This window comes from Dipodomys spectabilis, unplaced genomic scaffold (genome assembly GCF_019054845.1).
Source record: "Dipodomys spectabilis isolate Male_0828 unplaced genomic scaffold, ASM1905484v1 ptg000018l, whole genome shotgun sequence".
NCBI classification, from domain to species: domain Eukaryota; kingdom Metazoa; phylum Chordata; class Mammalia; order Rodentia; family Heteromyidae; genus Dipodomys; species Dipodomys spectabilis.
In genome coordinates this window covers 4,553,573-5,130,288 of record NW_024870695.1, presented here as the reverse complement: position 1 = coordinate 5,130,288, position 576,716 = coordinate 4,553,573, and the positions used below count along the sequence as shown (strand labels likewise).

The 576,716-nt window shown below is 42.0% G+C and overlaps 6 protein-coding genes, 1 non-coding gene and 2 pseudogenes across 28 annotated transcripts; 4 read left to right on the top strand and 5 right to left on the bottom strand.

Annotated features, from left to right (window-relative positions):
* The first annotated feature begins 49,813 nt into the window (after window positions 1-49,813).
* LOC122103560 (leucine-rich repeat-containing protein 37A-like) lies at window positions 49,814-74,500 on the top strand. 2 transcript variants are annotated; one of them, XM_042674165.1, is made up of 13 exons: window positions 49,820-50,060; window positions 51,262-51,333; window positions 53,752-53,823; window positions 54,616-54,696; window positions 57,588-57,659; window positions 59,904-59,978; window positions 63,849-63,967; window positions 66,114-67,903; window positions 68,235-68,339; window positions 71,742-71,788; window positions 73,895-73,946; window positions 74,023-74,168; window positions 74,274-74,500. In XM_042674165.1, exons 1-13 carry the CDS (start codon window positions 49,909-49,911, stop codon window positions 74,401-74,403), a joined length of 2,913 nt encoding a protein of 970 aa, XP_042530099.1. In that variant the 5' UTR covers window positions 49,820-49,908; the 3' UTR covers window positions 74,404-74,500. The 2 variants fall into 2 exon arrangements, with proteins under 2 accessions (XP_042530100.1, XP_042530099.1); XM_042674166.1 differs by lacking the exons at window positions 73,895-73,946; window positions 74,274-74,500 and having other exon boundaries at window positions 49,814-50,060; window positions 74,023-74,159.
* A 65,600-nt stretch (window positions 74,501-140,100) lies between these two features.
* Window positions 140,101-148,319, top strand: LOC122103300 (nuclear receptor corepressor 1-like). The gene is made up of 4 exons (XM_042673844.1): window positions 140,101-140,252; window positions 144,589-144,737; window positions 147,896-148,041; window positions 148,149-148,319. Exons 1-3 carry the CDS (start codon window positions 140,145-140,147, stop codon window positions 147,930-147,932), a joined length of 294 nt encoding a protein of 97 aa, XP_042529778.1. The 5' UTR covers window positions 140,101-140,144; the 3' UTR covers window positions 147,933-148,041; window positions 148,149-148,319.
* A 100,000-nt stretch (window positions 148,320-248,319) lies between these two features.
* Window positions 248,320-318,543, bottom strand: LOC122101625 (annotated as a pseudogene).
* A 100-nt stretch (window positions 318,544-318,643) lies between these two features.
* Ncor1 (nuclear receptor corepressor 1) lies at window positions 318,644-491,342 on the top strand. 21 transcript variants are annotated; one of them, XM_042671893.1, is made up of 48 exons: window positions 318,644-319,091; window positions 342,304-342,481; window positions 349,807-349,949; window positions 361,730-361,922; window positions 368,858-369,040; window positions 373,570-373,683; window positions 378,904-378,960; window positions 380,002-380,054; window positions 380,384-380,410; window positions 382,397-382,463; window positions 386,214-386,386; window positions 387,922-388,012; window positions 393,488-393,666; window positions 394,471-394,525; window positions 395,382-395,483; window positions 402,444-402,571; window positions 408,327-408,544; window positions 412,229-412,291; window positions 414,125-414,282; window positions 419,945-420,071; window positions 431,901-432,453; window positions 435,845-435,974; window positions 440,763-440,958; window positions 445,517-445,690; window positions 446,243-446,403; window positions 449,560-449,677; window positions 449,775-449,876; window positions 450,266-450,366; window positions 451,488-451,656; window positions 453,449-453,589; window positions 455,839-455,922; window positions 456,599-456,855; window positions 457,582-457,942; window positions 461,441-461,668; window positions 464,933-465,142; window positions 465,839-465,988; window positions 466,739-466,873; window positions 467,679-467,844; window positions 468,042-468,535; window positions 471,785-471,913; window positions 472,308-472,465; window positions 472,564-472,790; window positions 476,556-476,699; window positions 479,344-479,486; window positions 483,497-483,550; window positions 484,421-484,642; window positions 486,416-486,592; window positions 488,563-491,342. In XM_042671893.1, the coding sequence occupies exons 2-48, from the start codon at window positions 342,374-342,376 to the stop codon at window positions 488,748-488,750; spliced, it is 7,611 nt and encodes a 2,536-aa protein (XP_042527827.1). In that variant the 5' UTR covers window positions 318,644-319,091; window positions 342,304-342,373; the 3' UTR covers window positions 488,751-491,342. The 21 variants fall into 21 exon arrangements, with proteins under 21 accessions (XP_042527827.1, XP_042527981.1, XP_042527822.1 ...); XM_042671888.1 differs by lacking the exon at window positions 318,644-319,091 and adding an exon at window positions 319,358-319,376; XM_042672019.1 differs by lacking the exon at window positions 318,644-319,091 and adding an exon at window positions 319,504-319,684 and having other exon boundaries at window positions 468,042-468,178.
* LOC122103642 lies at window positions 352,919-353,049 on the bottom strand. Its single transcript, XR_006146815.1, has one exon. It is a non-coding gene; the product is annotated as a small nucleolar RNA SNORA76 (small nucleolar RNA).
* A 314-nt stretch (window positions 491,343-491,656) lies between the features above and the next one.
* On the bottom strand, window positions 491,657-518,379 carry Ttc19 (tetratricopeptide repeat domain 19). Its single transcript, XM_042672064.1, has 10 exons — window positions 518,111-518,379; window positions 517,898-518,025; window positions 515,833-515,943; window positions 515,157-515,195; window positions 514,301-514,357; window positions 513,920-513,981; window positions 511,941-512,035; window positions 495,225-495,379; window positions 493,643-493,805; window positions 491,657-492,904 (listed from the first exon to the last, which is right to left on the bottom strand). The coding sequence occupies exons 1-10, from the start codon at window positions 518,292-518,294 to the stop codon at window positions 492,783-492,785; spliced, it is 1,116 nt and encodes a 371-aa protein (XP_042527998.1). The 5' UTR covers window positions 518,295-518,379; the 3' UTR covers window positions 491,657-492,782.
* A 55-nt stretch (window positions 518,380-518,434) lies between these two features.
* Window positions 518,435-533,891, top strand: Zswim7 (zinc finger SWIM-type containing 7). Its single transcript, XM_042672091.1, has 5 exons — window positions 518,435-518,603; window positions 523,455-523,476; window positions 526,973-527,075; window positions 532,404-532,508; window positions 533,500-533,891. Exons 1-5 carry the CDS (start codon window positions 518,528-518,530, stop codon window positions 533,602-533,604), a joined length of 411 nt encoding a protein of 136 aa, XP_042528025.1. The 5' UTR covers window positions 518,435-518,527; the 3' UTR covers window positions 533,605-533,891.
* Window positions 533,892-534,619: 728 nt separating this feature from the next.
* Adora2b (adenosine A2b receptor) lies at window positions 534,620-555,808 on the bottom strand. The gene is made up of 2 exons (XM_042673888.1): window positions 555,389-555,808; window positions 534,620-535,940 (listed from the first exon to the last, which is right to left on the bottom strand). Exons 1-2 carry the CDS (start codon window positions 555,721-555,723, stop codon window positions 535,277-535,279), a joined length of 999 nt encoding a protein of 332 aa, XP_042529822.1. The 5' UTR covers window positions 555,724-555,808; the 3' UTR covers window positions 534,620-535,276.
* Window positions 537,277-537,654, bottom strand: LOC122103332 (annotated as a pseudogene).
* Window positions 555,809-576,716: the final 20,908 nt, after the last annotated feature.

Genomic DNA, 576,716 nt, shown 5'->3' with positions numbered 1-576,716 from the left:
TACATGCCTGCGTGCGTGGGGGATGGGGGTGGGGGTGGAGGTGGGGTAATGGGGTTTGAAGTCAAGGCCTATGCTTAAGTCCTCTACCTCCAGCCCTCTATGCTTTTAAGTTTTGTTTTTTTTTCCCGCCAAAGTCAGCCTTGAACAAAAACCTCCCAATCTCTGCCTCCTAAGAAGCTAGTATTATTAGTGTGAGCTATTACACTTGGCTAATGCTTTTCTTTAAACTTGGGGCATTCTGCTTGCTATACAAACTGCCATTTGAGCCAGGCCTCTGGCCCTTTTTACTTTAGGTCTCCACACTTTTGCTCAGGGAAGACCTGTGCAGGGGTCCTTCTACCTACCGCCTTCCTGATCAGCTAGGATGACAGGCACAAACCACCAGTTCCCTGGCCTGTTGATTGAACTGAGTTCTTGACCAGGCTAGCCTTGAACTATAATCCCAGTCTCAGTCTTACAAGTAGCATAGGTTACAATCCTCCTCTGAAGTTAAGGTTGAACATCCTGCTCAGGGGCTCATAATTAGGAGAACTGGAAAATTTGTATTAGGTAGCTTTGTTCTAAACTTTACATTATATTACATCTCAGACAGCATGAATCTACAATAATGGACTATGTAAGTGAAAGCATCAATTGGTTTAATTAATTAATTTATCGATTGATTGATTTAGCCAGTCCTGATGCTTGAACTCAGGGCTTGGGCTCTGCCTCTGAGCCTCTCTGTAATCAAGGCTAGAGCTCTAGCACTTGAGTCATAGCACCTCTTCCAGCCTTTTCTGTTTATGTGGTACTTAGGAATTGAACCCAGGGCTTCATGGATGCTAGGCAAGCACTCTATCCCCAAGCCACATTCCCAGCCCGAAAGCAGCAATTTAAGGATACCAGAATCCTAATTCTTCTATTTCCTGGTTTTGTATTTTTTACGTTTCTTCCTATTTCCTCAGGTTTTTCTCTAATGAGTCATAGAGTCAAGACACCTTTCTCTTTCTCTGCTCACATTCTTGCTCTGGTGAAGGTGAGGACTGTGTGCTATATACATGCTTTCCAAGTTCTATGTGAGGAATTTCTAGAATCTTTATTGGAATGATTTTGCTATAGATAAGAATTTGGCAAAATCTACCTCAGTTATGTTCTAACATGTTTTCTTAGATTCTGCCTTTGTCTGTTTCACATCCGTTAGTCACTGGGCCAAACTAGTTTATCCCTTCCCTGTGTTCTAGAACCATTTCATGAACCACTTCCTGGCTGATTCTCACACAGCTAGCCAATATTTCTTCTGCCTTACATCAACCCAGGGCATTTGCCTAAATGTCCAGGGATTGCTCTTGCACCTCTAAAATCTGCCAGCATGATTCAAGCTAGCCATTCCTAAGTTGTTTATTCTACCTTGCCCTGTATTTCCTGCAAAAAAAAAAAACAAAAAACAACCATTGAATACTCTGTTGTTGACTTTCCCTTCATTTCTTCCTGTTTCTGCCTCCTAACCAAAACCTGATGCTTACTTCCCCATTGGCATTGCATAACAGGGATTCTCCTTTCTCTTAGCAACGATGAATAAGAGGGGCCCGGAAAGTGGCTCAGTGGTAGAGTGTCTTGCATGCATGAGACCCTGGATTCGATTTCTCAGTGTTGGGCCACTTTGAGATGATAAGTTCCTTATAGGACTGGTTTATTTATTTATTTTTGTGCCAGTATTGGGCTTGAAGTTGCTCTACCACTTCACCTCACTTCTAGCTTTTTTTTTTTTTTGGTCTGTCATGAGGCTTGAACTCTGGGCCTGGGCGCTCTCCCTAAGCTCTTTAGATCAAGGCTTGTGCTCTATCACTTGATCCACCGTGCCACTTCCGGTTTTCTGAGTGGTTTATTGAAGATGAAATTCTCTTGGAGGGCTGGGAAGGTGGCTTAGCAGTAGAGTGCTTTCCTTGCATGCATGAGGCCCTGGGTTTGATTCCTCAGCACCACATAAGCAAAAAGAAAAAAGCCAGAAGTGGCCGTGTGGCTCAAGTGGTAGAGCGCTAGCCTTGAGCTGAAAGAGCTCAGGGATGGAACCCAGGCATAGAGTTCAAGCCCCAAGATCGAGCAAAAACAAACAAAAATAGTCTGATATACTTTTCTTGCTAGGCTGGCTTTGAACTGTGATCCTTAGATCTCAGCCTCCTGAGTAGCTAAGATTACAGGTGTGAGCCACGAGCACCTGGCTAATTGTAGCTTTTTTTTTTTTTTTTTTGTCAGTTGCGGGCCCTGAAAATTGGGCCTGGCTGCTTGCCTTCAGCTCAAGGCTAGAGCTCTACCACTTGAGCCACAGTGCCACTTCTGGTTTTTTTTGCTCATATGGTGCTGAGGAATCAAACCCAAGGCCTCATGCATGGAAGGCAAGCACTACTACTGAACCACCTTCCCAGCTACTTCTAGCTTTTGGATGATGAATTGAAGTCAAAGGTCTCTCATATTTTTCTGCCTTAGCCTGGCTTTGAACCATAGTCCTCAAATCTCAACCTCTTAAATTGCTAGGCTTATAGGTGTAAAACACCAGCACCTGGCTTATGGGATTACCTTGATGTTACCCATACCGTATAAGGGCTTCAAATTGACATGGCTCCAAGTTTTAAAGGAAAATGATTTACAAACTGTTAAAGATTAGTATCTTTAACACATTCTACCAAATCCAGGCTAAATAGCTTTCTACTCAGTGTCTAGTTCCTCTGTGTCTTGTATTTTTTATTTTGATTGATTCTTTCTCGTGCTTGGAGCTGTTGCAGGAAAGAACAGAAAAGAGGAGACTATGGCTTTGGGGTTGGTCAGAGGTAATGATATTTTGAAAATACATGATCAGACTTTGAGGGAAAGAGAGAATTCTGTATCAGAAAAATGGAAAGGAAAGGCTGTACTACTCCAAGCTGATAGACCTCTTCCTGGATTATCTTCAGCTGTAACAAACATATACATCAAAGCATTGACTGATTAGGAACTCCTCATTCCTCTATTACTTTGCTAGGCTTGCCATAACAAAGCACCAATTGGGTGGCTCAAATAACAGAAATATATGCTCCACAGTTCAGTGGTTAGAGGTCTGAGACAAGGTGTCATCATACTGAGGATCTTTTGTTTAAGTCTGTAGATGTCTGTCTTCTCGCTGTGTTTCCACATAGTCTTCCTGTGTAGGTGTTCAGATTTCATCTTCATGTAAGCACATTAACCATGTTGGATTAAGACTTACCTTTAGAAGCCTGGCACCGGTGGCTCATGCCCGTATTCCTAGTTACTGAAGAGGCTGAGATCTGAGGATCACGGTTCAAAACCAGCCCAAGCAGGAAAGAAAGTCCATGAAACTCTTTTTTTATTTTTTATTTTTTGGTCTGGTCGTGGGGCCTGAACTCTGGGGTTGGGCACTGTCCCTCAGCTCTTCAGCTCAAGGCTAGTGCTCTACCACTTGAGCCACAGCGCCACTTCTGGCTTTTTTCCTTTTTGCTTATATGGTGCTGAGGAATCGAACCCAGGGCCTCGAGCATGCAAGGCAAGTGCTCTACCACTGAGCCACCTTCCCAGCCCCATGAAACTCTTTTGTCCGGTAAACCACCAGTAAACTGGAAGTGGCACTGTAGCTCAAGTAGTAGAGCGCTGGCCTTGAGCTGAAGAGCTGAGGGACAGCACTCAGGCCCAGAGTTCAAGCCTCATGGCTGACAAAAAAAAAAATACCCTTAGAGACCTTATTCTAATTTAATAGCCTCTTTAAAGTTCCCATCTCCAAAGTTCACATCCTAATGTTAGGCTTCTAATATACACATTTTCAGAAATATAATTTAGTCCCTAAAACTACCAAAATTATACTTCACTAACAGGGGCAAAATTTTATGGTTTAGTCTGCCAGTTTTATTGTTACTAGGTGTTAAAGGACGTTTTCATTTGATTCATTTCTAAAGGATATAACTGCTTGGTGAAGTACATTATTGTTGTTGTTGTTGTATTGTTTTTGTTAGTGTTAGTATTAGTGTTGGGATCAAATTCAGACATTTAGGATAAGTGCTGTACAACCAAAGTTCACCCCATTCCTCAATAACTGTTTTTTTTATGCTTCCCTCTCTGAAACTGGAAAGTTAATTTTCTGCCCAAAGGTGAGATGAACACTATTTCTCAATACTAAATAATAAACATAATCTGGTACTTCAGTATTCTGACCTCCTTCTTGCCAACTCCGTGTAACCTACTAATAGTAGGTTATATGTATATAGTTTGGAAGTTAGCATAACACCCAAGAAAAAGAGTTGTTTTTTCTTTTTGTCGGTTATGGGGCCTGAACTCTGGGTGTGGGCCCTGTCCCTCAGCACTTGACCTCAAGGCTAGCACTCTACCACTTCAGTCACAGCACCACTTCCAGCTTTTCCTGCTTATGTGGTGCTGAGGAATCGAACACGGGCCTCATACATGAAAGGCAAGCACTCTACCACTGAGCCACCTTCCCAGCCCAAGATAGTTTCTAAACATAGTTTTCTTCCTATATCACCCACTTCCTCTACTCTGCAGTGTATCTACAATTAAATAAGTGTGAATCTCAATAGCTCTAAGCTGTGGAGACATAGCAGCAGCTACTAATTTGTACCTGACATTTCCCACATTCTCAACATTAAATCAGAAAAGAAAAACCCAGAATTCACTTCACTGTGACTTAACACGTAGACATAACTTGACCAAGTGCAATTTGGATGCTGAACAGCTCTTAGAACTGTATTAGCGCCGGGCGCTGGTGGCTCACGCCTGTAATCCTACCTACTCAGGAGGCTGAGATCTGAGGATCGCGGTCAAAGCCAGCCCAAGCAGGAGAGACTGTGAGACTCCTATCTCCAATAAACCACCAGAAAACCGGAAGTGGCGCTGGAGCTCAAGTGGTAGAGCGCTTGCCTTGAGCTGAAGAGCTGAGGGACAGAGCCCAGGCCCAGAGTTCAAGCCCCACGACCGACCAAAAAAATAAAATAAAAAAGAACTGTATTAGCATCAGTAGTTATTAAATTAATCTTAGCAGTTACCTTGATTCACTCCTTGTGCTTTTTACTTTTCTTCTGTATTTTTTTTGTTGTTTTGTTTTTTTAATGAGACTGGCAAACTTCAGTAATGGTCTTATTTGAAATTTAGTTTATAATTGATGTTGGTAACTGGTAGGCTTTCTGCCACATAACCCATACAGTATGTTCATTCAGAAAATCCATTAAGTTTAAATCCATAAAGTCTCTCAGAGAAAGATCTTAACCAAACTTAATTTTTTTTTGGTATCAGTTCCCAAAAGCAAATGCTAATTAGTCAATAATTCTCCTATGTGAGTAAATTAGAAAAAAAACACCCCATACTACTCAAGGAAAACACCTTTAAAACCAAAAGGTCTCTTGGGATACTAGTTAGGATCAGTAAAGTCAGATTATCTGGTTCAGTGGTTCTAGAACTTCAGCAAATACTTAAAAGGCTAATTGAAAAAGAGATTCTTGGCTCCTAATCTCATAGTTTTGGATTCCTTAAGTTGGAAAAGGGCTCAAAAATGGACATTTCTAACAAGTTCTCAAGTGGGGCTTACACTGTTAAGTCCATAAATCACTGAGGGTCACTGATCTCATTTATTGTTTTGTCTAAAGATATTTGAAGAACTCCTATCCCTTGAATATTTGTAAGTTAGTAAGTTTATCACATCCTTAATGTCTGTAATTATATATACATTATTCAGATTAATTACTGAAATCTCTTCCAACAATCAATTCTTCAACTATGTAAGACTGTGTCTATCTCAGCTCATCTCTAGCAATAAAAACTTACTATTCATTACCAGATTAATTATACAGGTAACATATAGATAGGGGAAAAAAACTTTTCTTACTGAGAAAAATGGTACTAAGACCTCAGCAATTCCTGATACTCGCAAAAAGGTTTTCTGAATTAGCCTCCTGACTATCAAGTGATTGGCATAACACAGAAATAATTCTTTGAATTATCAACGCTTCTAGGTTCTAAGGTGATGACTAATTTTTGTAATTGTTGTTTTTCCCCAGTCCTGGGGCTTGAACTCAGTGTCTGGGCACAGTCTCCTCTGAGCTTCTTTTGCTCAAGGCTCACACTCTACCACTTGAGCCTCAGTGCCACTTGTGGCTTTTCCTGTTTATGTGGTGCTGAGGAATGGAACCCAGGGCTTCATGCATGCTAGGAAAGTACTCTATAACTAAGCCATGTTCCCAGCACATGATGACTAGTTTTTTGTTTGGTTTGGTTTTATTTGTGGGTTGTGGGACTTGAATTCTGGACTTGGACACTATCCCTGAGCTCTTCAGCTCAAGGCAAATACTCTACCACTTCATCCACAGCATAAGTTCTGGTTTTCTAGTGGTTAATTGGAGAAAAGAATCTCACGGACTTTTCTGCCTGGGCTAGCTTTGAACTGTTATCCTCAGGTCTCAGCCTCCTTAGTAGCTAGGATTACAGGCGTGAGCCACCAGCACCCAGCATGATGACTGTACCTTCCCTCAGGGCCTGGGACCCTCCTCTGGTCCCAAGGGAAATAGTGGGGGGGGAGAGGGAGGACTGTGTGTGTGAGAGATAGAGACAGAGAGAGAGAGAGAGAGAGAGAGGGAGGAGAGACAATTCTACCCTAACTGATTGACCCTACTAAGCCCAGGTCTTCACTCGCTTCTCACATAACACCTGCAACGATTTTATTTCCTAGGATCCTCCGCTCCATCTCAGATGTTTGCTGAGCCTCAAGAGCCAAAGGAGACCAATACAGGTTCTGCAGGACAGCTACCTCCTGGCTCAGATGATTTTTACTGTTTCTCATGAAGACCCGCCAGAGAAGTTGACTCTGCAGCACAGACTCCCACAGATGGTGCCAGGGCTAGGTGAGGATCACAACCCGGTCCGACCTCTGCCTCATTCGCTCAAAAATACCACACAGAACGCTGCTCTAGCAGAGGCTTCAGAGCAACCCTCACCTCAAATACCAAAACATACTGTGAATTCACAAGGGAAAGCATTTGTTCTTGCACCCGAGGAGCGAATGAAGGATCCAGTTTGGGTTAGTTTCCATGAGCGGAGGCAGCAAAAGCTTGAGCTGAGAGCAGCAAAAAGCCAATTGGCAGAATCTCAGCTAGATCCACTCAAAAGTACCACAGAAAATGTTGCTCAAGCTGAGGATTCAGAGCAACCCTCATCTAATATACCAAAACATACTGTGAATTCACAAGGGAAAGAAAGCATTTATTCTTGCATCCCAGGAGCGGATGAAGGATCCAGTTTGGGTTGGTTTCCATAAGCAGAGCCAGCAAACGCTTGAGCTGAGAGCAGCTGAAAACCGATTGGCAGAATCTCAGCTAGATCCAAGTATAAAGGTGGCTTATGTTGACAGTGTGCCTCAGAAAGGCAAAGAGAAAGGTGAATCTTCTCAGTTCCACCTGCAGGCCCATACTCAAAACCCAGGACTCCTGAGAAGCCCCAGTCCCCTGCAGCTCAGGAAGAGAACCCAGTGCAACAGCTTGTTAGCGAGGAGGTTGTGCTATCAGTGGAAAAGATATGGGACTTTCTATAACCCAGCAAGAGTCCCCAGCTGGGCCACCAGAGCCTTCTCAAGTGTCCATACCTGTATCAATCCAAGAAGAGGCTCCAGCTCCAGGACCTAGTGGACATAAAAAGCCTTCCACCCAACAGGAAGCCACAGCAGAGACTACACAGACCTCTGAAGAGGTTATACCTCCAACCCAGCCTCCAGAGGTAAAAGTACCACCTCAGCCTCCAGAGCTTCCTAATGAAATTGTTCCATCTACAGAACTTCCTGAGGTTCCACCTGCACCATTACAGAACAATATCGTTAATCCCTCAGAGATGATTGCTGTTGAGATGACAACATAACAGGGGGTCCCTGACCAGTCCTTGACGTTCTTTGAATAGTCTGGTCCCTTGAAGACCAGAATGAGGTCCCAACCCTGCAGTCAAGACCCCCTGCAATGCATCAACACTTTTCAGTCTATGAAGGAATCTCTCCAGGGCTTGAAGAGCTTCCTGAGGAACCTTCTCCAAGCCAACAGGAGACCATAACTCTGCTCTCAAAGCCCTCTGAGAGTACTGAGCTTCCAGCCAGCCACCAAGGACTTCTACTTCCGACACCAATACCCAGTATGGACTACAGTATTCCTCCACTGTCAGCTGGGGATTTTCACCTTTAGATTTGGAAACAGTGTTCAAAGATCATAATGAACTAACGTGACCTAAAAACCACAGTGAAACATGTGGATCTGGAGTTGACCATAACTCCACTGACTAATGAACAAGTTGAATTTTCTCCAAACCAGTCTGGCCTCCCTTCCCAGACTCCTCAAGGCCCTGAAAATGTTGGATCTTTTTCGGTTCATCAAGAGACTACAACTCAGACTCCAAATTCTCACAAGCAGCAAATGATTCTACAACTTCCCTAATGGGTTCATCTCTGCCTGCACAACTCCCCGAGAAGGTGGTGCTCTCCACTACTTCCACTGGACATAGAACTTCCTTCAGTTCAGGATGTACATCCAACTCTGCTTCCAGTGCTGCCTCATGAGATGGTAGTGTAACCTCCAGGGCACTATGAGATGACAGGTCCCACTCCAAATCAAGATGTAACTCAGGGTCCAGTATTGCCCAGTGTCACATCTCAACCTGTGGACCTGGAAGTCACAATTACTCCAGAAATCTCTACTACACCTAAACATTCTACGGACCTCAAAAAGCACCCTTGGGTAACACTTCAACCTGTACACATCCAACTGACTGTAACTGTGCAACCTGTTGTAGAAGATGAACGTCCTCCAATAGTAGATGAAGCCCCAGGTCAGCCTACAAAGCCACTACAGAGGATGTGGCGCAATCGGAAGAAAATCAGGGGGTGACAGTTCTCGTCACAGGTCAGAATGAAACTCAGCATTCAGCATTGCCCAATGTGACAATTCAAGAATTTGACCTGGAAGTTACACTAATTCCAGACTGCACCATAGAGCATGAACATTATTCAGCTCTGAAGAAAACAACTCCAGAACAACCTGAGGTAACCTTTCTACCCCCTGTTACGATTGAGTCTCAGCACCCCCATCTGACTGAAGACTCACTTCATCCATTTGACTTAACAATTACCTTTACTCCAGAATCCAATATGGAGGTTGGGCTTGCTTCAATCATACAGGACACCTTCACTGACATATTTCAACACCACCCATGGGTTCTATGACCCAAGCCCCATTTTCCATCATAGGTCTGACACCAATATGGAGTCCCATGACACACAAGGTCACATCTCAACCAATGGGCGTACTATCCCTTTGCGCAACCTCAGAACCCACTACAGAGACTGAAAAGTCTTCATCCCTGAAGAAGACCACAGCTGTTCCTCAAGTGACATTTCCCCTTCAAGTTCAGCATGAAAACATAACTCCAAAACCCACTATTTACTATTGTTCACTTATATAGACATTCCCATTAGAGCCTCTGCAGGAGACCCCAACGCAGCCTATCCAGGAGACCACGACTCAGCCTCCCCAGGAGACCCTGACTCAGCCTCCACAGGAGACCCCGACTCAGCCTCCGCAGGAGACCTTAACACAGATTCTGCACAAAACTCCAGCACAGCCTCTGCAGGAAACTGTAACACAGCCTCCACATGAGCTTCCAGCACAGCCTTTGCAGGAAACTGCAATACAGGCTCTGCAGGAAACTTCAACCCAGCCTGTGCAAGAGACCATAACCCAGCATCTACAGGAGATCCCAACTCAACCTCTGCTGGAGATGCCAGCTCAATCCCTGTGGAAGACTGTCTTAACTCAGCCTAAGCAGAAGACCCCAACTTTGCCTCAGTCAAAAACTCCAACTCAGCCTTGGCAGAAGACCTCAACTCATCCTCTTCTGAAGCCCTTAAGTCAGCCTCACTGGAAGATTCTAACTCAATCTCAGTGGAAGACCCCAACTCAGCCCCCACAGACACAGTTGGGGCCTGAGGCTAAACCGCCAACATCAGGCTATCAGCCAATGTCAAGGAATACAAAGACTGCACCTGGTGCCATCCTGAAGACTACTAGAACTCGTCCTCCAAAACTCACTACGGTGCCACTTCCACATCCCTATAGGTTTGGGACTCAACCTCCAACCCTGATTCAAGGCACAGTTAAAATTTTGGGTCAGGAACAGGAACAACTTCCTAATAATCAGTTAACAACATCCACCACAGAAAATGCTTTAGCTGTGCAAACAGAACAGAAGGCCCCTCCAAGCACCAGCTTATGTGAGCTCTGTCACTGCCAAGACCAGACACTGTCATGTGTGGATCTCAGCCCAAGTCAGAGGCTCCGCCAAGTTCCTGTGCCAGATATCGACCCCAAGAAACAACTTTTCACTGTCTTGCAAGTATCCCCCTACCTCCTTTGTGCTGGGCATTCTTTTCTCAAGGTCTTCCTCCTCTCTCCAATCCAATCTTGAGTAATATTTGCTTTTTTTTTTCTTATTTTTTTAGGTTGGTCCCGGGGCTTGAACCCAGGGTCTGGGTGCTCATCCTTAAGCTCTTTTGCTCAAGACTAGCATTTTACAACTTTAAAGCACAGTGTCACTTCCAGTTTTCTAGTGGTTAGTGGGGATAAGAATCTCATGGGCTTTTCTTCCCCGGGCTGGTTTCAAACCAAGATCTTCAGATTTCAGCCTCCTTAGGACTAGGATTACAGGCACGAGTCACCCGTAACTTGGCTGGCTCTTCAACTTGTCACTTCACCTTCCTTGTTCTCATCTTCCTATTGTATCCATTCACCAAGCTTTTATTTGAGGTTGCCTTTTGTCTGTTTCCAAGAAGATTCTGAGTCACAGAAGTTCCATAGGAATACAAAATGGTAGTACAGTTCTCTAAACAGAACAACAGAGACAAATCACTGACTGACCAAATGTGGGCATGAGTGTACCAAACAGGACTCCACACTTTCAATCCTCAGTGGACCTGACAGTGATAGAAACAGAGTAGTCAGGAAGGAAAACCAGTTTGTGAGAAAGGAGTTCAGTTTGGAACATTTTTATTGGTAAACAGTCAGAAGGCTTGCAGTTGAATGGAAAAGTCTACTAGGCAGATGAGCAGACATAAATCTTCTCTACTTCACTACCAGACAAAGTATACATGAACTGAGCAGGAGAGTTACAGCAAAGACTAAGGACAGATTAAGGTATCTCAGTGGCTTCTAGTAAACATGCGCTTTTGCCAACCAGTGGTGGCTCACACCTGGAATTTAGTTATGGGAACAGGCTCAGATCTGAGGACCATGATTTAAAGTCAATCCCACTTGGAAAGTTAGTGAGGCTCTTATTTGAAATTAACTACCAAAAAAGCCAGAATACTAACCTTAAGCAAGAAAAGCTTAGAGACAGGGTCCAGCCCCTAAGGCCAAGGCCAAAAAGAAGCAAAAAAAATTATTTTTCGACCCATATTTGTTTACCTAGTTTTTTGTTCTTTGGTTCTAATGGGGCATTAACTCAGGGCCTAGGCGTTGTCCCTGAGTGTTTTTGCTCAAGGCCAGGACTCTAACACTTTGAGGCAGAGTACCACTTCTGGTGTTCTGGTAGGTAATTGGAGATAAGAATCTCATAGAGAGTTGGGAAGGTGACTCACGGGTAGTAGAGTGCTTGTGTCACATGCATGAGGCCATGGATTCAATAAATAGAAAAAGCCGAACTGATGCTGTGGCTCAAGTGGTAGAGCGCTTTCCTTGAGTTTAAGAGCTGAGGGACAGCGCCCAGACCCTGAGTTCAAGCCCGACAATCAACAATTTTTAAAAAATAAGAAATGAAAGAGTCTGACAGTTTCCTTCCCAGGCTGGCATTGAATGGTGAATCCTCAGTTCTCAACCTCCTGGGTAGCTAGGATTATAAACATGGGCCACCAGCATCTCTCATCATGTGCTTTCATATGTGCATTCCACCCTCCAAAAAAAAAAAAGCCAATTTTACATTTTATTACATCTTTAACACATACTTGAGGGAGAGAGAGGAGAGAGCCTAGAATTCACTGCCAGTCTGGACTTTACCAGCTTTTGTCTCAAAAACTAATGGCTGATGACAAAACGTAGTAGCAGAGCCTGTGCACACAAGAATCTCAGATCAGGGGCTGGAAAGGTGGCTCAGTGGTAGAGCGGTTGTCTTGCATGCATGAGGCCCTTGGTTCGATTCTTCAGCACCACATAAGAAAAAAGCTGAAGTGGCGCTGTGCCTCAAGTGGTAGAGTGCTAGCCTTGACCTGAAGAGCTGAGGGACAGCGCCCAGGCCCAGAGTTCAGGCCCCAGGACCCGACCCAAAAAACAAAACAAAACATGCAGTTCTTCCCTGTACTCTTTATCACTCCATTTTATATGCTCTATTCCAATCAGATTAAACCTTTTTCCATTTCCTATACATCCTTCTTTCCAATGTCTGTCTGGCATTTTCTTCCTGATGAGGTAATAAAACTTAAGGCTTGTCTCAGTGAATCAAGCTTTTCCCTGTATGCAACATGTCTCTGAGCTCTTCCTTCTACTTCTTCATCCTTCTTAACAGCACTTAAGCACAGCCTTGGTACTACCTGACAGAGAGGGTTTTTTTTTTGTTTGTTTGTTTGTTTGTTTTTTAATAGATCTCATGGTTTCCTTTATTTGCAATAATTAGTATACATCTGGGATAATCTTATCAGATGAGCAGAAAAGCTCAAAAGCTATGTACATATGGCCATGTAACATGATACTAAATGAAATTAACTCCAAGATATGGACACAAGAGGTTTTTCTTTGTTGTTGTTTTTAATGTGCTATGTGATTTTTGTTTCATTTGTATGTTCTTCCCCTTATACTATATCCCCCATTGTCACTGTACTTGATTTTGGTACCCTGCATATTGTATACACATTTATCTAACGGGGAGGGGAAGAGGAATAAGAAAATGCTGACACAAGGACACAGGATGATGACCCATTGCAACAATGATGCTCACAAGACACTATGCTGGAAATGAACTTTACAACTTCTGGTGGGGGAGGAGTGGGAGAGGGTGAAGTAGGGGAGGAAGTAGAAGAAAAAAAAAGGGGGTACCACTGTTCAACAAGAAGTACACTCATTACCTTACTCATGTAACTGTGTGACCCCTTGTACAGCACCTTTACAATAAACTAAAATTTAAAAACTATTTTTTCTTAAATTGAGAAAGATTTGAGTATGTGACTCTTGTGAGGAAAATCTTTTAAGACTTTCAAATATCACCCATTATGCATTTAAACATTTTAAAATTTCAATACTGAGGATTAAAGGCAGGACTGACCACTCACAAGTGCTCTAGCACTTGACATAGGGCTTTACTAACTTTTGACAGGGCTGGCCTTGAACTCTTGATCCTCAATTACCTTCTGAGTAGCTGGGATTACAGATATTCGTCACCATGACTATACCTTGTATAACCACTCAAACTCATAGTTGCCTTCATGGTATCTATTACCTGCCAGCAGTTGTCAGAAGGGTTTGTTCACATAGCTTCAGAAGGCTTCTCTCTTCTTCCTGTGCATGTTACCCTAAGCAGCTTTAGAGCACAATGGTGCAGCTGCTTAACAGCTGTTGGCTAGACTTAGGGTAGGAGCCTTGTCTAAGGTCAAATGACATGGCTCCCTGATGCAGTTTCCTGGTCTAGGAGTTCCAAGAATGGATATCGTTTGCTCAGCCAGGGCCAGCCCAGTTAACTCTTAAGGCTGTTTCCCTTTCTTTCATGATACTGCTAGGAAAAAGTACAAAATAACAACAAAAAAAAAAAACAGAAAAAGATGGTGCATTGGAAAACAGCCCTATCTACTTCCTACACTCATTTAGCCCTCTAGGAAGGCTTTGCTCCCAGAGAGTAAATTTAATGCCACAAAGGTGTGCTCATGGGACTCTTGTTTTTAATCAACTTGCAAAAATCAGAGATGGCTCAAAGTCTAGAAGCTTCTATGCAGTCATATTCTGCCAATCCAGAAGTGTTCTTGAAGGATTAAATCTTGGGAATTTAGTATTATTTTCTCAGTAGACTTTATACAGGTTGAACATCCCTAATCTGAAATCCTAAATCTGAAATGTACCAAAATCTAAACATGTTTAAGTGCTGATGTGACAAGTGAAAATTTTACACTTGGATATATGAACAAAATTGTTCCTATGTAAAATTACCTTTAGGTGATGTGAAAAAATAAATGAATTTACTATTTAGAGTTGGATCCTACCCAACATATCCAATATGTTTGCATGTGTATATATATATATATATATTTTTTAATTTATTTATAAAGATTTTTTTATATTGTAAAGATACTATACAGAGGGTTACAGTTACGTGAGTGAGGTAATGAGTACACTTCCTCTTGAACATTGTTACTGTTTTCTGTATTTCAGTGAGGTACGTCATTGGGATTTTAATAGGATTTGCATTGAATTTGTATATTAGTTTTGGAAGTATTACCATCTTTACTATATTAAGTCGGCCTATCCAAGAGCATGGGAGGTCTTTCCATTTCCTAGTGTCTTCTGCAATTTCTTTCTTTAACTTTTTATAGTTTTCATTAAATAGTTCTTTTACATCTTTGGTTAGGTTAATTCCTAAATATTTTATTTTTTGGGAGGTTATTGTGAATGGGGTTGCTCCCTTTATTTCCCTCTCTTCTTGTACATTGTCAGTGTACAGGAAGGCAACTGATTTTTGTGGGTTTATTTTGTATCCTGCTATTTTGCCGAAGTGATTTATGATTTCTAAGAGTTTGGGGATGGAGTTTTTGGGATCGTGAAGGTATAGTATCATGTCGTCTGCAAAAAGGGATAGTTTAACTTCTTCTTTCCCTATGTGGATCCCTTTAATGTCTTTTTCTTGCCTTATTGCCCTGGCTAAGGGTTCCAGGACTATATTGAAGAGGAGTGGAGACAGTGGGCATCCTTGCCTTGTTCCTGATTTTAGGAGAATTGGTTGTAGCTTTTCCCCATTAAGTATAATATTGGCTATTGGTCTGTCATAAATGGCTTTTTTTATTTTAATTTTATTTTATTTGTGAACATACTGTATTTTTTTTTCATAAATGGCTTTTATTGTTTTTAGAAATGTTCCTTCTATTCCTGTTTTCTCCAGAGCTTTTAACATGAATGAATGTTGAATTTTATCAAAGGCCTTTTCTGCATCTGTGGCAATAATCATGTGATTCTTGACCTTGGCTCTGTTGATGTGTTGTATTACATTTATTGACTTACGTATGTTAAACCATCCCTGCATCTCTGGGATGAAGCCTACCTGGTCATAGTGTATAATTTTTTTTAATGTGTTTCTGGATTCTGTTAGCTAGAATCTTGTTAAGGATCTTTGCATCTGTGTTCATCAAGGAAATTGGCCTGTAATTCTCCTTTTTGGTTGGGTCTTTGCCTGGTTTGGGGATGAGTATGATATTGGCTTTGTAGAATGAGTTTGGGATAGCTCCCTCCTCTGTTTCACTGAAGAGCTTGAGAAGTATGGGTATTAGTTCTTGTTTAAAGGTCTTATAGAATTCTGCTGTGAATCCATCTGGTCCTGGGCTTTTTTTTGTTGGAAGACTTTTGATAGCTTCCTGTATCTTGTTATAGGGTATTGGCTTATTTAATTGGTTTACTTCTTCTTTGCTCAGTTTGGGCAACTTGTATTTCTCTAAAAATGCATCCATTTCTGCCAGATTTTCTTCCTTTAGAGAGTATAACTTTTGAAAGTAGTCTGTTAGAATTGTTTGCATATCTTGGGTATGTGTTGTGATGTTTCCCATGGCATCCCTAATCCTGTTAATATGGGTTTCCTCTCTTCTTTTAATTAATCTTGCCAATGGGCCATCAATTTTGTTTATTTTTTCAAAGAACCAGCTTTTTGTTTGGTTTATTTTGGTTATAATTTTCTGATTTTCTAATTGGTTAATCTCTGCTCTTAATTTGGTTATCTGGCTTCGTCTAGTAACTTTAGGTTCCATTTTTTCTTGTTTTTCTAGCTGTTTTAATTGCAACATGAGATTATTTACTTGGTCTGTCTCCATTCTCTTGATGTGGGCACTGAGGGCAATAAATTTGCCCCTCAGGACTGCTTTTGCTGTGTCCCACAAGTTTCTTTGTGAGGTGTTTTCATTTTCATTGAGTTGTAGGAAATGCTTTATTTTTTCTCTGATCTCTTCCGTTACCCAGGTATTGCTAAGGAGTGTGCTGTTCAATTTCCATGTGTTAGAGAAATTTCTGCGGTATGCTTTGTTATTGAGAGCTAGCTTGATTCCACTGTGGTCAGATAGGATACAGGGGATTATGTCGATCCCTTTGTATTTGCTTAAGTTCCTTGCATGAACTATGATATGGTCTATTTTGGAGAAAGTTCCATGAGCTGCTGAGAAGAATGTGTACTGTGTTGTTTTAGGGTGAAATACTCGGTAGATGTCAGTTAATTCCGCTTGAAGTATGGCCTCACTTAATTCGGTAGCTTCTTTGCCAATCCTCTGGTTGGTAGACCTGTCCTTTGGTGAGAGTGGTGTGTTAAAGTCTCCTAGCATTATCGTATTGGGATCTATTTTATTCTGTAAGTTTGAGAGCATTTGTTTGACATATCTGGGTACACCGATATTTGGGGCATATAAGTTGATGATGGTTATATCCTCCTCTTGGATTGTTCCCTTTATTAATATGTAGTGTCCGTCCTTGTCTTTCTGTACTGATTTTAATGAAAAGTTTATTTTGTCAGATATCAGGATAGCTACACCTGCTTTCTTACTGGGGGCATTTGATTGGTAGATCCTTTTCTAACCCTTCACTCTGAGTTTGTTTGTATATTTGGCTGAGAGGTGGGTCTCCTGAAGGCAACAGATGGATGGGTCTTGTTTTCTGATCCAGTCCTCAGTTCGTTTTCTTTTAATTGGCGAATTCAGCCCATTTATATTAAGAGAAAGTATAGAGAGATGCATTGTTGTCCCTGCCATTCCGTTTTCCTAAGTTTTTCTTCTTTCCTTTCCTCCTCTGCTTGCTCAGTTAGACTTTGAGTAATGCCTGTCTGGGGCAGGTCCCAGTTCCTGGTTGCTTTCTTCAGGTTGTGTCCCCCCTCTTAGAATTCTTTGTAATGCTGGCTTAATGTTTATGTATTCATTTAGTTTTTCTTTGCTATTAAAAGTTTTCAGTTCTCCATCGAATGTGAATGCTAGCTTTGCCGGGTATATCAGTCTGGGTTGGCAGTTATTGGCTTTCAGGGCTCGTATGGTGCTTTCCCAGGCTTTTCTTGAATTCATTGTTTATGTGGAGAGATCTGCAGTGATTCTAATTTTTTTCCAGTTGTAGTATAGCTCCTTCTTCATTTTTGCTGCATGCAGGATTGTTTCCTTATTATTCAGATCTATCATTTTTACTATAATGTGTCTAGAAGTGTTTCTCCTGGGATCTTGCTTGTTGGGTGTTCTATACGCTTCTGTAATGTAGGTAAGATACTCCTTTTTGAGGTGGGGAAAATTTTCACTGATTATCTTGTTGAATAGGTGTTGCATTCCCTTGCTCTGGAATTCCTCACCTTCGTCCACTCCGATTATACAAAGGTTAAATTTCTTGGCATCATCTGCTTGCTTTTGAATTTCCCTTTGGTTTAATTTGAGTGATTTTTCCATATCTGTCACTTTTTGGTCCAGTTGGTGTATTCTGTCTTCCGTATCTGACACTCTACCTTCCATTTCATTCACTCTGTTGACCGTGGCTTCTATTGTGGTTTGCATGGAGGAAATGGATCCCTTTATGGATTCAATGTTGGTTCTCATAGTACTGATCTCAGTATGCATTACCTCTAATTTGGGGTTTATCTCACTTCTTACTGAGGTTTGTGCAGCTTCTATTTTTGCATCCAACTTTTGTTTGATATCCTGTATATCTTTTGATAGTTCATCCTTGTGCTCTTTCAATTTCTGATCCATTTCTCGCTTTATTTCTTGAGTCATTGCCTCCAGCAACCCTTGGATGTAGCTTTTGTTTTCCATTCCTGCTTTGCTCCCACTGGGGCTCTCCCCTGCGTGGCTGCTGGCTTTTGAGGTGAGCTTGCTGTCCTGGGTGGTGGTAAACCTTGTAATTTTTCTCTGTGATTTTTGCATGGGGGTTCAGGAGACTGCTCTGAAATTTTGTTTTGGTGTGTCTGTCTTTGCTTGGTTGCTGATTCTGTATTGGTAGAGAGAGTCTGTGCCTGATGTGGGTTCTGTTGGGAGCCTATTTCCAGCTGCTGTTCTGACCTACTTAGGATTCTTGGCTCTCTGCTGTAGATTGCTGGCAATTCCCGCCTTTGGAAGGGTTGAGCAGCCTAGACTGCTTGTGTTTGCTCCTACAGGTGCTCTTGGGAAGATCAGATGCTCTGGATGCACTCTCCCAAATGCTGGAGTCTGCTATAGGCTCCTGATATGTTTTTGTTTGTTTGTTTGTTTTGGGCTGGTTGGGGGCTTGAACTCTAGGTTTGGGTGCTGTCCCTCAGCTCTTCAGCTCAAGGCTGGCACCCTACCATTTGAGCCACAGCACCACTTCTGACCTTTTTTGCTTTTGTGATGCTGAGGAATCAGATCCAGGGCCTCATACATCCAAGACTATCACTCTACTGCTGAGCCGCCTTATTAGCCTGAGCTCCTGCTTACTATCAGGTGCTGGCAGCCTATGTTGCCCAATTCCCAGCCTAGAGTATATGGGTGGAGTTTTGGTGGGGTTTGGGCTTCTCTTGTCCTGAGCCCCCAGGTCTTTTGTTGTCACAGGCGTGCTTCCCAGGTGGTGCAGTTCCCTGTTTTTCTCCCCTCTGCTGAGGCATATGCTCAGCTTCTGACTTCAGTTGGGAGGAGTTGGTTGTGTTGCTCAGGCACTGGGTCCCCAGGCCTGGTCACGGCCCCCCGCCTGGGGCGCGCCCGTTGGGCCTGTGCTGCTGTGTATACTGCCTAGGTTACGCAGCCTGGGGTACACAGTTCAAATTTCTTCTACTGTTGGGTGTCTTGACCCAGGGGTGCTGTTCCTGCCTTGGGCGTTTAAGCTCCCTTCCAGAGGCGCTCTTGCTCTAGCCTGGCCTGCTCAGTGTGCTCCGTGGGCTGGTGGAGCTCTTGAACAGTTCCCAGTTTTAGTGGGTCCTGTGGTCCAGGTGTTGGGGTAGGGAGTCTGGGTCAGGGTCTAGGGATTCCCACCAGCTCTGGTCTCCCTTGAGGGATACACTGTCCCCTGTGGGGTACTCACCCTGGAGCTAGTTGTTTCTGTGTGGTGTAGGTCGTCAGTTGCTGTTGTAATCCGAGTTCAGTTGGGGTGGTTGCGGGCTGGGCTGGGCGGTGGTGGCTCTGTGTGATTCTTTTCTGTCTCTGCCTCTAACCAAGCTGTCGGGTCCGCAGTGTCCACGCTCAGGCGGCTTCTGCGCGGGTGATCTGCAGGCAGCCCCCTGTGTTTCTGGGACGCCGGGTTGTAGAGATCCAGTGGGTCTGACGCCGGTGCCTCAAGCAGCTTCTGCACGGGTGATCTGCAGGCAGCCCTCTGTGCCTCTGGGACCCAGGTGGCCCCCACCGGGTCTTTGCGATCGCGATCGGGTGGGTCTGGTGCCTCAGGCGGCTTCTGCGCGGGTGGTCTGCAGACAAGTCCCTTTGTCGCGCTGCCCGCTGGTGGCTTTGGCAGGATGGAGCCTCTCTGCTCGGGTGGAGAGTGAGGGGTGGGGGTGGGATCCTCATGGAGACTCCCGGCTGGTAGGTTTCTCTGTTTGTGGCGATCAGCGGGTCTGCAAACCGGTACCTCAGGCGGCTTCTGCGCGGGTGATCTGCAGGTGGCCCCCTGTGTCTCTGGGGCTCCGGCAGCCCCCGCCAGGCCGGCAGGCCACAGCTTGGCGGCGCACCGCCACGCGGCCAGTAAAGGTTGGAGGAGGGGTCTTCGCTCTTCTCTGTTCTGAAATTCTTCTTTTCCTCTCTTTCTTTTTTGTTATTTTCCACCTCCTGTTTTTCTCTGAGTGTTCATCTTTTTGTTGTTGTCGGTCTCTTGGGGAGGTTAAGCGTTGGAACTTGAACTCTCTTTTTGGTTGGGGAGAGCTGTGGCATTTCCCTACTGCCCCGGCGCCATCTTGGTCCCCCTCCCCCCCCCCCCCCCCCCCCCCCGAGACAGAGAGGTTTTTATTCCTGTTTTCCAACAATGCATTTGTCCCTTTTTCTGTCATCATTTGCTTATTGATTTAGATGTCAGTTTCATCACACATGACTCGGGAAAATTACATCCAGAGTAATTAGAACGACATATGCACGAGATTGCTTGAACAGACAGCAAATTAAAAGCTTCTGTTGAGGAGCCTCTTCTTTCGTGACAGTGGATCCACTTTTGTTCTTTATTGTGTAAACTGTAGGAAAATCATAGCTGCAGAAAGTAGAAAAAGCTGGGTTTTTTTCCTGTATTAGATTGCCTCATGAAGTTGCAATGAGTTTTTCTTTTTTCTTTTTTTCAGGCTCTACAAACGGACCCCCCCCCCCCAAAAAAAAAGAACTAGGCAGCCCAAAATGAGTGGACATACAAAAACCTGTTCTCCATTAATAAGGGTCACTTGACACTGCATGTGTAAGTATGAAAGCAGAAATCACAAGCCAGTATGGTCCAAAATGAGATTTCTTTAAAGCACAGGGAAGTAACAGAATTGTTTCATTATATATAAATTAGAATCACAAGAAAGTTCTGAAAAAATGCCTTCTTTTCCTTTCTTTTTGGCTTATGGTTTTTGTTTTTTCTTTGTTTGGTTTTAGAAACCTTGGTTGCAATTTAATCACAGAACTGAGCTTCGGAACATTCCAGGCATAGCATGGGTTGCCGTTTTTACACCACATGTAAGTGGTATAGATAATAAACAAGTTAAATAAAACCTCATTTATGTGTTCAAAACCTAATATCCGTAATAGTAAGCTGCGTATAATGACTGTGAACTCTCTGATGTATGTCTTTAGGATACATGCATTTTTTCTTTTTTAAAGTTTTATTGTTATTATTAAGTAGTTACACTAAGGGTTTGCAGTTCCATGTCACATTATGAGGACAGTGCTTCTTGACAATGTTACCCCTTCCTTCATTCTCCCCCATTTTCCTTCTCCAATTCCCAACCACAAGTTACACAGTTTACTTGACCACACAGAATACACTGACTGCATTTGCTCACCTTTCCTCCATCCATTCCTGTACCCTCTCCCCTGGAAAAAGAAAACTTGTTTCCATTTCACCTTTAGTATTTTTGATGAACAGTACTTTAGTTGCTCAGAGGAGTTATGCCAGACAGGCTGTGTGTGTAAATGCATCCAGCCCTGTACATGTTATCATGCCTAGTTGTATTTCTGATCTTCCACATATGAGAGAAAACTTGTGAGCTTTGTCTCTCTGAGCCTGGCTTACTTCACTTAACACACTTTTTATCTAGGTTCATCCATTTCCCTGCAAATGACACAATCTTATTCTTTCTAATGGATGAATAAAATCCCGTTGTGTATTGGTACCACATTTTCTTGATCTGCTCATCTGTTGAAGGGCAACTGGGCTGTTTCCATGACTTGGCTATTATGAATAGTGCCATATGCTCACTTGGGATGTTCTGGGTAGATATCACACCCAAAAGTGATACCATTTTTTTTTTTTCAAATCAGGGAACAAAATAAGGTACACAAGGCTAGGCGATTCATATGACTAGTCACACAAGCACTGAGTTTTGTTTCCTTAGTTCTGATCTATGGCCTGGAAAACAGAAGACATCACACAAGTAACCTTGAAATGAGCTCTGTCATGGGAGCCAATGACTGCTCTGATCAATGTGAGGTTAACATTCATTGCTTCTTTACTGTAGAGTGACTGCCTAACTGCTCACATGTCAGTGAGGCAGAGCTGCAAAGAGCAACACTGATCACCAAGTCCTCCAGCAAGTAAAAGGGTGGCTGACTTCTCAGTGTCAGTTTCTTCTAATGGTGACACAGGGCACTTCTCTCAGTCAGGCAGAATGTTACTTTTCAAGTATGTACCTCTGAGGTTGTTAATTACCTTGGGCAATAGGAACCTCTGAGGTTTAGAAAAAGCTATACAAAAGAAAATACATTGCTCTAGACAGATTCTATAACTTTTCTTTCCTGACTACCTTCAAAAGGAAACATGGGTTTGTATTTCCTTTCAATTCAAAAATGTTATGCTGTTTGCCAGATGTGGTGACATACAGCTGTAATCCAGCACTCAAGAGGTGTGGGCAGGGGACCTATAGTCCAAGGCCACTCTAGGCTACAAGACAAAACTCTACCTCAAAAAGAAAAGGACTGTGGGGTCCAATGTTCCAAAGGAAATTATGACTCAATGTGAAATTCTCCTCTAAACCTATCTGTGAAAGGCTGCTTGTGGTTCAGGAAATTCAGGTTCCCAAAATACCTTCCCAGAAGGTATTTTGTGTTGGTGGAGGATTGAGATGTGTCTGGAATCTAAAATTTGGTTGCCTGTGCTGGCTCCAAATCTCAATCCTCATATAGCAGCCTGAGTAGCTAGGACTACAGGTGTGAGCAACCAGTGTCTGCTTCCAATGGCTTATTTTAAGCCATCCTTTTAGCCAGAAGCTGATAGCACATACCTTGTAACCCTGCCTACTCAGGAGGTTGAGACCTAAGGATTGCAATTCAAAGCCACCCAGGACAAGGAAATCCATGAGACATGAGACCTTTACCTCCAGTTATCCACCAGAAAACTGGAAGTGGAATTATGGCTGATAGTAGTGGAGGGAAAGAACTTAGGCACAGATCCCAGGCCCTGAGTTTAAACCCAAGGAGTCTCTGTCTCTCTGTCTCTCTGTTTCTCTCTCTCTCTCTCTCTTTCTCTCTCACACACACAAGCACACACACCCACACACCCATGCACCCACCCACCCACCCATGTCCTTTTAATCACTTCATGGGTTCTCACAGTCCTGGCTGCATGATTTTAGAAGCTATTGGACCTTTCAAAGTAGAAAGTCTATACCTTATTGAGGTAAAGCACTTTCCCATGCTAACTGGTCATGAGCACTAAGACCCAATAAAAAGAAAAATGAGAAAAAGGGATGCCTCATCCATATCCCCACTATTGAGGATGCCTCATCCATATCACCACTATTGAGAGTTTCTGTCATGCTACATTTTGAGGGCCAATTCAACGGATGTCCCTGAAGCATCCTATTGCTTTCTCCAAGTTCAGTAGCATTGCTTTTCTATTAATAACTGTAGGTACGCAGAAGTGTGCATGCTTCTGCATGTGCTTGGGTTTGTACTAGAGTCCTGGCTTAGTTTTACTATACATGGCCTTTTCTAGACCTATACCCTTTCTCTTTGGCAAACTCTTTTCTAGAATTCTGGGCAGTTTCCAAAGGAAGTCTGCTTTATGGATTGTAAGTGTGACTGAAAATAAAGACAGTGATTTTTTTTTAATCTACAAACTTCAGTATGGAAAATGTAACATGGATTTGTCAGTATTAAGTATGTGCAATAGGCACTTAATGCTGCTTTTAATATTATTTTATAAATAGTTTCCTTAGCAGTAAACGTAAGTCTACACATTCACTATAATTCTACAGAATAAATGCAATGATTATACACAATATGTTATGACACACTAGCTTCAATAAAAAAAGCTTCAACATCTTAATAAAAATTCTGATCAGAAGAAAATGTGACTCTAAAACAGTCAAAATAATGGCACACTTAAAATCTCCCAAAGACAATATCATCACTGAAATGAACAATTTCCAATATGTTCATGTTTTAATTCACAATGAAAAAAATATGTGCCGTAACTATAGTACTTTGTAAACCGTGAGGGATCTTTTCTCAGAACACAATATTTTTTTTTATTTCTTTATTGGGATTAAGTGATTACCTAAATTTCACAGTATTGTGGGATAGTCACAAACACATTTTAACCTTCAGAAGGCAAATTGTCATTATCACCGTCTATAAAGCTTAGGAACACTACAGACTTTGACAATACAACCATTTCATTCCAAATCAGATTGATATGTACATTTCTTTGCTTTTGCTTAGTGTAAGCTGTTCCCCATTTTTTCTCTCATTCTCTCCCTCCCATCTCTGCCCTTGAGTTGCTTAGTTCACTTTCATCAATGTCCAGTGCAGCTGATGGGAGGGCTCTGCTGCTGTATTTTTTCACCCATTTCCCTCTGATTCTGTGCCCTCCTAGCTTCCCTCAGATGTACACATGTATGTATGTATCATATGTGGGGTCAAGAACACAAGAGTCATCTAAAAATGATGCCACACATTAAGAAGAGGTCCTTTGTTTCTTGTCATCTCTCATTGTGTTTTGAATTTAACATTGCATATCAGGGAGACTCTCCAATCTTGGCTTATCATGATTGTTCTACTTGCATCCATCTCCCTGCGAATGCCATTATTTTATTCTTTCTAATGGCTGTGTGACATTCCTTTGTATACAGGTATCACAATTTATCTGTAGTGGGGCATCTGATCTGTAAGCACACGATCTTTGAGCTGGGGTTTATCATGAATGTCTGGCTTTCTCCTTCACAGATATGGGAACAACACAAGTGCAACTTACAACAGTTGAGAATGTCCTCATGTTGACCCTTTCCTTGGAAAAACTGTGAGTTAACTGTTTGTACATTTGTATCACTTTTTCAGATTTGTTTTATTGCTTTCTGAGGCTAGGTTTGTTGCGGTGACACTTTTTTTTTTTTTTTTTTTGGTCCCGTCTTGGGGCCTGAACTCTGGGCCTGGATGCTGTCCCTAACTCTTCAGCTCAAGGCTAGTGCTCTACCACTTGAGCCATAGTGCCACTTCCGGCTATTTTCTTTTTCTTTTTTTTTGCTTATGTGATGCTGAGGAATCGAACCCAGGTCCTCATGAATGCAAAGCAATCACTCTACCAGTGAGCCACCCTCCCAGCCCTGTGGTGACACTTTCATGCAGTTAACTTTACACTTTTTTAAGTATACAGTTTGATGAGTTTACATAGCTGTAACCACTATTGCATTCCCATCACCCACTAAAGGTCAACAGGTACTTTACAGTCAATCCATTCCTCTTCCTGGAAACCTCCAATCTTACTTCTGGCCCTACATGTCTACCTTTTCTAGATCATCCTATAAATGAAAGCATAGAATGTAGCCTTTTGGGCTTGGCTTCTGTCACATCACAAAACCATTAGATTGTCCCACTGGCAGTGGATGCGATTGTAATTGCTCCATGTCTCCCCCTGATCCTCCTATTTCTATTTTCCTCTGCCAAAACTGTATAGCCAAGTGACCCAGAAATCCCTAAAGTCAGACTACTGTATTCTCTAATCTCTGAGTTCTTTTGGCGCACTCCCTAAAACTACCTTGTTAGATAGGTTATTTGCTCTAGGCATCAATATAAACTGATACTTTATAGTCTGAGCTATTTACCAGAGGACACTAGATCCTTTGTTTTCAGAAATGACCTTGGAGAATAAAGTTGCTTCCAACTGCTAAATCCTGAGCTCAAACTCTTCCTCTTCTGGCTAAGTCTGAGAGTAGTCTATGACCTAGGCGGGGACTGGGTATCCCAGCCTTCTCAAATCCTTAACTTTCACGCCCTCCTTTGTGATGTTTGCCAATAATCTGTATAAAGTGACCACTCAGCAATCAAGGCTTTCTACCAGCAGAAGCCAGGACATATATTTTCTGAAATAGCCCTTTAGCAATGAAGTTGCTCTCCTTGGGCAGAAGGCCAATTCTTCCTTCTCTATGGCTATGTGTGGTGGCTGCCAGTCTGGTGGACACTGGTGAGGGATCACAGAACACACTGATAACTGATGGTTTCTCCATTTCCAAGCCTGGCTGCAGGCTGTTTGAAAATTGCTAATATAATCTAACTCGTTCCAAGTATGAAGCCGAGCGACAAGATGGAGTGTTAGTATGTCCAAGATATGGGGAGCAAAAGACTCTTGTCTAATACTGTCCAGTCATGATTATTGCTGGCAGGGACAACATGACTTCTTTTCATGCCAGTCCTGGGGCTTGAACCCAGGGCCTGAGCTTTTGTACTCACTACTAGTGCTCTAGCTCTACCAGTTGAACCACAGCTCCCAGTGTTTTGGTACTTAATTGGAGATAAGAGTCTCCTGAACTTTCCTGCCCAACATGGCTTCCAACCATGATTCTCAGGTCTCAGCTTTCAGAGTACCTAGGATTATAGGGGTAAACTACTGGTGCCCAGCTAATTTTCTAATTATATCATGCCTCCTCATTGACCATTTTTCATTACTACATTACAGGAGAGAACCCTATCATTTCAAGTATTTAAATATCACAGTGGAATAGTGGATTCCAGCCTATTCCTTTTTCATAACAGAATCCTCTGTATACACCACTTTTATAATAACATATAAAAACCTAAATATAAAAAATTTTAAAAATTAACCACAAAAATAAAAAATAAAATAAAATAAGCCAAAAAAAAAAACAAAGAAAAAAGCTCAAACCAATAAAAGGAAAAATAGAGTTATTGGCCTTTCATTGGCTCTACTACCACTCAGTAACCCCTTCTACATTAACTTAATTCTCAATGCTTCCATTTATAGGGTCTTGCCTCACAATATGGCCAGCTGCCTTTGCTAATTTGAAAACAATATTGAGGTTATCTGCAAGATAGTCAAGCTACATAGTGAGAGTGGCTTGCTGACAAATAACACACACTGCCGTGAGTCTATTCACCCGGTGCTTATTGTTTTCATTTTTTACTTTTCCATGGTGATGATTTGTAAATTAATAATAGCTTTCATTTTCTTCATTTATCTAGAACTAATCTCTCTACATTTAGTAACTGTTTCCTTGATGAAAGTCCCAATTTCAGGAGTTATTGTATAATTCAATAATTTAATTGCCCATATGCCTAAGAACCAAGAGAAAGGAATGGAAGAAGAAAGGAGATTATCAAGGGCCATGTTGCATGTACTGTGGTCTCTGCTTGGTACTCTGCCTTCCAATAATAATTTTATTCAGATGGTGCAAAGTAGACTGTAAGATTCTTTAAGTCTCGGGGCTGGGCAGGTGGCTCAGTGGTAGAGTGCTTGCCTTGCATGCCTGAGGCCCTGGGTTCGATTCCTCAGCATCACATAAGCAAAAAGAAAAAAGCCAGAAGTGGCGCTGTGGCTCCAGTGGTAGAGCCCAACTTTGAGCTGAAGAGCTGAGGGACAGCGCCCAGGCCCAGAGTTCAGGCCCCATGACCGCACCGGAAAAAAAAAAAAAAAAAGATTCTTTAAGTCTCAAGTATTCTTTGTCTCTGTGACATGTGCAGCTAGGTTTTGCTTTGTTTTCCAAAACACTAGAAGTGATGTTGTTGAATTTCCAATTTTCTACCTACCAGCTGTTACTTAGCTTCCATAATCAATCAAAGGCCTCTTCCAGGTCTAGACTGTCCAACTCTGAACTTGTTTCAATCTCTAGCTTCCCTATCCACAGCATATCCTGGTGTTTGGAAGCATTTTTCCCTGTACATTACTAGATTTAACTTTGTGACTTCCAAAACATGACTGATGTGGGGTATGCAGTACTTGAATACAGGTTTCCACTGGTGATGGAGGGCAAAAAAAACATGTAATAACACTCTGCTACCAGGCTGCTTAGTTTTCACAACAAGCAAGTAATAGCTCCTTTGAAGTCACATGACTACTGACATACATAACAGGCAAAAATAGACTGCCTCTTTATGGGAAGAGCTGAAAAGTTGTTACATTGCTTATAGAGACATGCATGCATGCATACCGGAATGTGAAGAATCTGTAACCATTTCTGTTACTGTCCATGCTGTTAATGTTCCTCTCTTCCATTCCCCTTAAATGCACTTTACATTTAGAGTCTGCCTGTAGGTTATGTCTACTTTATGCTGCCCAAAGGTAAGAGTACTTGATACTATAGAATTCTGTTGGTTGATATAAACATCATCATAAAATAATACAGGCTACTGAAGAGAAATGTTACTCATTCCCTGAATGAGTGACATGAGCAATTTAAAATCCATTTGGATTATATTTGCATGTACTATGGTTCTGAAACATGAAGCTAGTCTGTTTTTGTAGATGAGAATGATTTTCTATGAGAAACTGAAGGCAATCACGCTCCAGATTATCCGTTCTGCCTTTGGACCCTAAGCTTTATTATGGCAGGATACATAGTAAATGCCCAATAATTGTGTGAGTGTGTGACTGACTTAATGAATGTATAATGAAGAAAGCATGGGTATAGAATAGGGAGCTATGTAAGAATGAAGATGGAAATTGGGGACAAAGCTGTATAGATAGAGGAAAAGAACAAGAGCTGCAGAGGAGAAGCAGTGGTGGGGGAAGAGCAGAATGAGAGACAGGCAGAAGGGACTGGGAGGTCTGGCTGCTTAACAGGTGCATTGGAAGAACTTAGCACTTCCTTCAAAATACTAATTAATCTTTCAGCACTTCAGGCACAGGCTCTTTGGCATTGTTAAACTGCCTGCCTGCTTTTGCTTCAAACTTCACGGCTTATTTTTGAAAGTGTATTTTTGGAGAGAACTCTGAAGGCCTTACATGGGCATAAAAATAATGACACGTATAGCTATCTCCTCTGGATTGTTGGAGGCAGCTGACTTCTTAGCTCTTACTGAAGAATCCTGCATTTCAAAATCTATCAGACTGTCTTAGTCTTTCTTCTCTGAAAGATGAAGACCTTCCTCAAATACTGTTGGACAAAAAAATTGTCCATGAAGCTAACAAGTGTTGTCATTTTTCTGTGCCGTACAACTTTTATTTCAATCAAAGCCCGTCTGCTTTTATTTAGTGTTGGTCTTGGGGCTTGAACTCTGGGCCAGGGGACTGACCCTGAGCTCCATAATTCATAACCAATTGATTTTTTTCAAATTATTTTTTGACCACATCCATTATATTTATAAAAACAAAGATTGTGAGAATATTTGAAGTCAGTTCTAATTCTTTAAACTAAAACATGCAAGCTGGGTACTAATGACACATAACTGAAGCCCTAACTACTCAGGATTTTGAGATCCTCTGGAGATCAAGCTTCAAAGCCAACTCCAACAGACAAATCTGTGAGACTCTTATTTTCAATCACCCAGCAAAAAGCCAGAAGTATAGGTGTGGCTGAATTGGTAGAATACCAGCTTTTTTCTTTGAAACGGTTTTTTTTAATTGTGAAAATACTGTAAAGAGGGGTTACAATTACATGGGCAAGATAATGAATACATTTTTTATCAAGCATTTTAGCCTCCTCCTTTGTTTCCCCTTTCTATCCCTTGCCATCATCCTCCACACCTGCACCAAAGTTGTAAAGTTCATTTTCGACATAACAACTTGTACATCTCATTGTTGCAATGGGTCCACCTGTATCCCTATTTAAACAATTTGTTTTTCCCCTTCCCCTCCACAAATTATACCGACATGAAATACAGTGAAAGCAGGGGTTATACCATGGGGGAGGGACATCCAGCTTTGACTGAAAAAGCCAAGCATTCAAGTCACCCCGAACACACACACACACACACACACACACACACACACACACACACAACAAGCACACAGTGAAATATATATACTTCTCATCTTCTCAACCATTGGTTCCCCAACATGATTTGGGGCCTTCCTAGAAAACTTTTCTCCTCTCTATTCTCTGTCTATCCAAAAACTATCAGGGCTGGGAATGTGACTTAATAGTAACGTGCTTGCCTAGCATGCATGAAGTCCTGGATTTGATTCTTCAGTACCACATAAATGGAAAAAGCCCAAAGTGGCACTGAGGCTCAAATAGTAGAGTGCTATCCTTGAGAAAAAGAGCTCAGGGACAGCGCCCAGGCCCAGAGGTCAAGCCCCACAACTGATCCCCCCTTCCCACCCCACCTAAAAAGGAAACAGCAGCAGCAGCAGGTCAGGAGCTGTACCTAGGCATTGAGTTCAAACCTCAGGATTGGCAAAAACAAAACAAAAACTGTTCAGACATCTTAATCTCTACTTTTATTTCAGAAAATCTTAGAAATAACTTCACTTACTCATTTATTTTGGATTGGGGTCACTCTGTTGGGTTTCTCATGAAAACTAGAGAAATTCCAGACCATTACAAATGACAGTATTTTTTCTTCTTTCTCTCCTCTTACTACAGGAACTGTTTTCTGTACCATTCAGTGTTTATTGAGCCTTCCCTTAGTTTCAGATAGTATAAGGGACAAAGAATGCAGAGAGGACTAAGACATGATTCCTCTAACAAAGTTGTTCAGCACCAGAGAACAGACATATACAATGAATAACAGCTATCACAGAAACCAGCCTAGTTTGCATAATTTTCTGGAGCTTGAGGGAATGGGATGAGGATATCTGCATCTAATGCATATGTTTATATGAAAGTTCATATAGTCCTTTGATTGCCACAATGACTGATACCTCATAAACAGTAGTTAGAAAATGCAGAAGAGACTGAAAAATTCTTCCTGTCACCTTTAGCTGGTCCATAACAGACAGAGGTACTGTTCATAGCAGAAGTAAGTATATGAGTTTTTCATCATACATTGTGTTTGTCTTTTGCTAAGATCAGTAAAGTTACATGATTGTCATATTAAGTGGAAGCTTAAACATCTCTATTTGAACTTCAGTGTCACCATTATTAATCACTCTTATTCATAAAACCCTTGCTTGGTTTTTGTGATACGATTTTCTCTCTTCTTTTCCTTTTTTTAATCTTTGCTGGTCTCAGCATTTTTATTGCTTAGTTTTTCTTTTGCTTACATCTTAAAATATTGTTTTCCTGGGTTTTGGCTCTCATATCATTTGCCACTGAATTCACACTCCCTAACTTTTCTTGTTCAAATTCATCCTGTAGTGATCTTGTCATTCCCAAACTTGCCTCTGAGTTCCAGATTCTATTTGTAAAGGTCTACCATGAGGGGGTAAAAAACAACCTGAAGATCAAAATGATGATAATCTTTGCATTTGGAAAAACTGAAGATCTAGGGGTCTGTGACAAACACTGGGAAATGCATAGGATGATTCATTTTTAAAATAAAAGGCATAAGCTGGGTGCTGGTGACTCGCAGTTGTAGTCCTCGCTACTCAGGAGGCTGAGATCTGGGGATCACAGCCTGAAAGCAGCCCAGGGAAGGCAAGTCCCCAATTAAGCACAAAAAAAACCCAGAAGTGGATTTTTGGCTCAAGCAGTAGAGCACCAGCCTTGAACAAAAAATTCAAGAACAGCGCCCAGGCCCAGAGATCAAGCCCCAGTAGCGACACATGAGCTCGCACACAGGTGTGCTCATGCGGGCACGCGCACGCATGCGCGCGCGCGCACACACACACACACACACACACACACACACACACACACACACACACACAAATGAAATGCATAGGATGATAACAAAGACCCTGCTTTTTTCAGGGGCACAGAGGAGGGAGAATGCTGATGTGTGGAAGAGAAAAAAGGGGTGGATATTCATGTTTAGGTTTAATTATGATACTTTCTATAATATCATTTTCCAACATGGTGAACAACTCTTGTATTATTTGAGTCTTTTAGTATAAGAAGATATTCATGCTGGGCGTTAATGACTCACACCTCCTAATCCTAGCAGCAGGCTGAGATCTGAGGATTGCTGTTCAAAGCCAGGAAAGTATTCAGGCAGGAAAGTACCACAAAGCCCAAAGTGAAGCTGTGATTCAAGTGGTAGAACACTAGCCTTGAGCAAAGGAAGCACAAAGGCAGCACCCAGACCTTGAGTTCAAGCCCGAGCCCCAGCGAAAAAAGAAGATATTGACAAATGATTAGCTAATTTTGTTTTAGCAGTCCTGGGGTTTGAATTCAAACCTGTGCAAGTACATTTGGCTGGCTCTACCACTTGAGCTATGCCTTCACTCTACATTTTGTTACTTATTTTGGAGATGGAATCTCATGGACTTTTTTTCCCTCAGGCTGGCTTTCAATCATGATCATTACTAGCAGATTCCTTGTAGATAGGATTGTAAGTGCCTGGCTTATAGTACTAATTTTTAAACTATTGAAGACCAAAGAAAGTTTTTAAAAGGTAAGTTTGTAGAGGGGTTTTGATTTAGGATCTGTTTGTATAAATACTACAATAAAACCTATGTTTATTTTAGTATTTCATACTATTGTGTATATTTGTTTCTTCTTTATTCCAACCTAGGTATTTAAAAGTTAGGTTTACTTTTTAGTATTTTGATACTTGGGTTAAATAAAAACTAGGAAATATCCTTTCTAGTTATTGGACTATTACCTAACTGTGTGTCATTTACTATAACAAGATAGACATTAGTTAGGGAATAATTTTGTGTGTTTTAAGTACTATAATATAAATATGAAATATGAATGTATTATAACCAAACCAACTAGCAAATAACTTTTGTTCCAAAATTAGAAACACAATGCAAAGGACTATTAGCAACTCAATGGAACAAGGACTGAGCAAATTGGAATTTATAGAAGCAAGTAATTGCATTACTTAATATTTTAATCAAATTATTTGCTAATTTCAACTGTCTTCTGGTGGGTGTCCCACATATATCAACTTAGAATTAAATAAATGAAAGCATCAAAATGTATTTCATCAATTCTAAAATACACACTTAAAATTTAACCCTTCTGAAATTAGGTTACATGTTACAACCAAAGGGACTCACAATATGAAAATGTGACAATCTTCTATTTACACTTTCTGGTAAGATGAAGAAAAAGCAGCATCTTATAGTTCATGAAACCTGTGTTTACAAATAATAGTGAGAAGTAAACTTACGAAGTATTTCCTGTGGATGAGGCACTCTCCTAAGCTATCCCTGTATGAACTCTGGCATTCCTCTCAGCAATCTTTATCCTTTTCTTTCTTAAACTTCGTGTGTGTGTGTGTGTGTGTGTGTGTGTGTGTGTGTGTGTGTGTGTGTGTCTGTGTGTGTGCACACATGGAGTGGGGGTGGGGTAATGGGGTTTGAATTCAGGGCCTATGCTTAAGTCCTCTGCCTCCAGCCCTTTTTGCTTTTAAGTTATTTTCCAGTTAGCGACTCACATTTTTTCCCCAAAGTCAGCCTTGAACAAAAACCTCCCAATCTCTGCCTCCTAAGAAGCTGCAATTATTGGTTTGAGCTATTACTACGTCAAGGAGAGCACTGAAGTTCAAGATGAACAGAAGGAACCAAATGAGGCGAGGACAGCTGTAGAACTGCAAGCCCCGATTTCCCCATCCTTTAGATACTCCTTCAAGGAGGAAAACCTGGGCTTTAGGCCATTCCAAAGTCATGTGACTAGGACTGTGTTCCCTACTCTTCTCCTTTATAGAGTGGAGTGGACCCAAAACACAGAATAAGTATAGAAAAATTGCAAAATAGTGAGACAAAATACATTACTTTTTCCATTTGGTGTTTTTTTTTCCTACCGAACACAAGAAGTTCCAGGATATGGCTATAACAACAAAATCATCTTGGCAATATCTGTGACTGTAGTAGTAATGATTTTGATTTCCATTTTCTGTCTCATTGAGGGTGACACCCACCATTCATGCACGTTTGCAGATTATATCTTGTTTCTGTACCCAAAGCTGTTTTCCCACTCTACAGGTGGGAATTTTTTGACAGTACATAGTGTTTTCCCTATGGAACCGTATTTATTTATGATTTTTAGGCCTGTAGAAACAAGGTAGGACTGCTCCTACATTAAGAAGAGAGGTCTCTTGTTAGTAAGAGTTGAATTTGATGCCAACTAGTTGGGGATCAGTGTGCAAAGGCCATTAGTAATTGATCACTGGCCATTGAACAGGCAGGCCAACTGAATCTCCTAGTGCTTCACTGTTATCTAGAAATTTCTATACACTTCTGTAACTGCCTTTAGTTTGTATGTACAGTCCAATGTTGTCTTTATATTTTTTCATTATTTTCTCTGCTTATTTAGTTAGATAAGCTCCGTGAGAAGAGGGAAAATGCAGTGTTTCTCTGGCCATTGATAGTAATGGTCAAACATGGAGATGAGGCATTGTGCTAAGCAGCGGTGTTTGAATGTTACACCGGCTGACCATGTGCTCTAACTCCTGAGCTATATTTCTAGCCTATGATATTTGAAATGTCACCTTTCACTATTCTAATTCATGGGAGAAAATAAACAAATGATAAAGCTACCAAACTTTTTTTGGAAGAGGGAGTGCTAAGTGAGAAATGATTCCTATCTCTCACCTAAAGAAATATATTTCAGTAAATGGAGAGAGAGACAGAGAGACAGATAGAGAGACAGAGATAGAGAGAGGAATCATAATGTACATTCTCAGGCTCACCACCCAAACCAGCTCATTTTTTTCTGGAAGCCTATGACCATGGGGAGGAAGAAAATCTCAGATTTTAGCATGGAAGAAAAGGACTTAAAGCTCCCAGAACTGGACTTGCATTTCTACATAACTCCAGAGGTCCTGCCATGTGATTTCCTTGGGAAGGTCTGCTTTGACCTTACTACAGCAGCTGCTGGCTGTCTTCTGGGGATATCCAGGTCTGCAGCCAAACCCTGCCTAGCTGTGGAGCAGGGGCCCTGTAGGAAGAAAAGGCCCCTGATCTCAGGAAGAGGGGATCCAGGCCCCGGAAGCCCCAAGCCTAAGCCTTTCTGTTTTAGGAACAAAGCTGTCAGTCCCATAAGCAAACATGTCATAAAGCAGGGGTGGGGCAGAGAACTCAGGGCCCCTACATAATAACCTACTCCAGGTTAGAACCTACCATATCTGCTATTAGCAGAGACTTGACATACCAGATCCCTATTTCCTACTATGTCCCTTTTGCCCACAATGTCCCTTTTGCCCACAATGTCCCTAACGTATTGCTTTGTAGCAAAATACGTATTCCTATTAGTACAGATGTGCCTGTTGTTTCAGGCCAGGCCAATTCCACAGTGGGCCCAGGATGAGTTCTATACGAGCTCTAATCCTTATGGACTCACAAAGCCCGGGTCTTCACCCTTTTTGCACATCCCACCTGAACTTTTATCACCCAGGATGGGAGGATTTGATTTAATACGATCCTCTGCTCCAACTCATATGTTTACTGAGCCTCAGGAGCCAACGGAGACCAATACAGATACTGCAGAACAGCTACCTCCGGGCTCAGATGATTTTACTGTTTCTCATCAAGACCCGCCAGAGAAGTTGACTCTGCAGCGCAGACTCCCACAGATGGTGCCAGTGCTTGGTGAAGATCAGAACCGGGCCCAACCTCTGCCTCATCTACTCAAAGGTACCATATAGAATATTGCTCTGGCTGAGACTTCAGAGCACTCCTCACTTGAAATGCCTTTTCTGAAAGGCAGTTCAGTAGGTAGCCAGGAAAGAGAACACCATGTGTTCTAGCCTATGATATTTGAAATGTCCTGCTTTCAGGCAGGAAGAGAAGTTTACTGTACAGAACTGCTTGCTCCCAGCCATGCAAGGTGGAGACCACATGGACTAAAGAAGGGGCCGGGGGGAGGTGAGGCTAGGTGAGCGAAGGTGTGGCTACACTGGATTCAGATATGATCTCAGAGCCTGGGACTCTCCCTTGTTCTGATGGGGAGCATGGAGGGGGGGAGGTGGCAGCCCGGGATGTGACCTCCAGGTAAGCCAGTGACATAGATGACACAGGTACTGAGCAGAGACTTAGCCAAGAGGAGGGAGGAGCCTGCCTCATCTATCCAGGGAGGCCCTTGCATTCCAGCCTTTTGATAATGATGAAGCAGGGCACAGACTCTCTCTGGCTACTTCCTGCTGGCAAGGGGGTGTCGCCACTTGGGGCAAAAGGCCAAGATGTAGTCTTTTCCGGGAGAAGACAGCAGATAGCAGCTGTCCCTTGATGACAATCCTTAGATGATGTCTGGAAGAAGTTTGATGAGGCAGGGGCTGGGCAAAAAACTAGAGAGCACACAAAAGGTAACAAAGGCCAGAATGTTCGTTCCTGTGTACATAGAAGGTAGACAGGTATGGACAGTAGGTGGGCAAGCCTATTTCTATTGACCTTCTGGCTCTGGTTAATTTTGAAAGGCAGACACAAAGTGGCTAATGTGACATCATCTCCTATTACTTCTCTCCATTGTACCTTGTTTCCCAGACTGGCTGAGTCACAGGGGTCTCGGTGCTTGTTGCTAGGGTAGCGTGTCCCAGTTGGCATTCACAGGCTTTGAACTCAAGGCCTTGGGAGCTGTCCCTGAGCACTTCTGCTCAAGGCTAGTGCTCTACTTTGTTGAGTCACAGTGCCTCTGGCTGGTTAGAGATTAGAGTCTCTTGAGCCATGCCTTCAGCCTGGCTCTTTGCTGGTTAGTTGGGAAGTGGATTCTAAGGGGAATTTTTCTGCCTGGGTTGGTCTTGAAGAACTGCAATCCTCAGATCCAACAAGTCTTTGTCACAAAAGCCCCTTTATTTCCTATTAAAGCACAGGAGACCCACAAATAATGAGCACAGATTACCTGTAACTCGGTAAGAATTGACCAACAAATAACTTGTCACAGTTATTTCTCTGAGGGTCTGGCTAGATACTACAAAGAGGAAAATCTGTATCAAAACTCAGTGGACATGATGAGAGATTTTGTAAGCTTTTAGGTGAGGAAAGAACACGCAGGTGAATAAAAGTTTACTAGGGGTATGCTCCAGGTGAACTCCCTCTTAAGGATCAGAGAGGTGGCGCAGAGTCTCCTTGTAGCAGGGTTTATATGGCCAGGGTCAGCAGGAACTTTTAGCAGGTACCTAACTGGTTTTGCAAGTTTGAGTGGTTCAGGCTAATGCCCCCAAAGGAGGATTGGGACAGGTGGTGTATGAGGAAGTGGCTTTTCTTGGCTGCCTCTACCCTTCAGCGGCCTGACATGCTGGCATGTTTTGTTTGGTAAAGGGGTGATGATAATCATCTGGTGACTTCCTGTTGGACAGGGGCCTAGTGGGGCTGCATGCCAGTTGTTTAGGACGCTGGAGGGATAGTGGGCAGGCGAGTGTACGGGTAGAGAAGAAGGTAATTAACTGTCCCTCTGGTCATTTCTTGGATGCAGCTCTGGATGAACCTCAAGAGGCATGGGGCAAATAAACAGAAAAGGCACATTAAAATTAATGGGCCTGAAGAAAAGACATATTAAAATTAATGGGGGCTAGGGAACCAGACCAAAACAGGTCCCCTGGATTGCTAATGTTTGAGCTCCTCTTTTAGCTTATTTAAGACCTTGATGGTTTGTTCTACCAATCCTGACTCATTACTATAACAACAACATTGTTCCCGCAAGATATGGCAGGTCCCACCTTTTTTGGCTGTAAGGAGGCCCACGGCTCGGCAGTGTTTGAGAGCAACCTGTGCCAGGGAGGGAAGCTGGCGCTGGAGTGAGGCTAGAGATACCGAGGTGGATTCCATGGCCACCTGGAGTTTATCTGAAAATTCCTGAGCTGAGACTAGCCTATGTCTTAGGGCCTAAGAAACCTGTGGAACCACTTGGGAAATAAAGGCTCAACAATGATCAGCTTGAAGGGAGGCCAAAGCAAGGAATAATTTCTGAAAGTAAAAATGGAGTTACAACTCCTGCCGTCTCTTTGGGGGTTGGAAGACCTCAACCTGCCCCGCTAGGGTGTCTACCAGGACAAGAAGGTACCTCGGGGCTGAGGGTTTAGCTCAGCGGAAGGGTGCCTGCCTGGCACGCGCAAGGCCCTGGGTTCAGTTCTCAGCCCTGGGGGGAAAAAAAAAAGGTACTTCATCCTTTTGTGGGTGGCATATGGATGGACATACCAATCTCTGATGGGTTGTAAAGGCTTGCCTAAGTCCCCCTTGAAGGGTGGTGCTGGAGCAAGTAAAACATGCCTGAGAGGCAGACTCAACTATTCTGGAAAGCTGAGGTGATAAAAGAGGGGCTTTAAAAAAACCAGTCCCCGGCTGAGAAGTTGGCTCACTGGTAGAGTACTTGGCTCGCATGCATGAGGCCCTGGTTTTGGTTCCTCAGCACCACATAAGCAGAAAAAGCCAGAAGTGGCGCTGTGGCTCAAGTGGCAGGGTGCTAGCCTTGAGCTGAAGAGCTGAGCGACAGTACCCAGGCCCAGAGTTCAAGCCCCACCACTGACAAAAACAAAAACAAAAACAAAAAAACTGTCCCTTGGGCCCAATAGGAAGTGAGGAATAAACCTGCTGTATGAGGGTTTCAGCCTGGGCCAGAGGCAAGGCCACTTCTTTCCCAACAAGATCCATTCCTGTTCTCCATCTGTGCAACCACCCCACTCCCCGCCTTTTTTTTTCAATCAGTTGTGGGGCTTGAATTCTGGGCCTGGGCTCTGTCCCTCAGCTCTTCAGCTCAAGGCTAGCACTCTACCATTTGAGCCACAGCGCCACTTCCAGCTTTCTCTGTTTCTGTGGTGCTCACAAATCCAACCCAAGGCCTCATGCATGCCAGCAAGCACTCTACCACTCAGTCACCTTCCCAGCCCAGTGCCACCCTTCTCACAGACAAGAATGTTTTCATATGGGCAATACTGAGGAGTCTAAATGTGAGACCTGTAAAAATAAAATGGAGACTGTCTTGAAAACCCTGGGGAGGCACCGTCCATGTCAGCTGACTGGTCTGAGAGATGTTTGGATCCTCCCACGTAATGGTAAACAGATTCCTACGTGCTGGGTCCAGGGTATGGTAAAGAAAGCGGCCTTAGCCAGGCGCTGGTGGCTCACGCCTGTAATCCTAGCTACTCAGGAGGCTGAGATCTGAGGGTCACGGTTCAAAGCCAGCCAGGGCAGGAGAGACCATGAGACTCCTATCTCCAATAAACCACCAGAAAACCAGAAGTGGCCCTGTAGCTCAAGTGGTAGAGCGTTCGCCTTGAGCTGAAGAGCTAAGGGACAGCGCCCAGGCCCAGAGTTCAAGCCCCATGACCGACCCAAAACAAAAAAAAAAAAAAAAAAAGGAAGCGGCCTTAAGATCCAATACCGAAAAATGGGTCATAGCTGGGGAAATATGGAAACGGCGGGTAGATGGGTTGGGAACTACAGGGTGTAAGGGCACCATAGCTTCATTAATGAGATGAAGGTCCTGTACTAACTGGAAGGAGCCATCCGGTTTGCAAACAGGCAAAATAGAGGTGTTAAAAGGAGAGTTAGTTGGCACCATGAGTCCCTTCCTTTTTAAGTACTTTCTTATCCGGAGGTAACCAAAATTTCCCCCAATTCCTTTCCCAAGACTTTCTTTACTACCCTCTTTATAATTCCTTGAATTCCGTTCCCAAGGCTTTCTCTACTACCGTCTTTACAATTTCTTAAGCTTCTTTGTGGCTAGAGTTTAAACCCACCATTTTTTAACTTTGGCTTGTGGACCTGGGCTATCTCAGAACTGCCTCAAGGCACCGCTTGGGTGAAGTGTGCTAGATTTTAAGGCTAAGAGCAGGATCTCATTCCTCTTAGTGCCTCCATTGCTTATATGAGGCATGAAAGACAGCTGGCCTTTCCCTGGAGGCTGGGAGGGAAGTCCCTCAGCTCCCATAACTGAGACCTGTGACAGAGAAGACCAGGTGTCAAGTGTCAATGATCATTCTCGGCACCAAGACCAAAGGTAGGCTGGCGCGGGAGGGGGGGCGGGGGGGGGGGAGGAAGACTCTGGCAGGAGTGCTTGTGACTTTTATGGAATCGGGAGGAGCCGAGTTTCTGGAAAGCAAGACAGGATACCCTAAGACAAAGGGTAGGGATTTACCCAATCTGAAGTTGTTGGGTGCATAGAAGGCCAGGCTCAGGTCCTGGGTCAGACAAAGGAGAGAGGGAGAGAAAGAGAGAAAGGTAGAGGCCTCAGACAGCCAATAATATCCCAAGCCACTTGGTGGCCATCCACAGCATATGCAGAGCTTATAGAGCCAAAGGCCATAAGGTCTTTTCAGGTGGCTGTTTTGCTCAAAGTAAGCTCAGCAGGTTCTGTGCTCCTGACTGAGGAGGCCTCAGCAAAGAAGGAAGGGAAGAGAGAAGCCTAGAAGGGGCAGTGCCAGTTGCTCACCCTAGAGCTAAGTGAATGAAGCACAACCACCTTCCTGGGTTCCACACCAATCTATGGTTTTAAGTGAGGAAAGAACACGCAGGAGGAGTTAAAGGTGAATAAAAGAAAAGTACATTGGGGTAGACTCCTAGGAGAACTCCCTGGTCAGGATCAGAGAGGTCACACTGAGTCTGGTTGTGGCAGGGTTTATATGGCCGGGGTCAGCAGGAACTTTTAGCAGGTAACTTGTTTTGCAAGTTTGAGAGGATACAGGCTAGTGCCCCTCAAGAAGGATTCAGACAAGTGGTGTATAAGGAAGTGGCTTTTCTCAGCTCCTCTGCCCTCCAGTGGCCTGACAGTTTTAACTTAAATTGAGACCAAGTTAAATGATCTCCATCAGGATGGAGTGGGAGGGGGAAATAGAAAGAGAGACAGAGAGAGAGAGAGAAATTGAAAATCAAACCTAGAATGGCTAGACTCTGAGAGGGAACCTAAAGGGGCATCCGCAGGACCAAGCCTGCGTCGCACTCTTGCAGGCACAAGCCAACAGGTTGGAGAAACTTAAGTAGGAGAGAGCACAAAAGAGCTTGAAAGTAAACAGACTTCTGACCATTACCATTGCACTGGCAAAAACTCTATCTCTGAGAATATTTTGACCAGGCCTCATGGCAAATGCAAGAGGCATTCCAACTGAGTGTCCCAGCTCAGGCTTAAAAGCTCAGGAGGCAGCCAGTCTGGTGAGTGAAGGAGAGCTTACTCCATGGAAGCAGCGTCCCACATCCTCCAGAGCCCTCTAGACACATTTCACTCACTTGAATGGAGAAGTGGTGAGCGTGGATGAGGAGGCCAGCAACGGTTTGGGCGAAAAATTTAGTGTAGCATTTTGCAGCACTTCAGTTCATGGAAAAAAGGCCGGCAGAACTGGGAATTTCCTCGGGGGGAGGGAGGAAAACAGAAAAAGGGGGGGAAAAAACAACACGGAGAGGAATCCCACCTATCCTGCCTTTAAACCCTTGCCGAGTTCACACAGCACCATTCATGTGAGGTATTTAAATAGGTAGCTTTATGTAGGGAGCGGGTAAAGAGAACACCACACGCTTTCAGGTAAACCACTTGTCCCTGCCGGGCAAGGTAGAGACCACATGCCTGAAAGATAGGGTGGACTGAGGTTGGACCTAGGTTTAAATAGGAAAAGAGAGGGGAGAAGTTGCAGCCAGGTGAAGGAAATTGTTGCAGCACCTTCCCTCAGGGCCTGGGACCCTCCTCTGGTCCCAAGGGAAATGGGGGGGAGGCAGGCAATGTGTATGAGTGTGTGTGTGTGTGTGTGTGTGTGTGTGTGTGTGTGTGTGTGTGTGTGTTTGCAGCCCAAGATGTGACCTCCTTACCCATGTGACACAGGTACTGGGTGGAGACTTCTCCAGGAACCTGCTCCACCTTCCCAAGGCCGACCTTACTTTAAGAAAAAAAGGTATTGCTTTTGCTATAGGTGTGCCTGTTGCTTCAGGCCAGGCCAATTCTAACTAGGGAAGGGAGGGGAGAAGTTGAGGCCAGGTGAGAGAAAGTGTGGCTTCATCTTCCATCAGGGCCTGGGACCCTCCCCTGGTCCTATGGGAAATGGGGTGGTGGGATGATGATGATGATGATGATGATGATGTGTGTGTGTGTGTGTGTGTGTGTGTGTGTGTGTGTTTGTATGAGACTGTTTTACCCTAACTATGATACTGATGGACCCTACTAAGCCCAGGTCTTCACCCTCTTCTCACATCACACCTGCAACGATTTTTTTTGCTAGGATCTTCTGCTCCACCTCAGATGTTTACTGAGCCTCAGGAGCCAAAGGAGACCAATACAAGTTCTGCAGGACAGCTACCTCCTGGCTCAGATGATTTTACTGTTTCTCATCAAGACCCGCCAGAGAAGTTGACTCTGCAGCACAGACTCCCACAGATGGTGCCAGGGCTAGGTGAGGATCACAACCCGGCCCGACCTCTGCCTCATTCGCTCAAAAATACCACACAGAACGCTGCTCTAGCAGAGGCTTCAGAGCAACCCTCACCTCAAATACCAAAACATACTGTGAATTCACAAGGGAAAGCATTTGTTCTTGCACCCGAGGAGCGAATGAAGGATCCAGTTTGGGTTGGTTTCCATGAGCGGAGGCAGCGAAAGCTTGAGCTGAGAGCAGCTGAAAAGCGATTGGCAGAATCTCAGCTAGATCCACTCAAAAGTACCAGAGAAAACGTTGCTCAAGCTGAGGCTTCAGAGCAACCCTCATCTCATATACCAAAACATACTGTGAATTCACAAGGGAAAGCATTTGTTCTTGCACCCGAGGAGCGGATGAAGGATCCAGTTTGGGTTGGTTTCCATGAGCGGAGGCAGCAAAAGCTTGAGCTGAGAGCAGCTGAAAAGCGATTGGCAGAATCTCAGCTAGATCCAAGTATAAAGGTGGCTTATGTTGACAGTGTGCCTCAGAAAGGCAAAGACAATGCTGATGAACCTCTAGAACCCCTTGAGCAAGATGAATCTTCTCAGTTCCACCTGCAGGCCCATACTCAAAACCCCAGGACTCCTGAGAAGCTCCAGTCCCCTGCAGCTCAGGAAGAGCGCCCAGTGCAACAGCTTGTTAGCGAGGAGGTTGTGCCATCAGTGGAAAAAAAGCCTCAACGTTCAACACTGCCAGATGCCACAGTTCAACCTGCAGATGTGCAGATTACCTTCACCACTCCCAGTCACCAACAGACTGCAGGCCAGCCTCCAGGGAGACCCCTGGAGGAAGAGCTCTCATCTACCCAACAAGAGGTGCCAGCTCAACCTTCAGAGCTCCCAGAATTTGGAGAACCTTCTGAAACCCATCTAGAAGCCCCAGCTCAGCCTGAAAAACCTTTTGAGGGAGTCACACCTCCAGGTGAGCAGGAGGCTCCTCTTCAAGCTCCAGAGGCCCCCATGGAGAGCACAGACGTAAGTCCCCCAAACCATGAGCTGACAGTTCAGTCTTCAGGAGAGGTCCAAGCTCACCATGCCAACGTCTCCTATATTACAGATAAGCCCCCAGATGTAATAGTGACCATCACTGCAATGCCTACCACGGAGACTGAATCGCCTCTGTCCCACAATGAGGCTCCAGCTGGTCCTGCAGGTTACAGAGAAGAGACAGAACCTGCTTTCAGTGAGCAGGAGCATGCATCTCAACCTGAGTCTCCTGGGGAGTTTCGGCCTTCTGAAATACAGCCTGAAGTCCCTGCTCAGGCTTCAGAACATGATGGGGAGGTTGAATCTTCTCTAACCCAGCAGGAACAACCAGCTCAGTCGTCTGAGCATCATGAATGGACAATTTCATCTCCAGGTCTGAATGAATCTCAGCATTCAAACTTGGACAGTTTGACTGGTAAACCTCCGGATGTGGTGATTACCATAACACCACAGTCAACAGTTGCGTGGGGGAATTCTCCAATCCCCACTGAGGCTCCAGCTTATCCCTCAGTCCCAGGGAATGATATGGGACTTTCTATAACCCAGCAAGAGTCCCCAGCTGGGCCACCAGCGCCTTCTCAAGTGTCCATACCTGTATCAATCCAAGAAGAGGCTCCAGCTCCAGGACCTAGTGGACATGAAAAGCCTTCCACCCAACAGGAAACCACAGCAGAGACTACACAGACCTCTGAAGAGGTTATACCTCCAACCCAGCCTCCAGAGGTAGAAGTACCACCTCAGCCTCCAGAGCTTCCTAATGAAATTGTTCCATCTACAGAACTTCCTGAGGTTCCACCTGCACCATTACAGAACAATACCGTTAATCCCTCAGAGATGAATGATGTTGAGATTACAACCCAACAGGAGGTCCTTGACCAGTCCTCAGTGTTCTCTGAACAGTCTGGTCCCTTGGAAGACCAGAATGAGGTCCCAACCCTGAAGCCAAGACCCCCTGCATTGCATCAACACTCTCCAGTCTATGAAGGAATCTCTCCAGGGCTTGAAGAGCTTCCTGAGGAACCTTCTCCAAGCCAACAAGAGAGCACAACTCTGCTCCCCAAGCCCTCTGAGAGTACTGAGTTTCCAACCAGCCAGCAAGGACTTCTACTTCCGTCACCAATACCCAGTATGGACTACAGTATTCCTTTACTGTCAGATAGCTGGGGATTTTCACCGTTAGATCAGGAAACAGTGTTCAAAGGTCATAATGAACTAACATTGCCTAAAACCACAGTGAAACATGTGGATCTGGAGTTGACCATAACTCCACAGACTAATGAACAAGTTGAATTTTCTCCAAACCAGTCTGGCCTCCCTTCCCAGACCCCTCAAGGCCCTGAAAATGTTGGGTCTTTTTCAGTCCATCAAAAGACTACAACTCAGACTTCTCACAAGCAGCAAAATGCTTCTACAACTACCATAATGGCTTCATCTCTGCCTGCACAACTCCCCGAGAAGGTGGAACCCTTTCCAGTACTTCCACTGGACATAGAACTTCCTTCAGTTCAGGATGTAGATGCAACTGAGCTTCCAGTGCTGCCTCATGAGATGGTGGTGCCACCTCCAGGGCACTATGAGACGACAGGTCCCACTGCAAATCAAGATGTAACTCAGGGTCCAGTATTGCCCAGTGTCACATCTCAACCTGTGGACCTGGAACTCACAATTACTCCAGAAATCTCTACTACACCTAAACATTCTACGGACCTCAAAAAGCACCCTTGGGTAACACTTCAACCTGTACACATCCAACTGACTGTAACTGTGCAACCTGTTGTAGAAGATGAACGTCCTCCAATAGTAGATGAAGCCCCAGGTCAGCCTACAAAGCCACCTACAGAGGATGTGGCGCAATCGGAAGAAAATCAGGGGGTGACAGTTCTCGTCACAGGTCAGAATGAAACTCAGCCTTCAGCATTGCCCAATGGGACAATTCAAGAATTTGACCTGGAAGTTACACTAACTCCAGACTCCACCATAGAGCATGAACATTCTTCAGCTCTGAAGGAAACAACCCCAGAACAACCTGAGGTAACCTTTCTACCCACTATTGAGTCTCAGCATCCCCCTTTGACTGAAGACTCACTTCATCCGTTTGACATAACAATTACCTTTACTCCTGATCCCAATATGGAGGTTGGGCTTGCTCCAACCATACAAGATACCTTCACTGACCTTTCAACACCACCCAAGGGTTCTACAACCCAAGCCCCATTTTCCATCACAGGTCCGACCCCAACCTGGACTCCAATGACACACAAGGTCACACCTAAAACAAATGGCCTACCACTTTCCACAACCTCAGAACCCATTACAGAGACAGTCCCAACGGAGCCTATGCCAGAGACCCAGGTTCCGCCTCTGCAGGAGAACACGAATCAGCCTCCGCAGGAAACCCCGACTCAGGCTCCGCAGGAGACCCCGACTCAGCCTCCGCAGCAGATCCCAACTCAGCCTCCACAGGAGGCCACGACTCCACATCCGCAGGAGACCCCGACTCAGCCTCCGCAGGAGACCCCGACTCAGCCTCCGCAGGAGACCCCGACTCAGCCTCCGCAGGAGACCCCGACTCAGCCTCCGCAGCAGACCCCAACTCAGCCTCCACAGGAGGCCACGACTCCACATCCGCAGGAGACCCTGACTGAGCCTCCGCAGGAGACCCCGACTCAGCCTCCGCGGGAGACCCCGACTAAGCCTCCGCAGGAGACCCCGACTCAGCCACCCCAGGAGACCCCAACTCAGCCTCCACAGGAGACCCAAACTCAGCCTCCGCAGGAGACCCCGGCTCACCATCCACAGGAGACCCCGACTCACCATCCACAGGAAACCCTGACTCACCATCCACAGGAGGCCCCGACTCACCATCCACAGGAGACCTCAACTCTGCATCCACAAGAGACCCCGACTCAGCCTCCACAGGAGACCCCCACTCAGCCACCACAGGAGACCCCAACTCTGCGTCCCCAGGAGACCCCGACTCCGTATCCGCAGGAGACCCCGACTCAACCTCCACAGGACACCCCAACCCAGCCTCCACAGGAGACTATGACTCAGCCTCCACAGGAGACTCCAATCCTGCATCCGCAGGAGACCCCAACTCAGCCTCCACAGGAGACCCCGACTCAGCATCTGCAGGCGACCCTGCATCCGCAGGAGACCCCAACTCAGCCTCCACAGGAGACCCTGACTGAGCCTCCGCTGGAGACCATGACTCAGCCTCCACAGGAGAGTCCAACCCTGCCTCCGCAGGTGACCCTGACTCAGCCTCTGCAGGAGACCCGGATTCAGCCTCTGCAGGAAACCCCGACTCAGCCTCCACAGGAGACCCTGACTCAGCCTCCGCAGGAGACCATGACTCAGCCTCCAAAGGAGACTCCAACACTGCCTCCGCAGGTGACCCTGACTCAGCCTCTGCAGGAGACCCGGATTCAGCCTCTGCAGGAGACCCCGACTCAGCCTCCACAGGAGACCCCGACTCAGCATCCGCAGGTGACCCCAACTCAACGTCAGCAGGAGACCCTGACTCCGCGTCCCCAGGAGAGCCCTACTCAGCCTCCGCAGGAGACCCCAACTCAGCCTCCCCAGGAGACCTTAACACAGATTCTGCACAAGACTCCAGCACAGCCTCTGCAGGAAATTTCAACCCAGCCTGTGCAAGAGACCATAACCCAGCATCTACAGGAGATCCCAACTCAACCTCTGCTGGAGAGGCCAGCTCAACCCCTGTGGAAGACTGTAACTCAGCCTAAGAAGAAGACCCCAACTTTGCCTCAGCCAAAAACTCCAACTCAGCCTTGGCAGAAGACCTCAACTCATCCTCTTCTGAAGCCCTTAAGTCAGCCTCACTGGAAGATTCTAACTCAATCTCAGTGGAAGACCCCAACTCAGCCCCCACAGACACAGTTGGAACCTGAGGCTAAACCTCCAACATCAGGCTATCAGCCAATGTCAAGGAATACAAAGACTGTACCTGGTGCCATCCTGAAGACTACTAGAACTCGTCCTCCAAAACTCACTACGGTGCCACTTCCACATCCCTATAGGTTTGGGACTCAACCTCCAACCCTGATTCAAAGCACAGTTAAAACTTTGAGTCAGGAACAGGAACAACTTCCTAATAATCAGTTAACAACATCCACCACAGAAAATGCTTTAGCTGTGCAAACAGAACAGAAGGCCCCTCCAAGCACCAGCTTATGTGAGCTCTGTCACTGCCAAGACCAGACACTGTCATGTGTGGATCTCAGCCCAAGTCAGAGGCTCCGCCAAGTTCCTGTGCCAGATATCGACCCCAAGAAACAACTTTTCACTGTCTTGCAAGTATCCCCCTACCTCCTTTGTGCTGGGCATTCTTTTCTCAAGGTCTTCCTCCTCTCTCCAATCCAATCTTGAGTAATATTTACTTTTTTTTTTCTTATTTTTTTTAGGTTGGTTGTGGGGCTTGAACCCAAGGTCTGGGTGCCGTCCTTGAGCTCTTTTGCTCAAGACTAGCATTTTACAACTTTAAAGCACAGTGTCACTTCCAGTTTTCTAGTGGGTAGTGGGGATAAGAATCTCATGGGCTTTTCTTCCCCGGGCTGGTTTCAAACCAAGATCTTCAGATTTCAGCCTCCTTAGGACTAGGATTACAGGCATGAGCCACCCCGTAACCTGGCTGGCTCTTCAACTTGTCACTTCACCTTCCTTGTTCTCATCTTCCTATTGTATCCATTTGCCAAGCTTTTATTTGAGGTTGCCTTTTGTCTGTTTCCAAGAAGATTCTGAGTCACAGAAGTTCCATAGGAATACAAAATGGTAGTACAATTCTCTAAACAGAACAACAGAGAAATCACTGACTGATCAAATGTGGGCATGAGTGTACCAAACAGGACTCCACACTTTCGATCCTCAATGAACCTGACAGTGATAGAAACAGAGTAGTCAGGAAGGAAAACCAGTTTGTGAGAAAGGAGTTCAGTTTGGAACATTTTTATTGGTAAACAGTCAGAATGCTTGCAGTTAAATGGAAAAGTCTACTAGACAGATGAGCAGACTTAAATCTTCTCTACCCTGCTACCAGACAAAGTATATATGAACTGAGCAAGAGAGTTATAGCAAAGACTAAGGACAGATTAAGGTATCTCAGTAGCTTCTAGTAAACATGCGCTTTTGCCCAGCAATGGTGGCTCACACCGGGAATTTAGCTACGAGAACAGGCTCAGATCTGAGGACCGGGATTTAAAGCAAATCCTATTTGGAAAGTTTGTGAGGCTCTTATTTCAAATTAAATACCAACAAGCCAGAAGTGACAGAATACCATCCTTAAGCAAGAAAACCACAGAGACAGGGCCCAGGCCCTAAGGCCATGGACAAACAGAAGCAAAATATTTTATTTTTCAACCCACATTTGTTTACTTTCTGTTTTCTATTTTTTGTCCCTCTTTCAGTGGACAATGGGGCTTCAATTCAGGGCCTGGGAATTGTCCCTGAGCGCTTTTGCTCAAGTGGACTCTAATACTTTGAGCTAAAGTGCTACTTCTGGTGTTCTGGTAGGTAATTGGAGACAAGAATCTCACAGAAGGTTGGGAAGGTGGCTCACTGGTGGTAAAGTGCTTGCCTCACATGCATGAGGCCCTGGATTCAATAAATAGGAAAAGCCGAAGTGGCACTGTGGCAAGTTTTACGGCGCTTGCCTTGAGCTGAAGAGCTGAAGGACACTGCCCAGACCCCAAGTTCAAGCCCCACAATCAACAAAAAATGTTTTTAAAAAATTAAAAATGAGGGGCTGGGAAGGTGGCTCAGTGGTAGAGCGCTTGCTTGCATGCATGAGGCCCTGGGTTCAATTTCTCAGCACCACATAAACAAAAAGAAAAAAGCCGGAAGTAGTGCTGTGGCTCAAGTGGTAGAGCACTAGCCTTGAGCTGAAAAGATGAGGGACAGTGCCCAGGCCCAGAGTTCAGGCCCCAGGACCGGACCACCCCCCCTCCAAAAAAAAGAAATAGAGTCTAACAGAGTTTCCTTCCCAGGGGGGCCCTGAATGGTGACCCCAGTTATCAGCCTCCTGGGTAGCTAGGATTACAGGCACGGGCCACCAGCATCTGCCCACATGTGCTTTCATATGTGCATTCCACTCTCCAAAAAAAAAAAAAAAATCCCACAGAAGCCAATTTTACAGTACACATCTTTAACACACATTTGAGGGAGGAGAGAGCCTAGAATTCAATGCCAGTCTGAACTTTACCAGGTCTTATCTCAAAAACTAATGGCTGATGACAAAGCATACTAGCAGAGCCTTGTGCACACAAAAATCTCAGATCGTCCCATAGCGCGTGCATGCATGTGTGTACACGCACACACAGACACACACACACCAGTTATAGAAGTATAGAGAATAAAAGTATAAAAGCATGCAGTTCTTCCCTTTACTCTTTATCACTCCATTTTATATACTCTATTCCAATCAGATTAAACCTCATACCATTTCCCATACATCCTCCTTTCCAATGTCTGTCTTTGGCCTTTTATTCCTGATGAGGTAATAAAACTTAACTCTTGTCTCAGTCAACCATGCTTTTCCCTGTATGCAATATGACTCTGAGCTCTTCCCTTACCACCATACTAATCCCTCTAATTTCTAATATTCCTTACATTTCCAACATATACTTCTTTCTAAGGCTTCATCCTTCTTAACAGCACTTAAGCACAGCCTTGGTACTACCTGCAGAGAGGTTTTCATTCCCGTTTTCCTACAATGCATTTGTCCCTTTTTCTGTCACCATTTGCTTATTGATTTAGATGTCAGTTTCATCACACATGACTCGGGAAAATTACATCCAGAGTAATTAGAACTACATATGCATGCGATTGCTTGAACAGACAGCAAATTAAAAGCTTCTGTTGAGGAGCCTCTTCTTTCGTGACAGTGGATCCACTTTTGTTCTTTATTGTGTAAACTGTGGGAAACTCATAGCTTCAGAAAGTAGAAAAAGCTGGGGCTTTTTCCTGCATTAGATTATGCCTCATGAAGCTGCAGTGAGTTTTTCTTACTCTAATCTTTTCCTACTTATTCCCGGATGTAAACTGTTTCTCCATAGAAATTTCCAAGGAAACGATATTTCTTATATTGAAGAAAATATATGGGCATCGTACCGTTGGACTGAGAAACTGTGAGTATGTTCTCTCCAAATATGAATATGACACTATTCTGGGACCCACCTTCGCCCAGAATCTTGAAGGAAGTACCTCTGAGAAAAGCCATTGCGCTCCCCACCCCCCATAGCCTAATTGACCTCTACTGACTGAAATTCTAACATTATTTTGAACATTAAACTCTATGGGTACTTGGGGTACTGTGAAGTGGCAGAGTGTTTGTCTTGCATGCATGATGAGTCCTTACAGCTATCATGCAAAATAAAGTTTCATGGACCCTCTTTGAACTAAGTATGTGGCAAGTGGAAATTATTGTCTATTGTATAAGTGATGCATGCTTACATTCTTCGTGGGTACAAGTGATGTTAATAACAGAATGAAAACTATACCTGAACCAAGAGTATAATAGAAAGATGTTTTCCCAGACAGTTGTGCACTACTTTATTATAGTTACATATGTATTTACTATATTTACATATAGTACAATAGATTTGGGGTATCATTTTCATTTTTATCTTTTTTTTTCTTTTTGGCCGGTCATGGGGCTTGAACTCTGGGCCTGTGCACTGCCCCTGAGCTCATCAGCTCAAGGCTAGCACTCTACCACTTGGGCCACATCTCCACTTCCTGCTTTTTCTCTTTATGTACTGCTGATGAATTGAACCCAGGGTGTTACCTATGCAAGACAAGCACTCTACCACTGAGCTATCTTCCCAGCCCCTGTGGTATCATTTTCTTACTGGGTTTTCATTTTCTATAAACTGTAATATACTGCAACTTGATCTTTCCATTTCATAATATATACTTTGAACTTTCCTGTTACAGACATAGAGGACTATCCTATTCCTTTAATCTTTTCCAAAACATTCCATCATGTAGAGATGCCTCGTGCTTTATTTCATGTTTCCCATAATATTATTTAGAGCATTCCCATTTAGCTTGTTGCATTCAGGCTACAACGAACATCCTCATATATACATCTTTGTGAACCCAGACAAATCATTCAGCAGAATAGTCTAGAAGTAGAAGTAGGATTGTTATTATGAACACGGTGATAGTACACATGAAATGTTAATTGTCCTCAAAAAAGTCGTGCCACCATACACTCTAGGCAACAGAAAATGACAGCCTTTCTTTTTCCATACTTTATCTCTCTATTCAATATATTTCCCAATGTTGGAGGAATTTAGTTCCAGAAATAACCTTCTTATCTTCCAGAATTCTCAGCGAAAATCGCCTCACGGAATTACATAAGGATACATTTGAAGGACTCCTATCCCTTGAATATTTGTAAGTTAGCATCCTTAATGTTTGTAATTATGTATAAATTATTCAGATTCATTACTGAAATCTCTTCTAGCAATCAATTCTGCAGCTATGGACTACTGTGTCTATCTGGGCTCATCTCTAGCATGATCTCTAGCATCTCCTATTCATGATCAGATTGAGTATACAGATAACATATAGATAGGGAAAAAACTGTCCTTTCTGAGAAAAATGGAGTGTAGACATTAGCAATTCCGCATACTCATAAAAACGCTTCCTTAAAAATGCACAACCTGGGTCTAGTCATATGGCTTAGTGGCAGAGTGCTTGCCTATCATGTATGCAGCCCTGGGATCAATTCCTCTATACCACATAAACAGAAAAAGCTGGAAGTGGCACTGTGGCTCAAGTGGTAGAGTGCTATGCTAGCCTTGAGCAAAAGAAGCTCAGAGGAGACTCAGTGCCTAGGCTCTGAGTTCAAGCCCTAGGACTGGCAAAAAAAAAAATGTACAACCTGGCCAGGCACAGATAATTGATGCATCTAATCCTAGCTACCTACTCAGGAGGCTGAGATCTGAGGATTCCAATTTGAAGCCAGCTGGGGCAGGAAAGTCTGGGAGACTCTTATCTCTAATTAACCACCAGAACTAGAAGTGGTACTGTGGTTGAAGTGGTAGAGCACCAGCCTTGAGAAAATGGATCTCAGGGACAGCGGTCAGGTCCTGGATTCAAGCCCCAGCACCAACGCACAGGCATGGGTGCATGCACACATCTCCCCTCCCAAGACACAAACCAAAGGGAAACTATAGCTCTAGTGTTAGAGCAACGGCGTTGAGCAAAGAAACTAAAGGACAGCATCCAAGGCCTAAGTTCAAACTTCAGTACTGATACCCAAAACAACAAAAACATACAGACACACACACACACACACACACACACACGTTTTGCCTCATTTTTATGCTTTGTCCATGGGGCCCAAAGATCCATTCTTCATTAAGCTTATGAATGTTTCCATTAATCAGCCTCCTATGATAATGAGCTATTTTCAAGTAATTCTTTCAAAAACAAGAGAGACTCTTAAGTGATTGGCATAACACAAAAGAAGGCTTTCAATTATCAACCCTTCTAGGTTCTAGGTTCTAAGGTGATGACTAGTTTTTGTCATTGTTGTTTGTTTGTTTTTCCCCACTCCTGGGGCTTGAACTCAGTCCCTGGGCACAGTCTCCTCTGAGCTTCTTTTGCTCAAGGCTAGCACTCTACCACTTGACCCACAGTGCCACTTGTGGCTTGTCTTGGTTATGTGGTACTGAGGAATGGAACCCAGGGCTTCATGCATGTTAGGAAATTACTCTATCACTAAGCCACATTCCCCGCACGTAATGACTAGGTTTTTTGGGTTTTTTGTTTTGTTTTGTTTTGTGTCCGGTCGGGGGGCCTGAACTCTGGGCTTGGTTACTGTCCTTAAGCCCTTCACCTCAAGGCTACTGCTCACCACTTGAGCCACAGCCCCACTTCCAGCTTTTTTCTTTTTTCTTATGGGGTGCTGAGGAATCGAACTGAGGAATCGAACCGAGGGCCTCATGCATGCAAGGAAAGCACTCTACCACTGAGCCACCTTCCCAGCCCTGATAACTAGTTTTATACTGACTTTTTGTGGCCTTTCTGCCAGCTGGGCTCTCAAACCTCTAAACATGATTGGAAGGAAACAAATAAGAAAACTCTCCATGAAATCATCCCTTTGATTCTCCTACCATGAAACGCATTGCAAGCTATTTATATCCCACTATTGTGTATATCATCACCATTCACCAATAAAAAAGGAGATAAATTGGCTGCGTCTAGATTGGAGCACACAAAGATGAATAAGGTTGGGATCTACTCTTTAAGAACTCATGGGCTCAAAAGGTCAAGCAACAGTGCAGCAGAAGTGCAGAAAAGGTGTACTGCCAGCAAACAGCTGAATGTGGACCTACGGTTCAAGTGATAGGGCACCAGCTTCTGAGTAAAAAAGCCTAGCAACAGTGCAACTCCTGAGTTCAAGCCCTAGTACACCCTTATAGGCTATACATATAACAGATATGCAATGACTATCCTACATATTGTGTAATATAACTATATGTTACATATAAATATAATAGAACCTTACATTAAGCCTTGAGGTTAATTTTATGAGAATACAAAATAAAACCTATTCGTTGTTCTGGTCTTTTGAAAGATTACATACATCAGTATCGGTAATTACATTTCATTGATGATGATCGCGACAATACGTCTAACTCTGTTAGGTGTGCTGAGACTTACTTGATTAAGGAAGTTAAAACACAAAGGTTTATCATTTAGAAATAATTCTTGTGTTCAATATTATCTATCCTAAAGTCTACATTTAATCATACTCATTAGATATCTAATAGAGTCTGAATATATTTTCCTTTCTTTTTCTAGAGATTTGTCCTGCAATAAAATACAGTCAATTGAAAGACGCACATTTGAATCATTACCTTTTCTGAAGTTCGTGTAAGTTGCAAATAGAGTTTCAATATCTCGGACTGGGAATGTGGCTCAGTGCTAGAGTGCTTGCCTAGCATTCATCAACCCACAGGTTTCAGTCCTCGGTACCACATAAACAGAAAAAGCAGAAGTGACACAGTGGCTCATGTGGTAGAGTGCTAGTCTTGCGCAAAAAGCTCAGGGACAGTGCTCAGGCCCTGACTTCAAGCCATAAGACTCGCAAAAACAACAAAACAACAAAAAAGAAAAAAAAACACTGCTTTATCTCACATATCAGCTCATTTTGAAATAAAATTAAATTTTACTAGTAAAAAGTTACATATATATATGAAATTATTTTAAACTAGCAAAGGTGAGTGTGAGAGTCATTATAAGTCAGACAGACTCATTACAAAGCAGTTCTCAGCCAAGGGCCTGTACCCAGAAGACATTCAGCAACTGTGGATATGCCATGTGCATATAGGGGCAGACATGTCTAGAGGGATGCTGATGTCCTGCTTGTATCCTACAATGCTCAGGACAAGGCTCCACAGCAAAGAACTGTGCAGCCCAAAATGAGTGGACATACAAAATCCTGTTCTCTATCAATGAGGGTCACTTGACACTGCATGTGTAAATATGAAAGCAGAAATCACGAGCCAGTATAGCCCACAAGAAGATTTCTTTAGAGCGCAGGCAAGTAACAGAATTGTTTCATTATATGTAAATTAGAATCACAAGAAAGTTCTGGGAAAATGCCTTCTTTTCCTTTCTTTTTGGCTTATGGTTTCTGTTGTTTGTTTCTTTGTTTGTTTTTAGAAACCTTGGTTGCAATTTAATCACAGAACTGAGCTTCGGAACATTCCAGGCATGGCATGGGTTGCCGTTTTTACACCACATGTAAGTGGTATAGATGATAAGCATGTTAAATAAAACCTTATTTAGGTGTTCAAAACCTAATATCCATAATAGTAAGCTGGGTATAATGACTATGTGAACTCTCCGATATATGTCTTTATGCATTTTTTCTTTTTTAAAGTATTTTTATTGTTGTTATTACATAGTTATACTAAGGGGTTGCAGTTCCATGTCAGGTTATGAGGACACTGCTTCCTGACAATGTTACGCCTTCCTTCATTCTCCCCCATTTTCCTGCTCTAATCCCCTACCACAAGTTAGTTTACTTTAACATTGAGCACATCGAATACGCTGACTGCTTTTGCTCCATCCATTCCTGTACCCTCTGCCCTCAAAAATGAAAACTTGTTTCCATTTCACGCTTAGTATTTGTGATGAACAGTACTTTGGTTGCTCAGAGGATTTATGCCAGTCTCTGTGTGTAAATGCATTCAGCCCTGTACATGTTATCATGCCTAGTTGTATTTTTTATTTAGATTCCACTTAACACACTTTTTATTTAGGTTCATCCATTTCCTTGCAAGGACACAATCTTATTTCTTTCTAATGGATGAGTAAAATTCCATTGTGTATTGGTACCACATTTTCCTGATCTGCTCATCTGCTGAAGGGCATCTGGGCTGTTTCCATGACTTGGCTATTGTGAATAGTGCAAATGTCGGGCTGGGAAGGTGGCTCAGTGGTAGAGTGCTTGCCTTGCATGCATGAGGCCCTGGGTTCAATTTCTCAGCACCACATACACAGAAAAAACCAAAAGTGGTGCTGTGGCTCAAGTGGTAGAGCACTAGCCTTAAGCTGAAGAGCTGAGGAACAGGGTCCAGGCCCAGAGATCAGGCCCACAACTGACCAAAAAAAAAAAAAAATAGTGCACATGTCTTTACTATATGCTGACTTGGAATGTTCTGGGTAGATATCACACCCAAAAGTGCTATCATTTGTTGTTTTTCTTCAAATCAGGGGAAAAAATAAGGTTCACAAGGCTAGGCGACTCCTATGACTAGTCACACAGCGCCAGGTTCTGTTTCCTTAGTTCTGATGTATGGCCTGGAAAATAGAAGACATCACACAAGTAACCTTGAAATGAGCTCTGTCATGGGAGCCAATGACTGCTCTGATCAATGTGAGGTTAACATTCATTGCTTCTTTACTGTAGAGTCACTGCCTAACTGCCCACATGTCAGCGAGGCAGAGCTGCAAAGAGCAACACTGATCACCAAGCCCTCCAGCAAGTAAAAGGGTGGCTGACTTTTCAGTGTCAGTTTCTTGTAATGGTGACACAGGGCACTTCTCTCAGTCAGGAAGAATGTTACTTTTCAAGTATGTACCTCTGAAATTGTCAATTACCTTGGGCAATAGGAACCTCTGAGGTTTAGAAAAAGCTATACATTCAAAAAGAAAATACATTGCCCTAGAACTGATTCTATAAATTTTCTTTCCTGACTACCTCCAACAAGACGCATGGTATTTATTTCCTGTCAGTTCAAAAATGTTATGCTGTTTGCCAGATGTGGTGACATACAGCTGTAATCCAGCACTCAAGAGGTGTGGGCAGGGGACCTATAGTCCAAGGCCACTCTGGGCTACAAGTCAAAACTCTACCTCAAAAAGAAAAGAACTGTGGGGTTCAGTGTTCCAAAGGAAATTATGACTCAATGTGAAATTCTCCTCTAAACCTGTCTCTGTGAAAGGCTGCTTGTGGATCAGGAAATTCAGGTTCCTAGAAGGTATTTTGTGTTGGTGGAGGATTGAGATGTGGCTGGAAGCTAAGATTTGGTTGCCTGTGCTGGCTTTGAATCTCCATCCTCATATAGCAGCCTGAGTGGCTAGGACTACAGGTGTAAGGAACCAGTGTCTGCTTCCAATGACTTATTTGAAAATGTCCTTTTAGCCAGAAGCTAATAGCACATATCTTGTAACCCTATCTATTCAAGAGGCTGAGACCTACGGATTGCAGTTCAAAGCCAGCCAGCACAAAAAAGTCCATGAAACATGAGACCCTCACTTCCAGTTAACTACCAGAAAACTGGAAGTGGAACTATGGTTGAAAGTGGTGGAGCGAAAGATCTCAAGCAGATCCCAGGCCCTGAATTTAAACCCAAGGAGAAACACACACACACACACACACACACACACACACACACACACACACACACACACACACACACACACACACACACACACACACACACACACACACACACACACACACACACACACACACACACACACACACACACACACACACACACACACACACACACCTCTGTCCTTTTAATCACTTCATTGGTTCTCACAGTCCTGGCTCCATGAGTTTAGAAGCTATTGGACTTTACAAAGTAGAAATCCTATACCTTATTAAGGTAAAGCACTTTCCCATGCTAACTGGTCATGAGCACTAAGAGACAATAGGAGAAGAAAAAAGAGAAAAAAGCAGGCCTTATCCATATTGAATTATTTACCCCACTATTGAGAGTTTCTGTCAGGCTACATTTTGAGGGCAACTCAACTGCTGTCCCTGAAACATCCTATTGCTTTCTCCCAGTTCAGGAGCATTGCTTTTCTATTAATAACAGTAGGTACACAGAAGTGTGCATGCTTCTGGCTGTGTTTGGGTTTGTACTAGAGTCCTGGCTTAATCTCTGCTATCCAAAGCCTTTTCTAGACCTATACCCTTTCTCTTCTCCAAACTCTTTTCTAGAATTCTAGGCAGTGTCCAAAGGATGTCTGTCTACCTTATGGATTGTAAGTATGACTTAAAGACAGTGATTGTTTTTCATCTACAAGTTTCAAATCAAAGAAATGAATAGAAACTTTTCATGGAGACTAATATATATCAAAAATGTTGATAATTTCAATTCCATTGCATTTTTCAGAGTTCTCAATCGTAATCCTCTAACAACTGTTGAAGATTCCTATCTTTATAAATTGCCTGCACTAAAATATCTGTAAGTATTTCAATGATCTTACCAGTCTTGAGATCACTTCTGTTTTTCTTGATTAGTTTTTACAAAGCTTTAATAGTTTTCAGTGAGCCTAAGAAAGTCATTTTTTAAAAATCTTTGCTGGTGCTGATTCTAGGGCTTGAACTAGGGCCTAGATGCTGTCCCTGAGGTACTTTTGCTCAAGGATAGCAGTCTACAATATAACCCACAGCTCCACTTCTAGATTTTATATTATTATTATTATCATCATCATTATCATTATCGTAGCATTATTTTGTAGTTTAATGAAGGTAATAGTCTCACAAAATTTCCTGCCCAGGCTGGCTTCCAACCCTGATTTTCAGATCTCAGCCTCCTGAGTAAGTCTGATTATGGGCATGGGCCACCAGCAATCAGCTTAAGAGTCATAATTTTAGTTAATAGGGAATTGAGTGAAATGCTCATGGGAAAAGAAATAACTAAGAAAGTATATATGAAGGACAGAACAGCCAGAGAACGAACTTGTAACAACATCACTTTTCCCAGAAGGCAAAGAGGAATAAATGGTGCATTGTTTTATAAAAAAAAAAAAAAAAAAGTAAAGGGATAGTGAATGTATTTTGAGAATGCTAAAATAGTGGTAAGAAAAAGAGATATTGATCCTAAAACACAGCAACATCCTAATTTGATGATGTAAGAAAGAATATCTTAGAGTCTTTTCAATGAGAAAGAACACTGTCAATTATTTTCAGTGACAAACTCTTGAGCTTACTCATGCTCTTGAAGGATCTGTTTTCTCTTGAAAGTATTTGAGCTCCGATTGAAAACTGAACAGTGTCCATACTGCTCACTGCAAAGATCCACAGTATGCACCAATACACTGCTGGTCAGTGAGGAAATATATATACACCTCAAGTTCTCCGGCATGCTTTTTCTTCTAGGAGGATACTGTTTACCAAAAAGAAACTTCAGCAATACAGGAAAAACTATTTTCCCAATAAATTTACAAAAACTAAGGTTCCCAATGAAATCAAGTTTAGCTTCCTGCTACCACCACCTCAATATCATCACATGCTTATTAGAACACTAATATTCACACCCTAAGTAAGTACATTTACTTTTCAACAATGAGGGTGATTCTTTAAAAACAAACTTCAGTGTGGAAAATGTAACATGGATTTCTGTCAGTATTAAGTGTGTGCAACAGGTAGCTAATGCCGCTTCTAATATTATTTGATAAATAATTGTTTCCTTAGCAGTAAACATAAGTCTACACATTCACTATAGTTCTACAGAATAAATGCAATGATTATGCACAAGATGTTATGACACACTAGCTTCAATAAAACAAAAGCTTCAACATCTTAATAAAAATTCTGATCAGAAGAAAATGTGACCCTACAACAGTCAAAATAATAGCGCATTTAAAATCTCCCAACCAAAGACAATATCATCACGGAAATGAACAATTTCCAATATGTTCATGTTTTAATTCACAATGAAAAAAAATATGTGCCAAAACCATAGTACTTTGTAAACCGTGAGGGGTCTTTTCTCAGAACACAATATTTTTTTTAAGTTCTTTATTGAGATTAAGTGATTACCTAAATTTCACAGTATTGTGGGATAGTCACAAACACATTTTAACCTTCAGAAGGCAAATTGTCCTTATCACCGTCTATAAAGCTTAGGAACACTACAGACTTTGACAATACAACCATTTCATTCCAAATCAGGGTGATATGTACATTTCTTTGCTTTTGCTTAGTGTAAGCTGTTCCCCTTTTTCTCTCATTCCCTCCCTCCCATCTCTGCCCTTGAGTTGCTTAGTTCATTTTCATCAATGCCCAGTGCAGCTGATGGGGGAGCCCTTCTGCTGTATTTTTTCACCCATTTCCCTCTGATTCTGTGCCCTCCTAGCTTCCCTCAGATGTACACATGTATGTATGTATCATATGTGGGGTCAAGAACACAAGAGTCATCTAAAAATGATGCCACACATTAAGAAGAGGTCCTTTGTTTCTTGTCATCTCTCATTGTGTTTTGAATTTAATATCACGTATCAGGGAGACTCGCCAATCTTAGCTGATCATGATTGCTCTACTTCCATTCCTTTCCCTACGAATGCCATTATTTTGTTCTTTCTAATGGCTGCGTGATATTCCATTGTATACAGGTACCATAACTTATCTGTAGTGGGGCATCTGATCTGTAAGCACAAGATCTTTGAGCTGGGGTTTATCATGAATGTCTGGCTTTCTCCTTCAGAGATATGGGAACAACACAAGTGCAACTTACGACAGTTGAGAATGTCCTCATGTTGACCCTTTCCTTGGAAAAACTGTGAGTTAACTGTTTGTACATTTGTATCACTTTTTCAGGTTTGTTTTATTGCTTTGTGAGGCTAGGTTTATTGCGGTGACACTTTCATGCAATTAACTTTACATTTTTTTAAGTATACAGTTTGATGAGTTTGCATAGCTGTAACCACTACCGCATTCCCATCACCCACAAAAGGCCATCAGGCCCTTTGCAGTCAATCCACTCCTCCTCCTCCTCCTACCCCTGGAAACATCCAATCTTACTTCTGGCCCTACAGGTCTACCTTTTCTAGACCATCCTATAAATGAAAGCATAGAATGTGTAGCCTTTTGGGCTTGGCTTCTGTCACATCACAAAACCCTCAGATTGTCCCACTGGCAGTGGATGCGACTGTAATTGCTCCATGTCTCCCCCTGATCCTCCTATTTCCATTTTCCTCTGCCAAAACTGTACAACCAAGTGACCCAGAAATCCCAAAAGACAGACTACTGTATTCTCTCATCTCTGAGTTCCTTTGGCTCACTCCCCAAAACTACCTTGTCAGATAGGCTATTTGCTCTAGGCATCAATACAAGCTGATACTGTCTGAGCTATTTACCAGAGGACACTAGATCCTTTGTTTTCAGAAATGGCCTTGGAGAATGAAGTTGCTGCCAACTGCTAAATCCTGAGCTCAAACTCTTCCTCTTCTGTCCACCTCTGAGAGTAGTCTGTGACCTGGGCCCAGACTGGGTATCCCAGCTTTCTCAAATCCTTAACTTTCAGGCCCTCCTTTGTGATTTGTTTGCCAGTAATCTGTGTAAAGTGATGGCTCAGCAATCAAGGCTTTCTACCAGCAGAAGCTAGGGCATATATTTTCTGAAATGACCCTTTAGCAATGAAGTTGCTCGTCCTGGGCACAAGGCCAATTCTTCCTTCTCTATGGCTATGTGTGGTGGCTGCCAGCCTGGTGGACACTGGCGAGGGATCACAGAACACACTGATATCTGATCGTTTCTCCATTTCCAAGCCTGGCTGCAGGCTGTTTGAACATAACTAATGTAATCTAACTGGTCCCAAGCAAGAAGGCGACCCACAAGATGGAGCATCAGTTTTCCCAAGATATGGGGAGCAAAAGACTCTTATCTAATACTTTCCTGTCATGATTATTGTTGGCAGGGACAAAATCACTTCTTTTCATGCCAGTCCTAGGGCTTGAACTCACGACCTGAGCTTTTGTACTCACAACTATTGTGCTAGCTCTACCACTTGATCCACAGCTCCCAGTGTTTTGGTACTTAATTGGAGATGAGTCTCATGAACTTTCCTGCCCAGCATGGCTTCCAGCCATGATTCTCAGGTCTCAGCCTTCAGAGTAGCTAGGATTATAGGGGTAAACTAATGGTGCCCAGCTAATTTTCTAATTCTATCATGCCTCCTCATTGACCATTTTTCACTACTACATTACAGGAGAGAACTCTATCATTTTAAGTATTTAAATATCACAGTGGAATAATGGATTCTTCACATCTTTCGTACATTATTATTATTTTATTTTTTCCAGTTTTTTGTTATTATAGAATTGATATACAAAGGGGTACAGTTACATGAATCAGCAATCAATCAAGAGTGCGATTCTTTTTTAACCATGTCTGCACTTCAGTGACTCTCCCCTGGTGTATTATCAATTGTTGTATCTGTACTGCAAGAACCAAAGCTAGTCTCTCAAATGTAACAGGCAAGCACTGTATTATTGAGCTGCATGCCTAGCCTTCTTTATTCTTGTGTGTGTGTGTATGTGTGTTCATGTGTGTGTTTGTGTGTGTGTGTGTGTGTGTGTGTGTGTGTGTGTGTGTGCATGTATATGGACCCATCGTGGGTTTTAACTCACTGGATAGGGTACAGTCCATGAGCTTTTTTTTAACTTTTGGTCAAGTTTGGTGCTCCAGCACTTGAGCTACAGCTCTAATTCTACATTTTTTTTAGTGTATAGTTAGAGATAAAAGTCTAATAGACTTTTATCTGTCCAGGCTGGTTCGAATCTTGATGCTGAGGTCTCAGCCTCTTAAGTAGCTTGGATTTTAGACATGAGCCACCAGCCTCCTGCCTTTCTAGTCTTCTATATGCTCGGATTGTCTCTGGCCAATATGCTCCTTTCTTTCCTAACCACATAATATAGAGGATTTAAGCTGTTTTGACATCTTGTGTAATTTCTAATATTTACCACTTAGAATAAAAAGTGAGGCAGAGGCTGGGCACCAAGGCTCATGCCTGTAATCCTACCTTCTCAGGAGGATGACATCTGAAGATCTTGGTTCAACACCAGCCCACACAGGAAAGTCTTCAAGACTCTTATCTCCAATAACCACCAGAAAACCAGAAATGGCGTTATGCCTCAAAGTGGTAGAGCAGTGGGACAGCTCCCAAGCTCAGAGTTCAAGCCCCATGACCAAGGCAAAAAAGGAAAGAAAAAGAAAAACACACAGAGAGAGAGACAGAGAGAAATAGAGAGGGAGAGAAAGAAAAAGAGAAAGAGGAAGTGGCGCTGTGGCTCAAGTGGTAGAGTGCTAGCCTTGAGCTGAAGAGCTGAGGGACAGCGCTCAGGCCTAGAGTTCAAGCCGCACGACCAACAAAAAAAAAAAAAAAGAGAGAAAGGAAGAAAAGAAAGAAAGAAAGGGAGGAAGGAAGGAAAAAGAAAGAAAAAATGGAGGCAGGGAATTCTGAGGTTGGGAGCTTTGCAAACTCTTCTTAGAAGTCTTCTTCCTTCCTGTGCACTCACTACCCAGAGGCCTTTGAATTCATAAGAGATGCTTCTGAGATAAACTACAAATCTAGGACTCTCAGTTCTGATCTATTACCTAAATTTGAGTCAGACCACATCACTCCTATGCTTAACCTTCTATTGGGCCCCTCAGTCTTCCCTCCTGTTTGTTTTCAACTATTAAAGGGCAGTAGTTTACCAAAGGGTTCCTCTTTAACTGTCCAGGCCATGTTGCTCAACACCTCTTTTCTGTACAACTGAAAAGAGTTATTGGGTGAGAAAACATACCAGCAGTACACATTAGCCATTACGTTGGAAATGAACTATACACCACTGGTGGGTAGAGGCAGGAGGGAAAAACTGAGAGTAAGGGAAGGGTAGATGCTGCCCAATAAGAATGTACTCATTTCTAACTTATGTAAGAACTTGCCTCTCCCCTCATGGCCCAATCATTTTATGTATCTAAAGACGGAATATGAAAGATTGACCCTCAACCCTATTGTCCCAGGTGCAATCAAACACCAGGCAAAACCCCTGGTAAGCACAGACGAGCTTGATGTGCAGGGAGGGCAATCTACCTAAGCTCAGCTGTAAATATTCCATTGTGGGCCCACCTGAAAAGCACCCAACTCCCTAGTCCTAATGGATTTTTCATTAACCTCTGACTCCTTGCTCAGGCCCCATACAAACCTGATGTCAATTCACCCACTCACACAACCTCCAATCCCACGAGAAGGTCTGTGACCATCACTGACAATAAACAGTGCTTGGCCATGGGCGACTGAGTCCAGCCTATTCCTTTTTCATTCTTCCCCATTTTCGTAACATCACATTTATAATAATATAAAAAGGTAAATATAAAATTTAATTAACCAAGTGGCGCTGTAGCTCAAGTGGTAGAGCGCTCGCCTTGAGTTGAAGAGCTGAGGGACAACGCCCAGGCCCAGAGTTCAAGCCCCACGACCGACAAAAAAAAAAAAAAAAATTTAATTAACCATAAAAACAAAATTAAATAAAATGAGCAAAAAAACAACGAAGAAGGAAAGCTCAAACCAAAACAGGATCAATAGAATTATTGGCCTTTCGTTGGCTCTTCTACCACTCAGTAACTTCTTCTCCATTAACTTAATGCTTGATGCTTCAATTTATAGGGTCTTGCCTCACAATATGGCCAGCTGCCTGTGCCAATTTAAAAACAATATTGAAGTTATCTGCAAGACAGTCAAGCTACATTGTGACAGTGACTTGCTGACAAATAACACACACTGCCGTGAGTCTGTCCACCCAATGCATATTGTTTTCATTTTTTACTTTTCCCTTGTGATGATTTGTAAATTAATAATTGCTTTCTTTTTATTCATTTATATAGAACTAATCTCTACATTTCTGAATTGTTTCCTTGATGAAACTCCTGTTTGCAGGAGTTACTGTATAATTCAATAATTTAATTGCCCATATGCCTAAGAATCAAGAGAAGGGAATGGAAGAAGAAAAGAGATTATCAAGGGCCACGTGGCATGTACTGTAGTCTCTGCTTGGTACTCTGCCTTCCAATAATAATTTTATTCAGATGGTGCAAAGTAGACTGTAAGATTCTTTAAGTCTCAAGTATTCTTTGTCTTTGTGACAAGTGCAGCTAGGTTAAGCTTTGTTTTCTAAAACAGTAGAGGTGATGTTTTATTTGGAGCCTGTAAATTTCCAATTTTCTACCTTCCAGTTGTTACCTAGCTTTCATAACCAATCAAAGGCCTCTTCCAGGTCTAGACTGTCCAACTCTGAACATGTTTCAATCTCAGGCTTCCCTATCCACAGCATATCCCGGTGTTCGGAAGCATTTTTCCCTGTACATTACTAGATTTAACTTTGTGACTTCCAAAACATGACTGATGTGTGATATGCAGTAGCTTGAATACAGGTTTCCACTGGTGATGGAGGGCAAAAAAAAAACATGTAATAACACTTTGCTACCAGGTTGCTTAGTTTGCAAAATAATTTTTCATTCATATCATTATTTCCTTCTCTATCAGTGATGGGCAAGCAAGGATTTTTTCATCTTTTTTAGCTGAGGGAAATTAGATCAGAGAAGTCAAGTACTATAGCCTCATGCCCAAGTCTTGAACCCTCGAATCTGGACTTACCAGAGGCCAAAGTTCCTCTTTTTCCACCATCTAACCTCCTCCTGTGACCTCACTACCAACAAAAGTACTTTAATTCTCCTAGGCACATGATGACACACTAAATGTTCATGTTCTCTGATGCTCTGGATGCTTCCCAAATAGCACTGGAGAGTTTGAAGTGAAAAGTAGCTTTTTCAGCTCCATGCTGTGATTTATGCCAATAACCACAGCTACTCAGAAGGAAGAGATAAGGGAGATCATGGCTCCAAGTAAGACTGGGAAAACATTTAGCAAGACCTCATCTCAACCCATAAGACAACTGTGGTGGCATGTGTCTCTGATCCTAAGAGGGAAGTTATAAACTGGAGAACTGATGGTAGAGGCTAGCTTGAGCAAATAAAAACAGAAAACCCTAACCAAACAGTAACTAAAACAAAAAGGACCAGGTGTGGGACTTGAGTGGCTGAATGACTCCCAAACTAGCAAGCACAAAGTCATGAGTTCAAATCCCAGTAATGCACAACAAAAACGTAGGTTTTTCTTTTGCACATTTTAGAACATCAAGTCATTTATATGCAGAATTGCTATTACTCTATTGATTTCTTAACCATTGTGCATTAACATACATTCAGGATAACTGAAAATTGCTTAACATACCACAACCCCATGTCCAAATTGTAGAGCCTATGATTAGGGAAGCAGGACATATAGAATCAGAGTTCAAGTGAAGGTACTGGGAAGGTAGGTGGGAAAGAAGTAGTCCAGTTGAGGACCTATTATTAAAAGGAGATGGACGTCTGGGTTAGCCTTGTCCTTGCTATCCTGAGGATCATCCTTTGTCATGGTTTCTGGTGTGGTAGGAAGAAAACATCACAGTCAAGAGGTGGAGAGAAGCCGCCTGTGCTCCTTCTGAAGTTATGACAGGACAGGATAATACAGGGCATGTGAATGTGGAGAGGCATGGCTCTTCTGCAGAGAAGCTACTCAGGATGAATATTTGTTTTCCAGCCTTGGGCTGTTATTGAGTACTAGGCATTGGGGATGTTCTTCTCTAATAGAGTTCTTGTATATCACACAAAATTATGTAATCAGATGTTCTAAGTAGGTGACTACTTTGTTCAGGCTTGTCTTTTTTCTGGTTGTTGCCATTTCATAGGCTTGAGTTTGGGCTTATTTTTCCCCTCTATTGACACTCAAATCTTTGCTGACCCCTAATGGATTCCCTGGGGTTGTGAGGTGGGAGAGTTCTAAGAAGCTATCAGTCTTCCCCTATCAAAGCAGTCTCTTCCTTTCTGACAGTCGAAGAAGCATCCATAGGGAACCCAGAAGGAACATTCATGAAGGTGTTAAAATCCCGGAAGAAGAATACCAGCACTGAACTCACTATTGAACCAGAAAAAGAATATTCCAACAAAAATGACATTACCCACTCAGGACTCATGAATGAACAGCCTGAAATTACTGATGGGAGTGATCTTTTTACTGCACTAAGATACATATTGGCCTATTTCACACAGGGAAATGTAGGAAATATACAAGCTACAGAATTACCACTCATTAAACTGCTTTTCTCCAATGTACAAAATGGAGATACCTTCATAAATTACTTAAAAGCCAATACGGAGATTCCCCCAATTATACAGGCATCAGATTCCTCCATTTCCAAACCTACATTAAATGATATTCATAGGGTAGAAAATCTGATAGGTACAGAAAGGCAGAGAAAATATAACAATGTTAAAAAGAAAGAGAAAGCATCAGTATTCATGCAACCTCAACTTTTAGGTACTAAACTTAAACGGCAAATCTTTCCCAAAAAAATGCCAAGTGTTGAACCCGAGGAAGGCATCTGGGAAGAAATGGAGAATGAAGAGGAAAGACTGCCAAGCCTCAATAGAATCCTTGAGGTGCCAAAAGGCAAACAGAAAAGACACTTCAAGGAAGGGAATAAACAGAGCTCCTGGATGAGACAGACTGCCCAGAATCTTGTGGAGAGTGCTGGTAAAAGAAGGAGGTTTAGGAGACCTCCAACAAGGGAGCTGGGGCCACTTCATGGGGCTCAGGAGCCCAAGAAAATGGTGGGAAGCTCCTTGCCCACAGAGCCCTCATTCATAAAGAAACATAAGGCAGTAGCCTCTTCTTTCCAGAAACAAGACTCAGGGGGAAGGGCCTCCTTATCCACCATTGTAAAACCCCTACGTGAGGTCGGAAATAAAGACAAAGACTTAGCCGATAGCATGTTTATTTTAGAAGAAGCAAATTCTAGAGTTAAAAGCATCGAGGCTTCTAATCCAGTCATCTATTCCCAGAAAACATACCAATCTCCTGTGGCCCACAGAATACCCAGGGCCAAAATGAGTCAAAAGTTCAGAAAGAAAATTTCACGCTTTAGACCAGTGCCTGCAAACAGGCCTCCATTTGCTGCAGTAAGGAACCTCATAAATTCCCCTTCAGGAGGGGACTTTTCATCATTTGGACAGCCGATTTCGAGGGAGAACCCTTTTCTAGAATTAAATGCTCTTTCAAAGCCTTCTGGAGACACCACTCCTGTAAAACACCAGATTGTAACAAATGCTGGGGTAGGAAGTACTCCTGCACAAAACATCCCTGTGCCAGAAGGAAGGCTCCCTAAAAACACAATTAAGGAAAATCTTGCTGCTCCAGGATCCACTGTGACTGCAGTGAATGTAATTCCATCTATTCAACAAAACAAGGAAACACAATGGGAATATCTCAAGACTGGAACAGACTCAACTCTCAAGGCCACCATCACCCATTCCCATTCTCCATCCTTTTCTGATCACTTTGAAATGCAGTTAAACCAGCAGCTGATGCCTCTTGTTCCCGATAATGATGTGAGGAGGCTCCTGTCCCATCTCATCCGGACCTTGAAAATGGACTGCTCTGCAACTGAAGTACAGATACCCTGTTCCAAGCTCATCTCCAGAACAGGCCTGCTGATGAAGCTTCTCAGTGAACAGCAAGAAGTCAAGGTGTCAAGAGCTGAGTGGGATACGGACCAATGGAAAACAGATAACTACATCAACGAGGCCACTGAAGTTCAAGGTGAACAGAAGGAGCCAAGTGAGGTGAGGACAACTATAGAACTGCAAGCTCTGCTTTTCCCATCCTTTAGATATATACCTTGAAGGAGGAAGACCCCAGCCTTAGACCATTCCAAAATCATGTGACCAATACAGTGTTCTCCACTCTTCTTTATAGAGTTGGAGTAGACCTAAAACACAGTAGAAGTATAGAGAAACTACAAATTAGTAAGTCACATAGGATACATTAAATTTAACACATCCTCTAAGAAATTGCAAGCATCTCTCCTGGGAGTTTTAAATAGTGTTATTTCTCAAAATCTCTCTGTTATTTAACCAAAGGATCCTTTTGTTTTCTGTTTTGTTTTTTTTTTAGCTAACACAGGAAATTCCGGGATATGGCTATAACAACAAAATCATCTTGGCAATATCTGTGACTGTAGTAGTAATGATTTTGATTATTACTTTCTGTCTCATTGAGGTAAGTACCAGCATTCATGTACTTTTCCAGAATATATCTTGTTTTTGTAATAGATCCAGAACCCAATCTGTAAACCAAAGCCATTTTCCCACTCTCCAGATGGTAATTCTTTGATAGTGCATAATGTTTTCCAAATAGAACCCAGAATTATCAGCTCGTCCTGTGGTAACAAGCTAAGACTGCTACTATAGGAAGAAATGATTTGTCTTGTTAGTATAGTAACATTTGAATTTGACACCTCTTAATTGGGAACCAACACAGGATCAGTGGGCAAAATCCATTAGTAATTGATCACTGATCTTTCAACAGGCAGGCCATCTGCATCTCCTAGTGACTAATTGTCTAGAAATTTCTATAAACTCTCATACTGCCTTTACTTTGTATGTACAGTGCAACATTTTTATTATTTTTACTTATTTTCTCTGCTTACTTAGATAAGCTCTGTGAGAACAGGGAATGTGCAATATTTCTTTTGTAGTTGATAGTCAAAGAAGAAATGATGTTTGTGTTAAGTGGTGCTTTGTGAATGTTATGCCAGCTAACCATGTGCTCAACTCCTGAACTACACTTTTAGGCTAAGATTTTTGACCTCTTAACTATTTTAATAAATGTAAAATGAAAAAACGATAAAACAAAGATGTCCTAAAACTATCAGAAGTCACACGCTGGTGGCTCACGCATGTTATCCTAGCTACTCAGGAGGCTGAGATCTGAGGATCGGGGTTCAAAGCCAGTCTGGGCAGGAAAGTCCATGAGACTCTTATCTCCAATAAACCACTAGAAAATGGGAAATGGCGCTGTGGCTCAAGCGGTAGAGCACTGGCCTTGAGCTGAAGGCTCAGGGACAGCGCCAGGAGTTCAAGCGCCATGACCGGCAAAAAAACTAGGAGGAGAATATGAAAACAATATTTTTTTTATAATCTTGTAATAGAAGAGAGCTTTCTATGCCTAATCCCTTAAACAAAAACCTTTGCTACCTTGGCCACTTGTCCCTGAGGTCCACAACACTATGGATCCTAAGTGAAGGACAAAAAGTTCCCATAGATCATCTTATCTAACCCTTACAAAAGACCTAAGAGGAAGGTCTTATTCATCCTCTTCTATAAATGAAGGAGATCAACTATTGTCCCAGGGGAAAAAACCAAGGACAGAAACTAATTCCCTTGACAATAAAGCCTGCAGTCCTTATTAGCTCTGTTCTGTTTGTGTCCTTACACAAAATAATACCAGGATATATTTCAAACATCAAAACACGATGTAAATGATCACTTTTGATGCTAAAGACTAACATAGTTAATGTAAAAGAGAGTTTTGTCACACTAAAAAAAAAAAAGACAGCAATCTGGTGGAGGGGGCCAGGACTTGGAAGAGCATGTACATTTTTCTAGCTTCCAACACAACCTGTGCCAGATCCCCCCCACCCTTGCCTATTTATGGTATGTGCTCTTGATAGACAGGTCTTTCTTATCTCATGGAATAAAAATGGACTCTAATGCTTTGCTAAGCTTGTCTTGTTATTTATAGCTTTAATCCATCTGGAATTTGTTCATGTTTTAGTATGGCTGTGGTAGAGAATTCTTTTTTAGGGCTGGGAAGGTAGCTCAGCGGTAGAGTGCATGCCTTGCAAGCATGAGGTCCTGGGTTCAATTCCTCAGCACCACATAAACAGAAAAAGCCAGAAGTGGCGCTGTGGCTCCAGTGGTAGAGCGCTAGCCTTGAGCTGAAGAGCTGAGGGACAGCGCCCAGGCCCAGAGTTCAGGCCCCATGACTGGCAAAAAAAAAAAAAAGAGAGAGAATTCTTTTTTACTCTAAATGAACATCAAATTGTCATACACAATTCTTAATAAATCATTAATTCATTCTTCATTAATCTAAAATACCATATTGATCCAACTGTCTATCCTGCACACTAACAGTACCAGCTGTTAATTAATAACTGTTAGTCCTAGTAACTTCATAATGCTTCCTTTAACAACTTTTCAACCTATGTAATGGTAAAAGGTAATCAACCTTCCCCTCTCAATCTTCTTTTCTATACATTTCATAGCTCTTTTTTCATACCTTCTCTTCCAAAAGATTTGGGAGTTGTTTTTGTTTTTAAGTACATGATTTTGAAACAATATGGTGGGGTTAACTGGTGATAAGAGTTTCAGGGACTTTTCTGCCCAGGCTGGCCTTCTGAATATATTAATTATTATAGGCTTGAGCCACCAGTGACTGGCTTCACAAATACTTTTCGTTAAAGGCATGGTACTATGCTTCATCCTAGGTATTTACTTTTTTTTTTTGTCAGTAGTGGGGCTTGAACTCAGGGTCTGGATGCTGTCTCTGAACTCTTTTTTTGCTCAAGGTTAGTACTCTACCAGTACGATCCACAGATTCACTTTGGGTTTTCTGGTAGTTAACTGGAGATAAGAGTGTTACTGACCTTCCTGCCCCAGCAGGCTTTGAACTGCGATCCTCAATACTCAGCCACCGGAGTAGATAAGATTATAGGTGTGATTATAGGTGTGAGCACCCAGTGACTTTAGAGGTTCTATGTCATGGAAGTTTTCCATATTATTTACGTTTTTTTACATATTACATTTTATACTAAGGTGCTTTGTGCACCTTACTGCTATTATAAATTGGATCTTTCCTTCACCTCTAACTCCTATGGGTACATAGGAAAGGTCTTGTTTGTGTGCTAATTTCCATATGTTGTTTCTACCCACTTCAGTGAACTTTCATGTTACTAGTCCAATAATACCTGTTGATTCTCTTGGGCTTTGTTTTTTTTTTTCCTACATCTGGCTTTCTTCTGGTTGATTGGGGGTCAGAATCTCATGTACTTTCCTACCTAGACTGGCTTCAAACTTTGATCCTCAGATCCCAGCCTCCTGAGTAGCTAGGACTACAGGTGTGAGATATGATGCCTGGCTCTCTTAGGCCTTTTGGTTACCCATCATTTCATATACAAATAGAAAGTTTATATCCGTCCTTTCCAACATTTATGTTCCATTTATGTCTTTATTACATTGGTTGGGACATCTTCAATGGGTGTGTCTCATCATAGTAAAAACTGTAATAAAGACAGTAATCTTGTCTTTGATTTGATAACAATAGTGTTCTTTTGGTCTTTACTATAGTAAAGATTGTGATTGCTTTACTGTATTAGGAGATACCATTGAGAACTTCCTGTTGAATAGTATCTAAAATACCGAATACTATGTGTTACTTTCTAGCTTCAGACAAGACCCTCACCTAGATACTGTGGAAGAGAACAGTATCTATTATTAGGATAGAATTCTTGGAGTCAAAAAACATACCTCCTGGGGGGCAAATAAGACATAAATAAAGGAAGGAACAGTTGAAAGTAGTAATATTGGTAGATAATCATGATTGTGTTTTCTTCCCAAACAGATTTATTCCCACAGAACATCAGCAGAAGGAAGTAAAGAGTCCTCACGGTAAATGGGAGTCTGTACATCTTCCAGTGAAGATCTGAGAATTGCAGGAACCTCTAGAACTCATCTGTTTCTATCCCATAGCCTTGCAATGGGTGTAGGGGGGAGGCATACCCAAAGTAGAGAGAACTCTTCCTTCCCAGAGGGCTTACCTGGCTCCTGCAAAAGTAGTTTTTTCAGCAGAGGCAGAGGTGGTCAGTACTACCATGGATAACTCTCTGTCACAGTCCTTCAGTGAATAAGGGTGGGAGACTGAGAGGTTTCATCTGTGACTGCTCCTGCTAGTAGTGGGCCTCAGGAGACAGTGTAAGAAATCCGTAGGGTATTGGGGTATAGGTCTGGTGGAAGGTGGAATGTAGGGGTCCTTCCTGGTTGAGAACAAGTTGAGAAAACTCAACCCCTCAACCTCCTGGGTACCTTCTCATTCCCACTCTCCTTTTACCTAGAACTTCATATCTTTTAGGTAAGAGGGACCTCAGATGCTAATTTATCATTTCCTTTTGTAATAAAGAAAGGAGAATAAGAACTCCACATAGAGCTCCCCTATGACCCAGCAATCCCACTTTTGGGCATTTACCCAAATGTTTACAAACAAGACCACACTAAAGCTACCTGCACAACTATGTTTATTGCAGCATTTATTTACTATAGCTAAGATATGGAACCAACCCAGATGCCCCTCAGTAGATAAATGGATCAGGAAAATGTGGTATATATACACAATGGAATTCTATGCCTCCATCATAAAGAATGCCATTGCCACATTTGTTAGGAAATACAAAGACTTGGAAAAAATTATATTAAGTGAAGTAAGCCAAGCCCAAAGAAACATTGGTCCCATGGTTTCCCTTATGTGCAATATCTAGTATATGTCTGAGTCAAGCAGAAAAGGTCAGATAAGGTAATGTTAGGGAAAAGAACCCTAGATATGTATTCAAATGTTTTTTTCTTTCATGCAATTGTTTCTAACGTATTTATAATATATCTTGGTTGCTTTGTATGTCCCTCCCCCGCAGTATAACCCCTGCTTTCACTGTATTTCATGTCGGTATAATTTGTGGAGGGGAAGGGGAAAAACAAGTCGTTGAAATAAGGATACAGGTGGACCGGTTCCAACAATGAGAAGTACAAGTTGTTATATCGAAAACGAATTTTGCAACTTTGGTGGGGGTGGGGGGACGGGGAGGATTGGATGAGGGGGTAGGGGGAGGATGGGAAGGGATGGGAAGGGGAAACAAATGAGGAGGCTACAATGCTTGATAAGAAATGTACTCATTATCTTGCCCATGTAATTGTAACCCCTCTGTACAGTATTTTCACAATAAAAAAATAAATAAAAATTAAAAACAAAGAAAGGAGAATACAAAGGGGAAATGTCTTCCAGCAAGGTCACACTGCTCAGGAGTTTATGGAGCAGATGGTTCTTTCCCCTTATTACATGAGGACACATTTAACCAGTACACACATGCAATACAGACATCTACAGTCTCAAGAACAACAAACTGATTTTTTCTTATTGTTTTCATTGAGAAATGATAGCCTGCCTTTAAGTGCTAGTCGTGTCCTTTAAATTGATTTCATGTCATTCATCTTGACAGCCTTTCAGAGATGAAAATCTCTTTAACTACAGAACTTTAGAAGCTGTGCTTCCTATGATTCAGCTTATATAAAAACAGCTAAGATAAAACAGCTAAGAGAACAGAGGTAGCTCTCCCTCTCCCCAGCAACTGACATATGAGAGACTAAGTCCAAAGAGGACTGAAGTGAAAGGCTCTAGAGAGAATAAAGGCTTTTGCCCAGAATGGTGGAGCAGTTGTTTATGTGCAGGGATTTCTGGCAGAGAGCATAAGTGGGGCTAGCAATCCTACCTATGCTGCAGCCCAAAGTCTCCCTAGAAGCATTGCAGAGACCTTTGGGACAGACCTGGGGAGATCCTGCAACCTCTGCCTGCATGCATGGAATTGTTTTCAAGCCCCAGGTTAGGATAGCCTGTGCTCATTGTGATTATGAACCAAAGTATAGGGGTTTCTGTCATTAAGATCTTAGATATACATTGTGAGAGACATGCAAAATGGCATGAGTCATTGTCTGCTTCCTTTTTCCCCCAAGGAGCTTTTTTGGATTTCTGCGAAGGAAATGCTCATCAGAAACAAGAAGTCAGGCAAGTTAAGGACTTAGTTCTGTGCCCAGAAAAGGGAAGTGAATATAAAATTAATATTTCTCCTTGTCTCTCCTAGGAGGGCTTCTTCTCCTTATGGCAGCCAGTTTGGCTGAGGGATATGCACAGACCTCTCAATGCCACACGCAAGAAAAACATGGCCAACAAGCTACATGACAGGGAGTCTTCTGATGAGGAAGAGATTTTCCATAAGAAGAAAAAAGGGTAAATGCCTGGGGACAATTCAACATTACTAGCTAACAAGGGGAGGCAAGGAAAAGTCTAGTTGCTTCCATCAATACTGAAAGCCTGCTACTGTTCCTTTCACAGGGAGCCCAGTGACACCATCATAGAGATTCCACCATCACCACCACCAGCCTCATCAGCTCCTCCTCTTCCACCTGCTGAAACTGAGACCACTGGCGATCCTGGGTGTTGTGGTGCTGTGCGTGCCTCATAACTGAAACTTTTACACTTGGGCTCTCTGCATTGTTTATTCCACACCCAATTTCTAACATATGCTAATATTCTGATATACTGTTTCCTCAGATTAAATTGTATATAATTCACAACCATTTTCTTTTTTTTTGGGTCCGGTTGTGGGACCTGAACTCTGGGCCTGGGTGCTGTCCCTCAGCTCTTCAGCTCAAGGCTGGCGTTCTACCACTTGAGCCACAGCGCCACTTCCGGCTTTTTTCTTTTTGCTTATGTGGTGCTGAGGAATCGAACCCAGAGACTCATGCGTGCAAGGCAAGCGCTCTACCACTGAGCCACCTTCCCAGACCCAATTTTCATGGGTGGTACTTACATATTTGTGTGCAGATAACAGGGGCACAGGCAGGAGCGGCAGGACTATGGCTAGGGCTGTGTCAGGGCAGTCATGCTTTCAGAAGGTAGCTTCCTAACAGGACATACTGCCTGCATTCTCTCAATGTAATCAGCTTCGGGGGAACAAGAGAATATATCCTCAGCATGTAGGTTTGGGTTTGTTTCTTTCTTTTTTGAAATCTCAAAATCTGCCTATTTTCTGGGAAGTTGAAATAGAAACGAATTATATATAATGAAATTAAGTGAAAAGGAGAGCTATAGATTCTTCTGGAAGTTTTTTGTTTTTTTTTTGGTTCCCGTCGTGGGGCCTGCACTCTGGGGCTGGGCGCTGTCCCTCAGCTCTTCAGCTCAAGGCTAGCGCTCTACCACTTGAGCCACAGCGCCACTTCCAACTTTTTTCTTTTTGCTTATGTGGTGCTGAGGAATGGAACCCAGGGCCTAATGCATGCAAGGCAAGAGCTCTACCACTGAGCCACCTTCCCAGCCCGAGTCTCACTTTGTTTGCCAGTCCTGGGGCTTGAACTTAGGGCTTCAGTGCTGCCCTGAGCTTTTGTGCTTAAGGCTAATGTTCTACCATTTGAGCCACAGCTCTTCTTTTAGTTTTTTGGTGGAATCAAACCCAGGAGGAATCAAACCCAGGGCCTCAGGCATGCAAGGCAAGCGCTCTACCACTGAGCCACCTTCCCAGCCCCTCTAGCTTTGAGATGAAGAGCTGAGGGATAGTGCCCAGGCCCAGAGTTCAGGGCCCACAACCAACCAAAAAAAAAACAAAAACAAAAAACTGAAAAATAAGGAGAGCAAAAAGGACTGGGGGGAAAGAAGGGGCTATGGAAAGAGGGGGAGGAAAAGGAAGAGGTGGAGGAGGAGGAGGAGGAGGAGGAGGAGGAGGACCAGGAGGACGAGGAGGAGGAGGAGGAATAACCAAAGCAAAGGACTGGGGTATGGCTTAAGTGATGGAGTGCTTACCAGGAGGAGGATGCCTGCTATAATCCTAGCTACTCAGGAAGCTGACATCTTAGGGCCCTGGTTCAAATCTAGCCCAGGCAGATAGGTCCATGAGACTCTTCTCTTCAATTAACCACCAGGAAACTGGAAGTGGAGCTGTGGATCTAGCCTTGAGTGAAAAAGCTTAGAGAAAGCACCTGGGCCCTGAGTTCAAGCCCTATGAGCAGAAAAGGAGGAGGTGGAGAAGGGGAAGGCCAGACAGCCAATGGCATCTTACAGGCAGCATTCCTCACAGCTATCATAATGCCATACATTAGTAGGTGTAAGTCAGGACTGTCTCCCATATTGCAGTAGGGACACATAACTCCCTCAGCCATTTCCAAATCAGGATGCCCTGATCCACTGCCAGAGGGACATCTGAACTCCCCAGGGCCTGCTAGCATTTTCCATAGCAGCTGGGTGAGAAAGAAGGTGGCTGTCGTGTGGGCATAGCCTATCATAGACTATTTTTGGCCCCCATGCATGTAGCCCTACTTTTCACATTGCAAAATAGGAATAACATGTATAATACTTGTGAGGTCACTGGGAAGATGAGGTGTGTAAGAAGGTGGGCTTGGCATGGGACTGGTGCCATCAGTATGTGCTGTTATGGCTGTGACCTTTCTGCCCAGGTGGCCACCAGGTCTGAATAGTGGGTGCTCCCTTCTCTGCTTCCACCTTGATTGACCTGGATCCTCCGGGCAGGTGGATAGCCTCCATAAACCCATTCTCTCTTCATCTCCATCTCGCAGATGGGCAAATTGACACCCAGGAGGTGAGGAAGGACATGGAGGCATTGTAGGGATCTGCAGGGGTATTGGAGGAAAAAGAGGCTTCTGTGTAGAACCCAGTCTGCATGGCTGGTCTAGTACAGCTTGACCTTGTCCATCTGGAGAAAAATCAGCAAGCTAGGCTATGCCAGGAATTGGAACCGCCCTTCCTCTGCTCTGGGCATGGTGGGGGAATGTGGGGCAGGGTGGGGACACCACAGGCTAAGCCAGCATGGCCTGGGCCTACTGGAGTTGGTGGCTCCACCAGTGGACTTGTCCTGACCTGGCTTGCTGAGGCCAAGAAAAGGCATGAGGTAGGGGGTAAGGAGAAGATGCTCCCAGAAACAGAGCCCTGGCCACCAGGAACAGATCTGCCTTTTGCCTTCATGGTTCCTTTCTCCATGCTAAAAACAAACAAGCAAAAACCCTTAAAAAGTGTATTATATAGATGACAGATGGCTCACACCTGTAATCCTAGCTACTCAGCAAGCTGAGATCTGAGGATCGAGGTTTGAAGCTAGCCCAGGCAGGAAGGTCTGTGAGACTTTTCTCTCCAAATAATCACTGAAAAAGCTGAAAACAGATCACAAAATCTCAGCAACAGTGTCCAGGCCTTGAGTTCAAGCCACACACACACACACACAAATGTATTATATAAACAAGTTGAAATCAAGATAAATATAATCTAAGACAGATAACCACATATTTATTATTTTATTCAAAATTTCTTCTGATTTTTGAAATAAAATTAAAACATTTTCTTGGAGCTATAGGCACAAGCCTACAATCCCAGCTACTCAGGAAGAGGAGGCAGGAGATCAATGAGTCTGAAATCAACCCTAGGTAGTTAATGAAATCCTATCTCAAGTACAAACAAACAAACAAAAACAGGCTTGTGGTATGGTTCAAGTGGTAGAGTGCTTCTTGCCTAGCATAATCAAAAACCTCATCAACCAACCAACCTTCCCTCATATTTTCACAGGCCTCTTAAAGCGTGGCAGGCTCTAGACCCCGCACCTCCTTGGCATATAGGAGAGTGCTTTCCAGCCTCCTCGAAAGTGGGTACCCCATATGGCCATGTAGCACAGAGACCAATTACCTGATGCCACAAGAAAATGATGCTCAGCTTAAACAGAACCACACTGAGCCTCAGTTCTCTTCATCACAAAGTGGAGGAATGAGAATGCTGTCTGTGCAGTTTAGCCCTTCCTCCTTTCCTTTCTTTCCTTCTTCTTTTTCCTCCCCCTTCCTCCTTCTTCTCTCCCTCCCCTCTCTCTTCTTCCCCTCTTCTCTCTACCCTTCCCTCCCTCCCTCCCTTCTCCTTCCTACCCTTTCCCTGCCTCTTCCTCTGTCCCTGTCCCTACTCCCATCCTTTTTCCTCCCTCTTCATTTCCCTCCTCCTTTACTCACCACCCCTTCCTTTTCCCTTTTCCCTTTTTTCTCCCCCTCCATCTTCCCCCCCTTTCCCCTTTCCTCCTCCCCCCTCTCTCTGCAGTGCTCTGGATCCAACCCGGGTCTTCACACATGCTAGGCAAGCACTATGCCACTGGGAGATATTTTAGCAACACGCCCCCTCCCCGCTAAATCAAGGATTTGCAGAGTGCACAACCTAACATCAGAACCCCAGAAGATTCAAGGTGCCTTGCCTTTGGGGTCTGCAGACATTTGCAGCTTTCTCACGTTTTGACTTCTTCCTCCTGTACTGGCCCAAGGCAACCACAAATCTAGCTGTCTTGGTTTGATTCATAAACCTCCTTTGAAATTCTGTGACTCTATCAATCTTCACAACAACCCATAAGGCATGTGTTACACGCAAGACACTATTTACCCCATTTTCCTGGAAAAGTTGGGTATCCTATTCAAGGTCATGCACCTGCAGTAGACAGGGCTGAGACAGTTTAGATCTGTCAACTTTGTCCTCAGATAGCAATAATATTCTACAATGTGTATGTGCGAACATAACCATGTGCCAGTCCTGGGACTTGAACTCAGGTACTTGCATTCTTGCTTGGCTTTTTCACTCATGACTAGCACTCCAACACTTGAGCCATACCTCCACTTCTAGCTTTTTGCTAATTAATTGGAGGTAACTCTCATGGATTTGTCTGACCTGCCTGGCTTGGAACTTCAGCACTCAGATCTCAGTCTCCTGTGTAGCTAGGATTACAGATGTGAGTCACAGGGCTTGAGTCTTGGACAGCCCTGTGAGAGAGCTTGAAGTGGAGACAATTTCCAGCTGGCAGGAACTTTGTGGGCTAACGTTTTCATTTTGGTGAGGTTTCTGATTAAAACCTTTCAGTGCTGTAGGCTGAGTTAGGCTGTTTGTTGTCTCAATATCTCCTCATTTCCTAAGAGTGTGAGCCGGAGCTAGAAGGACACATGATCTCCTTAGGCCAACAACCTTGCCCTCCTTTCTCAAGGAGCTGGGAAGTGGGGTGGGAAGGCCCGTTGCCCAGCTAATCGGCGCTGAGACTGAATTGTCTCTTGGGGGGTGAATGACATTAAGGACACAAATCCCACCCTATCATTGCTCAGCCGGCAACCTCAGGGACATGTAATGGCTCTCCTGAGGAGGAAGGTAGCTGTGCCAGCCCTGCCTCCTGTCCTAAACCAGGCTGGCCCTTCTTCTGACCTTCTTTCCTTTCTTCTTGTCACTCTGGTTCAGCAGGCCCTGGAGTTACTCCCAGTCCAGCCTCCTCTGGCTTCCTTTGCAATGCCAGCATCTGGAGGCAGGTCTACAGAAGTGTAGCTAAAGCCCTTATGCTCATTGGCCATGAGCTTATCTGGAGTGGCTTCACCACTCCATACCTAGAACCCTGAGAAGCACCCAGCAAATGGATTCAAATAATATTTCCTAGAAGAGGGGATGAGTGGTCATGCTCACCTGGGTTCTAGTTTGTCTTGGTTGGTCCTGGGGCTTGAACTCTGGGGCTGTACACTGTCCCTCTGCTTTTGTGCTCAAGTCTAGTCTACCACTTGAGCCACAGCTCCACTTCTGGCTTTTTGTGGTTAACTGTAGACAAGAGTCTCACAGACTTTCTTGCCCTGGCTGGCTTCAAACTGTAATCCTCCAATCCCCGCCTCCTGAGTAGTTAGGAGGACCTTAGGTGAGAGCCACCGACGCCAGGCTCTGGGTTCTTATTTTATCTTGGTAAGTGGCTCAACCTGAGTTGGGTTCCAGGTCAGTATCTTCACAGAGAGACAGCAACTCTGTCTGGCTCACCGCACAGTCGTGGGGAAAATGAGGCAGTGTGCACAAGGCCCTTGGCCTAAGCTGCCTTCAACAAATGCAGCTGCTGTGAGGCCGGTGTCCTTGGTGATGGAGGGGTGAGAGAAAGCCTAGGAACCACTGAAAAGGCTGGCACAGACTGAGCAGAGCAGACATGAACGGGGAGACACAGATATACGTAGGGCTGTTGACATTGGTCTAAGCCATGTCAAATGGATGGGAGGAGATATCCCAGTGGTTGGCCAAGGGGGGGGTCATAGGTCAGCTCAGCAAGAGGGAGAAAAGAATGGGGAGGAGGGGCACCAGCCAGGCTGCCCAGCCCAGGCCTACTTCCTGTAGACAAGCTGATATCTATCTAGGACAGCCACAAACCCCAAGCTGGAGCTGGGGATCCAGCTCCAGGCAGAAACACTGCAAGGATGAAAGGAGGGATTTGGTCGCCATGGATTCAGGCCCTAGCCAGGTGACTCTCTTAGTTCACTGGACTCAGGGTTTCCCTGAAGCTGCTATAGAGCAAAGAAGTTTGGGATATAGGCTCTATGAAGCAGACTAAAAGGTTCCAATCTCTGTTTTCTATGGACTATGGCAAAAGGTGCACATCTATAATCCTAGCAACTTAGGAGGCTGAAATCTGGAGACTGTGGTTTGAAGCCAGCCCAAACAGGAAACTCTGTAAGATGCTTATCTCCAATTAAACACCAAAAATCCAGAAGTGGAGCTGTGGCTCAAGTGGTGCAGCAACACCCTTGAACAAAAGGGCTAAGAGACAGTACCCAGGCCCCAGTACTGCAGAATAAACAAACAAACGAGATGCTTGGCTTTGGTGAGTATTCTTTAGTGTCTGTCTAGACAAGTCACACATCCTTATCAGTGATGTCATTGATATCTTACCAGTGGTAAGATGCATCTCCTTTTTAAAGATAAAATGCAAAAAGTGTGCATCTCTTAAACCAAGGAAAATTAGTTGAAGGTAAGTTGCATAGAAAATATCATTGTTCCCTCTAAAGTAATAGAATGATAGTCATTGATAAAAGCTATTAGGGATTTTCTAGGTGTCAGGCACTGAGCCAAGACCTTACAAGCATTATATCATTCAAACCTTATGATAACTCTAGAAAGGTTATTAAATTATCTTCACTTTTCAGTTGAAAAGACAAAGCATCTAAAAGATGAAGTAACTTGCCTGAACTACATAAAATGGCCAAAAACAATGTCCATTTTACCCCCAGGATACATGTGACTGGAATTAAATATCTGTTTATGCCCCTCATCCCCATGGTGCAGGAAATCAATTCCAGGGCTCAGGCCAGCAGAGTACTTTTGTTCTTTTTATCATTGAGCCACACACCAAGCTCCATTTGTTCATCTTTTTTTTTTTTTTTTTTTTAAATTAAGATGTTGAACAGGGGCTTGGGAAGGTCGCTTAGTGATAGAACGCTTGCCTTGAGCAAAAGAAGCTCAGGGACAGTGCCTAGGCCCTGAGTGTAAGCACCAGACTGGCAAAAAATAAAAAATAAAAAAACAAAAAACAATACAATAAACAAAAAACAGAAAGAACAAAATAAAAAAAGTTGAACAAAGATGCTATAATTTCATCATGTCAGGTTATGAGTATAATGCATCTTGATCAATGTGACTCCTTCCATTGTTCTCCCCGTTTTTTCCTTATTTATCTTTGTGTGTATCTGTGTGTGTCAGTTGTGGGGCTTGAACTCAGGGTCTGAGTGCTATCCCTAAGCCTATTTGTGCTCGAAGCTAGTGCTCTACCACTTGAGCCACAGCGCCATTTCTTTTTTGCTTTCTCTCTCTCTCTCTTTCTTTCTTTTCTTTTTCGTTTCCTTTTTCTTCTTTCAGTGGTTAATTGGAGATAAGAGTTTCACAGGTACTTTTCTACCATGGCTAGCTTCAAACTGTGATCTTCAGATCTCAGCCTCTTAATAGCTAGGATTACACACATGAGCCATAGGTGCCTGGCTTTTTTTTTTTCATTATTTAGAGAATCTTAATTTCTGTAATCAAACTCACATAGATAAGACCTTACATATTTTTCCCTTTTCTTCTCCCAAGACTTAAATATTTAATACAGTGGGTTTAGCCCTGTTCAAATGGAAAAAATTAAAGTTTCTAGACCAATACAGCTATTCATTTTCGTACAAGGCCAACTCAATATGGTAAACTAGGATAGTTTTTCCAAAGTTGACAGTACAGATAAAGTTTCAAAAAACTCAAATGACTTTAGCTTTTTGACCCTTAGCTTTTTTTGCTCAAGGACCTGGGGTTCTACCATTTGAGCCACGGGCCTGATTCTGGATTTTTGTTGTTTTTTGTTTTTTGTTTGGGTCCGGTCGTGGGGCCTGAACTCTGGGCCTGGGTGATGTCCCTCAACTCTTCAACTCAAGGATAGTGCTCTACCACTTGAGCCACAGCGTCACTTCCGTCTTGTTTTCTTTTTGCTTATGTGGTGCTGAGGAATCAAACCCAAGGCCTCATGCATGCAAGGCAAGAACTCTACCACTGAGCCACCTTCCCAGCCCCTGATTCTGGTTTTTTGTTGGTTAATTGTAGATAAAAGTCTCATGGACTTTCCTGCCCTGGCTGGCTTTGCATCTTGATCCTCAGATCTCAGCCCACTGAATAGATAGGATTACAAGTGTTAGCTACCAATTTTGACAAATGCCTGTGCACATGGAATTTAACCCCCATCAAGATACAAAACACCATTGCCACTCCAGTTATCTCATGCGATTGCGAGTCATTCCAATTTTTTTTTTCATCACAGATTAATTTTGACTTTTGGAGGCCTTCATACAAATTGAATCATGTTATAAAAGTACTTTCTTGTGTGTAGTTCCTTCTACTCACCATGGAGATTCATTCATGTTGGCACATGTATTGGCAATTTAAATTCCAACTTCTTAAAATGAAGTAACACAAAATCAAAAGTGACTCTAGTTACTCAATCATGTTAGCAACTATAGAGAATATGTTCTAAAACAAAATTAGAATATTCTTTTTTATTTTTTTGGTCAGTCATGGGATTTGAACTCTGGGCCTGGGCACTGTCCCTCAGCTCTTCAGCTCAAGACTAGCACTCTACACTTGAGCCACAGCCCCACTTCCCAAAATTAGAATATTCTATATATATTACACGGTAGTAGTTAGAATTAAAGGCTCTCCACAAAAACTAGAATCAAGCTCCCTTAGTTGGAAGCTTTGTTTCTTTCTAACCTTTTTGAGCCTAGATTTCTTTATCTTGAAAACAAGGATAATAAGAGGAGGCTACAATGCTTGATAAGAAATGTACTCATTATCTTGCCCATGTAATTGTAACTCCTCTATACAGTATTTTTACAATAAAAAAAGAGAGAAATTCAAAAAAAAAGAAAAGAAAACAAGGATAATAAAATGAGGCAGTTGTGAGATGTCGATGAGAATATGGCTACCTAAAGTGATATATGACTTATAGTAACAAGCCCTTAATAAATATTAGTTACATCTATAGTTATCAATAATTGTGTCTCAATGTATTTTGATTGGATGAGAAACATTTTAACATTTATTTACAACAGATCCAGAGTGTACAAAAAAGATTAGTGTTTAAAATGTATACCACACTAGAATACTAGCTGAATATTTTATTTCACCAAGACCTAAGAAGCATGTGGGAGAGGATGTAAAGAGGATATTGATGCCTATACAGGGAACAGCTGGATACGAAGAGTTACTTCTAATATTTTCTATGGCAAAAAGCAGTAACTATGGTAGACGACAATTGCACATTTCAATTTAGCTAGATTTTGAATGTTAACAGAAAAAAAAGGTAATTGAGGTGCTAAGATATGAATTGGTCATTAAATAGTACATACGCGTATTAAAAGTCATATTTCACAGCATAAATATGTACAATTGCCATGTTATTTAGAAAGTTTTAAATATATTTAAGAATTCAATTCTCACCACATTAAAATAAATAATGCAACTGGGCCCTAGTGGCTCACACCTGTAATCCTAGCTACTCATGAGGCTGAAATCTGAGGATCATTGTTCAAAGCAATCTCGGGCAGGAAAGTCCATGAGATACTTATCTCCAATAAACCACTAGAAAACCGAGAAGTGGCGATGAGGCTCAAGTGGTAGAGCACTGGCCTTGAGCTGAAGAGCTGACGGACAGTGCCCAGGCCCAAAGTTCAAGCCCCACGACCAACAAAATAAACAAACAAACAAATAAATAAGTAAAGCCTGTAATCCTGCCTACATAGGAAAGTGGTATCTTAGGATCTAGGTTTAGAGCAGGCCAAAGGAGGGACTTATCATTAACCAGCAAAAAGCTAAAATTAGAGGCATTGCTCAAGTGGGAGTGTCAAAGCCCAGTGAGAGCTTGACAGCCTGAATTCAAGCTCCCATACTGGCACAAAAAATTGTTTATGGGGCTGGGAAGGTGGCTCAGTGGTAGAGTGCTTGCCTCACATTCATGAGGCTCTGAGTTTGATTCCTCAGCACCAGGTAAGCAGAAAAAAAGCCAGAAGTGGCACTGTGGATCAAGTGGTAGAGTGCTAGCCTTGAGCTTAACTGCTGAGGGACAGTGCCCAGGTCCAGAATTCAGGTCTCACGACCAACAACAACAACAACAAAACAAGTTTCCCTTGTTGATCAGACAATTCAATCTTCCTATTTTCATAGATGGGATATACCTGGTTTAACCTTCACTATTTGGGGCTCTCTAGTAATTATAATACTGTATTTCTAATATTATATTACACTATTTTTTCTTTTGTAAAATGTACCAAAAGTGGACTTGGTGGCCTTCAACTTTGGGATTGCAAAGGGCTGGGGGAAGTCTTAATGTGGTTTATGTCTGGCCTACTGAAAATTTTCCTTTGCACTATTAATCTTAGACAAGTGAAATGTGGGGAAAATGGACAGGTCTGTACCAGTCTGCTCCTCCTCTATGGCTTCCTTATCCTGGCTTTGGTCTCTGAGCTTGGTCCTTCAGCCTCTCATTCATTAAGTGACAGCTGACATTCTCTGACAAGTATTTGGCTTTAGATAGTTATAATTCATTTATGGGCTTACAATAGATAATCTTATGTATTAACTAAGAGCCAGAGAATTTAGTCTTTGGTCCCAAATCTCATAAATTATTAGCAGTAGAGTTAACACTAGGCCACCATGCCAGCTGACATCAGAGTAGCATGGGGGCTGGGGGTACGAGGGTAATGGCTGGCCCTCTACCACTTGACCCACACTCAAGCCTCCAGTTGTGTTTATTGCTGGTTATTTTATTTATTTTATTTTATTTTTTTTATTTTTTGTTCAGCTACTGGGGTTGATTTCTGGGTGCCATCCCTTAGCTTTTTTGCTCAAGGCTATCACTCTACCACTTGAGCCACAGCTACACTTCCAGTTTCAGGGAGGTTAATTGGAGATAGAATCTTACAGACTTCTTTCCCAGGCTGGCTTTGAACTACAATCCTCAGATCTCAGCCTCCTGAATAGCTAGGACTGAGGTGTGAACCACTGGCACCCATCTTATTACTGGTTTTTTGTTTTGTTTTTTCTTGCAGGTCATGGGGCCTGAAATCTGGGCCTGGGCACTGTCCCTCAGCTCTTCAGCTCAAGATTAGCGCTCTACCACTTGAGCCACAGCACCACTTCTGGCTTTTTCTGTTTATGTGGTGCTGAGGAATCAAACCCAGGTCCTCAGGCATGTGAGGCAAGCACTCTACCTCTGAGCCACCTTCCCAGCCCATTACCGGTTATTTTTCATATAGAGGCTCAAGAACTCTTCTACCTGTGTTGGCCTTCAGTTGTGATCCTTCTATGTTCAGCTTCTAGAATAGCTAGGATTAAAGGTGTGAGTCACCAGTAGCTGGCCCTATTGGAATTTTATTTTTCATATAGATGAACATTCAATCGCTTTGTCCCCAAATTTCTCATCTGAACTTTAAAGAACCCTCTCTTAGACTCTGTTTAAACAAATTTTTTAATTCCCTTTGAAAGGCATGAGATCTTGAAAGATCTGATTTCAAAACCCAAATAGTTCTTTAAAATGCCTATTGTGATCTTTGGGGAGGGAATCTGATGCATCACAACTGTATTACAACTAAGCCATTAATCTTGTAGCTTCACCAACATTAACTGTTTCATTTTCATGACACTGCTGAGTCAACTCTTTCTGTAGAGAGTCAAGAAAAGGTCTTTTGACAAGTGTTAATTCCTTCTGGATGTTTACAAGTTTCATTCACTCTTAACTTTTTCATTATTCACAATGTTTCTATTCTTAAAATTAATAGTAACTGGTTTTGTCTTATTTTTAGCCTTAATTTTATTTGGGGAAAGGGGGGTCTGGCTATTGTCAGACTCAATATTGGCTTGTGGGCTGCTCAAATCCAGGTATGATAACCAAACACACAATGTACAGGAAGTTCTGGGGAAAGGGATCCAGTTAAAGATATTCTCACATGCTGTAGTTCCCCCCCCCCCAAAACAAAACAAAAACTTCCTATAATAATGAGCCTTCTTGTAACCCCCATGTTTTTCAACCAGAGGGAAAACCCTAATTCCCTTTCAGTCTTCAAATTTTTTCTAAGCTACCAACCTCTTGAGTTTTCTCTTTCCTAACCAACCCAGTCTCATGTCTTATCTTCCAATTCGTTTCCTTACTATTTTTTCTCCTTCCTGCTTTCCTTCATAATACTAGAACTTAAAATCATAGGGTTTGATGACTTTATTATCTGTTGAGCAAGTCAACACTTTGGGGGCAGAAACTTTACCTTGTTTAACATTATTTTTCTAATGTCTAATATAGTTCTGGATACCTGAATGGATATTCAGTAAATATATTGAAACAATGAAAGAATGAAAACCTAACACTGAATTAGATACTGAAACCACGAGTCTGGATGCCATAGCACTTCCTTATGGTCTCAGTGACAAAGATGTCAGAGAAGACAGCTGAGTTAACTCAGTGGACATTTAACACCTTTGGACAGCTTCTCACTCATTCTCTTCCATGTAATTCCAACCCCTCCCCCAAATCCTATCACTCCTACATTTTTCCATTCTCCACTTAATAGCCTTTTAAAACACCATGAAAAAGGTTGCTAGCTGATGTACTTTCTCCCAGTTACTCTCACCTGCCTTACTCCAATGGGAGAGGACAATGTGAGCAGTCAAGGGCACCCCTTCACATGTGTTCTTGACCCCCATTCTCTAATCTCCCAGTTTTATCCCCCTAGTAACAGCTTTTCTCCAGGCTTGAAATATGCGCAAGTCCAACCTTTCATAAAGCACCCCCCCAAAAAATGTTTTTCATTACTGAAAATCTTTTTTTTTTTTTTGTCGTTGGTTGTGGGGCCTGAATTCTGGGCCTGGGCACTGTCCCCCAGCTCTTCAGCTCAAGGCTAGCACCCTACCACTTGAGCCACAGTGCCACTTCCGGCCTTTTCTGCTTATGTGGTGCTGAGGAATCGAACTCGGGGCCTCATGCATGCAAGCAAGCACTCTACCACTAAGCCACCTTCCCAGCCCCAATTCTTTAAAAACAAAGTTTATACCTGCTATCTCCATTTCTTTCCCTGTCATTTTTTTCTACCCACCTCTGTCCTTTTGGTTTGAGACATTTTGCTATGTAGCCCAGGCTATGTCTAACTTGTGATCTTCCTGCCTCAGCCTCCCAAGTACTGAGATTACAGGTGTGTAATCACCTCACTTACATCTTCCTTCTCTCCTTCTCATCACTCCTCTGAAACTCCTCAGTCGTTTCCCAAGTGATGGAATCTAAAGGTCAAAGACTTGAGTTCCACTCAAGGCTGTTGCTCTACCACCCGAGTCACAGCTCCACTTCCAGCTTTTTAAATTAATTAATTAGAGATGATAGTTGCATGGACTTTTCTGCCTTGGCTTGGCTTTGAACCATGATCTTCAGATCTCAGCCTCTTGATTACAGGTGTGAGCCACAAGCAAAGACCAGAGGATTTAACTTTCTGCTCTTCATTTAACATCTGATGTACACTAACAAATCATTTCCAATTTTCTGAGAGCCTTTCCACTTACCTCATACCTTTCTGAGCATTTCAGTATCCTTTGCTGTAATCCCACTCTACCTTAGCCTATCTTGCTCTACTTTACCCTACTAACTGCCTTTAAACCAGACAGATTACTCTTTAGTGCTTTGAAAACAAAGTCACTGACAACTAATTATATTAAAAACCAGAATTTCCAGCTTTAAAAAAAATCAGAAACGTTGACTACACATTCCCATCTAACAACTAGCCAGATGCTGCCACATTAGATGTCATGTGGTGGAAAGGATAAAACAGCAAATGGCTGACAGGAAATGCTGCTGTGCATTTGTGTTATAAAGTATGGCCATGGACAGTCTCTCTCATAAGGTAACATTTGAACTTCTACTTCCTGAAGGAGCTATCTGACTGTATGGGAAAAGAACATTAAAGGCAGAGGACATTAAAGCCACTGAGGTGGAAGTGTGATTGGCTGATTTGGGAAACAGCAAAGTCAGTGTAAGTCATCAGTGAGTGTTGGAACATGAGATCAAACCAATAGGGCAGGTGTTAGAAGGTTTCAAGATGTCAGGATAAGGAGCTGTATTTTGTCTCCCAGTGGACTGCATCTGGGATTTGTCTTCTGCTTTTAAAATAAATGGGCATTTTTAAAAGTCCTTATCTTGCTTTATATTACTGACAACTTTCTAACTTTTTGAAACTTTCTTATTTTTTTGCTAGTGCTGGGAGGGGGGGGGTCTTGAATTCAAGGCCTGAGTACTGCCCCTCAGCTCTTCAGCTCAAGGCAAGCACTCTACCACTTGAGCCACACTGCCACTTCCAGTTTGCTGGTAGTTAACTGGAAGTAAGAGTGTCATGGACTTTCCTGCCCTGGCTGGCTTTGAACTGTGATCCTCATATCTCAGCCTCCAAAGTACCTAGGATTACAGGCATGAGCTTTCTCTTATGTTTTTAATATTCCTTCACATTCTTTGTCAGTTCCTATTCTTCTGTTCATTTCTTTTTTTCGTCGGTAGTGGGGCCTGAACTCGGGGCCTGGGCACTGTCCCTCAGCTCTTCAGCTGTAGACTAGCGCTGTACCACTTGAGCCTCATCCCCACTTCTGGCTTATGTGGTGCTGAGGAATCGAACCCAGGGCTTCAAGCATACAAGGCAAGCACTCTACCACTGAGCCACCTTCCCAGCTCCCTCTTCTTAACTATGATGTTGTCCATCATTCATTTCATCAATTATCTTCTTGCTCTCTTCATATTCTTCTGGGATGCCTTCATCCTCACTCATGGTCATTACTACAGACTGACAACTTCCTGATTGTCTATATGTGAATAGCAATTTATCCTAAAACTTATCAGCCTAATGTAACAGCAATATATAGCAAAGCTAAAAACACAGCTTCTGAGAATCAGAGGATCAACTTAACTGCATAGTTCTCACTGAAGGTCTCTTATGAGGTTACAGTTATCTAAAGCCTTGATGGGGCTGAAGCATATGCTTCTGAAGGGTTAAAGTCCTGAGGCAGTGACCACTTGTTGCTTGTGTAAGATCAGCAAATTCTGTCTAGCAGAGCCACACGTGGTGGTAATCCAAACACCTAGTTGGTTGTGTGCCTTTATAGCCCTGCAAATCTTTAGCTCAGGGCTCTCCTCCTAGGCTCAGCTGTGTCGGAATGTAGGACGAGGCCCGAGCTGCAGCCCGTCTAAATAAAACCTTAAAACAGCTGTAAACTCTGACTCTCGGTGGTCTTCTTGGTGGAGGTCCTGCGACCTGGCCACAACATATTAGTGGGGGCTCGTCCAGGATCCCACAAAGACCCCCGTGACCTCAGACTCCAAAGGTAAAACAGCGCTGTTTTTGTTAATTTGTCTTGTACTGTCGTTGTATGTTTTACTTTCTTTTTCCTTTGTGGGGACGACCACTCCAATTCGTATTGTGTAAAGGGTTGTCGAAGTGGATGCGCTCTGTACGACAGCCCAGATGCTCTTGTCGGGCAGGGGTCCATGGAACCCTGCCGTGTGAATTGTGTGGCAGGGTCGGTTCGGTGTAGGGCCTGAACTGAGAAAGAGGGACTTCTAACGCAGGCCCAACTCGCCCACTGTGGGTCTGCTCCTTCTGCTGTGGAGCATGGGTGTGGAACCCCACCATGACAGGAGTCAATGGACCAATTTGGGAGATCTCCACTTCGTAAACTTTTTTTTTCATAACTGTTAGGCGTGCGTGTGTTTTGTTTGTACTGTTTATTGTTTTTTGGACTGTACGACTGATGGCACTGGAAACCATGGGCACCACTCCATCTAGCCCCCTAGACTTACAAAAAGAAACTAAGAAAGAGGAAAAGAAATTGTACCCCCCAGTTTCTCAGGGAGGTAACTTGGAAGAAGAAATGTTTCCTCCCCCATACTCCCGTTCCCAGGGTCCTTTTGCAGAACCTGAGAATGATCAAGAGGAGGAAGGAGCTATAGAACCAGCAGCCAAACCCTCAGCACCTGTCCTTAAAGTTTCTGAGGGGCCAGTCACTTGACGAAGCCGTGGAATCAACCCCCCTTCTAATACAGGTGTTTTTCCCTTATGGGCCATAGGTCCTATGGATGTGGATGGTCAACAGCAACGCCAATATTGGACATTTTCTACCAGTGATCTATACAACTGGCGCACCCAAAATGCTCCCTTTTCTGAGAAACCCCAGGATTTAATTCGTTTGCTTGAAACTATTCTCTTTACTCATCAGCCCACTTGGCATGACTGCAGTCAGCTTTTACAGGTCCTTTTTACCACCGAAGAGAGAGACCGTATCCGAGAGGCGGCCCAGAAACATATCTCTGGCCCCACATGAGCGCCCACCACCGATCCTACCCTGATCATTGCCTATTTTCCTGAGATCCAACCAAGTGGGAGTACAATACAGTTGAAGGTAGGAAGAGACTTCTCGTCTACCGCCAGGCTCTGTTGGCAGGCCTCAAGGCGGCAGCTCACCGACCTACTAATATGGCCATAGTTTATGATGTTAGACAGGTGGAAGTGATAGTCCGGCATCATATCTTGAGTGGCTCATGGAAGCTTTTAGTCAATATACCCCGTATGATCTTGAGACCCAGGAGTTGGCTCAGATGATTATGTTTGCCTATATAAATCAAGCTGCACCAGACATAAAGCTAAAGTTGCAGGCTCTAGACAGACTTGGTGAAAAGTCTATCAGGGATCTAGTAGCCACGGCGGAAAAGGTTAACAATAAGAGACAGAGCGGAAAAGACAGGAAAGTAAGGACAGAGAATGTGAAATTGAGCGTAAAAAGAGAGACCGGGCCAAGGAAAAGAGGCCAGACTTGTTGGACTCGCCACTATCGCATGCCGAGCACACCTGGTTCACAGATGGCAGCAGTGTCATTCAAGATGGAAAATGGTACGTGGGTGCAGCAGTAACCACGGACACTGAGATAGTGTGGACAGAAGCACTCCCCTAGGGAACATCTGCACAAAGAGCAGAACTAGTGGCACTAACAAAAGCCCTACAGATGGGAAAAGGGAAGAGACTAAACATTTACACAGACGGTCCATATGCTTTTGCCACCATGCATGGAGCCATTTACCAAGAGAGGGAGCTGCTGACAGCTGAGGGAAAGGCTATTAAAAACAAACAAGAAATTTGAAGCCTCATTCGGGCCTATGGGAACCATTAAATATTGCCATTATACACTGCCCTGGCCATGAAAAGGGAACTGATTCTATAACTAAAGGAAATAACTTGGCTGATCAGGCAGCCAAGGAGGAGGCCCTGCAGCCCAGTACTGACTCTAGAAGACCCAGGGCCACGAGCTTTGCCTCCTGAGCCTCATTACTCCCAAGAAGACTTGGAGTAGATAAAGAAAATTCCCATGGCCTATAAACCCCCGGACAGAGAAGGAAACAAAGACTGGTGGAAAACTGGTGAGGGGAAATTTATCTTGCCACAAAGACTGGGCAAGGGGATTCTTAAGAGAATCCATCGGATCTCTCTCATGGGAACCTGAAGAATGCAGAACTTGCTCCGACACTCAGAAGTAAAAATTAGGCAAGGAAATCAACTCATTGAGGACATTGTTAAAAATTGTAAAACCTGTCAGCTCACCAATGCCCCCAATCTACCGGTTACAATAGGAACTTGCCGACCTGGAGATAGGCCAGGTGTGTATTCGGAAGTAGACTTCACAGAAATTAAAACTGGAAAATTTGGATATAAATATTTGCTAGTTTTTATAGACACCTTTTCAGGATGGGTTGAAGCCTACCAAACAAAGCATAAGACCACGAACCTCGTGGCTAAGAAGATCCTGGAAGAAATCCTACCTAGGTATGGCTTCCCATCCACCATCCGGTCAGACAATGGACCAGCCTTCGTCTCAAAAGTAAGTCAGGGAGGGGCTGGGAAGGTGGCTCAGTGGTAGAGCGCTTGCCTTGCATGAATGAGGCCCTGGGTTCAATTCCTCAGCACCACATAAGCAGAAAAAGCCCGAAGTGGCACTATGGTACAAGTGGTACAGTGCTAGTCTTGAGCTGAAGAGCTGAGGGACAGCACCCAGGCCCAGAGTTCAGGCCCCACAACCAGACCCCTCCCCCCTCCCCAAAAAATCAGTCAGGGAATAGCCGAGGCACTGGGGACAGATTGGAAATTGCACTGTGCTTATAGATCCCAGAGTTCAGGGCAGTTAGAAAGAATGAATCAGACTCTAAAAGAGACCTTAACTAAACTGGCCTTGGAGACTGGCGCAGACTAGGTATCGCTCCTTCCTTTTGCCCTCTTTACAGTAAGAAATTCACTCTATCAGCTTGGCTTTACTCATTTTGAAATAATGTATGGACACCTTCCACCCATTATCCCTAGCCTTCAGACTGAATTTGCTTGCTGATTTGGATGATACTGAATTTCTGTGTAAGCTTGACTATTTACAGCTGGTGCATAAGAGTATGTGGCCCCAGCTTAGAGCATTATATGATTCTGCTTCTATTCCTAACCCCCATTTGTTTAAACCAGGGGACTGGGTGTTTGTTCGAAAGCACAACTTGAGATCTCTGGAACCACAGTAGAAGGGACCTTACATGGTGCTACTGGCTACACCTTACTACCCTGAAGGTGGACGGCATTGCTGCTTGGATCCACTGCTCCTATGCCAGACTGGCTGACCCCTTTGCCCTGGAAGACCATGCGGAAACATGGGAAGTCTCCAAGCATCCTACCCAAACACTCCGCATACGCCTCAAGGAAAGAAAGAGGAACTGATTGTTATTGGAACTGTTGTTTAATAGTATGGCTAAGGTCAGAGAGGCACTGTAACCGTTCAAGATCAAGAGCTGTTGGAGTTTAGTTTGGGGCTGGAGCCACAAGATTGTGTCTCAGGACCATAAGTCAAGGGGGGGGAATGAAGAGTTAAAGTCTTGAGTTTTACACTGCCAAGATAGCCCACTCATGTGGCTGTGACAGGAGCCCTTAACTTCTCTACCATAGAAATTTCTCCACTGGGCTGCTTGAATATCCTTTTGACAAGGCATCTGGTTTTAGGCAGTTAGTGATACTAGGGAAAACAATGAAGAACTACAATATTTCATGATAACCCTGGAAGATATACACATAAGTTCTGCAACATCCTATATAAGTCAGCCATATTTAATTTAAGGAAAGGAAACAAAAGAAAACTAGTAATCATTGATGGCTGCTTTGAAAGATGGTTACCACAGTACAAAAATTGGTTCTCTTGAGTCACTTAAAATAAAGTTCTATAAATATTTTAAAAAATTGGTTCTCTAATTCAGATCTATCACCTGAGCCTCAGACATGTAAACTCAAGTTACCTACTGGATAGCTATTGTTTATATATTATCTGTAAAAACCTGCCCTTTGATACAGTGGTGTGTCCACCAAATGTTCTCCTGGGAGTTGCATGAGAGTAATAGTAGCAGTAGTAGTAGTAGTAGTAGTAGTAGTAGTAGTAGTAGTAGTGAAGGAGTGGCTCAAGTGGAAGTAGCAGCAGCAGCAGCAGCAGCAGCAGCAGTAGTAGTTAGAAACTGGCTCTGAACTGTCAAATAAATTTTAAACTTAAAAGAGTACCTGTGTGTGAGGCAGGATGCCTGGTGCTTTAAAATATCTTACAATGACAAATGTCACTTCGTAAATGAGAAAACAAAGGTTGACTGTAACTTGCTTAACCTTGCCAATTCTATGGTTAGTGAGCGGCAGTGTAGGGATCAAAATTCAGGGCTACTTTCCAGTTTTCTTGTCATTTTAATAAAACCACATTTTCTGACTTCTTTAGAGTGCTGAGCTTTAGTTCTATTATCAGGAAGGCACTGCAGGCAATTCCACTGAAAGTAGCATATCTTCTGTGGTAGAAAACCAAGGAGGGCTTGTTGTTGTTGTTGAGTCCAATGCCTTTGCAGGAAGATCTGTGCAAGTAATTATTCAAAACTTATTGGCTACAAAAATTTAATCCAGGCTGCAAAACAATAGTTATCAAAATGTGTTGCTAAGTAATCTTTGCTACAGTTATTCTACCTTTCTAGGTTAACAAAATGAAAAATAAAGTTATTTTCTAGCACACAATCTTTTTTCCCCTAACAATCTCTTTAAAGTCTCTCAAAGATACCAGCTGTGGTAAAATGAAATTATTTTCCCACAGACTTTTTTAAAAAGTCTTCTCAGTGTCATCTCCAAAAAATGTATGGTTTGTAAAAAAGAACCACTTTATTCAATACTGTAGTCTAAGAAAAAAATATCACTACTAAACAGTATTGGTACATCATGGAAACAGCAAAAAAATACCAACTTGAAGCTGAGTGTTGGTGGCTCATATCTGTAATCCTAGCTCACTTAGGAGGCTGAGATCTGAGGATCAAGTTTTAAAGCCAGGCTGGGCAACAAAGTTCGTGAGACATATTTCTAACAAACTATCAAAAAAGCCTGAGGTGAAAGAGTGGCTCAAGTCAAGAGTACCAGCCTCAGATAAAAAAACTAAGCAACTGTGTCTAGAGTCTGAGTTCAAGTTCAAGTATACCAATACAAATAAAACTTGGATATTCCTTGTTTTCTATATTTTCTCTTTCCATAATCATTACCGAATTGCACTATCATTAAAGATAAAACGTCCCTCCTACAGCGCCTTGCGACTTTAATGTACTGGGCTTTCTTGATGTCCAATCCAGTTTATTCTTTTGAAATTCAATGAATGCACATTTTAAGGTAACTTTATAAAGCAATGATCCAGAAAATTATTCCTTATTTTCTGGAACATGATTATTAGAAATCAGAGAACTAGAGATAGCCATCACTATGTAGTATTCAGTAGTAATCTAAACAGCAATATAAAGCAATGAAATTCCAAATAAGAAAAATATACAAACCACAATAACCAACAAGCAAATTTAACTTCTGTATGTTTAAAACAAGTTGGGAAGAGCAAAAGGCTAAAGACTCATATATTTGCCCTACTGTAGAAATAGATAGTGCATGCAGTACAATTGCACACCTTCTGTTTACATTGCTGTCCAATAATCTACCCCAATGGCAACTCAAAACCCACAGGAGCAGCTGGCTAAAGCCTGTAATCCTAACTCCTCAGCAGGCTAAGATCTGAGAATCATGGTTCAAAGCTGGTACGGGCAGGAAAGTCTGTGAGACTCTTATCTACAATTAACCACTAAGGAGACATGGTCCATTTTATTTTTACAAATTTTCTCAAACAAAAAAAGGGCAAACAATGAGACACATATATAGATTTATTCACTATTAAGTAAAGGACAAAGGGTGAGACATTACAGATAACTCTGGTGAAGTAGACAACTAGTTACAAGTAAAACATTACTACTAAAAACATTAGTCAGGTCGGGCGCTGGTGGCTCAGATCTATAATCGTAGCTACTCAGGAGGCTGAGATCTGAGAATCACGGTTCAAGCCAGCCTGGGCAGGAAAGTCCATGAGACTCTTATCTCCAATAAACCACAAGAAAACCGGAAGTGCACTGTGCCTCAAGTGGTAGAGTGCTTGCCTTGAGCTAAAGAGCTCAGGGACAGCACCCAGGCCCAGAGTTCAAGCTTCATGACCAACAGAATAAAATAAGTATTTGGACTTGCAACACAACGAATGCCAAACACTTAAAACGTGTTTTATAGTATATATTAATTGTAAAAAATAATGTTTTGTTGTGACAGTTTCACACATGCATATGTGAATGTACTTTGTCTCTGATCATCTTTCTCTTTCCCTGAATCCTCTTTACTTTTGTAGACTTTTTTTTTTAATTAAGGCCAATCTTGGATGGACACAGTGCCTTGTAACATCAATGATTTAATGGAGTTTAAATATTACCAATGTAAGCTACTCAGGAGTCAGAGATCTGAGGATCATGGTTCAAAGCCATCCTGGACAGGAAAGGCCATGAGACTCTTATCTCTAATAAACCACTCAGAAAACTGGAAGTGGAACTGATCTGATCCCCAACACTAACACTAACATAAACCATACAAAAACAAAGTACTTAACCAAGCAGTTATATCCTTTAGAAATTAATCAAATGATTAATTTAACACCTAGTAACAATAAAACTGGCAGACTAAACCATAATTTTGTCCCTATTAGTGAAGTATAATTTTGGTAGTGTTAGAAGCTAAATTACTTATTTCCAACAAATATGTATATTGGAGGCCTAAAATTAGAGTATGACTATATTTGGAGATAGGATCTTTAAAGAGGCCATTAAATTAGAATGAGGTTTCTACAAGTCTTAATCCAACATGGTTAATGGGCTTATCTGAAGTTAAAATTTGAACACATATACAGGAAGACTATGTGGAGACACAGGGAGAAGACAGACATCTACAAACTCCAATTTCTAGTTTCACCCCAGACCTATACAGCATATGCACACAAAAACTAGGACACAGAGAGAGAGAGAGAGAGAGAGAGAGAGAGAGAGAAATTCCTATATGGATACATATCCATGGATACTTGCCCTTACAATAGTGCATTATTATACTGCTATGACACATATTGTACTGTGATTAATAACTGAGGCAACAGGACTAAACATTCTCCATGAGTTGGATCTTCATTTACTAGAACAAACCAGATGGAAAATGAGAGGTAGTTAACAGTCAGCGAAGAGGGCATCATCTGTACCCTTTTCATCAGAAATCAGATGCCCTAGAAAAATGGTAATACTACGGAGGCATCTGTAAGCATTAATCCATCTATTGCCTCCATTTCTCTGTTTCCTCCCTATTACCACTCAAAGACTCCATTTTCTCCAAGCACACTCCATCAAGCTTGCTCTTTTATTGCTTAGTATTTCAAATGATTGGGGGAAATTGTAGGGCATAGTATGTCCACCGGAACATACTATGTAATATCTTGCATTTGTGTTCCACATCTACAATTACATTTTCTTTGGTTTTCGTTAATATAGTGCTGATAAAATATCTTTAAAGCAAAACACTTTAAAATTCCAAGTGCACAAAATCAGGCACAGTGGCACAGGTAAACCTAGTTTACCTGTGGAGCTGAGATGATAGCTTAGGGCCAGCCTGGGTGTTTAGAAAGACCTCAGCAGAAGCGAGGGAGGGAGGGAGGGAGGGAGGGAGGGAGGGAGGATGAGAGGGAGAGGAAAGAGGGGAGAGAAAAGAGGGGAGAGGAGGGAAGAGAGGGGAGGGAAGAGAGGGGAGGGAAGACAGGGGAGGGAAGAGAGGGGAGGGGAGGGAAGAGAAGAGAGAGGAGGGAAGGGAGGAAGGATGGAAGAGGAGGGAGAGAGAAGGGGAGGGAGAGAAGAGAGAGGGAAGAAAAAGGGAGAAGAGAGGGAAGAAAGGGGGAACGATAGGGGTACAATACGGAAAGGGAGGAGGAACTGAAAAATGACCCAAATACTGCTTTTTTGTTGTTGTTCATGTCGGTTGTGGGACTTGAACTCAGGGCCTGGGGATTGTCCTTGAGCTTTTTTGTTCAAGGCTAGCGCTCTACCACTATGAGCCACAGCTCCACTTTCACGGTGATTAATTGGAGTCTCACGGACTTTCCTGCTGGAGCTGGCTTTGAACTGAGATCCTCAGATCTCAGCCTCCTGAGTAGTAATTACAGCTGTGAGCCACCAGTGCCTGTGGCCCCAGTGATGTGTTGATCAGATAAATAAATACTTTGCTGCACAAGAAATTTTTGAGACAGGATCTCATTATGCTGTTCAGGCGGCTAGTCTAGTTTGGGAAATATTTCATTTTTCTTTCTTTCTTTTCTGTTTATCCAGGAAATGGTCACTCCCCAGGCACACGTGAGGCTCCACACTAGTTGGCTTACATTTTGGAGAGTTTGGATGCCAGGACACCCGTCACTTTCGCGATGCGCAGCTGGGACAGCTCCACCTTCAGGTCGTCCAGCTCCTTTAGCAGCTCCTCCTCCTTTCTGCCGCGCAGATCCGGAGCGTGAATCTTAGCCTGCGCGGAAGAGGTCCGAGTTCAGTCACGCCGCCAGGCCTGTCGGCACCTCAGGGAGCCGCGGCCGGTTCGGTCCCCGCCGGCTCCGCAGCAGGGCCGCCACCCCCCTCAGCAGACGGGAAGCTTCAAGAGCCGGGTGCGCGCCGGCTCCGCGGTCCGAACCGGGGCCAGGCCGTCCTGAGCTGCACCTCACAGACCGTTGCGGCAGACAGATGAGACCCCCCCACACACACCCCCCAAGTGCAGCCCGCGGCCCCTACCAACTCACCAAGCTCCCGTGACCCAGCGACACTGGGATGGCACCGAATCCCTCGGCCCTCACCATAACTGCAAGTTGCTGCCTCGGCCATTGCCTCGGTCGGAGGGAGAGACGAACCGACGGTTGGGAGCTCCGCAACTACCGTGGGCGGACGGCGCCGGACGTCGCCAAGAGCAACCGTCCGGAGGATCCTGTCCCGCCCTCCTCCTTCCGGAGAGCGGCGGTAAGTCCCGCCCTGCCTGTCTGGCGAGCATTTTACAGCTTGGCCTGGTGCTGGAGGCAGCACCCCTACGGAAACGGAGGCCTGGAGTGCCCAGCAAGTAGTCGGAGATGTAGTAGTGAGGGCTTGAATTTGACCATTAAGTGCTCTGTTTAATTCATTCATTCGCGCTGCTTGGCAGATTTCCCAGACTGTCCCTGAGCTAGGTGCTGGAGCCAGGAGAATAAGTGAGAGGGTGTGGGGATGGTAGACTGAAGAGTTGAAGTAACTCCATTTTGAGGCAGCGGCCATTCTGTCATTCATGCTAAATTATGAGTAACCGGCACTGACCTATCTGTGTTGAAGTTAACCAGAACTCACATAAATCCCAAGGACAGTGTTATCTTTGGCCACAAACTCCCTTCACTTCACAGATACCCCCTGCCCTTTATTGCCCTCCCAAATGGTCTGATAACACCCTATCACCTCTTATTGCGCTAGAATGTCCTTTTAACACATCTGGTTGCTGTAACTTTGTGGCTTTTGCCTTTATAAGCCCTGTGAAATTTCAGCTCAGGGCCTTCCTCCTAAGCTCTGCTGTGTCGGTGTGTAGGATGAGGCTGGAGCTGCAGCCTGCCTGAATAAAGCCTTTCCTTCGAAATGTCTGACTCTCGGTGGTCTTCTTTGTGGGGGGTCCTGCAAGACTAGTCGTGCTAGCTTCCAATAAGAGATCCTCCTCCTGAGCTGCTCCTGTGGTGGGATTACAAGGTAAACCTGTAAGCAAAGAAGCTAGTGCTCTACACTGAACCAAAGTGTTACTTCGGTTTTTTGTTTAGTTGGAAATAAAGAGTCTCACAGATTTCCTGGCCAGGCTGGCTTTGAACCATGACCCTTGGATCTCAGCCTGTTTAGTATTTAGGATTACAGGTGTGAGCTTGCCAGTGCCTGGCTCTTTGCCTTTCTTTTGTACTGGTTATTGTTGTAAAGATTCGTTACTCAGCTACTGGGCGGCCATATGCAGAAGACTAAAAGTGGACCCCAGCCTATCACCATGCACAAACATCAACTCAAAAAGGATTAAAGACCTTAACATTAAACCTAAATCTCTGAAACTACTGCAGGACAGAGTAGGAGAGACACTTGAACTTATACGCACAGGAAGGAACTTCCTGAACAGAGTCCCAGGGTCACAACTAATTGGAGAGAGAGTCGACAAATGGGGCTACCTTAAAATAAAAAGCTTCTGCACAGCTAAAGCTATCACAACCAACCTAGAAAGACAACCAACTAATTGGGAAAATATATTTACCAGCAATAAATCAGACAAGGGGTTAATAGCCAGTATATACAGGGAACTCAAGAAACTAAGCCCTCCCAAACCTAACAAACCAATTACTAAATGGGCAAGGGAACTAAAGAGGGACTTCTCAGATGAAGAAATAAAAATGGCAAAGAAACACATGAGGAAATGTTCACCATCCCTGGTGGTGAAGAAAATGCAAATAAAGACAACCCTGAGATACCACCTTACCCCAGTCAGAATGTCCCACATCCACAAATCAGCCAACGACAAATGCTGGAGGGGATGTGGAGAAAGAGGAACCCTATTACACTGCTGGTGGGAATGTACACTTATACAACCACTTTGGAAAGCAGTCTGGAGGGTCCTCAGAAAGCTAAAGATTGACCTCCCTTATGACCCAGTCATACCACTTCTAGGCATCTATCCTGAACAACAGGAACCAGTATACAAGGACACATGCACCTCCATGTTCATTGCAGCACTGTTCACAATAGCTAGGATATGGAAACAACCCAGATGCCCCACCACAAATGAATGGATCCAAAAATTGTGGTATCTATACACAATGGAATATTATGCAGCCATTAGAAAGGACAAAATAATGGCATTTGCAAGGAAATTAATGAAGCTAGAAGAAATCATGTTGAGCGAGGTAAGCCAAGTGCAAAGAGACAAAAGGTAAATGGTCTCCCTGATAAGTGGATGTTAAATCCAAAATGTTAGGTGATATGACATAATTAACAGGACTTAAGAAAGAAAGAACTTCCATTCATCTGGTTGAACCACTACTAAATAGCCCCATGTGTCGGGAGCCCTACAGGGAGTCTATCTGCATGATAGGCTTGACTATCTCACTGGAACATCTGGAGGCTGTTTACAGAATCTGGTCTTTTCATCCTGCCCCAAACAAAGACTAGGTAGCTGCTGTAGACCACCCTTTCACACTGCCCTAAGCAAACATCCTGCAGCTGCTAAGGCCAATGAAAAAGCTTCCTTATTCTAAGCATTTAAATACCCCTGTGTGAAAACTGAAAATTGGCAGCTTGATCAGAATCCTTGTCTTGCTGTCATTCTTCGTGTCTCTTGTCCCTTCATTCCTTCTTGCTTAGGTTCATGGCCCTCGTTGAAGTCCTGCGGGTCAGGACACCCATGCTGCTGATCACATGTATGGTGTATATGTGTACACCGTTATATGTTATAGACCATGACAGACAATTTGCTCCAGGAAAGTTAGAATGTGTTTCTGACTTTAACTGAGCACCACTATCCCACAATACTGTGAAATTGAGAAATTATGTAATCACTTAATTACAATTAAAAAAAAAAAAAACACCAGAAAACTGGAAGTGGCGCTATGGCTCAAGTGGTAGAGCATGAGCCTTTAGCTGAATTGCTCAGGGACAACTCCCAGGCCTGAAGTTCAAGCCCCACGACTGACAAAAAAAAAAAAAAAAAAAGACAGAGAGAGAGAGAGAGAGAGATCCTTCAGGCGAGGCGATTGTATCTAACATATTTATAAGATTGTTTCTTTGTTGCTTTTTATGTCCCTCCCCCATGGTATAATCCCTGCTTTCACTATATATGATGTTGGTATATGTGGAGGAGAAGGGAAAAAAAATCATTAAAACAGGGATACAGGAGGACCCATTGCAACAACGAGATGTGCAAGGCGTTATGTCCATTTGGTTTTATTAGCCAAATGAAGACATCAGTAAAATACAGTGTCAGTAGAGAACAAATGGATTTATTATTTTTAGACAGGACCTTGCTAGTAGGCCAGGTTGGCCTTACAGGTGTGTGCCACCATGTCTAGCACAACAACTAGAATTTCATATGTGTATATTCCCCTTCCAAAAAAAAGATTGGAAACTATACAAAAATCTATAATGGGAGATGAAAAACCAGAGTAAGGGAGGGAAAAGATGAAGCAAATACACTGATCCAGAGAACCCATTTTCTGAAGTCTTGTTCCTGCATTACAAGGGTTATAAAATTCTGTGGGCAAAGCAGAGAGAGAAATAAAATCAGTTACTCCATTTGCAGGATCTGGGGGGGAGGAAGGGAACACAGACACACACAGACACACACAGACACAGACACACACACACACACACACACACACACACACACACACACACAGCGCTGCTTAGGAGAGGAGCATTCCTATTGAGAAATTTCTCATAAAGAGGATGAGATGTAGTGAGGGAGGTGATGAGGGAGCAACATCACCAACAGCAGCTGTGTATGAATACAGTCAGATTTCCTGGGCCCAGAGGAAAGGTGCTTTAGTAACCATGATCCCTGAACAAATGGGCAAAACTTCTCCCACCTCCATCACCAGAAAAACCTACCTCACGACGGCATACAAAGCAGCATGACTGCTGTGACTGCTGACGCTTCCTGTGTCGAAAGTCACCACCTGCAGAGACAGATGAGAACTGAAAGATTAAAAATTAAAATGACAAGCTGGGAAGGTGGCTCAGTGGTAGAGCACATACCTTGTAAGCCTGAGGCCCTGGGTTCGATTCCTCAGCACCATATAAGCAAAAAGAAAAAAGCTGGAAGTGGCGCTGTGGCTCAAGTGGTAGAGCGCTAGCCTTGAGCTGAAGAGCTGAGGGACAGCGCCCAGGCCCAGAGTTCAGGCCCCATGACCAGACCCAAAAAATAAAAATAAAAAAAAAATAAAAATTAGAATTACATTTTACAATTGCTAACTGCTGATTTTGCTTTTGTAAACTTGCTCGCCCTAGCACTAACCCCCTCCCTTCTGGAAATAAGGAATTGAGTAAAAAGTCTCGGAGCCCAGATGCCGGCTCCTGGGACAAGGTTTGTGGTCATAGATAAAGAACAAACAGGTATGTTTTTCTGGTTCCTGTTTGAAAATTCCCTAAGTGGCTAAATGGGACCCAAGATAGGGACCCAAGATAGGGACCCAAGATAAGGACCCAAGATAGGGACACCTGGCAAGTCCAGCAAACTAGGCCAAATGTTAATCAATCACAAGCCTGTAACTCTGTAAACTTCCTAACCCTTGTCTCCCAGAGTGACTACCTCCTTTAAACCACCCCCACCAATTGTTTTATTACAAAGAGTGTTATAAACTTCCCTGTGTAGTAAAAAATGATTGCTGGAGTGTATAGTGACCTCTAAACGGGCCAATCCCCATTCACCTTGTGTTATGTGTCAATCTTGGGGTTTCTGCCTTTAAAAATGCCTGTAACCGCTGCTCGCTGCTCGGGGCTCTCTCCCTTGCCGAGGCAGAGAGACCATTTGCGCAAACGCTGAATAAACTCCTCTTGCTTGTCGCATCTACTGGTTTGGAGTCTTGGTCTCTGGGGCGCCCTACCATAGACGAAAGTATCCCAGGAGTCTGAGGTCTTTCAGAACAAGGGGGTGCTGTGCTTTACAGGTGCTTTCTCCATTCTTCAGCTTCAAAGAAGCTGTCGTCATTGCCTTGGAAAAGAAAGGAGGAAACAGAGCCCAACTTCTGAACAGATTATGGTATGTAAGCAGTTTGGATGACAGTAACAAGGAGGCTGTTTCCATGGGGTTTACTATTTACTCTTATTTCTGGCCAGCACAGAAGAGTGTTATTCAGTCATGCAGAAACAGTTTTAGGATAGTGCTTATCTGCGTGGCCACTTACTAGCATTTACTTTTCCTGGCTGGCAATTAACATGAACTTTGTTCAAGTGGGTGCAGCCTGATTTCTTGGGGCCACCAGCACCCAGCTATTCGGGCTCTTTTCCCCATGTGATGCTGTAGGCACAAAAACTCTAAGAGTGAATGTCCACCACAGCCTAGGCTTGAGTTCATGGAAAAAGTTTATATATATGATAGGCTGACTCTAATTCCATTTTCACAGACATGATCACATCTGTTTATTAATTGCAAACTCAGTCAAGGTTCTAACATTTCACTTTTGCACAGATGAATATTAAAAACACCAAATGGGGCTGGGCACCAGTGGCCTGCACCTGTAATACTAGCTATCCAGCAGGCTGAAATCTGAGGATCATGGTTCAAAGCCAACCAGGCAGGAAAATCCATGAGACACTTTTTTTTTTTGGTAGGTCATGGGGCTTGAACTCAGCCTGGGTGCTGTCCCAGTGCTCTTCAGCTCAAGGCAAGTGCTCTACTGCTTGAGCTCCCCTTCTGGCTCTTCAGTGGTTAATTGGAGATGAGTCTCATGGACTTCTCTGCCTGGGCTGGCTTTGAACCATGATCCTCAGATCTCAGCCTCCTGAGTAGCTAGGGTTACAGGTATGAACCATCAATGCCCTTTTTGTTATTCTTACTCCCCATTTGTTGTTTGGACATAGGGATTGAACTCTGGGCCTAGGCGCTATCCCTCAGCTCTTCAGCTCAGGGCTAGCTCTCTACCACTTGAGCCACAGCACCACTTCCAGTTTTCTGATGGTTAATTGGAGATAAGAGTCTCATGAGCTGGGGGCTGGTGGCTCTTGCCTGTAATCCTAGCTACTCAGGAGGCTGAGATCTGAGGACTGCAGTTCAAAACCAGCGATCAAGGATAATGCTCAGGCCCTAAATTCAATGACTGGCATCAAAATAAGAGGGTATCCTGAATAATAAGATATAAAAATCAAGGATTCAGTTTTGTTTTTTGTTGTTTTTTTTTTTTTGGTGGGGTCGTGGTCCTGAACTCTGGGCCTGGGTGCTGTCCCTCAGCTCTTCAGCTCAAGGATAGAGCTCTACCACTTAAGCCACAGTGCCACTTCGGGCTTTTTTTCTTTTTGCTAATGTGGTACTGAGGAATCGAACCCAGGGCCACATGCATGCAAGGCAAGCACTCTACCACTGAGCCACCTTCCCAGCCCAGCAGTTCTATTTTTTTAAATTGTTATTATAAAGGTGGCATACTGAGGGGTTACAGTTATATGTCAGGTACTGAGTACATTTCTTTTTGGCCAGTGTCACCCCTTCCCTCACTCTCTCCCAGTTTTCCCCTCCCCTTCCCACCCACAAGTTACATAGTTCATTTTTAGCGTAGTGTCTAGGAATGAATGTACTGTTGCATTTGTTTACCCTTTGTGCCACCCCTTACACTCCCAAAGATATATAAACAAGCAAACAAGACAAAAAAAAAAAAACAATAAACTGGGCCCAGGTAGCTCACGCATGTAATCCTACCTACAAAGGAGGCTGAGATCTGAGGATCACCGTTCAAACAGCCAGGGCAGGAAAGTCCCAGAGGCTCTTATCTCCAATAAACCAGTAGAAAACCAGAAGTGCTGCTGTGGTTTAAGCCGGTAAAGTGCTCACCTTGAGCTGAACAGCACAGGGACAGTGCCCAGGCCGAGTTCAAGCCCCTTGACCAATGAAAAAAGGAAATAAAAATGAAACAACAACAAAGAAAAGATCTTGATTCCCATTTCCTGGAGTTCATTTTTTCTTTCTTTTTTAAACTTAAAACAAACTTAAAACAGGTTGACTAAGCCAAGCACTGGTGTCTCAGACCTGTAATCCTAGCTATTTAGGAGGCTAAGATCTGAGGATCATGGTTTAAAGCTAGCCCAGGCTGCAGAGTCCGTGAGATTCCCAATGAAACACCAAAAAACCCAGAAGCAGAGCTGTAGCTCAAGTAGTAGAATGCTAGCATCGAGCACAAAACTCAGGGACAGTACTCAGGCCCTGACTTCAAGCCCAGGAGTGGCATACAAACCAATACCACCCAGGCTGACTGGAAATCATGAGAAGCTCTTATGCACACAGAGCATTGAACTCAGTGTTTCATGAATGCTAGGCAAGTGCTCCAGCCTAGCACCCAAATCTGTTCACCTTAACAAATCCACAGTTCCAAATATTTCTCCGCTTGAATACAAAGGCCTATTTGTTTAAATGTATGTCTTTTTGAAATTTGATAGGCTCATCTGGGCTTAATCCTATAACCTTTTTTTCTTCTTGTATTACAGATCAATTGACCTTACAATGAGTTTCCTGTCCTTTTGAACCCTCTGCCAATAGGAATAATAATACCTAGTATATTGTGGTATATTGTCTTTGGCAGAACTTTTTCCCACTCACTGTACTATTTGGTTGTCAAATGTTCCCATGAGATAGGAAAACTGGTCTAAAAATTGTGTGGTGTGGTGTGGTGTGTGTGTGTGTGTGTGTGTGTGTGTGTGTATGCGTGCACGTGCACGAGCACACACGTTTAAACTCAAATACCCAGCTCTGATCCTAGGCCTTCCTTACAGGCCACCAAGGGCAACCCAAGTCTAGTCTTCTCTGGGAGTAGTTATTCATAGTACTTTGGGCAAGTCACAGAGCTGTATTGCCAGAAGTTATTTCACCTTGGAATGTCTAGGCTTCCTCATGTGTGAAATCAGAAAAATAATACCTTCCCTACTTTCCTTGATGGCTTGAGATGAAGCTAAAATAAAACCACATGAAAGGGGCTGGGAAGGTGGCTCAGTGGTAGAGCGCTTGCCTTGCATGCCTGAGGCCCTGGGTTCGATTCCTCAGCACTACATAAGCAAAAAGAAAAAAGCCGGAAGTGGCATTGTGGCTCAAGTGGTAGAGTGCTAGCCAACTGAAGAGCTGAGGGACAGCGCCCAGGCCCAGAGTTCAGGCTCCACGACCAGACCCCCCCAAAACACACACACACACACACACACACACACACACACACACACACACACACACACACACACGAAAGGGTTTAAAAACTACAAATCAGGGCTGGGAATGTAGCTTAGTGGTAGAGTGCTTTCCTAGCTGCATGAAGCCCTGGGTTCAATTCCTTAGTACCATATAATCAGATAAAGCCAGAAGTGGTGCTGTGGCTCAAGTGGTAGAGTGCTAGCCTTGAGCAAAAGAAGCTCAGGGACAGTGCCCAGGCCCTGAATTTAAGTTTCAGGATTGACAAACAAAAAACCAAACTACAAATCAGTCAGTGCTAGTGTCTCAATTCCTGGGCTGTCACTATCAGATAGAGCTAGTAGCACACACATGAGATCAGTATCAGAAGGGACACTGGAGGGCATTGCGTTGACCAAAGGATTGGGGCCAAGTGGTATTCCACTCAATTCCCTTTTTGGTGCTGGGGACAGAGTCCAGGGACTTATATATATTAAGCATGCATTCTGCCTTTCAATTATATCCCCCGGCCCTCAATTATCTTAAAATTCTCCAAGGCTTTTATTTCTTTTTTTTATTTTTATTTTTTTTGTCGGCCGTGGGGCTTGAACTCTGGGCCTGGGCGCTGTCCCTCAGCTCTTCAGCTCAAGGCGAGCGCTCTACCACTTGAGCTACAGCGCCACTTCCGGTTTTCTGGTGGTTTATTGGAGATGGGAGTCTCACGGTCTCTCCTTCCCTGGCTGGCTTTGAACCGTGATCCTCAGATCTCAGCCTCCTGAGTAGCTAGGATTACAGGCGTGAGCCACCAGCGCCCAGCTTGGTAACCTGATTTTTTTTAATATTACTATTTTTAATTGTTGTTATACAGATGATGGACAGAGGGGTTACAGTTTCATAAGTCAGGTAGTGAGTTCATTTCTTTTTGAGCAATGTCTCCCCTTCCTTCACTCTTGGTAACCTGGTATCTTTTTTTTTTTTTTTTTTTGGGTCGGGTCGTTGGACCTGAACTCTGGGCCTGGGTGCTGTCCCTCAGCTCTTCAGCTCAAGGCTAGCGCTCTACCACTTGAGCCACAGCGCCACTTCTGGCATTTTTTCTCTTTTTTGCTTATGTGGTGCTGAGGAATCGAACCCAGGGCCTCAGGCATGCAAGGCAAGCGCTCTACCACTGAGCCACCTTCCTAGCCCCCGTAACCTGGTATCTTAAAAAAATAAATAAATAAAGCAACCCAGGCACTGGTGGCTCACACCTGTAATCCTACTCAGGAGGCTGAGATATGAGGATTGTAATTTGAACCCAGCCTAGATAGGAAAGTCTGAGACTCTTATGTGCATTAAGCCAGTGATGAGCACTGGCTTTGAGCAAAGAAGCTCATGGATTGTACCAGGCCCTGATTTCAAGACCCAGGGCTGGCACAAAAAAAAAAGAAGTTTGGTCGGGCGGGTAGGATGAAGTTGGGCATCTTCAAGAAGAGATTCAAGGGTTCGAAGAAAGGTCTTTGTGTAACAGACATGGAAGTTAGTACAGAGTAGAACTTGGCAAGTAGGCAAGGAAAAAATAAATATACAACTCTTAAAAATAAGGTGAGACATGATGAAAATATCTGAGGAAATTTTTTTTTTTTCCTTTGGTCATGGGGCTTGAACTCTGGGTCTGGGTGCTGTTCCTCAGCTCTTCAGTTCAAGGGTAGTGCTCTACCACTTGAGCCACAGTGCCACTTCTGGCCTTCTCTGTTTATGTGGTACTGTGGAATCAAACCTAGGGCTTCGTGCATGCTAAGCAAGCATTCTACCACTATGCCACCTTCCCAGCCCTTGAGGAAATCTTATAATTGGAAAATCATTGCTATGTAGGTTATTGAAGACAGAGTTAGTTATGAAAGACAGATGTGCTAACATAGTCACATGGGAGTTCCTGAAGAAAAGAACAAAGTAAGTGGTGCAGAAGGAACACCCCAGAATCTTTTTGAAAGGTTTTCCATAGCCTAGGAAACACTGACTTGGAACAATCAACACCAGAACCTAATGAAATAGCCAGGTGCCAGTGACTCACACCTGTAAACCTAGCTACTCAGAAGGCTGAGATCTGAGGATTGCTGTTCAAAGCCAGTTTGGGCAGGACATTCCGTGAGACTCTCATCTCCAATTAACCACCAGAAAACTTGAAGTAGCCCTGTAGCTCAAGTGGTAGAGCGTTCACCTTGAGCTGAAGAGCTGAAGGACAGCGATTAGGCCCAGAGTTCAAGCCCCACAACCCACAAAAAAAACAAGCAAAGAACATAATGGACTAGGTAGCTATATGTAGTTCAGTTGGTAGTGTTTGCCCACTATACGGAGGAGGCCCTGGGTTCCATCCCCAACACTGCAAAGAAAAGAAACAACAGAAGATGCAATATATGAGAATTGTGGTACTTCAAGAATTAAAATAACTTGGTATATGAGTAGTGAAAATATTCCCCAAGAGAGAAAAGTCAGCTTAATTTCACATGGTGTCACAGAAGAAGACAGCGGAACAATGTCTGCAGAGAAAAGTATAGGCAGGGCCCTGGTGGCTCACACCTGTGATCCCAGATAACCAGGATGCTAAGATCTGAGAATTGCGTTTCAAAGCCAGCCCAGGCAGGAAAGTCTGTGAGACTTTTATCTCCAGTTAACCACCAGAAAACCAGAAGTGGCACTGTGCCTCAAAAGGGCAGAGGGCTAGCCTTGAACAAAAGAGTTCAGGGACAGTGCCTAGGTCCTGAGTTCAAGTCTCAAGACCGACCAAAAAAAGAAGAAAGTATAGATGTGCCTCAGTTTCTGCAGAAGACAGGTCACGTAGGGCACATGGGCAGCAAAGATGGTGCTGAGAGGGAGTTGAGTGGGCAGAGCCTGGTTTGCTTTACTAGTGCCTAACCACCCCTTGGAAGCTTAGGTGCAGGATAGGGTGTGACCTTTACAGTGATTGTTTCCTTTTCCTCCCCTCCCATTCCACCCGGTCTTTTTTGCTTTAAATAGTGCTTGCTGTGTGTTAATAAACGAGTTCCTTCTTGACTTGACTCCCCCCTGCTGCGTCTGATTGTCTCCAGGGCTAAGGAGGCTGGGGAACAGGTGATCAGCCTCACTTAGCTTTCCTCCGACCCTGTCCGTCTTTCATGGGACTACGAAGACCCGACAAGGTCCCAGAACTCTCTTGGATACATAAGCTCCACATAGATTCAAGCCCTTTATAGAAAATAATATATTTGTATAGAATCTGGATACATTTTTAAAAATTGTCTTAAGATTACACTGCCTAATATAAATGCTATTTAAATAGTTGCTATACTGTATTGTTTAAGGAATGAGAATAAAACATCTGGCTAGGTATGGTGCTAAATGTCTGTGATCTTAACATAAGGAAGGTTGAAGCAGGAGGATCACAAGTTTGAAGCTAGATTTGGCTATGTAGGAAATTTGAGGCCAGCTGAAATAAGCAGTGAGGCTTATCTCCAAAAACAGACAGAAAAATCTGTCCTTGTTCAAAAGATGTAATTAAAGCTGGGCGCCAGCGGCTCACGCCTGTAATCCTAGCTACTCAGCAGGCTGAGATTTGAGGATCACAGTTCAAAGCCAGCCCAGGCAGCAAAGTCCCAGAGACTCTTATCTCCAATAAACCACTAGAAAACTGGAATTGGAGCTGTGGCTCAAGCATAGTGCACTTGCCTTGAGCTGAAGAGCTGAGGGACAGCGTCCAGGCCCAGAGTTCAAGCCCCACGACCGACAAAAAAAAAAAAAAAAAAGCACAGGGACTGCAACCAAGGTCCTAAATTCAAGCTCCAGGATGGGGACACACACACAAAAGGCCACGTGGATGAAGTCACCAATAGGATTGAGGTTATGTTACTGGAAAATGGAGACAAGTGGATCATTAAAGTGGTAAAGAAGTTGGCTGACTTGTTTTCTAGTGTTTTATGTGGAAGACAGGATCTGTAAAGGATGAAATTAGATATTTAGTTGAGTTTTTTAAGCACAATGTTGAAGGTCTTCCTTATTGTTTATAGTAATACACAAGAATTTAGGGATGGACAGAAGTAAACATTGTTAAGAAAACAGAAACCAGAACTTAAAAGATTTTAGAAGAATTTCAGCCTACCTGTATTGTAAAAACTAAGAAAGCTTTTTCTGAAGAGAAGGTATGGCTGAACAACCATTTGATAAGAGATTGATATGAAAGCAAACCAAAAATGTAACCAACCACCTCAGTAGCAACTAGGGATAGAATAAAAATGACTAAAAATAGAAGAACGCTGTTGGGACTTTTTAGATTCCACAGGACCAGCCAGTATATTTATCTGGCTGTAAATATGCATCAACCTTTAAGGATGGGGAAAATGACCTTGAAAGGTGATCCAATAATCTGTAGTGTTGCTATTCTTACCATAGGCCCCAGGAGGCCTCGGGAGCATTACATCAAACCAAAGAAGATTGTTTTCCAGCCAGAAGATCTAATGGATTCTATCTTCACAGGCTTTGCACATGTTACGGATGTCACCTTTCTGGAATTGAGTTATCTATCCTATCTCTGTCCATTACTATATTTTGTAAGCATATAACTCATCTTGTTTCTCAGCTGGAGAGAAATTTTGTCTCATGCTTGCTCTCATGATACTTGGAATTTAGACCAGAGTTAACACTGAAGTAAGTTATGACTTCTGGGGGCTATTGGAATGGGATAAATATATTTTTTATGCAATAAGGACATCGATTTTGGAGGCCTGGATGGGAAAGCTATGAATTGTTTCTGTTCTAAGATTCATGGGGTGAAGCCCCCGTCTCCAATATGACTGTATTTGGAGACACAGTTTTAATGTGGCAATTAGGTGTAACTGGCATCAGAAGAGTAAGACCCTAATCCAACTCAATTTGTGGGTTTACAGAAAGAAACATAGAAACAACTCTCTCCACCATGTGAGGACCAAGTGAGAAGGTGCTTATCTACAATCCTGGAAGACAACCCTTATCAGAAATTGACACTGGCAGATTTTGATCTGAGACTTCTAGGCTGCAAAACTGAGAATGTATTTTTTGTTGTTTAAACCATCTGGTCAGCAGTGTTTTGTTAAAGTAGCCCAAGAAGATCAGAAGACATTTTCCTTTAATCTGCAAACTGGCTTCTTTCTGTGTGTTGCTTCTGGGCTTGAACTCAAGGTCTGGGCGCTATCCCTGAGCTTCTTTTTCTTTTTTTTTTTTGCTCAAGGCTAGCACTCTACCATTTAAGCCACAGTTCCACTTCTGACCTTTTAGTAATTTATTGAAGATAAAGAGTCTCACAAGCTGGGGTCCAGTGGCTCACACCTATAATCCTAGATACTCAGCGGGCTGAGATCTGAGGATCACAGTTCAAAGCTAGCCTGGGCAGGAAAGTCTGTGAAACTCTTATCGCCAATAAACCACAGAAAACTGGAAGTTGTGCTGTAGCTCAAGTGGTAGAGCACTAGCCTTGAGCTGAGGGACAGCACCCAGGCCCAGAGTTCAGGCCCCATGACCGGACCCAAAAAAAAATTTTTTTTAATCTCACTTAAAACAATAACACAAAATTGGGCTGGGAAGGTGGCTCAGTGGTAGAGCGCTTGCCTTGCATGCCTGAGGCCCTGGGTTCGATTCCTCAGCACCACATAAGCAGAAGGAAAAAAGCCGGAAGTGGAGCTGTGGCTCAAGTGGTAGAGCGCTAGCCTTGAGCTGAAGAGCTGAGGGACAGTGCCCAGGCCCAGAGATCAAGCCCCACGACCGGAACCAAAAAAAAAAAAAAAAAAAAACAATAACACAAAATCAACCACATATAACCATAGCAATTGTTGCTTACCTAGGGCTGGGACTGTAGCTCAGTGTAGACTACTTCCTACCATGTATAAGGCTCTTTCTATCCTCAGCACTGGGGAACAAAAGACGCTCTCAAGTCAAGAAGAAGACAAACTACATTAAATCCTATTCCTTGACTACGTCTTGCCTAGGCTGGCTTCAAACTCAGATCCTCCAGTCTTCGCCTGTGTGCCACCATACCAAGTTAATTATGGTACATCTTTTGATGTACCATTTTTAGAACAATTAAAAGATTTGGGGATTGGGCTGGGAAGGTGGCTCAGTGGTAGAGCGCTTGCCTTGTATGCCTGAGGCCCTGGGTTCAATTCCCCAGCACCACATAAGCAAAAAGAAAAAAGCCAGAAGTGGCGCTGTGGCTCAAGTGGGAGAGCGCTAGCCTTGAGCTGAAGAGCTGAGGGACAGCACCCAGGCCCAGAGTTCAGGCCCCACGACCGGACCCTCCCCCCAAAGAAAAAGATTTGGGGATTATTTAATGATACTAAGATGTTCTTGCTAAAATAAAAAGAACAACAAAAACATGTTACATAATTTCCAATGCCATCTGATGCTAATTTCATTTAATATGGGGCAGGCAATTCTTTTCCTCACAATTTTCAGAAATATCCCTGCCCCTAACATCTCAGTTTACATGATACCAAACTTCAAATTTTTCTCATCATTGTCCTCTGTAGCTCTTTTCTTCCTTTTAATCACTCCCACTCTCTTATTACTCCAGTTCACCTCATGGACAGTTTAATTCATTCCAAATGCTATATAATTCACCCATAAAAATGCCTAATCACTTTGTAACTCGGTTATGTTTCTGAGACAGGGTGTCCTCTAGTTCACTAAATAGCCCACACTATATCTATCGTTAGTGATTTCTTCACCTCAGCCTCCCAAACACTGGGATTACTGTCAAGCTTCCTGATCTTTATAATCTAATTCTTGCCCTTTTCAAAATACGTTAGTTAATCTTTATCCACTTAAGAGTTTTCTATTATCCTAGATCTGTTCTTTGAGATCCTGCCATTATAACCTCTTTTTTTTTATTCCCTCATCTTCAACCCAGAAGCTTCTAGATGAAAAGGGACACAATTTCTTTTCTTTTTTTTGGGTCCGGTCGTGGGGCCTGAACTCTGGGCCTGGGCGCTGTCCCTCAGCTCTTCAGCTCAAGACTAGTGCTCTACCAATTGAGCCACAGCGCCACTTCCGGCTTTTTTCTTTTTGCTTATGTGGTGCTGAGGAATCGAACCCAGGGCCTCATGCATGCAAGGCAAGTGCTCTACCACTGAGCCACCTTCCCAGCCTGGGACACAATTTCTTAAGCAAAGTAATGACACAGAAGAAGAATTATATGTAGAACATCAACCAATTATAGGTGTTGGTTTTGTGTAGATTCTGATTTGAATGTACCAATGGTAAAAGGCCATTTTTTGATTTATCTAGGGAAATTTCCATATGGACTAGATGTTAGAGAATGCCAAAGAATCACTGATTTTATAAGATGTGAAGCCAGGTCTCAGTGGCTCTTGCCTATAATCCTAGCTACTCAGTAGGCTGAAATATGAGTATCACGGTTCAAAGCCAGCCAGGGCAGGAACAACCATGAGACTCTTATCTCCAATAAACCACTAGAAAACCGGAAATGGCGCTGTGGCTCAAGTGGTAGAGCGCTTGCCTTAAGCTGAAATAGCAATCTTAAGCAAAACAATATGAATAGAATTTGAAGAAAGTAATTTCATTATGCTGTCATTTTTTTAGACTTCTCAACATTCTATGCAACCATACTAGATTTTTTTTTTGCTTTTCTGTTGGTCGTAGGGCTTGAACTCTGGGCCTGGGTGCTGTCCCTGAGCTCTTCAGCTCAAGGCAAGCATTCTATCACTTGAGCCACAGCACCACTTCTGGTTTTCTGGTGGTTAATTGGAGATAAGAGTATCATGGAGGGGCTGGGAAAGTGGTTCAGTGGTAGAGTGCTTGCCTTGCATGCATGAGGCCCTGGGTTCGATTCCTCAGCAACACATAAGCAGAAAAAGCTGGAAGTGCACTGTGGCTCAAGTGGTAGAGCACTATCCTTGAGCTGAAGAGCTGAGGGACAGCACCCAGGCCCAGAGTTCAGGTCCCACGACTGGCAAAAAAAAAAAAAAGAGTATCATGGACTTTCCTGCCTGGGCTGGCTTTGAACTATGATCCTCAGATCTCAGTCTCCTGAGTAGCTAGAATTATAGACATGAGCCACCAGCACCTCGCCGTACTAGATTTGTTGTTGTTGTTGTTTCTTTTGACTGTGTCACTACATTTTTATTGCCGATGAATTTGTACATTACTAACAGATAAATTACCTGTTGTCAATAATCATTACATGAGAAGATGGAATCCCCCAAACATCACAGCTCTGCAAGTTCTTTCTTTTGAATCTCTCCTTGATTGTAGTAATTTCCTGAGGATAACAAATATAGTCTTAGGTTTCATTTTTTCTTTTTCCTTTTGTCAGTCATGGGGCTTGAACTCTGGGCCTGAGCCCTGTCCCTCAGCTATTCAGCTCAAGGTGAGCCCTCTACCACTTGAGCCATAGTGCCACTTCCGGTTTTCTGCTGGAGATCAGAGTCTCACAAGCTGGGTGCCAGTGGCTGACGCCGGTAATACTAGCTAATCAGGAGGCTGAGATCTGAGGATCACGGTTCAAAGCCAGCCCAGACAGGAAAGTCCGTGAGACTCTGATCTCCAATAAACCACTAGAAAACCGGAAGTGGTGCTGTGGTGCAAGCGGTAGAGTGCTCGCATTGAGCTGAAGAGCTCAGGGACAGTGTCCAAGTCTGGAGTTCAAGCCCCACAACTGACCAAAATAAAAATTAAAAAAAAAAAAGAAATTAAGGCATGTGGGCTGGGAATGTGGCTTAGTGGTAGAGTGCTTGCTTAGCATGCATGAAACCATGGGTCTGATTTCTCAGTACCACACAAACAAAAAAAGCCAGAAGTAGCACTGTGGCTCAAGTGGTGGAGTACTAGCATGCGCCCAGGCCAAAGTTCAAGCCCCATGACCACCACCACCAACAACAAAAAAGAGTCTCACAGACTTTCCTGCCCGGGGTTGGCTTTGAACCACGATCCTCAGATCTCCACCTCCTAAGCAGCTAGGATTACAGGCATGAGCCACCAGTGCCTGGCAAGTCTTAGATTTCTTTAACCATGGAAACCTATCTTACTAATTATTCTTATCCTGCCTTGCCTTGTTCCATACAGGATTTAAACTACCAGAGAAAATATATGATTATGATGAAGAAAATATAACACTTAAGGTTACTATAAAATATTTCTATGAGAGAGGACTACCAGCATCACATTTTTTAGTATCACCATTTACAATGCTCTATCTATCTGCATGTGCTAGAGGCAGCATAGTATATCTTTTTTTTTTTTTTTTGTCAGTTGTGGGGCCTGAACTCTAGGCCTGGGCACTGTCCCTCAGCTATTCAGCTCTTCTGCTCTAGCTAGTACTCTACCACTGGAGCCACAGTACCACTTCCAGCTTTTTATGCTTATGTGGTGCTGAGGAATCGAATCCAGGGCCTCATGCATTGGAGGACTTTACTACAGAGTCACCTTCCCAGTCCCAGCATAGTATATCTTGAAGTTAAACAGATTAAGGATTGTCTTTTACAATCACTCAGATAACTGGGGTCTGTTTACACTATTAGTTTGAGTACCTTTATTTTTTGAGACTGAACTTTCTTATGCAGTCCAGGTTTGCCTTGAAGTTGATCTACCTATCTAAACCTCCAGAGTACTAGGATTATGGTACTTGATGCACATCTGGTTTGGGCTCCTTGAAATTAATAGTTTTGGGCTGGAAGATATACTTCAGCAAGTTCCTGGTATGTATGAGGCCCTGAGTTTGATCCCAGCCCCTTCCCCATACATATATATGGTCCATAAATATTTGAATATTTATTTAAAGAGATTACAACTCCTGAACATTCTGAAAATTATAGAAAAAATATACAAGAATCATTTAAGAATTCTTTTTTTGTGTTGGTTGTGGGGCTTTAACTCAGGGATTGGATGCTGTCCCTGAGCTCTTTTGCTCAAGGCTAGCACTCCACCACTTTGAGCCACAGCACCACTTCTGGTTTTCTGGTGGTAATTGTAGATAAGAATCTCACGAACTTTTCTTTCTTTTTTCTTCTTTTTGGTTGGTCATGGGGCTTGGCCTAGGTACTGTCCGTCAGCTCTTCAGCTCAAGGCAAACACTCTATCAATTGGGACACAGCGCCATTTCTGGTTTTCTGGTGGGGTATTGGAGATAAGTTTCACACTTTCCTGCCTGGGCTGGCTTTGAATGGTGATCCTCCCATCTCAGACTCCTGAGTATCTAGAATTACAGGCATGAGCCACTGGTGCCTGGCTAGAAAAATATGTTTTGAAGCTTATGTACTATTTATTTTCCCCCAGCAGGCAAACCATACTCTCTAGTAACAGTTCTCCTCTATAGCCTTACAAATAATAATTTGTAAGTGAAATTTTGGTACCATTTGATTTACATTCTCATTGAAAACAATTGCTTAGCTAAAATATCCTTTAATTCAATTTTCTAGCAAATAATTACATGTGTGATATGTTTGAATTTCTTCCCTGAGCAGTTTTTTCTCCTGTAAAATGGAGATAATGAGTAGCTGGAGTTTCTGGAGATTCATGAGAGCACCCAATTAGGTATTGTGATAGTTTGTTTTTCTTGACCTCTACTTTTACCTCCTGCTTCCTCTTTTTCCTTTCTTCCTGAATTATAATTCTTCCCCAGTCAGATACAATGTCAAATGTTTTCTCCCATTTTCCCTGGCAAGTAATTTCCAGTATTCTAAGTATGAATTTTTTCTATGATGAGATTATTAATTCCTAAATGTCAATGACCTTAAGAGTCATAGTATTCAATTCTGTATCATCCCCACTTTCCAGCACACTGCAGGTATTTATGAGGGACTGAATATAGAGAACCCCGTTTCCTGTTGCAGGTAACATGGGGGAAAAAACCCAGGTGAAATTCTTCAACTATGTCATGTGTTACGATAGTGCTACTTTGAACTGTTTGAACCCAGAAATTAACACTAAAAAGATTATGAACAGCTTTAATTCTATATTGCCCTTTTCACATCGCTACCCACATTGCCAGTTTTCTTCTCTAGCAATCAGATAGACACGAGTCAGTTTTGTGATGAATATCATATTTTAGGCTCCTTTCAAATCCATATACATACATTCTTCCATATGTTTTCAACATCATTTATTCTTTGGTGATAAATGGGAGTGTACAGTGTATGTTAATGTTGCATTTTCTAATTTTGAGGCTGTGCATGTAAGTTTATAATTACAATTGTGAAAAATTGCATAGAAGTGTGCTTAATGAGTTTATGGGGCTAGTTCTTTTTTTGACATTGTAAAATCAGTTTATAAACACAGGCGATGTTGTCATTTTACCAGAACACCAATTTCCACGCAGTACAAATAAGTAATGACTTATTATGTCATAATAAAATAATCAGCTCATGAAGAAAACATAATGAATGATCTGTGTACATGTATCTCTGGAATGTAATTTAAAAATACATAAAAGAGAAAACTACACGGTGAATTTTCATTGTCTTTAAGGAATTTACAACAGGCTAAGGAGTTAAGTCCGAGATCATGTGAATTATTTTCACATAGTTTGGTAAACATGCAGGGACTTCAACAGAATACATGTCTGAGCTTCCTTAGCAGCTTTAACAGAATAGAGGACAATGATCAGGAAGGATGGGACACCCTGGGCTGTACGAGGCTGTACGAGGTAAATATTGGGGATGGATAAGAACTTCTCTGAGGGGCTGGGAAGGTGGCTCAGTGGTAGAGTGCTTGCCTTGCATGCCTAAGGCCCTGGGTTCAATTCCTCAGCACCACAAAAGCAAAAAGAAAAAAGCCGGAAGTGGCGCTGTGGCTCAAGTGGTAGAGTGCTAGCCTTGAGCTGAAGAGCTGAGGGACAGCGCCCAGGCCCAGAGTTCAGGCCCCATGACCAGACCCCCCAAAAAAAAGAAAAAAAAAAAAAAAGAACTTCCCTGAATTTGTCTTTTATAACTGTTTTTGTTAATGTTTCATAATCTCAAAAATTATAATGGAAATACATTCTCACAAATTTTCACCAGTAGGAGAATGTGACCAAAAATCAGAAAAATAGCTTCATGTAATTTTTTTTTTTTTTGTCTGTTGTGGGGCTTGAACTCTGGGCCTAGGCACTGTCCCTAAGCTCTTCAGCTCAAGGCAAATGCTCTACTTGAGCCAAAGTGCCAATTCCGTTTTTCTAGTGGTTAATTGGAGATGGGTCTCATGAACTTTCCTGCCCCTGCTTGCTTTAAACCTTGATCCTCAGATCTCAGCCTCCTGAGTAGCTAGGATGACAGTCACGAGCCACCAGTACCCGGCCTCATGTAAATTTCTTTGTATATGTGCAGGTACATAGGCTTATGAAAAACTGTACTTAAAGAAGTTTTCTAATAACTAGTACTTTTTAGCAATAATTAGAAACCAGAATCATATACAACTGAAATATAAGTCATTCTGTAAACACTTGAGCTTAAATGTGACAGTTTTTTTTGTTGTTGTTGGTTGTGGGGGCTGAACTCTGGGCATGGTGGGCTGTCCCTCAGCTCTTCAGCTGAAGGCTAGCACCCTAGAACTTAAGCCACAGCACCACTTCCAGCTTTTTTCTGCTTATGTGGTGCTAAGGAATTGAACCCAGGGCCTCATGCGTGTGAGGCAAGCACTCCACCACTGAGCCAATTTCCCAGTCCAAACATGACAATGTTTTAAGTTTCCCACTTGGAAAATTAGAGTAAGAAGTAGCATCATCATGTAGCATCAACATCACCTGCCTGCCTAGTAACAAAATTTGTTTAGAGAAATTATTTAATTTTCTGAGTTTAGGAATATCAGCAGTTTTTAAAAACAAAAAGAGAGAGTTTAGGTATGTCTTAAAGTCTATCCAGGATATTAGAAACTATGTAAAATACTTAGAAAAGCAAAAACACACTAGTGGAGAATGTCAGGGGCTACCAGGAAACAGTGAAGTGAACCACAGATTTGAGACAGCAAAATGTTACCACCAATCTTTAGCTGGAAAGAGAAAGGCCAGAAACAGTGTTAATGAAACCCAGACACCTGTATTTCCAAGCTGCAGTCAGAAGAACTGGACACACATATTTTGGAACATATCTATAGAATTAAGATTAAGAAATTATGATTTAGGAAATTAAAAAAAATAGGAATTAAGCTGAGCAGGTGGCTTATGTTGATAATCCTAGCTACTCAGGAGGCTGAGATCTGAGAATCATGGTTCATAGAAAGCCTGAGCAGGAGTAACTGTGAGACTCTCATAATCTCCAATTAACCACTAAAAAGAATCAGGACAATGTCATTCTTTCTGATAGAGGCATAGAATTCCATTGTGTATATATACCACATTTTCTTGATCCATTCATCTATCTTATCTTTGGTAAATAAGGCTGCAATAAACATACTCATGCTAGTAGCTTTAGTGTGGTCTTGTTTGTGAACATTTGGGTAAATGCCCAAAAGTGGGATTGCTGGGTCATAGGGGAGCTCTATGTGGAACCTCCATACTACTTCCCATGAAAGACCCCAGACTCACTGGGATGCTTTCTTCAATGGGAGGGCACCCCAAGAACCAAGACTCCAAACCAGCAGATGCAACAAGCAAGAGGAGTTTATTAGGTGTTCGCGCAAACGGGCTCCCTGTCCAAGGCAGACTGGAAGCCCCGAGCAGCGGTTACAGGCACTTTTAAAGACAAAAACCACAGGATTAGCATAAGACCCCAGGCTCCCCAGGATTGGCTCAGGTTAAAAATTATCATATACTCCAGCAATCATTTTGTTGTGTGGGAAGTCTTGTAACACTAGTCGTAAACTGATTGGCTCTCTAGGGGAGGCTTCCCTGGGGGCGGGGGGGGGGGGGGGGGGGGGGGGGGGGGTCCACATAGTTACAGGCTCGTGATTGGTTGACATTTGACCTAGTTTGCTGGGCTAGCCAGATGGTCCTTGTCTTGAGCCCCCTGCCGTGAGTTTTTACACAGGAATTCAAGAGAACACAGGAATTCAGGAGAACATACTCTTTTGTTCTTTATCTATGTTTGCAGACCTTGTCCCTGGGTCTGCATCTGGACTTTGTAACTTTTTACTTATTTCTGGGAGGGGAAGAGTCAGTGTTAGGGCAAGCAGGTTTACAGAAGCAGAATTAGCAGTTAGCATATTGTAAAATGGACATAGCCCCAATTTCAATCTTTCACCCAAAGTGGTTGAACAAGTTTACACTCCCACCAACAATGCAGTAAGGTTCCCTTCTGTCCACATCCCCTCCAGCATCTGTTGTTATTAAGAGTTCTTGATTATAGCCCTTCTAACTGGGGTGAGGTGGTATCGCAGTGTTGTTTTGATTTGCATTTCTTTTTTTTTTTTTTTTTTGGGGGGGGTGGTCCGGTCAAGGGCCTGAACTCTGGGCCTGGGTGCCCAGGGCTCATGCATGCAAGGCAAGTGCTCTACCACTGAGTCACCTTCCCAGCCCTGCAATTCTTTTATGGCTACAGAGGTTGAGCATTTCTTCATGTGTCTATTGGCCATCCTTCTTTCTTCTTCAGAAAGAATGACATTGTCCCTTTTGTTAGGAAATGGAAAGACTTGGAAAAAATTATATCAAGTGAAGTAAGCCAGGCCCAAAGAAACATAGGTCCCACGGTTTCCCTTATTTGCAATAACTAGTATATGTCTGAGTCAAGCAGAAAAGGTCAGATAAGTTGATGTTAGGGAAATGAACCCTAAGATATGTATTCAAATGTTTTTTTTTTCTCTCATGCGATTGTTTCTAACACATTTATAAGATTATTTCCTTGTTGCTTTGTATGTCCCTCCCCCACGGTATAACCCCTGCTTTCACTGTATTTGATGTTGGTATAATTTGTGGAGGGGAAGGGAAAAAACAAATCGTTTAAATAGGGATACAGGTGGACCCATTGCAACAATGAGACATACAAGTTGTTATGTCCAAAACGAACTTTACAACTTTGGTGGGCGGGGAGGGTTGGGTGGGAGGGGTAGAGGGAGGATGGGATGAGAAGGGGAAACAAAGGAGGAGGCTACAATGCTTGATAAGAAATGTACTCATTATCTTGCCCATGTAATTGTAACCCCTCTGTACAGTATTTTCACAATAAAAAAAATTTTTTTTAATTAAAAAAAAAAAAAGAATCAGGGCTGGGAAGGTGGCTCAGTGGTAGAGCGCTTGCCTTGTATGCATGAGGCCCTGGGTTCAATTCCTCAGCACCACATAAGCAAAAAGAAAAAAGCCGGAAGTGGCACTATTGCTCAAGTGGTAGAGCACTAGCCTTGAGCTGAAGAGCTGAGGGACAGTGTCCAGGCCCAGAGTTCAGGCCCACGACTGGACCCAAAAAAAAAAAAAAAAAAAGACAAAAAGAATCAGGAGTGGCACTGTGATTCGTGTAGTATAGCACTAGCCTTGAGCAAAAAGGCTCAGCATAGTGCCCTGGCCGGAGTTCAAGCCTCAGGACTTGCAAAAAATAAAACAAAATTTAAAAAAGAATTAAAAGTATAAAAATAAAACTAGAGGGGCTGGGAAGGTGGCTCAGTGGTAGAGCGCTTGCCTTGCCTGCATGAGCCCTGGGTTTGATTCCTCAGCACCACATAAGCAAAAAGAAAAAAGCCGGAAGTGGCGCTGTGGCTCAAGTGGTAGAGCACTAGCCTTGAGCTGAAGAGCTGAGGGACAGCGCCCAGGCCCAGAGTTCAGGCCCCATGACCGGACCCCCCCAAAATAAACCAAAAACTAGAATTAAGAGCAGGAAAACAACTTAACTAGACAATCTCAAAAAGAATGTAACAGACGCTCTATAAGTACATAAAAATATGCTCATAAGTACTAGTCATTAAAAAAATGTAAATCAAGGCCACACTACAATACTCCTCCATAGTCACTAGGATGACTATAGTTCTAAAAGAAGAAAATTACAGGCACTGATGAGGATATAAAGTTGGTATCACAGTGTACTGCTGGGGGAAAGTAAAATGGTGCAGCTGCTGTAGAAAACAGTTTGGTGACATTAAAACATACACACACACACACACACACACACACACACAACCCACAAAACTTAACTTTTTTTTTTTTTTGGTGCTGGCATGGAGCTTAAACTCAAGCCTCAGGTTCTCCTTCCCTCTCCCCCTTCCCCTTCCCCCTCTTCCTCCCCTCCTCCTCCTCCTCTTCATTCTCCTCCTCTTCCTCTTCCTCCTCCTCCTCCTCCTCCTCCTCCTCCTCTTCTTCTGTCAGTCATAGGGCTTGAAGTCTAGGCCTCGGCATTGTCCCTGAGCTCTTCAGCTCAAGGTGAGTGCCATACCAGTTGAGCCACAGCACCACTCCTGGTTTTCTAGTGGCTAATTGGAGATAAGAGTCTCATGGACTTTCCTGCCTAGGCTGGCTTTGAGCCATGATCCTCAGATCTCAGCCTCCTAATTAGCTAGGATTACAGGTGTGAGCCACTCCATGAAACATTTTTTTTTTTTTTGCAGGTCATGGGGCTTGAACTCTGGGCCTGGGCGCTGTCCCTAAACTATTCAGATCAAGGCGAGCACTCTACCACTTGAGCCACAGCGCCACTTCTACTTTTTTCTGTTTATGTGGTGCTGAGGAATCAAACCCAGAGTCTCATGCATGTAAGGCAAGCACTCTACCACTGAGCCACCTTCCCAGACCCCATAAAACTCTTTATCTCCAATAAACTACTCAAAAAGGCTGGAAGTGCCATTGTGGCTCAAGTGGTAGAGCACTTGCTTTGAGCAAAAGAGGCTTAAGGACAGTGCCCAGGTCCAAAGTTCAAGCCCCAGAATCAGCAAAAAAAATTTTTTTGAGGGGCTGGGAAGGTGGCTTAGTGGTTGCTTTGCATGCATTAGACCCTGGGTTCGATTCCTCAGCACCACATTAGCAGAAAAAGCTGGAAGTGGCATTGTGGCTCAAGTGGTAGGGTGCTAGCCTTGAGCTGAGGAGCTGAGGGGCAGTGCCCAGGCTGAGTTCAGTCCCCATGACTGACAAAAAAAAAATATTTTTTTTGAATGCAAACTGGCCACTGGTGGCTCACATCTCATCTAGCTACTCAGGAGGCTGAGATCTGAGGATTGTGGTTCAAAGCCAGCTTGGGTAGGAAAGTCCATTTAAGCATTAATTAAGCACCAAAAACTTGGAAGTAGACCTGTGGTTCAAGTAGTAGAGTGCTAGACTTGAGCATGCGCGCACGCGCACACACACACACACACACACGCGCGTGCACACACACACACACAAATAAATGCAGGGACAGTGCCTAGGACTGGCACATGAAAACAAACAAAAACCAAAACAAAATAAAAACCAGTCATGAAAATTTCTGATATAGGCTACAATACTGATGAACTTTAAAATAAGTCACTGTAACATTTTAGTTATATGAGGAACTTATACTAGTCAAAGTCAAAGGTGTGAAGCAGAATGGTAATTGTCTGCGACAGAGAGGAAGGAACTGGAGCTATTGCCTAATGAGTTACAAGGTTTCTGTTTGGAATGAGAAATGGAGGTGATGATTACACAGTCTGATGAATGCCTTTACTGCTACCCAGCTGAATACTTAAATGTTTCAAATGATTAAATTTGAATTTTGTATATTTTACCACAATTTAAGAAACCATCCAAAAAGGAAACTAGATTTTTTCATTGAGTAAGAACCTTTCAATGACAAGTGATCAATATAAAACATATCTTTTTTTTTTTTGGGGGGGTCTGGTCGTGGAGCCTGAGCTCTGGGACTGAGTGCTGTCCCTCAGCTCTTCAGCTCAAGGCTAGCACTCTACCACTTGAGCCACAGTGCCACTTCTGGCTTTTTGTCTTTTTGCTTATGTGGTGCTGAGGAATCGAACCCAGGGCCTCATGCATGCAAGGCAAGCGCTCTACCACTGAGCCACCTTCCCAGCCCCAAACATAACTATCTTTAAAACAGATGAAATAATTTTTTTAAAGACATTTAAGTTAAAAAAAAAATAAGTTGGGCTCCAGGGGCGCATCCCTGTAATCCTAGCTACTCAGGAGGCTGATATCTGAGGATTACAGTTCAGAGCCAGCTCAGGATAGAACATCTGTGACTCTAATATTCAATTATATTCAAACATCAAAAAACAAGCAAACAAACAATTACCCCCCCTCCCCCTACAGACACACATCCCAGAAATGGAGCTGTGGCTCAAGTGTAAGGTGTTCACTTTGAACACAAAAACTCAGGGACAGTGCCCAGGCCCTGAGTTCAAACTGCAGGACTGGCACCAAAATTAAAAAAACAACAATTGAACACACATTTTTGTAGCCAAGATCAAGAAACATTGCCATATACTATTCTCTGTTTTTTGGTTTTTTTTTTTTGGTCGGTAGTGGGGCTTGAACTCTGGGCCTGGGCCCTGTCCCTCAGCTCTTCAGCTCAAGGCAAGCGCTCTACCACTTGAGCTACAGCGCCACTTCCCCATATACTATTCTCAACCCATCTGGCCATACTTGTGAGTGGTATGCTTCTTCATGATTCCCCCAAAGGTCTGCATCCCTACCAATTTTACTTATGGAAATGCTTTTTCTTAGTTGCACCAATCTGTGACTTCCAGCTGGTCACAACAAGGCCAAACACATTGTGAAATGTCTACGTCTCAATATGGCAGGCATATTTATATAAAATGGAATGAGAAGTATGCATGAGTGATAACAGTGTATGGGGGTGAAATTATAACAAGTATTTTCAATACTACGCTCTTCAGAACATCATTTTGTTGATCACTCCCTTCCTATACTCTGTCAGATTACTATTAGTCAGATTACTACTACTGGATTACTAGAGCATTTACTTTTTTATACTTGCTTCTCTTTTACTGTTTCACAGGCAATCCTTGTCCCTGTGGAATTTCTCTTTGGTCTTCATTGTTCAAACTGGCCTTAAACTCCTGGGCCCACATCCTCTTCCTGCTTCAACCTCTCCACTACAGGCTTGCATCATTTGTGCTTTGCTGACATCATTTTTTTGGGGGGAGGGGGCAATACCGGGGTTTTTGAACTCAGGACCTCATGTTTGCTAAGTGTGTGCTCTACCATTGAGCCATAGCCATTTTGTGCCCTGGTTATTTTTGAGAAGTGTCCCACTGGACAGTGTGACCTGTATGTTGACTTACTTATTTTGTTCTTCCCATCATATCTGAGATGACAGGTGAGTATGCCCATGCCCAGTTTCTTCTGGTAATATGGAATATCCACTGGGTGGCTCACATCTCATCTGTAATCCTAGCTACTCAGGAGACTGAGATCTGAGGATCACGACTTAAAGCCAGCCTTGTTACCAATTAAACACTAAAAAGCTGGAAGTGGAGATGTGACTCAAGTGGTAGAGTGCCATAAGAAAGCTCAGGGACAGCAAGTCCCTGATAGGCACCAGGAAAAAAAAAAGACTTCTGTGAAAGTTGTATAGAGTAAACTACACAAAACCAAAGGGGAAGAGCTCATGAGTAATTTTTAAAGTTTATTACAGTATGATTTGACACTAGAACTTCACTCATTGTATGTATACAGTTCAGTTATAAAGTTGTGTAATTATCATCATTAAGTATCATGGTTAACATTTTTCTCATCTGATTTTTCCTCCTATATCCTATCACAAGACATTATTTGAAAGGCTCCTTCCCTGAATGTTGGATGGGGATGAACTCTAAAATCATCTACAGAATTACTTTCTAGTAGGCATCTGAGTAACTCCTCCAAAGAGACACAAGCATTTTTCAAAGTAAAAGGAAGATCCTGTGCTTTTTTTTTTTTTGACTGGTTCTGGGGCTTGAACTCGGGGCCTGGCCACTCACTGTCCCTGGGTATCTTTTGCTCAAGGCTACCACTCTATTATTAGAGCCATAGAGCCACTTCCGGCCTTTACTGTTTATGTGGTACTGAGCAATCGAACCAGGGCTCCATGAGTGCTAGGGAAGCACTCTACCACTGGGCTGCATTCCCAGCCCCTCTGTGCTGTTCTAACAAGTGAAACCTCAAAGGTCAAGCAGGCCCAGTACAGCAGATAGTTTGGTGTACAGTACAACATAAGGAAGATGACTGCTCTTGACCCTTTGCAAATAAAGGTTCCATAGTATCAACAAATAAGCTCGTTGGGGGGGAAACACAGGTACTGAATGGAACCAAAGGGCCAGCAGCTTACTTTCCGGCTCCTTAATCCTACTAGGGGGGGAGGGGAGTGGGGTACTCACGCTGAGGATGCCCCCTCAAGGTACCTTTTGTTCCTTCCTACAACAGAAATCCCTTCGGGAAGAAGTATACTGAGCTTGCTTAGTACCTCAAACCCGCTACAGCCCCAGCTTCCAGCGCCCCGTCTATGGCCTCCTACCTGCGGAGAAGCAGAGTAGGGACACCCTGTGCTTCTGGCGGGCCAAGCCTATCACTGTGGGAGCAAAGAAGATAGCTTCATCGTCCGGGTGTGCGATCACAAGGAGGGCTCGGAGGGCTCGGCTTCCGGCTGCTAAGAGGCCTGCCTGCTCCCGACTCTTCCTTCGTTCTGAGGAGTCCCAAACCCAGAGGAAACCCCACGTCAGGATAGCGATCGCCACACAAAACTCACACCACTGGGGAGGGTGCAGAGCCCGACCCGGGAGGACGCCTGGGCTGGGAGTCTCTGGGAGGGGTCGTGCCGGTGGCGGGCCTGGGCTCCCTCGGCGGTGGAGTTGGTGGCCGCCTTGGGAGTGTGGAGGAGGTTGGGGAGGGTGACAGCGTTGGACAAGTGTGTGAAGAACAAACTAGTTCACCTTTCTAAGCCCACTAAGCAGCAGGGTGTAATGGCGAAGGGTGGGTGGTGGTGGAGATGGCAAAGATAAGAACGCTGTCCCTTCCGCCGATTATTACTGGTGGTGTAATGTGCCAAGTGGGCCGTGAACCTCTTTTTTTTTGGGGGGGGACTGGAATTTGAGAAGCTATAATTGATTGAGATGTCAACGGAGAGGATACCAAATTCTTTCAATGAACTGGGTCAGAAGCAGTCATGTATTAAAAGGGTGGATGGGAATAAGTGAATTTAGAAAAAGTATTTTGTTCAGGAAATGTCAGAGTTGCATACCACAGTTGCTTCTTCAACAAGAGTTAACCTAGAAGAGTAGTACTATGGGTAATTCTAATCTTTGGGATTAGTGTATTCACCTGCCTCAGATTTCTTAATGACACCCTAATTATATGGAAATTTACATACCTCGTGTGCACCCTGGTGAGACTATGATTGGAGATTGAATAGAGCTGTGTGCAAACAAGAGGCCTGGGATTTTAAAGGCCGGTTCTGGGGCTTGAACTCTGGGCCCTTGGGCCATCCCTGAGCTTCTTTTGCTCAAGGCAAACGTTCTGCCACTTGAACCACAGCACCATTCCCTACCTATATTGGAGATAAGAGTCTCAGGAAGTTTCCTGCCCAGACTGGCTTTGAACCATGGTCCTCAGATCTTACCTAGCCACTGGTATCTGGCTTTTATTTTATTTTTTGGTCCGGTTGTGGTGCCTGAATTCTGGGCCTGGGCGCTGCCCCTCAGCTCTTCCGCTCAAGGCTACTGCTCTACCACTTGAACCACAGCGCCACTTCCGGCTTTTTTCTTTTTGTTTATGTGGTGCTGAGGTATCCAACCCAGGGCCTCATGCATGCAAGGCAAGCACTCTACCACTGAGCCACCTTCCCAGCGCCTTTTATTTTTTATTTTACTTTATTGTTGGTCCTGGGGCCTGAACTCTGGGTCTGGGCGCTGTCCCTCATCTCTTCAGCTCAAGGCTAGCACTCTACCACTTTAGCCACAGCCCCACTTCCAGCTTTTTCTGCTTTTGTGGTGCTGAGGAATCACACCCAGGGCCTCGTGCATGCGAGGCAAGCACTCTATCACTGAGCCACCTTCCCAGCCCCTTGTATTTATTCTTAATAATGTTCTTGGAAATACTTCGGTGACCTCTTTCATAAATAGATTAAATGAACTATTTTGTACTTGCTTAGGATTTGACAGATTTTGAAATAGGAACTAGACACGTAAAAATTACAGAGTTAAAGAGATTATGTTCTCATTCTGTGGAAACCTCTTGGAACTTTAGTAATTACAGTTCCCAATTGTTTTGCCTTGCCTTAAGCACACCTGTTAATGAAAATCAAGGTCTGTGTATGTATGTGTGTATGTATGTATATATGTATGTATAAAATATGCATACTAGGAAGTGATTGCTTGGCCATACTAACATACCCTTTCCTTTTGGAAGAGAGCTGCTGTATTTTGAACTGCTCCCCAGAGAAAATATAATTCTGAGTTCTGATTATTCCTGTAATTAACTACCTATTTTGTGCTTTAATTTCCTCATCTAGAAAAATGTCATGCTTGTTTGCCTTCATACAGTTGGCCTTGTTTGCCTAAAATGAGCTAATAGGAATTGTTAAACAAATCTAAAGGGCTGTATTTCTGTGTGGTAGTTGTAACAGCTTTTTGCGATCCTGTAATGCTTTATCTGCAAATCTGTCATGATGCTTTACTCTCTTTTTATTGTAGGTATATAGTACCTGTTTATCTCTTCTGGAGGGCAGGATAGGATCTTTTCTGAATCTGTGTTTAAGGCACCTGGTTTATGTATGTATGTGTATGTGTAAAGGATATTGACACCTTAAATTTTTGTGGAATGAGTAAACATAGTTAGAAAAATGTATTCACATTTATACTTAACAGAATACACCTATTATCTTCTGTGACATACCTAAATAGCTGTGATTTTCTCATAGCCTCTAAAGAAGCATATACTTTTAACGGGATGCCTTTTGGACTTTAAAAACATAGTAAAACTTTAATAATTAGACTGTCTTCCTAATTAAAAATGAAATGCTTGTAATTAACTTAATTTCTTTGAATGTAACTGAGACAGTTTTCCCCAAGACTAAGTGAGTTTGGAAGACTATAGTTTTAAAAGTGTTTTGTTAGCCGGGCGCTGGTGGCTCATGCCTGTAACCCTAGCTACTCAGGAGGCTGAGATCTGAGAGGATCACGGTTCAAAGCCAGCCCGGGCGGGAGAGACCGTGAGACTCTTATCTCCAATAAACCACCAGAAAACCGGAAGTGGCGCTGTAGCTCAAGTGGTAGAGCGCTCGCCTTGAGCTGAAGAGCTGAGGGACAGCGCCAAGGCCCAGAGTTCAAGCCCCACGACTGACAAAAAAAAAAAAAAAAGTGTTTTGTTTTATTTTTATTTATTTATTTTTATTTATTTATTTTTTTGGTCAGTCATGGGGCTTGAACTCTGGTCCTGAGCCCTATCCCTGCTCTCTTCAGCTCAAGGCTAGTGCTCTACCACTTGAGCCTCAGCACCACTTCTATTTTTATTTTTTTGTCGGTCGTGTGGCTTGAACTCTGGGCCTGAGCTCTGTCCCTGTGCTCTTTCAGCTCAAGGCTAGCGCTCTACCGCTTGAGCCACAGCACCACTTCCAGTTTTCTAATGTTTTATTGGAGATGAAACTTTCACAGATTTTCTTGCTTGGGTTGGCTTTGAACCATGATCCTCAGATCTCAGCCTCCTGAGTAGCAAGAATTACAGGCTTGGGCCACCACACCTGGCGTGTGTGTGTGTGTGTGTGTGTGTGTGTGTGTGTGTGTGTGTGTGTGAAATGATAAGTTTCTTTACCATTGTTATCTGCTTCAGAAAGCTAAAAGGCTCTTGGATGATTAGGGATCAGTACAGGTGTCAGCCTATTTGTTACTTTTCTGTGTTTTTGGTAGTTGGTTTTAATTATATTTTGTGGTCTTAGTTTTTTGTTTTTTTGTTTTTTTTTTGGGTCCAGTCGGGGGGCCTGAACTCTTGGCCTGGGTACTGTCCCTCAGGTCTTCAGCTCAAGGCTAGCGCTCTACCACTTGAGCCACAGTGCCACTTCCGGCTTTTTTTTTTCTGCTTATGTGGTGCTGAGGAATCGAACCCAGGGCCTTAAGCATGCAAGGCGAGCGCTCTACCACTGAGCCAACTTCCCAGCCCCTGTGGTCTTAGTTTTTATTCCAAAGTTTTACTGGAAATGATGGGTCTCTCATATGTAAGTACTCCCATCTGTTCTTTTTTATTTAATTATTTTGAGATGGACTCTCAATATGTTGCCCAGGGTATCCTCTTCACATGTTCCCCATATCTCAGCTTACAAGTAGCTAGATCTATAGGCTGGTATACAGTACCTGCCCTTGCCTATGTGTTTATTTTACTCACTGGATTTTACTAGAATATGGTACACAGCAAGTAGTAATGAGTGATCTGAATTATGTGCAGAGGTTCATATATTTTTCCCTCATTCATTTGTTTATTCAATGTGTGTTGACTTTTATGTCATATTACTAAATTTAATGTTTAGGGCATATTATTAAATGCTATAAAGGTTTAAATTATGGTCTAGAAGGTATATTATAGGCAAAAATAACCCAGTCTTTACCTGATATTTTTGTTTGTTTGTTTTTTCAGGTTTGAAGGTACAAAAAGGTAATTTTGATGTTTAAGAAGGCATTTCTTGGGCTGGGAATGTGGCTTACTGGTAGAGTGCTTGCCTAGCAGGTATGAAGCCCTGGGTTCAATTCCTCAGTACCACATAAACAGAAAAAGCCAGAAGTGGGTTGTGGCTCAAGTAGTAGAGTGCTAGCCTTGAGCAAAAGAAGCTCAGGGACAGTGCCCAGGCTCTGAGTTCAAGCCCCAGAATTAGAAGGGGGGAAAAAACAGTGGCTCATGCCTATAATCCTAGCTACTTAGGAGGCTGAGATCTGAGGATTGTGGTTTAAAGCCAGCCCAGGCAGAAAAGTCCCTGTGAGACTCTTATCTCCAATAAATGACAAAAAAGCCTCAAGTGGATCTGTGGCACACTGGTAGAGGCTAGCCTTAAGCACAAAAGAGACTGGGGTGGGGGGTGGGGGTGGGACAGGGGAAGATGGGAAGGGATGGGGAGGGGAAACAAAGGAGGAGGCTACAATGCTTGATAAGAAATGTACTCAATATCTTGCCCATGTAAATTGTAACCCCTTTGTACAGTATTTTCACAATTAAAGAAAAAAAAGAGACTTGGGGATAGTGCCTAGGCTCTGAGTTCAAACCCCAGGACCGGCAAAAACAAAAAACAAAAAAAAAAAACTTTTCTATGAGGACTTCTTATGGGTTCTTAGGCATGTTGAAAAGCTTCTGTAACAGCAATAATTGCGTGAGAGAGCATCTGTTTTTTATTTTGGTATTTCTGTGGTAGCTATTTTCTTTGAACATTTATTCTGCTCTTTCATAATTTTTGCTGTCCCGGGAGCTTGTGTAGTCAGCATACTACTTGGATAATCTTCTTATACAAGCTGTTGTTTCCCTCTCTCCTTTGCATTTGAAAATCAGTGATCTTAACAAAACATTGAGTATTTCTATTTAATTTCAATTCCCCATGTGTGCTGCTTTATTTTTACTGAGCAGTGATCTCAGAAACAAATTGATTTTGTTTATACAAAATGTTAATTTGTAAAATTCTAGAGTATGTAATTACAGAGATCTATCTTGTTTTATACTTGAATAAACTGAAGGTTTGCCTAAGTTGTTGCTGTTGGGCAGTAGTAAAAATCAGGCTTTGATATCCAGCTTAGTGTTCCTTATCCATGAGATGATTCTGTGTGGTGATTGATAGAGTGGATGGAGAATCAGTGACTACTTTGATATCCAACTTAAGTACTGAATTTAAAATACCCCATAAAATTAAATTTCTGTAATGAAAATCTAGTTTGAAAAAATGATACTGATTTACATCAGTGACAGGCTGATCACTGGGAATTAGTTTGCTTACTTTTTAGTCTACTTTGATGATTATCTTCTTATGCAAAAATAACTGATGTTAACTCTTCCTCGTGACACTTCGTGGAATTTGAGAATTATAGTAATGGGAATTTATTTTTATTATTCTAGTCAGAAACCTCTGAGACTCAAATAGATTAAAGTGTTTTTTATGTTAGTTATTGCTTGTTTCACCTAGCCTGCCTTCTAAATTGTGTGTGTGTGTGTGTGTGTGTGTGTGTGTGTGTGTGTGTCGGTGGGTCAGTCGGGTCGTGGGGCTTGAACTCTGGGCTTGGGCACTTGTCCCTCAGCTCTTCTGCTCAAGGCTAGCACTCTACCTCTTGAGCCACAGCGCCACTTCTGGTGGTTTATTGGAGATAAGAGTCTCATGGACTTTCCTTGCCTGGGCTGGCTTTGAACGGTGATCCTCAGGTCTCAGACGCCTGTGTAGCTAGGATTACAGGTGTGAGCCACTGGTGCTTGGCTGGGGTTTTTTGTTTTTTGTTTTTTTTTTAATAATTTTTGAGGGCTGGGAAATTGGCTCAGTGGTAGAGCGCTTGCCTTGCATGCCTGAGGCCCTGGGTTCGATTCCTCAGCACCACATAAGCAAAAAGAAAAAAGCCAGAAGTGGCGCTGTGGCTCAAGTGGTAGAGCACTAGTCTTGAGCTGAAGAGCTGAGGGACAGCGCTCAGGCCCAGAGTTCAGGCCCCATGACTGGACCCAAAAAATAAAAAAAATTTAAAAAATAATTTTTGAAACTGGGTCTTTCTGTAGTTTAGTCTGGCTTGAACTTGTGATTCTCCTTGCTCAGCCTGCTCAGTGATGGGATTACAGATGTGCCATCATACTTGTCTGGAGTTTTTTGTTTTTGTTTTTAAATATGAGTAGCTTCATTATGAAAACTTAGATAAATACCACAGATTTACACACACACACATGTATTTGTCTTTATTTTTCTAAAACAAGGTTTGTCTGTGTACCAAGGCTAGCCTTGAACTTTGGATTCCTCCCCTCCCTGCCTTAGCACACAGTTGTGTGCCACTCTGCCTGGCTTGATGCTATGTTGACAAGCTCATTTATAATCTTAGTAGTACTCCTCAGCATGCCCAGCGATTAAATCCAGGGCTTCTTAGATGCTATACAAGCACTCTACCACTGAGCTACATCCCTGCCCTGTATAATGAGGTACTCATACTGTAAAATTAATTTTAATGGAAAGGGTGTACGTTTTTAAAATCATAGTCTTCATCTAAATACTAAAATCTGTCATTTGTTTACCCCACTTAGGTATTTTATGTTGTATTTAAAAGTTTTTTCTTATTACTAGGATTACAGGTATGAGCCACCAAAACCTGGCTCTACCATCATTATTATTATTATTGTTGTTATTTTGGTTGTGAGGCTTAAACTCAGCCTAGGTCCCTGAGCTCCTTTGCTCAAGGCTAGTGCTCTGCCACTTTGAGCCATACTCCACTTTTGGTTTTCTGGAGATTAGTTGGAGATAAGAGGCCTCACAAAGTGCCTAGGTTGGCTTTGAATCATTTTTCTTTTTCTTTTTTTCTTTTCTTTCTTTCTTTCTTTTTTTTTTTTTTTTTGTCAGTTGTGGGGCCTGAACTCTGGGCCTGAGCTCTGTCTCTTAGATCTTCAGCTCAAGGCAAGCACTCTACCATTTGAGCCACAGCACCACTTTCGGTTTTCTGAGTAGTTTATTGGAGATAAAGTCTCATAGTCTTTCCCACTGGGCTGGCTTTGCACCCTGATCATCAGATCTCAGCCTCCTGAGTAGGATTACAGCTGTGAGCCACCACACTTGGCTGTATATATTTTTTGTTTTAATTTGTTGTTGTTTGTGGGGCTTGAACTCTAGGCCTGGGCATTATCCCTCAGCTCTTCAACTCAAGGCGAGCTCTCTACCACTTGAGCCACAGCACCACTTTCCCCTCTGCAAATTCTTTTTTTTTTCTTTTTTTGGGGGGTCCGTTCATGGGGCCTGAACTCTGGGCCTGGACACTGTCCCTCAGCTCTTCAGCTCAAGGCTAGCGCTCTACCGCTTGATCCACAGCGCCACTTCCTGCTTTTTTCTTTTTTCTTATGTTTTGCTGAGGAATTGAACCCAGGGCCTCATACATGCAAGGCAAGCGCCCTACCACTGAGCCACCTTCCCAGCCGTCCCCCCCACCCTGGAAATTCTTGATGCTTCGCTTTTGCTCTATAATCACATCATAATTAGGTGCATGTCCATTTAGACTCCACAAGTTCTTGTAGGCATATGTGTATCTCAGTTCTTTTTAATTTCTTCCCTATTTTTCTGTTCTCAGAACACTAAGCTACATTCACAAATAGTAGATAACTTGTTGAGTACATAAAAAGAGCTTAGCAGGTAGAGTTAATATGATTGTTGTAAATGTAGATTGCTTATATGTAGCAACTTAATATTGTATTGGTTTTGGAAATTCAAAAATAGAGGGGGCTGGGAAGATGGCTCAGTGGTAGAGCGCTTGCCTTGCATGCCTGAGGCCCTGGGTTCAATTCCTCAGCACCACATAAAGCAAAAAGAAAGAAAAAAGCCGGAACTGGTGCTGTAGCCCAAGTGGTAGAGCACTAACCTTGAGCTGAAGAGCTGAGGGACAGCGCTCAGGTCCAGAGTTCAGGCCCCATGACTGGACTCCCCCTCCCCCCAAAAAAGTAGAAAATTTAGCCATGTTATGAAGAAAAATACATTTATAAATAAATGAATTATTAAAGCATTTAAAATATTCCTTTCAATTTGCTAGGTTTTTGTTTTGTTTTGTTTTATTTTTTTTTAAGATTAGAAGGTATAAGCTGTGTAGTCAGGATTATAGACAAGAGCCATGGACACTTCCTTATTTATTTATTTATTTTTGTGGGTGATAGGGCTTAAACTCTGGGTTTGGGCGCTGTCCCTGCGCTCTTCAGCTCAAGGCCAGCGCTCTACTGCTTGAGCCAGAGCGCCACTTCTGGTTTTCTGGTGGTTTATTGGCGACAAGAGTCTCACGGACTTTCCTGCCCGGGCTGGCTTTGAACCGTGATCCTCAGATCTCAGCCTCCTGATTAGCTAGGAATACAGGTGTGAGCCACTGGTGCCCGGCTCTATTTATTTGTTTTTGGTGCTGGTACTGGCACTTGAATTCAGTGCTTTACACTTCTGCTAAGCTTTTTGGCTTGTTTTCCACTCACAGCTGCACTGTGTTCCTTGAGCCACTTTCAGTACCCCAGACCAAAAAAAAAAAAAAACTCTTTAAAAAAGGGGCTGGGAATGTGGCTTAGTGATAGAGTGCTTGCCTAGCAGGCATGAAGCCCTGGGTTCAATTCCTCAGAAAAAGCTGGAAGTGGCACTGTGGCTCAAGTGGTAGAATGCTAGCCTTGAGCAAAAGAAGTTCAGGGACAGTGCCCAGGACTGGCAAAACAAACAAAAAACAACCCAAACCCAACAAAACCAAAAACACCCCAAACCTCTTTAAGTCATACAAATAATACATTTCGAAACACCCTGCGCCCCTACCCCCGCAATCAACAAAACCTCCACATTGGCTTTTCAAAAGCCTTTTACCTGGAACAACCCCAGGTGGCTTGAATATGTATCATCCCTCTAAATATTTTAGCCTTCAGTGTAATTCACTTGCCCAGAGAGCTGCAGAGCATCGCTGAAAAAAAATTAGCTTCTTAAATTTTTGCCACTGCCAGCTAACTCTAGAGGAATTAGTGAATCTATCTTTTGTTCAGATTACTTATCTAATCAGTATTGTCTGCGTGACCTCACATTTGCTGACTTCCCATGCTTTGAGCTGACAGGCAGAGCTAGTCCTTGTCGATAACTTCTACAGCAGGAGTGAAAAAACGTGATATGCCTTTTTTTTTTTTTTTTTCAGTTGTAGGGATTGAATTCTGGGCCTGAGTGCTGTCCCTCAGCTCTTAAGCTCAAGGCTAGTGCTCTACCACTTGAGCCATAGTGCCACTTCCAGATTTCCCGTTGTTTATTGGAGATAAGAGTTTCATGGAATTTCCTGCCCGGGCTGGCTTTGAACCTCGATCCTCAGATCTCAACCTTTTGAATAGCTCGGATTACAGGCGTGAGCCACCAGCGCCCGGCTGTGATATGCCTATTATCTCGCCTATTACCTAGTAACACACAAAATTGAAGTTATTTTTCTGAGCCATACCACTTTTCTAAAATTCTTTTTATGTTGTTGGGATTTTTTATTGTATTTTTTTTATTGTAAAAATGCTGTACAGAGAGGTTACAGTTATATGAGAAAGGTAATGGGTACATTTCCTGTTGAGCATTGTTAAAAATTTTGTTTTTATAAACCTAATTGGGGCCAGGTGCTAGTGGCTCCGCCTGTAATCCTAGCTACTCAGGAGGCTGAGATCTGAGGATCATAGTTCAAAGCCTGCCCAGGCAGGAAAGTCTGTGAGACTCTTATCTCCAATAAACCATTAGCAAACTGGAAGTGGTGCTGTGGCTTAAGTGGTAGAGCACTGGCCTTGAGCTGAAGAGAGCAGGGACAGTGCCCAAGCCCAGAGTTCAAGCCCCACGATTGACAAAACGAAACTAAACCTAATTGGGTAAATAATTTGATTAAAATAGGAAATTGGGTCTAATTGGCATATTGAATTTTGTTTTCTTTTGATTTTGCTCTTTTATCCTAACTGTATATGAATTCTAAAATATGTATGGATAGAAAGGCTTTGTTATGGGAATTATACGTTTTTATAATGTAATTAAGATTTATATATATAGATTCTATACTTTATTTTTCATCGTATTTAGCATTCTCTATCCTATAAATAAAATATTGCTGTCTTAGTTACAGCACAAATTATTGCCACTTTAGAACAAAAATATACAATTATGTTTTAGAATGTGAATACTTGGTAGTGTTTTTTGTTATTGTTGTTTGCTTCTGTCAGCCACAGGGCTTGAACTCAGGGCTTAGGCACTGTCTATGATCCTTCAGCTGTTTTACTCAAGGTTAGTACTCTACTGTTTTGAGCCATAGCTCCACTTCCAGTTTCTTGGAAGTAAGAGTCTCATGGAATTTTCTGCTCTAGCTGGCTTTGAACTGAGATCCTCAGCTCTCAGCCTCCTGAGTAGCTAGGAGTAAAGGTGTCAGCTACCAGCACTCTGCAAGGTATCTGTTTTCATTTTGGTCAGTCTATAAATTAATATTTAAGTGTTATCTTGTACTGTTTTGTTTTTTGTTTTTGTTTTTGTTTTGGTTGGTCATGGGGCTTGAATTCTGGGCCTAGGCCTTGTCCCTGCACTCTTCAGCTCAAGGCGAGCACTCTACCTCTTAAGCCACAATGCCACCTCTGGTTTTCTAGTAGTTTATTGGAGATCAGAGTCTCATGGACTTTTCTGCCCGGGCTGGCTTTGAACCATGATTCTCAGATCTCAGCCTCCTGAGTAGGATTACAGGCACGAGCCACCGGCGCCCAGCTTCTTTTTTTTTGGGGGGGGGGGTCCGGTCGTGAGGCCTGAACTCTGGGCTTGGGCGCTGTCCCTCAGCTCTTCAGCTCAAGGCTAGCGCTCTACCACTTGAGCCACAGCGCCACTTCCAGCTTTTTTCTTTTTGCTTATGTGATGCTGAGGAATCGAACCCAGGGCCTCACACATGCAAGGCAAGCACTCTACCACTGAGCCACCTTCCCAGCCCAGTGCCCAGCTTCTTGTAGTGTTTTTAATGGGGCTTGACAAAGGGACTCTGATAGTCATGTAAAAGAGGAAATGTATTACATATAAAATGTGAAGATTTTGAAAGTAGAAGCAACAGAGGAGTAAAGAGAAACTTGCCCTACTGGATATAAATGCTATCATAATTTCAAAAACGACATAGCACAGGAAAAGACAAATTAGTTAAGAATTGTGGATAAGTCCCCTGGCACTGGTGGATCTTGTCTGTAATCCTAGCTACTCAGGAGGCTAAGATCTGAGGATCACAGTTCTAAGCCAGCTGTGGAAGTAAAGTCCAAGAGACTTTTATCTCCAATTAAGCACAAAAAAGTCAGAAGTGGAGCTGTGGCTTAAGTGGTAGAGCACTATCTTTGAACTAAAGAAGCTCAGGGACAGTGCCCAGACCCTGAGTTCAGTACTCAGGACCAGCACCCCTCCCAAAAAAATGAATGAATACCAGCTGTGTTCAGAAAAAGCCCAATGAGAATTTGAGTAACTGAGTTCCAGCCTGAGTACAAAACAACAACAGCAACAACAATAACAACAAAAACCCACCAAAAAACCAAACTGAATTAAACAACCAACAAACCCAAGTGCTATTAATTTTTTATTTTTATTTATTTTATTTTATATTATTTTGGTCCAGTCGTGGGGCCTGAACTCTGGGCCTGGGCACTGTCCCTCAGCTCTTCAGCTGAAGGCTAGTGCTCTACCACTTGAGTCACAGCGCCACCTCTGGCTTTTTTCTTTTTGTTTATGTGGTGCTGAGGAATAGAACCCAAGGCCTCATGCATGCAAGGCAAGCACTCTACCACTGAGCCACCTTCTCAGCCTCCGCTATTAATTTTTTATGTACTATTTCCCATAGAAATTTGTAGAGAGCTCTGGTAGGTATGGCTCCCTACTCATCTGTTTAATAGTTTAATTTAATAGTTTATCATAGTAGTTTCAGGTTTATTTTTTGTTTTTTGGCCAGTTGTGGGACTTGAACTCAGGGCCCAGGCACTGTCTCTGAGCTCTTTTGCTCAAGGCTAGCACTCTACCACCTTGTGTGACAGTGCCACTTCTGATTTTCTGGTGGTTAATTGGGGATGTGACTTGCTCAGACTTTCCTGCCCAGGCTGGCTTCAAACTGGATCCTCAGATCTTAGCCACCCCACCCCCTGTCCAAGTAATTAGGATTATAAGCAGGGACACCAGTGCTCTGCTAACTGTATCTCCACCCTCGCCTTTTTTTTTCCCTTGGTATTTTCTTTTTTGGCACTGGGATTAAATCCAGGATGTTGCACTTGCTAGGCAAGCCCTTTGGCAATGAGCTATATCCTGGCTAGAACGTAAATTTTTTTTTTTTTTTTTGTCGGTCATGGGGCCTTAACTCTGGGCCTGGGCACTGTCCCTCAGCTCTTCAGCTCAAGGCTAGTGCTCTACCACTTGAGCCATAAGCGCCACTTCCGGCTTTTTCTGCTTAAGTGGTACTGAGGAATCGAACCCAGGGCCTCATGCACGCAAGGCAAGCATTCTACCACTGAGCCAACTCCTGTCCAAGAGTGTAAATCTTTTTAAAATTTATTTTATTCACTCAGTACCTTGAGCTTGCTAGATGAGTCTTCTACCATTTTTTTTCCTCTTTAGGTTTTCAGACAAAGAGTTTTGGATTTTTTTTTCTTGGAGGCAGACCTTAGATCAGGATCTTCCTTTATATGGTCATTTACCTAATTGGGATTGCAGATGTTTGTCTCTATGTCTGGCTTATTGGTTGCAATGAGATTCTCACCGTTTTTGCCTGGTGTTCTTGAACCAAGATTCTCCTGACTTTGCCTCCTGAGTAGTTTTACTTTATGCATTATATTATTAGCCATATATTAAAGAACTTTTTTCTAAATGTAAAGGTTAAGACCCATTAGTTTACCAAATCTTAGTTACTTTTATTAAGCAAATAACGTAGAGAGGCTTTTACTAGTGATTGTAGTTTTATTTATGGATATAGTTATGTTACTAGAAGACCATTTGATTTTATTTTAGTTCTTACTAATTGTTTTTTCTTCATCCTATTTAGGTGGTTTCCTAGAAACAGGATTGGTTGTTGGACTTGATCTCACAGCCCAGTGAGGACTTCTTTACTGATAATGTCAAGTTCAGGATATCCTCCCAACCAAGGAGCATTCAGTACAGAACAAAGCCGTTATCCTCCCCATTCTGTTCAGTACACCTTTCCTAGTACCCGCCACCAGCAGGTAAGGAGCAAAATGCATACATGTTTTGTATTTTATCTTTCTATTTAATGTTCATTTGTCAGAAATCAAATGTACTTTTTTCTTTATGTACTTTTTTCTTCATTATGAAAGATTGGGAATCAAAGTTTGGAATAATTATCTTCTTTTTATTGTTTTTTTTGATAGATTTTAGAGATTGAGCATGTTTCTGTTGTTTTTTTTGGGGGGGGGGTGGGAGTACAGTAATTGATAGAAAAGAAGAAATTAAAGTTAAGCAGGGTGCTGGTAGCTCATGCCTATAATTCTAGTTACTCTGGAGGCTGCAATCCAGAGGACCAAGATTTGAAGACAGCCCTGTCAGGAAAGTCCCTGAGACTTTTATTTTCAATTATCTATCAGAAAGTTGAAGTGAAGTTTTGGCTCAAGTGGTAGAATGCTGGCCTTGAGCAAAAAAATCTAAGGGACAGAGCCCAAGCCTCAGTGTTGCTTAGAATTTCTAAGTTAAGACCTATATTTTGCATTCCATGTTCTGGTTGAGTTTTAAACTGGCCATATAACTTGGACTGAGTGATAGCTAGCAAAGGTAATTTTTTTTTCTTATCTTTTCTTTTTTTTTTTTTTTCCAGTACAGGGGCTTGAACTCAGGGACTGGGCACTGCCCTTGAGGTTCTTTTTTTTGCTCAAGGCTACCACTCTTCCATTTGAGCCACAGCACCACTTTTGCCTTTTTCTGTTTATGTAGTGCTGTGGGATCGAACCCAGGGCTTCATGCATGCTGGGCAAGCACTCTACCACTAAGCCACATTCCTAGTTCTCTTTACTATCTTAAAGAGATTTAATGTTAGTTTGGAAAACATAAATTCTTCTCCCCTTTCTCTTCCTCCCCTCCCTTTCCTCTCCTTTTTTGTGTTGTTAGACATTGGACAGAAAGCCTCAGGGATAGACAAAGCTCTACCATTGAGCCACAGCTTTGGTCCTGTTGTTTTTTTTTATGGTTTTTTTTTTTTTTTTTTTTTGGGTCCGGTCGTGGGACCTGAACTCTGGGCCTGGGCGCTGTCCCTCAGCTCTTCAGCTCAAGGCTAGCGCTCTACCACTTGAGCCACAGTGCCACTCCCAGCTTTTTTCTTTTTGCTTATGTGGTGCTGAGGAATTGAACCCAGGGCCTCATGCATGCAAGGCAAGCGCCCTACCACTGAGCCATCTTCCCAGCCCAGTCCTGTCTTTTTATTGTGTAGAATTTGTATAACATTGACAATTTGTGGTTTCTTTTGGTTAGTCATGGGCTTGAACTCTGGGCCTGGGTGCTGTCTCTCAGTTCTTCAGCTCAAGGCTAGGCTAACTCAACCACTTGAGCCTCAGCACCACTTCTGGTTATCTAGTGGTTTATTGGAGATAAGAGTCTTATGGAGCTGTGCACTGGTGGCTCATGCCTGTAATCCTAGCTACTCAGGAGGCTGAGGTCTGAGGATCATGGTTCAAAGCCAGCCTGGGCAGGGCAGGAAAATTTGGGGAAAAATTTAAATTATCTTAAAATTTTAAATAGTTGTAATTTTAAATAGATGTAATTCAGTTTCTGTGTTTTTCCCCCTTCGGTCAGCTGGGCACATTTTTTAAATTTTATTATTTATTTATTTAATTTATTTTGGGGGGGGCTGTGGGCCTGAACTCTGGGCCTAGTCACTGTCCCTCAGCTCTTCAGCTCAAGGCTAGTGCTCTACTACTTGAGCCACAGTGCCACTTCCAGCTTTTTCTGCTTATGTGGTGCTGAGGAATCGAACCTAGGGCCTCATGCATGCAAGGCAAGCACTCTACCACTGAGCCACCTTCCCAGCCTGGCTGGGTACATTTTGTTGCTTAAGATTTTAGATTTAACCAGGCACAGATGACTTACTCCTATATTCCTAGCTACTCATGAAGTTGCGATCTGAAGATGGTGGCTCAAAACCAGCTGAGGCAGGAAATTATCTCCAATTAACTACCAAAGAACTGGAAGTGGAGCTGTGGCTCAAATTATACAGCACTAGTCTTGAGCAAAAACACTCAGGGACAGTTCCCAAGACCCGCACCAAATAAAATAAAATATTTCAGTCGATTATAAATTGTCATGATATTCCCTTGGCCTTTCAATGTTTTTGCCAATCTGGTGTTTTCCTCAATGATAGTGTTTTTTTTTAATTTTTATTTATTTTTTATTGTGAAAATACTGTACAGAGGGGTTACAATTACATGGGCAAGATAATGAGTACATTTCTTATCAAGCATTGTAGCCTCCTCCTTTGTTTCCCCTTCCCATCCCTTCCCAGCCTCTCCCACCAGCCCCCCCAATCCTCCTCCCCCCCACTGATAGTGTTTTGTTCGTTTTTGTTTTGTTTTTGTTTTTTCTGTCGGTCATGGGGCTTGAACTCTGGGCTTGGGCGCTATCCCCCAGTTCTTCAACTCAGGATTAGCGCTGTACCACTTGAGCCACAGCGCCACTTAAGGTTTTCTAGTGGTTTATTAGAGATAAGAGTCTCACGGAGTTTCCTACCCTGGCTGGCTTTGAACCATGATGTTCAGATCTCAGCCTCCTGAGTAACTAAGATTACAGGCCTGAGCCACCAGCACCCGGCTTGTTTTGTTCTTTCTTAAATCATAGATTTGTATCATGGTAGATTTTTTAACGAACTAGCTTTGGTTTTATTTTCACATTGGTTTCTGTTTCACCGATTTTTGCTCTTTATTATTTGCTTGCTTTTATAACCATTTCTTTTGCCATCAGAACTGGAAGCTACACTGTATTGTTGCTTCTTTTATATTTTTTTCTGTTTTTTTTACTTTAATTTTTAAAATTGTTATTGTAAAGGTGATGTGCAGGTCTGAGCCACCGGTGCCGGTTGAAGGTCCTGATTTTTAAGCCCTGGTGCCATCACCAAAAAGAAAAGGAAAGACAAAAAACAAAAACAAGGGCTGGGAAGGTGGCTCAGCGGTAGAGCGCTTGCCTTGCATGCTCGAGGCCCTAGGTTCGATTCCTCAGCACCACATAAGCAAAAAGAAAAAAGCCGGAAGTGGCGCTGTGGCTCAAGTGGTAGAGCTCTAGCCTTGAGCTGAAGAGCTGAGGGACAGCGCCCAGGCCCAGAGTTCAGGCCCCACGACCGGACCCCCCCAAAAAAAAAAACCCAAACACCTTGGTAAGATGGGAAAACTATTATTCTTTTTTTTGGGGGGGAGGGGAGAGGTTTGGTCCAGTCGTGGGCCTGAACTCTGGGCCTGGGCACTGTCCTTCAGCTCAAGGCTAGCGCTCTACCACTTGAGCTACAGAATCACTTCCGGCTGTTTTTTTCTGCTTATGTGGTGCTGAGGAATCAAATCCAAGGCCTCATGCATGCAAGACAAGCGCTCTACTACTGAGCCACCTTCCTAGCCTGAAAACTATTATTCTTAACTAATATGTTGGTTCTCTGGACTCTATGTCTTCAGTTATAAATATGTATGGGTCTAGCTTTATGATTTCTATAACTCTGATAGCTTACCAATTTGTGTAAGCGCTGAATGCATGCTAAGATTTTATGTTGAACACATAGTAACAAATGAGATTTTACTTACTTGAGCAATATAGATTGGGACTAATAAGCTATTAGAGGGATGAATAAATAGACCTTGATCTTGAAATTTCACTTTGATTTTTTTCCAGTACTAGGTTTTTGAGCTCAAAGGTACATGCTTACTAAGCAGGTAGGTGTTCTCTACCTGATCTACATATCTAAATATCTCTCCCTCTTTTGTTTTGGTCCTGTTTATTTTTTTGAAATTGTGTCTAACTTTCTACTTTGGCATGCTTGTAGACCTAGGTCCATCTAATTTCAATTTTAGGTTTCTTGTCCTAGGTGGGATGATAGGGCATGCCACTGTGTCCAGTTATAGTTGAGAAAGGGTTCATGAACTTTCCCTCTGCGATGACCTCCAACTTTGATCCTCTTGATTTTTGGCATCTCAAGTATCTAGGATTTAGGCATGAACTATTGATGCTCAGGTTTAATAACAACAACAACAACAACAATAATTTAATCTTGTCAGTTTATTTGCTTATTTGTATTAACTCCTTTTATTCACCATCTTGAGACACTAACATATGTTTTTGTTTGTGATCAGAGAAAAAACATTTTGGAATGGACAGTCTGATTTTACTGTTTTGGCTTATTTTTCACTGTGATTAAAATGTTGGTTCTTTAGGTTTATTGGGGAGGAATTTACTGAGTAAAGAATTGAAATCATTATTACCATTTATTTCCATATTTAGTGTTCCTTAAGTAGTTGGTTTAATTTCATGATGCTACCTACTTTTTAGTTAATAGCTAATTTATGATTATTTTAATACCAGGAATTTGCAGTCCCTGACTATTGTTCTTCTCATCTTGAAGTTAGTCAGGCGTCACAGCTTTTGCAACAACAACAACAGCAGCAGCAGCAGCAGCAGCAGCTTCGAAGGCGACCTTCCTTGCTTTCAGAATTTCACCCAGGTTCTGACAGGTAATGGAATTTCTTTTATGTTCCCATCTAATGTTGTGTGACTATTTTAAATATTTTACTACTGAGCAATAGCTGTTCATAATGTTGTGTTTTGAACTCTTTATATTGGTTGATCTTTTGGAGTAGATATCACAGTAATTAATAATGCTGTTTTCTTCCTATTCCCTTTTCTTTCTGTTTATTTCCTTGTAACTCAACTGAGGGCCTTGCTCTTGTTAGGAAACAGCTTATCACTTGAGCTAAGCACTAGCTCAATAACAAGTTAGTATAACTTCTTTCCATAAGTGAGCATTAATGTTACAGAATGGAAAATTGGGAAGACTAAGGTTTGATTCCTAGTCAGCTTTGTGGCCTTGATCACTTAGTTTATGTGAACTGCCGCCATTGCTGCATGTTAGAACTCCATGGGGTGACCAAGTCTCATCACAAAACAATTAAATCAATCTTGAGTTAGGCTCAGACATTTGTCTAGTGTCCATAGTTTTTCTCATGATTCTTTTTTATGGCTGGGATTGCAAATCATTAATTTAGACTAGTTAGGCTTTAGTCTTCTAACCTGTAATAATGGAGATACTAATGATAAGATCTTTAAAAGGTAGTAAATATTCTGTCGGTGCCCAGTGGCTCCTGCCTATATTCCTAACTACTCAGGAGGCTAAGATCTGAAGATCGCAGTTCAAAGCCAGGCTGGGCAGAAAAGTCTCTGTAAGACACTTATTTCCAATTAACCACTCAAAAACCAGTAGTGGAGCTCAAAGTAGAGCTCAAAGCACTAGCCTTGAGATAAAAAGCTGAGGGACAGTGCCCAGACCCAGAGTTCAAGCCTCATGACTGACAAAAATTAAAAATAAAAAAAAATTATTTTAAGCCTAGCACCACCGGTGACTCACGCCTATAATCCTAGCTACTTGGGAGGCTGAGATCTGAGGATCAGGGTTCAAAGCCAGCCCGGGCAGGAAACTCCTTGATACTCTAATCTCTAATAAACCACTAGAAAACAGGAATTGGTGCTGAGGCTCAAGTGGTAGAGTGCTTGCCTTGAGCTCAAGAGCTGAGGGAAAGCACCCAGGCCCAGAGTTCAAGCCCCAAAACCAACCAAAAAAACATTATTTTAAACTTGTTTTACTCTTAAGATAGTTGGTTTTCACCCCTATAATCCTAACACTGGAGGCTGACAAGGCTGAGATCTGAAGATCATGGTCTAACCCTGGCAGGGGAAGTTTTTGAGACTCTGATCTGACTATTCACAATGGCCAAGTTGTGTAAACACCCCAGGTGTCCTACAGTAGGTAAATAGATTTTTTTAAAAATGTGGAATCTATACACAATGGAATTTTACACAGCCATGGATGATGGATTTAGAACAAATCATCTTAAGTGAGGTAAGCCAAGCTCAAAATGGCACATGTTTTCTCTTATATGCAGAAGCTGGCTCTAAAGTACTCTGGGACATGATAAACTATACTGTACTCTACACATTCATACACAGTGAGATCAAAGGAGGTTATTCTTAGGGGAGGAACACAAAGGTTCAATGCCAGTATGCTTCTGATCATATAAAATATATTTATGGAAATAAGCTCCAGGAAATAGAAACAAAAAAAGTTGCTAGGCTTTGAGACTCATTATCTACAATTAACCACCACAAAGCTAAAAGTGGAGTTGTGGCTCAACAAGTAACTTTGAGCAAAAAAACTCAGAGAAGCATCCCAGCAGACCCTTGGTTCAAGCTCCAGGACTGACACACACAAAAAGTTAATCAATAATTTGTTTTTAATTTTCCCTTTACTAGTAGAATATTGAATTTAGGTGCTTGGGTTTGCTAAGTAGGTACTTTACCATTTAAGCCATGCCTGCAACCCTTTTTGTAACTGTCCTGGGCACTGTCCCAGTGCTTTTGCTTAAGGCTAGAGACACAGCTCCATTTCCACCTTTTTGGTAGTTAATTGGAATTAAGAATCTCATGTACTTTCCTGCTTGGGCTGAGTAGCTAGGATTACATGTATGAGCTATCAGAACCTGGCTAATTCATCATTTGTTTGTGTGTGTTTGTGTGTCTGTGTCTGTGAGGGAAGAACAGCTAAAATTTATCCATTTACCTTGAACTCCATATATTGTACAGCTTTATTTATAATGCTAGTGTTGTATATGAGATCTTTGGAAATACAGCATAACCTGTATTTCTGCTACTTTGTATCACCTGACTACATATATTCTATTGTCTGTTTCTGTAAATTTGGTTTTTCTTTTCAGATTATATATATAAGGGATATTGTGTAACATTTGTGTTTCTCTGCTTTCCTTCATATTTCCTTTATATTTCTATATAATTCCTTTAATTTGTGGAGGGGAAGGGAAAAAAGAAATCGTTTAACTAGGGTTACAGGTAGACCCGTAGCAACAATGAGAAGTACAAGTTGTTATGTCGAAAAATGAACCTTACAACTTTGGTGGGACATGAGGGGAGGATCGGGTTGGGGGAGGAGGGGAGTATGGGAAGGGATAGGAAGGGGAAACGAAGAGGAGGCAATGATGCTTGATACGAAATGTACTTGTATCCTTTCCATGTAATTGTAACTACTCTGTACAGTTATCACAATAAAAAAAAAGATAGATTGCCTTTAATAAAACAGCTAAGAGAACAGCTACTGACACATGGGAGATTAAGTCCAAAGAGGATTGAATTGAAAGGCTCTACAGAGAATAAATGCTTCTGCCCAGAATGGTTGAGCAGTTGTTCATGTGCAGGGATTTCTGGCAGAGAGCATAAGTGGGGCTAGCAATCCTACCAATGCTACAGGCCAAGGTCTCCGTAGAAGCATTGTAGATGCCTTTGGGACAGACCTGGGGAGCTCCTGAAACCTCTGCCTGCATGCATGCAATTGTTTTCAAGCCCCAGGTTAGGATAGCTTTTGCTCATTGTGATTGTGAACCAAAGTATAGGGGTTTCTCTCAGTAAGATCAGAGATGTACATTGTGAGAGACATGCAAATAGGCATGAGTCATTGTCTGCTTCCTTTTTCCCCCAAGGAGCTTTTTTGGATTTCTGCATAGGAAATGCTCATCAGAAACTCCAAGTCAGGCAAGTTAAGGACTTAGTTCTGTGCCCAGAAAAGGGAAGTCAATATAGAATTAATATATCTCCTTGTCTCTTCTAGGAGGGCTTCTTCTCCTTATGGCAGCCAGTTTGGCTGAGGGATATGTACAGACCTCTCAATGCCACACGCAAGAAAAACATGGCCAACAAGCTACATGACAGGGACTCTTCTGACGAGGAAGAGATTTCCCATAAGAAGAGAAAAAGGTAAATGACTGGGGGCAATTCAATATTCCTAGCTAACAGGGGGAGACAAGGAAAAAAGTCTAGTTGCTTCCTTCAATACTGAAAGCCTGCTACTGTTCCTTTCACAGGGAGCCCAGTGACACCATCATAGAGATTCCACCATCACCACCACCAGCCTCATCACCTCCTCCTCCTCCACCTCCACCTGCTGAAACTGAGACTACTGGTGATCCTGGGTGTTGTGGTGCTGTGTGTGCCTCATAACTCTGAGACTTTTACACTTGGGCTCTCTGCATTGTTTATTCTATACCTAATTTCTAACATATGCTAATATTTTGATATACTGTTTCCTCAGATTAAATTGTATATAATTCACAACCATTTCCATGGGTGGTTTTACATATATGTGTGCAGATAACAGGGGCACAGGCAGGAGCGGCAGGACTGTGGCTAGGGCTGTGTCATGGCAGTCATGCTTGCAGAAGGTGTAGGTGGCTTCCAAAGAGGACATCCTGCCTGCATTCTCTCAGTGTAATTGGCTTCTGGGGAACAAGGGAATATATCCTCAGCATGTAGGTTTGGGGTTTACTTGTTTCTTTTTTGAAATCTCAAAATCTGCCTATTTTCTGGGAAGTTGAAATAGAAATCAAATATGGATAAAGAAATTATGTGAAAAGGCGAGTTAGAGATTTCTTCTGGAAGTTGATGTTTTTTTTTTCTTCGTTTTTTTTTGGGGGGGGGGTCTGGTGGTGGGGGCCTGAACTCTGGGCCTGGGCGCTGTCCCTCAGCTCTTCAGCTCAAGGCTAGCACTCTACCACATGAGCCACAGCGTCACTTCCGGCATTTTTCTTTTTGCTTATGTGGTGCTGAGGAATCGAACCCAGGGCCTCAGGCATGCAAGGCAAAAGTGCTCTACCACTGAGACACCTTCCCAGCGCCATCTTTTGGAAGTTCTAAAGATACTAAAAGTGGGATTAGAGGAGGCGAAAAAGGGGCCACATTCCTTATCATTATAAATAGAAGCACATTTGGGCCTGAGACCTGACTTCAAAGCAAAACCTTTTCTTTGTGGGGTCCTTGGGGGCAGCTGCCTGGCACTAATGGGAAATATCCAGACCAGGTTTATGGGTTCCTCAAGTCTCTTCCTCTATATTTAAGAGATGCACCTTTTTTTGAAGCTCAGCCTTCTAAACCAAACTCTGCCCACTTGGAGACAGGTTTGTCACATGCAGACCTGTCTGGATCTTTAAAGTTAAAGCCCTGTGGTTTTGGTTTATGATGAAGCAGTCATTTCCAAAGAGCTTGACCTTCTGTCTCCAGGCCATTGTCCACTTCTAGCCACATTCACAAGATGTCATAGTCTCCAGAATATTGGGGTCAGTGAGGCTACTACACTCTGGAATCACATCTTATCTTCTTCTCAGGCTCTCAAACAAAGGAATGTGTGAGGCCCTGTGTTCAAGCCCCAGGACCAGACCAAACAAAAAGAGAAAAAGACAGCTGAGAACAGGGGGATCATACCAGAGCAGCCCAGGCAGAGAAGTCCTTCCGACTCCATGGAAGGAAGCTGTCATCCCAGCATTCATGGGAAGCCTAAATTTAGGTGCATTTCCGCTCAGGCGTATGCCTGAGCAGGAGTGACCTTATCCTAAAACTAAATAGGGAAAAACAAGACTAGGGTTTTGGCTCAGTCGTTTCATGCCAGCCTAGCAAGCTGGAGGCCTTGAGTTCAAACTCTAGCACCACCAAAGGCTAAATCAATCCATCCATAAATCAATCAATAAGATCACTGGGAAAAGACCAGGTACAAAGTTTAAATGAAGCTCTAAATGTTTATATTTTGCCTGAATCAAATCCAAGAGTCCTAACATGTTCTCTATCCCTATATCCTTCAGAGTATCCAGAATGAGGGAGAATTTTAAAAAGAATAGAGAACAAAGAGAACAAGTACACGCAGTGAAAGCCAAGGTGGTCAATGTGCGGAAACAGGCTTTGGAGGAACAGTTCAAAGAATGGATTCTAGACCCCAAAGGAAATATTCCCATGACAGTGGTAAGGAAGTAGGACACTGGAGCGTAGTGGTGTGGATGATAAGAGGGCATTTGGTAAAGTACGAAGTGCCTCCCTTGGAAGATCCAGCTCTGTTGAGGTAAGTCAACTCATGATCTGTGTGGCCCAAGAGGGTTGACTCCTTCAATTATCTCCTGAGCACAACAAAAAATATTTAAACTAGCCGGGCGCTGGTGGCTCACGCCTGTAATCCTAGCTACTCAGGAGGCTGAGATCTGAGGATCGCGGTTCAAAGCCAGCCCGGGCAGGAGAGACCGTGAGACTCCTATCTCCAATAAACCACCAGAAAACCGGAAGTGGCGCTGTAGCTCAAGTGGTAGAGCGCTCGCCTTAAGCTGAAGAGCTGAGGGACAGAGCCCAGGCCCAGAGTTCAAGCCCCATGACCGACCAAAAAAAAAAAAAATTTAAACTAGATTTCTAAAACCTTGTTTCTGACAAAACTAATCATTGCAAATAAGACAGATTGTATTTATTTGTTTGGGGTGGTGCGTGTGCGTGCGTGCATGTGCGTGTGCGTGTGTGTGTGCGCTTTCGTGTGTGCGTGCATGCGCGTGCTGGACCTGGGGATTAAACTCAGGGCCTGGGTGCTGTCCCTGAGGTGTTGTGCTCAAGACTAGCACTGTACCACTTGAGCCACAATTCTACTTCTGGCTTTTGGATGGTTAATTGAAGTGAAGAGTCTTTACCTGACCAGGGCGGATTTGAACCATGATCCTCAGATCTCAGCCTTCTGAGTAGCTAGGATTACAGATGTGAGCCACTAGTACCCAGCATAAATGCAAAATTATTATAATCAGATTTTTTTATCCACTTAAGTGTCTGATAGGAGAGAATAGTCTTCATTGTGCAGAAATTGCAGGAGTGTTGCTGCCATGCCTACTCATCACTGTAGTAAGAAAAACCTTCCCACAGATTTCCATCCTGCTCACTGGGTTCGGGGTGGAAAAGAAGACAGTAACATCTATATAGAGAACCGTGAATTGTGATGCACTTTTTTTCAGAAAGATTCCCCTAGATAAGAATTGGGAGTGGAGAGGGGATTTGATTTTATCCACAAAGAATTAGAGTTTGGACCTTGAGATTCCATAATTTCTAACCAATTCATTTTTTTCGATTGATTTTTGACCACATCCATTACATTGATTAAAAGTCGGTTCTGATTCTTTAAACTAAAACATGCAAGCTGGGCACTAATGACACATAACTGAAGCCCTGACTACTCAGGAGTTTGAGATGCTCTGGGGATCAAGCTTCAAAGCCAACTCCAATAGACAAGTCTGTGGCAAAAAGCCAGAAGTAGAGGTGTGGCTGAAATGGTAGAACACCTGCTTTGACTGAAAAAGCCAAGCATTCAAGTCTCCTAGAACACACACACACACACACACACACACACACACAAGCACACAATAGCGCACCTAGTGAAATATACATACTTCTCATCTTCTCAACCATTGATTCCCCAACATGATTTGGAGCCTTCCTAGAAAACTTTTCTCCTCTCCTCAGTTTATCCAAAAACTGTCAAGGCTGGGAATGTGACATAATGGTAAAGTGCTTGCCTAGCATGCATGAAGTCCTGGATTCAATTCTTCAGTACCACATAAATGGAAAAAGCCAGAAGTGGCATTGTGGCTCAAATAATACAGTGCTCAGTGACAGTGCCCAGGCCCAAAGGTCAAGTCCCACAACCACTGCCCTCACCTCCCACCCCACCAAAAAAAGGAGTAGCAGCAACACCAGGTCAGGGATGGTACCTGGGCACTGAGTTCAAGCCTCAGGACTGGCAAAAGCAAAGCATAAACTGTTCACACATCTTAATCTCTACTTTTTTTCAGAAATTCTTTGAAATAACATCATTTATTCATTTATTTTGGATTGGAGTCACTCTGTTGGGTTTCTGATGAAAATTAGAGAAATTCCACACCATTCCAAATAACAGTATGATAATCTTTGTATTTGGAAAAACTGAATATCTGGGGTCTGTTGACAAACACCTGGAAATGCATAGGGTGATTCATTTTTGTAAAATACAGGCAGCCGGGCACCGGTGGCTCACACCTGTAAACCTACCTACTCAGGAGGCTGAGATCTGAGGATCGTGGTTCAAAGCCAGGATGCTGGTGACTCACAGTTGTAGTCCTTGCTACTCAGGAGGCTGAGATCTGGGGATCCCAGCCTGAAAGCAGCCCAGGGAAGGAAAGTCTCCAATTAAGCATCAAAGCAAACAAACAGAAGTGGATTTTTAAGAACAACGCCCAGGCCCCACCACACACACACACACACACACACACACACACACACACACACACACACACACACACACACACACACACACACACACACACACACACACACACACACACACACACACACACACACACGCGGAGGGAGAATGCTGATGTCTGGAAGAGAAAAAAAGGGGTGGATAGTCATGTTTAAGTTTAATTATGATAATACTTTCTATAACACCATTTTCTGACATGGTGGACAACTCTTGTATTATTTGAGTCTTTTAGTACAAGAAGATATTCATGCTGGGCTCACACCTCCTAATCCTAGCTACTCGGTAGGCTGAGATCTGAGGCTTGCTGTTTGAAGCCAGCTCAGGCAGGAAAGGACCACAAAGCCCAAAGTGAAGCTGTGATTCAAGTGGTAGAACACTACCCTTGAGCAAAGGAAGGTCAAAGACAGCACCCAGACCTTGAATTCAAACCCGAGCCCCAGCAAAAATGAAGATATTGACAAATTATTAGTAATTTTGTTTTAGCAGCCCTGGAAGTTTTAATCGAAACCTTGTGCAAGCTCATTTGGCTGGCTCTACCACTTGAGCTATGCCTCCAGTCCTACTTTTTCCTGCTTATTTAGCAGATTAAATCTCAATAGATATCCCCCGCCCCCCCGCCCCCGGGCTGGCTTTCTTTTTTTGAGGGGGGTCCGGTCGTGGGGCCTGAACTCTGGGCCTGGGTGCTGTCCCTCAACTCTTCAGCTCAAAGCTAGCGCTCTACCACTTGAGCCATAGCGCCATTTCCAGCTTTTCTTTTTTTTCCTGCTGCTTATGTAGTGCTGAGGAATTGAACCCAGGGCCTCATGCATGCAAGGCAAGCACTCTACCACTGAGCCACCTTCCCAGCCCTCCCGGGCTGGCTTTCAATTGTGATCCTTACTAGCAGAATCCTTGTAGATAGGATTATAAGTGGCTGGCTCATATTACTAATTTTTAAACAAAGAACAAAGTAGAGGGGTTTTGATTTAGGATCTGTTTGCATAAATACAATAAAACCTATGCAGATGTTCATTTTAGTATTTCATACTACTGTGTATAATTTTTCTTCTTTATTCCAACCTAGGTATTTAAAAGTTAGGTTCATTTTTTAGTATTTTGATATCTTGATTAAATAAAAGCCAGGAAAAATCCTTTCTACTTATTGGACTATTACCCAACTGTATGTCATTTACTATAACAAGATAGACATTAGTTAGGGAATAATTTTGTGTTTGTTTTAAGTACTATACTATAAATATGAAATATGAATGTATTATAACCAAACCAACTAGCAAATAACTTTTGTTCCAAAATTAGAAAAACTATTAGTAACTCAATGGAAGAAGGATTGAGCAAATTGGAATTTATAGAAGCAAGTAATTGTATTACTTAATATTTTAATCAAATTATTTGCTAATTTCAACTGTCTTCTGGTGGGTGTCCCACATACATCAACTTAGAATTAATAAATGAAAGCATCAAAATGTATTTTATCAATTCTAAGATACACACTTAAAATTTAACCCTTCTGAAATTAGGTTACATGTTACAACCAAAGGAACTCACAATATGAAAATGTGACAATCTTCTATTTACACCTTCTGGTAAGATGAAGAAAAAGCAGCATCTTATAGTTCATGAAATCTGTGTTTACAAATAATGAGAAGTAAACTTTGGAAGTATTTCCTATGGATGAGGCACTGTCCTAAGCTATCCCTGTATGAACTCTGGCATTCCTCTCAGCAATCTTTATACTTTACTTTTCTTTCTTAAACTTCCTGTGTGTGTGTGTGTGTGTGCACATGGGGTGGGGGTGCGGGGGATGGGTTAATGGGGTTTGAATTCAGGGCCTATGCTTAAGTCCTCTACCTCCAGCTCTTTTTGCTTTTAAGTTATTTTCCAGTTAGCGACTCACATTTTTTCCCCAAAGTCAGCCTTGAACAAAAACCTCCCAATCTCTGCCTCCTAAGAAGCTGCAATTATTGGTGTGAGCTATTAACACTTGTCTAATGCTTTTCTTTAAATTTGGGGCATTCTGCTTGCTATGCAAACTCTGCCATTTGAGCCAGGCCTCTTGCCCTCTTTACTTTATAATCCCAATCTCAGCCTAACAAGTACCATAGGTTACAATCCTCCTCTGAGGTTCAGAAAGGTTGAACATCCTGCTCAGGGGCTCATAATTAGGAGAACTGGAAAATTTGTATCAGGTAGCTTTGTTCTAAACTTTACATAATATTACATCTCAGACAGCATGAATTTACAATAATGGACTATGTAAGTGAAAGCAGGATTTAATTAATTTATTTATTGTTTGATTTAGGTCGTCCTGGGGCTTGAACTCAGGGCTTGGGCTCTCTGAGCCTTTCTGTAATCAAAGCTAGAGCTCTAGCACTTGAGTCAGAGTGCCACTTCCAGCCTTTTCTGTTTATGTGGTACTGAGGTATCGAACCCAGGCCTTCATGCATACTAGGCAAGCACTCTGTTCCTAAGCCACATTCTGAAAGACCCCAGACCCCCTGGGATGCTTTCTTCAATGGGAGGGCACCCCAAGAACCAAGACTCCAAGCCAGCAGCTGCAATAAGCAAGAGGAGTTTATTTGGCGTTTGCGCAAACGGGCTCTCTGTCTAAGGCAGACAGGAAGCCCTGAGCAGCTGTTACAGGCACTTTTAAAGACAAAAACCACAGGATTAGCATATAACACCAGGTGTCCCCGGGATTGGCCCGTTTAAAGGTCACTATGTACTTTAGCAATTATTTTTTACCACCCGGGGAAGTTTATAACACTCTTTGCAATAAAACAATTAGTGCGGATGATCAATCGGAGGTAGTCACTCTGGGAGATAAGGGTTAGGGAATCTACAGTGTTACAGGCTTGTAATTGATTAACACTTGACCTAGTCTGCTGGGCTCACCAGATGGCCCTTATCTTGAGCCCCCTAAATCGGGAATTTTTACACAGGAATGCGGAGGAACATACTCTTTGTTCCTTATCTTGGGTCCCATTTGGCCATTTGGGGAATCTACTTGTTAGCTCTTTATTTACGACTACAGAGCTTGTCCCAGGACGGACATCTAGACTCCGAAACTTTTTTATATATCTCCAGGGAGGGGAAGGGTCAGTGCTAGCGCAAGCAAGTTTACAGAAGCAAAACCAGCAGTTAGCAATTGTAAAATGTAACTCTAATTTTTAATCTTTCATTCCCCCATTTTTCTTTGGGCTAATTTTAATCTTAAAATTTAGGGGCTATTATCTCATTTGCAGGTGTGTCACTTGCCTGTAATACTTGGTATTGTTGAGTTAGTATCATGGCTTGTATGATGGACAGCCTTTTACGAATGAACTGCAATAGCTTGTTAATGATGCAAGGACCAAAGGTGAGAAGCAACAATAAAATAATGACAGGTCCTGCTACTGCCGACAGCAGCGTAGTGAGCCAGGGGGATTTAGACTACCAACTCTCAAGATTTAGACTACCAACTCTCAAACCAGCTACCTTGCTCAATCTTGTCCCAATTTCGCACGTCTAAACGCTTTTGGAGTTCAGCCATGGAGTCGCGCGCTACCCCAGTATGATCAGCATAAAAACAGCATTTTTCTTTTAAGGCTGCACACACCCCACCATCCCTGAGAAAGACTAAGTCTAAACCTCTACGGTTTTGAAGCACTACCTCTGATAGGGAGGTGAGGGAGTCTGTTAATGCTGTGACCGATTTTTGTACATTTTTTTAAGTCCTGGTTTATGGCAGCTTTTAGCTGTCTTAGGCCTTGTTGGCCTTCCGCATATGTGGCCGCCCCTACTCCTACTCCCGTAATACCTGCGGCAATCCCAAATCCCAAGAGGACAACTAACGTCATGCTGATGGGTTCTCTTTTGAAGGATCGGGAGTCATGGTGTATAACCCGGGGGTAGAGGTGTACTAGAACACAGAAACCAGTCTGGTTCATCAGCATACCAGTCCTGACTCCGTGTACCACAGTTAATTTTATACCAGCTGTACTTGTAAGCTCCAATTTCAAGACATACTCATACCATCTGCTACATACTTAAACTTTTTGAGGTTTGTTTTAAAGACAATCTTTACTTTTCAAATTTCCCCAATTTCTTTCCCAAGGCTTTCTTTACTACCTTTTTTCTTCTTTTCAGTTTCTTGAACATCTTTGTGGCTAGAGTTTAAGACTGCCCAATTTTCCTTTGGCTTGTGGAACCAAGTTATCTTAGAACAGCCTTAAGGCACCACCGTGATGCAGAAGCTAAGAGTAGGGCTGGGTCTCATTTACTACCTGCATTGATAACACACTCAGGTTATTACCATACCAGAGCCAAACCAGGCTGTGACTATAGAGTGGATTTCCAGTCACTATAAACTGAAGTGCCAAAGGTAAGCAAGCCAGTGATATCGTTGTCCCCAGTATCCACTGTGGGAATAGAGAGGATTTCTGGATATCACCCAAAAGAATGTCCCACAAGATCTTAGTTTTAGCAGCTTTCAACCAGGGTGCAGTTTCAAGTGATGGAACCAGGCTGGAGTTCAGTCTACTTTTACCATGGTGGAGGTGGTCTGGGTGACAACGTAGATTTCCAGGTGACTGTGAGGCTGTCTTCAAACTCTACCCATTAGGGTGTGCAGCAGCAGCAGCAGCAGCAGGATCTCTCAGTGGCTCCAAGGGATTGTCACACCTTATGCTGGGCTGTAAATGCCTACACAGACTGGTTAAGGATACATTGCATAAGCTCGGCAGGCTTTGATCCTGCTGGTTTTTAAGATCTTTAAACAATAGCCCAGGACAATTTACCAAAATCACAACTTTTTTACTAACCAGATATTTTTGTAAATAGATACAGAAGTCTCAGTCTTGTAACCATCTCTGACAGATGTAGTTTTTACATTTGCACACCGACAACTGTTAACACTATTCTTTATGCCCTTTTTTTTTTTTTTTTTTTATCTATTTTGCCTCATTTCTCCAAAACTGACTCTGGACCCTTGATCTTAAAATGGGGGTAGAAGGGCGAAGGTCAATCTTCTGTAACTTCTTCAAGCTGACTTCAGGGGCGTTGATCTTACCTAGCCAGGAACCTATAACCTTAGCCTATCTTACAAAGAGGCCATCAGGGTTAGATGTCATTAAGAACAATATTTAACTTTTGACAACTGCACAGACCTTTTCTCCAGCTACAGCAGTGTAGCTTGTTTAGCACTCTGGTTTGCAAAAGCATCTTTCCGGATGACTTAGGAATGTGATCTCTAGTGACCCTAACATAATGCCTAAGTTAACTTTGCAGGCCTTTAGACAGGTATCAATAGAAACACACTCTCAGGTTTACAGATTTTTTCCTGAGAAGATGAATTTCATGTAACTGGTGTCAGCTCAATATTACTGCCAATTAGAGCTTTTTGGCACATAAAGGGGTTGAGATTTAAACTATCCCCCACATTTTATAACATTAGCTTTTTACTATCACAGAGGACTGGCAAGTTCCTGTCCCTTACAAGGTAGATAGTCTTGGACATTAGGCATGCTTACAAACTCTTTTTATGACCTCCCGGCTCTGACCAGTTTTGAAGGGCCATACACAAATGACTCTAGGATTTGACATTTCTGCCATCCAAGCAGTGGCTTACTGCCTCTGGATGCTCCACCATTGCTTTTGTCCCAGGAGTGTCTTCTCCACATTGGGATAAATGCCTCATTGGCATTTCCCTTTAGCTGGTCGCTGGACTTGAACTGGGGACCTGAGCACTGTCCCTCAGCTCTACAGCTCAAGGCTAGCACTCTGCCACTTTGAGTCCCAGACTCGGGGCTTGAATGCTGTCCCCTAACTCTTCAGTCCAGGGCTAGTACTCTGCTGGCTGAATAGAGGTGACAGTCTCACAGGAACCTTTTTGTGCCCGGGCTGGCTTTGAACCAGTTTGCAGATCAATGAGGCCATTTTACTCCAATTAAAAGCAACAAGGTGGTCAACATAGAAGTAGCTTTTAAGCATGCTCTTACCTGAAACTTATTAAGAGTCAAAGTTACATCTGACAAACTTGTAAGAATCCTCTGTGTTTTGCTCTGGACTTTGTTGGAAACTTAAAAAAACCTATAAGAGCAAACTAGAATAGCAATTATTTTGGTAATCCTAATTCTTTCTTTGTGCACTTTGAGGCAAATATTAAAAACAATTTTACTTTTAAACTTTATATCCAAAAATCCATTCCCTATTAAGTCTCCTATTAATCTTTTTTTTAATATTGTATACTTTAGTTTTTAGTTGCATTTAAAAAAAATCCCCTAAAGTCTTGAGGCCAAGTGTCACTCATTGTCTCTTGGCTGCTTGTTTTAAAACAGATACACATTAAAATTTTTAAACTCAAATGACAATTTTTCCTTAATGTGAAAATAACAATCATCATAACTGAACCAAAAAGCTAGACTTAGCATCTTTATGACTTTTAAAAACATCCTAATTGTAAAACATTAAAAGCAAGTCACATTATACAAATAACTTTTTAACCCTCTTTTTAAGGCCTTCCTAATTTTAATGTTAACACATCCAAGGGGAAGTTTTAGCAATACTAATCAGATCATCACATCACTCATTTTAACCATCATGTTTTCAGTGTATCTGCAGGGAAAAGAGAGAACAAAGATGGGCCACTCAGCCCCTTCTATGGAATGGGCACACACCCAATCTGACTCTTTAGGGTTAGATGAACTGCGTTTGTGCCAGCTTGCCCTCTTTTACCATGCCTGGACTCCTCCCAGGGCCTGTCCCACCATGCATGACCAGCTGAAGTGCACTTCTGCCTGTTCATCCCTTACCCCTTAGGTCTTCTGTTGGTTTCTAAGTTTTTCCCCCTGTCTCTCCTCTTGGTTCTTGAATGAAATACATAGTTTTAAACAAAACAGGAATTGTCTTTGACAGTGTTAAACTAACCTTTAAATTTAAATTTTTAATATTTATCCCCAAATTTTAGCCAAGGGAATTAAATCCTAAACTGCCAATGCATTTTTGTTAACCAGATAACTTGATTACAGTATAAACAGTCTTATGCATTTTAAAATATTAGTTTTTTAAAATACCAGATTTTCTAATTTGCAAGTTAAAGAATCTTTACAAAGCCATTTAAAACAATGCGAAGATTTTTAAAAATTTCGGTAATGTCCAAACCTCATAACCTTTTGAATTTTAAATTTAAACTCACCCAATTGTTACAGCATGCTGACAATTTTTATCTTTGAACAAGTTCACAGACACACACAAAACACTCACACAGATCTTAAAGCGCGCAAAAATCAAAATCAGTTGTAAGTACACCTTTTAAAGTTTTTAAACAAAAATTGAAGACAGTATTTCTTTTAACTAGGTACCTTCGTTGGGCTTTATTTTCCCAGAGCTTGTTTGTCTAGCACAGCAATTCACTAATTAGTCTTTTGAATCCCTTCTGTTGGAGGACGGCTGGGGGAGGGGGTCACCTAAAACTAAACTGGCCAGATTTTTTTAATCCAATTTTAGACAAGAGCACTTTACAAATTGTTACATTGTCAGGACTAGCTGAAAAAGTCCAAACTAGGCACACAGCCTTCAACACCCTCCCTGCTGGCAGCCTCCACAAGGAGAAAATGCAGCCTGAGGCTTGAAGGGAACCAAACTAGCCCAGTAACCTTGGATGCCTCACAGGGAGGGTGGGCATAGCAGGTCTGTGACCGAGCCCAGCTGGAACTTTTATTCCCCCAGCGATGTTTAAATAAATAAATAACAAAAACACAGATAAACACAAAAACCAAGGATCCACATTTAAAACTGGTACCAATTCTAAAACAGAACTAGACAAGAACTGAAGGCGGAGTTGGGGACTAATGGGCCCCAGTTTATCCCTACCGGAACTCTGTGCTGCTCCCACTCAGCAAGCTGAATCCAGAGTCTGCTGAGTGAGCCTGCCACACTCACCCAGAACTTCCCTACCCCAGAAAACATAAAACACACACACTAAAGTAAACAAGACAAACAAGTGGCCACAAAGACAAAATCAGGTCTTAGTGAATGGGGCGACATCTCACCACCATTCACTTATCAGGGGACTCAACCCCCCACTCACCTCCAGAGGATTTTTCTCTTAGATTCCTGCAGACGTTGACCAGGAGTCTTCCAAGGCGGAGGAGAATTCCCAGTCATCTTGGGGCAAGGGAAAAGAAAAATCCCTAGCGGCCGTCCCCTCAGACTGACAGGTTTTCCCCCACGCTCAGACCCCCGAGCCAAGGCCCGAGGCTGAGATCTAACTGGGGCCACTCGCAGGTGGTCAGTGGCAATTTCATAATTGACAAACAAGCAAGTTACAAAAGCAGAACCAGCGGTTTTTGTTTTTAAACGAACTAGGACAAGGCCTCGGGTTTCCTAGGAGCGGACTCACTTGTTGACCCATTTCCTTGAAAGTCACAAAACAAACACCAAAGACAATTAATGTCAGACAGACACAGACAAGTCTAGACAAACACCGCGCGGTCCCCGAGTGAGTACCAATGCGGAGGGACACCTCAGAAGGGAGAGGCCGGCCATGCCTTAGCTCCCCAGACCAAAGAGACACTCGGATCTCGTCCCCCCTCCAAACGACCCCGGAGTGAGACTCCAGGGCGGGACCAGCGGTAGTGGGCACGTCTGCTTTTCCCGCTGGCCCAAACCCAAACGACCCTGGAGCAGGGCTCCAGGGCGGGACCAGGGTAGTAGGCACGTCTGCTTTTCCCTCTGGTCCAATACCAATTTACCAAGTCCTGTACAGGCACTTTTGGATCCCCAAAACATAAAACAAAAACAACAAGCATGGAGAACACAGAAAATTAGAGCTCTGTCTTACCTCCAACTGGTCTTGAAATTTTGGGTCTGGGGGCGCCTTATCCCGGAGAGCCCCCACTGAAAGACCCCAGACCCCCTGGGATGCTTTCTTCAACGGGAGGGCACCCCAAGAACCAAGACTCCAAGCCAGCAGCTGCAATAAGCAAGAGGAGTTTATTTGGCGTTTGCGCAAACGGGCTCTCTGTCTAAGGCAGACAGGAAGCCCTGAGCAGCTGTTACAGGCACTTTTAAAGACAAAAACCACAGGATTAGCATATAACACCAGGTGTCCCCGGGATTGGCCCGTTTAAAGGTCACTATGTACTTTAGCAATTATTTTTTACCACCCGGGGAAGTTTATAACACTCTTTGCAATAAAACAATTAGTGCGGATGATCAATCGGAGGTAGTCACTCTGGGAGATAAGGGTTAGGGAATCTACAGTGTTACAGGCTTGTAATTGATTAACACTTGACCTAGTCTGCTGGGCTCACCAGATGGCCCTTATCTTGAGCCCCCTAAATCGGGAATTTTTACACAGGAATGCGGAGGAACATACTCTTTGTTCCTTATCTTGGGTCCCATTTGGCCATTTGGGGAATTTACTTGTTAGCTCTTTATTTACGACTACAGAGCTTGTCCCAGGACAGACATCTAGACTCCGAAACTTTTTTATATATCTCCAGGGAGGGGAAGGGTCAGTGCTAGCGCAAGCAAGTTTACAGAAGCAAAACCAGCAGTTAGCAATTGTAAAATGTAACTCTAATTTTTAATCTTTCAATTCTAAACCCGAAAGCAGCAATTTGATACCAGAATCCTAATTCTTCTATTTCCTGGTTTTGTATTTTTTATGTTTCTTTTCTTTCTTTTATGTATCATTTCTTTCTTTTCTTTACTTTTTTTTTTTTTTTTGGTCTGTCCTGAGGCCTGAACTCTGGTCCTGGGCGCTGACCCTCAGCTCTTGAGCTGTAGACTAGAACTCTACCACTTGAGCCTCAGCCTTACTTCTGGCTTTTTCTGCTTATGTGGTGCTGAGGAATCGAACCCAGGGCCTCATACATGCAAGGCAAGCACTCTACCACTAAGCCACCTTCCCAGCCTCTGAGTAACAAATCTTTACAACAATAACCAGTATAAAAGAAAAAGAGCCAGCCACCGGCAGCTCACTCCTGTAATCCTAGCTACTCAGCAGCCTGAGAGCTAAGGGTCACAGTTCAAAGCTAGCCTTGGCAGGAAAGTCCATGAAACTCATCTCCAATTAACCACCAAAAAGTCAGAAGTAGAACTGTGGTTCAAGGGGTGGAGCGCTCGCTAGTCTTGAGCTCAAGAGCTGAAAGACAGAGCAAAGGCCCAGACAAAATAGAAAGTCTCATAGAATTTTCCTGTTGGGCTGTCTTTGAACCATGATCCTTAGATCTCAGTAGATCCTGAGTAGCTAGGATTACAGGTGTGAGCCACCAGCGCCCAGCTACTTCTAGTTCAAGCTTTTTTGCATTTTTTTTCTTTGTCAGTCATGGGCCCTGAACTCTGAGTGGATCTGGGCGCTGTCTCTCAGCTCTTCAGCTCAGGGCTAGAGCTCTACCACTTGAGCCACAGTGCCCCTTCCAGCTTCTTTTGCTTATGTAGTGCTGAGCGATTGAACCAGGCCTCATGTATGCAAGGCAAGCACTCTACCACTGAACCACCTTCCCAGCTACTTCTAGCTTTTGGATGATTAATTGGAGTCAAAGGTCTCTCAGATTTTTCTGCCTTAGCCTGGCTTTGAACCACAGTCCTCAGATCTCAACCTCTGAGTAGCTAGGCTTACAGGTGTAAAACACCAGCACCTGGCTTATGGGATTACTTTTATATCAGTCATACAGTATAAGGCCTTCAAATTGACATGGTTCCACATTTTACAGAAAAATGCTTTACAACCTCTACTTAACTATTAGTATCTTTCACATGTTCTCCCGAATCCAGGCTAAATAGCTTTCTACTCAGTGTCTAGTTACTCTGCGTCTTGTATTTTACTTTTATTGTTTTGTTGAGTTCATTTTTTTTCTTGTGCTTGGAGCTGTTGCACGAAAGAACAACAAAGGGGAGACTATAGCTTTGGGGTTAGTCGGAGGTGATGATATTATCAAAATACATGAGAAGGCTTTGGGGAAAAGAGAGAGAATTGTATATCAGAGAAATGGGAAGGAAAGGGTGCACTTCTCTAAGCTGACATTCCTCTTCCTGGATGATCTTCAGCTGTAAGAAACATATACATCCAGGCATTGACTGATTAGGAACTCCTCATTCCTCTATTACTTTGCTAGGCTTGCCATAACAAAGTAGCACCAATTGGGTGGCTCAAATAACAGAAATATATGTTCCACAGTTCAGTGGTTAGAGGTTTGAGACAAGGTGTCATCATACTGAGGATCTTTCGTCTTAGTCTGTAGATGTCTATCTTCTCGCTGTGTCTCCACATAGTCTTCTGTGTATGCATTCAAACTTCATCTTCTTATAAGCACATTAACTATTTGGATTAAGATTTACCCTTAGAGACCACATTTTAAATTAATGCCCTCTTTAAAGATCCTATCTCCAAATATAGTCACATTCTAATGTTAGGCCTCCAATAGTCACATTTTCAGAAATATAATTTAGTCCCTAAAACTACCAAAATTATACTTCACTAACAGGGGCAAAATTATGGTTTAGTCTGCCAGTTTTATTGTTACTAGGTGTTTTATTGTTACTAGGTTTTCATTTGATTCATATCTAAAGAATATAACTGCTTGGTTATGTACTTTGTTGTTGTTGTTATTGTTGTATGGTTTATGTTAGTGTTAGTGTTGGGGATCAAATGCAGACAAGCAGGATAAGCTACTCTATTAAATGTGACATTTCCTACATTCTCAATGTTAAATCAGAAAAGAAAAGCCCAGAATTCACTTCACTGTGATTTAACATGTAGACACAACTTGACCAAGTGCAATTTGGACGTTCTACAGCTCTCAGAACTATTAAGTTGAAAGATATTAGCATCAGTGGTTATCTTTAAATTAATCTCAACAGTTACCTTGATTCACTCCTTGTGCTTTTTACTGTTGTTCTGTTTTTTTTTGTTTTTGTTTTTTTGTTTTTTATGAGACTGGCAAACTTCATTAATGGTCTTATTTGGAATTTGATTTATAATTGTTGTTGGGAATGGTAGGCTTTCTGTCACATAACTCACACCTAGGGAGCAATTATACTATGTTCATTCAGAAAACCTACTAAGTTATAAATCCATGAAGTAGTCCCTCAGAGAAAGATTTTAACCAAATGATTCATTTTCACACCAGAAAATTCCTATAGTTTTCTATCAGTTCCCAAAAGCTAAGTGTAAAAGACTGATTTTTTTTTTTTCTGAATCATTTTAAGGATTCAACCCCAAGATTTCCAAAATGCTAACTAGTCAACAATTCTCCTATGTGAGTAATTAGGGAAAAAAACCAACTACTCAAGGAAACCACCTTTAAGATCAAAAGGACTCTTGGGATACTAGACTAAAACTTCAGTAAATACTTAAAAAAAGAGATTCTGAGCCCCTATCTCATACTTTTGGATTCATTATGTTGGGAAAGGGCTGAAAAATGTGATGCTTATACTGTTAGTCTAAAGAATCACAGAGGGTCACTGATCTCATTTTTTTGTCTAAAGAAATTTGAAGGACCCCGATCCCTTGAATATTTGTTAGTAAGCCTATCACATCCTTACTGTTTGTAAGTATGTATGAATTATTCGGTAATTAATCTCTTCCAGTAATCAATCCTCCAGCTATGTATTACTGTGTCTAGCTCAGCTTTTGTCTAGCAATAAATACTTAGTATTCATGATCAGATTAATTATAGAGATAACAGGGAAAAAATCCTTATTGGGAAAAATGGTTCTAAGTCCTCAACAATTTCTGATTGTCATAAAAAGTTTTCTTGGGCTGGGAAGGTGGCTCAGTGGTAGAGTGCTTGCGTTGCATGCATGAGGCCCTGGGTTCGATTCCTCAGCACCACATAAGCAGAAAAGGCTGGAAGTGGTGCTGTGGCTCTAGGGTTAGAGCACTAGCCTTGAGCTGAAGAGCTGAAGGACAGCACCTAGGCCCAGAGTTCAGACCCCATGACCGGAAAAAAAAAAGAAAGTTTTTTTTAAAGATGCACAGCCTGGGGCTGGTCATGTGGCTTAGTGGCAGAGTGCTTGCCTAGCATGTATGCAGCCCTGGGTTCAATTCCTCTGTGCCACATAAACAGAAAAAGCTGGACATGGCACTGTGGCTCAAGTGAGTTCAAGTCCTAGGAAAGCAAAATATACAGCCTGGCCTAGCACAGATTATTCATGCCCCTAACCCTAGCTACTCAAGAGGCTGGGATCTGAGAATTCCAATTTGAAGCCAGCTGGGGCAGGAAAGTCTGGGAGACTCTTATCTCTAATTAACCACCAGAAAACTAGAAGTGGTACTGTGGTTGAAGTGGTAGAGCACTAGCCTTGAGGAAATGGATCTCAGGGACAGCAGTCAAGCGTGGATTGAAGCTCCAGCAAGGGCACGTGGGCACACCCACCCATCTCCCTTCCCAAGACACAACCAGAAGGGAAACTATAGCTTTAGTGGTAGAGCAACAGCGTTGAGCAAAGAAACTAAAGGACAGCATCCAAGGCCTAAGTTCAAACTTCAGTACTGGCACCCAAAACAAAAAAATTTATGTTTTGCCTCATTTTTATGCTTTGTCCATGGGGCCCAAAGATCCATTCTTCATTAAGCTTACAAATGTTTCTATTAATCAGCCTCCTATGAGATAATGAGCTATATTCAAGTGACTATTAAGTGATTGGCATAACACAAAAGTAACCCTTTGAATTATCAACCCTTCTAGGTTCTAAAGTGATGACTCATTTTTGTCATTGTTGTTTGTTTCTTTCTTTGTTTTTCCCCAGTCCTGGGGCTTGAACTCAGTGCCTGGGCATAGTCTCCTCTGAGCTTCTTTTGCTCAAGGCTACCCCTCTACCATTTGAGCCACAGTGCCACTTGTGGCTTTTCCTGTTTATGTGGTACTGAGGAATGGAACCCAGGGCTTCATGCATGCTAGGCAAGTACTCTATCACTAAGCCACATTCCCAGCACATGATGACTAGTTTTATAGTGGCTTTTTGTGGCCTTTCTGCCAACTGGGCTCTCAAACTCCAAACATGGTTGTAAGGAAACTAAGAAAACTCTCCATGAAATCATCCCTTTCCTTCTCCTACCATGAAATGCATTGCAAGCTATTTGTATCATACTACCAGGTATATCATCATCATTCACGATAAAATTGGCTGTGCCTAGATTGGAGCACACAAAGATGAGTAAGGCAGGGATCTACCCTCTAAGAACTGATGGGTTTTGTTGCATTGTATGTTGCTCCCACATGGTATAACCCCTGCTTTCACAGTATTTGATGTTGGTATAATTTGTGGAGGGGAAGGGAAAAAACAAATTGTTTAAATAGGGATACAGGTGGACCCATTGCAAAAGTGACATGTAGGAGATGTAATGTCGAAAAATGAACTTTACAACTTTGGCAGGAGGGAGGGAGGGGAAAGGGGAAGCGATGGGAAGGAGAAACAAAGGAGGAGGCAACAATGATTGATAAGAAATGTACTCATTACCTTGCCCATGTAATTGTAACCCCTCTGGACGGTATTTTCACAATAAAAAAAAGAACTCATGGGCTTAAAAGGTCAAGCAACAGTGCAGCAGAAGTGCAGAAAAGGTGTACTGCCAGCAAAGAGCTGAATATACACATTGGGTTCAAATGATAGCGCACCAGCTTCTGAGTGAAAAAGCATAGGAACAGTGCAAGGCCATGAGTTTAAAACCTAGTACAGCACTATAGACTATACATACAACAGATTTGCAATGACCATCTTACATATTGTATATAAATATGTTATATTTATAATAGAACTTTACAGTATATAGTATATACAGAGCTTACAGCCTTGAGCTCAATATGGTGAGAATAAAAAATATTACCTATTCTTTGTTCTGCTCTCTTAAAAGATTATCCAAAAATCCATCAGTATCTATAACTACATGTGCCATTGATGATGATCACGATGAATAGGTGTAACTCTTTTAGGTGTGCTCAGATTTTGATTGAGGAAGTTAAAATCCAAGGGTTTATCATTTAGAAATACTTATGTGTTCAATAGTATATGTTCTCAAGTCTACTATTTAATCATCCTTATTAGATATCTAAAAGATTCTGAGTATAATATTTTCCTCTTTCTTTTTCTAGAGATTTTCCTGCAATAAAATATAGTCAATTGAAAGACGTACATTTAAATCATTGCCTTTTCTGAAGTTCATGGAAGTTGCAAATAGAGTTTCAATATCTCGGGCTGGGAATGTGGCTCAGTTCGAGAGTGCTTGCCTAGCGTGCATGAAGTCCCAGGTTCAATTTGTCAGTACCACATAAACAGAAAAAGCAGAAGTAGTGCAGTGGCTCATGTGGTAGAGTGTTAGCCGTAAGCAAAAAAAAAGCTCAGGCACACTAGTCAGGCCCTGAGATCAATCCCAAGATGCTCCAAAATAAAAAACAAAAAACAACAACAAAAAGAAAACACTTCTTTATCTCACATATATCACCTCATTTTGAAATAGAATTAAATTGTGCTAGTGAAAAGTTACTAATATATATGAAATTATTTTACAGTAGCAAAGATGAGTAAGTATCATTATAAGTCAGACAGACTCATTACAAAGCAGTTGTTCTCAGCCAATGGCCTGTAACCCAAAGACATTTAGCAACAGTGGATATGCTATGTACATGTAGTGGGCAGACATGTCTAGAGGGATGCTGATGTCCTGCTTGTATCCTACATTGGACAGGACAAGGCTCCACAGCAAAGAACTGTGCAGCCCAAAATGAGTGGACATACAAAATCCTGTTCAACAATGAGGGTCACTTGACACTGCATGTGTAAATACGAAAGCAGAAGTCATAAGCAAGTATGGTCCACAGGAAGATTTGTTCTTATGTTTCTTTGTTTTTGTGTTTTTTAGTCAGTGAGGCTTGAACCCTGGGCCTGGGCGCTGTCCCTCAGCTCTTCAGCTCAAGGCTAGCACTCTACCACTTCTGTCAGAGCGCCACTTCTGCCTTGTTCTGATTATGTGGTGCTGAGGAATCGAACCCAGGGCCTCACACATGCAAAGCAAGCACTCTACCACTGAGCCACCTTCCCAACCCCCACAGAAGATTTCTTTAAAGCACGAAGAAGTTACAGAATTGTTTGATTATATGTAAATTACAATCACTGTGAACTGGTAAAGTTTTGAAAAAAAATCCATTTTACCTCCATTCTAGAACTCTGGGCAGTTTCCAAAGGAAGTCTGCTTTATGGATTATAACTGTGACTTAAAGACAGTATTATTTTTCGTCTACAATTTTCAAACCAAAGAAATGAATACAAACTCTTCATGAAGACTAATACATATTGAAATACATATTGAAGGTGGCACAGTGGTGGAGCGCTTGCCTTGCATGCCTGAGGCCCTGGGTTCTATTCCCCAGCACCACATAAGCAAAAAGAAAAAAGCCGGAAGTGGTGCTGTGGCTCAAGTGGTAGAGCCCTAGCCTTGAGCTGAAGAGCTGAGGGACAGCGCCTAGGCCCAGAGTTCAGGCCCTTCAACCGGATCCACTCCACCCCCCTCCAAAATAGAAAATGTTGATAATTTCAATTCCATGGTGTATTTCAGAGTTGTCAATCGTAATCCTCTAACAAATGTTGAAGATTCCTATCTTTTTAAATTGCCTGGATTGACATATTTCTATTTTAATAACCTTACCTGTCTTGAGATCATTTCTGTTATTCTTGATTAGCTTTTTCAAAGGATTAATAGTTTTCAGTGAGCCTAAGACAGTCATATACATATATTTTTAAAATCTTTTCTGGTGCTGATTCTAGGGCTTCAACTCAGGGCCTGGACGCTATCCCTGAGCAATTTTACTCAAGGTTAGGACTCTAACACTTTGATCCGAAGTGCCACTTCTGGTGTTCTGGTAGTTAATTGGTGATAAGAATCTCACAGATGGGTTGGGAAGGTGGCCAAGTGGTAGAGCGCTTTCCTTGCATGCATGAGGTCCTGGGTTTGATTCCTCAGCACCACATATGCAAAAAGAAAAAAAGCCGGAAGTGGTGCTGTCGGTCAAGTGGTAGAGCACTAGCCTTGAGCTGAAGAGCTGAGGGTCGTGCCCAGGCCCAGAGTTCAGGCCCCATGACCTGACCCCCCCCCCAAAAAAAAAGAATCTCACAGAGGGCTGGGAAGGTGGCTCAGTGGTGGTAGAGTGTTTGCCTCACATGCATGAGGCCCTGGATTCAGTAAATAGAAAAAGCTGGAGTGGCACTGTGACTCAAGTGGTAGAGCATTTGCCTTGAGCTGAAGAGCTGAGGGACAGCACCCAGGCCTCAAGTTCAAGCCACACAACTGACAAAAATTTTAAAATAAATATGTAATAAAGAGTCTGACAGAGTTTCCTTCCCATGTTGTCAGTGAATGGTGATCCTCAGTTCTCAGCCTTCTGGGTAGCTAGGATTACAAGCATGGGAAACCAGCATCTGCCCACATATGCTTTCATATGAGCATTCCAGCTTCAAAAAAAAAATCACAGCAGCCAGTTTTACAATACATATGTTTAACACACACACACACACAGAGACAGATACACAGACACAGACACATACACAAACACAAACACACACACACACACAAACACACACACTTGAGAAAGAGCAGAGAGCCTAGAATTCAAAGCCAGATTGGACTTTCCCAGCTCTTATCTCAAACACCAACGGGGATGACAAAGCTTAGGAGCAGAGCCTTGTACACACAAGAATCAGATTTCAGTCCCTAGTGCGTGCGTGCATATGTGCATGTGCACACAGACACACAATTTATAGAAGTATAGACAACAAAATATAAAGGCTGCAATTCTTCCCTAGTGCTTGCAAATAGGCCTCCATGTTCTGCAGTAAGGAGCCTCATAAATTCCCCTTCAGGAGGGGACTTTTCATCATGGAGAGAGCTCTCTAGGGAGAAATCTCTTTCAGAATTCTATGCTCTTTCAAAGTCTTCTTGTAGACAGCACTCCTGCAAAACACCAGATTGCAGCAAATGCTGTGGTAGGAAGTATTCCTTCACAAAACGTTCCTGTGTCAGAAGGAAGGCTCCCTAAAAACACAATTCAGGAAAATCTTGCTGCTCCAGGATCTACTGTGACTGCATTCAAGGTAATGCTGCCAATACAAAGCAAGGAGGCACAATGGGACTACCTCAGAAGGGCCCTGATTCACCTGTGAAGCCCTTCCAATCACCCATTCCCAAGTTCCATCCTTTGTTGATCAATTTGAAATGCAGTTAAATCAGCAGCTGAGGCCCTCCTGTCTCATGTTATCCAGACCTTGAAAATTGACTGCTCTAAGACTGATGTGCAAAAGTCTGTTCCAAATGCATTTCCAAAACGGGCCTGCTGATGAAGCTTCTCAGTGAACAGTAAGAAATCAAGGTGTCAAGAGCTGAGTGGGATACGGACCAATGGAAAACAGATAACTACGTCAAGGAGAGCACTGAAGTTCAAGATGAACAGAAGGAACCAAATGAGGCGAGGACAGCTGTAGAACTGCAAGCCCTGATTTCCCCATCCTTTAGATACTCCTTCAAGGAGGAAAACCTGGGCTTTAGGCCATTCCAAAGTCATGTGACTAGGACTGTGTTCCCTACTCTTCTCCTTTATAGAGTGGAGTGGACCCAAAACACAGAATAAGTATAGAAAAATTGCAAAATAGTGAGACAAAATACATTACTTTTTCCATTTGGTGTTTTTTTTTTCTACCGAACACAAGAAGTTCCAGGATATGGCTATAACAACAAAATCATCTTGGCAATATCTGTGACTGTAGTAGTAATGATTTTGATTTCCATTTTCTGTCTCATTGAGAGTGACACCCACCATTCATGCACGTTTGCAGATTGTATCTTGTTTCTGTACCCAAAGCTGTTTTCCCACTCTACAGGTGGGAATTTTTTTGACAGTGCATAGTGTTTTCCCTATGGAACGGTATTTATTTATGATTTTTAGGCCTGTGGTAACAAGGTATGACTGCTCCTACATTAAGAAGAGAGGTCTCTTGTTAGTAAGAGTTGAATTTGATGCCAACTAGTTGGGGATCAGTGTGCAAAGGCCATTAGTAATTGATCACTGGCCATTGAACAGGCAGGCCAACTGAATCTCCTAGTGCTTCACTGTTATCTAGAAATTTCTATACACTTCTGTAACTGCCTTTAGTTTGTATGTACAGTCCAATGTTGTCTTTATATTTTTTCATTATTTTCTCTGCTTATTTAGTTAGATAAGCTCCGTGAGAAGAGGGAAAATGCAGTGTTTCTCTGGCCATTGATAGTAATGGTCAAACATGGAGATGAGGCATTGTGCTAAGCAGCGGTGTTTGAATGTTACACCGGCTGACCATGTGCTCTAACTCCTGAGCTATATTTCTAGCCTATGATATTTGAAATGTCACCTTTCACTATTCTAATTCATGGGAGAAAATAAACAAATGATAAAGCTACCAAACTTTTTTTGGAAGAGGGAGTGCTAAGTGAGAAATGATTCCTATCTCTCACCTAAAGAAATATATTTCAGTAAATGGAGAGAGAGACAGAGAGACAGATAGAGAGACAGAGATAGAGAGAGGAATCATAATGTACATTCTCAGGCTCACCACCCAAACCAGCTCATTTTTTTCTGGAAGCCTATGACCATGGGGAGGAAGAAAATCTCAGATTTTAGCATGGAAGAAAAGGACTTAAAGCTCCCAGAACTGGACTTGCATTTCTACATAACTCCAGAGGTCCTGCCATGTGATTTCCTTGGGAAGGTCTGCTTTGACCTTACTACAGCAGCTGCTGGCTGTCTTCTGGGGATATCCAGGTCTGCAGCCAAACCCTGCCTAGCTGTGGAGCAGGGGCCCTGTAGGAAGAAAAGGCCCCTGATCTCAGGAAGAGGGGATCCAGGCCCCGGAAGCCCCAAGCCTAAGCCTTTCTGTTTTAGGAACAAAGCTGTCAGTCCCATAAGCAAACATGTCATAAAGCAGGGGTGGGGCAGAGAACTCAGGGCCCCTACATAATAACCTACTCCAGGTTAGAACCTACCATATCTGCTATTAGCAGAGACTTGACATACCAGATCCCTATTTCCTACGTAGTCCCTTTTGCCCACAATGTCCCTTTTGCCCACAATGTCCCTAACGTATTGCTTTGTAGCAAAATACGTATTCCTATTAGTACAGATGTGCCTGTTGTTTCAGGCCAGGCCAATTCCACAGTGGGCCCAGGATGAGTTCTATACGAGCTCTAATCCTTATGGACTCACAAAGCCCGGGTCTTCACCCTTTTTGCACATCCCACCTGAACTTTTATCACCCAGGATGGGAGGATTTGATTTAATACGATCCTCTGCTCCAACTCATATGTTTACTGAGCCTCAGGAGCCAACGGAGACCAATACAGATACTGCAGAACAGCTACCTCCGGGCTCAGATGATTTTACTGTTTCTCATCAAGACCCGCCAGAGAAGTTGACTCTGCAGCGCAGACTCCCACAGATGGTGCCAGTGCTTGGTGAAGATCAGAACCGGGCCCAACCTCTGCCTCATCTACTCAAAGGTACCATATAGAATATTGCTCTGGCTGAGACTTCAGAGCACTCCTCACTTGAAATGCCTTTTCTGAAAGGCAGTTCAGTAGGTAGCCAGGAAAGAGAACACCATGTGTTCTAGCCTATGATATTTGAAATGTCCTGCTTTCAGGCAGGAAGAGAAGTTTACTGTACAGAACTGCTTGCTCCCAGCCATGCAAGGTGGAGACCACATGGACTAAAGAAGGGGCCGGGGGGAGGTGAGGCTAGGTGAGCGAAGGTGTGGCTACACTGGATTCAGATATGATCTCAGAGCCTGGGACTCTCCCTTGTTCTGATGGGGAGCATGGAGGGGGGGAGGTGGCAGCCCGGGATGTGACCTCCAGGTAAGCCAGTGACATAGATGACACAGGTACTGAGCAGAGACTTAGCCAAGAGGAGGGAGGAGCCTGCCTCATCTATCCAGGGAGGCCCTTGCATTCCAGCCTTTTGATAATGATGAAGCAGGGCACAGACTCTCTCTGGCTACTTCCTGCTGGCAAGGGGGTGTCGCCACTTGGGGCAAAAGGCCAAGATGTAGTCTTTTCCGGGAGAAGACAGCAGATAGCAGCTGTCCCTTGATGACAATCCTTAGATGATGTCTGGAAGAAGTTTGATGAGGCAGGGGCTGGGCAAAAAACTAGAGAGCACACAAAAGGTAACAAAGGCCAGAATGTTCGTTCCTGTGTACATAGAAGGTAGACAGGTATGGACAGTAGGTGGGCAAGCCTATTTCTATTGACCTTCTGGCTCTGGTTAATTTTGAAAGGCAGACACAAAGTGGCTAATGTGACATCATCTCCTATTACTTCTCTCCATTGTACCTTGTTTCCCAGACTGGCTGAGTCACAGGGGTCTCGGTGCTTGTTGCTAGGGTAGCGTGTCCCAGTTGGCATTCACAGGCTTTGAACTCAAGGCCTTGGGAGCTGTCCCTGAGCACTTCTGCTCAAGGCTAGTGCTCTACTTTGTTGAGTCACAGTGCCTCTGGCTGGTTAGAGATTAGAGTCTCTTGAGCCATGCCTTCAGCCTGGCTCTTTGCTGGTTAGTTGGGAAGTGGATTCTAAGGGGAATTTTTCTGCCTGGGTTGGTCTTGAAGAACTGCAATCCTCAGATCCAACAAGTCTTTGTCACAAAAGCCCCTTTATTTCCTATTAAAGCACAGGAGACCCACAAATAATGAGCACAGATTACCTGTAACTCGGTAAGAATTGACCAACAAATAACTTGTCACAGTTATTTCTCTGAGGGTCTGGCTAGATACTACAAAGAGGAAAATCTGTATCAAAACTCAGTGGACATGATGAGAGATTTTGTAAGCTTTTAGGTGAGGAAAGAACACGCAGGTGAATAAAAGTTTACTAGGGGTATGCTCCAGGTGAACTCCCTCTTAAGGATCAGAGAGGTGGCGCAGAGTCTCCTTGTAGCAGGGTTTATATGGCCAGGGTCAGCAGGAACTTTTAGCAGGTACCTAACTGGTTTTGCAAGTTTGAGTGGTTCAGGCTAATGCCCCCAAAGGAGGATTGGGACAGGTGGTGTATGAGGAAGTGGCTTTTCTTGGCTGCCTCTACCCTTCAGCGGCCTGACATGCTGGCATGTTTTGTTTGGTAAAGGGGTGATGATAATCATCTGGTGACTTCCTGTTGGACAGGGGCCTAGTGGGGCTGCATGCCAGTTGTTTAGGACGCTGGAGGGATAGTGGGCAGGCGAGTGTACGGGTAGAGAAGAAGGTAATTAACTGTCCCTCTGGTCATTTCTTGGATGCAGCTCTGGATGAACCTCAAGAGGCATGGGGCAAATAAACAGAAAAGGCACATTAAAATTAATGGGCCTGAAGAAAAGACATATTAAAATTAATGGGGGCTAGGGAACCAGACCAAAACAGGTCCCCTGGATTGCTAATGTTTGAGCTCCTCTTTTAGCTTATTTAAGACCTTGATGGTTTGTTCTACCAATCCTGACTCATTACTATAACAACAACATTGTTCCCGCAAGATATGGCAGGTCCCACCTTTTTTGGCTGTAAGGAGGCCCACGGCTCGGCAGTGTTTGAGAGCAACCTGTGCCAGGGAGGGAAGCTGGCGCTGGAGTGAGGCTAGAGATACCGAGGTGGATTCCATGGCCACCTGGAGTTTATCTGAAAATTCCTGAGCTGAGACTAGCCTATGTCTTAGGGCCTAAGAAACCTGTGGAACCACTTGGGAAATAAAGGCTCAACAATGATCAGCTTGAAGGGAGGCCAAAGCAAGGAATAATTTCTGAAAGTAAAAATGGAGTTACAACTCCTGCCGTCTCTTTGGGGGTTGGAAGACCTCAACCTGCCCCGCTAGGGTGTCTACCAGGACAAGAAGGTACCTCGGGGCTGAGGGTTTAGCTCAGCGGAAGGGTGCCTGCCTGGCACGCGCAAGGCCCTGGGTTCAGTTCTCAGCCCTGGGGGGAAAAAAAAAAGGTACTTCATCCTTTTGTGGGTGGCATATGGATGGACATACCAATCTCTGATGGGTTGTAAAGGCTTGCCTAAGTCCCCCTTGAAGGGTGGTGCTGGAGCAAGTAAAACATGCCTGAGAGGCAGACTCAACTATTCTGGAAAGCTGAGGTGATAAAAGAGGGGCTTTAAAAAAACCAGTCCCCGGCTGAGAAGTTGGCTCACTGGTAGAGTACTTGGCTCGCATGCATGAGGCCCTGGTTTTGGTTCCTCAGCACCACATAAGCAGAAAAAGCCAGAAGTGGCGCTGTGGCTCAAGTGGCAGGGTGCTAGCCTTGAGCTGAAGAGCTGAGCGACAGTACCCAGGCCCAGAGTTCAAGCCCCACCACTGACAAAAACAAAAACAAAAACAAAAAAACTGTCCCTTGGGCCCAATAGGAAGTGAGGAATAAACCTGCTGTATGAGGGTTTCAGCCTGGGCCAGAGGCAAGGCCACTTCTTTCCCAACAAGATCCATTCCTGTTCTCCATCTGTGCAACCACCCCACTCCCCGCCTTTTTTTTTCAATCAGTTGTGGGGCTTGAATTCTGGGCCTGGGCTCTGTCCCTCAGCTCTTCAGCTCAAGGCTAGCACTCTACCATTTGAGCCACAGCGCCACTTCCAGCTTTCTCTGTTTCTGTGGTGCTCACAAATCCAACCCAAGGCCTCATGCATGCCAGCAAGCACTCTACCACTCAGTCACCTTCCCAGCCCAGTGCCACCCTTCTCACAGACAAGAATGTTTTCATATGGGCAATACTGAGGAGTCTAAATGTGAGACCTGTAAAAATAAAATGGAGACTGTCTTGAAAACCCTGGGGAGGCACCGTCCATGTCAGCTGACTGGTCTGAGAGATGTTTGGATCCTCCCACGTAATGGTAAACAGATTCCTACGTGCTGGGTCCAGGGTATGGTAAAGAAAGCGGCCTTAGCCAGGCGCTGGTGGCTCACGCCTGTAATCCTAGCTACTCAGGAGGCTGAGATCTGAGGGTCACGGTTCAAAGCCAGCCAGGGCAGGAGAGACCATGAGACTCCTATCTCCAATAAACCACCAGAAAACCAGAAGTGGCCCTGTAGCTCAAGTGGTAGAGCGTTCGCCTTGAGCTGAAGAGCTAAGGGACAGCGCCCAGGCCCAGAGTTCAAGCCCCATGACCGACCCAAAACAAAAAAAAAAAAAAAAAAGGAAGCGGCCTTAAGATCCAATACCGAAAAATGGGTCATAGCTGGGGAAATATGGAAACGGCGGGTAGATGGGTTGGGAACTACAGGGTGTAAGGGCACCATAGCTTCATTAATGAGATGAAGGTCCTGTACTAACTGGAAGGAGCCATCCGGTTTGCAAACAGGCAAAATAGAGGTGTTAAAAGGAGAGTTAGTTGGCACCATGAGTCCCTTCCTTTTTAAGTACTTTCTTATCCGGAGGTAACCAAAATTTCCCCCAATTCCTTTCCCAAGACTTTCTTTACTACCCTCTTTATAATTCCTTGAATTCCGTTCCCAAGGCTTTCTCTACTACCGTCTTTACAATTTCTTAAGCTTCTTTGTGGCTAGAGTTTAAACCCACCATTTTTTAACTTTGGCTTGTGGACCTGGGCTATCTCAGAACTGCCTCAAGGCACCGCTTGGGTGAAGTGTGCTAGATTTTAAGGCTAAGAGCAGGATCTCATTCCTCTTAGTGCCTCCATTGCTTATATGAGGCATGAAAGACAGCTGGCCTTTCCCTGGAGGCTGGGAGGGAAGTCCCTCAGCTCCCATAACTGAGACCTGTGACAGAGAAGACCAGGTGTCAAGTGTCAATGATCATTCTCAGCACCAAGACCAAAGGTAGGCTGGCGCGGGAGGGGGGGCGGGGGGGGGGGGAGGAAGACTCTGGCAGGAGTGCTTGTGACTTTTATGGAATCGGGAGGAGCCGAGTTTCTGGAAAGCAAGACAGGATACCCTAAGACAAAGGGTAGGGATTTACCCAATCTGAAGTTGTTGGGTGCATAGAAGGCCAGGCTCAGGTCCTGGGTCAGACAAAGGAGAGAGGGAGAGAAAGAGAGAAAGGTAGAGGCCTCAGACAGCCAATAATATCCCAAGCCACTTGGTGGCCATCCACAGCATATGCAGAGCTTACAGAGGCAAAGGCCATAAGGTCTTTTCAGGTGGCTGTTTTGCTCAAAGTAAGCTCAGCAGGTTCTGTGCTCCTGACTGAGGAGGCCTCAGCAAAGAAGGAAGGGAAGAGAGAAGCCTAGAAGGGGCAGTGCCAGTTGCTCACCCTAGAGCTAAGTGAATGAAGCACAACCACCTTCCTGGGTTCCACACCAATCTATGGTTTTAAGTGAGGAAAGAACACGCAGGAGGAGTTAAAGGTGAATAAAAGAAAAGTACATTGGGGTAGACTCCTAGGAGAACTCCCTGGTCAGGATCAGAGAGGTCACACTGAGTCTGGTTGTGGCAGGGTTTATATGGCCGGGGTCAGCAGGAACTTTTAGCAGGTAACTTGTTTTGCAAGTTTGAGAGGATACAGGCTAGTGCCCCTCAAGAAGGATTCAGACAAGTGGTGTATAAGGAAGTGGCTTTTCTCAGCTCCTCTGCCCTCCAGTGGCCTGACAGTTTTAACTTAAATTGAGACCAAGTTAAATGATCTCCATCAGGATGGAGTGGGAGGGGGAAATAGAAAGAGAGACAGAGAGAGAGAGAGAAATTGAAAATCAAACCTAGAATGGCTAGACTCTGAGAGGGAACCTAAAGGGGCATCCGCAGGACCAAGCCTGCGTCGCACTCTTGCAGGCACAAGCCAACAGGTTGGAGAAACTTAAGTAGGAGAGAGCACAAAAGAGCTTGAAAGTAAACAGACTTCTGACCATTACCATTGCACTGGCAAAAACTCTATCTCTGAGAATATTTTGACCAGGCCTCATGGCAAATGCAAGAGGCATTCCAACTGAGTGTCCCAGCTCAGGCTTAAAAGCTCAGGAGGCAGCCAGTCTGGTGAGTGAAGGAGAGCTTACTCCATGGAAGCAGCGTCCCACATCCTCCAGAGCCCTCTAGACACATTTCACTCACTTGAATGGAGAAGTGGTGAGCGTGGATGAGGAGGCCAGCAACGGTTTGGGCGAAAAATTTAGTGTAGCATTTTGCAGCACTTCAGTTCATGGAAAAAAGGCCGGCAGAACTGGGAATTTCCTCGGGGGGAGGGAGGAAAACAGAAAAAGGGGGGGAAAAAACAACACGGAGAGGAATCCCACCTATCCTGCCTTTAAACCCTTGCCGAGTTCACACAGCACCATTCATGTGATGTATTTAAATAGGTAGCTTTATGTAGGGAGCGGGTAAAGAGAACACCACACGCTTTCAGGTAAACCACTTGTCCCTGCCGGGCAAGGTAGAGACCACATGCCTGAAAGATAGGGTGGACTGAGGTTGGACCTAGGTTTAAATAGGAAAAGAGAGGGGAGAAGTTGCAGCCAGGTGAAGGAAATTGTTGCAGCACCTTCCCTCAGGGCCTGGGACCCTCCTCTGGTCCCAAGGGAAATGGGGGGGAGGCAGGCAATGTGTATGAGTGTGTGTGTGTGTGTGTGTGTGTGTGTGTGTGTGTGTGTGTGTGTTTGCAGCCCAAGATGTGACCTCCTTACCCATGTGACACAGGTACTGGGTGGAGACTTCTCCAGGAACCTGCTCCACCTTCCCAAGGCCGACCTTACTTTAAGAAAAAAAGGTATTGCTTTTGCTATAGGTGTGCCTGTTGCTTCAGGCCAGGCCAATTCTAACTAGGGAAGGGAGGGGAGAAGTTGAGGCCAGGTGAGAGAAAGTGTGGCTTCATCTTCCATCAGGGCCTGGGACCCTCCCCTGGTCCTATGGGAAATGGGGTGGTGGGATGATGATGATGATGATGATGATGATGATGTGTGTGTGTGTGTGTGTGTGTGTGTGTGTGTGTTTGTATGAGACTGTTTTACCCTAACTATGATACTGATGGACCCTACTAAGCCCAGGTCTTCACCCTCTTCTCACATCACACCTGCAACGATTTTTTTTGCTAGGATCTTCTGCTCCACCTCAGATGTTTACTGAGCCTCAGGAGCCAAAGGAGACCAATACAAGTTCTGCAGGACAGCTACCTCCTGGCTCAGATGATTTTACTGTTTCTCATCAAGACCCGCCAGAGAAGTTGACTCTGCAGCACAGACTCCCACAGATGGTGCCAGGGCTAGGTGAGGATCACAACCCGGCCCGACCTCTGCCTCATTCGCTCAAAAATACCACACAGAACGCTGCTCTAGCAGAGGCTTCAGAGCAACCCTCACCTCAAATACCAAAACATACTGTGAATTCACAAGGGAAAGCATTTGTTCTTGCACCCGAGGAGCGAATGAAGGATCCAGTTTGGGTTGGTTTCCATGAGCGGAGGCAGCGAAAGCTTGAGCTGAGAGCAGCTGAAAAGCGATTGGCAGAATCTCAGCTAGATCCACTCAAAAGTACCAGAGAAAACGTTGCTCAAGCTGAGGCTTCAGAGCAACCCTCATCTCATATACCAAAACATACTGTGAATTCACAAGGGAAAGCATTTGTTCTTGCACCCGAGGAGCGGATGAAGGATCCAGTTTGGGTTGGTTTCCATGAGCGGAGGCAGCAAAAGCTTGAGCTGAGAGCAGCTGAAAAGCGATTGGCAGAATCTCAGCTAGATCCAAGTATAAAGGTGGCTTATGTTGACAGTGTGCCTCAGAAAGGCAAAGACAATGCTGATGAACCTCTAGAACCCCTTGAGCAAGATGAATCTTCTCAGTTCCACCTGCAGGCCCATACTCAAAACCCCAGGACTCCTGAGAAGCTCCAGTCCCCTGCAGCTCAGGAAGAGCGCCCAGTGCAACAGCTTGTTAGCGAGGAGGTTGTGCCATCAGTGGAAAAAAAGCCTCAACGTTCAACACTGCCAGATGCCACAGTTCAACCTGCAGATGTGCAGATTACCTTCACCACTCCCAGTCACCAACAGACTGCAGGCCAGCCTCCAGGGAGACCCCTGGAGGAAGAGCTCTCATCTACCCAACAAGAGGTGCCAGCTCAACCTTCAGAGCTCCCAGAATTTGGAGAACCTTCTGAAACCCATCTAGAAGCCCCAGCTCAGCCTGAAAAACCTTTTGAGGGAGTCACACCTCCAGGTGAGCAGGAGGCTCCTCTTCAAGCTCCAGAGGCCCCCATGGAGAGCACAGACGTAAGTCCCCCAAACCATGAGCTGACAGTTCAGTCTTCAGGAGAGGTCCAAGCTCACCATGCCAACGTCTCCTATATTACAGATAAGCCCCCAGATGTAATAGTGACCATCACTGCAATGCCTACCACGGAGACTGAATCGCCTCTGTCCCACAATGAGGCTCCAGCTGGTCCTGCAGGTTACAGAGAAGAGACAGAACCTGCTTTCAGTGAGCAGGAGCATGCATCTCAACCTGAGTCTCCTGGGGAGTTTCGGCCTTCTGAAATACAGCCTGAAGTCCCTGCTCAGGCTTCAGAACATGATGGGGAGGTTGAATCTTCTCTAACCCAGCAGGAACAACCAGCTCAGTCGTCTGAGCATCATGAATGGACAATTTCATCTCCAGGTCTGAATGAATCTCAGCATTCAAACTTGGACAGTTTGACTGGTAAACCTCCGGATGTGGTGATTACCATAACACCACAGTCAACAGTTGCGTGGGGGAATTCTCCAATCCCCACTGAGGCTCCAGCTTATCCCTCAGTCCCAGGGAATGATATGGGACTTTCTATAACCCAGCAAGAGTCCCCAGCTGGGCCACCAGCGCCTTCTCAAGTGTCCATACCTGTATCAATCCAAGAAGAGGCTCCAGCTCCAGGACCTAGTGGACATGAAAAGCCTTCCACCCAACAGGAAACCACAGCAGAGACTACACAGACCTCTGAAGAGGTTATACCTCCAACCCAGCCTCCAGAGGTAGAAGTACCACCTCAGCCTCCAGAGCTTCCTAATGAAATTGTTCCATCTACAGAACTTCCTGAGGTTCCACCTGCACCATTACAGAACAATACCGTTAATCCCTCAGAGATGAATGATGTTGAGATTACAACCCAACAGGAGGTCCTTGACCAGTCCTCAGTGTTCTCTGAACAGTCTGGTCCCTTGGAAGACCAGAATGAGGTCCCAACCCTGAAGCCAAGACCCCCTGCATTGCATCAACACTCTCCAGTCTATGAAGGAATCTCTCCAGGGCTTGAAGAGCTTCCTGAGGAACCTTCTCCAAGCCAACAAGAGAGCACAACTCTGCTCCCCAAGCCCTCTGAGAGTACTGAGTTTCCAACCAGCCAGCAAGGACTTCTACTTCCGTCACCAATACCCAGTATGGACTACAGTATTCCTCTACTGTCAGATAGCTGGGGATTTTCACCGTTAGATCAGGAAACAGTGTTCAAAGGTCATAATGAACTAACATTGCCTAAAACCACAGTGAAACATGTGGATCTGGAGTTGACCATAACTCCACAGACTAATGAACAAGTTGAATTTTCTCCAAACCAGTCTGGCCTCCCTTCCCAGACTCCTCAAGGCCCTGAAAATGTTGGGTCTTTTTCAGTCCATCAAAAGACTACAACTCAGACTTCTCACAAGCAGCAAAATGCTTCTACAACTACCATAATGGCTTCATCTCTGCCTGCACAACTCCCCGAGAAGGTGGAACCCTTTCCAGTACTTCCACTGGACATAGAACTTCCTTCAGTTCAGGATGTAGATCCAACTCAGCTTCCAGTGCTGCCTCATGAGATGGTGGTGCCACCTCCAGGGCACTATGAGACGACAGGTCCCACTCCAAATCAAGATGTAACTCAGGGGCCAGTATTGCCCAGTGTCACATCTCAGCCTGTGGACCTGGAACTCACAATTACTCCAGAAATCTCTACTACACCTAAACATTCTACGGACCTCAAAAAGCACCCTTGGGTAACACTTCAACCTGTACACATCCAACTGACTGTAACTGTGCAACCTGTTGTAGAAGATGAACGTCCTCCAATAGTAGATGAAGCCCCAGGTCAGCCTACAAAGCCACCTACAGAGGATGTGGCGCAATCGGAAGAAAATCAGGGGGTGACAGTTCTCGTCACAGGTCAGAATGAAACTCAGCCTTCAGCATTGCCCAATGGGACAATTCAAGAATTTGACCTGGAAGTTACACTAACTCCAGACTCCACCATAGAGCATGAACATTCTTCAGCTCTGAAGGAAACAACCCCAGAACAACCTGAGGTAACCTTTCTACCCACTATTGAGTCTCAGCATCCCCCTTTGACTGAAGACTCACTTCATCCGTTTGACATAACAATTACCTTTACTCCAGATCCCAATATGGAGGTTGGGCTTGCTCCAACCATACAAGATACCTTCACTGACCTTTCAACACCACCCAAGGGTTCTACAACCCAAGCCCCATTTTCCATCACAGGTCCGACCCCAACCTGGACTCCAATGACACACAAGGTCACACCTAAAACAAATGGCCTACCCCTTTCCACAACCTCAGAACCTATTACAGAGACAGTCCCAACGGAGCCTATGCCAGAGACCCAGGTTCCGCCTCTGCAGGAGAACACGAATCAGCCTCCGCAGGAAACCCCGACTCAGGCTCCGCAGGAGACCCCGACTCAGCCTCCGCAGCAGACCCCAACTCAGCCTCCACAGGAGGCCATGACTCCACATCCACAGGAGACACTGACTCAGCCTCCACAGGAGACCCCGACTCAGCCTCCGCAGGAGACCCCGACTCAGCCTCCGCAGGAGACCCCAACTCAGCCTCCGCAGGAGACCCCGACTCAGCCTCCGCAGCAGACCCCAACTCAGCCTCCACAGGAGGCCACGACTCCACATCCGCAGGAGACCCCGACTCAGCCTCCGCGGGAGACCCCGACTAAGCCTCCGCAGGAGACCCCGACTCAGCCACCCCAGGAGACCCCAACTCAGCCTCCACAGGAGACCCAAACTCAGCCTCCGCAGGAGACCCCGACTCACCATCCACAGGAGACCCCGACTCACCATCCACAGGAAACCCCGACTCACCATCCACAGGAGGCCCCGACTCACCATCCACAGGAGACCTCAACTCTGCATCCACAAGAGACCCCGACTCAGCCTCTACAGGAGACCCCGACTCAGCCTCCACAGGAGACCCCCACTCAGCCACCACAGGAGACCCCAACTCTGCGTCCCCAGGAGATCCCGACTCCGCATCCGCAGGAGACCCCGACTCAACCTCCACAGGACACCCCAACCCAGCCTCCACAGGAGACCATGACTCAGCCTCCACAGGAGACTCCAATCCTGCATCCGCAGGAGACCCCAACTCAGCCTCCACAGGAGACCCCGACTCAGCATCTGCAGGCGACCCTGCATCCGCAGGAGACCCCAACTCAGCCTCCACGGGAGACCCTGACTGAGCCTCCGCAGGAGACCATGACTCAGCCTCCACAGGAGACTCCAACCCTGCCTCCGCAGGTGACCCTGACTCAGCCTCTGCAGGAGACCCGGATTCAGCCTCTGCAGGAAACCCCGACTCAGCCTCCACAGGAGACCCTGACTCAGCCTCCGCCGGAGACCATGACTCAGCCTCCACAGGAGACTCCAACCCTGCCTCCGCAGGTGACCCTGACTCAGCCTCTGCAGGAGACCCGGATTCAGCCTCTGCAGGAGACCCCGACTCAGCCTCCACAGGAGACCCCGACTCAGCATCCGCAGGCGACCCCAACTCAACGTCAGCAGGAGACCCTGACTCCGCGTCCCCAGGAGAGCCCTACTCAGCCTCCGCAGGAGACCCCGACTCAGCCTCCGCAGGAGATCCCGACTCAGCCTCCACAGGAGACCCCAAATCAGCCTCCCCAGGAGACCTTAACACAGATTCTGCACAAGACTCCAGCACAGCCTCTGCAGGAAACTCTAACACAGCCTCCGCATGAGCTTCCAGCACAGCCTTTGCAGGAAACTTCAACCCAGCCTGTGCAAGAGACCCTAACCCAGCATCTACACGAGACCCCAACTCAACCTCTGCTGGAGATGCCAGCTCAACCCCTGTGGAAGACTGTAACTCAGCCTAAGCAGAAGACCCCAACTTTGCCTCAGCCAAAAACTCCAACTCAGCCTTGGCAGAAGACCTCAACTCATCCTCTTCTGAAGCCCTTAAGTCAGCCTCACTGGAAGATTCTAACTCAATCTCAGTGGAAGACCCCAACTCAGCCCCCACAGACACAGTTGGAACCTGAGGCTAAACCTCCAACATCAGGCTATCAGCCAATGTCAAGGAATACAAAGACTGCACCTGGTGCCATCCTGAAGACTACTAGAACTCGTCCTCCAAAACTCACTACGGTGCCACTTCCACATCCCTATAGGTTTGGGACTCAACCTCCAACCCTGATTCAAGGCACAGTTAAAACTTTGAGTCAGGAACAGGAACAACTTCCTAATAATCAGTTAACAACATCCACCACAGAAAATGCTTTAGCTGTGCAAACAGAACAGAAGGCCCCTCCAAGCACCAGCTTATGTGAGCTCTGTCACTGCCAAGACCAGACACTGTCATGTGTGGATCTCAGCCCAAGTCAGAGGCTCCGCCAAGTTCCTGTGCCAGATATCGACCCCAAGAAACAACTTTTCACTGTCTTGCAAGTATCCCCCTACCTCCTTTGTGCTGGGCATTCTTTTCTCAAGGTCTTCCTCCTCTCTCCAATCCAATCTTGAGTAATATTTACTTTTTTTTTTCTTATTTTTTTTAGGTTGGTTGTGGGGCTTGAACCCAAGGTCTGGGTGCCGTCCTTGAGCTCTTTTGCTCAAGACTAGCATTTTACAACTTTAAAGCACAGTGTCACTTCCAGTTTTCTAGTGGGTAGTGGGGATAAGAATCTCATGGGCTTTTCTTCCCCGGGCTGGTTTCAAACCAAGATCTTCAGATTTCAGCCTCCTTAGGACTAGGATTACAGGCATGAGCCACCCCGTAACCTGGCTGGCTCTTCAACTTGTCACTTCACCTTCCTTGTTCTCATCTTCCTATTGTATCCATTTGCCAAGCTTTTATTTGAGGTTGCTCTTTGTCTGTTTCCAAGAAGATTCTGAGTCACAAAAGTTCCATAGGAATACAAAATGGTAGTACAATTCTCTAAAAAGAACAACAGAGAAATCACTGACTGATCAAATGTGGGCACGAGTGTACCAAACAGGACTCCACACTTTCGATCCTCAGTGGACCTGACAGTGATAGAAACAGAGTAGTCAGGAAGGAAAACCAGTTTGTGAGAAAGGAGTTCAGTTTGGAACATTTTTATTGGTAAACAGTCAGAATGCTTGCAGTTAAATGGAAAAGTCTACTAGACAGATGAGCAGACTTAAATCTTCTCTACCCTGCTACCAGACAAAGTATATATGAACTGAGCAAGAGAGTTATAGCAAAGACTAAGGACAGATTAAGGTATCTCAGTAGCTTCTAGTAAACATGCGCTTTTGCCCAGCAATGGTGGCTCACACCGGGAATTTAGCTATGGGAACAGGCTCAGATCTGAGGACCGGGATTTAAAGCAAATCCTATTTGGAAAGTTTGTGAGGCTCTTATTTCAAATTAAATACCAACAAGCCAGAAGTGACAGAATACCATCCTTAAGCAAGAAAACCACAGAGACAGGGCCCAGGCCCTAAGGCCATGAACAAACAGAAGCAAAATAATTTATATTTCAACCCACATTTGTTTACTTTCTGTTTTCTACTTTTTGTCCCTCTTTCAGTGGACAATGGGGCTTCAATTCAGGGCCTGGGAATTGTCCCTGAGTGCTTTTGCTCAAGTGGACTCTAATACTTTGAGCTAAAGTGCTACTTCTGGTGTTCTGGTAGGTAATTGGAGACAAGAATCTCACAGAAGGTTGGGAAGGTGGCTCACTGGTGGTAAAGTGCTTGCCTCACATGCATGAGGCCCTGGATTCAATAAATAGGAAAAGCCGAAGTGGCGCTGTGGCAAGTTTTACGGCGCTTGCCTTGAGCTGAAGAGCTGAAGGACACTGCCCAGACCCCAAGTTCAAGCCCCACAATCAACAAAAAATGTTTTTAAAAAATTAAAAATGAGGGGCTGGGAAGGTGGCTCAGTGGTAGAGCGCTTGCTTGCATGCATGAGGCCCTGGGTTCAATTTCTCAGCACCACATAAACAAAAAGAAAAAAGCCGGAAGTAGTGCTGTGGCTCAAGTGGTAGAGCACTAGCCTTGAGCTGAAAAGATGAGGGACAGTGCCCAGGCCCAGAGTTCAGGCCCCAGGACCGGACCCCCCCCTCCTAAAAAAAGAAATAGAGTCTAACAGAGTTTCCTTCCCAGGGGGGCCCTGAATGGTGACCCCAGTTATCAGCCTCCTGGGTAGCTAGGATTACAGGCACGGGCCACCAGCATCTGCCCACCTGTGCTTTCATATGTGCATTCCACTCTCCAAAAAAAAAAAAAAAAATCCCACAGAAGCCAATTTTACAGTACACATCTTTAACACACATTTGAGGGAGGAGAGAGCCTAGAATTCAATGCCAGTCTGAACTTTACCAGGTCTTATCTCAAAAACTAATGGCTGATGACAAAGCATACTAGCAGAGCCTTGTGCACACAAAAATCTCAGATCGTCCCATAGCGCGTGCATGCATGTGTGTACACGCACACACAGACACACACACACCAGTTATAGAAGTATAGAGAATAAAAGTATAAAAGCATGCAGTTCTTCCCTTTACTCTTTATCACTCCATTTTATATACTCTATTCCAATCAGATTAAACCTCATACCATTTCCCATACATCCTCCTTTCCAATGTCTGTCTTTGGCCTTTTATTCCTGATGAGGTAATAAAACTTAACTCTTGTCTCAGTGAACCATGCTTTTCCCTGTATGCAATATGACTCTGAGCTCTTCCCTTACCACCATACTAATCCCTCTAATTTCTAATATTCCTTACATTTCCAACATATACTTCTTTCTAAGGCTTCATCCTTCTTAACAGCACTTAAGCACAGCCTTGGTACTACCTGACAGAGAGGTTTTCATTCCTGTTTTCCTACAATGCATTTGTCCCTTTTTCTGTCACCATTTGCTTATTGATTTAGATGTCAGTTTCATCACACATGACTCGGGAAAATTACATCCAGAGTAATTAGAACTACATATGCATGAGATTGCTTGAACAGACAGCAAATTAAAAGCTTCTGTTGAGGAGCCTCTTCTTTCGTGACAGTGGATCCACTTTTGTTCTTTATTGTGTAAACTGTGGGAAACTCATAGCTTCAGAAAGTAGAAAAAGCTGGGGCTTTTTCCTGCATTAGATTATGCCTCACGAAGCTGCAGTGAGTTTTTCTTACTCTAATCTTTTCCTACTTATTCCTGGATGTAAACTGTTTCTCCATAGAAATTTCCAAGGAAACGATATTTCTTATATTGAAGAAAATATATGGGCATCGTACCGTTGGACTGAGAAACTGTGAGTATGTTCTCTCCAAATATGAATATGACACTATTCTGGGACCCACCTTCGCCCAGAATCTTGAAGGAAGTACCTCTGAGAAAAGCCATTGTGCTCCCCACCCCCCATAGCCTAATTGACCTCTACTGACTGAAATTCTAACATTATTTTGAACATTAAACTCTATGGGTACTTGGGGTACTGTGAAGTGGCAGAGTGTTTGTCTTGCATGCATGATGAATCCTTACAGCTATCATGCAAAATAAAGTTTCATGGACCCTCTTTGAACTAAGTATGTGGCAAGTGGAAATTATTGTCTATTGTATAAGTGATGCATGCTTACATTCTTCGTGGGTACAAGTGATGTTAATAACAGAATGAAAACTATACCTGAACCAAGAGTATAATAGAAAGATGTTTTCCCAGACAGTTGTGCACTACTTTATTATAGTTACATATGTATTTACTATATTTACATATAGTACAATAGATTTGGGGTATCATTTTCATTTTTATCTTTTTTTTTCTTTTTGGCCGGTCATGGGGCTTGAACTCTGGGCCTGTGCACTGCCCCTGAGCTCATCAGCTCAAGGCTAGCACTCTACCACTTGGGCCACATCTCCACTTCCTGCTTTTTCTCTTTATGTACTGCTGATGAATTGAACCCAGGGTGTTACCTATGCAAGACAAGCACTCTACCACTGAGCTATCTTCCCAGCCCCTGTGGTATCATTTTCTTACTGGGTTTTCATTTTCTATAAACTGTAATATACTGTAACTTGATCTTTCCATTTCATAATATATACTTTGAACTTTCCTGTTACAGACATAGAGGACTATCCTATTCCTTTAATCTTTTCCAAAACATTCCATCATGTAGAGATGCCTCGTGCTTTATTTCATGTTTCCCATAATATTATTTAGAGCATTCCCATTTAGCTTGTTGCATTCAGGCTACAACGAACATCCTCATATATACATCTTTGTGAACCCAGACAAATCATTCAGCAGAATAGTCTAGAAGTAGAAGTAGGATTGTTATTATGAACACGGTGATAGTACACATGAAATGTTAATTGTCCTCAAAAAAGTCGTGCCACCATACACTCTAGGCAACAGAAAATGACAGCCTTTCTTTTTCCATACTTTATCTCTCTATTCAATATATTTCCCAATGTTGGAGGAATTTAGTTCCAGAAATAACCTTCTTATCTTCCAGAATTCTCAGCGAAAATCGCCTCACGGAATTACATAAGGATACATTTGAAGGACTCCTATCCCTTGAATATTTGTAAGTTAGCATCCTTAATGTTTGTAATTATGTATAAATTATTCAGATTCATTACTGAAATCTCTTCTAGCAATCAATTCTGCAGCTATGGACTACTGTGTCTATCTGGGCTCATCTCTAGCAATAAATACTTCCTATTCATGATCAGATTGAGTATACAGATAACATATAGATAGGGGAAAAACTGTCCTTTCTGAGAAAAATGGAGTGTAGACATTAGCAATTCCGCATACTCATAAAAACGCTTCCTTAAAAATGCACAACCTGGGTCTAGTCATATGGCTTAGTGGCAGAGTGCTTGCCTATCATGTATGCAGCCCTGGGATCAATTCCTCTGTACCACATAAACAGAAAAAGCTGGAAGTGGCACTGTGGCTCAAGTGGTAGAGTGCTAGCCTTGAGCAAAAGAAGCTCAGAGGAGACTCAGTGCCTAGGCTCTGAGTTCAAGCCCTAGGACTGGCAAAAAAAAAAATGTACAACCTGGCCAGGCACAGATGATTGATGCATCTAATCCGAGCTACCTACTCAGGAGGCTGAGATCTGAGGATTCCAATTTGAAGCCAGCTGGGGCAGGAAAGTCTGGGAGACTCTTATCTCTAATTAACCACCAGAACTAGAAGTGGTACTGTGGTTGAAGTGGTAGAGCACCAGCCTTGAGAAAATGGATCTCAGGGACAGCGGTCAGGTCCTGGATTCAAGCCCCAGCACCAACGCACAGGCATGGGTGCATGCACGCATCTCCCCTCCCAAGACACAAACCAAAGGGAAACTATAGCTCTAGTGTTAGAGCAACGGCGTTGAGCAAAGAAACTAAAGGACAGCATCCAAGGCCTAAGTTCAAACTTCAGTACTGATACCCAAAACAACAAAAACATACACACACACACACACACATACACACACATTTTGCCTCATTTTTATGCTTTGTCCATGGGGCCCAAAGATCCATTCTTCATTAAGCTTATGAATGTTTCCATTAATCAGCCTCCGATGATAATGAGCTATTTTCAAGTAATTCTTTCAAAAACAAGGGAGACTCTTAAGTGATTGGCATAACACAAAAGAAGGCTTTCAATTATCAACCCTTCTAGGTTCTAGGTTCTAAGGTGATGACTAGTTTTTGTCATTGTTGTTTGTTTGTTTTTCCCCACTCCTGGGGCTTGAACTCAGTCCCTGGGCACAGTCTCCTCTGAGCTTCTTTTGCTCAAGGCTAGCACTCTACCACTTGACCCACAGTGCCACCTGTGGCTTTCCTTGGTACTGAGGAATGGAACCCAGGGCTTCATGCATGTTAGGAAATTACTCTATCACTAAGCCACGTTCCCCACACGTAATGACTAGTTTTTTGGGGGTTTTTGTTTTGTTTTGTTTTGGGTCCGGTCGGGGGGCCTGAACTCTGGGCTTGGTTACTGTCCTTAAGCTCTTCACCTCAAGGCTAGTGCTCACCACTTGAGCCACAGCCCCACTTCCAGCTTTTTTCTTTTTTCTTATGTGGTGCTGAGGAATCGAACTGAGGAATCGAACCGAGGGCCTCATGCATGCAAGGAAAGCGCTCTACCACTGAGCCACCTTCCCAGCCCCCCTGATAACTAGTTTTATACTGACTTTTTGTGGCCTTTCTGCCAGCTGGGCTCTCAAACCTCTAAACATGATTGGAAGGAAACGAATAAGAAAACTCTCCATGAAATCATCCCTTTGATTCTCCTACCATGAAACGCATTGCAAGCTATTTATATCCCACTACTGTGTATATCATCATCATTCACCAATAAAAAAGGAGATAAATTGGCTGCGTCTAGATTGGAGCACACAAAGATGAATAAGGATGGGATCTAATCTCTAAGAACTCATGGGCTCAAAAGGTCAAGCAACAGTGCAACAGAAGTGCAGAAAAGGTGTACTGCCAGCAAACAGCTGAATGTGGACCTACGGTTCAAGTGATAGGGCACCAGCTTCTGAGTAAAAAAGCCTAGCAACAGTGCAACTCCTGAGTTCAAGCCCTAGTACACCCTTATAGGCTATACATATAACAGATATACAATGACTATCCTACATATTGTGTAATATAACTATATGTTACATATAAATATAATAGAACCTTACATTAAGCCTTGAGGTTAATTTTATGAGAATACAAAATAAAACCTATTCGTTGTTCTGCTCTTTTGAAAGATTACATACATCAGTATCGGTAATTACATTTCATTGATGATGATCGCAACAATACGTCTAACTCTGTTAGGTGTGCTGAGACTTACTTGATTAAGGAAGTTAAAACACAAAGGTTTATCATTTAGAAATAATTCTTGTGTTCAATATTATCTATCCTAAAGTCTACATTTAATCATACTCATTAGATATCTAATAGAGTCTGAGTATATTTTCCTTTCTTTTTCTAGAGAATTGTCCTGCAACAAAATACAGTCAATTGAAAGACGCACATTTGAATCATTACCTTTTCTGAAGTTCGTGTAAGTTGCAAATAGAGTTTCAATATCTTGGACTGGGAATGTGTGGCTCAGTGCTAGAGTGCTTGCCTAGCATTCATCAACCCACAGGTTTCAGTCCTCTGTACCACATAAACAGAAAAAGCAGAAGTGACACAGTGGCTCATGTGGTAGAGCGCTAGTCTTGCGCAAAAAGCTCAGGGACAGTGCTCAGGCCCTGACTTCAAGCCATAAGACTCGCAAAAACAACAAAACAACAAAAAAGAAAAAAAAACACTGCTTTATCTCACATATCAGCTCATTTTGAAATAAAATTAAATTTTACTAGTAAAAAGTTACATATATATATGAAATTATTTTAAACTAGCAAAGGTGAGTGTGAGTGTCATTATAAGTCAGACAGACTCATTACAAAGCAGTTCTCAGCCAAGGGCCTGTACCCAGAAGACATTCAGCAACTGTGGATATGCCATGTGCATGTAGGGGCAGACATGTCTAGAGGGATGCTGATGTCCTGCTTGAATCCTACAATGCTCAGGACAAGGCTCCACAGCAAAGAACTGTGCAGCCCAAAATGAGTGGACATACAAAATCCTGTTCTCTATCAATGAGGGTCACTTGACACTGCATGTGTAAATATGAAAGCAGAAATCACGAGCCAGTATAGCCCACAAGAAGGTTTCTTTAGAGCGCAGGCAAGTAACAGAATTGTTTCATTATATGTAAATTAGAATCACAAGAAAGTTCTGGGAAAATGCCTTCTTTTCCTTTCTTTTTGGCTTATGGTTTCTGTTGTTTGTTTCTTTGTTTGTTTTTAGAAACCTTGGTTGCAATTTAATCACAGAACTGAGCTTCGGAACATTCCAGGCATGGCATGGGTTGCCGTTTTTACACCACATGTAAGTGGTATAGATGATAAGCATGTTAAATAAAACCTTATTTAGGTGTTCAAAACCAAATATCCATAATAGTAAGCTGGGTATAATGACTATGTGAACTCTCTGATATGTCTTTATGCATTTTTTCTTTTTTAAAGTATTTTTATTGTTGTTATTGCATAGTTATACTAAGGGGTTGCAGTTCCATGTCAGGTTATGAGGACACTGCTTCCTGACAATGTTACGCCTTCCTTCATTCTCCCCCATTTTCCTGCTCTAATCCCCTAACACAAGTTAGTTTACTTTAACATTGAGCACATCGAATACGCTGACTGCTTTTGCTCCATCCATTCCTGTACCCTCTCCCCTCAAAAATGAAAACTTGTTTCCATTTCACGCTTAGTATTTGTGATGAACAGTACTTTGGTTGCTCAGAGGATTTATGCCAGTCTCTGTGTGTAAATGCATTCAGCCCTGTACATGTTATCATGCCTAGTTGTATTTTTTATTTAGATTCCACATATGAGAGAGAGAAAACTTGTGTGCTTTGTCCCTCTGAGCCTGGCTTACTTCACTTAACACACTTTTTATTTAGGTTCATCCATTTCCTTGCAAGGACACAATCTTATTTCTTTCTAATGGATGAGTAAAATTCCATTGTGTATTGGTACCACATTTTCCTGATCTGCTCATCTGCTGAAGGGCATCTGGGCTGTTTCCATGACTTGGCTATTGTGAATAGTGCAAATGTCGGGCTGGGAAGGTGGCTCAGTGGTAGAGTGCTTGCCTTGCATGCATGAGGCCCTGGGTTCAATTTCTCAGCACCACATACACAGAAAAAACCAGAAGTGGTGCTGTGGCTCAAGTGGTAGAGCACTAGCCTTAAGCTGAAGAGCTGAGGAACAGGGCCCAGGCCCAGAGATCAGGCCCACAACTGACCAAAAAAAAAAAAAAAAAGTGCACATGTCTTTACTATATGCTGACTTGGAATGTTCTGGGTAGATATCACACCCAAAAGTGCTATCATTTGTTGTTTTTCTTCAAATCAGGGAAAAAAATAATGTTCACAAGGCTAGGCGACTCCTATGACTAGTCACACAGCGCCAGGTTCTGTTTCCTTAGTTCTGATGTATGGCCTGGAAAATAGAAGACATCACACAAGTAACCTTGAAATGAGCTCTGTCATGGGAGCCAATGACTGCTCTGATCAATGTGAGGTTAACATTCATTGCTTCTTTACTGTAGAGTGACTGCCTAACTGCCCACATGTCAGCGAGGCAGAGCTGCAAAGAGCAACACTGATCACCAAGCCCTCCAGCAAGTAAAAGGGTGGCTGACTTCTCAGTGTCAGTTTCTTGTAATGGTGACACAGGGCACTTCTCTCAGTCAGGAAGAATGTTACTTTTCAAGTATGTACCTCTGAGGTTGTTAATTACCTTGGGCAATAGGAACCTCTGAGGTTTAGAAAAAGCTATACATTCAAAAAGAAAATACATTGCCCTAGAACTGATTCTATAAATTTTCTTTCCTGACTACCTCCAACAAGACACATGGGTTTTTATTTCCTGTCAGTTCAAAAATGTTATGCTGTTTGCCAGATGTGGTGACATACAGCTGTAATCCAGCACTCAAGAGGTGTGGGCAGGGGACCTATAGTCCAAGGCCACTCTGGGCTACAAGTCAAAACTCTGCCTCAAAAAGAAAAGAACTGTGGGGTTCAGTGTTCCAAAGGAAATTATGACTCAATGTGAAATTCTCCTCTAAACCTGTCTCTGTGAAAGGCTGCTTGTGGATCAGGAAATTCAGGTTCCTAGAAGGTATTTTGTGTTGGTGGAGGATTGAGATGTGGCTGGAAGCTAAGATTTGGTTGCCTGTGCTGGCTTTGAGTCTCCATCCTCATATAGCAGCCTGAGTGGCTAGGACTACAGGTGTAAGGAACCAGTGTCTGCTTCCAATGACTTATTTGAAAATGTCCTTTTAGCCAGAAGCTAATAGCACATATCTTGTAACCCTATCTATTCAAGAGGCTGAGACCTACGGATTGCAGTTCAAAGCCAGCCAGCACAAAAAAGTCCATGAAACATGAGACCCTCACTTCCAGTTAACTACCAGAAAACTGGAAGTGGAACTATGGTTGAAAGTGGTGGAGCGAAAGATCTCAAGCAGATCCCAGGCCCTGAATTTAAACCCAAGGAGAAACACACACACACACACACACACACACACACACACACACACACACACACACACACACACACACACACACACACACACACACACACACACACACACACACACACACACACACACACACACACACACACACACACACACACACACACACACACACACCCCTCTCTGTCCTTTTAATCACTTCATTGGTTCTCACAGTCCTGGCTCCATGAGTTTAGAAGCTATTGGACTTTACAAAGTAGAAATCCTATACCTTATTAAGGTAAAGCACTTTCCCATGCTAACTGGTCATGAGCACTAAGAGACAATAGGAGAAGAAAAAAGAGAAAAAAGCAGGCCTTATCCATATTGAATTATTTACCCCACTATTGAGGGTTTCTGTCATGCTACGTTTTGAGGGCAACTCAACTGCTGTCCCTGAAACATCCTATTGCTTTCTCCCAGTTCAGGAGCATTGCTTTTCTATTAATAACAGTAGGTACACAGAAGTGTGCATGCTTCTGGCTGTGTTTGGGTTTGTACTAGAGTCCTGGCTTAATCTCTGCTATCCAAAGCCTTTTCTAGACCTATACCCTTTCTCTTCTCCAAACTCTTTTCTAGAATTCTAGGCAGTGTCCAAAGGATGTCTGTCTACCTTATGGATTGTAAGTATGACTTAAAGACAGTGATTGTTTTTCATCTACAAGTTTCAAATCAAAGAAATGAATAGAAACTTTTCATGGAGACTAATATATATCAAAAATGTTGATAATTTCAATTCCATTGCATTTTTCAGAGTTCTCAATCGTAATCCTCTAACAACTGTTGAAGATTCCTATCTTTATAAATTGCCTGCATTAAAATATCTGTAAGTATTTCAATGATCTTACCAGTCTTGAGATCACTTCTGTTATTCTTGATTAGTTTTTACAAAGCTTTAATAGTTTTCAGTGAGCCTAAGAAAGTCATTTTTTAAAAATCTTTGCTGGTGCTGATTCTAGGGCTTGAACTAGGGCCTAGATGCTGTCCCTGAGGTACTTTTGCTCAAGGATAGCAGTCTACAATATAACCCACAGCTCCACTTCTAGATTTTATATTATTATTATCATCATCATTATCATTATCGTAGCATTATTTTGTAGTTTAATGAAGGTAATAGTCTCACAAAATTTCCTGCCCAGGCTGGCTTCCAACCCTGATTTTCAGATCTCAGCCTGCTGAGTAAGTCTGATTATGGGCATGGGCCACCAGCAATCAGCTTAAGAGTCATAATTTTAGTTAATAGGGAATTGAGTGAAATGCTCATGGGAAAAGAAATAACTAAGAAAGTATATATGAAGGACAGAACAGCCAGAGAACGAACTTGTAACAACATCACTTTTCCCAGAAGGCAAAGAGGAATAAATGGTGCATTGTTTTATAAAAAAAAAAAAAAAAAAGTAAAGGGATAGTGAATGTATTTTGAGAATGCTAAAATAGTGGTAAGAAAAAGAGATATTGATCCTAAAACACAGCAACATCCTAATTTGATGATGTAAGAAAGAATATCTTAGAGTCTTTTCAATGAGAAAGAACACTGTCAATTATTTTCAGTGACAAACTCTTGAGCTGACTCATGCTCTTGAAGGATCTGTTTTCTCTTGAAAGTATTTGACCTCCGATTGAAAACTGAACAGTGTCCATACTGCTCACTGCAAAGATCCACAGTATGCACCAATACACTGCTGGTCAGTGAGGAAATATATATACACCTCAAGTTCTCCGGCATGCTTTTTCTTCTAGAAGGATACTGTTTACCAAAAAGAAACTTCAGCAATACAGGAAAAACTATTTTCCCAATAAATTTACAAAAACTAAGGTTCCCAATGAAATCAAGTTTAGCTTCCTGCTACCAACACCTCAATATCATCACATGCTTATTAGAACACTAATATTCACACCCTAAGTAAGTACATTTACTTTTCAACAATGAGGGTGATTCTTTAAAAACAAACTTCAGTGTGGAAAATGCAACATGGATTTCTGTCAGTATTAAGTGTGTGCAACAGGTAGCTAATGCCGCTTCTAATATTATTTGATAAATAATTGTTTCCTTAGCAGTAAACATAAGTCTACACATTCACTATAGTTCTACAGAATAAATACAATGATTATGCACAAGATGTTATGACACACTAGCTTCAATAAAACAAAAGCTTCAACATCTTAATAAAAATTCTGATCAGAAGAAAATGTGACCCTACAACAGTCAAAATAATAGCGCATTTAAAATCTCCCAACCAAAGACAATATCATCACAGAAATGAACAATTTCCAATATGTTCATGTTTTAATTCACAATGAAAAAAAATATGTGCCACAACCATAGTACTTTGTAAACCGTGAGGGATTTTTACTAGAACACAGTATTTTTTTTAAGTTCTTTATTGAGATTAAGTGATTACCTAAATTTCACAGTATTGTGGGATAGTCACAAACACATTTTAACCTTCAGAAGGCAAATTGTCATTATCACCGTCTATAAAGCTTAGGAACACTACAGACTTTGACAATACAACCATTTCATTCCAAATCAGGGTGATATGTACATTTCTTTGCTTTTGCTTAGTGTAAGCTGTTCCCCTTTTTCTCTCATTCCCTCCCTCCCATCTCTGCCCTTGAGTTGCTTAGTTCACTTTCATCAATGCCCAGTGCAGCTGATGGGGGAGCCCTTCTGCTGTATTTTTTCACCCATTTCCCTCTGATTCTGTGCCCTCCTAGCTTCCCTCAGATGTACACATGTATGTATGTATCATATGTGGGGTCAAGAACACAAGAGTCATCTAAAAATGATGCCACACATTAAGAAGAGGTCCTTTGTTTCTTGTCATCTCTCATTGTGTTTTGAATTTAATATCACGTATCAGGGAGACTCGCCAATCTTAGCTGATCATGATTGCTCTACTTCCATTCCTTTCCCCACGAATGCCATTATTTTGTTCTTTCTAATGGCTGCATGATATTCCATTGTATACAGGTACCATAACTTATCTGTAGTGGGGCATCTGATCTGTAAGCACAAGATCTTTGAGCTGGGGTTTATCATGAATGTCTGGCTTTCTCCTTCAGAGATATGGGAACAACACAAGTGCAACTTACGACAGTTGAGAATGTCCTCATGTTGACCCTTTCCTTGGAAAAACTGTGAGTTAACTGTTTGTACATTTGTATCACTTTTTCAGGTTTGTTTTATTGCTTTCTGAGGCTAGGTTTATTGCGGTGACACTTTCATGCAATTAACTTTACACTTTTTAAAGAATACAGTTTGATGAGTTTGCATAGCTGTAACCACTACCGCATTCCCATCACCCACAAAAGGCCATCAGGCCCTTTGCAGTCAATCCACTCCTCCTCCTCCTACCCCTGGAAACATCCAATCTTACTTCTGGCCCTACAGGTCTACCTTTTCTAGACCATCCTATAAATGAAAGCATAGAATGTGTAGCCTTTTGGGCTTGGCTTCTGTCACATCACAAAACCCTCAGATTGTCCCACTGGCAGTGGATGCGACTGTAATTGCTCCATGTCTCCCCCTGATCCTCCTATTTCCATTTTCCTCTGCCAAAACTGTACAACCAAGTGACCCAGAAATCCCAAAACTCATCTCTGAGTTCCTTTGGCTCACTCCCCAAAACTACCTTGTCAGATAGGCTATTTGCTCTAGGCATCAATACAAACTGATACTGTATAGTCTGAGCTATTTACCAGAGGACACTAGATCCTTTGTTTTCAGAAATGGCCTTGGAGAATGAAGTTGCTGCCAACTGCTAAATTCTGAGCTCAAACTCTTCCTATTCTGTCCACCTCTGAGAGTAGTCTGTGACCTGGGCCCAGACTGGGTATCCCAGCCTTCTCAAATCCTTAACTTTCAGGCCCTCCTTTGTGATTTGTTTGCCAGTAATCTGTGTAAAGTGATGGCTCAGCAATCAAGGCTTTCTACCAGCAGAAGCCAGGGCATATATTTTTTGAAATGGCCCTTTAGGAATGAAGTTGCTCGTCCTGGGCACTAGGCCAATTCTTCCTTCTCTATGGCTATGTGTGGTGGCTGCCAGCCTGGTGGACACTGGCGAGGGATCACAGAACACACTGATATCTGATGGTTTCTCCATTTCCAAGCCTGGCTGCAGGCTGTTTGAACATAACTAATGTAATCTAACTGGTCCCAAGCAAGAAGGCGACCTACAAGATGGAGCATCAGTGTTCCCAAGGTATGGGGAGCAAAAGACTCTTATCTAATACTTTCCTGTCATGATTATTGTTGGCAGGGTCAAAATGACTTCTTTTCATGCCAGTCCTAAGGCTTGAACTCAGGGCCTGAGCTTTTGTACTCACGACTAGTGTGCTAGCTCTACCACTTGATCCACAGCTCCCAGTGTTTTGCTACTTAATTGGAGATAAGAGTATCATGAACTTTCCTGCCCAGCATGGCTTCCAACCATGATTCTCAGGTCTCAGCCTTCAGAGTAGCTAGGATTATAGGGGTAAACTACTGGTGCCCAGCTAATTTTCTAATTCTATCATGCCTCCTGATTGACCATTTTTCACTACTACATTACAGGAGAGCACCCTATCATTTTAAGTATTTAAATATCACAGTGGAATAATGGATTCTTCACATTTTTCGTACCCTATTATTATTTTATTTCTTCCAGTTTTTTATGTTATTGCAGAATTGATATACAAAGGGGTACAGTTACATGGATCAGCAATCAGTCAAGAGTACAATTCTTTTTGAACCATGTCTGCACTTCACTGATTCTCTCCTGGCCTATTCTCAATTGTTTGTATCTGTATTGCAAGAACCATAGATAGTTTCTCAAATGTAGCAGGCAAGCACTGTATTATGAAAGATTGGCCTCAACCCTATTGTACCAGGCACAATCAGACACCAGGCAAAAACCCTGGTAAGCACAAATGTGATTGATGTGCAGGGAGGGCAATCTACCTAAGCTCAGCTGTAAATATTCCATTGTGGGCCCACCTGAAAAGCACCCAACTCCCTAGTCCTAATGGATTTTTCATTAACCTCTGACTCCTTGCTCAGACGCCATACAAACCTGACCCCAATTCACCCCCTCACACAACCTCCAATCCCATAAGAAGGTCTGTGACCATCACTGACAATAAACAGTCCTTGGCTGTTGGAGACTGAGTCCAGCCTATTCCTTTTTCATTCTCCCCTATTTTCGTAACAGTAATCTCTCTGTACATCAGTTTTATAATAACAATATAAATACCTAAATATAAATTTTAATTAACCATAAAAACAAAAAATAGAATAAGCCAAAAAAACACGGAACAAAGAAAGTTCAAACCAAAACAAGGATCAATAGAATTATTAGCCTTTTATTGGCTCTACTACCAGTCAGTAATCCCTTTTCCATTAACTTAATACTCGATTCTTCCATTTATAGGGTCTTACCTCACAATATGGCCAGCTGCCTCTGCCAATTTAAAAGCAATATTGAGGTTATCTGCAAGACAGTCAAGCTACATTGTGACAGTGACTTGCTGACAAATAACACACACTGCCGTGAGTCTGCTTACTTGATGCTATTTGTTTTCATTTTTTACTTTTCCCTGGTGAAGATTTCTAAATTAATAATTGCTTTCTTTTTATTCATTTATCTAGAGCTAATCTCTCTACATTTCTGAACTGTTTACTTAATGAAAGTCCTGTTTGTAGGAGTTACTGTAATTCAGTAATTTAATTGCCCATATGCCTAAGAATCAAGAGAAGGGAATGGAAGAAGAAAAGAGATTATCAAGGGCCATGTTGCATGTACTGTGTGTGGTCTCTGCTTGGTACTCTACCTTCCAATAATTTTATTCAGATGGTGCAAAGTAGACTGTAAGATTCTTTAAGTCTCAAGTATTCTTTGTCTCTGTGACAAGTGCAGCTATGTTTTGCTTTGTTTTCTAAAACAGTAGAAGTGATGTTGCTTTATTTGGAGCCTGTGAATTTCCAATTTTCTACCTTCCAGTTGTTACCTAGCTTTCATAACCAATCAAAGGCCTCTTCCAGGTCTAGACTGTCCAACTCTGAACATGTTTCAATCTCAAGCTTCCCTATTCACAGCATATCCCAGTGTTCGGAAGCATTTTTCCCTGTACATTACTAGATTTAACTTTGTGACTTCCAAAACATGACTGATGTGTGATATGCAGTAGCTTGAATACAGGTTTCCACTGGTGATGGAGGGCAAAAAAAAACATGTAATAACACTTTGCTACCAGGTTGCTTAGTTTGCAAAATAATTTTTCATTCATATCATTATTTCCTTCTCTATCAGTGATGGGCAAGCAAGGATTTTTTCATCTTTTTTAGCTGAGGGAAATTAGATCAGAGAAGTCAAGTACTATAGCCTCATGCCCAAGTCTTGAACCCTCGAATCTGGACTTACCAGAGGCCAAAGTTCCTCTTTTTCCACCATCTAACCTCCTCCTGTGACCTCACTACCAACAAAAGTACTTTAATTCTCCTAGGCACGTGATGACACACTAAATGTTCATGTTCTCTGATGCTCTGGATGCTTCCCAAGTAGCACTGGAGAGTTTGAAGTGAAAAGTAGCTTTGTCAGCTCCATGCTGTGATTTATGCCAATAACCACAGCTACTCAGAAGGAAGAGATAAGGGAGATCATGGCTCCAAGTAAGACTGGGAAAACATTTAGCAAGACCTCATCTCAACCCATAAGACAACTGTGGTGGCATGTGTCTCTGATCCTAAGAGGGAAGTTATAAACTGGAGAACTGATGGTAGAGGCTAGCTTGAGCAAATAAAAACAGAAAACTCTAACCAAACAGTAACTAAAACAAAAAGGACCAGGTGTGGGACTTGAGTGGCTGAATGACTCCCAAACTAGCAAGCACAAAGTCATGAGTTCAAATCCCAGTAATGCACAACAAAAACGTAGGTTTTTCTTTTGCACATTTTAGAACATCAAGTCATTTATATGCAGAATTGCTATTACTCTATTGATTTCTTAACCATTGTGCATTAACATACATTCAGGATAACTGAAAATTGCTTAACATACCACAACCCCATGTCCAAATTGTAGAGCCTACGATTAGGGAAGCAGGACATATAGAATCAGAGTTCAAGTGAAGGTACTGGGAAGGTAGGTGGGAAAGAAGAAGTCCAGTTGAGGACCTATTATTAAAAAGAAGATGGACGTCTGGGTAAGCCTTGTCCTTGCTATCCTGAGGATCATCCTTTGTCATGGTTTCTGGTGTGGTAGGAAGAAAACAGCACAGTTAAGAGGTGGAGAGAAGCCGCCTGTGCTCCTTCTGAAGTTATAACAGGACAGGATAATACGGGGCATGTGAATGTAGAGAGGCATGGCTCTTCTGCAGAGAAGCTACTCAGGATGAATATTTGTTTTCCAGCCTTGGGCTGTTATTGAGTACTAGGCATTGGGGATGTTTTTCTCTAATAGAGTTCCTGTATTTCACACAAAATTATGTAATCAGATGTTCTAAGTAGGTGACTACTTTGTTCAGGCTTGTCTTTTTTCTGGTTGTTGCCATTTCATAGGCTTTAGTTTGGGCTTATTTTTCCCCTCTATTGACACTCAAATCTTTGCTGACCCCTAATGGATTCCCTGGGGTTGTGAGGTGGGAGAGTGCTAAGAAGCTATCAGTCTTCCCCTATCAAAGCAGTCTTTTCCTTTCTGGCAGTTGAAGAAGAATCCATAGGGAACCCAGAAGGAACATTCATGAAGGTGTTAAAATCCCGGAAGAAGAATACCAGCACTGAACTCACTATTGAACCAGAAAGAGAATATTCCAACAAAAATGACATTACCAACTCAGGACTCATGAATGAACAGCCAGAAATCACTGATGGGAGTGATCTTTTTACTGCACTAAGATACATATTGGCCTATTTCACACAGGGAAATATAGGAGATATACAATCTACAGAATTACCACTCATTAAATTGCTTTTCTCCAATGTACAAAATGGAGATACCTTCATAAATTATTTAAAAGCCAATATGGAAATTCCCCCAACTATACAGGCAGCGGACTCCTCTATTTCCAAGCCTAAATTAAGTGACATTCATAGGTTAGAAAATCTGATAGGTACAGAAAGGCAGAGAAAATATAACAATGTTAAAAAGAAAGAGAAAGCATCAGTATTCATGCAACCTCAACTTTTAGGTACTAAACTTAAACGGCAAATCTTTCCCAAAAAAATGCCAAGTGTTGAACCCGAGGAAGGCATCTGGGAAGAAATGGAAAATGAAGAGGAAAGACTGCCAAGCCTCAATAGAATCCTTGAGGGGCCAAAAGGCAAACAGAAAAGACACTTCAAGGAAGGGAATAAACAGAGCTCCTGGATGAGACAGACTGCCCAGAATCTTGTGGAGAGTGCTGGTAAAAGAAGGAGGTTTAGGAGACCTCCAACAAGGGAGCTGGGGCCACTTCATGGGGCTCAGGAGCCCAAGAAAATGGTGGGAAACTCCTTGCCCACAGAGCCTTTATTCATAAAGAAACATAAGGTAGTAGCCTCTTCTTTCCAGAAACAAGACTCAGGGGGAAGGGCCTCCTCATCCACCATTGTAAAACCCCTACGTGAGGTCGGAAATAAAGACAAAGACTTGGCCGATAGCATGTTTATTTTAGAAGAAGCAAATTCTAGAGTTAAAAGCATGGAGGCTTCTAATCCAGTTATCTATTCCCAGAAAACATACCAATCTCCCGTGGCCCACAGAATACCCAGGGCCAAAATGAGTCAAAAGTTCAGAAAGAAAATTTCACGCTTTAGACCAGTGCCTGCAAACAGGCCTCCATTTGCTGCAGTAAGGAACCTCATAAATTCCCCTTCAGGAGGGGACTTTTCATCATTTGGACAGCCGATTTCGAGGGAGAACCCTTTTCTAGAATTAAATGCTCTTTCAAAGCCTTCTGGAGACACCACTCCTGTAAAACACCAGATTGTAACAAATGCTGGGGTAGGAAGTACTCCTGCACAAAACATCCCTGTGCCAGAAGGAAGGCTCCCTAAAAACACAATTAAGGAAAATCTTGCTGCTCCAGGATCCACTGTGACTGCAGTGAATGTAATTCCGTCTATTCAACAAAACAAGGAAACACAATGGGAATATCTCAAGACTGGAACAGACTCAACTCTCAAGGCCACCATCACCCATTCCCATTCTCCATCCTTTTCTGATCACTTTGAAATGCAGTTAAACCAGCAGCTGATGCCTCTTGTTCCTGATAACTATGTGAGGAGGCTCCTGTCCCATCTCATCCGGACCTTGAAAATGGACTGCTCTGCAACTGAAGTACAGATACCCTGTTCCAAGCTCATCTCCAGAACAGGCCTGCTGATGAAGCTTCTCAGTGAACAGCAAGAAGTCAAGGTGTCAAGAGCTGAGTGGGATACGGACCAATGGAAAACAGATAACTACATCAATGAGGCCACTGAAGTTCAAGGTGAACAGAAAAAGCCAAGTGAGGTGAGGACAACTATAGAACTGCAAGCTCTGCTTTCCCCATCCTTTAGCTATACCTTGAAGGAGGAAGACCCCAGCCTTAGACCATTCCAAAATCATGTGACCAGGACAGTGTTCTCCACTCTTCTTTATAAAGTGGAGTAGACCTAAAACACAGTAGAAGTATAGAGAAACTATAAATTAGTAAGTCACATAGGATACATTAAATTTAACACATCCTCTAAGAAATTGCAAGCTTCTCTCCTGGGAGAATAGGGTTTTAAATAGTGTTATTTCTCAAAATCTCTGTTATTTAACCAAAGGATCCTTTTGTTTTCTGTTTTGTTTTTTTAGTTAACACAGGAAATTCTGGGATATGGCTATAACAACAAAATCATCTTGGCAATATCTGTTACTGTAGTAGTAATGATTTTGATTATTACTTTCTGTCTCATTGAGGTAAGTACCAGCATTTATGCACTTTTCCAGAATATATCTTGTTTTTGTAATAGATCCAGAACCCAATCTGTAAACCAAAGCCATTTTCCCACTCTCCAGATGGTAATTCTTTGATAGTGCATAGTGTTTTCCAAATAGAACCCAGAATTATCAGCTCGTCCTGTGGTAACAAGCTAAGACTGCTACTACAGAAAGAAATGATTTGTCTTGTTAGTGTAGTAACATTTGAATTTGACACCTCTTAATTGGGAACCAACACAGGATCAGTGGGCAAAACCCATTAATAATTGATCACTGGTCTTTCAACAGGCAGGCCATCTGAATCTCCTAGTGGCTCATTGTCTAGAAATTTCTATAAACTCTCATACTGCCTTTACTTTGTATGTACAGTGCAACATTTTCATTATATTTACATATTTTCTCTGCTTACTTAGAAAAGCTCTGTGAGAAAAGGTAATATGCAATGTTTCCTTTGCAGTTGATAGTATTGGTCAAAGAAAACACAATGTATTGTGTTAAATGGCGCTGTGTGAATGTTGTGCCAGCTAACCATGTGCTCAACTCCTGAGCTACACTAAGCTAAGATTTTTGCACTCTCACCTATTTCAGTAAATGTAAAATGAAAAAACAATAAAACAAAGATATCCTAAAACTATGAGAAGCTGCACACTGGTGTCTCACACATGTAATCCTAGCTTCTCAGGAGGCTGAGATCTGAGGATCTCGGTTCAAAGCCAGCCCGGGCAGGAAAGTCTATGAGACTTTTATCTCCAGTAAACCTCTAGAAAACTGGAAGTGGTGCTGTGACTCAAGTGGTAGAACACTCGCCTTGAGCTGAAGGCACAGGGACAGCACCTAAGCCCAGAGGTCAAGCCCCACTACCAACCAAAAAAAAAAAACAAACTATGAGGAGAAAATGAAAACAATATTTTTTTCATAATCTTGTAATAGAAGAGAGCTTTCTATGCCTAATCCCTTAAACAAAAACCTTTGCTTCTTGGCCACTTGTCCTTGAGGTCCACAACACTATGCATCCTAAGTGTAGGATAAAAAGTTCCCGTAGATCATCTCATCTAACCCTTACAAAACACCTGGGAGGAAGATCTCATCCATCTTCTTCTGTAAATGAAAGAGATCAACTATTGTCACAGGGGAAAAACCAAGGACAGAAACTAATTCTCTTGACAATAAAGCCTGTAGTCCTTATTAGCTCTGTTCCGTTGGTGTCCTTATACAAAATAATACCAGGATATATTTCAAACATCATAACACAATGTAGACGATCACTTTTAATGGAAAAGACTAACACAGTTAATGTAAAAGAGAGTTTTGTGAAACTAAAAATAAAAAGACAGCAATCTGGTGGAGGGGGCCAGGATTTGGAAGAGCATGTACATTTTTCTAGTTTCCAACACAACCTGTGCCAGACCCCCCGCCTTGCCTATTAGTTTATGGTATGTGCTCTTGATAGACAGGTCTTTCTTATCTCATGGAATAAAAATGGACTCTAATGCTTTGCTAAGCTTGTCTTGTTATTTATAGTTTTAATCCATCTGGAATTTTTTCATGTTTTATTATGGCTGTGGTAGAGAATTCTTTTTTACTCTAAATGAACATGAAATTGTCATACACAATTCTTTTTTTTTTTTTTTTTTTTTGGTCGGTCGTGGGGCTTGAACTCGGCCTGGGCGCTGTCCCTCAGCTCTTCAGCTCAAGGCGAGCGCTCTACCACTTTAGCTACAGCGCCACTTCCGGTTTTCTGGTGGTTTATTGGAGATAGGAGTCTCACGGTCTCTCCTGCCTGGGCTGGCTTTGAACCGCGATCCTCAGATCTCAGCCTCCTGAGTAGCTAGGATTACAGGCGTGAGCCACCAGCGCCCATCATACACAATTCTTAATAAATCATTAATTCATTCATCACTAACCTAAAATAACATATTGACCCAATTGTCTATCCTGCACCAGTACTAGTACCAGCTGTTAATTAATAACTGTACTAGTAACTTCATAATGCTTCTTTTAACGACTTTTAACCTATGTAATGGTAAAAGGTCATCAACCTTCTGCTCCTGATCTTCTTTCCTATACATTTCATAGCTCTTCTTTCATACCTTCTCTTCCAAAAGATTTGGGAGGAGTTTTTCTTTTTGTTTTTAAGTACATGATTTTGAAACAATATGGCGGGGGGGTTAACTGGTGATAAGAGTCTCAGGGACTTCTCTGCCCAGGCTGGCCTTCTGAATATATTATTTATTGTAGGCTTGAGCTACTAATGACTGGCTTCACAAATAGTTTTCATTAAAGGCATAATACTATGTTTCATCCTAGGTATTTACATATTTTTTTAGTCAGTAGTGGGGCTTGAACTGAGGGCCTGGATGCTGTCTGTGAACTCTTTTTTTGCTCAAGGGTAGTACTCTACCAGTGTGATCCACAGATTAACTTTGGGTTTTCTGGTAGTTAACTGGAGAGAAGTGTTACCGACCTTCCTGCCCCAGCAGGCTTTGAACTGTGATCCTCAGTACTCACCCACCAGAGTAGATAATATTATAGGTGTGAGCAACTAGCACCCAGTGCCTTTAGAGATTTCCACCAGAGTAGATAATATTATAGGTGTGAGCAACTAGCACCCAGTGCCTTTAGAGATTTTATGTCACGGAAGTTTTCCATTTTATTTACTTTTTTTTACATTTTACATTTTATACTAAGGTGCTTTGTGCACCTTACTGCTATTATAAATTGGATCTTTCCTTCATCTCTAACTCCTATGGCTACATAGGAAAGGTCTTGTTTGTGTGCTAATCTCCATATGTTGTTTCTACACACTTCAGTGAATTTTCATATTACTAGGCCATGTTGATTCTCTTGGACTTTGTTTTTTTTTTGTTTTTTTTTTGTATATCTCGCTTTCTTCTGGTGGATTGGGGGTCAAAACCTCATGTACTTTCCTACCTAGACTGACTTCAAACTTTGATCCTCAGATCCCAGCCTTCTGAGTAGCTAGGATTACGGGTGTGAGATATGGTGCCTGGCTCTCTTAGGACTTTTGGTTACCCATCATTTCATACACAAATAGAAATAGTTTAGCTTCTTCATTTCCAACATTTATGCTCCATTTATGTCTTTATTGCATTGGTTGGGACCTCTTCAATGGGTGTGTCTCATAGTAATAATTGTAATAAAGACAGTAATCTTGTCTTTGATTTGATAACAATAATGTTCTTTTGCTCTCTACTATAGTAAAGATTGTAATTGCTTAAGGGCATTTCCTTTACTGTGTTAGGAGATACCATGGAGAACTTCCTGTTGGATATTATCTAAAATACTGAATACCATGTGTTAGTTTCTAGCTTCAGACAAGACCCTCACCTAGATACTGTGGAAGAGAACAGGATCTATTAGTAGGATAGAATTCTTTGCCCCCTGGGGGGCAAAGAAGACATTAATAAAGGAAGGAACAGTTGAAAGTAGTAATATTGGTAGATAATCATGATTGTGTTTTCTTCCCAAACAGATTTATTCCCACAGAACATCAGCAGAAGGAAGTAAAGAGTCCTCACGGTAAATGGGAGTCTGTACATCTTCCAGTGAAGATCTGAGAATTGCAGGGACATCCAGAACTCATCTGTTTCTATCCCATAGCTTTGCAGTGGGTGTGGGGGGGAGGCATACCCAAAGTAGAGAGAACTCTTCCTTCCTAGAGGTCTTACCTGCCTCCAGCAAAAGTAGTTTTTTCAGCAGAGGCAGAGGTGGTCAGTACTACCATGGATAACTCTCTGTCACAGTCCTTCAGTGAATAAGGATGGGAGACTGAGAGGTTTCATCTGTGACTGCTCCTGCTAGTAGTGGGCCTCAGGAGACAGTGTAAGAAATCCATAGGGTATTGGGGTATAGGTCTGGTGGAAGGTGGAATGTAGGGGTCCTTCATGGTTGAGAACAAGTTGAGAAAACTCAACCCCTCAACCTCCTGGGTACCTTCTCATTCCCACTCTCCTTTTACTTAGAACTTCATATCTTTTAGGTAAGAGAGACCTCAGATGCTAATTTATCATTTCCTTTTGTAATAAAGAAAGGAGAATAGAAAGAGGAAATGTCTTCCAGCAAGGTCACACTCCTCAGGAGTTTTTGGAGCAGATGGTTCTTTTCCCTTATTACATGGGGACACATTTAACCAGTACACACATGCAATGCAGACATCTACAGTCTTGAGAACAACAAACTGATTTTTTCTTATTCTGTTTTCATTCAGAAATGATAGTTTGCCTTTAAGTGCTAGTTGTGTCCTTTAAATTGACTTCATGTCATTCATCATGACAGCCTTTCAGAGATGAAAATCTCTTTAACTACAGAACTTTAGAAGCTGTGCTTCCTATGATTCAGCTTATATAAAAACAGCTAAAATAAAACAGCTAAGAGAACAGGGGTACCTCTCCCTCTCCCCAGCAACTGACATATGAGAGACTAAGTCCAAAGAGGACTGAAGTGAAAGGCTCTAGAGAGAATAAAGGCTTTTGCCCAGAATGGTGGAGCAGTTGTTTATGTGCAGGGATTTCTGGCAGAGAGCATAAGTGGGGCTAGCAATCCTACCTATGCTGCAGCCCAAGGTCTCCCTAGAAGGATTGTAGAGACCTTTGGGACAGACCTGGGGAGATCCTGCAACCTCTGCCTGCATGCATGGAATTGTTTTCAAGCCCCAGGTTAGGATAGCCTGTGCTCATTGTGATTATGAACCAAAGTATAGGGGTTTCTGTCATTAAGACTTAGATATACATTGTGAGAGACATGCAAAATGGCATGAGTCATTGTCTGCTTCCTTTTTCCCCCAAGGAGCTTTTTTGGATTTCTGCGAAGGAAATGCTCATCAGAAACAAGAAGTCAGGCAAGTTAAGGACTTAGTTCTGTGCCCAGAAAAGGGAAGTGAATATAGAATTAATATTTCTCCTTGTCTCTCCTAGGAGGGCTTCTTCTCCTTATGGCAGCCAGTTTGGCTGAGGGATATGCACAGACCTCTCAATGCCACACGCAAGAAAAACATGGCCAACAAGCTACATGACAGGGAGTCTTCTGATGAGGAAGAGATTTTCCATAAGAAGAAAAAAGGGTAAATGCCTGGGGACAATTCAACATTACTAGCTAACAAGGGGAGGCAAAGAAAAGTCTAGTTGCTTCCATCAATACTGAAAGCCTGCTACTGTTCCTTTCACAGGGAGCCCAGTGACACCATCGTAGAGATTCCACCATCACCACCACCAGCCTCATCAGCTCCTCCTCTTCCACCTGCTGAAACTGAGACTACCGGTGATCCTGGGTGTTGTGGTGCTGTGCGTGCCTCATAACTCTTGAGACTTTTACACTGGGATCTCTGCATTGTTTATTACATACCTATTTTCTAAAATATGCAAACATTTTGATATACTGTTTCCTCAGATTAAATTGTATATAATTCACAACCATTTCCATGGGTGGTACTTACATATATGTGTGCAGATAACAGGGGCACAGGCAGGAGCGGCAGGACTGTGGCTAGGGCTGTGTCATGGCAGTCATGCTTGCAGAAGGTGTAGGTGGCTTCCAAAGAGGACATCCTGCCTGCATTCTCTCAGTGTAATCGGCTTCTGGGGAACAAGAGAATATATCCTCAGCATATAGGTTTGAGGTTTGTTTCTTTCTTTTTTGAAATCTCAAAATCTGCCTATTTTCTGGGAAGCTGAAATAGAAATCAATTATATATAATGAAATTAAGTGAAAAGGAGAGTTATAGATTCTTCTGGAAGTTCTAAAGATACAAAAAAGTGGGAGTGGAGGAGGCAAGAAAGGGGCCACATTCCTTATCATTATAAATAGATTCACATTTGGGCCTAAGACCTGGTTTCAAAGCAAAACCTTTGCTTGTGGGTTGCTTGGGGGCACTTGGTGTGCTTGCGGTGCTTGGGGGCTGGCTGGCACTAAACCTGAATCTCTGAAACTACTGGAGGACAGAGTAGGAGAGACACTTGAACTTATAAGCACAGGCAGGAACTTCCTGAACAGAATCCCAGGCTCACAACAAATTGGAGAGAGACTCGACAAATGGGACTACCTTAAAATAAAGTTTCTGCACAGCTAAAGCTATAACAACCAAGCTAGAAAGAACAAAATATTTATCATCAGTGTATCAAACAAGGGGTTAATATACAGTCTATACAGGGAACTCAAGATACTAATCCCTCCCAAACCTAACAAACCAACTACTAAATGGGCAAGGAAACTAAAGAGAGACTTCTCAGAAGAAGAGATAAAAATGGCAAAGAAACACCTGAGGAAATGTTCACCATCCCTGGTGGTGAAGGAAAAAACACAAATAAAGACAACCCTGAGATACCACCTTACCCCAGTCAGAATGTCCCACATCCTGAACTCAGCCATCGACAAATGCTGGAGGGGATGCAGAGAAAGAGGAACTCTTATTATACTGCTGGTGGGAATGTACACTTATACAACCACTTTGGAAAGCAGTCTGGAGGGTCCTCAGAAAGCTAAATATTGACCTCCCTTATGACCCAGTCATACCACTTCTAGGCATCTATCCTGAGCAACAGAAACCAGTATACAAGGACACATGCACCTCCATGTTTATTGCAGCACTGTTCACAATAGCCAGGATATGGAAACAACCCAGATGCCCCACCACAGATGAATGGATCCAAAAATTGTGGTATCTATACACAATGGAATATTATGCAGCCATTAGAAAGGACAAAATAATGGCATTTGCAAGGAAATTAATGAAGCTAGAAGAAATCATGTTGAGTGAGGTAAGCCAAGTGCAAAGAGACAAGTGGCACATGGTCTCCCTGATAAGTGGATGTTAAATCCAAAATGTTAGGTGGTATGACAAAATTAACAGGACTTAAGAAACAAAGAACTTCCACTCATTTGGTCGAACCACTACTAAATATCCCCATGCTGCTGATCACATGGGTGGTGTATATGTGCACACTGGAGGGAAACCAGGAGGACAACACAGAGCTAGAGGGAATCGGAAAAACATACAACAGGACCCATCAACTGCACTGGACATTGACCAAAATGAACTAAGCAACTCAATGGCAGCAATGGGAGGGAGGGAATGAGTGGGAAAGAGGGAACAGCTGACGCTATGCAAAACAAAAGAAATGCACATATCACCCAACATGGAAGAAATAACTGTATTGCAAAGCTCATAGAACTCATAAATGTTATAGACCATGATAGACAATTTGTCCTATGAAAGTTAGAATGTGTTTGTGACTTTAAGTAAGCTTCACTATCCCACAATACTGTGAAATTTGGGAAATTATGTAACCACTTAATCACAATAATAAATTTGAAAAAAAACTTTGAACAGAGCCTGAAATTCCTAATACCCCTATCCCTTGTGGCCCTACTCCCAACCATCACCCTGAAGCATTTCTGGTTGTATGGCTCTGAGAGCCTATGCTTTGTTGTTGTTGTTGTTTTGGGGGTTTTTTGTTTATTAGTTTTTTGGTTAGCCTTTGGCCTTGAAATCTGAGTCTATCCCTGAGTTTTTCAGCCCAAGGCTAGCGTGTTACACTTGTGCCACAGTACCACTTCTGGTTTTCTGGTGCTTAATTGGAGGTAAGTCTCATGGACTTTCCTGACTGGGCTGGCTTTGAACTTCGATCCTCAGATCCCAGCCTCCTGAGTAGCTAGGATTACAGGTGTGAGCCACTGGTGCCCAGCAGAGCCTATGCTTTGCAATCTAATAATAATCTAATAATATCTGAGGCATTTCCTGGCTTTTCCAGTGGCTGGCTCGGAGTGGTAGGCAACAAAAGAGCTGGACTAGAAGCCCCTAAAGCTCCTTATACCCCCAGGATTTTGCATTTCAGTGACTCAGGAAGACGAGCAGTTGAGCCAGATGTTTAGGCATCTAGGTGCCTGTCTTTTCCCTCCCACCATCTGTTTGCCTCTGGGCTTAGCACTTTTCAGGAAAGACATAGGCACAGAGCCAGATTCTATGCAGGCTCCCTAGCCCATCTTTGCTAACTCCTATTTTACTTTCTTCTTTAGGATATTCAGGCCCAAGTGCTTTATCCAGCTGTCTTCCACATTTCTCTGGTCCTGGCTTCCCTGCAGTCTCTCCTTACCTATCAGAAGTGATCCGTCTTGGGTGCTGGTGGCTCATGCCTGTAACCCTAGCAGCTCAGGAGGCTGGGATCTGAGAATACTGTTTCAAAGTCAGCCTGGGCAAGAAAAAGTCCATGAGACTCTTATCTCCAATTAACCACCAGAAAATTGGAAGTGGAACTATGTCTCAAAGTGGTAGAGCACTGACGTTGAGTGAAAAAGCTCAAGGACAGTGCCCAGTCCCTGAGTTCAAGCCCCACAAACTGACACACACAAAAAAATATCCTGGGCACTGGTGTCTCTCACCTGTAATCCTAGCTAATCAGGATGCTGAGATCTGAGACTTGAGGTCTGAAGCTAGCCCAAGCAGACAAATCTATGAGACTCTTATCTACAGTTAACAGCAATTAGCCACAAATGGAGCTCAAGTAGTAGAGTGCCAGCTTTGAGGGGGGAAAAAAAAACAAATGAGTACTGTGAAGCCCTGAGTTCAAGCCCCAGTACTGGCACAAACACCAAACAAGTGATCTATCTTTAGACCTGTGCAGTAATATTAATGTGTGTTAGTGAGAGAAAGTGAATTCTGTAGACCAAAGCTCTGGTGAAGTAATTTCAGTTCAGGTTGCAGGGAAAGAACAACCACTATATATACTAGTAAGAAAAGTATTTGAAACTAGTCAACTTTTCCATTTCAGCTATTTTTCTCAGGTGCCCTACTGTGTTTGAAGTGAGATGAGAAATAATCCAACAGCCCCTGGGGTATCTAAATCCTGGATTGCTTATACACCCCTTGGAATAAGAGCTTTAGGACAAAATTACTTCCTCCCTGACTAAATCATGCTAGCCTGGGAAGGCTGCTAGCCATGAGTCACTCCTGCTGCCTTGGCTCTGCTTTAAATAAAAGAATCTCGGCTCTGCTTTAAATAATTGACATTTACAGGGTGACTCACACCTGGAGCACAGAGTTAGGTTCTCAGTATTCAGAGTGTTTCACATCCCATCTATTTCAGGTCTGGACATACTGGGTGAGATTGCACCAAAGAAAAGCAGCTTCTGGTTTTTGAGAATTTAAGATTGTAAGCCAGATACTTTCAAAGTGCTTTGTGTGCTTAATCTCATAGGGCACTTGCTCAACCTGGCAGTATTGACATTTGGGGTTGGATAACTCATTGTCACAGGTGCACAGAAGGTGCTTTTGCTTCAAAATCAAATGAGTTACTACTTGGACCCACCAATTAACTAAAAGCAGAACAAAAACTAGGCATCCCTACCTTCCTTTTGTATCTATGTCCTTTGACCTGAGCCTTTTTCTTCTGCAGTCACTTGGTAACCATCTTGAAATCCAGGGAGGACAGGACTTACTGGGGGGCATCAATGTCTCAAAGGCTCCACCTGACCAAAACTGAGACAGTGGACTGTCAGACCACCTCTGACACACTTCCTCTCTGAAGGCACCTCTGATCACCTGAATACTAGGACATGCTTGTGACTTGGGCTACATACCTTTTGTCCCCTGCCCCAAATTCTTTGTCTGCACTCTGAAGATGGGCTTAAGTCCTTTATTTCTGTGGCACTGAGGGAACCAACCTCTGCACTATAGTATGTTTAAGAGAACATTTTCTTGTAGCTTGAATGGCACAGCCCCAGCCTTGAGTGAAAAAGCCAAGCAAAAGCTGAATGCCCTGAGTTCTGGAACACACACAAAAATTGTTTTCTATGCTAGATATGCATTCTGATAATTTTCCAACAGCATTTGTCAAAACTAAGTTGGGGGGAAGGGGTTTGGTGGAAACTTTATAATTGTTAAAGTGTAGAATCATATCACTTATAAATATTAACTTATTTTTGTGCTGCATTCAGCACCACAAAGAAAAGAAGTCATGTAAAAGTCTACTTTCAAACTTACATTTTTTTTCAAGTTACATTTTTTAAAAGGTCCTAACTTAGCTTGCACTGTCACCAGATAAAATGGTTCATATGATAATATCCTTTGAGGTATGATTAGATTTTCAAGTGTACTTGCTAAGGTTTAATAATTATCTCTTGCATTATAAGAAACTCTGGATTCTACTAAGTATTATTTATGCATATAGTAGAAACCTGCCCTATTGTTTTGTCAAAAATAAGGAGTGGTGTCTATTTACCTGTTGTGATGCCCAAATTAAAAATTCTTATGGTACATTCCTAAATTTAAAAAAAGAATTTTTTTCATTCCACTAGATTACAATAGCACTCCTTCACTCACCCTAGGTGACAACAAAAATGTCTCTAATCATTGCCAAGTGTCCCCAAGGAAGCAATTGTCTCAGTTGAGAACTGTTGCAGTTTAACTCCATAGAGTAGGCAGTATTATTTCCAGTTCATAGATGAGCAAACCAGGCTTGGATAGAAGTAACTTTTCCAATGTCATTTTGCTATAACAGTAGATCCAGGATCTGATTCCAGACACCCTGTGCTGGAGCCAAAGCCAATTACCCATCCTTTCTGTAGAAAAATGAAGAATGAGTTAAGTTGTTGCATCAGTAAGAAAATGCTATTCTTATTTTTTTCTTTACTGTTTGCCTTAGACAAAAGACATCGCTCCTGGATTTTAGTCAGTGTAACTTACAGTGTCTATCCAGGTCCAATGAGAAAGTGATTGGTGAATCGTCACAATGTCTATGAATCTCCAGCCCCAAATTCCTGTGGGATCTGGAGTTACACTTGAGAAAACTCTCACCTGAGGCCAAGATGACACATGACTAGAGGTGGGGAAGAAACAGTTTTACTTTTTCCACCAGGGGCATACCCAAGGCTGCAGCCATAGTACCATTGCTGATCCCCAGTCTGCACCTGTCCTGTTATTTCAATTTAGAGATGGAGAGACAATGGGTGAATGGATGGAGAAAGTAATGTGATGGAGCTGTCTCTCGTCCTCATCTTGGTAGCTAAAATTGGGTTTAGTGAGAGTATTTACACCAGGAAAATTGCCATACAGTAGATATCAGGGCTACTTACTGCATAAGCTGATTTTCAATGTTTACCAGCCTGCTGGTCTGGCTTCTGCCTATTGCCCGATCTTACCCCATATAAGGAGACAGAAAGGGTGAAATGAACCAGATAGCCAGTGGGAGAAGAGGAACCATTGCAATGCTGGTTAGGGAAGAAGAGATGTCAGTCTTGGCAGAGAGTGGAACTCCACTCTGGGTAGAGGTCTTTGTGGGGCATTGACAAGCAAAAGATGATCTTTACCAAGACTAAGTCCTGGACACACCTTCCTTGACTCTTCCTCCCTCAACTTTGGACCCTGTCTGAGGAGTCCTGTTTTGGATCAAATTCAAATTCTAACTTCCTGGTTATTTTTCTCCTCCTAATTCACCTCCCTACCTCTAAGTCTCCTTGTTATACCAACCTTAGCCCTCCTGGTGGATTTCATTCTCCTAAGAGACCATTTAGGTCATGTTACTCCCCTCCCAATGTGCAAGCCTCTCTTTCCCTCCAACATATCACCCCCATCATTTAGCCCCTTCTTTTCAACCTACAAATGCAATCAGGTTCCCACTCTACAAACAGCAAGCTAATCAACCCACCAGCCAACTCATCTACTCACTTTTCCCTGACTTGGCTTTTCCTCACACTGTTTGCAGATGTCTGCTGTACTCCTGCTTGAGTGTGCCCCTTTGCAAACTGTTCTGTCCACACCCCTTCTCTCTATGGTCACCCACTCACTATCTTCCAGTAGATGCTCCCATCTCAGTTCCTATCTGCAGCTGACCATAGTGTGATGTACTGAGAGCCATGTCAGCCTCCTGGGAGGGACTACAGAGGATCCAGACCAGTCCCTCACTCAAGAGGCTTCTAGTCTAGTGTGTGTGTGGGGCAGACTTTCAACAAATCATTGCAGATGGAGACATCATGAGGTCATCCCATGGGAGGAAGGGTATGCCACGAGGGAATAGATGTACTGTATTGGGCAGGATCCAGCTAAGGAAACAGAACCCACTCTGGTTTTTGTTTGTTTGTTTAACAGCATTTAATCAGGGAATAGACTACACAGGAACTAGAACCAGGGAAAGACCAGAAGATGAAGTGACCAGGAAACCACTACTGCTCCCTGGTGGAAGGGACTGGGCAGGGTTGAGAGCCAGGGTCACTCAGGAGAAACTGGAACCACAGCGCACACACCCACTCCACAGTTCCCACTGAAGACCAAAAGACCACCTTTTAGTTGCCTGTGCCTCTCATTGGAGCCTGTTGGGGTCAGTCATTCGCAGTGAAATGCAGAGCAGAGAAGGTGAGGGCTACAGAGCCCAATGCCAGTACAGGTGTGGAGTGGGAGAGGTAATGGAGGACTAATTTAATGGTGGAGGCTCAGTGAGGGTGTCCTGGAAGACCTAAGCAGTACCCTTAAAGAAGGGAAATTTAAAGAGGGGAAAGAATTCCAAGCAACCATTGGCATCCATAGTCTCTTTTGAGATATTGTGCCAGCTAGTTCCTTCTTTCATTCTTAAAATTTAAAGCACTGAGCCAGGTGCCAGTGGCTCATGCCTGTAAACATAACTACTCAGGAGACTGAAATCTGAGGATCATGGCTCAAAGCCTGCCATGGCAGAAAAGTCAGTGAGACTTTTCATCTTAAATTAACCAACAAAAAGCTGGAAGTGCAGGTATATCTCAAGGAGTAAAGTGAGCAAAAAAACAAAGGGACAATATCCTGGCCTTGACTTCAAACCTCAGTATGGCACACAAAAAAAGAAAACATTTCTTTGGCCAGTTCTGGGTCTTGAACTCAAGGCCTGGGCACTGTTCCTGAGCTTCTTTTGCTCAAGGCTGGCACTCTACCACTTGAGCCACAGAGCTACTTCCAGCCCATGCTGTTTATGTTGTACTGAGGAACTGAACCCAGGGCTTCCTACTAGGCAAACACTCTACCATTAAACCACATTCCCAGCCACAAAACATTTGAAATACTTCCCAAATTTCAGTCCTAAGCCTCTCACTTCTCTATCTTCTTTTTCTTGGAATTTTGATCCAATCTTGACTTCACTGAAGTATTCAACAAAAATTGAGTAACTGCTATGTACTACTTGATTAGGCCCTGGTGACTGAGAGAGAAGGAGTCATGATACCTGCCCTCAACAGGGGAGAGAAACAGGTTACAATTCAATGGGAAGGACAGAAGGAATCCCTGGGTAGGGTAAGAACACATAGAAGAGATCAGAGAAAGCTTCCTGGAGGAGGTGATTCTTGAGCTGATTGATGCCAGGTATACTAACAGTTAGGTGAATAAGGTAGAAGGACATTCAGACAGAAATAGTAGCTCATGGAGCCTTGGGGACAAGAGCATGTCAAGGCATATTTAGGGAACTGGGTGTCTGGTGCATGTGATAAGGGGAAGAGATGCAACTGGCCTTGTGGTATATATAGCCTAGCCTGTGAAGGGCCGGGTAGGTTATAGTTAGTAGCCTGGGCTGGAGAAAGAGATCAATCACACTGATAGAATGGCATCTTACAATGAGTCTCTGCCTGTAATGTATGTGGGTGTGCCAAGCAGAGACCAGGAGGCCAGTGGAAGGCTTTGCCATGAGACATGATGGAGCTAGACTAGGGCTGTGGCACGAGCTGGAACAGATTAGCAAAATACAGCAAATCTGTATTAAGCAGTTGAGTAGAAGGGATGGGAGGAAAGAGGATTCTAGGCTAAGGAGGAAGAGTAGAGTGTTGGCTCTCGACATTGTACTTTGGAGCTTCCGCTCATCCATTGTCATCTCTCAGCTGTTGACTTCCAAGATAACACTTTCATTCTGACCTTCAGCCTGACCTATAAATCTGAATTTCTACTGGCCCATAGAACATTTCCACCTTCTTTTTACTCACCATTTCCAAGTTCATATTGTCTCCCAAAAGTTCCCTAATCTCTTTTTTCCCCCTTTACTTGGTGCCAGTACTTAGGTTTGAACACAAGAACTGGGTGCTCAAGGCTGGTGCTCTACCTGCTTGAGCCACAGTTCCTCTTCTGGCTCTTTGGATGGTTAATGGGATATAGGAGTCTCATGGACATTTCTGCTTGTGTGGGCTTTGAACTGTGATCCTGGTAGCATCCTGAGTAGCTAGGATTATAGGCAACATCTCTGGATGTGAATGACAGTACTATCAATTTAAAGAGTCCATATTGCCTCTTGCCGTGTCTAGTCATGTTGATTTGATCTCCATGATAGCTCACCTTTTCTTTTTGCCTCTTGTCTTTTCCATGCCAATCCTTCCTTATTATTCCCTTGCTCAAGACTTTCAATGGTCCCTCCTCAGTGTTCACTGGCAAAGTTCAAGCTTATTATCTGGTCCTTACCTTTTTTGCTTTTATTTTTCACAGTTCCCCCATGGGTACCCTTCTTAGTCACTTACCATTTGTTTGTATACCCAGAGAAAAACTGCCTTTTAAGCTGAAATGCACCTCTCTACCTCTGCCTGTCAAATCATACCTGTGGGGCTGGAAATGTGGCTTAGCGGTAGAGTGGTAGAGTGTATGCCTAGCACGCATGAAGCCCTGGATTCAATTCCTCAATACCATATAAACAGAAAAAGCTAGAAGTGGAGCTGTGGTTCAAGTGTTAGACTGCTAGCCTTGAGCACAGAGAGGCTTAAGAACAGTACCCAGGCCCTGAGTTCAAGTTCCAGGAGTGGGAAAAAATATTCACCCCTGTGTGTCAGGTTCCTGTTGAAATTCTTCCTTCCCCAAACTGACAGTTCCAATCTATTGACTTGCTTGTCATATCTCTCTTAATGTACAGGGCACATCTTAACTGCAGATTATAATCACCAATTTGTTATTCAGTAAACATGTATTGAACTGAATTGACTGGAAAACTATTCCTCAGATCAAAATTTGCATCTCCTTGCTGACAACCACTTCAAAGGCCTCTTCTGGCTTCCCAGGGTCCATCTTAGATATCTAATTATCTCCTCTCTTACCCAAAATAACTCATGTACAATTTTAACACCATTTAAGAATTGTAAACACACTATATCACCCCTGTCAATTCACAAAGTGGACAAGCTATACATATAATAGTGAATAGAGTATAGTATTAGCTTAAAACATTATCTTTTGCTCATGGGGGTAGCCACTGTTTCCTTTCTGATCAAAATTGATTTCATTGATACGTGTGGGCTTGCTTGGTTTGGAATGCTTCCTTTATAGCTACAATGAGTTAGTTAGTAATTCCAGTTAGTAAGATAGATAGAAAGAGAAGTCTTTGGGTCAGCTGTAGGAGCCAACTTAGTTGACACATGCCTTTTTTTTGTCTTTTGCCTTTTCTTCTTCTGGTATGTGGAACCAGAATCTGGAGGTATAGCAGTCAGCATCTGAGTATAAAAATGAAAACCTTGGGGCTGGGAAGTTGGCTCAGTGGTAGAGCACTTGCCTTGCATGCCTGAGGCCCTGGGTTCGATTCCTCAGCACCACATAAGCAAAAGGAAAAAAGCCGGAAGTGGCGCTGTGGCTCAAGTGGTAGGGCACTAGCCTTGAGCTGAAGAGCTGAGGGACAGTGCCTAGGCCCAGAGTTCAGGCCCCACAACCGGACCAAAAAAAAAAAAAAATGAAAACCTTGCTGGGCACTGGTAGCTCACATCTGTAATACTAACTACTTAGGAAGCTGAAATCTGAGGATCAGCGTTGGAAGCCAGTCCAGGCAGGAAAGTCTGTGAGACACTTATTTCCAGAAAACCAAAAGTGGTGCTGTGGCTCAAAGTGGTAGAGCACTAACCTTGAGTGAAAAAGCTCTGGGACAGTGCCTAGGCCCTGAGTTCAAGCCCCACAACTGACAAAAATAAAAATGAAAATCTTCATCTATTATGGTAGAGCAGAAAGCTATATGGTCCTTGACTCTCCTGTATGGAATTGCCATACAATCTTTACCTATACTTCAGCTTCTGGCCATGTGACTAAGCTACATGGCAATACTGGCTGATAGTGACATTTCCTAATGATGAAAAGTAGCCTTAGGATGAAATGTGACTGGCATTTTAGTGTAAAAGTGTCTATTGAGTATGCTTATCAGGGTGTGATAACATGGAGACAGAAAAGAAAAGCCAGGTCTGCAACCACTCCTACTTTCTGAGAAAGGAACCTCCCCTGTGAAACTTGTGGACAGGATGACTTTATAGGCTGGAGCATATGCCAGGAAAGTCAGTGGAAGATTGTGTGACTCCTCCTAGCTACTGGGCTGATTAGGAGCAAGATATGTTTCACTCAAGTAAGATAAAGGATGCTCAAATTAGATGGAGGGAAAACCTCAGTGTTAAGAATTGAAGATTATGGCTGATAGCTGAGTCTGGGGAGACAAGAGGGTTTCCAGAACCCTGTGCCTTGCATCAAGACTGTCTCACAAAACTCAGCTCCCTAGCAGGGAGTGTAGAGTCCCTCCAAATAGTCACATTGGAACTCAGGCGGAGCTTGTTTTCTTTTTAATTCCTGTTTCATTGTTTGCTGTGCACAAATCCCAGAAAGAAAAAAAAAAAGTTTCCCAGCACCTATACCCATTCCGACCACGGGTACTTCTTATCATGAGTTTTTTTGTTTGTTGGTTTGTTTTGATTTGGTTGTTTAAGAAATTTGCATACGGGGCTGGGAAGGTGGCTCAGTGGTAGAATGCTTGCCTCCATGCATGAGGCCCTGGGTTGCATTCCACAGCACCACATAAGCAAAAAAAGCTGGAAGTGGCACTGTGGCTCAAGTGGTAGAGCTCTAGCCTTTTGTTGGGGGGGGGGGGGGTCCGGTTGTGGGGCCTGAACTCTGGACCTGGGCGCTGCCCCTCAGTTCTTCAGCTCAAGGCTAACACTCTACAACTTAAGCCACAGCACCACTTCCGGCTTTTTTTTCCTGCTTATGTGGTGCTGAGGAATCAAACCCAGGGCCACATGCATGCAAGGCAAGCTCTATACCACTGAGCCACCTTCCCAGCCCCTCTAGCCTTGAGATGAAGAGCTGAGGGACAGTGCCCAGGCCCAGAGTTCAGGGCCCACGACCAACCAAAAAAAAAAAAAAAAACTAGACTCTATCTGAAAAATAAGGAGAGCAAAAAGGACTGGGGGGAAGGAGGGGCTATGGAAGAAGGGGGGAGGAAAAGGAAGAGGTAGAGGAGGAGGAGGAGGAGGAGGAGGAGAAGGACCAGGAGGACGAGGAGGAGGAGGAGAAGGAGGACAAGGACGAGGAGGAGGAGGAGGAATAACCAAAGCAAAGGACTGGGGTATGGCTTAAGTGATGGAGTGCTTACCAGGAGGAGGATGCCTGCTATAATCCTAGCTACTCAGGAAGCTGAGATCTTAGGGCCCTGGTTCAAATCTAGCCCAGGCAGATAGGTCCATGAGACTCTTCTCTTCAATTAACCACCAGGAAACTGGAAGTGGAGCTGTGGATCTAGCCTTGAGTGAAAAAGCTTAGAGAAAGCACCTGGGCCCTGAGTTCAAGCCCTATGAGCAGAAAAGGAGGAGGTGGAGAAGGGGAAGGCCAGACAGCCAATGGCATCTTACAGGCAGCATTCCTCACAGCTATCATAATGCCATACATTAGTAGGTGTAAGTCAGGACTGTCTCCCATATTGCAGTAGGGACACATAACTCCCTCAGCCATTTCCAAATCAGGATGCCCTGATCCACTGCCAGAGGGACATCTGAACTCCCCAGGGCCTGCTAGCATTTTCCATAGCAGCTGGGTGAGAAAGAAGGTGGCTGTCGTGTGGGCATAGCCTATCATAGACTATTTTTGGCCCCCATGCATGTAGCCCTACTTTTCACATTGAAAAATAGGAATAACATGTATAATACTTGTGAGGTCACTGGGAAGATGAGGTGTGTAAGAAGGTGGGCTTGGCATGGGACTGGTGCCATCAGTATGTGCTGTTATGGCTGTGACCTTTCTGCCCAGGTGGCCACCAGGTCTGAATAGTGGGTGCTCCCTTCTCTGCTTCCACCTTGATTGACCTGGATCCTCCGGGCAGGTGGATAGCCTCCATAAACCCATTCTCTCTTCATCTCCATCTCGCAGATGGGCAAATTGACACCCAGGAGGTGAGGAAGGACATGGAGGCATTGTAGGGATCTGCAGGGGTATTGGAGGAAAAAGAGGCTTCTGTGTAGAACCCAGTCTGCATGGCTGGTCTAGTACAGCTTGACCTTGTCCATCTGGAGAAAAATCAGCAAGCTAGGCTATGCCAGGAATTGGAACCGCCCTTCCTCTGCTCTGGGCATGGTGGGGGAATGTGGGGCAGGGTGGGGACACCACAGGCTAAGCCAGCATGGCCTGGGCCTACTGGAGTTGGTGGCTCCACCAGTGGACTTGTCCTGACCTGGCTTGCTGAGGCCAAGAAAAGGCATGAGGTAGGGGGTAAGGAGAAGATGCTCCCAGAAACAGAGCCCTGGCCACCAGGAACAGATCTGCCTTTTGCCTTCATGGTTCCTTTCTCCATGCTAAAAACAAACAAGCAAAAACCCTTAAAAAGTGTATTATATAGATGACAGATGGCTCACACCTGTAATCCTAGCTACTCAGCAAGCTGAGATCTGAGGATCGAGGTTTGAAGCTAGCCCAGGCAGGAAGGTCTGTGAGACTTTTCTCTCCAAATAATCACTGAAAAAGCTGAAAACAGATCACAAAATCTCAGCAACAGTGTCCAGGCCTTGAGTTCAAGCCACACACACACACACACAAATGTATTATATAAACAAGTTGAAATCAAGATAAATATAATCTAAGACAGATAACCACATATTTATTATTTTATTCAAAATTTCTTCTGATTTTTGAAATAAAATTAAAACATTTTCTTGGAGCTATAGGCACAAGCCTACAATCCCAGCTACTCAGGAAGAGGAGGCAGGAGATCAATGAGTCTGTAATCAACCCTAGGTAGTTAATGAAATCCTATCTCAAGTACAAACAAACAAACAAAAACAGGCTTGTGGTATGGTTCAAGTGGTAGAGTGCTTCTTGCCTAGCATAATCAAAAACCTCATCAACCAACCAACCTTCCCTCATATTTTCACAGGCCTCTTAAAGCGTGGCAGGCTCTAGACCCCGCACCTCCTTGGCATATAGGAGAGTGCTTTCCAGCCTCCTCGAAAGTGGGTACCCCATATGGCCATGTAGCACAGAGACCAATTACCTGATGCCACAAGAAAATGATGCTCAGCTTAAACAGAACCACACTGAGCCTCAGTTCTCTTCATCACAAAGTGGAGGAATGAGAATGCTGTCTGTGCAGTTTAGCCCTTCCTCCTTTCCTTTCTTTCCTTCTTCTTTTTCCTCCCCCTTCCTCCTTCTTCTCTCCCTCCCCTCTCTCTTCTTCCCCTCTTCTCTCTACCCTTCCCTCCCTCCCTCCCTTCTCCTTCCTACCCTTTCCCTGCCTCTTCCTCTGTCCCTGTCCCTACTCCCATCCTTTTTCCTCCCTCTTCATTTCCCTCCTCCTTTACTCACCACCCCTTCCTTTTCCCTTTTCCCTTTTTTCTCCCCCTCCATCTTCCCCCCCTTTCCCCTTTCCTCCTCCCCCCTCTCTCTGCAGTGCTCTGGATCCAACCCGGGTCTTCACACATGCTAGGCAAGCACTATGCCACTGGGAGATATTTTAGCAACACGCCCCCTCCCCGCTAAATCAAGGATTTGCAGAGTGCACAACCTAACATCAGAACCCCAGAAGATTCAAGGTGCCTTGCCTTTGGGGTCTGCAGACATTTGCAGCTTTCTCACGTTTTGACTTCTTCCTCCTGTACTGGCCCAAGGCAACCACAAATCTAGCTGTCTTGGTTTGATTCATAAACCTCCTTTGAAATTCTGTGACTCTATCAATCTTCACAACAACCCATAAGGCATGTGTTACACGCAAGACACTATTTACCCCATTTTCCTGGAAAAGTTGGGTATCCTATTCAAGGTCATGCACCTGCAGTAGACAGGGCTGAGACAGTTTAGATCTGTCAACTTTGTCCTCAGATAGCAATAATATTCTACAATGTGTATGTGCGAACATAACCATGTGCCAGTCCTGGGACTTGAACTCAGGTACTTGCATTCTTGCTTGGCTTTTTCACTCATGACTAGCACTCCAACACTTGAGCCATACCTCCACTTCTAGCTTTTTGCTAATTAATTGGAGGTAACTCTCATGGATTTGTCTGACCTGCCTGGCTTGGAACTTCAGCACTCAGATCTCAGTCTCCTGTGTAGCTAGGATTACAGATGTGAGTCACAGGGCTTGAGTCTTGGACAGCCCTGTGAGAGAGCTTGAAGTTGAGACAATTTCCAGCTGGCAGGAACTTTTTGGGCTAACGTTTTCATTTTGGTGAGGTTTCTGATTAAAACCTTTCAGTGCTGTAGGCTGAGTTAGGCTGTTTGTTGTCTCAATATCTCCTCATTTCCTAAGAGTGTGAGCCGGAGCTAGAAGGACACATGATCTCCTTAGGCCAACAACCTTGCCCTCCTTTCTCAAGGAGCTGGGAAGTGGGGTGGGAAGGCCCGTTGCCCAGCTAATCGGCGCTGAGACTGAATTGTCTCTTGGGGGGTGAATGACATTAAGGACACAAATCCCACCCTATCATTGCTCAGCCGGCAACCTCAGGGACATGTAATGGCTCTCCTGAGGAGGAAGGTAGCTGTGCCAGCCCTGCCTCCTGTCCTAAACCAGGCTGGCCCTTCTTCTGACCTTCTTTCCTTTCTTCTTGTCACTCTGGTTCAGCAGGCCCTGGAGTTACTCCCAGTCCAGCCTCCTCTGGCTTCCTTTGCAATGCCAGCATCTGGAGGCAGGTCTACAGAAGCGTAGCTAAAGCCCTTATGCTCATTGGCCATGAGCTTATCTGGAGTGGCTTCACCACTCCATACCTAGAACCCTGAGAAGCACCCAGCAAATGGATTCAAATAATATTTCCTAGAAGAGGGGATGAGTGGTCATGCTCACCTGGGTTCTAGTTTGTCTTGGTTGGTCCTGGGGCTTGAACTCTGGGGCTGTACACTGTCCCTCTGCTTTTGTGCTCAAGTCTAGTCTACCACTTGAGCCACAGCTCCACTTCTGGCTTTTTGTGGTTAACTGTAGACAAGAGTCTCACAGACTTTCTTGCCCCGGCTGGCTTCAAACTGTAATCCTCCAATCCCCGCCTCCTGAGTAGTTAGGAGGACAGGTGTGAGCTACCGACGACAGGCTCTGGGTTATTTTATCTTGGTAAATGGCTCAACCTGAGTTGGGTTTCAGGTCAGTATCTTCACAGAGAGACAGCAACTCTGTCTGGCTCACTGCACAGTCGTGGGGAAAATGAGGCAGTGTGCACAAGGCCCTTGGCCTAAGCTGCCTTCAACAAATGCAGCTGCTGTGAGGCCGGTGTCCTTGGTGATGGAGGGGTGAGAGAAAGCCTAGGAACCACTGAAAAGGCTGGCACAGACTGAGCAGAGCAGACATGAACGGGGAGACACAGATATACGTAGGGCTGTTGACATTGGTCTAAGCCATGTCAAATGGATGGGAGGAGATATCCCAGTGGTTGGCCAAGGGGGGGGTCATAGGTCAGCTCAGCAAGAGGGAGAAAAGAATGGGGAGGAGGGGCACCAGCCAGGCTGCCCAGCCCAGGCCTACTTCCTGTAGACAAGCTGATATCTATCTAGGACAGCCACAAACCCCAAGCTGGAGCTGGGGATCCAGCTCCAGGCAGAAACACTGCAAGGATGAAAGGAGGGATTTGGTCGCCATGGATTCAGGCCCTAGCCAGGTGACTCTCTTAGTTCACTGGACTCAGGGTTTCCCTGAAGCTGCTATAGAGCAAAGAAGTTTGGGATATAGGCTCTATGAAGCAGACTAAAAGGTTCCAATCTCTGTTTTCTATGGACTATGGCAAAAGGTGCACATCTATAATCCTAGCAACTTAGGAGGCTGAAATCTGGAGACTGTGGTTTGAAGCCAGCCCAAACAGGAAACTCTGTAAGATGCTTATCTCCAATTAAACACCAAAAATCCAGAAGTGGAGCTGTGGCTCAAGTGGTGCAGCAACACCCTTGAACAAAAGGGCTAAGAGACAGTACCCAGGCCCCAGTACTGCAGAATAAACAAACAAACGAGATGCTTGGCTTTGGTGAGTATTCTTTAGTGTCTGTCTAGACAAGTCACACATCCTTATCAGTGATGTCATTGATATCTTACCAGTGGTAAGATGCATCTCCTTTTTAAAGATAAAATGCAAAAAGTGTGCATCTCTTAAACCAAGGAAAATTAGTTGAAGGTAAGTTGCATAGAAAATATCATTGTTCCCTCTAAAGTAATAGAATGATAGTCATTGATAAAAGCTATTAGGGATTTTCTAGGTGTCAGGCACTGAGCCAAGACCTTACAAGCATTATATCATTCAAACCTTATGATAACTCTAGAAAGGTTATTAAATTATCTTCACTTTTCAGTTGAAAAGACAAAGCATCTAAAAGATGAAGTAACTTGCCTGAACTACATAAAATGGCCAAAAACAATGTCCATTTTACCCCCAGGATACATGTGACTGGAATTAAATATCTGTTTATGCCCCTCATCCCCATGGTGCAGGAAATCAATTCCAGGGCTCAGGCCAGCAGAGTACTTTTGTTCTTTTTATCATTGAGCCACACACCAAGCTCCATTTGTTCATCTTTTTTTTTTTTTTTTTTTTAAATTAAGATGTTGAACAGGGGCTTGGGAAGGTCGCTTAGTGATAGAACGCTTGCCTTGAGCAAAAGAAGCTCAGGGACAGTGCCTAGGCCCTGAGTGTAAGCACCAGACTGGCAAAAAATAAAAAATAAAAAAACAAAAAACAATACAATAAACAAAAAACAGAAAGAACAAAATAAAAAAAGTTGAACAAAGATGCTATAATTTCATCATGTCAGGTTATGAGTATAATGCATCTTGATCAATGTGACTCCTTCCATTGTTCTCCCCGTTTTTTCCTTATTTATCTTTGTGTGTATCTGTGTGTGTCAGTTGTGGGGCTTGAACTCAGGGTCTGAGTGCTATCCCTAAGCCTATTTGTGCTCGAAGCTAGTGCTCTACCACTTGAGCCACAGCGCCATTTCTTTTTTGCTTTCTCTCTCTCTCTCTCTTTCTTTCTTTTCTTTTTCGTTTCCTTTTTCTTCTTTCAGTGGTTAATTGGAGATAAGAGTTTCACAGGTACTTTTCTACCATGGCTAGCTTCAAACTGTGATCTTCAGATCTCAGCCTCTTAACTAGCTAGGATTACACACATGAGCCACAGGTGCCTGGCTTTTCTTTTTCATTATTTAGAGAATATTAATACAGTGGGTTTAGCCCTGTTCAAATGGAAAAAATTAAAGTTTCTAGACCAATACTGCTATTCATTTTAGTACAAGGCCAACTCAATATGGTAAACTAGGATAGTTTTTCCAAAGTTGACAGTACAGATAAAGTTTCAAAAAACTCAAATGACTTTAGCTTTTTGACCCTTAGCTTTTTTTGCTCAAGGACCTGGGGTTCTACCATCTGAGCCACGGGACTGATTCTGGATTTTTTTTGGGGGGGGTCCGGTCGTAGGGCCTGAACTCTGGGCCTGGGCGATGTCCCTCAACTCTTCAGCTCAAGGATAGTGGTCTACCACTTGAGCCACAGTGTCACTTCCGTCTTGTTTTCTTTTTGCTTATGTGGTGCTGAGGAATCGAACCCAAGGCCTCATGCATGCAAGGCAAGAACTCTACCACTGAGCCACCTTCCTAGCCCCTGATTCTGGTTTTTTGTTGGTTAATTGTAGATAAAAATCTCATGGACTTTCCTGCCCTGGCTGGCCTTGTACCTTGATCCTCAGATCTCAGCCCACTGAATAGATAGGATTACAAGTGTTAGCTACCAATTTTGACAAATGCCTGTGCACATGGAATTTAACCCCCATCAAGATACAAAACACCATTGCCACTCCAGTTATCTCATGCGATTGCGAGTCATTCCAATTTTTTTTTTCATCACAGATTAATTTTGACTTTTGGAGGCCTTCATACAAATTGAATCATGTTATAAAAGTACTTTCTTGTGTGTAGTTCCTTCTACTCACCATGGAGATTCATTCATGTTGGCACATGTATTGGCAATTTAAGTTCCAACTTCTTAAAATGAAGTAACAAAAAATCAAAAGTGACTCTACTTACTCAATCATATTATCAACTATAGAGAATATGTTCTAAAACAAAAGCTTTCTCTTATGTTTTTAATATTCTTTCACATTCTTTGTCAGTTCCCATTCTTCTGTTCATTTCTTTTTTTCTTTTTTTTGTCGGTAGTGGGGCCTGAACTCGGGGCCTGGGCACTGTCCCTCAGCTCTTCAGCTGTAGACTAGCGCTGTACCACTTGAGCCTCATCCCCACTTCTGGCTTATGTGGTGCTGAGGAATCGAACCCAGGGCTTCAAGCATACAAGGCAAGCACTCTACCACTGAGCCACCTTCCCAGCTCCCTCTTCTTAACTATGATGTTGTCCATCATTCATTTCATCAATTATCTTCTTGCTCTCTTCATATTCTTCTGGGATGCCTTCATCCTCACTCATGGTCATTACTACAGACTGACAAATTCCTGATTAATTGTCTATATGTGAATAGCAATTTATCCTAAAACTTATCAGCCTAATGTAACAGCAATATATAGCAAAGCTAAAAACACAGCTTCTGAGAATCAGAGGATAACTTAACTGTATAGTTCTCGCTGAAGGTCTCTTATGAGGTTACAGTTATCTAAAGCCTTGATGGGGCTGAAGCATATGCTTCTGAAGGGTTAAAGTCCTGAGGCAGTGACCACTTGTTGCTTGTTTAAGATCAGCAAATTCTGTCTAGCAGAGCCACACGTGGTGGTAATCCAAACACCTAGTTGGTTGTGTGCCTTTATAGCCCTGCAAATCGTTAGCTTGGGGCTCTCCTTCTAGGCTCAGCTGTGTCGGAATGTAGGACGAGGCCTGAGCTGCAGCCCGTCTAAATAAAACCTTAAAACAGCTGTAAACTCTGACTCTCGGTGGTCTTCTTGGTGGAGGTCCTGCCACCTGGCCACAACGTATTAGTGGGGGCTCGTCCGGGATCCCACAAAGACCCCCAAGACCTCAGACTCCAAAGGTAAAACAGCGCTGTTTTTGTTAATTTGTCTTGTACTGTCGTTGTATGTTTTACTTTCTTTTTCCTTTGTGGGGACGACCACTCCAATTCGTATTGTGTAAAGAGTTGATGAAGTAGATGCGCTCTGTACGACAGCCCAGATGCTCTTGTCGGGCAGGGGTCCATGGAACCCTGCCGTGTGAATTGTGTGGCGGGGTCGGTTCGGTGTAGGGCCTGAACTGAGAAAGAGGGCCTTCTAACGCAGGCCCAACTTGTCCACTGTGGGTCTGCTCCTTCTGCTGTGGGGCATGGGTGTGGAACCCCACCATGACAGGAGTCAGCGGACCAATTTGGGAGATCTCTACTTCGTAAACTTTTTTTTCATAACTGTCAGGCCTGCGTGTGTTTTGTTTGTACTATTTATTGTTTTTTGGACTGTACGACTGATGGCATTGGAAACCATGGGCACCACTCCATCTAGCCCCCTAGACTTACAAAAAGAAACTAAGAAAGAGGAAAAGAAATTGTACCCCCCAGTTTCTCAGGGAGATAACTTGGAACAAGAAATGTTTCCTCCCTCATACTCCCGTTCCCAGGGTCCTTTTGCAGAACCTGAGAATGATCAAGAGGAGGAAGGAGCTATAGAACCAGCAGCCAAACCCTCAGCACCTGTCAAAGTTTCTGAGGGGCCAGTCACTTGACGAAGCCGTGGAATCAACCCCCCTTCTAATGCAGCTGTTTTTCCCTTACGCGCCATAGGTCCTGTGGATGCGGATGGTCAACAGCAATTCCAGTATTGGACATTTCTACCAGTGATCTATACAACTGGCGCAACTTAAATGCCCCCTTTTCTGAGAAACCCCAGGATTTAATTCATTTGCTTGAAACTATTCTTTTTACTCATCAGCCCACTTGGGATGATTGCAGTCAGCTTTTACAGGTCCTTTTTACCACCGAAGAGAGAGACTGTATCTGAGAGGCGGCCCAGAAACATATCTCTGGCCCCACATGAGCACCCACCACCGATCCTACCCTGATCATTGTCTATTTTCCTGAGATCCAACCAAGTGGGAGTATAATACAGTTGAAGGTAGGAAGAGACTTCTCGTCTACCGCCAGGCTCTGTTGGCAGGCCTCAAGGCGGCGGCTCGCCGACCTACTAATATGGCCAAAGTTTATGATGTTAGACAGGGAGGAAGTAAAAGTCCGGCAGCATATCTTGAGTGGCTCATGGAAGCTTTTACTCAATATACCCTGTATGATCTTGAGACCCAGGAATTGGCTCAGATGATTATGTTTGCCTATATAAATCAAGCTGCACCAGACATAAAGCGAAAGTTGCAGGCTCTAGACAGACTTGGTGAAAAGTCTATTAGGGATCTAGTAGCCACGGCGGAAAAGGTTTACAATAAGAGACAGAGCAGAAAAGACAGGAAAGTAAGGACAAAGAATGTGAAATTGAGCGTGAAAAGAGAGACCGGGCCAAGGAAAAGAGGCCAGACTTGTTGGACTCGCCACTATCGCATGCCGAGCACACCTAGTTCACAGATGGCAGCAGTGTCATTCGAGATGGAAAATGGTACGTGGGTGCAGCAGTAACCACGGACACTGAGACAGTGTGGACAGAAGCACTCCCCTAGGGAACATCTGCACAAAGAGCAGAACTAGTGGCACTAACAAAAGCCCTACAGATGGGAAAAGGGAAGAGACTAAACATTTACACAGACGGTCCATATGCTTTTGCCACCATGCATGTCCATGGAGCCATTTAGCAAGAGAGGGAGCTGCTGACAGCTGAAGGAAAGGCTATTAAAAACAAACAAGAAATTTGAAGCCTCATTCGGGCCTATGGGAACCATTAAATATTGCCATTATGCACTGCCCTGGCCATGAAAAGGGAACTGATTCTATAACTAAAGGAAATAACTTGGCTGATCAGGCAGCCTAGGAGGAGGCCCTGCAGCCCAGTACTGACTCTAGAAGACCCAGGGCCACGAGCTTTGCCTCCTGAGCCTCATTACTCCCAAGAAGACTTGGAGTAGATAAAGAAAATTCCCATGGCCTATAAACCCCCGGACAGAGAAGGAAACAAAGACTGGTGGAAAACTGGTGAGGGGAAATTTATCTTGCCACAAAGATTGGGCAAGGGGATTCTTTTTTTTTTTTTTTTTGTCGGCCGTGGGGCTTGAACTCTGGGCCTGGGCACTGTCCCTCAGCTCTTCAGCTCAAGGCAAGCGCTCTACCACTTGAGCTACAGCGCCACTTCCGGTTTTCTGGTGGTTTATTGGAGATCGGAGTCTCACGGTCTCTCCTGCCCGGGCTGGCTTTGAACCGCGATCCTCAGATCTACAGCCTCCTGAGTAGCTAGGATTACAGGCCTGAGCCACCAGCGCCCGGCGGGCAAGGGGATTCTTAAGAGAATCCATTGGATCTCTCACATGGGAACCTGAAGAATGCAGAACTTGCTCCGACACTCAGAAGTAAAAATTAGGCAAGGAAATCAACTCATTGAGGACATTGTTAAAAATTGTAAAACCTGTCAGCTCACCAATGCCCCCAATCTACCGGTTACAATAGGAACTTGCCGACCTGGAGATAGGCCAGGTGTGTATTGGGAAGTAGACTTCACAGAAATTAAAACTGGAAAATTTGGATATAAATATTTGCTAGTTTTTATAGACACCTTTTCAGGATGGGTTGAAGCCTACCAAACAAAGCATAAGACCACGAACCTCGTGGCTAAGAAGATCCTGGAAGAAATCCTACCTAGGTATGGCTTCCCATCCACCATCCGGTCAGACAATGGACCAGCCTTCGTCTCAAAAGTAAGTCAGGGAGGGGCTGGGAAGGTGGCTCAGTGGTAGAGCGCTTGCCTTGCATGAATGAGGCCCTGGGTTCAATTCCTCAGCACCACATAAGCAGAAAAAGCCTGAAGAGGCACTATGGTACAAGTGGTACAGTGCTAGTCTTGAGCTGAAGAGCTGAGGGACAGCGCCCAGGCCCAGAGTTCAGGCTCCACAACCGGACCCCTCCCCCCTCCCCAAAAAATCAGTCAGGGAATAGCCGAGGCACTGGGGACAGATTGGAAATTGCACTGTGCTTATAGATCTCAGAGTTCAGGGCAGTTAGAAAGAATGAATCAGACTCTAAAAGAGACCTTAACTAAACTGGCCTTGGAGACTGGCGCAGACTAGGTATCGCTCCTTCCTTTTGCCCTCTTTACAGTAAGAAATTCACCCTATCAGCTTGGCTTTACTCATTTTGAAATAATGTATGGACACCTTCCACCCATTATCCCTAGCCTTCAGACTGAATTTGCTTGCTGATTTGGATGATACTGAATTTCTGTGTAAGCTTGACTATTTACAGCTGGTGCATAAGAGTATGTGGCCCCAGCTTAGAGCATTATATGATTCTGCTTCTATTCCTAACCCCCATTTGTTTAAACCAGGGGACTGGGTGTTTGTTCGAAAGCACAACTTGAGATCTCTGGAACCACAGTAGAAGGGACCTTACATGGTGCTACTGGCTACACCTACTGCCCTGAAGGTGGACGGCATTGCTGCTTGGATCCACTGCTCCTATGCCAGACTGGCTGACCCCTTTGCCCTGGAAGACCATGCGGAAACATGGGAAGTCTCCAAGCATCCTACCCAAACACTCCGCATACGCCTCAAGGAAAGAAAGAGGAACTGATTGTTATTGGGACTGTTGTTTAATAGTATGGCTAAGGTCAGAGAGGCACTGTAACCGTTCAAGATCAAGAACTGTTGGAGTTTAGTTTGGGGCTGGAGCCACAAGATTGTGTCTCAGGACCATAAGTCAAGGGAGGGAATGAAGGGTTAAAGTCTTGAGTTTTACAACACTTCCAAGATAGCCCACTCATGTGGCTGTGACAGGAGCCCTTAACTTCTCTACCATAGAAAATTCTCCACTGGGCTGCTTGAATATCCTTTTGACAAGGCATCTGGTTTTAGGCAGTTAGTGATACTAAGGAAAACAATGAAGAACTACAATATTTCATGATAACCCTGGAAGATATACACATAAGTTCTGCAACATCCTATATAAGTCAGCCATATTTAATTTAAGGAAAGGGAACAAAAGAAAACTAGTAATCATTGATGGCTGCTTTGAAAGATGGTTACCACAGTACAAAAATTGGTTCTCTTGAGTCACTTAAAATAAAGTTCTATAAATATTTTAAAATATTGGTTCTCTAATTCAGATCTATCACCTGAGCCTCAGACATGTAAACTCAAGTTACCTACTGGATAGCTATTGTTTATATATTATCTGTAAAAACCTGCCCTTTGATACAATGGTGTGTCCACCAAATGTTCTCCTGGGAGTTGTATAAGAGTAATAGTAGCAGTAGTAGCAGCAGTAGTAGTGAAGGAGTGGCTCAAGTGGAAATGGAAGTAACAGCAGCAGCAGTAGTAGTTAGAAACTGGCTCTGAGTACTGTCAAATAAAATTTAAACTTAAAAGAGTACCTGTGTGTGAGGCAGGATGCCTGGTGCTTTAAAATATCTTACAATGATAAATGTCACATCATAAATGAGAAAACAAAGGTTGACTGTAACTTGCTTAACCTTGCCAATTCTATGGTTAGTGAGCGGCAGTGTAGGGATCAAAATTCAGGGCTACTTTCCAGTTTTCTTGTCATTTTAATAAAACCACATTTTCTGACTTCTTTAGAGTGCTGAGCTTTAGTTCTATTATCAGGAAGGCACTGCAGGCAATTCCACTGAAAGTAGCATGTCTTCTGTGGTAGAAAACCAAGGAGGGCTTGTTGTTGTTGTTGAGTCCAATGCCTTTGCAGGAAGATCTGTGCAAGTAATTATTCAAAACTTATTGGCTACAAAAATTTAATCCAGGCTGCAAAACAATAGTTATCAAAATGTGTTGCTAAGTAATCTTTGCTACAGTTATTCTACCTTTCTAGGTTAACAAAATGAAAAATAAAGTTATTTTCTAGCACACAATCTTTTTTCCCCTAACAATCTCTTTAAAGTCTCTCAAAGAGACCAGCTGTGGTAAAATGAAATTATTTTCCCACAGACTTTTTTAAAAAGTCTTCTCAGTGTCATCTCCAAAAAATGTATGGTTTGTAAAAAAGAACCACTTTATTCAATACTGTAGTCTAAGAAAAAAATATCACTACTAAACAGTATTGGTACATCATGGAAACAGCAAAAAAATACCAACTTGAAGCTGAGTGTTGGTGGCTCATATCTGTAATCCTAGCTCACTTAGGAGGCTGAGATCTGAGGATCAAGTTTTAAAGCCAGGCTGGGCAACAAAGTTCGTGAGACATATTTCTAACAAACTATCAAAAAAGCCTGAGGTGAAAGAGTGGCTCAAGTCAAGAGTACCAGCCTCGGATGAAAAAACTAAGCAACTGTGTCTAGAGTCTGAGTTCAAGTTCAAGTATACCAATACAAATAAAACTTGGATATTCCTTGTTTTCTATATTTTCTCTTTCCATAATCATTACCGAATTGCACTATCATTAAAGATAAAACGTCCCTCCTACAGCGCCTTGCGACTTTAATGTACTGGGCTTTCTTGATGTCCAATCCAGTTTATTCTTTTGAAATTCAATGAATGCACATTTTAAGGTAACTTTATAAAGCAATGATCCAGAAAATTATTCCTTATTTTCTGGAACATGATTATTAGAAATCAGAGAACTAGAGATAGCCATCACTATGTAGTATTCAGTAGTAATCTAAACAGCAATAGAAAGCAATGAAATTCTAAATAAGAAAAATATACAAACCACAATAACCAACAAGCAAATTTAACTTCTGTATGTTTAAAACAAGTTGGAAAGAGCAAAAGGCTAAAGACTCATCATATATTTGCCCTACTGTAGAAATAGATAGTGCATGCAGTACAATTGCACACCTTCTGTTTACATTGCTGTCCAATAATCTACCCCAATGGCAACTCAAAACCCACAGGAGCAGCTGGCTAAAGCCTGTAATCCTAACTCCTCAGCAGGCTAAGATCTGAGAATCATGGTTTAAAGCCGGTACAGGCAGGAAAGTCTGTGAGACTCTTATCTACAATTAACCACTAAGGAGACATGGTCCATTTTATTTTCACAAATTTTCTCAAACAAAAAAAGGGCAAACAATGAGACACATATATAGATTTACTCACTATTAAGTAAAGGACAAAGGGTGAGACATTACAGATAACTCTGGTGAAGTAGACAACTAGTTACAAGTAAAACATTACTACTAAAAACATTAGTCAGGTCGGGCGCTGGTGGCTCAGATCTATAATCGTAGCTACTCAGGAGGCTGAGATCTGAGAATCACGGTTCAAGCCAGCCTGGGCAGGAAAGTCCATGAGACTCTTATCTCCAATAAACCACAAGAAAACCGGAAGTGCACTGTGCCTCAAGTGGTAGAGTGCTTGCCTTGAGCTAAAGAGCTCAGGGACAGCACCCAGGCCCAGAGTTCAAGCTTCATGACCAACAGAATAAAATAAGTATTTGGACTTGCAACACAACGCATGCCAAACACTTAAAACGTGTTTTATAGTATATATTAATTGTAAAAAATAATGTTTTGTTGTGACAGTTTCACACATGCATATGTGAATGTACTTTGTCTCTGATCATCTTTCTCTTTCCCTGAGTCCTCTTTACTTTTGTAGACTTTTTTTTTTTAATTAAGGCCAATCTTGGATGGACACAGTGCCTTGTAACATCAATGATTTAATGGAGTTTAAATATTACCAATGTAAGCTACTCAGGAGTCAGAGATCTGAGGATCATGGTTCAAAGCCATCCTGGACAGGAAAGGCCATGAGACTCTTATCTCTAATAAACCACTCAGAAAACTGGAAGTGGAACTGATCTGATCCCCAACACTAACACTAACATAAACCATACAAAAACAAAGTACTTAACCAAGCAGTTATATCCTTTAGAAATTAATCAAATGATTAATTTAACACCTAGTAACAATAAAACTGGCAGACTAAACCATAGTTTTGCCCCTATTAGTGAAGTATAATTTTGGTAGTGTTAGAAGCTAAATTATTTATTTCCAACAAATACGTATATTGGAGGCCTAAAATTAGAATATGACTATATTTGGAGATAGGATCTTTAAAGAGGCCATTAAATTAGAATGAGGTTTCTACAAGTCTTAATCCAACATGGTTAATGGGCTTATCTGAAGTTAAAATTTGAACACATATACAGGAAGACTATGTGGAGACACAGGGAGAAGACAGACATCTACAAACTCCAATTTCTAGTTTCACCCCAGACCTATACAGCATATGCACACAAAAACTAGGACACAGAGAGAGAGAGAGAGAGAGAGAGAGAAATTCCTATATGGATACATGTCCATGGATACTTGCCCTTACAATAGTGCATTATTATACTGCTATGACACATATTGTACTGTGATTAATAACTGAGGCAACAGGACTAAACATTCTCCATGAGTTGGATCTTCATTTACTAGAACAAACCAGATGGAAAATGAGAGGTAGTTAACAGTCAGCGAAGAGGGCATCATCTGTACCCTTTTCATCAGAAATCAGATGCCCTAGAAAAATGGTAATACTACGGAGGCATCTGTAAGTATTAATCCATCTATTGCCTCCATTTCTCTGTTTCCTCCCTATTACCACTCAAAGACTCCATTTTCTCCAAGCACACTCCATCAAGCTTGCTCTTTTATTGCTTAGTATTTCAAATGATTGGGGGAAATTGTAGGGCATAGTATGTCCACCGGAACATACTATGTAATATCTTGCATTTGTGTTCCACATCTACAATTACATTTTCTTTGGTTTTCGTTAATATAGTGCTGATAAAATATCTTTAAAGCAAAACACTTTAAAATTCCAAGTGCACAAAATCAGGCACAGTGGCACAGGTAAACCTAGTTTACCTGTGGAGCTGAGATGATAGCTTAGGGCCAGCCTGGGTGTTTAGAAAGACCTCAGCAGAAGCGAGGGAGGGAGGGAGGGAGGGAGGGAGGGAGGATGAGAGGGAGAGGAAAGTGGGGAGAGAAAAGAGGGGAGAGGAGGGAAGAGAGGGGAGGGGAGGGAAGAGAAGAGAGAGGAGGGAAGGGAGGAAGGATGGAAGAGGAGGGAGAGAGGAGGGGAGGGAGAGAAGAGAGAGGGAAGAAAAAGGGAGAAGAGAGGGAAGAAAGGGGGAACGATAGGGGTACAATACGGAAAGGGAGGAGGAACTGAAAAATGACCCAAATACTGCTTTTTTGTTGTTGTTCATGTCGGTTGTGGGACTTGAACTCGGGGCCTGGGGATTGTCCTTGAGCTTTTTTGTTCAAGGCTAGCGCTCTACCACTATGAGCCACAGCTCCACTTTCACGGTGATTAATTGGAGTCTCACGGACTTTCCTGCTGGAGCTGGCTTTGAACTGAGATCCTCAGATCTCAGCCTCCTGAGTAGTAATCACAGCTGTGAGCCACCAGTGCCTGTGGCCCCAGTGATGTGTTGATCAGATAAATAAATACTTTGCTGCACAAGAAATTTTTGAGACAGGATCTCATTATGCTGTTCAGGCGGCTAGTCTAGTTTGGGAAATATTTCATTTTTCTTTCTTTCTTTTCTGTTTATCCAGGAAATGGTCACTCCCCAGGCACACGTGAGGCTCCACACTAGTTGGCTTACATTTTGGAGAGTTTGGATGCCAGGACACCCGTCACTTTCGCGATGCGCAGCTGGGACAGCTCCACCTTCAGGTCGTCCAGCTCCTTTAGCAGCTCCTCCTCCTTTCTGCCGCGCAGATCCGGAGCGTGAATCTTAGCCTGCGCGGAAGAGGTCCGAGTTCAGTCACGCCGCCAGGCCTGTCGGCACCTCAGGGAGCCGCGGCCGGTTCGGTCCCCGCCGGCTCCGCAGCAGGGCCGCCACCCCCTCAGCAGACGGGAAGCTTCAAGAGCCGGGTGCGCGCCGGCTCCGCGGTCCGAACCCGGGCCAGGCCGTCCTGAGCTGCACCTCACAGACCGTTGCGGCAGACAGATGAGACCCCCCCCCCACACACCCCCCCCAAGTGCAGCCCGCGGCCCCTACCAACTCACCAAGCTCCCGTGACCCAGCGACACTGGGATGGCACCGAATCCCTCGGCCCTCACCATAACTGCAAGTTGCTGCCTCGGCCATTGCCTCGGTCGGAGGGAGAGACGAACCGACGGTTGGGAGCTCCGTAACTACCGTGGGCGGACGGCGCCGGACGTTGCCAAGAGCAACCGTCCGGAGGATCCTGTCCCGCCCTCCTCCTTCCGGAGAGCGGCGGTAAGTCCCGCCCTGCCTGTCTGGCGAGCATTTTACAGCTTGGCCTGGTGCTGGAGGCAGCACCCCTACGGAAACGGAGGCCTGGAGTGCCCAGCAAGTAGTCGGAGATGTAGTAGTGAGGGCTTGAATTTGACCATTAAGTGCTCTGTTTAATTCATTCATTCGCGCTGCTTGGCAGATTTCCCAGACTGTCCCTGAGCTAGGTGCTGGAGCCAGGAGAATAAGTGAGAGGGTGTGGGGATGGTAGACTAGACCTGCTAGCTTCCAATAAGAGAGCCTCCTCCTGGCTGCTCCTGTGGTGGGATTACAAGGTAAACCTGTGAACAAAGAAGCTAGTGCTCTACACTGAACCAAAGTGTTACTTCCGGTTTTCTGTTTAGTTGGAAATAAGAGTCTCACAGACTTTCCTGGGCCAGGCTGGCTTTGAACTGTGACTCTTAGATCTCAGCGTGATGAGTAGCTACGATTACAGGTGTCAGCTGCCTGGCTCTTTGTCTTTCATTTGTACTGGTTATTGTTTTGTTTTGTGTTTTTTGGGGGTCTGGTCGTGGGGCCTGAACTCTAGGCCTGGGCACTGTCCCTCAGCTCTTCAGCTCAAGGCTACCACTCTACCACTTGAGCCACAGCGCCACTTGCAGCTTTTTTCTTTTTGCTTATGTGGTGCTGAGAAATCGAACCCAGGGCCTCAGGCATGTAAGGCAAGTGCTCTACCACTGAGCCACCTTCCCAGCCCCTGTACTGGTTATTGTTGTAAAGATTTGTTATTCAGCTACTTTGTCAAATTCTTTTATTTATTAATAATAGCTTCTATTGATATCTCAGGTTTCCTAATCCATCTGCTTTCTCTTAATACTTAAGGCAGCTATTTTATTGTTCATTCTTAGTTTGACCCTCAAAACAATGTTGCTTTTCAACCTTGTTGACTTAGCAGTTTAGACTAATAGGCTGTGGCAAAGTCTATTTTTTCAGTTATTTTCTCATCTATTTTTATTAAGAGCTACTAAGAATGGAGCTTTGAGTAGAGATGTTGCTCAAGTGGTAGAGTGCCAACCTTGAGCACAAAAGCTGAGATGGTGCCCACATCCTACGGTCAAGCAGTACAGGAACACACAAACACAAAAGAATGTGATTATCTTCTAGTATCTATGTATATCAGATGTAATGAATTATGTTGATTGATTTCCCAAAGTGTACCTTTTTTTTCTTTTTCTTTTTTTTGGGGGGGAGGGGGGTCCGGTTGTGGGGCCTGAACTCGGCCTGGACGCTGACCCTCAGCTCTTCAGCTCAAGGCTAGCGTTCCACCATTTGAGCCACAGCGCCACTTCTGGCTTTTTTCTTTTTGCTTATGTGGTGCTGAGGAATCGAACCCAGGGCCTCAGGCATGCAAGGCAAGCGCTCTACCACTGAGCCACCTTCCCAGCCCCAAGTGTACCATTTTTACATTCCTGGAATAATAGAAATACTACCCTACTTGGTCATAGACTGGTAAACTCCTGATATATTATTGGATTCAATTTGTTCTTTCTCCCCCCCCCCCCCCCCAGCTTTCTTTTGGGATAGTAGGGCTAGAAATTGTTAGGTTTAAAAAAAAAAAAAAAGAGGTAGCCGAGTAAGAAATGCACCACGCACGTGGTATTCAGGTAAGGGGTAGGTTTATTCAGTAGACCTGGTGGGACCAGGCAAGGTTGGCACTCCATGTGGCTGGGAAAGGCCTGGGAATGAGAGAGAGAGCTGGGAAAGAGAGAGGAAAGATGAGAGAGAGAGGAGAGAGAAGAGAGAGGGGAGAGAGAGAGAGAGAGAGAGAGCGCATCTGGGCCTGGGCTAGCCCTTATCTAGGGTATGGGCAGAGAAAGATGTGGCCACAACAAATTCAGATGTGACCTCAGAGGATGCAGATGTGACCTCTTCCAGGTGTCCCAGTTGCCTAGGTAACGCAGGTACTGGGTGGAGACTTTGCTGCGAGGAGGGTGGAGTCTGCTGTCCATCCAGGAGAGAACCTTCCAGAAATTAGGGCCGTATGCTTGCTAAGTATTTGCTTTGCTACTTAAACCATACTTTGAACGGTTTTTTAAAATTTGTGTTTCTGTTAACAAACAAGCTTGTCAATTTTTTCTTTTCTTTTCTTTTCTTTTTGTTGGTCCTGGGGCCTGAACTCTGGGCTGGGGTGCTGTCTCTTAGTTCTTCAGCTCAAGGCAAGCTCTCTACCACTGAGCCACAGTGCCATCTTCTGTTTTCTGGTGGTTAATTGGAGATAAGAGTCCACAGACTTTCCTGCCTGGCTGTCTTTCAATGGTGATCCTCCAATCTCAGCCTCCTGAGTAGCTAGGATTACAGGCCTGAGCCTAGCTTTTTTCCTTTTTTCTTTTTTTTTGTGCTGGTCCTCAGTTTGAACCCAGAGCCAGGGCACTATCCCTGAGCATTTTTCCTTAAAGCTAACACTGTACCACTTATGCCACAGATTCTATTTCTGGGTTTCTTTCTCTTTGTTTTGTTTTTGTTTTGAGATAAGTCTCATAGACTTTTCTGCCTAGTTTGACTTCAAATCATAATCCTCACATCTTAACCTCCTTAGTAGGTAGGAGTGCAGGCTGGCTCCAGTTTTCTCTTTTGGGGCAAGCTGTGCTTCATCTATGAACTGGAGCAATTTTCTATTTTTTGTTTTTGTTTGGGTCTGGTCGTGGGGCCTGAACTCTGGGCCTGGGCACTATCCCTCAGCTCTTCAGCTCAAGGCTAGCGCTCTACCACCTGAGCCACAGCGCCACTTCCGGCTTTTTTTCTTTTTGCTTATGTGGTGCTGAGGAATCGAACCCAGGGCCTCAGGCATGCAAGGCAAGCGCTCTACCACTGAGCCACCTTCCCAGCCCCAGCAATTTTCTATTTTATGCTCTTAAATAATATTATAATTATCTGTATTTGTTCCGTGTGTGTGTGTGTGTGTGTGTTGGTCAAAGGCTTGAGCTCAGGCTTTGGGTGCTGTTTCTGAGCTTTTGTGCTCAAAGCTAGCAATCTACTGCTTGAGCTACAACTTCATTTCCAGCATTTTTGGTGGTTAATTGGAGATTAAGTCTCATGGACTTTCCTGCCCTGGCTGGCTTTGAACTGCAGTCCTTAGGTCTCAGATTTTTGAGTATCTAGGATTACAGGCATGAACCACGGGCACCCAGTCTTACAGTTGCCTTTTTAATTTCTGTTATGGTTGTTAGGTCTCTTTTGTTTTTGTCTTTGTCTCCCTCTTCCTCCCTCCCCTCCTCTCTCTCTCTCTGTGTCTCTCCTTCCCTTCGTTTCTTCCTTCCTTCCTTCCTACCTTTCATTCTTTCTCTTTTTTTGCCAGTCCTGGGGCTTGAATTCAAGGCCTAGGCACTGTCCCTGAGCTTCTTTTGCTCAAGGCTAGCAATCTACCACTTGAGCCACAGCACTACTTCTGGCTTTTTCTGTTTATATGGTACTGAGGAATCGAACCCAGGGCTTCATGCATGCTAGGCAGCACTTTACCACTAAGCCACATTCCCAGTCCTCTTTCTTTTTTTTTTATTTTAAGTTGGTTATGGGTCCTGAACTCTGGGCTTGGGCACTGTCCCTGAGCTCTTCAGCTCAAGGCTAGCACTCTAGCATTTGAGCCACTGTGCCACTTCTGGCTTTTTCTGCTTATGTGATGCTGAGGAATCAAGCCAAGGGCCTCATGCATGCAAAGCAAGCACTCTACCATTGAGCTACCTTCCCAGCCCCTCCCAGCCCTCTTCCTTCCTTCATTTCCTTCTTTCTCTTACTTCCTTTTTCTTTCTTCCTTTCTCTCTTCCTCTCCCTCCCTCCCTTCCCTTCTCTTCCTCCCTCCCTTCCTTTCCTTTTTTATTTTTATTTTTTTGTTAAAATAGAGGAGATTCCCCCTCGTCCCCCTCCTTATGCCCACACTGGCCTTTACATCACTTTGTAGCCCCGACTGGCCTGGGACTCACAGCTTTCCTGCCTTCAGTTTCTCATTGCTCTGGTTGCAGGCATCTAATACCATACCCTCCACCCCACTCTTTCTCTGTCTGTGTAGGCACTGGAATTTGAACCTAAGGCTTGTTTGCCTTACTTGCTCATCTTGTGCTCTATCACTTGAGCCATGTCTCTAGTCTGGCCTTTTCTGTTTTGTTTTTTTTAGAGACTTCATCTCTTTTAAAAAAAAAAACAAAAACAAAAAACAAAAAAAAAAACAGAAGCAGTTTCGCCCAACTGGCCTAAAACCTTGATCCTCTGGATCTGCGCCTCCTGAGTAGTTAGGATTACACAGCATGAGCCACCAGTACCTGTGATCCTCAGATCTTAACCTCTGGAATAGCCAAGATTCCAGGTGTAAGCCACTGTCTCCTGGTTAGGATAGGGTCTGGCTCCTCACAGAGGTGCAACCCAGAACCACAATCTGTCTACTTTTTAGATTTCCCAATGTTGAATCACAAACATGCCTTCTCAACTAGCTTCCCTCCATTAAGAATTCACTTTAGGGGCTGGGAAGGTGGCTCAGTGGTAGAGTGCTTGCCTTGCATGCATGAGGCCCTGGATTTGACTCCTCAGCACCATATAAGCAGAAAAAGCTGGAAATGGTGCTGTGGCTCAAGTGGTAGAGCACTAGCCTTGAGCTGAAGAGCTGAGGGACAGTGCCCAGGCCCAGAATTCAGGCACCATGATGTCATTTTCAGCTTGGTCTGGATTTATAGTGTTTCTTTTTTGTCAGCCTATAATATGGTGTATAGTTCATATGGTTATATTTTTCCTTGTAGATGTACCCAGATTTCTAATTTAATAGTTTTGATGGAGAAATTTGATAGTTTGATAGTTTTGGTGGAGAAATTCAGTCACTAGTAGATTTTGGAAGTACTGTAACTACCTTTTGCTTGATTGTGGCTAGAATTACAGAAGAGAGCCACTGGCACTTGATTGTAACTTTTTGTGTATGTGTGCTAGTCCTGGCACTGGAACTCAGGGCCTGGGCATTGTCCCTGTGCTCTTTTGCTACTGCTTTACTACTTAAGCCAGCTCTACTTCCAGTTTGTCATCTCATTGACATTCCTGCCCTGACTGGCTTTGAACTGTTATCCTCAGATCTAAGTCCCCTGAGAAGCTATGATTACAGGTGTGAGCCAGCAATGCCTGGCTCATTTCCTGCTTTTTGGTGGTTAACTGGAGATAAGAGGCTTATGGACATTCCTGCCTGGGCTGGCTTCAAACCAAGATCCCCAGAGCTCATCCTCCTGAATAGCTAGGATTACAAGTGTAAGCCCCAGGTATCTGGTCTGGAAATAATTCCTAATTTTATTCTTTGCATTACTTGTATTGAATTCCTTTGTTATGCAGGCTTTTAAGTTTTTCTTCATTTTCTGCCTCTATTTTGTGATTTTTGGATACTATTCCATTCAGCAGGTAGCTATCTTTACACTTGATCTTAGCCAAAAGGCCGAGAAGCGATAGGTAGCTATCTTTAATTTCTAACAATCTCCCCTAAACCTATTAAATGTCTATCATGTATTAACCTGCATTGTGGTGGTATTGTCCTGGGAAGAGATCTTTAGAATACATATCCCTTCTTCCATTTGGAATTTAGGAGTCCTATAGCACTTTTTGCTATTGGTGGTACTGAGGTTAAATATACATATGTGTGAATATATGTGTGTGTCTATGTATATGAGAAGATAGGGTCTCACTTCCTGCATGGGTGTGCCCTAAGCACAATATGCCTAGGTTAGGCTTCCTATCATAGGTAAGATAATAAGTTACTGTGTCCAGCTTTGTTATGGAGAAGGAGGTCTCTCAAACTTTCTTCCCAGGTAGCACTCAGCCACAATCCTCTCAAATACGATTACAGACATAAACCAGTGGTACTAGTCAGTTGTGGGGCTTGAACTGAGGACCTGGGTGCTGTCCCTGAACTTTTTTGCTCAAGGCTAGTGCTTTAACCACTTTGAGTCATAGCTCCAGTTTTGGTTTTTTGGTGGTTAATTGGAGATAAGAGTCAGAGACTTTTCTTCCTGGGCTGGCTTTGATCTGTGATCCTCAGATCTCAGCCTCCTGAGTAGCTAGGATTATAGGCATGAGCCACTGGCACTGGCTTGCTTGCCTTTCTTTTTTCTTTTTCTTTTTTTTTAATAAATCAAGCTGCTTGGGTTTTTTAATTTTATTTATTTATTTACTTTTTTGGTCCGGTCGTGGGGCCTGAACTCTGGGCCTGGGCACTGTCCTTCAGCTCTTCAGCTCAAGGCTAGCACTCTACCACTTGAGCCACAGCGCCACTTCCAGCTTTTTTCTTTTTGCTTATATGGTGCTGAGGAATTGAATCCAGGGCCTCATGCATGCAAAGCAAGCTCTCTACCACTGAGCCACCTTCCCAGCCCCCTGCTTGGGTGTTTTTTTTAATGGTTTTTCTGTTTGCCTGTCCTGGGGCTTAAAGGTAGTGGCTGGGCACTACTCCTGAACCTCTTTGTGCTCAAGACTAGCACTCTACCACTTGAGCCACAGCACCACTTCTGGCTTTTTCTGAGTAGTTAGAGATAAAAGTCTCAGGAACTTCTCTGTCAGGGCTGGCTTTGAACCACTAACCTCAGATCCCAGCCTGCTAAGTAGCTAAGACTGCAGACATGAGTCACTGGCGCCTGGCCTGCGTGGGTTTATTGGGATTTTCTGATGTACTGACTCAGCCTCATTCAGCTTCTAGACATTCTCCTTATTGTGCCCACGTTCATCTGTGGCCTTTTCCCCCTCTGGAACTTCTATCAGTGATCTTGTCTTTATTTCTCTTTTCCACCAGGATCTCCACTTTTTTGGCTACCCCTCTTCAGTTCTGACATACATCTTGCAAATAACTAATTTGACAACTTAGCCAGGGCTAGAGCTTTCCTTATGGTGTTTTGTTTGTGTTTAGTCAGTCATGAGACTCAAAAGCAGAGCCTGAATGCTGTTTTGAGCTCTTTTGTTCAAGGCTAGTGCTCTACCACTGAGCCATACTCCACTTCCACTTATTAAGTGGTTACTTGGAGATAAGCATCTCTTGGGGAGCTGGCTTCCAAGGGCAATCCTGAGATCTCAGCCTCCTAAGTAGCTTGGATTACAGGTGTGAGCCACTAGTGCCTGGATCCTTATGGTTTTTGATAAAGTCTCTTCCTTCTTTAGAGAACAGAATTCCTCTCCCTCTGTGCCTCTTTAGGTGAAGGTTTCCCCCTTTGTATTGTGCCTGGCTGGTTTTGCTTTTTTGTTTCCTTCATCAGTCAGGGTGCTTGAATAGTGGCCAAAGAGTGAGTGGCAGGATATTGGTATTTTTTGTTTTTCTGTGGCAGGGTGAGAAATGATCAATCATCAGCCATTTGTGGAGATGGGGTGGACAGGGAATGGTGTGACGGTTTCTGATAGGTTGGTAACTCTTTTTCTACCTCACCAGCCCACCCTAGTCAGGTGGCTCTCCCAGGTGGATTCCTATTGTTTTGTTTTTGTCAGTCGTGGGGCCTGAACTCTGGGCCTGGGCATTGTCCCTCAACCCTTCAGATCAAGGCTAGCGCTCTGTCACTTGAGCCATGGCATCACTTCTGGCTTTTTTCGTTTATATGGTGTTGAGGAATCAAACCCAGGGCCTCATGCAAGTGAGACAAGCAGTCATTTTTTTTTCTTTTGTAGAGCAAGGATCTCACCATGTAGCTTACTTACATAGGCCCAGACCTTCCATCCTTCATGCCCAGCAACCACCATGAATTCAGATCTTTGCTCCAGGTTTTTGGGCTGCTGCCTAGTTAAGCAGTTAACTACACCAGGGCATTTGCCCCAGGCTCTTGTGCCCTGAGCAAGAGCTCCTTTGGAATAATTTGCACAGAGGCTTCCCTCTCGTTATGACAAGTGTCTTTCTGGCTGCATTGTACCTTCTCTAACAACATTTCTTTGGCTGTCCCAACGGCCTTGAGAGCTTTCCTTCCTCCCCTTGTTGTTGTCTCATTCCTAGAAGCAAGGAGAGCCTCGTTCTGGTGTCTCCTTTTCCTAGAACCCAGAGTGGAACCTGAAGGTCAGACGCCCTTGGCTGCAGTGATATCTGGAGAAGGTGCTGAGATGGAGACCGAGAGTAGAAGCTGCCCTCAAACAATAATGTCATTCACTGGATAAAAACAATAGTTTATCTTCAGTTCCCCTGCTTTCTAGACTTTTTAAAAATTTGTTTTTGGGGTGGGAAGGTGGCTCAGTGGTAGAGCGCTTGCCTTGCATGCCTGAGCCCCTGGGTTCGATTCCTCAGCACCACATAAGCAAAAAGAAAAAAGCTGTAAGTGGCGCTGTGGCTCAAGTGGTAGAGTGCTAGCCTTGAGCTGAAGAGCTGAGGGACAGCACCCAGGCCCAGAGTTCAGGCCCCATGACCGGACCCAAAAATAAATAAATAATAAATAAAAAAAATAAAAAATTTATTTGTGTAGGTGCTGGGGCTTGAACTCAGAGCCTGGGCACTATCTTTGAGCTTTTTGCTCAAGGATAGTCCTTTACCACTTGAGTTACAGCTCTACTTCTGTCTGTTTTGGGTAGTTCATTGGAGGTAAGAGGCTCAGGGGGACTTTCCTCCCTGGGCTGGCTTTGAACTCTAATCCTTATGTCTCAGCTTCCTTACTATGTAAGCCCCCAGTACTTGGCTAATAAATCAGGTTTTTACATACATGAGATCATACTGTCTATATGTATTTGTTAAAGCTTCACACTATTTAAGAAGTATTTTTCCCCGGGTACAGGTGGCTCACGCCTGAAATCCTAGCTACTCAGGAGGTTGATCTAAGGATCACAGTTCAAAGCAGCCCAGGTAAGAAAGTCCGTGAGACTGTTTTCTCCAATAAACCACTAGAAAACCAGAAGTGGCACAAGCGGCAGAGTACTCGCCTTGAGCTGAAATGCTGAAGGACAGCGCCCAGGCCAAGTTCAAGCCTCATGACCTACAAAAAAAAAGAAGAAATATTTTTTCCATCCAAATTATTTGCTATTTGTAAACTACATAAACCAGTCTTTTATAAGCTTGCATTGCTGAAGGATGACCTTGCTGGTAACTATCTTTCTTTTGGATATTCAACTTTAATCATTAACTTGTGTGTGTAACACACTTCTCACTTAACACAAAATAGCATTGTGCCATTTCTAATCTGCTTTACGATTTTTACTCTATTTGAACCTTTTTCCTCGTTTCTGAATGAGATTGTATCACTGGATTTTTCTTCAGTTAGTATAAGTAACAACATGATAATCTAAACACTTCCTTAGGTCATAATGTATTTGTTTTTATTTTATTTTTAATTTTTGGTAAGTTTATTTTAATTTTTGATAAGTTGTCAGGCTTGCACTGAGGACCTGGGTGCTGTCTCTGAGCTTTTGTGCTCAAGGCTAGTCTCTCTCAGTAGTCTGTTACGTGTTTTTAGGGCACCTTTACATTCATTTACCATCATAGCAGCCTGTCTAAGCTCTGTGCTAGGTGTTTGACATTCTCCTTATGCAAATTGTTTTTCATAAGAACTTGAGCAGTTAGCAGTACATCTATTCTTATCCTTGGCTTGATTTGTTTCTGGTCTGTAGGTTCCTGCTCCCCATTCTTATTACACCCCAGGGAGAGATGAGTTTGAGTGGTCCACTACTGGGCCTATATGGTCCTCTTCTGCATAACTACTTAGCTGCGATCTCCAATGGCCAGATCTAGGCCAGGGTCCTGGCTTCCATTTCTCCTCTTTGTTCCTTAGATCTGAAAACTCTTCAAGGCTTCAGAGGAAGTGCAGTGAGTTGATTCTGGAGAAGAGGATGTAGAGGCGGCGGAACCAGAGGAGCTGGCTGTGGTGGCAACACATGGCTCTCTAGAAGAATCAAAGAGAGCTGGGCACTGGTGACTCACGCCTGTAATCCTAGCTACTCAGGAGGCTGAGATCTGAGGATCGCGGTTCAAAGCCAGCCCGGGCAGGAGAGACTGTGAGACTCCTATCTCCAATAAAACCACCAGAAAACCGGAAGTGGCGCTGTAGCTCAAGTGGTAGAGCGCTTGCCTTGAGCTGGAGAGCTGAGGGACAGCACCCAGGCCCAGAGTTCAAGCCCCACGACCGACCAAAAAAAAAAAAAAAAAAGAATCAAAGAGAACCAATTATGGAAACTTGCTCTGGACCGGTTTCTGTTGCTTTTAGATCTGCTCCCTGACCTGAAATCTTTCCTCTCACTACTCCTCTTTATGCTGTATTCTTACCTGGCTTCTTGTAGCCCATGGTAATCTGAGTGGGCCTCGGCTTTCCATCTCTTCTATAGCACTTATTATTGGCAAGCAATCAATATGATCTCAGCTGGGCACTGGTGACTCATACCTATAATCTTAGCTACTAAAAAGACAGGTCTGACAATTGTGGTTTGAAGCCAACCTGAGCAGGAAAATCCGAGAGACTCTTTTTTTTTTTGTCAGTCCTGGGGCTTGAACTCTTGGGCACTGTCCCTGCACTCTTCAGCTCAAGGCAAGTGCTCTACTGCTTGAGCCACAGCCCCACTTCCAGTTTTCTAGTGGTTAACTGAAGATAATAGTCGCACAGACTTTCCAGCCCAGGCTGGCTTTGAATCTTGATCCTCAGATCTCAGCCTTGAGTAGTTAGGATGACAGGCATGAGCCACTGGTGCTGGGCTCCATGAGACTCTTAACAGTTTGTGTATGTAGGTTCTGGGGCTTGAACTCAGAGCCTGGACACTGTCCCTGAGTTCAAGCCTCAGGACCAGCACAAGAGGAAAAAAAACTCAATATAACAACCCTCTGGGTTAAGTACTATTGTTACTGCTATAAAAACAATGACAATAATAGCTGGGCACTAGTGGTACATGCCTATAATCCTAGCTACTCAGGAGGCTGAGATCTGAGGATTATGGTTCAAGGCCAGCCTGGACAGGAAAGTCTGTAAGATTTTTATCACCAGTTAATTACCAGAAAACTGGAAGTGGCAATGTGGTTCAAGTGCTAGGGTACTAGCCTTTAGCACAGAGGCGCTCAAGGACAGAGCAGGCCCTGAGTTCAAGCTCTAGGACTGGCAAACAAAGAAACGAACAAACAAAAAAAGTGGTAGAGCACTAGCCTTGGGCAAAAGAGCTCAAGGATAGTGGGGAGCTTAAGTTCAAGCCTACAACTGACAAAAAAATAAGTAAATAAATAAACAAATTAGAAATCTCGTCAATCCCAAATAAGTAGTAGATAGCAGATGAGATTCAATCCCGGAGAAATCTAATTTTGATTCTCAAACCTTCATCCTAATCATTCTATTCCACTACCTTACACAATACAAACCGAATTTTATGAGAAGCAGGCTACAACACTACTTGGAATTAGGTAAGCTAGAATGCTACATAGTTGTAGGTTGTCTTCCCACCTTAATGGGGAAATGTGTATTATGCTGTTATTCACAACTAGTATAGTTCTGTGTTTTTTGTTTTTGTCAGTTGTGAGGCTTGAACTCCAGCTCCAGGTGATTGCTCTACCACTTAAGTCACAGCACCAACTCCGGTTTATCTGGTGGTTAAGTGGAGATAAGAGTCTCATGGACTTTCCTGCCTGGGCTGCCTTTGAACAGTGATCCTCAAATCTCAACCTCCTGAATAGCTAGAATTACAGTGTGAGCCACCAGCGCCCAGCTATACTTCCGTTTTTAAACACATCCCAGTAATTGAGTTAAGTATATACATATATATAACTATACATTATATATATACTATATGAATATGCTGTTTTATTCCAGGTTCCATAAGTTAACTGCCTTTCTAGGTAATATTTTTGGCAAAAGTTATAAATTTAGACAGTTATAATCAGACACTGCATAGCTTTTGAGATGTAAGCATACCTGTGGTACTCAACCTATGAATGGTAAGGGGCACTGAGCAGGCATGTCTACATAAAATCTATCAGCAAACTATTGCATAGTATTTTTTTTTCCACAAAAGAACACAAGTAAAATTTTTTTTGTCGGTCATTGGGCTTAAATTCTGGGCTGGGTGCTGTCCCTCAGCTCTTCAGCTCTTCAGCTCAAGGCTCTACCATTTGAGCCACAGTGCTACTTCTGGTTTTCTGAGTGATTTATTGGAGGTAGGAGTCTCATTGACTTTTCCTGCCTGGGCTGGCTTTGAACCATGATCCTCAGATCTCAACCTCTTAAATAGCTAGGATTACAGGCATGAGCCACCAGGAACTGGCACAACTAAAATTTTTTAATGTAATTTATTGTCAGAAACAAAAAGGTGGGGCTGGGAAGGTGGCTCAGTAGTAGAGCGCTTGCCTTGCACACATGAGGCCCTTGGTTTGATTCCTTAGCACCATATAAGCAGAAAAAGCTGGAAATGGAGCTGTGGCTCAGGTGGTAGAGCGCTCATCTTTAGCTAAAGAGCTGAGGGACAGCGCCCAGGCCCAGAGTTTAGGCCCCAGAACTGGGGAAAAAAAAAAAAAAACCTGTTTGTGAACATTCTGAAAACCATAGTAAAAAAAAAATAGTTTAGGAAAATATTGGGAGAAGGGATGACTTTTTTTAGTCTATGCTACAGTTTCTCTATTATCAAATTCCAAGGGTTTTCCATAGAGGTTCCCAAGGGGTCAGTCTAGCTAGCCCTCCAAATCTTCTAATTACATGTAGCACTTATTCAACAATATGAACATTGATAGAAAATATTGTCTGCTTACCCTTTTTCCAAATATATGTTTATATATCTTTTTAAAATATATTAATACAAATGTATCTAAGCATATATATTCTCATATATACATATAAATATAATCTTATTTATATAAATAGTAGGATACAGTCTAACATAATTTTTTTTTGGTGCCTGTACTGGGGTTTGAACTCAGGAACTTGGGTTCTTGCTCAGCTTTTTCACTCAAGCCCAGTGCTCTAACCACTTGAGCCACAGCCCTACCTGGGCTAGTTTTCTACCAGAATCCTTATATGTGAGGTTTCTGAAAAGCTAGGATTACAGGTGTGAGCCATTAATGTCTGGTGGCTGATTATTTCTCAGTGATGGAATATAAGCAATTAAAAAAATTCTTTTCTTCTCTTCTGCTTCCCCCTGCTTCTTTATTCTTTTTTTATTAGTAAGTTTTTTTTTTTTTGTCGGTCGTGGGGCTTGAACTCTGGGCCTGGGCGCTGTCCCTCAGCTCTTCAGCTCAAGGCGAGCGCTCTACCACTTGAGCTACAGCGCCACTTCCGGCTTTCTGATGGTTTATTGGAGATAGGAGTCTCACGATCTTTCCTGCCCGGGCTGGCTTTGAACCGCGATCCTCAGATCTCAGCCTCCTGAGTAGCTAGGATTACAGGCGTGAGCCACCAGCGCCTGGCTTAGTAAGTTTTTTTATTGTGAAAATACCATACAGAAGGGTTGCAATTACATGAGAAAGGTAATGAGTACATTTCTTAGCAAGCATTGTTGCCTCCTCCTTTGTTTCCCCTTACCATTCCTGTCCCTGCTTCTTTTATTTTATTTTATTTTGGGGGGATCCAGTCGTGGGCCTGAACTCTGGGCCTGGGCGCTGTCCCTCAGATCTTCAGCTCAAGGCTAGCGCTCTACCACTTGAGCCACAGCACCACTTCCGGCTTTTTTTTTCTGCTTATGTGGTGCTAAGGAATCGAACCCAGGGCCTCATGCATGCAAGGCAACCACTCTACCACTGAGCCACCTTCCCAGTCCCCTGCTTCTTTTTTTCTTTCTCTTTCTCTCTTCCCTCTCTCCCTCCCTCCCTTCCTTCCTTCCCCTTACCATCCTGTCCCTGCTTCTTTTTTCTCTCTCTCTTCCCTCACTTCCTTCCTCCCTCCCTCCCTTCTTTCCTTCCTCCCTTCCTTCCTTCCTTCTTTGTGTGCTGGTGCAGGGGCTTGAACCAAGGTCCTTACACTCTTGCTTGTTCATAGCTGGGGATCTACCACTTCAGCCCACCTCCACCTTTTTTCTGGTTCATTGGAGATGGATGGAGTCTATGATAATTTTGCTCAAGCTGGCAACTATGATTCTCTCTCAGCCTCCCATATAGCTTGGAATAACTCGAATGCAACTCTGTGCCCAGTTATGGTTTGATAAAGAATATCATGAACTTTTATGCCTGGGTTGGCCTTGAACTAACTGCAATCATCCTGTTCTCCTCTTCTTAAGTATCTAGGATTACAAGCATGAGCCACAGGTTTCATCCACCACGCCCCCGCCCCTTTTATTTTGTCTGAAGTGGGGCTTGAACTCTGGGCCTGGGCACTGTCTCTTAGCTCCTCAGCACAAGGCAAGTGCTTTACCACTTAAGCCACAGCGCCACTTCCTGCTTTTTCTGTTTAGTGGTAGTGAGGAATCAAACCCAGAGCCTCATGCACTTTACCACTAAGCCACATTCCCAGCCTCCTCACCCCCTTTTTTTTTTTTTTTAAATAGTACTAAAGAATAAACCTAGAGCTTGAACATGCTAGGCAAATGCTCCAACCTAGATAATTTTTCCCTTTTTTTTTTTTTGTCGATCATGGGGCTTGAACTCTGGGCCCGAGAGCTGTCCCTCAGCTCTTCAGCTTAAGGTTAGTATTCTGCCATTTAAGCCACAGTACCATTTCTGGTTTTCTGATGGTTTATTGGAGATAAGAGTCTTTCAGACTTTCCTGCAAGGGTTGGCTTTAAACCTTCATCCTCAGATCTCAGCCTCCTGAGTAGCTAAGATTACAGGCATAATCCATCAGTGCCCTGCAACAATTTACTTTTTGAGAGTCTCACTAAATGGCTTAGGCTGGCCTTAAACTTGTCAGTTTCCTACCTCAGACTCCCATGAAGAGATTACAGGCAAGCATTACTATGACTGGCTCTTATTTTTATTTTACTGATGTTTCTATGAATTCTAGATTTTCTACAAACGAGCATGGTGTCATTTACTTTAAAATTTGGTAAAGAAATAAAGTCAAAGTGTTTGAAAATCTATCTCAAGACAAGGTCTCTCGTCTAATCTTTACATTTGGGGGCAGATACTGAGCTCTGTCTTTGGAAGGTCTTCAGTGAGGGCCTCTACAGACAAGGCTTTGAGGAACAATGGGGTCTAGTTCAGAGTGCACGTATTTAGGAATTCACAATCCTCATCTTGGCCTGTTGCCATTTCTTCACTGGTGAACACAAACAGGATATCCTGAGTGCTCAGCAGGGATCAGGGAAGGTCAAGGAGGGAGAGATACTTTCCCAACACATTCACATACTGAAGTGTCAGCACAGAACATCCTAGTGGGGAGCAAATGGGAGACATGAATAGCTTTTCATTCCCAGCCAGCCATTCTGAGCACCTTCCTCCTGTACATTAGTCAGGACATAAGGGTCAGTTGCTGCTGATTGCCCAAGTGTCTTGCAACAGTAAGGCTGCTCTTTGCCCAGCATTCTCCCAAATAGAAAGAGTGAAAGGGTCATAGATGAGGCTAGCCACCCTCCAACCCACTATGGGACCTAGGAAGAAGAGGTGGGCTGCTTAGAGGTTGGGATATGGCAAGTTCAAGTACAAAGGGAAAGTGATGAAGACAGAAGTTTTAGTATTGGCTGGTGAGAGGCCTGTTTCTAGGCCTGTCATTAAAGAACTGTTATAGGAAAATCCCTTAAATGCTATGAATCTTTTTTCTTGGTGGGTAGTGCTGGAGTTTGAACTCAGGCCCTCATGTTCTGGCTCAGCTTTGTGTGTGTGTGTGTGTGTGTCTGTGTGTGTGTGTTGGTGGTGGGACCTCAACTCTGGGCCTGGGCGCTGTCCCTCAGATGTTCAACTCAAGGCTAGTGCTCTACTGCTTGTCTGGCTCAGCTTTTTTGCTCACAGCTGGTACTCTACCATTTTGAGTCATGCCTATAGCTAGGTTTTTGAATTTTTTTGCCTGCGCTAGCTTCAAAGAATCTGTGATCTCAGTCTCCTGAGTAGTAGTAGCTAGTACTTCACGTGCCCAGCTTTGTATACAGTGCAAAGGCAGGATATGGTAAAGTTTGAGCCATGCCCCCAGTTCCTGGATCTCCAGTTTTCTAGTTCATAAAATAGTGTTCATAGTGTGGAGTGTACTCCTTTTACAAGATACATATAAAAATCATATTGGTGAGCTGAGAAGGTGGCTCAGTGGTAAAGTACTTGCCTTATATGCATGAGGCTCTAAGTTTGATTCCTCAGCACCACATAAGCAGATAAAGTCAGAAGTGGCACTATGGCTCAAGTAGTAGAGTGCTAGCCTTGAGCTAAAGGGAGACAGAGCCCAGGCCCAGAGTTGAGGCCCACAACCAACAACAACAAAAAAAATCATATTGATATAGCAAGGTTCTGAAGACTGCACAGCTGTTGAGTCTATGTAGAAAGGGCACATACCACTTATTATTTCTGTTTGTTGAATTGTCATATTGCTCTCTGAGCAGGAAGAGAAACTGGCTCAGAGGGGCTAAGCAAGGGAATAACTTGGTAAATGACTAATGGTCATTACTGTTGTTAACAAAGAGTTCCTATGTCAAGCACATTACTACATCAGATACCTGTCAGGCACTTACAACTTGGCTAATTCATTGGGGGTGGGTGAGGCTAAAATATGAATTTGAAGCCAGACACTAATGGGTCACACCTGTAATCCTAGCTCCCTAGGAGACTGAGATCTGAGGATAACAATTCAAAACCAGCCCTGGCAGGAAAGTCCTTGAGACTCTTTTTTTTTTTTTGGGTCCGGTCATAGGGCTTGAACTCTGGGTCTGAGTGCTGTCCCTCAGCTCTTCAGCTCAAGGCTAGCGCTCTACCACTTGAGCCACAACGCCACTTCTGGCTTTTTTCTTTTTTTGCTTATGTGGGGCTAAGGAATCGAACCCAGGGCCTCATGCATGCAAGGCAAGCGCTCTACCACTGAGCCACCTTCCCAGCTCCAAGACTCTTATCCCTAATAAACTACCCAGAAAAAGCTGAAAGTGGCTCAAGTGGTAGAGCATCAGCAAAAGAAGCTCTGGGACAGCACCCAGGCCCAGAGTTCCAGCTCCAAGAGTTACAAAAAAGAAAAAGAAAAAAAGGGCTGGTAGAGTGCTTGCCTTGCATGGATGAGGCCCTGGGATCGATTCCTCAGCACCACATAAGGAGAAAAAAACCGAAGTGGCACTGTGGCTCTAGTGGTAGAGCACTAGCCTTGAACTGAAGAGCTGAAGGAGAGTGCCCAGGCCCAGAGTTCACGCCCCATGACCGACAAAAAAACAAGAAAAAGAAAAAAAACCCATGAATTTGAAAGGACAGAGTGACAGAATACCAAAGGTAGGACTTACCTATGTACCCTGTGTGGAAACTAGACAGGCATGGAGACAAGCCTGGCCTCTTTGCCTATCAAGACCAGTCTTGTTGGCAAGGTACTTGGCACCAGATACCACCTGACAGGCATGCAGAGCTGAGTCAAAGTGTGATCTTCCTCTTCCTGGCTAGGGCAACTCTCTACATACAGGTATCCCACAATATTCAAGGGTTCCAGGACCCCTGAAGATTCAAAGATATACAGATGCTCGTTTCTTTTCTACAATGACACAGTATTGGTACAGAACCTACATACACCCTCTTGTATGCTATAGATCATCTTTAGGTTACTAATATGTCCTATATGTGAAGATTGTCCATCATATTACTTAGGGACTAATGAGAAGAGAAGTACAAACATCATGTTCCCCCTAAAGTAATTTTGATCTATGGTGGTTAAATGCAGATGCCAAATTCACAGATATGGTGGGGGGGGGGAGAGAGGGGGAAAGCTGAAGCTGACTATATTTTACCTTGTATTAGTTCCTTAGAGGGACAACTAGTGGCTTTTTGTAAAAGGGACTGGCCTTACCTTTAGGGAACTTTTCTTCTGAATGCAAGGTCCTGGAGGAGGGAAAATGCAAGAGTGAGAATGTGTAAGTCACCTTTCCTTTGTGCCAACGGGGAGGGGCTTATACATAGAGGAAGGCCTGCAGGGCCATGATTCTCCCATTCTATAAGTTCTTAGGTGGGTTTTTTTTTTTTTTCTTCACATAGTTCACCATTTAGTTTTCTGGAATCCCATACCTGTGGCTACAACTAAGGGACCAGGGTAGGCCCTTCTCTAAGGAAAGTTAACTCAAGCGGTTGGTCTATGGATTCTGAAATGCTGGCCCATGTTTGTTGTTTTTTGGTCGGTCGTGGGGTTTGAACTCTGGGCTTGGGCACTGTCCCTGTGCTCTTCAGCTCAAGGCAAGCACTCTACCACTTGAGCCACAGCACTACTTCCGATTTTCTAGTGGTTTATTGGAGATAAGAGTTTCACAGACTTTCCTGCCAGGGCTGGCTTTGAACCGAGATCCTCAGATCTCAGCCTCCTGAGTAGCTAGGATTACAGGCATGAGCCACCTGCACCCGGCAAGGCCCATGTTTTGACTATCAAAGGGTATAGGATGTTTTTCTCTTGAAATGAATATGAGTATGGTGAGAGGAAGTTGTTTATGTTTCTACCCTGATGTTTCCTCTTTCCTTTCTGACCTCCCCTGCCACGCCACCTCCTGCAGAGTCTGCTTGAGAGATGGCTTTAGACAAAGACCTTCAAGGAAGCATGCCTGCAGGAAGGGGATGTTGGTTCAAGGCTTCCCATACACTTGGCTGCACCCTTATAGCCTCTACCTTTATTCTTACTATATTCTTCTTGGCTGTACATTCGTTGCCTTTATTCTCGTTTTGCTATTTTTTTATTGATCCACGAACAGAGCATGTTGTATCTTTCCAGTCCAATAGAGATGGCCTCTCTAAATAATAAAGACTAGGACCAAAGATTAAATGTGGGCAATGCCCCAATCAATCTATCATCTGATGTAATGCGGCCTCAAGAAACTCCTACAACTTCACAAGCAGTTTTGCGGCTTACGCATAGTAAATATAGAAACTTAAAATTTCCAGATATGTTACAACAGACAGAATTAATGAATTAAACTAAATTAGAAAGAGTTATCCCAGTAGTTCAGAGTTCTAAAGAAATGGGCCTCTGATTATATAAGGAAAAGAAAGCTTCCCCCAACAGTTATGATTCATTTTAGTCCAGCTTACGTTATAGGGAATAGATGGTGGTTTCCCACAAAATATAAAGTTAGTAACATCGGGCTGGGAAGGTGGCTCAGTGGTAGAGCACTTGCCTTGCATGCCTGAGGCCCTGGGTTCGATTCCTCAGCACCACATAAGCAAAAAGAAAAAAAGGCCGGAAGTGGCGCTGTGGCTCAAGTGGTAGAGCGCTAGCCTTGAGCTGAAGAGCTGAGGGACAGCACAGCGCCCAGGCCCAGAGTTCAGGCCCCACGTCCGGACCCAAAAAATAAATAAATAAAAAAAATAAAGTTAGTAACATCACATTTCCTAAACCGACCGATGAACCATTGCCTTATATAGGAGCTTATAAAGATGAAAATAGCTGGATTAACACAAAAGGAAAAAGAGTATTTTGGAACTCATTAGATTTTGTGCAAAGATTAGGTAGATCTAGATCATTATGGTGTTTATTATTTTTAAACAACAATAAGATAGTTTAAAATAACAATTAAAAATTTATGTGAACAAATATTGGGATTAAAATCATAGGAAACAGAGAATGCCTGATTTAACCTGAAAGTGGTTTTTAGGATGGTTTCAAAGAGACTTGAAAATAGATGGAAGGGGCTGGGAAGGTGGCTCAGTGGTAGAGCACTTGCCTTGCATGCTCAAGGCCCTGAGTTCGATTCCTCAGCACCACATAAGAAAAAAGCCAGAAGTGGCACTGTGGCTCAAGTGGTAGAGCGCTAGCCTTGAGCTGAAAAGCTGAGAGACAGCGCCCAGGCCCAGAGTTCAGGCCCCACGACTGGACGCCCCCGCCCCCCCAAGGAAAATATATGGAAAAAATAAAAAGAGTACAATATAAGTACAGCCCTGTCTTAGGTTCAATTATTAAACATAAAAAGCCTGAATAGATGACGCATTCTATTAAACAATATGCTAGACTTGTTTTGCACCACTTAGCTTAAACAGTTGGTGGGATAGTCATCAATTTTCATGTAATTCATCAATGCTTTGCTTTTCTTAAAAATTACGTGCTTAAATAAACAAAGAATCTATGTCACAATCGCACATTGTATAAAAGTTAATTCTCCTCAGACTCTTTTGAGTCTGTGTCTGTTTGTCACTTCGCCGACTCCATGCCCACCTATCCTGAGATCCCTGTCCCGTCGGTTCCAGTGCTCCGGCCGAGCTGGTCCTTGGCACTCCCCCACTCCCACTTTCTCACCAAGAAGCCATTCTGTGCTCACTGCCTTGAGAGGAAGGATGAGGCAAGTCCAACAGTAGTGATATCTGGGTTGCTTTCCTGATTTGTTGTTTGAAAGCTCCTGCCCATCACATCAGACTTACATACTTAAGATCAGGGACTCTAGGGAGCAAGAGGTAAAGAAGGTGGGAGAGAGTTGACAAACTTATGGAACTGACTCTCATGGTACTTAGAAATAGAAGACCCTGAAAAATATTTCTGGGATACTGAGGAGAAAGTGAATTGTCCTGTGTTCTAGGCAGATTCTTGGGATATTGTGACTTCAAAGTGGATATCCTGGGAAAGAAGTGAGTGCTAGTTGCTCCCTGGACTAGCTCAGAGATTATAGCCATGCAAGTGTCTTACTAGGAAGGAAGCCCTAGGGACAGGGACACCAGAGATCTTGGGTGGGAAGGAAGCCAGGAAAAAGACTGAGAGGTGACCCAAGAGGTTAGAAGGAGGAGAAACAGACAGTGCTAGACAAGGCAACAGCTTGACAGCTGACAGGCAGAATCATTTGCCGCAGAAGGGCCAAGACGATGAGTCTCATGGACTTATTAGCAGGCAGAAGATGACCATGGAGAAAAGTTCTGGCAGACAGTGGCCATGTCCATCATTTTTTTTTTTTTTTTTGGGTCCGGTTGTGGGGCCTGAACTCTGGGCCTGGGTGCTGTCCCTCAGCTCTTCAGCTCAAGGCTAGCGCTCTACCACTTGAGCCACAGTGCCACTTCCGGCTTTTTTCTTTTTGCTTATGTGGTGCTGAGGAATCGAACCCAGGGCCTCAGGCATGCAAGGCAAGTGCTCTACCACTGAGCCACCTTCTCAGCCCCAATGTCCATCATTTTTAAAATCTAGAGCTCAGTGGTTGTCCATGGTTTCAGAAGTGATGAGAACCTCTTCGGAGGAAGTTCTATCTGCAGATATATGGTTCCCTGGGTTCTCTGCCCTGAAGCAAGCTTTCCTTGCCTTTTCCACTCCAAAGATGATGGAACCAGGGATTGGAATCAGCCAAGTCCCCCTCAGGTATCTAGGTAACACTGCCTGTTGAGGTACTCCTGGTTGGTCTGCTCCTTTGTGTGGAGCAGTGTGGGTACTTGGGGTGGTCACAAGTCTCACATACATCTGCAATGAAGTTGAGCCACTGTTCCTAGTCTCAAAGGGGCCTACTGTCTAATCTTAGAAGCCCAAGGCTTCAGGGTAACCAAAGCCAATTCCTGGACTGCCTCATTTCCCATAACCAGATTGATGATGTCATCTCCAACATGCAAGGCAAGTGCTCTACCACTGAGCCACCTTCCCAGCCCGGGACTTATATATATTAAGCATGCATTCTGCCTTTGAATTACATCTCCCTGCCCTCAATTATCTGAAAATTCTCCAAGGTCTTTATTTCTTATCTTGCATCTTCTTATACTATCTCACTCTGTGGTGAGCTAGCTAACCAAATGGTACTCAGCTCCCTGGACATGTAGATTTGTACATGACAATCATAATCCATGTGGTTCTTTACAGAATTCCATTCCCCGCCCCCTTTTTTTTCCTTCTAGTTTTCAGAAGTCTTGGTCCAAATGAGATCTTGTTCAGATTCCAATTTTAAAAAAACACCCAACAGTGGAGATCTCTGGCCCTAAAGCACTGTTTCTTACATGAAGATGATTTTGTCCATGTGCATTTGGCGATGTATGGAGATCTTCATTGTGATAACTGAGGAGAGGGGTTGCTCCTGGAATCTAGTATATGGAGGCCAGGGATAAAAATACATATTCCATAAAGCACAGGACAGCATCCCAACAAAGAATTACCTAGCCCCAAATGTCAATAATATCACGTTGAAACATCTGCTCTAAGGGAGAACATGTGTTTTTGGCTTGCTGCTTTATTTCTAGTTTCAACACATAGTGCAGCTCAACAGATATGTATTGAATGAAAGACTGAGGCAGGGATTGGGATCCAGCACATAGCTTAGCTGACCCCAGTGAAGACACTACTGACCCTTGCTTTCTGTGGAAGGTGGCTTTGTACTTTCTAAAGTCTTACCCTGTCAGTTACTCTGTGTGGTTCTCATGATGCTCCTGTATCATGATTAAGCAGACAAGCTGGAAAGCATACTGCAGACAAGGGATCAGATGGAACCCCATTTTCTGCCATCACACTATGCTATGAGTGTGAGGCTAGTTTCACTTTGGAGGAGGGAGTGCTGATCTCATCCTGGCACAGTGCCAGGTGATAGTCTTCCTGTGGCTCGGCCCTAGGTTCTCCATTTGGCTTATGCTTTCTGTAGGTTCTTCACTGTCTTTGTTGTGCAGTGGATATGTCTGGACTGAATTGGGATTCCCCAAGATAACTGCACTCAGCTTGTTACAGGATACTGCCTCTGAGAGCCTTCTCACCTGCCTAGTACTAACCCTCATCCTTTGTCATAGAGGGACTATGGGAGGAAAAACATATTTTACTGTGATACAAGGAGCTGAACAGAACCTGTACTTAGTTTGATGATGGGCAATTATGACCGCACTGGTCATGATATGGTGTTAGCATGATTGATACTTGTATTGTGGCTTAAGTGCAGATCAGGGAAAGAATTCTCAACTGCACTGTTATAACCACAGCCATCTTATTTAACAGGAGGCTGGTTGCAAGTAACTTATTAATAAAGAATTGCTTTAGGCTGGGAATGTGGCTCAGTGGTAGTGTGCTTGCCTAGCATGAATGAAGCCCTGAGTTCGATTCCTCAGTACCACATAAACAGAAAAGGCCAGAAGTGGCACTGTGGCTCAAGTGGTAGAGTGCTAGCCTTGAGCAAAAGAAGCCAGTGTCCCGGCCCTGAGTTCAAGCCCCAGGACTCGCAAAAATAAATAAATAAATAAATAAACAAACAAATAAAATTTCCAAGCTGGGTGCCAGTGGCTCACGCCTGTAATCCTAGCTACTCAGGAGGCTAAGGATCACGGTTCAAAGCCAGCCTGGCTAGGAAAGTATATTTATCTCTAATAAACCACTCGGAGAACCAGAAGTGGTGCTGTGGTTCAAGAGGTAGACTCTAGCCTTGAGCTGAAGAGCTGAGGGACAGCACCCAGGCCTAGAGTTCAAGCCCCATGAACCACCAAAATAAAAAGAAATGATGTCCTCTGTGAGGTACAGACAGCTCACCCCTGTAATACTAGCTACTCAAGATGGTAGTTCAAAGCCAGACAGGGTGAGAAAGTCTATGGTTATCTCCAATTAATGAGCAAACAGCTAGTGAGGCTGTGGCTCATGTAGCAGATTCCTAGTCCTTAGTGAAAAAGCTAAGGGATAGCACCTAGGACCTGAATTCAAGCCCAAGTACTGGCACAAAGGGAAGAAAACAAAAAAGATCTAAAAGAGAACTGAAAGTTGTATTTGTTTCTAGGTATGCTCAACAAATTGAGTAGAGAGCCCTGGAAGTTTTAGATACTTTATGGGGCGGCATCCTTTCTGATATTAATCTCACCTGTGTACTACCAGTTGTATCTGATGGGACAGGCCAGGAGTTGAGACACTCTAGTACTGACCGATTTGTAGAAACCAACTGGTAAGATAGGTAGGAGTTCCTGGGCTTTCCATTCAGGGAGGTGTCCCCTTACCAAGTTGATATTGGAGGAGAATGCTGGCCACAAGTTCTGTGTCCCACTGTACTCCTGCGTCATCAGGGAAGTCCCTGTAAGTGAGAAGCACAATTTGAAAACCTCTTCTTTTTTTTTGTTTTTCTCCCCGCTGCTGCCGCCGCCAGTCATGGGGCCTGAACTCTGGGCGTGGGTGCTGTCCCTCAGCTCTTCAACTCAAGGCTTTACCACTTGAGCAAGCCACAGCACCACTTCCAGCTTCTTCTGCTTATGTGGTGCTGAGGAATCAAACCCAGGGCCTCATGTATGCACTGTAAGTATCCCACCACTGAGCCACCTTCCCACCCCTAGAACACTTCTTCTAACCAGGCCCAACCTATCTCTAAACTCCAGGGCATGTGTGCCCATAAGTATGATAGGAATTAAGCTGGTGGTTGGGGAGTTCCTTATCCTTAAGGCACTCAGATTTCAGTTAAACAGATACAATTTACAGACATAAAACAACTAGAAATAGATACATAGTTCTTCCCAGTACCCTCTTGGGGCTTTGGCTTCTTGCTGAGGGGAAGAAACAGCATGAATAAGACAGGGCTCTGTCCACAAGTAGGGAAAGCAGATATGTTAATAAATAATATGTTAATAAAGGAAAAGTGATAAACACTTTGTAAGAACAATAGTAGACTCTGCATGTGGTGGTGTATTCCTATAATACTAGCTACTTAGGAAGCAGAGCCAGGAGGACAGTAGTTCCAGGCTAGCCTGAGTGTTTAACATGAGACTCTATCTGAAAGATTAAAAAAAAAAAAAGACAAAAGGAGGTTAGAAGTGGCTTTGTGGCTCCAAGTTGTAGAGTGTCAGCCTTGAGCACAAAGAGCTCAGGGACAGAACTCAGGCCCTGATTTCAGGCCCCACAACTGACAATTTTTTTTTTTTGGCAGGGGAGGAGGGGTCCGGTCATGGGGCCTGAACTCTGGGCCTGGGCGATGTCCCTCAGTTCTTCAGCTCAAGGCTAGCACTCTACCACTTGAGCCACAGCGCCACTTCCGGCTTTTCTCTTTTTGCTTATGTGGTGCTGAGGAATCAAACCTAGGGCCCCAGGTATGCAAGGGAAGTGCTCTACCACTGTGCCACCTTCCCAGCCCCTGACAATTTTTTTTTTAATGGAGTGAGATCATGGCTTAAGTGGTAAAGTGATACATGAACTTAGATAAGTTCTAGCTTTAGTAACAAAAATAATCCATAATAGCATATATAAGTAATATATGTATAATGTAATAGTGCTTTGATCAAATGTATAAAGGTCTATTTTTTGGGGGGGGTGGGAAAGGGGTTTGAAGTTGGGGACTATGTGCTGTCCATGAGCTTCTTTTGCTCAAGGCTAGAGCTCTACCACTTGAACCAACAGTTCTGCTTCCAGCTTTTTTAGGCTGTTTATTGGAGATAAGAGTCTCTTGGACCGGACCCCCCCAAAAAAAAAAAAAAATGTGACTGCAAAGCCAAAAATGTCAATACTAGGGACTGTCCATCACATCACAGGACCAGTCTCTGCCAATCAATCTGAAATGTATCTGTATGGCCCCTGGCCATATCTTTCTTTACTTTCTCCTATCTCTGAAATCTTCTGTCCTTTTTTGGTCCTTGTGCATGGATCAATTATATCAGCAGATCTAAGATTGAGACTTCAATTTGATCCATTTCTCATTATTAATAACCTTTTTTTTTAAACTGTATTTTTTTTGGTACTGAATATTTTTTTGTTTTGTTTTGTGTTTTGGTTTTTGTCAGTTGTGGGGCCTGAACTCTGGACCTGGGCACTGTCCCTCAGCTCCTCAGCTGAAGGCTAGTGCCTTACTACTTGAGCCACTGCACCACTTCCATGAACATTTTTTTATTTATGCACAGTTATAGGTAATTTTTCCAATATTTTACAATAATATGGTAGCAATAACAACAAAAGCAATAACAATATCTATTCTTGTTAGATGCTTATTGAAACTTCGATATTTGTTCTGTTATTTATTTTAATCTTCACTACTGCTGTGATTTAAGTATTTCATTACCCCCCACTTTATTAGTGAGCAAATTATCGCTGTTAGAAATAATTTATTTTTCCAAATTTATATAACTCTTTAGCATTTAATCTAGGTTTCTGGATACAGAGTCTGTGTAGTAATTTTTTTAAATCCATACCCTCAGTTTACTAAATATATCCTGAAACATTCTGTGAAAATGTCATTAAAAATCAGCTGGGTGCTGGTGGCTCACGCATGTAATCGTAGCTACTCAGGAGGCTGACATCTGAGGATCACGGTTCAAAGCCAGCCCAGGAAGGAAAGTCCGTGAGACTCTGATCTCCAATAAACCACTCAGAAAACTGGAAGTGGTACTGTGGCTCAAGTGGTAGAGTACTAACCTTGAGCTGAATAGCGGAGGGACAGCTCCCAGGCCCAGAGTTAAAGCCCCACAACCAACAAAAAAAGAAAACATCATAGTTTTGTTGTTTTTTTTTTGGGTCCGGTTGTAGGGCCTGAACTCTGGGCCTGGGCGCTGTCCCTCAGCTCTTCAACTCAAGGCTAGCGCTCTACCACTTGAGCCACAGCGCCACTTCTGGCTTTTTTATTTTTGCTTATATGGTGCTGAGGAATCGAACCCAGGGCCTCAGGCATGCAAGGCAAGTGCTCTACCACTGAGCCACCTTCCCAGCCCCACATCATAGTTCTTGAAGCTATTATTTCCAGAGTTTCTTCTCAGACAATATACTGATGCAACAAATCACTTAAACTCAGCTTTTCAGATTTTTTTTTTTTTGGTCTGGTCGTGGAGCTTGAACTGGGCCTGGGCGCTGTCCCTCAGCTCTTCAGCTCAAGGCTAGCACTCTACCACTTGAGCCACAGCGCCACTTCCAGCTTTTTTTTTTCTGCTTATGTGGTGCTGAGGAATGGAACCCAGGGCCTCATGCATGCAACACAAGCACTTTACCACTGAGCCACCTTCCCAGCCCATAACTCAGCTTTTCAGTAGTATATACTTCTTGCAATTTTTCCTTTTCCTTCCGTTTACATTTGTGTTAGCAATTCTGAGATAATTCATTAACATTACTGTCTCAAATTTTATATCTCTACAAATTCATGGTGTGAAAAGGATATATGGAATAACACAAAGATAACAACAGAAATGTAAATTCAATATATACAAGCAGCAAAACATCAACAACCTGAAGGTTTAACTGTTGTGATAAATTGTACCCAGATAATAAATATGTATCTGCCAAGACACAGAGGCCACTGACCACTAACCTAGTGGTTCCAAATTTAAGGCATAGGTATACTTTGAAGAATGTACACTAAGAGAGTAAAAGGATTTCTATCAGGATAATGATAACTATTTCAATATCATAATACATTTCAAATTTGTGACCTCTCAAACCACTGAAGTTTCCTATAGTGTACTTAAGGGACTTTGGGGAAATACAATTCTTTGACTTTGTATTTTGAGATAATTTTAGATTTATAGAATAATTACAAAAATAGTTTAAAGAGCTACTTGTCTTTTATCAGCATCTCCTAAGGCTGAAAACCCAGAGAATCTTAGTATAATTACCAAGAGATATAATGCTTTAAACTGAACTGCTTTAGTTTATAGGCTTTATTGGTACTCACCAACATTTTTTACTGAAACTCTATTTTCATCACAAAATCTAATCTAGCCTGCTTAGTTATGCTGTCTTCTTAGTTTACCTAATCTGTAACAATTCCTTGGTCTTTTCTTGTCTTTCAATAACTATGGCCTTGAGGCTTTTAAATATTAACTATTCAAGTGAAAGGCTGGAACAAAGTCTTCTAAGCCAGCCCTCATAAACAGGCTGGGGTAGTAATACTAATATCAGATAAAACATATTTCAAATTACAATTAGGAAAACAAAGAAGGGCATTTCATATTAATAAAGTGAACTCTCCATTAGGTTTCTGTCTGATGTGGTTCCCTGGTCTTGGTTATTTTCTTCGGGTTATATTCCTCCTTTTTATATATTTTTGTAGTGCTGGCTTCTTGTTCATGAATTCCTTTAATTTTTCTTTATTATTACAAATTTTAGTTTCTCTGTTGAATGTGAATGCTAGTTTCTCTGATATACTAGTCTGGGTTGGCAGTTATGGTTTTCAGGGCTTGGGTGGTATTTTTCCATAAACTATATGAGACTCATAGAAGTTTCTGCCTGGGCTAATTCCAACTGTGATCCTCAGATCTCAGCCTCCTGAGTAGCTTGGAGACTCTTATCTGAAATTAACTACCTAAAAAGCTGAGCTGAGCTGTGGCTCAAGTGGTAGAGTACTTGAGTGGACAGTGCCCAGGCCCTGAGTTCAAGCTCCAGGAATGGCATACACACACACACACACACACACACACACACACACACACACACACAGTGTTCACACACACACACACACACACACACACACACACACACACACACACACACACACACACACACACACACACAGTGTTCTCCTGGAAATTTTCAAGTTAATAGAACATTAGTATCATTATATTTAGTAATCTTATAAATGAAAATTTGTACTGGGTATCGGTTGCTCATGCCTATGATCCTAGCTACCCAGGAGGCTGAGATCTGAGGATCGTGGTTCCAAGCCAGCCCAGGCAGGAGAGTCCATGAGACTCTTATCTCCAAGAAACTGCCAAAAAAGCTGAAAGTAGAGCTGTGGCTCAAGTGGTAGAGCGCTAGCCTTGAGCAAAAGAAGTCAGGTACAACACCCAGGCCCAGAGTTCAAGCCCCAAGACAGTCAAAAAAAAAAAAAAAATTGCGCTTTCTCTGCTCTTTCTAGCTTTTTCTAGCTCTTTCCTACTCTTCTCTTTCTCAGCTCCCTTCTCTTTCCTAGCTCTCTTTCCTACCTTTCCCAGATGCTCTCTTTTCTAGCTCTTTTTTCTCTTTTCTAGCTATTTTCTCTCTCTTTTCCAGCTCTCTCTCTTTCCCAGTTCTCCCAGTTCTCTTTCCCAGGCCTTTCTCCACCGTGTGGAGGACCAAGATGGCCTAGTGCCAGCCCGAACAATGAATAAACCTACCCCTTATCTGAAAAAAAATATTGCATATTTTTACCTTTTTTTTTTTATATAGGTGTAAGGTCCGCTCCTGGATGGTGAGTAGACTCCACCCTCCTCGCAGCAAAGTCTCCACCCAGTACCTGCGTTACCTAGGCAACTGGAACACCTGGAAGAGGTCACATCTGCATCCGCTGAGGTCACATCTGAATTTGATGTGGCCACACCTTTCTCCGCCCATACCCTACATAAGGCCTAGCCCAGGCCCAGACTCTCTTTTTCTCGCTCTGTTCTTTTCTAGCTCTCGCTCTTGCTCTTCTTTTCTAGCTCTCTCTCTGCTCTAGCTCTTTCCTCTCTCTTTCCCAGCCACGTGGAGTGCCAACCTTGCCTGGTCCCAGCAGGTCTACTGAATAAACCTACCCCTTACCTGAAAACCACGTGCATGCTGGTGCAGTTTTTACTCGGTTACCTCTTTTAAAAAACCTAACAGTAGGTAAGATAAACATTAGGTGAAACTGGAACTCTGGTTTAAACAGGTTACCAGCAGTTATCAGCACGGATATTTATTTTATTTATTTTTTTTGAGAATCTTTTTAAATTTTTAAATTTTTTATTATCTTTAAGTAGTTGTGCAAAGAAGTTCCCATTCTACAAAACAGTATATGAGGGCTGGGAAAGTGGCTCAGTGGTAAAGCGCTTGCCTTGCATGCATGAGGCCCTGGGTTCAATTCCTCAGCACCACATAAGCAAAAAGAAAAAAGCCGGAAGTAGCACTGTGGCTCAAGTGGTAGAGCGCTAGCCTTGAGCTGAAGAGCTGTGGGACAGCACCCAGGCCCAGAGTTCAAGCCCCACAACCAACCAAAAAAAAAAAAAGTGTCCTGGACTTTTCCTGCCTGGCCTGGCTTTGAATGGTAATCCTCATGTCTGAGTCTGCTGAGTAGCTAGGATTATAGGCGTGAGCCACCAGTCCCTGGCAACCTTTTATTTTATTTTTTATTTTTTGGTCCATCGTGGGGCTTGAACTCTGGGCTTGGGCGCTGTCCTTGTGCTCTGAAGCTCAAGGCGAGCGCTCTACCGCTTGAGCCACAGCACCACTTCCGGTTTTCTGGTGGTTTATTGGAGATAAGAGTCTCACGAACTTTCCTGCTCGCACTGGCTTTGACCCACGATCCTCAGATCTCAGTCTCCTGAGTAGCTAGGATTGCAGGCATGAGCCACTGGCGCCTGGCTTAACCTTTTATTTTTGAGGGAATATAAAATTGAACATTTCAAGCAGATTAATGTGGAAAAAGTGACTATTTTCACATCAACTATGTAAGTTGTTCTTTGCTCAAAATTCCAAGGTCTGGGCCCAAATAATAACTTTCTGCCCAGTTTCTTTTTTCTGATAGAGAAGCAATCCTGCTCTGATTGCCTTGTTGGCTTGAATGTAAACAGGAGTGTTGGAGTCAGCCTTCAGCCTTTTACTTAAGAGACAGCTGGTGAATGACCTTTCGCTGTTTTTCTTTTTCCTCTCTTTGATGGCTGGAATTTGTACACACTAATTAGAATAAGAGTAGCCATTTTTATTCATGAAGTAATCTTAGGCTTGAAAGGCAGAGCAACTGAATGGCAAAAGAAAAAAAAAACACAACAAAAAATCAGACTCAGGCCCTGAGGGTTATGGTGACTAAGCCATCATACCATTCCAGACAGTATGCTGGCTCTTACTACAGTTTTAGTTTTCTGATATTTATAGCTGAACCAATTCCTAATTTATAGATGATGCAATTTTTTTGTGTGTGTGCCAGTCCTGGAGCTTGAACTAAGGGCCTTGGCCATTGTGCCTGAGCTGCTTTTGCTCAAGGTTAGCACTCTACCACTTAAGCCACAGTGCCACTTCAGGTTTTTTCCCTATATGTGGTACTGAGGAATCAAACCCAGAACTTCATGCATGCTAGGCAAGCACTCTACCACTATGCCACATTTCCCAACCCCCATCAGATTCTTATCTCTAACTAACCACTAAAAATCCAGCAGTAGAGCTGTTTCTTAGGTTGTAGAGCACTAACCTTGAGCAAAAAAGCCTCAACCACAGCACTCAGGCTTTGAGTTATAGGACAAATACACTAAAACAAAAAACTAGTAAAGAATAGGGATAGGGCATAGTTCAAGTATTGTAGCATCAGCCTACCATGCTTGAGGCTCTGATTCAAATCCTAGTACCACCAAAAGCAAAACATACATACACACAAAAAAGACTGCTCTTTCCTAAAAGGTACATATTTATAATTTATTTAAAAAAAAAGACAGACGAAAAACGAACTTTACAACTTTGGTGGGGAGGGACAGGGGTGGGGGAGGATACGAAGGGATGGGAAGGGGAAACAAAGCAGGAGGCTACAATGCTTGATAAGAAATGTGCTCATTATCTTACCCCCGTAATTGTAACCCCTCTGTACAGTATTTTCACAATAAAAATATATTAAAAAGACAGAGAAAGAACATATAAGAACTGTTAGGAAGGGTAGACAAAAACTGTGTAAACTCCCAAGGAGTACAACACCAAGGGAGTATTCTAAAAAGGCGGAACACATAGAGGCAGAGGGATGGAAGAAATGCATTTCATAGGCTGAAAGGAAAAGCTAGGAAGTACAACTCATATCAAGTCTATGCTTTCTAAAAATCCAAGGTGCTTTATGCTTACTTCCTGATCCTTATATGCTCTCTGACAAGTCTAATTCAATTACTTCTATGGTTGGAAAAACCTGATTACAAAACAGTTACTCATTTGTATGATGAGTTACATAGTCATTAGGAGGCTATCGAGAAATAGAATAGATTACATATATTGTAAAGACTACAACTTTGCCTTGTTAACTAAACCCTCTTCCTGGGAAATTACCTGTATGCCAGTCAAAACCAGTATGACAGTAGTAATCAAGGCTCAAGAAGCCAAACCTAACAATTTTTCATTGCCTATCCTATCTGACTAAGGTAAGAATCAGGTCATGGATTTGCTCCAACAACAGGGATTTTCCTAAAACACTTTCCTGAAGCCCACTGCTTTCCAAATTCATACAACTGCAGGCCTAAAAGAAAGGACTTTAGAATTCCTAGAAACTTCTTTTAATTATTAACAAGGCCTTTCACGGCTTTTTTTTTTTTTTTTTTGGCCGGTCATGGGACTTGAACTCTGGGCCTGGGCACTATCCCTCAGCTCTTGCTCAAGGTGAGCGCTTGACCACTTGAACTACAATGCCACTTCCAGTTTTCTGAATGGTTTATTGGAGATAAGAGTCTCACAGACTTTCATTCCCAGGCTGGCTTTGAATTGTGATCCTCAGATCTCAGCCTCCTGAGTGGCTAGGATTACAGATGTGAGCCACTGGCTCCTGGCTTTCACAGCTTTTATAGCAAGAATTTATTTGAAATAATTTTTTATGCTCTTTAGTTATTAACAAGGCCCTTCATGGCTTTTACAGCAAGAATTTCTTTGAAATACTTTTTTTTTCATTCCATTACTAGAGCTTGAACTCAGGGCCTGGGTACCTGTCCCTTAGCTTTTTTGCTCAAGGCTGGTGTTCTACCACTTAAGACACAGTTCCACTTCTGGTGTTTTTCTGGATAATGGGAGGTAAGTCTCATGGACTTCTGCTTCAAACTGTGTTTTCAGATGTCAGCCTCTTGAGTAGCTAGGATTACAGTCATGAGTCAATGGCTTCTGGCTCTTTAAAGGAATTTAAATGAAAAAAATACAGAATTTTCTTAGATGCTGGTATATCTGGATGAGTTTCCCAGCTATGAAGTAGAGCCAAGTGCCAGTGGTTCTTGCCTGTCACCCTAGATGCATGGGAAGCTGAGATCATGAAGCCAGAAGTTCCAAACTGGCTCAAGCAGAAAAGTCCACAACACTCAATCTCAATGAAAGAAGGGGGGAATGCTAGTACATACGTGTCATCCCAGCTATAGTAGAAAGTGAAAAGCAGCAGGATCATAGTATTGGTGTATATGTAGGCAGAAAGTATGACTCTAGCTCAAAAATAACCAGGTCAAAGAAAAAAATAACTGATAGTTGGGCTCTACGATGAAGGCCTAGAGTGCAAACACCAATATCACTAAAAATAGAAAAAGTAAAATGGAGTGACTGCCTGAAACAGATGGAGAAGGAGAAGTGATGCCAAGTTCCTGGCCAGGTGTTGTCCAGGTAAAGCTCAGATGACAACTCTGTAGGACTGAGTGGGACAAGGGGGTGGTGGGTGTCAGTTACTGCAGTTTCAACTACGGACTGCAGTGGGCAGTGGATGAGTCCTCTCCCTTACCTGGATGTGCCACTGTCCCCTGAGAGGAATTACAGTCAGCAGGGTCCATTTTGCCCAACCCTCAATTCACAAATGACAAACTGCAAGCTCTGAATGAGCTAGGCTCTGCAAGGCCACAGTTAAACCCAGACCTTCCAATTCAGAGGCTTTATAGCTTTCCACTCCATGATTCTACCGCTTAAATCAATCAGGTGGTGGTTCCCTATGACAGCCAGCAGAAGAGAATGAACACAAAACAGAACTTCCATAAGTGCTATCAAAAGGAATCTGAGGACTAGTTAAGATATTTAAAAAACCTATTAAGGGGCTGGGAAGGTGTCTCAGTGGTAGAGTGCTTGTCTTGCATGCATGAGGCCCTGGGTTTGATTCCTCAGCACCACATAAACAGAAAAAGCTGGAAGTGGTGCTGTGGCTCAAGTGGTAGAGCCCTAGCCTTGAGCTGAAGAGGTGCAGGACAGCACCTAGGCCCAGAGTTCGGGCCTCATGACCGACAAAAAAGAAAACAAAAACAAAAACCTATTAAGGTGGTTGTGAACTTGATGTGGTGATATACACCTGTAATCTCCGGATTCTGTAGGCGGAGGCAGAAAGACCATGAGTTTTGTGGCAGCTCGGGCTACATAGCCAGACCTTGTTTCAGAGAAAAAAAGAATAGGGAAGATTGTTGGGAATATGGATGTGCATTATAGCTCAGTGATAGAGTGCTTGTCTAGAAGAACTGAGATTTATCTCCAACACCACAAAGCAGGGGAGGGGGTGATTATATAAAGAAAATAGACAATTTATCAAGGGAGAAATGCAAACTGCCAATATAATTGCCTATATACAGTGAACTTTTCTGTTCCTCAAAAAGAATTAAAAAATTTGTGCCAAGTGCCCATGGCTCATGCCTGTAATTCTAACTACTCAGGAGGCTAAGATCTAAGGATCAAGGTTCAAAGCCATCCCTTGAGACTCTATCCTTTCATTTTTTTGGGGGGGGATTCCAGTCATGGGGCCTGAACTCTGGGCCTGGGCACTGTCCCTCAGCTCTTCAGCTCAAGGCTAGTGCTCTACCACTTGAGCCACAGCTCCACTTCTGGCTTTTTTCTTTTTGCTTATGGGGTGCTGAGGAATCGAACCCAGGGCCTCATGCATGCAAAGCAAGCTCTCTACCGCTGAGCCACCTTCCCAGCCCCCCCTTGAGACTCTAGTTCCAAGTAATCACTAAAAAAAAGCCAGAAGTATGTGGTTCAAGTGGTAGAGCAATAGCCTTGAGCCAAAAGAAGTATAGGAACACTGAATTCAAGCCCTGAGTTCAGGACCAGCAAAAAATAAAAAAAAGAATGAAAGAGCTGGGCACTAGTGGCTCACACCTGTAATCCTAGCTACTCAGTAGGCTGAGTTCTGAGGATCAGGATTCAAAGCCAGCCCAGGCAGGAACGTCCATAAGACTCTTATCTCCAGTAAACCACTAGAAAAGTGGAAGTGGTGCTGTGGCTCAGATGGTAGAGTGCTAGCCTTGAGCTAAAGAGCTGAGGGACAGCTCCCAAGACCAGAGTTCAAGTCCCACAACCAACAAAAAAAATAGGCGGGGGCTGGGAAGGTGGGCTCAGTGGTAGAGTGCTTCCCTTGCATGCATGAGGCCCTGGGTTCCATTCCTCAGCATCACATAAAAAGAAAAAGCTGGAAGTAGTGCTGTGGCCCAAGTGCTAGCCATGAGCTGAAGAGCTGAGGGACAGTGCCCAGACCCAGAGTTCAGGCTCTACAACTGACCAAAAAAAAAGAATGAAAGAAACCCAATATTGAAGCAAGATGTCTGTTTAGAGAAGGGCACAGGTAAGGAGAACTAACATACCATTGGCAGGTGTTTAAATTGCTACAATAAGTCAACTTGGTCATATGTAATTATGTGTGCCCTATGATTCTGTACTGCTAGAATTTTATCCTAAGGAAATAGAGAAGCTTAAACACTGAAGTCAGAGCAGGAGAGATACTATATTCACTGCAATTAGAGCAGAAAGAGGCCAGCAGTTCAGTTGCTTTACCACCAGGGAGCAATTTCTCTTAACTCCTGAATTGTGGCTTATGAAAAAATGTTAAAGCTAACACAGAATTGTTGGAGCATGTTCAGAGTAAAAGCAAAGAAAGCATAGATACACATGAGATTTGGAAGGTTAAAAGTACAACCAATTAATCCTCTCAAGTCTCTAAACTTGAATTTTGCTTGTTTTCTTAAAAACAGTAAGACTTACAAGGAGGAAATACATACAAAGAAACTGAACTTTCAAAACAAAATGTCTGTAAGAACTTCTACATAAAGGGCTCTGAATGTATTCAAGTCTCCCAAGATTCTAGCCTCAGCTTCCTGGAAAGCAGAGCCTAGGACAAAGGCCTAACCTCAGTGAGCAGTTCTGGGGAATGTGGGCCATGAGGAGCTGAAGGGAGGGAAGCAGGGAAAGGGAAAGCCTTTACTGATTTGGTTCTAATTGCAGATGCTGGCTGGGTGATCCCATGGGACGCTCTAAAAGGTGCATGAAAAGTATCTTAGAACTGTCCTCCTTGCCAGGAGAAAAAAAGGAAGCATTTTTCTCCACAGGAGTCATTCTATGAAATTCAGGGCTGAGCACACTTGAGTAGACAAGACTCTGAGGAACCCTGGGGCAGAAAGCAAGTAGAACAGAGCAAAGCTGAAGCTGCCTAGGGTCATTCAGATATCTTAGAGCATCTGGAAGTAGGGGTGTCAGGAATCCAAGTTGTGTGTGGGGGAGTAGAAAAGGAGCAAAATTGGAAGTTGGGGGAGACTGTGAAACACACACACACACACACACACACACACACACACACGTGCCAGTACTGAGGCTTGAACTCAAAGCCTAGGTGCTGTCACTTAGCTTTTTTCCAGTACCACTTCTGGCTTTTAGGTGGTTAATTGGAGATAAGAGTCTCATACCATTTCTGCCTGGGTTAGTTTTGATCCTCAGATCTCAGATACCTAGGTAGTTAGGATTATAGACAGGAGCCTGGTTTATGCACTTTTCTTTCTTTCTTTCTTTCTCTTTCTCTCTCTTTTTCTCTTTCCTTTTTGTTGGTTGTGGGGCCTGAACTGGCCTGGGTGCTGTCCTTGACTCTTCAGCTCAAGGCTAGCACTCTACCACTTGAGCCACAGCACCACTTCTGGCTTTTTCTGTTTATGTGGTGCTGAGGAATCGAACCCAGGGCCTCATGCATGCAAGGTAAGCACTCTACCACTGAGCTACCTTCCCAGCCCTGAACCTTTTTTCTTTCTTTCTTTTTTTCTTTTCTTTTTTTGCAGTCCTGGGGCTTGAACTCAGGACCTGGGTACTGTTCCTGAGCTTCTTTTGCTCAAGGCTAGCGCTCTACCACTTGAGCCACAGTGCCACTTCTGGATTTTCTGTGTGGTGCTGAGAAATTGAACCCAGGGCCTCGTGAATTCAAGGCGAGCATTCTACCACTGATCCACCTTCCCAGAGCTTATGCGTATTTCTGACCTGGACTAAGTAAGTACTCACTGTACTAACTAACCATGGAGCTAAGTTTCAGAGGTAAATATGGATATAAGCCATGGTCCCCTTCCTTAGGAAGCTTATGACTGAGTGGGTTGAGAGCTGGATACCTGCTAAATGAGAGAGAATCTGGCATGGAAAGGAGAGAGGAGTATGGAAGGAGGTTTGGCTTTGAAACCTCCAAAGAGAAAAAGGTTAGTATTTTGGTAGCCTTCAAACACTGCAGAGGGAAGCGGTCACTTGCCAACAAGCTAGTTGGTTGGATGTATACAAGCCTGACAAGCCCTTGGGGGTAAAGGGAAGATTTAGCAAACACAGTGTTAAAATTGTTGAAAAATGCCCCAGACTTCCAGCCCCGCCCTTGACCTCAGTGTTCAGTAAACAAGCCTGCCTCACAGCCTGTGAGCGTTCATAAAAATAATGGTTGTTTTCTACTGGGGAGTATCTTCAAACTCTGACCTTTCCTGCACAGTCTAATGACTCACCCTGGCTGGCACTCTTTAAAGCTGGGTCAGCAGAGCCATGGAAATGCTCTGGGAAAAGCTTCAGAGGGGGGATCAGTCCCTTCCTTTGGTCACCAGATGCACACAAGGGAAGCCCCCTTCTCTCCTCTCCCTTTCTAGGACCCCAGGAGACCTTCTCCCCTGAGACCCAGCCCAGTACAATGACAGACAGTTCTGTCTGGCTGTGCTGTGCTGGAGCTCAAGTAGGGTTAGGTAATAGCTTATATCTCTGAAAACCCAGTCCCACTTTCGCACACTGCACTCTGAACTTTAATACGGACTCTCGCGGCTTGCACACCCTTATTTGGTCTTGTGGCTTGTGCAGCTAGAGCTGGGAGAGTCAGACACCCTTCCTCCACCCACCTCTGGCATATTTCTAAACTAGATACTTCCTTTGTCATCCAAAGTGGGCAAGGGTCTGTAAGATTCAATGTAACACTCGGACCTGCCTAGAGCCAGAAAATACCTGCCCTTGGCCTCTCCCCACCCAGGGTCTTCTGGGAGGCAAGGGTTGTGTCCAAGGATTGAGATTAAGGTGGGGCCCAGCAGCTTGAACTCATTAAAACCAGGGGTGTACAAAGGACTTGGATCTAAGCTGAAGAAAGGTAGAAGGACATTCTAAAGCAGAAAGGGCCCACGACTTTTCGAGATGTGTTTGGATCTTTGCAGACTAGAGACAAAGGCAAGTTCAGCGAGGAAAGGCAAAGGGAAAACAAGAAGGGAAAAGTCCATCTAAAAAAAGGAAGAGGGCTGAAGAAGTTTATAAAAAAATCAACCCATTTTATGAAGTAACTGCTCTGATTAGGAGCTTATCTTGTCAAGCAATTCAGGAACCTAATTATAGACTAAATGTCCCATGAGATCCTTATCATATAAGGCTTTAAGTTCTCAAAAGGAACCCTGAAATAGTTTCTTTCCTGTAGCTTATGAAAAGGATTTCTAAATCACATATGGGAATCAGTTACCTGTGCTTATCTTTCTCAGACAGATGCATTTCATATCATTACAACAAAGCTTGCAAAGTGCTGGTGAGAAATCTTTCTTTAAAACTTAGCCATCTGCTGTTTAATGTGACTACTGAAAAACAAAAGAATCTATTCACTGACTCTATTCAAAGAGGTCAGAGTTCTGCTTACTCAGACCAGCTCCCACCCTCCAACCCCCCGTGGAGTGCTTTAAGAGCCAGCTGTCTAAATCTAAACCCCTTTTCCCTACTCCCTTACTTCCCACAGAGTGTGGTGGTAAACCTAGGATGAGAACTCAGTAACTGCTTTTGCTAAGCCTGGACTCCTCACTTGAGTTTCCAAGGTAACTGCACAAAAGCCCAGTCCCTCTGTCTTCATTTTGAGTCTCCTTTCCCTTGGGTCCCATTTCTGCCCCATAGGCCTGCCAATCACTTTAGGAGTATCCCTCTAGAATACAAGACTGGTACTCCTAAATGTATCTATCTCTTCTTACCCTCTTTTAAGGTAAAAGGCCCACAGAATATCTAAGGTTCTTTACTCTCAGCTTTTATGACATCTGTTCCAGATTCTGCCAAAGATGAATGAAAGTCTTCAGTCATTGTCCTAAATCTATAGTCACCTTGCAGACAGATTACTCCATGATGGACTCACCCCCTAATGGATCCATTGCCCCATGATGGAAACTGGGGCTGCGGGCCATGCTTGGCGCTCATCTCATGGGAGCTGGATTGTCTCCTCAGGTGATATGGACTTCTTCAGACTCCTTGCAGGGTAGGACTGAGATAATGACCAAGACTTGGCCACACTGTGCCCAAGACTGCTTAATTATGCACATCTCTTGTCTGCTTCTCCAATCCTTTCCTTATCTAAATCTTATTTAAAGCTCCTATCAGTACACCAAGGATGGGCTGAGACACTTCCCAGTATGATTGTACTGAAAATTAAATTTCTATCATACATCTTTCATGTCTAGAAGTAGAGGAAGAAGGCTGACCAAGAGGTCTGAGGCATCTTTCAGAGGGACTACAGGGAGGGTGGTGGTACCAACAGCACAGATATGAGAATAGAAAGTGCCTGGAAGAGGGCTGAAAATAAAACACTCAAGACTTATAAAGAAAGCAAGAGGAGGGCCACAGAGAGGACTGGGAGCTGGAGTTGGAGACTTCCTGTCTGGTGGCTTGGGATAGTACATAAACATTTACCAAACATTACCAGCATGCCAACAATATGCTAAGGATATGCCTGAGCATGAGGAACCCAAAGCTTGCCCATTTATAAAATGGCTCTTGTGAGCAACGTCCTCGTGGCCATCTAAGTTCCAGATGGAGCAGGGGCAGGATGCATTCTACTCCCTCTGAGGAATTCCAGTAGGGCCAAGGGACTAAGGACAGAGACAGCAGTGAGTTTAATGGCTAGCCAAGAGCAACTTGTGCAGATGTGCCTGAACTGTGGAAGATCCCTGAAGTAATCATCATGAATGACTCCGAAATTGTGATTTGCTGGCTCAGGCCCGTAATCCTAGCTACTCAGGAGGCTGAGATTTCAGATTTGGAGTTTGAAACCAGCCAGGGCAGCAAAGTCCATGAAACTCTTTTCTCCAATTAACCACCCAGAAAAGCCAGAAGTGGAGCTCAATTCATACATCTGGGAGTCCTTCTAGCTTCCTCTACTTTATGTTTGTTTTGTGTTTGCTTCTGAGACAGGCTCTTTCTTAGTAGCTCAGCCTAGCCTTGAATTCATTATGTGACCCTTTCTGGTAACACTCTGGCCTGAGCCTCCTGGATGCTGGGATTACAAGCCCCCACCCTCACTCTCATCTTGTTTTTGGGTAGGGAAGGAGATCATGTGTCTGTTTGATAATAAGAGAATTGAACAAACAAATATAGGAAAAGCCCAAATGAACTAAGAATTAGGGAAGGGAATGTGGCTTAGTGGTAGATGCTTGCCTAGCATGCTTGAAGCCCTGGGTTTGATTTCTCTCTATCACATAAATAGAAAAAGCTGGAAGTGATGCTGTGGCTTAAGTGGTAGAGTGCTAGCCTTGAGCAAAAAGAAGCTCAGGGACAGTGCCCAGGCCTAGAGTTCAAGCCCCAAGACTGCCAAAAAAAAAGGAAAAGAAATAAGAATTAGTAGCAGTAAGTGAAAAATTCCATTAATGCATATTATAGGTATAAAAATTATATACCATATATGTGGCAAAGATCAGGTGTACTGATCAGGTGTATTGAAGCTGTAATCAACAGATATCAAGATCTTGGCAACTAGTCCTGGCAAACAGATTATTAATAATTGTCTTTTTTTTTTTGGGTCCAGTCGTGGGCCCTGAATTCTGAGCCTGGGCACTGTCCATCAGCTCTTCAGCTCAAGGCTAGTGCTCTACCATTTGAGCCACAAGCACCACTTCTGACTTTTTTCTTTTTGCTTATGTGGTGCTGAGGAATCGAACCCAGGGCCTCAGGCATTCAAGGCAAGCGCTCTACAACTGAGCCACCTTCCCAGCCCATTGGTAATTGTCTTAATAGGTCATTAGTAAGTATACTTTTTTGTTGTTGTTGCTGTAAAGCTGATGTACAGAGGGGTTACAGTTACATAAGTTAGGTAATTAGTATATTTCTTTTTTTTTTTTTTTTTGGGGTCCGGTCATGGGGCCTGAACTCTGGGCCTGGCTGCTGTCCCTCAGCTCTTCAGCTCAAGGCTAGTGCTCTACCACTTGAGCCACAGCACCACTTCCGGCTTTTTTCTTTTTGCTTATGTGGTGCTAAGGAATCGAACCCAGGGCCTCTGGCATGCAAGGCATGCGCTCTACTACTGAGCCACCTTCCCAGCCCCTATATTTCTTTTTTAATAGTATCACCTCCTCCCTCATTTCTATACTGTTTTAAATCTAGGGATTTACTTATTTCAGAATAAAGCAATAGAATAATCAATCATTTGATATTCACAACCTGCTTCAGATTAAAAAGACAGGTGAGACAAGCAAGCTCAAATCAGAAAGTAGAACTGATATTCAAACAATGAGATATGGCTTAGGGTATGATTCAAGAGGTAGAGCTAGTAAGCATGAGACCCTAAGATCCCCAGCACTGCCAAAAAATACCACCCCAAATAAATTTAAAAACAAAAACAAACTACAGGCGCTGGTAGCTCACACCTGTGATACTATAGCTATTTAGGAGGCTGAGATCTGAGGATCATGATTGGAAGCCAGTCTGGGCAGGAAAATCTGTGAGACTCTTATTTCTAATTAAGCATCAAAAAAGCCAGAAGAGGAGCTGTGGCTCAAGTGATAGAGTGCTAGCCTTGGGAAAAAAGAAGCTTAGGGGCAGTGCTCAGGTCCTGAGCTCAAGCTGCAGGACTGGCACAAAAAAAAAAAAAAAAAAAAGACAACAAAATACAAAGCAATGGCTTTTACTGTTTGGATGCAATACTGGATCCCAGTTAAAGTTTGAGTTTTAGGTGAGTCAAGATGTATTTCCCATTAAAAAAAAGTTTATATGAAATTTAAATTTAATTGGGTACCTTCTATTTTATTTTTAATCCTGTTTAGGGCATATACTTTTGTGCAAGGCAATTATTCTGTGTTGAGTCATAAAGTATTTGTTGTGAAAAAGACCTTAGAGATAATCTCTAACACAGTACTTTTTTTTTTTTTTTTGGGTCCGGTCGTGGGGCCTGAACTCTGGGCCTGGGCACTGTCCTTCAGCTCTTCAGCTCAAGGCTAGCACTCTACCACTTGAGTCACAGTGCCACTTCCGGGTTTTTTCTTTTTGCTTATGTGGTGCTGAGGAATTGAACCCAGGGCCTCAGGCATGCAAGGCAAGCGCTCTACCACTGAGCCAACTTCCCAGCCCTTTTTTTTTTTTTTTGGTCAGTCCTAGGGCTTGAACTCTAGGCCTGGGCACAGTCCCTGAGCTTCTTTTGCTTAAGGTTAGCACTCTACCACTTGAGCCACAGCATCACTTCTGGCTTTTTCTGTTAATGTTGTAGTACTAAGGAATCGAACCCAGGGCTTCATGCATGCTAGGCAAGCACTCTACCACTAAGCCACATTCCCAACCCACACACTTTTTTTTTTGGTACTACTAGAATCTGAACTCAGGGCCTCATACTTGCTAAGCAGGCCCTCTACTTGAGCTAAACCTCCAGGCTCTTTCTACATTATTTTCAAGAAAAATCTTGCTTTATGGCTGGGGCTAAGCTGGACTGCAGTCCTCCTATTTTGGCTTCCTCTGTTCCTGGGGATGACAGGTGCATATCAGTACATTCAGTCATTTTTTTTCTCGCATAACTGGGATAACAGGCAGGCACCATTGTGCCGAGCCACTGGTTGAGATGGAGTCTTATAAACTTTATGCCTGGGCTAGCGTCAAACCATGACCCCCAATCTCTGCCTCCCAGGTAGCTGTGATTACAGGTTTGAGCCACCATGCCTGCTACACAACACAACACAACACGATCCTTTTATTTTTATTTTTTTTGGGGGGGGAGGCTGGGAAGGTGGCTCAGTGGTAGAGTGCTTGCCTTGCATGCCTGAGGCCCTGGGTTCGATTCCTCAGCACCACATAAGCAAAAAGAAAAAAACTGGAAGTGGCGCTGTGGCTCAAGTGGTAGAGCGCTAGCCTTGAGCTGAAGAGCTGAGGGACAGTGCACAGGCCCAGAGTTCAGGCCCCACAACCGGACCCAAAAACAAAACAAACAAACATGATCCTTTTATGAACACAGGACTGATGATCAGAGCATGGATATCCCTCATGGTATGATGCCACATAAGGTGAGTGGGGCCAGATCCTACAGGCCTGCTGCTATGAAAGAGGGCTTCACAAGTCTATTTTTGAGTCAAGCTCCTAGAGACATAATAAATTCCTCTGAGATGCCTATGGCAAATTTATTTTGTTTCTTGCTGCTAGGGATTGAACCTACAGCCTTATGCATGTCAGGCAAGCCCTATGATCCCCAAACTAATTTTGGAATTTATTTAAAATGAATAAAGAGGCTGGAGGTCTATAGCTCACAGGTAGTATGTATGCTTAGCAGGCACAAGGCCTTGGGTTCAATTATACATACTTATATAAACCAATAAGTAATATAAGATGTTTCATGACTTCTTTAGGAGGAATTTACTGAGAAATTTTTGTTGTGTTTGTGTGTGTGTGTAAGAGTGTGTGTATTGATGGAGACAGAATCCAGGTGTCACATATGCTATACATGTTCTGTCCCTGAGTTATATTAGTTTGAGGAACTATTGAGGAAAGTGTGTTGCTACCTTAAGCAGTCGTTCATAACTTGTCCCAATTACAAAACAGTTGAGAAGTAATAGTCTGCACTAGAATTCAAAGTAGAGGTTATATCTTCTTACGTTTATGGATATCTTTGTAGTCAAGAGGCTCATAATCACCTAATGCAAAAGACTGAATAAACTTTTCTTGTGTTCTCTTTAGTACTTTGAAAGTAATTGTGTGATCACAGAAAACCACTTGCATGTAAGAACATGGGCCATCCAGGAAAGTTAGAATGAACTTGTGACTTTAAATGAGCATCATTATTCCACAATACTGTGAAATTCAGGAAATTATGTTCTTTTGGGGGGGGGGGGGGGACCGGTCATGGGGCTTGAACTCTGGGCCTGGGCGCTGTCCCTCAGCTCTTCAGCTCAAGGCTAGCGCGCCACTTCCGGCTTTTTTTCTTTTTGCTTATGTGGCGCTGAGGAATTGAACCCAGGGCCTCATGCATGCAAGGCAAGCGCTCTACCAGTGAGCCACCTTCCCAGCCCGAAATTCAGGAAATTATGTAATCACTTAATCACAATCAAAAAAAAAAAAAAAAAAAACCTCGGGGGAAGGTAGGGAGGGAAGGGATAGTAGGGGGAAAACAATGGAGCGGGTAACAATGCTCAATAGGAAGTGTACTCATTACCTTACTCATGTAACTGTAACCCTCTGTATAGTATCTTTACAATAAAAAAAAAAAGAAAAAAAAAAGAACATGGGCCAAATGCTGAAAACTAGAGTAGAGATTATAAATTGTAGTGAAAAGATAAGAGAATGATAGTAAGGTTGGCATCTGATTGGTTGTTGAAAGTATAAATTAGTGGTGAGGAAAACTCAGACATAGCTCTGTAACTTTGTAAAAAGTAATGAATGAAATGCAAGATTATTAAGATAACCCTGGTTGAATAAATTGACAGACACAATGACTCATTCTTGGTATACTCTACTAGATGCACAGGGGCTTGCAATACCCAGAATATCACTTCTTCCCTCCAGATTTACTCTCATTTGACCCTAGCTCTCTACCTCCTACCTCCTGGGTTTCTAGCCACTCTGACTCTTCTGAGCACTGATGGTATAGATCCCCTGCACTTTTCTGCCTGTATCAGTGCTTCTGGCCCTGGCATGTGACACAGTCTTTGCCCTGACTTCTGCTCCTGAAAGATGACACTGCAGCCTCTTCTGGAGCTGAGGAATTAAAAAATACCTGGCACAGTAAATATTAGACATATGAAGGAGGTCACACTCTAGAGACATAATAGCTAGACAAACCAAACCATCTGAAGTCTCATTATCTTGGTGCATTTTTCCAAATATGCCCACCACACTCTTCAAGATAAGAAAAATCCTCTATTGGGGCTGGGAAGGTGGCTCAGTGGTAGAGTGCTTGCCTTGCATGCCTGAGGCCCTGGGTTCGATTCCTCAGCACCACATAAGCAAAAAGAAAAAAGCCGGAAGTGGCACTGTGGCTCAAGTGGTAGAGTGCTAGCCTTGAGCTGAAGAGCTGAGGGACAGCGCTCAGGCCCAGAGTTCAGGCCCCACGACCAGACCCAAAAAAAAAAAAAAAAAAGAAAAATCCTCTATGGTAAAGAGACACCTCCACTTCCCAGTTCCCCTTTTCTAATGAGAAGTACCAAGGCTTTGGGAATACTCTAATAGGATATTTAAGACTTCCTGAAGTATATTTAAGATCTTCCTAAAGTACAGGATCTGTGATACTCTTAAAGACTTCTGGACAAATCCTGAGGTCTCAAGTCCTGACAGACACCTTTACTTCCTGGGCATGTTAAAACCTCAGCTGTGGGGCTGGGAAGGTGGCTCAGTGGTAGAGTGCTTGCCTCGCATGCATGAGGCCCTGGGTTCAGTTCCTCAGCACTACATAAACAGAAAAAGCTGGAAGTGGCACTGTGGCTCCAGTGGTAGAATACTAGCCCTGAGCTGAAGAGCTGAGGGAGAGTGTCTAGGCCCAGAGTTCAACCTCCACAACTGACCAAAAAAAGAAAAAAAAAACCAAAACAAAACTAACCAACCAACCAACAAACCTCAGCTGTTTCTAAGAAAGTTATTTCTCGCTTGTAGGGACTAAAACTCCACATTGGACATTTATGACCACTTACACAGCTGTTATAGTAACACCCAAGGCTCTAGCTCTAAATCATCTGTCTAAATTTCTTCCAGACATGATCTATGACCTACTCAAGCCCTTTTACATCAGCCCAGGCCCACTTATTAAGATGTCTTGAAACATAAAAGTGTGTTCACATGGACATGTGCAAATGATTACAATTTTTCAATATTAGGGTATATTTGGGATCAGGGTTTGATTTACAATAGTTATGTGGCATATATACAATTCCTTGTTGGGGTATTTTACTTGACCTGTCAAACATAGGTAGCTACCTTGTAGAGCAGCTAACTGCCTAGAGTATAGTGACAATATGGGCAGACAAATGAGAGGCATGGTTTCCAGGATCAGCTTCCAAATGAACATCTTAGGAGCAAGAAGCCCAGGGCGCCAAAGGCACCAATTATAATTGATCTGTGCTTACGCTCTGAATAACTCCAGGGTAAGTAGCAATAGAAATTATTTTTTCACAAAGTTAATGATTCTTCTAGAAGTCTGAGTGGTTCTTTTATTAGTGCTCTTAATAAATCATGACACAGTTATTCCATGTAATAGTACAATTTGAATTGGTATATAAACAATATTGCAAAAGAGGTATGGAGAGTCACACAGAGGAGACATTCAGCTTTCAAGCTATACCCCAGCCTCTTTGCTCATTTTTCAATGATTGTCTTTTAGTTGATAAGTTAAAAGAGTTCTATATATAATTTGCAAAAGTTTTCTTACATTTTGTGGGTTGTCTTTTAATTTTCTTGGCAGTGTTGATACAAGAAAATTTTGAGCCAGGTGCTGGTGGCTCATGCCTGTAATCCTAGCTACTCAGGAGCCTGAGATCTAAGGATCTTGGTTCAAAGCCACCCCAGGCAGGAAAGTCTGTGAGACTCTTATCTCTAGTTAAACACCAGAAAACTGGAAGTGGTGTTGTGGCTCAACTGGTAGGATGGTCACCTTGAGCTGAAGAGCTCAGGGATAATGCCCAGGTCCAGAATTCAAGCCCCACTAATGACAATATATATATATGTATATATATATATATATGTGTGTGTGTGTATATATATATATATATATACACACACACACATATATATATATACATATATATATATTAATACAACAATTGAATTTTGATGAAATTCAATTAATCTTTCCTTTTGTTAGTTATACTTTTGGTGTCATATCCAACAAACCATCACCAAACCCAAGGTAAGCAGATCTACTTCTATATTTTCTTTTAAGAGTTTTAGTTTGAGACTGGAGATTGAGCTTGGTGGAGTGTTTGCCCTGGGTTCAAACCTAGTGCCACAGTCAATCAATCAAGCCGGACACCGGTGGCTCACGCCTGTAATCCTACCTACTCCGAAGGCTGAGATCTGAGGATCACAGTTCAAAGCCAGCCTGGGCAGGAAAGTCTGGGAAACTCTTATCTCCAATAAACCGCCAGAAAACCAGAAGTGGTGCTGTAGTTCAAGTGGTAGAGTGCTCGCCTTGAGCTGAAGAGCTAAGGGACAGCGCTCAGGCCCAGAGTTCAAGCCCCATGAGCAATAAAAAATAATTTAAAAAATCAATCAATACTAAAAAAAAGTTTCAGTTTTAGTTCTCATGTTTAGATCTACCTGTTCCATTGTGTTTCATTATGTTGTCCAAGTTAACCTCAACCTCCTAGGCTCAAGCAATCTTTTAGCCTCAGCCTCTTGGGTCCATACTATAGTCCCTGGCTAAGTCTGTTAAAGATAATTTTGGTATGTAGTATAAAGGAGGACTCCAACTTCATTTTTTTGCAACTAGTTGTTCCAGAACCATTTGACTAAAAGGTTATTATTTCCCCATTGATATGTCTTGGCACTTATTACTGAAAATCATTTAAGAAATTAACCTACTGTATAAATGAGTCACATGTATTAGTAAAAGATGAAAGAAAAAATCCTTCCACCACTGAAACTAGTGGATTAAGTTGAATCCTAGCCTTGAGGAACTAGGTCAATTGAACCATACAGTCTTACCAAACCAAGAGATGTAGCAACACGTTGTCTTCAGTTACAACACCACCCAGGTTGCAACTTTTCTTATCCCAAGAGCTCTTGAATATCCCACAAATGACTAAAACAGATTTCTTGGAATTTGACATGATGGGGAAATAGAAAAACTCAACTGAAAACTTTTTTTCCTAGATACTAAAATTGTTTGTCTATAATTATTTGTTGCATTTTAGAGGATTCTTTGGCTCAGATACAAAGCTACTGGTTACCAGAACAATCATTCCAGGAGTAAGAGTTAGTTGGCTAAAGTAATTTTAGTTAATAGTAAGAAAGGAAAAGTCTATTCTGACTTGTTCTTATTTCCCTATATCCAGTATTTCAATGTGAGGGCTCTAGCTAGTCACAATAAACATATTCTAATGTGGATATATCCTTAAATGTCGAAGAATTTGGAAAATGGAAAGTGCTTCAAAATACCTGATGCCTTGCTAAGCACAGCCAGTGAACCTCCATTTATAGAACAGCCACACCTAAACCTGTCCTATTCTGATCCTGAACAACCACCTCCGGAACTATAGGTAAAATGATTATCTGACTTCATCTGACATATAAGGAAAGAGAAGCTCAGAGAGAGACAATCATTTGCAAATGAGACATAGCTGACTTAGGGTCACATTTTATGACTCCTAGATGAGCTCTTCCCATCACACTGTATTTTCCTCCCTTGTGTTTCTTTGACCTCACATTCCTCACACCTGTGCTTTCAACTGCCAGTAGTAATCTACTTAAAATGGAAATATAAACTTCTAATTATAATGTTATTGATATTTTCACTTTCCTCAAATTCCATTGAAAACAGTAACAAAAGAAAAAAAACTTGGGCTGGGAAGGTGGCTCAGTGGTAGAGCACTTGCCTTGCATGCCTGAGGCCCTGGGTTCGATTCCTCAGCACCACATAAGCAAAAAGAAAAAACCCGGAAGTGGCGCTGTGGCTCAAGTAGTAGAGCGCTAGCCTTCAGCTGAAGATCTGAGGGACAGCGCCCAGGCCCAGAGTTCAGGGCCCACGACCGGATCAAAAAAAACAAAAAACAAAAAAGAAAAAAAACTTGTGGGGCGCCGGTAGCTCAGGCCTGTAATCCTTGCTACTCAGGAGGCTGAGATCTGAGGATCTTGGTTTGAAGCTGGTTTGAGCAGAAACATCCCTGTGTGACTCTTATCTTCAATTAACCACTCAAAAACCAGAGTGGAGGTATGTCCCAATTGGTAGAACACCAGCCTTAAGCACAAAGAGGCTCAGAAACAGTGCCCAGGCCCTGAGTTCAAGCTCCACAACTGGGGAAAAAAAATTAAAACTTGCTTCAGTGAAGCAGAAAATTAATCATTTCTGAATAATACAAATCACTTTATGACACATAGATGCCTATTACTATGAAATCTGCCCAGAAAGAGGAGATACAGAGCCATTCAGTAGGTGCTGCACCTTGGACATTCCCCAGGACATGGAGGTCCCTTGGAATTGAGCCTTACTATCCTCAGAGGCTCCCAGCAACCTTTGTTAAATGAAATGCCATGAGATCTAGAGACAATACATGTTTCAAGAGAAACATTGTAAAGAAAAGTAAATATGCTAGAAGAAGAAAATCATGTGAATGATCCTGTATCGAGTACATCTCGTGCTTACATCAAGCTGCTTAGGCCCAGAAGAGTAAGTACTAAGAGGTGAACAAGGGAACACACCAGAACTGCAAATGCGACAAAGGAAAAGAACTTATTAATATTGAAAATAATGAAATCCAGGGTGGGGAAGGTGGCTCAGTGGTAGAGTGCTTGCCTTGCATGCATGAGACCCTGGGTTTGATTCCTCAGCACCACATAAGCAGAAAAAGCTGGAAGTGGTGCTGTGGCTCAAGTGGTAGAGCACTAGCCTTGAGCTGAAGAGCTGAGGGACAGTGCCCAGACCCAGAGTTCAGGCACCATGAAGGATGAACAAGGAAGGAAGGAAGGAAGGAAGCTGGGCACTGGTGGCTCACGCCTGTAATCCTAGCTACTCAGGAGGCTGAGATCTGAGGATTGTGGTTCAAAGCCAGCCCAGGCAGGAAAGAGAGTGAGACTCCTATCTCCAATAAACCACTAGAAAACCGGAAATGGCGCTGCAGCTCAAATGGTAAAGTGCTCACATTGAGCTGAAGAGCTGAGGGATAGTGCCCAGGCCCAGAGTTCAAGCCCCATGACCTACCAAAAAAAAAAAGAAAGAAAGAAGAGAGAAGGAAAGAAGGAAAGGAAGGAAGGAAGGAAAAAATAATGAAATCCAGAAGCCTCAGATAGTCTCAGCTCCATGCCTTACTCACCTCTGTACTTCAGAAATAATTCTTCAGCAGGTACTGGCCATTCAAATGAAAAACAGCCCAAAACAACCAATTAACAAGCAAATTTATTCACAACAACTTCAAAGGAAGTAGGAAGAAAAGAACATAATAAAAAAGATGAAAAACCTAATAATGTCAAAAGTATGTTCCAGAGTAAAGAATTACTGGTAACCTGATTTTTTAAAATATTACTATTTTTAATTGTTATTATACAGATGATGTACAGAGGGGTTACAGTTTCATAAGTCAGGTAGTGAGTTCATTTCTTTTTGAACAATGTCTCCCCTTCCTTCACTCTTGGTAACCTGGTATCTTAAAAAAAAAAAAAAAGCAACCCAGGCACTGGTGGCTCACACCTGTAATCCTACTCAGGAGGCTGAGATATGAGGATTGCAATTTGAAGCCAGCTTAGGTAGGAAAGTCTGAGACTCTTATCTGCATTAAACCAGTGATGAGCACTGGCTTTGAGCAAAGAAGCTCAAGGATTGTAACAGGCCCTGATTTCAAGACCCAGGGCTGGCACAAAAAAAAAGTTTGGGCGGGCGGGTAGGATGAAGTTGGGCATCTTCAAGAAGAAACTCACGGGTTCGAAGAACCCGTGTGTTACCCGTGTGTAACAGACATGGAAGTTAGTACAGAGTAGAACTTGGCAAGTAGGCAAGGAAAAAATAAATATACAACTCATAAAAATAAGGTGAGACATGATGAAAATATCTGAGGAAATTTTTTTTTCCTTTGGTCATGGGCTTGAACTCTGGGTCTGGGTGCTGTTCTCAGCTTTTCAGTTCAAGGGTAGTGCTCTACCACTTGAGCCAAAGTGCCACTTCTGGCCTGTTTATGTGATACCGTGGAATCAAACCCATGGCTTCATGCATGCTAAGCACGCATTCTACCACTATGCCACCTTCCCAGCCCCTTGAGGAAATCTTATAATTGGAAAATCATTGCTATGTAGGTTATTGAAGACAGAGTAAGTTATGAAAGACAGATGTGCTAACATAGTCACATTGGAGTTCCTGAAGAAAAGAACAAAGCTAGTGGTGCAGAAGGAACACCCCAAAATGTTTTTGAAAGGTTTACCATAGCCTAGGAAAAACTGAGTTGGAACAACCAACACCAGAACCTAATGGCTCACGCCTGTAATCTTAGCTACTCAGGAGGCTGAGATCTGAGGATTGCGGTTCAAAGCCAGTTTGGGCAGGAAAAGTCCATGAGACTCTCATCTCCAATTAACCACCAGAAAACTGGAAGTGACGCTGTGGCTCAAGTGGAAGAGTGGTTACCTTGAGCTGAAGAGCTGAAGGACAGCGCCTAGGCCCAGAGTTCAAGCCTCACAACTCACAAAAAACAAGCAAAGAACCTAATGGACCAGGGAGCTATATATATATATATATATATATATATATATATATATATATATACATATATATATATATATATATATATATATATATAGTTCAGCTGGTAGTGTTTGCCCACTACACAGAGGCGGCCCTGGGTTCCATCCCCAACACTACAAGGAAAACAAACAACAGAAGATGCAATATATGGGAATTGTGGTACTTCAAGAATCTGAGAATTGCGTTTCAAAGCCAGCCCAGGCAGGAAAGTCTGTGAGACTCTTATCTCCAGTTAACCACCAGAAAACCGAAGTGGCACTGTGCCTCAAAAGAGTAGAGCGCTAGCCTTAAGCAAAAGAGTTCAGGGACAGTGTGCAGGTCCTGAGTTCAAGTCCCAAGACTGACCAAAAAAAGAAAGAAGAAAGTGTAGATGTGCCTCAGTTTCTGCAGAAGACAGGTCCCAGAACTCTCTTGGATATATAAGCTCCACACAGGCTCAAGCTCTCTATAGAAAATGATATAATATTTGTATAGAATCTAGACACATCTTTAAAAATTGTCTGTAGATTACTTACTGCCTAATAAAATACAAATGCTATTTAAATAGGAATGAGAATAAAACATCTGGCTAGGTATGGTAGTATAGGTCTGTGATATTAATATAGGGAAGGTTGAAGCAGGAGGATCACAAGTTTGAGGCTAGATTTGGCTATGTAGTAAGTTTGAGGCCAGCTGAAATAAGCAGTGAGGCTTATCTCCAAAAACAGACAAAAATATGTCCATGTTCAAAAGATGTAATTAAAGCTGGGTGCTGGCAGCTCACGCCTGTCTGTAATCCTAGCTAATCAGTAGGCTGAGATTTGAGGATCACGGTTCAAAGCCAGCCTGGGCAGCAAAGTCCATGAGACTCTTATCTCCAATAAGCCATTAGAAAACGGGAAGTGGAGCTGTGGCTCAAGCAGTAGTGCACTTGTCTTGAACTCAAGAGCTGAAGGACAGGGCTGGGAAGGTGGCTCAGTGGTAGAGCGCTTGCCTTGCATGCTTGAGACCCTGGGTTCGATTCCTCAGTACCACATAAGCAAAAAGAAAAAAGCCGGAAGTGGTGCTGTAGCTCAAGTGGTACAGTGCTAGCCTTGAGCTGAAGATCTGAGGGACAGCGTCCAGGCCCAGAGTTCAGGCCCCACGACCGGACCAAAAAAAAAAAAAAAAAGAGCTGAAGGACAGCGCCCAGGCCCAGGGTTCAAGCCCCACGACCAACAAAAAAAACAAAAAAAAAAATGATGTAATTAAAACTATTTCAATCTGGGGCTGGGAATGTGGTTTAGTGGTAGAGTACTTGTCTAACATGCAGCAAGCCCCCCACATAAACAGAGAAAGCTGGGAGTGACACTGTGGCTCAAATAGTAGAGTGCTAACCTTGAGCAAAAGAAGATCAAGGACAGTGCTCGGGCCCTGAGTTCAAGCCCAAGGTCTGGAAAAAAAGAAAAGGAAAAAAAAAAATTTGTTCTACATTTGGTTGAATCTGTATATGTAGACCTCATGGCTTTGGAGGGTTGATTATGTAGTACAATTTTGTAGTCACTGAAGCTGTCCTTTAAGTATAAAGATGAGGTCTGTGTATGTATGTGTGCACATGTATATACAGTTCCTTTTGGCAGTACTGGGGTTTGAATTCGGGGCCTCACACTTGTTAGGCATGTGTTCTACCACTTAAGCCATATCTGATCCCTTTTTGCTTTAGTTATTTTAAAAATCAGTTCTCATGTTTTTGTTCAGAGCCAGCCCTAGACCCAATTTTTATGCCTCCAGGTTCACTGGGATTATTGTAGGCCATCATAGTTGGCTTCTTTGTTGAGATGAGGTGTCACCAACTTTTTTTCTGAACTGGATTCTAAACATGATTTATTTATTTATTTATTTAGTTGGTTGTGGGGCTTTAACTCTGGGCCTGAGCACTGTCCCTCAGCTCTTCAGCTCAAGGCAAGCACTTTACCACTTGAGCCACAGTGCCACTTCCGGTTTTCTGAGTGGCTAATTGGAGATAAGAGTCTCACTGACTTTCTTGCCCGGGCTGGCTTTGAACCATGATTCTCAGATCTCAGCCTACTGAGTAGCTAGGAGTACAGGCATGAGCCAATGGTACCTGGCTTTCTAAAAATGTATTTTATTGTAAAGATACTGTACTAAGGGGTTAGTAACATTTACATGAGTGAGGTAATGAGTACATTTCCGATGGAGCATTGTTACCCCCTCCTTTGTTTTCCCCCTACAAAACATGATTCTTTTGATCTCTACCTCCCAACTATCCCAACTAGCTTGAATTACAATTGTGTACCACTACACTTGACCCCCTCCCCCCCAGACAGTCTTAGGAGGTTGTTGTTTTGGCAGTACTGGGAACTGAACTCAGGGCTTTGTGCTTGCTAGGCAAGTACTCTGCCACTTGAGCTATACCCCATCCCTACCTTGTGGGAGACCTTGAGCTCAATCCCTTACACCACAAGGGGGGAAAAGAAAGACTTTCATTTTAATTCCTTCTTTCCTCCTTCCCTCTCTCTCCCTCCCATGGCTGGGAAATGGCTCAAGTTGTAATGTCTGCCTAGCAAGGGGAAAGTCCTGAATTCAAACTCAGGCACCATTACATACACAAATCACATGAAAAGGCTGAAAGATACATTTGTTTTGGCAATGATATAAAACCAATCTAACAAGACTTTTAACACCCCTTTATTTTACAGCTAGTATATGCTCATTACTAAAACTCTATAAAATAAAGAAAAAATATACAAAAGGAAGTATATTCTTTTAAAAAAAACCTCAGTATTATGAACTTCCAAGGTTATTAAATATGTCAAGAAAACTCTGGATTGTGCTTTGATATTTTAGATCATCGCTATCCAATTAGTAGCATAGTGCTAGACACTTAAATTGGTAGCATTTTTTTTTATTATATAGTGCAACAATGAATGTCCAAATGTACAAAATCACCTTGAATCCTATTTTTGTGATATTTCAGTTTTCCAAATAACCTCCTCCAATGAACTGAATTAGACACAAATTTATGCTTTGTTAAGGCAGCCCCTACTCCTTAACTCCCATACTCTGGTATCCTGAAGGCCCCACCTTCTTTGGCTCCCAGAATAATCTGGCTTTAAAGTGACTTTGAAAGCAGCTTCGGTTTTCACTTGACAGCTCTGTATCAGCAAGTCCTCTTTGGTCCTCCTACCCTAGTTTCTTTTCTAGGAAACATTCTTGCTTTCTGCCTCCTTTGGGAGGACTGGAGCCCTGCCTATTCTTGCCAACAGGGACTGGAACTGTGCCTTTGAGCCAGGCACTTGTTTGTGTATTTGGAGAAAGGGACTGTAGGAGACTTTATTTTAATCTCTCACAGTGGAGGATGCTTGGTCAGAATCACTTTGGCAGTAAGCATATGGTCTTTTTTTGTTTTCTACTGTAGAGGGAAGGCTCTGACAGGGTCTCAAGAGGAGGGAGGGTTTAATTACCAACACAATCCTAGTAGTCCCAGACTCTGCTTTATGGTTCTATTTATGTATGATCTGAATAGATTTATTGGAAAACACATACTTCCAGGAACTGTTAGCAAGCCAGGCTCACAATGTTGCCTAGTAGGTAATGGATTCTATTTCCCTGTTTAGCTAAAATTAATTTATTTTTTTTAATGATTTTTTTTTTCTTTTTGCTTATGTGGTGCTGAGGAATCGAACCTAGGGCCTCAGGCATGCAAGGCAAGCGCTCTACCACTGAGCCACCTTCCCAGCCCAAGCTAAAATTAATTTATAGACTTGCAGGGGCTGTGTAATGCCATACTGATGTTAAAATGACCATAGAAAAATGAAGACTTTTTTAATGTGCTAAGACCTTACAACAGTGTAGCCTAATCTACAGAATGACAAAACAAATAGATGTAGAAAATTGGTTCCAGACTTGGGGCTGCAGCCTAGAGGTAGGGCATTTTCTTGGCATGCATGGGGCCTGGATTCTATCTCAGCCCTGTTCCGCCCCCCCCCCCCCCAAAAAAAGGTTCCAAACCAAAATACTCATTTAGAACTTTCCAGAAGGTTAAAAATAGCTATGCAAGTCAAGGATTCTGATTTTATTTAAAGTAAGTGATGAGATTGGGAAGTGATCAGATTGAGAATTTCCATTTCAGGGTAAACAGAAAAAAAGTGAAGGAAAGGGACTGGACAGCACAGAGGGGATGCAGTTTCTTAGAGCCCTTGTACTAAAGGTTACAACAGAGGTTGGAGACAGACACAAAAAGCACTTATGACTCAGTTAAGATGTTAGTGTGCATGTAGAGTATCATGGGCCAATGAAGATGTAACAAAAGTGTCCAAGGAAGCTGGGCAAATCAGGGATGGTGTTTCACTGCTTCAGGTAATTCTATCTTTTTTTTGGGTCAGTCATGGGGCCTCAACTCTGGGCCTGGGCGCTGTCCCTCAGCTCTTCAGGTCAAAGCTAGCACTCTATCACTTGAGCCACAGCGCCACTTCTGGCTTTTTCTGCTTATGTGGTGCTGAGGAATCGAACCCAGGACTTCATGCATCCAATACAAGCACTCTACCACTGAGCCACCTTCCCTGTCCCTGTTTCAGGTAATTCTTGAGCTGAGGTTTAACGAATGAAGAGGAGTTTCCTAAAAGGACAAGGTAAGATACGTTGGGAAATGAGGGAACCATGTGAGAAGGAAGGATTAACATGCAAAAGTACGGTTGTGTAAGAAAGCATTATAGCCATGTGCTGGTGGCTTACACCTGTAATCCTAGTTTCTCTGGAGACTGAGATCTGAGGAGCTGCAGTTCAAAGCCAGCCTGGGCAGAAAAATCAGTGAGACTGTTATCTCCAATTAGCCACCAGAAAACCAGAAGTGGTGCTGTGCCTCAAAGTGGCAGAGTGGTAGCCTTGAGCAAAAGAGCTCAAGGACAGCACCCAGGCCCTGAGTTCAAGCCCAACGACGACCACCACCAACAAAACAGCATTTGTGTTTGAAGCACAGGTTACATATAAGACAAGCAGATGTGTAGGACAGACACAGACAGGGGTACCAGGCAGTGAGGGCACATATGTCCGTGCATGAGTGCATGCATATGTGTGTGGGGGTGGGGTAGACAGTACTGAGTTTGAACTCAGGGTCTTGCACTACCTAGGTAGGCCCTTTAGAATATGAGCCAAGCCCATAGTTTATTCAAAACTACTGTTGTGAAATAAGAGGTGAGGGCTGGGAAGGTGGCTCAGTGGTAGAGCGCTTGCCTTGCATGCATGAGGCCCTGGGTTCGATTCCTCAGCACCACATAAGCAGAAAAAAAGCTGGAAGTGGCGCTGTGGCTCAAGTGGTAGAATGCTAGCCTTGAACTGAAGAGCTGAGGGACAGCGCCCAGGCTCAGAGTTCAGGCTCACGACCGGACCCCCCAAAAAAAAAGAAAAAGAAAAAAGAAAATAAGAGGTGATTTGGGTCTGAGCAGAGGCTGGAAGATAAAGCTGAGCATAGATCATGAATGACTTTTTTTTTTTTTTTGGGTCCGGTCGTGGGGCCTGAACTCTGGGCCTGAGCACTGTCCCTCAGCTCTTCAGCTCAAGGCTAGTGCTCTACCACTTGAGCCACAGCACTACTTCTGGCTTTTTTCTTTTTGCTTATGTGGTGCTGAGGAATCAAACCCAGGGCCTCAGGCATGCAAGGCAAGCGCTCTACCACTGAGCCAACTTCCCAGCCCGACTTTTTTTTTTTAAATTAAATTTAATTTAATTTTTGGTCCAGTTGTGGGGCCTTAACTCTGGGGCCTGGGTGCTTTCCCTCAGCTCTTCAGCTCAAGGCTAACGCTCTACCACTTGAGCCACAGTGCCACTTCCAGTTTTTTCTTTTTTGCTTATGTGGTGCTGAGGAATCAAACCCAGGGCCTCATGCATGCAAGGCAAGCGCTCTACCACTGAGTCACCTTCCCAGCCCCATGAATGACTTTTTAAAACTATTTATTTAGGGCTGGGAAGGTGGCTCAGTGGTAGAATACTTTCCTTGCATGCATGAAGCCCTGGGTTCGATTCTTCAGCATATCACATAAGCAGAAAAAGCCAGAATTGCCAAGCAAGAAGTTTTCTTTTCTTTCTTTTATTTTTTTTTTCTTGCCAGTCCTGGGGCTTGAACTCAGGGCCTGGGTACCGTTCCTGAGCTTCTTTGCTCCTACTTGAGTCACAGTCTACTTCCAGCTCTTTCCGTGTCTGTGGTACTGAGGAATCAAACCCAGGGCTTCATATATGCCTGGGCAAGCACTCTACCACTAAGCCACATTCCCAGCCCAAAGTTTTCTTTTTTAATCAGCAAATAATAATTGTATTTTTATGGGGCACTATGTGACTGTTTCCCATTGTGTATTCCAGCCTGGTCTCAAACTCATACTTCTCTTGCCTTCATGTCCATCTCCTGACTGTAGGAATCATAGGTATCTACTAGTACATCCAGCCAATGTGATGTTTTGACACATATATTCACTGTAGAAAAATCAAATCATATATTCATCTCTAAATATAGTTTTTTTTCTTCTTCTACAAACATCTTTAAGATTTGGCAAACTTTTTCCAAACTAAAGGTCATGGGGGCTCCCAAATACCTTAAAGACATGGGTTATACCTGGGGGGAGTCTTTCTGGCTTTATTCCATCATTAGGCTTCCATTAAGCTTCTGTGGCTTCCAGGTTCATTTCTCAGGAGTAGGGCACTGACTCTTTACTCATCAGAATGAGGACCAAGAGAAGACCACAGGATTTATAAAAACACTTAAACTTATTTTTAAACTTTCAAGGAATTTTTGGTTTGAATTTACCCAATTAAGTATTATCAAAAGGTATATAAAATTATTTACAATCTAGCATTCATTTAGACAGAAACTAGATACAGAATAATAATTGTGGATTATCTTTTTTTGTTGTTGTTGTTGTTGGTTGTGGGGCTTGAACTCTGAGCCTGGGTGCTGTCCCTCAGCTCTTTAGTTCAAGGCTAGTGCTCTACCACTTGAGCTACAGCACCACTTATGGTTTTCTGGTGGTTTATTGGAGAGAGGAGTCTCACGGTCTTTCCTGCCCGGGCTGGCTTTGAACTGCGATCCTCAGATCTCAGCCTCCTGAGTAGCTAGGATTACAGGTGTGAGCCACCGGCACCCGGCTGGATAGTCTTTTTTGTTTGTTTTGTCGGTAATGGGCTTTGAACTCTGAGCCTGGGTGCTGTCCTTTTGCTCTTCAGCTCAAGGGGATGGCTCTACCACTTGAGCCACTGCACCACTTCTGGTTTTCTAGGGGTTAACTGGAGATAAGCATCTCAGGGGGGTTGGGAAGGTGGCTCAGTGGTACCTTGCATGCACGAGACCCTGGGTTCGATTCCTCAGCACCACAGAAACAGAAACAGCTGGAAGTGGCGCTGTGGCTCAAGTGGTAGAGCGCTCACCTTGAGCTGAAGAGCTGAGGGACAGCATCCAGGCCGAGTTCAGGCCCCACAATCGGGGGGGGGGGGGGGGGGGGGGGAGGGGTAAGTCTCCTGGACTTTCCTGCCTGGGCTGGCTTTAAACTATGATTGCCATGATTGTCAGATCTCAGCCTCCTGAGTAGCTAGGATTACAGGCTTGAGCCATTGGCGCCCAGTACCCAGCTTTCTGGGAAACTCTTTATCTCCAATTAACCAGAAAACTGGAAGTAGTGCTGTGGCCTTTGAGCAAAAGAGCTCAGAGACAGTGCTCAGGCCACAAGCCTGACAAAACTAAATAAATTAACTAATTAAAAAATAAAAAGCTAGAAGCCTGGGCGCTGGTGGCTCATGTATATGATCCTAGCTACTCTGGTGGCTAACCAGGATCTGAGGATCACTGTTTGAAGATGGGCTGTGCAGAATTCTGTGACCATTAGCTCCAATTAACCAGTAGAAAACTGGAGGTGGAGCTATAGCTCAAGCGACAGAGTGCTAGTCTTGAGGAAACCAAAACAAAACAAACAAACAAAAAAACTCAAGGACAGCACCCAGGCCCTAAATTCAAGCCCCAGGACCAGCAAAAGAAAGAAATTAAATGATTTTAATGTACTATGTGATTTCTTGTTTCTTTTGTATGTTCTTCTCTATGTGGTTTATCCCCTGTCACTGTATTTGATTTTGGTACCCTGGTATTGTATATACGTTTATCTGAATTTGGGAAGGAAAGGGAACAACAGAATGGTGAGACAAAGGATGAGGGGAACCAACACAACAGCAATATTCATAAGACAATGTGTTTGAAATGATCTGTACAACTTGGGAGGGCGATTGGGTAGAAGGAAAGTAGGAGAAAAATGAGGAAGGAGGTTCGACAAGAAATGTATTTATTACCTTGCTTATGTAACTGTAACCCCTCTGTACATCACCTTGACAATAAAAAAAAAAGAAATTAAAAAAACAAAGTAAAAAGGGCTGGGGACTTGGCTCAAACAGAACAGTTGCTTAGCAGGTCCTGAATCCAAACTCAGTACCATTAAAGAATACAAAAAAAAAAAGTAATCTAGGCTTATAAAAAAGAGTGTACAAAGTTCTTTAGAATTAAAGTAGGTCTCTTCCCTGACTCCAACTAACTGACCTATTAAAATGCCTGAATCTTTTTGGGAACTGTATACACATAAAAAACACATTTTAAATTTGTTTTGAAACATAAATAATTCTTTAGGTTCTTCCTAATATATTAATATTCAGAAAAGAAACAAATGAATACTAAATTTGTAGGCTGCATTTTCCAATCATTTGAGATTTCCCAGCATCTGGGAAAGGGTTTCTTTCTAATTTTCCATTTAGGCCTGACCTTTATTTTAGCACATGTACAATCTGGCTACAAATGTAGCCAGACTAACTGTCATGTCAACACTTATTTTTAAACTGTTTTCTCTTTCTTTAACATATAGCAGAGTGCTTGCCTATACAGGGCTTTTAGTAGGTATCTGTGGATTTGTACTTTTCTTTTTGGTCAGTCGTGAGGCTTGAACTCTGGGCCTGAGCAATGTCCCTGAGCTCTTTAGTTCAAGGTAAGCACTCTACCACTTGAGCCACAGTGCCACTTCTGGTTTTCTGGTGGTTAATTGGAGATAAGAGTCTCATGGACTTTTCTGCCAGGGCTAGCTTTTAACCCCACCTCAGATCTCAGCCTCCTGAGTAGCTAGAATTACAGGTGTGAACCACCAGTGCCCAGCTTTGTACTTTAAAAAACAAACAAACAAATAAACAAACAGGGTATTGCTATGTAGTTCAGGCTGGTCTTGAACTCCCTAAGTAATCCAGATTGGCCTCTATACAAGATCATATGGCCATTAGCTCTTGCGATTACAGTCATGTACTACCACATCTGGTTTGGAATGTAAATTTTATTATACAATTTATTAAATTAGATTTTATATTTGTGTGTGTGTGTGTGTGACCGGAGCTTGAACTCAGGGCCTGGACACTGTCCCTGAGCTTTTGTGCTAAAGACTAGCGCTCTATCACTTGAGCCACAGCTCCAATTCTGGCTTTCTGGTGGTTAATTGGAGATAAGAGTCTCAAGAGCTTTCCTGCCCAGGCTGGCTTTGAGCCAGAATCCTCAGGATTACACATGTGAGCCACCAGCAGCCCAGCCAAATTTTATCCTTTAAGGAAAGTTTAGCAACAGAAACCATTTAATTGTCTAATGACTGAGATTATACCTTCTTTGAGAATTGACTTTTTTGCATAAGAGTGAGCCCTTCTTGGTAAGCATTGCCCTAACATCAAGCACTGATGTTCACAACAATGAAAACAAACAGTTGGCTAGATGCAGTGTTAACTAAATTCACTCTTAAACTAACCATGGTCTTTCAAGTACAGTAACAAAATGGTGACCTACTTTCCCACAGAAAATGCCTGCAGAATCAATTCCATCTTTCATTTTGGTTAGAACTCTAGCACTTGGCATTTCTTAAATGTGTGACTTCTAAGGTTATCTTAATCACTTTGAATTTCAATTTCTTTGTGTGAAACTAAAGCCAATAATAAAACCTATTTTGTAGAGCTGTGTGTGAACTGAATGAGGGAATGGAGTAGCCAGATGCCTCAGTTCAAATGCTGGCTCTACCACTTATTTGCTGGATGACCTTGGGCAAATTACTCAACCTCTCCTTCTGTGTCAAGTTGTAATCTGTAAGATGTGAAAACCACTTGGATGATTTTGAGTATTAAGTAAGATCAAGTATTAGTGGCTTTAAGCACTGACAATAAAGGTTTTATATATACTTACATTATCAGTATGGGTTATAGGTCTTCTCTAAATCATCCCTCTCCTTTTTTCTTCATTTTTCTCTGTGACACATCAAAATAGTCTAAAGCAAGATTCCAAAGCTTGGTCTTTTTTGGGATATGTATGATAGGCTAAGACTAGGGGTTGGGATTGCTATGGACTAAATTGTGTTTCCTAGAAATTGTGTTTCCCTAGAAATTCATGTTACATTAAAACTCTGCCTCCAATGTTACTATTTTTGGAGATAAAGTGTTTTTTGTTTTTTTTGGTAGGCTGTGGGGCTTGAACTCTGCTGGGGCATTGTCCCTCAGCTCTTTTTTTTTTTTTTTTGGGTCCAGACGTGGGGCCTGAACTCTGGGCCTGGGCGCTGTCCCTCAGCTCTTCAGCTCAAGGCCTAGCACTCTACCACTTGACCCACAGTGCCACTTCAGGCTTTTTTCTTTTTTTGCTTATGTGGTGTTAAGGAATCGAACCCAGGGCCTCATGCATGCAAGGCAAGCGCTCTACCACTGAGCCACCTTCCCAGGTGTCCCTCAGCTCTTCAGCTCAAGGCTAGTTCTCTACCACTTGAGCCACTGTGCCACTTCCTGTTTTCTGAGTGGTTTATTGGAGATGAGAGTCTCATGGACTTTCCTGCCAGGGCTGGATTTGAACCACGATCCTCAGATCTCAGCCTCCTGAGTAGCTAGGATTACAGGTATGAGCCACCGGTGCCTAGCATGAGACTTTTATCTCCTGAAAAGGGCAGAAGCAGAGCTGTGGCTCAAAGTGGTAGAGTGGTAGCCTTAAGCAAAAAGCTCAGGGAAGTCAGGCGCTGGTGGCTTACGCCTGTAATCCTAGATACTCAGGAGTCTGAGATCTGAGGATCGCAGTTCAAAGCCAGCCTAAGCAGGAAAGACCATGAGACTCTAATCACCAGTAAACCACCAGAAAACCAGAAGTGGAACTGTGGCTCAAGTGGTAGAGTGTTAGCCTTGAGCTGAAAAGCTGAGGGACAGTGCCTAGGCCTAGAGTTCAAGCCCCATGACTGACCAAAAAAAAAAAAAAAAAAGCACAGGGACTGCAACCAAGGCCCTAAATTCTGGGCTGGGAAGGTGGCTCAGTGGTAGAGCGCTTGCCTTGTATGACTGAGGCCCTGGGTTCGATTCCTCAGCACCACATAAGCAAAAAGAAAAAAGCCTGAAGTGGCGCTGTGGCTCAAGTGGTAGAGTGGTAGCCTTGAGCTGAAGAGCTGAGGGACAGCACCCAGGCCCAGAGTTCAAGCCCCACGACTGGACCCCAAAAAAAAAAAAAAAAAAAAAAGGCCCTAAATTCTAGCTCCAGGATGGGGAAACACACAAAAGGCCACTTGGATGAAGTCACCAATAGAATTGAGGTTATGTTACTGGAAAATGGAGACAAGTGGATCATTAAAGTGGCAAAGAAGTTGGCTGACTTGTTTTCTAGTGGTTTATGTGGAAGACAGGACCTGTAAAGGATGAAATTAGATATGTAGTTGACTTTTTTAAGCACAATGTTGAAGGTCTTCCTTACTGCTTATACTAATACACAAGAATTGGGCTGGGAAGGTGGCTCAGTGGTAGAGTACTTGCCTTGCATGCCTGAGGCTTGGGTTCGATTCCTCAGCACCACATAAGCAAAAAGAAAAAAGCGGCAAGTGGCGCTGTGGCTCAAGTGGTAGAGCGCTAGCCTTGAGCTGAAGAGCTGAGGGACAGCGCCCAGGCCCAGCGTTCAAGCCCCATGACCGGACCCCCCCCCCCCCCCAAAAATACACAAGAATTTAGGGATGGACAGAAGTAGACACTGTTAAGCAAACAGAAACAGAACTTAAAAGATTTTAGAAGAGGGGCTAGGAAGGTGGCTCAGTGGTAGAGCGCTTGCCTTGCATGCCTAAGGCCCTGGGTTCAATTCTCCAGCACCACATAAGCAAAAAGAAAAAAGCCGGAAGTGGCGTTGTGGCTCAAGTGGTAGAGCGCCAGCCTTGAGCTGAACAGCTGAGGGACAGTGCCTAGGCCCAGTGTTCAGGCCCCATGACCGGACCCAAAAAAAAAAAAAAAGATTTTAAAAGAATTTCAGCCTACCTGTATTGTAAAAACTAAGAAAGCTTTTTCTAAAGAGAAGGTATGGCTGGGGGCTGGAAAGGTGGCTCAGTGGTAGAGCGCATGCCTTGCATGCCAGAGGCCCTGGGTTCGATTCCTCAGCACCACATAAGAAAAAAGCCGGAAGTGGCGCTATGGCTCAAGTGGTAGAGTGCTAGCCTTGAGCTGAAGAGCTGAGGGATAGTGCCCAGGCCCAGAGTTCAGGCCCCATGACCGGACCCAAAAAAAAAAAAAAAAAAAAAGAAGGTATGGCTGAACAACCATTTGATAAGAGATTGATATGAAAGCAAACCAAAAATGTAACCAACCACCTCAGTAGCAACTAGGGATAGAAAAAAATGACTAAGAATAGAAGAATGCTGTTGGGACTTTTTAGATTCCACAAGACCAGCCAGTACATTTATCTGGCTGTAAATGCGAATCAACCTTTAAGGATGGGCAAAAATGACCTTGAAAGGTGATCCAATAATCTGTAGTGCTGCTATTCTTACCATAGGCCCCAGGAGGCCTCGGGAGCATTACATCAAACCAAAGAAGATTGTTTTCTAGCCAGAAGATCTAATGAATTCTATCTTCACAGGCTTTGCACATGCTAGGGATCTTTCACCTTTCTGGAATTATCTATCCGATCTCTGTCCATTACTATATTTTGTAAGCATATAACTCATCTTGTTTTACAGCTGGAGAGGAATTTTGTCTCATGCTTGCTCTCATGATACTTAGATTAGACATTGGAATTTAGACCAGAGTTAACACTGAAGTAAGTTATGACTTCTGGGGGCTATTGGAATGGGACGAATATATTTTTTATGCAATAAGGACATCGATTTTGGAGGCCTGGATGGGAAAGCTATGAATTGTTTCTGTTCTAAGATTCATGGGGTGAAGCCCCCGTCTCCAATATGACTGTATTTGGAGACACAGTTTTAATGACGCAATTAGGTGTAACAACAGAAGAGTAAGACCCTAATCTAACTCAATTTGTGGGTTTACGGAAAGAAATATGGAAAGAACTCTCTTTCCACCATGTGAGGAAAGGTGATATCTACAAGCCTGGAAGACAACCCTTATCAGAAACTGACACTGCAGATTTTGATCTGAGACTTCTAGGCTGCAAAACTGAGAATGTATTTTTTGTTGTTTAAACCATCTATCTGGTCAGCAGTGTTTTGTTAAGGTGGCCCAAGAAGATCAGAAAACATTTTCCTTTAATCTGCAAACTGACTTCTTTCTGTGTGTTGGTTCTAGGGCTTGAACTCAAGGTCTGGGCACTATCCCTGAGCTGCTGCTGCTTCTTTTTTTTTTTTTGCTCAAGGCTAGCACTCTACCATTTGAGCCACAGCTCCACTTCTGACCTTTTAGTAGTTTATTGGAGATAAAGAGTCTCACAAGCCAGGAGCCAGTGGCTCACACTTGTAATCCTACTCAGAAGGCTGAGATCTGAGGATAATAGTTCAAAGCCAGCCTGGGCAGGAAAGTCTGTGAAACTCTTATCTCCAATAACCACAGAAAACTGGAAGTTGTACTGTGGCTCAAGTGGTAGAGCGCTAGCCTTGAGCTGAGGGACAGCACCCAGGCACAGAGTTCAAGTCCCACGTCCTACCAAAACAAAGAAGAGAGTCTCACAAACTTTCCTGCCCAAGACAGCTTTGAACTGCTGTCCTCAGATCTGAGCATCCTGAGCAGCTAGGATTACAAGTATGAGCCACAGGCAACTGGCCAAATTGGTTTCTTGAAGTACATATTTTTAAAAGTTTCTTATCTCTCCTCTATAGGAATTCTTAAGTAGAAATTATATACAGGGGCTGGGAAGGTGGCTCAGTGGTAGAGCGCTTGCCTTGCATGCATGAGGCCCTGGGTTTGATTCCTTAGCACCACATAAGCAAAAAGAAAAAAGCCAGAAGTGGCGCTGTGGCTCAAGTGGTAGAGTACTAGCTTTGGGCTGAAGAGCTGAGGGACAGTGCCCAGGCCCAGAGTTCAGGCCCCATTACTGAAAGAAAAAAAAAAAAAAAGAAGTGAAGAAGGAAGAAAGGTAGGAATGCAGGAAGGAAGGAAAGAAGGAGAAAAGAAAGGAGCCAGTTGAAGTGAGAGTTCAGGCCTGTCATCTCCGCCAATATGGAAGCAGAAATGGGGAGGACGGTAGTTCCAGGACAACAGGACAAAAAGTTCTCTAGACTCCATCTCCATCAATAGTTGTACACACATGTGATCCTAGCTCTGCGAGACGTGTAAACAGGACTACCGATCAGGCTGTCCTCTGGTAAAAGGTTAAGGCCTTACCCCCAAAATAACTAAGGCAAAAAGGACTGGGGATGTGGCTCAAGTGGTAAAGCATAAAGCCCTGACTTCAATCGCCACTATTGCCAAAAATTAAAAAATAAAAAGAGAAAACAAAGGAGACAATGACTTTTTTCCACAAACCAACTTGAAACCATTTAATCTTTCAAGGTTATAGAGGAGGAAGTTTAAAAATAAAAACAAGCTCCTTGCCTAGGTACAGTTAATGACCTGATAAAGTTGGGGTTTCAGACTGGGCAGTTTCAGATCTGTGCTCTTTAAAGTATTACAAAATTCACTGGCAAAGAAAGAGAAGCAATCTTTCATGATGACCCCTATAGTTTACCCTGAACCAGGAATGACAGAGAAGAATATAAATGTTTTCTTGATCTGTTAGAGTATTGCATGAACGAATGCTCCCTTTCAGTTTAAAACACTGAACATTGATTCCCAATAATACTTAGTAAGAAAGAGAATATCTTTCATAAAGCTGGATGCTGGTAGCTCACGCTATAATCCTAGCTATTCAGGAGGATGAGGACTGTAGTTCAAAGCTAGCCTGAACACTGAGAGTCTTATTTCCTGTCAACCACCAAAAAGCTAGTAGAGTTGTGGTTCATGTGGTAGAGTACCAACCTTGAGCGAAAAAGCTAAGGGACAGTACCTAGGTCCTCAGTTCAAGCCCAAGTATTTATGCATGCATGCATGTGCATGTGCGCACACACACACACACACACACACACACGCACACACACATGCAGACACACACACAGGATATCTAGCAGAAATACTGTCATTAATGGTCAAACACTAGACGTGTTATAAAATTATAAGTATAGATTGAATTGTCTACTTATACTATATTATTAAACACAGTTTAAGGCATTTTACCCCAAAATGAGAAATAATGGGTATATGTTGAAAAAACAAGTTTGTTTGTTTTTTTTTGGGTCCAGTCATGGGGCCTGAACTCTGGGCCTGGGCGCTGTCCCTCAGCTCTTCAGCTCAAGGCTAGCGCTCTACCACTTGAGCCATAGCGCCACTTCCGGCTTTTTTCTTTTTGCTTATGTGGTGCTGAGGAATCGAACCCAGGGCCTCAGGCATGCAAGGCAAGCACTCTACCACTGAGCCACCTTCCCAGCCCTGAAAAAACAAGTTTTATGTGCAGATGACTTACCTATAAAATTTAGAAGAGAATTGCAAATGATGAATATAAAAGTAATGAACATAAAATCATTAGCAGGAATTTTACTAGCTGTAAAGTTTCATAAAATACATCAGAAAAAAATCTCATTTATAACAATAACACAAAATCAACCACATATAACCATAGCAATTGTTGCATACCTAGGGCTAGGACTGTAGCTCAGTGTTGACCACTTGCCTACCATGTATAAGGCCCTTTCTATGCTCAGCACTGGGGAACAAAAGAAGCTCTCAAGTGAAGAAAACAAACAAACTACATTAAATCCTATTCCTTGACTACATCTTGCCTAGGCTGGCTTCAAACTCAGATCCTCCAGTCTTCGCCTGTGTGCCACCATACCCAATTAATTATGGCACATCTTTTGATGTACCATTTTTAGAACAATTAAAGATTTGGGGATTATTATTATTTTTTGTCAGTCGTGGGGCCTGAACTCTGGGCCTGAGCACTGTCCCTCAGGTCTTCAGCTGTCAACTAGTGGTCTACTACTTAAGCCTCAGCCCTACTTCCAGCTTTTTCTGCTTATGTGGTGCTGAGGAATCCAACCGAGGGCTTCATGCATGCAAGGCAAGCACTCTACCACTGAGCCATCTTCCCAGCCCTTGGGGATTATTTAATGACATGGGAAAATACTAAGATGTCTTGCTAAAAAACAAAAAACAAAACCAGGTTACATAATTTCCAATGCCATCTGATGCTAATTTCATTTAATATGGGGCAGGCAATTCTTTTCCTCACAATTTTCAGAAATATCCCTGCCCCTAACATCTCAGTTTACATGATACCAAACTTCAAATTTTTCTCATCATTGTCCTCTGTAGCTCTTTTCTTCCTTTTAATCACTCCCACTCTCTTATTACTCCAGTTCATCTCATGGACAGTTTAATTCATTCCAAATGCTATATAATTCACCCATAAAAATGCCTAATTTGTTATCACTTTGTAACTTGGTTATGTTTCTGAGACAGGGTGTCCTCTAGTTCACTAAATAGCCCACACTATATCTATAGTTAGTGATTTCTTCACCTCAGCCTCCCAAACACTGGGATTACTGTCAAGCTTCCAGATGTTTATAATCTAATTCTTGCCCTTTTCAAACTACCTTAATCTTTATCCACTTAAGTGTTTTCTATTATCCTAGATCTGTTCTTTGAGATCCTGCCATTATAACCTCTTAAATAAGACTTGTTTTATTCCCTCATCTCCAACCCAGAAGCATCTAGATGAAAAGGGACACAATTTCTTTCTTTCTTTTTTTTTTTTTTGGGTCCAGTCATGGGGTATTAACTCTGGGCCTGGGCACTGTCCCCCAGCTCTTCAGCTCAAGGCTAGCACTCTACCACTTGAGCCACAGCGCCACTTCTAGCTTTTTTCTTTTTTGCTTATATGGTGCTGAGGAATCGAACCCAGGGCCTCATGCATGCAAGGCAAGCGCTCTACCACTGAGCCACCTTCCCAGCCCGGGACACAATTTCTTAAGCAAAGTAATGACACAGAGGAAGAATTATTTGTAGAACATTAACCAATTATAGGTGTTGGTTTTGTGTAGATTCTGATTTGAATGTACCAATGGTAAAAGGGCATTTTTTGATTTATCTAGGGAAATTTCCATATGGACTGGATGTTAAAGAATGCCAAAAAATCACTGATTTTATAAGATATGAAGCCAGGTGCCAGTGGCTCATGCCTGTAATCCTAGCTACTCAGGAGGCTGAGATCTGAGGATCACAGTTCAAAGCCAGCCTGGGCAAGAACAACCAGGAGACTCTTATCTCCAATAAACCACTAGAAAACAGGAAGTGGCGCTGTGGCTCAAGCAGTAGAGCTCTTGCCTTGAGCTGAAATAGCAATCTTAAGCAAAATAATCTGAATAGAATTTGAAGAAAGTAATTTCATTATGCTGTCATTTTTTTAGACTTCTCAACATTCTATGCACCCATACTAGTTTTTTTTGTTTTGTTGGTCATAGGGCTTGAACTCTGGACCTGGGTGCTGCCCCTGAGCTCTTCAGCTCAAGGCAAGCATTCTATCACTTGAGCCACAGCACCACTTCTGGTTTTCTGGTGGTTAATTGGAGATAAGAGTCTCTGGGGCTGGCTTTGAACTGTGATCTTCTCAGTCTCCCGAGTAGGTAGAATTATAGATATGAGCCACCAGCACCTGGCCTTACTAGATTTGTTTTTGTTGTTTCTTTTGATTGTGTCACTACATATTTATTGCCCATGAATTTGTACATTGCTAACAGATAAATTACCTGTTGTCAATAATCATTACATGAGAAGATGGAATCCCCCAAACATCACAGCTCTGCAAGTTCTTTCTTTTGAATCTCTCCTTGATTGTAGTAATTTCCTGAGGACAACAAATATAGTCTTAGATTTCTTTTTTTCCTTTTGTCAGTCATGGGGCCTGAACTCTGGGCCTGGACAGTGTCCCTCAGCTCTTCAGCTCAAGGTGAGTGCTCTACTGCTTGAGCCATAGCGCCACTTCCGGTTTTCTAGTGGAGATCAGAGTCTCAGAAACTGGGTGCCAGTGGCTCAGACCTGTAATTCTAGCTACTCAGGAGGCAGAGATCTGAGGATTGAGGTTCAAAGCCAGCCTGGGCAGGAACAACCAGGAGACTCTGATCTCCAATAAACTACCAGAAAACCGGAAGTGGCGCTGTGGCTCAAGTGGTAGAGCACTAGCCTTGAGCTGAAGAGCTGAGGGACAGCACCCAGGTCCAGAGTTCGAGCCCCATCACTGACAAAAAAAAAGTCTCACAGTTTCCTGCCCGGGGTTGGCTTTGAACCATGAATCTCAGATGTCGGCTTCCTGAGTAGCTAGGATTACAGGCATGAGCCACCAGCACCCGGCAAGTCTTAGATTTCTTTAACCATGAAAACCTATCTTACTATTCTTATCTTGCCTTGCCTTGTTCCCTACAGGATTTAAACTACCTGAGAAAATATATGATTATGATGAAGAAAATATAACACTTAAGGTTACTATAAAATATTCCTACGAGAGAGGATTACCAGCATCGCACTTTTTAGTATCACCATTTACAATGCTCTATCTATCTGCATGTGATAGAGATAGCATAGTATATCTTTTTTCTTTTTTTTTTTTGTTGGTCGGTGGTGGGGCCTGAACTCTGAGCACTGTCCCTCAGCAATTCAGCTCTTCTGCTCTAGCTAGTGCTCTACCACTGGAGCCACAGCACTACTTCCAGCTTTTTATGCTTATGTGGCGCTGAGGAATCGAACCCAGGGCCTCATGCATTGGAGGCAAGCACTCTACCACTGAGTCACCTTCCCAGCCCCAACATAGTATATCTTGAAGTTAAACAGATTAAGGATTGTCTTTTACAATCACTCAGATAACTGGGGTCTGTTTACACTATTAGTTTGAGTACCTTTATTTTTTATTTTGAGACAGAGCTTTCTTATGCAGTCCAGGTTTGCCTTGAAATTGTGATCTACCTATCTAAACCTCCAGAGTACTAGGATTATGATGCTACATCTGGTTTGAGGTCCTTGAAATTAATAGTTTTGGGCTGGAAGATATAGTTCAGCAAGTGGCTGGTATGTGTGAGGCCCTGAGTTTGTTTTTGTTTTTTTGGGTCCGGTCATGGGGCCTGAACTCTGGGCCTGGGCACTGTCCCTCAGCTCTTCAGCTCAAGGCTAGTGTTCTACCACTTGAGCCACAGCGTTTTTCTTTTTGCTTATGTGGTGCTGAGGGCCTCTGGCATGCAAGGCATGAGCTCTACCACTGAGCCACCTTCCCAGCCCTGAGGCCCTGAGTTTGATCCCAGCACCACCACCCCCCTATATAGATATACACATATATATATATGTATATATATATATAGTCCATAAATAGTTGAATATTTATTTAAAGAGAGTACTACTCCTGAACATTCTGAAAATTATATAAAAAATATACAAGAATCACATAAGAATTTCTTTTTTTGTTATTGGTTGTGGGGCTTGAACTCAGGGCTTGGATGCTGTCCCTGAGCTTTTTGCTCAAGGATAGCACTCTACCACTTTGTGCCACAACACTACTTCTGGTTTTCTGGTGGTAATTGTAGATAAGAGTCTTACAAACTTTTCTTTTTTTCTTTTTTCTTCTTTTTGTTTGGTCATGGGGCTTGGCCTAGGCACTGTCCCTCAGCTCTTCAGCTCAAGGCAAATGCTCTACCAATTGGGCCACAGTGCCATTTCCAGTTTTCCAGTTATTGGAAATAAGAGTTTCACACTTTCCTGCCTGGGCTGGCTTTGAATAGTGATCCTCCCATCTCAGCCACCTAAGTATCTAGAATTGCAGGCATGAGCCACTGGTACCTGGCTAGAAAAATATGTTTTGAAGCTTATGTACTCTTTATTTTTCCCCAGCAGGCATACCATAGTCTCTAATAACAGCTCTCCTCTATAGCTTACAAATAATAATACAGTGAAATTTTGGTACCATTTGATTTACATTCTCATTGAGAACAATTGGTTAGCTAAAATATCCTTTAATTCAATTTTCTAGCAAATAATTGCATGTGTTGTGTTTAAATTTCTTTTTTTTTTTTTTTGGGTCCGGTCGTGGGGCTTGAACTCTGGGCCTGGGCACTGTCCCTTAGCGCTTCAGCTCAAAGCTAGTGCTCTACCACTTGAGCCACAGCGCCACTTCTGCCTTTTTTTTTTTTGCTTATGTGGTGCTGAGGAATCGAACCCAGGGCCTCATGCATGCAAGGCAAGCGCTCTACCACTGAGCCACCTTCCCAGCCCCTAAATTTCTTTCTTGAACAGTTTTTTCTCCTGGAAAATGGAGATAATGGTTAGCTCATAAGGGTTTCTGGAGATTTATGAGAGCACCCAATTAGGTATTGTGATAGTTCTTTTTTCTTGACCTCTACTTTTACCTCCTGCTTCCTCCTTTTCCTTTCTTCCTGAATTACAATTCTTCACCAGTCAGATACAATGCCAAATGTTTTCTCCCATTTTCCCTAGCAAGTACTTTCCAGTATTCTAAGTATGAATTTTTTTTTTTTTTTTTTGCTTATGTGGTGCTGAGGAATCGAACCCAGGGCCTCATGCATGCAAAGCAAGTGCTCTACCACTGAGCCACCTTCCCAGCCCCCTAAGTATGAATTTTTTCTATGATGAGATTATTAATTCCTAAATGTCAATGACCTTAAGAGTCATAGTATTCAATTCTGTATCATCCCCACTTTCCAGCACACTGCAGGTATTTATGAGGGACTGAATATAGAGAACCCCGTTTCCTGTTGCAGATAACATGGGGGAAAAAAACCCAGGTGAAATTCTTCAACTATGTCATGTGTTACGATAGGGCTACTTTGAACTGTTTGAACCCAGAAATTAACACTAAAATGATTATGAACAGCTTTAATTCTATATTGCCCTTTTCACATCGCTACCCACATTGCCAGTTTTCTTCTCCAGCAATCTGATAGACACAAGAGTTAGTTTTGTGATGGATATCATAGTTGCATTTTCTAATTTTGAGGCCGTGCATGTAAGTTTATAATTACAATTGTGAAAAATTGCATAGAAGTGTGCTTAATGTGCTTATGGGGCTAGTTTTTTTTTCACATTGTAAAATGAGTTTATAAACACAGGAGATGTTGTCATTTTACCAGAACACAAATTTCCACACAGTACAAATAAGTAATAAGACTTATTATGTCATCATAAAATAATCAACTAATGAAGAAAACATAATGAATGATGTGTGTTCATGTATCTCTGTAATGTAATTTAAAAATACATAAGAGGGAAAACTACATAGTAAATTTTTATTGTCTTTGATTTAAGGAATTTACAACAGGCTAAGGAGTTAAGTCTGAGATCATGTGAATTATTTTCATAGTTTGGTAAACATTCAGGGACTTCAACAGAATACATGTCTGAGCTTCCTTAGCAACTTTTTTTTGTTGTTGTTTTTTTTTGTTTTTTTGGGTCGGGTCATGGGGCCTGAACTCTGGGCCTGGGCACTGTCCCTCAGCCCTTCAGCTCAAGGCTAGCGCTCTACCACTTGAGCCACAGCGCCACTTCCGGCTTTTTTTTTTTTTTTGCTTATGTGGTGCTGAGGAATCGAACCCAGGGCCTCAGGCATGTAAGGCAAGCGCTCTACCACTGAGCCACCTTCCCAGCCCTTCCTTCCTTAGCAGCTTTAATGGAATAGAGGGCAATAATCAGGAAGGATGGGATACCCTAGGCTGTACGAGGCTGTACGAGGTAAATTTTGGGGATGGTAAGAACTTCTCTGAATTTGTCTTTTATAACTGTTTTTGTTAATGTTTCATAATCTCAAAAATTATAATGGAAATACATTCTCACAAATTTTCACAAGTAGGAGAATGTAATCAAAAATCAGAAAAATAGCTTCATGTAATTTTTTTTTTTTTGGTCCATTGTGGACTTGTACTCTGGGCCTAGGCACTGTCCCTGAGCTCTTCAGCTCAAGGCAAGTGCTCTACTTGAGCCACAGTGCCACTTCTGTTTTTCTAGTGGTTAACTGGAGATGGGTCTCATGGACTTTCCTGCCCCAGCTTGCTTTGAACCTTGATCCTCAGATCTCAGCCTCCTCAGTAGCTAGGATGACAGGCATGAGTCACCAGTGCCCGGCCTCATGTAAATTTGTTTGTATACAGCTATACTATATGTGCAGGTACATAGGCTTATTAAGAACTAGGTACTTAAAGAAGTTTTCTAATAACTAATATTTTTCAGCAATAACTAGAAACCAGAATCATACACAACAGAAATGTAAGTCATTCTGTAAACAATTGAGCTTAAACATGACAATTTTTTTTTATCGGTTGTGGGGGCTGAACTGTGGGCCTGGGGGCTGTCCCTCAGCTCTTCAGCTGAAGGCTAGCACCCTAGCACTTAAGCCACAGCACCACTTCCAGCTTCTGCTTATGTGGTGCTGAGGAATTGAATCCAGAGCTTCATGCATGTGAGGCAAGCACCACTGAGCCAACCTCCCAGTCCAAACATGACAATTTTTTAAGTTTCCCACTTGGAAAATTTTATTAGAATAAGAAGTAGCATCATCATGTAGCATTAACATCACCTGCCTGCCTAGTAACAAAATTTGTTTAGAAAAATTACTTAAATTTCTGAGTTTCAGGAATATCAGCATTTTTTTAAAACAAAAAGAGAGTTTAGGTATGTGTTAAAGTCTATCCAGGATATTAGAAACTATGTAAAATACTTAGAAAAGCAAGAACACAACTAGTGGAGGATGTCAGGGACTAACAGGAAACAGTGAAGTGAACCACAGATTTGAGACAGCGAAATGTTACCACCAATCTTTAGCTGGAAAGAGAAAGGCCAAAAACTGTTAATGAAACCCAGACGCCTGTATTTCCAAGCTGCAGTCAGAAGAAATGGACACACTTATTTTAGAATATATCTATAGAGTTCAGATTAAGAAATTATGATTTAGGAAATTAAAAAAAATAGGAATTGGGCTGAACAGGTGGCTTATATTGATAATCCTAGCTACTCAGGAGGCTGAGATCTGAGGATAGTGGTTCATAGACAGCCTGAGCAGGAATCTCATTTCTAAATAACCACTAAAAAGAATCAGGAGTGGTGCTATGGTTCACATAGTGTAGCACTAGCCTTGAGCAAAAAAAGCTCAGCATAGTGCTCTGGCCCGAGTTCAAGCCCCTGAACTCACAAAAAATAAAACAAAATTTAAAAAAAATTAAAAGTATCATTGAAAAAACTGGAATTAAGAGCAGGAAAACAACTTAACTAGACAATCTCAAAAAGAATGTAACAGATGCTCCATACGTACATAAAAATATGCTCATAAGTACTGGTCATTAAGAAAATGTAAATCAAAGCCACACTACAATATTCCTCCATAGTCACTAGGATGACTATCATTCTAAAAGAAGAAAATTACAGGCACTGATGAGGATGTAAAGTTGGTATCACAGTGCACTGCTGGGGGAAAGTAAAATGGTGCAGCTGCTGTAGAAAACAGTTTGGTGACGTTGAAAACACAAACACACACACACCCAGACAAAACTTTTTTTTTGTGCTGGCTTAAACTCAGACCTCAGGTTTCTTTTCTCCCTCCCCCTCCCCCTCATCCTTCTTCTTCTATCAGTCCTGGGTCTTGAACTCTAGGCCTGGGCGCTGTCCCTGAGCTCTTCAGCTCAAGGTGAGTGCCATACCACTTGAGCCACAGCACCACTCCTGGTTTTCTAGTGGCTAATTGGAGATGAGTCTCATGAACTTTCCTGCCTAGGCTGGCTTTGACCCGTGATCCTCAGATCACAGCCTCTGGATTAGCTTGGATTACAGGTGTAAACCACTGGTCGGCTCCATGAAACTTTTTTTTTTGTCGATCATGGGGTTTGAACTCTGGGCCTGGGCACTGTCCCTCAGTTCTTCAGCTCAAGGCTAGCACTCTACCACTTGAGCCACAGTACCACTCCACTTTTTTCTGCTTATGTGGTGCTGAGGAATTGAATCCAGGGTCTCATGCATGCAAGGCAAGCACTCTACCACTGAGCCACCTTCCCAGCCCCCATGAAACTCTTTATCTCCAATAAACTACTCAAAAAGGCTGGAAGTGCCATTGTGGCTCAAGTGGTAGAGCACTTGCTTTGAGCAAAAGAGGCTTAAGGACAGTGCCAGGTCCAAATTTCAAGCCCCAGGATCAGCAAAATAATTTTTTTGCGGGGCTGGGAAGGTGGCTTAGTGTTTGCTTTGCATGCATTAGGCCCTGGTTTGATTCCTCAGCACCACAATAGCAGAAAAAGCTGGAAGTGGCGTTGTGGCTCAAATGGTAGGGCGCTAGCCTTGAGCTGAGGAGCTGAGGGGCAGTGTCCAGGCTGAGTTCAGCCCCCCACGACTGACAAAAACTATTTTTTTGAATGCAAACTGGCCACTGGTGGCTCACATCTCATCTAGCTACTCAGGAGGCTGAGATCTGAGGATTGTGGTTCAAAGCCAGCTTGGGTAGGAAAGTCCATTTAAGCACCAAAAACTTGGAAGTGGACCTGTGGTTCAAGTAGTAGAGTGCTAGACTTGAGCATGTGTGCACGTGCGCACGCGCGCGCGCACACACACACACACACACACACACACACACACACACACACAAACAAATGCAGGGACATTGCCTAGGACTGGCACATGAAAACAAACACACACACACACACACACACACACACACACACACAAATAAATGCAGGGACATTGCCTAGGACTGGCACATGAAAACAAACAAAAACCTAAACAAAATAAAAACCAGTCATGAAAATTTTTGATATAGGCTACAATATTGATGAACTTTAAAATAAGTCACTGTAATATTTTAGTTATATGAGGAACTTATAGTAGTCAAAGTCAAAGGTGTGAAGCAGAATGGTAATTGTCAAAGACTGAGAGGAAGGAACTGGAGCTATTGCCTAATGAGTTATAAAGTTTCTGTTTGGAATGATGAAATGGAAGTCATGATTACACAATCTTATGAATGCCTTTACTGCTACCCAGCTGAATACTTTAAATGTTTCAAATGACTAATTTTGAATTCTGTATATTTTAACACAATTTAAAAAGTCATCCAAAAAGGAAACTACGTTTTTTTCATTGAATAAGAACTTTTCAATGACAAGTGATCAACATAAAACATAACTATCTTTAAAGCATGAATTATTTTTTTTGTCGTCATGTAGCTTGAACTCTGGGCCTGGGCACTGTCCCTCAGCTCTTCAGCTCAGAGCTCAAGGCTGCCCAGATCAGACGAAATAATTTTTTAAAAGACATTTAAGTTAAAAAAAAATTAAGCTGGGCTCCAGTGGCTCATGCCTGTAATCCTAGCTACTCAGGAGGCTGATATCTGAGGATCATAGTTCAAAGCCAGCTCAGGATAGAACATCTGTGACTCTTATATTCAATTATATTCAACCATCAAAAAACAAACAAGCAAGCAACCCCCCTCGCTTTGAACACAAAAACTCAGGGACAGTGCCCAGGTCCTGAGTTCACACTGCAGGACTGGCTCCAAAATTAAAAACAATTGAGCACACATTTTTGTAGTCAAAATCAAGAAACATTGCCATATACTATTCTCAATCCATCTAGCCATACATGGGAGTGGTATGCTGTTCATGATTCCCCCAAAGGTGTGCATCCCTACCAATTTTACTTATGGAAATGCTTTTCTTAGTTGCATGAATCTGTGACTTCCAGACGGTCACAACAAGGCCAAACACATTGAGAAATGTCTATTTCTCAATATGGCAGGCATATTTATATAAAATGGAATGAGAACTGTGTATGAGTGACAACAGTGTCCAGGGGTGAAATTAAAACAAGTATTTTCAATACCAAGCTCTTCAGAACATATCATTTTGTTGATTACTCCCATCCTATACTCTGTCAGATTATTACTACTGGCTGGATTACTACTATAGCATTTTTTTTTTTTACACTTGCTTCTCTATTACTGTTTCACAGGCAATCCTTGTCCCTGTGGAATTTCTCTTTGGTCTTCATTGTTCAAACTAGCCTTGAACTCCTGGGCCCACATCCTCTTCCTGCTTCAACCTCTCCACTACAGGCTTGCATCATTTGTGCTTTGCTGACATTTTTTTTTTTTTTGGAGGGGGGCAGTATTGGGGTTTTTGACCTCAGGACCTCATGTTTCCTAGGGGTGTGCTCTATCATTGAGCCATAGCCCTTTTGTGCCCTGGTTATTTTTGAGACAGTGTCCCACTGGACAGTGTCACCTGGACGGTGACTTACTCATTTTATTCTTCCCATCATATCTGGGATGACAGGTGAGTATCCCCATGCCCAGTTTCTTCTGTTAAAATGGAGTTTCCACTGGGTGGCTCACATCTCATCTATAATCCTAGCTACTCAGGAGACTGAGATCTGAGGATCACAACTTAAAGCCAGCCTTGTTTCCAATTAAACATTTAAAAGTGGGAAGTGGAGCTGTGACTCAAGTGGTAGAGTGCTAGCCTTGTGCCTTAAGAAAGCTCAGGGACAGCAAGTCCCTGATTGGCACCAGGAAAAAAAAAATTCTGTGAAAATTGTATAGAGTAAGCTACACAAAACCAAAGGGGAAGAGCTCATGAGTAATTTTTAAAGTTTATTATAGTATGATTTGACATTATAGAACTCACTCATTGTATATATATAGTTCAGTTTATTCAGTTATAAAGTTGTGTAATTATCATCATTAAGTATCATGGTTAACATTTTTCTCATCTGATTTTCCCCCCCCTATATCCTATCACAAGACATTATTTGAAAGGCTCCTTCCCTGAATGTTGGATGGGGATGAACTCTAAAATCATCTACAGAATTACTTTCTAGTAGGCATCTGAGTAACTCCTCCAATGAGACACAAGCATTTTTCAAAGTAAAAGAAAGATCCTGTGCTTTTTTTTGGGGGGTCCGGTCGTGGGGCCTGAATTCTGGGCCTGAACGCTGTCCCTCAGCTCTTCAGCTCAAGGCTAGCACTCTACCACTTGAGCCACTGCGCCACTTCCGGCTTTTTTCTTATGTGGTGCTGAGGAATCGAACCCAGGGCCTCAAGCATGCAAGGCAAGTGCTCTACCACTGAGCCACCTTCCCAGCCCTGCTTTTTTTTTTTTTTTTTTTGGCCGGTTCTGGGGCTTGAACTCGGGACCTGGCCACTGTCCCTCTATTATGTCCCGCTATTATTATGTCCACTCTATTATGAGAGCCATACCGCCACTTTCGGCCTTTTCTGTTTATGTGGTACTGAGGAACCAGAGCTTCATGCATGCTATGCAAGCACTCTACCACTGAGCCCCATTCCCATCCCCTCTGTGCTGTTCTTAGAAGTAAAACCTCAAAGGTCAAGCAGGCCCAATACAGCAGATAGTTTGGTGTACAGTACAACATAAGGAAGATGACTGCTCTTGACCCTTTGCAAATAAAGGTTCCATAGTATCAACAAATAAGCTCGTTGGGGGGGGGGGGGGGGAACACAGGTACTGAATGGAACCAAAGGATCAGCAGCTTACTTTCCGGCTCCTTAATCCTACTAAGGGGGGGGGGGGAGGGAAGCCTCCCCCAAAGTACCTGGGAAGCAGAACGCTCACTTTTGTTCCTTCCTACAACAGAAATCCCTTCGGGAAGAAGTAGACTGAGCTTGCTTAGTACCTCAAACCCGCTACAGCCCCAGCTTCCAGCGCCCCGTCTATGGCCTCCTACCTGCGGAGAAGCAGAGTAGGGACACCCTGTGCTTCTGGCGGGCCAAGCCTATCACTGTGGGAGCAAAGAACATAGCTTCATCGTCCGGGTGTGCGATCACAAGGAGGGCTCGGCTTTCGGCTGCTAAAAGGCCTGCCTGCTCCCGACTCTTCCTTCGTTCTGCGGAGTCCCAAACCCAGAGGAAATCCCACGTCAGGATAGGGATCGCCACACACAAAACCCACGCCACTTCCATGCCGCGAAGTAGCGCGGCGCCTGCGCAGTAGCAGGGCGCCTGCGCAGTGTAAGGGAGGCTGCCCGGCCCCTGGTTCCGGCAGTAAAACTTTACCCGCTGAACTTACGTTCCGCCTTAAAGTGCGAGTGGTGAGACCGAAAGGCTTGTGGTCTGAAATGGAAGCCTTCCAACACCGTGTAAGCTCCGTCTTCCACAGCGTCCAGCAAGTCTTCGTGCCGGCTTCACTTTCAGAGCTGCTAATCTCTCTCCTAGGGGACATTTTTTAAAGGTGAACCCCCTGATGTTCGGGGAAGAGTTCCCTCCGCTCTCCAACTCATTTCCAGCAACTTGGAACTCTCGTTTTTTATCTTTTGTAGTTATAGAAGGTTAGACAGTCCTTGATCCAGACCAAAGTTTTCCAGACCAGCACGTTTTTCTTTTTTGTTTTGGAATGCGGATGGTTACAGGAAGGCGGCCGCCGTTTGATAAAGCGCAGCAGGCCCTCACGCGATCGTAGACGAAGGCGCGACCTCGGGGACCAGTCGGCCTCTGAGAGGACTCCGCGCCAAAGCACCGGGTAGGTGGTGGACGTGCACCCGGGCCACGCGGGGCTGGGCCCGCGGCGCCGCAGGTGGGGGGCGCCAGACTCCCCGCGGCTTCCCACGCCCGGGAGGAGGGCCGAGCGCGCGGCGCGGCCGCCTCGCGGCAGCGTCCCAGGCCAGCGGCACGATGGCAGCCGCGCTCGGCAGGGCCGGGGGCGGCACTGCCCGGTCCCCTTGGCGTCTGAGGGGAAGCGCCGCCGCCCCGCTGAGGGGAGACTCGAAAGAAACTGGCACGGAGAGACCTAAGAAACTTGGCCGAGGTAGGAGCGGCGCGCGGCCAGGGGAGGGAGTCCACCTCCCAACCTTCCGGAAGGAGGAGGAGCCGGCGTCGGAGCCGCCTTAGCCGAGGCCGCCGGGCGCGGGGGGAGGGAAAGGAGGGGGTTGAGTCAAGATGGCGGCCAAGGTGGCGAAGCCGCAGCAACAGCGGCGACGGCGGCGGCGGCTGGAGTGAGCGCCCGGCTCGTCGCTCCGAGCGAGGGCCCAGCAGAGGGCCTCGCGCCGGGGCCGCGCCCTTTTCCTCAGGCCGTACGGAACGGGGACGCCGGCTCCCACGCCCCGCCAGCTCCGGGTGAGTAGGCCCCGGGCCCACAGCCCCGGCCTCCAGGCCCCCGGTTCAGCCTTAGGGGCTTCGGAGGACTCTGCGCGCACCGGCCGCCCTCAGGCGTTTCCTTCTCGGCCGGACGGCGCCTCGTACGGCCACTTGATTGGGACCTGTCGTAGCCGCCCCACTACCTCTTCATCCGCCCAGCGATGAGTCGGGCGCGCCGGGAGCCCGGGACGAGTGGGGAGGCTTCTGGAGTTTGGAGGTAGAATGGGGCTGCGGCTGCGGCCCGGCCGCCCCGTTCCGGGTGTTTGCGGCGAGGGAGGGTGCAGAGCCCGACCCGGGAGGACGCCTGGGCTGGGAGTCTCTGGGAGGGGTCGTGCCGGTGGCGGGCCTGGGCTCCCTCGGCGGTGGAGTTGGTGGCCGCCTTGGGAGTGTGGAGGAGGTTGGGGAGGGTGACAGCGTTGGACAAGTGTGTGAAGAACAAACTAGTTCACCTTTCTAAGCCCACTAAGCAGCAGGGTGTAATGGCGAAGGGTGGGTGGTGGTGGAGATGGCAAAGATAAGAACGCTGTCCCTTCCGCCGATTATTACTGGTGGTGTAATGTGCCAAGTGGGCCGTGAACCTCTTTTTTTTGGGGGGGGGACTGGAATTTGAGAAGCTATAATTGATTGAGATGTCAACGGCGAGGATACCAAATTCTTTCAACGAACTGGGTCAGAAGCAGTCATGTATTAAAAGGGTGGATGGGAATAAGTGAATTTAGAAAAAGTATTTTGTTCAGGAAATGTCAGAGTTGCATACCACAGTTGCTTCTTCAACAAGAGTTAACCTAGAAGAGTAGTACTATGGGTAATTCTAATCTTTGGGATTAGTGTATTCACCTGCCTCAGATTTCTTAATGACACTCTAATTATATGGAAATTTACATACCTCGTGTGCACCCTGGTGAGACTATGATTGGAGATTGAATAGAGCTGTGTGCAAACAAGAGGCCTGGGATTTTAAAGGCCTCCACATGTCCATTCATTTGTTCAGTATATCTTGATCCATACAGATGAATAATTCTGGGCTCCATGGATTGTCCTGTTGAGTTTGTGACATTACTGTATTTCTTCCTTTTTTTTTTTTTTTTGCCGGTTCTGGGGCTAGAACTCTGGGCCCTTGCGCCATCCCTGAGCTTCTTTTGCTCAAGGCAAACGTTCTGCCACTTGAACCACAGTGCCATTTCCTACCTTTATTGGAGATAAGAGTCTCAGGGAGTTTCCTGCCCAGGCTGGCTTTGAACCATGGTCCTCAGATCTTACCTAGCCACTGGTATCTGGCTTGTATTTATTTTATTTTATTTTATTGTTGGTCGTGGGGCCTGAATTCTGGGTCTGGGTGCTGTCCCTCAGCTCAAGGCTAGCCCTCTACCACTTTAGCCACAGGTCCACTTCCGGCTTTTTCTGCTGATGTGGTGCTGAGGAAGTGCACCCAGGGCCTCATGCATGCGAGGCAAGCACTGTACCACTGAGCCACCTTCCCAGCCCCTTGTATTTATTCTTAATAATGTTCTTGGAAATATTTTGGTGTCCTCTATCATAAATAGTTTGAACGAACCATTTTGTACTTGCTTAGGATTTGACAGATTTTGAAATAGGTACTAGATGTAAAATTGCAGAGTAAAGAGATTATTTTCTCATTCTGTTGAAACTTCTTGGAACTTTAGTAATTATAGTTCCCGGTTGTTTTGCCTTGCCTTAAGCACACCTGTTAATGAAAATCAAGGTGTGTGTCTTTGTATGTATATGTGTATGTATGTATAAAATATGCATACTAGGAAGTGATTGCTTGGCCATACTAACATACCCTTTCCTTTTGGAAGAGAGCTGCTGTATTTTGAACTACTCCCCAGAGAAAATATGATTTTGAGTTCTGATTATTCCTGTAATTAACTACCTATTTTGTGCTTTAATTTCCTCATCTAGGGAAAATGTCGTGCTTGTTTGCCCTCATAGAGTTGGCCTGTTTGTCTAAAATGAGCTAATAGGAATTATTAAACAAAGCTAAAGGGTTGTATTTCTGGGTGTAGTGGTAACAGCTTTTTGGGATCCTGTAATGCTTTATCTGCAAATCTGTCATGATTCTTTACTTTCTACTTCTATCCTGGAGGGCAGGATAGGATCTTTTCTGCATCTGTGTTTAAGCCACCTGCTTTATGTGTGTATGTGTATATGTAAAGGATATTGACACCTTAAATTTTTGTGGAATGGGTAAACATAGAAAAATATTCACATTTGTTCTTAACAGAATACACCTGTTATCTTCTGTGGCATACCTAAATAGCTGTGATTTCCCATAGCTTCTAAAGAAGTATATAATTTTAACTGGATGCCTTTTGGACTTTAAAAACATAGTAAAACTTTAATAATTGGACTGTCTTCCTAGTTAAAAATGAAATACTTGTAATTAACTTAATTTCTTTGAATGTAACTGAGACAGTTTTTCCCAAGACTGAGTTTGGAAGACTACAATTTTAAAATTGTTTGGTTTTATTTTTATTTTTATTTTTTTTGTCGGTCGTGTGGCTTGAACTCTGAGCCTGAGCTCTGTCCCTGTGCTCTTTCAGCTCAAGGCTAGCGCTCTACCGCTTGAGCCACAGCACCACTTCCAGTTTTCTAGTGTTTTATTGGTGATGAAACTTTCACAGATTTTCTTGCCTGGGTAGTCAGCCTCCTGAGTAGCAAGGATTATAGGCATGGGCCACCACACCCGGCTGTGTGTGTGTGTGTGTGTGTGTGTGTGTGTGTGTGTGTGTGTGTGTGTGTGTGTGTGTGTGTGTGTGTGTGTGTGTGTGTGTGTGTGTACCATTGTTATCTGCTTCAGAAAGCTAAAAGGCCCTTGGATGGTTAGGGATCAGATTTTCTTGCCTGGGTTGTCAGCCTCCTGAGTAGCAAGGATTATAGGCATGGGCCACCACACCCGGCTGTCTCTGTGTGTGTGTGTGTGTGTGTGTGTGTGTGTGTGTGTGTGTGTGTGTGTGTGTGTGTGTGTGTGTGTGTGTGTGTGTGTGTGTGTGTGTGTGTGTGTGTGTGTGTGTACCATTGTTATCTGCTTCAGAAAGCTAAAAGGCCCTTGGATGGTTAGGGATCAGTATAGGTGTCAGCCTGTTGCTACTTTTGTGTGTTTTTGTTAGTTGGTTTTAATTATATTTTTGGTCTTAGTTTTTATTCCAAAGTTTACTGGTTCTTGGAAACGATGGGTCTCTCATATGTAAGTACTCCCATCTGTTCTTTTTTATTTAATCAATAAGTTGCCTCTTCACATGTTCCCCATATCTCAGCTTACAAGTAGCTAGATCTATGGGCTGGTATACAGTACCTGCCCTTGCCTATGTGTTTATTTTACTCACTGGATTTTATTAGAATATGGTACAAAGCAAGTAGTAAAGAGTGATCTGAATTATGTGCAGAGGTTCATATATTTTCCCCTCATTCACTTGTTTATTCAATGTGCATTGAATTTTATATCATATTACTAAATGTGATGTTTAGGGCATATTATTAATGCTATAAAGAGGTCTAGAAGGTATATTATAGGCAAAAATAACCCAGTCTTTACCTGATATTTTTGTTTGTTTTTTTTTCAGGTTTGAAGGTACAAAAAGGTAATTTTGATGTTTAAGAAGGCATTTCTTGGGCTGGGAATGTGGCTTACTGGTAGAGTGCTTGCCTAGCAGGTATGAAGCCCTGGGTTCAATTCCTCAGTACCACATAAACAGAAAAAGCCAGAAGTGGGTTGTGGCTCAAGTAGTAGAGTGCTAGCCTTGAGCAAAAGAAGCTCAGGGACAGTGCCCAGGCCCTGAGTTCAAGCCCCAGAATTAGGAGTGTGAGGGAAGCATTTCTCGCCTGGTTCCAGTGGCTCATGCCTATAATCCTAGCTACTTAGGAGGCTGAGAGGATTGTGGTTTAAAGCCAGTCCAGGCAGAAAAGTCCCAGTGAGACTTTTTTTTTGGGGGGGGGGGGGGTCCAGTCGTGGGGCCTGAAGTCTGGGCCTGGGCACTGTCCCTCAGCTCTTCAGCTCAAGCCTAGCGCTCTACCACTTGAGTCACAGTGCCACTTGAGGGTTTTTTCTTTTTTGCTTATGTGGTGCTGAGGAATCTAACCCAGGGCCTCAGGCATGCAAGGCAAGCACTGTACCACTGAGCCAACTTCCCAGCCCAGTGAGACTCTTATCTCCAATAAATGACTCAAAAAAGCCTCAAGTGGATCTGTGGCACATGTGGTAGAGGCTAGTCTTAAGCACAAAAGAGACTCAGGGACAGCGCCCAGGCTCTGAGTTCAAACCCCAGAACTGGCAAAAAATAACAAAAACAAAACTTTTCTAGGAGGACTTCTTATGGGTTCTTAGGCATGTTGAAAAGCTTCTGTAACAGCAATAATTGCGTGAGAGAGCATCTGTTTTTTATTTTGGTATTTCTGTGGTAGCTATTTTCCTTGAACATTTATTCTGCTCTTTCATAATTTTTGCTGTCCCGGGAGCTTGTGTGGTCAGCATACTACTTGGATAATCTTCTTATACAAGCTGTTTCCCTCTCTCCTTTGCATTTGAAAATCAGTCATCTTAACATCTTACTATTTAGTTTACTATTTAGTTACTATTTAGTTTTTGTTTTGTTTTTTTGTTTTTTCCGGTCGTGGGCCTGATCTCTGGGTCTGGGCGCTGTCCCTCAGCTCAAGGCTAGCGCTCTACCACTTGAGCCACAGCACCACTTCCGGCTTTTTTCTTTTTGCTTATGTGGTGCTGAGGAATCGAACCCAGGGCCTCATGCATGCAAGGCAAGTGCTCTACCACTGAGCCACCTTCCCAGCCCTAGTTACTATTTAGTTTAAATTCCCCATGTGCTGCTTTACTTTTACTTAGCAGTGATCTCAGAAACAAATTAATTTTGTTTATACAAAATGTTAATTTGTAAAATTCTATCTTGTTTTATACTTGAATAAACTGAAGATTTGCCTAAGTTGTTGCTGTTGGGCAGTAGTAAAAATCAGGCTTTGATATCCAGCTTAGTGTTCCTTATCCATGAGATGATTCTGTGTGGTGATTGATAGAGTGGATGGAGAATCAGTGACTACTTTGATATCCAACTTAAGTACTGAATTTAAAATACCCCATAAAATTAAATTTCTGTAATGAAAATCTAGTTTGAAAAAATGATACTGATTTACATCAGTGACAGGCTGATCACTGGGAATTAGTTTGCTTACTTTTTAGTCTACTTTGATGATTATCTTCTTATGCAAAAATAACTGATGTTAACTCTGCTAGTGACACTTCGTGGAATTTGAGAATTTATAGTAATGAAAATTTATTTATTTTTATTTTTTTATTATTATCTTTTGGGTCTGGTCGTGGGGCCTGAACTCTGGGCCTGGGCGCTATCCCTCAGCTCTTCAGCTCAAGGCTAGCGTTCTACCACTTGAGCCACAGCTCCACTTCCGGCTTTTTTCTTTTTGCTTATGTGGTGCTGAGGAATCGAACCTAGGGCCTCAGGCAAGTGCTCTACCACTGAGCCACCTTCCCAGCCCCACCCTCTGGAAATTCTTGATGCTTCACTTTTGCTATATAATTACATCATATTTAGGTGCATGTCCATTTAGTCTCCATAAGTTCTTTTAGGCATATGTGTATCTCAGTTCTTTTTAATTTCTTCCCTATTTTCCTGTTCTCAGAACACTGTCCTACCCTCATAAATAGTAGATAACTTGTTGAGTACATAAAAAGAGCTTAGCAGATAGAGTTAATATGATTGTTGTAAATGTAGATGGCTTATATGTAGCAACTTAATATTGTATAGGTTTTAGAATTTCAAAAATAGAAAATTTAGCCATGTTCTGAAGAAAAACACATTTGTAAATAAATGAATTATTAAAGCATTGAAAATATTCCTTTCAGTTTGCTAGTTTTTTGTTTGTTTTTTTGTTTTTTTAGATTAGAAGGTATAAACTGGGTGCTGGTGGCTCACGACTGTAATCCTAGCTACTCAGAAGGCTGACATCAGAGGATTAAGGTTCAAAGCCAGCTCACTCAGGAAAGTCTCTTGAGACTCTTATCTCCAATTAACCACCAGAAAAATGGAAGTGGGACTGTGGCTCAAGTGGTAGATCACTATCCTTGAGCTCAAGAGCTCAGGGACAGTACCCAGGCCCAGAGTTCAAGCCCCACGACTGACCAAAAGAAAAAAAAAAGATTAGAAAATATATGTGGGATTGGCTCATCCAAGAGAACATTTTTTTTTTTTGTCGGTTGTGGGGCTTGAACTCTGGGCCTGGGTGCTGTCCCTCAGCTCTTCAACTCAAGGCGAGCACTTTACCACTTGAGCTACATCGCCACTTCCGGTTTTCTGGTGGTTTATTGGAGATAGGAGTCTCACGGTCTCTCCTGCCCGGGCTGGCTTTGAACCGCGATCCTCAGATGTCAGCCTCCTGAGTAGCTAGGATTACAGGCGTGAGCCACTAGCGCCCGGCTCAAGAGAACATTTTTAGTCACACACACACACACGTGTGCACACACACACACACACACACACACACACAATGATTTATAAATGCAGTGAATTTTGGAGGAATTTTAGTGCTAGGAAAATGTGTGAATTAGATCTTTTCAATAGATAGTTAAATTAGAAACAGTAAAATCCTTTAGATTAGTCAAGAGCAAAGGAAAAGTAGAGATTACCTTTTTTTAATTAATGAGGTGAATTTAACATAAGAACAGCCAATTAAAGTTATAAAGCAGGTGGCATTCAGTATTTCTACCACATTGTACAAGTACCTTCTTTAGCGTCCCCAACCATTTTGTTCATCCCCATTGGAAAGATCATGCCTTACAATTAAAATCTCCAGTTTGTCCTCTCTGTAGTCCTTCACATCCCCTCAGCCTCTCTAAGAGGTTTTATGTATTTTTTTTTTCTTTGCCAGTACTAGGGCTTGAACTCCTGACTTCCTGGGCACTGTCCCTGAGCTGCTTTTGATCAAGGCTAGCACTCTACCACTTGAGCCACAGTGCTACTTGAAGCTTTTTCAGTTTATGTGGTATTGAGGAATTAAACCAAGGGCTTCATGCATGCTAGGCAAGCACTGTACCACTAAGCCACATTCCCAGCGCTTATGTATTCTTTTTTTCTTTCTTTTTTCTGTTGTATACAAACTATCAAACCATAATTTCTTTGGTGTGGGTGTGCATATGTGGGTGTGCTAGTCCTGGGGCTTGTACTCATGCCCTGAGCTCTGTCTCTTAGGTTTTTGTTTTTGTTTTTTTTCCTCAATGTTAGTGCTCTAACACTTGAGTCACAACTGTACTTTGGCTTTTGATGGTTTATTGGAGATAAGAGTCTCATGGACTTTCTTGCCTGGTTGGCTTCTATCCTCGATCCTTAGATCTCAGCCTCCTGAATAGCAGGGATTACAGGTGTGAACCCTTAGTTTAATACCTAGCTATTACAAATATTTTAAGGTACTGAAGATTGAATTCATGGCTTCATTCATGATAGGTAAACAATTGAGGTTACATTTAAAATGTAAAAAAAAGGGCTGGGAAGTTGGCTCAGTGGTAGAGCGCTTGCCTTGCATGCATGAGGCCCTGGGTTCAATTCCTCAGCACCACATAAGCAAAAAGAAAAAAGCCAGAAGTGGCACTGTGGCTCAAGTGGTAGGGCACTAGCCTTGAGCTGAAGAGCTGAGGGACAGCCCCCAGGCCCAGAGTTCAGGCCCCATGACCGTACCCCCAAAAAAAAAATTCTTTTGATGCTCTAGGGATTTTGACTTAAGACCTTGTGTGTTTACCATACTCTAAGCTCTTTTGCTTTGTTATTCTTTTAATAGGGTCTTGCTTTGTGCCTAGCACAGCTTAGACCATGATCTTTCTATTTATGTTTCCTGTGATAACAGGTATACACGTGTCCACCCAGCTTTCTTAATTTTTTTTTTTTGGTTGGTCATGGGGCTTGAACTCTGGGCCTGAGCGCTGTCCCTCAGCTCTTCAGCTCAAGGCTAGGGCTCTACCAGTTGAGCTACAGCACCACTTCTGGTTTTCTAATGGTTTATTGGAGAGAAGAGTTTCATGGACTTTCGTGCCCAGGCTTGTTTTGAACTGTAACCCTCAGATCTCAGCCTCCTGAGTAGCTAGGATTATAGGCGTGAGCCACCAGCGCCCGGCCACCCAGCTTTTTATCAGTTGAGATGGGGTCTCCCATACTTTTCCCCAGTTAGGGCTCAAACAATGTAGCTAGGATTACCTGGTTTGAGCTTACATTTTTCTAGGAAATTTGTTTTTTTTTGTTTTTGTTTTTTGTCGGTTGTGGGGCTTGGACTGAGCCCTGGACCTGTTTCTAAACTTTTTTGTTCAAGTCTCCTGCTTAACCTCTTGAAGCTACAGCTCCTCTTACAGTTTCCTGGTGGGTAATTGGAGATGAGTCTTGTAGACTTTCTTGGGTGGGCTGGCTTTGAACTGTGATTAGATCTCAGCCTTCTGAGTAGCTAGGTTTATAGGCATAAGCCTCTGGTGCCCAGTGAAAATTTGATTCTTAGACAAGGTCGTAGTATGTGACACAGGTTGATGTCAAAACTACTTCTGGCCCCAATTGATCCTCCTTGCCTCAGCCTTCTGAGTAATTGGGACTACAAGCATGCACCATAGCTCTAGAATTGACTCTTAGATTTATTATAAAGGTCACTTTTATGATTTAAGACTACTTCCTTCATATCTTTTTTTTTTTTGCGGGGGGTCTGGTCGTGGGGCCTGAACTCTGGGCCTGGGTGCTTTCCCTCAGCTCTTCAGCTCAAGGCTAGCCCTCTACCACTTGAGCCACAGCACCACTTCCGGCTGTTTTCTTTTTCTTTTCCGAACCTAGGGCCTCATGCATGCAAGGCAGTTCTCTACCGCTGAGCTATCTTCCCAGCCCCTCCTTCATACTTTCAACTGCCAGATTCTTTTGTTGACATTTTTACTGTCAAAAACAGTTCAGATTCAGAATAATTTGTTTATTTAGGCAGTTCATTTCCCTTGGCAACAGCATAAAGATTTATTCAATTTGGAAAATGTTTGCTTTAACTAGTGATCATCATGTATTTGAAAAGTTCAGAGATGTTTGATTTTGAATTAATTTTAAACTTAATTTTTCTTTTTCTTTTTGCTTGTCCTTGGGCTTGAACTCAGAGCCTGGGTACTATACCAGAATTTTTTTTTTTTTTTTTGTCAGTCGTGGGGCTTGAACTCTGGGCCTGGGCGGTGTCCCTCAGCTCTTCAGGTCAAGGCGAGCGCTCTACCACTTGAGCTACAGCGCCACTCCAGAATTTTTGGGGGGGGGGGGCGGTCCGATCGTGGGGCCTGAACTCTGGGCCTGGGCACTGTCCCTCAGCGCTTCAGCTCAAGGCTAAGCACTCTACCACTTGAGCCACAGCGACACTTCTGGCTTTTTCTGTGTATGTGGTGCTGAGGAATTGAACCCAGGGCCTCATGCATGCAAGGCAAGCACTCTACCACTGAGCCACCTTCCCAGTCCACATTCTTCCTTTTTTTTTGGTTTTTTTTGGGTCCGGTCATGGGGCCTGAACTCTGGGCCTGGGCGCTGTCCCTCAGCTTTTCAGTTCAAGGCTAGTGCTCTACCACTTGAGTCACAGCGCCACTTCCGGCTTTTTTCTTTTTTCTTACGTGGTGCTGAGGAATTGAACCCAGAGCCTCATGCATGAAAGGCAAGTGCTCTACCACTGAGCCACCTTCCCAGCCCCCACATTATTTCTTTATACCTTAATTTCCTTAGTTGAATATGGATATAATTCAAGCTGGGGGCTGGTGGCTTATGCCTGTAATCCTAGCTACTTCAGAAGCTGAGGTCTGAAGATCAAGGTTTGAAGTCAGCCCTGGCAAAGTTTTTGAGACTGTTTCCAATCAACTACTGAAAAGCCGGAAGGAGAGCTGTGATTCAAGTGGTAGAGCACTTGTGAAAAAGTGAAAAAGCTAAAGGACAGTGTCCAGGTCCTAAGTTTGAGCTCTAGTACTGACACACACATGTAAAGTATATGGGTTTAGTTTAACTGTTAAGCATAGTAGCTGGCACATAGTAATAATTGAAAAAAATGTTAATTTTTTATTACTGTTTTATATATGTCTTCTAGGTTTCATGCTGTACTTAGACCTTCTTTACTCTAAAGTTTAAAATATTTTTTAATCAAACTAGAAACAGCAATGTGAGAAATATATATATTCTGATATTATTTGTTTTAAAGAAGAAAAATGATGTATAATTTGTTTATAATTATGTGATACACTGAAAAGATACCTGGTTATATTGGTTACCATAGGTAGGAGAACTAAGAGGAAGACTTTGGACTGTATATATCTTTTTGTTGTTGTTTCATTCTGGTTTTGGGGCTTGAGCTCAGCATGAGTGCTGTCCCTGATCTTCTGTGCTCAAGGCTGGCACTCTACCTACCACTTTGATCCACGTCTCCATTTCTGGCTTTTTTGGAAATAAGAGTCTCACAGATTTTCTTGCCATGGCTGGCTTTGAACCATGACCCTCAGATCTCAGCGTCCTGAGTAGCTAGATTTATATATGTGAGCCTGGCTTGTATATCTTTTTCGATTACGTTTGTTGTTATTATAGTACTATTTTTTTTATTTTTTGGTAGTATTGTTGTTCTGATCCTGGGGATTGAACTTGGGACCTGGGTGCTGTCCCTGAGTTATTTTTGCTTCAGGCCAGCACCTGAGCTAGGATTACAGGCATGAACCACTGGTGCTTGGCTCGAGTGCGCGTGTGTGTGCGTGTGTGTGCACATGTGTGTGTGCGCATTTGTGTGCGCGCGTGTGTGTGCATTTGTGTGTTTGTGTTTGAATTCAGGACCATATACTTGGGCTTTTTTCCACTGAAAGCTGCTGCTCTTCCACTTGAGCCACACCTCCAATTCTAGTATTGGAATTTTAAACTCAGAACCTTGGACCTGGTAGGCAATTGCCCTACCAGCTTGAACCATGCCCTTAGCCCTTCTTGCTTTATCCTACTCTTCAGGTAAGGTCTCATGTTTTTTGTTCAAGGCCTGCCTCTTAACTCCCTATTTCTGCCTCTCCAGTGGCTGGTTTTACAGATGTGTTCTATCGTATCCATCTCCTTTTTCTATTTTAAAAACAAGTTTCCAGATTTTGCTTGCGTACTTTCATAGATTATCTTCTCCCTTCTTCTTCTCTCTCTTTTCTAGCAGTATTAGGGCTTGAACTCAGGATCTCATGCTCTGGCTCAGAGTTTTCTGTTCATGGTTGGTAGTCTACTGTTTAAGTTAAGCTTCTAATTACTTATTTCTTGTTTTTTTGGGGGGGCGGATGGGGGGGGGTCTAGTTGTGGGGCCTGAACTCTGGGCCTGGGCATTGTCCCTCAGCTCTTCAGCTCAAGGCTAGCACTCTACCACTTGAGCCACAGCGCCACTTCCGGCTTTTTTCTTTTTGCTTATGTGGTGCTGAGGAATCGAACCCAGGGCCTCAGGCATGCAAGGCAAGCACTCTACCACTGAGCCATCTTCCCAGCCTCTAATTTCTTATTTCTTATTCAAGAGATAGGAAATGAAGGGAGTTCATATTTTAGTGGGAGATAGAATATAGTCAAATGAAGTAACTGATTAAGATTAAGGTAGTCCTGGACTAGTTATGTGGTTTAGTGGTAGAGTGCTTGCCTAACATGGGTTTGACTCCTCAGTACCACATAAATAGAAAAAGCTGGAAGTGGTGCTGTGGCTCAAGTGGTAGAGTGCTAGCCTTGAGCAAAAGAAGCTCAGGGACAGTGCTCAGGCCCTGAGTTCAAGCCCCAGGAGTGTCAACAAACAAAAAAATTAAGGTAGTCCTTTAAAGGAACAAATAGAGCTATAGGACTGAGCAACTGGTGGAAACTTACCTTATAGGGTAATGGGAAAGACTGTTTTAGGAGATGACATTTGAACTGAGACCTTAAGTTTAAGGAGGAGCCAGCCACATGAATGAGCCAGGACAAGCATTCCAGGGGAGTGTAAAGAAGGACAAAGGCCAAAGGCTAGAAAGGACTTGGCAGCACTCAAGCACTGAAAGCAAGCTCATGTTGCTGGGCCCTAGTAAGCAGGCCAAAACAAATAGCGCTTTGTGGGTCATCATAGGTAGCTTGGATTTTATTTGTAGTGCAAGGAAGCTTGAGGAGTCTTTTGCAAAACAGTGACACGTTCTGCTTTATGGTTTAAAAGGAACACTTGTCGTGTTGCCACCCGCCCCCTCCCCCCCCTCCGTTGGTATTAGGGCTGAACTCCTGTCCCTGCGCTCTTTTTTTCTACCACTTTGAGCCACAGCTCTACTTCCCATTTTTCTGGTGGCTAATTGGAGATAAGAGTCTCACAGACTTTCCTGTCCTGGCTGGCTTTGAACTGCAACCCTCAGATCTCAGCCTCCTGAGTGTTAGTTAAGATTACAGGTGTGAGCCACCAGCGTCTGGCCCAGTTAGGAGATTTTTAACAGTGAGGGATGAGCGGGGTAGAAGTCATGATGGAGAGGCCTGGGAGGCCTGAGTGTATAGAAAGAAGAACAATTGGGACTTCTGTTGTTTTTTTTTTTTTTTGGCGGTTGTGGGGCTTGAACTCTGAGTGCTGTCCCTCAACTCTTCAGCTCAAGGTGAGCGCTCTACCACTTGAGCCACAGTGCCACTTCCCAATTGGGACTTCTTGTTGTAGTGGTATTTCTGAGAGCTAAGTCTTGTTAGCTGCTGCCAAGGCTATGGGAGCACTGTAGTCCCGGCCCTCTCAGGTGTTTGGTAGTTTGGTTTTGACTTCTTCTCATAGAACTAAGCAAAACTTGAAGTCAAATGATTTTTCCTAGTTTATTTTGATTTGCTTTTTTGGTTTTTTTTGGGGGTCCGGTCATGGGGCCTGAACTCTGGGCCTGGGCGCTGTCCCTCAGCTCTTCAGCTCAAGGCTAGCGTTCTACCACTTGAGCCACAGCGCCACTTCTGGCTTTTTTCTTTTTGCTTATGTGGTGCTGAGGAATCGAACCCAGGGCCTCTGGCATGCAAGGCATGCACTGTACCACTGAGCCACCTTCCCAGCCCCTCCTAGTTTATTTTGATACAGGCCTTAGAAATAGTCTGTTTATTAGGCTTTATTTTGCTCGTAACTTGTAATAGTCTATTTCTGGGTAAAAGGGAAGTAGCAAAATAGAATCTTTAAGATAGATGTCCCTGAATTTTAAAAAATTAGCTTATGGAAATTAATTTAGCCTCTCACAGTCTTAGAGATAATAAGGCAATGAAACTTTTAGGTGAGCTCATTTGTACAAAATCCAGTGACAGAAGGGTAACTGTTCATTGTCTTTCATAGACTATTATGTCTGTTAACTCAAAACAATTTTTGACTTCAGCACACTTCCCCCCCACCACCCCCCACCCCCGTCAGTCCTGGGACTTGAACTCAGGACTTGGGCAGTATCCCTGAGCTTCTTTTTTTTTTTTTTGGTCTGGTCATGGGGCCTGAACTCTGGGCCTGGGCGCTGTCCCTCAGCTCTTCAGCTCAAGGCTAGCGCTCTACCACTTGAGCCACAGCGCCACTTCCGGCTTTTTTTTTCTTTTTGCTTATGTGGTGCTGAGGAATCGAACCCAGGGCCTCAGGCATGCAAGGCAAGCCCTCTACCACTGAGCCACCTTGCTAGCCCTCCTGAGCTTCTTTGCTCAAGCCTAGTGCTCTACCATTTTGAGCCACAGCTCTATTTCTGTCTTTTGGGTAGTTAATTGGAGATAAGAGTCTGATGGACTTTCTAGCAGGTGCTGGGTTTGAACTGCATCCTTAGATTGCAGCTCCATGAGTAATTAGGATTACAGGCAGGAGCCACTAGCACTTGGCAAGTTAAGTTTTATTTTTGGTAGTGCTGAGATTTGAACTTAGAGCTTCATGCTTGCCAGGCAGACATTCTACTACTTGAGACTTTTTGTTTTAATTAAGGAGAGAATTGGAATAGCCGATGAGTGTTTTTTACTTCAGGTAATTGTTCTCACTATATGGTTACTCAGTATTTCCGTATTGGGAAAATTCCTTTCTCATTTTATATGAGACATTTAAAGAACATCATCATTTTCTTTCTTTCTTTCTTTCTTTCTTTTTTGTTCTGGGGCTTGAACCCGGCCTGGGTATTGTCCCTCAGCTCTTCAGCTCAAGGCTAGTGTTCTACTGCTTGAGCCACAGTGCCACTTCCAGCTTTTTCTGCATATGTGGTGCTGAGGAATCGAACCCAGGGCCTCATGTGTGCAAGGCAAGCACTCTGCCACTGAGCATCTTCCAAGCATCATTTTCTTTTAAGGATTATTTGTTGAATGTACCCATACATCTCTCAGATAATTATATCCTAATTAAATTTTTTCCTTTTTCAATATCATTTTATTGGGGCTAATGTCACAACTTGAAAGGCTTTTCTCTCTCTCGTTAAACCAAAAACCTCAGGTTTTAATGCAACCTTAGCTTTTCTTTAGCCTCAGTTCATCTGTTGGTTTTCCAAGTAAGATGTCATAAGAGACTACAAATAAAATACCATGTTACTGGCATTCCCTCAACATGTGTGTGTGTGTGTATATATATATATATATATATATATAATTTTTTTTTTTTGTCAGTTGTGGGGCTTGAACTTTGGACTTGGGCGCTATCCCTCAGCTCTTTAGCTCAAGGCGAGTGCTCTACCACTTGAGCCACAGCACCACTTCCGGTTTCCTAGTGGTTTATTGGAGATAAGAGTTTCACAGACTTTCCTGCCAGGCCTGGCTTTGAACCGTGATCCTCAGATCTCAGCCTCCTGAGTAACTAGGATTACAGGCCTGAGCCACCAGCGCCCAGCATTTTTTTTTTTTTTTTTTAACTGTATTTTTTTTGTCTTTTCTTTTTTGGTACTGGGGATCGAACCCAGGACGTCGCACTTGCTAGGCAAGCGCTTTGCCACTGAGCTACATCCCAGCCCTCATCATTTTTTTTTAGATGAGAATAACGCCTTAGTTTATTTTATAAAGAGAATATTGTTCCTGTATAGCACTTTGGTTTTGTATAAATTCAGAATTCATTTAGAAAGTTTTTAGTTTATTCTCTTCTGGAGTCTGGACATCTTTTTTTTTTTTTTGGTCCGGTTGTGGGGCCTGAACTCTGGGCCTGGGCGCTGTCCCTCAGCTCTTCAGCTCAAGGCTAGCGCTCTACCACTTGAGCCACAGTGCCACTTCCGGCTTTTTTCTTATGTGGTGCTGAGGAATCGAACCCAGGGCCTCATGCATGCAAGGCAAGCGCTCTACCACTGAGCCACCTTCCCAGCCCTGGAGTCTCAGAGGCTCAGAAGGTTGCCTTTAAAAAAATAAATAGTTATTATAAAGGTGATGTACAGCAGGGTTACAGTTACATAAGTCAGGTAAAGAGAATATTTCTTTTTGGACAATGTCACCTCTTCCCATGCTCTCCCAGTTTTCCCCACAAGGTTGCCTTCCCTCCCTACTCCCCTTCTTTTCTTCCTTCCTCTCTTTCTTTTATTTTTTTCTTGTCCTAGGGCTTCAACTTACAGCCATGGTCCCTGTGCCTCTGTGCACAAGACTAAATTCTACCACTTGAGCCACAGCGTCACTTCTGGCTTTTTCTTTTTTTTTTTCTCTTTTTTTGATTGGTCATGGGGCTTGAACTCTGGGGCTTGAGTGCTGTCCCTGCACTCTTCAGCTCAAGGGGAGTGCTCTACCAATTGAGCCACAGCGCCACTTCTGGTTTTCTAGTGGTTTATTGGAGATAAGAGTCTCAGGGACTTTTCTGCTTGGGCTGGCTTTGAACCTCGATCCTCAGATCTCTCCTGAGTAGCTAGGATTACAGGCCTGAGCCACCATTGCGCCCGGCACTTCTGGCTTTTTCTTAGTAGTTTATTGGAAATAGGAATCTCATGGACTTTCCTGTCTGGGCTGAGTTTGAACCATGATCCTCATATCTCAGCCTCCAGAGTAGCTAGGATAACAGGTATGAGCCACCAGGGTCTGTATAAGGTTTTCTTTTTTTAAAACCTCATCCCTAGACTATAGGATTTCAGGTAGTTGGGTTGCCCAGTAGGCTAATCCTTCTCAACCTCTCCCTGCCTAAAGTGCTTTTGGAGTTGAACTAGACTTGGATTGCTTTGTGGGAGCTTGTTAAAACCTAATTTGGTAAAATTTAGTAAACTATTTTGTCATTTACGATGTCACAGAGGCTGTTTCTTTATCTCATACTTCTGTATCAGAGATTTTATTATTTTATCAGTTAAAAATTGAGTTGTGTATTACATAGGATTCTTTTTCTACTTTGGTGAAATGTAGGTTTCACCTCTATGTGTGACCCTCAGTGTATTCATTTTGGCTCATCTGAAGAGTCATCTGCAGGCTTGTCATAGTGAAGTATATTTTTAGCTCTTTTTCCAAGATAGTTTAGGCCACCTTGAAAACCTATCCAAGTACATTTGGTTATGAAAAGATAGTAGGCCAAAAGCCAGGAGTTCCTGGTGAGAAAAGGATTAGCTTTTTATATTTGGAAGATTGTATTTGGAGACTGTTGTTGCAGAATAAGTTGCTTCTTCAGTGTGTATCTGTATTTAATGTAAAACTAAATTGACCAGTGTATTTTGCTATATTTTATTGCCTGTTTGCAGGATATAGGAGGTGAGTTCTGGGTTTGTGAAATTCAGTTGTGCTATGCTGTTGTGATTTAAACAATGACATCTGGTTGTAACATTCTCATCCTAAACGTAAAATAAATAAATAAATAAATATATATATATATATATATATATATAAAATATGAGGCATTTGCTCATACTGTCTTGTCTAGGTTTCTTAAACAGTTTACAGAATTTTTATATTTCACAGTGAAGCATATAACTAATCTTCAGTTAATAAGTTTTGGTGCTAAGAATTGAATTTGTAATTTGACTGTTCTACTTAAGGTGCCCCTTTCCCCTTCAGCTCTAACTGTTGAGGTATTTTGGTGATGCAGGACATGGTATGTGTCCACTGAAAGGAGAGGCTCTAGGTTTCTCTATTGCCACCAAATCAGAGTTTTTCTCCTTTGTGTCTTTTACACATTTAGTTCCTAAGAGATGTCTGAGGAAAGAGTGTTAGTCAGACAGAAAAAAGATGAACACTTATTTTATGCCTGAGGGAAAGTGTGCGTGCGTGCGTGCGTGCGTGCGTGCGTGTGTGTGTGTGTGTGTGTGTTGCTCGGGGCTTGAACTCAGGGCCTGGGCATTATCTCAGGACCTGAGTGCTGCCACCTGAACTTTTTGTTCAAGGTTAATGCTCTACCACTGAGCCACAGCCACAGCTCCACAGAGCTCTAGCTTTTTAGTGATTAATTAATTAAAGATAAGAATCTCAGGGACTTTCCTGCCCACATTGGCTTCAAACTTCAGTGCTCAGGTCTCAGCCTGCTGTGTAGCCAGGATTATAGACGAGAGCCATGGACACTTCCTTATTTATTTATTTAGTTAGTTAGTTTTGTGGGTGATGGGGCTTGAACTCTGGGCTTGGGCGCTGTCCCTGCGCTCTTCAGCTCAAGGCCAGCGCTCTACTGCTTGAGCCACAGCGCCACTTCTGGTTTTCTAGTGGTTTATTGGAGAAAAGAGTCTCACGGACTTTCCTGCCCGGGCTGGCTTTGAACCGCGATCCTCAGATATCAGCCTCCTGAGTAGCTAGGATTACAGGTGTGAGCCACTGGTGCCCGGCTCTATTTATTTGTGCTGGTACTGGCACTTGAATTCAGTGCTTGACACTTCTGCTAAGCTTTTTGGCTTGTTTTCCACTCACAGCTGGCACTGTGTTCCTTGAGCCACTTTCAGTACAAGACTAAAAAACTCTTTAAAAAGGGGCTGGGAATGTGGCTTAGCGATAGAGTGCTTGCCTAGCAGGCATGAAGCCCTGGGTTCAATTCCTCAGAAAAAGCGGGAAGTGGCACTGTGGCTCAAGTGGTAGAGTGCTAGCCTTGAGCAAAAGAAGTTCAGGGACAGTACCCAGGACTGGCAAAACAAAACAAACAAAAAACAACCAAAACCCAACAAAACCAAATAAACCCCAAACCTCTTTAAGTCATACAAATACATTTCGAAATCAGCGCCTCTACCGCCCCCCCCCCCCCCCCCCCCCCATCAACAAAACCTCCACATTGGCTTTTCAGAAGCCTTTTACCTGGAACAAACGCAGGTATACAGATAAAGGAAGTACCCCAGGTGACTTGAATATGTATCATCCCTCTAAATATTTTAGCCTTCAGTGTAATTCATTTGCCCAGAGAGCTGCAGAGCATCGCTGAAAAAAACTAGCTTCTTAAATTTTTGCCACTGCCAGCTAACTCTAGAGGAATTAGTGAATCTATCTTTTGTTCAGATTCCTTATCTCATCAGTATTGGCTGGGTGACCTCACATTTGCTGACTTCCCATGCTTTGAGCTGACAGGCAGAGCTAGTTCTTGTCGATAACTTCTACAGCAGGAGTGAAAAAAATGTGATATGCCTTTTTTTTTTTTTTTCTGTTGTGGGACTTGAAATCTGGGCCTGAGTGCTGTCCCTCAGCTCTTAAGCTCAAGGCTAGTGCCACTTGAGCCACAGTGCCACTTCGGATTACAGGTGTGAGCCACCAGTGCCCGGCTGTGATATGCCTATTATCTCGCCTATTACCTAGTAACACACAAAATTGAAGTTATTTTTCTGAGCCATACCACTTTTCTAAATTTTTTTTATGTTGTTGGGATTTTTTATTGTATGTTTTTTATTGTAAAAATACTGTACAGAGAGGTTACAGTTATATGAGAAAGGTAATGAGTACATTTCCTATTGAGCATTGTTAAAAATTTCATTTTTATAAACCTAATTGGGGCCAGGTGCTAGTGGCTCAACCTGTAATCCTAGCTTCTCAGGAGGCTGAGATCTGAGGATCACAGTTCAAAGCCTGCCCAGGCAGAAAAGTCTGTGAGACTCTTCTCTCTAATAAACCACTAGTAAACCGGAAGTGGTGCTGTGGCTTAAGTGGTAGAGCACTGGCCTTGAGCTGAAGAGAGCAGGGACAGTGCCCAAGCCCAGAGTTCAAGCCCCACGATCGACAAAACAAAACTAAACCTAATTGGGTAAATAATTTGATTAAAATAGGAAATTGGGTCTAGTTGACATATTGAATTTTGTTTTCTTTTGATTTTGCTCTTTCATCCTAACTGTATATGAATTTTAAAATATGTATGGATAGAAAGGCTTTGTTATGGGAATTTAACATTTTTATAATGTAATTAAGATTTATATATATATAGATTCTATACTTTATTTTTCATCATATTTAGCATTTCCTATCCTATAAATAAAATATTGCTGTCTTAGTTACAGGCACAAATTATTGCCACTTTAGAACAAAAATATACAATTGTATTTTAGAATGTGAATACTTGGTAGTGTTTTTTGTTATTGTTGTTTGCTTTTGTCAGCCACAGGGCTTGAACTCAGTGCTTAGGCACTATCTATGATCCTTCAGCTGTTTTACTCAAGGTTAGTACTCGGCTGTTTTAAGCCATAGCTCCACTTCCATTTCCTGGAGGTAAGAGTCTCACGGACTTTTCTGCTCTAGCTGGCTTTGAACTGAGATCCTCAGATCTCAGCCTCCTGAGTAGCTAGGAGTAAAGGTGTCAGCTACCAGCATTCTGGAAGGTATCTGTTTTCATTTTGGTTAGTCTATAAATTAATATTTAAGTGTTCTCTTGTAGTGTTTTGTTTTGTTGTTGTTGTTGTTAGTTGGTCACGGGGCTTGAATTCTGGGCCTGGGCACTGTCCCTGTGCTCTTCAGCTCAAGGCGAGCACTCTACCTCTTGAGCCACAGTGCCACTTCTGGTTTTCTAGTGGTTTATTGGAGATCAGAGTCTCATGGACTTTTCTGCCTCGGCTGGCTTTGAACCATGATCCTCAGATCTCAGCCTCCTGAGTAGGATTACAGGCATGAGCTACAGGCACCCAGCTGCTTGTAGTGTTTTTAATGGGGCTTGACAAAGGGACTCTGATAGTCATGTAAAAGAGGAAATGTATTACATATAAAATGTGAAGATTTTGAAAGTAGAAGCAACAGAGTAGTAAAGAGAAACTTGCCCTACTGGATATAAATGCTATCATAATTTCAAAAACGACATAGCACAGGAAAAGACAAATTAGTTAAGAATTGTGGATGAGTCCCCTGGCACTGGTGGATCTTGTCTGTAATCCTAGCTACTCAGGAGACTAAGATGTGAGGATCACAGTTCAAAGCCAGCTGTGGAAGTAAAGTCCAAGAGACTTTTTATCTCCAGTTAAGCACCAAAAAAGTCAGAAGTGGAGCTGTGGCTTAAGTGGTAGAGCACTATCCTTGAGCAAAAGAAGTCAGGGACAGTGCCTAGACCCTGAGTTCAGTCCCCAGGACCAGCACCCCTCCCAAAAAATGGATGAATATGAACATATTTTATAATAAAAATGGCTTTTCCTTTTATCCGAGTTCCTCAGGAGGCTCAGATCTGAGGTTATGATTTGAAGCTCAGTAGGGCAGGAAAGTCTGTGAAACTTACCTCTAATTAATCACCAAAAAGTTGCAAGTGGTGCTGTGTTAAGAGTACTAACCTTGGGCAAAAAATGCTCAAGACAACTCCAGGTCCTGCTTGAGTTCAAGACCCAGGATCAGCAACCGCCTTCCCCGCTCCCCCTCTCCCCCCCAAAGGGCATTTATGCCAGGTACCAGGTGACTAAGGCCTGTAATCCTAGCTACTCAGGAGACTGAGATCTGAGGATCAAGATTTGAAGTTAGCCCAAGCAGATAAACCCAAGACATTCTTACATCATTTTTTTTTTTTTTTTTTTTGGTCACTCGTGGTGCCGTCCTTCAACTCTTCAGCTCAAGGCTAGCGCTCTACCACTTTGAGCTACAGCACTACTTCCAGCTTTTACTGCTTATATCGTGCTGAGGAATTGAACCCATGGCCTCATGCGTGCAAGGCAAGCACTCTACTACTGAGCCACCTTCCCAGCCCCACTCTTACATTCTTATCTCCTGTTAAAAATCAGTAAAAAGCTGGAAGTAGTAGATGCCAGCTGTGTGCAGAAAAAGCCCAATGAGAATTTGAGTAATTGAGTTCCAGCCCAAGTACAAAACAATAGCAACAACAATAACAACAACAAAAACCCACCAAAAAAACAAACTGAATTAAGCAACCAACAAACCCAAGTGGCTATTAATTTTTTATTTTTATTTATTTTATTTCTTTCTTTCTTTTTTTGTCTGGTCATGGGGCCTGAACTCTGGGCTTGGGCGCCGTCCCTCAGCTCTTCAGCTCAAGGCTAGCACTCTACTACTTGAGCCACAGCACCACTTCCGGCCAGGGCCTCATGCATGCAAGGCAAGCACTCTACCACTGAGCCACCTTCTCAGCCTTGGCTATTAATTTTTTTATGTACTATTTCCCATAGAAATTTGTAGAGAGCTGTGGTAGGTATGGTTCCCTACTCATCTGTTTAATAGTTTATCATAGTAGTTTCAGGGTTGTTTTTTTGTTTTTGTTTTTTGGCCAGTTGTGGGACTTGAACTCAGGGCCCAGGCACTGTCTCTGAGCTCTTTTGCTCAAGGCTAGCACTCTACCACCTTGTGGGACAGTACCACTTCTGATTTTCTGGTGGTTAATTGGGGATGAGACTTGCTCAGACTTTCCTGCCCAGTCTTAGCCGCCCCGTCCCCTGCCCAAGTACCTAGGATTATAAACAAGGGACACCAGTGCTCTGCTAACTGTATCTCCACCCCGACCTTTTTTTTTTTTCCCCTTGGTATTTTCTTTTTTGGCACTGGGATTAAATCCAGGATCTTGCACTTGCTAGGCAAGCACTTTGGCACCAAGCTGTATCCTGGCTAGAGTGTAAATCTTTTATTTATTTATTTATTTTTTTATGGGTCATGGGGCCTTAACTCTGGGCCTGGGTGCTGTTCCTCAGCTCTTCAGCTCAAGGCTAGTGCTCTACCACTTGAGCCATAAGTGCCACTTCCGGCTTTTTCTGCTTATGTGGTGCTAAGGAATTGAACCCAGGGCCTTATGCATGCAAGGCAAGCATTCTACCACTGAGCCAACTCCTGTCCGAGAGTGTAAATCTTGTTAAAATTTATTTTATTCTCTCAGGGCCTTAAAATTCATTTTATTCACTCAGGGCCTTGAGCTTGCTAGATGAATCTTCTACCATTTTTTTTCCCCTTTAGGTTTTCAGACAAGGAGTTTTGGATTCTTTTCTTGGAGGCAGACCTTAGATCAGGATCTTCCTTTATATGGTCATTTACCTAATTGGGATTGCAGATGTTTGTTCTCACCGTTTTTGCCTGGTGTTCTTGAACCAAGATTCTCCTGACTTTGCCTCCTGAGTAGTTCTATTTTATGCATTATATTATTAGCCATATATTAAAGAACTTTTTTCTAAATGTAAAGATTAAGACCCATTAGTTTACCAAATCTTAGTTACTTTTATTAAGCAAATAACATAGAGAGGCTTTTACTAGTGATTGTAGTTTTATTTATGGATATAGTTATGTTACTAGAAGACCATTTGATTTTATTTTAGTTCTTACAAATTGTTTTTTCTCCATCCTATTTAGGTGGTTTCCTAGAAACATGATTGATTGTTGGACTTGATCTCACAGCACAGTGAGGACTTCTTTACTGATAATGTCAAGTTCAGGATATCCTCCCAACCAAGGAGCATTCAGTACAGAACAAAGCCGTTATCCTCCCCATTCTGTTCAGTACACCTTTCCTAGTACCCGCCACCAGCAGGTAAGGAGCAAAATGCATACATGTTTTGTATTTTATCTTTCTATTTAATGTTCATTTGTCAGAAATCAAATGTACTTTTTTCTTTATGTACTTTTTTCTTCATTATGAAAGATTGGGAATCAAAGTTTGGAATAATTATCTTTATTTTTTTACTGTTTTTTTTAATAGATTTTAGAGATTGAGCACGTTTCTGTTGTTTTTTTTTGGGGGGGGTGGGAGTACAGTAATTGATAGAAAAGAAGAAATTAAAGTTAAGCAGGGTGCTGGTAGCTCATGCCTATAATTCTAGTTACTCTGTAGGCTGCAATCCAGAGGACCAAGATTTGAAGACAGCCCCATCAGGAAAGTCCCTGAGACTCTTATTTCCAATTATCCACCAGAAAGTTGAAGTGAAGCTTTGGCTCAAGTGGTAGAATGCTGGCCTTGAGCAAAATAATCTAAGGGACAGAGCCCAAGCCCCAGTATTGCTTAGAATTTCTAAGTTAAGACCTATATTTTGCATTCCATGTTCTAGTTGAGTTTTAAACTGGCCATATAACTTGGACTGAGTGATAGCTAGCAAAGGTAAAGAGGTCTTTACCTTTTTTTTTTTTTTTCCCCAGTACAGGGGCTTGAACTCAGGGTCTGGGCACTGTCCTTGAGCTTCTTTTTTTGCTCAAGACTAGCACTCTTCCATTTGAGCCACAGCACCACTTTTGCCTTTTTCTGTTTATGTAGTGCTGTGGAATCGAACCCAGGGCTTCATGCATGCTGGGCAAGCACTCTACCCCTAAGCCACATTCCCAGTTCTCTTTACTGTCTTAAAGAGAGTTAATGTTAATTTGGAAAACATAAATTCTTCTCCCCTTTCTCTTCCTCCCCTCCCTTCCCTCTCCTTTTTTGTGTTGCTAGACATTGGGCTGAGGGCCTAAGGGATAGACAAAGCTCTACCATTGAGCCACAGCTTTGGTCCTGTCTTTTTATTGTGTAGAATTTGTATAGCATTGACAATTTGTGGTTTCTTTTGGTTGGTCATGGGGCTAGAACTCTGAGCCTGGTGTTGTCTCTCAGCTCTTCAGCTCAATGCTAGCACTCAACCACTTGAGCCTCAGCGCCACTCCTGGTTATCTAGTGGTTTATTGGAGATAAGAGTCTCACGGAGCTGTGCACTGGTGGCTTATGCCTGTAATCCTAGCTACTCTGGAGGCTGAGATCTGAGGATCATGGTTCAAAGCCAGCCTGGGCATGAAAATTCTGGGAAGAATTTAAATTATCTTAAAATTTTAAATAGTTGCAATTTTAAATAGTTGTAATTCAGTTTATGTGTTTTTTCCCTTCGTTCAGCTGGTACATTTTTTATATTTATTTATTTTGTTATTTATTTATTTATTGGGCAGTGGGGCCTGAACTCTGGGCCTAATCACTGTCCCTCAGCTCTTCAGCTCAAGGCTCGCGCTCTACCACTTGAGCCACAGTGCCACTTCCAGCTTTTTCTGCTTATGTGGTACTGAGAAATCGAACCTAGGGCCTCATGCGTGCAAGGCAAGCACTCTACCAGTGAGCTACCTTCCCAGCCCCAGCTGGGTACATTTTCTTGCTTAAGATTTCATATTTAACCAGGCACAGGTGACTTACTCCTATATTCCTAGCTACTCATGAAGCTGAGATCTGAAGATGGAGGTTCAAAGACAGCTCAGGCAGGAAATTATCTCCAATTAACTACCAAAGAACTAGAAGTAGAGCTGTGGCTCAAATTATAGAGCACTAGTCTTGAGCAAAAACACTCAGGGACAGTTCCCAGGCCCTGAGCTCAGGCCCCAAGACCGGCACCAAATAAAATAAAATAAAATATTTCAGTCGATTATAAATTGTCATGATATTCCCTTAGCCTTTCAATGTCTTTGCCGATATGGTGAGTATTTTCCTCACTGATAGTGTTTTGTTCTTTCTTTCTTTCTTTTTTTTTTTTTTTTGTCGGTCATGGGGCTTGAACTCTGGGCTTGGGCGCTATCCCTCAGCTCTTCAAGTCAGAACTAGTGCCGTACCACTTGAGCCACAGCACCACTTATTGTTTTCTAGTGGTTTATTGGAGATAAGAGTCTCACGGAGTTTCCTACCTGGGCTGGCATTGAACTATGATCTTCAGATCTCAGCCTCCTCAGTAGCTAAGATTACAGGCTTGAGCCACCAGCACCTGGCTTGTTTTGTTCTTTCTTAAATCATAGATTTGTATCATGGTAGATTGTTTAAAGAAGAAGTTTTGGTTTTATTTTCCCATTGGTTTCTGTTTCACCAATTTTTGCTCTTTATTATTTTCTTCCTTCTAGAATAACTTGCTTTTATAACCATTTCTTTTGCCATCAGAACTGGAAGCTACACTGTATTGTTGCTTCTTTTATATTTTTTTCTGTTTTTTATTTTAATTTTTAAAATTGTTATTGTATAGGTGATATGCAGGTCTGGGAAGTTGGCACAGTGGTAGAGTGCCTACCTTGTGTACATGAGGCCCTGGGTTCAATTCCTCAGCACCACATAAGCAGAAAAAGCTGGAAGTGGCGTTGTGGCTCAAGTGGTAGTGTGATAATCTTGAGCTGAAGAGCTGAGGGACAGTGCTAGGCCCAGAGTTCAGGCCCCAGGACCGATAGAAAAAAAAAGGTGATGTACAGAGGGGTTACAGTTACATAAATCAGATAGTGAATACATTTCTTTTTGTACAATGTCACCCCTTCCCTCGCTTTCCCAGTTTTTCCCTCCTGTCCCCATCTATAAGTTATAGTTTATTTTTATCATAGTGTTCTAGGGAGTGCCACTGCTGCATTTGTTCACACTATGTCCCTCCATTTTCTTTTATATTTAGGTGTTTTTGTTTTATTTTTTTTTATTTTTTGCTGAATATATCCTTTAAAAATTCTTTCAGTGCCGGGGGGTATGCATTTCAGTGAGGCCCTGAATTAAATCTCTAGCACCACCAAACCAAACTCAAAATGTAAAAAAAAAAAATCAGTGTTTGTAGTTGGGATAATTTACAAGTGCTTCAGTTCTCAGGAGTTTGTAGTCTTAAAACTTGAATGAATGATGATGTGGGTATTGAGTTTGTGGGTTCAAAGTTGTTTTTGAGTTGAACTTGGAATATATACTGTGTCTATTTGCTTTGTGTTGCTGATAAAAGTCTGTTTAGTATCCTTGTTACATTGTAGAATACTATTTATGGGAACTTACTTTGTTTCTTCTAATTTCCTGGATGTAAATTCTTTATTCTTTTGGTGTCATTGTAAAAATTTTAAATGAGCCGGGTGCTGGTGGCTCATACCTGTAATCCTAGCTACTCAGGAGTCTGAGATCTGAGGATCATGGTTCAAAGACAGCTTGGGCAAGGAAAGTCTGTGATACTGATATCTCCAATAAACCACTAGAAAACCTGAAGTTGAACTTTGGCTCAAGTGGTAGAGTGCTCGCCTTGAGCTGAAGAGCTGAGGGATAGCGCTCAAGCCCAGAGTTCAAGCCCCACGACCGACCAAAAAAAAAAAGTGATTTTTTGTTTTCATTAGTTGTTTTTTTTATTTTTTTTAATTTTTTTATTTTTTTCGGTAGTGGGGCCTGAACACTGGGCCTGAGCGCTGTCCCTCAGCTCTTCAGCTCAAGGCTAGCCCTCTACCACTTGAGCCACAGCGCCACTTCCGGCTTTTTTCTTTTTGCTTATGTGGTGCTGAGGAATCGAACCCAGGGCCTCAAGCATGCAAGGCAAGTGCTCTACCACTGAGCCACCTTCCCAGCCCTAGTTGTTTTTTTTTTACATTTAAAACAATAAAATTTAATTGTTAAGTTATTGTACAAAGGGATTACTGTTTCATTAGTCAGGTAATGAATCCATTTCGTTCCTTTTATTTATTTTTGGTGGTGGCGGCTTGAACTTAGGGCTTGGGTGCTATCCCTGAGCTTTTTCTTCAAGGCTAGTTTCATAGACTTTCCTTCCCAGGCTGACCTTAAACCATGATCCTCATATCTCAGTCTCCTGGCGGCTAGGATTACACGCATGAGCCACCAATGCCTGGATAGGTGTACATTTCTTTTCTTTCTTTCTTTTTTTTTTTTTTTTTCTGTTGGTTGTAGGGCTTGGACTCTGTGCCTGAGCGCTGTCCCTCAACTCTTCAGCTCAAGGCTAGCACCCTACCACTTGAGCTACAGTGTTGCTTTCGATTTTCTAGTGTTTATTGGAGAAAAGAGTTTCACAGACTTTCCTGCCCTGGATGGTTTTGAATCACGATCCTCATATCTCAGCCTCCTGAATAGCTAGAATTATAGGCATGAGCCACCTGTGCCCAGCTTTATCTGAGATTTTTTTCTTAAACTAACCTTGAGTTATGATTTCTATTATCGACTTATGGACAAAAGCTTTGGACTACTTTCTTTTACCTTCCTGAGCCTGAACAATTCAAATTTTATCTGTTCATATATTTTTTTCTTTTTTTATGTGGGGTTTACAGTTTGAACTCAGGGGCTGGGTACTACTGAGCTTTATTTTTTTACTTACTTTATGGCTATTACTTTTCTGCTTGTCACAACTCTTATTTTCTGGCTTTTTGGTGGTTAATTGGAGTTACATGGACTTTCATGCTAGGGCTAGTTCCGATCTGGGTTCCTCAGATCTCAGCCTTTGGAGTAGCTAGGATTATAGGCATTAGTCACTTGTGTGCGGCCTATTTATGATTTTTAAAGTTTTTTTCTTGACTTAGAATTCACATAACAAAATTTGCATAGCAGAAATTTGACTTTAAAAAGTATGTAATGTAATACTTTTAGTATTGTCACTATATTGTGCTTTGTTACCTAAATCCAGAAAATTTCCATACTTGAAATGAAACCCCATATCTGATAACAGGCCAGTTTCCCCCTTTGTTACTAGAAACACCTAATTTAGTCTGTCTCTGTGAATTTGCACGTAAATGGAATAAAGATAGTTGGCTTTAAACAAAAATCTGGTTTTTAAAACTTGCCCACCTTTTTTGTTTGTTTGTTTTTGTCGGTAGTGGGGGCTTGAACTCTGGGCCTGGGCACTGTCCCTCAGCTCTTCAGCACAAGGCAAGTGCTCTATCCCCTTGAGTCACAGCGCCACTTCCAACTTTTTTTTTTTTTAAGCATTCATTTGTCTCCTAGTATGTATTGATGTTTAATTTTTTTTTTTTCATGGTGAGTACTATTCTGTTTTTGTTCATTCATTGGTCAATTTGGATGTTTACATTTTTGGCTATTACTAATAATGTACTTTTGAAAATTTATTTGGAAAGCTTTTTGTTTATTTGCTTTTAATTTTTTGGTATATACCTTGCATTAAATTGTTGTTCAGAGGCTGGGAAGGTAACTCAGTGGTAGAGCGCTTGCCTTGCATTCCTGAGGCTCTGGGTTCGATTCCTCAGCACTACATAAGCACAAAGAAAAAAGCTGGAGGTGGAGCTGTAGCTCAAGTGGTAGAGCACTAGCCGTGAGCTGAAGAGCTGAGGGAAAGTGCCCAGGCCCAGAGTTCAGGCCCCACAACCGGACCCAAAAAAAAAATTGTTGTTCAGTAATTCTGCCTTTAAATATCTGTTTAAGATTGAGTGAAAGGAAGTTCTAGCCAGAAAAATTAACAAAAATAAAGTAGAAAAACAAGCTCTAAAACATTCATCTTGTAATCCTAGCTACTCCGGAGCCTGAGATCTGAGGATCAAGGTTTGAAGTCAGCCTGGCTAGATAAGTCAGACTGTTATCCTCAAATAACCAACAAAAAGCCAGAAGTGGAGTTATGGCTCAAGTGGTAGCATTTCAGATAGAGCAGAAAAGTCAAGTGAGAATGTGAGGGTCCTGAATTTTTTTTTTTTTTGTCGGTCATGGGGCTTGAACTCTGGGCCTGGGTGCTGTCCCTCAGCTCTTTAGCTCAAGGCTAGTACTCTACCACTTGAGCTACAGCACCACTTCCGGTGTTCTAGTGGTTTATTGGAGACAAGAGTTTCATGGACTTTCCTGCCCCGGCTGGCTTTGAACTGCTATCTTCAGATCTCAGCCTCCAGAGTAGCTAGGATTACTGGTGTGAGCCACCGATGCCCGGTTGAAGGTCCTGATTTTTAAGCCCTGGTGCCATCACAAAAAAATAGGAAAGGAAAAAACCCCCCAAAACCCAAACACCTTGGTAAGATGGGAAAACTATTATTCTTAACTAATCTGTTGCTTCTCTGGACTTTATTTCTTCATTTATAAATATGTATGGGTCTAACTTTATGATTTCTATAACTCTGATAGCTTACCAATTTGTGTAAGCACTGAATGCACGCTAGGATTTTATGTTGAACACATAATAACATAAACTTGAGATTTTACTTACTTGAGCAATATAGATTGGGAGTAATAAGCTATTAGAGGGATGAATAAATAGAACTTGATCTTGAAATTTCACTTGAATTTTTTCCAGTACTGGGTTTTTGAGCTCAAAGGTACATGCTTACTGAGCAGGTGTTCTGTACCTGATCTACATATTTAAATACCTCTCCCTCTTTTTTTTTTGGTCCTGTTTATTTTTTTTGAAATTGTGCCTAACTTTCTACTTTGGCATGCTTGTAGACCTAGGTCCATCTAATTTCAATTTTAGGTTTCTTGTCCTAGGTGGGATGATAGGGCATGCCACTGTGCCCAGTTATAGTTGAGAAAGGGTTCATGAACTTTCCCTCTGCACTGACCTCCAACTTTGATCCTCTTGATTTTTGGCCTCTCAAGTAGCTAGGATTTAGGCATAAACTATTGATGCTCAGGTTTAATAATAATAATAACAACAATAATAATTTAATCTTGTCAGTTTATTTGCTTATTTGTATTAACTCCTTTTATTGACCATCCTGAGACACTAACATATGTTTTTGTTTGTGATCAGAGAAAAAACATTTTGGAATGGACAGTCTGATTCTACTGTTTTGGCTTTTTTTTTTTTGGGTCCGGTCATGGGGCCTGAACTCTGGGCCTGGGCGCTGTCCCTCAGCTTTTCAGCTCAAGGCTAGCGCTCTACCACTTGAGCCACAGCGCCACTTACGGCTTTTTTCTTTTGGCTTATGTGGTGCTGAGGAATTGAACCCAGGGCCTCATGCATGCAAGGCAAGCGCTCTGCCACTGAGCCACCTTCCCAGCCCAGTTTTGGCTTATTTTTTTTACTGTGATTAAAATGTTGATTCTTTAGGTTTATTGGGGAGGAATTTACTGAGTAAAGAATTGAAATCATTATTACCATTTATGTCCATATTTAGTGTTCCTTAAGTAGTTGGTTTAATTTCATGATGCTATCTACTTTTTAGTTAATAGCTAATTTATGATTATTTTAATACCAGGAATTTGCAGTCCCTGACTATCGTTCTTCTCATCTTGAAGTTAGTCAGGCGTCACAGCTTTTGCAACAACAGCAGCAGCAGCAGCAGCAGCAGCTTCGAAGGCGACCTTCCTTGCTTTCAGAATTTCACCCAGGTTCTGACAGGTAATGGAATTTCTTTTATGTTCCCATCTAATGTTGTGTGACTATTTTAAATATTTTACTACTGAGCAATGGCTGGTCATAATGTTGTGTTTTGAACTCTTTATATTGGTTGATCTTTTGGAGTTTTTAATAATGTTGTTTTCTTCCTATTCCCTTTTCTTTCTGTTTATTTCCTTGTAACTCAACTGAGGGCCTTGCTCTTGTTAGGAAACAGCTTATCACTTGAGCTAAGCACTAGCTCAATAACAAGTTAGTATAACTTCTTTCCATAAGTGAGCATTAATGTTACAGAATGGAAAATTGGGAAGACTTAGGTTTGATTCCTAGTCAGTTTTGTGGCCTTGATCACTTAGTTTATGTGAACTGCCGCCATTGCTGCATGTTAGAACTCCATGGGGTGACCAAGTCTCATCACAAAACAATTAAATCAATCTTGAGTTAGGCTCAGACATTTGTCTAGTGTCCATAGTTTCTCATGATTCTTTTTTATGGCTGGGATTGCAAATCATTAATTTAGACTAGTTAGGCTTTTGTCTTCTAACCTGTAATAATGGAGATACTAATGATAAGATCTTTAAAAGATAGTAAATATTCTGTCGGTGCCCAGTGGCTCCTGCCTATAATCCTAACTACTCAGGAGGCTGAGATCTGAAGATCAGGGTCTAACTCTGGTAGGGGAGAAGTCTTTGAGCCTCTGATCTATTCACAATGGCCAAGTTGTGTAAACAGCCCAGGTGCCCTACAATAGGTGAATAGATTAAAAAAACAAAACATGGTATCTATACACAATGGAATTTTATACAATCATGGATGATGGATTTAGAACAAATCATTTTAAGTGAGGTAAGCTAAGCTCAAAATGGCACATGTTTTCTCTTATGTGCAGAAGCTGGCTCTAAAGTACTCTGGGACATGATAAACTATACTGTATTCTACACATTCATACACAGTGAGATGAAAGGAGGTTATTCTTAGGGAAGGAACACAAAGTTCAATGCCAGTATGCTTCTGATTATATAAAATATATTTATGGAAATAAACTCCAGGAAATAGAAACAAAAAAGTTGCTAGCTTTGAGATTTGTTGTCTACAATTAACCGCCACACAGCCAGAAGTGGAGCTGTGGCTCAACAAGTAACCTTGAGCAAAAAAACTCAGAGACAGCATCCCAGCAGACCCTTGGTTCAAGCTCCAGGACTGACGCACACAAAAAGTTAATCAATACTTTATTTTTAATTTTCCCTTTACTAGTAGAGTATTGAATTTAGGTGCTTGGGTTTGCTAGGTAGGTACTTTACCACTTAAGCCATGCCTGCAACCCTTTTTGTAACTGTCCTGGGCACTGTCCCAGTGCTTTTGCTTAAGGCTAGAGACACAGCTCCATTTCCACCTTTTTGGTGGTTAATTGGAATTAAGAATCTCATGTACTTTCCTGCTTGGGCTGAGTAGCTAGGATTACATGTATGAGCTATCAGAACCTGGCTAATTCATCATTTGTTTGTGTGTTTATGTGTCTGTGTCTGTAAGGGAAGAACAGCTAAAATTTATGCATTTAGCTTGAACTCCAAATATTGTACAGTTTTATTTATAATGCTAGTGTTGTATATTAGATCTTTGGAAATACAGCATAACCTGTATTTCTGCTACTCTGTATCACCTGACTACATCTGTTTTATTGTTTTATTGTCTGTTTTTGTAAATTTGGTTTTTCTTTTCAGATTACATATATAAGTGATACTGTGTAACATTTGTGTTTCTCTGGTTTCCTTTAGCAAAATGTTCTAGGTTCATCCATGTTGTAGTCAGTGGCAAAAGCTCGTTCTTTGTGTGTGTGTGTGGGGGGGGGGTGGTAATAACACTCCTGTGTGTGTTTGTGTGTATACATAACTCATTGTCCATTTGTCCATCACCTGATGCTTGTTTTTAAATTTTGGCTGTTGTGAATAAGGCTGTACCAAACGTGGGAGAGCAGAAATCTTTTATTTCTTTTGGATATATGTCCAGAAGAGGGTTTGCTTTGTCATATTCTTTCTGGTTTTCAGTGGGTTTTTTATTTTTGTTTTTGTTTTTTTTGGGGGGTGCCAGTTCTGGGGCTTGAAATCTGGTTGAGGGCTGTCTCTGAGCTCTCCCCTCCCCTTTTATTTTAAGACTCAAGCTTTTCCATTTGAGTCACAGGAGTCTCTCTGACTTTCCTGTTTGGGCTGGCTTCAAACTGTAATCCTCAGATCTCAGCCTTCTGAGTAGCAAGGGTTATATGGCATGAATCACCAGCCAGACTTTTTTCTAATTTTAAAATTTATTTAGAAACCTCCATATTCCTCCTCGTCCCTCCCCTCCTTTATTGTTATAAAGGTGATGTACAGAGGAGGGGTTACAGTTACATAAGTCAGGTAAATGAGTACATTTCATTTTTGACAATGCAGCCATTCCTTTGTTCTTTCCCAGTTTTTCTCTCCCATCCCCACCCACAATACTTTTTTAAAAAAAATTATTGTACCAATCTACATTCCCACCAACAGTGTATAAGCATCTCTTTTGTTTGTATTCTTGTCCACACATTTGTTTTTGTTTTTGTTTTTTTTTTACTGTTTTGATAATAACTATCCTAATGGGGAAGAAGTGGTGTTGAACAATTGTTTTGGTTTCCAGTTCCCTGATAACTCATGATGTCGAGCCTTTTTAAAAATTGATTTTTTTGGGGGGGAGGGGCTCGTGGGCCTGAACTCTGGGCCTGGGCGCTGTCCCTCAGCTCTTCAGCTCAAGGCTAGCGCTCTACCACTTGAGCCACAGCACCACTTCCGGCTTTTTTCTGCTTATGTGGTGCTGAGGAATCGAACCCAGGGCCTCATGCATACAAGGCAAGCGCTCTACCACTGAGCTACCTTCCCAGCCCTCAAAATTGATTTTTAAAAAAATTTCTATTATTATAAAGGCCATGTTCAGAGGGAATTACAAAATTGATTTTTTTTCCTTGTCGCTCGCGGTTGACAGGACCGCCCGCGAGCGGTAGGCGGCCCCAGCCATGCGCGAGCACGCGCTCTAGCACCATAGCTCGACCCCAGGCGCCGCGCGCAGGCGTGATGGGACTCAAAGGCAGCAACTCAGAATTGATTTTTTTGAGTTGTAGGAATTCTTTATAAATGTTGGGAGGGTAAGGAAAGGCACAGAAAAGGTGGAGCAAGGGTGAACAAATAGAATGGTGGTACTCAGTAGACACCATGTAGAAATGAAACAATATTTTGTGGGTGGGGCTGGGAGGAAAAAACCGGAAGAGAGTGATGGAAGAGGAAGAGACGTGATTCTAAAAGAATTGTACATTATCTGATGCATGTAACTATAACCCCTATGTATATCACCTCTATAAGAACAATAAAAAATGCAATGGAGAATTTAAAAAAACGTTGCATACTAACCTCTTATAGCATACAGATTTACAATTTTTTCATTCTTCTGTGTAACTTTGTTAATTTCTTTTTGTGTGTAGAAGCTTTTTTTTTTTTTTTTTTCTTTTTGAGTTTGGCTGGTTGACTGATCCTGGGGATTGAACTCAGGACTTGAGCCTGTCCCTGAGATTTTTTTGCTCAAGGCTAGCACTTTGCTACAGCTCCGTGTGTGTGTGTGTGTGTGTGTGTGTGTGTGTGTGTGTGTGTTTTGGGTGGTTAATTGGAGGTAAGAATCTCAGACTTTCCTGCTTGCAATTGCCTCCAGCTACAGGTGTGTGTGTGTGTGTGTGTGTGTGTGTGTCCGTGCGTGCGTGCGTGCGTGTGTGTGTGTGTGTGTGTGTGTGTGTGTGTGTTTTGGGTGGTTAATTGGAGGTAAGAATCTCAGACTTTCCTGCTTGCAATTGCGTCCAGCTGCGATCTTCAGATCTCAGCCTCCTTTTAGCTTGAATATAGGTGTAGGCCACTGGCACCTGTCTCACTTCTAGTTTTTTGGTGGTTAACCGGAGAAAAGAATCCTGCCCACGCTGCCTAGAATTATAGGTGCAAGCCACTGGCAACTGTATTTGCGCAGAAGCAGTTTAGTTTTATGCAGTTCTATTTATTTTTGCTTTTGTGGCTTGAACATTTTGTTATTTTGACAAAAAAGTCATTGCCAAGGTCAGTGTCCAGGAGCTTTCCCCAACTGTGTTCTCTTCTAGAATTTCAGTTCATGTATATTTTTGTTGTTTTGGTTTATTTTTGTGTATTATGTATGTTCAGTGCCTAATTTCAGTCTTTTCCATGTGGAAATCCCCAGTCTTTCCAGCATGTTTATTTATTTATTTATTTTTGTGTTGTTGTTGGTCCTAGGGCCTGAAACCAGGACCTGGGTGCTGTCTCTGAGCTTTTTTGCTCAAGACTAGCGCTGTACCACATGAGCCAGCTTTTTTGGTGGTCAGTTGGAGATAAAAGGCTCTCAGACTTTTCTGACTGTGTTGGCTTTGAGCTGTGATCCTTAGATCCACAGCCTTCTGAGTAGCTAGGATTACAGGCATGAGCCACTAGCTTTCAGCCCTTCTGTTCTTTTCTCTTGGTGTATGTGTCTGTTTTTTCGGCCAGTCTCTAATGTTGGATTACTATAGATTTGTAACATAATTTTACCTCAGGAAATGTGTTCCTCAGAGTTTGTTTTTCTTTTTCAGAATAGTTTTGGTTCTGTATGATGTTTAGAATTTTTCTTGTGTGTGTGTGTGTGTGTGTGTGTGTGTGTGTGTGTGTGTGTGTGTGTGTGTGTGTGTGTGAAGAATGGTATTGAGATTGCACTGAATCTATATATTACATTGGGTAGTTGTTATTTTATTACTTATTATTTTTGTAGTGCCAGTCCTGGACTTGAACTCTCAGTGTTGTCCCTGAGCTTTTTTTTGCTCAAGGCTAGTAATCTGACACTTGAGCCAAAGCTCTGTTTCTGGCATTTTGGTGGTTAATTGGAGATATTGCCTCTTATCTCCAATTAATAGAGCTTTCTGCTCGGGAGTTGTTAGGATTACAGGTGTGAGCCGCCAGTGCCTACTTGCTTGTATTCCTAATTACTATGTTGTAGAAAAGTATCCTTGGTTTGTACCAGTTATTAGGCTTTATTTGATTATGTTAACTATGAGTTTTTCACAAATGTTTGAGCTGTTTTCCATATATAATTGTTTCTTCTATACTTTTCTTTCTATTCCTTTTCTATTTTTTTGGGTCCGGTCGTGGGGCCTGAGCTCTGAGCCTGGGCTCTGTCCCTCAGCTCAAGGCTAGCGCTCTACCACTTGAGCCACAGTGCCACTTCTGGCTTTTTTCTTTTTGCTTATGTGGTGCTGAGGAATGGAACCCAGGGCCTCAGGCATGCAAGGCAAGCGCTCTACCACTGAGCCACCTTCCCAGCCCTCTTTTATACTTTCTTTACTTCTATTTCTGAATTTTTTTTTTGGTCAATCATGGGACTTGAACTCTGGGCCTGGGCCCTGTCCCTCAGCTCTTTGACTCAATGCTAGTGCTCTACCACTTGAGCTACAGCGCCACTTCTGGTTTTCGGAGATAAGAGTCTCACAGACTTTCCTGCATAGGCTGGCTTTGAACCTCGATCCTCAGATCTCAGCCTCCTGAGTAGCTAGGATTAAAGGCATGAGCCACCAGCTCCTGGCCATATTTCTGAATTTTTTTTTATTTTTATTTTTGCTGGTCGTGGGGCCTGAACTCTGGGCCTGGGCATTGTCCCTCAGCTCTTCAGCTCAAGGTGAGCCATTCTACTACTTGAGCCACAGTGCCACTACTGCTTTTTCTGCTTATGTGGTGCTGAGGAATCGAACCCAAGGCCTCATGCATGCAAGGCAAGCACTCTACCATTGGGCCACCTTCCCAGCCCTATTTCTGAATTTTTTAAGTTTCAGCAAGTACTTACTTTTATTTCCTGCTCCTCATGGAGGAAATGGGAAGTGAAGAATCCCTATTTCCTAAGACATAGTTTTATTGAGAGTCCCTTCTTTTTTTTTTTCTTCTTTTCTTTTGGTCAGTCCTGGGCCCTGAACTCTGGGCCTTGGTGCTGTCCCTCAGCTCTTCAGCTCAAGGCTAGTGCTCTATCATTTGAGCCACAGTGCCACTTCCAGCTTTTTTTGCTTATGTGGTGCTGTCTAATTGAACCTAGGACCTCACGCATACAAGCAAGCGCTCTACCACTGAACCACCTCCCAACCCCCCTTATCATTATTTTCACTTTTTTTTTTTTTTTTTTTTTTGTCGGTCATGGGGCTTGAACTCTGGGCCTGAGCCCTGACCCTCAGCTCTTCAGCTCAAGGATCGCACTCTACAACTTGAGCCATAGCACCACTTCCAGTTTTCTGAGTGGTTTATTGAAGATAAGAGTCTCACCACCTTTCCTCAGATCTCAGCCTCCTGAGTAGTTAGGATTACAGGTGTGAGCCACTGGCGCCTGGCTCATTCTTTTTACTTCTGAGTCATCAATATTCATTTCTTCACTTTGATCTTTTTAATTTATTTGAATAGGGAAAAATTTTGTAATATTAAACCTTCTTTTCTCCCTCTCCTCCTCCCCCCACTTTCTCTCTCCCCTCTCCCCTCTCCCCTCTCTCCTCTCTCCTGGGATTTCTTATTAATGCTTACTAATTGGAGAACTTAAATGGGATGGTGGTGAGTGTTTTTTTTTTAGAAATTCCCATCATATCATCCTAATTCCTCAGCAGCTGTTAGAAGGGCATGTATGGTGTCCTGTTTTCCACAGTAGTGAGCCAACCCCTTAGTTTATGTGTCTGGTTGATATAGTAGGCCAAGCTTCTTAATAAAGGCTCTTAAAACCACAACCAAGTTTTCTCCTCCTTTGCTCTACTTCCCAGCTTCTTCACACTGTGGAAGAGTATATAGAAAGCCATACCCTACTATTCTTAACTCAGAGCAGGCAAATGGGAATGATCAAAAGCCCACTTGGGGTATTCTAAATATACCAAAGAAAATCTAAATAGGGAGTGTTCCACATTGTCCTTGAGGAAGAAGATAGTAACAGCATGAATAGGAAAAGACAAAGAAGACAGCTAACCCCTACTGTTGTTTTTCCTGGTATTTGAACTCGGGGCCTCACATCCAAATGTGAGGCAGGTATTGTATCCCTGAGGTAAGCCTCCAGGCCTTTTTTGCAGTAGTTATTTTGAAATATGGTCTCATCTTTTTTCTTTTTGCCCAGGTGTGCACTTAGAGTGTGATCCAACTTTTATACTTTCTGTTGAAGCTATTATGTCTAGTGTATACCACCATATCTACCTTATTCCATTGAGGAGTCTCATGAACATTTTTTTCTCCAGCTGTAGTGCTGTGCCTACCTTTTGATTGAGAAGGGCTGGTCACATATGCCCTGCCAAATGTAGTGTTTTTCCTTTTTGGTGGTACTGGGATTGAATGCAGAACTTTGCTTGCTAAGTTGGTGCTCTGCCGCTTGAGCTATGTGTCCAGACCATTTTTATTTATTTATTTTTTTGGGTCCCGACAGCCTGGGTGCTGTCCCTCAGCTCTTCAGCTCAAGGCTAGCGCTCTACCACTTGAGCCACAGCACCACTTCCGGCTTTTTTCTTATGTGGTGCTGAGGAATCGAACCCAAGGCCTCAGGCATGCAAGGCAAGCGCTCTACCATTGAACCAACTTCCCAGCCCCACTTTTTTTTTTTTTTTTTTGAGGTGGTGTCTCATGCCTAGGCTATCCTAGGCTGTGATCCTCCTACTTGTGTTTCCTCCATAGCATAGGACAACAGGCATGCCCATCTATTATGCTCATCCATTAGTGTTGGGATGGAGTCTCATGAATTTTTTTTTTTTCTGGTTCTGGAGCTCCTTTTTCTCAAGGCTTACACTCTACCACTTGAGCCACAGCCCCACTTCAGGCTTTTTCTATGATTAATTGAAGATAAGAGTCTCACTGACATAATTTCCCAGCCTGGCTTCGAGCCTTGATCCTCAGATCTCAGCCTCCTGAATAGCTAGAATTATAGGCATGAGCCACTAGAACCCAGCTTCTCATGAACTTTTATGTCTTGGTTGACCTCAAACCAGGATTCCTAGTCTCAGTCACCCAAGATAAAGTTATAGGATTGAGACGTGGTACCTAGCTTAGATGCGAATTTTTGATAGATTATCTCTGATGAATAATGGAATTCCATGCAACTTTATGGTAGAAATTTCTATGATTTCTGCTATTTCTGTGAAAAGTCAACAATGGGATTTTGGTCAGGTCATCTGACTATATAGTTTTGTTATTTCTGCAATAGTAGATCTTTCTTCGGAGCCGGTGGCTCATACCTATAATCTTAGCTACTCAGGAGGTTGAGATCTGAGGATCGTGGTTCAAAGACAGGCCAGGCAGGAAAGTCCATGAAACTCTTACCTCCAAAAAACGACTCAGAATAAAACAGAAGTGGAGCTGTGGCTCAAGTGGTAGCACACTAGCCTTGACAAAAGGAGCTTAGGGACAGCACCCAGACCCAGAGTTCAAGGTCCAGGACTGGCAGATACATACATACATACATACATACATACATACATACATACATACATACATACATACATAACCAGGCACTGGTGGCACATGCCTGTAATTGTAGCTACTCAGGAGGCTGAGATCTGAGGACCAAGGTTCAAAGCAAGCCTGGGCAAAAAAATCTCACAAACTTTTTTTTTTGTCATTTGTGGGGCTCGAACTCTGGGACACTGTCCCTCTCAGCTCTTCAGCTCAAGGCTAGTGTTATACCACTTGAGCTACAGCACCACTTCCAGTTTTCTAGCTGTTTATTGGTGATAAGAGTCTCATGGACTTTCCTGACTGGGCTGGCTTTGAACGGTGATCCTCAGATCTCAGCCTCCTGAGTAGCTAGGATTACAGGCATGATCCACCAGTGCCCAGTGAGACTCCTTTTATTTATTTATTTTTTTGTCGGTTGTGGGGCTTGAATGCTGGGTCTGGGAGCTGTCCCTGAGCTCTTCAGCTCAAGGCTAATGCTCTACCACTTGAGCAATAACAGCATTTCTGGCTTTCTAGTGGTTAATTGGCGAGTCACACAGACTTTCCTGCCAAGGCTGACTTTGAACCAGGATCCTCAGATCTCAGCTTCTTGAGGAGCTAGGGTTACAGGCTTTAGCCACCGGCGCCTGGCTTTGTGAAACTTATCAACAATTGATCACAGAAAAATCATGAAGTAAAGCTGTGGCTCTAGTGATAGTGTTAACCTTGAACAAAAGGACCTCAGGGACAGTGCCCAAGCCCTGAGTTCAAGTCCTAGAACCAGAAAAAACAAAACAAAAAAACCCCAAATTAGATCTTTCAATACAGAAACATGAGGTCTTTTTTTGTTTACTTGTCTTCTTTAAGCAATGTTTGTGTGTGTGTGTGTGTGTGTGTGTGTGTGTGTGTGTGTGTGTGTGTGTGTGTGTGTTGTGTGTGTGTGAAGGACATAATCCCCTTCTGTTATTCTTTTTTATTTCTTTTTTATGAGAATTTGTTGTTATAAGTAGAATTTTTGTTGTCTTTTTTGGCCGGTTTTGGGCCTTGAACTCTGGGCCTGATTGCTGTCACTAATCTCCTTTTGCTCAAGGCTAGTGTTTCTACCACTTGAGCTACAGCATCACTTTCCACTCTTTCTGTGATTAGTTGGAGTTAAGAATCTGACACTTTGGGGGCTGGGAAGGTGGCTCAGTGGTAGAGTGCTTGCCTTGCATGCCTGAAGCCCTGGGTTCGATTCCCCAGCACCACAATAAGCAAAATAGAAAAAAGCCAGAAGTCACACTACGGCTCAAGTGGTGGAGCGCTAGCCTTGAGCTGAAGAGCTGAGGGACAGCGCCCAGGCCCAGAGTTCAGGACCCACGACTAGACCCCCCCCCCCCCCCCCAAAAAAAAAAAAAAAGGAATCTGACACTTTCCTGCTTAAGTTGGCTTCAAACAGTCATCCTCAGATCTCAGCATGAGCCACTGGCGCATGGCTGTTTTTATTTTATTTTCAAATTGTTTAATGCTGGCATAGACAACACAGGTAGGATTGAGATTGACATGTATTTTGTAACTTTGCTACATTTATTAACACTTTTAACAGTTTTTTTAAAATGACTTCCTTATGGCTCTCTCTCTCCTCTCTTTCTCTCTCTCTCTCTCTCTCTCTATTAGGTCATAACCTTGGTTATAGCCGAGGCCTGTGTGCCTAGGCTACTGTGATATGACTGTTTTATGCTTTCCATTGTAGGTGGGATGACAGGTGCGCTTACTATTTCCAGAATAAGGTTTCTGTTGCAGTGACAAAATACCCAAGATAGTTTAAGAGAAGAAAGATTTATTTTGGCTCTTGGTTTCAGAAGTTTCATTCCATGGTTAGTTGTCTTCACTGTTTCCACTGTGACAGTGGCTAGGTGGAACATTATAGTAGAGATTGTGTGATAGAGGAAAGATGCTCACCTATGGTAGCCAGGAAGCAAAAAAATAGATAAGAAGGGTCCAATATCTTCATGTCCCTGTTGTGAACATGCATTCACTGACCTGACTTCCATTAGGCCTTAACTTCCCAGTAGTACTATGAGCTGTGGACTAAACCTTCAACAAAGGAACCTTTGGTGTACAATCTGGATTCAAACTATAGCTCTATCTGTGAGCAGTAATATATTTGCCTTTTCAATTTGGATACCTTTATTTCTATTTCTTACTAGTGCTATGATGATGTCCAATTTATATTGAACATAAGTGGTGGAAACAGTTTTCCTTGTCTTGTTTCTGCACCATTTTTTCATGACAGCACTGAAGTTTAGGAAGATAATAGAATTCTTTGTGTTGAATCACAACTAGTTTTATTCTTTTTATGTAGTACTGAGGTTTAGACTCCTGGTTTTATCATTTTTTTTTTTTTGTTGTCGGTCGTGGGGCTTGAACTCTGGGCCTGGGCACTGTCCCTCAGCTCTTCAGCTCAAGGCAAGCGCTCTACCACTTGAGCCACAGCACCACTTCCGGTTTTCTGGTGGTTTATTGGAGATAGGAGTCTCATAGTCTCTCCTGCCCGGGCTGGCTTTGAACCGCGATCCTCAGATCTCAGCCTCCTGAGTAGCTAGGATTACAGGCGTGAGCCACCAGCGCCCGGCTTTGGTTTTATCCTTATTAAGCAGCTGCTCTACTGCTTAAGCCACTCCTCTAGCTCTTTTTACTCTGGTTACTCTTTTTTTTAGCCAATCCTGGGACTTGGAACTCAAGGCCTGGGTGCTGTCCCTAAGCTTCTTTTGCTCAAAGCACTTTGCCACTTGATCCACAGCTCCACTCTAGCTTTTAGGTAGTTTATTGGCGATAAAAGCCTCCTGGCTGGGTTTGAATTGTGATCCTCAGATCTCAGCATCCTGAGTAGCTAAGATTAATAAGTGTTGAGCCATAACACCCAGCTTCTCTTGTTCAGTTTTACTCTCTGCAGGAAAAGTGGTGGCTCTTAGTTTTATCTTGAGTTACTCTTAGTTTGTTTTATCTTGAATTCAACTCTTATGGTATGAGTTTACAAATATTTTATGGATATTCTTCAGTAGCTCTTTTTTTACAAATGAAAATCTGTTGTTAAGGTTTTCACTTCTAGATTGGTTTGTTTACCATCCTCTTCTTCCTCCCAAAGAAACTTTTATTGATAGAATTTGAATATTGTTCTGATATACGTTATTCTGGGATAGGTGGAAAGGGATAAGAATTCACTGTTGTAAGTATAACCTTTTTATTGATATCGGAGTCTCACCAGGGATATTATGTTAGCAGGGAGTTGTATATCCTTAATAATTTTAAGAAATTTGTTTTCTTTGTATGTATTAGGCCTCAGGAAAGGAGAACTGGATATGAACAGTTTCACACAGGCCCATCCCCGGTGGATCACGAGTCATTGGAATCCAAGCGACCACGTCTGGATCAGGTTTCTGATTCCCATTTTCAGCGTGTCAGTGCTGCCGTTTTACCTTTAGTACACACACTGCCAGAAGGGTTGAGGTCTTCTGCAGATACTAAGAAGGTAAATATTTGTTTTGTTGCCCTGTGGAACTATAGATCTGAAATGTTTGTTTAGCATATTCAGGCACAGCCCTAAAAGAAAATTCACTTAGGCCAGTCTCTAAAGGTTGATGCTAGGGGAAAGTAGAAGTTTCATTAGACAAAGCTAAACCATAGACTTATGTTCTAAGTTTTAAAATGAGTAATTTTGACTCTAGAGAAGTGGGGATAAAGAAAAATTTCTATTCTCTAATTGTCAAACATTTTGTACTGACTTTCTGTGGTCAGAGGTATGTAAGAGTACCTGTTTTTGTCAAATTTATATTGAACTATATAGAGGTTCCTGTAGTTTAGTAGCAATTTATTAACTTGTTATATGGGAGAAGGCACATTTTTAGTAAGGTTTATCTATAATTTTTATGTAGAAAAATTGTTCCTAATTTATGTAAGTATTTTAGAAAATTTAGAAACCATGCCAAGTTCAGTAGCTTAATTGGTTTAAAGCTTGTCTGGACATTAAAAGTGTTTTTTTTTTTTGGGGGGGTCTGGTCGTGGGGCCTGAACTTTTGGCCTGGGCGCTATCCCTCAGCTCTTCAGCTCAAGCCTAGTGCTCTACCACTTGAGCCACAGCACCACTTCCTGCTTTTTTCTTTTTGCTTATGTGCGGAGGAATCGAACCCAGGGCTCCATGCATGCAAGGCAAGCGTTCTACCACTAAGCCACCTTCTCAGCCCCATAAAAGTTCTTTTTTATCTTTAAGCAGTTGTACAAGGGAGGTGCTGTCTAACAAAATAGTTAATAAATACAATGCATCTTGATCAGTGTCACCCCCTTCTGTACATAAAAGTTTTTAAGACTCCTCCTCAACCAACAGCTGGTCATTATTACATATACCTGTTATAACAGCTCTAGAGGAAACAGTAGGAGAATCACAACCCAGACTGTTGGTCAGCCTAAGCTAGCCCATGCATGAAGTGAGAGCCTACCTGGAAAATAACCACACAAAAAGGAATGGTGTTTGAAGGTGTGGAGTGCTTGCCTAGCAAGCTTGAGGTAAATTCAATTCTTTATATTGTCCAAATAATAAAAAAAGTTATAGAGGACAAATGTTATCTATAATTCAGTCCTTTACCTATAATTCTTTTTTCTTTTTTCCAGTGCTGGGGCTTGAACTCTAGGCCTGGGCACTGAACTTGAGCTTCTTTTGCTCAAGGCTAGCACTCTACCACTTGAGCCACAGCTCCACTTCTGGCTTTTTCTGTGTATGTGGTACTGAGGAATCGAACCCAGGGCTTCATGCATGCTAGACAAGCATTCTACCACTAAGCCACATTCCTAGCCCTTTACCTATAATTCTAACATCTATAGTTCCATAGCTTGTTTGAGGGTTTTTTGATAAAAGTATGTGCATATTTCCTTATACGTTTTGATATATTTATACAAGATGGAATGATTAAGTCAAGCTAACATATCATCCTTTTAATAGTTAACCATTTTTTGTGGCAAAAATATTTAAAATTTCAGCAATATTTAACTTTATAATGCATTATTAAATATAATGCTTATACTTTACCATCACAATTAACTACTAGTATTACTATATTTTGTGTGGTTTTGAATAATGTTTATTATGAATTTATGGGAGTCTTTTTAAGGTTAAACCATTTTTCTCCTTGCACTTGTCATTATCTTTTGTGAAATATATCTGTGTTACACTTTTGTTTTGTTGCTGTGTTTATCTTTCAGTTTTTTTTTTTTGTTTTGTTTTTTGGCTGGTCCAGAGGTTTGAATTTAGGGCTATTCAGGGTGCTATCCCTGTGCTTTCGTGCTCAAGGCTAGTGTTCTACCACGTGAGCCATAACTCTTTTTGACTTTGGGAGGTTAATTGGAGATAAGAATCTCATGGAGTTTACTGTCTAGGCTGACTTTGAGGTTTGAGCCTCAGATCTGAGCCTCCTGAGTATCTAGGATTACAGGCATGAGCCACTAGGGCCCTGTACAGTTGGCATTTTTGTGTGGTACTATGATTTAAACAGTGCCTTATACAGTTGCTAGGTAGTTGTACTCCTAAGCCATGCCTCTAGCCCAGTTGTCTATTTTGCTTCCAAATTAGGAAGTCCCAAATGCTTTAATAGGAACTGAATAAATACTTGTTTTAGAAAGAATAAGCTAGTTAAAAAAACTTGTAATAGTGAAGTATTAATGTCTTTGTATATGTGTAAATGTGGTGGTAGGGGTCTTGTACAAGCTGGTGTAGTGCTCTATCCCTGAACTACTTCCTCACCCCCTTAATCTTACTAACATAATTCTTTAATTTTTAATTACACAAAATTAAAAATTTTGATATTAAATCTCTTTCCCATAAAATTTATATGTTCAGCCGGGCGCCAGAGGCTCACGCCTGTAATCCTAGCTACTCAGGAGGCTGAGATCTGAGGATCGCACTTCAAAGCCAGCCAGGGCACAAAAGTCAGTGAGGCTCTTATCTTCAATAAACCACTAGAAAATTGGAAGTGGCGCTGTGGCTCAAGTGGTAGAGCGCTTGCCTTGAGCTGAAGAGCTGAGGAACAGTGCTCAAGTTCTAAATTCAAGCCCCAGGACCAACAAAACAAAACAAAAAAATTTATATGTTCACCAATTGCCGTTTGTACTAATATAAATTAGTACATCTCCTGAGTTTTAAAAAGATAGCAAATATGTCTGTAATTATTTCCAAATAGTTCAGCCAAAAAGAAGTGTGTGTATATACAAAGAAGGAAAGATAAAATCTATGTGACAGCAAGCAAATACTTATTACAGTATTTTCCCAATAATATAAGATTTTGAGCCGGGCGCTGGTGGCTCACGCCTGTAATCCTAGCTACTCAGGAGGCTGAGATCTGAGGATCTTGGTTCAAAGCCAGCCCGGGAAGGAGAGACCGTGAGACTCCTATCTCCAATAAACCACCAGAAAACTGGAAATGGCACTGTAGCTCAAGTGGTAGACCGCTCACCTTGAGCTGAAGAGCTGAGGGACAGCGCCCAGGCCCAGAGTTCAAGCCCCACGACCGACCAAAAAAAAAAAAAAGATTTTGAAATCATGAGTTGAATGAGGACAAGTTCTTATGATAAACTAGGAGTTAACTAAACTATTGAAGATTTTGAGGCACACTTCACCATGTAAAATGGAGTTTGAAAAAAATGTTTCACTAAAAGAAAAATTCAGCTAGGTCTTGGTTCCTCATGCCTGTAATCTGAACTACTAATGAGGCTAAATATCTTGGTTTGAAACTAGTTTGGAAGAAAAGTCCATGAGATTCTTTGCTAGTTATTTTAGTCAGGCATAGGGCTTGAACTCAGGGCCTAGACTCTGTTCTTAGCTTTTTCATTCAAGGATAGTGCTCTATTACTTCAGCCACAGCTCCGTATCTGACTTTTTGATGGTTAATTGGAGATAAGAGTCTCACAGACTTTCCTGCCTGGGATGGCTTTAAACTGTAGTCCTCAGATCTCAGCCTCCTGAGCAGCTAGGATTACAGGTGTAAGCCACCAGCAGCTGCTCCATGAGGCTTCATATCTCCAGTTAAACAGCAAAAAGCTGATTCAGGAGGTGTGACTTAATTGTTTTGTGTGTAGTTTAAAAAGCCCACTCATATTAAAAAGCCCACTCTTCTATTCTGTTCAACACTGTTTGTTTACATGTATACTGAGGTTTTGGTTTAGTGTTAAGTAATAACAATAAATATTTGTTTTAGGGTTCATTTGGTATTTTATATATAAGTACAAATTTATTTGGTCATTTGCCAAACATGTAGGTTGTTTATAAGTATATTGTTGTGAGATTACATTATTTTGGCTAGTTTTTTTGATTCATAATTTTAATCTCTTAAGTTAAATTCTTGCTAATATAATTAATAATAGGTCAGAGTTTATAGTGTGTGTGTGTGTGTGTGTGTGTGTGTGTGCGCGCGCGCACGTGCGTGCGTATGAGTGCACGGCCCCCTGGTACTAGGCTTGAATTTAGGGCCTGACTCTGTCCTTTAGCTTTTTTACTCAAGGATAGTGCTCTACCACTTCAGCCACAGCTCAATTTCTGACTTTTTGATGGATAATTGGAGATAAAATTCCCATAGGCTTTCTTGCCAGGGCTGGCTTTGAGCAATGGATTCTCAAATCTCAGCCTCCCAAGTACTAGAATTACAGGTGTGAGCCACTGGTGCCTGGCAAGTTGACACATTTTTAAGGCTTTCTGTGACCATTTCTAGATTGCCTGGAAAAAGAGTATAAGAAATTCTTTTTCCAGTAGTGGTTAAAGGTTTCTGCTTTCCTGTCCTTGCTGATATCTTTTTCTTAGGAGAAAAAGCGCCTCTATTCATTTGATAAAATTGTTTTTAACTTGGACTTACTTTATTAGTAAAATTTATAACATTTTTTAGTTATTCATCTTGATTGTTACGTGAATATGTTTAGTCATTTTTTGCTTTTTGTTGGATTGTTTTTTGAGTTTTTTGATTTATATTTTGTTAGTGGTTTTCTTCACAATTTGTTTCTTAAATTTGTTATTCCCATTTGGATAATTAGGGCATTATATTTTTTATTTGATCAGTGCTTTTGTTAAAAAAGTATTTTTCACTGTATTGAGGTTTGAGTTCAGGGCCTCATTTTTTCACTCAACTTTTCCCAGGAAAAAACAAAGACCCAAACAAAGGAAATTGGAGCAACAGAGGCTGGAAGTCTGCCCCAAGCTGCCGTGACCTAGCAGTAACTCAGGACCCAAACAAAAAAATTTTTTTTCAGAGTTCTTGGGAACAAATTGTCATATACAAAAGCCTTCACAATATATGAATGTCTATGAAAGTTAATTTAGTGTTTATTTTTGCAAGTATTAGTTGATTTAGTGGATTTAGAAATTGTTTTGCCTTTCATGGTGATGTTTGCCTGTTGAAAAGATACATTTTTCACTGTATTTTTGTTTACAAAATTGATCTGTACACCTTAAATCTCATTTGTTTGTTTGTTTTACCAGCCTCAAATGCACAGCCGTTAGTGCTCACTTGGCTTTTTTAGTACACTGCAGGCCTTGTAGTATTTGAGCCATGCTTTGAGTTCTAGATTTTTTTCTGGAAGAATCTCTTAGATATATCTCCCTAGGCTTTCTCTAAATCTCAGCCCCCTGAGCAGTTATGATTATAGGTGAACCATTAGCACTTGGCTCCAAATCCAATTTTTTATTTCAAATATATGTAATTTTTATTCTGGAAGCCAGAAACTTAAAAGAATTTACATTTTAAGTCTTGGGTTCAAGCGGGGCGCCAGTGGCTCACGCCTGTAATCCTAACTACTCAGGAGGCTGAGATCTGTGGATCATTGTTCAAAGCCAGCCCAGGCAGGAAAGTTAAGACTCTTATCTCCAATAAACCACTCAGAAAACCAGAAGTGGTGCTGTAGCTCAAGTGGTAGAGTGCTCACCTTGAGCTGAAGAGCTGAGGGACAGTGCCTAGGCCCAGAGTTCAAGCCCCACCACTGACCAAAAAAAAAAAAAAAAATGTCTTGGGTTCAAGGCTTTCAGACTAGGCTAAATGCAAATTCTGGAAGTCTATTACAGTTTCTTTGTCACATCACTAATGCTTTACAGTTATATAACTATAATCTTGTCCCAGAAGTCCTTTAATATTTAATCTGCCTGCTGTTATAGGATATAAAGCTTTTAGCAATATGCATGTTATATTTTAGCTGAAATATCTGTACCAAAGTAATTAAGAACAACTATGTGTTCCTATGTGCATTCTTGGTTCAGAATTACTGATTTTTCACAGCTAATATTTATTTAATATCTTTTGTAATTAATTAACCTATTTTATAATATATAATCCTAATATCCATCTTCATTCTAAGATTATCATAGCCTAAAGGAAATTAGTGCCTTTGTCTAAAATTTATGTGCTATAAGCTTAGCCTGGAAATAGTGTCTGTGTGCTGCATAGTAGATTTAAAAAATTAAAAAAATTTATTATTATAAAAGTGTACAGAGGGGTTATAGTTGTGTAAGTCAGATAAAGAGTACATTTCTTTTTGTATACTTTCATCTTGGATAGTAGATTCTGAGTGCAGAGATATTCATCATATTGCATATCACTCCTGAGGTTTGGTTGAATGGTTTGAAGGTTCTTTTGTGTGTGTGTGTGTATGTGTGTGGTGGGAGGATGGATTTTTGCTAAAGGGATATTATATGTGCTATACTAGCCTGAATTGTCTTTTATGAAGGTAGCTCAGAGATTGTAGCAGCAGAATCTTAGGTCATTCCTGTGATTTCTGTGCCTAGTATTGGTCCTTGAAAATCCTGAAAAATTTTGTTTTTCTTGTTTTGGTTGTTATTTCAGGGCCTTACAAGCTATGATGGGCTTTATCACTGAGCTACATCCCCTGCCCCACAAACTTTTGGCCATATCATAGCTGCTAATTTGGGTCTACCTAAAAAATTTTATTTAGAATAGCAGTATTTTCTAGCATACTTGATGAAACCAAAAGAGCCATTGCAGTTAAATGGCTGAGAACTTGTTATCTTTCTGTTATGACTGCACTATTATTTTTCTCCAGAAATTCTCTGTAGTGTATTGTTACATTAAAGACTGGTCAACCATTTGGCTGGGTTAGACACTGTAATTTTTAGGGTCTTCAAATAGTGAACGATATACCTAAACTATGAGAATGCAGGAGATGTATATAATGTGTTTGTATGTTAGTATAAAAATTGCTAATAAAAACTACTATTAGAGAAACAGTGCACATGATTCTCTAAGCTTAGGACTTCACACGTGCTCACCTGGAATTCTACCATTTGGTCTATACCTCCAATGCTTCTTTTGTGTTTGAAAATTTACTTTTTCAGTTAATACTTTATCTCTGACGTTGGTTGGTAGTGAGAAATAAATGGTTGTCCTCAGTTTTTTGTTCTTTTTTTTTTTTTTTTCTTTAAAGGATCCAGCATTTGGAGGAAAACATGATGCTCCCTCTTCTCCAATTGCTGGGCAACCATGTGCAGATGATCAAAATGCTTCACCTTCAAAGCTTTCAAAGGAAGAGTTAATACAGAGTATGGATCGTGTTGATCGAGAAATTGCAAAAGTAGAACAGCAGATCCTTAAACTGAAAAAGAAACAAGTAGGTGTTTTTCTATTTAGCATATTCTACAATGTGTCTCTCCAGTGAAGTTAGTTTTATCCATTTTTCCTGGTATATTGTCTGATTATATGATCTTTAACTGTACTAGATGACCCCCAGTTTGCTTAGGTTGTAGTACAGTTTATGTTCCACTGGCAGCATTTATATCTATGCATATCTTTATTGTTTTGTCTTTTTCATTTGAATATGAAATAGTTCTTAATGTGTTTTAATTTGCCTTTGCTTGATTGAGAGTGAGGTTCAGTTTAATTTTTTTCCATTTTGATTTATTTTCACTTCTTAGGTGTATTATTTAAGTCTTCTTTCATATTGTTTCCTAGACTTTACTGTCAGTATGTATAGAGTATATATTGTCTAATTTTTGGCTTGTCATTTAATTTTTTTCAGCAGCCTTTTTGAGGGAAGAATTCTAGCTAAAAAAGAATTCAAAGAATTCAAAACAACGAATTCAAAGCTAAAAAAATTATTTTTTAAGAGATGGGGGTCTCATATTGCTGAAGTTGGCTTTGAATTCCTGTCTCAGTTCCTACGTAGCTCAGAGTACATTCTGTTACGTTTGGCTCAACAGCGGATTATTTAAAACATTGAGATATATTCATAGATGATAGTGTTTAGCCTTTCAGAATGTACAATTAAGTGTATTTTGTATTAGATATATTCATGTAGATAGATTCTATCATTACTAGTTCTGGAACATATTTTTCAAAATGAAACTTTACATCTGTTAGTCTTTTTTAAAAAAAATTTTCTCCATGATTTGCCTATTGTTGACATTCAGATCAATAGAATCCTTTTCTGACCTTACCATGTTAGGCTTCATTTATTTGGCATGTTATCAAGGTTCATCCACATTGTATCTTGAATCATTTCTTCTTTAAATTTTTATTTATCAGTTAGTTGATGGGCATTGGGTTATATCTTTCAATTATTTTGATAATGCTGTTCTGATATTCATGTACTTCGTTGTGTGGAAATTCGTTTTCAAAATCTTCTTGGATGTATATCTTTGTTTTGGAGGGGGGAGGCGGTCCTGAGGCCTGAACTCTGGGCCTAGCCGCTGTCCCTCAGCTCTTTAGCTCAAGGCCTAGTGCTCTACCACTTGAGCCACAGCACCACTTCCGGCTTTTTTCTTTTTGCTTATGTGGTGCTGAGGAATCGAACCCAGGGCCTCATGCATGCAAGGCAAGCACTCTACCACTGAGCCACCTTCCCAGCCCTACACCATGTTTTTTTGAGAAACAAAAGCAATCTTTTTCTTTATGCCCTGGCTGATACTGTTACTGTTTTCTCTCCACTTCCTATGTAGTTGAGTGAGCTCCACAATGCCAACCTTTTTTCATGGCTATAAGGGTGTATATATACATATATGATTTTAGATCCTCATCAGATAATGACTTGAAGATGTCTTCTCATTCTGTATGTTGTCTTGCACTACCAGATAGTATGGAAAAGTTTTTAATTTTTTGGAGTCTAATTTTTCTTTTAACACTTTGTGTATGTGCGTGTATGCGCATGGTGGGGCTTGAATTCTGGGCCTGGTTGTTGTCCCTGAGCTCTTCAGCTCAAGGTTAAGTGCTTTACCACTTTGAGCCACAGAGCCACTTCCGGTTTTCTGGTGATTAATTGGAGATTTGGAGATAAGAGTCTCATAGACTTTCCTTTCCGGGCTGGCTTTGAAACGAGATCCTTAGATCTCAGCCTCCTGAGTAGCTAGAATTATAGGTGTGAGCCACTGGCACCTGGCTTAACACTTTTTCTTTTACACTTATATTTATGTATGGCAATGTACTGTATTATCTTACAAGTTGTATACTTATGCTCACAATATTTAGTCCACTGGTAATTGATTTTTTTCATCTGCTTCAAGGTAGAGGTCATAATTTTTTATTTATTTTTTTTTTTGGTTGCTGGTCTTAGGGCTCAAACTCAGGGCCTGGATTCTATCTCTGAGCTGTTTTTTGCTCCAGTCTAGTGCTGTACCACTTGAGCCACAGCTCTACTTGTGGCTTATTTTGGTAATTGATTGGGCATAGGAGTTGGATGACTTTTCCTGGTTGGGCTGGTCTTGAACTGCAATCCATAGATCTCAGCCTCTTCAGTAGTTAGGGTTGCAGACATGAGCTACCAAAGCTTAGCTTTTTTTTTTTTTTTCCTTGTATTGGTAGTTAATTAAAAAGACTATTCCTTCTTCACTTGTTCTGCAGTGTGACTATTTTTACAGTTCATGTTTGCATCTGTAAGTGGATTGATTTCTGGTCTTTGTGTTTGTATCTATTGATCTCTTTGTAGTATTCAGAAATTACTAGTCATTTATAATAATTCTTTTCCAGTTTGATAAGCCCACTTCCATAAGCATAATTTAGCTTTTTTTTCTTTTTCTTTTTTTTAATCCATTGTGGGGCCTGAACTCTGGGCCTGGGAACTGTCCCTCCGTTCTTCAGCTCAAAGCTAGTGTTCTACCACTTGAGCCACAGTACCACTTCTGGCCTTTTCTGCTTATGTGGTGCAGAGGAATCGAACCCAGGGCCTCATGCATGCAAGGCAAGCACTCTAGCACTGAGCCACCTTCATAGCCTTAGCTTCCCCCCCCCCCCCCCCCTATACGGGTTCTGGGGCATGAACTCAGCCTGGGCTCAAAGCTAATGCACTACCACTTGGGTTACACCTTTACTTCAGCTTTTTAGTTTTAATTGGGGAGAAGAGTCTCAAGAACTTTACTGTCTTGGCTGGCTTTCAACTTGGACTCAGCTTCCTAAGAACCTTGGATTGCAGGCATGAGCTGCTGGCATCCAATGTAATTTAGCTATTTGAAAAATGTATATATTTCATATAATATTTAGGATCGTATTGTTTGATTTTCAAAAAATCTTGCTAGATTTCCCCGCCCCCCCCCCCCCCCCCCGCCCCCCATCCTGGGGCCTGAACTAGGGGCTTGGGCACTGTCCCTGAGCTTCTTTTGCTCAAGGCTAGTACTCTACACTTGAGCCATAGTATCACTTCCGGTTTTTTTCTGTTTATGTGGTACTGACGGATCGAACCCAGGGCTTCATGGAAGCACTCTGTTACTGAGCTACATTCTCAGCCCTCTTTCTGGAATTTTATGGAGCTATGTAGAATTAGAGAGACCATTTTTGAGGGAATGATATCTTTATGCTATCATGTTATCCAATCTATGAATATGATGCCTCTTTTTTTAGAAAGTTTTTCATATTTTATTTTTTGTTAATAATTTAATGCTTTGGTTAGACTTAGCCTTAGGCACTTCCTTTTTTATGCCATTGTTAATACTTTTTTTTTTTTTTTTTTTTTGGTCGGGGCCTGAACTCTGGGCATGGGCGCTGTCCCTCAGCATTTCGGCTCAAGGCTAGCGCCCTACCACTTGAGCTACAGTGCCACTTCTGGCTTTTTTCTGCTTATGTGGTACTGAGGAATCGAACCCAGGGCCTCATGCATGTGAGGCAAGCACTTTACCACTGAGCCAACTTCCTAGCCCCCATTGTTAATACTTTTCTTTTCTTTTTTTTTTGGAGTGGGGGGGTCTGGTCATGGGACCTGAACTCTGGGCCTGGGAGCTGTCCCTCAGCTTTTCAGCTCAAGGCTAGCTCTTTACCACTTGAGCCACAGAGCTACTTCCGGCTTTTTTTTTTTCTTTTTGCTTATGTGGTGCTGAGGAATTGAACCCAGGGCCTCAGGCATGCAAGGCAAGCGCTCTACCACTGAGCCACCTTCCCAGCCCCAAATTGTTAATACTTTCATTTTATTTTATTATTATTATATTTTGGGTCTGGTCGTGGGGCCTGAACTCTGGGCCTGGATGCTGTCCTTCAGCTCTTCAGCTCAAGACTAGTGCTCTACCACTTGAGCCATAGCGCCACTTCCGGCTTTTTTTCTTTTTGCTTATGTGGTGCTGAGGAATCGAACCCAGGGCCTCATGCTTGCAAGGCAAGTGCTCTACCACTGAGCCACCTTCCCAGCCCTGTTAATACTTTTAAAGTTACCTTTTTATTTTGTATTTCTGAGTATTGAGATCAAAGCGCTCTACCACTGAGCCACCTTCCCAGCCCCAAATTGTAAATACTTTTAAAGTTACCTTTTTGTTTTGTATTTCTGAGTATTGAGATCAGGGTCTCATTTTTAAAAGGCCAGAACATAAAAGTGTTTTTCCAATAACATCTAAAGGCCATTGTGATAGAGGTCCATAGGTAACTTCATTAAGTTTAGTTTCTCTTAATGTTTTGCTTTAAATATGTCAAAATTTAAATACTAAAAATTATTTCCCTTTACCTTTATGTGTGTATATCTATTTTAGGTTGTTTTGTGTTTTTCTGTTATTAGTTAAAATGAATGTTTTCCTTTGAGCTCTTGGTTCCCTGAGATTCTCATAGATTAAGTCATTACCTCATAGAATCAGCAATCAAAGTTTGGGACCCTGTGTTATCTCTAGCAGTTAATTACTGGTAGGGGGTGATGTGCCTAGATGTCTGACTCTTCTTTTCCGGGTCTCTTAGCAACAGCTTGAAGAAGAAGCAGCTAAACCTCCTGAGCCTGAGAAGCCTGTGTCTCCTCCTCCAGTGGAGCAGAAACACCGCAGTATTGTCCAAATTATTTATGATGAGAATCGGGTAAGCTTACTCTGTCTCTGTCAGCACAGGCTGTTAAACCCTCTTGACTACCTTTTCTGTTTCTAAACAAATTATAGTTATATTAAGACCTGATTTCCAATTTATGTTACATATTATACAAAAATTAAGAGTAGGACTTAAGTAATTATACTGTTAAATACTGATAAACAAGTTTGATGGCACATAATATAAAACCTTCTATTCATAAACATTTAATACCAAAGCCTAATAACTTTTCAATTCAGATAGGCCTTTGCATCTGGAAATGAACTTCATCATTATCGTCTTCTAATTATTATTGATGCCTGGGCTATGGTTGAATTTTAGTGAATTTTAGTTTAGGTAGTCATTGAAGTTCAGTTAGACTTTTAGTTAAATCAGTCTCTTCTTTTCATATTCTTAGTTAAAAATACTTATGGATTTAGGAAAATCTGGCCTCAATTTCAGGAATTATTTTAGTAACAGTTTCTGGCAGACCCTGGCTCAAAAACTACCAGTTAAAGGGAAAACTGATTTCACCCCAATGTTAAGAAAACATTTTATCATATCTGATAGGCAGTGTGCTTCCAGAAGTCCTCAATAGGCTTTAAGTATTATGGGAGAGAATAGGCTTCTTACTTAAAGGTGATCAGCAGTAGAAAGTTGGGATTGTTTATTTTTTAGGGAGTTGACTTACCCGAATTGATTTTTTTTTTTTTTTTTTTAACACAGCCTATTACATAGCAGCCAAATCTGAAAGGTATTTGCCTGAAGAAAAGCAAATGTTGGTAGGGAATAACTTAGTGGTAGAGTATCTGCAAAAAGCCCAGTTATCTATTCCTAGGTCCCGGAGGGCAGGGTGGGGTTTGGGTGGGGCTAATAGGGGCAGGGGGAAGAAAGTGGGAGGGAGGACAAAAAGCCACTGATGGGAAAAGCCTAGATTCAGATATATGTATGTATGTATGTATGTACGTATGTATATATGTATGTATGTGTGTGTTTGTGTGTGTGTGTGGAGAGAGAGAGAGTGAGTGAGAGTGAGTGTTTGTGTGTAGGTAAATATATAATTAGGGTCATCAGATATATAATAGTTGTATTAAGTGCCATGGGCAGGTTAAAATATAGGCAATTAATAGTACCCTGGTTGGGCTCAAAATTGATCCAGTTTATTAAATAACTGGAATGATACAATGAAGATAAATCCAATGAACGTAGAAGGCATTAAGGGGCCTAAATGAGGACTGCCCCCTCATGTCATACCTTAAGGGAAGATATAGCCATGGGTAGATAGTTGCTCCCCTGCTTGGAACAACATAGAAATAAAAGGTTTTGTGTGAAATCTCTGATTGGCTTGAATTCAGGACCTTAAACGCTAGCTTGACTTTCTTGCTCATGTCTGACACACTTATACTTGAGCCATACCTCCAGTCTACAATTTTGCTGCTAAGAGATGGAATTTCACAGATTTTTCTGCCTAGGTTGAGGTTCTCCAGTTCTCAGCTTCCCTAGTAGTTAGGATTATAAGTATGTGCAGTGTATACCTGGTTCAAGATTTTACATTTTATAAAAAGTATTTTGTTTTTTGAAGTATGAGGTAACAACTTGGATTCAGTGATACTTATTGATCAATTTATTTTATTTTACTTTATTTTATTTTATTTTATTTTTGTCGGTCATGGTCCTGAACTCTGGACCAGGGCACTGTCCCTTAGCTCTTCAGCTCAAGGCTGAAGTGGCTCTACCACTTGAGGCACAGTGCTACTTCTGGCTTTTTTCTGCTTATGTGGTGCTGAGGAATCAAACCCAGGGCCTCATGCATGCAAAGCAAGCACCCTACCACTGAGCCACCTTCCCAGACCTGATTGAATTTTTTTAGGGAGCTAAGGAGGGATAGATAACTGAGGGCCTTGCATATGCTAGGTAGATAGTCTACCATTAAGCTATTCTCCCAACCACGATGAGCCTATGCTACAAAGATCAACAGTTCCTATACTAGTGAATTCTTTGGTTGCCTTATTGAGATATGAAGACTGAAAACTATTGAACATGATTTGATAGAGAAATTACTTATATAGTACCTTCATTAGATAGTGAAGTGTGTGTGTGTGTGTGTATGCACACACACACATATATATATATCACATATATATATCACACACACACACACACATACACACACATAGTTTTTTTCTTTTTACATAGTACTGAGACTTGAATTACAGGTCCTTGCTTAGCCCTTGCTTAGCTTTTTTGCTTAAGGCAGGTGCTTCCAGTTCACTAATACTTACAGTTCTGGCTTTTTTGCTGTCCAATTGGAGATAAGTGTTTTATGGACACTGCTGACCAGGCTGGCTTGGAACTGTAGCCCTCAGATCTCAGTCTCCTGAGTAGCTAGGATTATAAACATGAATGTTTCTTTTTTATTGTTCATTTTATAAAGAAAGGGAAAATGAAAATTGAAATCTTAGTCATATAGTTACCTTTTTAAAAGTTACCTTTACAAAGTTGTATAAAGGGGTTTAAATTCAACATGTCTGTTTATGAGTAGAAAACTTCTTAATCAGAGTCACCCCTGTCACCATTCTTCCCTGTCAGTTACCTTCTTATAGTGGAAAGTCTTCTTTTTAAAGAAAGCTTTTTAGCTCAAAATAACTGTAAGAAAAGCATGAGCGAAAAAGATTGTTTTTTTCTGCTTTCATAAGTATACCCTGCTGTTACTCAATTACTTCTGCTACACTTTTGCATTCCTAGAATGGTAGCTTGGTTTCCTGGCTTGTAGGAAGATGAAGGCTCAGCTATGTCTACAGCATAGTTCTTTACTGCTTGCTTTGCAGTGCTCTTCCTTCCTTACTATGTTGCCTCTTAAATATAAGGTCTCCACTGCTTGTTTAGCTTTTATTAATGACTTGACTTATTTATTTCCATACCATTGACTGGAGAGAGGAGATAATGACAAAAATACATAAGGAATTAAGCCCAGTGTGGCTTAAGTGGTAGCAGCCATTATCATTTGTATGTCTTTCTTTTATTTAGAAAGTTAGTAGGAGGAAGAAAACTGCTAAAAAGAGAATACTAATTTTAAAGTTGGCTCCCTGAGAGAAAAGTTGGCTTGGTTCCAATTTAAACTTCAGACTAAGTTTGTTTAGTCTTTAAACAGACTATTCTCCTGGACTATTTTTTAAGTTTGATTTTTTTTTAAATTTCTCTGCTCAGTTATAGCCTTCAGAAATATTTGTAAGTGCTCTAATTTCATAATAATAATATGTACAGACATTGGTTGTTAGATTTTAGTGGAGAAGTTTTTAGAAATACCTTTTTGTATTTTGATTGGATGATTTGCAAGAGAATGTGGCACCAGAGAAAAGGAAGAGGTTGATACAGAATATGTTTTGTGTCAACAGTCACTAGACACCCAGGCCAGGTGAATTGCCTGTTTTTCTCTGTCACTGAAAAATATCATTAAAAAAAATTTTTTTTTTGTGGCAATCCTGAGGCTTGAACTCAGGGCCTGGGTGCCATCCCTGAACTTTTTTTTTTTTAAGTTTTTATTGTAAAAATACCATACAGAGCCATCCCTGAACTTTTTTGCACACAGCTGGTGCTCTACCACTTGAGCTATAGATCTACTTCCAGCTTTTTGGTTGTTCATTGCATATATAAGAGTCTCTTGGACATATCTGCCTGGGTTGGTTGGCTTTGAACTGTGTTCCTCAGATCTCAGCCTCCTAAGTAGCTAGTATTGGAAATGTGAGCCTCAAGTGTCCACCCATTAACTTTATTTAAAGTTTTCTTCTTACATAATTGCAGAATTTCCTTCTTTTAGTCTTTATTTTCTTTCTAACCTATCTTTGTCATTCCATATATCAAGTATTACTCCAAACAAAATCCTTTGATTATTCCTCAGTTGGTACAGAATAGCTAAAACTAGCTACCTGTCTACCCTTGCCCTAAAGTTCCTTTCCTAGAGATATCCTACCAGAACAAATCTTTTTTGTTTTGTTTTGTTTTATTAAATTACTATTTTTAAATGGTTGTACAAAGGGATTTCAATTCAACAATCAGTTTATGAGTATAATGCATTTTGATCAATGTCACCTCTTCAGTTGAAGAACAGCTGTTCACCCTTCCCCAAAACTGGTTTTGAATGGTTCCATAATGGTTTTTAGTTCCTTTCTCCCACATTGTTGCCTTAGCCTTCAAACTGTTCATTGCTTTATCTTTTTTATCTGTGGGGCACATTCATACTTAAGACCCAGCTCAAATATCATTATCTTTAACACCTTTCACTGTTGATAGTGATTATGATTAAATTGTTTATTATTTTCTTAATGTCTGGGAGGTACCTGGCACAGAGAACACATTCAAATTTGAAGAATTAATTACTTAAATTTGTAGGCAATAAAAATTGTATAGCACAATTTTTGTATGTATTGTTGTTTTGTTTTTTTTTGTTGTTGGTGGTGGTGGTACTTAAGATTGAACCCAAGGCTTTGTCACACTGTCTAAACTGAGCTTCATCCTTTGTCTGCCAGTTGATAGGTTAATTGGTTCCTAGCCAGGAACTGATCATTATTTACTTTTGAAAAATTCATGGTAATTTTATAATTTAGTTTATTTTGTACTGAGTTGAATAAAATTAAGTCTTTGTTGTTCTGCAGTGTACTTGTAACTAGAAAGTAAGTTCATGATGATCTTCAGTCAGATCACTCTCGTTTACCACAGTAAGACTGGCCACTTTATGGTATTTTGTTTTTAAATTTTTATTAAAGACAAGCATGACTTATGGGGGCTTTATTTCTAGTAGAAAATCTCTATTCTGTTTCTCTAGATTTTAATAAGTGTTTAAGAACTTTCCAATTCTTTAGGCATTGTTCTTACTGCAGTTATTAAGCTTTGATTAAATTTGGTAAGGAAAACTATTAAAATTACAAATGTATTATGCCTGAACTCAGGAGGCTGAGATCTGAGGATTGTGGCCCAAGCAGAAAAGTCTATGAGACTCTTTTCTCTAATTAACCTGAAAAAGCTGAGGGATAGCACTCAGGCCCTGAGTTCAAGCCCCAGAATTGGCAGTAAAAATTTAAAAAATTAGAACATGTTTCAGCCTGTTATATAAAAGAATAATATTGGAAATAAGGATGTTTAATTATAGATTAGTTGTAGATAAATATTTTTAAATAGGTAGTAATTCTTTCAGGTAACGTTTTAATTAAATAATATTAACAACATCTTTATCCATAGAAAAAAGCAGAAGAAGCTCATAAAATTTTTGAAGGTCTTGGCCCAAAAGTTGAATTGGTAAGTAAGAAATTTATTTTCTTGTTCGTAATTACCCTCCCCCCCTTTTTTATTGTTGGTCTGGGGCTTGAACTCTGGGCCTGGACGCTGTCCATGCACTCTTCAGCTCAAGGTGAGCACTCTACCACTTGAGCCACAGCGCCACTTCTGGTTTTCTAGTGGTTTATTGGAGATCAGGGTCTCACGGACTTTTCTGCCTGGGCTGGCTTTGAACCATGATCCTCAGATCTCAGCTTCCTGAGTAGCTAGGATTGCAGGCGTGAGCCACCGACGCCCAGCCTAATGCCCCCCTTTTTTTGATATCAGTAGTAGCTTTTCTTGGGGTAAAATGGAATATGACTCATTTATTTTGGAATGAGAAGGATATAGCTTGGGCAGACAAAGTTTGTGATAAAGTTTAATATAACAGCAAATAAATTTGGTTTACTTTTGCAGAAACATCCTGAGCGTGTGTTCATTGAGCTGGCACATGGAATCCTTTAAGATAAAAGGAAAAAATATTGATAGAAAATTCTTTATGCCATACTTTCAGAACAATAAATGTGTGATCTTTTCCTTTGAAATAAAATGAAATCTATGAGTAATCATATTCATTATAGGACATAGTTTGCAAACTTTCTTAGAGAAGTGGAAATTTTAGGAGATGGAATTATTCAGGAACCCCAGAAGTCTGAAGGTTTTGGCAGGGCATGTTATTATATTGAAGATCAGGTACGACTAGGCTTAAAATGTTGATTTTAAGTGGGGCACTGGTGGCTCAGACCTGTAATTCTAGCTAAATAGGAGGCTGAGATGTAAGGAACACAATTTGAGGCCAACAGGCAGGAAAGTCCAGTTCATGAGACTTAATCTCCAGTTAGCCACCAGAAACTTGGAAGTGGAAACTGGAAGTGTGACTCAAGTGATAGAGCACTAGCCCTGAGCAAAAAAGTTCAGGGACAGCACCCAGGCCCTAGACCAGCACACAAAAAAAGTTTATTGTATGTCTCTTCTTAGACATATGTATAACATTTTACACAGAATATGTGGTTTATTTTACAGCCACTCTATAACCAGCCATCAGACACCAAGGTTTACCATGAGAACATCAAGACGTAAGTATTTATCATCTTTGGAGTTCTCCTGTTAAAGACCATATATTCTATAAAGAGATCATTTTTATGTTATCTGCTGACATTATAACATAATGTAGATGTGTTTAGATTTGTGTAATTTGCTGTCATTTTTTACTATATGTTATCTTCCTCTGGCTTCTTGGGGGTTGGGGTAACAGCTTTGAGTTTCCGAGGCCAAAAAGTGAAATAAATTATTGCATAAAACTAGCTGGTTTTATAATCTGCTAGTAAAAAAGGTGAATACTTAAAATTGAAATGGCTTACCTTGAGGCTTGAATTTTTTGCCTCCTGTTTTGTCTTTTTTTCAGTGGAGTACCTGCAAGGCGCATGATGAAGTAAGATAATGAAGCTTTTTCATTTAAGACTAGTGATGACACCGTCCCCCACCAAGCCACATCTGCCATTGCAAAGTAGAAGTGCCACGGATCATTTTATCATTATTCAAAATCCTATTCTAGGGAAATCCCTTCCATGACTCTTTCTAATGACGGTATTTGTAGATCCTTCTGCCATTTAATGTCCTGGTGCCTTGGAAGGCTCAGTCACCTCATGTCGGTGAGGAGGCTGCTCCAGAATGTAGTTTGCTCAGCCTTACTCATCCTAGTACCAGGTCTTTATGGATGCAGATCTTGGAATAAGAAAATAAGTGAAAAGAAAACTTAATTTCTTGATCTGATTGAAGAGAGGAACCTAGATAGGTATCTTTTTTTTTTTTTTAAAGTATCGTACTTTAAGAACATTTTCGTTGAATTATTCTTACTTGGTGACAAATGTGATATTTCTCTTACATGTTTTATTAAATATAACTGATTACTAATGAGCACATGGCTATATATATATTCTAAGAGTGTGTGCAATAGTTAACTACTTTGCAGAACTGGTGGCAAATATAATTTGCATGGTAGTGTGCATGAAAATCATTGAATTGGAATTTAAACTTTTGTTAAGTAAGTAGTTATAAACGTCACATATGAAGAATTTTTCTGTGAGATGCTACTCTGGTCTCAAGAATCATTAGGAATAGATTAGGCTAAAACTTGTAAAATATGTCTTGTTTAAGAATTGTTTTTAACTGTTTAAATCTTTTTTTTTTTTTTAAAAGAATAATAGATAAAACTTAGTTGGTTACTTTCAGTGACTTTTTTTTTACCCCCATAAAGCTTTGGTTATGTTTGTGTTTTGTCTTTTCCCTCTTATAATTTGAAGAGCAGCTCTGTCCTTCATTTATTTCATGTTATCCACATTATGTAGTTAGTGCTTGTCATACTGTCCTCAGGGTGGTACTGACTACTATGACTTCACTTAAATTCTTTTGAAGCATTTAAAATTACTTTTATTGATTGTCATTTGCTTTAGTTTAGAACATAATTAGAATTAGAGCAAATTGAATATATGCTTTCACAGTACGTTGTCTTTTGGAATATTTACTCAGCTGTGTGCATATATATTAAGTCATTCTGTAGCTATATTCTTTAAGTATCGTCATTTGCTTTGTATGAAATAGCAAATGTACCTTTTAATAATTCTTTTCATCTCTTGGTTACGTTACTCTTTTATATGGCCATCTCCTAATTGTCCATGCTTATTTGAGTATAACCAGTGCCAGTGTTAAGTCTTGAGTGACAGATGATTCAAAAAACTGCTTCTATGTGCCTTGGCTTTCTATTTATATTTGAATAATAAGCTTGAAATCATTTGGACGTCGGTGGGGTGTAAATATTTATATTTGAAACCTGCATGTCACTGTTTTTGAAGATCACAGTGCTTCCAATTTAAAAAATTTAAAATTGTTAAGCTATAGTGGAAATCTTCCTGTCATATATGCCCTCCATTATTTCTAAGAGTGGGTTTGTAATAGAGGAAAATCTTATGTTTAAAGCAGAAATTGCTTCTCTCTAAATGTGTTGTTGTACATTATTTTTATAATAGAGAGGCCAGGGCCAGCTCCTTACTTGAGTAGGGAGGTACCTGTAAAACTTCTTTTCCCTTTACCTTCATTTCCTCTAAGTATCCATTGCTAGAGTTCTTAAAAAGAATAAGTGACTATATAATTTGAGAATAAAAATATGTTATAACTATGTGTATTAATTAAAAGTTAGCTGTATTATCTTTGTGTAGAATGGGAAGATTTTTAGTCAATTATAATTATTGCAAAAATTATAGTCTTATTTTGCAGGTTGAAAAAATTAAGATTAACTTTGATTGCATCATAAATTCTTAAGTGATCTTTGCCTGTTTGCCAGTGTCTCTGGAAAAAAAGTAACTGCAGCATTAAATTGGGCTTTTTCTTAATGTTATGCAACCATATTTTTCTCTTCTAGAAACCAGGTGATGAGGAAAAAACTCATTTTATTTTTTAAAAGAAGAAATCATGCAAGAAAACAAAGGGTGAGGTCCTATCCTTGTTAACTGCAATTTGTACAGCCTTCCCATTCATGCTCATTTAGGCATTCACTTTCCCCTTAATTATTAGTCTTTGATTATATTGAGAACAAATGCTGATTTAAAAAGTGATAGTAAATGTGAATTGAATGTAAATCTGATACTAATAATATTTCAGTATCATATTTAATATTATAATCAAATTAACTTCATGAGTCATTTTTGTATGACATTTTCATCTAACTAAAATAAAGCAAATGGTGATTATTTAAAATAATATGAAGGATAGAGTGATCTACATTTATTCTCTTACACCTCAATGTAGGTAAGTTATAGTCATGCCAATTAGAACTGGGTTAACTATGGTTCAGTTTTTTCAAATTCAAAATTTCTCATATTTAATTACATGACTTGCTAGCCAAAACTTTTGTGGCTATAATCACAGGATTTAAGTTACAGAAAATACATTGCCAATAAACTTATTTTCATAAAATGTTTATACTGATTTTACAGGGAAACTATTAATGTATTTAAATTCAGATGTTTAATAAATGAAGCTCTTAAACATTAGGTGTGAACTTTGTACCTTACAATGAATAATTGACAGCTTAATGAAACATAAAGCTTATTGGTTGCAAAATTACTGAAGTTATAATTTGCCAATCTAGTCCTTATTATTGTTCTTGAACTATTTGTTTTGCCAAGAACATACAAATATTAAGAAACGAGCTGACTTTTTAATGTTGTTGGTCATAGGACTTGAACTCTAGGCCTGGGTGCTGTCCCTCAGCTCTTCAGCTCAAGGCTGGTGCTCTACCACTTGAGCCACAGTGCCACTTCCGATTTTCTGTTGGTTTATTGGAGATAAGAGTCTCACGGACTTTCCTGCCTGGGCTGGCTTTGAACTGTGATCCTTAGATCTCAGCTTCCTGAGTAGCTAGAATTACAGAAGTGAACCTCCGGCACCCGGCTTGATCTGGCTTTTTTGTCTATCAATTTGTTGAAATTGCTAAATTAGCTCTCTGGTGATATAAACACAGAAGCTTAGAGGTTTTCACAGTTTGGAGAGTAATTACAAAATTTACATGTTAACTGATTTGTATATTCTTTCTCATGTATTATTCTAGAAAGATGAGCAAGATAGCCATATGATTTAATAAATAGTAGGGAGGCAGGTACAGTAGTCTGTGGTCACACACATACAAGTAACTATGAGAACATGTAAAAGGTGACACCTCATGTGGATATGAATCAGGTAGGGATAACTCTGAAATTTGTATTAAGTAAAATGGGATCTATTGTTGCAGGCTCAGAGCTGGCAGGACCTTAGGAGTTGAGCTAGGGAGAATGCTAGAGGAAGTGGGGTCTTGGCTTGTAGACTTTCCTGAGGGTCATGGAGGAGATTTTGGATCAATTCCTTGGAGTACCTTATAATTTTAAACTGAGGAGATAACAGTGCTTCAAGTTTGTATTTTAAGAATTTATATCTGGCCATAACATTAAGAATATATTGGAAGGTCTGGGACGATAGCTTAGGAGTACAATTCTTACCTAACATGTATGAGGCCCTGAGTTTCATGCCCTGCTCTGCCCCCCACCCCCCAAAAAAAGCCATAAGCATAGGAGGTATTTAGGAAGTGGTGGATTTAATCTGGGTAAGTAGTATTGGCTTGAGGTATTAATAGAGATGGAGAAAAGGTGAATGACAAAAATGCATATGGAGTTGGAAAGAATATTTAGGACATGGGGACATAATGGAGTATAAGGAAGAAATACTTCTCTAGTGCCTCTTTCTTGAGAAAAGCAATGTTGGCCATTTTTTCCTGTGTCGTTCTTATTTTTCTCAGCCCTTCTGTTAGATGTGTACATAGTTCTGTGCTCATAATGGAAGGTTATTCTCTGTTCTTTATTTAGAACATCGAGTAACAATTCACTTATTTATAAAAGCATTATTTTTTGTTGGTACAGAGAATTGAATTCAGAACATAATGGTTTCCAGGCAGATACTCTACAACTTGAATCAAGTACCCAGCCTTTTTTTTTTTTTTTTAAACACTTTTTCACACAGGGTCTAATGTTTATACCTAGACTAGCCTAGACCATGATACCCTATTTATACTTTCTGCATAGTAGGGATGACAGATATGGGCCACTGTACTCAGCCACTGGTTGTGGTGGTATTTTGTCTGGTCTAATCTTGAACCACAATCATCTTAATCTTTTCCACCTTAGTAACTGGGATTATAAATGTGAGCCACTGTCCCTTGCCCCAAATATTAGGTCTGTCTGTCTCTTTCTTTCTTCCTCCCTTCCTCCCTTCCTCCCTTCCTCCCTTCCTCCCTTCCTCCCTTCCTCCCTTCCTCCCTTCCTCCCTTCCTCCCTTCCTTCCTTCCTTCCCGTCGGCCGTGGGGCTTGAACTCTGGACCTGGGTGCTGTCCCTGAGCTCTTCAGCTCAAGGCGAACACTCTAAAGCTACAGTGCCACTTCTGGTTTTCTGGTGGTTAATTGGAAATGAGTTTCATACTTTCCTGCTCAGGCTGGCTTTGATCTGTGATCCTCAGATCTAAGCCTCCTGAGTAGCTAGGATTACAGGCATGAGCCACCGCTGCACCCAGTGTGATTTAATATATTTACTGGTCTGCCTGCCTGCCTGCCTTCCTACCTTCTGCCTTCTCTCCCTCCTCCCTTCTCCCCTCCTTCCCCCTCCTCCTTCCCTCTCTCCCTCCCTCCCTTTTTTTTTTTTGTAGATTGTGGGGCTTGAACTCAGGGCCTGGGCACTGTCCCTGAGCCTCTTTGTACTCAAGACTAGCCCTCTACCAGCACCACTTCCAGATTTTGAGTGCTTAATTGGAGATAAGAGTCCCAGAGAGACTTTTCTGCCTGGACTGGCTTTGAGCTACAATTCTTAGATCCCAGCCTCCTGAGTAGTTAGGATTATAGGCATGGAGCCACTGGCGCCTGGTTGGATTTACGTATGATAAAAAGTAATCAATTTCTGCCTTTCTCTATCTTTTCAAAAATGTCTATTGTATATAGTATTTATCCATAATAGCAAAAAAGTAAAACTACCAGAACCTTCAACACTAGAGGAATGGTTCAATGTTCATATTATCTCTTGACAGATTGGATGGATCTCAACAAAATATTCATATGGTTGGCTTTGGGTTATTGGTCATATTATAAATTGTATTGCTAATGTTGGTTTCTATTTTTTGACAATGAAGTCATGTTACCAGGAAAACAAAAGTATCAGTCAAACTGCTAGTAATAGTAGGTGTTTAATATATTAATTTGTATAGTTTAATGTTTACTAAAAAATTCCAGGCAAAGTATGCTCTATATTTTTGACATTAGGAAATGACTCCTTTTCTCTCTTGTTAGTTACATCAAGGACAAATTTTCATTCATAACTAATCATAGGCAAATGTACTTCTGACTTGACCTTAAAAAGAATTTATTTCGGGGCTGGGAAGGTGGCTCAGTGGTAGAGCACTTGCCTTGCATGCTCGAGGCCCTGGGTTCGATTCCTCAGCCCCACATAAGCAAAAAGAAAAAAGCCGGAAGTGGCTCTGTGGCTCAAGTGGTAGAGTGCTAGCCTTGAGCTGAAGAGCTGAGGGACAGCGCCCAGGCCCAGAGTTCAGGCCCCAGGACCGGACCAAAAAAAAAAAAAGAATTTATTTCAAAGTGTTAAGTTTATCAGAGTCACTTTTCAGAGTTTAGTTTAATTACTACTAATTTGCTATGGGTATTTAATAGGAACAAAAAATCTGCCAACGTTATGATCAGCTCATGGAGGCTTGGGAAAAAAAAGTGGACAGAATTGAGAATAATCCACGGAGGAAAGCTAAAGAAAGCAAAACAAGAGAGTACTATGAAAAGCAGTTTCCAGAAATTCGTAAACAAAGAGAACAGCAAGAAAGATTTCAGAGGTGAGTAGTTTTTTGTTTTCTTTGTGCTGGGGGTAAGTGCTTTATCACTGAGGTAGGTACCATTTCCAGATGAGTTGAAGTTTAATTTGTTGTGATTTTTATTTTAAGTAAGTTTTCTCTTAATTTCTCTTGTTTCCTGATGTTAATCAGTAGGAATGTGCACAAATAACTTCCTGTGAATTTAAAACGTTATTACCAACCTATGAAGATTATATCTTAGTGAATTTAACATTAATTTTTGTGCTTAACTGTTGTGCTTAATGTAATGAATATTTTGAAATTAATTCTTCAGCTCTTGAAATTATTACTGTGAACATGACAGTTGATAATATAATCAAACATTAAATTGGTTTCTAGTTAAGAAATTCTAGCCAGGTGCTAGTGGTTCATGCCTGTAATCCTAGCTACTCAGAAGGCTGAGATCTGAGGATCACAGTTCAAAGCCAGCCTGAGCAGAAAAGTCTGTGAGACTCTTCAATAAACTACTCAGAAATAGTCAGAAGTGGCTCTGTGGCTCAAGGGAGTGAGCACAGAGAGGCTCAGGGACAGAGCCCAAACCCTGAGTTCAAGCCTAAAAAAAAAGAAAGAAAATGAAAAAGAATTTTGAATTGTTATCCTCAGATTTTAGCCATCTGAGTAGAAAGGATTATAGAAGTAGCCCTGCTGCTTGCTGTACTTTTAAAAGTTTAATTGACCTGTTCTTTAGAACACAGGCAAAACTGCTTCTTGAAAAGGAAGTGGCATCAGTAACTCATTTTTTCCCCAAGCTTCCCATATTTAGTTACACCATTTTTAACTTGAACAGTTAACTTTTAAAATCTCCATCTTAGCATTTAAATAGTTAATAATGTAACTGGTAACTCAAGCATATTACTTGAATTCATTCAATAGTATTTTAGGAGGCAAGTGTAGCAGCTCATGCCTGTAATTCTTACTACTCAGGATGGGGAGAGAGATCAACAGAGTTGTGTTTTGAGGCAGCCTGGGGCAAAAAAGTGTGGAAGACTCAATCTCAGCCACTATGACCTAGGCATGTCTATTATCCCAGGTATGCAGGAAGTGTAAATAGGATCATGATCCAAGCTAACCTAGGTAAAAAGAGAGGCCCTGTTTGGGAAAACAACAAGAGCAATAAAGCTGGGGCATGGCTCAGGTGGTAGTAGTGTGTCTGTAGTTAGTGTAAGTCCCTGATTTTAAAGTCCCAGTATTGGATCCATCCCCAAAAAGTAATCTATATGGGGCTGGGAAGGTGGCTCAGTGGTAGAGTGCTTGCCTTGCATGCATGAGGCCCTGGGTTTGATTCCTCAGCACCACATAAGCAGAAAAAGCCAGAAGTGGTGCCGTGGCTCAAGTGGTAGAGTGCTAGCCTTGAGCTGAAGAGCTGAGGGGCAGCACCCAGGCCCAGAGTTCAGGCCCAACAACCGGCAAAAGAAAAAAAAAAAATCCTGGGAAAAAAAAAAGTAATCTCTATGAATTTAATTGATAATGTTTTCTTTCTAAAAGTTCTTTAATACTTATTTCTCCTTCATATTTAGAGTTGGCCAAAGGGGAGCTGGTCTTTCAGCCACCATTGCTAGGAGTGAGCATGAGATTTCTGAAATTATTGACGGTCTCTCTGAGCAGGAGGTAAGAAAATTAATCAATTCAACTTACTTTATTACTTAAACATTTCAGCCCTTTAGCCTAGGTTAGTAAGCATTTCTTTGCATGTAAATGAGGGAACTCTGGGTGCTGGAATTTGGACAATTCTAAAAAGTATAGCTAACCATTAAAGGATTTTAAACAAGGCAGTAATGTGATCATATTGATATTTTACAAAGATGTGTTTGGACCGCTGGGCAGCGGTGGCTCGCGCCTGTAATCCTAGCTACTCAGGAGGCTGAGATCTGAGGATCATGGTTCAAAGCCAGCCCGGGCAGGAAAGTCTATGAGACTGTTATCTCCAATAAACCACTAGAAAACTCGAAGTGGCATTGTGGCACAAGCAGTAGAGCGCTGGCCTTGAGCTGAAGAGCTGAGGGACAGTGCCCAAGCCCAGAGTTCAAGCCCCACAACTGACCAAAAAAACGTCTTTGGAAGCAAGGAAACCAATAAAAAGTTGAGGAGGAAGTTAAAAATAGGGATTTAAAGCTGGGCTGTGATGGCTCACACCTGTAATCCTAGCGTCTTAGGAGACTGAGTTCTGAGAATCACCTTTGGAAGCCAGCCTGGCCAGGAAAATCCCCATGATGCTTACCTTTGATGAACCACAAAAAAAAAAAAAAAAAAAAAATCCAGGAGTGAACCACACACACACACACACACAGCCACCCTCCCCCCCCACAGCTCAAGTAGGGTCCAGGTCTGAGTTCAAGTCCTACCACACATGCACACGCACGCGCACACACACCTCTCTAGTTCTTTCCCCTTTCCCCCAAGTCACAGCAACAATGGTTGGGATACTTAGGAGGAGACTGATAACAAAAACTTATAGAATGTAGAACGAACAAGATGGATGCATTGAATAAAGGGGAAGAAGAGGAGGATAGGAAGACTCCTGGTTTCTTTGTTGGAACACTGATTTGGGAGCCATTTCTTCAGATACCACAGAAATACATGCTTTTCAGATGGCAGAATATTTTCTCAAGGGCACTATCTTGTAAGATGAGCCTGAGAGAGTTGAATTGCAGATTAGGTATCACAGTCTTCTGTGTACACATGAAATTGTCTCAGTTGAAGTAAAAGGCTAATTCAGAATGAGAAAACACTTGCAGAATATATTATTTTGACTTTATGCATTTTATTGACTATCAAGAATAGAATCTAATAAATTATAAAACAAATATTAGAGACTAGGATAGACATTTAAAGAATATATAGTCCAGGCCAAACAGCAATTTTGCCACATGAAATATACTGTTTCCCAAAAGATAAGAAGCAGCTTTTCAGTCTCATTTTATATTTATTTCTTTTATGTATTTGTTTTCTTTATTATAATCAGCTTGAGTATTGTATTCATGAAGATGGTTATTATACTTTTAGGACTATCAAACAAATTAAAAATAATAAATTTCAAGCAGGGTGCCAGTGGCTCACACTTGTAATACTGTCTACTCAAGTGACTGAGATTTGAGGGCTGAGGTTCAGAGCCAGCCGGGGCAGGAAAGTCTGAGTTTTGTTTTGTTTTTTTGGTCGGTCGTGGGGCTTGAACTCTGGGCTTGGGCACTGTCCCTCAGCTCTTCAGCTCAAGGCTAGCACTCTACCGCTTGAGCCATAGCACCACTTCCGGTTTTCTAGCGTTTTATTGGAGATAAGAGTCTCACAAACTTTCCTGCTCAGGCTGGCTTTGAACCATGATCCTCAGATCTCAGCCTCCTGAATAGTTAGGATTACAGGCGTGAGCCACCAGCGCCCAGCTAGTCTGAGATTTTTATCTCCAATTAACTACCAAAAAGCTGGAAGTACTACCAAAGAGTACCATCTTTGAATGAGAAAGCTAAGGTATAGTATTCTTGGCCCTAAATTCAAGACCTAGTACTTGCACCAGAAAAAAGGAATAAATTTCATTCCCTAACAGTGATTCAAACCACCTGTTAAACTTGCTTCCAAAGCTACCTACTTTTTATTGAGCATTACTAGTTTTAATTTTAATTTAATTACTAGTTTTAATTGTTCTCAATTTTCTATAGGTTTTGTTTTAATTTCTGTGGTTATCCCCATAAATAATGACCGAAGATAATTATTAAAGAGTCAGATTATTCAAAATAAATGATACATATAAATGAATAAATACATAGTGTAAATTTCTAAGGGCAGGGATTTTTTTTTGAGGATTCAAATATGTAAATATTTTAAATTGATTTAATTTAAAATAGTTTTGAAAGATTTAGACATAATTTGATAAGTGAAGCAACGGTATCTGACTGAGTAGCTATAATCCTAGCTAATTAGGATGCTCAGACCTGGAGGATTGTATTTGTAGTTAGTCTGGGCAGAACAGTCCACAAGACTCCATGTCCAATTAACTAGCAAAGAGCTGCGCTGGGCGGCTCAGATGGTAAAGTGGCATCTGAGTGTGCAAGAGCCATGAACCTCTGAATTCTCTAGCCTCACTACTAGCCAAGAATTTAGATAAATCAAATTTTTATAATTGTACTGTGTACCACATTTAAAACAAAAAGCAGTGTCATGATTTTTTTACTAGTCCTGTGTATGGGTGTGTGTGGGCTTATGTGTGATACATGTATACATGTCATCCTGGGGCTACTGTCCAATATTTTTTTGTGCATATTGTTTTGGATTGTGATGAGTTAAATACAGATTTACTTTTTTGAGGAGGACAAGTCTTTTAGATAATTTCTGTGATAAAAATAGATGCTTTCATGACAACATTATTTCAGAATTCTTTTTTTTTTTTTTTAAATTTAATTTTATTTTATTTGTGAACATACTGTACAGAGGGGTTACAATTACATGAGCGGGATAATGAGTACATTTCTTACCAAGCATTGCAGCCTCCTCCTTTGGTTTACCCTTCACATCCCTTCCCAGCCTCCCCCCTCCCCCCCAATCCCAATCCTTCTCCTTCCCCCCCCCCCCCCCCCCCCCCATTTCAGAATTCTTATCACTAACCCTAGAGCGGGTAGAAAATTGTGCACAACACCCAAGACTCTTAAGAACTACTTTAGGTCTTAGGTTGTTGAACTGATCCACGTAAACTTTTACAGATTCCCCCACTCCCATCCCTTTTTTCCCCACCCCCCCACCTCCCTTTTCCTTTTTTTGGTCCTTTAAGAGAATTATAGAGACATATCTCACATACTGAGGGACAACTTTACACGTTTTTGTGTATTGTTACATAATGTTGAGTTATCATCCATTTCTACTGCTACAATTGAGCTTAAATTTAAGATCTTCATAGTAGATTGAAGATGCATCAGCCCCAGAGTTCTGATATCTTCTGTTCTTTCCTGAGCTTATCCTTCCTCTTCCCTCCATGTCCTGCCTTACCCCTTCCCTCCCTTCCCCTCTTTGTGTGTGTGTGTATGTGTGTGGGCATGGACATGGACATGGGCATGGGCATGTGCACATGCTTGAACTCAGGGCCTGGATGCTGTTCCTGATTTTGTGTTTCCTCAAGGCTATTGCTGTGCTTTTTGGTGGTTTATTGGAGGTAAGAGTCTCAAGGACTTTTCTTCCTGGGCTGGCTTTGAACTAATTCTCAGATCTCAGTCTCCTGAGTAGCTAGAAACAGGTATGGGCCACTGGTAGTCAGCAAGTTATTTTTTAGAATGAAACATTTTGTTATGTTCTCATCCTTATAAGTAACTTACTTTGTGAATCATTTAGCACAGTGTCTGTAGAGTAAATCGGTGTTACTTTTTGCTAGGCTCGGTGCCGTATACTTCTTTTGGTATACATATACACACATATATACATACACATATATACATACATACACACATATACACACACATTGGTTGTCTTTGGAAAATTTAACACAAACCAGGAGTACCTTAATGTATGTAATTCCTATGATTAGAGCAAATGAACTTTTTTTTATAGCATATATTGAGTAATTTCACTTATTCTATATCACGTTTGAAATTACTTTTAAATTCGTGATTAAAATGAAATGAATCCTGTGGAATTTGTAGAAATAATTTCTTTTATCATGAATAAATCTGTGTTAAGTTTCTTTGCTTCCTTTCCTGCAGATTTCATTAATGGACACCTGGAAGCATTTTTTTTTTTCGGTTTATCAGTTGAGGTGATTTTATGCTAATATGTCTCTTTCAAACATTGGTATTCAAATTGATTGGAGTATCTCATGAAATTGGAGACTTTGTAAGACTTGACTAGAAGGAAATACATGCCTATCTATAAGCAGAATTTTTAGAAAACAACCCTTGTCTTGTATTTGAGTAAACATTCATAATTTTGGTAAAACATTTTTTTCATGAAAACGTGCTTTAAGATACCCTAAATTATGATGTGGCAAATAAGTCATACACATGTAGATTTGAAATCAGCATAATTCTAAGGATAACAGTCCTAATTTTTTATTGGAATTTAGGAATACCTATAGCTACATAAGTTTAGGTTACATAATATTAATACTTTTAAATTTTTGGTCTGTTTGCTTGTTTTTGCATTTATTGTTCTATAAAACGAGCTTAGATTTGTATGCTAAAATGATGAGAGACTATGGTTTGTGTGTGTGTGTGTGTGTGTGTGTGTGTGTGTGTGTGTGTGTGTGTGTGTGTGTGTGTGTGTGTGTGTGTGTGTGTGTGTGTGTGTGTGTGTGTGTGTGTGTGTGTGTGTGTGTGTGTGTGCGCGCGCGCCAATTGTAGGGCTTGAACTCAGATCCTGGGCACTGTGCCTGAGCTTTTGTGTACAAGCCTCATTCTCTACCACTTTGAGCCACAGCTCCATTTGCTGGCTTTTTTGGGTAGCTAGTTGTAGATAAGAGTTTTATGACTTCCTGCCTGGGTGGCTTTGAACTGTAATTGTTAAATTTCAGCCTCCTGAGTAGCAAAACTACAGGTATGAGCCATCCCTTAGAGTAAGAGATTAGTTTCTTTTTTCTTTTTTTGCTGGTTGTGGGGGCTTGAACTCTGGGCCTGGGCATTGTCGCTCAGCTCTTTAGCTCAAGGCAAGTGCTCTACTACTTGAGCCACAGCACCAGTTGCAGTTTCCTGGTGGTTAATTGGAGGTAAGAGTCTCATGGACTTTCCTGCTGGGGCTGGCAAATCTCAAGCCTCCTGAGTAGCTAGGATTACAGGTGTGAGCCACCAGCTCCTGGCAAGACTAGTTGCTTAATGAAGCTTTTGTGATAATTAAATGCTTCATAAAATCACTACTTCGCCAGGTGCAACTCTACCATTTGAAGTATACCTCCACTTCTCTTTTTGCTGGTTAGTTGGAGAGAAAAGTTTCACAGACTTCCCTTTGGTGGGGTGGCTTTGAGCTATGATATTCATATCTCAGCTTCCTTAGTAGCTAGGATTATAGGTGTGAACCCTAGATTGTGTTTCTTTTTAATGTCTATTAAGAATTCTGTGGCTCTTTTAAAATTTCTCATTTAAATTTTAAATTACATATATTTTGTTTTATTTTCAGAATAATGAGAAGCAAATGCGACAGCTGTCTGTGATCCCACCTATGATGTTTGATGCTGAACAAAGACGTGTCAAGTTCATTAACATGAATGGTCTTATGGAGGACCCTATGAAGGTTTACAAAGATAGGCAGTTTATGAATGTTTGGACTGATCACGAAAAGGAAATCTTTAAGGACAAGTAATTTAAAATTTAAATTATTCTCTAATAGAAGTTAGCAATTAAACTGTTGCCACAAAACTTTTTTTCATGAGAATATTGATATTCCAAAAGTTTATAGGTGTGAAAATTGGCAACAGAGATCAGTACTAAGAATGTGGACTGATTTTTTTTTAAGAGAAACTCACAAACTTGGGTGCTATTGGAACACTTAAATGTCCTTTTTTGTTGTTGTTGCTTTTTGGGAGGGGAGGAGAACAAGACTCAGTATATAACCTAGGCTTATCTTTAACTCAATCTTCTTTTCCTACCTCCATGTCCAAAATTCTGAGATATGTATTAGCTTGGGGAGGTCTTTAAAGGTACAGATTTTGCCAGGTGTTAGTGGCTCATGTCTTTAAGCCAGGAGATTGAGATCTCAGGATCATGGTTCAAAGTCAGCCTAGGCAGGAAAGTTGTGAAAGTATCTCCAATTAATCTCAAAAAACTAAAAATGCTAGAAGCAGAGCTGTGGCTCAAGTTGTATAGTGCTAGCCTTGAGCACAAAAGCTCAGGAACAGTATTCATGCCCTGAGTTCAAGCCCTAGAACTAGTACCAAATAAAAAAAAGTACAGATTTCTATGATTTCATGTTACGTAGATTGATCATTTCCTGTTGGATAGTTCCCAGGACCCTACCTTTGATTTATAGTTGTTAATCAAAGAACCGCTGGGAATTAGTCTATATATAATATTCCTTTATTGCAGTTTTCATTTTTAAACTTGTAAGTTGTAAAATGTTTGCATATATGTTTTTGCTTTTCTGCTTTTTGTTTTTTAACTCAGGTTTATTCAGCATCCAAAAAACTTTGGACTAATTGCATCCTACTTGGAAAGGAAGGTAAGAAATAGTTTTGTTGAGAATGTTTTATTGTAATGATATTACTTTGGAGTTTCTGTACTTTTATAAGAAACAGTAGTTAGAGCTGATTTTGTAAAGTACTTGATATAGAAAAAATTCTTATTACAATTACTAATTATAATCATTTAAATTATATGAGGAATCCTAAGCCCAGAGCTAATTTTCATGGTTCATGACATGATCTGATCTTATGTATTAAAAATATTGCTTACTGTCTGGTGCCAGTGGCTCACGCCTGTAACCCTAGCTACTCATGAGGCTGAGATCTGAGGATCGCAGTTCAAAGCCAGCTGGGGCAAGGAAAGTCCGTGAGACTCTTATCTCTAATTAACCACCAGAAAACCTGAAGTGGCGCTATGGCTCAAGTGGTAGAGCACTCACCTTGAGCTGAAAAGCTCAGTGACAGCACCCAGGCCCAGAGTTCAACTACCACCACCACCACCAACAACAAAAATTGCTTATCGTGTTTTATTAAAGTAAATTTCCTCTGATTTTTTTTTTCCTATTGTGAACTGGCTTTAATGTTTTTGAGCAAAATATTTCAAAAGAAATTTTGAATATTATATGTAGTAGAAATTAATTAGAAAGTTAAGAAAATACTTGAATATATTTTGGTAGTTTGTATCTTTAGCATAATTTAAATTTAGGCAAGTGTAACTGTCTATTAAAGCAGTAAATATACGTGTTAATAGAACTTAGATCTGCCTTAAAGTATTGCCCACAGAAGTATTCTTTTAACATAGACTAGGAGTACCAGAAAATTTCCATGAAAGTTGTCTTTCATTAAAAATATCTTTTATTTCACTGCATCTTCAAAGAAACTTTTTCCTTACAGAGTGTTCCTGATTGTGTTTTATATTATTATTTAACCAAGAAAAATGAGAATTATAAAGCCCTAGTAAGAAGGAATTATGGAAAACGCAGAGGCAGAAATCAGGTGTGTTGCATTACGTTGTGATGTTTTTGGGTTGATAAAAATATGAAGATAAACATTAAAACTGGAGTTTCATTCTTGATATGTGTTTTAGAGATTGATATTTCTGTTATTTAAGATGTATCCCTGTAAGCATTAGTTTGAAGTGTATTCTGAATGTAATTTCTGGTGTAATAGATTGTTACATATTTTTCTACATTCATGTCTTTGGAATCATATACCTTAGTGTTAGTACATAAAATTATACATGAGAACTTTAGTACCTTACCTAATGTATCATCTTTAACTAGTCTTTTTTTTTTTTTTTTTCTGAGACAGGGAAAAGTAGACTGTCCAATAGAGAGTATAACTAGAATAGAAAATTTTTTTACCAAAATGTCCAAGATCAAATTTTATTTCAGATTAACCTCATTTGTGGAATTTAGATATATTAACCTTTAGAAAATACTTTATCTGAGGAACAGTTTTTCATAAGTATAGATGTTTACAGTTGGAATTCCATTGTTTCAAATCTGTTCACCCCAAAATAACCAGTGAGCAGCTGTCATACTTCTGTGTGTGCAGTTAGAGGGGCTGCTGCTGTAATGCCGATGCCATTGCCTATTATTCTGTTTACCCTGGTAGATGGACTTGAATGGATGTATGAACTCTGACAGCTGCTATTACCATTCTTAGTCTCTTCTGGTCTCCCCACACAGGAACACTTTCAATTAGTAGGTTCTTATTATTTCCTTATCTTGAGAACCATAGCCACCAAATATAGATTTCTTTCTTTCTTTAATTGATTTTTGTGCCAGTCCTGAGGCTTGAACTTAGGGCCTGGGTGTTGTCTGAGCTTTTTTTTTTTTTTTTTCCACAAGGCTAGCATTTTACATTTTACATTTTTACCAGTTGAGCCACAGCTCTGCTTCAGAAATTTTGTTGATGAATTGGAGTTACGAGTCTTATGGACTTCCCTGCAATCAACATAGGTATACAGGTATCTTTCTTGTATATTGATTTACTCTGTCAGTAATAGTGGTATGGCAGAGTTACAGGGAAGGTTTACTTTTGAGGAACATTCATACTGATCTCCATAGTGGTTGTACTAGTTTATATTGCTACCAACATCATATGAGGGTTTCTCTCTTCTCCCCCTCATCTTTGCCAGTATTTCAGATAGAGATTTGTTAGACTCAGTTTACTCATTATTCAGAGTCATAACTTTAAAAAAAATATTTCCTTCAAACAGTACCTCTTCATTACATTACGATTATAGTCTTTGGAAATAGTATTTCTTTGTTAAAAAAAAAAAAAAAGTATAGGGAGGCCGGATGTGATAGTACATGCCAATAATCCTGGCACTCAGATGCTGAGGCAGGGGGATCACAGTAAGATCAAAAATTCCCCAGCCATATATTATTTTCCTTATTAAAGGTTTCTGGAACATTGATTTACTTCCCTCCTAAACTTCTCTCCTAAGCACATGCATGCCTATTAAGTTTCAGCCTTATCAGCACTTTTCTCTTATATTCTTGTTTAACATTTCATTGTACTATAATCCTCTGTGTGAATTTACAGGACTGAGATTTGCTACTTTTACCCTCATCTTGATTCAGTGGTAGGTGTTTACTCCTGGTGGGGTCAGGTTTAGTTTGTTCAGCCCTTCCATTAGTTTAGTCCTTCCCTTAATAGATCTTTCTTCCATTTTGCTGTCTTTTTCCTTTCTCCTTTCCTTTCCTTTCTTTTCCTGCCCTGTCCTGCCCTGTCCTTTCCTGTCCTTTTTCCTTTCCTTTCCTCTTTTTTCTAATTCACTGGGCATTTGGGAGAGGTGGGGAATTAAATGATGGGCTTAGACCACTATCTGAGACCAAAAGATTCTCATTTATGTTTCTTTAGTGCCCATGTACTTCATTCTGTTTATTTGTATCAAAATAAATGGGCAGTTTTTCAGAATGAGAAGGTCTTAGTTTTAAGGATTCTCCTGTGTAAAACCAAATTCACTAAAGATAGACCCCATGAGAGGAGAAAGTTTTTAATGAAAGAATAATTTCAGATTCTGTCATTACTTAATCATTCTGGATGATGTGTAGTGGATTATAAGGAAACAAGTCAAGAAGTGGGAAGACCAGTTAGGGAGTGGTTACAATCTGAATGGGTTGGACAAGATTCTAGGGGAGAGTTCAGGAGAAATATTGTTTTGAAGGTGTGTGTGTGTGTGTGTGTGTGTGTGTGTGTGTGTGTGTGTGTGTGTGTGTGTGTGTGTGTGTGTGTGTGTGTGTGTGTGTGTGTGTGTGTGTGTGTGTGTGTGTGTGTGTGTGTGTTGATATTTTTAGTTTTTGTTTTTTGTGTGTGTGTGTGTGTGTGTGTGTGTGTGTGTGTGTGGTGATATTTTTAGTTTTTGTTTTTTCTTTCTCCTTCTTCCAATGGAGCTGTGAATACACAGCATATGCTAGACAAATGTTCTGCCACAGGTATTTGAAGGTAGAAGTAAAACCAGTGGGTTTTGTTGATGTTGACTGTGGAAAAATGAAAGTCAGTATTGGGGGCAACATCAAATGTTTGCTTGTGGAATAGCCATTATGACAGAAGAGTAGATTTATGATATGTCTAAGTTTCAGAGAACAGGAAGAGATCCAAATGAAATGTTTAAGTGGAATACATAGTTAAATGTATAGGAAAAAGATCTAAATTGGAGATGTGGAAATTTTGTTTTTTTGCCCCAGTCATGAGGCTTGAACTCAGCACCTGGGCACTGTCCCTGAGCTCTTTTTGCTCAAGGCTAGCCCTCTACCACTTTGAGACGTAACTCTACTTCCAGTTTTCTGGTGTTACTTGGGAGATAAGAGTCTCAGGCCTTTACTACCCTGGCTGGCTTTGAACCACAGTCCTCAGCTTCCTGAGTAGCATAAGCCACTGATGCCTACCTAGAGATGTGAAATTTTTGAGAAAAGATTTCATTTTTCAAAGAGAATTTAGTTTAAAAGTGAAAGTATTCTGAGCTGGTTGCTGATGGCTCACATTTGTAAGCGTTGGAGCCTAAGATCTGAGGATCACAGTTCAAAGCCAGCCCAAACAGAAAGGTCCATGAGACTTATCTCCAGTTAACAAGAAAACTAGCAGTGTTGTGGTGGCTCAAAGTGGCAGAGTACCAGCTTTGAGTGAAAAGCTCCTCAGAGGCAGGGCCCAGGCCCTGAGTTCAAGTCTCAGGACCAACAAACAAAAATCTGAATCAGTGTGGTGGCTCAAACCTGTGATGTTAGCTACTTGTATGAGTACAGTAGTATATGCCTGTCACTTTCAACATCACATGGAAGCATGTGTAGATGGATCAAATCCCAGGCTAGCCTGAACCTGAAGTAAGATACTACTTGAAAATAACACAGAAATGTTCTTGGAAATGGCTCAAGTGGTATAGTACTTGCCTAGCAAGTGTGAGGTCCTGAGTTTATAGCCAAAGTACTGCCCAAAGCAAAAATGTCTGTCAACCCTCTTGACTTTACCCTGATATGATTAGTGAATTTGGAGGTCACTTTACTGCTCTATTATTCAATGATAGCGACCATAGCCCTTTTACTAAAGGAAACTCTTGAGTTCTATTGAAGTTCTACTTGATCCTTTCAGTGCTTTTTTATTGTATTCCCACCCACAGCTTCTGCTAGAAAGACTAGTTTTCAGTCAGCAGAAGGAAGTATAAATTGGTGTTTATTTTTGCCAGACCTGAGGCTTGAACTCAGGGCTTGGGCACTGTCCCTGAGCTTCTTTTGCTCAAGGCTAGCATTCTGCCACTTGAGCCACAGCACTACTTCTGGCTTCTTTTGTTTATGTGGTACTGAGGAATCAAACCCAAGGCTTCATGTATGCTGGGCACTCTACCACTAAGCCATATTCCCAGCTCATTTGCTGTTCATTGACTGAAAGATTCATTCTAAAATTTGTGAAGTTTTCAGTTTTTTAAGGTGCTGTTCCTGAAGATGTTCTTTCATTATTCTGACAATGAAGCTTTAATCTTTATCAAAACTACAAAGCACTCATATTTGTAAAAATTGTGTTCAGATATTATTATTTGCAGAAAATTTAACTTTCTTTATTCTATTTCAAAGCTATTTTAGTTCTGCTTGTTAGTATCCTATAAGACTGAGTTTGTTTGTTTTTTTTGGGTTTTTTTTTTTTTTTTTTTTTTTTTTTTGCGTCTGGTCGTGGGGCCTGAACTCTGGGCCTGGGCACTGTCCCTCAGCTCTTCAGCTCAAGGCTAGCTAGCGCTCTACCACTTGAGCCACAGCGCCATTTCTGGCTTTCTTTTTGCTTATGTGGTGCTGAAGAATCGAACCCAGGGCCTCATGCATGCAAGGCAAGCGCTCTACCACTGAGCCACCTTCCCAGCCCTTGAATGCAATTCTTATTTTATATTACTACTATCTTTGATGGCATTGGGTTTGAACTCAGGATCTCAAGCTTTGTAGGCAGGTCTTCTTGGTTGAGTCATATCCTCAGCCATCTTTTACTTTATTATTATTATTTTTTGTTGGTTGTGGGGGCTGTACTCTGGGCCTGGGCACTGTCTCTCAGCTCTTCAGCTCAAGGCTAGCACCCTATCACTTGAGCCACAACGCCATTTCTGGCTTTTTTCTGCTTATGTGGTGCTGAGGAACCTAACCTAGGGCCTCATTCATGTGAGGCAAGCACTCTACCACTGAGCCACCTTCCCAGCCCACTTTAGTTATTTTTAGATGGAGTTTCTAGGTTTTACCTGGAATGGCTGGCCTTGGATCATGATTCATAATTCTCTCACTAATGGCCTTTAGATAGCTGAAATCCCAGGTTGATACCACCATGCTTGATTTACTGACTGAGATAGAAGTCTTGTTTATTTTTTCTTGGGCTGCCCAAGAGCTGTGATGCTTCTGATGTCTATCTCCTGAACAGCTGGTATTACAGGTACAAGCCGCTATGCTTGGCCTCTCTCTATATTAGTAAAAGCAGTTCCCATTTGAAGCTAAGGATTGTTCTCTTTGTTGCAAAAATTAGTGAGCCAGGTGGTAAAATCATGTATCCCTTTTAGAGAGTGAGTATGAAATGAGTCTGTAAACTCAAAAGAGAAAATTGTCATAGATAGACTGAAATGTGAAAAAGTATATTCACTTTAAATCTTGCAGTTTAGTGTTCTGGAAGAGGCAATAAAGACCAAGCAACATATAGATTTTTCTTCTGTACAGATTAACAATAAGACATAATGTGGTTTTTCTTTAGGGGAGGCCATTAAGGCTTTCTGTATTTTAAGGAACAAACCAGGTCTTAGTTTTGGTGAGCAGGTAAAACACTTTGTGAACCTGTTAAAAATTAAAGGAAGAGCTGGGCACCAGTGATTCTTGCCTATAATCCTAGCTACTCAGGATGCTGAGATTTGAGGATCACAGTTTGAAGCCAGATTGGGCAGAAAAATCTGTGAGACTTTTTATCTCCAATAAACTACTCAGAAAAAGCCACAAGTGGCACTGTGGCTCAAGTGGTAGGGCACTTGCTTTGAGTACAAAGAAGCTAGGGGACAGTGCCCAGACCCTGAGTTTGAGCCCAAGGATGGGGGGGAGGGGAGTGGTGCAGGAAATTTTACTTAAAAGAAATGAGTTACTTTTATGTTGTCTGCTAAAGGGAACAGATAAGACAGGTAGATTGTTAGGAGGCAAGATTGAAGACAGGTAGATTGTTAGGAGGCAAGATTGACGTTGGGATAGGAGGACAAAGCTTTTCAAAAATCCAGGGGGGGGGGAAATATATATATATATATATATATATTTTGGCGTGGCCAGATCCTCTCATAGGAGATGAGTAAGATTGTTCTTAGTGGGATGATAACACCGTGAGCCTGACTGTTGTTGATAACTAGGTACTAGGTCACTGAATGGTAAGTGCTGCTGGAAGGTGTAGAATACAGTAGAGAGGGAAGGAGATGGAGCCCAATTTCATCTGTGACCTCACAAAAGGCGTTTTGAAATAAGCCTTAGGAGATATCCAAGTTTACCAGGCAAGGAAAGGCAGAGAGGAGAGTATGCCAGGGAATGGCATGATATGTTTAAGGCATCGTATGTTTTGGTAAATCCAAAGGCAGCTAAGAAGAACATGGGAAGGATGAGGATATAGGGAAGTATAATCAGGCCAGCAGCTTTGTGATAAAGATGTATTGGAGTTTTATCCTCATTAATTAATGTTTTGCAATTTTAATTTATGAACTAAATAAAAAAATACTATGCAGGATGAACTTAATTTCACTTTTTTTCTTTTAAAGTCAATTTTAGTAAATGCAATATCAAAAAGGTAAAAAAGTCCATAACCCAGTTTCCCATTGATTGTCCAATGATAACCTTTTCTTCATTGATCTCTCTCAAACTTTTTCTACATACATGTTTGTATGGTTGTTATTTCAGCTTAGACTTGAGTGGTTTTTTTCACTTTACTGTATTTTAAATATTTTCCTAACTGACTTCATTTTTAATAACGACCATAGCTGTCATTATCTTCATTAAATGGATGTTCCATGAAAGTATAAAAGCATAATGATGTTACTTTTAATACTGATAATGATGTAAAAAATTGAGAACATATTGTGTCTAATATTAGAGATAGTTTAAAGAATTATAGATGAGTCATCAAATTTTAAAGTATAATTAGAATGTTTGAATGAAATACTAAATAGTAGTTATAAAAGAAAAGCACCAACCTCAGGTTTCTAGTGAAATAGTAATATTTTCATCTTTCTGATAGGCCCGAGCAATATGAACATTTTGTGTGTGTGTGTGTGTATTTGTGTAGTACCTTTTAAGTAGCATATGTGAAATACATTAAGAAACAATGTACAAATTTTAATGCTTGACCACCAATTATATTGTAAATGATTAATGATTTTTAAATAATAGAGATGGATGTTATAATTTAACATTACAACTTACACTATTTCTGGTACCTATGTATATGACAAATGTTTTCTAGCAGCAAATTGCCCGTCCCTCACAAGAAGAAAAAGTAGAAGAGAAAGAAGAAGATAAAGCAGAAAAAACAGAAAAAAAAGAAGAGGAAAAGAAAGATGAAGAAGAAAAAGATGAGAAGGAGGACTCTAAGTGAGTTAAATATTCTTAGATAAATTAACTTTTAACCAATAAAACTGAATCCGTTGAAGGCATGGAATACTAGATTTAAAAATACTAGATTTTAAACAATTTGGAGTTGGCCACCCATGGCTCATGCCTGTAATACTTGCCATTCAGGAGACTGAGCCTGAGGATAGTTGTTCAGAGCCAGCCTAGGCAGGATAGTTTGTGAGACTTTTATCTGCAGTTAACTGCCAAAAAAATGCTGGAAGTAGAGCTGTGGCTCCAGTGGTAGGATGAAAAAGTTCAGGACAGTGCCTAGTCCCTGAGGACTAGCACAAAACAACAACAACAACAAAATACAAACTTGAGACAGTTACCTTATAAAGAGAATAGGTTTAATTTACCATACTATTTTGTAAGTTTTAATCCATGATCCGTTAGCTCTTTGCTCTGGGCCTGATGAAAGGTAATACATCATGGCAGGAGCACATAGTGAAACAAAACCATATACATCATGGCCAGAAAGTAGAGAGACGGAGAGAGGGAGTGACACTAGGATTCGAATAGACCCTCAACAGCATGCCTCTCCTGACCTAAAGACCTGACACTAACTAGGCTCTGCCTCCTGAAGACCCTATTATCTGCTATACTGCCAACATAGGGACCATGCTTTTAATCCATGGACTTTTGCTGGGGCCGTGTAAATCCAAACTACAGCAAGTATGTAATCTTCTCTGTGGTTTCTTGCACTTCACATAAATGGCTTTGAGATTCAGTTACGTTGTTGCATAGATCAGTAGTTTGTGGTTTTAAAAAACATTTCAGTCTTAGAAACACTTAATGTTTGCCTTTGTGACAGCTAAAGCTGCCTAGTCACTTAACCTAGTTTTAAGATTCAGACATTCATGCTTTTCTACTTTTGTGCCTTCGGAAAATACATATAAGAGAATTAAAACAAAATTATTTTTTCATTTGAATGTTTATTATATCACATTGGTAAAGTTTTCTTAGTCTATCATCCGTTTACATGGGAAGTAGCTTGATTATAAATCAAGCTAGCTTGATTATAAATGTTTTTGAGGGGCTGGGAAGGTGGCTCAGTGGTAGAGCGCTTGCCTTGCATGCATGAGGCCCTGGGTTCGATTCCTCAGCACCACATAAGCAAAAAGAAAAAAGCCGGAAGTGGCGCTGTGGCTCAAGTGGTAGAGTGCTAGCCTTGAGCTGAAGAGCTAAGGGACAGCGCCCAGGCCCAGAGTTCAGGCCCCACGACCGGACCCAAAAAAATAAAAGAATTAAAAAAAAAATGTTTTTGAAACTCCCTTGACAACAATGGATAGGCATGGTGGTGTATGCCTATCATCTTAAGCTATAGGGGAAGCATAACAGCTAGATGAAGGGGTGCATACTTTTTCATTCCAACAAAGGGAAACACAGATTGGAGGATCACACCCCAGCCCAACTCAGACTTACAGTGCGACCCTATCTAGGAAATAGCTAATCCCCCAAAAAGCTGCCAGTGTGGCTCAAGTACCTGAAAGCCTATGACCTAGAGTTCAAACCCAAGAATCATCAAAGATTTCAAGAAAAGAGCATCTAGGTATGGTGACTCATACTTAGATTCCCATCTATTTGGAAGATATAGGAGGATTGCCAGTACTGGCAAACAGCGAGTCTTTAAAAGAAAGTTAGATGTGGTCTGTATGTAGTCCCAGCTACCTGGGAGGTTTAGGTACAAGGATCACAGTCTAAGGCCAGCCCTTGACAATGAGCATGGGATTGTATCTAAAAAACAGTTAATGGGGAAGTATTGGGGCATGGCCTTGAGTTCAAAACCCAGAACTGCCAAGAGAAAAAACAATAAATGAAATAAATAAAAATGGAAATAGCAGACCCACCAGGCACCAGAGGCTCACACATGTAATACTAGTTATTCAGGACCCTAAGATCTGGAGGATTAAATTCAAAGCAGCCTGGATAGAAAAGTTAAAGTGATTAATTAACTAACAAAAGGCTATAGGTATGGCTTGAATAGTAAAGTGCCAAGAGATCTGAGTTTAAGCCCTAACAATAACTCTCCTTCCAAAAGAGAGGTGGGAGGAGAAGCATTGAAATGTGTAGGACACTTGAGAAGTGTTTTAGTCCTATGTGGTTGATTGAGAGAACTTTGAATATAAAAACTGTTAAATAAGGGCTGGGAAGGGGGCTCAGTGGTAGACACTTGCCTTGCATGCATGAGGCCCTGGGTTCGATTCCTCAGCACCACATAAGCAAAAAGAAAAAAGCCGGAAGTGGCGCTGTGGCTCAAGTGGTAGAGTGCTAGCTAGCCTTGAGCTGAAGAGCTGAGGGACAACGCCCAGGCCCAGAGTTCAGGCCCCATGACCGGACCCCCCCCCCCCCAAAAAAAAAAAAAAAAAAAAAAAACTGTTAAATAAGCTTGGTGCCTGTGGCTCACGCCCATAATCCTAACTACTCAGGAGGCTGAGATCTGGGGATCATGTTTCAAAGCTAGCCCAGGCAGGAAAGTCTGTGAGACTCTTTATCTCCAATGAACCACCAGAAAACTGGAAATAGTGCTATGGCTTAAGTGGTAGAACACTCACATTGAACTGAAGAGCTGAGGGACATTGCACAAGTTCAGAGTTCAAGCCCCAGGAATGAAACAAAACAAACAAATTATTAAATGATTAGACAATGAGGTTGAGCAAAAAACCAGAAGTAGTAAGGATGAGCCTGTTTTTTTGAATTTATTGATAGGAAATGGAGGTGGCTGTTGCAGCAGTTGGTTGAGAAATAGGAAGTCATTGAGTAACCGGACAAAGATCCAAGGCTATCTGTATGGGCTTGAGGAAATCCTGTATGAGAGGCTAGAGGAAGAAATTCAGCCTCTAGAAGGAAAGCAAGAGTAATAGCAGGAATATTTTGTGGCTAAACTAAAAAGGAAGAATTGTGCACACAGACATTTATAGCAGAAAGAATAATGTGATAATTGAGAAAAGGTCATTTTATTTTTCAGTTTGTGATTGATGAGTTTGACAAAACACCTATTTTTGGTAATGCTAGGGATCAAATTCATAAAACAGGAGGCTGTAGACTAGAAATTAGTTGATAAGGAAATGAAGAAGAGAAAGGAAAAAGGCACATAGCTTTAATTTTTTTGTGTGCTAGTCCTGGGGCTTGAACTCAGGGCCTGTCCCTGAGCTTCTTTTGCTCAAGGCTAGCACTCTACCATTTGAGCCACAGCATCACTTCTGGCCTTTTCTGTATGTGGTACTGAGGAATCAAACCCAGGGCTTCATGCATGCTAGGCAGATTCCCAGCACAGAATAATTTTTTTAAATATTTTTTTTATTGAGATTAGGTGATCACATAAATTTCACATCTTTCACAGTATTATGGAATAGTGATCCTTAAAGTTACAAACACATCTTAACCTTCACAAGGCAAATTGTTATTATCATGGTCTATAAAGTTTGTGAATTCTATAAGCTTTGACAATACAGCTATTTCTTCCACATTAGGAGAAGAATAATTTTTGAAGCACTTGTTTTGGGTAAAGAAATCCATAATCTGGGAAATCAGAACAAGTCTTTACTTAAAATAGATAAAACCAGAAAATTGTCATCTTCCATTAAGCATCTTTTTCTTTTGATTGGTCCTGGGGCTTGAACTCTGGGCCTGAGTGCTGTCCCTGAGTTCTTCTGCTCAAGACGAGCGAGTGCTCTACCACTTGAGCCATAGCGTCACTAATGTTTTTCTGGTGGAGATGAGAGTCTCGTGGACTTTTCTGCCTGGGCTGGCTTTGAACCGCAATCCTCAGATCTCAGCCTCCCGATTAGCTAGGATTCTAAGCATGAGCCACCAGCACCCAGCTTGAATCTTTTAAATATTGCCGTCTGTTCATTTACAAAGATAAGGTCCATACTCCTAAATATAACACCTATGAGAGATAAAATAATGTGGAGAGTGGTTGTCCAGTGATTTTTTTTTTTGTAGTAATACTGCTGTTAATAATTGCTCACATCTTTTAACTTTTTTCCAAGTGGCTGAGACTATGATAAGCACTTTATAACCTAAGAGTTAAGATTTAATAATAACAAACATGCATGGTGTTTACTGTTTCCAAGCATAGTTGTAGGTACTTGATACAAATTAACTCCTTAATCGTCACAACTGTTTTATGAATTATATTATCACTATATTGTCCAGAGAGGGAAACTGAAATTTTAAAGGCTAGGCAGCTTATCCAAGGAGATCACATGACTAGTAAATCACAAACTTTTGTTTGGTCCAGTCCCATGTTTGCAGGCTCCAGAGATCTTTCTCCTGATCATGAAGCCATACTGCTTTATCTGTACATTATCAGTGTTGGAAGTAGTTGAGAATGCAGAGTATGGCTTACTGAAATGAGATAATACTATGATTATTACTATAGAATAGGCATGCATCATGAAGATTATCTAGTTTTATCCATTTTACAGATAAGACATCTTAGGGCTTCTTTTGGTGTAGCCCCTGCTTCTTGGTTTTCTTTGGGCATTTCTTATTTCCTTATGAAATGTACTAGGTTTTTTGTGTTTTTGTTCTTTGTGCTTGTCCTGGGGCTTGAACTCGGGGCCTGCATGCACTGCCTCTGTTCTGCTCAAGGGTAGTGCTTGCTCTACAACTTTGAGTCATAGCTTCATTTTTGGCTCTTTTGTAATTAATTAGAAATGAGAGTATCACAGACTTCCTTGTCCAGTCTGGCTTTGAGCCATGATCTTCAGATCTCAGCCTCCTGAGTAGCTAGGATTATAGGCATGAGCCACTGGTGCCCAGAGAATGAGTTAGTTTTTAAGGCAGTTGGCTTGAAATGTATTTTAATTTTAATTTCTGGTTTTTGGTTGTTGTTTTTTTTTGTCAGTTGTGGGGCTTGAAGTCTGGGCCTGAACGCTGTCCCTCAGCTCTTCAGCTCCAGGCTAGTGCTCTACCACTTGAGCTACAGCACCACTTCCTGAAATGTATTTTAATTTTAAACTCATTAATATGCAACAAAGGCCTGTGAACAATGTTAATTTTTTCTAGTCAAAGCTTTTCAGAATTACTGCCCAAGAGAATTTTTCATAATTTTTAAAAGTAATTAAGTTTATTTAATTTCTGTCTAATGAATATTGAAAATTGCATATTTTGGTGATGTATACTTTCAAGTTGCACAAGTTTTCCTTTTTTTTTTTTGCCGATTGTGGAGTCTGAACTCTGGGCCTTGGTGCTGTCCCTCAGCACTTCAGCTCAAGGTTAGCGCTCTACCACTTGAGCCACAGCGCCACTTCCAGCTTTTTTCTGCTTATGTGGTGCTGAGGAATCAAACTCAGGGCCTCATGCATGCAATGAAAGCACTCTACCACTGAGATACCTTTCCAGCCCCTTCCTTTACTACTTTTTTTTGGAGGGGGGGGGGATCGTTTGTGGGGTTTGAACTCTTCCCTCAGCTCTTCAGCTCAAGGTGCACACTCTTTAACACTTTGAGTCACAGCACCTCTTCCGGTTTTCTGGTGGTTAATTGGAGATGGACTTTCCTGCTCGGGCTGGCTTTCTTTTTGTCGGTCATGGGGCTTGAACTCTGGGCTTGGGCGCTGCCCCTCAGCTCTTCAGCTCAAGGCTAGCACGCTACCACTTGAGCCACAGTGCCACTTCAGGCCTTTTCTGCTTATGTGGTGCTGAGGAATCGAACCCAGGGCCTCATGCATCCAAGGCAAGCACTCTACCACTGAGCCACCTTCTCAGCCCCCTTTACTTTTGATTGTAGAGAAAATACCAAGGAAAAGGACAAGACTGAAGGTACAACAGAAGAAACTGAGGAGAGAGAGCAGGCTACGCCCCGGGGACGCAAGACTGCTAATAGCCAAGGTCGCAGAAAGGGACGAATAACCAGGTCCATGACAAATGAAGCTGCAGCTGCTATTGCTGCAGCTGCAGCAGCCACAGAAGAGCCCCCACCACCTCTCCCACCACCTGCAGAACCTGGTGAGTGCAAAGAATTGGCAAGAGCAGACTAGTTATTTGGGATGCTTTTTCAATGCAGGGCCGTAGCAAGGACCACTAAAATTTGCCACCTAGATACAGTTGTTGAAGTTTGGTACTAAAATGTAAACTTGGGGCTCACTTGGTTGATAGGTTCTATAATGCTTAAGCCATACTCCTCCTACTCCTTTTTGCTTTTGTTTTCAGATATGATCCCCTTTTTGTCCAGGGTTGACTTCAGACCCAGATTTTTTCCCTCTTATCCTTATAGCTGGGATGATGCATATTCGCCATGCCCAGCTTATTTGTAGAGATGGTGTTCTCAGTGACTTTTGGCTCAGGCTAGCCTTGAATTGAAGTACTCCCAATCTCTGCCTCTATAAAGTTGGGATTAGAGGTAAGCCACTGTGCCTGGCTTAAAGTATGGTATTTAAACTTGAAATCAAAGTATTTTCTAGAAGAATAATAACTGTAATGTTGCATCCCTTATATAACTCTTTTTAATTTTTACTTAGTTGGTATGTATCAAAGATTTTCTTTTTTTTTTTTTTTTTTGTCAGTCGTGGGGTGTATCAAAGATTTTCTAATCCCTGTCATTTCTATTAAATTTTTTTCAATAACATTTTATTATTGAGGTATGACAATCATTTCACTATTGCTCAATTAGTTTGCTCAATTAGCTTGTCAATTAGTTTTTTTCTAAACCAATACAACTCTATAATGTAAAATCTTTTTGAACATAGCATTTTCTTTCTGTTATTTTTTATAGGAATCAATTCTTAGACAAAGGTATACTAAGTATAAGAATTGAAATATGTTTCTCTTTTCTTACAAAGTTTTATTATTAGCCTATAAAAGCAACTATGGCCAGGTACTGGTGGCTAATGCTTGTAATCCAAGCTACTCGGGTCGCTGAGCTCTGAAAATCGTAGTTTAAAGTCATCTTGGGCAGCAAAGTCTGTGAAGCACTTATCTCCAGTTAACCAATCAAAACCAGAAATGGAGCTGTGGCTCAGGTGGTAGACTTGAGCAAAACATTCCATACCCAGACCCCAAGGTTAAGCCCCAGGGCTGACCCCCTTTTCAATTAAAAAAAAAAAAGCTTTATGATAAAAGTGCTATCAGTGGTTCAGTAGTATCCGTTTCACAGCCACAGTAGGAAGACAGCATATTCTGGGGACAAGAATGATCTACTTGAACTAAGTAGGCTCAAAGGCTGGTGGCCTTGTTTGAACTTGCTTTTCTTACATAGAAATAAGCCTGCAAAATTTGTAAATAAAGAAGTGCTCTGATTAGATTTATCTTGTAAAAAGAAGTCTGGTTAATTATGGCATTCAGGTGAGACAGACTAAGGGCAGGTGTTCTGTGTTTGTTCTTTCTGTGCTGATTGCTAGGCACTGAAGGATGAACAAAAAGTGTAAGGAGAAGAGGAAGTAGATCTGCTAAGCAGGAAGTCACTGGATGAGGTGGGACTTTCTCAGAATACTGAGAGAGAACATGACACTGGGAGACGGTTGGAACTTTTCCATCTACTTGATGCTAGATACCTATGCTAGCCAATTTCCATAATTTCTTTTTTTGGTGTCAGTCCTGGGACTTGAACTCAGTGCCTGGGCACTGTCCCTGAGGTGTTCCTCTCCCCCTCTCCCCTGCCTCTCCCCCCCGCCAGGATGGCATTCTTCTGCTTAAACCACAGCTCCACTTGTATCTTTTTTTTTTTTTTTCTTTATTGTAAAGATACTATACAGAGGATTACAGTTACATGAGTGAGGTAATGAGTACACTTCCTCTTGAACATTGTTACCCCCTCCATTGTTTTCCCCCTACCATCCCCTCCCTCCCTCCCTTCCCCGAGGTTCTTTTTTTTTTTTTTGATTGTGATTAAGTGATTACATAATTTCAAAGTCACAAGTTCATTCTAACTTTCCTGGAGCAAATTGGCTATCACAGTCTGTAATATATAACAGTGTTCACATGTTATATACCATATTTGTGATCAGCAGCATGGGGATATTTAGTAGTGGTTCAACCAGATGAGCGGGAGTTCTTTGTTTCTTAAGTCCTGTTAGTTTTGTCGTATCACCTAACATTTTGGATTTAGCATCCACTTATCAGGGAGACCATGTACCATTTGTCTCTTCGTTCTTGGCTTACCTCGCTCAACATGATTCCTTCTAGCTCCATCCATTTCCCTGCAAATGCCATTATTTTGTCATTTCTAATGGCTGCATAATATTCCATTGTGTATAGATACCACAATTTTTGGATCCATTCATCTGTGGTGGGGCATCTAGGTTGTTTCCATATCCTAGCTATTGCGAACAGTGCTGCGATAAACATGGAGGTGCACGTGTCCTTGTATATTGGTTCCTGTTGTTCAGGGTAGATGCCTAGAAGTGGTATGACTGGGTCGTAAGGGAGGTCAATCTTTAGCTTTCTAAGGACCCTCCAGACTGCTTTCCAAAGTGGTTGTATAAGTGTACATTCCCACCAGCAGTGTAATAGGGTTCCTCTTTCTCCACATCCCCTCCAGCATTTGTCGTTGGCTGATTTGTGGATGTGGGACATTCTGACTGGGGTAAGGTGGTATCTCAGGGTTGTCTTTATTTGCATTTCCTTCACCACCAGGGATGATGAACATTTCCTCATGTGTTTCTTTGCCATTTTTATTTCTTCATTTGAGAAGTCCCTCTTTAGTTCCCTTGCCCATTTAGTAATTGGTTTGTTAGGTTTGGGAGGGATTAGTTTCTTGAGTTCCCTGTATATACAGGATGTTAACCCCTTGTCTGATATATTGCTGGTAAATATTTTTTCCCAATTAGTTGGTTGTCTTTCTAGCTTAGTTGCGATAGACTTAGCTGTGCAGAAGCTTTTTATTTTAAGGTAGCCCCATTTGTCGAGTCTCTCTCCAACTTGTTGTGACCCTGGGACTCTGTTCAGGAAGTTCCTTCCTGTGCCTATTAGTTCAAGTGTCTCTCCTACTCTGTCCTGCAGTAGTTTCAGAGATTCAGGTTTAATGTTAAGGTCTTTAATCCATTTTGAGTTGATGTTGGTGCATGGTGATAGGCTGGGGTCCACTTTTAGTTTTCTGCATGTGGCTGCCCAGTTTTCCCAGCACCAGCGGTTGAAGTGGCTGTGTTTCTTCCATTGTATGTCTTTGGCTCCTTTGTCGAATATCAGCTGGCTGTAGGCCTGTGGATTTATTTCTGGATCTTCTGTTCTGTTCACTTGTATCTTTTTGATGGTTAATTTGAGGTAAAGTCTTACAGACTTTCCTGCCTGACAGGGTCCTCAGATTCCATCCCCCTGAACAGCTAGGATTATAGGTGTGGGCCACTGGCACAGGGCTTGAATTTTTTTTTTTTCTTGTTGGTGGTGGTGGTGGTCGTGGGGCTTGAACTCTGGCGTGGACACTGTCCCTGAGCTCTTCAGCTCAAGCTGAGCTCTCTACCACTTGAGCCATAGCGCTACTTCCGGTTTTCTTGTGGTTAATTGGAGATAAGAGTCTCACTTTTCTGCCTGGGCTGGCTTTGAACCTTGATTCTTAGATCTCAGCCTCCTGTAAAGCTAGGATTACAGGCCTGAGCCACCAGCACCCAGCCAGTATGTTTTTACATCAACTATGTTCTCAATTACATGGTTTGTCTGAATGAGGGGTAACTTAGTTTTCTTAACTGTATTTCTCAGTTTCCACAGAGCCCGTAGAAACCTCTCGATGGACAGAAGAAGAAATGGAAGTTGCTAAGAAAGGTAAATCATAATGGTTCAGACCCCTGGGCTTTTTATCTTTTAAATAGTGATTAGTAATGAATGGGACGGAGCTAAGTTTTAAATTGGAAGAATACAATTCTTTCAAAAGAAAATATAGAATTTCAAAAAAAGTAATGTAAGTACTCAATAAGTATCCCAGTGTGCCTTAAAATGGCCATATTTTAAGGACGTAAGAGATTCTCTCTCTATAGTTTGAACAAGTTTATCCACTTTTTTTTTCTTTTTACCAGTACTGAGGCTTGAACTCAGGATCTGGGTACTGTTCCTGAGCTTCTTTGTGCTCAAGGCTTGCGCTTTACCACTTAAGACACAGTGACACTTCTGGTTTTTTGAGTCGTTTTTTTGGCGATTAGCGTCTCATAGGGACCTTTCTACCCCAGCTGGCTTTGAACCATGATCCCCATATCTTAGCCGGAGATAATTGTCTTATGGACTTTCCTGCCCAGGGTTGCTTTGTACTGTAGTCCTCAGATCAGCCTCCTAAGTAGCTAGGGTTACTGGCATGAGCAATCAGCTCCTGGCTTCATACTTTTTGACGAGACTCATCTCAAACCTTGATCCTCTTGACTGTGCCTCCTAAATAGCTGGGATTACAGGTATGAGCCACTGTGCTTGACCTCATTTAAAATCTATTTGCTATAATTGACATATGCTAAATTTATATAATTAAAAATGATTCACAATTATTCATCAAAATATCATGGTTTAGTAAGTAGATACTAGCTGTATCTTTTTTTCTAGCAAATATACCTATGTAACTATTTATACCTAGTGTTATACATAGTGTTTAGTCACTGTTCTTTTGGTGAGATTTGGTAGTGATCTTCCAGTTTTCATTATTAAAGGAAGCTAATTACATTAACCTTGAAAAACTGATGTTTGGCCTATAAGTTATTTGTACTGGGAATTACTACTTTTATATACCTGTGTCTAAGGTATATCTTTGTATTGCTCTTTACATATGTAAATATACACATACACTTATATTCTTTGCATGTGTATTTGTGTGACATACAGCTTGATTATAGAAATCTTAACTTGTTTAACTTTTTGTCATCTGTGACAGGCTTTTTAAAAACTAAATCTTTGATGGATTGTTCATAAATTGACTAACATTAAATGTTAATTATAAATGAAGTTTCATATACTTGAGATTTTGAGGCTGTAGGTGTTTTTTTTTTCTTTCTATATTTGGGTGTGTATGTTTGTGTTTGCTAATAGCAGGTATTATATTCTGTAACTTTCTTGTTTGGCTTCCTTGCTCATTGTGTGTGCCCTACCACTTGAGTCAACCTAGCATTTTGCTAGTCTATTGGAGAGTCCAGAAGAGTCTCCTGGACTTTTCTGCTTAGACTAGCTTCAAGCAATGACCATCCAGGTCTTACCCTCCTCAGTAGCTATGATTACGGGCATGAGCTACTGTGCTTGGCAAGAGTTTGTATTAATCATTTATATTTAGTTATTCTATTACTGGTTTGTTTCTCTAAGACTGTAAAAGTACCCAGTTAGTCAGTTTGTAAGTATATGAACCACCACTATGGGTCTATCATTGTTCTAGTTTTGTGGGAGGTTTGTATTAAGGATGAGATTTAGTTCTTCCTGGAATGAGCATGTTTTTGATTTGGGAGAAAAATACAGATATGTAAATGAGTTTTGTGTCTTAAGTATTTTAATAAATATTGAAGTATATTAAAAGTACTTGAAAGCACAGTTTTGTTAAAGATAGTGACCATAACACCTAGGCTGTTTTGTTATTTTTCTTGATTAATTAGGTAGCTGTTAATTAATGCTTGATCTCTTTTTCAAATACAGGCTTAGTAGAACATGGTCGTAACTGGGCAGCAATTGCCAAAATGGTGGGAACTAAAAGTGAAGCTCAGTGTAAAAATTTCTATTTTAACTATAAAAGGCGACACAATCTTGACAACCTCTTGCAGCAACATAAACAGAAAGTGAGTATATTAGAGGTGGTAAGTATTTATTATTTTTTTAACTTCAGAGTGCTTTTGAACTACAGAGAATTGTGTTTGTGTTATATGAGACCTAGTCTCACTGTGTAGTCCAGGCTAGCTCTGAACTCAAGATCTTCCTGCTTAAGACTCTTGAGTGCTAGAATTATAAACATCATCAGTGGTTCTTGGCACAGAGCTTGTTTTATATTTTTATTTATGTATTTACCTGTAAGAAGTAGGATAATTTCAAGGGCTAGAAGTCTGACTCAAATAGTAGAGTGCCTGCCTACCAAGTGACAGGATCTGAGTTCAATCCCCCGTACTCCCCCTAAAAGTAAAATGTTTTAATTTCTCTATATGAGTTAACTATTGCCTTTTGTACTGCCTTTGAAGACTTACATTTTTCATAATAGTATTTCAGTACTTCTGAATTACTATTATCTGGTAAAACATAGGCATTTTAAAATTTATTTTTGGTAGTATTGTATTGATTATGTTGAACAATTACCAAAACACAGTCCACTCAGATTTGAAGCAAAAAAATCATAATTTTAGGTTTGCTTGGGTTCCATAGTGAGGTCTTGAAGTAAAAGAAATAAACAGTTGTAACAATCAGAGATGTTCAAGACACTATGTTGAAAACAAACTTTACAGTTTCGGGAGGTGGTAGTGAGGAGAAGCTGGGGAGGTGGTGAGAAAAGGGATGGTAGGGGAAAAACAAAGGAGGGGTAACAATGCTCGATAAGAAATGTACTCATTACCTTATTCATGTAACCCCTTTGTACAGTATTCTTACCATAAAAAATATTTTAAAAACCTTCAAAATTCAAATCACTTTTTTTCTTTTTCAAGAGAAAGCCTATGGAATAAAAAGTCAGGGATTATAAGATTATTGAAAATTCTAAAAAAAAGTTGTAGTGGATTTTAAAGTTCTTAAAGTTTTTTTGAGTTCTCTGAGGTTAAAACCTATTTTCCTAAAAGCAGTATACTATATAATACAAAATATAATAACGAAAAAAAACCTAACATAGTAAGATATAATTCACTTTTCCTACTGTATTGACATTTGTGTTACGAAGTTTAAAGCTGTGATAGGTAAAAATGAGCATCAGTCATTGCAGGACACCACAGGTGCTGTACTCAATGAGTTCTGCATCTATAAGTCTTTATGAATTTTTTAAATGCCTATTTCACTGCTGCCTAGCATGTACAAGACCTTGAGTTTGATTTCAACACAAAAAAGTAAAATATGAGAGTATTACTTCTGATGTCTTTGATGAAGGAATAAGAATTTTGTTAAATCTTGAGAATTTTGTTAAATCTTGTTAATTTTTTTTTAATTTTGTTAAGTATTTTAGAGTACATGTCCTTTTATCTTTTCCTGTATTGTGATGAAATGAGAAGGGTTTGTTCAGTCAGCTCTTCTACTGTATGGCAGAGTGTAATGTTTCTGTCAGGGAAAGATTCTTATGTTCTTTCTCCAAACTGAACTAATCCACTATTTTTCATGGACTATCATATTTAATTTAATGTCAAACAGTTTTCAGTTTCAGTATTAGGCAGATAGTTTTTGACATTGGATGACCCTGTTATTGATTTAAAAAAAGAGCTTGGGGTATTTTTATACTTTGCCTTTTTAAAATTCTGTGCAAAAATGAGATGTTTTTTGAAAATATATATTCATTTTCATGTTTTTTTTTTTTTGTTGTTGTTGTTGTTGTTTTTTTGGGGTCCGGTCGTGGAGCCTGAACTCTGGGCCTGGGCGCTGTCCCTCGGTTCTTCAGCTCAAGGCTAGCACTCTACCACTTGAGCCGCAGTGCCACTTCCGGCTTTTTTCTTTTTGCTTATGTGGTGCTGAGGAATCAAACCCAGGGCCTCAGACATGCAAGGCAAGTGCTCTACCACTGAGCCACCTTCCCAGCCCTCATGTTTTTATTACTATAGAAAACACCTGAAGCACTAAACTTTAAAAGAGGAAATATTTATCTTAGATTACAGTTTTTGAAGTCCTAATGCATAGGCCACATTTCTTTTTTGGCTTGCAGCAAGTACATCACAGCAAGAATGCTAGTGCCAGGGTTTCTATTCACCTATGGAAAAAAGAAATGGGAAAGGTCAAGTTTCCTCTTTAGGGCCATGCTTTCAGTGACTTAGGCCTCAGCCTCACCTTTAGAAAGTTCTACCTTGTCTTAGGTCATTCTAGATCTAAATACAGCAAGCACCATGATCTCCCAATTATATACTTTTCTGATGAGATCAGTAATAATAATGGCAAATGTTGAAAATCTTGTGTAAATTTTTTTTTTTGAGGGGGTCTGGTATTGTGGATGATGTAACCCAGAACCTTTTGCATGCTAGGCAAGTGGTCTGTCTGAGGTATCTCTAGCCCTTCTATATTTATCATATGACCAGATCATGATGTTACATTAGATATCATTCACTGCTAAATGATTCATAAAAATTTAAGACAATGTTTTTAAATGGATCAGAGTATGAGACAGTTGAGCAGATTTTAATATAAAGTATATAAACATTTCTTGCTGTGATTCCAGGTTATCTTAGTGTAACTATTTGAGTCTTGCTACAGAAAGAATAATAGCCTCAATTATCTGAAGTTGCCTCCAATACTGTTTTTTTTAACCTACAATCTGTGTGAATCCATGTTTTTTCATATGCTTCAATGAAAACATTGTATCTAAGAATAGGGTACATGTGGAAGCACATTTGGAAATTCTGTTTATTATTGGGTCAGGCATTACAGAGATTTCTAAAACATTAAAAAAGTGTCGTTTTTTTCACTGTTATTCTTGGTTTGTGAAATAGTTATTTTTAAATGTTACAAAATATGTTTTTTATGTTGACATGTAATGGGTCTTTTGTGTGTGTGTGTGTGCTCTGTCTCTGAGCTTTTTTGCTCAAGGCTAAGGTTCTGCCACTTGAGCCACAGCTCCACTTCTGACTTCTTAGTAGTTAGAGATAAGAGACTCATGACTTTCCTGCTCAGGTTGACTTTTAACTATATTCCTCAAATTTCAGCTTCAGAGTAGCTAGGATTAGAAGTGTGAGCCACTAGTACCCTGCTTTGCTTGCCTTTTTAAATCAAGGCTGGGACGCTTACCACTTGAGCCACACCTCCATTTCTTTGAATGGTTTTAAAATAGTATGACCCTTGTATCCCTCTGGAATTATTCTCTTGTATTCCTGTAAGAAGCATAGAATGGATTTTTTTTTTTTTTTTTTGGTCGGTTATGGGGCTTGAACTCTGGGCCTAGGTACTGTCCCTGAGCTCTACTACTTGAGCCACAGCACTACTTCCAGTTTTCTGGTGGTTAATTAGAGATAAGAGTCTCAGAGACTTTTCCTGCCTGGGCTAGCTTTGAAACATGATCTCAGCCTCCTGAGTAGCTAGGATTACAGGCTTGAGCCATCAGTGCCTGGCAATAGAATGGATTTGTGGGGAGGACGGGGGTCGGTCATGGGGCTTGAACTCTAGGCTTGAACTCTGCTGTCCCTGCAGGTTCTTTAGTTCAAGGAGAGCACTCTACCGCTTGAGCCACAGTGCCACTTCCAGTTTTCTAGTGGTTTTTTCATTGGAGGTAAGAGTCTCACGGACTTTCCTTCCCGGGCTGGCTGTGAGCAGAGATCCTCAGATATAAGCTTCCTCCTGAGTAGCTAGGATTACAAGCATGAGCCAACGGTGCCTGGCTTGGAATGGAATTTTTTTTTTTTTTTGGGGGTCCAGTCATGGGACCTGAACTCTGGGCCTGGGCACTGTCCCTCAGCTCTTCAGCTCAAGACTAGCGCTCTACCACTTGAGCCACAGCGCCACTTCCAGCTTTTTTCTTTTTGCTTATGTGGTGCTGAGGAATCGAACCCAAGGCCTCATGCATGCAAGGCAAGCGCTGTACCACTGAGCCACCTTCCCAGCCCCTAATAGTTTTGTTTTGTTTTGTTTTTGAGGGACAACTGGGCGCTGTCCCTCAGCTCTTCAGCTCAAGGCTAGTGTTGTAGCACTTGAGCCACAACGCCACTTCAGGCTTATTTCTTTTTGCTTATGTGGTGCTGAGGAATCGAACCCAGGGACTCAGGCATGCAAGGCAAGCGCTCTACCACTGAGCCACCTTCCCAGCCCCTATGAATTTTTAAGAAGCTAGTTCACCCTAGTTCTATGACTTGTACATTGGAAATTGTTTCTTTTTAATTAGTTGACACTTCATGTTGGATCCTAAATTCTGTCATGTTCCAACTAAGAACAATGCCTAGGTACACTATAATAATCTTTTTTTTTATAAGTTTTTTTTATTGTGAAAATACTGTACAGAGGGGTTACATTTACATAAGCAAGGTAATGAGTACATTTCTTATCAAGCATTGTTACCTCCTTTGTTTTTCCCCTATCATCCCTTCCCTCCACTGTGATAAATCTTTAGCAGTTGGGAGTCTTGCTAGGAGAGGCTGACAGCTGAATTACCATGACAGGTTCTTTGAGGGCCTAGACCAGAACTACCAACACCAGAACTAGACAGAACCAAGGTATGCAAATGAAGTGTATTTAGCAATATGAGGTTGTAAATACTATGTAAGTAGCGTGTGTTTCTTAAATGTGTATGTACATACTCATACATGTGGTTTTATGTAAATACATAGTTTGCAGAATGGGAGCTACTATTTAACAACAAAAATGGACCTTATTGCTAATGATAGTAAAATGTATTTAGTAATAACACAAATGTTGTATTGTTTCCATAAGATACATGATTTTCAATACTAATTATAGCTTCTATTTACCCCAAGTAGAAAATTATATAAATAGTTTTAGTTATGTCAATAGATTTTTGTAGAATCATTATAAAAATAATTTTGAAGAATTCATGATAGGGATACATTCAGTTCATAACTTTGTTAGTTTTTTTTTGTTTTGTTTTGTTTTTTTTGGTATAGGTCCTGTCCCTGAGCTTTTTTTCTCAAGGCTAGTGTTCTACCACCTGAGCTACAGCTCCACTTCCAGTTTTTTGGTGGTTAATTGAAGATGAGTCTCACTCCCTTTCTTGCCCAGGCTTTGGGCTGCAAAACTTTGAACTGCAATCCTCAGACCTCAGCCTCCTGAGTAGCTAGGATTACAGGCATCAGTCAACAGCATTTATGTTACAGGTTTTGAAAATAATATTTATAACTATATAGGACTATTTGTGTGTCTTCCCCCTGCCTTTAGTTAAAGGCTAGCCAAAAAACAAAGAGAAAAAAAAAGAAGATACATTAATCAGGAATAGGGGAGGGGAATGGCAACTTCAAAACAGTTTAGTTGTAACTTAAAAAAGGGGGGGGGCGGTTTGAATTGAGGCCCTCACACTTGTTTAAGTGTTCTGCCACTTGAGACATGTTCCTGACCATTTTTGCTCTATTTATTTTTTACTTAGGGTTCACATTTTTGTCTTGGCTAGCCTGCAACATCCATCCTCTTATTGTGAACCTCTTGTGTAGTAGAATTGCTAGAATGTGCTACTATGCCTGCTCTAGATTTAATTTTTGATACATTTCTACAGCTGTTGTTAGACACTTAGCCCTCTTCTGTTATATGTGTGTATCAGTGTGTTGCATTATTGCAGAAATGATATTGTTTAATTGTTGCCCTTACAGTTATGTAAATCTGAAATAATTGCACATTGTGTACCTTTTTTAGACATCAAGGAAACCTCGTGAAGAAAGAGATGTGTCTCAGTGTGAAAGTGTTGCTTCCACTGTTTCTGCTCAGGAAGATGAAGACATTGAAGCCTCCAATGAAGAAGAAAATCAAGAAGATAGTGAAGGTATCTCAAAATCTTAAATTTAGTTGTGACTTCTGACATCCCACATGTAATGTATAATTTTTTTTCTTCACTGAAGAAACAGTTTATCACTGTTTTTATGGCATAAACTTTGAACTTGAACATACTGTACTGACCAACAAATACTTATATAGTACTTAAGGTGGTTCAAATACTACAAATAGAAGAGCTTGAAACTGATAGTCCAGCTTCATGTATCAAGTACCAACATGAATAAAATGTGTGCCTATCATTGCTGAATCTAATTGTTCAGTTATCATTATATTTCTTTTTTATTGTCTTAAGGTTGACTTCATATTTTAAATTTACGTATATATATTTGTGCTTCATGATTTCATATTTTTTACCATGTAAATATATTGGATTTATGCTTTCCTATGATAAGAATTAATGAATCTAGAAGGTCCAGTAGAGAAATACTAACCTAAGATACTGACGGAATAATAAAATCCCTTTGTTTCTTGAGTAAACCAATTATAGTTTTTTTTTTTTAACGTAAGCATTTTAAGCGCTAATGAAAAGAAGACACTAATAATTTATTTCAGATTACATTACTATTAACATTTTAACAACTTTCTTTTACAAATCGACTATCTCTGGTGTGAGGATTCCCATAATTCCCTTGCAGCCATTTATAATATTACAAATATTTGCCTGTCAGTTGGCCAGTGGCTCACACCTATAATCCTAGCTACTCAGTAGGCAAAGGATCATGGTTCAAAGCCAGCCTGGGCAGGAAAGACCATGAGACTCATATCTCCAATAAATCCCTAGAAAACTGGAAGTGTCACTGTGGCTCAAATAGTAAAGCACTCGCCTTGAGCTGAAGAGTGTGGAGACAGCGCCCAGGCCCAGAGTTCAAGCCCCATTACTGATTCCTCCCTCCCCCCCACCCCACCCCCCAAAAAAAATTGCCTGACTCATTTGCTCTTTTTCTTTTTGATTACCAGAATTTAAATTGTGAGTTTAATAATAGCTGTTAATCTTTTTTAATTTTAGAAAGTATCTTACTATATAGTACTGGCTGAACCCCCCCCCCCTCCCCCGTCTTAGTGTCCTAAGTGCTGGGATTATAGGCATATAACATCATACCTAGCTTAGAACTGTTTTTTGTTTGTTTGTTTTTGTGGGGGGTCCAGTCGTGGGGCCTGAACTCTGGGCCTGGGCACTGTCCCTTAGCTCTTCAGTTCAAGGCTAGCGCTCTACCACTTGAACCACAGCGCCACTTCTGGCTTTTTTTTTTTATTCTTATTTTTTTATGTGGTGCTTAGGAGTCGAACCCAGCCTCAGGCATGCAAGGCAAGAGCTCTACCACTGAGCCACCTTCCCAGCCCAGAACTGTTTATCTTTTGTAGGCTTTTACATTTTATGTAAACTCAGGAAGCCTTACACCTTCCTGTTTGATAAATACTATGTTTGGTTTCATTGATTTATTTAGAGACAGGATTTCTTATATAGCCTTAAGCTGGCTTAGAATTTCCTTTGTAGTCAAGGATGGCTTGCAACTCAGAATCCTCCTGCCTTAAGTCTCCTAAGTGCTAATATTATGTGTCATCTTGTCTTTTACTTATTTTTTTCCACTTACTGTTTTTTAATTTTTAAAAATTGTTTATTTGTGGTTGTGGGGCTTGAACATAGGGCGTGGATGCTGTCCCTGAGCTCTTTTGCTTTAAGCTAGTACTCTACCACTTAGAGCCACAGTGCTACTTACGTTTTCTGGTGGTTAATTGGAGATAAGACCTTACAGACTTTCCTGCCAGGGCTGGCTTTGAACTACAATCCTCAGATATCAGCCTCCAGAGTAGCTAGGATTACAGATTTGAGCCACAGGTGCCCAGCTTTTTTTTTTTTTTTTTTGTACTTGTAGTAGGGCTTGAACTCAGGGCCTGGGTCTTCTTCCTAAGCTTTTTGGTTCTCTGTGACTTGAACCACAGCTGTACCTCTAGCTTTTTGGTGGTTAATTGGAGATGAGAGTCTCATGGACTTTTTTTTTGCCAAGACTGGCTTTGAACAATGATCCTCAGATCTCAGTCCCCTGAGTAGCTATTATTACCGCGTGAAACTCTAGCACCTGACTATTCTTGTCTTTTTTTTTTTTTTTTTTAATCAATTGTGGGTCTTGAACTCTGGGCCTGGGCACTGTCCCTGAGCTCTTCAGCTCAAGGCTAGCGCTCTACCACTTGAGCCACAGTGCCACTTAGTTTTCTGGTGGTTTATTGGAGATAGAGTCTCAGAGAATTTCCTGCCTAGGCTGGCTTTGAATCATGATCCGCAGTTCTCAGCCTCCTGAGTAGCTAGGATTACAATCATGAGCCACTGGCGCTCGGCTTATTCTTGTCTTTTAAATATAAAATTTGTCTTGAAATGAGTTTTGTCTTTGAACATTAAGGAAACTTTTTCTGTGAGTCTTTTTAAAAAAGAATTTTTATTATTATAAAGGTGATATACAGAAGGTTACAATTGCATAAGTCAGATAAACAGTGTATTTCTTTTTGGGCAATTTCTTCACTTTCTATCACTTTTTCCCTCTTGTCTCTACCCACAAGTTCAGGCTTTTTCTGGGGGTGGCGAGGGTTAAAATGAAGTAATACGGGTGTAAAGAGAATATTGGAAGAAGCTCACTCTTTTTTTTTTTTTTTTGTCGGTCGTGGGGCTTGAACTCTGGGCTTGGGCGCTGTCCCTCAGCTCTTCAGCTCAAGGCGAGCGCTCTACCACTTGAGCTACAGCGCCACTTCCGGTTTTCTGGTGGTTTATTGGAGATAGGAGTCTCACGGTCTCTCCTGCCCAGGCTGGCTTTGAACCGCGATCCTCAGATCTCAGCCTCCTGAGTAGCTAGGATTACAGACGTGAGCCACCAGCACCCAGCTGGAAGCTCACTCTTATAATAATGCTGCCAATGCAATTTACTATACTCATGGTACTTTCAGAGCCCATAAGAGTCTGTGCATTTACAAAAGTTTTAGCTGGTAGCTAGTATTTCCTGGTATTACAAATGTAAATGAGACCTGGACAGTTGTTTCTCTTTTACAAGGTCAGTCACTGTGTGAAAATATTACTTGGAGAGAGAGACCATGTCCACATTATTTTTATTCTAGTGTAATTTTTTTTTTCTTTGGGTCCGGTCGTGGGGCCTGAACTCTGGGCCCGAGTGATGTCCCTCAGCTCTTCAGCTCAAGGCTAGCACTCTACCACTTGAGCCACAGTGCCACTTCCAGCTTTTTTCTTTTTGCTTATGTGGTGCTGAGGAATCAAACCCAGGGCCTCAGGCATGCAAGGCAAGCACTCTACCACTGAGCCACCTTCCCAGCCCTCTAGTGTAATTTTTGATTCATTCCATTTTATTTATCTCTTCCTGTATCTCATTTATAAGTAAATTTTAACATAAATGTATAGGTGGAGAAAAGGTAGTATATGTATTTATATTTGGTACTGTATATAGCAACAGGTACAGGGACAATATAGGTCAACTGTATTAATCTTTTTGGCTGTTATAATAGAATACTATACACTGGATAGCTTAAACTACAGACACTTATTTTTGCCTATTAGGAGGCTGAAAATCATGATCAGACTGCTGGCCAAATTCCTTCTGATGTCAAATCCTCTTCCTGGTTTGTAGAAAGTCCTCATATAACTTTCCTCTGTAGGCATACACTCCTAGTATCTATTCAATAACAGCTCTGCTGGATTAGAGGCCACTGTTATAACTTCATTTAACTTCAGTTTAAGGCACTGTCTCCAAATGCAGTCACACTGGGTATTAGGGCTTCAACATTTAAATTATGGAGGGAGTCACAATTTAGTCCCTAATAAAGCCCACCCCCATTATTACAAATTTGTTAATTTCAGAACAAAAAAGTTCTGTTTGTAGATGGGTTAACCGATTCTTTTTTTTTTTTTTTTTTGGTCTAGTGGTGGGGCCTGAACTCTGGGCCTGGGTGTTGTCCATCAGCTCAAGGCTAGCGCTCTACCACTTGAGCCACAGCACCACTTCCGGCTTTTTACTTTTTGTTTATGTGGTGCTGAGGAATCGAACTCAGGGCCTCAGGCATGCAAGGCAAGCGCTCTACCGCTGAGCCATCTTCCAAGCCCCCGGATTCTTAAAATATTAGTACCACAAAGTTGACTTTTTCCCTTCTATTTTTTTTCCTCTTATTTTGTCTTGGTGTAAAACCTTTTTGAAAATATTAAGATAGTGTGTCCCTCTGATTTGATCCATGATAGCCTAGTTAGTTACATTTTATGCAACCATACATAAGGTTATCCTGTGACATTTTGAATAGTTTTCTAATAATAGGAAATGAAGTTAGTTTTATTTGTAAGTTTTTATAGAACAGAATATAAATGTATATGAATATATGCTATATGAATATATAACAATATAAATATGTGACTTGTGATTGTACACTTGTAGTTAACTCAGGTGCACTGTTTATTGTGTGACAAGGCTCTTGCCTGTGGAAGAATGAAGAATATAGAATGAAGGGATATATGTGTGTGTATACATATATATATGTGTGTATACATATATATATGAGTTGAGAATTTCTGTGAATCACTTTTCTTAAAATATATTTGACATTCAAGATTAAAGTAGCTGAATCAGAAAGATTTACTACTTAACAAAATTTGGATTTATTCTTATTCTCTTGTTCTAAATAATTACTGTATACATACCACATATAAATAATTAGTATCTAATGTAATATGTTAAACATATATTTATATGTATGTAATGTATGATTGTACAAAATAGATAAATATCATGTGGGCACTGGTGGCCCATGCCTGTAATCAGAGCTACTGAGGAAGCTGAGATCTGGATCACAGTTCAAAGCCAACCTGACATACAGGTCTCTGAGGCTCTTTTCTCCAGTTAACCACTAAAAAAGCTGGAAGCAGAACTGTGGCTCAGGTGGTAGAGCACTAGACTTGAGCAAGAAAAATCTCTGGGATAGTGCCCAGGCCCTGAGTTCAAGCCCAGCTAGACTGGCACAAAAAGATAAATAAGTATACATTTGCATTTCTAGGGTTGGAACTTAGGGCCTTGTGCTTAGTAGGCAGGCAGGTACTCTACCACTAGTTTCACATTTTTAGTCCTGTTTTTGCTTTTCAATAATTTTTTCACATTGGATTTCATGGTTCTCCCCTCCCTCTCACCACCCCCCCCAAGGATCAGCCTTACACCAAGATCTTGCTTCCTATGCCTTATACATAGTTGGAACTATAGATGTACACTACTATAGTATACCCAGCTTACAGATTGAAATTGGGGTCTGCTAACTTTTTGCATTGTCTAACTTCAGATTTCAGTCCTCCTGAGTAGTTGGGATTATAGGCATGAGCTACCATCCTTGGTTTAGGAAAAAAGATATTTGCCTTTGGTTAACATTTGCTGAAGCATTATGCCTTGGAAATATTCCTAGTATTTTTATGGGTTGGAAGAATACAAGAATGTAATATAGCTGGGTGCGGTGACTCACGCCTGTAATCCTAGCTACTCAGGAGGCTGAGATCTGAGGATCGAGGTTCAAAGCTAGCCTGGGAAGGAAAGTCCGTGAGATTCTTTATCTCCTATTAACCACCAGAAAACCGGAAGTGGTGCTGTGGCTCAAGCGGTAGAACGCTCGCCTTGAGATGAAGAGCTGATGGACAGTGCCTAGGCCCAGAGTTCAAGTCCCACAACCGACCAAAAAAAAAAAAAAAATATCTATATATATATCTATATATATATAGATATATATAAAAACAGTGCTGATATCAGATGATTTTATCACTATACCATCACTGACATGTCCCCTGATATTTTAAGGATAAGTGATTGTCAGTTTGCCTTTGAATTTGAGGTGTCCCATCACTTTGTAGACAGAAATAAGGTTTTTTGTTAGATTTTTCATTATTTCAATATTTCACTGATCTTGTTATTATATATTATAGTCATAACCCTATTCTGAGTTTTTGCTTATCCTGTTGTTCTTTCTTTCTTTCTTTCTTTCTTTCTTTCTTTCTTTCTTTCTTTCTTTCTTTCTTTCTTTCTTTCTCTCTTTCTCTCTTTCTCTCTCTTTCTCTCTGTCTCTGTCTCTCTCTCTTTCTCCCCTCCCCTCCCCTCCCCTCCTCTTCTTTTCTTTTCTTTCCTGGGCTTGAACTCAGAGCTGGGGCTCTGTTCCTGAGCCTATCTGTGCTCAAGGCTAGCACTCCACCACTTGAGCCATAGTGCCACTACCAGCCTTTTCTGAGTAGTTTATTGGACATAATAGTCTTGTGGACTTTCTTGTCTGGGCTAGCTTCAAACCATAATCCTCAGATCTCAGCCTCCTGAGTAGCTAGGATTATAGGCATGAGCCACTGGCACCCAGCTCTGGTTTTGCTTTTGAGAGGTGAACTCTCAAGCTCAACATTCATTTATCTAGCTTCCTACTTAGCATTTCCACTTGAATATCTAAGGACTACTTCAAAGGCAGCATCCAAAACAGATTTCCCCTATATTTTCTCTTTGTCTTTCTTAATGTCAGTAATCATTTTTATAATCTTTTCTCTCATTCCTCCAAGTGGTCTATCAGTGCTTGTGGCAGCATTTCCTTGATAGATTTTTCAGATTGAGAAGCAGATCTCTTCTTCCTATCTTTTGCTGGATATTTAGTTCTGCTCTGTTCCATTGCAGTAGCTTTTTTTCCCTTTTTTTCTGGCCCCAGGGCTTGAACTCTGACTGAGTTCAGGCACTGTCCCTGAACCTCTTTGTGCTCAAGGCTAGTGCTTTACCACTTGAACCACTGCACCACTTCCAGCCTTTTCTGAGTAGTTTATTGGAGATAAGAGTCTTGTAGACTTTCTTGTCTGGGCAGCCTCCTGAGTAGCTAGGATTACAGGTATGAGCCACTAGCGCCTGGCTATGGTAACTTTTTGTTTGGTCTTGCTTCTTTTTGTTCCATTCTATTTTTTTCTTTCCACAGTAGAATATTTATATCCAATCATGTTTATTCTCTTCCATTTTAACCAAATTGAAATCCCAGAACTGTTACTGATGATGCCATGTATTGAATGATCTTTGTACTTTTATAAATTTTTGGCCAGTCCCTTTATTTATTTTTGCCATACTAGAGTTTAAACTCAGGGTTTTGTGCTTGCTATGCCGGCACTCTATCCCTTGATAGACTGCCTTATCCCTTTTTTAAAAAAAATTATGTTTCAGATTGAGTCCCCAGTTTATGCCTGGCTCTAGATCTTCCATGTAGCTGGGGTAACAGGTATGCATTACCACTTCCATTTTTTATTGTTTCAAATGGCAAGTATCAAAACCTTTGTCTGGACTGGCCTCATATCACAATCTACCTGATCATTCCCTTCTGAGAAAACTGGAATTCAGATATAAGTACCCACACTTAGCCTTTTATGTTTGCTCTTTTTACTCCAGCTGTTCTGTCCTCCCTGTTGTTTCCTTATAAGACAGTCCTGTCAGGGGCCTTGGATTTTCATTTTCTTTTGTCTATAACAGTCCCTGGGCCTCACTCTCTTCTTTCCTTTGAATAGTGCCTCTGTTGACATGTCACTTTGCCTTACCTGCTGCTTCATAGTCTCTGCCTTTTACCAGCTGATATATCAGGTATTGATTCATTATCTGTTTCACAGGGGAATGTGGGCTCCATTGAGTGTATATAGTTTGATTTATTTCACAGCTCCTGTATGTAGTAGTACACTTCATACATACTTGAATGGTTATACAAGATTTTTTTTGTACAAGTGATATGTTTATAAACTTATAGTGTTAGTGTTACCTATTTTGCTTAAGGATATCTCAGAATATTTTCAGAGGTTAATATATTCTATTTTGTTAACTTCTGAACATTTAAAAAATCTTACTAAGCAACTTGGGGCACATCTTTTAAAATATAATGAGCCAGTTTTGGGTTTTTGTTTTTGTTTTTGTTTTTTTTGTCGGTCATGGGGCTTGAACTCTGGGCCTAGGCATTGTCCCTGAGATCTTCAGCTCAACGCAGCGCTCTACCACTTGAGCCACAGCGCCACTTCTGGTTTTCTGAGTGTTTATTGGAGATAAGAGTTTCATGGACTTTCCTGCCCAGGCTGGCTTTGAACCATGATCCTCAGATCTCAGCTTCCTGAATAGCTAAGATTACAGGCGTGAGCCACCAGCGCCCGGCTTAATGAGCCAGTTCTGATTTAATAAACAAATCATCTTTTACTCTGTAATTGAAAATTACTTTTAATGTGGCTTAGGGTTTTTTTAGTACAAGTTATTTCTGGACTTTTGTACCCATGAATTTTCTTAGTCACTTTAGCAATTCTGGATAGTTTTAATATACCAGTTTATGGTCTATTGTAATGTCTGAAGAGTCAAGTCTTCCCTCAGTTTATTGCCATTCATCAGTGTCGGTAGTCTCTCAAGATCTTATTTTCCCATATCCACCATTGGTTCATCTAGCTTGAATTTTTCTTACAAGTCACTTGGATTTACAGAAGTATGTATTATATGTGTCTTTGTGTGTGTGTGTGTGTGTGTGTGTGTATAAAATCGGTTTTAGGGGAGATTTAATTACCTTGTTGTCTATTTTTTAAATAAAATATACAAGGCAAATTGGAAGTAATTCAAGGCTCTGAAAGTATATGATAATCCAGGCACATTGTTTGTCACTAGAACTTTAATGCTCATCAAAATACATGATCTTTACCTTTACAGTGTTTATAGCTTACTAGGAAAAACATCCAAGGGTCAAATACATGTTATAAAAGCTCTGATAGAACAAATAATCTTATTAAAGATACCATAGAATCCATCCCTCACCCCCACCCCAACAGACACACACTGGCCACAGGACCACATTGTGGTGAACTCAGGACTTTGCAAGGCAGGTGCTCTACTGTTTGAAGCCTCCAGCCTTCTCTACTCCTGGACCATGATCCATCTTGTGTGCTTCTAGTAGTAGCTGGGTGACAGGCACATGCCACCATGCTTAAGGCCTTTTCAGTTGAGATGGGAGTCTCTTGAACTTTTTTTTCAGGGGCTAGCTTTGAACTGTGATTGTCTTGCTAATTTAGTTTCCTGAGTAACTAAGATTACCATCCCTGGCGTAGAATGCTTTTTAACCATGTGATTTTGAGCTGTTATTATTTTACTGAAAGAACCTTTCAGTAAGTGAACCTGAATAGCACATACAGAGTCCCTGTGGGACATTCAGGAAACACCAAAGCCAGTGAGACTGACTAGTGTAAGAGCCTGTCAAGGGCATACAAGGATGGTCTTAGAGGCCCTGTTGACAATTTTGGAACTTTCTCTTAAGAGTAATTGGGTTTCATTAAAGAATAAAGATAGAATGGGAAAGTAAGTGATAGTAGTATTTGGCATTTTAGCTTTGTTATTTTTAAGGACATATTTTTATCCCGCCAGTTTTTCTTTTTTTTTTATTGTAAAGCTACTATACAGAGGGTTACAGTTACATGAGTGAGGTTATGAGTACACTTCCTCTTGAACATTGTTACCCCCTCCATTGTTTTCCCCCTACCATCCCCTCCCTCCCTCCCTTCCCTGAGACGCCAGTTTTTCTTAATACGCTTTCAAATATGTTTATTTAAAAACACTCAGTATTGCTGGGTGCTGGTAGCTCACGCCTGTAATCCTAGCTACTCAGGAAGCTGAGATCTGAGGATCACGGTTCAAAGCCTGCCTGGGCAGGAAAGTCCAATTAATCTCCAATTAATCACCAGAAAACTGGAAGTGGCGCTGTGGCTCAAGTGATAGAGCGCTCACCTTGAGCTGAGTTCAAGCCCCATGACTGACAAAAAAACAAACAGTATTATTGGGGTTAATGTTTTATGTCACTACTGATCACTACTAATTCTTAATACTCAAGTTTTTATTTACAAAGTTGCATTTTTGTTTTTCTTTTTTCCTGACATAATTAACATTTAATTTCAAATGCTGCTTTTTCTGAAATACTGGGGGTTTTTTGCGTGTTATACATTTTATCTTGTACTTTATATGTTTGGATTAAAATATTTATGCTGTTTAGCTTTCTTTCATTTACTGTATGTATTTAATAATGTCTATTTTCTAGTATGTCTACTTTTTTTTTTTTTTTGTCAGTTGTAGGGCTTGAACTCTGGGCCTGGGGCGCTGTCCCTGTAGGGCTTGAACTCTGGGCCTGGGGCGCTGTCCCTGAGCTCTTCAGCTCAAAGCCAGTGCTCTAACACTTGAGCCACAATCTCATGGACTTTCCTGCTCAGGCTGGCTTCAAACCACAATCCTCAGATCTCAGCCTCTTGAGTAACTAGGATTACAAGCATGAGCCACTGGCACCTGGCTTGTTGATTTTTAAAATTTTTCTTAAATTTTTTTTATTGTCATAAAGGTGATATACAAAGGGTTTACAGTTTCATACATCAAGTATAGAGTGCATTTCTGTTTTTCTGTTATTGTTTTTGTTTTGTTGGTCCTGGGGCTTGAACTCTAGGCCCTGGCACTGTCCCTCAGCTCAAGGCTAATGTTCTACCACTTGGGCCACTGAGCCACCTTCCCAGCCCTTGACTTTACCTTTCTAAGGAATTATGCTATTTGAGTTTTCCCTTGACTCCACCTTATTTCAGTTAATACATTTTTTTATACACTTGCATACCACCCAGTGCATTTACTTATATGGTTATAAATGAATTCTGGCTTCTGCATGTGAGGGAAAACAATCTTTCTCTTTTGTCTTTCTGGCCTGATTTAACATAATTTATTCCAGGTCCTACCATTTCTCTTTTTTGGGGGGGTGGGGGGGTCCGGTCATGGGGCCTGAACTCTGGGCCTGGGCGCTGTCCCTCAGCTCTTCAGCTCAAGGCTAGCGCTCTACCACTTGAGCCACAGCTCCACTTCCGGCTTTTTTCTTTTTGCTTATGTGGTGCTAAGGAATCGAACCCAGGGCCTTGGGCATGCAAGGCAAGCTCTCTACCACTGAGCCACCTTCCCAGCCCCCTACCATTTCTTTGCAAGTAATACAATATTGTTTACTTTTTCAAATTTAAGTTGAAAGAAAACACTTGGCTTTTTAAAATTAATTAACTTTTGAGGGGATTAGTACTTAAGTTTCAACTCTGGGCCTTTTGCTTACTAGACCTGTAGTCTACTACTTGAACCCTAGTCTTTTTTGTTGTGCATGTACTGGGGCTTGAACTGAGGCCTCATTCTCTTTTTAAAAAAAATTTTTTTTAAATGGTTGTTATAAAAAGTGAGTTACAGAGGAGTTACAGTTACATAAGTCAAGTAAAGAGTACATTTCTTTTTATTCACCCCTTCCTTTGCTTGCTTGTCATTTTTGCTCTAAGATGGTACTCTACCACTTGAGCCATACTTTCATTTACTGCTTTTTTGCTGGTTAATTGGCGATAAGAGTCTCATAAGTTTTCTTCCCTAGCTGACTTTGAACCTCAATTATCTGCCCAGGCAGGCTTAGAACCTCGATCCTCAGATCCCAGCCTCCTGAGTAGCTAGGATTACAGGTGTGAGCCACTGGTGCCTGACTAAAAATATACTTTTAATAGGAATTTTTTTGCTTAGTTTTGTTGTTCTGTCCTTTCCACATCTAAATAAATTATTCTTAGATATCCAAAACCTTTTCACTTTCGTTTTCAGAAAGTCAAGGCAATTTTATCTTTCACTTTCATACTCTCAGGAAACTAGCTTTTCCCATGCCTGTAAATACTTCAATGAGGTCATCAAAGGAGCATAATTCATCCTAAACCACCACTTTCAAGCATGGTTCTGTCACCACCTGAAACACGTTTATTATCAGATTTTTATGCTGTATCATTATCTTTAAGGTGCTGAAAATAGTTCTGATACAGAAAGTGCTCCTTCTCCTTCACCAGTTGAAACTGTCAAGCCCAGTGAAGACAGCAATGAAAATGCTGCTTCCCGAGGAAACACCGAACCTGTGGCTGAGCTCGAGTCTACCACTGACCCGGCACCCGGTGCATCTCCCTCCTCAGCAGTTCCAAGTACAAAGGCAGTTGAGAGTGAAAGTGTGGAGACCCAGGTGACTGACAGCACCAGTGTTGAGACAGCGGAGACGATGGATGTGGACCACCAGGAGTGTGATGCTGAAGCAGGTTCTGTTCCTCATCCCCCAACCACTACCAAAGCAGAATCTGTGGATGCTGAAATGAGGCTGCCAGACAGCAGTCCATCTAAAAGTGAAGAAGATACCAAAGAAAGAGACTTGGAAAGAGCCAGTGAGAAGACAGAGCCTAGAGATGAAGATCTGGTGGTGGCTCAGCAGATAAATGCCCAAAGGCCCGAGCCCCAGTCAGACAATGATTCCAGTGCTACATGCAGTGCTGATGAAGATGTGGATGGAGACCCTGAGAGGCAGAGGTAAGACATGTACCCTTTCCTTCTTTCCTGGTTGTTAGCTAAGTCACAATGCTAGCTGCAGAAATGATGCCTATACAAATACTGGCAAGTTAAAAGTAGCATAAAATTTTAATATTGGTGTTTATTGTTCATGTGTTTCAGTAACCAAAACAATTGAGTAATTAATATTTAATAAAATAGATTATGAATGTCTTAATCTTGTCCTATTACATATACTCTATGATAGAAGAAAAATGGAATCTCAGCTTATATAGTTATGAATAAAACTGCAGGTGACTGGTTCCTGAGGTTGGCAATAGTGGGATATGGTCAAGTTGGAAGGAGAGAGGTTCCTTGGCTCCAGCTCTGTACTTCTCTAAGCTGGCTTGATGTCAAAGCAAAGCCATCTTGGTCCAGTGTTGCAGATATAAGAAAATGCTTCAAAGGTGAAGTTATCAAGTATTTTGAAAATAATGGAGTACGTGTAACTTAAGTACAAGTTAACGGTAATTATGATGACATATTTGTAACAAAATTTTATTAGGCTGTTCATGTTTCTAAGTAAAATATCAGGTATAATACAAATTAATTTTTAAATATTTTTTGTCATTAAAGACAGATTCATTAAAAATGCATATATCTTTAGGGCTTTGGGAAGTTACAGTAAAAAATACAGGAATATATGCTACTTTAATATTTTTAGTTTTCCTATGTTCTCTTTTCCTTGAAAGAAGTAGAATTGTCTGTAGTCAGTAGATGTTGGATTGGTGCAAGTTCTAGATGTAAAATAGACTTAAATAGCATTTAATGAGAAAGTTAAACCTTTGTCCTTCTTTTAGCCTTTGTAACTTTTTAGTTAAAAAAAAAAAGGCAACTACTCACCAGAAGCTAGATTATATTCATACTTTGGTTTTTATGTATGGTTATCCTGGTAAAATTCTAATTTCAGTCCACAGCCAATAGATTCTAAATTTCAATACATTAGAAAGACATTTGATACTGGAATAATAAATTTAGCAATGACAACTCCTGAAGAGATTTTTTTTAAAATTTAGTAGGTGCTAGAATATCCATCAATAAGAATTGAAATAAAATAGGGATTCTGCCTAACCTTTGATTTAATCAGGAAATTGAACCATTGAGATCAGTCTTTTTCCCCCTTTGCATTACAGTAATCTAGATTTTTGTTTTTTTGTTTTTTTGGGGGGGTCCAGTCGTGGGGCCTGAACTCTGGGCCTGGGCGCTGTCCCTCAGCTCTTCAGCTCAAGGCTAGCACTCTACCACTTGAGCCACAGCGCCACTTCTGGCTTTTTTCTTTTTGCTTATGTGGTGCTGAGGAATTGAACCCAGGGCCTCAGGCATGCAAGGCAAGCACTCTACCACTGAGTCACCTTCCCAGCCCAAGTAATCTAGATTTTTAAGTCCCATTTTTTTAACTAGAGTAAATGTATGTACATTTAAGTAGTCTTTTCTAAATGAACTCCTTAATGAAAACATCTCATTTGAAATAGGAATTATTTGTGTTCTGTGTTCATTTTGGTAACTATATATAAAAGGGAAAAACTAGAATGGCAGCAGTTTTGAAGATTATCCTATGAGGTGAACATGACAGTAGTCTTGTAGGTAAATAATTGCTTGTATGTAGCTCAGTGATAGCGTGCTTGCTAATTAGCAGGTACAGGCCCTGAGCTTGATTCCCTACACTAGATAAAAACAAAACAAAAAATTAGTAAAAACATGTTGGTTTCTGAATGACAATTCAAAGTCTCTATTTTTCCAAATTATTAGAATACACTTTCAATTTCCTGCATCTTTAGTATCATCTTTTTTAATGAAATATGTTAGTTTTATATATTCTCATTTTCTTACCAGTTAATATGTTTTAAAATATTTTTACCTTTCCTCAATTACTGATAGCATTGAGAAATATGAGCAAGCCTATAAGACATGTCACTAGTGCACAATTTCCCCGTCCATATATGAGATCCCTAAACTAGGTACTAGAGCAGAGTGAATGAAGCAGGTACGGCGTGTTAGATGTTATAAGGAACTGTGTGAGCAGAACTGTCCATATGGAAGTTGCTTTGTGGGAATGCTGGTTCTGTTCTTGGTTCTTCCCGTTTTCATGAGAAGTCAGAAGCTTGTAATTTGGCTTAAGCTCCATTTTTTTTCAATGGCAATGGCTTCTACTCTGTTCCCAGCAAGGCAATCCTGTATTAGGTAACTAATTTTATCCTACATTAATATGTTAGTGTTAAATTAAGACTACTTTTTATTGGCTTTCATTCACACTTGTTTTGTTGGTTAGATGTAGATAACTAAAATCAGATAAATTTCAACTTGTAAGTTGATATTATTTGGAAAATTAGTATTACAAGTTCCTTTTTATTGCTTTTTTATTTTTTTAAGGAGTTGTACAAAGGGGTTATAATTTCATAAGTTAGGTTATAAGTACAATCCTTGCTGGACATTTTCAACCCTTCCTTTGCATTCCCCTATTTTCCCCTACCATCTGGGCCCACGTTACATTTTTCAACATAGTATACATTGAATACAATTAGTGCATTTGCTAACCCTTCTCCCTTCCATTTCTATGCCTTGCCCTTTGCCTGCCTCCCCAAAGAAAAACAAAATTAAACAAAAATAGCATTAAAAAGACCCCAATATGCTTCCAATTCTTGGAATTTGTTTTGATTAAAAAGTACATGAGATGTTCAGAGGAGTTATACCTTTGGATTCCTCCTCTTCAGATAACCTCCTGTAGTCAGTTTGTGTGTAAATATATAAAGCCCTGTATAAGTTTAGTTGTATTTTAGATCTAGCTTCCATATGAGAAAAAAACCTTGGGCCATTGGTCTATGAGTTTGTCTTACTTCACTTAATATGATTTGTTTTAGGTCCATTTCCCTGCATAGTATTATTCTTGCTAATGGATGAGTATAATTCCATTGTATATAAGTACCATATTTCCTTGATCCACTCATCTATTTTTAAGCATCTAGGTTGTTTGCATATCTTGGTTTTTGTGAATAGTGAAGCAGTGAACAAGGATGTGCAAGTGTCTTTATCATATACTGATTTATAATGTTCTGGGTAGATGCCTGAGTAGTATGGCTGGGTAGTTCTATGTTTAGTCAGAGTGGTTATACTATTTACATTCCCAGCAGTACTACAGTAGGGTTCCTATTTCCCCACATCTCTGCCAGCATGTTCAAATGTTTCTTATTTAAGTGGTTCTGGAGATTGAATCTAGGTCTTGCATGTACTAGGTAATACTCTGTATGTATCTTGTTAAGAGTTAATGTGATAGATATATGAGTAGATACATACCTTTTGACTTAAAAGGAATTATGACTCTACATTTGAATAGAGTTTTATTAAAATATATTTTATCTGTTTTTTCCAATTACAGAATATTTCCTATGGATGCAAAGCCTTCATTGTTAAATCCCACTGGATCTATACTAGTCTCATCCCCAATAAAACCAAATCCATTGGACCTGCCACAGCTTCAGCATCGAGCTGCTATTATCCCACCCATGGTAAGTTTTTATTGCAAGAAATTTGTAAAGTTGAAGTACAAAACTCTTTATAGACATATTTCTACTCTCCTTTAATTTGTTCTTGATCTATATAAAACATATAATACAACATTAACTGTCAATAAATTTTACGTAGATAGCTCATTAGTTTAGAATATATTTATGCTGTTAGGAAACTGAACTCTAGAACTTTTTCCTCTTCCAAATCTGAAACTGTATATTAAAGAAAAACTCTTTTCCTAGCCAACTGCAACTTTGTCTAGCCATTAGGAATCACTATTCTTTTATTTCTGTGAGTGTGACTAGATATTACTGAACTGTTTTGATACTGCAACACTTCTGATACCAAATATGTATGTTCTTTCCTCACACCAGCCAATTTCCCAAATACACACCCTAGAATTCAATTGTGCCTTTTTTTTTTTTTTTTTTTTAACACTGGCATTACAGAGAGCTGAATTCTGAATTCAGATTGCAGTACCATTCAAGGTACTCCTCTAGTCCTTGTTTGTTTTATAGATAGGTTCTTGAGCCTTTTCCCCACTGGTCTCAGACCTCCATCCGCCTTTCTCCACTTCCTGAGTTGCTGGGGTCACAGGTGTATACACATGCTTGGCTTCAATTAATTGTTGTTGTTATTGTTGTTGTCAGTTGTGAGACTTGAACCCGAAGGACTTGGGTGCTGTCCCTGAACTTACTTGGAGCCACAGCTCCACTTCTGGTTTTCTGCTGGTTTATTGGAGATAAAAGTCTCATGGACTTTCCTGTCCAGACTGGCTTCGAACCAAGGTTCTCAGTTTTCAACCTCTTGAAGAGTTAGGATTATAGGCATAAGCCACCAGTGTCCAGCCTTTCAACTAAGTTTTGATAGCATCCTGTGTTAGTGTTAAACTCTACAAATGTAAGGGCTTAGTTTCTCATTTCAGATGGCAGTTATACAAGCAGTGGTTCCTAGATTATCTATACTTCTGTCCAACTAGTTTAAAAGTCAGGTTTTGCTGGGCTGGTGGCTCATGTTTGTAATCCTAGCAATTCAGTAGATTTAGATCTGAGGATTGTGGTTTGAACCCAGCCTGGGCAGAAAGATTTCCTGACCCTCTCTGCAGGCTCAGTACTTGGCCAGAATGTCTCACGAAACTTAAGAGAGCACTATATTACTAGTCTGTTAGAAAAGATAGAACTCAGAAATAGCCAATTGCCTAGGACTAGGTATGTGAGAATGGGTGTACAATTTCTGTGTTCTCTCTGGACTACGCCATTCCCTCAGTGCTTCCTTGTGCAACTCCTGCGGCCCCATTTAGGGGTGCTTATGGGACTTTCAGGATGTATATGAGACTGTTAAATCATTGGCCTTTAGTGATGAATGTGTGACTTTCCAGCTCCTCTCCCTTCCCTAGAGGTTGGAGTTTGGGTGGCATGAACAAGCCATCCCATTTTCATAAAAAATATACTTTCAACTCTTTAGACAGTCCAAGAGCCAGGAACAAAGATCAAATATTTAACTTTTCTTACACCATAGTACCTTCCTTAAATGGAATCACACAATGTTGTGACTGATTTCAAGGATCATGCATGCCTTGGAGTTAACTTGAAAGTTGTCATGTAAGAAGTCATATTTTGGTTGGACCAAAGAAATTCATTTTGGCTTTGTAGAATACAGGATGAAAAGCCATGTTTATATGTCAGTCAGAGCACAGAGACAAAAATGGTATATATGTGTTAAAGTAAGCTAAAAACCATGGCAGTCTTTAGATAACGGATTCTGAAACAGTTAAATTTCTAGAGCCTCCTATGGCTGTTTATTGTTCATAAATATATGTTGATTTATTTAGTTATAATATAAATACTTCATGAATTTAGCATGAATAGAAAAACACATAAGAAAAATATATTTGCCATGTGGGGCAAGTGTTGTAAAAGAAAGGCTACAGTGAATAGCAAAATGGAAGGACTTACCATATTAAAAAAATTATTATTGTCATTATTATCATTATAATGGTGTCACCCCACTGTTGCTCTCCCAGTTTCCCCCTCCCATCCCACATACAAGTTGTATAGTTCATTTTCAACATAGTGAGTGTCCAGTGAGTACCATTGCTGCATTTGTTCACCCTTTGTCCCCTTACACTGTCAAAGACATATAAACAAACAGAACAAAAAGAAAATAAAAACAGCAAAAAAGAAAAAAAAAACCTCTTGTTTCCATTACCTGGAGTTCATTTTGAAAATATTTTGTGTGATATATGCATATAGGCATTTTGCCTTTCTGTTCTTCTCTTAAGTGTATCCTCCTTTGATCTCACTATGTGTGTGAATGCCTAGAAACCTGTATAATTTATTATATCCTGGTGTATTTTAGATCTAGTTTCCACATGAGAGAAAACATGTGTTATTTGTCTCTCTGAGTTTGGCCTACCTTACCTCACATGATCTGTTCTAGGTCCATCCATTTCCTAGCATAATATTCTTTCTACTGACTATAAAATTCTGTTGTGTACAGGTATCACACTTTTTGGATCCATTCATCTATTGTGGGCATCTGGCTATTTCCATATCTTGACTATTGTGAATAGTGCAGCAGTGAACATGGATGGGCAAGTGTCTTTATGGTATCCTGGCTTCTGATATTCTGGGTAGATACCCAGGAGTGATATGGCTGGGTTGTAGGGAAGGTCTATATTTCATTTTTTGAGGAAGCTCCAGACTGCTTTCCAGAGTAGTTGAATGAGTTTACATTCTCACCAACAGTGCAGTAGGGTTCTTTTCCCCCCACAACCTGCCAACAGTTGTTGTTAGAATTCGCAATGTTGGCCACTCTAACTGGGGTGAGATGGAAATCAGAGTTGATTTGATTTGCATTTCCTTTATGGCCAGGGATGATGAACCATTTCTTCACGTGTTTCTTTGTCATCTTACCCCTTTTTCTGAGATGTCTCCCCTTAGCTCCTTTGCACACTTAGTGATTTGTTTACTAGCTTTGGGAGGGGTTTTCTTTCTTTTTTTTTTTTTTTTTTTTTGTTAGTCATGGGGCTTGAACTGTGGGCCTGGAAGATGTCCCTGAGCTCTTCAGCTCAAGGCTAGCACTTCTACCACTTGAGCCACAGCGCCACTTCCCTGTTTTCTGATAGTTTATTGGAGATAAGAGTCTCAGGGACTTTCCTTCCTGTGCTGGCTCTGAACTTTGATCCTCAGATCTCAGCCTCCTGAGTAGCTAGGATTACAGGCGTGAGCCACTGGCGCCTGGCTCATGGGAGGGGTTAGTCTCTTGAGCTCCTTGTACTTTTAGATATTAGGCCTTGGTCTGATTTATTGCTGGTAAAGATCTCCTAATCTGTTGTCTGTCTTTCTAGTTTAGTAACTGTCCTTTGCTGTGCAGGAACTTTTTATTTTGATATAATCCTATTTTGTCAACTCTATCTGCTGTGCCCCTGGGACTCTTTTCAAAAAGTTTTTGCCTGGGCTGGGAAGGTGGCTCAGTGGTAGAGCGCTTGCCTTGTATGCATGAGGCCCTGGGTTCGATTCCTCAGCACCACATAAGCAAAAAGAAAAAAGCCAGAAGTGGCGCTGTGGCTCAAGTGGTAGAATGCTAGCCTTGAGCTGAAGAGCTGAGGGACAGCGTCCAAGCCCAGAGTTCAGGCCCCATGACCGGACCCAAGAACAAAAAACAAAACAAAAAAAAGTTTTTGCCTATGCCTATGAGTTCTAGTGTTTTTCCTAATCTGTCTTGCAGCAATTTCAAAGTTCCAGTTCTAACATTGAGGACTCACCATGTTTTACTGAATGGTTAGGAATGGCTTGTCCATTACTATCCCGAATAAAATTGATATGTTAATTGATTGTGGGAGGGAAGGCCTTTGATTAATCAGGGATAAGGGCTAGGTTTTTGACTTGTCTGTTTCCAAGATGGAGAGCATTAAAAAACAGCATTAGGTTTAGGAAATGCAAAGTTCTATTTTGAGTCTAAGTTCTGAATTGCTTATCCAATAGATGCAAAGGCCTTGAGTGACTTAAAGATAGGCAGTTTTATATGAATATGAAATGAAGAGGAAGTTTTTAAATCATTACCATATGGATGCCATTTAAATCTACAGAAATGGGGCTTGGAGTTTGGCTCAAATGGTAGAACATCTGCCTAGCAAGGTAATACAGGGCCCTGATCTCAAACCCAGTATCACTTCTCCTCCCCACATACCCCAAATCTATAGAAATGAGTATAATTGCCTGATGAACAGAGAGACCAGGAATAGGACCCAGGAGCAAGCCAGAATGGACTTGGCCACCATAAATTAGAACCAAATAATATTCTTTAATTTCTAATTTTTGATTTATCTCAGCATTCATGATTTATATTGTGTTCAGTTCTGAAAATAAACATGTAGTGTTTTAATCATTCTTCTTGAAGATTACTTTTGTTGAAACATGGTAAGGCTGGGTGTCTGTGGCACATATCTGTAATCCTAACTTTCTGGAGATTGAGATCTGAGGATTGTAGTTCACAGCCAGCCCATGCTGGAAAGTCTATGAGATGCTTATCTCCAGTTAACCACCAGCAAGTCCAAAGCTGTGGCTCAAGTGGTAGAGAGCCAACCTTGAGCACAAAAGCTCAGGGACAGTGCCTAAGTCCTAAGTTTAAATACCAGGATGGGTGCAAAAAAGAGACAACAAAAAATGCTAAAATCAGCAGCCAGTAATATGGCAGAAATAAGCTTTTTTTGGGGGGGGGGGGGAGTAGCATATCGTAATTACTATACCTAGTCCATTGGTACATTGTTATTTTTCTTCTTGCAGGTTTCCTGCACCCCATGTAATGTGCCAATTGGAACCCCTGTAAGTGGCTATGCTCTCTATCAGCGACACATTAAGGCAATGCATGAGTCAGCACTCTTGGAGGAACAGCGACAGAGGCAAGAACAGATAGATTTGGAATGTAGAAGTTCTACAAGCCCGTGTGGCACTTCCAAGAGTCCAAACAGAGAATGGGAAGGTAAGCAAATGCACCCGTGACCACAACATTTCAGAATACAAAGAGCTGAATCCAAGGTAGTATCCTTTGCGCTTTGTAAGTTATCAGCATTTCAGGACTTCTGTTACACTAATAGATATTATCACTATTAAAAGAAACTACTAAGAGAAACCTCTATGTGCTTTGTAAAAGAGATGTTTCATGTTCCATTCATCTGAATTTTCAGAGTGAGTGGGAACTGTTAAATCTTCGAAGCAGATCACCTACCCACTACAGTATAATCTTTACTCTGACATATAGAAGACAACTTCGCATTATCTAGTGCTAGTCCCATCTTGGCTCAGTCTTCAAACTGTTGGCTGACCTAACCTTTCTAGCTTTTGTGAAAATACTAATACTCACCTGTCTTGCTGGGTTATAAATTCAAGAAAGAACAAGTATTCTGTACTGTTACATAATCCATAGCTCAGCATTTATATACAATATATCATATATGAGTTAGCATATTAATGTGTTCATATTGTAATAGATATTATGGAAATACCTGTCATCATTGTTGTTTTACTTACTATTTCCAGTGCTAGATTAGAGTTGGTGTATCTTGTTGATGAGTAATCCAGTTTTGCTACTTAATAATTTTAGACATGGCTAGAAACAGTGAGTGCATGAGCTAATTAATTATATGTCACAAAAGCATAATGTGCTGATGCTGAGAATGTCAGAATACAAAAATCATGGATGATTGAAATAAGATTAATGATTAGCTTTAATATGCTATGCACACATATCTAGGTACATATAAAATAGGAACAGTGGAATTTAATTGGTTCTTCTGATTCCTTATCTCCTGCCCAAATCAGACCAGTAATGAATTAATAGTTACATAAAACCTTGAAACTCTTATGCTAGACTTTTAAATATAAACTCATTGATGTTTCAAATCTTATGATAGTGAAAAATGTGAACCAAGACAATAATAATCACCAACCCATATAGTATGTGCTATAATGATTATTTCTTTTTCTTCCCTTTTTTTTTTTGTTGTTGTTGCTTTAGTGCTGGTAATCAAGCTCAGAGCAATGCCTGGTGCTCACCAAGCTACATTTCGATTCCCCCCCCATAGGATCTCACAATGTAGCCCAGGCTGTCCTTGAACTAAATATCCTCCTGCCTTAGTCTTCTGCATAGTGGGATTTCATGCATGCATCATCATGTCCAGCCTTATACATTTATTGAATAGAAGTAAACACATAGGCTTTTAGTATATTGTATCTAGAAACTTCTTAATCCCTAGTTTTGTAGTTAAGGCTGTACATACTTACCAGTTTCATGTTGAAGGAATGATTTAAATGGATACCTTAAAAGAAATACTTTTATTGCTATGTATATATCTTTGCCAATATTTTTTTTCTGATTTAAGATTTTGTGCATTCTACACTAGTGCTCTACCATTGAGCAATGCACCTAACACTGAAGTGTTTGTCTTTTGAGCATCCCAACTAAAAAGAATTTCTTTTAGGAGAGAATGAGTATTGGAATAATTAGGACAATGTATTTTATTTTTCCTGTCTTGGTTCTGTTTAAGAAGTATCTGGTCGCTGGGCACTGGTGGCTCATGCCTGTAATCTTAGCTATTCAGGAGGATGAGATCTGAGGATTGCAGTTTGAAGCCAGCCCTGGCAGAAAAGTCCCTATGAGACTCTTATCTCCAATTAACCACTCAAAAACTAGAAGTAGCACTGTGGCTCAAGTGGTAGAGTTCTAGCCTTGGCACAAGGAGGCTCAGGGACAGTGCCTAGTGCCTAGGCCCTAAGTTCAAACCTCCTGACTGACCCTCCTCTCTCCACTCCCTACCTCCTACCCCCCCCCCCCCAAAAAAAATCAGGCAACACTTGTTACCTGTTTGTCTCAATGTGAATGATATAGTTATTGTAAATGTTCCCTGTAAACCTTACTTAAAGCTTTTACCTCCTCTGTAAAAAGCTTTTAATAATAAAAAAAAGCTTAGTGAATTGCTTTTACTTTCAAATAACATTCACATGAATTGACTCCACTTTATTGATAATCTTTCAATGAAAAAACTCAAATTTACTTTGCATGTAAATAGTTAGAATTGTTCTAATATAACAAAATCTATCCAGTCAAAATAAGAATTTTTGCTTCTGTATAGCTGAACTTATCATTTTGTATTTTTTGTTTGATTTGTTCAGCTTTGGTTTAAATAGCTATATGTAGAACCATTTCTGCATTTTTAAAAATGCTGATATGACCAGTAAATTTTTCTTAGGAGCTTAATTATAAACTTGCTGAAATGGTAAAACAACAACTGTGAAATTTTAATGTTATACCAAATTTTGAAGGATACCCCAGTGTCTTCTCCAGTTAACCACCTCGTCTTTCACTGAGATACTATTATAGTGTGATTGATAGCTCAGTCTGGAATCACTTATTTTTTTTTTAAATAGTCTCTTGGCTGGAAAGTTAGGTATGATTCTTTTAATCCTTAATTCCTTCGTGTATAAAATGCTACTAATCTCATTGGGTTTATGAGGGCAAATGAGATAATTCATGGATGGCACAGTGGCTAGCACTTGAAAATTAGTACTAGCCGGCCACCAGTGGCTCATGCCTGTAATCCTAGCTACTCAGGAGGCTGAGATCTGAGGATCAAGGTTCAAAGCTAAGCCTGGGCAGGAAAGTCCATGAGACTCTTATCTCCAGTAAAGCACTAGAAAACCAGAAGTTATCCTGTGGTTCAAGCAGTAGAGCGCTCGCCTTGAGCTGAAGAGCGCAAGGATGATGCCCAAGCCCAGAGTTCAAGTCCCGTGACTGACAAAAAAAAAAAAAAGAAAATTAGTACTACTAGCACTGTTTCTGATTTCTAAAAATAGCTCTTCATAACTTGAAATAGATAGCAGATCTTTATTTGAAAGCAATTACATACCTCAACACTTACTGTGAAATTCAAGAGATGTTCCTTTTTGGTTGGGACTTTCAGAACACCTACTATTTACTAATGCAAGATAGTAAGGAAAAAAAGTTTATGTACATGAAAGTAAAAGACAAATTGTTATTTATAGAGGAGGATCCACTACAAAGTATAAAAGAGTCGATTTTAAGTAAAAAGGAAAATTCACTGTTTCTTAGAATAAGTTGTTACATTGAAATTTACATTTTTCCTATTTACTGCCTAATACAGTTATGTGGATACACACACACATGAATATATATTATTACTCCATATATGTAAAAGAGATGATTTCCTTAGCAAGAGAATGGAAACTGTCTAGGAGTTACTTTTAACAAATGTACAAACTATGTGACAAATTAGAAAATTCAATATTAAATATTCATACATTTAATACAAGTACATGAACATTCCAGTGACACTTTGTTTGGGAGGCAGTATTATTCAAAATGAATTTAAATAATAAATTTATCTGGAAGAATAAATGGATAAGACTAAGGACACAAAAAGTAATGAAATGGATGGGAAATTGTTTTGACAGACTTTGAAATGCTTCATATCTTAAATGGTTAGACATAGATTTTTCTTTATGCTTTTCTGATTTTCAAAAATTGCTACTGTATATCAATTTCATTTAAAAAAGGGAGAAACTATCTTTGCAAGATGGTATACACTTATAATCACAGCACATGGGAGGCAGAGGCAGTAGCATCTTCAGTTCCAGGCCAGCCTGGGCTATATATACAGCCTGTTTGAAATTAAAAAAAAAAAATTAGAGTGTTAATATGACTGCATTTCTGACATGCCTTTTAAATGTTCAAAATTTTTTATATCATGTCTTATTATTATTTTCATTTTTATTATTACAGATGTAGCTTAAAAAAATTTCTAGCTAGGTGCTGGCAGCTCATGCTTTTAATCCTAGCTACTCAGGAGGCTAAGGTCTGAAGATCATGGTTTGAAGCCAGCCTGGGCAGGAAAGTCCATAACATTCTTATCTCCCATTAACCACCAGAAAGCTGGACGTGGCATTGTGGCTTAAGGTGGTAGAGTGCTAGTCATGAGCAAAAGAGCTCAGTGATAATGCCCAGGCCCAGAGTTCAAGCCCCATGATCAACCAAAAAAGAAATGTTTCTGTAGAACCTTTGATCTACATTGTTTTTGTAAAAGGCGTCTTCCATTTCTTATTTACTTAAGCTGTTAGCTTCAGCAGGCTAATTTCAGGGATTAAATTTCTCATAATGCTGACCTCTAATTCTTGCTAGACTTGGATTCACAGAGCTATACTTGTTAGTCTGATGTTTGCTTGTTATAATTTTACTGTATGTTAAAACATTTGGTTCTCCTTCGGAAAGAATTTTTGTCATTTTAAGGAAGATCTGTGACTGCATTTTTGAGTATTTTTATTAGGTCATAGTGGTATTGGACATATTGATATTTATAGGATTTCTTAATTTCTCTAATGAGTGTACTTCCCTCCCTTCCCCCAGACCTTTTAGGCCTTGTTAAAAGCATATAAATGGATCTTCCCCTGAATGGTGGGGGCTTGGTCCTTTCACACTATTTTAATTTGGGGTTCTTCCCTTATTTTGATAACTTTAACTTTCATAGGAAAATCAGTCGCCTATATGCCTTATGCTGAGGTCACACGTGTTCTAGAACAGGAAGCACAGATGCACAGTACCGCAGCAAGGTCAGCCTCACCGTGTAGGCTCTCTCCAAGAGAAGTCAGTAAAGCCGCTCCACAGCCTGATAGGAGTACAGCCCGCTATAGTGTCCCGCCAGGTAAATATCACCCCTCTGTGCAGTGGCCACCAGCCATTACCCACAGATGTTCCATGTGGGTGGTTTAATCTCATGAATAAAGTGTTCTTCTAGGACATGTCCTTCCTAATCTCAAAATGACATTCTTCTTTCTCTACATCCCATTGTCACTTTTACTCAGTTCAGATTTCATTGGGCCACTGGGAAGTTTTCTGTTCACACATTTATACTATGACATTGACTGCATTTTCTTTTAAAAGTATATCCACTTTGTAAAAATCTTGAGAAATAACCCCTCAGAAATTCAAGTGTGCTGTGAGAGCCAAAAATCAGTAAATATTTCTCAGTTTATGCCAGGTGCACAGAGGATGTGTAGTGAGTTGTCAGCCAGGTTTGCATACTCTATGAAACAAAGACCAGCATCTGTTCCTCAGAAGCTCCTTTTTTCTTACTTCCATTGTAAGATCCAAAGGGTGATGGATGTAGAAAAATTATGGAAGATTGACTGAAATAGGTAGCCTGTGGCAAACTAGGAAATTGATTCTATTAAATCATGTTTTCCTTTTTTAAAAGTCCTCCAACCTGCTCCACATCAAGTGATAACTAATCTCCCTGAAGGGATTCGACTTCCAACAACTCGACCAACCAGACCACCACCTCCTCTCATCCCATCATCTAAAACCACAGTGGCTTCAGAGAAACCATCCTTTATAATGGGAGGCTCCATCTCGCAGGTAAAATGGTTTTCTTCATGACAGACTTCTGTTGAATACTGCTTCAGTAATACTTTTTCCTCCTCACACTAATCTAAGTGTAGTAATAAATAATTGGAATATGAAATTTACAGAGACAAGGACCCAGAAAATGCACACTTGCTAGACTGCATACCACATATAGGAACTTTGATTTATGTTCCAAAATTGAGTGGCCAGTGCATATCACCTGATTTGATGGATCAAAAGCACATTATTGGGTAGTGTGGAAGTAAATTAAAATGGAGTTTTTTCATGTACTAGACTATTTGGTGACTATTGTAAAGGCTGTAAATATTCATTATAAGTGATTGGTATTATTCCTACTTTATTCTGACTAGCCTCTAATCTTGTTTCTGAAACTTCGTTTTTTCAAACTGAAATATGGTCCAGTCTTAATGGTTTGGTTAGTTTTGGGTCAGATGCACAACCAGCAGCCATACCCTTATCAAGTTATTGAACAGTCCCATGTCTTCAGAAAGTTATCTCTTGTTCCTTCCTCAGCATTTTACCTTCCCATTGATTGAAACAACCAGTTTTACTTTCTGTTGTCATAATCTGCCTTTTCTTGAACTTCATATGAATCATGGGCTTAACCTCAGGGCCTGAGCTCTATACTCAAGGCTAGTGCTCCACCAATGTGATCCACAATGCCATTTGGATTTTTGAGTGGTTAATTGGAGATAAGAGTTTCAACTAAGATCCTCAGATCTCGGCCTCCTGAGTGGCTAGGATTACAGGTATGAGCCACCAGAGCCCAGCAACAGTGTACATTCTTTCTGTCCCTTTAAGGACATAGTTTTTATATAATCAGTATATACTTGGGGAAGAGGGAGTGGGACTGTGTTTAAAATCATAACCTTTTTAGACTGTCATCTTACTACTTCAGCCATATTCCTCCAGCCTTGCTTTTTGCTCTCTTTTTTCTTTTAAATTATCTTTAAGTATTTGTAAAAAGGAGTTTCAATTCAACATGTTAATTTTATGAGTACAGTACATCTTGATTAGTATCACCCCTTCCATCTTGCTGGTTATTTGCAGATGGAGTTTAGTAAATTTTTTTTCTGGGCTGACCTCAAAGCATAATCCTCCAGAAACATGATCCTCCAAATCTCAGCTTCCTGAGTAGGTAGTATTAGTTTACAGTTACGAGCCATTGGGACCTGGGGTGTGGGTGTGGGTGTGTGGGTGTGCTTTTTTTGTTCACAGCTGGTATACTACCACTTGACCTCTCTAGTCTAGCTATTTTGCTGGTTAATTGGAGATAATCTCATGGATTTTTTTCTGTCTCTACTGGCTTCAAAGCCCTACTCAGATCTCAGTCTCCTAAAATAACTAGAATTACTGAAGGAGCCACAGTGCTCAGCTTCTGTTGCCTTTTTATTGCTGGAAAGTATTCCAGTGTATGCGTTTACCAGTTTGTTTATCCATTCTCCTGTTGATAGAAAACTGAATTGTTTCTAGGTTTTGTTTCTGATAAATGAAGTTGCTGTGAACATTTTTTAAAAATAAGTTGTTTATTGTGAGGGGCTGGGAAGGTGGCTCAGTGGTAGAGCGCTTGCCTTGCATGCCTGAGGCTCTGGGTTCAATTCCTCAGCACCACATAAGCAAAAAGAAAAAAGCCGGAAGTGGCGCTGTGGCTCAAGTTGTAGAGCGCTAGCTTTGAGCTGAAGAGCTGAGGGACAGCACCCAGCCCCAGAGTTCAGCCCCGCGACTGGACCTCCCCCCTCCCCCCCCAAAGAGAAAAAAAGTATTTTATTGTGAAAATACTGTACAGAGGGGTTATAACCACATGAGCAAGGTAATGAGTACATTTCTTATCGAACATTGTTGCCTCCTCCTTTGTTTTTCCCCTACCATCCCTTCCTTCCTCCCCTCCCCATCTCCACAACTACATTCTCTTCCCGCCCTTCTCCCCTCCAATGCTGTGAACATTCTTGAATGAAGTTCTTTGAGGACATGTTTCATTTCTCTTTTATAATTATCTGGATGTGGACTTCCTATGTGTATGTATGTTTTACTGTGTAGTATTCCAGAGTTGTCCTACAGTTTCATACTCTCAGTAGCAGCATATGAGACCAAGACTTCTAGTTTCATCCAGTGCTTCCATTTGTTATTAAGTCTTTTTTAGAATTAGATTTACAGTAATATTTTATTGTGCTTACATTTTTTGTTATCCTCGCAGCAAATTATGGTAAGCACTTTTTCATGACCCTGCTGATTATTTCTTCTATGACATTCTGACCAATATTTGGGCATCTGTAATCTGAAAATCGGAAATCCTTCAAAATACAAAACCTTTTTAGCACCAATATATCTTTACAAGTGGAAAATACTATACCTGACCTTATATGACAGATTGCAGTCAAAATGCAAATGCACTGAAAATACTGTATAAATTATTTTCAGACTGTGTATATAAGATATATTTGAAACAAATCATTTTCATATTTCCAGTTGGGTCCCACTTCCAGTATACCTTACTAGCTAATATGTAAATATTCAACAATTTACAAATATCCAGAAACAGAAATAATCCTGGTTCCAAACATTTCATATAGGAATACTTAAATGTGGGTTGGGAAGGTGGCTCAGTGGTAGAGTGCTTGCCTTGCATGCCGGAGGACCTGGGTTCGATTCCTCAGCACCACATAAGCAAAAAGAAAAAAGCCGGAAGTGGCGCTGTGGCTCAAGTGGTAGAGTGCTAGCCTTGAGCTGAAGAGCTGAGGAACAGCGCCCAGGCCCAGAGTTCAGGCCCCACGACCGGAAAAAAAAAAAAAAAAAAGGAATACTTAAATGTATTAAGTCTGATTTTCTATAGTCACTGGTTGAAACTTCTCTTCTGGATATTCATATTACAATTTCTCTATTTGTGACTTGTTTGTTTTTACATGGGAAGTATTAAAATTTGAGGTAGTCTATATTTTCCCCTATGTTTAGTTATATTTTGCTGAGAAATCTACAAGGTTATAAATGATCATCCTATGATCTGTAATGCAAGTAATCTGTGCTATAGGTTTTTCTGCTTTACAAATAATCACTCCTAATTTTGTACAGTGTTTTTACACAAATACGAACTTGTCTTTTTTAATTGATCTGCCAAAAATACAAGCTTAATATTTAAAAATTGGTTTTTAGGGAACACCAGGCACTTATCTGACTTCTCATAATCAGACTTCCTATCAAGAGACAGCTAAGCCCTCAGTGGGCTCTATCTCTCTTGGACTGCCACGACAGCAGGAATCTGCCAAATCAGGTTAGTAAGTTAGCTCAGTCAAATGTATCTGCATTTGTGGTATTGCAATAGTAATTCAGTACTTGATCTTTCATATTTCCTTTGCTTTTGTCTACAGCTGCTTTGCCCTATATTAAACAGGAAGAATTTTCTCCTCGAAGCCAGAACTCGCAACCTGAGGGTTTATTGGTCAGGGCCCAACATGAAGGTGTGGTCAGAGGTAAAAGCATACACATTATGTTAAGCTTTATCCCCCCATTGAACGTGTGTGTGTGTGTGTGTGTGTGTGTGTGTGTGGTGTGTGTGTGTGTGTGGTGTGTGTGTGTGTGGTTTTCAAAATATAGCCCCTAACCTTGGAATTTTTTTGGCCAGTTGTAGCTCACTGGTAGAGTACTTGTCTAATAGTGACAGAGTCCATCAACTTGTACAGATCCATGTATCAACTGGACTTTGAACCTCATTACATGACTTTAGACATAAACTTAATAAAACAATTTTTTTTCTTTGCTGCTTTTTCCCCTCTCCTTATTCTCTCACTAGGTAGAGGCTGTATTCTTTTTGGAAGGGGGTAAAGATAGGTGATTGGTTAATGATTTTATTTTTACTCAGGTACCACAGGAGCCATCCAAGAAGGAAGTATAACTCGGGGAACTCCAACCAGCAAACTTTCAGTGGAGAATATCCAGTCCCTACGGGGCTCTATCACTCAGGTTAGTTATTATCTCTAAAATACTAAGAAAAAAATAAGGAAAAAATCCATAAGTTTTGAGCATTCTAGTAATATTTCTGTAGTTGTTCATTGTTCTGGGTTATGGAAGGAGATCTCAGTGTTAAGAAACTCAGATCTGTAAAAAATCATTTAAACCACAAGCTAAGGCTTTTATCATGTTCACGTGAAATAGAAAAAAGTCATTAAACACTAGCTTGCTTTTGCCACTTGTGAAAAAGAGGTCTGTAATCTCATGTGAGCTACCTTGTTAGAATATAATACTGAATGAGGAATGAGGTGATGTTAATAAAAGGTCAAGTATCTTCTAATTTGGGCCAAATGAAAATTTTTTTTCCTCAGATGTTAATTTATTTTCACTTAAAAACAAAATTTTCCATATAGTTTTTGTTTGTGTGCATACTCCTACTAGGGCTTGAACTCCTTGCCTGGTGCTCTTGCTCAGCTTTTTTGCTCATAGCTGGTACTCTACCACTTGAGCCATATCTCTAGTTCTGGGTTTTGGCAGGTTAATTGGAGACTGGAAGGATTTGTCTGCCAGGCTGATTTCAAACCTCAGTCATCAGATCTCTGCTTCTCAGGCTAAGATTATAGACATGAGCCACTGGCACTTGGCAGCATATCTTCTTTAATTTTGTAGATGTGGAAATGGGACAATTATGCTGTGTTTTTGCATAGTAGCTTTTTGTTTGTTTGTCCTGCACCTTTTTGCCATAACAGTGGTTCTCAAAAGTATGGTCTAGGGCAGGAAAGGTGACTCAGTGGTAGAGTACTTGCCTTGCATGCATGAGGCCCTGTGTTCAGTTCCTTAGCACCACATAAACAAAAAAAAGCTCGAAGTGGAGCTGTGGCTCAAATGGTAGAGTGTTAGCCTTGAACTGAAGAGCTGAGGGACAGCGCCCAGGCCCAGAGTTCAGGCCTCATGATAGACCAAAAAAAACACAAAACAAAACAACAACAACAAAAAACCTTAATGCCTAATTTCCTCTTATTTGTTTGTGTGTTCTTTGAAGATAATGATTTTTCTGGCTCACGACATGATAGGTTACATTTTCTGTGTCTATGTTTCTCAATTATACTGATGTGTGTTTGATTTGATGGCAGGGGACCCCAGTTGGATCCCAGACTGGTATACCAACTGAGGCTTTGGTGAAGGGATCAATTTCCAGGATGCCCATGGAAGAAAACAGTCCTGAGAAAGGCAGAGAAGAAGCTACATCCAAAGGCCATGTTATTTATGAAGGCAAGAGTGGACATATCTTATCATATGATAGTAAGTATTTTGTATTGCTAATGCCAGTCTTCATATGTATAATTGGAAACAGGCTCTATGTAGTTTGCTTAGATTCTTCTTGTGAGTGAATCAGTTGGCCTTTGCTGAACCATGTTTTCCTCTCATAAGAATACCTGTCTCATGAAAATTTTGTGTGGAAAAATCCACTGCGACAGTCAGTAAAAAGCGGTTACCAGTAAAGAGCCCAAAGGAAGTTTTCCATGAGTTGGAGCTGACATCATTATTGATAGTCTTGATAGTCATGTTCAACGTCAATAGAATCACTTTTATTTTAATAGGATTTATATTATAAATTATGGATTCCATAATTTGATTATCCTGGAAAGAATATTGAATTTAACTTTTCAGTAAACGGTAAAATGCTTATAACTATCTATCTAAACATTTTCTTTAAGTGCGTTCTTCAGTTACATTTTACTTGTAATATTTCATGAGAATGACTCATAGATGTAAATATTCAGGGGGTTGAGCTTGAGTTCTTGTGTGCAGCTGTCTTTGTAACCTTGTATTTGTTAGTAGCTATGTATTTTCTCTTCAAATACAGAGAAGTAAAGCATGTACAGCAGTGTGTGATGTTACAAAGTGCATCATAGCTTTCTTATTTCCTTCTTTTTTAAAAAATATATCTAGTATAGTATATTGACATTTTATTTGATGTGAAAAAATTATGTTTCTCAAGTCAGATATATCTGGAAATATTTCTTGTTTTCTTTTCAAACCCATTAAATCATTCAGTTGTTTCTATTTCTTAAAGTCTGTGGAATTCATATATTTACTCTATTTCCCCATCTTTTGTTTGTGTAACTCTGACTGCACAACTGATTCACAGTTGTGCTATATGTTGCTTCCTACGTGACTCTCCATTGCCTTCAAGATAACTGTAAGCCCTCTCTGTAAGCTTTGCTATTTCTGTGTGTTTGGCTTCTAGTTTATCCCTGCAGGTGATTTTCTTCCAATTCTCCCTCTCATACTGCCTGCATTTCCTTCCCTATACTTTCCTCCTAACTCTACTCTTTTTTTTTTTTTAAATAGCGTTTTTTATTGTAAAAATAGTGTACAGAGAGGTTACAGTTACATGAGTAGGGTATTGTGTACATTTCCTATCGAGCATTATTACCTCCTCCTTTGTTTTTCCCCTACCATCCCTTCCCTCCTCACCTCCCCAACTCCTCAACTCCTTCCTCCCTTCTCCCCACAAGTTATAAAGTTCATTTTCAACATAGTGTCTTGTACATCTCATTGTTACAATGGGTCAACCTGTATCCCTATTAAAGCATTCCCCTCCCCAAATTAGAAAAGTCTGTGTACAAGATGCAGGGCACCAGAATCAAATACAGTGAAAACAGGGGTCTTACTCTAGTCTTTAAAGTGATTATTTACTGAAGTTCTTGTAAGGTACCATACTCTGTCTTCCCTTGAGGTCTTTATACTCACGATCTCTTCTGCCTGGACTATTTTTCCTATCTTTTTTTTTTTCTCAACTTCCTGGAGTTCATTTCTATAGCTATTACATAATTAGGTGCACATAGGCATTGTGTTTTGCTGTCTTTACTTTTGACCTAAGCAACTCTAACCTATCCTTCAGATCTTAGCTTATACATTACTTTTTCTAAGCAGTCTTACCTAATTTCAACAAAAACATTTTCATAAATATACTGAATCATATTGTAAATTGCAATAAGTAATATTTTATGCAGTAGATTGAGAAATTATCATGATTTAATACATTGTAGGCCTTGGTTTCCACTGGAATAATATTTGTTTTCTACAGATATTAAGAATGCCCGAGAAGGTACTAGGAGTCCAAGAACAGCTCACGATATCAGTTTAAAAAGAAGCTATGAGTCAGTGGAAGGAAATATAAAACAAGGGATATCATTGAGGGAGTCTCCTGTATCAGCACAATTAGAGGGTAAAGTATTGTTTCCAAAATACTGCATAGATACAATCAATTTTGTATGGCCAGTTTGCTATATAATATGTTCAATCTCCATCATTTCTGTTTGAAATTTATATTAATAGGATTATAAATTTACAAATAAAAGTCAGGTGGTGCATGATAGTTGAGGGAAGTAAAACTTGATTGTAGTTAATCATAGCAGGTTACTGTTCCAAATGCTTATATTTGGATGCTTATACCTTTTGTAGATTATCTTTGCTTCTGTTCGTTTTTTAATGTAAATTTTGTTTTGAAAATTTGTTTTTCTCAATTATGAGATAGATAATGTGATGCATAGTATATAGATCAAAGATATAAATGGGAGAAGAGGGAAGTAGGAGGGTGAGGAGGGGAAAAAAATAACACCTTTCTTGGTAGATTTCTCTGAGCTTCTTTCTTCCACTGGAAATTAAGGGACTGTGCTCTTTAATTGTGTGAGGAGTAGAGATTCTTATCATGTGATACAAGTTCAATAAGTGATCACTAGTGTTTGTTTTTGTTAGTGACAAATCTTTAAATCTTACTAGCCTCAACTAATCTTAATCTAGGTGAAATGGTAAAAATAAACTTAAGTTCTTGGTAGATCTTTTTTTGGTTGTTTTTTGTGCCAGTACTGGGGCTTGAACTCAGGGCCTGGTTGTTATCCCTGAACTTCTTTGTCCAAGGCTAGCATTCTACCACTTCAAACACAGTTCTAATCTTGGCTTTTTGGTGGTTACTTGGAGATAAGAACCTCACAGACTAGCCGGCACCAGTGATACATGCCTATAATTCTTGCTACTCAAGGGGATGAGATCTGAAGATCTCGTTTTGAAGCCAGCCAGCCTTGGCAGGAAAGACAAGAGAATTTTATCTACAATTAACCACCAAAAAGCCAAGATTAGAACTGTTTGAAGTGGCAGAATGCTAGCCTTGGACAAAGAAGTTCAAGGATAACACCCAGGCCCTGAGTTCAAGCCCCAGGACCAGCACAAAAGAGAGAAAGAAGGGGAAGGAGAGAGGCGGACAGATGGACCTGGGGGGTGGGGGAGCCTCTCACATACTTTTCTGCCTAGACTAGACTGACTTTCAATTGTTATCTTCAGATCTTAGCCCCCTGTGTAGCTAGGATTACCAGTGTGAGCCACCACTGCCTAGGTATGTAATTTTCTGAGCTAGATTGCACCCATTCCACTTCTGCTCCCACTTCCATCCTCTGTTTAAAAAATAATTCATTGATTTTTCTTTAGGGTAAATGTGTACGGCTATTTCCAACCTCTGATTCATATTTATCAGTAAGAGGTTATATATAAATCTTAAAGGGGGCTAGATTTAGTTTTGAAAAATTTTGTTTTTTTTTCTCCCTGTACTGAGGATTGGGTCCTAGGCTTCCAGCATAGCATGTTAGGAAAATGATCTACCACTGGAGCCATATTCCTAGCTCTCTCTTTTCTGTTTTGATCTGTAATTTGCTAACTTTAGTGACCATTTTGTGTTTACAAAAGGGTTTACAAAGAACTTTTTTTTTCTTGTTTTGGGGGTACTGGACCACACATATGATTCTGTTTTTATTATTTATTTTTTGTTGGTCATAGGGGCTTAAACTCTGGGCCTGGATACTGTTTTTGAGCTCTTAAGCTCAAGGAGAGCTCTCTACCACTTGAGCCACAGCGCCACTTCCAGTTTTCTGGTGGTTAACTGGGGTTAAGAGTCGCACGGACTTTCCTGCCTGGGCTGGCTTTGAACTGGGATCTTCAGATCTCAGCCTCCTGAGTAGCTAGGATTACAGGTGTGAGCCACCGGCTCAAAGCTGCTTTTGTTATTTTTTGACTATGATCTTTTTGCCTGAGTTATTCTGGACTACAATACTTCTGTTTACATTTCACCTTGTAGCTGAGGTAACAGGTCTATGCCACATAACCAGCTTTTTATTGGTTGAGGTGGAGTCTCTTGGATTTTTCTGCTTAGGCTGGCTTTAATACATGATATTCTTGATCTCTGCCTCCTGAGTATGAGCCACTGTACTAAGCTTTATAAAGAACATTTGATATGATGTCACATTAGGTATTTCTGGCTTTTGTTTTTTCCATTGTATTGCCCTGGGTAGTTTAGAAACTTAACATGCCATCTCTTCCTCTATAGAGCTTTTATCAAAAATGCATACTTTATAGACAATATTCAGTATATATCACTGTTGTAAACATTATGTTCAAAAATTGAATTTTTTCCCCTTGTTCTGAAAGGGCTGATATGTCGAGCATTACCCAGAGGGAGCCCTCACTCTGACCTCAAAGAAAGAACAGTACTGTCTGGCTCCATAATGCAAGGTAAAGTTTTTGCTTATTTTGCCTTTTTATTTATAACTGACAAAGTAATTTGACATACATTTTGCAAGTATGAAACCTGTTTTTCAAGTTTTTTTTCCCCTCTTGACATACAGTGAATATTAAGTATTATTTTAATTATAATCTATCTCTTAGCTATGTAGTTTATTGGAAGGTATTTGCACAATCTTTTAGCATGGAGACATCTCATTATGTAACAACCATTGTTTGACTGATGATTTATATATTTTAGATAACTCTAAAAAATAACTGAGGAATACTTACTTCAATCTCTTTTCTGAAAATAGATAAACTGCAAGATGGCAAGGTCTTAATTTTTAAAATTACTACAAAATATAACAATTGAAATTGAATATTTTAGCCACTTTTAACTTTTTTTTGGGGGGGAGGCTTGAACTCTGGGCCTGGGCACTGTCCGTCAGCTCTTCAGCTCAAGGCTAGCGCTCTACTTCTTGAGCCACAGCGCCACTTCCAGCTTTTTTCTTTTTGCTTATGTGGTGCTGAGGAATCGAACCTAGGGCCTCATGTAATGCAAGGCAAGCCATCTACCACTAAGCCACCTTCCCAGCCCTTTTAACTATTTTTGTTAGTTAATAGGTAAATATATTGTTGTATACTTATCAGCCACTGTTTTAATACGCATGTACTTCTTTTGAAGGTACACCTAGAGCAACTCCGGAAAGCTATGAAGATGGCCTTAAATATCCCAAACAGATTAAAAGAGAAAGTCCTCCTATTCGAGCATTCGAAGGTGCCATTACCAAAGGAAAACCATATGATGGCATCACTACCATCAAAGAAATGGGGCGTTCTATTCATGAAATTCCACGGCAAGATGTTTTATCTCAGGAAAGCCGAAAAACTCCAGAAGTAGTCCAGAGCACAAGGCCAATAATTGAAGGTTCCATTTCCCAGGTAACTAGATCAATAATCTTACTTTAGATTGACATTTAGGAAACATTTTTTAAAAATTTCTTTATTGAGATTAAGTGATTACATAAATTTCACTGTATTGTGGGAAAGTGATATTTAGCTAAAGTCATAAACATGTTTTAACCTTCACAAGGCAAATTGTCATTATCATGATCTATAAAGCTTGTGAACTCTACAGACTTTGACAGTGCAACTATTTCTTCCAAACTGAGTGATATGTACGTTTCTTTCCTTTTGCTTAGTGTAAGCTGTTCCCTTTCTCTCTCATTTCCTCCTTCCCATGGCTGCCCTTGAGTTGCTTAGTCTACTTTCATCAATGTCCAGTGCTGTATTTTTTTTAGGAAACATTTTTAACATGTAGGGCTAGTGGAGTGGTAGGGAACCTGCCTAACAAATGCAAAAATTCTTTGAGTTTTACCCCAGTGATGTAAAACAAAAAATCATGACTTAATAGTTCAATATTCTTATGTCAGGCCAGTAGGAAGTAAGTGTGACAGTTGTACATATTCCTCATCAGCTTTTCTTGTAATTTGCTTATCTTGTGTCATGTAGTAAAGTATGCAAAGTCTGTGGATTGGAATTGAGATGTCAGTGGAGACATAAAGGTCACCACAGCAAACTAACTGTTATGAACTAGATGTATACCCAAGATGGAGTAACATCCACAGGGTGTGGCCACCTGTAATATTTCCTTTTTTTTTCCTTTAGGGCACACCAGTAAAGTTTGACAGCAACTCAGGTCAATCTGCCATCAAACACAATGTCAAATCTTTGATCACGGGGCCTAGCAAACTACCCCGTGGAATGCCTCCACTGGAAATTGTACCAGAGAACATAAAAGTAGTAGAACGAGGAAAATATGAGGATACTAAAGCAAGTGAACCAGTACGATCCCGACACATGTCGGTGGTGAGCTCTGGCCCCTCTGTTCTCAGGTCTACACTTCATGAAGCTCCCAAAGCACAGCTGAGCCCAGGGATTTATGATGACTCCAGTGCTCGCAGGACTCCTGTGAGTTATCAAAGTACCATGTCCAGAGGCTCACCCATGATGAACAGAGCCTCCGAGGGTATGTTATGTTTGTTGCCTGGTGTGAACATTTTTTTCTGCAGTTTTTTACCTCTGGCAAATCAGAAATATATTGCTAGCTTTAGAGTATCTTAGAATCTGTACATTGTATAATTGGGGCCATAGAAGCTACCAGTATAAAAATGTCATGCAAAGTGCCTACTATTTTAGTCAAATGCAGATATGATAAAGTCTAGAAATGTTTACAGTATGTATCTACTTTGAGTGAATTTTTTAGCCCATTATGTAAGATTTCATTTTATTATTTTTTTCCAGTCCTGGGGCTTGAACTCAGGGCTTGGGTGCTGTCCCTGAGCTGCTTTGGCTCAAGGCTAGTGCTCTACTACTTGAACCACAGCGACACTTCTGGCTTTTTCTGTGTATGTGGTACTGAGGAATTGAACCCAGGGCTTCATGCATGTGAGGCAAGTACTCTACCACTGGGCCACATTCCCAGTCCTGTAAGATTTTTTTATTTTTATTTTTTGCCAATCAGGGAGCTTGAACTCTGGGCCTACTGTCCCTGGGCTCCTTTTTGTTCAAGTGTAGCACTCTACCATTTGAGCCACTGTACCACTTCTGGCTTTTTCTATGATTTATTGGAGATAAGAGTCTTACAGACTTTGCTGCTCAGCCTCCTGAGCAGTTAGAAATACAAGCGTGAGCCACCAGCACCTGGCTATAAGATGTTTTTGTTTTTGCATTGTTTTGAGCTGGTATTGTGGTCTAAACTCAGGGCCTCACACTCTTGCTTGACTACTTGCTTAAAAGGCTGGAGAAGTACCTTTGAGCCATGCCTCCACACTGTACTTTTTTATGTGTGTATGTCTTTTCTTTTTTGGTACTGGGGATCAAACTCAGGACATTGCATTTGCTAGGCAAATGCTTTGCCATTGAGCTACATTCCAGCTCTACACTGGATTTTTGTTTACTAGTTAGAGATAGAGTTGAGAAGACTTTTCTACCTGGGCTGGCTTTGAGCCATGTTCCTCAAATCTTAGCCTCCCTGACAAGCTAGGATTATAGGTATAAGCCTCTGGCACCTGGCTCATATAAGATGTTTTAAAAGTCAGTTTTAGCTGTTGTTCCTCCAGAAGTGGTGTGTAGTGTGATGTGGTTTAAAGTTAGTGTCTAAAACAAGACTGATGAAGCTTAAATAAAGGTTCTTACTGTGTTAAACATAGACAAATTACTTTTCTGAATTAGTTTCTTCATCTATTAAATATCAAGACCTGCCTGCATTATTTTTTGGAAATTAAATGAGCTAGTCCACTAGCCAGGTGTGGTGGCACATGGGAGGCTGAAACTGGAGGATCACAAGTTCAAGACCAGCCTGGGCTGCTGTAGTGAGACATTTGTCAAAAAAAAAAAAATACATTTTATATATATATATATATATATATATATATATATATATATATATATATATATATATATGTATGTATGTATGTATGTATTTTCTTTTTTCAAAAGAGGTGTAGTACATCTAAAAATGAACTCACAGTAAAGCCTCATGTACACTAAGGACCCAATAAATTTTCTTATCATCATAAGCTCATGCTGTTGGCAACCACATCATCACCAAGGTAAGAGGGGTAATTTTTCAAATACATGATCAAAAGCCATTAAAAATACATTACATCTTAAAATTTTCTTCTGTTTTTTTTTACCAGTCTTGGGACTTGAGCTCAGGGCCCAGGCACTGTCTCAGAGCTGCTTTGCTAAAGGCTAGTACTCTACCATTTGAGTCACAACCCCATTTCCAATGCTTTTGGTAGTTTATTGGAGATAGGAGTCTTAAGGACTTGCCTGCTGGGCTGGCTTTGACTTGTGATCTCAGATCTCAGCCTCCTGAGTAGCTAAGATTACAGGCATGGACCACCAACACCCAGCTTTAACATTTGCTTTTTTTTTTTGTGGCCTCATAGGTGAGCCCCTAGGTTGGGTTTAGAGTTATAAAAATGTAGAATGGAGAGAGAATTAGCAGGTGTGTATAGGGAGGAATATTTCTTGATTTGGTTATAGGTAGAATATGAATTAAAACATTGCTCTATTTTATTTTACTTTTTGCTGGTTCTGGGGTTTGAACTCAGTATATCAACACTGTCCCTGAGCTTCTTTTGCGTAAGGTGAGTGCTCTACCACTTAAGCCACAGCCCTACAGCCAGCTTTTTTTGAGTAGTTTATTGGAGATAAGAGTCTCATGGACTTTCCTGCCCGGACTAGCTTTGAACTGCAGTCCTCAGATCTCACCCTCTTGAGTAGCTAGGATTATAGGTGTGAGCCACCAGCACCTGGCTCTTACTCTATTTTAGAAGAAGTTCCAGGTATAAGTAAAAGACAACCACAGTTGAGGAAGTTGGACTTGGAAATCAGTGTGTTTTAATAGGTTTGGTCATGCCCAGGTTTTACTATCAAATTTTAGTATAAAGATGGTGATGATGGTTGCACAACACCATGTTTATATTCTATTGGATATAAGTGGCTGAATAAAATGGCCGAGGTGCCCTGGGTTTGATCACCAGCACCAAAACAAATGGGTAAAAACTCAGAACAATGTGGCTAAAGTGGCCCATTTTGTTTATTTATTGTCAGTCGTGGGGCTTGAACTCTGGGCTTGGGTGCTGGCCCTGCTCTCTTCAGCTCAAGGCAAGCGCTCTACCACTTGAGCCACCGTGCCACTTCCAGTTTTCTAGTGGTTTATTGAACATAGGTGTCTCACAGACTTTCCTGCCTGGGCTGGCTTTGAACTGTGATCCTCAGATCTCAGTCTCTTAAGTAGCTAGGATTACGGGTATGAGCCATTGGTGCCCAGCAAAGCGTTCCATTTTATGTTATATATATATATATATTTACTGTAGTGTGATTGACTACCATGAAAAGGAGACTGTAATAAGGAAAGGAATGGGTGTTGGTAAAGTACTGAGAAAGTCACTCTATTAGAGTAGAGCACTGGAAAATAAAAACAAATTTTCATGATTAGCCGGTAGCAAAGAATTTGGTAATACAGAGAGGACTTTGGTTATGGATTTTCTTAAATCAGAGATTTGAACTCAGGGCCTTACACTTACTAAGCAGAAACTCAACCACTTGAGCCACTCTGCTAGCACAACATGAATTTGAGACTTGCCACATCATAAAGTCAAAAGAATTTAGAACGTTAATGGATACAGAAAATAAAATCATATTGGGATCTAGTAATGTTCATAGAGGGGGTCATAATCCTCTCTAGGAGTGTTTCACTTCATTAATATCATAATCTTAATTTAAGGTGGTACAGTAGTACTAGGGATATGTTCTGAAAGGTAGCAGTCTTCAATTTCTTGTTTTCACATTTGCATATTTTATAGGGTTGAATGTAAAATTTGTGGGTAAAGGGAAGATCAAAATATTGTATGAATATATTCTGTATTTGAATGATTGGGGAATGCAAATTATCTTAAGAATTTATGGCATTGCTTCCCAACCCCCCCCCCCCCCCCGCCCCCCCCACCCCCAGTTACAATTTCTTCTAGCAAGTCTACCAATCATGAAAGGAAGTCAACACTTACCCCAACCCAAAGGGACAGCATACCAGCCAAGTCTCCAGTGCCTGGAGTGGATCCTGTTGTGAGCCACAGCCCATTTGATCCCCATCATAGAGGAAGTGCTGCAGGGGAGGTTTATCGGAGTCACCTTCCAACGCACTTGGATCCAGCCATGCCCTTTCATAGAGCTCTTGATCCTGGTAAGCATGACTATAGTGACAATCTCATGGGAAAGAATTAACATGCATCTACGACTTTTCAAACTTCTTTTATGGTACCGGTATGAAGATAATTGCTTATATCATTAATGCATAACTCAGTGAATTTTTGTAAGCTGAACCCCATGTTGCTGCCACCCAAATGAAGCAGCAAAGCTATAACCTTTTTTTTAAGCTTTCACCTTTTAAAGAACTAAAAAAATAAGCATCTAAAAAGCTATATAGGTGACAGTTGGTGAAGATGATTAAAAAAATGAGTTAATATGAAGATTTTCTTTAAAATGACAGAAACACATTAAATACTGTATGTAAATTTACAATATAGACTTTCTTCTGGTTGAAGGCTATAGCCATTTTTAGACTGTTTGGTGGTTAAACTTCACCATTGTCTTCCTAACACAAAAGAAGCTAACATTTTCAGACTTAGTTCTTTTCTTTTTGTTATTTTTAAGTGAAATTAAAATTTCAAGATAATTATAACTAACCCAGAAAGGATTTTGGGGCATTTTTTTCCCTAGTGTTTTCCACAATTGATTCACTTTCATTTTCACTATTTCCAATATTGTTTTATTTGTTTATGTATTTGGCCAGTCCTGGAGCTTGAACTCAGGGCTTGGGTGCTGTTCATGACTCTTTGTGCTCAAGGCTACCATTCTACCACTTGTACTTTGTGGCTTTTTTTTTCTTAGTAGTTTATTGGTAATAAGAGTCTCATAGACTTTCCTGCCTGGACTGGCTTTGAACTATCATCCTCAGTTCTCAGCTTCCCAAGTAGCTAGGAATACTGGTGTGAGCCATATAATCCAGTAACAAGCACAGCTAAAAGAAACTTGTGTGTATATATCACTGACACTGACTTCTGGCAGGTGCAAAATTATGCACCTACTGATGTCTAATAAGTGATCAGTGTGATGAGCCCTATTTTATGGAGTAAGGGGAGAGGAGCTGTCACATTATAAGTGGGAACATAGCCTCTGTTAAGCTCTCAGAATCCTTGGCATGAATGGCTTCTCCTGTCCTCCCAGGACCTGGTTCTTGTTCTTCTTTGCTGCTACCAGCTTAGCCTCATATAGGTGTGTGCACTCAGATTCTTTTCTGGCCTAAATTAATGTGCTACAGGCTTTAAGTTGAAATTATGCTTAAGTTGAAGTTGTACTACCTTGGTTGTTAGAGAAATATTTTTCATTAAAATACTTTAAAAGCTAAGGATCCTAAGAGTTATTTACATATCTTATGAACACAGAATTTGTAGAAAACAATACACTTGAAACTTCTACCAGTACTATCAGATCATTTGTCACTGGATCCCAAACCTAGTTTTAACAGTTACAAACCAATTAAGTTGGTTTGTTCCACATACAATTTATCAACTTTAGCAATGGTGTACAGGTTTTCAGCTTTAACAATGAAAGTGGTAGGTGTTCAGTAGAAACTATATTACAGGTTGTGAAGTTGGGTCTTTGCCAGGGCTACTAACATGTGTCTTCTTCCTTGTTGCTAGGTGACAGCAGTGAGCCACAGCTTATATTATCCTGAGAGCAAACAGCACATAATTGTGCCATGTTGCAAGCTAGGATTCAGTAGCATGGGTGCATTAAATGCATTCTCAGCTTCTGATACTTTCAAATACAGTGGGGTTATTCAGAAAAAACCCTATCATCAGGGGAAAGAGCAGTGTACTGGAGACTCTCCCAAGTCTGAGGTGGACAGTCAGCTGACAGACTTAACCTGGCTTGGAGATCTGAATAAACATGTACCAGAAAATATATCAGTGGTTTTTTTTGTTGTTGTTGTTTGCTTTTTAGTAGGGAAATACACATATAAAATAGTTCAATTTCTCAGACAAAATTGTATATAATTTCTATTGTCTCTCATAGTCCTGTAGTTTGTACAGTTTTATTTGTCATATGTATGCCTGAGCTGTATGTATTGAAAATAGAGCTATTTATTATCCTCCACTTTTTACTGTCATGTGTCTGTACCATCATGCAACCAAGAGAATTGCTTATAACCCAAATCTTCTTTCTAATTTCTGTGAAGAAAATTTTTATTAGATCCAGGTATACTGTTATATGCCTAGAGCCTAAGCCACTTGTGAGACAAGAGATAGAAGGATTATAGTTTGAGGCCAGCCTGGCCAAAAGTTAATGAGACCTTAGTTCAGAAAAAAAAAAAAACCAACAACTAGGTATGATGGTATGTATTTATAATCTTTGCTACTCAGGAGGCAGAGGTAAGGGAATCTATGCTCAAGGCTGGCCCTAGGCAAAAATTCAAGGCCACATCTAAAAAACACACTAAGAAGTAATAGAGGGTAACGATCAAGGTTCAGTGGTAGAGCGTTTGCCTAAGTTCAGAGTTCAACCATACCCATTTATTATAATTTATTGTCGCTGTTTCTGTGCTACAGTGATAGAATTGAGTAGGTATGTCAGGTATTGTATGACTCAGTATTGCCAAAACCCTTATCATCTGACTGATTCAAAGATGTGCTTATAAACTAAAAAATACTTGTAGAATAATGATTTTTATCATTAAGAAAGTAAAACTGCTATTTCACGAAGTGTTTCCACAGATATTTCCATTTGATTATATTGGTAATGAGTACTAAACAATAATTTTATTTTCAAACATATTTTCACTGGATACTCCCAGTGAAAGCCTAATCAAGTTTCATGCCAGAGTTTAAAAGTGAAACTACTTGTGAAATTTTCAGCTACTATTCTTCTTTCTCATTATATAAGTCATAATAAATTAAAATTATATGAATTATTATATATACTATATTACTTATATATAATACACATATAAGTTATATATACAATTATATACAATATATATTATAATGAATTAAAATTCATTGCTGGGTGCTGGTAGCTTCTACCTGAAGTCCAAGCTGTTTTAGAGTCTTAGGACAGGAGGATTGTGGTTCAAGATCTGCTCTGGCAAAAAGTTCAAAACACCATGTCTCACAAATAACCAGAAAAAAAAATCAGGGCTTAGAGGTTGGCTCAAATGGTAGAGTACCAATCTAAAAAGCACAGGATCCTGAGTTCAAACCATAGTGCTGCAAAGCAAACATAAAAATATGTTACTAATGTACCACGGCCTAAAATGAGTCTACCGTATTCTCTGGAGTCAAGTATACACTGTGTTAACAGATATTTTTCCTCTCATTATAGGTGATGTTTAGTGAATATACTTTATCCAGGTCAAAACTCAATGGTTTTCTCTTCTTTCACTCAGCTGCTGCTGCTTACCTATTTCAGAGACAGCTTTCACCAACTCCAGGTTACCCAAGTCAGTACCAGCTTTATGCTATGGAGAACACAAGACAGACAATCCTAAATGATTACATTACCTCACAACAGATGCAAGTGAACTTGCGCCCTGATGTAGCCAGAGGACTTTCCCCACGAGAACAGCCCCTGGGTCTCCCATACCCACCAACAAGAGGTATGTGTCTTTACAGTTTAGATTTTAAAAAATTCATTACATTTACCTTGTAATAAATATTTGTTCAGTGAATGCTGGAAATATAACAAAGATTTGCATCCTTCTCTGGAGGCTTTAGCTCTTGAAAGCAAACAAAGTAAAATATTAAGATTTTTGGTGAACATTAAGTAAGCCAAGTCCTCATGCAAAGTCTTTGAAAGACATTTTTCACCAAGTTCCTCTCTTCAGTTAATCTCTCCATACCTTAAGGTTAGTGATAGCGAATTCAGAATTTAATAATCTTTCTCTTTTTAAAGGTTTTAAAAAGTAATGATGATCAGGCACCAGTGGCTCATGCCTGTAATCCTAGCTACTCACCAAGCTGAGATCTGAGGATTGCAGTTCAAAGACAGCCTGGGCAGGAAAAGCCATGAAACTCTTAGCTCCAATAAACCACCAGAAAAACCAGAAGTGGTGCTGTGGATCAAGTGGTAGAGTGCTAGCCTTGAGTTGAAGTGCTCAGGGACAGTGCTCAGACCCAGAGTTCAAGCTGACAAAAAAAAAAAAAAAGTAATAAGTAATGAGTTTAAGCATTTTCATTTTATATTGTGTATAAATTATTTTGGATTCTTGAGATAGACAAAAATCCAAAAACTACGTATAGTTCTGAAACTTTACAGTAATGCTAAACACAAAATGTATTTGTCTTTTGGATAGGAATCATTGACCTGACCAATATGCCTCCAACAATTTTAGTGCCTCATCCAGGGGGAACAAGCACTCCTCCCATGGACAGAATTACTTATATTCCTGGTACACAGATTACTTTCCCACCCCGGCCATACAACTCTGCTTCAATGTCTCCAGGTAAGATGCTACAGTCCCTCTCCCCTCTAACAAGACCAATGTGCTCTATTTGAGGCACAGCCTTCTAAGACATTTTATGCAGACTTTTTCAATAATCTTATCAAGAGTTCCTAGGTGTCATTTGTTACTAGGTACTTTAAACCCTGAAAGCTTATGTTGCCTCAGTTTTTATCTAAGACTCTTCAGCAAAACTTCCTGTATCCCAAATTTTGATTAAAAAAAAAAAAATCAAGCTGAGCGCCGGTGACTTATGCCTGTAATCCTAGCTACTCAGGAGACTGAGATCTGAGGATTATGGTTCAAAGCCAGCCCAGGCAGGAAAGTCCATGAGATTCTTATCTCAATAAAACACTCAGAAACCTAGAAGTGGTGCTGTGGCTCAAGTGGTAGAGGGCTCGCCTTGAGATGAAGAGCTGAGGGATAATGCCCAGGCCTAGAGTTCAAGCTCCATGACCAACTCCCTCCCTCCCCCCACTCCCCAAAAAGAAAAATGCATGCTGGGTGCCAGTGGCTCACATCTGTAATCTTAGCTATTCAAAATGTTGAGATCAGTTCAAAGCTAGTCCAGGCAGGAAAGTCCATGAGATTCAATCTTCCATTAACAACCAAAACAACTAGAAAGGGAACTGTTGTCTACATAAAAACTCAGGGACAGTGCCCAGGCCCTGAGGTCTAGCTCTAGGACCAGCACCAAAAAAAATTCAGCCAGATTTTTCAGAAATTTTTGTCATTGACTCATGTGTTTTACAGGACACCCAACACACCTTGCAGCAGCTGCAAGTGTTGAGAGGGAGCGAGAGCGAGAAAGAGAAAGGGAAAGGGAGAAGGAACGAGAAAGGGAGCGGGAACGGATTGCAACTTCTTCTGACCTTTACCTGCGGCCAAGTAAGTGAGAAGGGTCTACTTCCTCCTGTTGACAGGTCTTGGAAACTTGGGTGAGACTTTGTGCTTAATGCAGTGGGAGCAGACACCCATTCTATTTCTCAAAGTAATTGTAGGTTTCAGATGAAAATAAGATGAAAGTTCTGTAGAAGTTGGGATAATTTTCTCTGACAAAGGGACCTTTGGCCCTCAAAGAATAAATGCATGCTAAAAACTGCCTGCTCTTACGAGGGCAAAGAACAAGGTAGAAAGTTAGAGTGAGGGCATAGAACAAGAGAAAGCAAAGAAGAGTTATGGGAGGATTAAAGTGAACAAAAATGTTTCCGGTCTTGTAGCACATGTCTTATTTCACAAGAGAAAGTTTGCTGACAGAAGCAGTTATCTGTGAAGGACAGTGAAGAAGTCAAGTAAACCTTACTATTGTCACAATCTGTTTTCATTCTGATGCTCGAAAAGTATACACTTTGAATCTGGGAATCATGATACACACCAGACTTTGAGGAAACATCTGAAGGACAATAATTTGTATTAGTACTCCACTGTTGGTGCTGTGACTGATGCTCTGCACTCTCTGTTAAAGCTCATTGCAAGAGTGGAAGTGATTAAATAAACGATAGTTGTTTCAAATTGCTAGTGGGGTTTTTTGAGTTTAGAAAGGCCAGAAATTAGGCTATTTAAGTTCTTGTCTCATTTTTCTTTTGTATTTAAGAATCCTAGAAAACTGATAACTCACAGATATGACTACCTTTTCTCTCTAGCTTATTCTTATGCTTTATCTTTCTTCCTTTTTGTTTTTTTGCCCTTGCAGGCACAGAACAGCCAGGCCGGCCTGGCAGTCATGGATATGTCCGCTCCCCCTCCCCTTCAGTAAGAACTCAGGAGACTGTGTTACAGCAAAGACCCAGCGTTTTCCAGGGAACCAATGGAACCAGTGTAATCACTCCTTTGGATCCAACTGCTCAGCTACGGATCATGTCAGTTTCTCATGTGTATTCTGACCAGAACAAATAACCATCTCTAAAACTTAGTGTAATGGTATTAAGTATAACTTAGATGTTAAGGCCATTTTATTTTATTGCAATTTTTCCTTCCACCTCCCTACCACACTTCCCTGCTTCCCTCAGAAAATGTTCTCTCCTTCACAGAACTGTGATTTGGTTTTATTTTACAGGCCACTGCCTGCTGGAGGCCCTTCAATAAGTCAAGGCCTGCCAGCTTCCCGTTACAACACTGCTGCGGATGCCCTGGCTGCTCTTGTGGATGCTGCAGCTTCTGCACCCCAGATGGATGTTTCCAAAACAAAAGAGAGTAAGCATGAAGCTGCCAGGTTAGAAGAAAATTTGAGAAGCAGGTCAGCAGCAGTTAGTGAACAGCAGCAGCTAGAGCAGAAAACCCTGGAGGTGGAGAAGAGATCTGTTCAGTGTCTGTACACTGCTTCAGCCTTTCCAAGTGGCAAGCCCCAGCCTCACGCCTCAGTAGTGTACTCTGAGGCTGGGAAAGATAAAGGGCCTCCTCCAAAATCCAGATATGAGGAAGAGCTAAGGACCCGAGGGAAGACTACCATTACTGCAGCTAACTTCATAGACGTGATCATCACCCGGCAAATTGCCTCGGACAAGGATGCAAGGGAACGTGGCTCTCAAAGTTCAGACTCTTCTAGTAGCTGTATGTATCTCAATCTGAGTTTCACAATGTGGTATCTGAGTAAAGAATTACTTTATTCTTTAGGTAAAGCGTAATTATATGGTATAGAAAATCCTAATGCTTGACAATAAATGTAAGAGAAAAGCTTTTATGGGTAGTGTGAAAATGTATCTTCTACTTTTCTGATTTAAAAATCCCTGTTTCCATCTGGGTGCTGGCTGTATACACCTGTAATCCTAGCTACTCAGGAGGCTGAGAGCTGAGAATCATAGTTCAAAATCATCAGGAAAGTTTGTTGAGACTCTTATCTGCAATTAACCACCAGAAAATCAGAAGTAGAGCTGTGTGTTCAAAGTTGTAGAGCACTGGTTTTGAGCAAAATGGCTCAGGGACAGCACCCAGGTTGTGAGTTCAAGCCTCAGGACCTGCACCAAGAAAAAAAACCCTATTTCCTAAAAATAAGCCTATCAGAAGAAAACTGTATCTTTTATAGAACTTGTAATTGGAACGTGAACAGATAAGAGGGCAGAGCTTCTTAACGTGTGTACACCTCTGAAAGTAGTAGGTGTGTTGAGAGGCTCCTTGCTACTAATGTGTAATTTCTCAGAAATTGTTTGCTAGAACATGGTTTACTTAGGCTAATTCTTCAAGGCTTCTGTCTTTTCCCTAATATACTGGTACTTAAAATGAGGCTCGTGGGCTGGAAATGTAGCTTAATGGTAAGAGTGCTTGCCTAGCATGTATGAAGTCCTGTATTCAGTTCTTCAGAACCACATAAACAGAAAAAGCCAGAAGTAGTGCTGTGGCTCAAATGGTAGAACTGTATGTAGCCTTGAGCAAAAGGTCAGGTACAGTGCCCAGGCCCTGAGTTCAAGCCCCAGGAATGTCCCTCTCCCTCCCTCCCCCCCCAAAAAATAAGACTCTTAAAATAGTATAATGATATTTTGCATGTTTCTTGAAAATTCAATTTTGCTTTAATCTGATTACCATGATGTCTATCTAGCAAGTACATACTCACAAATCTGCACTAAAATTTTACTGAGAAAAGTTTCTCAAAAAAATTTCTTCTTTATATTGCCTAAATTCTAAAAGGATTTCTAGAAAAAACAAGGAGACATTTAAATAAGTAGTTGCTAATATTTGAAATAATTTAATCACAAGGTTATTGTTATCTCCATTGAAGAAACTGAGTGGCATTGTTGATGAGAAAGGAAGAAAAAAGATTACTTGTTTGTCAGAATGCAATGTGTAGAGTTTTTTCTGTTGTTTGGGTTGTTTCTGCCAGTACTGGGACTTGTTCTCAAATTCAGAGTGTTGTTTTGCTGGTAGTGAAGATAAGAGTCCACTGAATTTTCTGCCCAGACTGGCTTCAAAGTGCTACCCTTAGACCTCAGCACTTGGCTACATGCAGTTCTCCAAATATCCACTTGTCTAATTATAACTTACTGGGTACAGATCTTCTACATTGCTGAAGTGTTTGGTTAGTTTGGTAGTATAAATCTAGGGTTCGAATTCAGGGCCTTGTGCTTGCTCTCTACCACTTGAGCCATATTCGAGTACTATAACATAGGAGCGATAAAGATATGAAGAGCATCTTGGTATATAAGTTTATATAATGGGACAGCACCCAGGCTGCCTAGCTACAAGATTAAATGTTTCTTTTCAATCAGAATCTTGCTGTTTTTTGGGGTTTTTTTGTTGTTGTTTTTGTTTTTCATCATGTCTGACAATAGAAAGCCCAGTTTTTCCCTCGGTGTCCACGTTTCTGAGTGCAGGTTTTAATACTCCCATTTTGGTAACTGGACAATGGCCTGCATAACTCCCCAAGATACTGACAGTTATGTAGTAGTATTATCAGAACCTCCAGACTCCAGAACCTCCATCATCTTGGAGATGCACTGTCATCACTTTGTATTCAAGAGTAACTGGAAAACAGTTCAAGATCAGACCTTTTTTGGGGGAGACGGGGGGCGGGGGGGGAGATAGTCCTGGGTCTTGATCTCAGGCCTGGACACTATACTTGAGCTTTTGTGGTCAAGGCTAGTGCTCTTGATCCACAGTTTCATTTCTGACTTTTTTGATAGTTAATTGGAGATAAGAGTCTCATGGACTTTCTTTCCCAGGTTTTGAACTGAGATCCTTAGATCTTAGCCTCCTGTATAGCTAGGATTACAGGTATGAACCACCAGCACTGGCCAGATCATACTTTTTATTGATAGAAGAATATTGTTAGTTGTGAGCACATTCAAAATGTTAGTTCACTAGCAATGATGAGTAACAGTAAATAGAAAAATTGCACATTGGTATAATACAATACAGTGTCTGATATATTTTACTTTTCAATGACAACTTCAATTCCATTTATTAGGTTTTTCTTTTCCTGAACCGAGGTACTTGTAATTTTTATGACCAGTTGTGTAACAGAGGAGTAGATGACAGCAGGGTGGTACACTTCATTTCACCCCCAGCCAGAGTGACATACCCTTTCCTCAGGCTATGTTGCAGCCTGTAGATGCATAGTCTAGTATCAGAACATTTTTAAGTGAGAGATTACATCTATCTCTCCTTAATTCTCAGCTCTGAGATCATGGCAGGTCTGTGAAAATCTGCCTCGGTTCCTTCTGCATAGCTCCTCAGCATCCTTATAAGCTTCATTTTAAAAGGGCCTTTGCTCTGTGTGGGCGTCCTCTGGAATTGATTAATAGCCTCCATTTATACTTTGTCTACCATTTCTGCTTATATTCACAATGTAACATAGTGCTAAAACACTTATGTGGAATAATATACATTATTGTAATACATAATATTACATTATATATTTTGTAAGATACAGCTTTTAGAAGTATCATGATACTGATAGAACTTTATAGCCTCAAAATTTTCCTAAGAAAGATTGTCCCATAGAATTGGAATTAGTCAAATCAGTTAACTGTTGAGATCTCCCTCAGTTAATTCTTAATCTCCCCGATGAGTATTTTCTTCCTCTTTTCTAGGAGAGTGTTGAACATCTTGGTATTCTTTCTTACCTCATTTTTTATTCTGGCCCTTAAAAAGATGTTAGAGCCCGTAAAATATCAAAAAATCCTATGCCCTACTGAGATTAGGAGCACAGAGGCACTTTTGTCTGTTGGCTCACTAAGTTTTATCTTTATCCTGGAATGCCATTGGATATTTCTGAGAAAAATTTTGAAAAGAATATGAATATGAATTAGATTTGAAGAATTTGAACTTGTCATGGATTCATCTTAAAATAAAGTTCTTTTCTTAAAGTATCTTCTCATAGGTATGAAGCACCTAGTGATGCTATTGAGGTGATAAGTCCTGCCAGCTCCCCTGCACCACCCCAGGAAAAACTGCAGGCCTATCAGCCAGAGATTGTTAAGGCAAACCAACCAGAAAGTATGTCTTTATTAGTCACTGCTTAAGTGTTTTCAAATTTGTCATTTTGTCAAATTTTGTCATTTGTTTTAATTATCTGTATAGACCATGTTAAAAAATAACTTGTTTGTTTCAAGGTGATCTGCTTCAGAACATTTAAAACTGCACTATCTAAAAGCAACTTTTAAGTTCTTGATTGATTACTCTTTTGCTTGTAATGATAAATAACTTTGTCCACTTTATACAAATTTTATTAATCCTCAGACTTCTACTGGTGAATAAATATTTTGGTTTCAAAATTCAGAGATTCATATTACATCATTTTCTTGTGTTCTTCTGAATTATGTTTAATCTTCGATACTGAGTCCAAGACAGGGATAGCCTTAGAGTAAGATTTCCACTTGTTCTCCATTAGGTGACCCCACAAGACAGTATGAAGGACCACTTCATCATTATCGGCCTCAGCAGGAGTCGCCGTCTCCACAGCAGCCACCGCCCCCGTCCTCCCAGGCAGAAGGGATCGGGCAAGTGCCCAGGACCCATCGACTGATCACGCTTGCCGATCACATCTGTGTAAGCTTTTTAGTATTCTGGTTATTGGTTTTTCTTCTTAATCATTTTTTGCAAGTACTTAAATGAATTTAACCACTCCCTTCTTTTTTTGCTCACAGCAAATTATCACACAAGACTTTGCTAGAAATCAAGTTTCCTCACAGTCTACACAGCAGCCTACCACTTCTACATTCCAAAATTCACCAACTGCTCTGGCATCAACACCTGTGAGGACTAAGTCAAGTCGATACAGCCCAGAGTCCCAGTCTCAGTCTCAGTCTGTTCTCCATCCAAGACCAGGTTCCAGAGTCTCTCCAGAAAACCTTGTGGACAAAGCCCGGGGAAGGTATACTCTTTATTATGAAGCATATATAAATGTCACAATTGTAAATCAATTTGTATTTTTCTGTAAGATAGGGAAATAATTTCTTACACTGAAAAGTTTCCTTGCCTTTTTCCATGAAAAGTGTAAATTGTTTTCCCCCAACCTCGTTATTCTTGGAATGTCTAGGCATTTGGTAGTGTGTATATGTGTATGTATGTAATAGGGCTTGAATTCAGTGCCTGGGTGCTGTCCCCTGAACTTCTGGTTTTGCTAGTGAGCCACATCTTTACTTCTGGTTTTTTGGTGGTTAATTGGAGTAAGTTTCATGGACTTGCTTGCCCAGGCTGGCTTTTAACCATGATCCTTAGATCTCAGCCTCCGTTGTGGCACAAGCCACCTGTACCCAGCTGATAGTGTATCTTTTTAGTCTGTAGTTAAAAGCTGGTTGTATTGTTTTATTTGTTATGAAGTAGTAGTGTGGTGTAGTTGAGGGATGTTTGAGTGCTCCTTCAAAATCGTCTCTTTTAATGGATTGTACTCCCATAATCCTAGCTCTCCAGAGGCTGAGTTAGGAAGATGAGTTTTGAGGGCCAGCCTAGTCAATATTAAGTGAGAACCTTAAAAGGATTAGAGATACAGCTCAATGGTACCACTCTTGTCTAACACGTGTGAGGCCTAGGTTCCATCTCACAATGTTTATCTTACCTTCCCACCCCACCCACCCTTTTTCCCTCTCCCTTTTCCTCTAGTAGGGCCTTATGCTTGCTGGGTAAGCACAATTCCACTTAAACCATACCTCCAGCCCCCATACTCAATGGTTTCTATTGGATCAACAGAAATAGATGTTTTAGCAAGGAAACATTAAATAAAGGAAAATTAAGCTAATTAGATATATAGAAAATGTTGTAAGTCAGACTGTTATAAGAACTTTTTTTTGGTCAGTTGTGGGGCTTAAACTTGGAGCCTAGGCACTGTCCTAGAGTTCTTTTGCTGAAGGCTAGCACTCTACCACTTTGACACACAGTGTTACTTCTGGTTTTCTGATGATTAATTGGAGATAAGAGTCTCATAGACTTTTTTGCCTGGGCTGGGTTTGAACCTCAATCCTCAACCTCCTGAGTGGCCAAATTACAGGCATGAGCCACCAATGCCTGGCAAGAACTTATTTTGTTTCCATGCTTTTATTATTATAAAGTAGTTGTACAATGCGGTTCCAATTCTTATAATCATGAGTACAATGCTTGTTAGTCAATATCATCCTTTCCTTCTTCCCCTTCTCCACCTCTCCCTCCCTCAAGTTAAATAGTTCATAATGTTGAATATAATGACTACACTTGTTTACCCTCCCTCCCTCACTCCATTTATATGTCCTCCTTCACCCTCCCCCCCAAAAAAAAATGTTTCTGCTTCTTGGTTGTTCAAAGGAGTTATGCATTTGGATTCCTCCCCTAAGTATACCCTTCTCAGTCAGTTTGTGTAAAAGCATTAAGCCCTGTATATGTCTTTATACATAGTTGTATTTTAGATCTAGCTTCCACGTATAAAACATATTTTCTTAGTGTTCTGTATGGATTTTGTTGTTGTTGTTGGTCATGACGCTTGAACTCTGGGCCTGGGCGCTGTCCCTCAGCTCTTCATCTCAAGGTGAGCACTCTACTGCTTGAGCCACAGCACCACTATCGGTTTTTTAGTGGTTTATTGGAGCTAAGAGTCTCAAGGGAGTTTCCTGCCTGGGCTGGCTTTGAACTGTGATCCGTGGATCTCAGCTTTCTGAGTAGCTAGGATTACTGGCATGAGCCTCTGGCACCCTGCTCTGTATGCATTCTTTAAAACAAATGAAGCAAGGTTTTAGATGTCCCTTTGGTTGGTATGTTCTGAGTGTTTTTGTTTTCTATGCCTTTGAATTTTGGTTCCTCTGCTTTATCTTCAACTCTTGATACCGTATTTTCAACATCATTTGTTTTGTTGTCTATGCTTTCCACTGTGCTTTATAATAGGGAGATGGAGCCTTTCATGTTTTCAAGCTTTTTGTTAATGTCCACTCTCATGTCCTTTATTGAGGTTTTCATTGTGTCAAATCAGGGTTTGGGTTCAAAATGGTAAGTTAAATGTAAACACGTGAAGTTATAGTTAAATAATACATAGGGAATGCACAATTATCCTGAGTACAAGAATGTGATAACAGAGGAAAGATTCTGGTGAATTCCTAGAAGATATTCAGGAGATGGGTAACTAGACCAGACAATTCAATGGCTCAGAACATTGTATAGAGAAATTTGTAGTAGAACTGATTCTTCGGCCTGCCTGCCAATTCCTCAAAGAAGGAAGAGTGAAAGGTCATTTTAGAAAGTACTTTATTGCATTAAGTTTTCAAACATAAATAAAAGTAAAAAGAATAATACAAAACACTCCATGGATTCTTCACTCAGTTTTGGTAATAATCGGTAAATGGCCAGCCTGGTTTTCATTTTTATTTTCCCTATCCTCAAACTGGATTATTTTGAAGTAAATCTTGCCATATAATCAGTTTTTCTATACTTGTAGAACAGATGTGAATGCTGCAAATCATAAAACAAAGGAAAAGGTAGACAGGGAGGATGTGTAAAAGATACATACTAATTAATATAAATATAGTTGATGTGTGCTATGCCAAGTTAAAGTAGACAAACTCAAAATTAAAGTTGGGCAAAACATGGATAAGGTAATTTAAGCAAGTTATTTCTCATGGAAGAATTGATATTGTTTCAAGTTAAATAAAAACAAGGGGCTGGGAAGGTAGTTCAGTGGTAGAGTGCTTGCTTTGTATGCATGAGGCCCTGGGTTCAATTGCTCAGCATCACATAAGCAGAAATAGCTGGAAGTGGCATTGTGGCTTAAGTGGTAGAGCTAGCCTTGAGCTGACGAGCTGAGAGACAGCACCCAGGCCCAGAGTTCAGGCCCCAAGACCAACAAAACAACAGCAGCCAAGAAAACAAAAACCAAAACAAAAAAAAAGCTGCAAGATAATTTAGAATTTCAAAAGCATACACTAAAGAACAACTGTCAAAAATGTAAGCTGTTTGGATAATAGGCATACTTATTATAATAAATGCAGATGTTGAAAGTCACAGGTAGCTCTTAACTCAAAAAACTTGTATATATACACTGTATTTATCGCTAGGAGAAACTTTCAATATCAGAGAACTTCTCAGCCCTAAGATGGCATAACCACAACTTGTCAATTATCTGGGCAGCTTTATTTACCTTCCAGTTTAGCACTGAACTCCTTAACTCAAAGGGTAAATTAAGGACCTATTAAGGTGCAGCTCAAAATAGCAGTGAAGATTGTTGAGGACTTACCTAGACTCACTGGCTAAAAGGGTAATAAGATGTCTTCTGATGTACAGAAGACATGCTGAACTGCTGTCCTTCCTGTTCCATGCTGAGTCCTTGCAGAAAACATTAGACACGGGGCTGGGAAGGTGGCTCAGTGGTAGAGTGCTTGCCTTGCATGCATAAGGCCCTGGGTTTGATTCCTCAGCACCAAATAAGCAGAAAAGGCTGGAAGTGGCACTTTGGCTCAAGTGGTAGGGCGCTAGCCTTGAGCAGAACAGCTAAGGGACAATGCTCAGGCCCAGAGTTCAGGCCCATGACCGACAAAAAAAAAAAAGAAAAAACATTAGACACTTGTTTCCTTTTCTGATAAGAAATTGGCCCTTTTCTTCTCCTCCATTCAGCTTGTTTTACTTTGAGCTCTTTTTTTGTTTGATCTTGGAGCACAACCTAATCTTGTACATGTTCTACCAACAGGCCTGGAAAATCTCCAGAGAGGAGTCACATCTCATCAGAACCCTATGAGCCCATTTCTCCACCCCAGGTTCCAGTAGTTCATGAGAAGCAAGACAGCATGCTGCTCCTGTCACAGAGGGGAGTGGAGCCAGCAGAGCAGAGGTGAGAGGGCACATTTGCTCACTGTAGCTCCTGTTCAGGGCCTGGCTCAGTATAAGTTTTCATTACGTCAGTACCATTTTTCTTTTATGGCTTCTGTGTCTGGATGGAACTCTAAAATGATCATTTATTTTTTCTGGTGAATCAACGAAACTGGATTTTAGCAAAAGTAGCATAATATTTATATGTTTGTGAAAATCCATTTATTACAAAGTCCTTCTAGATCTTTATAATTCAACCTTTCTGAGCCTGATAATGGGAGGATTGTTGTTTGACGCCAAGTCTGACAGAAAATTTGAGACCTCTTTAGCCCATAGCTAGGCAGTGTGGCCTTTGCCTGTCATCCCAAGCTATATAGAAAGCTGAGTTTAGGAGGATGATGGTGCCGTACCAGCCCAGCCAGAAGAGTCTGTAAGACTCTTTCTCCACAAAGGGAAGGTAGATGTGGTGGTACATGCTGATGATTACAGAAACAATGGGAAACCTAAAATAGTAGGTTGTGTTTCAAGTACAAAGTCAGACTGTATCCTAAAAAATAAAAACTGAAAAGCAGAGCTAGTGGATTAGTAAGCATTATCATGCTAGCTCGGCATGCAGTGGCCTAAGTACAAACTCTAGTGCTGCCCATAAAAAAGCCCAGATATAGGGCTGGGAAGGTGGCTCAGTGGTAGAGTGCTTGCCCTGCATGCATGAGCCCTGGGTTCAATTCCTCAGCACCACATAAGCGGAAAAAGCTGGAAGTGGTGCTGTGGCTCAAGTGGTAAAGCACTAGCCTTGAGCTGAAGAGCTGAGGGACAATGCCCAGGCCCAGAGTTTTGCCATGACTGGCAAGACAAAACAAAAACAAAAAACCCAGATTTTTTTTTTTTTCTTTTCTTTTTTTCTTTTTTGGTACTGGGGATCGAACCCAGGACGTTGCACTTGCTAGGCAAGCGCTTTGCCACTGAGCTACATCCCAGCCCCAGATTTTTTTTTGGTCAGGGGAGTGTGGGGAATGTCACCCACTTATTCAGCCTACATTTGAGTGCCTATTGTTGTGAATTTTGTGTGTGTGCCAGTGCTGAGGCTTGAACACAGGATTAAGTACTGTCCCTGAGCTTGTTTTCTCAAGGCTAGTGCTCTACCACTTGAGCCATGGTTCCACTTGCAGCTTTTTGGTGGTTAATTGGAAATGCAAGTGTCATCAGTTTGTATGCTTTGGCTGGCTTTGAACTGTGATCCTGAGATCTCAGCTACCTGAGTGGCTAGGATTATACAGGTATGATACACCAGCACACCCGGCTTACATGGTGAACTATTTACAGACCAAACAGCTTTACATATCTAATCACACCTTAACTTCAACCGCTCTCCATCATCAGGCCAAACACTAAATCACTAGTATTGCATTTGTACTTCCTCAAGACCAGGTTTATGCCACTTGTTTCTGGTTTCTTTACCCTTATGCAATTTCATGTTTTCTGAATTCTTTTTCATCCAAAGTCATAATGGTTTTCTTGGTATATAATACCCTTCTCAAAGCTGAGAAGTGACCATTGAAAAAGGGTCAGACAGTAAGAATGAAATGATGTTGCTGTGGGGGAGGGTACCCCCCCCAACACTTTTTTTTTTAGATTTGGTCAGTTTTTTTTTACCAGGTCTGGTCTGTACCTCAATCCTAGTTATTTCCTTATATAGCTAAGCTGACGGACTTGTACAACCACATCTACCTTTATCTATTGAGATGGGGTCTTGTTAACTTTTTTGCACAGGTTGGGCTCTGAACCTAGCCTTTCAAGTAGCTAGGATTAAAGGCGTGAGCCACTGGTGCCCAACTTTAGGCTGCCAGTGCATTTAGCAGTTGTTTGCTGATTATACATATTTATAGGTGATGTACATATTGGTAACTTCAAAAGAAAATTTTATACAAGCTTTTGCAAGCATGTGAATTTTTTGAGGTGGGGGACCCAATTTTATCTCACTTTTCTATCACTGTGGTCTTTCTCAGCAGTAGCAAGTGTTCTTGTGTTTAATTGGTAAGCGATTCCCTATGATCAGATTAGGTTACCAATCAGGTTTAAGCTCTTCCTGTTTTATAAAGCTTTAGTGTACTCAAAAAAGTTATTCTGCAAGTAAAATAGTTGAGTTCATGTAGTAATCATATGTCCAGTTAAGCAGAAGATACCATGATAAAGATGTTTCTACATTTTCCCAGAGATAATGCATTTAAGAATCCATGTTATCAGTGGTGGAAATGTCCTGCCCATACCACGTGAGGTCCTTGAAATCATTTGGTATGTGACAGGACATGGTACACTTCTCATCAGTGGCTAGCAGCTCATCTGCCTGTTTTGAGAATTTTGTATGGCCCATGAATGTTACAAATATCCAAATGGTCTGTGGCAGCAGAAAAAAAGTTCTCCATCCCTACCTCTAAATTATCTCCTATTCTAGTTTTACATTTCACCTTTGAAAACTACAGCATTTGACTATGTCCTAGGTGATGTACTTACTGACTTCTGGTCACATTATTTCTTAAGATTGTAACCACAAACACAGGATGGGGACATAGTTGTTTCTCAATTACTCTGAGTCAATTATCCTTGACAAAATTATATAAAGGGTTAGGAGTACAAAATTATAATAGATTAAACTGTGTTTCTAACAGGAATGATTCTCGCTCACCAGGGAGTATAAGCTACTTGCCTTCATTCTTCACCAAGCTTGAAAGCACATCACCCATGGTTAAATCAAAGAAGCAGGAAATTTTTCGTAAGTTGAACTCCTCTGGTGGAGGTGACCCTGATATGGGTAAGTGGGATTTCTTTCGTGAACCTCAAATAAAACAAACACTAACAATGATACTTCAGTGCTGACTCTCCTGTAATCCTTGAGTCTGAAGCCATATGGGTACAGGGAACCCATCCAAAGTATTTGATTCTAAATTTTCTACCAGTTAAGTTGCTACTGAGGAATTAGGAGCCTGCTCCTTTCAGAACCTTCATTCCTATTTTCTCTGGGAACTAATGTTGGGTCTAAGAGCACACATTTTTCTTTGTGGATCACTTTTGGTCTTAGTTTTATCAATATTTGGGCCATTTCCACATGATTTCTCTTAAAATATTTGAAGACATGCTCTTTATGAATCTTAGAAAAAAAACATTTCATCTGTTCTTCACATCTTTGCTTGCTCTGTGTACCCAATCCTACTAATTCTTCTCTGCCAAAACTTTTTTTGGTCAGTCCTGGGGCTTGAACTCAGGGCCTGGGTACTGTCCCTGAGCTGCTTTTTGCTCAAAGCTTACACTTGAGCCACAGCACCACTTCTAGCTTTTTATGTTTATGTGGTACTAAGGAATCAAACCTAGGGCTTCATGCATGCTAGGTAAGCATTCTACCACTAAGCAACATTCCCAGCTTACCAAACATTTTTAGCTTAGCTTTTTGGCAAATTCTGTGGACTACACAGTATTAGGATCTATCCTAAATCAGTCATTATTTAGTATTCATATGCATCTATAAATTGTCTAAAAATACAGTATTCAGTATGAATAATGATAAGCAAATCTAAATTAGACTTTGCTGTATGCTAGGTACTATTCTAATATTCTGAATATTCATTCAGTCCTTATAGCCTATACACATGTAATTTTGTCCATTATGTAGCTGAGAAACTGATAGGTTTTGTAAATATTAAGTAATGGGGCTATGGATCGAGTCCATTCATTCCAACTCAACTCTGTGCTTCCAGTGATGTATTAACTAGCTTCTAACAGCTCTATACCCACAGCATCCTTTTAGATTGCTGGTAATTATCCAGTAAAGTTACGGCAAAAACTTTGGGCTCATGTGCATGCATTTGCCAGAGCCCCCTCTTACTTTTCTCAGTATGTTCCTTGTACTGGCCACCAGTCTTACTCATCAATTTTATCAACAATAAAGAACCTTGACAGTTCTCCATCTACTATTTCTGTGGCCAACCATCAAGTAGTTTCCCAGTTCCACAAAAGGAACGTACATGTGGTTGGCTGCTGGTGGTTCATGCTTGTAATCAATTCTAGCTACTCAGGAGGTTGAGATATGAGGATAATTGTTCAAAACCTGCCTGGGCAGGAAAATCTGTGAGACTCTTATCTCCAGCTAACCACTAGAAAACCAGAAGTGGTGCTGTGGTCTTGAGTTGAGTGGAAAAGCTCAGGGACAGCACCCAGGCCCTGAGTTGAAGCCCCAATAAAATAATTTAAAAACAAATATACATGTGAACTGCCAGATACTTGTATAGTTGAGTCTTTGCCACTTGTGATGAGTAATGGATGAACCTGAGAGAAGAAAAGATGAACCCAGTATTACTATTTATGAGTTCTCTTCACTCCTAATTCCTTCTATTTTTGAATGCAAACCAACTGTCTCAAAGATAGTTATTTTAGAATTACTAGAATTGTTATCAGAAATAGATACTTCTCCTTGGGGGAAAAAGGAGGGAAAAAATCATTACAGTGATTATTTCTAGTTCAATTGTCACCACCAAGAATATGGTGTCTTTATTTTCATTTTCTATTTGGAGCCTAAAGATGATCTATCAGGGATCAGAGAGCAGCCAGTGGTTAGGAGGTGTTAACATGGCATGTTTTGCAGTGGGAAGGAAATTCCTAACTGGGAAATGGCATGTGTGATTCAAAGAAGCTACTTGTTTCTTCTTGTCCTTAGCAGCACTCATGGAACAACCATTAAGGGGAGTGTTGTACTGATAAATGGTCCCAAAGTATATGTTAAACAAGACCTGACAGTAAAGGTATCTTCACATCTCACAGGAAGTATCAAGAATGGCTTTAGAGCCTAGGATTCGTTGAGGTGGTGTCTTAAACCTTGATCTTTCCAATCTTTTCACAAAGAGCTGGAGTAACAGGCATTACCCTCTCTTCTTGGACCATTTCTTTTGTCTTCTCAGGACTCTTACATTAATCTACATCATTTCATCACCTCTGTAGTTTACATTGTGAGTTTCTATTTGAAGTCCACTTTTCTTCATAAATATCTAAAGTCGAATTTATATTCTACTTCTGCTCCCTCATCAACTCTACTTATCACTTTCCTGACATCCTTTGTGAAGTCTGCCTCCTAAACAGCTCTCAGATATCTAGCTCTTTCCCCTCTTTTATGAGCAACTGCCATACTCTCTCTAAACTAGGAGTCCTCAAATTTCAATATGCAACATTGTCACTGGAGTGCTTATTAAATGTGTGAATTATAAGATCCAGGAATGTAGAAATTTTGCCTTTGCCCCAAGTTATTCAAGTTATTATTTATATGGCCTACTAAATACACACTGAACTTTAAGCTCTGTAAGAAAAAAGAGGCAGCTGGGTGCCAGTGGCTCATGCCTGTAATCCTAGCTACTCAGGAGCCTGAGATCTGAGGATAGAGGTTTAAAGCCAACCCTAGGCAGGAAAGTCTGTGAGACTCTTATCTCCAATAAACCACTCAGAAAACCGAAGTGGCACAGTGGCTCAAGTGGTAGAGTGCTAGCCTTGAGCTGAAGAGCTGAGGAAAGGGTTCAGCCGAGTTCAAGCCCCATGATGACAAAAAAAGAAAAAGGGGGCATATTCTGGGTAACTAGTAGTGAAATTATCATTACCTGATTATTTTTTTTTTATCAGTAAGAAGGTAACTGATTAAATCAGTAATATGTTCAGTAAATATTCATAGAGTATTTTGTCAAGTGAATGCATTATTCTCCCCAAACTACTACTAGGCTGTTACTTCAGGTTTAGTTTATTTATTGCGTTACCTGGACCTTAAGTAGGAAAATTGCTATCCATAGTCATTGTTTTTATACATCTTCCTGGAGATTTTCCCTCTTGCTCTTGTCAGTTTGAAGCTGCTATAAGAAAAGTTATTTTTAGGCACACTCACTCTTCACAGATGGCTGTGATATCCTTTGGTAAAAATCCTCCTGCAGTCTCCTTTGTGGGACATCATTTCTTTGAGCCCCCCACTTCCAACATTCAGACCCTTTTAAAGTTTTTAGCATCAAGTTGGAGGCAATGATGGAAACACTATGTGTCCAAACTCCTTCCCTTTTTGGTTCAAAATACTTTGCTTTAAATGTGGTTCTGAGATTTCTGCTACTTTCATTTAAACTGCAACTACAAATTGTGCAGTTACAGCCTTTTTTTTTTTTTTTTTTGGTCAGTCGTGGGGCTTGAACTTCTCTGGGCTTGTGCACTGTCCCTAAGCTCTTCAGCTTAAGGCGAGCACTCTACCGCTTGAGCCACAGCACCACTTCCAGTTTTCTACTGGTTTATTGGAGATAAGAGTCTCACGGACTTTCCTGCCCTGACTGGCTTTGAACCATGATCCTCAGATCTCAGCCATCTGAATAGCTAGGATTATAGACGTAAGCCACCAGCGCCCGGCAAAATTGTGCAGTTACTAGGCATGAAATGATCAATAAGAATTGTCTTATCTAGAGATAAGACAAGAGAATGCAAGAAAAGCTTCCCATTAGCTATGGTATGGTAGAGAAATCATGTTTTCATACTGTACAGAGGTAGCTTTCCATTGAATCCATGGTTTCTTTTTCACCAAGAGGCCAGGACTTTTCCCTGTCAATGTAGTTCCCTCCCTTTGGTGAGTTACACATATTCTTGTATTTTGTATTTGCCATCTCACCTGATTTTTTTCCCTTTCTCATTCATTAACCGCCCCCCTCCCCCACATGTAACATGAAAAATAAGGGCTGAGATCATGAAAAGGTTAACAGGAATTTTTAAAATCTGTATCAACATACAAGAATGTCTCAATCATTTGTTTAAATACAGCAGCTGCTCAGCCAGGAACTGAGATCTTCAATTTGCCAGCAGTTACTACTTCAGGTAAGATTCAAATTATTTGCTTTTGCTATAGAAAGCAATCTACCAGGTGGGGTGGCTCAGACTTGTAATCCTAGCTACTTGTCTGTGGCAAGAATTTTTCATCCCCAGTGGCAAAGGGAAGCACAAATAGGAGGACTGCTTGCTTGGACACAAAATGAGAACCTATCTTGAAAATAATAAAAAGGCAAAAGGGGGCTAGAGCTGTGGCTCAAGTGGTAGAGTACCTGTCTAACAAGCCAAGTACAAGACCTTGAGTTCAATCCATTAAAAAAAAAAAAGTAGTCAATACAACAAATAAAATTGAGTATTAACTATATACCAAGGAAGTGCTCTTTCATGCACATGAGAGAATAAAGGTAAGTATAGACTGGGATGGTGGCTCATGCCTCTATCAGGAAGCAGAGAGAGGATGACCATATTTCAGAGCCAGCCATCTAAAAGTATCATGCCCTGATTTATCATGGTGGTTGTGATCCACCATGCCCAGCCAAAGGCATGAATGAGATCATAGTCCAGGCCAACTGAGGCAAAAAGACCCTATTGGCAAAATAGCTAAAGGAGAAAGGGCTGGGAGGTTATGGCTCAAGTGAGCCACTATCGTGATTGCATATTAGGTGTGGTCCTGGGTTCAAATCCCAGTACTACCATTAAAATGAGCAACAGAAGTATGGTTTAATGATTCCCTGGGGAGACAGTTTTCCCAGCATCACTTGTGGATGGAGATGGCCTGTGTTGGCTCTCTGGTCTTCTCTGACACTTGCCAGAGGCAGTGCAATTCAGTGGGCCCGAGGGCTAAATATCATCTGATTTCCTATGTCCAGATATACCTTTTAACAAGCAGAAATGCACTACACTCACTATCTCTTCCAGGCTCAGTAAGCTCTAGAAGCCATTCTTTTGCTGATCCTGCCAGTAACCTTGGTCTAGAAGACATTATCAGGAAGGCCCTCATGGGAAACTTTGATGACAAAGTTGAGGATCATGGAGTTGTCATGTCCCAACCTGTAGGAATAGTGTCTGGTAGTGTCAGCACCTCAGTTGTGACCAGCAGTGAGACACGGAGAGATGACGGGGACCCATCACCTCATTCAGGTAATGTTTCTGTTTTAGTGCCTCTGCTGTCTTTCCTGAGATGAGAAAAAAAGATTGATTGCCAAGGTCTTACAATGGTAGATTTCACCTGTCACCTCTGAAGGTTTTATCCCTTCTATAGTTAAAAAACTGCTGTGCCAGTGGCTTACACTTGTAAATCCTATCTACTCCGGAGGCTAAGATAGGAGGATCATGGTTCCAAGCCAGCCCAGGCAGGAAAGTCCCTGAGACTCTAACCTGTAATTGTCAAGAAAAGCCAGAAGTGGAGCTGTGGCCTGAGTTCAACCCTCGAGGCTGGCAACCCCCCTTCCCAATTTTTTTTTAAACTGCTTATATATTACCATAACAGAAATAAGAACATTTTACCCAGAGTGTTGCCTGCCTAGCCTGAGTTTTTTTGTTTGCATCTTGTCTTTACCTGTACATTTTAGTGAAAGTCCAAGTATAGTTTCATAGCTAATAATTAACTTGAAATAAAGACATCAGGACTCAGGGCTGGAAATGTAGCTTAGTCTAGGTAGAGTGCTAGCATTGAGCAAAGACAGGCAAAAAAAGATTAAGAAAACCAGCAGTAGGTCATCAGGAAAGGAGAATAAGGATTAAGGAAAGTGATAAATATTAAGAAGTTAAGATTCATTAAGTCTGTTTACAAAGTCTATGGCTTAATTATAACAATCCTGACCATTTTTGGGGGGGAGAGGGGCAGTCCTGGAGCTTGAATTCATTGTCCCTGAGCTTCCTTTGCTCAAGGCAAGTGCTCTACCACTTGAGCTACAGCGCCACTTCTGTTTTTGTTTTTTTGTTTTGTTTTTGTTTTTGTTTTTTACTGGACATAAGACTCTCAAAGACATTTTTGCCCAGGCTGGCTTTGAACTGTTATCCTCAGATCTCAGCCTTCTGAGTAGCTAGGATTACAGGCATGAGCCACTGGCGCCTAGCTGGTTTTCACCTTTTAAGACCTGATATATCTTGTTCTTAAAATTACTTGTTTTACCTTTCAGTTTTATCTTTAAGCAACAGATTTCACTATTATAGGTTCACTAGCTGGTCTTCTAGTTTTAAATATGTTTAAAGGTTTTAACGTTGACGTGTGTTATGGAATGACAATGATGATACTAATTGTATAGGCTCAGCTGGGGCTGAGGAAAATGTTTGTTCTGGAGTCTAGTCAAGGGCTTCTCCTGAGAACTGAAGAGCCTAGAAATGTGCAGCATGAAGTGGGTGTCTGTTAAGTTTCTCACTGGAGATTCTGCTTTCTTTGAATAGTGTCAGCTCCACTTGCTTCCCTGAAATTGGGGCAGTGGAGAACAAATGTTTAGGCAAGATTTAAGATCTTTGTCAACCTTCCTTATTTCTTCAGCACAGCTGCTGTAAGGCTAGTAAAGAAACTTTGATGTTCCCCAAACTTCATTTCCTTGATCACATTTTTACATGTGTCTATGTGTACCCACACCATTTCTGGGGCTTGGGTGCCGTCCCTGAGCTTTTGTGCTAAAGGCTACCAATCTGCCACTTGAGCTACAGCTTCATTCCTAGTGTTTAATTTGAGGTAAGAGTGTCATGGAATTTCCTGCCTGGTCTGGCTTTGAACTGCAATCCTCAGATATCTCACTCAGCCTACTGAGCAGCTAGGGTTACAGATGTGAGCCACCAGTTCCTGGCCCTTGATCACATGTCCACTTTTGTTTTGGTTACTACAAGTGACAGTTTTGCTGTTTTAAAGTTGAGAACTGAAATGCTAAATCACTAATTTGATATGAATTTCACTTTTAGGAGTTTGCAAACCAAAGTTGATCAATAAGTCAAACAGCAGAAAATCTAAATCTCCTATCCCTGGTCAAGCCTACTTAGGAACGGAGCGACCCTCTTCAGTCTCCTCTGTACATTCAGAAGGGGATTACCACAGGCAGACACCAGGATGGGCCTGGGAAGACCGACCATCTTCAACTGGTGAGGAGTCTGGTCTAAACTGATAGAAAATGCGATTGAAAACAAAGAGAGTTCCTTAAAAAGCAGAAACTTCTATAGTTTGAAAGAACTATTTTCCAATTCTGTTATCATGAATAGTTTCTACTTTCCAAAATAGAAATTCAGGTCATTCTCTCCCCCCGCTCTCCCCCCCCCCCCCCCCCCCCCAATCCTGATTGATCGTGGAGCTTTTACTCTGGGCCTGGGTGAAGTCCTTGAGCTCTTCATCTCAAGGTGAGTGCTCTACCACTTGAACCACAGTACCACTTCTGGTTTTCTGGTGATTAATTGGAGACAAGTCTCCCGGATTTTCCTGCCCAGGCTGGCTTTGAACGGCAATCCTCAGATCTCAGACTCCTGAATAGCTAAGGATTACAGGGTAAGGCACTCGCACCCACCAGTTTTGGAAGTTTTAATACAAGGTCTGATTACCATAAACAGAACAACTAATCCCACCCATGTTCCTTCCTCATTCTGTGTCGAGCTTACTGGGAGCCAATGTTTGCTGTTCACAAAGTGAAAAGTATAGTGCCTGATAAAGGAGTGCTAGTCCTAAAGTGACTCACCTAGCTTTTATAGAAAGAAATACAAAGAAGTCAGAAACAAAATTTTGTTTTTCAAAAGCTATCCTCTGTAGCACTTGTTAATGTCTTCCACTGTGTTTTTGCATTTTTTAAACTGTGAGGATAATTTAAAAAAGGAACTAGGGTATGCTGTGAATTTCAACATTTCAAAGATCTGTATGCTTTCGTGAGGCATTAAATGCACATTATATACCAATCGTCGTGTGCCCTCTCCAACACATAAAAATGACATATATTACACCAGTAAGATTTTAAATTCTCATGCCATGTGTGAAGTAATCATGTACTTTGAAAACTTAGAGTAATCTTAAGACTAATATTGATGCATCTTAAATATCTCTTAGGGAAGGATTTTTTCTTATGCCATTTTATTAAGTAAATTTTATGTATTAAGTCTGGTCTATTTTTAGTTTCTTAAGCTATAGAACTCATTTTGGAAAGCTGTGTCACTTGTTCCTCTAATACTCAAGAAGGGGGGGATTGAGGATCAAGGATAGAGCGTTGAACTTCTCAGACAGAAATGTTTGCAAGACCTTATAAAAAATAAACCATAAGCCATGTTCTGCTGGTTCTTCATACCTGTTCAGACTTAGATGGCTGAGATCTGAGGACTCTGGCTGAAAGTTACCTTGGGTAGAAAAGTCCATGAGATTTCCTATTGCCAATGAACCACCTAAAAGCTTGAAGTAGAGCCATGATTCAGGTGGTAGAGCAACACCCTTTGATGAAAAAGCTAAGGGACAGTGCCTGGGATTGGAACAAAAGTGCCAGCCTAACCAACATAAGGCTCTGAGTTCAAGTCCCAGTTACCACTCCCCCCAAAAAATAAGCTTTGAAGGGAATTTAGAAATTGACAGAAAATAGTAACATTAGTGTTACTATTTTTCCACTTGTGAGTTTTACACTCTGCTCCTTCCCAGTCAGACTTTGTAGGTGAATTGTTCTGCGGCCCATCAGCTGCTGAGGTTGCTGGGTATGTTCCCCACCTCTGAGAACTGTACTTTGGGATTATTCTCAAAGCAGTCAAGGAAGTTGTGGGATTACCCAGAAAGACAACTTATATATAGTTACGTTTCAATTCTCCATGGAAATGTGACAGGTAAAGATTGGAAAGTCCAGCCCTTGTTTGTGTTTTGGCTCAGTAGCCCCTGCTGATACGCTTCCTCATATCAGTCCATGTTATATGGGCTGACTGCCATCTATCACTGATGACACTCACTGGCCTGTTCACTATTGTATGAAGTTACTTTCATGGTGTCACAAGACTTTAAGTAGGATTACCCTGTCATATACATTTTACAGAGGGTAGATTGGATGTAATAGCAAGTATGCTCGTGATGCTGAAAAACCTCATTTTTCTTTTCTCAGGCTCAACTCAGTTTCCATATAACCCTCTGACCATGCGGATGCTCAGCAGCACACCACCAACACCCATCGCATGTAACCCATCGGCTGTAAGTCAAGCAGCTCCCCACCAACAGAACCGGATCTGGGAGCGGGAGCCTGCACCACTCCTCTCTGCACAGTACGAGACTCTGTCAGACAGTGATGATTGAACTTACACAGTGAAGGGACTAGACAGGGTGGGTAGAGAAGGCATGAGGGCAGTTCTAGTGGTTGGTCGGTTTTTAAAATTGCGGGTCAAAAATGTGCCCTCTTGTGATTTGTGCCCAGAGACTTCTCAGAAGAGCCAAGGCATCGATTGATGAAGAAATGACTGAAATTCACTTGGAAAGTCAAATTGGGGGGGGGGGGGGGGGTTGGAGATCCTGCCTCTGATACAGGCAATTCAGTGGATGATAATAGTGGAGGGTTGAAATGTAGAGTTTTTAAAAAGTGGACAATTCATGTTCTTACATCTGTTTGTAAAGAAAAGCATAATGTCTTTAAATTACTCTTCTGTAAATAGATGACCTTTTTGCAGTGTATCCCCTTGCTGTAGTATCTGGTGTACTTACATGCAAATCAGCGTATCAATGTTGGGGGTAATTTTAAAAAAATCTTTTCATCTATCTTTTTTAACCATAGCCTTCTAAACAACCTCATACAGCCTAATTACATAATGTTGGCTGTCACGGGCATTGTACTTTTTATCTGATTTTATTTCCTCTAAATTTAGCTTCCCAGTGATATTTAAAATCTTGTGGGAAATGTTTAGATTTTTAACAGACTGTCATATAAAATCTAGACATTAAGGTCAAAAGGTAATAGCAAGAAAATTCTGCCATTTTGTAAATTTCCAGTGCAGGTTTGGTTTTTTTTTAAGTAACACTGAAAAAATATTGCTGCATGGGTATATTATAGTTTAGTTTTTAAAGTTTTAAAGGCTTTTTTGAGGCATACCTCACTGTTATGCACACTGGTGATTTAACCATGCCCCTTAAGTATTCCTTTTCTTCTGCATCTGATGCAGCCCAATAGAGCTTTTGTTTTGAAATAAATTTGACTACCCTGTCCATAGAGCTACAGTAGATTATTTGTGATTTAAGGCTCTTTGTGTCTCAGGTTTCAAAAGATTAGTTTGGCCTACATAGTTCTTAAGAGTGTAAAAAATGATTTGTGTAGTACCTCAGGCTTTTAGACTAAACTTTATACTGCACCCTGACAAGCCTTAGGGTGAACATGCAGTTCTTTACCATATCTATGCCAGCGCTTACTCTGCTTCCTTAGGACAAGAGATGTAATGTTATTTTACATCAAGGTGCAAATAATTTAAAAATATTGAACTGTAAATTAATTATGGTACTGAAGAGTCAAGAGTTTTATCCTCCACTATTAAGAATTGCTTGCAGATTTTTTTTTTTGCATTTTTTTCATTTTTCATATAACTTAATCATAGCATTTAAGCACCCTCCCACAGCATACAGAAGAATGCCGCTGGTAACTGGAAAGAGGAAGAGATAGAGCTCTCTCAGGACAGTTAGCATTAGCACTTTACAGCATTTTATGAACACCTACGCTTTTAAATGAAAATACAAAAGCAGCACTATGACTGAAACCACTGACTAAAACACCCTCTCTTCTCCTTATTGCCTATATCCCTGTTGTCTAATCTCTATTATGGAGACACAGGCTCAGTACTTTGCACATATTCAACAAGTGACAAAAACAGGCCATAGCCCAGGTTTGTCTGGACTCAAAGCCTTTTCACTTGTCACTTCCATTCTTGAACTCCTAAGGTCCTCAAGATCAAGGAAGTGGTCAGAGCTCCTATTACTTGGAAGGTTGATACCTTTATAATAGTATTCATAAAAGGAATGAAAATCATTACATGTTCTAATAGTTTTCTGCTAAAAGTTTTTCAGGTACTGGCAATATTCTACAACTCATTAATAATTTATACTGCCATTTGATCCTGAGGGTCTTGAGGTATTCAGAGTTGGGTTAGTGTCTAAAATAAGTCTTGATTTATTATTCTTGCAGTTCCACTTCTAGACCCCAGGGTGTGCTGCTGCTACTAACCACTCACACTACCCTAATAACAATGGTTTGTTATCACCTGGAGAAGAGATTGCAAAATGGAGATGAACTCCAATAGCATTTCTTAGTTGAACACAATGAAAGGAGAAATTCTCATATTGCTTACCTAATGAAGCAAACCTGAGATGGGTGGAGGTGCACCTTTTACCATGGCCAGCACAGCACTGAGTGGATGGTGACTTACTGACCTTACCTGCAAACCCAAGGCATAATTCTTTGCAGGCTAAGATTCAGCCTTCTGACTACATCCTTAATGCATGATTTTTTTTTCACAACCAGAACTAAACTAATGTCTTCCAATATTGTTCATAGAAATATTCTGATAGTCAATTTTCCAGTGCATGTTTGTAATTGGACATTTCCTATTGCTTTAATTTGGTATGTTGAGTGCTTCTAATTTGAATACACTTATGCTCTGAAAACTCCAGTGACAGTACAGTTAAAAATTAGACTATTTTAAACAATTCAAACCAATCAGTAAAGGAAATGAGTATTTGTTTCACTACCTTGCTTTTTACAACAGTGCAAATGAACATTAGTAAGAACACCCACATGAAGGGATTGTCATTCTGAAAACTCCTACTGAGTTTTTCCAGCACCGGGACCATGAAAAGAATCATTGTGAAGAATTAAAAATTCTTAAATAAAACTTATAGTGAAAAACCTAACTTTCAGTAACCTTTGCAATTGTAAAAGGTAAAACATTGTCTACGCACAGGTGAGTGAGTGGTTGGCATTAAGACTGGATTACACTGAAACTTACCTCTCTCAGGGTTAGACTTAGTGGTAGAGTACCAGCCAAGCAAGCTGAAACAGAGGCACTGAGTTCAAACCCTGGTACAGAAAGATGGAAAGAAATTTTCATCTGCAGACTATAAACATCTAGTTTAATTTCTAAGGATTTGGGCCGTAGGTTTTTTTACCAAGATTTAAACAAGTCATTTTTCTGTGAGAAATTCAAATATTACGGGAATACACACAATATTGTTATGTAGTCTCTAGTTTATTATGAAAAGATTTTTCCAATATTTAAATAATGAACCAAAACTTGACACACCACCTCAAAAGTGTTCCTTCATAAAACCTAAAAAGCTGCCTTTTCCCTTAAACAAATGGCTATTTGCGAGATAGGGTGACACGCCACCTGTGCATCTTGTATTTACATGTTTTGAAACAGTGTGATGAAACTCAAAGTAGTATGGCAGCTTACTAAGTCATCTGACTAGATACCCATATAGCTACAAAAGGATTCTCATTTCTTTCCCCCTTTACAGATGAGGAAACAAAATAAGAAATCTAGGACTGTGATCCAGGTCAGTGGCTATACTATGTTCTCAGCGCAAGAGGGAGTGACTGCAAGGCTACAGGTGCAGGAGCCTGTTCTTAGTCGAAACGCCTGGTGTACATTCTGGGTTTCTTCACAGCTCTTTAAAGAGGATCTCAGATGACTGCTGAAACTTCATTAGGAAAGGAAGTTGACTGCTCACATAGCACTGACAAGGCAAGAGGATGCATCCTTCCTTCCTTCCCTCATCATGACAATACTAACTTTATAGCCATAATTTGCCATCAGTTAGGTACTATACTTTCAAGTCCCCAATTCCCCCTAAAACTTTATGCTGGCTGCCAAAGGCCAACTAAGGAATTACTTTTCTTCCTTTGTGCATGAAGTCCCACACTGTGCTTCAGGAAACGGCTTTATCAGAGGAAAACTCACCAAAATCCTCTTCTGCCATGAGACATGTGGCTCTAAGAAGTCAGCCAGATATTGATATAGTAAGAGATGGGCAGCAAATCAGTAAACAGATGGCCAGGCATAATGATGGTATCCCTCACCCCAAGAGAACACTGGCCCATCTCAATCTATAATTATACTTAGACTGGCCGAGACAGCAACTAATCACACAGTATTACAGAAAACATTGGTCTTTAGAAGTCATAATCATTCGAGGGTGAATGTTGTTTTTCCTTTAAAAACTTAGTGGCAATGTATACAACTTATCCTTCACCAAGGCTAACTTGAGCTATTCCTTGGATTACTAGAAATCCGCCCCCGCGCCCTCCCCACACCAAAATGAACTTAAAAGCTTGGTAAAATTAAGTCAAGTCTACTTTTTTCTCGACAGTTCAGCCAATTCTTCCCTGATGTGCTGTACAGAAACCTCATCCCTTTTCAGCTCTGCTTGCTTCAGTGCTTCCTGGTAGATCTCTTTTGCTTGTGTATATCGTTCTAAAATAGCCCAAAGAGAAGGGAGAAGAACAAGAAAACTTGTTTTCAAAGTAATTCTAAAGAGAAAGCACTAATGAGGGCACAGGTTTTACAGTGTGCTAAGTGAGTGGTGCTGTCTGGTTTCATCTCTCCTTGACAAGCCAAGAGAAGCTAGACATTAGCTCATGTGTAAAACTAAAAGCTACCAAGTTGCTGTGGGATTCCTAACTGTCCTTTCCTGGTGTGTCACAGGGTCCTCAAATACACTTAAGAGAGGATTATCATTGTAAAGTATTCTCTAACTTCATACAGTTCAACTGGCTAGCACAGAAATACAGAAGTTTTCTTTTTTTTTTTGGGGGGGGGGGGGGGTTGGTCGTGGGGCCTGAACTCTGGGCACTCTCCCTCAGCTCTTCAGCTCAAGGCTAGCACTCTACCACTTGAGCCACAGCACCACTTCCAGCTTTTTTCTTTTTGCTTATGTGGTGCTGAGGAATCGAACCCAGGGCCTCAGGCATGCAAGGCAAGCACTCTACCACTGAGCTACCTCCCCAGCCCCAGAAATACAGAAGTTTTATGGGTTAGGAATACAACTCATCAACCTAACACATGCTATTGTTTTTGCCCTAACAACTAACCTTTTAATTTAGAAATTTCTTCACTGGTCCTTGCCCCATCTAAATATAATTTCACATACTTATAAACTCAGTGACACTTTTTCCCTCAAAGGAAGCCACTCAAGTTTTCATTACTACCTACCTCTGTGCATCAGAATTGCAGCTAGATTACTGAGCACCATGTGCAGCTCAGGATGGTTTATTTCTCTTGCCAGATCTGATGCTCTTTGCATATAAAGATAGGCCTCATCAAAGTGGCCCTGTGCATCCAGGGCAGTAGCAAGGTCACTCATCAGCACAATAGTCTAGAGAGAGAAAGAGCCTTTTCTTAAAAAAAAAAATAAGCAATATCATATGTTAGTTTGGAGTTTATTAAACTGTGAAAACACAAAGATTCCAACTTTCCCAGCATTTCATGAATGGCCATAATATTAAATTTAAGACTATAACAAAAAAAATCTAAACACTAGAAAATGGGATGAGTACTATTAATCCACCTAATTATCAAATTTGAAGTACCAAGTAAAAAATAAAAGAAGTTATAGTATGACTGTATGATTCTACTGAAGGTTCAACAATTTTGAGAAACTAGCAAGCCTTAGTATATTATATTGTTCCATCTGGTGATCATGAGTCTCATTAAAAGGAAGTAGAATTTTTCTGGCTCATACCTTTAATCTTAGCTACTCAGGAGGCTGAGATCTGAAGATTGTGGTTCAAAAGCAGCCTATGAGACTCATCTCCAATTAACCACCAAAAAAAAAAACTAGAAGTAGAGCTGTAGTTCAAATGGTAGAGTGCTAGCCTTGAACACAAAAGCTCAGGGACAACATTCAAGCCATGAGTTCAAACCTCAGGACAGGCAACAAAACACTGTTAAAGTCCTAGATTCCTTCTCTAGACAATTCATAACTCAGATTCCCTTCTTTAACCACAAAACCATCCTTAACTCAAATAATTTTAAGGAGAAATAAGGTATTAATCATTGTGTTTATTAGTATTCTAACAGAAAACTGTGCATGTTCTTAAATTCTGTAACCGTCTATGGTCTACTGAACTCCCCCTCCCTCCTCAGTTCCCTGTAAGAAAGGACAAGGGAGGCAAGGCTACTTCATGTATCAGTTTCTTGTCATTCTAATAGGGGGAGGGGTAACTGCAGCCTCCATTCTGAAATACCAGGCTGTATAATATGAAGTCACAGAAGCACAGTTACCTAGTTAGAATTGCCTTGTAGAAGGTAAGGTCAATCAATCATCTGTGCAAACCATGACTTATGAAAAGGTTCTGGGCAGACCCAATGTTTTCCAAACAGTTTCTTTTAGTGGTAGGAAACAAAATGAATCAGGAATGCAAGGACTAAAAACATCTAAGAAACATCTTCTGATTCTGCTTTTTGGCAGTACTGGGGTTTGAACTAAGGGCTGCACACTTGCTAGGCAGGTGCTCTATTCCCCAGCTCTTTTTTTACTTTTCTAAGTTATTTTTCAGATAAGGTCTCTGGTTTTTGTCTAGAGCCTGCCTGCTTCCACCATGGCTAGAAGATTGCATGCCACCATACCCAGCTTGTTGGCTGATAGTTGGTCTCGTTAACTTACTTAGCTCAGGGCAGTATCTAACTGCATCTCTCCTGATCTCTACTTTCTAAGTCTGATTTACAGGAACGAGCCTCAGTGCCTGACACCATTATTTTTGAAGACTTCATTTTATGTATTTTCTTCTATTACCTGTGGGTGTCTTTCTCCTTGTATTTCTTGAGATATCTGCAGGGCTTTTTCATACATTCTTTGTGCCTGTGATGGTTGCTTGGAGAACAGCAGGTAGCGTGCACAGGAGTCTAAGCACATGCCCAGAAGGAGGCGTGTATTGGCTTTTTCTTCCACTAAGAAGGAAGTAAGCATTGTAGGCATGTAACAAGTACACAATAGAAAGTATGGCAGTTAAGCAACCTACCTCATCATTTTGGTTACTAGGACCCATTGAATGTCTCGGGTCACTTGGATGTACTCTTAGCTTTACACTGAGGGGAGGCCATTTAGGTGGACTAGCATCCAGTAAGATAACATTCCAGACTGGCTGCAATCGTGGAACTTCCCCTACATTTTAAGTAGATTAATTAAGAATCATAAATGATCCATAGGTCAATTTCAATTTGAAACTAATAATTTTCAACAGAAACAGATTGAAATAAACCCTAAGTCAATTTGTTCTTAAAAAAAAAAAAAAAGCAGCACAGTAAAAACCCAGAAAACACTCAAATTCGGAAAAGTATCATTTAAGTAACTTTTAACCCAGCTTTCCAAGAATAGTAATGACCAGAATGATATAGCAGCTTTCAAAATATTACAGAATTGACCACTGCATCTACAGATCAAACAGCATAAAACACCTAGTACTACTTAAGAACTGGAGAACACCAACCTAAAAAACACTAACCAGTATCAGCTTTCATAAGGCTTGAGACCCAAATAATGTAGAAAAGGTAATGAGCAAGATTGAATGGAAGTTCTGCAAACAACTCAGCAGGAAGTAAATGTTTACATTAAAGTTTAGAGGCAGGGGTATCCTCAAGGTAATTTTATGTAGCTATCAGACATCCCAGTGAAATGTCCACTTGGGCTCCCTGACCAGCAAAGCTTATCATTTAGAGCAAACTCTTCCACATCAAGATTTTCAGAAATTTACAAATGGCACATGGAATTTACATAAAACTAAATAATAGGAAGACCAACTACTGAAGATAAGAGATTATGTAACAGTTATGGTGAGTTTTGAAAGGGTGGAGGTAAAAAAAAGCTTCTCTAAAGTAGACAGCAAATTACTTGCTTTTATTTAGTCACATACAAAAGGTCAATATCTTAAAAATTAGGAATAGTTTTAAGTAGACCACCTTACAAGTTTGTTTCAAAGAAATACAACAATATTTTTTGCAAACAAGCTATTTATGGAAAAATATAAGTTAGACTACACATGTTACATGTAAGGATAATCTCTTTTGAAAGGGAATATTACAAGTATCTAAGCACTCTTTAAGAAGCTGTGCAAAATGTTGTGATTAAAACACAGAATGAGCCAGGTGCCAGTGGCTCACACCTGTAATCCTAGCTACTCAGGAGGCTGAGAATTGAGGATCATAGTTCAAAGCCAGCCCAGGCAGAAAAGTCTGTGAGACTCTTATCTCCAGTTAACCAAGAAGTGGCACCGTGGTTCAAGTGGTAAAGTGCTCATGTTGAGCTGAAGAGCTGAGGGACAGCGCCCAGGCCCAGAGTTCAAGACCCACAACCAACAGAAACAAAAAAAAAAACCCACAAAGAATGAGATAAATTTGTATCCCTGTGTGTGCAACCTGTGTACAAGTCCATGAAGAAAAATTTGTAACGTATTTGAAATTTAGAGTATCTCACAGCTATTAAAATTCATATTCGAGAATATTTAAAAACAAGGGAAAATGTTCAACACACACCAAAGATGTCACAGAACAAAATTATATGACTATTTTAATACTGAACACAAGGTGCTCCAAAAACAACAGCCATGTATTATTTCTGGGGATTTGTAGTTTTTTGTTTTTGACACAGTCTTGCTTAACAGCTGAATTCACAAGATAACCATGCCAGGCCTTGAACGCCTAATAACAGAAACTTCTGCTTAAAAAAAAAAATGTAATTCCTGACTGTCCAAAACAGATTCTTATGCAGCATTTTTTCTAAGAATGGTTCAGTATATGTAGTCTATCAGTATATCATACTAGACTACACAAACAGATTAAAAAGGAATTTGGTGAAGTTCTGTAACAATCCATATACATTAATAAAAATAAGTTTACATTCGTACAAGGGTATACTTTGAGCACAGGCTTCTGAATACATGCATATACATACACACCAATAACAACATAAGAAAGACTCCAAGGGTCTTCAAAAGTAAAAGTACCTCTTTCCCAAATTCCAAGAACATTTCCAATTTCTGCTAACCTGAATCTCCGTAGCCCATCAGCATTTCCTGGGACAAAATGGTTTTAGTGAAGGAGGAGAGCAGAATTAAGCCTAAGATTTTTGGTTCCAGTAATAGAACTTATATTCTGGAACTTGTGTTTCATACGCTAAAAACATTACATATATAGCAAGAATCCTCTTACATGCGTATTTGAGCTTCCAAGGGACAAACAAAGTAGAAAGTAGTAAGCCTGGTTTTTAATGGTCTTACAGAGTGGCCTGAGTGTTTCTGTATCAAAGAATTGAAGTCACAACTTGCACAAAATGGAAAATCATATCTAAATGCTTGAATAAAACAAATTCCCTGCATGCATATTCTTTCTTAAACATCTGCACAGTATTTTATCAACTCTGGACACATCAATGTTTGAGAAAATGGTCACTGTATGACTTTCTTCCATTGGAACTAAGAGCTCCCTGATGAGGTAACTTTTTATGAAAACTGTCATTGGTGCCCAGTGCCCTGGTCTGACATGAACAGGCTTAGTTCCTCACTGAACGGTTTAAAGAATGAACAGAAGCCAGTGCCGATGGCTCATGCCTATAATCCTAGCTACAAAGGAGACTAAGCTCAGCCTGAAAAAAATCTCAGTTCAAAGCTAGTCCAGGCAAGAAAAGTGGAGCTGCTAGCTCACGTGGTAGAGTGCCAGCTTTGAGCAAAAAAAGCCAAGATCAAGATCCAGTACCACTAGCACAAACTAGAAAAAAGTAAACTAGAAAAAAGGCACTTTCAGTGCTTTTTTTTTATGAATCTGAAAACTCAATAAAGAGAAGTCACTCCAAATTTAATGAGAAAAGGTTAGATCAGGTTGGGAAGAAAACTATAGACTCTTGAGTAAGGTAACAGGAATTGAAGTTGACATCAGAGGTGGATTCAAGATGCCCAGGCTGGCTAGGCGCCAGTGGCTCATGCCTATAAACTAGCAACTCAGGAGGCTGAGATTTGAGGATTACAGTTCAAAGATAGCCTGGGCAGAAAAGTCCATGAGACCAGAAAATGGGAAGTGGTGCTGTCTCAAAATGGTACAGTGCTAGCTAGCCTTGAGTGAAAAGACTCAGGGACAGCACCCAGGCCCTGAGTTCATGCTCCACAACCAACAAGAACAAAATACAAAAAACATGGCCAGGCTGCCCACAGGAATATGAAGATACTCAGCAACTAATGGCAGATCCAGGCTTGAGCAACACTTGTTTTAATGTGAGCATTTCTGGTTTCTAGGATTCCTTCCCCCATTGAGGGAAGGACTTAAATTTTAAACTAGTCTTCTGGGAACACTCAATAACAGCACCTAAGTTTGTTTCAGAAACAAGATTATCCTAATGCAGGCATACTGGGAACATGCTTACACACTTTGAAAGATTGGGTTAATTCCCATATTGGAGATTCATGGTTCTATCACAGATCCAAGGACTAACCCACAGGATGCATTAGTAAGTAATGCTGCTAGCAAAGTAAGACCAAGGAATCTTAAGCCCTAGAAACAAAAGCACAGCTAACCCATATGCAGTGAAAAACACATTTAAAAGCAACCCACTCATCCAGGGTGCATCACTTCATATTGCCAAAACTTCTTCCTTTTTGTTTGCATCTAATGAAGTTTCAAAAACATCATGAATCAAAACCTAGACATTTTCAGCCCTTTGATAAAGGTACATTAGCAAATAACTGTCCTGATTTATGGTTGTAAAACATGCAGAGAGGGTAGTAGAAGCTAGGTTGTTGTAAAATATGTAAACTTCCCATCTGCTCACTTCCCACTCTATGGTTCAGGTATAAAGTGCTGTGAATGAAGGCAGTCAGGGTTGGCTACAGGGATGTGGGTTTTTTGTTTTTATTTGTGTGGATTCTGAGGTTTGAATTCCAAGCCTTAAGCTTTTGTTAAGGTTTCTTGCTTGTCTGGTTCTTTATCACTTAAGTCACATCCCCAGCTCTATTTTTTAGTGTGTGTGTGTGTGTGTGTGTATACACGCGCGCACACTTGCATGCTGGGGTCCTAGGCCTTATCTCAGGGCTTTTACTCAAGGCTGCTGCTCTACCACTTGAACCACAGCTCAACTTCAGCTTTTCTTGGTCATTTAGTGGAGATAAGAGTCTGACAGACTTCCTGCCCAGGCTGGCTTTGAACTACAATCCTCAGATTTCAGCTTCCTGAGAAGCTTAGGATTACTCCATCTTCCTATTATGTTTTTTGTCAGTCGTGGAGCCTGAATAAACGAATTTTGGGCATGGGCTCTGTCCCTGAGCTCTTCAGCTCTTCAAGACTAGCGCTCTACCACTTGAGCCACAGTGCCGCTTCCAGCTTTTTTTTGCTTATGTGGTGCTGAGGAATCGAACCCAGGGCCTCTGGCATGCAAGGCAAGCGCTCTACCACTGAGCCACCTTCCCAGCCCTTGCCTTCCTTTTTGTACAAAGGGTCTTACTATGTTTCCCAGCGGGGCCTCAAGACGCTCTTCTACCTCTCCTACGTGGTGGGAGTATACACATTTGCCATCACACACAATTCTTTTTTTTATGTAATACTGGGGTTTGAACTCAGAACCTCATTCATGCTTGCTAGGCAAGTGCTCTGCTAAACCACATCTTCAGCCCTTTTTGCACTGGTTATTTTGATAGTCTCACATTTTGTCAATAAACTCTCCTAAACTATGATCCTATCTGTCAGCTATGCACCACCATGCCCAGCTTCTTCCCTTGAGATAGAATCTTGCAGATTTTTTCTGCCTGAGTTGGCCTGCAACCAATATCCACAGCCTCCTAGCTAGATGAGAGGTGTACAGCACTGTATGCAGTATTGGCTGAAAGGGGATTTTGTTTGTGGGCCTAGGCTAACCTCAGACCATGATCCTCCCAATCTCACTCTCCCAAGTAAGATTACAGGCATGAGCCACTAGCACTGCTTCCTTTCTCCCTGTTTTCTTTTGCCAATCCTGGGGCTTGAACTCAAGGCCTGGGTGCTGTCCCTGAGCTTCTTCGTGCTCAAGGCTAGCACTCTACCACTTGAGCCACAGTGCCACTTCCACCTTTTTCTAAGTAGTTTATTGGAGAGACTTTCCTGCCCTGTCTGGCTTTGAACTGAGAGTCTCATGGGCTGGGAAGGTGGCTCAGTGGCAGAGCGCTTGCCTTGCATGCATGAGGTCCTGGGTTTGATTCCTCAGCACCACATAAGCAAAAAGAAAAAAGCCGGACCCAAAAAAAAAAAAAGGAACTGAGATTCTCAGATCTCAGCCTCCTAAGTACCTAGGATTACAGGCATGAGCCACCGGTGCCTGGCCTTTTCCCTTCTTTTATGGTGATCTAATAGCACTGGTTATAAGCAGCTAATCAATTGTTTAGAGTGCCTTCTCCAGCCAAGCCTGATCAATGTAGATGCTCTAGATGGGCACAAGCTTGACTGACTGAATCAAAGTGAGAACATCAAACAAACCTTAATCCCTCCTACTACACTTTCTCTCTTCTTTCAAGAACAACTTGTAACTACTTTGTAAGATATATCTGGAAACCTCTGTAAATTTTGTGCTTTAATTAGGTAGTTTGTTGACTAAGGGAGTGGCTCAAGCTGTAGAGCACCTGTCTACAACAAGCACTAAATTCAAGACCCAGGACCACCAAAGGGTGCTTTTCATAATTCTAAAAATAAACAATTGCTAGGTATATTAAAGGCCAAATATGAAATGCAAAATATTTGGAGACTATCTTTCTATAATTAGAAGACACATAAAGTACAAGCTATAACAGAGGCTATCAAGATTTTATTAAAATTCAATTTAAAAAAATGCTGGTCCTGGTGATAGAACTCAGAACCTCCTGCTCTCTGCCTTTTCACTCAAGGTTGGCATTCACTTCAGCCATACCTCCACTTCTGGCTTTTTTGCTTGTTAGTAAGGGGTTAAAAGTCCCTAGGATTTGTCTTGCTGATTTCAAACTTTGATCCTCAGATCTCAGCCTCCTGAGTAGCTAGAATTATAGGCAAGAGCTACCAGTGCTCAGCCCCTAATTGTCATCTCTGTCAAGTACTCAAATGAAAAGACAAGCTATAAAAAGATATACAGCCGGGGGCTGGGAAGGTGGCTCAGTGGTAGAGCGCTTGCCTTGCATGCCTGAGGCCCTGGGTTCGATTCCTCAGCACCACATAAGCAAAAAGAAAAAAGCCAGAAGTGGTGCTGTGGCTCAAGTGGTAGAGCGCTAGCCTTGAGCTGAAGAGCTGAGGGACAGCACCCAGGCCCAGAGTTCAGGCCCCACGACTGGACCCAAAAAAAAAAAAAAAAAAGATATACGGCCCACAAGAATACAAGAATCTCAAACACATAAAAAAGACTTTTATATGCCACTAAGAAAAAGACATCTCTAAACAATGAACAAAGGACACAAGACAGGGCTCAATGGCAGGACACACACCTAGCATGTATTAGGTCCAGGGTTCCATCTCCAGCACCACCAAAAATAAGCAAAAGATTTGAAGAGACAATTTCAGAGCAAGAAATCTTAAAAGCCAATAAATATGTGAAAGACACTCTACTTCATGAGAAAAAAGGCATACTGAACCCACAATGACATTCCTTTTCACATTCATCAGACTCTCAAAATACTTTACATCTTAGCTGGGTGCTCAGGACTCACATATGTAATCCTAGTTACTTGGAAGGTTGAAATGGGTGAGCATTATGATTTGAGGCCAGCCTGGGCAAGAAAGTTCTTGAGACCCTTCCTTCTCAACCCCAGAGCTATGACAGTGGATGGGGAAACACCTAGTATCTCAGCTCCAAAAGGAAGCCTGAAATACGTGGATCATGACACATGTCCCTGCTTGCTGGGGCAGGAAATGAGAAGAATTCAAAAATAACCAGTGCAAAAAAGGGTTAGGAGTATAGCCTGCCTAGCAAGCATAAGATCCTCAGTTCAAACCCCAGTATCACCAAAAGAAAAAAAGTAAGTCTAACATAGAGAGCAACAGGATTGCTAATACATTATGAATGAAAATGTATACTGGTTGGAAGTGGTGCTGCTGTAGCTCAAGTGGTAGAGCTCTAGCTTTGAGCGGAAGAGCTGAGGGACAGCACTCAGGCCCAGAGTTCAAGCCTCACGACTGACCAAAAAAAAAAGAAAGCAAAAGAAAAGAAAGCAAGACCCACTGGGTTCTTGTGGCTCATCCATGGAATCCTTGCTATTCAGTAGGCTATCTGAAGATCATGGTTCAAAGCCAGTTCAGGCAGAAAATCCTCAAAACTCTCATCTCCAATTAGCTAGCAAAAAACCAGAAGTGGAGGTGTGGCTAGAAGTGGTAGAAATGGTACAGCACCAGCAAAAAAGCCAAATGAGCCCACAGTTCAAGCTCCATTATCAATACACACACATATAAGCTAGACCTTATTAAAAAAAATAAGACTAGAGGCATAGCTCAAGTACTATTTTCTGAGCACCACCTTCTGTCAGAGCAGTAAATATAGGAGTCAAACCATCTAATAAATTTCATTTGCACATTAAATTGTGAAACATTCTTACATAGTGTTAATGTGTACTCATCATAGACAGTATTTAATTCTCATAACAACCCAACGGGGAAAGTTCTATTATTCTTATTTACTGAAATTGAGAACAGAGGAATTAAAAAACTTAACCACAATGACACTACCTAATGATGGCACATCTGTGGCAGATTCTGGATTCAAACCTGGGTTCCAGACTTTAAGTACTCATGTCCAAAATTACTTTGGTTATTAAAATACAAAAATGAACAAAATGTTAAAGAGGAAGTGGAGAAGGGGATGTAAAAATCTTTTACTAATTTAAAGGATACACAAAGTTTAAATGTTATAAATTTAGACAACTGGGGCTGGGAAGGTGGCTCAGTGGTAGAGTGCTTGCCTTGCATGCATGAGGCCCTGGGTTCGATTCCTCAGTACCACCTAAGCAGAAAAAGCCCGAAGTGGCACTATGGCTCAAGTGGTAGAGTGTTATCCTTGAGCTGAAGAGCTGAGGGACAGTGCCTGGGCTCCAAGTTCAGGCCCCACAACCAACAATAAGAAAAAGAAAAAGACCAAGTGCCAGGCACTGCTGGCTCATGCCTATTATCCTAGCTACTCAGGAAGCTGAGATCTGAGGACTGCACTTGGAAGCCAGCCCAGACAAAAAAGTCCCCGTGACTTTTCTTATCTCCAATTAACGCCCAGAAAACTAGAAGTAGAGCTGTGGTTCAAAGTGGTAGAGTACTAGCTTTGAGTAAAAAAAGCTCAAGGACAGAGTCCAGGCCCTGAGTTCAAGCCCCACAACCAGGAGCTGGGGGGGAGGGCGTGTGACCCTAAATGACCTAACACATTAATGTTGATTTAAAGTTATAGACAATGAATTTAACAAAGGAATAGATGGAGAGAGACATGTAACTTAAATAATTCCTAGTTTTCTGACTGTATAATTAAAAATCCTTATGTAGTGTATATTAACTGAAAAGGAACCACTTCAGTAAATTATCTAGAATCAAATTTTTAAAAATGGATGTCACATCTAGATGAAGAAAACTATACACAGGAACTGTACTATGTTCCACACTGGAAGGCCCAATAACACATAGTTTGCTAACAGGGCAGCTGTTTGCCCCAGTGTCTTTTCTTTTATCATGACTCATGTCCTGTGTTAGAAATAGATATTGCAGGGGCTGGGAAGGTGGCTCAGTGGTAGAGCGCTTGCCTTGCATGCATGAGGCCCTGGGTTCAATTCCTCAGCACCACATAAGCAAAAAGAAAAAAGCTGGAAGTGAAGTGATGCTGTGGCTCAAGTCGTAGAACGCTAGCCTTGAAGAGCTGAGCGACAGCGCCCAGGCCCAGAGTTCAGGCCCCCCGACCGGACCCAAAAAAAATGGATACTGCAGAGTATAGTCATTATGGTAATTCCATTCCTCTCCCCAGGGTGGGAATGTGACTTAAGTGGTAGAGAGTTTGCCTCACAGGCATGAAGGCCTGGGTTTGATTCCTCAGTACCACATAAAGAAAAAAAGCCAGAAGTGGCGCCATGGCTCAAATGGTAGAGTGTTAGCCTTGAATGAAAGAAGCTCAAGAAAAGTGCCCAGGCCAGAGTTCAAGGCCCAGGACTGGCAAAAAAAGAATCAAAAAATCAAAAATATCCATTCCTCTCCCAAAGACTGGGTTAGAAATGGCATGTAAAAAGGAGATATGACAAAGTAAACAGGATTTGAGAAACAAAGGACTTCCACTCATTTTGTCGTATCATTACTAATGACTCCATGTTCTTGACCACGTATGGGGGGGGAGGGGGGTGTGTGTGTGTGTGTGTGTGTGTATCTGAGGGAAGCTAGGAGGAGGACATAGAATCAGAGGGAAGCTAGGAGAAGGACACAGAATCAGAGGGAAACGGGAAAACATAAAACAGAAGAGTCCATCAGCTGCACAGGACATTGATGAAAATGAACTAAGGAACTCAAGGGCAGTAATGGGAGAGAGGGAGGGAGAGGAAAAGAGGGAACAGCTTACACTAAACAGAAGGAAAGAAATGTACATATCACCGATGTGGAAGAAATAGTTGTATTGTCAAAGCTCATAGAATTCAAACTTTATAGACCATGACAATGACAATTTGTCTCGTGAAGGTTAAAATGTGTTTGTGGTTTTAACTAAACATGACTATCTCACAATTTGTGAAACGTATGCAATCACTTAATCTCAATAAGAAATTATATATATAAAAAAAGAAATGGCATGCAACCCAGTTCTAACCAGTAAGAAGGGTCAGGGATCTGTGGCTCCTGCCAATAACTCTAGCTATTCAGGACACTGAGCAAAAAAGTCAGTGAGAATCCATGTCCAATTAGCCAGCAAAAATTAGGACTGGAGATGTAACTCAAATACTGAGCAAGCTTGAAGCCTTGAGTTGTTTTTTTTTTTTTCAGTTCCTTAATACTGAGGGTCTCAGATTGCCTTGATACTAAGAGAAACCTCAAAGACGTTTCCTCCTTTTCCTTTGGAAACTGCCCATTTAGGAGATTCCTAGGAGCTCCCACAGTCACTTTTCTCTTTTGTGCTTATGGCTGAGGCTCAGATTTGGGGCCTCCTGCTCTTGGCTGGCTTTTTCACTCACAGCTAGCTGTGCTCTACAATTTGAGCTATACTCAACTTTTCAACCTCAAAGGGAATAGTATAAAAAGCCCAACATACTGAGAGATCAAAGTAAGAAGACTGGGAAAAAACTTGAACCTTCATAATTCCAGTGAACCCCCTACCACACAACTCAACACCAGCCTATCCCTGAAATGGCAGAGTGCCAGCTGTACGCAAGAAAACCAAAAGAGCTCCAGGACCTGAGTTCAAGTTCAAATTTAACGAAGGAAAAACAAAAGAGAAACGTGGAAGGATGGGTGAATGTTCATCTGAGTATCTTTGTAAGCATTAAGCTTCAAAAGAGCAGGGGCTTTTGCCTTCTGTACTGCTTCTCAAATCTTAAGATCTGGAATAAAACAGCCACTCAAATACTTTTTTAATAATAAACAAACGTAAGTGAATTTTTATCTAATACTAAGTCTCATGAAGTCAGTATCCTTCCAATCTCAGCCTTTCAAGTAGCTATGATTACAAGCATGAGTTTGCAACTGGCCCTGGTCTCATAATTCTTTATACTACACAACCACTCCCTCTTTGTTAAAAAAACAAAAGCCAAAAATAAAACCATTTCTTTGTAATTACAAATACGTGGAAGGGAACCCACAGGCTGATATCCTTAAAAGAAAAACCAACAAATGATAAAGCAGTAAGCTTTGTCAAAGTGTGTGTGTGTGTGTGTGTGTATAAAAGCCACAGCAGATTTCGTCATATTACAAAGTTAAAAAGGTTATAAAAATTAATGAGTTTCAGAGAGATTGGGCACAGACCCTTAACATAGTAAAAACTAATAGTTAATACTTTCTGAGAAGATGCTATATATTAGGCATTATTCTTAGAGCTTTGCATTTAGATATTAACTCATTTGACCAAGTCATGAAGTAGCAAAGTCAGAAAATGTAAATTAAAAGTCCTTTCAAGTGCAATCTGACAATATCCATTAGTTTTGGGTTTTGAGAGAGTCTCATTATAGATGGCTCAGGCTGATCTCAAACTCACAATCCTCTTGTCTCAATCTTCTGAGTCCTAGAATTAGAAGCATGAGCCACATCACACTTGGCTAAAATGTACAATTTATTTATTTTTGGTTGGTTGTGGGGCTTGAACTCAAGGCCTGGGCGATGTCCCTGAGCCTCTTTGTGCTCAAGGCCAGTGCTCTACCACTTGAGTCACAGCTACACTTTTGGTTTTTGAGTGGTCAATTGGAGATAAGAGTCTCATAGGGACTTTTTTGTCTAAGCTGACTCAGAACTGCAGTCCTCAGATCTCAGTCTCCTGAAGTGCTAGGATTACAAGTGTGAGCCACCGGCACCCAGCTTAAAATGTGCTTTTTTTTTTTTTTTTTGGGGGGGGGGGGGGTCCGGTCGTGGGACCTGAACTCTGGGCCTGGGCACTGTCCCTCAGCTCTTCAGTTCAAGGCTAGCACTCTACCACTTGAGCCACAGCGCCACTTCCAGCTTTTTTCTTTTTGCTTATGTGGTATTGAGGAATCGAACCCAGGGCCTCAGGCATGCAAGGCAAGCGCTCTGCCACTGAGCCACCTTCCCAGCCTAAAATGTGCTACTTTTAATGAAGGAAGTTCAGTGCTAAGAACGTACTCTGAACCAACAGATTTCAATGCTATCTTGATATCCACTACCAGAAGACTGAACTTCAATGTAAATTTACTGTTCTAAATTGAACAATACTGTTGACCTCTACTCCTTCCCAAAACATAGTTACAATGAAAGCTAAAAGATGAAAAATAGAATCAAGAGAGATGAGAGATGGTTAAAAAAAAAAAAAAAAAATATATATATATATATATATATATATATATATATAGTGGAGCCAAGTGCCAGTGGTTTACACCTATAATCCTAGCTACTCAGGAGGCTGAGATCTAAGGATCACTATTCAAAGCCAGCCCAGACAAGAAAGTCTGTGAGACTCTTACCTCCATTAAACTCCCAAAAGATCCAGAAGTAAAGCTGTGGCTCAGTAGAAGCTCAGAGACATCAACAAGGCCCTGAGTTCAAGCCCCACAAACGACCGGAAAAAAATTGTGGGAGATTCAAAGCAAAGGAAAATGTATTAAGTGACTAAGCACAGGAAAGGCAGATGATGAATGAATACCAATGACCAGACACACTCACGAGAAGCACCATGTTCTCTAGAACACCAGGAGAGCTTGGAATGGAAAAAAGCAAGTACGAGGCCAGACACAGAGGCTGCCACCTGCCGCCGCAGCTATTAGGGAGGCAGAGAGGGAAGACTGAGGTTCAAGGCTAGCCTAGAGCAAAAAGTTTGTGAGACTCGATCTCAACCAATAAAAATCTGAGCACAAAGCCAGGCACCGTTGGCTCACACCTGTAATCTTAGCTTCTCAGGAGGCTAAGATCTGAGGAACACAGTTCAAAGCCAGACCAGGCAAGAAAAGTCTGTGAGATTCTTATCTCCAATAAAGCACCAGAAAACCAGAAATGATGCTGTGGCTCAAGTGGTAGAGAGCTCGCCTTGAGCTGAAGCGCGGAGGGACAGTGCCCAGGCCCAGAGTTCAAGCCCCAGGACAGACAAAAAAAAAATCTGAGGACAGTGGTGTGGGTCTGTTTGAAAAGGTAAAAAGAAGGATCACAGCCCAAGCCAGACACAGCAAAAACAAAGACTCCTATTTTAAAAATAAGAAAAGCAGAATAGGCTGGGGGTGTGATTCAAGTGGTAGAGTAGCTAACAAGCTCAAGGCCCTGAGTTCAAGCCCTAATACTTAAAGAAAAAAAATTAAGTGCTATAGTTAAATGAAGAACTTGTGTTATACATAAACACCAAGCAAATAAAAAAGTGAGTTAATTTCAGAGAAAAGAAAATTTCATATAAAATTGGAAATGTAACTGAACAGTTGGTTTAATAAGTAACACTACTTACATATTCATAATGCAGACAAGCAAAAACTTATCTAAATCTTCAGACTTCCCTAAGTCAATAGTTTCCTAAAATAATAAACCAATAAAGAGCAATTTTACAAGTTTCTGAAAATATTGAAATTAGACAGATGGGTTACTAGGCACTGGTGGCTCACACCTATAATCTTAGCTATTCAGAAGTCTGAGATCTGAGAATCACAGTCCAAATCCAGAAAAGTTTGTGAGACTCTTATCTCTAATTAACCAGCAAAAAGCCAGAAGTAGAGCTGTGGTTCAAGAGAGTGCTAGCTATAAGCAAAAAAAGCTCAGGAACAGCACCCAGGACTGGCATTTTGAATAAGTAAATAAATAAATGGATGGATGGATGGTATAGCAAGGAAATGTTATCCTAAGTCTTATAATGCAATTATACACACACATAACATACACATACACACACATAATTTTTTTTGGTTGGTTGTGGGGCTTGCACTCAGGGCCTTGGTGCTGTCCCTGAGCTTCTACTTCTGCTCTACTTAGTGCTCTACTGCTTGAGCCATAGCCGCATTGTTTTTTTGTTTTTTGGGTCCAGTCGTGGGGCCTGAACTCTGGGCCTGGGCGCTGTCCCTCAGCTCTTCAGCTCAAGGCTAGCACTCTACCAACTTGAGCCACAGCGCCACTTCCGGCTTTTTTCTTTTTGCTTATGTGATGCTGAGGAATCGAACCCAGGGCCTCAAACATGCAAGGCAAGCACTCTACCACTGAGCCAACTTCCCAGCCCAGCCATAGCCCCATTGTGTGTTTGTGCACACACACATGTGCACGCATGCCCTGACAGTCAGGCTTGAATTCAAGGCCTGAACACTTTTGCCAAACTTCTTTGCTCAAAGCTAGCACTCTACCACTTGAGCCACAGCTCCATTTCCAGCTTTTTGGGTAATTAACTGCAGATAAGAGTCTCACAGTCTTTCCTACCTGAGCTGGCTTTTAACCACAACCTTCAGATCTCAGCCTCCTGGAGCAGCTAGGATTTCAGGCTGAGCCACCAGTGCCCCGCACATTTGATTTTTTCTTTTAATACTATATATCTGGCAGCAGAAATTAAAGAGAAAAACTAGTTTCTACTTGTGAAAAACTGCCAGACACCAGTGACAATTTTTTTCTACTTTTTAAAATGTAAATAAGTATACAGAAGGGGGAAGCCTAAAAAGATACATACTAAAAAATTAAAAGTAGTGTTTTTTTAATAGTAGGAGATGGGTGATCTTAATACATTTAAAAAAAATTACTGTTGCTGTTATTAAGTAGTTATACAAAGCAGTTACAATTCTGCAAGTCAGATTATGAGTATAATGCTTCTTGGTCAATGTCATCCTTTTCTGAGTTCTCCCCGTTCAATGGCAACTGGTATGACTTTTAGCACTGGTTTTATACTTTTAAGAAACTAATATCAATGTCTGAAAAGACAAGATCTAAGTACTTCACATGTTGGATAGTTGGACCTTCTTGCAGATTTCCTCCTGGGACTTCCACACTGCACTGACTTCCACACTGTATTTACTTGTTGGTCTTTATTGAGTCTTTTGTTCATTCCTTCAGGAATTACTGAGCTTGTTCTTTTATTCAGTAATTACTAAATTATAATATATGCCTACAATTGTTCTAGGTACTAAGGACTTAGTAATGAACGAAACAGATATCTTGACCCCTGTTTGATAACGAAGACAAATACTAAAGGAGTCTTAAGGCACAGACCTAACTGCAGTTTCCCTAGCAAAAACCCAAATTGTAGAGTGTGTGAAAGGCTTCTACCTATTTGTTCCTAGCCTCCATGAAAGAGAATGAAGTGCAAAAACATACACTTCCTTCTCTTCTTCCCTAGCATTTTGTCTCTGTGGTTTTTGTTGAGCGCCCCCCCCCTCCCCCGCCCATGCTAGAAGTTGGAACCCAAGACCTGATTCAAAGTGTTTTACCACTCCACTGTATACCTAGCCCCAGTAATAATCCAGCATTTTGACTTGTGGTTGAACTAAGAAATAGAAGAAAGGCCTTCCCTTTCTGCTTCCCAATTTCCCAGAGGGTCTATATAACTAAAAGCTGAAAGACAAATTAATGAACTTTTCATCAACAGGGGTTAAAAAACACCTTGAACAGCAGTCAATGGTCACCTCACACTATATCCAAAATGGGTTAAACAAAACATCTTATTTCAAACCCTCTACCGAAACATTATAACCATAACTTATTTTGCAGATGAGATATTTTTCTCTCTTTTTTTTTGTCATTCAGGGGCTTGAACTCAGGGTCTGCGTGCTATCCTGGGATTTTTTGCTCAAGGCTAGCACACTACCATTTTGAGCCACAGTGCCACTTCCAGTTTTCTGGTGGTTAACTGGCAATAAGAGTCTCATGGACTGGATTTGAGTGGTTGTGTCTGCAAGCATGTTGGCCCATTGCCAAAATGTAAACAGCAGATTGACTGGCCCCCAGATGTGTGCACAGAATCAGGCACCTAGTGGGAGGAGTTATACACAAGAAAGTGGAGCCTCTAATTGGGCCTAAGGAACTAGTATGGCCTGTGGGCTGTCCAGTGATCTCTAGAGTCATAAAGCTCTTTCCTAGAGATACCTACTATCCCTAGTGCAAACCCACCCTAGGTGGTGCCCTTCCTCATGACCCCTCCCTTCTAGAGGGAGCTCTGCATATATTTTTCTCCAATAATCATTGCCATTTTGCTTCTCCTTCTTTGTCTGAAGATTCATTCTTCAACAATGAGATGAAGAACCCAATCTCAGTGTTGCAGTTTAGCAGTGTCAAGAGGACAGTTAGGAAGCCCAAAAGGACACAAAATTCAACTAAGAGTAGGTGTCTGGCAGAGAGGTCAGGACCACTGCCTTGGATCTGGCCACTCAGTCTATGGATGCCACTTGAGATCATCTGTTCATCTGCCTACAAATTCTGGAAGGATGGGAGGTTGCCCCTGCAGCACAGAAATGATCTTGACTCCTGGGTTATTCTATAAAGCCAGACCTAGGTTATCTTGTAGAGATGCTGACTCTGAACTCAACTTTCCTGGGAACCTTCCACTTTTATCTTGTCCCAAGGAACTGCCAACAATGTTTCCTTTTCTCCACAGAAGTGCTGGGGTTGGATAAATGATGTGGCCCTCCCTCTGTCCTTCTGCTTTCTAGCCTTAATCAGTCAAACAATGCTTTATGAAGGAATTGAGTTATACAGGCAGATAATAATACTTGTCAATAAGCAGTATTAAATTTCTACTTTAATAAATACATTTTAAAATGAAAAAAAAAAAAAGAGTCTCATGGATGTTCCTGCTCAGGCTAGCTTTGAACTACAATCCTCAGATCTCAGCCTCCTAAGCAGTTAGTATTACATCTTTCTTAAAATATAATGATGCAGACCTTTGTAGAGAAAACACAATGTCCATAAGAGTCAGGATTCCTACCTGATATAATGTCTTCTGTTAATTTCTTTTCTCTTTCAATTTTTTTCTCCAGAGTAGAAATGCAGAATTCATAGCCAGCAAGAGCAAATTCCTGTCTGTGAAGCAAGGATCAATAATCAGCTGTGTTATATCCTCTTTTTCTTGGTGCAGGTTTAAGCATTAAAAGAGGAAATTTTGCTGAAAGTGTTTCTGAGATGCCATTTCTCACAAATTGTTTTGTTTTTTGGAGAGATGATTTGGAGAGTCCTTGAGGACTCTACCACTTGAGGCACATCCCTAGTGTTTGCCTTGAACTATAATTTTCCTACCTTGGTTCCTAAGTGGGATTAAAGATGTGTATGATCACACTAGCTGTTCTTTTGAAGTTCTGAATAACATTTTTGCCTGGGCTAGTCACAAACTTCAATCCTTCCATCTCAACCTCCAGTAGAACTGGGATTACAGGCATATACCACCATACTCAGTTCTTAGAAGTTTTTGTTTTTAAGTCATCTAAGGTAAATTAAGATATAAGAAACTAGAAACACTACCAAAATTGCTATAACTGACATAGCCAGCAGTCTCTCATTATCTCTCACTACCAAGTTTCAAGTGAATGCTTAGCCTCAAACACCTCTGCACTGAAGATTCCAAGTTCTTCCAACAGGAACTTCGGGGAAGTTTTGGTGGTTAGTACTTCTCCCAAATTGTAAGTCTTTGATAAGTTTCTTACACTGGAATGACTTGTAGTTTTAAGCATGGGAAGGAATTAACCTTATAAAGTGAAAGAGCAGCCAGGCGCCAATGGCTCACGCCTATAATCCTAGCTACTCAGGAGGCTGAGAGCTGAGAATCGTGGTTCAAAGCCAGCCCGGGCAGGAAAGTCCAGACACTCTTATTTCCAATAAACCACTAGAAAACCGGAAGTGGTTCTGTGGCTCAAGCGGTAAAGCGCTCACCTTGAGCTGAAGAGTGCAGGGACAGCACCCAAATCCAGAGTTCAAGCCTCACGACTGACCCAAAAATAAACAAACAAACAAACAAACAAATAAAGTGAAAGAGCAATTGATCAGGGCAGCAGGGACGAGTGTCAGGGCCGCTGGCCTCAATGAGCACCCCAAACCTCCAGCACCAACCTCTGCAAAAAGTAAAAGTCTAGAGAAGCTAGTCTTAGCTCTCCCCCTAAACTCATCCCAAAATTATACCAGAAGCTCCTCACTTATATCCTAGTGTTGCACTGCCTAACTCCACCTAGGCTTTACTCATCGATGTTCTGGGCCTTTGGCACACATCTGCCTTGTTTCAAAGTCTTCCCACATAGCTGGCACTACAAGAATGTAGACTCACTTATTTTAAAACTAGCACCTATTTCCTAATTTCCTTACCAATCCTCTACTTCAGGCTATTTCTTCTTCCAGAAACCTAGCTTTTGGTCATCTCTACATGTCTAAAGGCAGTGGTAAAATCACTAAAACAAAACATCTTACACCAAACCTCTACTAAGACATTAAAAAAAAAAATGTCACTGATTTTCCAGAATGGAAAATGAGCCACGAGATGATACAGAGCAAATCTCACCTTTTAACTTCGTACCCAATGTCATCCTACTAAGTCCTCTATCAGCAAAACAACTCCAAAACAAAGTCCATGGCCCTCAGCAGAGTTTACATTGTTCATTCTTCTTCTAAGAAGTCTCAACTCTTAACTTCCCTCCTCATTTCAATCCAGAACAGAAAGCTTGATAAGCTTTAATCACAGGGCAGACACAGGTATAAAGACTGTGTGCTCCATTCATCAGGCTAATGGAAACAGCAGGGCAAAATTGGAAAGGCCTGAAAACCGAAGAGATGATATAAAACACTTTGAATGTTAACAATCCAGTTTTTTGAAAGCCCAGATGACTCCTCAGGAAAAATCAAGGCAGATAAACTCAGAATCAGGGTATTTTGCTACAGCACTACTTCCTGGCCACTGCCAGACTAGGTCCAGACTACACTTACCTATTCTGAGCAGCATAGATACTGGCCAGCTTCAGGGAGATTTCAATTATTGTATTGTCTTCCTGTTGTGAAAAAGCCAAAAAAAAAAAAAAAATTCATAATGAACTTTGTCATGATGTAGTTCAGATCAACTTCTAACTGATTTGGCCTCATAGCCATAATGTTTACTTTTTTTACAAGAATTAGAAATTGTGATTTTGATTTACAGAAATATTGGGCATTTTTATATGGGTTTAGGAATTTAAAAAAAAAAAAAACAAAAAAGCCAAAAGGTGGCTTTTTTTTTTGCTTCACATGCTAGAGGCTGCAGGGAGTTTTCAGAAAGCAAGACTCTTTTGCAAACTGCTTCTATAAGTAGATAGTATGGGGCTATGTCCCTACCTGCTTCATGCCCCCTCCAAGCAGGTAACTCATAGTTGCTTTAAAAAGCTGTTCCGCCTAAAAGCATAAGAGAGATGTTTCTTTTATTTGGGCCCCACTATTTATGAAACCCTAGATTTTACTTACTTTTAAAACTGAGTCTTATTACCTAGGCCAGAGTGATCTCAAACTCACTTTCCCCGTTTCCACCTCCCAACTCGTGGGACTACATGCATGTGGCTACCATGCCCTGCTTGGGTCTGAAGTCTAAGTACCAGTCTGTATCATTGTTTGCAAATATACAGAGAAAATTAAACTCTTGTGAAGAAAGAATGAACAAAAAATATCCTGTGTATCTTAAACTACTCTATGGTGAGCAGAAAGTAAGTTTGGATATTAATTTCTCATCCAAACCGTGTAGTAGAAGCTACAAATTGTCCCCTAATATTCATTCTATCATCGTAGTTAAAAAAACAAAAGTCCCCTCAATTTTTAGTTAATAAGCCTTCCTTAGAGCTATGTGTGGTCACATGATGAAGTTCTTGTCAAGAGTTGGCTGGTGTCATATTACAATCCTCCTGATCTCCAACTCCTGACAAGCTAGGATTACAGATGTGAGCCATTGTGAGCCATTGCAGGAGGTCGTAACCCATACATCGCTCTTGTTGTCCTCCCATCCTTTCTTCAGGCTGGAGGTGCATCAGTTCATATATGCAGATGAGAACATATCTCAGAAAGAATCTGGGCTTCTGAACCAGACAGAAATGCCTACCTGACATGATTTCAAGTCTTTAGCCTACCTATGAACTAATACATTAGAGACACACTTCTATCTTGTTTGAATACTATATTTGCAAGACTCTGAGATATTACTTACATTTTCCAGCTGACCTCGTATAAATGCTAAGTTGGCCATCTGAAAACAAATTATAAATTGATGTTCAGTTTGGATTACAGAATTCCGAATAATTTATAATCCTTTATGGTAAACATTCCTTTTGCTTTCGCCCTCTATAGAAATAATTCAAAGCAGAGAAAATATGTCCAGTTAATCTCATACAGCAAAGATATGAGCAGTAAATAGTTTGTTGCATATATTCTGTTGGTAACAAGCCAAAAGTCCACTGACCACTAAAGAAACATATATAATGTTTCTTTTGGGTCTAGGATTGAGATATAAATTACTCTAGGGAGGAGCATGTTTTTACAAAAAATAATAATATGATGCTGGGAAGGTGGCTCAGTGGTAGAGTGTTTGCCTCACATGCATGAGGCCCTGGGTTTGATTCCTCAGCACTACATAAACAGAAAAGCTGGAAGTGGGACAGTACTCAAGTGGTAGAGGGCTAGCCTTGAGCTGAAGAGCTGAGGGACAGCACCCAGACCCAGAGTTCAAGCCCCACGAGCGACAAAAAAAAAAAAAGAAAAAAAAAAGAAAATGAGGGGAGGAAGACGGAGACATCCTGAAGGTGAGAAATACAAACTAGGAAGTAGAACTCTTCCCTAGTATCTACCCTTCATCATGATTAGCTCAGAAGGGTTAAAAGAATTACCAAATCATAAGTGTAAGTGATGGCCTTCTTGTTATCACTCTGATAGGCGAGGCGGAGTGCATCATGCAAAATCAGCTCAGCCTCTTCTGGTTCATCTTTCATGATGCTCAACTAAAAAGCAAAGACAAAGAAAATAACACTAAATGTAAGGGAAGCACATTACATGTTACCAGACAGAAATAGACATGACTATATATCCCAGTACAGAGAGAAGCTATTCTTGGGCTGAAGGCACAGAGGTTCAAGAGGTAGAGCACCTGACTAGCAAGTGCAAAATCCATACCATAAAGGAAGGGGGGAAGGGAGACAAAGGAGGAAGGAAGAGAAAAGAGGAGAGGGGGGAGAGGAAGGGAGCAGGGAAGGAAAGATTCTCATTTTATCAGCCATCTACTGAATCTCTACTTATGCCCCAGGCATTATAGGTAGCAGGGAGGCCAGCCTCACTTGGCCATATAGCAGTTTTGACCCAAAGATGCAGGAAGGAGGAACATGAACATTCTTTGCATACTATTTTATAAGGAAGCTGTTTGCCCTCCATTCTTTTTCTTTTCCTGCAAGCTGAAGATGACTATGTAGAATAAACTTGATTACAATTCACAAGAAGAACTTTAAAGGAAAACAATAAATGGAGTGATGTCAGCAGTTAGGGAAACTTCCCAAGAATTGACAGTTAAACTGAGGCCGGAAGGACAGGCAAGAGTCAAAGAAGGAACTTCGGAAGGGTGCTTTCAGAAGAAATGCAAGGAAAAGAGACATGATGGGGTGATGGTGAACCAGAAGGTTATTGTCAAATGGGTTGGTAAGGTTGGATGGGTTTTATCATAAATGCAATGGGAAACCATTCAAAGTTTTCAAGCAAGGAAGAGGTATGATCTAATCTATGTATTTTTAAGACTCTGTGACACTATGCAATCCAAGCTGGTCTCCAGCACATCATCCTTTTGCTACACCCTCTAGAATGCTGAGATTACTGGACTGCACCACCACACTCAATCTGATTTAGATTTTCTAAAACATCAGGTTGCTAAATGGAGGATGGACTGTGGGGAGGGGGCAAGAAGACAAGACATACTGCTGGAACAGGTGAGAAATGCAGAAGGGGGAAAGATTTGAGAAACATTTTGGATTTGGTGCCAACAAGGAGTTAGTTCTGTGTATTTGAATCAATAGTAATATACCACAAGTTTTAAAAATAGCTTATCAGGTTTCTTGGCTGAGATAGTAAAGAGAAGATTCTAAAGGTAGAAACTGGGTGGTGTAATCCTAGCTACTCAGGAGGCTGAGATCTGAGTACTCATGGAGTTCAAAGCCAACTGGATCAGGAAGGTCTGACCATGAGACCCTTACCTCCAATTAACCACCCCCAAAAAGCTAGAAGTGGAGTTGAGGCTGCAGGGACAGCACCTAGGCCCTGAGTTCAAGGTCCAGTACTGGTGCACACACACGCTCTCCCCAGCCCCTACCCCCTCGCAAAAGACAGTAAAGACTGCGTTGGGGGAAGCATTTGAAGACATGAGTTTAGTCTGAGGACTGTTAAGTGAAAGGTGGAGGAGCTCACAGTGACACATCACAGACCCTGAACACAAATCTGGACATCGCAGGCGTTAAGTCTAAGATATTTAGCCCAATGGAAACTGGAGAGGAGAGGAAAAGGACATGAAGAAAAAAAGGACTTAGAAGAGAACCAAAACTAAATTCCATTTCACGATGCCCTACGTGGAACATACAAAAATGCCATTGCAGCTAGGTTAGTGTTATTGGTTTTTGGGTTTTTTTTTAAGGCACAACAGTCTCAAAAATGTTTGGCCAGAGGAGCGATGCCAGGGTGCTGTCCCGATCTGCACCGGAGACTGCGACTCTGCTGCAGGTTTTTGTGACTTGCCAGCCTGAATGTATCCCCGCGCTCTTCCAGTAACCATCTAATTCGGGGTAATTTTTCCCCTCGGAGGTTCCATCCCCGCCTCGGTGTGGCAAGCGAGAGACGAAGGGACGCACGTCTCCGCGAGGCAAGGCCGCCCCAGCCGGCCGGCCGCCCGCCCGCCCGCCCGCCCGCGAGCCGCCTCACCTTCGCTCGCTTCAGCAGCTGAATGATCTCGGCCTCCGCCTCGTCCGCTGCGTCCTCGGCGGCAGCTCCGCCCGCGCCCGGCGGCCGCTCCTCCTCGTCCGCAGCGGGACGCGAGAACCAGGCGAGCGCTGCGAGAAGGGGCTCTGAGGTCACCGGGCCCGGCCCGCGCCCCTGCCCCCGCCCGCCTGGCCCCGCCCGGCCCGCGCCCCTCACCTGCTACCAGCGGCAGCAGGCCCGGGCCCCGGCAGTGCAGCGCGACCCGAGACGGCGGCACCTTCGCCTCGGGTCTTGGACCTCCTGCCGGCTCCGGGAGCAGACGTGCGGAGCAGCCCCACCACCGCCGTCCCGCGGCCCGCAGGAGGCCTCGGCCCAAGCCACAGCTGAGGAACGCGTACATGCTCTCGCCGCGTCCTCTGCGCACTGCAGGCCGGCTCGGTCGGATGCCCCACCCCTAGCGCGAAGCGTTCTCCGGATTGGTCTCGACGTGACGTCATCGTCGCGGGTTTCGTGCGCGGTGACGGAGGCCTACGTCACGCCGTCTCGCTCCGCCCTGGCAGCCGGCGGGAATTTTCCACAGGTGGTTCCACACTTGCCTTCGCGTTTGCTGAAGAGCGTGCAGCTCGTGGAGACATGGCCGCCGTGCTGCCGGAAGTGGTGGAAGAGCTCCTGAGCGAGATGGCCGCGGCAGTGCGGGAGAGCGCTCGAAGTACGGAGCCGCAGGGTGCGGAGGCGGGAGGGCGTGCGCCGCGGGGCATGCGCCCTCCGGCCCTGGCCGCGGGGATGCTTCCCTCTACCCGCCGAGGAACTCGGTCTCTAGCCCCCACCATCGTAAAAATGAAAAAACAAGACAGACAGCAATTCGTAATTAGTAAAGTTTGGCTGATGGGTTGGAGTTGTGGCCAGTGCAAGGTCGAACTCCACTACCAAAAAGGAAGAAAGGAAATGCATTTGGTCGAATTAAAGTGATATATGTTATCCAGCAGTATGTCCTCTCCCTCCGGGAGCAAGCAGGAAGGCGGGGAGACCTGCATAGGAAAGAGGACTGTTGAACATTTTATTCATTATTCTGAATTGTTAATTGTTATCTGATCAGTGTAGGTGCTGATCATAACCTTGAAATTAATGCTCTCGTGTGCTTTGCCCAGGAAACAAACGTTTTGTGTTCACAAAATCCAAATGCATAGGCAAAAAAAATTGCCGCAATGTTGTACAAGTATTTTTCCCCCTTTGGCCAGCAGAGAGTGCTCTGTACCTATGTTCACCAAAAATCACTGAGAAAGTGATCTGAGCATACAAGTATAAAACTTCCCATCAAAATGTGCTAATTAAAGCTGGTGGCTCATGCCTTTATCCTAGCTACTTTAGAGGCTAAGGATCACGGTTTGAAGCCAGTTCGGGCAGAAAAGTCTATGAGACTCTTATCTCCAATTAAGCGCGCGCACGCGCGCACACACACACACGCACACATACAGCAAGCCAGAAGTGGAGCTGTGGCTCAAATGGTAGAGTAAGCCTTTTTTTTAAAAAAAAAAAAAAAAAAAAAAATCACAGAGAGGGCTGGGAAGGTGGCTCAGTGGTAGAGCGCCTGCCTTGCATGCATGAGGCCCTGGGTTCGATTCCTCAGCACCATATAAACAGAAAAAGCTGGAAGTGGTGCTGTGGCTCAAGTAGTAGAGCACCAGCCTTGAGCTGAAGAGCTGAGGGACAGTGCCCAGGCCCAGAGTTCAGGCACCATGACTGGCAAGAAAAAAAAAAAACTCAGGGACAGCGCCCCCAGGCCATGAATTCAGCCTACACTTACTAATTAGACCTATTCTTTCAGGGTTGGGAATTTAGCTCAGTGGAAGAGCACTTCTGGCAAATGTAATGCCTTTAGTACAGCCTTCAGCTCTGTGGAGAAAAAAGGCAATTACAACTACTCTTCCAATGTCAAGATGTCAGATTAGAACTCCAAATTGCTATGGCGTATTCATTTTTATGCACTCTGTGCAAGTTTGAATTCTTTTTGGGCTTTTTCCTTTTTTTAAATGTGTGCGTGTCCAAGACTGGGACTTGAGCTCAATACCTAATTCTTTGGCTCACTGACTAGTATTCTACCAACTGAACCATACCTCCAACCCTTTGAGTCCTCCCGCATGCCACCACCCGAACCCCCCCTCCGCAGCTGAGGACAGAACTCAGGGCATTGCTTTTCTAATGAGCTAAAATCCTCAACCTCCTTGAGATTGTTTTGGAAAGCCAGAAAAGTAAGCCACTTTTGTTCTCTCCTTTCAGTCAAAAGTAATAAGAATTTGGGGCCTAATGTTGTTAGCCCAAACAGTTCTTCTGGAACTCTTAAGGTTGATGCTCAAACTTGGGAATGTTATGAGTATCACAACAAGCCTTGCCAGACTTGTGGTGTCTGTGCCAGAGTGGATTAATCCACACACTGACAATCTTGAATTGGCCTGAAAGATGCACTTGATACTGGAACCACTGCCATTGATTCCTGTTTTTAGTAGAACCAGACTGACAATTTTGGTTTTGTTTGTCTTCAGTGATGAGGTGAAATTCAGGATCTTGCATACACTTATGCAAATTCTCTACCAGTGAGCAATATTCCTAGCCCGGCAAAACTGTTTTCTGCTTTTTTTAAATCTTGGTTCTAGGTAGTCATACACACTTCCTAATTCCAGTTCTTCAATGGTAATTTTTAAATCAGGAACCCAAGTTTATACTTGTAAGATGAAATATAGTCATATCTGAGCCCTGCAGGAAGCTGTAATTACTTTTCCTGTGTAAATTTTTGGTTTTCCTGGAGTTATAACCCCTCTTGGCTTTGATTTCTTGCTTAGTTTTCTGCTTATTTATGCATAATCCTGCCTGTTCTAAATTTCCACTCACAATGTTCTGGTGAATTACGTGTTTTACAGTTTTATTTTCCTGAAATCTCTCCTAGAGCCTTTGACTTGCCTAGTATGAACTAGCTAATCTTAGCTGTCTTCTGAGATCTCCCTTCACTGTTACTATCTTGAGAATTCTCTTTACCTTGATTGGGCCTTATGTCTGGTATATATTTTTTTTTTTTTTTGGTCCAGTCATGGGGCCTGAACTCTGGGCCTGGGCGCTGTCCCTCAGCTCTTCAGCTCAAGGCTAGCGCTCTACCACTTGAGCCACAGCGCCACTTCTGACTTTTTTCTTTTTGCTTATGTGGTGCTGAGGAATCGAACCCAGGGCCTCAGGCATGCAAGGCAAGCACTCTACCACTGAGCCACCTTCCCAGCCCCTATTCTGTAGTTTTTCTTTCTGGTTTTCTACTTTATTTAATGGAACACATACTCTGGTTTCTTCCTCAAGAAAGAAGCATGAAATGTAGTCTTTGAGGCTTTACATGTCTGAAAAAGTGTTTGTTTTTTACCCTCATACTTAATTGATAGGTTTTTTAGGTATTAAATTATATGTTGGAAATAATATTTCTCCAAACATCTAAAAGTGTTATTCCACTAGCTTCTAGTGTTGCTACTGATTTTTGTATATGGTTTTTATTATCTCTAGAAGTCTGAATTATATTTGTCCCATGGTATCAATTGAGGATTACTCACAAGACCCTCTGTGGGTACAACTGATATTCAAATCCTTTACATAAAATGGCATATAACCTATATACTTATACATATCCTCCTATATAGTCATGATTACTCATATGCCTAATACAATGCAAATTCTACATAGATATACTGAGTGGTTAAGGGAATAATGACCAAAAAGTCTGTACAGATTAAGTACAAGCATAGGTTGGATTTCTTGGAGGGAAGTATAGAAAACAGGGTCTCAATATGCAGTGCAAGTTGACTTCCAGCTTGTTGATTACAGGCATGAGCCCAACCTCTAACTGTTTTTGACCAAAGGCTGGTGAAATCCATGGGTATGGAGGGCCAACTGCATCTTCCTTTTATGACCAGTATTGTGAATCATCTGCAAAGGTTTATTCTTGTTTTTCACTACCCATGTGGGTACTTAGTGGATCTTTTCAAGCTAGAAGTTCGTATTCAATTCTGGAAGCAGTCTTTAATTTGCTTGATGGATGAGTTTCCTCCCTCTGTTTTTTCATTCTTGCTGTTTGAATGTCCTTTATTGTCTCTCTGAGTGACTTATCATCTGCCTTGTATTTCATCGTGTTCATTTTCTCTACTGCCTTCAGCTGTATCTGCCAGATTTCGCATGCATTTTTGTTGCTTCTTCTGTCATATTTAACTTGTAACTTTTTCCTCTGAAGATCCTTTATTATTTCTTGTGCCTTATTTTGTAATTGCATTAGCTTGTTTTCTTTTTCCTTTCATGCTATTAATGATAGGTGTCTGAATTTTTCTTCTCTCTGCAATTTTTCCCTTTAATTAGCTGTTTTGCTGTGTCTTCTTCCCTTTGTTTGATAATTTTTATTTGTCTGGTCATGTGTAAGAGTAGGAGACTGGGTGTGGAGGAGCTTATGGATAGTCAGTGTCACTGTAATTGTTTTGGACCGGCTACTTAGTTGGGAAAAACATTCTGACTGGAAGTGAAGGCTTCTATCCTCCTGCCTAGAGCATGGAAGCCTGACTGCAGACTGTGTAGCTCAGTGATTGTGTAGCATGTGTGAGGTCTTGGGTTCAATCCCTGGTATCTCAAAATAAAGAAAAAGTAGCCTGCATTTGTGTGGCTGTAGAACCTAAGCCTATGCTTCCCAGAGTGAAGGAAGGAGCCTAATACTTCTTAAACCTACTTTCAAAGAATCTTTATTTCAGGGCTGGGAAGGTGGCTCAGTGGTAGAGCGCTAGCCTTGAATGCATGAGGCCCTGGGTTCCATTCCTCAGTACCACATAAGCACAAAAGAAAAAAAGCCAGAAGTGGCGCTGTGGTTCAAGTGGTAGAGCGCTAGCCTTGAGCTGAAGAGCTGAGGGACAGCACTCAGGCCCAGAGTTCAGGCCCCACGACCGGACCCCCCCCCCCAAAAAAAAAATCTTTATTTCAATGTCCCTGCTTGATCCCCACCTCCATAGCTATCTGGTGTCACCAATATAGAAAAGAAGTACTGGATTCTGGATTACAACTGGGTTGATGGTTGGCTTGCTTAAGATTCTGAGATCTTAAAAATTATTTTCTGGGCTGGAAGGTGGCTCAGTGGTAGAGTGCTTGCCTTGTATGCATGAGACCTGGGTTCGATTCCTCAGTACCACATAAGCAAAAAAAAGCCAGAAGTGGCACTGTGGCTCAAGTGGTAGAGCACTAGCCTTTCCCAAGCCCAGAGTTCAGGCCCCGCAACCGGCAAAAAAATAAATAAATAAAATAAAATACTCTTCTACTCTTCTACCAACTTCCAGCATACCTTAGCTGCTCTTTCTCCCTATCTTTCTTACCCCTGGATGTTATTTTTTAGCCCCTTTATTATTGTTTTAGTGGCATTTGGGGAAATAATAAAATTACTCACGTAGGTTGAACTTACCATCTTGGTTATAGTCTTTTCGTTATAGTCTTTTAAAGATTTTTATGTCTCTAGTCATTAGTTTAACATGACTAATGTGCGTCCATTTCTGTATTACAGTTCCTGATGAGCATCTCTTATCGTAAGTACATGTTCTGCTGTCTTTATAATTTTTTTAACCATTACTGTGCTTTAAAAGCCAGACTCGTACAGTATCAATTGTTGGCATTTTAAGAGTTATGCTAAACTAGGAACAATATTTTTTATATGATTGTTAAAAAAAAATCTCTCCAAGTAAATAGTCAGCATTATATTAATCAGTACAAGGCATTCTTGTATTAACCTATTTGTCACTAGAGAAACTGTAGCTGTTATACTAACATAGGAAAAAAACTAGAAGTATATGTATCCTTACAGAAAGACAAGCATTATTTATAGATAATGTAACTACTTAAAAAAGAAAAAAACATTAAATTTCTAGTTATTTTAATAATTCAGCTTTCAGTGGGTTTTGTTGTTTGGTCATTTATTTGGTTTTGGTTTTGGGTTTGTTTTTTTTTTGTCAGTCATGGGGCTTGAACTCTGGGCCTGGGCACTGTCCCTCAGCTCTTCAGCTCAAGGCTAGCACTCTACCACTTGAGCTATACAACGCCACTTCCAGTTTTCTGGTGGTTTATTGGAGAAAAGAGTTTCACAGACTTTCCTTCCTGGGCGGGCTTTGAACCGCAATCCTCAGATCTCAGCCTCCTGAGTAGCTAGGATTACAGGCGTGAGCCACTGGAGCCTGGCTTTTATTTGGTTTTTGAGATAAGCTGTCTATGTAGCTTAGGCTGGTCTCAAACACATGATCCTCCTGCCTCAGCCTCCCAGCAAAAATACAGAAATCAAGTACCATTCTCCTTTATATTGCAAAATCCAAAAATATAATTATACTCTTAATGCCAATAAAAAAGTAAAAAGTACTGAGAAAGAAATTCCATTTATTGCATGTATACACATTTAAATATGCCTTTAAATTCCTAAAGATGGATTTAGATAGTGTAACTCAATAGTAGAGATCTTGCCAGACATGTACAAGGCTCTGGGTTCAATCACCAGCCAGTGGTTACCTTAAAAGGAAGGAAGATGGTGGGATTTAGAGAAAGGCTTTAATGTTTTCTCTATTTCCTTTTTGGCTGGGGTGCTGTCCCTGAGCCTCACTGTGCTCAAGACTAGCGCTCCACTTGAGCCACAGGGCCACTTCTGGCTTTCCTGAGTAGTTTTTGGAGATGAGCGTCTCATGGGGACTTGACTACCCGGGGTTGGCTTCAAACCTTGATCCTCAGATCTCAGCCTCCTGAGTAGTTAGGATTATAGCTGAGAGCCACCAGCACCTGGCTTGTTTTCTTTATTTCTCTTATTTCTTAGATTTTTTTTTTTTTCGGTCGTGGGGCCTGAACTCTGGGCCTAGGTACTGTCCCTCAGCTCTTCAGCTCAAGGCAAGCGCTCTATCACTTGAGCTACAGCGCCACTTCCAGTTTTATACTTTATGACAGAAAAATGAATGACCACTTTAAAAACAAAAAAAGAGAGAACAAATAATAAAACAACACAAATAGCCAAAAGCTTTGGTTGAAAAATGATAAATCTTATGGTGACCATAAAAATGAAAAATAAGGGCTGGGAAGGTGGCTCAGTGGTAGAGCACTTGCCTTGCATGCCTAAGGCCCTGGGTTCGATTCCCCAGCACCACATAAGCAAAAAGAAAAAAGCCGGAAGTGGTGCTGTGGCTCAAGTGGTAGAGCGCTAGCCTTGAGCTGAAGAGCTGAGGGACAGCGCCCAGGCCCAGAGTTCAGGCCCCACGACCGGACCCAAAAAAAAAAGAAAAATAATAAGACAGCTTTTTGCTGTGTGTGGATGGCTAATACCTATAATCCTAACTACTCAGGAGGCTAAGATTTGAGGAGGAAGGTTCATAGCTAACAAGGTCAGGAAAATCCATGAGACCTTCATCTCTAATTAACCACCAAAAAAACCATAAGTGGAGGTGTGGTTCGAGTGGTAGTACCCAGGCCATGAGGTCAAGCCCCAGTCCTGGCAAATAATTAATAATAATAATACAGCTTTTCACCTACAAAACTAGTAATCACAGAAAAATGTGTTGGGAAGTACATGAAGAAATAACTGATACATGGTAGGAATATAAATTGGAAGGTAACCTGGAAACAGGCAATATAGCTTTTAAAATACATTGTCTTCAATATATAGTCTACCTACAAGAATGTACCCCAAGGAAGTAATCATAGTACTCATTAACATTTGACAGTGAGCTTACTCATCCAGTATTGTTTATGATAGCAACAAAGCAAAACAAAAAATCTTGGAAACAATCTAACCAAAATATACTTGAGGAGAATTCTTTGAGGCCATTAAGAGTGATATAGAAAATATTTCTCATTCAAGAGATGTTCGTAATAGGTCATAAAAATAGAAAAACATAGATTTAAAAAGTTCTAAAATTTGGGCTAGGAAGGTGGCTCAGTGGTAGAGTGCTTGCCTTGCATGCCTGAGGCCTGGGTTCAATTCCTCAGCACCACATAAGCAAAAAGAAAAAAGCCAGAAGTAGAGCTGTGGCTCAAGTGGTAGAGCGCTAGCCTTGAGCCGAAGAGCTGAGGGATAGTGCCCAGGCCCAGAGTTCAGGCCCCATGACCGGACCCCCTCCAAAAAAAAAGTTCTAAAACTTATTATCTTGGCTAAGGTTCTCATTAAGTTTTATTTTTATGGACTAAATCTTTGTATGTTTAATTGAAAAACTCAAAAGCATTCCTTCCTACCTCCCCAATAGTTTTATATATGAGATTAGTATGTAAAAAGAAAATAAAGAAATATACCTATTATATCTTCTAATTTATAAAAACAATAACATGTAGATGTGTCCTCATATGTACATATGCATGTGTGTGCAGAAACATTAACAGGAAAGAAACTGATAAATTCATGTGCTAGGGGTGTAGCTGAGTTGTTTGTGCTTAGCATGCGTGAAGCACTTTGTTCAATCCCCTGAACCAAACAAAAAGAAAAGAAATGCATATGACTGCCAAAGAGATTAAAGGAAGGTGGGCAGAAAAGAAGGAAGCAACACAAAAGATTCTAAAAATGGCTTCTTTATCTGCAATAGTTTAGTCACTTAAAAAGAAAAAGTGGCTGGGAAGGTGGCTTAGTGGTAGAGGGCTTGCCTTGTATGCATGAGGCCCTGGGTTCGATTCCTCAGCACCACATAAGCAGAAAAAGCCAGAAGTGGCGCTGTAGCTCAAGTGGTAGAACACTAGCCTTGAGCTGAAGAGCTGAGGGACAGCGCCCAGGCCCAGCGTTCAGGCCCACTACTGAAAAAAGAAAAAGACCATCTGAAATAAACAAGATTTTAAGTCTATTCTAGGGGGCCCTTGAGTAATTTTTTCAAATGAGTTTTTAAGAATCATTAAGTATGAATGGGTTGGGGGTGTAGCTCAATGCTAGAATGCTTCATAGCATGCAGAGGTCCTTGTGTTTAACTCCCAGCATTAAAAAAAAAAAAAATTGTCAAGGATGGTGATTGTTCAGGTCAAGTTATTGAGATGACTAAAGTCAGACCCTCTAATCAAAGCCTTTGTATTTCCCAGGCTGAAGTTTATCTTTGGCTCATCAGCCATCCAGGCCTTGGACCTAGTTGATCGACAGTCTGTCACTTTGATCTCATCACCCAGTGGACGTTGTGTTTACCAGGTAGATGTTTGGAGGTGGGGATGATCTTAAGAAAAAACCCTAAGACACAAATCTCTTTATGAATTTCTGAAAGCTGCAACCTTCTTGAAGTTTTTCCTGAGGTACTGAAAATTTTTGAGCCAATTTAGTAAAATTAACATAAATAATTTTACTTATTTGACAAAACTTTACTGCTATGATATAAAATAATGTTTTGATGCATGTACACCTCCTGAGAGGGCTTAAATCCGGCTATTAGTATTTCTATCTCACATACTCATTTTTTGTGATAATACTTAAAATGTACTTTTAGGAAATGTCCAAGTATACAATGCTTTGTTATTAATGATAGTCATAATATTGTATAATAGATCCAAACTTACTCTTCCTGCATAACTGAATTTTTTTTTTAATTTTTTTGGTCATGGGGCTTGAACTCTGGGCCTGGGTGCTGTCCCTCAGCTCTTCAGCTCAAGGCAAGCGCTCTACCACTTGAGCCACAGCACCACTTTCAGTTTTCTGGTGGTTAAGGAGATAAGAGTCTCACAGACTTTCCTCCCCCAGCTGGCATTGAACTGTGATCCTCAGATCTCAGCCTTCTGAGTAGCTAGGATTACAGGCTTGACTCACTGGCACCCAGCTAACTGAAATTGTTGACCAATATTTCCTTAACTTCTTCTTCTCTACCCCTAGTTTCTTGGAAACCACTATTCTACTTTCTTGCTTCTATGGGTTCAACTAGTTTAGAAATCCATACGAGATCATGTGCATTTTTCCTTCTTTGCTGGTTTATATCACAATATAGTCTCACTAGGCATTTAGTAATTAAATATGACCTATTAACTATACTCACTATCATTGTATGGATCTAACAATAATGTAGAAGAGGCTCATCTGTTGTCCAAGCTTTGCTGAAGACTAGGCTGGGAGAGATTTTTTTTTTTATTGGATTCTGATTTATTTACAGTGAACCTCTTAGCACTTAGACTGTATCAATTAACTCATTGAGAAACCATAGCAGTTAATTCCTGGGTAGTAAATGAATTGGGGAAAGCTTACTTTGAGAATATGTGCCTTTGCCATTCCACATTGTAGCCTAAGTTTATTGACCTGGAAAAACACCAGGTGTTTCATTAAGGAAAATGGAGTACATTTGGATGCTATAGTTACAGTTAAAACTTTTGTTTGGTATTTTCCTACTCAGAAGAGACTATCTGGAAGGAGCATTTTCTCATGGTGAATAATCAGTCTCTTAATAATCAGTTCCTTAATATATTATTTGTACATGAAGAGGCATTTCTGTTTTATTGTTTATGTAGTTAAAATACTGAAAACTCCAGAACTGTGCCTTGACTCAGAATTTTGGTCTCAGTTGCATTTGTAAGTGTAACACTTGATCTGGGTAAGCACATCCTTACCATCCTCCATTTTTGTGATCTCATTGTTAGTTACATCTTAAAGTTCTTGTTTAATTTTTTTAAATTAACTTAGTTTCCCTTTCTGTTTTGGTAGTCAACATGAATTGTTTAGCTTTCTGTCATTCACATCTTATGTTATAAAAGAGTTAAATTCCTAGGTCTGCGGTTGTCAGCATGGGCTTTAAATTAAGTGAAATTATAGAAATCTACATGTTCACGTTAACCTTAATGGTTGATTTGTCTAGTAATACGGTGAGGATTTAGCTTCATTCAGAGGTTGTATACAATAATAAAAGCTGTGTCACCTACCACCTTGATACCCCACTAGTTATCTTTCCATAAGTCAACCTTTATTCTCATAGGTCAGCCCTCATAAACTTACCTCCAGGTATAATGTGTACTTATTCTAAAGTCATCATTTTGTTGCTGAGTTGCTTTTGAGAAACTTGGTTCACTTAGGAAGGGAGATAGTTGGTCAGGTGAAGCTAAGTAATGCCACAAGAACAGTGACCTCCAAATTTGACAGACTTACAAAAACGGAGTTTTACATCCACTTGTGTATGAAAAGTTGATTGCAGCTGTGCTCCAAATCACATTTATTCAGGATCTCAGTTTTGGTGAATTAATATGTGGAGTGTTGTAGAAGTCATAGCAGAGAGAAAAGAACATGATATGCTACAAGTTTCTGCTTGGCTATTTACATTGCATTTGCTAATGGAAGTCACATAGCCAGTGTATTTTTAGTAAGACAAGAATGAATAATCTTTTCTCCAGAGAGTAGTGCCAAACAGAAGAATAAATAATACAGCTTGGGCTGGGAAGGTGGCTCAGTAGTAGAGTGCTTGCCTTGCATGCCTGAGGCCCTGGGTTCGATTCCCCAGCACCACTTAGGCAAAAAAGGAAAAAAGCCGGAAGTGGCGCTGTGGCTCAAGTGGTAGAGCGCTAGCCTTGAGCTGAAGAGGTGAGGGACAGCGCCCAGGCCCAGAATTCAGGCCCACAACCAGACCCCCCCCAAAAAAATTTTAAAAATAAAAAAAATAATGCAGCTTGAGACTACAAAGTATCCTAAAGACTTGGAGCAGTCATAAAATAAAAACTAAGCCAGGCATCAGTGGCTCATACTTACAATCTTATTTACTCAAGACACTGAGATTTGAGAATCTCGGTTCAGAGCCAGCACTCGCACACAAATCCTTCAGATTCTTATTTCCAATTAGCCTGTAAAAAGCTGGAAGTGGAGCTGTGGCCTGAGTGGTAGAAGACCAGCCTTGAGGGAGATGAGTTCAAGCTCCAGTGCTAGCGCACACACACACTCTCACACACACATACTCACTTTCTCTCTCTCTCTCTCTCACACACACACACACACAACTGGGGCTGGGGATGGGGCTTAGTGGTAGAATGGTTACCTAGCATGTATGAAGATTTGATTTCTCAGAACCACATAAGAGAAAAAGCTGGAAGTGGTGCTGTGGCTCAAGTGGTAGAGCACTAGCTTTGAGCACAGAGAAGCTCAGGGCCAGAGTCTAGGCCCTAAGTCCTCAAGCCCCAGGATCTGAAAAAAATAAAATAAAATAAATAAAACTGTACCTGTGAATTGATGATTGCAGACGTGGGCTGCCCTCCTTGGAACGTAACTGAAGTCATAGCAGACTTCCTCCAGAGAGATTTCTACAAGTCTAGTCATGGTCTTGAGTATCTTTTTTTTCCCTGCATATTTCTTTTCTAAAATCTCATTTCTTTGGGGGAGAAACATTCCAGATTATGAGTGGAAGTACTAGGCACAATTCCTATAAAAGAAGATCATTTTTCCATTGAAGGGGAAGGACCTTCATTAAATTATCCCTAAGGTCAATTTCCAGTTTTGAACATTTCTAATGCAGATTTTTGTCTGATAAATTGGGTTCATTCATTGTTCACTGCTAGATTAAGAAGAAACAAACTTAAAATACTCTCTTTACTGTATTTACTGCCTCAAGCAGTTGAACACTTGAATTTGAATCTCAGTCAGCCTTTGAAGGAATCAGGCAAGAGAGGCTCTGTGGAATTTGCCCTGATCCCTATTCAGCATAGTCCAGGTAGCACTCAGATGGATTGAGGATCCACAACAAGAAGAAACCACTGAATGAATCATCTCTCAGTACAGAATCAAAGGCTTATTACTCCTTACATTGAAATCTGGAAAGAAAAAGCATGGAAGATCACTAAGGAAGAACTCTTAGCCATTAGTAAATAGTTTGGGCATCCAAGGATCAGTCATGTCACTTTGAATACTGGTGAGCTTTTTTTAGATTCCAACAGCAAAAAGTCTGCTATAATGCTGTCTCCCCAGTGAAAGTCTCCCGGATACATTGGAAACTTTCTCTGTTGATAATGAGTGGTATCCGAGACAAGTTATAACACAATAAGAAATATATAAGATGTTATTTTTAATACTCAATTTAAAACAGCTAAAATCCTTAATGGATACAGTAGTCATCTTACCCATCATTGGCCTTTCCTGGTCATCTAGCAACCCACAGTGAATTCTGTCAACTTGGTTAAAAAACTTCACCAAAATGGCTATCGTGTGACCCATAAAACAAAAACACCTGAATTTGCTATAATTCTTCAACAGTGAACATTACCAGTTGCCTTATTGTGTGGGGAGTAGGTTGAGCTGACATAATTTTTCTTTAAAAAATTTGACTTTTTTTTTTTTAGTGGTCATAGGGCTTGAACTCTGGGGTTTGGGCTCTGTCCTTGCGCTCTTCAGCTCAAGGCTAGCACTCTACCACTTGAGCCACAGCAGCACTTCTGGTTTTCTATTGATTTATTGGAGGTAAGAGTCTCATTGACTTTCCTGCTCCGGCTGGCTTTGAACTGCGATCCTCAGATCTCAGCCTCCTGAGTGTCTAGGATTACAAGCGTGAGCCACTGATGCCCAGCTAAAACTTGACTTTTTCATTTAGATTGCCATGTTAACTCCTAAGCTAATTTGAAGGCTCTGTGGTAAATTTGTGACAATTTATTGTGAACTAGTCCTTGGGTATTTCTGCTTCCCTTGAATACTAATAATAACCTTGTATTTCCAGTTTGGAAATTAGGAATGAAACTCTGTGTTAGTCAGCTGTCTATCAGTATAACATGCCTGAAATGAATCAACTTGAAAGAAGAAAAGGTTTGTTTTGGCTCCCTGTTTGAGAGGTTTTAATCAAAGATTTTGGCTACTTGGTAGTAGAGACTTCTCCGACAAATCTGTCTAATCACATACAAACAAATCTTACTTTATCTCTCTTTTAAAAAAATTCCTTGTGACTGCCATCAGCACTCCCACACACTTATCTGTGTTCGCCTTCCATCCTGAGAGATGAGTAGGCAGCTCTGGGCTTGCCTCTTCCTGAGACCTCCATCCTGAGCACTGAGTCATCCCTTTCACAAGATTCCTTGCTCTATTTACTCTTCTCACTCTCAAATGCTTTTCAAAAGTCCTTCTCTCCTTTTTTATCCCAAGACCTAGCCACTCTTTACCTGTTCCCATGCTTTCTTGAAGTATGTGATGGAAGCTTTAGCAATGTATACACATGCTGTGAAATACCAGAGGTTAAGAAACCCCACAATGAAATGTAGATGGGAGAAGCTTTCCCTTTCACCTCTTTGGATATCTCTGGCATCAGCCCCATGAATCACTAGGCATAGGAACAAAATGGTTTGTAAAGATGGTTTAACTAGCCTGAAACTCTTCAGTTTCATTGTCTAAAGTCCTAAAGGGCAGAGAGCATGCAGAGAGATGGATGTGTCCATGCTGAAGGGAAGAGAAGAAAAGTTTCCCCCTTTGCATAAAATACTGCAGTTTTTTTCCAGTGCAGTCTGCAGCACTGAGTCACCAGATGGATAAAGTCAGGGCGGGGTGGGGGTGAGGTCTGATCCCATCTGTTCTTTTTTTTTCTAGGTACTTGGAAGTTCTGGTAAAACATACACATGTTTGGCTTCTTGTCATTATTGCTCCTGTCCTGCATTTGCCTTCTCAGTGCTGCGGAAAAGTGACAGCCTACTGGTAAGGAAGGAAAGGCCGTTGACACTGTAGACAAATCAAGGGGGAAACTATCAGCCCTTATTTTGTGGTTTAAGAGTTTCACAAAATGGGAATTGTACTGTGTGTTGAAATAGTGGTTTAATGCCCTCATCTTCAGTCATCTCTCTGTGTCTAGCCTCCTGAAATGCAGTGTCATTTTTAGAATTACATAAATTTCCTGCTTTTTCATATAAAAGGCCACAGATGATGTTTTGGGGAGAACAACAGGGTGATCCTGGACATAGGTACTGGGAATTCAGGTGGCCCAACAAAAACAGGAACTAAATTGGATGCTGGCAACTGAATATCCCCAACTCTAGATAGGGCTTGTATGTTCTCTCTGCCTGAAAGGCAGGCTGGCACCTAACATGAGGCAGGAGTGCCTTTTCCTGTCCCTCTAAGCGTATGCTAATTTTATCAGTCTAGAGCATCAAGCAGGAACAGGACATATCCACACACTTATTCCATAGTGAAGAGCTGGATGCTATTTATTAAGTCTTGACAAAGAAGAAAACAATAGGGTCCACTTCTTTCACACTGTTAGCTTCTAAAACATCTCTTGGGAACATCTCTTGCCAGGTTGGCTATCCCATTTCTCAGAAGGCCACTGTCTTTAACTGATGAATCATAAGTATGTTTCCCCAACTTCCAACCCTGCCCCACCCCAGAAATATGACAGTGGTTAAAGGAATAGCCCATAGTTTCTGAAAATATGGATAAAACAGGGTTAAGTGCTGTCCTCAAGTCGTGGTTGTCAAATTTAAATGAGATCATCTGCGAGGAGTGCTGAGCAGCCTTGCAGTGAGTGCCGCAAGGAACGGTAGCCAGTGCTATGATGGCTTTTTGAAGGCAAGGAGGAGCCTTAGCTGAAAGCACAGACCACGTCCTCCTCCTCCTCTTCTTAGATGGTGATAATGACACTGGTCAGCTGTGGCTCTGTCTGTTGCTAATAAGTTTGTGTTTTGTATTCCAGTGCAAGCATCTCTTGGCAGTTTATCTTAGTCAGGTTATGAGGACCTGCCAGCAGGTCAGTGTCTCTGACAAGCAACTGACTGACATACTGATGGAGAAGAAATGAGAAGCAAGAAAAGTGCAGATAGAACATCATCTTTGAAAACAAAAGCCCATCAAGAACTGCATTTAACTTGCCACAGATCACAAGAAAAAGAAGTGAAATTGATCATCCAGAGACTTCTTGTTAGTGTCCCTTTTCTTTGATAGGCTGCAGGAGGGACTTTGGGTGGGAGGTGGGAGATATGGAGGGTATGTGTATAGCTTGGAACCCTGTGCAATCTTCTCATGGAAACACGCCTCTACAGGAATTGAGTATTGCATATTCAAAGAAATATCATGCTGTGTTCACAACATGAATTTTTTTTCTATGTGTGTATTGATACTGACACTTGAACTCAGGCCTCTGTGCTCTTGCTTGTCATTTTCACTCAAAGCTGGTGCTCTACTACTTGAGTCACACCTCCACTTCGGGAGATGAGTCTCTTAGACTTTTCTGTCAGGTTGACTTCAAACCATGATCCTTAGATCTCAGCCTCCTGAGTAGCTAGGATTACAGGCATAAACCACAGGTGCCTAGCTTACAACATAGGTATTTGACTAAATTACTAGTAATTCAGTTTCACAAACTTTTTTCCTGTGCTGACCTCAACTAGTCTCTGCCTCCCAAATAGCAGGATTACAGGCATGAGCCATAGGCACCAGGATCCACTTACATTTTTAAGCAACTTTCAGGGTAAAATAGACAATAGGTACAGTTAGTTGTACAACAAGAAGTAACCTAAGCTTTTTTTTTTTAAGCTTCATTTTTATTTCACTGAAATATACAGAGTTATATCTTTGCTAAGAAATTTTTTTAACACCTTAGGTCCCAACAAGTAAGTTTAACTTGAACTTTTTTTTTTTTTTTTTTTTTGGTCGGTCATAGGGCTTGAACTCTGGGCTTGGGCGCTGTCCCTGCGCTCTTCAGCTCAAGGGAAGTGCTCTACCACTTGAGCCACAGCGCCACTTCTGGTTTTCTAGTGTTTATTGGAGATAAGAGTATCATGGACTTTCCTGCCAGGGCTGGCTTTGAACCGAGATCCTCGGATCTCAGCCTCCTGAGTGGCTAGGATTACAAGCGTGAGCCACCTGCACCCAGCTTAACTTGAACTTTGAAAGAAGCAAGTTCTGAGTTCTAGCAGAGGTAATCCAATAGAGGCGGGATCCCATTTCTCCAGTTTCTTTGTTGATGATGATTTTATTAAACATTTAGGAGAGTATCAGTTCCTAAATACAGCAGTTTCTGGGTTGAAGAACTAACTTTTAGTTTTCTTGGTTACCATTCTGGGAACAAGTATACATTAGTATAGTCAACTTTCATTTTTGCATTTTACCTTTAAGTTAAAATATTTGCATTGTAATAGTTCACAGTATTTCACAGTAAAATAGTTTGTCATTTTTATGTCATGAATGAAACAGACTCTTAAGAATCAAAATAGTCTTAGAATCCATTCAAGTCGTTGGCATCATCCACACATTAAGAGCAGCCAAACAGAACCATAAATACATTTGTCAACTCTTGGCACCTACTACTAGCATGTGCAGATCAGCTAGATATGTGATAACAACTCCAGGCAGCGGGGTACAAGAGGCAGTTCAAATGCTTGTGGCTTTCACAGTGAAAATCATCCAGCTATATCTTGTCCTGTTCTTTATTACAAGTTTGTACTTTGTCCTCCAAGAGGCCAGAGCCTGTGTCATAAACCCAGATGGAGAGCAGGTCGTGACCCAGCCTGCTCACTCCCACTCTTGATATCTATCTGGCAAAGAATATACCTGGATATGATTTTGTGAAAAGTATAGCGGAAGTCTCGGTTCCGATAGACATAGACAATGGGATTGACCGCTGAGTTGGCATGTGACAAGAGAATGGCCACATTCATTGCCCATTTGGGCTTATCCTTAGCCAGAGTTGGCTGGAAAAGAGTAACACAGTTGACAGCATGTACTGGCAGCCAGCACAGAGCGAAAATCCCCACAATCATAGCCAGTGACTTGGCTGCGTGGATCTCCCGCTGGAGTGTGGTCCTTGAGTGGTCCATCAGTTCTGTGCGCTGAAGCTGCTTGCAGGCTACCATGAAGATCTTGATGTAGATCACCATCATTATTAGCAGTGGGGGCAGAACACACCCAAAGAAATTGAAATATACCATGTAGCTCATGGGGACCACATTTTCAAAGAGACACTTCACAAGGCAACAGCTTTCATTCATGGTTGCATCCCAGGGCTCCGTGCAGTTGTTGATGGCACTGTCTTTGCTATTCCACCCCAAGAATGGAGTCAGTCCAATGCCAAAGGCAAGGACCCAGAGGACAGCAATGACTCCTCTTGCTCGGGTCCCAGTGACCAAACTTTTATACCTGTTCAAAAGAACATCAGGTATGGTCAGTTTATAACCCTCTGCAACCAAATCCCAAGAACACACCATAGCCCCTTAGTTCTAACCACCTTGAGGGTTCAACCTCCAGGTCATTACCTGGGGGAGACAGCCAAACAGGAGAACGATTTCAACTTTTGCCATAGTAACTCATATCTGTTCAGTGATTAAAAAGACAGTTAATCAAACCCATTGTAGATACCTTGAAGAACATTTTTTTGTTGTTGTATTTGACAGTACTTGGGTTTTGTCTCAAGGCCAAGGGTTCCAACAGAAGTACTCTAACACTTAAGCCATGCCTGCCCCCAAAGGAGCACTTTCTAATGACCCCCATACTGACCTTTGGGTCTAGGTCTTCTGTAAGTTCTAAGTGGCAGAGACACATCAGTAAACAGAATATAGATCTCTTCCAAATGTTAGGTATTTACATGTTAGCAGAGGGAAATGTTTGTGGTATGAAAAACATAAAAGCACAGTAAGGAAGGTCAGGACAGGCAGGGATGGTAACTTTCAAGAGGGTGATAGAGGGTCACTGATAAGGTGACCACTGAACGAACGAAGCCTAAAGAGCCCAGATGGCATCACTCATGGCTCTAAACAAGCACCTGTTCTCCCACAAATACCAGAAGGTTGCTTCAGACTATGGGTAGGTTCATTTCCCAGAAAACTGGGAATCAAGTTCTGGAAGTGCTTTCTCTGAACTGCTAGCAGAACATAAAAATTAGGAAGTAAATATTAATAGCTGGCCCATAATATGTAAAATTACAATGACATATATTAAATGAAACACAACTTCCTGTAACTGCAGACAGAAAACTAAAAATTAGCTTGATTCACAGTACCTTAAGACCTGATTATGAAAACTATCTAATTTTTCTTTGCTTGCAAGACAGAGCTCCTCCTCCTCAGCATGGCCCGATCAGTCCTCCTGAGTGCCACAAACCCAACATCAGCCAGAACATCTGTTCCTCCTCATTTTCTCCTCACATCTTATGAATAGGAGGCTACTACAAACACAGATTTGTCAGAGCCTATTGATGTTCCATGTGTTTTCCCTCAACTAGAATGACGACACCCTAAGGTGTCCTTATCTGACAGCTTTTACTTTTTTTCAGTACTGGAGACTGAACTCAGAGCCTCATATGCTAAGCAAACAGTCTACCACCAAACCCACACCCTCTCAGCGTTAAAGCAGTATTCTGCTACTTAGGAATGCTAGATGCTCTGGCCTTGACAGACAAGAGAGCCAGTACACCTTGCTAAGGAAATTAAGTAGGAAATAAATATTACTGGGTGGCCCCATAGGGATTTTATTTTATTTTTTGCATACACATGATTGAGTTTACTGTAGAGAATGGTAACAAAAAGTGAGGTTGGAGAAAGAAAAGGGATGGAGGCGTCAAGTAGATGTGGGCTTCCGACCCACAGGCCTCAGCAGCCCTGCCACGGATCTGCCCTATTCTTTTGCATCAAGAAGTTGATGTTTCAAGCCATCTCCATGTTGTAAATCCTCTAGCAGTTCTCATAGCTTTCCCATTGTCACCAGTGACAAGGCTTCTCATAATATTGTTGTCGCCTAATGTCCTCTATGAGCCCATCCATTGTGAGGATTCTGTTCAGCATCCTGCATGCACCTTCCTCATTTCCGTCCTGTACCATCACAGTCCTGACCATGAACTTCATATGTTTTGCCATCACCTTGGATTTAAGTCTTCACACTGCAAAACCCTCCCACTCTCAACGCCCACCTTGCCTTCCCAGCCCCTGCACCCACCCTTGCCTGACGGCTCCCTGAGGACACAGTGGACCCCGCCGACCTGAGCAGGTTCGCAACCAGAAGTAGAAACTTGATTTTAATTTTTGACCTTGTAACTCAGTGACCTATAGTCTTTTCCCTTGGAGGGTTCCTCTCAACTACAGACAACTCCAGTGTCGAGCCTTACTACAGATAGCCTGCTGGGCTCAGTTGCTCACTTAATTTGTTTCTGGGCTAGTGGATCTGTTTCCAAATCTTTTCTGCTTTCCTCCCTATTCAGGAATGTAAAGTCACTGATAAAAATGTTATTCCTCATATTGCCTCATCAGAGATGTAAATGACATGATCAGTCCCTGAAGGATAACAGAAATGCCCTGGAAGCCAAGCATTTAGCATCACAGCAACTTTTCCACACTTAGCTCTGCACGAGACTCAAGTGTAGTGAGCTGAGTACAGCTGACCGCAAGACAGTCTTGACAGATGGAATCTGTGTGGGGTAAGCTTTCATTCTCTTGATATTGATTGGTCTAAGATAGATAATGAGATAGTTCTGGCTGATAAAACATAAAAAGTCTGTGAGGGGACCTCCAGGAAAGATTTTACTTCCTGATAAAGGACAAACCCAAGAAGAAAAGTCTGCCCCATGACCATTCTTTTCTATTTTTGATACTTTTGTGGAAGTAGTAATGCCCAGAGCTACTGAAGCCATCTTGTTATCATGAGTAGCAGGCATGAAGACAAAACCAAGGACCAAGCAGTACTAAGGAAGGGCCAGGTCCTTGATGACATCTTGGGACTAATAGATAACCTTAGAACCTTCAAGATTCCCTGCTGAATGTCTTGATTACATATTCCATTTAGGTATTTGTTACCTGCTGCCCAAAACATGAGAGAAGGATTTTTCTCTTTTTATAGTCCAACTATTCTTATTGCACAAATGAGGAATTAAAGACACAAACTTTTCAAACATAATAAGCCAACAGAAGCCAAAGACAAGAAGTTACATCAGGACTCCCAGGCCCATGAGGCCCGGGTTCCTTCCATGACACCATGACTCTTATTTTACCTTTTTAAAAAAACAATAGTGGGCACAGAGTATGGAAGAGTTTGTGAGGGAAGCTTCCCACCAGAGTTCAAAACAACAAGAGATCCACCCACATCCAAACTTCTCAAAACTTCTTGATCCTTCACATGTGAATAACTAATTTTATGCCAAATTGTCTTGAATAAAGAAAGAAAAACAGCTTATTTCATCAGGGGAGCAGGTGGTCACAGCTTGCTCTGAACCCCCATCACCTCCTCTCTTCCTTGCTCATTACTTCATTTAAAGGGTTCTTCCTTTATAACTGTGTTGTGCTAGGCATTAGAGGCCTAATTACCTCAGGGAATATAAGCTAATGGGACAGACAGGAAACAAACAAGTAAATATACAAATAATCCATTAGGAATTGGGGAGGGATAAAAAGACAGTGATAAGAGACAAACAAGGAGTCTGACAATATAGGATGTGAGAGAAGGCCTCTTAAATGGCAAGCTAATGGATGAGAAGGGATGAAAATGTGAAGGGTGGAGAGAAAAACAGTCCAAGCAAAACAACACAAGCTAAGGTTTCCCATCATGAAAGACTATTACTTCCCCTCAAGAAGCCAAAGGAGACATAAAAGAGCTAAGGTGAGGCAAGGGCCAGCTCCTTGCGCTATGGGAAGCCACTGAAGGCTTATAAGCAAAGGCATGGTACTGGTTATGCTAAGCTGCAGACAGCTAAGCTTTCACAGCATTTTAGGGGAACAAGAGAAGCAGAGATGAAGAAGGAAATTTTCAGTTAGCTGATTCAAGAGAAAATACTGACTTGGCTAGGCACTGGTGGCTCACGCCTTTAATCCTAGCTATTCAGGAGGCTGAGATCTGAGGCTCACAGTTCAAAGACAGTCTTGGCAGGAAAGTTTCCAAGAATGTGACAGCAATAGAGGAGACAGAGAAAGACTAGCAGACCAAAGTATGGCCGCCAGGAAGCAGCAGCATATTTGAACAATTCGGGGGGGCCTCAAAAGTTCCCCCACTGGAACTGGAGATATGATGCACACAATAGCACATTTGCCTAGTATGCACAGGGCCTGGCTTCAATACTAAGCATCAGAAAGAAAGGTGAGAGTGTACAGAAGGTAAGAGTGTGATGTTGGGAGGATATTCTGGAAAGAGGTGTGAAGAGAACCAAGATAGAGCTGTATCCCATTCCCTGGGGTTCGGTGAGTGGGTAAGAGCATCTGTACCCTTGGGGAAGAGGCCAGATTTGGGGGAGAGGGCAGCACTGAGAGGAGAGGGCACAATGCTTGGAAAGGAGAGGTGGGAACTTGAATCCATTTCGCCAGGAAGCTATACAGAGCACTGTGACATTGAAAACTGGTTTCCCAAGAACTGAAATACTTACCCCACATCTGACACATACAATCGACCCACATCTCTACCTTCATCTAAAATGTTCCAATGGCAATTAAAACTCTTACAGAACCATTTCTCCACCTAAAACCTCCCTAATTTTTCTTTCTTTTTTTTTTTTTGCCAGTCATGGGGCCTGAACTCTGCGTCTGGGCACTGTCCCTCAGCTCTTCATCTCAAGGCTAGTGCTCTAGCGCTTGAGCCACAGCACCACTTCTTTTTCTGCTTATGTGGTGCTGAGGAATTGAACCCAGGGCCTCATGCATGCACGGCAAGCACTTTACCACTGAACCACCTTCCCAGCCCCTCCTCCCTAATTTCCTAATTCCTTCTTAGTTTCTCCCTAACTGGTAGATAGTTTTCCACTCTATCAGTTCAGAAGCTGAACTGATACACAAAGAATCGGATGTCAAATTTTGGGGCAAATGCCTACAGATCCCTCCTCCAAATGAACCATAATACAGCACAATACTACCAGGGCTGAAGCCCCTGAGCTTACCACTCTGTGCACTGTACACACTCACTGTGCCATGTCCCGTGCAGAATAGCTGCTAGCTCCTTGCTGACACATAGGGAGCTGAAAAACCAAGGCTCAAAGAGATGAAACCATTTTCCACTACCACTAAGTTACTGTAACACAAATCCAATCTAATCTGATTCCAAGTTTTTCTAGTATAGTCATTTTCCTGCTTACCCACCTTCAGTGCTGATCTCACAAATCCTAGCTCCCTTTGCCATACCTGGCCAGGGGTCAGCTGCTTCATATTCTTTTCCCAGACACATCTGCCTTTGCCAGAGCCATTTCCCAAGTCCAGGGAGCCCCACTTTGCCAGGAACTATATGGGAACTAGAACTTGAAGGAAGAGCCCTGTTACTCTTGGCAGACTCTCCTTAGGCAAGGAAGGAAAACATGCACTCTTTTTCTATTTTTTTTCTAATTTTTTTTTTTTTTTATTTCTGGTCGTGGGGCCTGAACTCTGGGCCTGGGCACTGTCCCTCAGCTCTTCAGCTCAAGGCTAGCACTCTACCACTTGAGCCATAGCACCACTTCCGGCTTTTTTTTTCTGCTTATGTGGTGCTGAGGAATCGAACCCAGGGCCTCATGCATGCAAGGCAAGCACTCTACCACTGAGCCACCTTCCCAGCCCCCTCTTTTTCTATTTTGCTGGATGATTTGACCAGACTGCCTGCACCACCTCCATAGGGAAGAGGTTTGGGCTTCTCTAGGCTCTGGAGCTCCAGCTCCATGGTGGCAGGACAGATGGCCTATGGGACATACTCCTAAACCCTGGACCAGGTAGGAGTCAGGGATGCTATAGAAAACAGGCAGGTGTTCCTGCACTCTCCAGGGCCCTGGAAGGACTGACGCCTGGAGTCCTTGGTATTGAAAGCTCTAGATACCTCTGGACATGCTCATGTCTCCATCCTCTCTGAACACCTGCCTCCCTCCCCAGCCTCCACCCCCTGCTGTGGGTCCCACTCCTTGTTCTGTGTGCCACTGGTTTTCACAACATCCTCAAGTCTCCACGTGAATGTCCATCTCTCCGAAACATTCCCAAAAAGTACAGGCCACATCTCTCCCCGTGTCAGTTACTGCTCTGCTCAGTAGGAAGGACAGGAAGGAAGCCAGCTGACCCAAGTGCAGGACAGTAAATGACCAGTGATGGAGACGTGAATGCAGAAAACAAAGTCAGATTCATTATCCCAAACACAGCAGGAACAAGCCCAGCCTTTGTGGCCCACACTAGAGGGATGAAATGGGAAAGCTGACACTCCGGGAAATGTCTGTGCCCAGTGCTGTGTATGGAACTGTGCTCAGATCCATCCATTCTCCTTATAAGGAGCTCATTAGCTAAGGAGATTGATAGGAAAACAGTCACACGGAAGGAATCAACAGAAGGGAACAGTGTGAACACTGTGGTTACATAATGAAGGGGGGCAGGGGACTACGAGGGCTGCATAGTAAGTGCTGGCCTACTTCTGGGGCAGGGGCCCACTCTGACTCTGCAGCCCACAGCTCAAACCAAGTCTTCCTCTTAGCTTCAGAATTCAATCCCTAGCTCTCAACTCAGATCCTCAAGGGCAGCTATTCTGAACAGTGACACTGAGCCTGGCCAGTCCAGCCAGGGGCTTCACAGAGCCCCAGCTCCATGATAGAAGCAGTGACTTCCCAAGCCCACCTCCTAGCTGCAGAGTAGGGGATGAGGCTCTGTGTACAACAGGTACCTAATTATGTGGGAGGTCTTGGGTTCAATGGGGAGAGGGACTACCTTATAAATGCAAATAGGTAAATAAATGTTTATCAAAGCTGTTTGTTTCCAGCCTTCTTTTTTAATAGGCTTGCTTACAAGTTTCAGTCCTTTGCAAATACAGACATTTCTGCTATAAACCAATACCAACATCCTGAGAAAAACTCATGTTCTCTAAACGTCACATAAACAACAGGGCTTATATGGAACGTGGAGGCTAGGGTAGATCACTTGAAATAGTCAGTCTTATACTAGAATCATTACAGAATCACATGGCCACCTGGGCAGGCAGTCTAGCAGGTCCAGTGGCTGATACAGTGCCCATTAAAGATCTTCCAAAAAGTCAACAGAATCCTAGGAAAACTTTTCTTAGAGCGAGACCATTGGTGCTAGGGCAGTGCAGATGAGTGAGTTCTGAACTGACTGTGGCTGTGGCTAAGTTGGGCGTGGCGGCAATGTAGCCTGCCATAGCTGGGGGACTTACGGGCAGCCAGGTTTGTTCAGGTACCATGTTACTCACAGGTGGCTTACAGGATAGCCTGCCTCTTCCCTTGTCCCATAGGAAAACCTCACCTGACCTGGCCCAAGAGAGTGACATCTTCTTGGCACCATTATCACCAGGGGCAAAGGGCTGGTTGGTGACCACACTACTTATCTTCCCTGGCTAGCATTAACAAAGTTTTCCCTGTCTAACCAACCTCCCAGTACCTTTCATGAACTCCTTATGTCAATCTCAGGTCTGTAAGCAGCAGTAGTGGGCTCAGCTTCTGCTGGAGATTCCCTCCACTGGTTTTCTCTCTGGAATAAAACCTGTGCATCCACCTCCACAATCTTTGCAGTCTACCAGCCATGGCTGTGGTGCAGCTCTGAGGAAGGGTTTTCCCCTCTCACCAGTCAACCTGGGGCCCTTCTCCTTTCCCCATGGACTAATTCTCCTCCCGTTCTCCCACTTCCGTTGATTAGGCAAACTCATGTGGACAAAGCAAATATGCTTCTCTGACTAAGTTATCACACATGAACTAATCACCAGGCAGAACTGTACCTGGAAGCAGTGTTTCATCCCGAAGTACACCACTGTACTCCTGGTACCCGTGACTGGCCCTCCCATGTACCCTCTACACTCTTGCACCTTTATCTCCTCCCAATGGAAGTAGAGGCTCCACCTTGCTCATTTGTCTCCAAGACATTCAACACCCAGACTGGCAAGCCTAAGTTCCTGGAGAGCCAGAACTCAGTCCTCTTAACCATATATACAATATATACGTGCTTAACATCCACCAGGCAGCTCTGCTAAACTGAGCAAGGCATGGCGTGTAGGACCATGCGAAGGCTTTAGCTTACAGACCACACAAAGAGGGGGTATTTTCATCCTAATAGCTGCCACCCTACTTTTTCATATTTATCATGGAACCAAATTAAGAGTTTTTCAGAAAGTATTCATGGCCTGTGGGTATAAGTCTGTAGGAAGAGGGCTTGCCTAGCAAGTACAACACCCTGAGAACCATCCCCAACAGTGAGAAATAATTTTTGAAGTATTCACAAACAAAAGAAATAAAAATTTTGCATAGTATTATCTATTGAAGGAAAATCTACAATTTAAAAAATTCTCACAAAACCTTAAGATCTAGGTATATTCATTAATAAAATCTAGCAGATATTTCAGAAACCAGTATACACACACACACACACACATATACACACACACATATACATATATATATTGGCACTGAGTTTAGACTCAAGACCTCAAGCTTGCTAGGCAGGTGCTCTATCGCTTGAGTGCATGAACCACACCCATGCATATTTTAAGACTCTGTAAATATCTTTTTCTTCCCATCTAGTCTAATCTTTTTATTTTTTGTCTTTTGTTGTTTTGTCTTTAATTTTTGACCCTGACAGTAAAAAGTACACTCTACACCATGATCCATTACCTGCATCATTTAATATAACCCAGTGAGTCTTCATGAAATAATTGTTACCTTAATACAAATGGTATATTCAGATTTCAACTTTTAAATACCAGTTGCAACCTGCTAAATGACTTACTAATGGATCGTAACTCACATTTTTAAGCACAGACTCATCTTAAGGATGAACAAACCAACGCAAAAGAAAATTCCTCAAGTGATCACCAGAATCACATAGCTGGAACAGTGCTAGACTAGACTCAGAACAATGGATTCTTTTTCTTTTTTGTTTTTTTTTTTTTTGATACGGGGTCTCAGAAATATAACACAAGATGACTTTGAATTCTGGATCCTCCTGACTTAGCCTCCAGAAACCTGGGATCACAGAAGTGTACTACCAGCCAGGAAGAACAAAGGTTTGTTTTTAATTAATTTACTTTATTGTTATTATAGAGGTGATGTGCAGCGGGATTACAATTACATGAGTCAGGTAACAAGCACGTTGCCTTTCCTACAGTATCTTCTGTCCCCTCATTCTCGTCCAGTCCCTCCCTTACATCTCCACCCACGAGTCGTATAGTTCACTTTCATCAATAACCAATGCACTCCACTGCTGCACTTTTTCACCTTTTTTCCCTTGAGTTCTGTACCCTCTCCCCAACCCTTCTGAAGATGTATACTTGAATGTACGACACATAAAGAAAAAAAGACGGAATTATCAAAAACTAAAGTCTAAAATATAAGCCCGGCTCTGGTGGATCACGCCTGTAATCCTAGCTACTCAGGAGGCTGAGATCTGAGGATCACAGTTCAAAGCCAGCCTGGGCAGGAAAGTCCATGAGACTCTTATCTCCAATAAACCACCAGAAAACTGGAAGTGGCTCTGTGGCTCAAGTGGCAGAGTGCTCACCTTGGACTGAAGAGCTGAGGGACAGCGCCCAGGCCCAGAGTTCAAACCCCACAACTGACAAAAAAAAAAACCAAAAAATTAAAAAACAATAAAGAAAAGAGAGCTCTCTTGTTTCCATATCTTGGAGTTCATTTTGATATGTAAATTATTTTATATAAATATGAAAAGGCACTTAGGCATTGAGCCTTCGTGTGTCTCCTAAGAGTATCCTCTTTTTTGTCTCACTATGTGTGAATACCTAGAATCCAGTATAATTTATCATATCCCAGTGCATTTTAGATCTAATTTCCACACATGCCTTTTGTCTCTCTGAGCTTGTCTTACTTCACGTAACATTATTTGTTCTAGTTCCATCCATTTCCCTCAAATGACATTATTTTATTCTTTCTAATGGCTGTGTAAAATTCTGTTTTGTGTAGGTACCACATTTTTTGGATCTACTCATCTATTGTGGGGCATCTGAGCTGTTTCCATATCTTGGCTATTGTGAATAGTGCAGCAATGAACATATCCTGGCTCATTATATTCAGGGCAGATGCCCAGAAGTGGTATAACTGGGTCATAGGGAAGGCTATGTTTAGTTTTTTGAGGAACCTCCAGACTGCTGTCCAGAGTGGTTGTACTAGTTAACATTCCTACCAACAGTGCAGTAGGGTTCCTTTTTCCCCCCACCCCCACCAACATTTGTTGTTCAATTTTACAATGTTAGCCAATCTAACTGGGTGAGATGAAATTTCAGAATTATTTTGATTTGCATTTATTTTATGGCCAGGGATGATGAGTATTTCCTCATGTGTTTCTTTGCCATTCTTACCTCTTCTTCTGAGAAGTCTCTTCTTAGCTTCCTTACCCATTTAGTGACTTGTCTATTAGGTTTGAGAGAGGTTAGGTTCTTGAGCTCTTTGTATATATTGAATATTAGGCCTCTGTCTGATATATTGCTGGTAAAGATCTCTTCCCAGTCTGTTGGCTATCTTTCTAGTTTAGTAACTATGTCCTTAGCTGTGCAGAAACTTTTAGTTTTGATGTAGTCCCACTTGTCAAGTTTCTCTCTTATCTGTTGTACGTCTGGTACTCTTTTCAAGAAGTTTCTATCTATACTTAAGTTCAGGTCTGATGTTAAGGTCTTTGATCCACTTTGAATTGATATTAGTACATGGTAACAAACAAGGATCCACTTTCAGTTTTCTGCATATGGATGCCCAGTTTTCCCAACACCAACTATTGAAGTGGCTATTGTTTTTTCCAGTGTATGTCTTTAGCTCCCTTGAGATTCTGTAAATATCCATCATGGAAATTTCACCCATAAGTTTTGCCACCTATTGATGATTCTGCCTCAATTTTCTTAACTCAGTGATTCCTTTTCATTAACTATATGACATCTTATTATCAGCAAGAATTCTTAAAAAAAACAAACAACAAAAATAAACCTCTTAGCTTTCTTTAATGCTAAGACCTAAAAGAAATGACTCCAGCAGCAATGGACAAGACCTACCCAAATCTTCGTTTCTATTCTTAGTTTTCAACTAAAAGGGCTAAAAGGAACCAGAGCCCTTTGGTAACTAGCTGGTGCCATATCTGAGCCTGGCATCTTTTCCTGTGCCAGCAAATAAGGAAGTACTCAAGAATGAATGAGAACACTCAAAGAAGAAGTGAGCCTGAAGAGGCTCTTGTGGGCCAAATGTTGGCATCAAAATGCACCACAGGCTGAATGGACATAAATCCATATGCCTCAAAACAGGAGAAAGCAAGGATAAGGCAAAACTCTTCCTTACAGAAGACTACAAACTGACTCACATGGAAGGATTGAAAAAAATGATCCTCTTATAGCCACCATGGTAATGATTGATTGAGGCATGAATCATCAGTGGGGAAGACACACACACACTTTCACAGTAATCTTGACACACGCCACTTCCCATGTGATCAACTTCATCATGGCAACAGTGCAACAAGTGGACCTTGTATGCCTTATGTGATGAACTAACAAGGATACCACATCACTCATGTTCAACCTCAACACAACCATAAGGAAACAACTCAATCCAAATGAGGAACATTCTAGAAAACAACCACTTGGCTTCCTCAGAAATGTTCACGTCTGAAAACCCTAAAAGAAAACAACCAAGCAATTTTTTTTGGATTCAAGAAACTAAAGGGAAGTATTAAATAAAAGCAGGACCATTCTCTTTATTCCTAAAAGGAAGGAAAGAAGAAAGTAGAAAGGACAGAAGGAAGGAAAAAAGGAGGGAGGGATGAGCTACAAAGAATAAAACTGACATCTGACTATGGACTATAGATCTGTTAAAATTCCTGTGTGTGCTGCGTAAGACAGAGAGACAGAGACAGAAAGAGAGAAAGGAAGTACAAATATATTAAAATTTTTATTAACAAGTGTAAATTTAATCAAGAGGTGCAGTTGGACCTCCATAGAGCATGTCTACATTGAAAAACTTTGGAAAAAACTGTAGTGCATCATGTACAGATTTTTTTCTAATCCTATTCCTTAAACAACATAGTAAGTGTAACACAGCACCTACATTGTATTGTATAAATGATCCAGAGATAATTTAAGGTATACAGGAGGATGTGTCAATACCATACTGTTATGTATAAGAACTGATGGAGGGGCTGGGAAGTTGGCTCAGTGGTAGAGTGCTTGCCTTGCAAGCCTGAGGCCCTGGGTTCAATTGCTCAGCACCACATAAGCAAAAAGAAAAAAGCCGGAAGTGGCGCTGTGGCTCAAGTGGTAGAGCACTAGCCTTGAGCTGAAGAGCTGAGGGACAGCGCCCAGGCCCAGAGTTCAGGCCCCACGACTGGACTCCCCCCCCCCCCAAAAAAAAGAACTGATGGAATTAGAAATACAGGCTGAAACAGCCAGGGAGTGGGGACAAAAGGAAAAGATTGAAAGAGTAGAGGCAGTGTAGAACACGGCGTGAGACAGGACCCTCCGATGTGGACACAAAATCTAGGTGTCAGCTAAGGAGTGACCCCTGGGGGAAACAGCAGCAGAGATGGTCTTGGTGGGGAGGGCAGGCTCTGGGCTAGAAGGCTAGTGATGCTCAAGGAAAAAGGACACTTATGCTTTATATCCTTCTGCAACTTCTGAATGTTTACTTCTGTGCCCACTGGCTAAATTCTAACACATGCCAAAAAGAACAATATACACATATCTGACTCCATCATGGACTCACCAGCATCTTCAGGAAATCTCCAGACCCTCTTGACCTGCCTGCTCCACACCTACCACTCTCCCCACCCCCTCCCAGCCTTCAAGCTCTGCACTCATGGAAATATCGAAGGGCTCTCACCTTCCGCTTATTCTCAGGGCTTTACTCCAATACTCTTTCCTTCCATTCATCCACCCACACAACTCAAACACTCGCTAGAAAAAACACCTCATGCTGGGTACCGGTGGCTCACACCTCTAATCCTAGCTACTCAGGAGGCTGAGATCTGAAGATCGCAGTTCAAAGCCAGCCTGGGCAGGAAAAGTCCGTGAGACTCTTATCTCCAATAACTCACCAGAAAACTGGAAGTGACACTATGGCTCAAGTGGTAGAGTGCTAGCCTTGAGCTGAAGAGCTGAGGGACAGCACCCAGGCCCAGAGTTCAAGTCCCATGACTGACAAAAAAAACAAACAAACAAACAATAACAACAAAAAGAAACACCTCACTCCCTTGGCCAGACTGAGTTAATGACTATCCTTGACTGCCTATGAATCTGTCCTCTACTTTAACTATATAGAAGAAGATACACTTGTTATTTGCCATTCACAGTCTGCTGCTGGTCTCTCATGAGACTGAGACTGTATCATGTTAACACTCCAGGGAAGAATTACCATACTCAAAGCCCAAAGCAAGAAGAAAGGCTGGGCCTCGGTCTCCCCATGGGAGGAAAGAGGTGCAGGGAAAACTCCCTAACAGTCCTTGCAGCTGCCACTCAAATTCTGTGAGCCCAGGCATAGCTTCCTCCTCCTTTGGCCAACCTCATTACTCTTTAGCCATCATCTTCTCTGACCCACATAATATTTTCACCCAAATTATTATTATCACAATCTGCTTGTGCCCTCACTCATTAGTCAGGAGCACTCCTGAAGGGGTGGCTCTTGCAGGACCACAGTGTCTGCAGTCTTTCCCTGCAGACGTTCCCATGCTGGCTCAGAGCTCATGGGTAAACAGGCCAGTCCAGCCCTGGCTTCAGTCTCCTATCTGTGGAGTTTCTCGTACAGACTAGCCAAGGTGAGGTACAGACTAGCACCATTTCAATGGCAAGGCTGTTTCTGTCAGCTGCCCCTATTATAGGCATTCAGAGCAGCTGGAGGCTGAGGGAGCTCTAGGACTCAGTTCTCCGGCAGGCCCATGGTGGCCAGAGGGACCTACCTCCTCCTATTGCTCAGGGGAGCCTGTCTACCACAGCCTGAGTGCTCACCATCTCCACTGCTATGTCCCCAGGCTGGTGGTTCCTATGCATTCCCTGACTATCCTTAGCCAGGGAACAGGACTCTCTGGTCCCTCCAGATTGTCTTGAGATGGCTCAGATACTTCACCTACCAGACCAAACCTAGGCTTCTGGTAAGCCATTACGTGCCCAGCTGGGAACCACACACTGAAGAATAAGCTGCCCATCACTCTGACCAGGATGAAGGTTCTGACATCCTCAGACAAAAGCCAACACTGGTACTGGCTGCTGGATTGAAGGTTGTTTCTTCAGGCTAGGAGGTGATGCTGACACAGAGGATAAAATGACAGCAAAGCAACACACACAGTGACAGCAGGACCAGGACTTGCAAGCTGAGCCAAAGTTTCAACAGCTACCTGTTCTCAATCCAGTCCTTCAGCTGGGTTAGCTATCTAAGGACTAGCTATCTTGGGACATGTCTGATCACCATACCACCTTGTCTGCCCCCAGGATCCTCTTAGAAGATAGCTTCCCTTCATTGCTTCATTAAAACTTCTAGGAAGTGGTGACATGTGTCTGTAGTGCCTTCTACATGGAAGACTGAGGCAGGATTGCTTGAAGTCATAAGTTTGAGACCAGTGTGGCTAGCAAACAAATAGGAAACAATACTGAAACAACCAGATGCCATTGACTCACACCTGTAATCTTAGCTACTTAGGAGGCTGAGATCTGATCTAGCCAAGCAGATAAATTCTCAAGACTCTTATCTCCAAGTAATCAGCAATAAGCGGCTCAAGTGGGAAAGTATCACTACTATCTGAAAAGCTGAGCAGGAGTGCCAAGGCCCCTGAGTTCAAGCCCCAGTACTGGATGAAAATAAATAAATATATTTCTCCACATATATATTTCTGTCTCTCTGTCTCTCTCTCTATATATACATACATATATACACACACATAATATATATATATATATATGTATATATATATATATATATATATATATATATATATATGTATGTAGATCCAACTTTTCTTTTATTTCTCTTTTTTGTCAGTCATGGGACCTGAACTCTGGGCCTGAGCATTGTCCTTCAGCTCTTTAGCTCAAGACTAGCACTCTACCACTTGAGCCACAGCACCACTTCTGGCTTTTTCTACTTATGTGGTGCTGAGGAATCGAACCCAGGGCTTCGTGCATGCAAGGCAAGCACTCTACCACTGAGCCACCTTCCCAGCCCCCAACTTTTCTTCTGACATCATCTCACCAGCGAGCTCTGGCCCTCACTATGGATCTACCACCTCAAATCAGCTGCTCACACGCCCTTTTTGCAAAGGCACTGTTTCCCCGCACCTGTCCCAGCTATTCCCCTGGGCACGATACAAGCTCCTGCTATCCAGTAATTCTTGGTTTGTGCATGATGCTAGACATTGTACTGAGCACCAGAGGGTTCTAGAATGTGAGACAAGACGTTACCTCACAGACCTGGAGCTCATAACCAGGAATATCCACAGGTTCCAGGACATATCTTGGGGGGGGGGGGGACACCATTCAACACATTATAATGGGAATGATATGGAAGAGAAGGTAACACTGATATGGGAGAAAGAAGGAAGATCGAGGAGGGAACTATCACGAAGGGTAGAGGAGAAAGGGCCCAGAGCATGTTATTTCTTTTATGTGTGTGTGTGTTGGTCATGGGGCCTGAACTCTGGGCCTGGGTGTTTTCCTTTAGCTCTTCAGCTCAAGGCTAACGCTCTACCACTTGAGCCACAGCGGCACTTCGGGCTTTTTCTGCTTATGTGGTGCTGAGGAATTGAACCCAGAGCCTCATGCATGCAAGGCAAGCACTCTACCACTGAGCCATCTCCCCAGCCCCAGAGCATTTTCTTTCTTATTTTTAAATGACACTAAAGATAAATTTTAGTAGTGTGGACATTATAGCTCAATTTTTAAGTTTTGGGGAAAAACACTCATAATCCACTGCTAACTTCTACCCTTAGTGGAATTCATAGTTTCACTAATGTACAAAGTCTTGCTAAAAAGCCTTTAGCTCCTACTGCCTAGACCCAAGACAGAAAGAATCTCATTGTGGCAGAGGACAGGAGACTGGCAGGACCAGGGTCTAGGGATGGACAAACACACCATCTATGTTCTCTTGGTCCAAGAGCCAAACACTCCCTGCAAAATGCTCTCCTTCAGCTCCTCTGGGAAAACAGACTTCATTCAGCCCTACTAGAAACTCAACCAAAGTAGAAGGGGAAACTGAGTCCTCAGAGCGGGGCAGAGAAGGTTGCCAGTGAGTCACAGTCACCCTGCTGTGGGTGTGACATGAAGGGGAACAGGATTAGACAAGGGAAGAGGAATGAGAACTACCCTGAGGATGAAATGAGAGGCAGGGTAGCAGCCATGGGAAGAGACACATGCTCACCAGAGCCCAGAAGCCTGTGCCCCAGCTCCACACGTGCACCTCTGGAAGCTCACTGCCGATGGTTTCCCTGAACTCAACCTGAGGGAAGTGTCTGCAGACTGAATTAGACAAAGCAGACCTTCTGTGGCTACTCTTAAGGCAAAGGGTACCAGGTTGGAGCAGACATTCCTTGCCTCAAGTCAGGCCGAAGGTGTGATTTCTGTGCCTAGTTTCCTCTGGGCTTCCTTTTCTCCTGTCTTATCCTCCACATCAGTAAACACTATGGCAGGCGGGGAGCTTCATACAGCCTTGAGGCCTAGATACTTTGTGAGGCTCTGGAATCAGTGAACTGGGACAAATCCAATGCCCAGGCAAGAGACATAACTAAGCCTTTTGCCCTCATTCCTGGCTCTTAATCTTTGCTTGGCTTCCTACAGGAGATACATCCTCCTAAACACAGCAGTTCTGACTTGACTCCCACCTGCAGCTCCCTGACCCCAAGAAAGGCTTCAGAACTAAATCAGAACTCAGGGGGTGCCAATATCCAGCCTGGGTCAATCAACTGAAGGCATCGTAGCTTCCCCCCACCCCAACTCCAGAAGGGCTACCTTTGGTATAAGTAGAAAATCCTGTTAGATATCAACTCACCCCATACACAACCTAACCCAGGCATTCTGATTAAGTAGGGCCCAAGAACCAGCATTTTCCTGAAACTGGGTCTTCCTCTGTGACTCTCAAACTACTGGTCTCAAATTCCTCCCACCTCTACTTCCCAAGTAGCTGCCACAGACACACAAATCACAGCCCCAGCTCAATATAACCTTCATTTTCAACCTGTCCCAACTCCTGACACAGTTGAGGGCAGAAGGCTCATTTCAGGAACTCCCAGGGGGCTTCAGGGACATGTGAAATCCAGGTACCCTTCACACCCTCCTAGGACAGGAGCCAGTGTGTGGACAGGTCATATGTCTGCACCTTCCAGGGCAGGAGTCAGGCAGCTGCTTTGAGTAAGCAGCTCTTTGGAGCTTTCTTCTCAGCAACATGGGGAAAGCCGCCTGGAAACCGCATTTGGTGTCCTTTTGTCTTCTACTTACATCTCTCTCACCCTCCTGCCCTTCCCAAATGCAAAGAAGAAGTGAGGAGCCTGAGATCAACATCTGTTTCTCTTTAAGACACCCACACTCAATTTTTTTTCCTCCCAACACAAACCAGGACGAGAAATTATAGATTTAAACTTTTTTTGGGGGGGGAGGGGGGTCTGGTCGTGGGGCCTGAACTCTGGGCCTGGGCACTCTCCTTCAGCTCTTCAGCTCAAGACTAGTGCTCTACCACTTGAGCCACAGCGCCACTTCCGGCTTTTTTCTTTTTTGCTTATGTGGTGCTGAGGAATTGAACCCAGAACCTCATGCATGCAAGGCAAGTGTTCTACCACTGAGCCACCTTCCCAGCCCCAGATTTAAACTTTTATGGAACTTCCTGCTTCATCTATGTGGCACAAGATATTCTCTTGGGTAAGCTGGGTATCTCTGGGACTCTGCCAGGGGCAAGCCCAAGGGCTTCCCTTAGAGGAGCAACTCCCACTGGGGGCGTGTGACTGCCCTTCTGCAGAACAAAAGTCCAGAAGGCCATCAAGTGCCCACTATGAGAACCAAAAGGCAGGGAAAAGATCTGTAAGAGAGAAGAGGATGCTCTGCAGCCCAAGCCTGGGAAATCCCTGGGCTCTGTCACACCTAATGGGATGCTTGAAGCCTTCTGGTCAGCTGCCAAGGGCAGCAGATTGTGGAAGAGCCCAGACAAGCATATAAGCTCCCAGCCTTGCCAAGCAGGAGGTTCTGGTTCCCGCGGGAACCCAGAATACAACCTACAGAGTCCAAGCTAACACATCTGCCTGCTCTGGGAGTACTCTTCTGCTCAATTTCCCACCAAGCCCTTTTTTCTTACAATCACCACCAAGTTCACTGTAGGCAGAAGCCTTCTTCAGAAATAGCAGAATGCTTCTCTCTCTGTATCTACAACATTGGTGCCACACACAGTACTGCAAGACAGCCTGAAGCATGGGAGAACACAGTGCCAGCTCTGAGTTCAAGTCCCAGTTCTGCTACTCATTCCAAGATGTACCACCCTGAGCAAGATTCTCACCTCCCTGAGCCACTAGCCTCTAACCAACAGGATACAGGCAACAGTACCTATTCTCTGCAAGTAGTTAAGGGATGTACATAAATATAACAATATAATATAATATAAACAGCCCGGTCCATAGCTGGTAATGAGTCCCCTCTCTTCTCTTTCTATTCTTGTAATCTAGTTTCCCTGTTCGGTTTCTCACTTCCAAATGGAAAGATCCCAAACTCACCACAGAAATGCCAAAGGGGCCCAGGTACTTAAGGGTATCAACTATAAATCCATCAGCTACAACTCAGGATCCACTCCCCTGGCTAGCTAGCTCCATCCTCTGAATCCTCCGCGGGTATTCTCCGTGTGGAAAAAGGAAGTTCTCCACAATTTTCTAAGAACCCGATGGGCCTCTGGGTCTGCTCCGACAGGGCAGCAAGGTATGAAGTGTACCTGATAGCAAGGAGGCCCTATAGATGTTCCATTTAGTTTGGTGAACCAGTAGGCACTACAACTCCTTTTAGAAAAAAAATATATATATAAGGAGTAATTTGCATCACAAATATGCAGGGACAAATGTCAGTAGCATCCCCCCCCTCCCCCCAAATGGCACTTCCCCTCAGATCTGCTTGGCTGCCTCACTTCACAGCAAGCAAGCTAATTAAGTTGTGTCCTGAGTACTCTGTGCCTGTTTTGACTGCCAAACCCCAGGGTCTGAAGTTGCCTGGTCCTGAGCAGAAGCTTCCCCGAACCCCAGAACTCTCAGGGCTGCGTGGGGCCGCTACTCTGGTCCTCATTTCCCGCTTTGGGACGGCAGCTCTTCTGCACCATTAAAGTTGTGCCTGAAGACTTCCCGGGGGACGGCGGGGGGGGGGGGTGAGAGGAGGAGGAAGATAGCCTTTGTCGCGTCCTCAAACCGCCTGCGCCCACCTGGATTTCCCCGGCCCGTGTGGGCACCTCACCCCAGGCGGCTCTTCCTGAAACCCTCAGAGTTGTCTCTAGGCGGAGCCCCCTAGAAGGACACGAGCACCCAGGACGCCGGGGGCGGGGGGGAGGGGGTGCACAGTGTCTGCGGCCGTTTTCCTCTAGTGCACCAGAAGCATCTCAGAAACATGGGGTGCACGTGTTTGTGAGATTAACGGGCATCCTCCCCCAGCGTGCCATCGGGGGTCTCCCAAGGCAGTCCCTTGGGCTTGGACAGGGCGACCCTCTACTTCACCGAGGCCCTTGCAGATCCCACGCGCCTCACCTGAGCGGGACGCAGATGGCCAGATACCTGTCGACAGCCACGGCCAGGAGGCTGAAGATGGAGCTCTGCGTGAGCACGAGTACGAAGCAGGCCAGGAAGAGGCAGCTGTGGAAGTCCGTGCAGAAGCCCAGGCTGATGGTGACGGCAAAGGGGATGGCGAACAGCCCCACCGCCACGTCGGCCGCCGCCAGGGACACCAGAAAGTAGTTGGTGGGAGTCTGCAGGGCACTCGACGTGCCCACCGCCGCGCACACCAGCACGTTGCCCGCCACCGACAGGGAGGCGATGACCAGCTCCAGCGCCACATACAGCGCGTCCTGCGTCTCCAGCGGCATGGCCGGGCCCGGGGCGTCGTCTTCAGGGGCGCGCCGAGCGCGGGACAGCCGCGTGGACCCCGCCGGGCATGGCCGAAGCGCCCGGACCGCGCCTCCACCCGCCGCGTCTGAGCCGCGGGGCTCGTGCGCTCGGGACACCCGGCCCACGGGGCTGGGCCGCAAGTAGGCGGCGGCGCCCATTGGCCGATACGGCCGCCCCTCTCAGACTTCCCAGGCGTAGCCCCGCCCCGCATCAGGTCGGCACCAGCCTCTCGCCGCCGCCGGACTTGCAGCGCGCGCCCCGGGGCCGGCGTGTCACAAAAATCCTCAACTTTTTCTCAAGCCCGAAGTTGGCGGCGGCACTAGCGGGTCGCAGTGCCTCCCCAGCCGGGCGGGTCTGGGTGTTGGGACTAGTTCTGGCCCTGGACGCTCGTCAATCCTGGTGAGCCAAGCGGGAGAAGACAGCTCCCCCCCCCCCCCCGCACCCCTCGCCTCTATACACCAGCCACTCCACGGCCTGGATGGTGGACGATGAGGTCCCCGAGCCCGTGGGGACCCCGCGGCACCCTGCGACGCCCCTGCGCAGACCGAGCCCCCTGCGCCCTGGACGCGATGCAGAGCGAGGGCGGGAAAGAGCCGCGCCCGCCGGCCGGACGCGCGCTCGCGTGGCCGCCTGGGGCCGCTCGCTCCCACGTGAATGACCAATGTCAGGTCGCGGCGCCCGGTCGCGGCGCCCGGCTCCCGGCCCCCCCACCCCCCACCGGCGCCGCTCCGACCTCAGGACCCGCTCGAGCCCTCCACCGCGCCTCTCCCTAGAAGGCCTTCTCCGCATCCTTCACGCTCGCCCGTTCTTCTAGGGCCCCAACCTCTCCCTCCAGGGCTCCCAGCCCTGTTGTATTTGCCCACTGTGCGGATTGCTAGGACAGCCCGGTGCTCCCAAAGCCAGGCTCCTCCCCAGCCCTCCCCGCACCTGCGCTGGGACTCAACCCCCACTTCCCCCAGCTCTGGCCAAGCCACTTCCTTTTCCTCTATCCTCCCTCCTAGGGCCTCGCTGCTCCGCGGGCTTCTGCCATCCTCACCAGCACCAGCCCTCTAGATCACACCTGGCGGTGCCTCTGGCACCAAACAGGCGGGTCGAGGGGACTAATGGGCAACAGGAAGAGATGGTTGGAAACAATGTTGAACCCAAAAAACCCAAACACCCAGTAAGGGCTCAAGTTTTTAGGAATAGTGAAAGGTATGCCAAATGGGATGTTTGCAACAGTTCCGTGCCTATGCAAATAGAATCGTTGTACATTTTAAAAAGGATGGATGGTATGGTGCAGAAATTATGTCTTGTGGTCGTCAAAATAGCAATCCTACCCCCCCCCACACACACACCAGGCATGAAGCTCATAACAAGGCAACAAAACCTTCAGAACACTCAGCAGAAGTTCTAGCTGCCTGGAGTTATTTTAGGGACTATTTTTCTATATCTCCATGAAGCATATTATTTCTATGACTTAAGGGGGGAAAAGCCTTGTTAAAAAAATGTGTTGAGGGTGTGAGTCAAGTTGTATCTCCTGAGTCAAATTCTTAGCACCACTCCACCCCAATAATATAAAAATGATAACAGTGATCTACCTGCTGTGTTCCCATAATATTTGACCTAGACCTCTACTGCCTAACAGGTGACAAACTGGGACCTCAGAGAGACCAGGTAACTTGTCCACAAGGGCTTTCTTGGAGTGAGAGGAGGAGGCTTCCTGGGGTAGTGACTTTTGCAGAATGGGCAAGACTTGGGGGGGGGGGGGACAGGTGATTTGTGAGCAGGTATAGGGTGGAGCTATGGAGAGCAGAAATAGGGGAGGGGCTTGCCAAGGAGAAGAGGGAAAAGGAGCCTGCAGGAACTGCCAAATCTTTGGCCACCAGGACAGAGGGTTAGGTGGTTTTGCATGAGGTGTTGGGTGCCAGCCCCAGAGGTCTCTGAGCAAGGCATTATCTGTGAGAAGCAAATGGAGAGTTAGCAGAAGGCCAACTGGTTTTGCACACTGTAGCCTCTGGGCCTTGGGCTCAGTTCCAACATTTTCTGTGCCCAGAATCTCCATTTCCCTTTTCCAGAGCCCAGCCTTCTTTAGGAAGCCTTCTATGAATTAACTAAGTAGGAGTCTCCTACTTAGTCTCCCTGTCTACACTAGTCTCTTGAGTACCATGTCACCCACCAGCAGAGTTTCCTTCCTCTCTGCTGTCTCCACTCCAGCATCCACCTAGCCTAGTGCCCCTGACTTCCCCACTTCCCCTCCCCTCTCAAAAAGTCTATGTGAAACTGAATGTTCCTGACTCCATTGACCCCAGTTCTCAAATATCAGAATAAAGAGGACTCATGGGACTCAGGGGGGTGTCCGTAATGACTACAGGGAACACAAAGGGGAGAGGGGAGTCTGGAGGGAGTCACGATGTTTAGTCTTGAAAGCTGGATGTATGGGGTGCCATACATCCAGCCCAGGTTTTCATAGTGGAGAACCAAGGCTGGATTCCCAGATCTGATGTTGGCCGTAGGCAAGCAAATATTTCTAAAGTCAGTTTCTTATTCATAAGATGGAATAACAGTACCTACCTCACAGGGGGAAGGAGGAGGCAGGTGAGTCCATCTGTCATCTGTTCACCTATAGAGCCTAGGCTCCTTAAAACCTATCACAATGATGGGAACATTTAGGGAAGTTGGGGCTAGCATCCTAGAGACTCATGTAGATCCAACTGACCCTCTCTAGGCTTCTTCCAGATTGCTAACACCCATACCTTCTATTTCCCAGCCCATTTGGCCTTAGCTATCAGAGTAGTATCCCAGTGGCATCCAGATGGTCGGGAAGGGGGAGGAGGAGGGAGGAAAGCAATTCATTTCTGAAGTTCAGCACTTAGTACTGGAATGAAAGACCCATGTGCTGTTTTTTCTGCTTTGCTGAACTTCCCTAATGTTCCCATCATTGTGATAGTTTTTAAGGAGCCTGGGTCCTAAAGGTGAGCAGATGACAGATGGACTCTCCTGTCTCCTCCTCCTCCCTGGTGAGGTAGGTACAGTAATTCCATCTTTTTCTGACTTGCTGTCTCACTCTCACAGAAAAGCTGCTATAATCAGGCACTGGTGGCTCATGTCTGTAATCCCAGCTACTCAGGAGGCTGAGATTTGAGGATCTTAGTTCAAAGACAGCCCAAGCAAGAAAGTACATGGATCTTATCTCCAATTGACCACCAAAGAGCTGCAAGTAGAGCTGTGGCTCAAGTGGTACAGTCCAGCCTTGAGCAAAGATCTCAGGGACAGTGCTCAGGTCCTGAGTTCAAGCCCCCATACCAGCACAATAAACAAACAAATTCACTTATCATAAGCCAATTCATGAATCAGATACTGCACTAAACCAATTATGAACACAGAAAAAGGAGTTCATCATGTCTGGTTTAGACCCAACATGTCTTATCACAGAGAGCATAGGACAGGGTCCACTTTCCAAAGTATGTCGTCATTAGAATAAACATGAAGGTCTATAAACCTAAGACGAACATAGGACAAAGTGCATTATCTTTGTGGGGGGTGTGTGTGTGTGTCTCTGTGTGTGTGTGTGTGTGTGTGTGTATTTGTATCAGAGGGAATGAGTAGTTTGCAGACTGAATGTTCCAGACCCCACTGGCTTCCATACAAAGATAGGGCACATGAGTAAGGTCTGTATTTCACTGCTACTCTCTCCAAACCTTACTTTCCTACCAAGCCTCTTAAACACGTCCAGAAAAAGCTACTCTTAATTTTCTACTTCCCTCTGACATCTAAGGCTTTGTTACTGGTTCACATCTGGGAATGATCCTATTTTTTCTTTAGACTAAGTCCAATTCCAAAAGGTTTCCCCATCTCTGGTAGGTGAATGAGTACAGGGCTGATCTTTCCAAGACTTTAAATGCAGCTCTATGCCCAGGGATGGATGCAGCAGCAGACCTCACAGCAGGATAGACTCTTGCACTGTCTGCACATACCCTCTACAGGCTCCCTATCTGAAGGATTTTAAGTTTTTGGACTAAAAACTTCTTCTGTACCATCTTTCCTTTAAATAAGACTCACAAAATGATGAACATTGTCACATTGGAAAATGGGTGCCAGCCAGCACACCCCAATCTCCCCAAATGTAAAGTGAGAATGAAGATTACAATCAAGGCAAAATCATATGAAAAAATATAGATGCACATTAAAATTTTTCATCCTATTTACATATGGAACAATATTACACATAATTCCACTCTGTCTTCAGATATTCAGTGGATATGTAACTTGGTTATAATCTAATTTGTCCTGAATTCTAGGCTGGGAATGCAGCTCAGTGGTAGAGTGCTTTTCTAGCATGTGCAAGACCCTGGGTTCAATCCTCAACAACATATGCACATATGCACACACATACACACACATCAACAAAAATGGTCTTAAAGTTCTTTATGATTTCCCATTCAACTAAACAGCAGGGGTCACTTAGATTTGAGTTAAATGTCAGGCTATCAAACATGTCACCAGGTGGTGAAGGGAAGTCCCAGAATTCCATCTCTGCAACAGTCCTGGCTAATCAGTTCAAAGCAGAGAAAAACAGGTTGCAGGAGGAATGTCTCCAGAAAATGAGTAGAAAGAAGCTACTCCTTTCCATGTTTGATGTTGTGGTGAGATACTTTATATACATTTGGAGTTAAGATGTGTTATAAAAGGTGCTAAGAAACCAAACAAATAGGCAATTAGTAACTCCAAAGAAAAAAGTCAAACAGGAAAAAAAAATGCAATAACAGTCATCTGAATCTCAGTGTAAACATATGATACAGTAATGAAACAGTGGAGAAGAGATCTTTAATGAAATACTCTCCACTAAGCTGAAGGGTGTTTAGCAACACGTGGGCCTGTTTGGGGTTTTCACCTTTGTGTGGTTGCTACTGACAATTAGTGGGCAAACCAAAGATGTTGAATGTTCTTCACAATGAACAACTGTCTTGCCAATTTGCCAATATTGTTCTCAGTGAGAACTCAAATGTTAACATTAAATACTTATTTACTTACAAAATGTGATAAAAAAAATTTCTTGAGGATATGACAATGGGATGTGGAAAACTTTGTGTGTTAGCGTGCCTTTAGAAGTGGATGAGAAACATCCATTGTGTTCCTCCTCCCATTCCTCACTATTAGGATGGCAATATGAGATAGAGCTAGTATGATGCTGAGGAGAACTTAAAAAGAAAAGCAAGAAGATGCTATGACCAAAGGAGGCTTTGCAAAGCTCCAAAATATTCTGGGAAATAATAAAAAAGCAATGTGTATGCACATTTGACCAGGGAAGCTTGAAGATGCTATAATATCTCCCTTTGGCTAATTTTGAAGCTCTGCATAAGCAGGAAGCGAAGGCTAAGAGAGTTGTAATACTTTGCTCAAGTATTGAAAATGTGTCCCAACCTGCACATTAAGCCCCTTTTCAAAAGCTGAGAGACTTAAGGACTCCAAGCATTTAAGGAAATCTGTCTAATCATTAGTTGACCACTAAACTACTAAGCAGAGACTTGAGGTGCTACCACATGGCAAAGAATACAGACATGATAGAGTTAGTCTAGAAAACTTTGAAAACAAACATAGTAACAACAGCAATGAACAAAGAAATAGAAAAAAAATCTGACATCAGAACTCATGGAGACCAGGCGGCAATGGATAGCATATGTAAAGTGCTAAAAGAAAAAGACTGTTCATGAACAGTTTTATTCTACATACAGTAAAACTGTCCTTTTAAAATGAAGAACATGTGGGAGCTGGTGGCTAATGCCTGTAACCCTAGCTACCTGGGAGACTGAGATCTGAGGATTGCAGTTCAAAGCCAGCCCAGGCAGGAAAGTCCATGATATTCTTATCTCTAATTAAACACCAAAAACCCAGAAGTTGAGGTATAGCTCAAGTGGTAGAGAACCAGCCTTGAGCACAGAAGTTAAAGGGTAGCACCTAGGCACTGAGTTCAAGGCCTAGTACAGCACAAAATAAATAAATAAAATGAAGGAGAAATAAAGATGGTAGATTAGAAAATGCATTGTCAGTCAGTGGCTAGCCCCTGTAATCCTACCTACTCAGGAGGTTGAGATCCGGGGTTCACTTTTTTTTTGCTTTTTTAGTTTATTTTATTTTATTTTTGGTCCAGTCATGGAGCCTGAACTCTGGGCCTGGGTGCTGTCCCTCAGCTCTTCAGCTCAAGGCTAGCACTCTACCACTTGAGCCACAGTGCCACTTCTGGCTTTTTTTTCTGCTTATGTGGCACTGAGGAACCGAACCCAGGGCCTCATGCATGCAAGGCAAGTGCTCTACCACTGAGCCACCTTCCCAGCCCAGGGGGGAGGGGCATTGTTTGAAGACATCCTGGGCAGGAAAGTCCATAAGACTCTTATCTTTAATAAACTACTCACCAAAAGCCAGAAGTTGCACTGTGGCTTAAGTGGTAGTATGCTAGCCTTGAGCAAAGAAGCTCAGGGAGAGTGCTCAGGCCTTGAGTTCAAGCCCCAAGACTGGCCAAAAAAAATCATTGTTCACAGGCTAACAATAAATATTAAATTATATAAGTAAATAGACACAACTAAAAGTACAAAGGCAAATATAAAAATCAATATAAATGCAGGCACAAGGTGGCTCACACCTATAATCTTAGCTACTCAGGAGGTTGAGATCCAGAGGATCATGATTTAAAGATAGCCAGGCAAGAAAAGTCCATAAGACTCCAACTCCAAAATAACCAGCCAAGCAAGAACATGAGACCCTGAGTTCAATTCCTAGAACCAGGAGTGGACAAGGGGGACATTGGCAGAATGGATTATGAAAAAAATAAGGAACAAGATATATGCTGTCTCCAAATACATTGTTTATATTAAACGACACAAATAGACTGAAAGCTAAAAGACAAAAATAGATACACCATGCAAAGCATAACCAAAACAGAGGTTAAAAGGCTATCTTAATATCAGACAAAGTAGACATTAAGAGAAAAATTACTAGAGATATAACATTATTAGGAAAAGAGCACTGAGGTCTCTATTAGACATCTTGTTTTTATCCGATGCCAAAGTTCAATTTTTTTTTCTAGCAGTACTGGTTTGAACTCAGGGAAGGTGGCCTACCACAGAACCAAGCTTGCAGCCCTGTTTTACATTGGTTATTATTGAGATAAGGTCTTGGTGTACTCATAACATGCCTATTTTTGGCTTCCTGCCCTAACTAGGATGCTAGACCTATGTTACCACACCCATTGTCTCCTATTGCCTTGGAGTCTAGAGGACTTTTCTGCCCCAGGTTAGTCTGCAATTGTTATTTTCCTAAACTTAGCCTCCAACAAAATTAGAATGACAGACACATGCCACCATACCCAAGCTATGTGTTGTGAAGGTACCTTATGAACTTTTCTGCCTAGGTTGGCCTCGAACAATCCTCCCTTTCTTTCTTTCTTTCTTTCTTTCTTTCTTTCTTTCTTTCTCTCTTTCTTTCTTTCTTTCTCTCTTTCTCTCTCTTTCTCTCTCTCTCTCTCTTTCTCTCTCTCTCTCTCTCTCTCTCTCCTTCTCTCTCTCTCTCTCTCTTTCTCTCTCTCTCTCTCTTTCTCTCTCTCTCTCTTTCTTTCTTTCTTTCTTTCTTTTTTTTGGTCGGTTGTGGAGCCTGAAGTCTGGGCCTGGGTGCTGTCCCTCAGCTTTTCAGCTCAAGGCTGGCACTCTACTACTCGAGCCAAAGCGCCACTTCTGGCTTTTTCTGCTTATGTGATGCTGAGGAATTGAACCGAGGGCTTCATGCATGCAAGGCAAGCACTCTACCACTGAGCCACCTTCCCAGCCCAATCCTCCCTTTCTTAGCTTCCCAATTAACTAGAATTACAGGTGTGAGCCACTGCGCCCAGCTCCAATGTCAATTTCCTATAAGGATACCAGGTGTCACCTCACCTGAATACGGGTTGTGTGGAAGAGGATCTTCCGCCCCCTGATTAGAGGTGACCTTGGGAGCATACCCTTGGCCAAGGCCAGAGGTTGAAACACTTCCTACTCATTCCCTGTCTGTGCGGCCCTGAGATTGTGCAGAACTTTGTCCCAGCATGCACCTCCAGCCCAGCTGCCTGCCCATCAACAAATGAGCAGAGGAAATGAAGTGGAGGTACATTGGTGCATCTGAGGTCACTGTCCAGGCTGCAGCAGTGACACCTGAGAGCTCCTGCATCCCTTCGTCTCTTCTTTGGGTTACTTATTGATTTCCAGCAAATGCGTAAGCTGCTTGATCATTGTCACCACGTTCCTGTTTCTAGAGATGTCTATGGCTCCTATATCTGAAGTGATGCACTTGACTCTATTGCTCATTCCAGAGACTTCAGATGGAAAACATCATTTTGTTTTTCTCACCAATGGGGTTGGCAAACACAACAGCTGAGGAGGCTGAAGGAGCCATGAGGAGATTTTAGACTCCATTAATCAACTCTACCACAGTTATTTATTCTAATTTACAACCTTTTCCTCATTGCTCCCATGAGAAACATGGGACACTACCTCACACCAACTGCTGCATATTGTCACTGCCAAAAATGAGTCTGTACCAGCACTGGTGTGGGCTCTCTGGCTGTAATCTCCCCTTCCTAGCTGTTAACATGACACCAGTGCTATCTGTGGTTGGCTTAAATATGCTCACATCAGGGGATGAATCACTATTAGTCTAAGCTCTAAGCCAATCAGATAGTCCCTTGCCCCTTTTCAGTGCTTTGTCTAAAAGATGGGCCTTGATCTAAAGGTGTGAGGAGAATTGCACTGCAAGGTTTAGCCCTACTCCCTTCCCTTTCTGGACACTGCTATGTGAAAACATGATACCTAGAGCTATGGCAGCCATGTTGCAACCATGAGGTGACAGATACCAGGTGAACACATTGAAAGGGATGAAGAAAGTCAGTGTCTCTGCAGGAAGTCAGTATCCTCTTTGGACAGCTCAGCCAACCTCAAAAGCTCTCTGTCTGGGCTTGATGTATAGTAACCTTACAAACATCCCAGTGGACGTTACTGTCAGCATGTTTTCAGAAGCTTGCAGCAAAGCATCCTATAGGATTCAGAATTGCTCATAATGGCTATACTGGGTCTCAGAAGACAATATCCCAGCAACTGGTTCTTTGGCCTCAGTATCCGGGTTGCTCTGACTGGTCTCTACCTCTCCCAGCTCAGGGATGGGATTTGTTCAGAGTTCTTTTCTCATTTGCCTAGATCCTCCAAGAGAGGAGCCCAATTGTTGGGTTTTGTTTGTTTGTTTATTTGTTTTTGTTTTTCTGTACTGTCCCTAAGCGTTTTGCTCTAGGTTAACACTCTACCAGGGCAAAACATATGTGAGAGATCTCCCCCCTACCCCCCCTCCCCCGCCCCAAACTTCCATCTCAACCAATAGCTGGCACATATCTGTAATTCTAGCTACAACAGGTAGAAAATATAAATAGGAGCATCTCCACTCTGTTCAGCCAAGGGAAAAATTGAGGCTCTTTGTCAAAAATAATCAGAGTAAAAAGTGATAGAGGTATGACAAGTGGTAAAGTGCGTGCCTAACAAGGATGAAGCCTGCTGGGTACCAGTGGCTGTAATCCTAGCTACTCAACAAGTTGAGATCTGAGGGTCACAGTTCAATGCCAGCTTATGTAAGACAGTCCATGAAACTCTTACCTCTAATCACTAAAAAATGAGAAGTGGAGCTGAAGCTCAAGTAGTTAAGTACCCATCTTGAGTGGAAAAAGCTAAGGGACAATGCCTAGGGCCTGAGTTCAAGACTTAGTATCTGCACCATAAATAAATAAATAAATAAGAAAACATGAAGCCTTAAGTTCAAACTCTAGTACTGCCAGAGCCTCTAACCCTTGCTCAGCAGTTTTGTTCACAGTTGGTACTCTACCATTTGAGCCATGCCTTCAGTTTTGGCATGTTTTGCTGATTAACTGGACAAAACAGTTCACAGATTTGTCTGCCTGGGCTGACTATGAATTTCAATTTTCAGATCTCAACCTCATAGGCATAAGCTACTCCCCAGCACCCATTCCCTCACCCCTTTTGTTTTTGAGACAAGGTTGACCTTTCTTTGCCTAGGATGATTTTCAATTGCAAATCCTTCTGCCTCCACCTGACAAGGAGCCGGGATCACAGGCCTGTACCTCCATACCAGGTTCTCCTCAACACTTATGCTAATATGCACTATGCCCTCATCCCCAGAAATTCCCACATGCCCACATCCTCCTATAACTTTCATTGAAAGCATACCAGAGTAGCCATTCTACTTCATTTTGTCAAAAAAAGAATGCCACCATGATTTTGTTTTCCCCTTCTTCTAATCTGATAAATGAAAGAATATTCTTTAACTTTCTTGTTGCACTTTTCTTCACTTTTACTAATAGTTTGCATTTTGCCCCTAAGAATTGTCTGTGGATCCGTTCTGTGACCTAACTGCTTATCTTATCCCATCTTCAGATGCTCTTTGTATATTCATTATTGTGCACTCAATAGTGTATCTTGCCGGACATGTATTACAAACATTTTTTCTACACAGCTTTCTCCTCCAACATGCTTTTCTCTTTGTATTTTATGCTGCCTTTTGTCATAGATTAGTTTTCCATTCTGATGTAGTTAGGGGGTATCATCCATCTATCTTGTCCACTTATGGCTTCCATGTTTCTGTTCTTAAAGAGTAAGACTTGTCTTTACCCTGTCTGCCTCTCAGCAGAGGCAAAGCAAACATACCTCCTGAGTTGCCATCACTCACTTTGCCTGAATGTTGGGGACACCTCCCCAGTCAGACTCAGTGTCTCCTGTGCAGCTGGCCAATTACAGTTCACAAATTGTTTTTCTCCTCTCTCTCTCCATTTGCAGATACTATGCTTTGCAAAGTGTTGTGTCTTTACTGTCTGCCTTGATATCAAGTGGAGTACAGGATCCATTATTCCTACTGCAAATTTTCTCAACTTCCTTCTACCAGGTGAACGTAAAAATTATCAAGTTCCCAACAAGTGCGGTCAGGCAGCCTGCGCTGGACACACAGGTAAATATTACAGTCAGTCCAGCAGACACTACTTTCTCTAAATGGAAAAACCTGGACATTATAATGATAGTTTTGAGATTTGCTACTTGAGACTGAGGTCAGGAAAATAACATAATGCCCAGGAGCTGTTGTTTGTGAGCATTTCAGGGTGTTGTTGAGCCTTAAGCCAAGCTAAATGGCCTGGGTGCTGTCTCGCTCCCCATACAAATCACCAACTTCAGAATCAAATGTCTCCACCTTAGAAGAGAAATTAACATGCCAGGTCCTTTCTAAGAGGATGGAATAAAGGCCTTCTTCTGGACATACTGGGGGCTCCTGGCTCCCTAGTCACCACCTGCCCTGATTCCTCTTCTGCCCAGCAGAGGCCTCAACACAAAGCCAGGAGACACAGTCTAGGCCAATGCTGTGGCCTGGTGCCAGTTATGTGACCACAAGGCCATATGATAGCCTTAATTTCCCCAACTTCACATTTTGTTTTTAACTATTTCTTTATTTTTGGGGGTGAGGGATCATGCCAGGGCCCGATGTGTGGTAAGCAAACACTCTTCTGTTGAGCTACAAATCCAGCTGCTCATTTTGGCCTTTTTGGGTGGAATTAGGATTTGAACTTAGAGCCTTTTGTTTGCAAAGCAGGTGCTCTACCACTAAGCCATGTCACCAGCCTTGTTTATCACTGGCTAATTTTAAGATAGGGTCTTACTTTCTGCTTGGACTCACATCCAGACTACAATCCACAGATGAGTGTTGAATACCACCATGCCCAACTTCCCTTGGTTGAGGTGGGGACTCTTGCAGACTTCTCTGCCTGAGCTGGCTGAAACTGCAATCCTCCCAATCTCAGCTTTCCATGTAGACAGGATGACAGGCATGGGCCATCACACCCAGCTGTGGTTTGAGAGGGGGTCATTCATGGACACGTGGGCTGCTTCTACTTTTTGACTACTATGAATAATGCTGCTGTGGACATAGTGTGTGTCAAATTGGCCTTCCTTTTCTTTCCCATCCTTTTGTTTTCCCCTTCCCCATGTACCCCCATCTCTCTTTCACTTTTATTTGTGTCAGTCCTGGGGCTTGAGCTCAGGGCCTGGGCACTGCCCCTGAGTTTCTTTTGCTCAAGGATAAAGATCTACCATTTGAGCCACATCTCTGCTTCCAGCTTTTTTTTTTTAAAGTTTATCAGACATAAGAGTCTCCCAGAGCTGGGCACCAGTGGCTCACACCTATAATCCTAGCTACTCAGTAAGCTGAAATCTTGAGGATCCCAAGCAAGAAAGTCTGTGTGGCTCTTATCTCCACTAGACTACCAAAAAAGCTGTTAGTAGAGCTGTCGTTCAAGTGGTATAGCACCAGCCTTGAGCAAAAGAAGCTCAGGAACAGCACCCAGGCCCTGAATTCAAGCTCCAAAGCTAACACACACACACACACACACACACACACACACACACACACATACACACACACACACACACACACACACCAAGTTTCCCAGACTTCCCTTCTCTGTGCTGGCTTCAGATCTCAGCCTCCTGAGTAGCTAGGGTACCAGGTATGAACCATCAGCATCCAGCTTCTCTTCCCTTTTTTGAAAGAGGGTCTCGTTAGGTTGCCCAGGCTGGCCTTTAACTCCCAGACTCAAGTGACCCTACTGCTTCAGCCTTGCAGGTGTATATGAACTCACTCCTTATTCACCATCTAGGCCAGCCCCCTACAAGCTGGATGGGCCAGCACGTTGTTTCTTCCTTGATCACATTACAACCTGGGCTGATTGGGGTCTATCCATGGCTCCTGGGCTTGCCCCCAGAGTGCCCCATCCAATTCCTTGAGGAAATGCTCTTGGCTTTCCTGGTATGGCTGAATCCATCTCATAGTCCCTGCCTTTGCCATCTGCTCAAACATCCACCTCTTCCTGACCCCATGTTGCACCAGGCACCCCTCACTTGCTGCAATGGCATGCTACCTGCCCTTCTCGCCCCAGCCCCAGCATGGCAACATGCTCTAGTTGCCATGATGTTGTTAGAGGATTCCCCTTCTTCCATTTCCCAATCTCTTCCTCCACAGCTTGCTGCCACCATGGCTGGAAGGTCTTGCTCCACCACCCATCCTTGGGATGCCGGCCTCCTTTGAGAGAGAAAAGAACATAAAGCACCCTCCCAAGTGCCACTTCCCTTTCCCTCTTCCCCTTTCTTCCCTAGCTCCCACTTCCCTCCCTCACATTCTCGCTTCCACCTTGTGCCCACCTGCCAACCTCTGTCCCCATCCTACAAAGTGACCAGCACCACTGAGTGTGACAGAGTCAATGAACACCCCTGGTCCTCATTTTACTCAACTTCTCCTCAATGCCTGTTTCACCTGCCACTTACTCTGTCTCATCTTGGCTTCCCCCAAGTCACCCACTGTCCTTCCTGCCTCCCCGTGGCTCTCAGCTCCTTCCTGGAGGCACCAGAGCTCCATGATCCTGTGGTCTTCCTCCAGACTCCTTCACCTCCCCATTACTTGCATTCTCTGCTGTGGCCTGAAAGTGTTCTGGACTGAGACATCATCTCACACCCGATCCTATCTCCAGCCTCCTTGTCCACTTTGGTAGCATCCTCAAACACCCTCCCCCTTCCTCAAAGCCATTCCATCTTCTTTGCTTCACCCTACTTACCCCCCTCATTGCTCACACTGCAAGGACCTCCTAATTTTACTTTTATACATTTGTCCTTTGATAAGTGCTTCTCTCCATAGTTTCCAAAATTATTACTTAAACCCTCCAAGCATTCAGAAATGCTTGGAGGCCTGAGGGGTTCCAGATACTTTGTTTCCCCCAGCCCAACTTCTAACAGCTGTCTTGCGCATTCTGCTGCCCCCTAATTTCCTGCCCACAGGGCCTTTAGACATGATATTACAGCCCATCCAGCCCTACCTAGATTGCCACACAGCTTCTTTTCATACCTTTCAGGTATGAATAGGTGTTCAAACTGGGTCGCTGGCTCAAAGGGGCTTTCTCCAGGCTCTCTCGAAGACATTGCCTGCTCTTACCAGCACTGTTCTTCACTCTGCTCTGAGTTCTTCCCTAGTCTTCACCTATTCCTGACATCATGTGTATTCATCAATTTCTTGTCTGCTTCCTCAACCAGAGTGGGCCATCCTGACTTTGTCTTATTCAGCAAAAGCCCTGGCACCTGGCAGGGAGCCCAGCAGAGAAGCCAGATAAGTACATGCAGATGAATTGTAGGCCTAGTCAGAAATGCTGGGCCAGAAGCATGGTAGTTAATAAAGTGAACACTAGAGCCAGGTATGATAGTGAGACCTATGGTCCCAGCTACTTGGGAAGCTGAAGCAAGGGGATCATTTGAGCCCAGGAGTTTAAGGCCAGTCTGGGAAAGGTAGGATAACTCATCTCGAAAGAAAAACAATAAAAACACAAGAGTTAACATTGATTCAGGTACATTGTACTCATAATGTGACTTGTAGAATTAAAAACCCTTTGTACAACATGTAAAAATAGTAAATAAGCTGGGCACTAGTGGCTCATCCCTGTAATCCTAGCTACTCAGTAGGCTAAGATCTGGGAATCACAGTTCGAAGCCAGCCTAGACAAGGAAGTCCATGAGATTCTTACTTCCAATTAACCACCATAAATATGAAATTAGAACTATGGCTCAAGTGGTAGAGTGCTAGCCTTGAGGGAGGAAAAATGCTCAGGGGCAGCACCCAGGCTCTGAATTCTAGCCTTAGGACTAGCATAAAAATTAATTAAAAACCACAATCACTGGGATATTGCTTAGAGTCAGATTCAACAAGCTATATTAGATTGTAACATTGAATTAGGAATCAGAAAACAAAAATCCTACTACCTCAGGCCTTAGCCTCTAATCTATTTGAAGACAATTTATTTATTTATTTATTTAGGTGGTAGTGGGGCCTGAACTCTGGGCCTGGGCGCTGCCCCTCAGCTCTTCAGCTCAAGGCTAGCACTCTACCACCTGAGCCACAGTGCCAATTTGGCTTTTTCTGCTTATCTGGTGCTGAGGAATCAAATTCAGGCCTCATGCATGCAAGGTAAGCACTCTACCACCGAACCACCTTCCCAGCCCTGAAGACAATTTTATAAGTACTAACTCAAGCGAACTATTTAAATATGAAGAGCAAAACAGAACATGGTCAAATCCTAGTGTTAAGTACACAGTGAACATGTCTCCTTTTGCTTCGGGTTTTGGTGATGAGATGGAACCCTGGGCCTCAGGCATGCAAAGCATATGCTCTTCCACTGAGCCACTTCCCCCACTTCTCCCTACAAATGTGACTCAGATCTATTTGAAAGGAAGAATTCTCATGCAACATATAATACAGCTCAGAGAACACTCAAAATTGATGAAGTTAATATACAATTATGTAAGATTCCTGTTTTATAAGTATATTGATATAATTTGATATAAATATCAAAAGAAACTTTTTAGTGTGTGTGCTGTTCCTGGAGCTTGAACTAAGGGTCTGGATGCTTTACCTTAGCTTTTTCACTCAAGGCCAGCACTCTACCACTGGAGCAACAGCTCTAATTCCAGCTTTTTGTTAGTTAATTAGAGATTCCTACCTGGGCTAGCTTCAGACTGCAATCCTTTTTATCTCAGCCTCCTAAGTAACTAAGATTATGATACAAGTCATCAGTACCAAGCAAAACTCTTGAAAGGCTGGAAAATAGCTAACAAGGTACAGGGAAGAACTAGGAGACTGCTATTTTCCATATAAATCTTGAATATCATTCAACTTTTTAAGATAAACTCATAAATCTATGGAAAAAAGAAAATACCGTTACTATATATTCTGTATCCAAATCTGGACACCAGGGCAAATCCCAAATACATCAAGGATTGTAAATAGAATAATAAAAGTTCTACAAGAAGACATTGGCCCATATATATATTTTTTGGTCGGTTGTGGAGCTTGAACTCTGGGCCTGGGTGCTGTCCCTCAGCTCTTCAGCTCAAGCCTAGCACTCTACCACTTGAGCCACAGCATCACTTCCAGTTTTCTGGAGATGAGAGTCTCACAGACTTTCCTGCGTAGGCTGGCTTTGAACCAGGCCTCCTGAGTAGCTAGGATTGCAGGCATGAGCCACAGGTGCCTGGCTCGGCCCATAATTTTTTTTTAATATCCTTTGAATATGTTTTCCACTTTTGGTTTCACATTCAAAGCCATAAAAACAAAGAAAAAAACTTGTATGGTCAAAACAAACCATCATAGACAAAACCAGACAAAAGCCCAGCTGCGGCTACTATTTGCATCTCAAATTCTAGATATTCTCTCTAAGGAGTGCTGAGCTTAAGAACAGGGTTTCTAAACAGCAAGTGAGAAATACAGGTAAAGATTTTGAAAAGGCAATCCACAGAAAAGGGAACATAAGGACTGGGAAGGTGGCACAGTGGTAGAGCACTTGCCTTGCATGCATGAGGTCCTGGGTTCGATTCCTGAGCACCACATAAGCAAAAAGAAAAAAGCCGGAAGTGGCGCTGTGGCTCAAGTGGTAGAGTGCTAGCCTTGAGCTGAAGAGCTGAGGGACAGCGCCCAGGCCCAGAGTTCAGGCCCCACGACCAGACCCCCTCCCCCAAAAAAAAAAAAGAAAGAAAAGGGAACATAAAATAACATGATAAACTATGCCCAGCCTTGTGTATAACAAGAGGCAAATGTTAAGAGCTAGAATACTCCCCACTCATATTGGCGCAAAGCAGAGGGTCTGGCAACGAGCCCTGTGGCCACAGTGTGGGAAAGGTACCCCTTCAAGCAATACTGGAAGGCAAACAAATGACCAGGTCTCATGAGGAAAGCAGGAAACTTCCTGGGGGCTGGGGTGTAGCTCATGGCAGGGCCTTGTGTTCCAGTCTTCTTTGGGACACTTTTGCCTATCTTCATTCTTAAAACTATCCTGATTTGGATTATAGACTGCCTTAGTTTATTGTCTGCTGCTATCATAGAATACCGGAGGCTGGGTAGTTTATAAACACAAGACATTGTTTCTCACAGTTTGGAGGCTCAGAAGAACAATGTCAAGGTGCTTGCATTTGTCAGGGCCTCTGAGCTTCATGGATCCAAGGGGGAATGTTCTGTAGGTCAGGCAATTGTGTGAGAGCTAGCAAGTGAGCGAGAGAGAGAGAGAGAGAGAGAGAGAGAGAGAGAGAGAGAGAGAGAGAGAGAGAGAACGCCAGTACCCTCACTTTTTAAAAGACTGGCTTTTGTTTGTGCTAGTACTAAGGATTGAACTCAGGGCCTTGGCTTGCTAGGTAGTTGCTCTGCCACCTGAGCTACCCCTTTAGCCCTGCTTTTTGATGGTAATTTTTGAGGTAGAATCCTGCTTTATTCTCAGACCAGCCAGGGTTGTGATCCTACTATTTGTGTTTCCATGTTACTGATGATAGGTACCACTTCTCTCAGCCATTGAGTAAGGTGACTTCTCACGCACTTTTAGGTCCTGGCTGGCCTTGAACACCAACGTTCTCTTGGGAGATCTCTTAACCTCCCAAGTAGATAGCATTACATGCTTGAACCATCTAACCTGGATTGTACTGGTTATTTTGAGATAGGGTCTTGCTTGCTGTCTCCCTAATAGCTAGGATTATAGGTGTGAGCCACTGGCGCCTGGCTAAAAAGTCTGGCCTATTACTACTGTCATGATGGCAATTAAATTTCAGTATGAGCTCTGGAGGAGACACTTAAACCATAGCACACATTATATGGCCACCCTAATCACAGAGGACTAGATAAATAATTGATGTTGTATGCTTACAATAGAATGCCGTGCAACAGAAAAAAAGATGAGAATGCTCTCACTTTAATAGGGAAATATCTCCAAGACATGTTGCTAAGTGATGGCAAAAAAAAAAAAATGCCAAAGAGACAAAAGCGAAAAAACAAAATGCAGGGCAGACATGTATGGCCTGCTAGCAACTCAGCTAGGAAGAGGAGCACAATGGAAGAGCATTCATGTTTGTTTGCATATGATTTGCTATCATCAGCAGGCCACAAAGCAGGACAGCAGAGGTTACCAGCATGTATATGAGTTTAGGGTCAAGGAGCAAGGGAGAGAGATTGAGTGGATGGGGAGCTTTCTCACTGTGTATTTTCTCATATTATTTATTTACGTATTTGTTGTTGGTGGTGGTGGTGGTGGTTGTGGTGCCTGAACTCTAGGCCTGGGTGCTGTCCCTCAGCTCTTCAGCTCAAGGCAAGCACTCTACCACTTGAGCCACAGCGCCACTTCCTGTTTTCTGGTGGTTTATTGGAGATAAGAGTCTCATAGACTTTCCTGCCCAAGCTGGCTTTGAAGATCCTCAGATATCAGCCTCCTGAGTAGCTAGGATTACAGGCATGAGCCACCAGCGCCCAGCTTTACTTATTTTTTAGTGGCACTACTGGGCTTGAACTCAAGAACTAGTATTCTCCCATGGCTTTTTCTGCTTAAGGTAGGTGTGGTGCTCTACCACTTGAACCATATCCTCTTTCTGGCTTTTTATTGGTTAGACTAGAGTTTCACACACTTTTCTGTCTACACTTGCTTTCAAACTTGATCCTAAAATCTCAGCCTCCTGACTAGCTAGGATTACAGATGTAAGCCACTGGTGACCAGCTTTTCTGGTGTGTGTGTGTATGTGTGTGGTGTGTGTGTGTGTGTGTGTGTGTGTGTGTGTGTGTGTATGTGTGTGTGTGTGTGTGTGTTGGCAGTCCTGGATGCTGTCCCTGAGCCTCCATGTGCTCCACTGGTGACCAGCTTTTCTGGTGTGTGTGTGTGTGTGTGTGTGTGTGTGTGTATGTGTGTTGGCAGTCCTGGATGCTGTCCCTGAGCCTCTATGTGCTCAAGGCTAGTGCTCTACCATTTGATCCATATTGCCACGTCTGGCTTTTTCTGAGTAGTTTATTAGAGATAAGAGTCTCACTGACTTTCTGCCTGGGCTGGCTTCAAACCCTGATCCCTCAGACCTTCGCTTCCTGAGTAGCTAGGATTACAGGTGTAAGCCACCAGCACCTGGCTCAACCAGCTATTTTAAAAATTTTTGAACCCAGTAAAAAAATATTTTTTTTAGTCCTGAGTATTGAACTCACAGTGTGGTTCTTGCTAAGCAAGTGTTACCAGGTGCCCCCAGTCCTAAAAATATAAATGGGAACTTGTTCAAAAAGTTAAACTTTAACATAAAAAAGTAGAGAAACCATCACAGAGTTAAGACCTCTTGCTTCTTCCTTTCTTTCCAGTACCAAAACCCCAGCCTACATTTGCTACGCTCCTTTGTAATTGGCATAGTTATAGGACACGTGAAATGAAAGTAAAAGTGCTATGTGTGTCTTCTAGGAAGAATTGACATGGACAAGGTACCTGTTCATTCTTCCTCTCTCTCCTGCCACCTGGACTACAGTTTTGATGAATAGAATTTATAATGACAAATGCTATTCCCTCAGAAGTTCCTGGATCCCTGATGATTTTGTAAAGCTCTGGATTTCTTTAGGGTGGGAATAAGTAAGTTTTTAAATTTTATTTACTATACTTGATGTTAGCTCAAAATCTGGGAAGCATATTATTGAAGCGAGTTTTACAGGTTTCCATTTCTTGCCTCTTAACTAACCCAAATATACAAATATGCTAATAAACTACCAAAAGTTGATTAATTTTGATTATCTAGTTTGGTGTGGTGACACTTTATTTTCTTGATACTTTTTAGTATTTTCTGGATTGAATAGATAGATAGATAGATAGATAGATAGATAGATAGATAGATAGATAGATAGATAGATATATTAGTAATGCAGACACTTTATTTATTTATCTTTTGGTCCGGTCCTGGGGCCTGAACTCTGGGCCTGGGCACTGTCCCTCAGCTCTTCAGCTCAAGGCGAGCGCTCTACCACTTGAGCCACAGCGCCACTTGTGGCTTTTTTCTTTTTGCTTATGTGGTGCTCAGGAATCGAACCCAGGGCTTCAGGCATGCAAGGCGAGCACTCTACAACTGAGCCACCTTCCCAGCCCAACGCAGATCTTTAAAATAACACTTTAAAATAACATTTACATAGTTACATCCAGTTTCTGCTTTTGTGTCCTGAAATTCTCATTTAGTATTCTAGTCATTTATTTTGTCTGTACGAGGTTTGAACTCAAGGGCCTTGAACTCACTCAGGCTGGTAATGGCTTTCCCACTGAAGTCATGCCTCTAGCTCAAGCATGCAAGCATCAAAGACATGGTGACTGCTTTTAAGCCAGAGACACCACGGCCTCCCTGATGCAAAGGAGGTAGCGTTGAAGGCCTCTTTATATACATGTGGAACTAGGTCTCCTTGAGATGTGCCAAATGCCTGGGCTCTACTTCTCTGCTCTTGGCTAAGAAAGCAGAAAGCTTTTGCTCCTGTTGCCTGCAAAACAGCTTTCTATTGTCTCCAGATTCTTTGAGGCATGGCAGTAAACTCTCCATGGCCCTAGGACATAAACTACTAGTGTGTCTGTCTGGCTGACAGGAGGCCTGCAGAGGCCAGTAGATGTTCCAGAAGCAAATGCTGGTTCCTAGCTTGCCAAACACAAAATCTAAAGCAGTAATTTTGAAGAAAGGGGCTCCAAGAAGACCCAGCTAGTCCTGCACTGCACCAGCTCAGCAAATAGAAGCAATTCCACAGCATGTTCATTTCGTCTGCCTAGGGCTGGGCATCTAGCTTCCCTGCACCTGGCAGGAGCCTATGTGCACCTCAAAACCACCAAACAAATACCTGTGCAGGACCTGACATGCTACTTTTTATTCAGAGAGATTAAAAATAATTTTATATTAAAAAATTCCTGACATGCTGTGCAGGGAACAAAGACCGTAACATTTTAAAATATTTTTAAGACTTCAAAAGAAAAGACTTCCAAAAAAAATAGCACACAGCCTGACACTGTGCTTGAAGATCAATGGGGGAGAGGAGGTGTCCCAAGAATGCTTTGTTTGAGGAAAAAAGTTTAAAATCCTAGCTT

Coding starts and splice junctions, on each gene's coding strand:
- LOC122103560 (XM_042674165.1), top strand. CDS start 49,909: ATGCCTCATGAAGCTGCAGTGAGTTTTTCTTACTCTAATCTTTTCCTA. Junction 50,061..51,261: donor TACCGTTGGACTGAGAAACT/GTGAGTATGTTC, acceptor CTTATCTTCCAG/AATTCTCAGCGAAAATCGCC. Junction 71,789..73,894: donor GGAAGTAAAGAGTCCTCACG/GTAAATGGGAGT, acceptor TTTTCCCCCAAG/GAGCTTTTTTGGATTTCTGC.
- LOC122103300 (XM_042673844.1), top strand. CDS start 140,145: ATGTCAAGTTCAGGATATCCTCCCAACCAAGGAGCATTCAGTACAGAA. Junction 140,253..144,588: donor CTAGTACCCGCCACCAGCAG/GTAAGGAGCAAA, acceptor TTTTAATACCAG/GAATTTGCAGTCCCTGACTA. Junction 144,738..147,895: donor TTTCACCCAGGTTCTGACAG/GTAATGGAATTT, acceptor TGTCTCTTCTAG/GAGGGCTTCTTCTCCTTATG.
- Ncor1 (XM_042671893.1), top strand. CDS start 342,374: ATGTCAAGTTCAGGATATCCTCCCAACCAAGGAGCATTCAGTACAGAA. Junction 342,482..349,806: donor CTAGTACCCGCCACCAGCAG/GTAAGGAGCAAA, acceptor TTTTAATACCAG/GAATTTGCAGTCCCTGACTA. Junction 483,551..484,420: donor GCCAGCAGTTACTACTTCAG/GTAAGATTCAAA, acceptor TATCTCTTCCAG/GCTCAGTAAGCTCTAGAAGC.
- Ttc19 (XM_042672064.1), bottom strand. CDS start 518,294: ATGTACGCGTTCCTCAGCTGTGGCTTGGGCCGAGGCCTCCTGCGGGCC. Junction 515,196..515,832: donor TCACTTACACTTATGATTTG/GTAATTCTTTTA, acceptor ATTTGTTTTCAG/ATGGCCAACTTAGCATTTAT. Junction 492,905..493,642: donor TGCAATTCTGATGCACAGAG/GTAGGTAGTAAT, acceptor GGGCTATTTTAG/AACGATATACACAAGCAAAA.
- Zswim7 (XM_042672091.1), top strand. CDS start 518,528: ATGGCCGCCGTGCTGCCGGAAGTGGTGGAAGAGCTCCTGAGCGAGATG. Junction 523,477..526,972: donor CCTGATGAGCATCTCTTATC/GTAAGTACATGT, acceptor TGTATTTCCCAG/GCTGAAGTTTATCTTTGGCT. Junction 532,509..533,499: donor GGAAAAGTGACAGCCTACTG/GTAAGGAAGGAA, acceptor TTTGTATTCCAG/TGCAAGCATCTCTTGGCAGT.
- Adora2b (XM_042673888.1), bottom strand. CDS start 555,723: ATGCCGCTGGAGACGCAGGACGCGCTGTATGTGGCGCTGGAGCTGGTC. Junction 535,941..555,388: donor GCCATCTGCGTCCCGCTCAG/GTGAGGCGCGTG, acceptor TCTTTTGAACAG/GTATAAAAGTTTGGTCACTG.